This window comes from Sinohyriopsis cumingii, chromosome 1, assembly GCF_028554795.1.
Source record: "Sinohyriopsis cumingii isolate HCF-2022 chromosome 1, ASM2855479v2, whole genome shotgun sequence".
In the NCBI taxonomy this organism is placed as follows: domain Eukaryota; kingdom Metazoa; phylum Mollusca; class Bivalvia; order Unionida; family Unionidae; genus Sinohyriopsis; species Sinohyriopsis cumingii.
Window position 1 is genome coordinate 133,280,159 of NC_142961.1, and position 540,766 is coordinate 133,820,924.

At 34.3% G+C, this 540,766-nt stretch overlaps 1 protein-coding gene across 1 annotated transcript; it reads left to right on the top strand.

The window, feature by feature from the left end:
- Nucleotides 1-620: 620 nt before the first annotated feature.
- On the top strand, nucleotides 621-480,888 carry LOC149807887 (otoferlin-like). Its single transcript, XM_089962251.1, has 45 exons — nucleotides 621-699; nucleotides 99,816-99,874; nucleotides 102,496-102,584; nucleotides 115,619-115,718; nucleotides 142,394-142,635; nucleotides 145,424-145,530; nucleotides 153,217-153,343; nucleotides 160,227-160,281; nucleotides 164,393-164,524; nucleotides 166,303-166,365; nucleotides 167,080-167,164; nucleotides 181,644-181,759; nucleotides 207,094-207,134; nucleotides 207,815-208,001; nucleotides 208,678-208,864; nucleotides 212,486-212,700; nucleotides 213,310-213,418; nucleotides 215,373-215,677; nucleotides 218,617-218,814; nucleotides 221,766-221,882; nucleotides 224,052-224,204; nucleotides 236,416-236,608; nucleotides 241,242-241,501; nucleotides 258,845-259,006; nucleotides 270,143-270,277; nucleotides 277,874-278,035; nucleotides 284,548-284,719; nucleotides 291,084-291,211; nucleotides 294,906-295,037; nucleotides 302,137-302,160; nucleotides 312,060-312,207; nucleotides 312,671-312,855; nucleotides 320,657-320,764; nucleotides 329,348-329,482; nucleotides 336,462-336,605; nucleotides 362,648-362,775; nucleotides 390,932-391,102; nucleotides 401,704-401,867; nucleotides 426,750-426,892; nucleotides 428,486-428,574; nucleotides 431,390-431,536; nucleotides 459,920-460,110; nucleotides 469,811-469,992; nucleotides 477,832-477,932; nucleotides 480,683-480,888. The coding sequence occupies exons 1-45, from the start codon at nucleotides 621-623 to the stop codon at nucleotides 480,861-480,863; spliced, it is 6,351 nt and encodes a 2,116-aa protein (XP_089818377.1). The 3' UTR covers nucleotides 480,864-480,888.
- Nucleotides 480,889-540,766: the final 59,878 nt, after the last annotated feature.

Here is a 540,766-nt window from a genome sequence, read left to right on the forward strand (position 1 = left end):
GGAATAAGAAAGTTTGACTGTTACCGACATGGATAATGTGTTGGAATGAGAAAATTTGACTGTTACCGACATGGATAATGTGTTGGAATGAGAAAATTTGACTGTCATTATAAGATGATGCTACAGACCATTAAAGAGGCTACTTGCTGGGTGATATACTTTATTCCTAGTGGATGATCTTATCACCATGACACTTCCTAGGGCTGAATGATGAAATATTGATCCAGCCATTGTAGTTTTCTGGTAAATTGTATGATTCTCTTACTTTCAATGTAAGCAGCGTATTTCATTGATAGAATTGTTCCGCTCCACTTGGGAGGAAAAGTCTTCAATATATGTACTCCAGCTCTCTAGGTATCCAGCCTATACCCTTCTCAAGCTGTGAGAGAGACAACATTACATGGGGCAGCGTAACTCGGCTGTACTTACACCATGAGTAGAGACTCCAGTGAAATGTTTTTCTTTTGTGTTATGCAGTCTTGGGTATTATGAAAGTGTGAGCTTGTATTGGAATTTGGGATATAGTATATTTGTATGTACTGAAATAGTATCATTATTGGAATAATATTCTTCACAACGACACATCAGGAAAAACACAGGTTCCTAGCAGACGACACAAAATGGCTTTAATTCTGCACTTGAAATACGCAGAAAATTTACGTGGAAAATGTGAAAGACAAGCAAAAGTATCCTTCAGAGGTAAGTCTTTTTAAATTTATACACATGACACGATATTTAAATTTGAATTTCCTGTTGAAGATCATACCTTATAGAAGTGACATGCATTAATAGCGATAGTTCATCTCCAAGTGTCATTAAATTGTCCATGTTTCCACTAGGAAACAATATGATTGACAGGAATTAATCAATTATTAAAAGTTGGTTGATTGTAAATATTTTTGAAACTTTGGATAGCATGCTGCATGCAACCATTAATTTTCAGAGGAAGTGGTCCGTGATACAGCTCATGTAATTTATTCCTCTAAATTTCAGTATGGACTCTGGCAAAGTTCACATTTCACAAGGATATATATTTATATATATATATATAATATATATATATATATATATATATATATATATATATATATATATATATATATATATATATATATATATATTTGGAACATTATAACAAGAAGTAAGCAGAAGGTATTCCTTGTGTGGACATATACATGTGTATCAAAATACCTATGTATCAAAATGTATGGGGTAGAGAAGGGGATTTAATACACACAATGACAGTACATAGAGAATCACTGAGGCTTGTCAAGAAGATTATGGTGTGTACTGGAGTAAAATCTAATTTCTTGACTTTATGAGTCATTATTTCAAGCATTGAAAAATAAACTTAAGGCTCAAAGTGAGTTCACAAGTGGATTGTGTGAGAGTTAGATGGATGAACCATTATTGGTAATAATCTAGCAGTTGTTTGACAGAATTTTTGCTCTGTCTGCGTGGGTTCGAGTCCAAGATTCAGCCAATGTGGGTATGTGAGAAAGCTTGCCAGTAGCTTCTCGTGGGTCGGTGGTTCTTTCCGGGGTTTTTCTGGGTTCTTCCTCCACCATTAATACTGGCCGCCATGTATAGCCTATCTTGTGCTGAAAAATGGCGTTAAACCCCACAACAACAACAACAACAGAATTTTTGTTTTATTTTATTCATATGCAAATTCTATGGTCCTGGTCAGTTTAGTTCTCTATCAAGGAAAAGTATCTATCAGGATTTATGTTTGTTTTTTAATTTATACTTTGAATTTGAAGTTAGGTACATCATCAGAGAAATTTGATGCTAGATTTTAATTTCCTTTATAGAATATTGTATATGTGTATTTCTAGTTTTGTTGATAAATAACATAAGGTAAGCCCCATCTCGTTCAAAAAGGACAATACATGTAATTTAATGATACTTCTAAATTTGTGTATGATGCAATATGCCTTTTCGACCATCTTCCAGACTGAATTTAGTCAAATACATTTCTTTCATGTGCTGCCAATTCTTCAGCTGACTGCACCTGTTGTTGTTGTTGTTGTTGGTTGTTGTGGGTTTAGTGCCATTTTTCACTACATGATAGGCTTAAAATGTCAGCCAGTAAAACTGGTGGAAGAAGAACCCAGGAAAAAAAAACCGATAAGAACCACTGACCTATGGGAGGATACTGGCAAGCTTTCTCACATACCCACATTGGCTGAACCCAACATGGACAGAGGTCAGATGTCAGTGATCAGTAATGGTGAATCATTGCACCCACAGATTTGTGATATATAAGATAAGATAAGAATTCTTTGTTTCAGACTACATAGTCCATACATCTAAATTAAAATATAAAGTAAAAACACTGTAAACATAAAAGAACATATATATCATATGTACAAGTATACAGATACACCTACAACAATTAATTGTGCCATGCATTGTTAAGAATGAAATTAAATGGCACATGTAAAGAGTAATTTGTTCCATCTACTAATAATATGAGAATAAATGAATGTCATAGTTCCAAAGAGATTTCAATATACAGTTCTTACTATTAGATATTCTTGTCATCATTGAGAATACATACTTTCTCATTACTTCATCAAAACTGAGTACATTATAATTTACAAACATGTTGGAGGCACTGTTCCATCTAGGAAGACCTAATAGAAAACGAAGACTATTATTATAACCAATAACTAGTTTTCTTTTCATACATTCACTAAAGTTTGTCCACAGAGGAGCACAATACATAGTGCAGCAATAAAATTTGAATAATCTAATTTTGATATTCAGTGAACAATTCTTAAATTTATGTAGAAGCATGTTTGTTCGAGTACACAGAAATCGGTAATGTCTCATCATATCTTCATTATCAGACCTATTGGATTTCAAAATATGACCCAAATAGGTATAACCATTGACATACAAAAGAGCATTGCCATTAAGATGTACAGGGGGAGGATAATTTATATGTATATATGCATCATGCAGAGGTTGCATATGAAATCAGTCCTTTAGTTTCAGACCATCCATGGTTTTGTAATTTTTGTGTTGTATGAATTAATTGTACATGCCAGATTCTACCTTGTAATCCACAACAATAACCCCAGGACAGTAAGTCATTGATTATCCAGGCTAATGCACAAACACAGATTTTCTCAAGCTAACTCGTTGTCCAGGTAAAGGACAAACATAGACAAACTTGTTTACCTGTTTAATATAGCCATAAAATCTGCACAAGTGGTGACTGTCGGTATCATCAAGTTTTGTACATTATATACTTAATGTCAAGAAATTGTTGTTTGCATGATTTTCTTTTGAATTAGTCTGATATTGTTTCTCACCATTTCTTAGCTCTAGGTACTTCATGACCCATCAGGGATGGAAATGCAGTGATCTTTGCATACTATTTGTTTAAATTACATGAACTTAATGGTAGTTATTCAAAAACACTCCTAAATTCAGTTACAGTCCTGAGGATCATATTTCTTAATTTTATTCACTCACATCAAAAGCTTTTCATGCTGTTTTCAACAACAGGTCATCAATGAGTACATTTTCTTTATCAGATTAGTGAGGTTGTAGAATAAAACGTGTGTCAGACACACAGGAGAACTTTAGCGTGGACAAATTTAATATACCTTGTGATAGACAGTGATCCCTAAAAATAAGTGTTAAGTATGTAATTTGTGAGATAGGTACTACACACACACACACACACACACACACACATATACAGTATGTAAGCTTAAACTTTACTGATATATTCTAGTTTTATTAAGAAGGCAAGACAGAATCTGCGTGGCTGTTGACAATGCTGCCATCTAGGAAGAAAAAATGTGTGAGTGGCTAATAAAATACCACTGGTTATTATTCAACTATCTAGTGTACAATCAAACTATATGGTTGGTGGTGGGGGGGGTTAATATCTTAAATGTAAAATTTTGTGCAAATACAAAGCAGAACAGAGTCTGTTATTTTACATTTGGGTACTTAGTAGATGCTGCCCTTCAGGTTATTAAGCATAATTTCTAGCCCCTGGTTATTAAGCATAGCCTCTAGCCCCTGGTTATTAAGCGTAGCCTCTAGCCCCTGGTAATTAAGCATAGCCTCTAACCCCAGGTTATTAGGCATAGCCTCTAGCCCCTGGTTATTAAGCATAGCCTCTAGCCCCTGGTTATTAGGCGTAGCCTCTAGCTCCTGGTTATTAAGCATAGGCTCTAGCCTCTGGTTATTAAGCATAGCCTCTAGCCCCTGGTTATTAAGCATAGCCTCTAGCCCCTGGTTATTAAGCATAGCTTCTAGCCCCTGGTTATTAAGCATAGGCTCTAGCCCCTGGTTATTAAGCATAGCCTCTAGCCCCTGATTATTAAGCATAGCCTCTAGCCCCTGGTTATTAAGCATAGCCTCTAGCCCCTGGTTATTAAGCACAGCCTCTAGCCCCTGGTTATTAAGCATAGCCTCTAGCCCATTGTTATTAAGTGTAGCCTCTAGCCTCTGGTTCTTAAGCATAGGCTCTAGCCCCTGGTTATTAAGCATAGCCTCTAGCCCCTGGTTATTAAGCATAGCCTCTAGCCCCTGGTTATTAGGCATAGCCTATAGTACCTGATTATTAAGCGTAGCCTCTAGTCCCTGGTTATTAAGCATAGGCTCTAGCCTCTAGTTATTAAGCATAGCCTCTAGCCCCTGGTTATTAAGCATAGGCTCTAGTCCCTGGTTATTAAGCATAGCCTCTAGCCCCTGATTATTAAGCATAGCCTCTAGCCCCTGGTTATTAAGCATAGCCTCTAGCCCGTGGTTATTAAGCACAGCCTCTAGCCTCTGGTTATTAAACATAGCTTCTAGCCCCTGGTTATTAAGCATAGGCTCTAGCCCCTGGTTATTAAGCATAGCCTCTAGCCCCTGATTATTAAGCATAGCCTCTAGCCCCTGGTTATTAAGCATAGCCTCTAGCCCCTGATTATTAAGCATAGCCTCTAGCCCCTGGTTATTAAGCATAGCCTCTAGCCCCTGGTTATTAAGCACAGCCTCTAGCCCCTGGTTATTAAGCATAGCCTCTAGCCCATTGTTATTAAGTGTAGCCTCTAGCCTCTGGTTCTTAAGCATAGGCTCTAGCCCCAGGTTATTAAGCATAGCCTCTAGCCCCTGGTTATTAAGCATAGCCTCTAGCCCCTGGTTATTAGGCATAGCCTATAGTACCTGATTATTAAGCGTAGCCTCTAGTCCCTGGTTATTAAGCATAGGCTCTAGCCTCTAGTTATTAAGCATAGCCTCTAGCCCCTGGTTATTAAGCATAGGCTCTAGCCCCTGGTTATTAAGCATAGCCTCTAGCCCCTGATTATTAAGCATAGCCTCTAGCCCCTGGTTATTAAGCATAGCCTCTAGCCCGTGGTTATTAAGCACAGCCTCTAGCCTCTGGTTATTAAACATAGCCTCTAGCCCTGGTTATTAGGCATAGCCTATAGCCCCTGGTTATTAAGCATAGCCTCTAGAAAATGGCAAGAACAGGTGAATATTAAATAAAAAAATGGAAGAGTCTTTGTTTTAATCTGAAATCTATAAAATACATTTTTTAACAATATAGATTTATGAAAATAATGAAATATTGCCTTTGGTCTTGTTTTGCAGTATTTACAGCAATATATTAGTTTTTATATATTAAAAGTTGATACTTAACTGATTCATTATAGCAGTATCATTTTTATAAGTTACTATATAAGTACAGTGTAGTATAACTAATGCAACTCTATATTATCTGTCTTTAATATGACAGACTGTGGTGTTTTAATTATACTGGTCATGAAGCAGAAGAGCTTTAATGGGATGGCCTGTTGTGTATCATCTATCCTTCCACTGGCAGAAGTCTGTTACCATGACTCCTACTACTACTTGTGGGATTGCCACAAAATTTTACACACACATTCATGACAAGGTCTAGTTGGTCCTAATGAAAATGGTGCTGCTTAAACATCCAGTATGATCACTACAATCGCAAGCTTGAAAATCTTGTTCCTTCACCTGAAAGGATGATCCTATCAGCATGGGTTTGTCACTAAAAGACTTCTTATGTTGTTTTCTTTGTCCTAAATGAAAATGGTGCTGATCTAACATACAACATGGCCACTGTTGCAGCCATCTTGAAAATATTGTTTTTGGTGCTTTTCCTAAACAGAAAGTTGTATCATCATGAGGTTTTCACTTGAAGACTTCACATGGTGTCTTCTTTGTCCTAAATGAAAATGGTACAGTTCAGACATTCACATTTTCTTCCTTATAAAGTTGTCTCACTATAATGTAATATACTCCATGGCTTACATGGACAGCATTATAATGAGGGTGTACTGTATGATCATTGAAGCAGTTACCTATTTGGGCCACTGTTCAAGTGATCCCAAAAATTCATTCCAAAGACTATGGTAGGTGAGATTTATTCAGACTTCTGCTTCCTCTGTTAAGTTAGTGCAACTGACCGTGCAGTTTTTGATGATTTGTTATAAAATTTCATAAATGTAATGGTCATCACCTGAAAATGCCTTTACAAAAATCACTTTACTCCTACAATTTTTGTGTGAGCTGTTGCTCTTTTTGTCTTGTAGCATGCTGCAATCTTGTCAGTGCAGATAATCCTTCACTTATTGATGGATTCCCTGAAATTTGGTAAATACTGTGGTCATTACATATTGACTCCAGCAATTGTTAGCTCTGTGGGACATAGACCTGAAGAACTTATGGGATGTCCTATTGTCCTTCGTCCATATGTCCATTATTGCTACTCCTTCTAAAATACCAAGAGGATTGGCATAAAACTTTACAAACACGTTCATCCCAGGGTCTATTTGGTGCTAAAAGTAAATGGTTTGACACTTAGACAACCAATATGGCAGCCACAGTTGCCATCTTGAAAATCTTGATATAGCTACTCCTTCTGCATGGCAAGACATGCCAAGATGACCTTTTCACCTGAAGACTTCTTACAAAATCGAGTTGTCATAAATAAAAGTGGTGCTGATCTTGCATCCATCATGACTACCATGGTGGTCATCCTGAAAATCAGATCCAAGATGGATGATCATATCCAAATTTGATTTTCTCCAAAAGACTTCTTATGATGTCTTTTTGAATCTAAATGAAAATGGTACCAATCTAACATTTAAGATGGCCACCACTGCATCCATCTTGGAATCCTGCTATTGCTACTTCTGTTAAACAGAAAGTGATATTGAGATGGGGTTTTCACCAGAAGACATTTTTAGGTGTCTAGTTGGTCATAATGAATCATGTTATTGCATTCTGTCTTAAAGTTTTATATGGATTGCACTGAAATTTGTTACATATTACAGTCATCATTTACAGATGCTCATATTAACATTTTTCTGTGCCACTTTAATTTTAAAAAAAAGTTATTGCCCTTTTTGGACCTGTCTCTAGATGCAGTGTTTAATATAATTTTGTTCAAGCAGTTACTCTTGCAGTGTTCAGTGGATAGCTGTGAAGCATTGTTTTATGGTCATCATCAGAAGATATGCCTGTTGACTGGTCATTTTGTCCACATTATTTTCACAAGTGTGACACTCTTTTTCTTTTTCCTATAGACTCGCCTCCACCATGTAGTAAGGGTAGAATTTGGGAGAGGCATGGATATGTTTATGTGAGCTAATTGTCCATTCCACTAGATTAGCATTGTATAAATCTTGACCATGGAGACATCCACTAATTATCATTTGTACTGCCCTTAATCTCAGTGTGTTTTTAGATTATTTTATGTGGGTATCTATTTCCCACTAAAGTAAACCATGTCAGAAATGAGTCAGAGAAATAAGAATGTAAACATTCCCCTGAACATCTTGATACTCAATGTAGAGAGATGCATAGATCACAGGTATCTTATTTTCATATCAGGGACAGGCTAGCAGATTGTATTTACCTGTGATATTAAATTTACATCATGAGAAAGACTCCTTTTATATATACAACATATCAAATGATTATTTTGTGGTCAGATTTTCGGAAAACATACACGCATACTGACAATTCATTTTGAGGTAGTTCAAATTCCTGTCAAAGTGTAGTCTTGCAAAAGTTATGGTGATTGCCTAGGAAAAGGCAATTACAATTATTAGATTACTAAATCAATAAATTTAATTTACAGCATGATGTTACTTAATTTACTCTGTCATACATTTGCTGAAAGAAAGATTTTAGCATCAATGTTCATTCATTACTGCATAATTAACACCTCTAAACTTGTAGCTATCTTCAGGCATGTCTGTACTTAATTAATTCAAAGTTTTCTGAATAGTGATCCTTACATCTTAATAGTGATCCTTACATATGAATAGTGATCCTTACCTATTAATAGTGATCATTACATCTCAGTAGTGATCGATCCTTACATCTGAATAGTGATCCTTACATCTGAATAGTGATCATTACATCTCAGTAGTGATCCTTACATCTGAATAGTGATCCTTATTCCCAGCACATTTTAGAATATCACTCGAAGCTTTGCAAAGTTTAGAGATGTCTTTCTGATAATATTCACACATATTGAAGCAAAAACCATCGAGTTTTTTAATCTTCTTGTCTGCTGCATTTTTGTAAAATTCAACAAAAAATTTATTTCATCAGACTACAAAGTGAAAATTTAAAAAGAACTTACAGTAGTTTGAATTAAATCCCAAATAGTCCTATAAATTCTATCACAAGTCCAAATGTATGAAGTTCCAATTGAATTCCAGTGATATTTCAAATAAGTTCCAGTATTGAATGTGTTGATCTGCCTATAGCCTTGAACGTGCCAATACACCAATGGCCTGAAGTGTGATGATGTGCTTAATCTTTTGATGTATGTAGTAATATAATCCAAAATGTATTTATCTGAATTCACTATAGTTTCAAATTAATGTTCCAGTCCATGAATTTTATTAAGCATGTTATAATTGCAGTGAATAATAACTTGAAAAAATAAATCAAAATAAATGAAAAACTGAATGCAACATTAAGATTGGTTCTGCTTCAGATGTAAAGGCAAGAATGAGTAATCTTTAGATTAACAAGATTTTATACCCCTCTTCTTGACCTCGGTTGCAATTACCATTTTCTGAAAATACTCTATAACTTAGTGGAATATTCCATTCTAGAAGATCCTAAGGTCAGAATCAAGACTGCCTTTAAGCTCAGATTCAGGCAAACATGTTTACATTAATAATTCTCTCAATATTTCATCCACACTCATAGAGAAATATTAGCTTTGTATTTATTTTGTTTACAAATTAAACGTCACTGGTCAGGTACACTATGAATTTGATTTTGGACATGGTTATGTAAGACAGATCTGCATAACATACATTAAGAAAGCTAACAAATAAGACAAATTAAATATATGTAACAGTAGTTCATGGTACATATATAAGACTTTGTGAATGCAGTTCTTGGTATGCATTTAAAATTTTGTGAGTGTAGTTCGTGGTAGTTCATGGTATATATAGGACTTTGTGATTGTAGTTCATGGTATAGATAGGACTTTGTAATTGTATTTTCATTTTATATAAAGGACTTTATGTTTGCACTTCATGTTATCGATAGGCCTTTGTGATTGTAGTTCATGGTATATATAGGACTTTGTGATTACTTACAGTTCATAGTATATATCAGATATTGTGATTGTACTTAATGCTATATTGTTATAACTTTATGATCTTAAACTAGAAAACAGAAATGAGCAAGAAACCAACAAGTTTTTGTAAAATTCAACAAATAATTTATTTCCCTTGAACACAAAGTAAAAATTTAAACAGAACTTACTGTATTGTGAATTAAATCCCAAATGATGCTAATAGTTCTGTCTCATGTCCAAAAGTTCCAATTTAATTCCAGTGGTGTTCCAAATAAGTTCCAATATTGAATGTGTTGATGTGCTTCTAGTCTCAAATATGCTTTTGATGTACCACAATAATATAACCCAAAATGACCTTGACTGAATTCACTATAATTTCAAATTAATGATTTAGTCCAATAATATCATTGAGCACTTTGTAATTCCAGTGAATAATAATTTGAATAAATGAATCCACCAAATTAAAAACTGATCACAACAATAACACTATTCTACTTTGGATGTTAAGGCAAGGATGAATAATGTTAATGTAAACAAGATTACATGCTCTCTACATGAGCTAGATCACAATTACCATTTTCTGGAAACAGTCAACTTAATATGAATATTACTTTCTGGAAGTTTGTGAGGTCAGAATCAAGACTGTATCATTAACTCAAACTGATGTAAACATGTTTACATGTAATAATGATCTGAATATGTAAAGCACATTCATAGAGAAATATTAACTTTGTATTATGTTGTTTACAAAATAAATGTCACTGGTAAGGTACACCGTAATTTGATTTTTTGGGACAAAGGTCACATAAAACAGATACAAATATACATAATATATAATCATGGAGAAAAGCCAACAAACATTACAAATTAAATATACATATCACCACATCTCATAAAGATAAAGAAAGATTTATTTTTTACATATTAGTCAAAATATACATGTGATTAAAATTATGTAAGATAAAGTCTAATGAAGGACACAAAACATACATGAAGCATGATAATACTTCTATACATGTGAAAGTCCATCTGCAATTAGAGTTTTTTTTCCCCTAGATGTTCCTGATATCAATATTGTATTCCTGAGACATCAGACTGCACCTTAATCATCTATGATTTTTGGTTTGCTAATGAAAATAAGGGGGTTGTAATCATTGAATACAATAATTGGAGAAGGAGCTGAACTAATACACACATATACTTAAAAGTATTGCAAAGCCAGTATCAAAGCCAAACATTCCTTCTCGATTGTGGAATAATTTCTCTGATGCTCTTTTCAATTTTTCTTTCAAAATAGCACATTGGATAATCTACACCATTCTTGTATTCTTGAATAAATACTGTACCAACCCCAACATCACTTGAATCAACATACATCTTAAATGATTGACTGAAATTTGGAGCTGAGAGTACTGGCTATGTTTATGTTGTTTACAAAATAAATGTCATTGGTTGGCTACATCATTAACTTGATTTTGGACAAAGGTCAGGTACAAAATGCAGATATACATAACATATAATGATAGAGAAAAGTCAACAAACAATACAAATAAAATATACATAACAATATAAGATTTTGTAATTGTACTTCACGGTACAGATAGGTCGTATGATTGTATTTCATGGTATTTATAGGACTTTGTGATTGTAGTTCATGATATTTATAGGACTTCGTGATTGTAGTTCATGATATTTATAGGACTTCGTGATTGTAGTTCATGATATAGATAGGACTTTGTGATTGCAGTTTATGGTTTAGATAGGACTTTGAGATCCTAGTTAATTATATATATATATATATATATATATATATATATATATATATATATATATATATATATATATAAAATAAACAACACCAACACGTAGAATGTGTGACCGGTTTCGTTTTAATGCTTCATCAGACTGAATTCAAACTGAATTCAATATCTTGCTTACGTCATTAATATGACATAAACAAGATTACGTCATAGTTTACAGTTTTAACGTAATTTAACGAATAATTTACATGGATATTGCAAAATTAATTTTCTGTATAATATAATTAATTATTTATAAAATACTTCATAGCAAACGTTATGAACACCATATTTGTTATACATATTTTTATTATATAAATTGAGTTCTTACCCTACTTAATAGCAGAAGAAATTATATTAGTATATATATATTTTATGTATTTATCTAATTTTATTTTTATTTATTAATGTTATTTCTTTATTTTCTTCTTTACTTTATCTTTTCTATTGATTTATTTTCTATACCTCTAATAAGTGTGCATTATACATAATATAAATGTTACTAAAACTGTTTATCTCTATTTATTAATAAATTTATATATATATATATATATATATATATATATATATATATATATATATATATACATACATACACACTTTGTGATTGCATAGATAAAACTGATTGTAGTTCATTGTCTTTATAAGACTGATTGTAGTTCATTGTCTATATAGACTGATTGTAGTTCATGGTCTATATAAGACTGTGATTGTAGTTCATGGTCTATATAAGACTGTGATTGTAGTTCATGGTCTATAGAAGACTGATTGTAGTTCATTGTCTATATAAGACTGATTTTGTTCATGGTCTATATAAGACTGTGGTTGTAGTTCATGGTCTATATAAGACTGTGATTGTAGTTCATGGTCTATATAACACTGATTGTAGTTCATGGCCTATATAAGACTATGATTGTAGTTCATGGTCTATATAAGACTGTGATTGTAGTTCATTGTCTAAGACTGTGATTGTAGTTCATTGTCTATATAAGACTGATTGTAGTTCATGGTCTATATAAGACTGTGATTGTAGTTCATGGTCTATATAAGACTGATTGTAGTTCATGGTCTATATAAGACAGTGATTGTAGTTCATTGTCTAAGACTGATTGTAGTTCATTGTCTATATAAGACTGATTGTAGTTCATGGTCTATATAAGACTGTGATTGTAGTTCATGGTCTATATAAGAATGATTGTAGTTCATTGTCTATATAAGACTGTGATTGTAGTTCATGGTCTATATAAGACTGTGATTGTAGTTCATGGTCTATATAAGACTGTGATTGTAGTTCATGGTATAGATAGGACTTTATAATTGTATAAATAATAAGACATTGTGATTGTATTTCATGATACTGCTCTGGTGGCCTAAGTGGTTAGAGCATCCTCCTCAGATGCAGGAGGTCACAGGTTCAAACCCTGGCCAAGTCATACCAAAGACTTATAAAAATGGTACTAGCAGCTGCCTCACTTGGTGCTCTGCATTAAGAGGTTAGTGTTAGGACTGGTCAGTATGGTGTCAGGATAATGTGACTGGGTGGGACATCATGCTACATGTCTGCAGCATGATGCGTCAGTGCTTGACACATCACTATACACTGCCAAACTGCAGATATCATAGAGATATGACTAAAATTGTTAAAGCTATGTTAAAAATCTAAACATTTAAATCAAAATCTAGTTCAAGGTATATATAAGATTTTGTTATTGTACTTTAAGTTTTACTCTAATAAAGTTTTGAAATTTTGATCAGATAGTTAGGTTGTCACAGCTTTTCACATCATCCTCATGCACTGACAGTGGAACACATTCTAGATTGTTTTATTGAATGATATGATTATTATTGGAGCCATTGTCATGTTCTGAAAACTGCAATGAACATCAGTAGTCAGCCTTTAATTGTACTGTAATTCTTGGATGATATAGGCCAGGTCACTTCCACCAGGGTGTGGGTCAGATAGTATAGGCCAGGTCACTTCCACCAGGGTGTGGGTCAGATAGCATAGGCCAGGTAACTTCCACCAGGGTGTGGGTCAAATAGTATAGGCCAGGTAACTTCCACCAGAGTGTGGGTCAAATAGTATAGGCCAGGTAACTTCCACCAGGGTGTGGGTCAGATAGTATAGGCCAGGTAACTTCCACCAGGGTATGGGTCAGATAGTAATATTAAAAGCCATACATTATGATGTAAATGTAACCAGATAAATCCAGGTTGTGAGATGGGTGTATTCTGTGGGCCATAGGTTACATGTGAGAGATGTAGCATGAAGGAATTTCAGATCACTTAATGGATGATGGTAGTTTGAGGAGTGAAATGTGCTGCACCCAAAACTTTTGTTATGGTTAGAAAAATCAAACATTTTAAGAAAACACTGTCACTTCTTTATAATACTGTTCACTGAAACCATAAAAATGACTGGTTTTGTATAGCAGGGTCAAATTATGATAAGGGAAGTTTGAATAAGAATGTGTCATAACAGTACACAATTTAAAACTCAGTTTATAAGGTATGTAGTGATATGAAACCACACTAAATTTTGTCCTAACAGCCAATAAGTTATAAACAAAAAATGGGGAATAAATCAAATAACAAAAATAGAACAAAATTTAGCAGTATTCTGTGGAATTAAAATGGAAGGAACATTGGAATCCATGACCATACCTTCTTTAAAAAGAGTTAAATTCTGAAGTTATTTCTCCACATATTTTACTAACATATCTTTAATGTATTGTACAGCTACTTGAACACATCAACTATCAATCACCTTTGAGAACATCAAAGACAGGTTTTTCTCTGACAGGTGCTTGCGTCTATTTGCTGGTTTCCACAGTTAATAGGTCATTTTTTATGTTATGAACCAGGAAATAAAATGACTCTTCAAGATGGATAATTGAGTTATGAAAGACACCTTACGGCAAGCTTTACTATATTTCTAATGAAAACTTGATTGGGTTGAGTTCCTGTGTCACATCTTTTGTCCCACTCCTGGCTAAATCCAGAAGCATTGAATTTTTCATACCTCCTGCTTGCATTGCTGAAGGAGACATTTTAGTTTGGTCTAGTCCATCTACTGCATCAAGCCTCAGCCTAAGATTGCTGTCCATCCATTGGATCAAGACTAAAATTGTTATCAGGCTAGCCTAAAAATCTGTCAGCACAGACAAATTAAATTTAGTTACCATACCTGTTTGCATATCTTGAGTAGATTTTATGGGGGAATAAGGCAATGTTTCATTTTGTTTGTTTTAAATTTTTGTACTTTGACTTTTTCAGATCATTACTTGAAATTTTAAATTTGTACATATTTTGTAAATTGAACTTGAAGCTTTTTTCTTTCAAAGTCCTTGCTAGTATGATTGAGTAAAAACTAGGTCATATAGACAGATTAAGTTTTATAGGTGTATTAGAGTTTATATGTATTTGATCAGGTTACATTTTCAGACCTTCATAGCTAATTTTAAATGTTTTTGACCATTTTTTTAATGTTGTCAATCTATATCAAGGTAAAACCACCCGAGTTAGACAAATTAAATTTTGTGGGTTTATTTTAATTCATTTTTCAATGAACTGGTTAGATTTTAAGGTCATTTGTGCAATTTTATGCAGACATGTTTTTCTTTCTGCATTTTTGGTCTTGGACTTGCCATTACTTTAACTTGTTAGCACAATCAAGCCAAAATCACAAGCAAAATTTAATATGCATAACATGTGTGAATCGTGTGATTAAATTTTAATGCATACATGATTTACAAACACAAATCCTGCCTTGCTTGGCGCTCAGCATTAAGAGGTTAGTGTTAGGACTGGTCGGCCTGGTCTCAGGATAATGTGACCGGGTGGGACATCATGCTTCATGTCTGCAGTGTGATGCTCCAGTGCTTTTCACTATAAACTGCCACACCACAGACATTGTAACAATATGACTGAAAAATTGATAAAGCTACATTAAAAATCCAAATTACACACACACACACACAAATCTACTTATAGGTAAGACGATCAAGACAACTGATAAGTATGTAATGGTGAGATAATTGAATGTTATTACAGAAAATGCAGCATAAAGGTATCTTTTTTAAGGATGGAGTAAACCCAGGTTCTAAATTTGATGTCCCGTACTAAATTGGCTGTTGGTACCAACCAGCATTTAAATGAGCAAACTATAACGTCACAGAACCAATGGATAAAATCAAACAAAATCCTCCCTCAGAAAGTGGTGAGGGCATACAATTATAATATGACAGTCTAATCCCAAAATTATGAATAAACATACTTAAGTCAGATTGAACTAAACATGAAATTTAACATATACATACCTGCATATAAGTTGAGTCAACTACAAACTGCAAAGACCCAGATCTCTGTCACACAATGCACTGACTGATCTGGGTCTATTAAGTTTGTTAGGAGTAATCAGTAGAACAAACAATATAGACCCTAATTTGTCTGATCATTATGGCAGATCAGGGTCTATGTTGTATGCAGTTGGACTCATTAGTCAGTATATGCATGGTATATTTGTATACATATGTGGATGACCCAGTTAGGCTTTCAAGCCATATCAGCAATTTGTCAATATATTTGTACACATTTTAAAACCTTTCTTAAACGAAATCCTCATCAGCATGATTAAGCAAAAGCCATTTAAGTTAGAGAAATATAAATTGGGATTTTGATAAAATTATCCAGTTTTCATCCTTTGTCTCCAAATAATTTGTAACATGGATAATATGATCACCAATATTTAATATCTCATGGAAAGATGCCAAGGGTTCCTGATTCCTATCAAACTTCCATAAAATATTAAAAGCCATGTGTTTACCAATACAAGGTGACGATTTAACATGCATCCTTTATGAGCAGCTACGCCAGGCAAATACAGATTAGGTATGTTTTCTAAGTGATCTAACAAATTGATCCATATTCATTTTGCTTACGTAAACAAATGAATGTTTGCACAATTACATGTATAATTTTATAACTTTGGGTTTATGAAATGATGGATGGCTAGGCAAGCTGCATGCAGCATTTATTGATAACCATAAATAATTGATGAGACAGTATAATTTGGCCATTTAAATGCTGGTTGATACAAACAGTCAGTTTAGCACCGGACATAATATATGCCTTCTGGTATTATTTTCTATCTTTATCATAAAACCTGCTGCATTTTTTTGCAATAATGTGCAAATTATCTGACCATTACAAACTTGTCAGCCATGTTGATCATCTTACGCATGAATAGATTTGTATTTGTCAAGCATGTATGCCCCACTGCAGACATGCAGAAAAGAAAACCCAAGTTCAAAACAATCAAAAAATGTAGAAATACTTGATTAGCGTTGCCTGATATGCCTACATTATGTGGTTTCAGCTTAATCGTGTTAACAAATTTTGGTGAAAACAAGTCTTAGTAAAACAATCTTAGAAAATATGTATTAACAAATTGAAATTTTGCTAAAAATGGCCCTAAATTAAATAGGTCATTGAGATATTAATATAGATGTGCCGGCCAAATTTCACATATCTGCCTCAGATGGTTTTCGTTTTATCGTGACAACAAGGTTTGCATCAAGAAAAAACTGAACATTTGGATATTAACAACTCTAAGAGTCAGATACCTCGACACCTGAGATCTAGGACTAATCTCCCTTGTGGCAATCTAGGACTGTTCTCTCTTGAGGTAGTCTATAACAAAATTCACATGGGTCATGTATGTACATTTCATCATCATCATCAGTCCTGTGGTCTGGTAGCCGTTGGGGCACCACACAAGACCGAACAACCAACTTCCTCCATTCCTCTCAATTTTCTGTCTTTCTCAGTGAGTCACTCATTGTCAAGCCTGTCCACTCTCGAATGTTATCTTCCCACCTCTTTCATTGCCTGCCTCTCTTTCATCTTCCTTGTACAATGCCTTGTAGGATTGCCTTGGCAAGTCCTGATGATTGTGAGACATGCCCATACCACTGCAGTTTATGTTTTTTCACTGTGATCAGGAAGTCATCGTGAGGCCCAATGGCTTGTCTTATCCTTTGCCATATTTCTTCATTGGGGACACAGTTTTTGTATGTGACGCAGAGGATCTTTTGGAAACATCTCATCTGTGTGGCCTGTATCCTTTTCTCTAAGTCAGCTGTAATGGTCCATGATTCACAGGTGTAGAAAACTATGGAGATCACCAGTGAGTGCATCAGTCTGACAATTGAACTGAGTGCAATGTTCTTGCCATTCCAGATGGGCTTCAGTTTTGTCAACACTGCTGCTGTCTCTGCAATCCTGGAGAGTACTTCAGGCTTTGATCCTTCATCTGTTACAGTTGCCCCAAAATACTTGAAGCTGTGGACTCTTTCTTAAGCTTCATACTTTGGACCCTGATGTCAGTGCTGATGTACTTGTTATTGGTCATCATTTTGGTCTTCTCTGCACTTATTTTCATGCCGTAAGCTGCAGAGGTTTTGTCAAGGCTCTCTACTAAGCTAGCTAATTCTTGCTCATTTCCTGCTAGTCCATCAATGTCATCGGCAAAACATAAGTTGGTGATTGTTCTGCCTCCAGTGCTGACCATCCTTTCATGCTCTTCAAGCGCATCTGCCATGATTCTCTCCAGAAAGATGTTGAATAGTGTGGGAGAGAGCAGACAGCCGTGTCTGACTCTGACTGTTTTTCTGAACCAGTTCCCTATGCTGCCGTTGAAGTATACTGCACTGGTGTCCTTTTCATAGAGGTGTTCTATTACTATGACAAGGTTGGCATTCATGTTGTAATGTCTCATGGTCGCCCACAAGGCTGCATGCCCTACCCTGTCAAATGCCTTCTTGAAATCCATGAAGACATGGTACAGATCTTGCTGGTGTTGGAGGTACTTCTCACCCAGTATTCTGAGGTTGAAAATCTGCTCTGTTGTGCTGTGCCCTGTTCTGAACCCTGCCTGTTCCTTGGCAATGAACTTATCGGCCTGTGGCTTTGGTCTGTTCAGCAGTATCCTCAACATGAATTTGCTTGGATGGCTTATAAGACTGATTGTACGGTGGTTTTGACACTGTTGCAGGTTGCCTTTCTTGGGGAGGCTGATGATCAGTAATTGGGTCTATGGCAATGGACATATTCCTGTTTGCCAGATCTTGTTGCAGATGTTTGTTAGGGTGCTAATCATTGCTTCTCCCCCAGCTTGGATCAGTTCTGTTTGGATGTTGTCCACTCCTGCTGATTTCCTCATTTTCAGCAATCTCACTGCAGCTTCTACTTCATGTAGGATAGGGTGGTTGTCGTTAATAGTTGCTGGAGGGACGTTCAGTACCTCTGGATCTATTGTGGCTCAGTGGTTGTAAAGTTCTGCACAGCACTCAGTCCATCTTTCCAGAATCTTTTTCTTCTCTGTCCATCTTTCCAGAATCTTTTTCTTCTGTGAGGCAGTTTCTGGCTTTGGCCTGTAAGTAGGTAACCCGCTGTTGTTTTGTGCTTATTAGCACTTGGACCAGTTGTTATGCTTCCTGCTGTTGTTACTTTTCAAATTACCCTCAATATCTTTTGACTGTTCTTCTATCCAGTTCTCTTTTGCTTTTTTCATGCTTTTCTTGACTTCCCATTTGACTGCTTTGTACTGCTCTGCCTCTTCTGCATCGTTCTTTTTCTTCCTCAGTTCCTTCCTTTTGTCACACAGGTTCAGGACATCAGCTATGACCCAGGGCTTCTTGACTGGGCGATGCCTACCAAGGATCTTGCTGGCTGTTTCGGTCGTTGCTGTATTGAAGGTGGTGATCAATATGGCCATGTTGGTATTGTCAGCATCGAGGATGGTGAATGGTGCAAATTTACCACCAATCATTGCCTGGAAGGCTTTTGCTACATCAGGATCCTTCAATTTCTCAAGATCAAATTTTATTCTTGTGTGGCTATCTTTCTTGACCTTCTTTAGATGTAGCCTGAAGGTCATCATCACCAGATCATAGTTACTTCCTATATCCGCTCCGGGGAAGCTTCTAGCCTTGGCAATGTTTACACTTGATTGTACACGCCTCTATACCTTGATGTAGTCGATATGACTGTGATGGTCTCCACTTGGACTGTGCCTTGTCCATCTTCTGGATACTTTCTGTTTTCACCAAAGGTGTTTGCCAGCATAAGGTTGTTGTAACTAGCGAATTCCAGGAGCCTCAGTCCTCTCTCATGCATCTGTGCATTGCGGCAGCGCCCACATGTTCATTTCCAGTTCATGCAAGCGTCCTCGCCTATCTTGGCAGTCCAATCACCTTGCACAGCCAGAATGTCTTTTTTTGGTGTTTTATCCACAAATTCTTGTAGCTGGTGATAGAAGTCTTCCACATCCCCATCATCATAGTCTGATATTGGGGCGTATGCCTGTATTATGCTGATACTGAATGGAGTTACCCTGAGGTGGATGGTGAAGAGATGGCTGGAGACTGGCCGATATCCCATGACAGTACTCATGTTGTCCTTGTGTACCAAGAATCCTTGCGCGTGTTTGTCTTCTCTGCCACTGAAGTACAGTTTGTGGCCTTCCAAATTAGTTGTTTCTCCAATGTTCTTCTGTTGCATCTCACAGAGTCCTAGGATGTTCCAGTGGTATCTATTCATTTCATATGTAAGCTGCTCAAGCTTTCCTGTTGCTTTCAGAATTCTGTCATTCCATGTGCCAATGGTGATGTTGTTCCTGACACGAATCTTGCTGCTCTGAGCACCAGTCATATACTTTCCACCTCTGCCCTGATGCACAGCAGAAGGCATGGCCCTTGTTGAACTGGGCAATGACCAGGCTGGCATGAGATGGGTAATGGTTGTCATTTTTCGTATGGTAACACGTGTCTAGGACAGCTGCTGCCTGGTGGAGCTCAACCCTCTCCAGGCCCAACCACAGCCAATTTCCTCCAACTTGGTGGCTCGCCTTGGTAATGAGCATGTAGCTGTTGAGCTGTTTGGTAGTCTTTCTGCTTGGCCATTGACTTCATCTCAGAAGTTCTTACACCCAGTTATGCCGCACTAATATCACACTATTTATCCATGGCTGGAAGACTCGTGAAGGGTGGGAGTGTCTACCTTCCCATGCAAGTCTGGATGACATGCCCATGCACATTTAATCATTTTAAATTAAATATAAATTGTTCATCTAATATTTAACAACCTTTTCTTTAACCAAAGTCTGTTAAATCATGATTATTGAATATTCTGCACCTTTACTGTCATCAAGAGACTTCCTGACAAAAATTATCTTAAGAAGAAACAAATTAACAATCTTCCTCATACAAAAGGTATTAATAATTATTGTTTATTTTAACGTGTATTTAGTAGTTTATATCCTAAATTTTGTTATAATCTATTGCAGTAAAACCTGTCTTGAGAGACAACAAATTTGAGAAACCACCAGTCTTGAGAGAATGGGTTCTCCATGCATAGACTTATTGATTATATAATCAAATTATTGATTACTGATTATATAGTGTTATGACCTGTCATGAAAGACCACCTGTCTTGAGAGATCATAATCTTTTGACAGAAGGGGTGGTCTTTCAAGACAAGTTAAACAATAGTAATACATACACACAATATCTCTTCTTAATATTCTAATATTTTCTGCAGATTTTACATGCAGTGGAAGCTTGTTTCATTGAACTGTACAAGAGTAGTGAAAGCGTTTCTTAAATTGCTCTGTTCTTGGTTTTGGTGGATGTAGGTTTCTATGTAATGTTGATCACAACTGGCACTTTCTCAAAAAAAGGCCTGAAGAAATCCTGGAGATACTCTGATGCAGCTCCATGAAGACATTTATTTACAAGAATTTATGACAAACAGAGGGAAATTTCTTAACAGAAGTAGTACAAAAAATAGATGTTCCATTTGCTAAATCCATTTAGATTCCCATTTATCTTCCTGTGTACATTAACTTGAAACACTGTTGCTGGAGCAATTCACTTTTTTGGCTTCTTGAATTTCACTGTAAATTATTGTTGAAGTTCACTCAGTTATTGATGTTGCTATACTGTTACTGCTTGAGATTTTATATACTGTATTATGTCCTTTTTTATCCACCCAATCAAAGATAGACTTAGATATATAGTGGTAGTGAGTGATGTCTTTCCTTCCATCCATAGTCAAGGTGGTGCCTGCAATATAACTTTAGTTTGCATTTGTCTTTTTGTGCCTCTTACATGAAGAGTTTTCAGCTGACATCATTGGTAACTCTTATTGCTTCACAAGGCCAGGGGTCAAATATCAAGGTCACTATAGCATAAACTGCATTTTTTATTGCACATGATATTTTATCCACTTTCATAAAGTTTTCTGCACACATTTTTATCAACTTCACATTGATATTACAGTTGAGGAAGCACAGCTTGCTAATGGGTGTGAAATCAATATATCAAAGGTCTATCATGTAATGCTATGCAAAGAGACACCCCAGGGTCTGATTGTACCTATTATTCCTCAAGGCCTTACACAAAGAATCCAATCTAAGAAGTAATGCTATGCAAAGAGACACCTCAGGGTCTGATTGTAACTATTATTCCTCAAGGCCTTACACAAAGAATCCAATCTAAGAAGTAATGCTATGCAAAGAGACACCTCATGGTCTGATTGTAACTATTATTCCTCAAGGCCTTACACAAAGAATCCAATCTAACAAGTAATGCTATGCAAAGAGACACCTCATGGTCTGATTGTAACTATTATTCCTCAAGGCCTTACACAAAGAATCCAGCCTAAGTAATTCTATGAAAAGGGACACTTCAAAGTCTGATTTTAACTATTTTTCTCCAAAGGTTTTACACCAAGAACCTAATTTAAGTATAAGTGTCTGATGGAATACATCTTGGTCAATTTGGAACTACAATTCCCCTGAGGCCTAACACCAGGAATCCAATTTAATTGGGTCTATGCAGAGTCTTGGGTGTAATCAATAGAGCAAGCCACACACACAGTGAAATTGCAAATTTTTTTTAAAGCTGGTGATGGTGAATTAAACCATTCGTAAAAAGAAAAAGAGTTTGGTTTTTTTTTCACAGCAAAGAAGACCTGTTGATTTTTCATTCATTTGCAGATGACATTGAGGAAATGCAAGACACAGAAAGAGGAGAAATTATACTGATATTTGTTGGGTATCAGATAAGTCCTTGTGAATCTTAGCAATACTGTATATACAGTCATATATAAGTCAAGCCCACCTGCAAACAACATAAACCCTGATCTGCTATCAGTTAATGCATTGGCAGATCAGAGTCTGGATTCTTTGTGTAAGGCCTTGAGGAATAATATTTACAGTCAGACCATGAGGTGTCCCTTTGCATAGCATTACTTGTTAGATTGGATTCTTTGTGTAAGGCCTTGAGGAATAATAGTTACAATCAGACCTGGAGGTGTCATTCACAAAGAATTACTTGACTAGATTCCTGGTGTGAGGCCTTGGAGAATAATGGTTATAATCAGATCCTGAGGTGTCTCTTCAAATAGCCATATATTGGGTCCTTTGTGTAAGACCCTAAGAGAAATTGTGGTTAAAATCAGACCTTGAGGTGTCTCTTCAAATAGCCTAACTTACAGTAGGTCCTTTGTGTAAGACCGTAAGAGAAACTGTGGCTAAAATCAGACCTTGAGGTGTCTTTTAAAATAGCCTTGCTTTGATTAGATTGCTGGTGTATGGCATTGGGTAACCTTAGTTAATATCAGACCTTGAGGTATCATTTCAGATAATCTTAGTTTGTTTAGATTCCTGGTGTAAGGCCTTTAGGAAATAGTAAGTTAAAATCAGACCTAGAGGTGTAATTTCAGATGGTCAAACTTTGTTTAGACTCCTGATATAAGAAAGATGGCATGAAAGTAAACACAGCCATGTTTCAAGTAATAATTACTAGAATGGAACTTTATAACAATTTGCAATGGAATGAATATATTCCAGTATTATGCCCTAAAGTCAATTCAATGTACTTTCTGTGGTCTTCATGCAAGTTAAGACCATATCTGTCAAGCAAACTTAGATTGGTATATCAGAAAGGTTATATACAACCATACCTAAACCACTGTAATAATTTTTAAGGAATCACTTCTATCAACCAGTAAGGTTTCATTTAGAGAAACATTTCTACAAACCAGCCATGGGTTGGCATGGTAGAAAGGTTACATATACCATACCTAGATTACTGTAATGTTTTCAGGCAAACACTTCTGACAAGAATATTTTGAAAATTATTCTGCTTGTAAAACAGAGATTGCAGATTCATTTAAGATAACTAGATGATGCTGAAAACATTTGAAATGCAGTGAATGATGTTACAATGTTATCAGTAAGTGAACAAATATTTTTTGAAGAAAAACTAAACTTGTGAACAAATTTTCAAACAATATGGCTTCATTTGATCTCCAGAAATTATTTCATGCATTAAAACAAGGTAACACTCCCAATTGAGATCAGCAGACCATTCAAAGCAACAAAAAAAAGAACTCATTAAGAAAAGTTTTCATTCTTTTGGCCTGTAATTTGAAACAGAATCCCAAAGGAAATTACAGAAAGTGCCAATATAAATACATTTCCTGATGATCAACTCACTGGATTAAATGTGGAACCTGTTTGATTTGACAAATTTATTACAACTTCTGGAACCTGTTTGATTTGACAAATTTATTACAACTTCAAAGTAATCAATTACACTTTGATGCCTTTCTATTTTTATACTGTATATTCCTTGCTGTTGCATGATCTTACCCCATTTTCTGTTCATGAAGTTGATGCCTAAATTTACCTCACTATTACTTACTACTGCAAGACTCCAAGGTTGAGTCTGAGAGTTATGCCCCTCAAATATTTTGAAGATTTGGTGTTAAATGTTCAAGAAATTTGGTCTTGTAGCATGGTTGAGATTCCACCTTGCCAGTAAAATGACCAAATGTACATGTACTTCAAAGCAATACCTGCATTAAAAGGACACATGAAGGACTAGATAATCTCTTCATTAATAAACAAATGTCCTTTCAGGAGAGGTGAACTTTGTCAGTACATGTATATGTCAATTTATGGGACTTATTGTTTGTCTGCAGACCTTTATTAGGCTTTGTCTTCTAGGACAAATTTATACGTATCTTTAAAATATAAAAGTTTCGTAGAAGTACAGATATGCTGCCGAAGTATTGGAATAATATTAATTGTTGCTCTGTCAGAATGTTAAAATGAGTCGAAAAACATTGGATGAGCTTATCAGAGGTGTGATAGAGCAATGAAGATGTAGTGGGAACATTAACTGGGTGTAAATGTGTGTGAAGAAGGTGTACTTGTATTGGCTTGGGGAGAATGCTGACTCAAAATGGTAGAATATCGGTAGCACATTTATGTTGGTGTTTCTGGATGATCAGTATCATTAATTTAAAAATGATATTCTAAATACACTATGACTATTACATCAATCAATCACTTAAATTTTAATGAGATTTTAAATACACTTTGACTATTACATCAATCAATCACTTAAATTTTAATTAGATTCTAAATACACTATGACTATTACATCAATCACTTAAATTTTAAAGGCATTCAATGTTTTCTGTTTATAATATAAAAACTCGTGTATTTTAGAAACCAAAAATTGTTCTTAGTAAAGTTCTCCGTCACTGTAAGTTACCTCAGTATAAGATAGTCCCATTTATAAACAGGAATGGTCATGGTTCACATTTATAATTTAGTTGCAATATTATGTATACAGTACCTCAGTATAAGGTATTCCCAATTAATATGCAGGAATGGTCATGGTTCACATTTATAATTTAGATGTAATATTATGTATACAATACCTCAGTATAAGGTAGTCCCATTTATAAACATAAATTGTCATGGATCACATTTCATAATTGTAATATTATGTCTAAAATACCTTATTGTAATGGAATTTCACCTTTAAAGCAGTCTACTTCATTCCTTATTGTGAGGGAATACTGCATTTCACACTATATTCTGCTGGGGAGTGGGATGACATAAAAAGTTAGCCATGTCCATCCAATACATCCAATACATGCCTGTATGACCTTCATATCTGTTGATTTGATTTGTCACAAGATTTGTTCCAGTTAATAAATAGCTTTTGATGAACTCTTGGGACTGCAAACAAAATATTATAAGGTTTTGTTTTAAGATGATCAACATCATTGTTTATCTGAGAACTTTTGCCTTACAAGAAGATATTTTTGGTGGGGAGAGGATTGAAGGAGACTTTGGTCAAACCCCATCCACCTTTTCCATTAAGAAAAGGTAATTTTTCAGTGCAAAAGCTTAAATATGGCCATTTTAAGAAACTGAACCAATGCTCTAAACTTGTAATTCCTTAGAAAAAAACAAAAAAAACTGAATCTGTCCATATTTGTATATTGAAGCAAAGTTTCTTCACTTGCACCATATTTTTGATGATGTGCTTATTGTATGGATGCATTTCTTGTTAGATAGGCATACAGTAGAATATGATAGTCCTAAAGTAGGATTTGATAGGCCTCAAGTAGGGTTTGACAGGCCTCAAGTAGGATTTGATAGGCATACCATAGGATTTGATAGGCATAAGGTAGGATTTGATACGCATAGGGTAGGATTTGTTAGGCTTAGGGTAGGATTTGATAGGTATACAGTCGAATTTGATAGGCCTGAAGTAGGATTTGATAGGCTTCAAGTAGGATTTGATAGGCATACCATAGGATTTGATATTCATAGGGTAGGATTTGAAAGGCATACAGTAGAATTTGATAGGCATACCATAGGATTTGATAGGCCTCAAGTAGGATTTGATAGGCATACAGTAGAATTTGATAGGCCTAAAGTAGGATTTGATAGGCATACCATAGGATTTTATAGGCATACCATAGAATTTGATAGGCATAGGGTAGGATTTGATTATTTGACATGTTAAAATCTCAGTGATTGATAGATGCATCATCATTCTGTATCATTAAATATCAGTTATATAATTCAGCTGCATTCAGTTGTATGTGATACTGATGTATTTACTTCTTTCTTTTTGACTGATTGATTATTATTTGGCCATCACATTTGGCCCCAAGGCACAAATCATGAACACCACAAATCAGAAGTCTGCTCTAATTCCATTTGTAAGGTTTTCAGAGCTATCCAAGCTACAGCAGTGAATATTGATAGTTACTTACATTTCTTGGCAGGATATTAAAAGTTTAGGCTATTTTCTCATTTTAGTCCAATGGCTTTAGGCATTAACCTTTGGCATTGTATTTACCAATTTATAACACATATCCAACTGCAGACAGTCTCATTACAATTGGCATTGCATGCAGAGAGAAGGTTGGTACTGATGAGCTGAAATCATAAATATAATGACCAGTCTAAAACCTGATTTGTCTGTGCATAATGAGCAACAGCAGATCCCCAAGTGATGTTGTTTGCAACTGGATGTGAGTTACACACTGGTAATGTTGCAAGTCAATAGTCGTAAATTGCTAGATTTTCCTAATTCATATACTCTGTCACCAGTTATGACATACAATATGTCAATCAATTGTCTTATCATCAGGCCCTAATGCTCAAAGTGCTTATGGCATGGCACTGTATCCAAGGCCCAGTGTGCTTATGGCATGGCACTGTATCCAAGGCCCATTGTGCTTATGGCATGGCACTGTATCCAAGGCCCAGTGTGTGTATGGCATGGCACTGTATCCAAGGCCCAGTGTGCTTATGGCATGACACTGTCTAAGGCCCAGTGTGTTTCTGGCATCACCCTGTGTCTAAGTCGCAGAGTGCTTATAGATGGCCCAGTGTGTTTTGATATAGCCAAGAGGGTGTTAAAATGATGTTAACACCAGCATAAGCTAAATACAATGAACCACATGATATATAAAGGTTGGAAGTCAGTTGCTAACAGTTTTTTTTACAGTAATATGCAAGACTGCTAAGCTGCAAAATGGTAAACTGTTATGTTCTTACATGGTTCAATTATACACAAGACTTCTGAGATCAGCTGTCATGCTACAATAATACACAAGATTGCTAAGTGAAATTATCATCTGTAATTCCACAGTAATACACAAAAATGCTATGCGAAATGATCAGCTGTCATGCTACAGTAATACACAAGAAAGCTATGTGAAATGATCAGGCATCATGCTACAGTAATACACAAGACTGCTAAGTGAAATGATCAGGTGTCATGCTACAGTAATACACAAAAATGCTATGCGAAATGATCAGCTGTCATGCTACAGTAATACACAAGAAAGCTTTGTGAAATTATCAGGTGTCATGCTACAGTAATACACAAGACTCCTAAGTGAAATGATCAGGTGTCATGCTACAGTAATACACAAGACTGCTAAGTGAAATGATCAGTTGTCTTACTCTAAGTGAAATGATCAGCTGTAATGCAACAGTAATAAACAATACTGCTAAGTGAAATGATTAGGTTTGATGCTACAATAATACGCAAGAAAGCTATGTGAAACGATCAGCTGTCATGCTACAACAATACACAAAAAAGCCATGTGAAATGATAGCTGTCATGCTACAATAATACACAAGACTGCTAAGTGAAATGATCAGCTGTCATGCTACAATAATACACAAGAAAGCTATGTGAAATGATCATCTGTCATGCTACAATAATACACAAGATTGCTAAGTGAAATGATCAGCTGTCATGCTACAATAATACATAATACTGCTAAGTGAAATGATCAGCTGTCGGGCTACAAGATACACAAGATTGCTAAGTGAAATGATCAGCTGTCATGCTACACTAATACACAAGAAATCTGTGAAATGATCAGCTGTCATGCAACAGTAGTACACAAATCTGCTAAGTAAAATGATCAGCTGTCATGCAAATTTTGACAATGTCAGTTTAAAACTTTCATACTGAGAAACAACAGCTGGAGAAATACAAGCATAGAACACACACATAGACACTATCTCTCTCTGTCTCTGTCTCTCTCTCTCTCTCTCTCTCTCTGTGCCTGTGGCACCCATAGTCAAATCAATAGCACTAAACTTTTGTGCCATGTAAAGTGGAAGGACCTGTAGCTAAGATGTCAAGATGATTGACCAAGAGGATTGTCACGGATAACAAAGTATAAAAGAGCAGGAATACATTGAAGTTGTCCTATAGACTTTTCAGCTACTGTTTTAAAGTGTGTGGCAATATTGTGTGACCTTCTTCCACTATAGTACTAATGTTGCCGTGCTTGGTACCATAGAAACTGTGTCAATACTATTTATTTGTACTAGTATACATCACTGTCAACAATATTTGGTAAATTGATTACACTGAAATTTCATTTTTGTTATAATTGAACGATTTTCCACACAATTTCATCTGATGAGTTCTTTCATAATTCATCAGATGATTTTAGTTTCCTCATTTATTTCGTCAAATAGCATAAAATAGTTTATCTCCTACAGAATTACTTGTATAACAAAATTAGCAAAAATAAGCTGCTTTTTCAAAGAAGTTGTTGAATAAAACAGTGTTCTTTCACATTGTTTCTTCAGTTTTGATGAGGTGGAAGAAAGGAATCCTAACAGACTTTTAGGCTTAGTTAGGGTTTTACATTTTGATTTGGCAGCTTTTGAAGGAGGAAGAAAGGGCAGGAAGTGTTGTTTCCTCCTCCTCAAGGCTAATGTCCTGAAAAAGAATGATAGCAAATGTGCATTGGTTGGGGACATGACTTAGACTTGGGAACTTTCTTTAAGTCACCCTATGGGAGGACAAATTCTTATCATATGATCAATGGTATTTTCCATCCAGAAAAGAGTAAAAGGTGTGCAATAGTAACAGGTAAAAGTATTACATCATTAAAGTTAGTTCACTCACCCCCCAAAGCAACATTTACCTTGCTTATAATGTTTATGATAGTGATTGGATTTCATCAGAGATGGACAAATTATTCTGTTGTATATATAAAGAAATGTTATCCATTGAAAAACCATCAATTCTTGGAGACCGTGTTTTGTTGATTGAAGGATTGGTCACACTAAACAGATTCAGCTGTTTTCTGTACAGTAAAACATGGAAAACCTGATATGGAAAATTACATTTTTCAGCTGAACAACTATGCGGATGCTAGGTGTTATAATAATGGCTTCCTTTATGACCAGCATTTCATGCTGCAAGAGCATGCTAATAAGAATCAAAATGTTCATGATAATAGTGACAACAACAATAATAACAGTAATAATAAGGACAATGATATCAGATGCTAATATCTGAAATGATGTGAGGAGGAAAATGACATTCATGGACATAGAAGCCTTTATCTGCCATTGGGAAGTTACTAACAGTGAGAGAGATATGTTGTGAATTTGGGCATATCTTGTTGTTTCAAATTGAGTTTGGGCATATTTGTTTGTTTCAAGTTGAATTTGGGCACATTTGGTTGTTTCAAATTGACTTTGGGCTTATTTGGTTTTTTCTTCAAATTAAATTTGGGCATATTTTGGTTGCTTCAGATTGACTTTGGGCTTATTTGTTGTTGTTTTAGATTGACTTTGGGCTTATTTGTTGTTGTTTTAGATTGACTTTGGGCTTATTTGTTGTTGTTTTAGATTGACTTTGGGCTTATTTGTTGTTGTTATAGATTGACTTTAGGCTTATTTGTTGCTGTTTTAGATTGACTGTGTTGACTTTGGGCTTATTTGTTGTTGTTTTAGATTGACTTTGGGCTTATTTGTTTTTTGTGTGTTTCAAATTGACTTTGGGCTTATTTTGGTTGTTTCAAATAAACTTTGGGCATATTTTGATTGTTTCAGATTGAGTTTGGGCTTATTTTGGTTGTTTCAAATTGACTTTGGGCATATTTTGGTTGTTTCAAATTGACTTTGGGCATATTTTGGTTGTTTCAAATTTACTTTGGGCATTATTTGATTGTTTCAAATTGACTTTGGGCATATTTTGGTTGTTTCAGATTGACTTTGGGCAATGTAAGCTGAGTTGCTCCTATCTAATACATCAGCGCCTGTGTATCTAAAATAACTTTTAAATAGCCCAGAGAAGGGCAATACTTGTACTTCTGAGTACCTACATTAATGTTTTATTAGTCCAGAGAAGGGCAATACTTGTACTTCTGAGTACCTATAATAACTTTTTTTTAGCCCAGAGAAGGGCAATACTTGTACTTCTGAGTACCTACATTAATGTTTTATTAGCCCAGAGAAGGGCAATACTTGTACTTCTGAGTACCTTTAATAACTTTTTTTTAGCCCAGAGAAGGGCAGTTATTGTACTCCTAAGTACCTTTATTAACTTCTTATTAGCCAGGGCAGGGCAATACTTGTACTTCTGAGTACCTACATTAAAGTTTTATTAGCCCAGAGAAGAGCAATACTTGTAATCCTGAGTACCTACATTAAAGTTTTATTAGCCCAGAGGAGGGCAATACTTGTACTTCTGAGTACCTACATTAATGTTTTATTAGTCCAGAGAAGGGTAATACTTGTACTTCTGAGTACCTATAATAACTTTTTTTTTAGCCCAGAGAAGGGCAGTTATTGTATTCCTAAGTACCTATATTAACTTCTTATTAGCCAGGGCAGGGCAATACTTGTACTCCTGTGTACCTACATTAAAGTTGTTTTAGCCCAGAGAAGGGCAATACTTGTACTACTGGGTATCTACATTAACATTTTATTAGCCCAGGGCAGGGCAATATATACTTCTACACCAGATCAGTAGTCCACTATCTGAGATAACTCCAAATGCTACTATTGCTTAAATGTGCTGAAATGACTGTATTCATGGAAATTGATTGGTCCTAAAAATGTTTGAATGTTTTACTTTTATAAGCTACAGCTATGCATCATGAAAAATGTTGTGCCATGGTATACTGCAGTATTTCTGAAGATACCATGATTTTCACCACTGTATACTGCAATTATATTATGAACCCACAATTTGATTGTCTGGAACAGGGACTCGGGATTTAAAAAAATAATTTCCAGATTTGACAGCTGAAACATATATTGCTTTGATTTATAGCAAGATAACACCTTGCTATATCTATTACATTATTTGAAAGAAAAAGAATTATCTTGCGATAAAAGAAAATAAATTATCCCATTTTGAAAGGAAATACCTCCCCCCTTGAAAAGTACATGGTCATTACCTGATTTTAGATGAATTTGCCATTTGCAACGTGTATGCTAATTGATGTTCAAATTGTCATCTAAAAACTGTGATGATTAAGTTTACTCTATAGCTGACACTTTGTAAAACATACTGACATTAAAAATTGTTGATAAAAAAAGAAACATTGACCCTGAAGCCTATAATTAAAAAACTACACTATTATATAATAGAAATGGAAACTTTGAGTTTATGTCAACATTTGGGTAAGACATTTATCAGAAAGGACCATTAGTACACTGAATCAGCAAATGAAAAAACATTTCATAACTGGAAAAATTAAGGAAAATTCATCCAGAAAACAAGCTGTCTTCTGAATACCTTAGGATGATTCCCAGTCTTGAAGAGGACTACATGTACTTAACACATAAAAATCAACTAACAAATAATTTTTAAAAAACAAAACATTTTTTCTCCTTTTTTTAATCCACAATTTTTCCCAAATTTGGATTTGGCCTGAATATCTTTCACAAAATTCCTTTTGGTCGCCATGATGGGATACATGACATGTGTCATACATGGGATTCAAGGTTTGTAAATATAATTGTATTTATCATAATCCAAATTCTGAAAAATACAACTATTTTGTTAAAACATTAGTAATTTTTGGAATTATTTTTCTGTGAAAAATTATTGATAATTTTAATATCATAAAATTCCTGATAAGTTTATTCAGGAATTTCCATACATTCCTTACTGACAGAAACTGCAAAAGTACCAGCACAGTAAAAAGTACATTGGTATGTACCAATGGAAAATAATCATGGTACACTGGTAATACTGTACACCTGTAATATAAGCTTAAGCATTACTATCTAAGAAAAGTCCTTCTTATAGTCACCCAATGTACCACTGAATTAATAAAATCTCATGGCTCAATTGTTCAATTTTCAGTCCCCTAATGACTCCTTTGTCCTCAGACAATCTCATTTATTCCAATAATGACTGGTCTTCATTCTCATCTTACAGAACAGTTAAATTGCAGCTTGCAAAATGAGCAGGAGAAGCATCCTATTATTACTCATAAATTGTGCAGCTACACCATTGATACCATTCCTCTGTATGATATGTAGTGAGAGAGAAATTTGATATTTGTTCTCTTTCTAGTGCACAGAAAACTAAGAAATCATAAAATTCAGACAGCTACAACATTTAAAAAATATAAAGCAGTCATGTAATTTCCTTGTCTTTGGGAATTGACAGAAATAATTGGATTCACTTACAAGAATTATGGCAAATTCCAATCTACCACATGAAATATTGTGAAAAAGAGTAGCGTCGTTCTGGATGAAATAATTTTCAAACCCAGAAGAAGATGACTAGTAGCGTAACAAAATGAAAATGCCAGTTGTAATAAAACAATCTGGCAAGTAATCATACAGGTGAGAAACTGAATTACATCAATAGAGAAGGAAAATGATGTTAAGGCTTTCTACTCTCTTATAAAAGTACTTGTAATGAACAGGATATTGTTATCAACCTTGTACGTAATATGGGGCTGGGGAGGATGATGTAGCTATCACTTGTCTGTCTATTTGTCTGTGGGACAGTAAATATTTTCATTTTTGGAGCATGACTTACAAACTGATTCAGGTATCTGCATTAAATTTGTACATGTTGGTCCTGATGTGCCTTGAAACTTGTACACATTGGTCCAGATGTACCTTGAAACTTGTACACATTGGTCCAAAATGTGCCTTGAAACTTGTACACATAATATTGGTCCAAATGTGTCTTTTGCTTTTCACAGTTCTTCACTTTAAATATTTTTGATGTCTTCTCTGTTTTTCTCTCCATGCATCCATTCATTATCCCAACTTTTGTTTCTGGGGCTAAATTCCATCCACATTTCTTCAGTTCCAATATTTTTTTGTTGTTTTTATCCATTTTCTGTCCAGCTTCACATCTATTATCCATGTTTTCATTTCCAGAACATAATTCTCAAACCAGTTAAGGCATTTCTATGAAACACTGTAACAATTCTGGACTAGTCACGGTCCATATGCACATTGTTATTCAGTTTAAATATCTTTTTACAAATTTGTCTGTTTTTCTGTTTTCATCCATTCATTGTTTATCTACACTTTTGTTTCTGGGGTAAAATTCCAAAACTGTTTAATAATTTTCATTAAAATTTGGCACACATATTTTAAATGTTGATCATGTGTCTTTTGCTAATCACAATTCTTGAATTTCAATATTATATATTAGACTTCTGATCCAGATTATTACACTTCTGATCCAGATGTGTCTTTGGTACACATATTACACTCTGATCCAGATGTGCCTTGGTAAACATATTACACTTGTGATCCATATGTGCCTTGGTAAACATATTACACTCTGATCCAGATGTGCCTTGGTAAACATATTACACTCTGATGCAGATGTGCCTTGGTAAACATATTACACTCTGATCCAGATGTACCTTGGTAAACATACATGTATTACACTTCTGATCCAGATTTGCCTTAGGTACACATTCAAATTCTGATACAGATGTCTCATTTGCTATTTACAATTATTTAGTTAAATACTTTTAAAATTGTTGTTGATTTGTCCAGCCATACTGGAGATTAAACAAAAAACACCAAAAAGATGGAGTCATCCCTATCACCCAACATAACAAAAGGTCTGCAGGAAGAGAATCTAACAAAATGTCTGCTAGGAGACAAAATGATTTTTTGCAGATTTTATATATAGGAAGTTTGTATTATTAAAAAATATGTAAGTTATAAGCATAATTGAGTTTTGCCCAAGAATGAAAATATAAATGAATAAATAACAAAAAAACAGGCAAAAATATTACAAATATTAAACTGAAATGTCCATAACAAAAGAGCATCTTGATAACTAGTGTTATATGTGTAATAAATTTCAGAAAGAGATCTTCAGTGGTTTAAGAGAATTTTCTCTGGAAATAAATTTGTAAATAACTGGATGAAGAAAAACAAAAAAAATTGAAACTAAAGAATTGTTAATAGCAAAAGGTACATCTGCATCGTTTCCCAGTATGTAATACGGGATTGGAATATTTATTGCTTTGTCTATCTGTCAGTTTTTCATTCACTGATTAAAGTGACAAGTTTAGATTGTCAGCATTGCTTGGGAGTGCTTACTTCTGTACCCAGTTGCCAGCAGCACCCACTCACTTGCTGTACAAAGTACCGGTATGTGGTGAAGATTTGATGAAAATAAGCTGGAGAGATGTTGAAGTTTTAAAGATTTGGAATAGTATGTTTTCTTATAAAAGTTGCATTTTTCAGTTTGGCAACCGACAAATCATGCATTCTTTGAAACTTTTAAGTACAAGCCATGAAGAATTTGCCACAAGCGTTGCTAATAGCAGGCTATTTTTATTAATGATGTACAGCTTATAAGTGTACAATTATGTTTTCCTTGCCTCAGTAGCAAAAATAAAGAAAACGGGAGAGAAATTAACCAAATGAGTTTAGAAGAAATTGAAAATATTAAATGTGCCACAATAATTGTAAATTGGTAATACCATACCATATATACTCACTTATGCGTCAAGTCAAACTGCAAAAACAGTTTGTAAGCTTATGAGTCAAGTCAAGTCAAACTGCAAAAACAGTTTGTAAGCTTATGAGCTAATATATACAGTACCACTGATGAAACTATTATATGTTACTGTGACACGTTTATTTCTTTATGTCCCCACTGCATTGTTTGGTATCATCCATTGGTTCATACATACACCCATATGTCCACATGTCTTTGTGTTCATCCATCCATCCATCTGTTCTGAAAAGCTTGTTGTGTGAACAAATGAAATTTGGTATGTATATTTATATTCATACAAATATATCCTGATTTTATTTTCAACCCAAGAAAGTAGTTTATCTGTTTTGTAAAAAATCTTTTGATCTTTCTCGGCATGTACTTGCTTGGTGAAAACTGTTTAGCACATCATAGTGTGAAACACTTGACATAGACACATAAAATTCTATAGGCATGTTTGTATCGATATGCAGATGACCTGATTAATTTGTCATGCTACTAAAAGCCATTTTTCTATTTGTTTACAAAATAATTTAAAACTCTTTGGACTAATTTTGTTATCTGCAGTGGGGGCATTTGTGCTTTGCAAATTTCTTAGGTGTATGTGGGTGGAGACAGCATATTAAAGTTGAGCATTTAAAGCACAGCATATGGTAATTACAGGTTCATAATTTTCAGCTAGCAGTGACCCAATTCTGCTTTGTGTAAAATCTTGATTTCAGTCAAACTCAGATTTTGCTTTGTTGCAGCTTAATTTGCAGTCACTGAATTTTTGTAAATAATAATAATATTAATACTTTATTTAGTAATTTAGGTCACTGGCTGATATAACAAAATACATGCAAATATAATGTATGCCATGATGTCAAGAAGTTAACCATGGTGTTCATCATCATGAGCATACATACATAATTTCCTATAATTGGTGTGTAATATTATGAAGATGTTACTACCTCTAAATATATTATTCACCATTTGTTTGAGTTATCAAAGATTGTCTCAGCTGAAAAGACAAATTGGATACAAATATTTCTACAGAAGGATACAGATAATAAATTTCATTAAAGTATTCCTTTCTTAAAAATGGCAAAAAGCTGGACAAACACAAGCAAAATGGAATTATTCTTCTACTAAATAAACATTACTTTTCTGGCATAATTGACAATTCCTATTATTTTCCTCAGTCCTGTTATGCCTACCTGTCTCTAATTTCAGCATGTGCACTGAGCCCCTAAATTTAGCAAGTAACATGATAATCCACATTAAGCAATTTACTATATTCTGCCAAATTTGTAACAAGATAACTTTCAACAATGGTATTCTGATTGTTTTGTACTATCAAAACTTTAGTTTGAATGGGTACTGAGGCTGAGGTCATTTTCATGAACATAGGGTCAAGGTATAATACAAATCTTGAAGTTGAGATTCTGATTTGGCCAATCACAAATGACTTTACTTTTTGAAAGGTCATTTCTGGTTGGTAGATAGTGGAAACTCAGGCTCAGATTTTTATGATCTCGAGACCAGGATCCAAAGTGAACTGCTAAACCTATTCTGCCATAGGGGTGTGTTGATGGGTAGCCTGATATTTTCAAGATCTTGTCCTGTCTGATTAGAAATGTGAGAGCCCCCAGGGGGGAGGGGAATCTTCAGAACTCACTAGTCATAAACGGACATTGTTTTGTACTGACCAAACACTAAAATTAAAACCTTGTGGAACTGCAACCACCCAAATCTGGCATCTTTTGAAACAATCCATGTATAATACCTGCATGGGAACACCAGATAGCTTGCCTGTAGAGCAGTTCATGTTGAAAATTTGGGGTCTTTTGGGAAAGGCATTATGGCAAAAACTATTTTTGGGGGGAAAATGCAACATTAAAAAAGGGTCAGGTATTTACTGTAAAACATATCCATTGAGATTTTTTTTATGGCAGTGCCCCCCACCCCCAAGGCAACATGTAATGAAAAATGTATGTTGGTTTATCCAGTGAAATGTGTGCATATTCTACTCAAGTATATACAGTTTGTATGCTATTCAAAAGTTTTTGATTATTAAACAAACTGGAAAAATACATCTTCCATCTGTAAATTCCTTCATTCTGTAAATTTGTATGAAGGTAATTAGTTATTGATGAATTTAAAATAAACCAATTTCCTGTAAAACCATTTCAAATAAAAGCAAAACCTATACAATTTTAAAGGAAAATAAAAAAAAAATAACATTTTTATTTGAATGAAAAAGTCAAAGATGATAGCAAAAGTAACTGTCAATTTTTTCCCAAACTCCCAGCAGATAGTATTGTTTCATTACATGGCATTAAAAACTGCCAATTATTCTGTGCCACTGTTTGGGTTACAACTCCTACCATGTCATATAGATTTACTGATGTTCGTTTGAAAGTATGACATGTTCATGTTTTATTCAGATAATTGGCACCTTGCTGATAGCAATTTTCATTGACATTATTATAGGGAAATTATAGAGAAAGCCCATTCTGCCCTAAGTACTCAATTATATACTTGGTACTAGCATTTGATAACGAGTTCACTCACATCCGTTATAGCACTTCATTCCTTAGCACTTGAGAGCTACAGGACAAGTCTAACAATTGGTCATGAACAGGAATGGGACTTAGTCTTAACACATTAACCCCTGAGCCAAACAGCTAGGCAGTCCCCTGAAGCATACTTGCAGAGATCACCTAGAGCAGTGTTAGCCTTTCCAGTGCCTGTATCCCTGAGACTAGCTGACAGCAATTGGATTGCAGATTTTTATAAGAGGGGGCTACTTACAATAAAATTGTTATTATTTTATTTGCATTCATTTAATTCAGCTGAAATTTGGCACGGCAGTTCTCAATAAACTTACATACATAATGGTATAAATTTCATGCTACATGCAGAAATAAAATTAATGCATGATGGTGAAAACAAATGATGTACTTGCCAATTTGCTTCTCTTGCCGTGAATAATCGATAAAATCCATTATGAATTCACAAAGAATTATTAACACCATCAACACATGAAATAATTATATTTTATGTACACAAAAATTCCACTTGCCGTCTCTTGTAAACTAAACATCCTGTGAATACTGTACACAAATGGGCATACTTTACTTGCTCTTTACTTACCTTTCTTCCTAAGAATTCTCACTGAAATTTTTAAAACTAATAAAACACTTAACAAACCTTGAACTATGAACACTCATGTTAACAACGTATATTTCCCAAACATTTATTTAACGATTATTCAAAAGAAAAAGAAGCTCCACGAAATCAAATGCATTTACATCAGGGTCTAAATCCGTTGCTGGTCCTTGGTAAGTTGGTATAGCCTCTTGTCAATGTGTGTTTTATCATTTACGATCATCGATCAGCTCTACTTTCATTTTCTTCTTCTTCTTCAACATTCTCATTTTCCTCACTACCGCTGTTATTTTCAGTAGCTTTTTCGATGTCACTATCAATCTCGTCTAATTAAAATCCAGAAAATTGTCCATCAGAATCCGTCAAGAAAAAGTCTGCTCCTAGAGGCTGATTCTCATCAATTTGCATCATTTTAAAATCGAAATATTTTCACTAAATCAACTGATATCGAAGTGAAAAAAATTTCCCGCTGTTCAGCAATGTGCGCTCTATCTATGTAAGCTAAAATTTGATTGGTTAAACTGCCTGTATTAGTAGGAAATGGCTTTAAATCAACCAATGGTTTACGCCGAGTTAACTCGTCGTGCGGGAGAAAGGCCTTGCTAAATACTGCCTCTTAAACTCGGCGCTCGGGAGACAAGCTATGCAAACTCAGCCACTTTAGCGAGGCTCGCGGGAGATCAGGGGTGTAAAGTACGACGAGTATACTCGTCGCCAGGGGTTAATGTGTTAACTAAATTCTCACTTACAGTCTGGTAGCTGTCTTTATTGCTTTGGTTCTGAAATTCAGTTGCCCAATGGAGAAAAAAAATTAGACTGTCCACCTACTCTTCAGTATATGTATTAATGTTGGGAACTAGTTGAAAGGTCAAGATTGATCAGTTATTCATGAAAAACACAAAAATTCATCAGAACGTCCAAAAATTTAACAAAACATAAAAAAAAATCATCAAAACATCCAAATATTTATCAAAACATCCAAAAATTCATCAAAAAATCCAAAAATTTATCAAAACATCCAAATATTTATCAAAACATCCAAAAATTCATCAACAAATCCAAAACTTCATAACAAAAATCCCAAAATTCATCAAAACATCCAAAAATTCATCAACAAATCCAAAAATTCATCATAACATCTGGTCATTCATCAAAACATCCAAAAATTTATCAAAACATCCAAAAATTCATTCAGAAATTCAAAATTTCATTGAAACATCCTACAATTGATCAGAACATCCAAAAATTCATCTAAACATCTAGTCATTCATCAAAACATCTAGTCATTCATCTAAACATCTAGTCATTCATCTAAACATCTTGTCATTCATCAGAACATCTGGTCATTCATCAAAATATCTAGTCATTCATCAAAACATCTGATCATTCATCAAAACATCTAGTCATTCATCTAAACATCTAGTCACTCATCTAAACATCTAGTCATTCATCAAAACATCCAGTCATTCATCAAAACATCTAGTCATTCATCTAAACATCTGGTCATTCATCAGAACATCTGGTCATTCATCAAAACATCTAGTCATTCATCAAAACATCTGGTCATTCATCAAAACATCTGGTCATTCATCAAAACATCTAGTCATTCATCAAAACATCTAGTCATTCATCAAAACATCTGGTCATTCATCAAAATATCTAGTCATTCATCTAAACATCTAGTCATTCATCAGAACATCTAGTCATTCATCAAAACATCTGGTCATTCATCAAAACATCCAAAAATTTATCAAAACATCCAAAAATTCATTCCGAAATTCAAAATTTCATTGAAACATCCTACAATTGATCAGAACATCCAAAAGTTCATCTAAACATCTAGTCATTAATCAAAACATCTGGTCATTCATCAAAACATCCAAAAAGTCATCAAAACTGATCAGTCATCAGATTTAATGAGATTTTTAAACAAATATTGTAGATAATGTCATTTCCCATATTTATGAAAGATCTGAAGCTGCTTGCATATTCCAGAAAAAATTAATTATCTACTGCCACATTGGTTTTGTGTCATATTGTTGGTGTCTTAAGGCTGTTCTAAACATCGGAAGGCTGTTTTTTAATGGCTGTTGTTATTCCTATACTTTTCTGGAGTATTTTATCCCAAAACATCTAGTTGTTTAAGAAAAAGAGAGAAAAAATTATGTTTTTATTCAATTACGGAAAATCATTGAACACTTGGTCATTTGACTTTCAGACCATTCTTCAATTAATACCTTTTAAACTCCTATTTTTTTTATCAGTTCCTAGTAAATGATATTGTATTTTTATGTATACAAAGAATATATTGTAAAAATTAGATGAATATTGTCAAACTGTTGTGTATTTATATTATAAATTATACATTCTTTGCCCTATTAGGCAGGGCAACATCTTGTTTTGGTCATGTAATAATATAAATTATACATTCTTTGCCCTACTAGGCAGGGCAATAAGTAACCTCTTGTTTTGTTCATGTTATATTATAAGTTATAGATTTAAGTGCCCTACAATGCAGGACCATGTCTTGTTTTGGTCATGTTATAGTATGAATTAATACACTGGTTGCCCTACAGGGCAGGGTGACCTCTTATTTTGATTGCAAGAACCCAACCAGCCCATATGCAAATGCATGATGATTTATACAAATATTAAATTGGTCAGCCATCTGATACAGAAATTAGCAGTTTCTTCTTAGTAATTGAAAAAATATAAGCCAGTCAACACAGATAGTATTTTAATAGGCATTTTAATAAAGCTTAAAATTTAATTTCACCATCTGAAAAGACTGCCATATTGAAAAAGCTACAATGGGGTTCATAAAAAATAAATAGTCATTTCTAATAGTCATTTTGAGTGTGATTCTCCAACACTAACCAAAGTTTTGACTCTGGTCATCTTTGTATGTATGTATGCATGTATGTATGTTGTTGTTGTTGTAGGGTTTAACGCCATTTTTCAGCACAAGATAGGCTATACATGGCGGCCAGTATTAATGGTGGAGGAAGAACCTGGGAAAACCCCGGAAAGAACCACCAACCCACGAGAAGCTACTGGCAAGCTTTCTCACATACCCACATTGGCTGAATCCGAGACTCAAACTTACGCAGACAGAGGTGAGATGGCAGTGATCCATAATGGAGAGTGCTTTAGACCACTCGGCCACTTAGGGCCCCATGTATGTATGTATGTATGTATGTGTATGTATGTATTTATATATATGTATATATATGTATCTATTATAAGTGGCTATATGATGCATATTCAAAGGTAAGTTCTAAAAATGTAATGTTAATTGTTGAATAAAAAACCCTTCAGGAAGACATGCCAAATATTTGAAAATCATAAACATTTGGCACATAAATGTAAAAGTTAAAGATGTGTGTGTGTGATTTGGATTTTTAATGTAGCTTTAACAATTTTTCAGTCATATCACTACGATGCAGTGTGACAGTTTATAGTGATGTCTAGCACTGGGGCATCATGCTGCAGACATGTAGCATGATGTCCCACCCAGTCACATTATCCTGTCACCAGGCCAACCAGGCCTAATGCTGAGTGCCAAGCGAGGTAGCTGTTAGTATAATTTTTGTAAGTCTTTGGTATGACTCAGCTGGGGATCGAACCCATGACCTCCCGCATTCGAGGCAGATGCTCTTACCACTAGGCCACTGGAGTGGTCTATGTTCAGTATGTTAAACTGTCTACAAGCTACATAAAACTATAGAAGGATTACTCCTAACAACTGCATAGACCCAGATCTGCCAGCATAATGCGACAGCAGATCTGGGTCTGTGCAGTTTGCAGTTGGATGTGTCTTATAAGAGTATGTATGATAATAAGTACCATGTGATACAGGATCAACACAGTGTGTGGTTACCAATAAATAAACTACACCATTTTCCAGGCATATAATTTTATATCAAGCTCAGGTGTTGTTTGATTTTTAAACTACTTTCATGATAGGTTGATATCAAAGTTACACCATTAACATGTTTGTTAAAAAATAATTTTTTATATTGCTTCAGATATTTTTACAGCCAGTTTTGTGTTTCCCTGCTTTCAAATCTACTGGTCAAAGACTAGAAAAGCTTACGCAATAGCATCATATCTGTTCACACTCCATTTGGCATCAATCTGTATGCTAACACAAATGTAATAACACTACTAATTAAAACTATTTTGAGGACTAGAATGAAGATGGTGTTGCCTTTCAGATGTTCAGTATGTTTACCAGTCATCTTGAAATATTGTTATTGCCACTCCATCCACTTGAACTGAGAAGTCTATTGACATGGTGTTTTCATTGGTAGACTTCTTATGATAGCTGGTTGGTCTTGTATGGAAATGGTGACAATCTGGTCTCAAACATGGCCACCATAGGTGCCATTTTGAAAACTGTAATGACTACTCCCATCCATAGCAAATAAACACATTGTCATTATTTTTAATTAATTATTAATTAATGGTCTAAAGTACTCACCGTTATGGATCAATGTTGTTGTTGTAGGGATTAATGCCATTTTCAGCACAAGATAGGCTATATATAGCAGTCAGTATAAACAATGAAGGAAGAACCCAGGAAAACCCCGGAGAGAACCACGACCCACAAGAAGCCACTGGCAAGCTTTCTCACATACCCACATTGGCCAAATCTGAGACTCAAACCCACACAGACAGAGGTGAGATGGCACTGATCCATAATGGTGAGCACTTAGACCACTCTGCCACTCAGGGTCCCGTAGGCCCATGTTATGTACACCTATGACCCATATGCATAATGATGTTAAAGGTAGATGTTAGAAATTAGCTGGTCACTAGAAAGGGATAGGTAAGTATTATAAGATACAAATAAAATTATGGTTGTTGAGGTATAATTTAATTGTTTTCAACAAGGTTAAATTAGAATCTCATGATGTACTAAATAGTAGCCTCCCTCTATATGCAGTTATGCCCCTTTAAGACAGGTTTATCTGAATTTGGTTTTGCAGTATAATATTATGCTTTGCTAGATTTCTGCCAAATTTCACATGTTAGCTTTTCATTGACAAGACCTTGAATAATTTCAAATTTAAACTCCAGAGTTTTATGGCATCATGGGTTCTGCCCCATGATTGTCAGGCTTTTTGAGCTTGGTTTCCACAGCTTAAGTTTTCAAAGTTTTTTGGATTTCAACCAAATTTGGCATACAGCTTTATATTGATGAAGCCCTGAATTAATTTGAATTTCAGTTTTCTATGACAGCATTTATGTGTCTGATTTGTCCATCCCCCTGACTTTTTGTTTGTGTAGCATTACATTTTCATGGACTGTTTGACTTGTAACAGTATACACTATTATATCAGTAAAAATATGAAATTTGACATTTTACAGTATCCCACAATGTCAGTTACTGGAGTTTTGTCCTGAAACTGCTATATTCAGGTTATGCTGTCTGCAGCATAATTTTTCCAAGATTTACTGGATTTGAAGTGACGCTGGTTATACTGCTACTTTACATTGATAAAATCTTGAAAAAAATTGAATTCAATATTTCCATGACATCAGTTATGAGAATTGTTTACTGTAAATTTACATTCTCTTTACCAACAGTTGTAGGTAAATCAATCAAACTTGGCATTAAGGCTTATATTTATGACGTTTTAATTTTTTTCTCACATTCAAAAGTGTTAAGTTGTAGGAGTTATGGTCCAGCATTTCACATTGACATTTAGAGGAGTTATAACTCAGTTCTTCTAACTTGGGTTGCTCAATATAAATTTCATTTTTTCATTGTTGCCAAGCAAATTGTATGTGAGGCCTTATGTAATGCACCCATTGCAAAAAACAAGTAAAATGATGCACTCTTACAAGAATTCATATTCAGAACTTACTTGTATAATTGATACTTAGAATGTTCCTTCTAATTACATGTATTGAACATAATGGGAATGACAGCCCTGCAGATATGCATAGTAAAGTCACTAGTCTGGCAGCAGCAACTCAATTGTCTAAAAATAGCTCAGGATATAAAGCGTAAAAGAGAAGAATGATGAACTGTATGACTTATTGCATACATTTACTCATCGGACTATAAGCCTAATATGTTGATCCCTCAGTTTAAGCAGCATAGATACACTACAGCTGCTTGTAACATGGGGTTTGATATATGTATCCCATTATATTGTTTTCTAATTTTGAACATAATACTTAATCCTGCTTGCTTTATACCCCATTATAAGGTGATCTGCACTTAAAAACATGTTATTCTTCATATATGGCTTCTTTTGACAGCATTTTGGTTGCACTCCACAGTTTCGCCTTCTGAAAAGAGTTTCCCAGGTTTTCCTTACTGGTTATCCTGGTTATTTAAAATAGGCCTTGTACATCTATGGTATTGTTAAAATAGGATTTAATTACCTTTCCTTTGATTGTATGATTGATGGGTGCAATGTGGGTTATAGAGTATACAGCTTGGCCTTGCTTCAGATGTGCACCTCTCCAAAGACTGCTTGCTCTGCTTGGTCATTTTCACTTCCTGAAGTTCAAAGGTAATTTGAAGAAAAAAAGACTTGATAACATATATTCTTTTTATACATTGTATGATTCAATCATTGCACTGTAGGAAGTTGGTATTGTCTATAATAATAAAGTTGAAGGGTAGAGTTTATGAAAAATCCAATAACTCATTCTCAAACTTATATTTTTCTTCCTAGTTTGTTAATATGTAGATTTGTAATATTACATTCATGTTTATTAAATGATTTAACTGAATCAGCAAATAAAATATGAGCAGGAATTGAGTTCCATATCTTTACCCCTAAAAAATGTAAACTTATTTTGAATTGTTCAATGCAAAATTTTGGTAGTTTTCAAAAGAATTCATATATCATCTTAGATTGTAGGGTGCATAAGTGTTGTAGAATAATTTAGTCATGAACTCGGGAACATTTTCTTTGATATATTTAAAAGCCATAACTGCTTTCAGAAAGTCTATTCTCTCATCTATTTGCAAGCATTTTATTTCTGTGAGCAATTCAGATGATGTTGTATCAGAGGGTACGTACAGAATCAACAGAGCTGCTTACTTTTGTAGCTTGTGAATTCTGTGTGGTTGGTAACTAGTACAATTTGCCCTTATCACTGAATAGTAACCAATCACAGGAAGATAGGGTATATAAGCATTACTGTAAAGATTTATGTCCTTGACTCTATTTAATTCTACTAAGCAATGAAATTTTCAATAAGATCGACCGACAGTGTCCAGTTAATTTTCCCACTTATGACTTCTGTCAATAAATGATTACCACTAAGGGCAGTATTATTTAATATGCAATAATAGATTATTCTTTCCTAACTTTGAAAGTTTATTTTAGATGTTCCCTTGTGGATGCAATTCAATTACTATCTTATTTTGTTTTGATCACTCATCAGTTCACTTAAGGTCTGAATTTACTTTGCATTCTAGGGTACAGATAAATGGTTTACAACCCCCAGGTTGGGGCCCAAATCAGGGTTGCAAGGACATTCTGGAAAGTTGTGGAGGGTTGCCAGAACTTTTTTTAGTGTGGCAGAACATATCCAAATGTTGAAGTGGGGTTGTGAGGCTCATAAAAACTATTTTTATGGTCATGGCTTAAAATGATTGGGAACCACTGGTATTATAAGTGTTATAACTCTATGGTCATAAACTAAATAACAGAAAGAAGCAAACCCAACAAGTTTTGTAAAATTTAACAAATAATTTAATTATCAGTGTTACAAAAAGGAAACATTAAGAGGAACTTACAACATTATGAACTGAATCCAAAATAGTCCTCAAAAAGTTCTATTACGGTCCAAAAGAAACATTCCATATAAATTTCAAATCTAAGAATATACTGGTCCATCAGCTGTCCTTATGTGTCAAAATGGCATTGTCCAGAACTCCTTTGAATAATTCACATTTGTTTCAAAATGTTATAATTCAATGAGCACTTTGTATTGCCACTGAACAATCCAAATGAATGTCTTTCCTCTCAAATAATATCTAAATACAACATAAAAATACATCTGTAATGTTCGTGTTATAATATGAACACAAGAAATAAGAATGAGAAAATTGACCAACAACAAAAAGGTAAAACATGTATTCTGCCCCTACTTCTTACATGATAAATTGCAGATCTCTAACATTGTAGAAGAACTCACATGACTTAATTCTTCCAATGGGAGTTAACTTAAATCTTATAAGATACTGTCTGACCAACCTGTCCAGTGGGAAAAAGCCTGAAACTCGTCAACACATTTATTAATAACTTTATTATTATTAACTAGAAACATGTACAGATGCATCTATTTATAGATCCTATGCAATTTTATGTTCTTATTATCTGAAAATAGAACCTTTGCTCATACACCAAATCCAACTATAGATAATCACTACAATTTACAGTCATGAATACAATGTACAGAAATGACAGATATACATAACGATAGACATTGTTAATTGATGAAGAGGTTGTTTCGTCATCTGCAAACATGTCAGTATTAATCACTGTGGACTTGTTTCCTGTTGTATTCAAAATATCATAATAACTTTGTTAACATCCCATTTTTGTGGTTAATGTGATGGACCTGCAACCAAAAGGATGCAGGTTGATTCCTACCATTGAATCAGCCTGGTTTGGCTACTATGGTACATGATTGTACAAGGTACTTGACCTCATTTTCTTCAGCACTAAATAACCCACATGTGTTCTAAAACAATAAACCAAACCAACGATCATTAAAGACCAACTGTCAAGATTTGAAGCAGTTCTACATTTGGCTGATTTTAATCAGACATTAAATAAATGCAACTTACAAAGAACTACAAGGATTATACCATTGGAACTTTGAAATATGGGATAAACACTTCTGCTTATTCAGATTTTATAAATTTCATTTTAAAAAGGCAGTAAAAGCATTTAGCAGAGGAAGAAAATATTCTTGGATTGAAGCAGTAGTGGTTGAAAGATGCTTTAGTTTACAGTTTTTATGTCTCAAAATTAAGTTTGTGCATTTTTTGACAGCAATTGAGTAATAAACATTTTCTACTTTGTCCTTAATAAACCTGTAAAATCAAGAGTCAGAATCCTTTTACATAAGAAATGATGGTTTCTTAACACTCAGCATTTTCTGTCTTCTTCCATCTTTTAACTTTTGCTAAGTCTTGCAAGACTTGGTCATTGTGTTATGCATCTCATAGGAGTATTATGATATTGACTGAGAGTTTCCGGTCCCTTGCATGAACCAATCCCTGGTTTTCATATATCGCATTTTCTGCTCCAGTTGAATTCAGTAATTTGTTATCCTGTTCCATCACTGCAGCTTGGGATTTTTCCCTCTTGTTTGCTGAAATCATTTGACAGGACATGGAATGACAAATTGTTTATGTAATCAGTATGCATTTTATCCATGATTTTAATCATCGTTATGAAAGGTAATGTGAAACAATTCAATGTATATTAGCATAAATTGTCACTTTTGTACAAATTATTAGGCATTATATGAAGTAGCATTGTGTTTCTCCTAATCATTTTTCACTGCCCATTTTAATTAATGCTAAAACCATTATAACAGTGAAATATTTTTTGTAAAGTGTAAACACTTATTAGACTAGACTCTAGTCCTTCAACATGGAAACACTGATTAGACTCTAGACCTATAACATGGAAACACTGATTAGACTCTAGTCCATCATGGAAACACTGATTAGACTCTAGTCTTACAACATGGAAACATGGATTAGACTCTAGATCCACAACATGGAAACACTGATTAGACCCTATTCCTTCAACAAGGAAACATTGATTAGACTCTAGTCCTTCAACATGGAAACACTTATTAGACTCCAGACCTAGAACATGGAAACACTGATTAGACTCTAGACCTACAACATGCAAGCACTGATTAGACTCTAGTCCTACAATATGGAAACACTGATTAGACTCTAGACCTACAACATGGAAACACTGATTAGACTTTAGTCCTTCAACTTGGAAACACTGATCAGATTCTAAACATACAGAATGGAAACACTGATTATACTCTAGTCCTACAACATGGAAACATTGATTAGACTCTAGACATACACCATGGAAACACTGATTAGACTCTAGTCCTTCAACTTGGAAACATTGATCAGATTCTAAACATACAGAATGGAAACACTGATTAGACTCTAGTTCTACAACATGGAAACACTGATTAGATTCTAGACCTACAATATGTAAACACTGATTAGACTCTAGACCTACAACATGGAAACACATTAGATTCTAGACCTACAACATGAAAACACTGATTAAATTCTAGATCTACAATATGTAACCACTGATTAGACTCTAGTCCTACAACATGGAAACACTGATTAGACTCTAGACTTACAACATGGAAACATTAATTTGACTCTAGTCCTTCATCATGGAAACATTGATTAGACTCCAGACCTACAACATGGAAACACTGATTAGACTCTAGACCTACAACATGGAAGCACTGATTAGACTCTGGACCTACAACATGGAAACACTTATTAGACTCCAGACCTACAACATGGAAACAATGATTAGACTCTAGATCAACAATATGTAAACACTGAGTAGACTCTAGAACTACAACATGGAAACACTGATTAGACTCTAGACCTACAACATGGAAGCACTGATTAGACTCTAGTCCTACAACATGGAAACACTGATTAGACCCTAGACCTACAACATGGAAACACTGATTAGACTTTAGTCCTTTAACTTGGAAACACTGATCAGATTCTAAACATACAGAATGGAAACACTGATTATAGTCTAGTCCTACAACATGGAAACACTGATTAGATTCTAGACCTACAACATGGAAACACTGATTAGACTCTTGTCCTTCAACATGGAAACACTGATTAGACCCTAGACCTACAACATGGAAACACTGATTAGACTTTAGTCCTTCAACTTGGAAATACTGATCAGATTCTAAACATTACATAATGGAAACAATGATTAGACTCTAGTCCTACAACATGGAAACACTGATTAGATTCTAGACCTGCAATATGTAAACACTGATTACACTCTAGACCTACAACATGGAAACACGTTAGATTCTAGACCTACAACCATGAAAACACTGATTAAATTCTAGACCTACAATATATAAACACTGATTAGACTCTAGTCCTACAACATGGAAACACTGATTAGACTCTAGTCCTATAACATGGAAACACATTAGACTTTAGACCTGCAACATGGAAACACTAATTTGACTTTAGTCCTTCAACATGGAAACATTGATTAGACTATAGACCTACAACATGGAAACACTGATTAGACTCTAGTCCTTCAACTTGGAAACACTGATCAGATTCTAAACACACAGAATGGAAACACTGATTATACTCTAGCCCTACAACATGGAAACACTGATTAGATTCTAGACCTACAATATGTAAACACTGATTAGACTCTAGACCTACAACATGGAAACACTGATTAGACCCCAGACCTACAACATGGAAACACTGATTAGACTCTAGTCCTTTACATGGAAACATTGATTAGACTCTAGACCTACAACATGGAAACACTGATCAGATTCTAAATATACAAAATGGAAACACTGATTAGACTCTAGTCCTACAACATGGAACACTGATTAGATTCTAGACCTACAATATGTAAACACTGATTAGACTCTAGATCTACAAAATGGAAACACTAATTAGACTCGAGTCCTTCAACTTGGAAACACTGATCAGATTCTAAACATACAGAATGGAAACATTGATTAGACTCTAGTCCTAAAACATGGAAACACTGAATAGATTCTAGACCTACAATAAGTAAACACTGATTACACTCTAGACCTACAATATGTAAACACTGATTAGACTCTAGATCTACAACATGGAAACACTAATTAGACTCTAGTCCTTCAACTTGGAAACACTGATCAGATTCTAAACATACAGAATGGAAACATTGATTAGACTCTAGTCCTAAAACATGGAAACACTGATTAGATTCTAGACATACAACATGGAAACAATGATTAGACTCTAGTCCTACAACATAGAAACACTAATTAGACTCTAGACCTTCAACTTGGAAGCATTGATTAGACTCTAGACTTACAACATCAAAGCAGAGTGTAGGTAATGAAGTCTGTGGCCTTTTGACCTTTTCACATTCCGTATATTTAATGTTACCTTGGAAACAAAATGTGGCATAAATAGTGTATACATAGAGAGTTCCGTGCCACAGGCTATACTAGCATTTGTGTGGAGCTGGGCAGATATATTATCTTTTGATTACTCTAGACAAACATATCTTTTATCATTGTTCTTTCCTTTTATCAGGGAATCAGATTAACTAACTAAAGTTCATGTTTTTGGTTCCTGCTGTTTTATAGTGTTTCAGTAAGTGACTGACATGCCTAGTAAGATTGTGGGGAAGCTGTCCCTCCCATTCACTCTAATTTAGGATTTATTCATAATTGTTTTCATTGTGGTAGCAATCAAAACTGGAAACTTGACTTCGTCATTGCAGCCTTCTGGATCCATCCTTGCTTGTTAAAATCAGTTTCAAGCTTATGGAATTAATGTTGCTTCCTGCAATTAATACACATTTCATCATGTCTTTTATTGTCCTAATAAAAGATATTTTACAACAATCAGAATTAATATTGGCATAAATCATATTGTTTTTTAAAATGTTTTCCTTATTGTATGAAGAAGCATTGATTGTTTCCATATTGGATATTTTGCTAAATCAAATTTCCGTTCTCTTGAAAGAATACTTTGAAACAGTAAAAGCAGAATTTATGTAAGCAGATGAAATTAAGTGCCTGGTTCAATTCGTAAACATGTGCAATAAAGCATATATAGTTTTTTGCCCATTCAGTTAGCAAACATATTGTTATGACTTTATGAAAACATATTGTTATGACTTTATGCAAACATATTGTTATGACTCTATGCAAATATTGTTATGACTATGCAGACATATTGTTATGACTTTATGCAAACATATTGTTATGACTTTATGCAAACATATTGTTATGACTCTATGCAAACATATTGTTATGACTCTATGCAAACATTGTTATGACTATGCAGACATATTGTTATGACTTTATACAAACATATTGTTATGACTTTATGCAAACATATTGTTATGACTCTATGCAAACATATTGTTATGACTCTATGCAAACATTGTTATGACTATGCAGACATATTGTTATGACTATGCAGACATGTTGTTATGACTATGCAATCATATTGTTATGACTTATGCAAACATATTGTTATGACTTTATGCAAACATATTGTTATGACTCTATGCAAACATTGTTATGACTCTATGCAAACAGGGGTCCCGAGTGGTCTAAAGTGCTCTCCATTACGGATCATTGCCATCTCACCTCTGTCTGCGTGGGTTCGAATCTCGGGTTCAGCCAATGTGGGTATGTGAGAAAGCTTGCCAGTAGCTTCTCGTTGGTTGGTGGTTTTTTCCAGGGTTTTCCCAGGTTCTTCCTCCACCATTAATACTGGCTGCCATGTATAGCCTATCGTGTGCTGAAAAATGGCGTTAAACCCTACAACAACAACTATGCAAACATATTGTTATGACTATGCAAACAACATTGCTATCACTCTGTGCAAAGATATTGGTATGACTCTATGCAAACATATGACTCTATGCAAACATTATTTTGACTATGCAAACATTGTTATGACTCTATGCAATCATATTGTTATGACTCGATGCAATCATATTGTTGACTATGCAAACATTGTTATGACTCTCTGCAGACATATTATTATGACTATGCAATCATATTGTTATGACTGCAAACATATTATGACTATGCAAACATTGTTATGACTGCAACATATTGTTATGACTGCAAACATATTGTTATGACTATGCAAACATATTGTTATGACTATGCAACATGTTGTTATGACTGCAAACATATTGTTATGACTCTATGCAAACATGTTGTTATGACTATGCAAACATACTGTTATGACTCTATGCAAACATATTGTTATGACTCTATGCAAACATTTTGTTTAAAACACAATTTGTGTGATCATTAAAATATAATGACAGTGGAAAGTCACTTCTTAACAGGATGCCATGAACTGCCTCTGCAGGTACAACAGCATCAAAGCAGAATTTAAGAATGAAAATCATACTTGCATGAAGATTGCTGAAGTACATTAAATATAGTGACCCACTCACTGTACATTAAATACAGTGACCCATTCACTGTATATTAAATAATGTGTCTCCTTTAATAGTCTCACTGTACATTAAATACAGTGGCCCACTCAATAAAGTCACTGTACATTAAATACATTACCCAGCTCAATTAACAAAATGACTGTACATTAAATACAGTGACCAGCTCAGATAAAAAAATGACTGTATTAAATACAGTGACCTGTGCAGATAATAAAGTCACTGTACATTAAATATAGAAACCTAATCTAAAAATAAACTCACTTTACGCTAAATATAGTCGCCCGCTCTGTTAATAAACTTGCTATACATTAAATATTGTGGCTCACTCCATTAATAATCTCACTGTACATTAAATATTGTGGGCCACTCAAATAATAAACTCACTGCATAGAGTATTTTGTAAAAGTACTTTTTTCAAATCACTTTTGATAGCAAACTAATGGAATTATTTCATTGAGTTTTATAAAAACAGAACAAAGTTAATATTCTTATGTGAGATGAGAAATCACAGCATTTTAGTTTAATCAACCACAGAATTTTGTTGAGAAGTGTCTTTTACATAATTGTATATTGTGTTGTGAAATGTCTTTTACATGTCTGTATATTGTGTTGTGAAATGTCTTTTACATCTCTGTATATTGTGGTGTGAAATGTCTTTTACATCTCTGTATATTTTGGATGCCTTGCACATAGAAGTTCTTTGACTTGAAAAAAGTTACATGACATCATCTTTGACTATATAATGTAATAATATAATGTAACATAATGTAATAATATAATACAGCATAATGTAATAATATAATGTAACATAATGCAATAATGTAGTATAACATAATATAATAATATAATTTGACATAATATATTGTAATATAACATAATGTAATAATGTTATGTACCATAAAGTAATAATGTAATATACCATAATGTAATACTGTAATGTAACATAATAATAATGTAATGTAACAATGTAATGTAACATAATGTAATACTACACATTTACAATCAAAGATAGAAAATGACACAGCGATGTCAGGTAATATGAAACTGACACAGCAATGTCATACAATATGGATATGAGACAGCAATGTCTTGTGGTATGAAAATGACACAACAGTGTCATGTAATGTGAAAATGACACAGCATAAAGTAATAATGTAATAACAATGTAATACTGTAATGTAACATAATAATAATGTAACGTAACATAATGTAATACTACACATTTACAATCAAAGATAGAAACTGACACAGCAATGTCATGTAATAGGAAAATGACACAGTAATGTCAGGTAATATGAAACTGACACAGCAATGTCATACAATATGGATATGAGACAGCAACGTCTTGTGGTATGAAAATGACACAACAATGTCTTGTGGTATGAAAATTACACAACAATGTCATGTAATGTGAAAATGACACAGCATTGTCATGTAGTACGAAAATGACACAGCAATGTCATGTAATATGAAAATGACACAGCAATGTCATGTAATGTGAAAATGACACAGCAATGTCATGTAATGTGAAAATCACACAGTAATGTCAGGTAATATGAAAATGAAACAGCAAAGTCATGTAGGGTGATATGACACAGCAATGTCATGTAATATGAAAATGACACAGTAATGTCATGTAGGATGAAAAAGACATGGCAATGTCATGTTATATGAAAATAACACAGCAATGGTATGGAGGATGAAAAAGACACAGCAATGTCTTGTAATATGAAAATGACACAGCAATGTCATGTAATGTGAAAATGACACGGCAATGTCATGTAATATGAAAATAACACAGCAATGTCCTGGAGGATGAGAAAGACACAGCAATGTCTTGTAATATGAAAATGACGCAGCAATGTCATGTAATGTGAAAATGACACAGCAATGTCATGTAATATGAAAATGACACACCAATGTCATGTAATGTGAAAATGACACAGCAGTGTCGTGTATTATGAAAATGACACAGCAGTGTCATGTAATGTGAAAATGACACAGCAATGTCATGTAATATGAAAACAACACAGCATTGTCATGTAATTTGAAGATCACACAGTAATGTCATGTAATATGAAAATGACACAGCAAAGTCATGTAGGGTGATATGACACAGCAATGTCATCTAATATGAAAATGACACAGTAATGTCATGTAGAATGAAAATGACATGGCAGTGTCATGTTATATGAAAATAACACAGCAATGTCATGGAGGATGAAAAAAACACAGCAATGTCATGTAATATGAAAATAACACAGCAATGTCATGTAATGTGAAAATGACATGGCAGTGTCATGTAATATGAAAATAACACAGCAATATCATGGAGGATGAAAAAGACACAGCAGTGTCTTGTAATATGAAAATGACACAGCAATGTCATGTAATGTGAAAATGACACAGCATGTCATTTAATATGTAAATGACACAGCAATGTCATGTATTATGAAAATGACACAGCAATGTCATGTAGGATGAAAATGACACAGCAATGTCATGTAATGTGAAAATGACACAGCAATGTCATGTAATATGAAAACAACACAGCAATATCATTAAATATGAAAATCACAGAGTAATGTCAGGTAATATGAAAATGACACAGCAAAGTCATGTAGGGTGATATGACACAGCAGTGTCATGTAATATGAAAATGACACAGTAATGTCATGTAGGATGAAAAAGACATGGCAGTGTCATGTTATATGAAAATAACACAACAATGGCATGGAGGATGAAAAAGACACAGCAGTGTCTTGTAATATGAAAATGACACAGCAATGTCATGTAATGTGAGAATGACATGGCAATGTCATGTAATATGAAAATAACACAGCAATGTCATGGAGGATGAAGAAGACACAGCAATGTCTTGTAATATGAAAATGACACAGCAATGTCATGTAATGTGAAAATGACACAGCAGTGTCATGTAATATGAAAATGACACAGCAATGTCATGTAATTTGAAAATGACACAGCAGTGTCATCTAATATGAAAATGACACAGTAATGTCAGCTAGGATGAAAAAGACATGGCAATGTCATATTATATTTAAATACCACAGCAATGTAAAGGAGGATGAAAAAGGCACAGCAATGTCATGTAATATGAAAATGACACAGCAATGTCATGTAATGTGAGAATGACATGGCAATGTCATGTAATATGAAAATAACACAGCAATGTCATGGAGGATGAAAAAGACACAGCAAGGTCTTGTAATATGAAAATGACACAGCAATGTCATGTAATGTGAAAATGACACAGCAGTGTCATGTAATATGAAAATGACACAGCAATGTCATGTAATTTGAAAATGACACAGCAATGTCAGGTAATATGAAAATGACACGGCAATGTCATGTAATGTGAAAATGACACAGCAATGTCAGGTAATATGAAAATGACACAGCAATGTCATGTATTATGAAAATGACACAGCAATGTCATGTAATATGAAAATGACACAGCAGTATCATGTAATATGAAAATGACACTGCAGTGTCATCTAATATGAAAATGACACGGCAATGTCATGTAATATAAAAATGACACAGCAATGTCATGTAATGTGAAAATGACACAGCAATTTCAGGTAATATGAAAATGACACAGCAATGTCATGTGTTATGAAAATGACACAGCAATGTCATGTAATATCAAAATGACACAGCAATATCATGTAATATGAAAATGACACAGCAATGTCATGTAATATGAAAATGACACTGCAATGTCATGTAATATGAAAATGACACAGCAATGTCATGTAGGATAAAAATGACACAGTAATGTCATGTAGGATGAAAATGACATGACAATGTCATGTAATATGAAAATGACACGGTAATGTCATGTAATATGAAAATGACACAGCAATGTCATGTAGGATAAAAATGACACAGTAATGTCATGTGGGATGAAAATGACATGGCAATGTCATGTAATATGAAAATGACACGGTAATGTCATGTAATATGAAAATGACATGGCAGTGTCATGTAGTATAAAAATATCACAGTAATGTCATGTAAAATGAAAATGACAGTAATGTCATGTAGGATGAAAAAGACATGGCAATATCATGTTATATGAAAATAACACAGCAATGTCATGTACTATGAAAATGACACAGCAGTGTCATGTAATATGAAATGACACGGTAATGTCATGTAATATGAAAATGACACAGTAATGTCATGTAATGTGAAAATGACAGTAATGTCAGGTAATATGTAAATGACATAGCAATGTCATGTAATATGAAAATGACAGTAATGTCAGGTAATATGAAAATTACACTGCAATGTCATGTAATATGAAAATGACAGTAATGTCAGGTAATATGAAAATGACACAGTAATGTCATGTAGGATGAAAGAGACATGGCAATGTCATGTTATATGAAAATGACACAGTAATGTCATGTAATATGAACATTACACAGTAATGTTATGTAGGATGAAAAAGACATAGCAATGTCATGTTATATGAAAATGGCACAGCAATGTCAAGTTATATGAAAATGACACAGCAATGTCATGTAATATGAAAATGACACAGCAATGTCATGTAATATGAAAATGACACAGCAATGTCATGTAATATGAAAATGACAGCAATGTCATGTAATATGAAAACGACACAGCAGTGTCATGTAATATGAAAATGACACAGCAATGTCATGTAATATGATAATGACACAGCAATGTCATGTAATATGAAAATGACACAGCAATGTCATGTAATATGAAAATGACAGCAATGCCATGTAATATGAAAATGACACAGCAGTGGCATGTAGGATGAAAATGACACAGCAGTGGCATGTAAGATGAAAATGACACAGCATGCAGTATTTACATTATGCTGAATATTGTAACTGATTATAAGAGTTTTCAGAAGGAATATCAGTTTCAGTTGCCTGATCTGAATAAAATGGAGCATATGCAGGACAGAAATCATTTTCATAACAGAATGTTTTCTCATGCTTCATTATAATTGATACATATCCTGGCACAGATGAATGGGACTGGGCAATTTAGTGATGTGGTCATTCTTCACACAGCAATCTTTGCATGAAGTTATGTCCAAGAATTGTAAGGGTCATGGTGTGAATATAAACATAGGACTCATCTCAAGTAAAATCATCCAAGACTTTTCAATGTGGACATCAGCACATGACTCAAATCAAAATGTCCAAGACTGAAATTTCGTAAAAGAGCAACTAGAGTTATTCTTGATGCTGATTTAGACACACCATCAATAAATTTTTTAAAGCCCTAAAGTGGCTTCCATATCAGCATAGAACATTCTCCATTTCTCAAGAGTTTACTAGTCTATAAACCCTTACATTGATTGGCTTCTAATTATCGTAAATTTGACTTTATATTGGTGAAAATGTACATATGTATGAACTAAGATCATCTCAAACAACAAATTATATTTACCTAAACCAAATTTAGAGTTTTATATGAAGAGTTTTGCTTTTGCTAGAGCTAAACTATGGCATTCCATACCACCTTATATAAAGTCAGCTGACTCATGCCAAGCTTTCAAAATGCTTCTTAGCCAGTATGTATAGAAACAATCAATTGTATGATTTTGTTTAATTCAGTAATATTATTCTTTAAAACAATGTTATCATATACTCAACTGCAATGTTTTACACATGTTCACTACTGGTCCTTGTACAAATCTTTTAACTATTCGTCCTTACAGACTTGTGCATATTTTATTGCAGAAGTTATCAATTAGATCAAATATCTAGTTTTTAATAGTATTTGTTGACTAAATATACCTCTTCTTGTAAGAATTGTGCACACAAAATATATATATATATATATATATATATATATATATATATATATATATATATATATATATATATTTATTCATCACTCATTCCAAATATATATATATTTGTAGAATTACTCATGGAAGATTGGTCAGTTGATCAAATGAGCTTCTTATTTAAATACAATTATTATTATTATTATTATTATTATTATTTTTATTATTACATGTATTATTATTATTATTATCATTAATACAAATTGAAAATTTAAAAGGAACTTACTGTATTAAATCCCAAATAGTCCTGTGTGTGTGTGTGATTTAGATTTTTTAATGTAGCTTTAACAATTTTTCAGTCATATTGCTACGATGTCTGCAGTGTGGCAGTTTATAGTGATGTCTAGCACTGGGGCATCATGCCGCAGACATGTAGCATATGTCCCACCCAGACACATTATCCTAGCACCAGGCCAACCAGTCCTAACACTAACCTCTCAATGCTGAACGCCAAGCGAGGCAGCTGTTAGTACCATTTTTGTAAGTCTTTGGTATGACTCAGCCAGGGATCAAACCCACGACCTCCCACATCCGAGGCGGACGCTCTAACCACTAAGCCACTGGAGCGGTCCCAAATAGTCCTAAAAGGTCTGTTGTAAGTCCAAAAGTATACAGTGTTCCGAATAAATTCCAGTGGTGTTCCGAAGAAATTCTAATCTTGAATGTGCTGATACACCAATAGCTTGGTATTTGTCATTGTGCTAACAGTCTTGATATATCACAATGCTATCGCCCAGAATATCTTTTAATTAACTCACAATATCCCAAAATATTTCCATTGAATAATTTAAATAAATAAATCCTCTCAAATGATAGCTGAGCACAACTAAGAGACTCATTCTGCCAGACAGATGTTAAAATAGGAATGAATAATTCTGATGTAAACAACCTTAATATAAAAACCTGAGTGTCACGAAATTGTGTACGAGTTATATCAATATGTATATGTTGTCAAAAATATACTCTGGTTTCGTTGCCGCATACAGCATCACCTGTTGGTGGTATATTTTTTCAGCTCTAGTTATTTCGAAATCCTGAGCGAAACTCAGACCATGCTGCACGAGCAAATTGCCTGCAGCGAGAAACCTAAGTACCTAGCTGCGCATGTCACAGCTAGTGTAGATATAGAGCAAATTCTCTATAACCAAATTACATTACGCAGAGTATTGTCAGGAAGCTTACCCCTTTATGGAAGCAAATCTCCAGCTGTAGAGGTAATGCAATTTTCTTTATTGCTATTCGTTTATATGACAGAATTGTTTTCATACTTTAGATGGTTTAGAACCTTAATTAATGTTTCAAAAAGACTTATATCTGCAAACATATTCATTGAATGCAGTAGCTAACAAGCAAGAAACATATTTATTCCAAATTCTACAGAGAGTCAATACCTAGGTTATACAACGCCATATTAGAAATACTTTAATCTGGTTCGAATTAGCTATTTGTTGTAACTGAACAGACAAATTGATATTTAATTATACGCTGCATGCATTGAACGATTAATGTAATGGGTAACTAATTCATGTGCGTGCATGCACAAGATATATTAGTGCAGAAGTACTTAACCGTTTCATATGTACTACATGGTTTAGTTGTTATAATTTTAGCTGCCTTATGCCATGCCTTGTATATGGTTTGATGTGGAGTCACCAGCTGTAGAGCTGCTTTATACATGCCTGCCATGCCTTATACATCGTTTGATGTGGAGTCACAGAACTCTGTGGGGTTTCGTGTGACGTATATGCTGTGTTATGGTGATGTTAGATCGGAAGAGTGGACTGGTTTTCTCGATGCGAGGTACCAGGGCTTTGCGACCATTAGGTCTGTGATGTAAGGGCTCTCGAGGGATCCTTCAACATACTGAGAGGAGCGGACCATGTGTGGGTGCTTCTCTGACCATTGACTCAAGCGCGTGGAACTGGAGTTAACATCTTGGTCGTCAAATGGGCGCCACGATAGTTATAGTGTTTCATTCATTCCTATTGTTATATCATTATGTGAACGATCGATAGGTTCATAATTTCATTAATTCCTATTCCTATTTCAATATCGGTTTACGATCAATAGGTTCATAATTTCATTCATTCCTATTGCTATATCGTTATGTGAATGATCGATAGGTTCATAATTTCATTCATTATTATCGTTATGTGAACGATCGATAGGTTCATAATTTCATTAGTTCCTATTCCTATTTCAATATCGGTTTACGATCAATAGGTTCATAATTTCATTCATTCCTATTGCTATATCGTTATGTGAATGATCGATAGGTTCATAATTTCATTCATTACTATCGTTATGTGAACGATCAATAGGTTCATAATTTCATTAATTCCTATTCCTATTTCAATATCAGTTTACGATCAATAGGTTCATAATTTCATTCATTCCTATTGCTATATCGTTATGTGAATGATCGATAGGTTCATAATTTCATTCATTCCTATCGTTATGTGAACGATCAATAGGTTCATAATTTCATTCATTCCTATTGCTATATCGTTATGTGAACGATCGATAGGTTCATAATTTCATTAATTCCTATTCCTATTTCAATATCGGGTTACGATCGATAGGTTCGTAATTTACACTGCTTTTCAATATCGTTTTATGAACAATACGTTCAAATTTACATTCTTTTCAAAATCGTTGTTTGAACGATACGTTCAAATTTACCTGCTTTTCACAATCGTTATTTGAACTATACATTCATAATTACATTTTTTCTAAATCGTTATTTGAACGATACATTCATAATTACATTCTTTTCTAAATTGTTATTTGAATGATACATTCAAGACTCTTTATATTGGGGTGTTAGTCACTTTTATTTTGTTGATCAGTGATAGGAATTCACGTTTGTTTTGAAATTCCATTTGTTAAATTCATGTTTTGAGTTTTTTCTTGTTGAGTTAATTGTTGATATTTCCATGTTAGGAACTTTATAATTTTCCTTATCTTTTTGTTTATCATGGTGTCAGATTTGCTAATATTTAAATTGCATTTATAAATAAACATCTTGTAAACACAGTTGCTTTTGGTGTCTTCCTTAATCCAATCCCAACCCGGCTTCATCCTGTGACACTGAGAGACAATAAGTGGACAAGGATATGGATCAAAAGTTCATTTCCAGAACATTCTAAATTGTAAACAAGGTCAGGACTTTTACTTAAATTTTAGCAAAGAACATGACAAACATAAGACGGACCAGGAATTTCCTCCATGGGGAAAACCAATGTCTGCACTCAAATCCTTATAAACATTCTTTTAAAAAATTACATTAGTAAGGTACGCCCAAACTCCAACAATCAGTTATGGATACAGGTACATCACACAATAAAAATTTAAATATACATAGCAAGTGGCAGACCCAAGTGGGGTTTGGAGGCTGGGATTACCAACCAGCTAACCAACTAACCAATCCCAAATTTCTCATATAAAAAAAGTGCTGTTCACTGAAAAACAAAAAGTTGGCCATTTTAAGAAAAATGTTCTACACTATTTCAAAAAAACGACTTCTCAAAGACTAAAAATTCAGGATCTGCTCTGAATTTGATGGAGAATGAATTATGGTCAAATAGTGCTGACAAGTCACCAATGAAGACTCTTTCACTTGGTGTTTCATGCTACAGCAACATCTTGAATGTTATATTGTGCTGAGGCAAGTAAGGTTGTTTGCCCAATGACACCATGGCTTTCAATCAGTGTTTATCCAATGATGGGAATCCAACCTGCAACTTTCAGGTCAGAAGTATAGTGTCTTAACCATTTGAGTCATTTTGGCTCTCAAAATATTTGGGTTAAGTAAAAGGATAAGACATAATACCAAACCCATTAGCTTTAAAGCAGAATGGATATAAAGCTATTAGTCCTGGAAAAAAGAATTCACCCTAAGGTAATGGTTTCCTAAAATGCACTCAAAGGGTCATGGTGCAGCATAAACACTCGAAAGATCATGATGTAGTAGAATGCACTCATTGGGTCATAGTGTACAAGAATGAAGTATAAGGGTCATGGTGTAGTAGAATGCATTCTAAGGGTCATAGTGTAGTAGAATGCACTCTTAAGAGTCATGCTGTATTAGAATCCATTCTAAGAGTCATGGTGTAGTAGAATACATTCTGAGGGCCATGGTGTAGTAGAATACACTCTAAGAGTCATGGTGTAGTTGAATACACTCTAAGGGTCATGGTGTAGTAGAATGCACTCTAAGAGTCATGCTGTATTAGAATCCATTCTAAGAGTCATGGTGTAGTAGAATACATTCTGAGGGTCATGGTGTAGTAGAATACACTCTAAGAGTCATGGTGTAGTAGAATACACTCTAAGAGTCATGGTGTAGTAGAATACATTCTGAGGGTCATGGTGTAGTAGAATACCCTCTAAAGGACATGGTGTAGTAGAATACCCTCTAAGGGTCATGGTGTAGTAGAATTCATTCTGAGGGTCATGGTGTAGTAGAATACACTCTAAGAGTCATGGTGTAGTAGAATCCATTCTAAGAGTCATGGTGTAGTAGAATACACTCTAAGGGTAAGGATCATGGTGTAGTTGAATACATTCTTAGGGTTATGGTGTAGTAGAATAAACTCTAAGAGTCATGGTGTAGTAGATAACATTCTAAGAGTCATGGTGTAGTAGAATACACTCTAAAGGACATGGTGTAGTAGAATACCCTCTAAGGGTCATGGTGTAGTAGAATACATTCTGAGATCATGGTGCAGTAGAATACATTCTAATGGTCATGGTGTAGTAGAATGGACTCTAAGAGTCATGGTGTAGTAGAATACACTCTAAGAATCATGGTGTAGTAGAATACACTCTAAGAGTCATGGTGTAGTAGAATGCACTCTAAGGGTCATGGTGTAGTAGAATACATTCTGAGGGTCATGGTGTAGTAGAATACCCTCTAAAGGACATGGTGTAGTAGAATACCCTCTAAGGATCATGGTGTAGGAGAATACCCTCTAAGGGTCATGGTGTAGGAGAATACCCTCTAAAGGACATGGTGTAGTAAAATACACTCTAAGGGTCATGGTGTTGTAGAATACACTCTAAGGGTAAGGCTCATGGTGTAGTAGAATACACTCTAAGAGTCATGGTGTAGTAGAATACACTCTAAGAGTCATGGTGTAGTAGAATACATTCTTAGGGTTATGGTGTAGTAGAATAAACTCTAAGAGTCATGGTGTGGTAGAATACACTCTAAGAGTCATGGTGTAGTAGAATACATTCTGAGGGTCATGGTGTAGTAGAATACACTCTAAGAGTCATGGTGTAGTAGAATACACTCTAAGAGTCATGGTGTAGTAGAATGCATTCTAAGAGTCATGGTGTAGTAGAAGACACTAAGGGTCATGGTGTAGTAGAATATACTCTAAGGGACATGGTGTAATAGAATGCATTCTAAGAGTCATGGTGTAGTAGAATACAGTCTAAGAGTCATGGTGTAGTAGAATCCATTCTAAGAGTCATGGTGTAGTTGAATCCATTCTAAGGGTCATAGTATAGAGAATGTGCATTTAAAGTCATGGTGTAGTAATATCCATTTTAAGGGTCATGATGTAGTAATATCCATTCTGAGGGACATGGAGTAGTAGAAGACACTCTAAGGGACATGGAGTAGTAGAAGATACTCTAACGGTCATGGTGTAGTAGAATATACTCTAAGGGACATGGTGTAATAGAATGCATTCTAAGAGTCATGGTGTAGTAGAATACAATCTAAGAGTCATGGTGTAGTAGAATCCATTCTAAGAGTCATGGTGTAGTAGAATACACTCTAAAGGACATGGTGTAGTAGAATACCCTCTAAGGGTCATGGTGTAGTAGAATACATTCTGAGATCATGGTGCAGTAGAATACATTCTAATGGTCATGGTGTAGTAGAATGGACTCTAAGAGTCATGGTGTAGTAGAATACACTCTAAGAATCATGGTGTAGTAGAATACACTCTAAGAGTCATGGTGTAGTAGAATGCACTCTAAGGGTCATGGTGTAGTAGAATACATTCTGAGGGTCATGGTGTAGTAGAATACCCTCTAAAGGACATGGTGTAGTAGAATACCCTCTAAGGATCATGGTGTAGGAGAATACCCTCTAAGGGTCATGGTGTAGGAGAATACCCTCTAAAGGACATGGTGTAGTAAAATACACTCTAAGGGTCATGGTGTTGTAGAATACACTCTAAGGGTAAGGCTCATGGTGTAGTAGAATACACTCTAAGAGTCATGGTGTAGTAGAATACACTCTAAGAGTCATGGTGTAGTAGAATACATTCTTAGGGTTATGGTGTAGTAGAATAAACTCTAAGAGTCATGGTGTGGTAGAATACACTCTAAGAGTCATGGTGTAGTAGAATACATTCTGAGGGTCATGGTGTAGTAGAATACACTCTAAGAGTCATGGTGTAGTAGAATACACTCTAAGAGTCATGGTGTAGTAGAATGCATTCTAAGAGTCATGGTGTAGTAGAAGACACTAAGGGTCATGGTGTAGTAGAATATACTCTAAGGGACATGGTGTAATAGAATGCATTCTAAGAGTCATGGTGTAGTAGAATACAGTCTAAGAGTCATGGTGTAGTAGAATCCATTCTAAGAGTCATGGTGTAGTTGAATCCATTCTAAGGGTCATAGTATAGAGAATGTGCATTTAAAGTCATGGTGTAGTAATATCCATTTTAAGGGTCATGATGTAGTAATATCCATTCTGAGGGACATGGAGTAGTAGAAGACACTCTAAGGGACATGGAGTAGTAGAAGATACTCTAACGGTCATGGTGTAGTAGAATATACTCTAAGGGACATGGTGTAATAGAATGCATTCTAAGAGTCATGGTGTAGTAGAATACAATCTAAGAGTCATGGTGTAGTAGAATCCATTCTAAGAGTCATGGTGTAGTTGAATCCATTCTAAGGGTCATAGTATAGAGAATGTGCATTTAAAGTCATGGTGTAGTAATATCCATTTTAAGGGTCATGATGTAGTAATATCCATTCTGAGGGACATGGAGTAGTAGAAGACACTCTAACGGTCATGGTGTTGTAGAATATACTCTGAGGGACATGGTGTAATAGAATGCATTCTAAGAGTCATGGTGTAGTAGAATGCATTCTAAGAGTCATGGTGTAGTGGAATGCATTCTAAGAGTCATGGTGTAGTAGAATGCATTCTAAGAGTCATGGTGTAGTAGAATACACTCTAAGGGTCATAGTATAGAGAATGTGTATTTAAAGTCATGGTGTAGTAGAATATACTCTAAGGGACATGGTGTAATAGAATGCATTCTAAGAGTCATGGTGTAGTAGAATGCATTCTAAGGGTCATGGTGTAATAGAATGCATTCTAAGAGTCATGATGTAGTAGAATGCATTCTAAGAGTCATGGTGTAATAGAATGCATTCTAAGAGTCATGGTGTAGTAGAATGCATTCTAAGAGTCATGGTGTAGTAGAATGCATTCTAAGAGTCATGGTGTAGTAGAAGACACTCTAAGGGTCATGGTGTAGTAGAATATACTCTAAGGGACATGGTGTAATAGAATGCATTCTAAGAGTCATGGTGTAGTAGAATACAATCTAAGAGTCATGGTGTAGTAGAATCCATTCTAAGGGTCATGGTGTAGTTGAATCCATTCTAATGGTCATAGTATAGAGAATGTGCATTTAAAGTCATGGTGTAGTAATATCCATTTTAAGGGTCATGATGTAGTAATATCCATTCTGAGGGACATGGAGTAGTAGAATATACTCTAAGGGACATGGTGTAATAGAATGCATTCTAAGAGTCGTGGTGTAGTAGAATGCATTCTAAGAGTCATGGTGTAGTAGAATGCATTCTAAGAGTCATGGTGTAGTAGAATGCATTCTAAGAGTCATGGTGTAGTAGAATGCATTCTAAGAGTCATGGTGTAGTAGAATGCATTCTAAGAGTCATGGTGTAGTAGAATACACTCTAAGGGTCATAGTATAGAGAATGTGCATTTAAAGTCATGGTGTAGTAGAATATACTCTAAGGGACATGGTGTAATAGAATGCATTCTAAGAGTCATGGTGTAGTAGAATGCATTCTAAGAGTCATGGTGTAGTAGAATGCATTCTAAGAGTCATGGTGTAGTAGAATGCATTCTAAGAGTCATGGTGTAGTAGAATACACTCTAAGGGTCATAGTATAGAGAATGTGCATTTAAAGTCATGGTGTAGTAGAATATACTCTAAGGGACATGGTGTAATAGAATGCATTCTAAGAGTCATGGTGTAGTAGAATGCATTCTAAGGGTCATGGTGTAATAGAATGCTAAGAGTCATGATGTAGTAGAATGCATTCTAAGAGTCATTGTGTAGTAGAATGCATTCTAAGAGTCATGGTGTAGTAGAATGCATTCTAAGAGTCATGGTGTAGTAGAATGCATTCTAAGAGTCATGGTGTAGTAGAATGCATTCTAAGGGTCATGGTGTAGTAGAATGCATTCTAAGAGTCATGGTGTAATAGAATGCATTCTAAGGGTCATGGTGTAATAGAATGCATTCTAAGAGTCATGGTGTAGTAGGATGCATTCTAAGAGTCATGGTGTAATAGAATGCATTCTAAGAGTCATGGTGTAGTAGAATGCATTCTAAGAGTCACGGTGTAGTAGAATACACTCTAAGAATCATGGTGTAGTAGAATGCATTCTAAGAGTCATGGTGTAGTAGAATGCATTCTAAGAGTCATGGTGTAATAGAATGCATTCTAAGAGTCATGGTGTAGTAGAATGCATTCTAAGAGTCATGGTGTAGTAGAATGCATTCTAAGAGTCATCGTGTAATAGAATGCATTCTAAGAGTCATGGTGTAGTAGAATGCATTCTAAGAGTCATGGTGTAATAGAATGCATTCTAAGAGTCATGGTTTAGTAGAATGCATTCTAAGAGTCATGGTGTAGTAGAATACACTCTAAGAATCATGGTGTAGTAGAATGCATTCTAAGAGTCATGGTGTAGTAGAATACACTCTAAGAGTCATTGTGTAGTAGAATGCATTCTAAGAGTCATGGTGTAGTAGAAGACACTAAGGGTCATGGTGTAGTAGAATACACTCTAAGAATCATGGTGTAGTTGAATCCATTCTAATGGTCATAGTATAGAGAATGTGCATTTAAAGTCATGGTGTAGTAATATCCTAATATCCATTCTGAGGGACATGGAGTAGTTGAATGCACTCTTGGAGTCATGGAAAAGTAGGATTATGATGCACTTTGCATGGAATTTTGCAGTGTGCATGCACTGTGTGTAGCCTGCCCAAGTTTAGATAGCACTGCATGGAACTTGGCAGTATGTATGCACTGTGTAGCCATCTCAGAGTGATAGAGCACTTTGCATGAAACTTTGAAATGTGTATGCATTCTGTGTGGCATCTTCAAGATTATATAGCACTTTGCATAGAACTTTGCAACGTATATGCACTTTGTGTAGTTTCCTCAAGATTATAAAGCACTTTGCACATAATTTTGCAATGTGCTTGCACTGTGCAAGGTTTACTCATTATTATAAAGCACTTTACATTGGTATACATTTGCTGATATGTTCTAATCACATATATATAGGCTGGACATGTTAGCCCTGCAGAATGCATCACTGGTCCAGGTTAGGGTAAACATGACACAAAAGGGAAAACTTTTATAACGTGAAATACAAGTTCTTAATTTGTTTTCTGAGTCCATAAACACTCATTTAGAACATTTCTGTTACGTCATTTCTGCTGTCCACTTTTTTCTAAGTTTTTTAATCAGATCTCTTTTGGGGAACACAATTCTAAATTAAAAACACATTTTATAAATTGATGATTCAGCACATTTTTTCATTACACTGAAGTTTTTAATGCAATAGAATTCAAACCATCGTCAATCTCTTTTCTAAATTGAGATCTTTCTGATATATGTATTTGTCATTTTCATGATGGTGAAATGGTAAAAGTATCCCATGATTGCAAACTTTTTCTCTGACCTGCAAGTTTAAATGAGAAACTACTTTTTATTTTGCATGGCTTAACAATAGGAAAATCAATGCTAGCAGAGTGACAGAAATCTCAACCAAATTATGAGCCAATGATGAACTTTTCTAGTCCCATCTATATTGATGGACACATTGACGTATTTATCTCCATATCTAACAATGATCAGCCACACTTTTAGGAATAAATTTAATTATATTTGAAGCCATAATGGCATGTGATGTATTGTAGGCTGAGACAGATTTTCTTTGGAGATAGAAATTGTATATACTATCAGCCATTGCTAGGCAAACTGCACTGAAATACAAAGCAGAAAGCGATGGTGGGGCTCATCAGTAGTGTCTAATTATGGTTTTAATCTGACTTCCTATCAGAATGGAAAATAATTATCCTGTACTTAGAATATTATGCTTGAGGCATGATTGGAAATACCACACGAGGATCTATTTGTAGAAGCTGATATTGGTGCAGTGTTCAATTAACTTGATCACTGAACACCAACTTCCTACTCACTAAGCTTGAAATTAATATATAAAAATATTTGATAAGTTATTGTCAATTTAGGTATTGTGCAGTGAATAAAATGGGGAAAGACTGAATGTAAGAGAGAGAGCATACAAAAGCACTGAGCACACTATATTTTGGTTGTACATTTTTTAATTTTAGGAATGTTATAGAAAAGTATACTTTGTGTTACTGCAGTAATTAAATAAATACCATTTTATAATTGATGGGTAATTTCCAGTTTAAATTTTTTACAGAAGTACATTATTTACAGCTGTCAGGTGTACCTTTCCTGCTAAATATATAAATGTTTACTATATTTATTCTGTTTTGTAAATGTAATAATTCATGTAAATGTAATAAATTCATGTAATGTAATAATTCATGTAAATGTAATAAATTCATGTAATGTAATAATTAATGTAAATGTAATAAATTTATGTAAATGTAATACATTTTTATAATTTGCTCTGTAATATTGGTGAAAACTGTTAAAACATTTAGCTATATTGGCTGTTGTTAAGCCCTCATCAGTGGAGAACACATGACGTAGCAGTCTTTCATTTCAACATCATTGTTCTTATCAACAGCATTGTTCTTATCAACAGTATTGTTAAGGTTTTGGTATTAAAAAAATAATTGTTTTTATTTACCTAACTCATTATGTTGATTCTGTGCATTCATGTACTTTGGAAGTCTCCATTACAGAGGAAAAACAGTTACAGACACACTCACCCCTTTGACAATGGAATCAATATCACAGACATACAGAGCTAGCTAAATATTTGCACTGAGGTTGGTTCAAGCTGTTCATTTGCTTTTACCCATAATTCTTTCACCCCATCATGGACCTTGTTCACAATTAAGATATTTCAGTTGGAAGCAAAGACAATTAATTCTATACACCCCATTGACCCTGGTATTAAAGTCTCAGAAAGAAGTGTTTTTCAGTGGTGAAATATTGTATTCAGTCAATACATTGCATCCACTACTGATATAACTATAAGGGTTTTATCACTTATAGTAAAACACTTGCTTATAAATTTGCATGAGTTTGATTCCTATGGAGACATGTAATGAAATTTATTCATACTCCTTGTTAATTCTTGTGACATTTGATACCATTTTGCCTGTGTTACCCATATGTGAGCTTACAAATGCACAAACTTAAGAGTCTGGTTTTCTTAGAAGCAGGATTGATTTTCATAGAGCAGGAAGACAAAATATTTTATTTAAAGTTTTTGTATGCATTAAGGGATCCTGAGTAATCTGGAGATATTTTACAATTTCTTAGAAAATCTCTGGATATCTCAAGATTATATTATATTATATATTGTTTTCAATGTTTGCTTGATATGCAACATCCTGGACGGTCTTTTGATGTCCAGGTCATGTGTGTCTGTAGAAATCTTGAGAAGTTCTGAGACATCTTGCATCATGAAATTCTTGAGATTTTTTGTCTCAAAACATGTCATGAATAAAATATCTCAAGATTTTTCCAGATTTAAAAGTCATGACTTCATAGCCAGGTCTTCTGTATGTGATGTGAAATCCTAAGAAGTCCTTCCTTACTTGGCATCACAAATTTCTTTGAAACTCCTGGGACTTCATGTCAAGAACATCAAAAGAAAACCAGAGAGGGTATCAATTCACTAATTTACAAAGGTTTATCATTCGATGACTAGTTTGTATTTATCAATTTCCTGTCAAAATAGAAAATAAGCACACAGTTATTCATGTTACCTCTAGGGATTGGTCGGTTGCTGGTGATTTCCAGGTGGCAGAAGCTGTCATAACTGTATGAGTTATATTAACCATGTCTGTTTGATAATTGAATATAAACTCTCAGCCATTGTATTTTTTCCAGAAGGAGTTAATCTTACAATGGCTATAGGGAAAGAGTTGAAATGTAAAACACTACTGGAACCAAAGTGCAGAACCTTGAAACCCTTACATAATCTTGATGCGATAAAGGACAAAACCAGATTTAATTGGCTTTTTCCCTCCAATGTGGCTGAATGTTGAGCACATAACAATATAACTTGAGGAGTACACAATTTTTTATGAATGTTACATCAGGTATTTCTGGATCCAAATGATTTAATCAACAAAAGAAAATGCAGTCTTGAACTGAGACTTCAAGTCAGTGTATGTTTCATAGTTGATTAAACTTTTTATATGTCTGTGATAAGAAGGAGTACATTGTGTTTTGTGTTTGCTGTCCTTTCAAATATTATCCATTTGGCCCTCTGATCGGTTTTTGCACAATTAGTTACGAAGTAAGTGTCTACCTAGACCAAACATTGTGGATGGCTTGACCTTTGGGTATGGAAAAAAATTAATTTGGATGGCAAAGGTCAGAGATCAAGATCATATTGATTCAAAATAAGAAATTGTTTTTACACAGTAAATAAAGTCCTAGTCAATACTTGACTTCTTGGATGTCCGGCATATTTAAGTAAGAAATGAAACTTTATGGGGGGGGGGAAACAATTCTAAGATAAAGGTCATCATGACACAAACAAGGGAATAGCTTTATAAAATAACTTGAATGAAAAGCTGTACTTGCAAGTAACTTTTTTGATGTTTTGCTGATATGGCAAGGAAGTAACCTTTAGGTGGTGGGTTCAAAAGTTCAAATGGTTTCAGTATGATAGCTTGTGCTCAACATTTTTCAACAAACTTCAGGAATGTTTTTACAATGTGGCAAAGAAAGTAACAATCGCTCTTTGGGTCAAAAGGTCATGGTCAAGGCCATTGTGATCAAAAGAGGAAATTTATATCCATCTGATTTTTATTGAGTCTGACTCTACATGTCTTATGCGTGGGTGAAGGAAGTCATCTGTTGAATTATGGGTCAATATGTCAAAAAGGATACAGTCACAGACAGCCATGACTGATACAATAAATACTAATTACCATCCATACAGCTCCTTTTTCGTCATAATGCTGTTTCATCATGATGGATTTGTTTTCATCTAAATGAGAGATTATATAATTTTTATGAGCATTTTGGAAATGAAACTCAGTTAAAATGTTTCCTTTAGTTATGTCTATTTTCCCTCCCAGTATGTTCAGTTGTGTTTTATATAACCAGCTATTTTAGTGTTACCTGCCCTATATCAACATAACACCTGTCTTTGCAGTGGTTTGCCTTGTGTCAAATTACACCAGAATCTATTTTTGATAGGACACATATATTTGGCAATGCAATTTATGCAGATACTATCCTGTTTTCAGGTTAATGAGTCTCAGTTTGTTTTCATACTCCAAAATACAATGCAGGGCCAATTACTTGAATATTACATACATCATTCAATTCTTCCGAACTAGTCATTGTCAAGACGAGATTGCACTGTGCACTGACAATTACAGTGTAACTCTTTTATAAGGTGGTTGTGATTCATAATGGCCAGTAACTGACAATTACAGTGTATTACTCTGCTATAAGGTGGTTGTGATCCATAATGGCCAGTAACTGACAATTACAGTGTATTACTCTGCTATAAGGTGGTTGTGATCCATAATGGCCATAATGTGCAATTACAGGGTAACCCTGCTATAAGGTGGTTGTGATCCATAATGGCCATAATGTGCAATTACAGGGTAACCCTGCTATAAGGTGGATGTGATCCATAATGGCCATAATGTGCAATTACAGGCTAACCCTGCTATAAGGTGGTTGTGATCCATAATGGCCATACTGTGCAATTACAGGGTAACCCTGCTATAAGGTGGATGTGATCCATAATGGCCATAATGTGCAATTACAGGGTAACTCTGCTATAAGGTGGTTGTGATCCATAATGGCCATGCTGTGCAATTGCAGAGTAATTCTGCTATAAGGAGGATGTGATCCATAATGGCCATACTGTGCAATTACAGGGTAACACTGCTATAAGGTGGTTGTGATCCATAATGGCCATTCTGTGCAATTACAGGGTAACCCTGCTATAAGGTGGATGTGATCCATAATGGCCATAATGTGCAATTACAGGGTAACCCTGCTATAAGGTGGTTGTGATCCATAATGGCCATACTGTGCAATTACAGGGTAACCCTGCTATAAGGTGGATGTGATCCATAATGGCCATAATGTGCAATTACAGGGTAACTCTGCTATAAGGTGGTTGTGATCCATAATGGCCATGCTGTGCAATTGCAGAGTAATTCTGCTATAAGGAGGATGTGATCCATAATGGCCATACTGTGCAATTACAGGGTAACACTGCTATAAGGTGGTTGTGATCCATAATGGCCATGCTGTGCAATTACAGGGTAACTCTGCTATAAGATGGTTGTGATCCATAATGGCCATACTGTGCAATTACAGGGTAACCCTGCTATAAGGTGGTTGTGATCCATAATGGCCATAATGTGCAATTACAGGGTAACCCTGCTATAAGGTGGATGTGATCCATAATGGCCATAATGTGCAATTACAGGCTAACCCTGCTATAAGGTGGTTGTGATCCATAATGGCCATACTGTGCAATTACAGGGTAACCCTGCTATAAGGTGGATGTGATCCATAATGGCCATAATGTGCAATTACAGGGTAACTCTGCTATAAGGTGGTTGTGATCCATAATGGCCATGCTGTGCAATTACAGGGTAACTCTGCTATAAGATGGTTGTGATCCATAATGGCCATACTGTGCAATTACAGGGTAACCCTGCTATAAGGTGGTTGTGATCCATAATGGCCATAATGTGCAATTACAGGGTAACCCTGCTATAAGGTGGATGTGATCCATAATGGCCATAATGTGCAATTACAGGCTAACCCTGCTATAAGGTGGTTGTGATCCATAATGGCCATACTGTGCAATTACAGGGTAACCCTGCTATAAGGTGGATGTGATCCATAATGGCCATAATGTGCAATTACAGGGTAACTCTGCTATAAGGTGGTTGTGATCCATAATGGCCATGCTGTGCAATTGCAGAGTAATTCTGCTATAAGGAGGATGTGATCCATAATGGCCATACTGTGCAATTACAGGGTAACACTGCTATAAGGTGGTTGTGATCCATAATGGCCATTCTGTGCAATTACAGGGTAACCCTGCTATAAGGTGGATGTGATCCATAATGGCCATAATGTGCAATTACAGGGTAACCCTGCTATAAGGTGGTTGTGATCCATAATGGCCATAATGTGCAATTACAGGGTAACCCTGCTATAAGGTGGATGTGATCCATAATGGCCATAATGTGCAATTACAGGGTAACTCTGCTATAAGGTGGTTGTGATCCATAATGGCCATGCTGTGCAATTGCAGAGTAATTCTGCTATAAGGAGGATGTGATCCATAATGGCCATACTGTGCAATTACAGGGTAACACTGCTATAAGGTGGTTGTGATCCATAATGGCCATGCTGTGCAATTACAGGGTAACTCTGCTATAAGATGGTTGTGATCCATAATGGCCATACTGTGCAATTACAGGGTAACCCTGCTATAAGGTGGTTGTGATCCATAATGGCCATACTGTGCAATTACAGGGTAACTCTGCTATAAGGTGGTTGTGATCCATATGGCCCTACTGTGCAATTGCAGAGTAATTCTGCTATAAGGAGGATGTGATCCATAATGGCCATACTGTGCAATTACAGGGTAACACTGCTATAAGGTGGTTGTGATCCATAATGGCCATTCTGTGCAATTACAGGGTAACCCTGCTATAAGGTGGATGTGATCCATAATGGCCATAGTGTGCAATTACAGGGTAACTCTGCTATAAGGTGGTTGTTATCCATACTGGCCATACTGTGTTAAATAACAAACTGTAGTACAGCAAGAACAAATGAAAATTTTATGAATGCGTGTATGAGTTGTGGGTGGGGGTGGGAGTAAACAAAACTCCAAACAGATGGCATTAATTTGATCACCTGACTATTTTAAGCAACAGTTGGGATTAAGAGATTAGGATAGACCTGAGGTCAGTGATGGTTAATCATTGCTAAACAAGAACATCAATTATAATCTGTTTTCTGAAATTTAACAATGATTTTTGTTCAAAGAACTGATGTTTGAATAGTGTCAGGGATTAATACAGGATATGTAAGACAAAAAAATTGGGAGCCATGACAGGACTATCATATTGTTATATGATAAAGATCTGTGTAAAAATGAACTGCATTTTAGCAGGGTTCATCTGTATTAAATTCCACACAATATTAATTCTTTTTTTTTATCATTGCAGGTCTTGCACATGAAATAAAACTATATAACTTAACACTTGCTTCTGTTTTTTTTGTACATGAAATAAGGCTATATAGCTCTTGTTTCTTTTACACAAGTTTACCATATATACTCGCTTATAATTCGAGTCAAACGGCAAACGACAAATATCCTTATCTGTCATAGCATGATGCTCATGCAGATCAGGGTCTTTGCTGTCTGTCCTACTGATTACTTTTAACAAATTGGACAGACTCAGATCTGTCAGTGCATTATGCAGTGGCAGATATGGGTCCATGCAGTTTGCAGTTGGACTCAGCTTCTGACTGAATACAATACAGTATGTGAATTTGATATTCTTACATAGATTATAGTTGAGAGCTGATGAAAGCACATAGGAATTGTTGACATAGTGGACCATTTTTTTTATTTTCCTTAGAGATTCCTGACAGATTATCTTAGTAAAGCTCTAAAAATGAATCATACTCATTAGATCATGTCTGATGAAAGGAGGTTAATTCTTGCAGGGTTGGATGGGTGTGGTTGAATCTGAGAAGGGATGGTTTGTGCTTAAATGGCCATATTTCTGTTTCTTAGTACAATGTACACAAGTTGACTCCCTCATGACCTGCTGTTATTTATTGATTTTTTACTGGTAATAGATGCATGGGAGTAAAAAGGCAGGATCAAAGTTTCAGAAATGGAACACAAAGAAAATATACTGGAAATTCACCCCACCCCACCCCACCCCCACCCTTGAATAAATATTACTGTAGATACTTACATCCCACATTACTGCAAATCTTATATTTGCCAGGTGCAAAATATACCATTTTTCATTCTTCAAGGCAGAGGTGTACTCAAAGTATTTTTCACTCTTGGTGGACCCTTCCTTTGGCACCCTCACAAATAATTTTAAAATGTAAACACACAGAAGATTATATTATGCTTACAAGTTGACTTTTAAACAGTACAGTGGTGTCATAAGCAAATAGGAAATAACTTTTACTTTGGCAAAGTTTTAATTTGGTTTGAATCACTGTACTTGTATTTCAGCTCTCCCAATGGCACCCCCACCCTTTCTGGCTGTCTTCACATCCCCCCTTTGTATGCCACTACTTCAAGGATAGGGTCATAAATAAAATTAAAAAAATTTTGTTCAGAAAATTTTGAAATCTACATCTTGTCTCTGATGTACTAACTATTTGTCACTGGTAATGAAGATAAAAGATATAAGAGGATTCAGCAAATCCTGGCACTGTGTTAGGGAATTTGGTCTTGGATGGGGAAAAGGATAATACAATCTAAGACTTTTTGTACCAAATGATCCTAACATCTCTGGACAAAACTGTGCTAGTGCTCATTTAGGAACATTCAGCAAAGATTTTCTTTGACCAGTACCTAACTGGTAATAAATCCATTGCAAACAAAGGTCATTTAGGCATATGGTATGTAATAATATAAAAATAGAACTACATTATTGCCTTAGAATTATGTAATAATATAAAAATAGAACTACATTATTGCCTTAGAATTATGTAATAATATAAAAATAGTACTACACTATTGCCTTAGAATTATGTAATAATATAAAAATAGTAATACATTACTGCCTTAGAATTATGTAATATTATAAAAATAGTACTAAATTATTGCCTTAGAATTATGCAATAATATAAAAATAGTACTAAATTATTGCCTTAGAATTATGTAATAATATAAAAACAGTACTAAATTATTGCCTTAGAATTATGCAAGAATATAAAAATAGTACTACATTATTGCCTTAGAATTATGTTACAATGGACACAGATGGATCCCGTGTATGTCATGGATCATTAACTAACTGGAATTAATCCATGGCAGACAAAGTTATCAAGCCATAATTACTACTAATGTAATAATAATGTAATACTAAGTAATAATGTAAAAATACTACTCTTATATATCTTAATATGTTACATTGTACACCCAACTTCAAAATCCAGGGGAAAAACGCATTTGATATGGTTTATATAAACATCTCAGCCTGGTATCCCCACACCACAACAAATTCCTTCCTCCCATGGAACCAAATATGTATGCTGTTTTGTGCCAAGTCAAAATGAATTCCCAGCTTTCCTCTTTTGTGAGCTTTTAAATCTAAATTGTTTTTCAATGAGGGATCATTATGAGGAAAAAATGGTTTGAGGAGGTTATAACCACATTAGTGCAAAAAATTGGTCCCAAACAACTCACAAAAAGATTTTGAGCAGGAAGGAATTTTTTTGACATTTGTATTTTTTTCTAAAATTATTTGATCCCAATGTTCTAGATTAGTTTTCTTCCAGTCATGTTGCTAATGGAAAGAGAAAAAGGAAATACTTTGTTATTTAACTGATATGATTAAAACATAAATCGTTAGTTCAAAGGATATTTCTTTATAATTTGCATTACTTGTAAATTGGAATTGAACAGGAACTTAAATATTGCAAATATTTTCTGCAATTACATTTAATGAGCTGCATACACACTTGTGCATTACAAGGGTTTTGTTTGTAAGTTTTAGTGGTACTTTTAAGACATTATTGGCTATAATGAAATGTGAGCTAAGAGAGCAAGGACACGCCAAAGCAGCTCAGACATGTGCTAGCCCAGATGGGTATCAAACCCACAGTCCTTGGATTGGACATGTGTTGCAAAGACTATGAACTAGTGACTCTGATTTTTCCAGTGCATGTTAAAGAAAAACTAACTGCAAACCAAGCAGTTTATTTTGATAAGCAGTATTCCATTATTTCTTCTTGTAACAGGATTGAAGCCAGGTGGGATTGGATCTGAGAACACTATTATGTGAATGAGATGCTTATTTATAATGCATATTAAGATTGTGTGAATAAATCCAACAATGGATATAACAAAATTATGTGCACAAAGTTCAGCAAGGGAAAAGACAATATCATCCTTAAATGGAACCGATCAGAGCATGGACTTTCAACAAATGAGCACAAATGATTCCATTATATATATTAGAAAGAATATATTTTCATTGTTACATACCACTACAGCTGAATATTGCTTCTCTAAAGTGGACATCTTCCTGTAAAGTGGACATCTTCCTGACGAGACTCGTCTCAGCCAGAGTGCTGATGGTGATCAGGTTTTTCATGGCTGGCATCAAGTCCATGAAGCAGTGGGTAAAAAAAATGTCACAGCAAAGCTTATCCTCTGTGACCTCAGTGATTACATCTTTAGGTTCACACTAACCTGAATCCTTTCCCTATATTACGTGAAAGTTTCTAAGACTTAATGATTTTCAACACTGTAAAAAAAAACTATCTTGAACAAAGTGCATGGTAGCACAAGTCATGTGTCATGAGGTTTAAGTTTTATCTCGTGTTTTTCTTAGGAAAGTTTTCCTGCAGGATAAGTATAATTCAGTTTAAATTACAAAATTAGAATCAGATGAACTAGGTCTGCACATTATGTAAATGTTAGTAAGGCAGCTCCAAAAAGCTTTTGGCTGTAGAATGTGTGTATTCTGTCACCTCTAAGCCACCCACTATCAAATTAGTCTTCCATAGCCATTGAGATGCATTCATTTTGATGACTTGTAAGAAAATGGAGAAACCTAAAAAATTAAGATGCAAAGCTGATTCTTTTCTGATTAACACCTTTTGAGTTGCACCAATTCCCATCTCAACAGCATGTGAAAATCCTTAAAACTGTATTTACAATTTCAATTCTATAAAAAAAAAAACACTGAACAAAAGCATTATTTATATATGGTAGTGACAAGTGAGTCACAAGTATTACTTTTACAGAGAGGAAAGTGACAATGATTGAACTGATCTCCCACAAATGTTTAGTGATTATGATTTTTCCTCACTTTCACCATTTCATTTGGTAATATTAAATTTTTCAGATCGCTGTAAGAGTAGATGTTTTGGTAGAAGAATATAGTTCCATGTGCTTGGTCTGTACACAAACAGTAGGTCTATAGTCAAGATAAATGTAGCTAATTCTAGAGAAAGCGAGTCACATGCATGTCTGTTTGGTGCTTCATTGATACTGAACTTGAGGTTGTTTTTTGGATAGCGCTGTGTGCATTTCATTGTATGGGAACATACTTAGCAAAAAATTTAAACATTACTCGGGAAATTACAAAATAAATCACTCCATTTCTTACATACCTTTGTTTAATAATTGAATAAATAGTTGATGGAATTGGGATACAAATTGATTTAGTGTCTTCATCTCTATGAACCTCCTATTAATTAATGTGTGATTTAGTTTTCTGTTTGTTTAAAAGCAGAATCTCTCTCTCTCATTAAAATCTTGTCATTATTAAAATCACTGTATCATTAAATGTTTTAAATTATATTGTGTTCAGCTTGAGAAGAAGGTTCCATGTGATCTAGTGGACATGTGCTATTGCATAAGGATTTTGCTGCAAATTTACAACTGGGGCAATAAAACTTGATGCATCCACTACCAACCATCCATGATAATCACTGTATCAGGTCCGTGGTGTACAACAGCATAGATAGATTAATTCCCACTGATTTTCCTTTTGAAAGTAACACCACTGTAATTGTATGCATGTGTGATGGCTCCATATTTTTAGTGTTTTTCCACTTTCGTTGGAAAAATGAATTACTGTTAGATCATTTTTGCCATATGGTATTTTGTAAGCCATCTTCGCTAATGAAACACTGGTAGTTAGGGATTAGTATACAGTTCCCTTGTTGTGCTGATGGGTTTGTTTATATCCTATATATCACAGGGTCCAGCTCGCATAAAACTATTGTCTCTGTCCTGCAAGTATGCATTCAAGATTACAACCTAATTATAGGTCCACACACTTTATAACAAAATTTATTTTTGCATTTAGAATCTGGTCATAAATGACGGATGATCTTCTAAAATATTGGCTTTTGAAGTCAGGGTTTATTCTACTAGTTTTCGTAGTTATATTTAAGTCTAAATATTGTCGAATTGCAGTATTGACCCAGCATGGCATCAGATTGATAATGTAGACTGTTATTCCATTAAGCAGTATCAAATTAATTTTATGCAAATACGATTAGTACATGAGCATTGGTACACCACAGTTTTCTTTCTTGTGTCCTTAGCCACTATGTTATCAGTTTATTACTGTCAACTGTAATTTCACTAATCAGTTTAGTGATGGCATGATATGTGTTTGTATTTTTAGAAAGCCGTTTCCAAATAGAACGCAGTAAGAATTACCTAAGTGTCATTATGGACACATCAACACATTAAGCACTTTATGTACTGCTGTCAACAGGCAGGGTCACACATTAGTCCCCATGGTCGTTTTGAAAAGCATCGGAATAAAATCGGATTTCACCTGAACGGAGAGAGAATACTAGTTTTAAAATGTTTATTTATGTACCTTAGGTAAAATGAAATGGTCAGTTTATTTATATATCTTAGGTAAAATGAAATGGTCAGTTATGTACCTTAGGTAAAATGAAATGGTCAGTTTATTTATGTATCTTAGGTAAAATGAAATGGTCAGTTTATTTATGTACCTTAGGTAAAATGAAATGGTCAGTTTATTTATGTATCTTAGGTAAAATGAAATGGTCAGTTTATGTATCTTAGGTAGAATTAAATGGTCAGTTTATTTATGTATCTTAGGTAAAATGAAATGGTCAGTTTATTTATGTACCTTAGGTAAAATGAAATGGTCAGTTTATTTATGTATCTTAGGTAAAATGAAATGGTCAGTTTATTTATGTACCTTAGGTAAAATGAAATGGTCAGTTTATTTATGTACCTTAGGTACAATGAAATGGTCAGTTTCATTTTGATTTTGCCAGTTAAGATTGATGTTTAGACACTGGAATCAATGCAGAAGTACTGGGTAGGTGCAATGCTTTTAATGTTGGTCTTGATTCGGGTTTCTGTCATTGTTGTTGGTTTTATCATGCCGAGGAAATGGGAGCTAAGTGCCTTTCTTATAAACATTCTGAGGCAACTGACTTGGGCAGGTATCAAACCCAAGCCTTGGATTAATAAATCTGATGATGTCCCAACTCAGTTCACCATTTTTAATGATAGGTGGCAAGAATATAGCGATAAAATATCATGCTGTCATTTTTTGTCCCCTCTTAACGTATGTACACCATCATTCTTTAAAAGTTATAAATTATTGCCCATAATACATTTTATTGAGAACATTTTCTCCTGATCATAATTTTGCAAATAATTTTCCTTGGTAATCAGCTGAAAATTTAGGATTACTGGTAAGATTTTACTTGGTAATCGGCTGAAAATTTATGATTACTGGTAAGATTTTTCCATTAACTTAATAAGTACCATGCACCATTTCCACTTATAAAAATAAAAAAAAGTGGACAAGAATTACAGACAATATGGTACTTCTTTAGATCCTATGCTGCCTGAAGAATCATCTGACCAAATAATCAAATTACTTTCCAATATTCTGTCCCAACCAAGCTGATTCTTTCTATGATCTTATTCAACATCAGAAGATTTTGGCAGTCACAACAGGCCTCAAGGGACAAGAAGTTTCAAAGGAATCATAATGTCCTTTATTATTTCCTTGCCATTTTGTATATCCTAATTGATTTGTATAATGATGTGCTTTTGTAAACATGGGAGATACAGAATTTGATGGGTGGAATTGTGGTGTGTCAGTGCAATGCTGTAGCAAAATGTTGATAATCAACCTGCTATTACACTTCTATTACAAAGGCTCTAATGGAATCATATGTCAAGATGGGACAACCCTACAATAATAAACGAAAATTCATAAGTACCCAGTAAGCTACAGTTTTCCTTATTTTTTATTTGTTTACATCAATTATTCAAACAGCCATTTAAAAAAATGTTACCATTTTAACAAATTTATTTTTCTTCATCTTGATAAATAAATAACTGATTGAACTTATATTGTCAAAACAACCCTTTTTATAGTATGGCTGGAGGCTGATTCTTTTAGTATATGAACCAGAAATATTTATTAAAATGAGAAAAATAATACAGTAAATTTATATTCAAGCATAAAATCTACCCTAGTTTTTATATTGCAACACAGGCTCGCAAATTCAGCATGGATTTGGGATGCTAATTATCATACGTAGATTTGTCAAAGTTAGTAAATGCGTTTCTGGTAAATTTAATCGAGAGTGTCATTTAAACATTCTCATTTTGTAGTTGAATGTGGTCCATTGAGGTGATGTGCTGTTAAACCCTTATTCAGTGCATACATACATACATATATACAGACAGACAGACATACATACATGCACGCACACACACACACACACATACATACAGACATACATACATACATACAGACAGACATTCAGTGCATACATACATACATACATACATACATGCATGCATGCTAGGAGACTGCAGTGTTCTCCGATTCTGAGTCAATATGCTACAAGAAGTGAAACTGTTCTGATGTTGACATGATGAACCTAGGCTATTGTTCCCTGTTTTATCGTCATCAAGAAAATTTAATTTGGTTGTCAGTTATCAGTACTGTCTTGTCTGGATTTCTTTAATATCAATCAAGCTGGAAGAGAAATTCAATTTTAGTGTCTTGTACCAATTGACTGCAAGTATACTGAAAATAGGACGCAAAATATGACTGGAGTTCATTTCAGGTTGTCAAAAGAGAGTGGTTTATAATGGATTGAAAATGTCTTCCCTGCCTTAGATGTCTCAGATTTATACATGATATTTGCATTGAATAGATTTCTTAACTTTTGTTAATTTAAATATCTGCCTTTAAGGCTTTTTAAAAAAGTCATGATACAGTGGTCATCATTTATCAGCACTTGTGCTGACATATACTTTGCTATGTCTATCTTGCATCTGGCAGTTTTTTATCACTTTAAGCTTAAAAACATATACATATATATAGTTCTCATAGGCATAATGCGACTAGTATGGCTTTTATTTCATTTTTTTCTAATAAGGAACTCGTATATTTATTCCAAAAAGATTTACTCATCGTGTGTACTCTTCATTTAAAACAGAAATAATGTTCTTTTTTACAAGCGGATTGCTGCTTAAGTCTATTTTTTCTTGTTGTGGAAGGATTTTTATTATCGCTCATTCGTTTGAACTTTGAATATAGTGTCGTTGTGTATTTCCTTTAGAATTAAAATGTTGCTATGGGTTTTGTCTGTTGCTAGGCTTTTCTCCATCAATTTAAACCCCATTGTATTATGGATCAGTAATCACTATGGCATGAAGAGTGAAAATGTTTGTGCACATATTCATTCAGAGCAATGTTTAAACAGATACATGATGCCTGTACCAGATCAGTGCACAAATTGACATGACTTGGCCAAGGTTTCTTAGCAAGAGAGAGAGAGGGAGGGAGGGAGAAAGAGAGAGAGAGAGAGCAGCATACAAATAATTAATTGGTTGCTTTACATTTTGTAGCAACAGGCTTTTAACAAAATGTGTTTGAGGTGTGGATAATTACATAGAAAAGTATGGGTATTATAGTCAACACACATTGTTATTTTTTACGGATATTTATCAATCTAAAATCTTTCATCTGGTTGAAGAGTGTCTATTCCTCTGAAATTATATAGCAAGAAATGTGGATTTTGTTGAGCAGTCTTTTCAGCTGTATTGTTTTTTTTTATTAACATTATAATTTCTTTGAAGCTGGAATTTGGCCAGTTGTATTTGAATAGTATTGTAACTGTTACATGCAGCTGGAAACATGAAATTTTATTTTTACTAACATTATAACTGTAATGTGAAGCTGGGAACAGGGCAGATTGCATTTTATATAGTGTAACCGTAACATGAAGCTAGAAACAGGGCATATTGTATTTTATTAACATTGTAACTCTAATGTGAAGCTGGAAATGGGACAGCTAATGTACAGTTTTACCAGGATTTCATAAGACTTTGTTTAGATAACTTCCTTCCTTCATTTTCCTTTCAAAATAATAATCAATGGGAGTATCTGTCAGCACAGTCAATGGTAGTATCTGTCATTGCAGTAAATGGTAGTATCTGTCAACACAGTCAATGGTAGTATCTGTCAGTGCAGTCAGTGGTAGTATCTGTCAGCACAGTCATTGATAGTATCTGTCAGTGCAGTCTGTGGTAGTATCTGTCAGCACGGTCAATGGTAATATCTGTCAGTGTAGTCAGTGGTAGTATCTGTCAGCACGATGTTGTATGATGGTGCATTTTTTATCAATGCTGCATGATAGTGCATTTGGTCAATATAAACTATGCTGTATGTTCGTGTTCAAGATGTTCTGTGTACATTTGACATAATTGTACTTACTGCTCTGGTGGCCTAGTGGTTAGAGTGTCTGCCTTGGATGCGGGAGGTCGTGGGTTTGATCCCCGGCCAAGTAATACCAAAGATTTACAAAAATGGTACTAACAGCTGCCTCAGTGACAGCATGATAAGGAAGGAATACTGTTCTCGTTATAAGGACCTTCATTATAACATAGTTCTTGTTATAAGGACCTTCATTATAACATAGTTCTTGTTAAAAGAGGATCTAAATGGCCCAAAAGTATTAGAATATTCCTTTTGCAAGTATATTAAAATATGTCAGAGATGTAACTAATATGCTTGTACATTTTTGGGTTTTCGAAGAAGCTTGTTGGTGTGCACAAAGTTTTAAACAATATGTCCTCATTATATCCTGAGGAATTATTTCATGCAACAACAAGAACAACAAGGCAAGATTCCTAATTTTCAGTCCACTTCAGCTAACCTTCTTTACAGTCCATATCCAAATAAGGAATTCTTTAAGACAAGTTTTCAATATTTGAGGTCTCTAATCTGAAGAAGAAAAAAATTCCCAAAAGAAATTAGAGAAGGTGCAAAATATAGAAATATTTCATGATATTCTAATTGTTGATAATTCTGATTAATCCACATGATCCTAAAACAATGTTCAACCATTTTGAAAAATGGGTAGGTTTTATAATTCTTAATTTGCAGATGGCGCTCCAGTCCAGACTTAACAACTTCTGTGATCTCAGGTGTCAGAATGACACTCGCACTTAAACCTTTGCTTAATTTAATATGTTCCCAAGTTGGCAACACGACCTTTTCAAATTAAGATCAATGGCATGTGCAAAAGATAAAGTAATTATCATCAGTGAAATGTTAGAGTAATTAACTCTTTTTCAGGACAGAAGATTGTTGGCATGCCCCAGGGCATAAACTAGTTAACGGCATACAAATAATTCATTGGTTGCTTTACAAAATGTGTTCTGAGGTATGGATAATTACTTTGAAAAGCATGGGATATTATAGTCAACACACCTATTTCTTGCATGAGTATTTAATAATCTGTAATCTTTTATCTGGTTGAAAATTATCTAGCAGTATTCCTCTTTCTGTCTACATCATCTGGTCCAAGATTATCCTTTCCTCTTACTTTATATATCAAGAAATGAGCATGTTTTTGAGCAGACTTGTCAGCTGTATGAACAGACTTTCAGCTGTAGAAGCAAACTTTTCAGCTGTACGAGCGGGCTTTTCAGCTATATGTGTGGACTTTTCAGCTGTATGAGTGGGTTTTTCAGCTGTATGGGTGGATTTTTCAGCTGTGTGAGTGGGCTTTTCAGCTATATGAGTGGCTTTTTCATGCTGTATGGGTGGACTTTTCAGCTGTATGAGCCGGCTTTTCATCTGTATGAGCGGGATTTTCAGCTGTATGAGTGGCCTTTTCAGCTGTATGAACTGGCTTCTCAGCCGTATATTTTTTTTACAAATATTAACTTATGTGAAGCTGGAAACAGTGCAACTTGTATTTTATTAACATTGTAACTGTAACATGAAACCTGATAAGGGACCAGTTGTATTTTATTAACATTGTAACTGTAACATGAACCTCGGCCAACAGGGCAGTTTGAAAATTTACAATCATTGCATAAGATTTTCTATAGATGTGAAGCTGGAAACAGGACAGCTTGTAAATTTACAATCATTTCATAAGATTTTCTTTAGATGTGAAGCTGAAAATGGGGCAGCTGGTAAATTTACGATCAGTTCATAAGATTTTCTATAGATGTGAAGCTGGAAAAATATGGGGCAGCTGGTAAATTTACAATCATTTCATAAGATTCTCTGTAGACAAGTTCTTTTATTCATTTTCATGTTAAAATACATGTAAAATCATTTACCATCATTGTATATATTGTTACTTAGATATTATACCTGTTTGATAACTTAATAGAAAAACTATGTTTATTATAATGACATCCAGTTGCTCCATACACTGATGATCAAGAGTTTTGTCTCATAGTGTAAGTTTTGTGTTTTTATTGTGTTCCCAAGATACCCATTTGAATTTAAACAAATGCATTGCGTTCTAAACCAGCTGGCAGTAAGAATGATAAATTAAACTAGACTTTCCAAGGTGATCATCACGTTTGTAATTTCATGAATGCTGTAAGTGCCCCAGTGATCACATGTCATAATATTAGCCAGTACGTTACTGATTGGTCCTGAGAGGACAGGAAAGGGTATCCTCAGTGTCTTATCAGGTGGAAAGTAACAATGATTGGCATGTGATCACTAAGGCACTAATGGGGCTCATGAAATTAAAATCAAACATTGACTACTTGGTCAGTCCTGTTTAATTTAAACATTTCACATCCTCATTACCTCCTCATCAAGGGTCCCCGAGTGGCCAAGTGGTCTAAAGTGCTTTCTGTCAGTAATCACTGCCATCTCACCTCTGTCTGCGTAGGTTCGAGTCTCAGACTCTGCCAGTGTGGATATGTGAGAAAGCTTGCAGGTAGCTTCTCGTGGGTCGGTGGTTCTTTCTGGGGTTTTCCCGGGTTCATCTTCCACCATTAATACTGGCCGCCATGTATAGCCTATCTTGTGCTAAAAAATGGCATTAAACCCTATAACAACAACAATAACAACTACCTCCTCATCAATGAGATTTCAGAGAGAGGCTTCCATTTCTATAAAATAATAACAACAAACCAAAAAAGGAAGAAAACTTTTATTTGTTGTTAGTAACAGATATACACCATTCATTATATCAGCATTATCAAATTCTGGATGCTGACAATACCTTTTTATTGACTTCGCTTTTGTCTGTAAAAGGCTTATTACAGAATTTTCCTGAAAGTACAGGCGCTAACCCAACCAGCTGCCTTTAAGTACTTGCAGCAGAAACAAATGTAACAATTGTGCTGTGAGCCTGAAACACTGATGTATCAATACCAGACTTTTTCATAGCAGCCCTTATCCAGCTTGATATGGTTCCTTTAGCAACTTTTTTGACTGGGGAATGTTTGCTAATGTGCCAATGAATAGCTTTGTTTCAGAATTTGTGAACACTTTGTTCATTGCCAATTTTATTAAAGTCTTATCTAGCTCCTTCACTGTAAGGCCCTTCATCATAACACTGTTCCTGTTACAAGGCAGGTTTTTGTCATGGATTCTATTTCATTAAGTGGAAGCAAAGTTATATGCATAATGTGACCTTTCTGGTGGCCTAAGTGGTTAGAATATCTGCCTCAGATGCAGAAGGTCATGAGTTCGAACCTCGGCCGAGTCATAAGAATGACTTATACAATGGTACTAGCAGCTGCCTCACTTGGTGCTCAGCATTAATTAATAGCAAATGGTGATGTATCAAGGAGGGAACAGTATTATCAATTCTAAGGAATATGAAATTTAGCAACGCAAGTGAGAATGCACACGTTACACAAATATTCTGTATAATCCATGCAAAGTATTTGATAAAATCATGGAGACTGTGGACATTGGTACATTATGATCAATGAGGACATGTTTGCATATCTAGTTCAATCTTGACAATCAATAAGACCACTCAGGTAGCCTAGTGGTTAGAGCATCTGTCTCGGATGCAAGAGTTTGCAGGTTTGAACCAAGGCCAAGTCATAACAAAGACATAAAATGGTACTAACAGCTTTAAGAGGTTGTTGTTGTTGTTGTTGTTGTAGGGCTTAACGCCATTTTTCAGCACAAGATAGGCTATACATGGCAGCCAGTATTAATGGTGGAGGAAGAACCCAGAAAATCCCCGGAAAGAACCACCGACCCATGAGAAGCTACTGGCAGGCTTTCTCACATACCCACATTGGCCGAATCTGAGACTCGAACCCACGCAGACAGAGGTGAGATGGCAGTGATCTGTAACGGTGAGTGCTTTAGACCACTCGGCCACTCGGGGCCCCTGCTTTAAGAGGTTAGTGTTAGGACTAGTTGGCCTGGTGTCAGAATAATGTGACTGTGTGGGACATCATGCTAAATGTCTGCGGCTTGGATGCCCCAGTGATATGACTGAAAGATTGTTAAAGCTACATTAAAATAAAATCCAAATTACATACTAGTATTAAGTAACTGTAACATCCACAAGGGTTTCATCTACAACTGTTCTATAGGGCAATTACATTATTATTTGAATATATATCTTGTTGTTATTGACTGACTGATGAATGTACTGATTGACTAATTGTCCTGCAATTAGACCTTTGTAGGACTAATCCACTGCTTTGGAGATCATACTGTAATAAATTTGGAGTATGCGCATTTGGTTATAGTGCCCCATTGTAAGAAATCCTTAGATTTGTGTGATTACTTGTTTGATTATTGGAACTCAGTGCAATGGAAATATTCATTGGCCAAAACAGTTAGCCAGTTAGTAGGAGCAAACATCATGGAGTGAAGTTTTAGTGAGTTTCCATGTTGTCATGGTTGACTTTTAGTGAATTCAGGTCAAAAGTGCCAGAGTGTCCCTGGACTATCATAGTCCCTATTAAAACCTAGTGGTGTACATTGGTGGTGTGTCTGCAGTGGCAGTATTTATGGTAGGAGACTGATAAATTACACAAAGGAATAAACAAGAACGGACTCATCAGATACTGTTTATGTTGCCATGGTGGCAAATGTGATGCAATTGTACTGGCAAAATGTGCCTTGAAACCATACATTGACTGGCCTAAGGTGGAATAGTAAAAATAGTTCCTGTGTTAAGGGATAGTTGTATAGTTTCTATGGCCTGAACTGCTGATGGTACAGAAAGTTGATGAAGAGTAACCATGCAGATGTGCAGTTGATAGATATTTGGCAAGTTGTGAGATCTGTGGTCTTGCATTAATTAGCAAAAAATTGTGTATAGAGTGGACACATTGGGCTGTCTAATTTGCAGATGAAGTTGTGTAGAAGTCTTTAGAAATTTGGGGTAAACTTCTGACTTCTAGTGGAATTGCGCCAGTGTTTGACACCACTCGGTCAAGCAAATATCACTTGCTTGTAACAGTACCATTTGGCTGGATTTGAGCATGCATGGCAGGAAACTTGCCTTATCGGCAAGGATTATTTGCTTTTGGACAAAATAGAGAAGTATGTTCGTTGCATAATATGTATACAAATCTCTCCCTCTCTTTCTCTCTCTCTCAGGCATTCTCACATTTCACCTTCCAAATCACTTAGTTTATACATTTGCTAATTCAAGGTACCTCATAAAGGTGTTTTATATTGCTGATTGGAAGTTTTAAGTAGTTTTTTTATCCTCTTCACGTTCTGTGTCAAACATGCTGAAAAAAGAATAAATGAGTAAGAATATTACAGTCCAATGCAGCTCTAAATAAATGTTCTTTTAAATTATAAATACAAGTTGGTCCAGTAGAACATCCTGAGCAATTTGGCTATTGCTAAAAACCTCTTTAAATTTGAAATTTGGGAAAACAATATAGTTTGACACCTTGTGTTTATATTTTGTGTGTTGTTTTAATAAGACTTCATTTACAACAGAACTATCAATACAAACATAATTTGGGGCCCCGAGTGGCTGAGTGGTCTAAAGTGCTCACCATTACAGATCACTGTCATCTCACCTGTCTGTATGGGTTCGAGTCTCGGATTTGGCCAATGTGGTTATGTAGGAAAGCTTGCCAGTAGCTTCTCGTGGGTCGGTGGTTCTTTCCGGGGTTTTCCCGGGTTCTTCCTTCACCATTTATACTGGCCGCCATGTATAGCCTATCTTGTGCCTGTCTTGTGCTATAACAACAACAACAAACATATTTCATGATATGTTAAGCAAAGTCATCAAATCACCAACTAAAGTAAGTACATGTATGTACATTTGCAAGAACATTGAATGCATTCAACAGTTTATGATTGCTTGCATTTGAAGTCGCAGGTCTTAAGAGTGTGATAATGAAAAACATATTGCTGTAATTAATGGTTCATTTTGGGACTGATCATATCTTGATGATAAATGTTTGACCTCTGCATAATAAATTTATCTTTCAATATATTTACTGAAGTTCTGTGCGTGTAACTTCCAAATTCGGTTAGTGATAATTCAATCTCACCATAGCAGGATTTTCCACTCGATTCAAATCTTTTCTCTCCTGTTTGAATACTAAATAGGCAAATGATGAAATAGGGGCGGATATAGCTCATTTAATAATCATCAAATAAATTTTGCCTATCAAAGATGTCTTTTCAATATCTTTACATGTGTAAAATCTCACTGCAAACAGGATGTTTTAACTTTACAGATGGGTCGGATAATTAGGCAATTTCGGTACAAATCTACAATCAATTCATGCATATTTCCAATAGCGTTTTGATGTACCGGTGCTTTTTTCATGCATGTCAGATTCATTTGTATGAATTGGACATGTATGGTATGAATGTATCATGAGTATCCCAACACTATTGTCTCACATGCATGAAATATTAAAATAAAATACCAGGGACTGTTATATGCACCAGCATTTCTTATAGTTTAGATAAGTAGGTGGTATTAGATGCTTGGGTCTAAAGGGAGATAATACACTTTTGCAATGTGTAATTTGATAGTGGAGATCTCTCGCTACAAGTTTTCCACTGGGCAATTGAGAACATGGATTTGGGCATGTTTATCTCCAGCTTTGGAAGAAAGATACACTCCAAAATTGCAAACAAGCATCAAGCATGTAAATTGGGACCTTCCTACAAATCATGATTTTACGTTATTCTAGGCTAAAATAGTTCGTAGAAGCAAGATTTTACCATTTTCCAACCAAGGACATCCTCGGTTGGAGGTGTGTCCTCAGTATGTTGGTGTGTAATCTCATGAATGGCCTTGGTTTACACCAAATACACACACACACACACACACACACACATAATGGACTTTATTATAAGGCCATCTCACTGAAAGGTTGTTATGGACAGTGGTGTAATGAAGAAATAATGATGGTACATGGGGACTCTAATGACACAAAATATTTCTAATGCAAATCTTATAAGATTTTTGAAAGAGATTTAACTAATAACTAATTTTGTTTAATTTCAAAGACGCATACATGGGTGAGCACAAAGGTTCAAACAAGCTGGTTCATTATATCTCTAGGAACTATTTCTTGCAAATAAAATAAGGCAATGCTTCCAATTTCAGTCCAGAACCAAATAAAGAACTCTTTAAGAAAAGTTTGCAACAAATTAGGTTCAGTACACATGTAGATGTAATAATAAGTTCAGTACACATATAGATGTAACAAATTACAGTAGGTTAAGAACGTGTGTAGATGTAATAAATTAGGTTCAGTACACATGTAAATGTAATAATTAGGTTCAGTACACATATAGATGTAATAAATTAAGTTCAGTACACATGTAGATGTAATAAATTACAGTAGGTTAAGAACATGTGTAGATGTAATAAATTAGGTTCAGTACACATGTAAATGTAATAATTAGGTTCAGTACACATATAGATGTAATAAATTACAGTAGGTTAAGAACATGTGTAGATGTAATAAATTAAGTTCAGTACACATGTAAATGTAATAATTAGGTTCAGTACACATATAGATGTAATAAATTACAGTAGGTTAAGAACATGTGTAGATGTAATAGATTAGGTTCAGTACACATGTAAATGTAATAATTAGTTCAGTACACATATAGATGTAATAAATTACAGTAGGTTAAGAACATGTTTAGATGTAATAAATTAAGTTCAGTACACATGTAAATGTAATAATTAGGTTCAGTACACATATAGATGTAATAAATTACAGTAGGTTAAGAACATGTTTAGATGTAATAAATTAAGTTCAGTACACGTAAATGTAATAATTAGGTTCAGTACACATGTAAATGTAATAAATTAGGGTTAGTACACACGTAGATGTAATAAATTATGGTTTGTATTTGGCATCAATGCTCAAGAATAAATTCTAATATTAAATCTCAAATCACATGTATAATAAAAAATGAAAGCCCTACTAGTTACAACACAATAAAAACAAGCAAGGCTAGATAGCGACAAACACCAGGTTCTATTTGACAATGTGAGCCTCAATATGACCTCTCAAGGTAGAATTCTTGGTGTATTTATGGATAACAATCTTACTTGGTCTATTCACATTAAACACATTTCAAAAAAGGTTAATTCTTATCTTTGGCTACTGAGGAAAATCAAAACATACATTCCTCTTCAGTATAGGGTCATTATTTATAAAAGTTATATTCTGCCATATTTGGACTACTGTAATGTAATTTGGGGTAATACCTCTAATTCAAACATAACAACACTTTTAAAACTCCAAAAGAGGGCTTGCCATTTAATTCTAGATCAAAGTATAGACAATTTTCAGGATGCAATGAATAATATAAAGGTTTTAACAATACATGAAAGAATATTCCTTAGAAAGGCCAAATTGATGTATAAAGGATCCAGAAAAGACATTCCTGTCTATCTAAGCAATATCTTTCACCAAAGAGATGCTGATGGCACTCCAATTTTAAGGTCCATAAGAGGAAAAAATCACATTATACCAAGGCCAAAGAAGGAATTGTTTAAAAAACGTTTTCAATATACTGGTCCACTGGTATGGAACAAGATTCCCAGTGACATAAGGCAGGCTCCTAGCATTTCATCTTTTCACAATCAGTGTCTTAAATGGATGAAATCTTTAGAAAATTGAACAGTTCTAGTACAAAAAATACCATCTGCTTTTCTGTAATTTTGCATCATTTTCATAGCTGAATTTTTCAATGCAGGGTGATATTATTTGTTTTATATATGTTTATGTTTTCACTGATGCCTGTGCATGTGTTCCAGGCTTGATACTTTGAACTTTAAAATCATTAATTATTTAGTGTCAAGCCAGACTCTTCACATTATGTTGTATATACTGTATATATTGTACATAACATATAGAAGGCCTCAAGGTAGATTAGTTCTGTAACTAATTGAGTTACATTCTCTAAATAGTCTTTATTATTATTATTATTATTATAAAGAATTTGTTACTAGTATTTATTTCCCCATTGATGCATTAGTTGTGTGTTTGTGTGTGTGTGTTATAAGGAACTTTCATGAAGATCATTTGGTTACTGTACATAAGGTTAAGTGGTTAGGTCAAACAGATAATGCGATATTTCAGATTAGGAAAATTAAATTTAGTGATCTGCTTAGTGTAGTGTGGGTGAAATATGGATCTTAAAAGGAATACATTTCAGAAAAGGTTGGCTTATTGCTTCAGATATTACACTTTGTGCGTGGAATTTTCATTTACATATCCTAATCCTATTTCATCGAGACCTAGATATCTGATTAGGTTTCATGACGGTCTTGTGCTTATATTGTTCACCTTGGCCAGAGATCAAATTGAGCCTAGCAGAGGAGGATGGGAATTATACTGTTTTAGACATACAAACCCCTTTGGGGGACTGCAATTTGCATTGAGAAGACAAACATGTCAGTAACCCTTCTGTACTGTATATGCTCATTTATAAGTCAAGTTTTGTTGCAAACTGCAAAGACCAAGATCAGCTGGTACATTGTACAGTGGCAGATCAGGGACTTTGCAGTTCAGTTTTTAGAAATAATTAGTAGAACAAGCAAGATAGACCCTGATCTGCTGGTACATTGTACAGTGGCAGATCAGGGACTTTGCAGTTCAATTTTTAGAAGTAATTAGTAGAACAAGCAAGAAAGACCCTGATCTGCTGGCACACTATGTAATTGCAAATCAGGGTCTAAGTTCAGTGCGACTTAAGACTGAGTATGTGTAGTATGTATGCAGGCAGATTGGTTCTGTTTATGGATTTTCATAGAATTAAATGAAATTGGTGAAAAGGATGCATAATAGTCATTACATAAGACAGCACTTATCATGTTTGTGTATACCAGTCATAGCGCTTAATATGTTTGTGTATATTGATTATAGAAAAGGACTAATTAATTTTAGCCAAGTGGCCAAAGAAGTTCACTTTACATGTAAATTCAATCTAGAAAAAAGTTAATTAATGGGCTTGATGGACTGATTATTTAAACTGGAAAAGTAAAAAAAAAATCATAGTAGCAAACAGAAACATAGTTTTGGCCCCAATGTTCTATGATACAATTTCCATGAAGGCAACATGGTGTTGCAAAATTATAGATTCATCGTAATGTAATAAACAAGTCTTCATTTAATGCTACAGATAGATCCAGTGATAATTTTGAATTTTCATAGTTTTCATCATGCTATTTCATAATTATAAAAGCTTACACCCATTTCAGTTTTTGTTTAATAGTAAATGAAAATGTTGAGTCATAACAAGAAAATTACACCACAACATGAAGTCCATTTAAATACATAATGGCCAATGCATGCAAATGAAATCAGTTATTGCATTTAACAGAATTTAATATGATCGATATTCAGTTCAAATATATTTATAAAACAAGCTAGATAACATCAATCATTAACTTGCCAAGGCCTTTAACTTATTCATTGCTTGTTTCATCATGCAAGATCATTTAAGGCCTTTGCATAAATACAATTTAGCAATTTTATTTCTTTCTTTCTTCAATATAGCAAGGTCTTGAATTTGATGTATTTTATGTAGATATGTATAAATTAGATTCAGCGAAGGGCATCTGTTATATATGCATGCATGTGTAGGGTTTAAGGGCACATCAACACAATCCTGGCTAAATAAGGGAGAGTATGTTTAGTTAACATAAAAAAGGCTGAGAAAACAAAGATGAAAGTAAAAAAGGTAAAATCCTTAAAATAGAAAACAATTTTTTTTGGTACAAAGTTCACTCTTTTTAAAAACAAGTCCAATACCTTCTCAACTGGAATATCAGCATGGGACAAAACCCAGAACAAAGAGATTGATTGCATTAGTTGCCTCTTCTGCCATGCAAGATAGCATGTTGTGCCCATTCTATATCCCCAAACACAGTGTGGTAACAGAATTGTGGAGGATGCAACCAAAGGCAAAAACATTGGTTTCATTACACCATGCCAATTATACATCCCCAAACTCTCAGGAGAGTGGGTTAACATAATCACAGGGTGATGCAAGCCAGTGCAAAGAGGTTGATTGCATTACAGCACATTTATTATACATGCCCAACCCACAGTGGGTGACAGAAATCTCATCATGGGGAGGAGGTTCTGAATTCATCATCGATTCTGGAGATGAGGTGGGTAGGGAGGAGTTGATATAAATGAAACACGTCAGATTGATGGATGCAACTGCACAGAGACAGACCTCATGAAAGCTGATCGGTGTCACAACATGCCAAAATGGGTGTGCTTCAAGTCAGACTAAGCTAATTAATTTGATTTTGATTCCTTTTCAGGGCACTCCCATAGTCATTTAAACAAATGCAATCCCATAGTCATTTGAACCAGGGCACACCAATAGTTATTTGAACCAAGGCACTCCCATAGTCATTTTAAACCAGGGCACTCCCATAGTCATTTGAACCAATGCACTCCCAATGTCATTTGAACCAGGGCACTCAAATAGTCATTTGAACCAAGGCACCCCCATAGTCATTTCAAACCAGGGCACACCCATAGCCATTTTTAACAAGGCCCTCCCATAGTCAGTTGAACAAATTGATTATTGCTTGCACCTGCAAAATATGAATGAAAATTGCTTTTTTAAGCAAAATAAACTGCTGGTTGATTTGATATTTTCTTGCCAAATGTTGGTTACTGGTTGTTTCTTTGATGATGTATATGAGAGTGATAGACTGTGTCAGTGCTTCTATTAGCTTCTTTTGAAATGTATACCACATTTAGATGGAAAAGATTTAAACAGATATTTTGGAGGTCACTATTCACTATTTTGCAGGTCACTATTCACTATTTTGCAGGTCACTATTCACTATTTTGCAGGTCACTATTCTCATCAATGTTACTAATCAAAAAAATCTTGTAGATATTCACATTTTGTTTTCTTGGTCTGGTTGTCACAACTACGAAATCCCAAAAATTGATACAACCTCTAATACCAATCAGTTGACGCTGTTTTTAAATTTTTTGCCAGCTATCTATTTTAGGGATGGGAATTTAAGTTATTTCCTAGATCTGAATAACAGTGTGAGGTACTGAAATCAGCAGAATTCAGAATTGGATGGAATGCTATTGATTATAGTTAGAGAATGAAAACTATACAACCATTTTATTGGGAGCTAATTTAAATGACAGTGTGGATTGATTGCAGGTGCTGCAGCAAGCAATTAAGCTGCAATGAACTTGTATACAATCAATGAATCCATCACACAGACAAAAAAATTTCAGCTTGAGAGTTTTAGAATATATAATACAGTATATACCTGCTGAAAGTCAGGGCCAACTGCAAACATCATAGACTTTGATCTGCTGTCACATAATGTACCAGCAGATCAAGGTCTGTGTTGTTGTTTCTACTGGTTGCTCCCTATAACATGGATAGACCTAGGTCTGCCAGTGCATTGTGCAATGACAGATCTAGGTCTGTGCAATTTGCAGTGGGATTTAACTTATATGTGAGTATATATGGTATAATATTTGCTTTGACCAACTGAATCAGAAAAGATTTTTTAAATTCATTTTTTGGTGTTTTTCCTTTCATGATGAAAATCCTATTGTACCATTCCTATATACATGCACCAACTTTGCTGATGACAATTCTGTTGTAACCTTCCTGTATGACAACTTTGCTGATGAAAATTCTGTTGTAACCTTCCTGTATGACAACTTTGCTAATGAAAATACTGTTGTAACCTTCCTGTATGACAACTTTGCTAATGAAAATACTGTTGTACCCTTCCTGCATTAGAACTCAAAGAGATTTCACTATGTGTCCTCTTCAGTGGTTATATGTCTGATGCTTGCTGCAAAAATTAAATGTTTTTAGTGTTGAGCATGCTTTATTTTAAAGGGACTCAAGTAACATTAGTTCTGTACATTAGCTAAAGGGACTCAAGGTACATTAGTTCTGTACATTAGCTAAAGGGACTCAAGTGACATTAGTTCTGTACATTAGCTAAAGGGACTCAAGGTACATTAGTTCTGTACATTAGCTGAAGGGACTCAAGGTACATTAGTTCTGGTCATTAGCTAAAGGGACTCAAGGTATATTAGTTCTGTAATGAAACTAATTGGGTTACTCCTGTTAAATAAAGTCTTTATTATTATTCCAAATTGTAAACTTGTGAAAGATGGTCTCCCAGATCTTATTATAGGAAACATGCCATCATTGTATTATATTGGAATCATCTTGACATCAGTAGCATTAGACTGATACAAAGACAACTACAGTCATAACAGGGAATTTTTTCAATACTGAAATTGTATTCAGTGTGTTCATGTGTTCATGTGTCACAGTCACTTCGAAACTTAAATAAAAAATTTAAGCCAGGAGGAGGGTGAAATTGCATGAATTCATTCATGCTTTAACATGAACTCATCTCATTTTTAAAAGAAGTTTAGCAAATTTGCATATAAGGTACTTTTTTATGTGATAATCCATCCCGATAAAAAACCTTGTACAAGTTGGTCCTAGGAGAAAAACTGTCCCTATAATTTTAAGGATGTTCACTTTTGCAAATTGAGTGCTTTTACTAAGGTAGAGAATGAAATGATGCGATCATCATCGATATAACATGACTTCTTACAGGTAGAAACATCGCTAACACCTCTGAGAGAGATTTGATGTAATTAACATGTCCTGATAAAGAAAATAATGATCACAAGAAAAGTCCTGTGAAATAAAAAGATAAAATCAATGGAAAGTATTAAGATCTTGTAAAAAACATGGGTGATTTACTCATTGATCAGCCACATAGACTTTCTGTTATGGTAGTAGTGATTTATTCATTGACATTGATCAGCCATATAGACTTTAAACTGATGTGATCTCAATAATTATGTGTTATTTAAAAGAATTCACTCTCCAGTGACTTCTAAAAAACTGTTACGCAAAATTTGACCAAATTAAACAGGAGGATTCTGGTACTAAGGGGTTTCAAACTGGCACAAATGTTTGCAATTCACCATCAAATATGGCTGCTGTTTCCAAAGTATAATTGTTTTCAAAAGCTACTCAACAGAATTCAACAGAAATCATAGTCATATGAAGGGCTTTTAACTTTATACAAATGATTCCACTCTGCCATTCAGTATGGCTGAAGTTACAAAAAACAAAACATACAAAAATTTAATAATGTCTTCTAAAACAATTAGTGAGAAGAAATTGACTGACGTTTTGATTTATCGTGTTTGAAGGTCTTATACAGATGATGCTGATCTGCCATTAAATATGGCAGCCAGAAATAAATAATTTTAACTATAAAAAAAACAACCTGCTAAACAGAATTTGACCAACTTTGACACATCAGATTTTGGCATAGGGGCATTTTGCTAAACAAATGATGATATGCTAATATTGGCACAAAATATGGATGGAGATTAAAAAAACTGAGAAACCTTGAAACAGTTATTTTCATAACATGCACACAGAATCATGGGAAGAAATTTCTACAAAATGCATCCTACTGTCTGAGATTTCATGGCCAACTGCCCTTTAATTTGACCATTAGACAGATGTTAAAAGGATGAATGATCTTGGGTGCACTGGAACCTCTAGAGTTCTCCTTTAGAAATCTGTAGGATTTCATAACTGAGAACTTGATGATCACTAACTGCTGCATTTTTTGTTCAGCAAACAATTTGTCTGTTAGGAATTTGATTATTTTGTTCCTTTTTACAGTTTTAGAATGAAAATGAATGGAGCTGGTAGATGAGCAGTGTGTCTGAGTATTTATGCAAATAAATTGATTAAAATGCATACAGATTTTTTCAATTCTTTCAAAGTATGCCAAACAAGTTTAAACCTGTAGTTGTTTGTTTAACTCTCTTGCATTAGGCACAGTTGATTTTTCATCATGGCCAATTCAGTCGATATTATTAGGTAAACCATGTGATGAGGAAAAGTTCAACATGTTCCATGGATATTTGAAATGATAAACTTGAGTAACCCCACTGACAGAGCATATAATCAAGCACACCCTATGCTAGTATTGGTCACTAAGTTGTTTGATGCATTCTCAATGATGTGATAAACGTTTGGATGATTATGATTCAGTCAATGTTCACATATATGTTTCAATTTCAATAAGTCCAATTAATTCCAGAACCAGGGCGTAAGATGCCTGATTCCTTTTTATGAAATTCATAGAACTGCCATGTATAAAACTGTGAATATATATATATATATATTTAAACCTTGGACCATAATATATATGTGTGTGTGTGTTTGCATGTTTAAAACAAAATTTGTTTAAAATATATTTTTTTTTAATCCCAAGAACTCTATGAACAAAGAAAGATGGTTGTAAATAATTGCAGCCCTCACTCTTTATACAAGAATTAGAATACTTAGAATAATTTTTCTTTATTTATTTTGATATTAATGTTTTAATATGTATTGTTTATTTTGATATTAATATTTTAATATATATTGTTTATTTTTATATTGAAGTTTTAATATGTATTGTTTTATCTTTCAGGTGTATCCCACTACACAAAAATTATAGAAAATGCTGAAGACAGTGCATTGTTTGATGAGGTAGTATATTTTGTTTCACACTTTTATAGTTTCTTATTAGATTTGAATCCTTCCATCTGATTGGCTACCATGATATGTTCTTAGGCAAGGGACTTTACTCCAATTGCCTTGGCACTCAATAACCTACTTAAGTAGAAGTGCTTTAAAACATCAAATCAACATAAAAAAAATATTGAAGAAAACAAGATCTGGTCATGTTTATTTGAAACAATCAAGCATATTTCTTGTGAAAATTAATGATCTGAATGAAAGTAGAGTGATACCTTGCAAGAAAAATAACAAAATTGTCCTTTATAGACAGGCATCATTTATATTCTTTATGTGATTTACAGTTCATACAGTTAGGACTTGCTTTTGCATAAAAGTGCATGTCTGTTATAAATTGATGTCTACTATATGGAGGTGTCTGCTAAGGCAAGATATGTTATACAGCCAAACATACATTATATGGCTGACACTTCTCTTTACAGACCAACCCCCAAACACACAAGTTATTCTGTATAAATTTATCCCTTCAAAGACAACCAGTTATCCAAACCAAATCCTTATCTCCCAATGGGTCTGCATAATCAAAATCTTACAGTAAAGTGAAATCTCTTCTTACGACAACCACCCAAATGAGACCATCCTTATTACACAGGCACCTCACTCTAAAGGAACCTTTATGTAATGCAGTCCCTTTTATAAGGTCATGTATGGGTGTGTGTATGTGTGATTTGGACTTTTTAACATAGCTTTAAGAATTGTTTAGTCATATCGCTACGATGTCTGCAATGTGGCAGTTTATAGTAATGTCTAGCACTGGGGCATCATGCTGAAGACATGTAGCATGATATTCCAACCAGTCATATTATCCTGACACCAGGCCAACCAGTCCTAACACTAATTTCGTAATGCTGAGAGCCAAGCAAGGCAGCTGTTAGTAGTCCATTTTTGTAAGTCTTTGGTATGACTCAGCCAGGGATTGAACCCATGACCTCCCGCATTTATGAACATTACCATTACATTATGTAATAGTAGTACTATGTACCCCGTTATAAAGAGACCTGACATAGCACTGTTCACTTATGCTGTGTGCTCATTGTACAGGAATGTTTGGTGAGTTCCATTTACAGTGGAACTTGTATTAAATGACCACCTATGGGAACTGAGAAGATGCTGATGGTCTCTGAAGAGAGATTTTCATTTAATACAGAAACAGATCAGTCACAGTGGAAAGTACGACATAAAAAAATGTAAATATTGAACTTGTAATTAAGACAAAACTGGTAGATTATGTTGTAGTATTTTATCCAAGTTAAATGGGTTTTGTTACAAGTACTGTGCTTTCTGCAACTGTCCATAATGTTGACAATAAACAAATTACCATATTAATTTGCTTATAAGTCGAGTCCATCTGCAAACTGCACACACCCAGATCTGCCATCGCATAATGTGCCAGCAGAGCTGGGTTTGTGCAGTTTGTTAGATGTAATCAGTAGAACAAACAACATAAACCTTGATCAGCAGGTGCAGTATGCTTTGTTGTTGGTAGTTAGACTCAACTTATAAACAAGTATACATGGTACCTTTTTACACTTGTAGCAGTGCAAAGCTTGATATTTACCAATTAAGAGTGAAGAGCAAACTACTTTATTCATGATTACTGATGTGGTCAAGTTTTCAGAGTTATGCTGAAATTTAAATCCTTAAATTAGGGATTGAGAACTTTCATTTCAAATAATGTATATTCACAAGGTGCTTAATGACCTTGACAGTTTGTTTTTATTAAAATCTTAGCTTTTCTTTTTTGTGCTGAGGCTCAGACATATAGCCTGTATGTTAAATGATCATAAAGAGTCAAAATTTATATCTGATTGAGAACTTTAAAATATTAAATAAAAGGTCATGTTTAATTTGTTGTATGCATGACAGATGCCACAATTGGATATCATGGATTGCAAGGCAAGGCTATTCCAATGTTCACTAACTAATGCATTGACAGGCATGGTCATGCACCTACAATGAATGACTCCTTTTCTGTCTGTGGACATTTAGTAATTTAGAGACAATATGGCCACCTTCAGATGTCAGATTCAACAGTTGACAGAAGCCTCTTTGCTCCAACATGGCAGATTTGTTGTAAGGGTATTTTTGCTAATTTAAAGTATTTTATGTCCCAATTCAAAAATATGTCTGAAAAGTTTTTTTCTCTCAGTATTAACACTTTAGAAAGTTGACCCAGAGATGGTACACACCTTTATTCAGGGGAGATAAATTTTATTGGTATGTAGTTTGATGGATAAGACAATTCATTCTGATCATTATCATTATATTAAAAATTACTTAAATCCTTGAATAAATATAGTGTTCTACATTCAGTGTGTCCCTTTCCCTTCTCTCTGGCCAGAAGGACCAGCAACCTTAAAAAGTTTATTGTCTTCCCAAAAATCAATTACAGGTCCTTCAGATTTGCTTTTCATAAGCTTGAACTGTAACCTTTAGCTCTCCACAAGGACCAGTTACTTCAGTTATTTGGTAAGCCTGACCAGAAATAATTGTCAGTAGGCAGTCACTCATTTTGTCTTATTTGCAAAGTTATGACAGAACAAAATCTTAGGATCAGTCATTTATATTTTCAGATATTTCAATGGCCGGTGGCCAGGCCGATTGAAAAAGAAGAGTTTATTGATATACAGCTTTTCAACTACAATAAATACCTCAGCAACAAGTAAGTTAAAATCTTTTCCTGTCAATATTTATTAAAGGTTAATTAATTCTGTACCTTCTGTTCTATTCTATATGTTTTATTGCCACACACACATCAACACACACACCAACACACACACACACACACACACAAACACACACACTTTCTCTTTAATGGAGAGGGTTTAATAGTGTTTCCCATGTTCATCCATCAAATCTGTCAGTCCATTATGAATTTCAGTTCAGCTAAACAAAGGACCTAATGTATTGTTATCAAATTTTAGTGAGGTTTACATTTATAAAGTTTGTCACTTTCAACATTTTATTCATTTAATTTTTTTTGTCTGTTATAGACTTTTGACTTTTATTTGACATAGGACTTTGTCTTTGCATATTGAAATGAACATTTTTTCATAAGCTCGTATTGGATATCATCCATCTCATATGGACACTTTCCAGTCTGTTCAATTTTTCATAAGCACCAGATGAATTGACAATTACTAATGCATATAGAGATCTATAACAACACCAGTGTGCATTCCAGATGTGGAAAAAGTTATGCCCAAGGGTTCCTTCCAGGTCATAAAGTGGGGTGATTTAGATGAATAAAACAACAGGGATATATAAGCAAATATCTTGAACTATTACTTGTTAGTTTAAGAAATATAAAGACATCAATTTCACATGCACCCACATCATGGATTGAGTAATTTATCTTTTTGAGTATTATATTCTTGGAATTAATCCAGATGAAGCCAGTTTGGATTGGAGCAAGCAAAGACACTTAACAGAGTCGTTTGAATCAGATGGTTATTTATAATGCAAATTGATGACGATTGAATCCCTGACACCCTAGCTCACAAGCTACCTCTTGTAAACTGCACTCATCCCTACACATTACTCATGCACAGTGTTCAACAACAGGTACAGCCAAGTGGTATTTTTCCTTAACACATTAACCCCTGGTGACAAGTTTGAGTTTACTTGGCAGGAGGTAGTAGCGTACTGCCGAGCTCTGTAGGGTCATGAGTGTCATGGATGATACACTAAAGTGGGTGGTATTATAGAAGGGTAGACAGATTTAGCTCTACATTGATACCAAATAATTTGGAATTTCTAGTTGCACTACAAAATACAAAGAGAAAAACCTCATTTTTTGGACCTGATTTTTTTCTACTCAAAATTCACCCATGGTTGGAATCTGATTTTGTGTCTGGATTTTAGACTTTTTGGTCTCAGATCTAAGGCAGACCAGTATGAACTGCAAACAGACAGATGAACCTTTGCAAAAAGTAGGATAAGATGGGCATTTGGAATAAAGAGTGGCCTCGATACGAAAATAATTGGTCCGTTAAGCAAAAAAAACAACAACAAAAACCAAAAAACTCCAACTTTTACCCTTCTGCTCATGTGTGAGCCAAATAGACAATGAAAAATGATGTTTCTAACACAACTAGGCATTATGTTATTGGAAGATCACCTGGAAGTTGATGTTTTAGGATGTATTCAGAAATAGCTTTCAAAATGTGTTTCCTACTCAAATTTCAGATGAAAATGACAAAAACCTCCAGGGGTTAATGTGTTAACTGATGCAATCAAAGGATATATTTTTACTGGAAAATACAAAATAATATTGTATGTCAATTGATATGATCAATAGATGGAATTATCAACAGATATAATTAATGTATGGAATTGTCAACATATATAACAAGTATATGGAATTATCAACAGATATAATTAATGTATGGAATTGTCAACATGTATAACAAGTATATGGAATTATCAACAGATATAATTAATGTATGGAATTGTCAACATATATAACAAGTATATGGAATTATCAACAGATATAATTAATGTATGGAATTATCAACATATATAATTAATGTATGGAATTATCCACATATATAATTAATGTATGGAATTGTCAACATATATAACAAGTATATGGATTTTATCAACAGATATAATTAATGTATGGAATTATCCACATATATAACAAGTATATGGAATTATCAACAGATATAATTAATGTATGGAATTGTCAACATGTATAACAAGTATATGGAATTATCAACAGATATAATTAATGTATGGAATTATCCACATATATAATAAATGTATGGAATTGTCAACATATATAACAAGTATATGGAATTATCAACAGATATAATTAATGTATGGAATTGTCAACATATATAACAAGTATATGGAATTATCAACAGATATAATTAATGTATGGAATTATCCACATATATAATTAATGTATGGAATTATCAACATATATAACAAGTATATGGAATTATCAACAGATATAATTAATGTATGGAATTGTCAACATATATAACAAGTATATGGAATTATCAACAGATATAATTAATGTATGGAATTGTCAACATATATAACAAGTATATGGAATTATCAACAGATATAATTAATGTATGGAATTATCCACATATATAATAAATGTATGGAATTGTCAACATATATAACAAGTATATGGATTTTATCAACAGATATAATTAATGTATGGAATTATCCACATATATAACAAGTATATGGAATTATCAACAGATATAATTAATGTATGGAATTGTCAACATATATAACAAGTATATGGAATTATCAACAGATATAATTAATGTATGGAATTATCCACATATATAACAAGTATATGGAATTATCAACAGATATAATTAATGTATGGAATTGTCAACATATATAACAAGTATATGGAATTATCAACAGATATAATTAATGTATGGAATTATCCACATATATAATAAATGTATGGAATTGTCAACATATATAACAAGTATATGGAATTATCAACATATATAATTAATGTATGGAATTGTCAACATGTATAACAAGTATATGGAATTATCAACAGATATCATTAATGTATGGAATTGTCAACATATATAACAAGTATATGGAATTATCAACAGATATAATTAATGTATGGAATTGTCAACATATATAACAAGTATATGGAATTATCAACAGATATAATTAATGTATGGAATTATCAACATATATAATTAATGTATGGAATTATCCACATATATAATTAATGTATGGAATTGTCAACATATATAACAAGTATATGGATTTTATCAACAGATATAATTAATGTATGGAATTATCCACATATATAACAAGTATATGGAATTATCAACAGATATAATTAATGTATGGAATTGTCAACATATATAACAAGTATATGGAATTATCAACAGATATAATTAATGTATGGAATTATCCACATATATAACAAGTATATGGAATTATCAACAGATATAATTAATGTATGGAATTGTCAACATATATAACAAGTATATGGAATTATCAACAGATATAATTAATGTATGGAATTATCCACATATATAATAAATGTATGGAATTGTCAACATATATAACAAGTATATGGAATTATCAACAGATATCATTAATGTATGGAATTGTCAACATATATAACAAGTATATGGAATTATCAACAGATATAATTAATGTATGGAATTATCCACATATATAATTAATGTATGGAATTGTCAACATATATAACAAGTATATGGAATTGTCAACATATATAATAAATGTATGGAATTATCAACATATATAATAAATGTATGGAAATATCAACATATATAATGAATGTATGGAAATATCAACATATATAATAAATGTATGGAATTATCAACAAATATAATCATTATATGGAAATTATCAAATGGATCCCTACAAAACATGCAAATGACACGGCATAAACATGTCTTCTTTAGCTGGTCCTGTATTAATAATGGCAAAAAATATACTGAAGTTTTACATCCTGAATTTCCTCAAAATGTACTTTCTTAGTTCTGCAAATCCGAATTACATTAACCATGTCATGGGTCCTAAAGCTTGATTACACATTTCAAAACTGTACTGTAATTTTGACTACATTCCAAGTGCAATTACGTCCTCCTTCCTGGACTCAAAATGAAATAAACATTATATTCCAATGTGTCTTTTTGATAATTGCAATTGAAAGACTTCGTATTTTCCCCCACATTATGATTCCAAACAATCAATGACAAAACAGAAACACACTTGCAGATGTCAACACACTGCTCCCTCGCTGCTGAAATCAGATGTACTACATGTAGAACTGACACAGATAAATCCAGTCATTATCACGAAATTTAGCAAAATTGACAAAAATACCAAAATCTATTCATTCCAGACAAACTGGAAAAGCTGTTGCAGTATGCATTCATTCACAATATGACTCTAAGTTTCAATTTTAATTAGATCAAAATGCCATTTTCTTTTGAAAGTGATGAAAAGCAGTTAGCTCATTAAAGCTGAAAAGCAGTTAGTCCATTAAAGCTGAAAGCATTTAGCCATTAAAGCTGAAAAGCAGTTAGCTGACTAGCTGAAAAGCAGTTGGCTCATTAAAGCTGAAAAACAGTTAGCCCATTAAAGCTGAAAGGCAGTTAGTCCATTAAAGCTGAAAGCAGTTAGCCCATTATGGCTGAAAAGAAGTCAGTCCATTAAAGCTGAAAGGCAGTTAGTCCATTAAAGCTAAATAGCAGTTACTCCATTAAAGCTGAAAACAGTTAGCCCATTAAAACTAAAAAGAAGTTAGCCCATTAAAGCTGAAAAGCAATTAGCTCATTAAATTGAAAAGAAGTTAGTCCATTAAAGCTGGAAAGCCATTAGCATATTAAAGCAAAAAAGCAGTTAACTCATTAAAGCTAAAAAGAAGTTAACCCATTAAAGCTGAAAGGCAGTTAGCCCATTAAAGGTAAATAGCAGTTAGTCCACTAAAGCTGAAAAACAGTTAGCCCATTAAAGCTAAAAGGCAGTTAACTCAATAAAGCTGAAAAGCATTTAGTTCATTAAAGCTGAAAAGAAGTTGACCCATTAAAGCCAAAAAGCAGTTAGCTTATTAAAGCTGAAAAACAGTTAGCTCATTAAATCCAAAAAGCAGTTAGCGTATTAAAGCTGAAAAGCAGTTAGCTCATTAAATTGAAAAGAAGTTAGTCCATTAAAGCTAAAAAGCAGTTAGCCCATTAAAGCTGAAAATCAGTTAGCCCATTAAAGCTAAAAAGCAGTTAGCCTATTAAAGCTGAAAATCAGTTAGCCCATTAAAGCTAAAAAGCAGTTAGCCTATTAAAGCTGAAAACAAGTTAGTCCAATAAAGCTGAAAAGCAGTTAGCCTATTAAAGCTGAAAAGCAGTTATCCCACTGAAGCTGAAAAACAGTTAGCCCATTAAAGCTGAAGAGCAGTTAGCCTTTTAAAGCTGAAAAGGGTATACAGGATGCATGTATAACAATGGCACATAACTGTGGAGATTGATGGAATAGATTGTGGAGATTGATGGAATAGATGATTCTATATATCATCTTGTGTTTCAAGACCATTTTACACAGAGCTGGTATAAGACACTTCAGCAACCATTACAGTGTCAATAAACATATGCTGAATTGTTGAGTACTTTATCCAGAGCATGCACTGTAGCTTCTTGTTGCTCATGCTGAAATATTTCTGTTTTCTAGGTATGGTAATATTTTGGAATATCTAGGTCACTAAGGAACTTTGAATGAATTTATCCCTGATATGCATCATACAAGTATGATGTTCATCAGATTTTACTGGTAACCAAATAATGTTATGAACATGGAGAGTGTGCACTGTTGGACCCAGAAAGTCATGTCATAAGGGGATAGGGTGGTGAACTGCAGGTGGGAGTTTTGAAACATGGACAGGAAGGATTGAAGGCATGACAGATGGTGAGAGAAGTGTCCTCAAACTCTGGACGTTCACATGTATTTGTCATAAAAATCTTATCCCCAACCATGAACAGATGATCATATCGATATTGGATTATCACTAAAGATTTCTGGTGATTTGTATATGCTCTAAAATGAAAATGATGCCACACTGACATCCTGCATGGGTGCCATGTGGCCATCTTAATCTTTAATCTTGTTATTGTTAATCTTCATGAATGAATGAATGGTCATATCGACATGGTCTTTTTAAGAAAGACTTATTACAATTTGTAGAAGGTCCTAGTAAAAACAGCACTGATCTGATATCCAACATAGCCACCATGTTGGATGTCATAATAATTTTAATTTTGCTCCTTCTCTTGATCATATCAGCTTGGTTTTCTCACTTGAAGACTTCCATTTTGTTGATCCTAAATGAAAATGATAACAATTTAATATCCAAAAAAGTGGCTGCCATGGCCATCCTGAAGAATTTATTATTGTTACCGGTACTCCTCCTGAACAGATGGTCATATTGACATGAGTTGCCACTGAAAGACTTTTTATGACATTAGATTATTCAAAATAAAAATGGTGCTAATCTGAAATTCAACATGGCTGCCATAGTGGCCATCTTGAATATCTTTTCATTGCTCCTCCTTCTGATTGGATGGTCATTTTGACATAAGTTATTTCACTAATAGATTTTTGTTAACAGGTAGATGATCTGTAAAAGTACTGATCTGACATCCACCATAGTGACCATCTTGAAAACCTTATTACTGCTTCTTCTCCTGAATAGATGGTCACATTTACATGAGATTTCACTCAAGAGCTTTTTATGATATTTAGTTTCCACAGTCATCATGCCAATATGGTTTCCACTGTCATCATGCCAATATGGTTTCCACAGTCATCGTGCCAATATGGTTTCCACAGTGATCATGAAAATCTTGCTATGTTTACTACTCATACTAAAACATTTACTGAAACACTGCGTGAAATGTATATGCTGTAAAATGATGTTGATTTAACCTCCAAAATGGCTGCCTTTGCAGCTGTCTTAAAAACATTCTTACTGCTATTTCTTCTGAATGGATGGATGCATTGGGTTCTTCAGTAAAACAATGTAACAATATACAATAGGTCTTGAATGACAATGGAGCCAGTCTGATCTTCAATATGGTAACCATAGTGGCCATCACAAAAATCTTGATGTAGTTAAACCTATCTTGAAAGTCGGCTGCTATGAGAGACCACATGTTGAAACACATTTATTGATTATATAGTGTTATAACCTGTTATGAGAGTCCACTTATCATGAGAGACCATTATTATTTGGTAGAAGAGGTTTTCTTTCAAGACAGGTTCTACCTTGATTGGAGCTATGTTTGCTGCATAGTGAAAGTTTCAATGCACATGTTTGAAGTAAGGACAAAGGCTGCAGGCTAAACAAAATGTGCTAGTGGGCTGCATGTTATTATATATGTTATGTGACATTATTGTTATTATGTGACATTATTGTGTTATTATGTGACATTTATGTGTTATTAAATGACATTATTGGGTTATTATATGACATTATTGGGTTATTATGTGACATTTATGTGTTATTATGTGATATTATTGTATTATTTGACTTTATTGTTATTATGTAACATGTTATGTGTTATGTGACATTACTGTGTTATTATATGACATTATTGTGTTATTATGTGACATTTATGTGTTATTAAATGACATTATTGGGTTATTATATGACATTATTGGGTTATTATGTGACATTTATGTGTTATTATGTGACATTATTGTGTTCCTGGCACTGATCTTCTGTTCAAAGACAGTTATTCTTGCCAAGAATTTGTAAATCATTGTCTAGAATAAAAAGTATTATCCCTGTCTGATACCTCTGTCCATGTTTGACAATCAGAATATCCTCTTCTTTTCTTTAGGCCCCCCAAAATATATGTCTCCAGTTGGCTGACCATCAGTTTCTCATTCCTGACTCTAGCACTTTTTCCCCCAGGGTAAAAAAAAGTATATAAATCACATTAGCATATATAATGTTTAAGAAAACCTGTCTACCCTGATTTTAAAACCAGTGCAATAAGAAGCACACTTGTTTTTCTTGGCCTTAAATACTATTGTTTTATTTCTTATATTCCTTTCAGAATAATGTCTCAAGGTGTTGGTAAATGTGGGCCTGGAGGGCAGTGTGTGACACATTCCCACCTGTTTTACATTGTGTGTATATACAGACAGCTACTATGTGTGCTTGTAGCCAGTGAGGCTTGGGACTTGGCAGAAAGTCACAGTGCCTAAAGGGTGAAGAAGAAGGTTCCTCCTCCTTCCTTGTCATCTGTGGAGAATCCTTTTTATTCCTTGGGTGAATTATGTGACATTGGCCTGTGTAAAGTAATTTCTTGCTTCCAAAAGAAAGATGTGACCAGGATAACGAAGTCACCCACATAAACGAGGGGGGTATCAGAGACAACTGATAGGAAGGTTTTTCAGCTCCCAAGAGGGAGGGATCCTTTGCACTTCTTGGAATCAAGACCTTCCTTTCAAAAACAAAAGAAGTGATGGAATTGTCTTACTCAAGTATACCAGGATTTCAGTTAAGGAGATTGTTTGTTGTAGTCAGTGCACTCAACTGAGATTTGCCAGTAAGGCCTGTTCATCCAAACAATGATTGCTGAGTACCAGGTCCTGGGTAAAACATTGGACACAGACACTAGTTACCATAGCCCTTCCCCCAATGCCATCCTTTTTTCTTACTCATTCAGTCTGTTGTAGGAGTGATCATTATCTCCAATTATGTTGCAGAGATTGAGACAAGTCCTTGGTGTTCTTTCCTTCACCCCACATAGGGTTGCTGCCTTGGAGACATAAAAGTTACTGCTGAAACAGCACAGAATCCTTGTGCATGCCAAACCACTTGGTGTGGTAACATTATTTAGAAGGTGAGTCCCTACAGTGGCCTTGCAAGATTTGAAGGATCAGCAACACCAGACCCTGGCCACAGTAAAAGGTCTGGCTGAACTAGCAAAAAGAGCCCCATTTCCAAAAGGTCCACATCTTACCTCATGAACATTTTAAACAGGGATGTGATCAGTCCAGTCAACAACTCCTTTCTACCCATGTATTTCACAGTTTCACGGTGAGGTTGCTGGATGGAATAGGGGAAGAAGTACACAGACTTATGATAAGAGGTGAGGTAATTATCCACATGAAGTCATATCCTCTCCTACCAACTCCCCTCTTCCCATTATTCCAGTAGGTGCCTGATTAACCCTGGTTTTTAGAGGCTTGGACCTTTCTGGATGATGCATGGGTCATTTCATCATTAGGCAGAGTTCCAACTTTGTTTCCAGGACCCTTCACCTCGTTCATGGACCCCCATTTGGTTCCACTAGTCCCAAGTGGTATCTCTGTGCAAAGAGACACACATCCTTAAAACAAAGACACTCTGTGGGAAGAGACAAACATCCTTCAAAGAAAAGACACAGTACAGAGCATGAAGAACATACAGAGTCATGAATTGTATTACTGAATCTTCCCAGTTTCATAGATAGGGGAAATATTTCAACTCATCATGAATCTTTCCCCTTTAAACAAATTCCTTCTTGAAGAACAGATCAAGATGGAGAGAACCACCCTAGTCAGGAATTCCATCAGTCTGAATGACTCTGTGGTCTCCATAGATCTGATCTTCAGGATGCTTATTTTCACATCCCCATCTTTCAATCCTGCACAAAATTCCTGCAGTTTTGTCTGGAACAGGAGGTCTTCCAATTTCATGCTTCAGCCTTTGCCAGTGTGATAAGTGTAATAGCTGCTCACTTTAGGTACATAGGTTTTTCCCATCCGCGTGTTCTTTGATGAGTGGTTGATGCACAATGTCCTCAGATTCACATCTGATTGATTTGTCTCTCTGTAGGAAGATGGTGATTAATCTAGGTTTGAATCCCACTCAGGCAAAGTCAGATCTGATCCCTTAGAATTTCATTTACATGAGGATGGATTTTCTCATTTGATAAAGAACTGTACATTTTCTTTCTGAGAGAATCTTGTAAATATTTGTTCTCTTAGTAAGAGTGAATACAAAAATAATCATTGGTCATCTCTACCTCTCTCTCCTGGGGACTTCAAGCTCAGTAGCAGACTTGGTTCCTCTAGGAAGGCTTCAAGTGCAGTCTCTCCTTATAATCCAAATTTCATTGCCATTTGAGGACAGGTTTTCAAACAGAGCTCCAATTCATGCCCTGAAACCTTCCTTTACACAAATACCAAAGATTATGGCTTGGTGGGGGTCACCTATTCCTACTTTTACATCAACAATCTCAAAATGCAGGTGGATTCCCTTGCACTTTAAGGGTGTGTTGATGGCATAAGACATTGCTGTGTCATAGTTGCTACAGACAACACATCGGTTATGTCAAGGACCTCAGTTTCCCTCCTCTCTCTCTGCTTGGAAGTCTGGAACCTCCTCCATTGGAGATATTTAGAGGAGATCACTCTGAGAGTCTTCCACATTCTGGGTAAGAGGAGTATTCTGGTGGATAGATTGTCTGACAGGAGCAAGCAGTCTTCATTGAATGGTCTCTACACACGTTGGTAGCAGAGACACATTTTTTAATTGTAGGCCAATGGTAGACTTGTTTGCGGTGAGGCTGAACAACAAGCTCTCTTTTTATGTCTGTCAAGAGCCAGACTCAAGGACAAGTGCAGCAGTCACCTTCATTCTGAGGTGGGGTCAGTTGTGTGCCCATGCCTTCCCATTAGAATAATCCCTCAGGTTCTTTGTGGAGCCAGAACTTTGAAGTTGTGACTCATGCTAATAACTCCCATGTGGTCTCAGTGAATGACCTTCTCCAACTGTAGGTTGATAATCCCACATATTACTGCTGTCATAGCATAGAAAATCCCTCATTCTCAGAACCCTTCAAATTCTCCACCTTCCTCCCTGGCTTGTATCAAATGATCGATCTGCCAAGATCAGTTTTCAGGAGCCCTCTCAAACGCTCTTAATGTTTTTATAGATTCTGATCCAGTACTTTGAGCTCCAAATTCTAGTCTTGCTTGTTAATGCTAAGGTGGAGCCTTTTATGTTCTTGGTTCATTATCTAAACTCTCTTATGAACCTTTGAGTGAAGCTTTCATCAAGAACCTTACAATTAAAACAGTCTTCCTCCTGTCACCAGCAAGGAGAGGGAGTGAGGTTCATGCCATGTCAGTGGAAAATGGTTGCCTTACATTTCAGCTGGTAGCTATCATTATCTGCCAACCTGTGCCAAGAATCGACTACCTTTGGTTGCTCCTGTTCAATTTGAATTCCCCAGTCTCAGTTGTATAAGTGCTGGGATGATTATGATCAACGTCTTTGCCCAATTAGAACCTTGCTTTCTAAATCAAGAAAAAAGTAAAGGGATTTTGCTGTGTTAAACACTCTAAATGGTAATTCTGATATTTTATCGGTTTCCATTGAAGGTCAATTGTTTCAGACTATTAAAAGATCTTATAAATTCTCTCTTTCATTAAAATTAAAACTCTTGAGATTAGGGCTATTGCATCATCTTGGGACTTTTTTAATTATCCAACTTTGGATGATGTCATGAAAGTTGCCTGCTGGGAATTCAACTCCATGTTGTCATCATTTTACCCTTGATCACAATAGAGTGAGGGTACTTATGGTTTTTGACCAGTTTTATTATTAGCCCAACAAGTTGACAAGCCATTCTCCAGTCTGCGGTACACATTCTGCTGACAATAATGGTAAGTTAATCTGACAGCTTATCTTATCATCCTGCCACTAGAATGGCAAATTCAGCAACAGAATAATAGCATGTGTCATATGGTTTGAAATAAAGACACAAGACTTCAACAGATTGTCTAGAATTTTATTGCATGACTTGATCTTGCAATATAGTGAAGAAAACAACAAAAAAATGACATTATGACATGGCAAAAGGTGTATTTTTAATATTTTTTACAGAAAATTTACAGTTTATATGTCAAGCAATGAAACTACAGGCTGTGAAAATGTTCTTTAAACATATACCTGTTCTCTTTAAATGCATTCATGTTCTCTTTGACAGGTGTTCGATATGTAAATGATATTCATAAGACAATCACCAGAGATCAGTGTCAGTCTTGATGCTGTCCTCCTATTATTACTTAAATCCCTCCCCCCATCCAGCTCTGATGTCCTTTCAGTCCCAGTCCAGAGAAGGATGATATTCCTATTGTTGGAATTGAATTGAGGTAATAGACTGGGATCATGTTATTTTTTTTATTCTAGACCTTCAGTTACTAATTTGAGAAGGGAATAATATTTTGGACTGGAAAAGAGATAGCAATGCAATACCAGCAGGTAAATATTAAATAATTAAAATAAGTTTACCTCCACCCCATCCCCCACACCATGCTCCATATTTTGTAGTTATTGTTTTGTGCAATGCTGTTGTAGAAGGTTCTGAAATTGGAAGAAAAGATACACCACTTAGTGGACCATAGTTGCTATTGACTGTGTTTATGTATGCATGGGCTCATAAGAAAGTGTAGTATGATTTTGTAGACTTTTTGAAGCATATGATTTTTAACCAAATTTGTATCCTGGGCAGGCCATCTCCATTCGGGAAAATTCCTAATAAGCTAGCTAATTGTGTTGGCATTTCTGAGCATGATAACACAGCAAGTATGAATGCATGTTTATTTTACCCAATTCACAGATATATTTGAAAAATACCTTCAATGAACACAGTTCATTAGCTTAGGGTTTTTTAATTCTTTTTTATAGATTAAACTAAACATATCATCTGAGCATATCTTTACAGTATCTACATTGATCGTATATCCATGATATCAGGTTCTAGGTCAAAGGCCATGATATGAGGTTCTAGGTTAAAGGTATCCATGAAATCTGACCCTTGGTCAGAGGCCATGATATCAGGTTCTAGGTCAAAGGTTATGAGAATGATGTTTGTTTTGCACTTGTCTTGTGAACATATTAACTCAAACATACAAGAAAATAATTTTGTTGGTTGATTTTACAGCTTGATAAGTAAAAAGTAATAAAGGATGAAAGAAATGGATTTCTCATGAATTCCTAAAGTTCTTTTTGGCCAGGAGAGTGCAAGATTATTGGAGGGACTAGTGTATAATTAAATAAATTTGAAATCTTTTTTTTAAAACCTCGAATTGTAAGAATAAATCAGGTCCTGAATTAATTAAATGAATACTTAAAATTTAAACTACATGTGTTCATCCAAGTCTTTCATTTTGTTTCAGATTGATCGGTACATTTCGGATGATACTTCAGGAGCTGATTGAAGTAGGAAATGTCAAAATCTCGGACTCGTTACTGGATGCAAATAATGTAGTTATGCAGGTAATTATCCAATAACCAATTCTGCCAATCTGTCAGCTACAAATGCATCATGCAGATTCTAAGTCCAATACTTTAACTAATAGGTGAGATATCACAATGACAGCTCTGCTAAAAGCTTGCTGAAGCATTCAAACTGGGAGGGGAGAATTCCACCCCACCCCCCCATAATTTTCAGTTCAAGAATAAACCATGAACATGGTTTACATTACATGGATGCACTGTACCTCAGTAAGTAAGTGCTTCTCTAACAGAAACCATCAGCTTGTGTTTTATGCCTGGTATTATCCTCTTTAGCAGCGTCAGCCACTGGATATACACCTTTTGTTAAACATCTTTTTTTCAATTATGTTTTAAGTCTTTGAGAAATAATTGTCAATTAAGGTTGAAGAAGCTCTTTCGTAGTGAACTGCCAAAATCCAAATAGAATTTTCTTCATTGTGTTAGCAACTATAATAACTACCATTATGTATGAATTTATTCAGTTTATCTTCGCTGACAACCCTACATGAAGCACATCATTGGAAATAAATTAAATACAATTTCAAGATAATGTAATAGACCGCATCAAGTGATGAACTGGGTTTCACATTTTGTTCCTCTCACGCAGAAAGTCAAAAAAATTGGGTAATTGCAAATTAAATTTGAGTCTATAACACTGAAATAAAAAATTAGTGTTACAAGTGCCTTATAAGCAAAATGCTAGCAATATTAACTATCTGTACACTGTATCAAGATATAAAATCCATTGTGTCTGTTACCATTTATTCCTGCAGGGTGCAAGAACTCCAATCAATGTCATAACTAGATGGTGTGACTTACTATCCAGGTGTAAGACAAATGATGACTGGTAATAAAAAACTGGGTCAAACAAAATAATGGATGCCTCTGCTAGAAAATTTAAACCATATATATAACTTCTGATCCAGATATATGAAATGTTATTATTATATATGGAAACAAGCTGCACCTACCCCACAAAAATGAATTAAAGTCTCTTAGCCATTAAACTGCTGTATCCAAAACATCAGTATGATTGCAATAGTTCTTTAAAACATCAGTAATACAATATCTATTACTACTGCATTGTTTTCATTTTCATGGATTCCTAGTCCCCAGTCTAACCTAATTATTCCCACCTCCAATTTGTACTGGAGAGCATGCATTAAAAAGAACATAATACCAGTCTGACTCCTTTGTCTTAGCCAAATTACAGAATATCCTTTATCTTTTTCCTTTGACTATGTGCATAATACATGTGTACCATGTCATTCACTGAAATTTGTCTTGTCATCTTTTAGCATATTTTAGGCCAATCACATAACTTTTTGTGTCATATGAGTGTTTGTTGCCCCAGTTCTGTTTTATTTGAGTGCTTTCTATGTTTCTGTTGTTAATTTTGAATGGGTTTTGCTCCTTACTTAGCATGTGGTGTTTCAGTGTATTGTAACCCCCTTCATAATTCAACTGATAAGGTAAAGTATTCCCTATCCTGCTTGGCTTCCAGATTTTTTGTTTTGTGTGATTTTTTTTCTCTGTCAATGATTAATATGTTGCAGGTTGCAGGTAGGTGCAGGCACAGGTAGGCCCTGTGGGCCACACAGTGCAGGCACAGGAAGGCCCTGTGGGCCACACACCACATCTCCTTATCAAACATCGGTTGAGCACACAGGGATGGATGTCTATTATGTAGTCTCTAGACAAATCAGGTGTGGGACTAGACAAACAGGTCACCTACAGAGTGAGGAAAAATTGACCTTCTTCCTCCTTCTCATTACTGGATGACTTACTCCATTCCCAGAAAGGGTCTGTAACTCTTCCTGTGTTTGAGACGTTAACTTCCCCTGTGGGGTGCAGGAATGTATCACAACCTTTATGGTTCAGAAATAGTCATAAGTGCCAGATAGGGATGAGCAGTGCCATCTCAAGTCCAGCTTCCTGGTGAAAGAGGTAAGTAGATTGTGTCTCCTGAGAGAGAAGAGCAGCAATCTTGTTCTGATAGATCTTAAGTGGCGTTGTCTGTCAGATCTTTGCCACTAGCCTGGTCTTTGACTGGGCATTGGGCATTGAGCACTGGTGCCAGACACTGATTGTCCACTGGTCACTGGGTTTTGATTACCGGTATATGGACAGGGATCATGTTCATAGTCCTTCTGCTTCTATGCTGCTGCTTAATCCCTATAGGCATTCTATGTCAGGAAGTATGTATTTTACTAGGAATAGTGATCACATCAGCATTTCCCCCTTCCCTATGTTCCCTTATAATTCCTATGGGAGAATGAATTTATCATGAACAGAGGATTAGTCCGTGTCCCTCAGGACAGAGTAGACCAGATCCTGACCTTTTGGGAATGGGTGGTGCCCTGAGATGCAAGACTGTATTGATGGTTCATCTTTTTTTAATCTTTCAGGGTCCTTGAACTACTCAGTGGACCTGATTTCACTAGACAGACTGCACTTACATCCTCGCCAATTTCTCCCTCTGACAAACTTAAAAACAACACAGGGATGCTTTGAATGCTGATATTTCTCTTGGTTTGAATTTTCTCCATCATCTAATTTGGTTGACAATTCCCTATGCACACCCCTGATTCCCACTCCTATCTGTTTACAGACTAGTCTAATTTCAGGTAGGGAACTTGTCTGGAACTGGAAGGTTTGAGTCTTCAGGATTCATTGTCCTGGGAAGAATCTAACCACTACATCAACAATTTGGAAATGAGGACAGTTTTTTTTAACCCTTCTGGGGTGTGCCAAAAAATAGGTGGTTGCCACTCCATGGTCTTGAATAACATGTAACTGGTAGCGTACCTTGTGCGACAAAGACACATGCCCTTTCTCTCTGCATGGAGATTTGGAACCTCCTTTGCTGGGCAATCTTGGAATGGTTGGCCAATATAATATTTTGGCAGACTGTCTGTCCAGGAGGAGAAAGATAGTCCTCATGGACTGTTCTCTGCACCAGTCTATAGCAGATTCCTTGTTTGGACTTTGGGGAAAACCTGTGGTGCATTTGTTGGCTACAAGGCTAAATAAGAAGCTCCCCTTTATGTTTCCTCAGTCCAAGACCAGATAATCTGTATAGTGGATACTTTCAGTCTGAAGGACACACAGTACTAATTATACGGAAGAACTGTGAACCAGTCTAGAAATGGGTGAACAAATAACAGAGTATTTACGGGTTTGGTGGTCCATAACTGGTTAATAATGAAAATTAAATTTTTTAAAAAAATATCTTTTGAGAGCTTATCCTATATGTAATTTTAAAAAAATTTAGACAAATTTCTACTGATGCAATTTTAGTATTTTTACAGGCTTGACTCAGGAGTACTCAATAATGAAAGTAGTACCTGATTCATTTGGTGCAGAATCAATAAGATGTGTTTTATGCACATGTAAATAAACAAAATGCTGCGGCTTATATGGTGTTCTCCACACATAAGCTTGCACCAAGGTTAGATGTGCATGGAGAATTATAGGTCTCATCATCAGCACCCAGAAATTTTAAGTTATTGAATTTTGAATATGATAGTGTTTCCATATGTTTACCATTGGAGTTGAATTAGTACCGTGAGTCCTGAAGTGGGATAATCTGTTCGTTTTCATCTTCCCACCCTTCCAGACGATCCTACAAGAACTTCACAAAATAAAAAATTCCATTGCTCAGCTCATTTTGATAGAACCTCCATGGCCCCAAGAAATGTGGTTCAACAATATTCTTGATCTGCTCATCTTTCCCTGCCCCCTTTTTGGCTCAGCTAATATTTCAGCTTTTATGTGGATTATCATAACAACCAATAAAGCTCAATAGTATTACTGAGAGGGACCTTTCATTCATGAAAATTAAAAGTAGATGAAGTTCAAACCATTTCTACTTCATGGGCTTATCTTATCATTCACCCTGGGAGAATGCGATGAAAGCTTCATTTTGGTGATCTGACACAACCTTCTCCTTTTGCCTTTGTTCATTTGCTTGCAAAAACGAAGGCACAAAAAGTGGACCAAACAGATACCATCTGGCTCTAGTCTACACTTCTTCAGTGATGGTGTGTACTATTCCTTGTTGTTTTTACTTCACTAGCCATGAGACTTTCAGCCTCCCAATGAACTAGCAAAATTAAGCCAATTGCAATAGCAAAATGTATTTTTTGGGGGGGGAAGGGGGACTAGTTTTAACTTACCTCTTGCTATTGCCTGATTCCCTTCTTCTGCCCCACAATAATGTCCCACTAATAAGGATACATTCTGTAAAGAATGAGAGCTGTTAGTGCACATGGTCATCCAGAACATTCTGGAATAATCCTATAAGAGAGTGAATTCTCATCATACAGTTGAAGATATTTTCCGTCCAGAGAAAGTAAGCCGTGCAAATACCAACTGGTACCATATGTATTACATAATTACAGTTATTTTTACCTCCCTCTGACACAAAGAAAAGAACCCTACATTTTCAATTTTGGCCTTCCAATACTAATTGGAGGAGCAAATAATTAGCATGGACTGGGGGACGTGTTTGGAGTCATGCAAATTGGATTAAGCATATCAATAACAGCTAAAAGCATGAACTGACCATCACTTTGGACTTGTGTACTGAGCATTCATGTGACTTATGCAGATGCGTCCCTTAGGGTATGGAAGGTTCAATGAAACAAAAGAAGTTTACCCTCCCCAACAACCCACCCACCCTAACATATTCCTCAAGATAGTACACTTGTAGTTGTAAATGTCACAGCATGGTTGATAGCATATGGAAATGACTAAATACAAATCCCTGTTGCTTGTACTAATAAGCATACACACTATATTGCACTATCCTTGACACTGCAAACAGATTTTAAAAATATGAACTGAAAAGAAAGAGAAAAACATAAAATGTGTGTTTTATTACAACTTGCAAGTTATTTTTAACTTTGTTGCTGCAAAGTTTTAAGAATAGTCCACATATTGATATATTTACAGTGTCTGATTTTAATAAGAAATAATGCTGAACTTCACCCAGGTATGACTGTTACTGAGATGTCAGATCTATTCACATTCTGCATTTGCCTGGAGTCAACTAATCTGTTAAGGACCATTAAGTACCAACAGTTGTCAAAGGACCATTAAGTTCCCAACAGTTGTCAAAAGACCATTAAGTTCCAACAGTTGTCAAAGGACCATTAAGTTCCCAACAGTTGTCAAAGGACCATTAAGTTCCCAACAGTTGTCAAAGGACCATTAAGTTCCCAACAGTTGTCAAAGGACCATTAAGTAACCCAACAGTTGTCAAAGGACCATTAAGTTCCCAACAGTTGTCAAAATAAAATTAATTTAGCCACTAAATAAGCACTTACTCAATTCTCCTTGAGATGCTGGTGGGTATCTATGTGATATTTGATTGACTGTTTTCAAATCTGAATAGATGAAAGTATATCACACATATGACAATTACATTAAAACCCAGTTAAGGATAAATATAAAACTCGAATTTCACTTAACAAGACTGGTTTTTTTCTTCTTCTTTATACAGTATTGCCAGTGTTAGACATGTACCAACATTAAATTCATTGATAACTTTATTGTAATAATACGCATGTATTATGATATTTATTTGAGACAATATTTTTTCATGACAATCTTATAAAATATTTGATTTCTCATTTGAATGTGTAATTTCACAATGATGATCCTGAATTTTCGCACGCTGACTGGCATTATTTTAATGACAAAACAAGCGATATATTGAATTTTCACACGCTGACTGGCATTATTTTAATGACAAAACAAGCGATATATTGAATTTTCACATGCTGACTGGCATTATTTTAATGACAAAACAAGCGATATATTGAATTTTCACACGCTGACTGGCATTATTTTAATGACAAAACAAGCGATATATTGAATTTTCACACGCTGACTGGCATTATTTTAATGACAAAACAAGCGATATATTGAATTTTCACACGCTGACTGGCATTATTTTAATGACAAAACAAGCGATATATTGAATTTTCACACGCTGACTGGCATTATTTTAATGACAAAACAAGCGATATATTGAATTTTCACACGCTGACTGGCATTATTTTAATGACAAAACAAGCGATATATCGAATTTTCACACGCTGACTGGCATTATTTTAATGACAAAACAAGCGATATGTTGCTCTTCATTGACCTTCTTTGATCATAATTTTTTTCATATTTGGCAAATAAAAAATTGTATCCACACTTGCCCATCCATTATAAGCGGTTTCACAAGTTATCCATGTGTGCTCAAATGAGGGTTCAGCGTACTGTGTGTTTTATTTTCAAAAGGCTAAATTATAATTAAACGTGGTTGATTCCTAATTCATTAAGCAGAATTTTTTTGTTATAGAGAGAGATAACTGTTACAACTGATTTTTAAAGTCATTTCCAAAGGCAGCTAAGAGATACATAACACATACTTATAACAAAAATTTGGCCAAAAGAGTTAGTGATGTACCTAAAATTACTTTTGAGGCAATTAACTCATCACTAAATTGTTTCTTTACTGGGGTATATGGAAAGTTATGAACATACTGAACACAGCAGTCTTGGGAGTGCATATCATTTAAAACAGTCCTAAGATTCTGTACACCCTGGTAAAGTGACATTTATCTAATAATATCATTTGAGTTACACTGAATGGTACTGAGGGCACCTGCCTTTTAAAAAATGGATGGCTAATAAAATCATTATTCCATCTGGAAAATGTCACAGGTTAAAAAAAAACATTATATTGGGACTATGTTCACATTCAGTTCAGCTCAAATTTACCATAATTGGCAGGTAGTATAATGTAAGAGTGCACCAGAGACTTGCTTTTTGATTGAGATGTATAGGAATGTGTTTGGCTTGTACATTAAAGCCTGTCTCAAGAGACTATCCTTCTGCATAACAAACAGTTATCTCTCAAGACATATAGCCTATCATAACAAGCCTGTGCAGAAAGGTGTTTTCAAAGTGGAAAACCAACTAGGTTCAAAAGAAAAGTTCCCATGATTACTGTACATATATTTTATTTTTTTATTCCTAGGTCTTGTAAAATTATTAAATGTATGGAGCTCAGAATTTGTTTATATCAGGCCTAGAATTTAATATAAATGTCATTTTAGCCAGAAGGACCAGTAGAATAAACATTTTTTTTTACTGTTCTTGCTGAATCTTCACTAATCCTTCCCACAAAACAAAGTTGTTAACAAATGAAACTTTAATTAACCACTGGAACATTTAAATTATGCTAACTATTAATTTGGACTGGAAATTTAATAACATCAACACCTTGTTCACCTTAGTCATTACAAATTAAGACAACAGATGTATAATTGAATGCATTATCTGACATGCTATAGTAAAAGCATGGTGAGAAGATCTCTCATTTTGATGATGTTGGTGTTTATGTTTTCACTGATGCCTATGCATGTGTTCCAGGCTTGATACTTTGAATTTTAAAATTACTTAATTATTTTGTGTCAAGTCAGACTCTTCACATCATGTTTTATATACTGTATATATTGTACGTAACAGATAGAAGGCCTCAAGGTTTAAGTTTAGTTCTGTAACTAATGAGTTACCGTCTCTAAATAAAGTCTTTATTATTATTATTATTATTAACTTTTATGACTGTATGCTCACTTCAAAGCAGTAATTCTTTGATCAGTACTGTACACTTAAAATTACATTATCCTACATAATATGTGCTATATGCCTTATTAGGAATATACCCCTGTTTTCATTAAAACTTGAATACAAATATGTCAGCTCACTTGTGGCCTTTAGGTGTTCCCATAATACAATATTAAATAACTGGTTGATTCACAATATCCTTAGATGTGTACTTGTAAGGGACATGTCACAATGTTGTAAGATTGTGACTTATCTGGGGTTAAATTCAAACCAAGAGAAGTGAGATCTGATCCCTTCTCAGAATTTTGTTTACATGGAGATGAATTTCTTCATCTACCAAGGGACATTCAGGTTTCCCTCTGGAGGATCTCACATATTTTGTCTCATAGCAATACTATCAGGAAATTTCATTGTCTAAACACAGCAGCAGACTTAGGAAGTCTTCATTTGTGGCCTTTCCCTTCCCTGCTGCTAGCAGACTGGACACTGCACAGGACCTCATGTCAGCTTGGAACTCCTTGGAATTCCAAATTGTGTCACCATCTGAATCAGTGCCATATGAAGACCAACTTCAGACTAGTCATGATACTTGTGTCAGAACCTCACTCCTTTCTGCACAATGATGCCTAAAGATTCAGGTTGGGGAGTTGAGCTGGAGTCTGACATTAGTTCTATGGAGTTGTGGGCTGTGGAAAACTTTCCTTCATATCAACAACCTAGAAATGTGGACTGTATTTCTGGTACTTCAAGGGTGCATGAGTAACATAAGACATCTTTGTGTCATGGTTGCCACACACAATACATTGGTAGTCAGAGTCTGCTTTTAGCAGAGACACTTTTTCAGCTGTGGGGGAAACCAATCATAGGCCTGTTTGAGTTCCCTCTTTATGGTGCCAGTTCCTTTCAAGGGAGTATATGTGTTGGACACTTTCAGTGTGAAGTGGGATCATCTGTATGCCTTTACCTGTATGCCTTTACCTGCATACCTTTACCTGTATGCCTTTACCTGTATGATTCACCTTCCCACTTTTAAAATAATTCTTGAAGTTCTTCAAAGAGTCAGGACCTCAGTATCATGGTTCATCATGATAGCTCTCCAGCAGCCACAACGGTTATGGTTTAACAACCTCAACTTGTTGATAAATGACCTCAGGGAATCACCACTACTGCTGCTCCTTTTCAACAATGTTTAACTTCTCCATCTTCATGCCTGGCTCGTATCAAACATTCTATTCAGCAAGATCAGCTTTTAAATAATGTATAAATTGCATTACACAGTCTCAAAGGCATTTGACTTCAAAGGTTTATGGTGTCAAGTGGAGAAACTTGTTTAACTGGTGCAGTAGCTAACATTGATCCAATCTATTCCCTTTTAACTACTGTTGCAGATATTCTTCAGTTTCGAAGAAGACGGCTTCAATATCCACCACTGTTAAGGACTATAGGACAGAGCTCATTATTACTCTTACATTTTCTATGAGCTTCACCACTGGGTGTGACCCTCATCTTTCAGATCAGGTACTTTGAGCTTCAGAGACCAGTCTCTCACTCTTTAATGCCTAGGAAAAGCATTTCATATGCTTTTTGGTTATAAAAATTACCATGCTCATTCTAGATGCTTGTCCTTCAGACGTTTATCCTTAATCTCTTCCTGTGTCAGTGAGGAGCTGGAGCAATGTTCATGTCTTATCAGCGGAAAAGGCCGGTTTACCATGCTGTGGTAACTATCATATGATTTCTCACCTTTACAAACCTGGGTTTCTGTCCAAGAATCAGCTACCTTTGTAGCCCCTGTTCCTATTGAAATCTCCCTTCATCAATGTATCTGTAATAGGGAAGATTAAGGTAGACTTCTTTGCCTGGTTAGAGCTATACTTTCTGTTTTCATGAAAGCAACAGGTGAAGGGGTTGAAAATGTCTTTTTCTCCTCTCAAGGATACCTCTTATACTTTATCAGCCGCCATCACAAGGTGGATTGCTGGAACTATTCAAAGAGGTTATCAGTCTTTCACTGAGAGAGATCTTTCTTACATGAGAATCAAAGTCCATGAGATTGGGCTATTGCTGCATTTTGGACCTTTTTTAATCATTCTTATCTGTATGATGTCATGAAAGCTGCCTTCTGGCAGTCTCATTCCACCTTCTTTTTGTTCTGTCTTCAATCAGTGTCAAATGAGACTGAAGGTATTTGTGCATTAGGTCCACTTGTGTTAGTCCAGCAAGTTGTATGTCTAGCCATCCATCCTCCAGTCTGAAGTAGAGCATGGTTGCCTAATTATCCCTGCCCTTCATGAGCTGATGTCCTTTCTACCTCAGACCAAGTTGAAAAAGGAAGATATGCCAAATGATGGACATTGAAAAAGGTTATCAGAATGGTATCATAGTTCTAGACCTCCAGTTACTAACTGGAGGATGAAATATTAATCTTGGACTGGCAACTGGTGCAAGGAAAAGAAATAGCAAGGCAGTAATATAATTATTCAATATTTAAAACTATCCCACCATACATTTTTAAATTTCCATTAGGATTAATTTCTTTCAAAGACAATAACTTTAAGTTTCATATGGAATCAGCATCTAGTACTTATGTGAACCAGATGGATTAAAATAATATGATGATTGTTGTTTTGATTGTAAAACAGAGTCCTAGGTAATCCCTACATTTAGCCTCCTTGTCACACAGTAACTGGTACACATCCATTGGTAAAACATGGTCATAGGTAATCCCTACATTTAGCCTCATTGTCACACATGAACTGGTACACATCCATTGGTAAAACATGGTCATAGGTAATCCCTACATTTAGCCTCCTTGTCACACAGGAACTGGTACACATCTATTGGTAAAACATGGTCATAGGTAATCCCTACATTTAGCCTCATTGTCACACAGGAACTGGTACACATCTATTGGTAAAACATGGTCATAGGTAATCCCTACATTTAGCCTCCTTGTCACACAGGAACTGGTACACATCCATTGGTAAAACATGGTCATAGGTAATCCCTACATTTAGCCTCCTTATCACACAGGAACTGGTACACATCTATTGGTAAAACATAGTCCTAGGTAATCCCTACATTTAGCCTCATTTCACACAGGAATTGGTACACATCTATTGGTAAAACATGGTCATAGGTAATCCCTACATTTAGCCTCTTTGTCACACAGGAACTGGTACACATCCATTGGTAAAACATGGTCATAGGTAATCCCTACATTTAGCCTCATTGTCACACAGGAACTGGTACACATCCATTGGTAAAACATGGTCATAGGTAATCCCTACATTTAGCCTCCTTGTCACACAGGAACTGGTACACATCCATTGGTAAAACATGGTCATAGGTAATCCCTACATTTAGCCTCCTTGTCACACAGGAACTGGTACACATCCATTGGTAAAACATGGTCATAGGTAATCCCTACATTTAGCCTCCTTGTCACACAGGAACTGGTACACATCCATTGGTAAAACATGGTCATAGGTAATCCCTACATTTAGCCTCATTGTCACACAGGAACTGGTACACATCTATTGGTAAAACATGGTCATAGGTAATCCCTACATTTAGCCTCCTTGTCACACAGGAACTGGTACACATCCATTGGTAAAACATGGTCATAGGTAATCCCTACATTTAGCCTCATTGTCACACAGGAACTGGTACACATCCATTGGTAAAACATGGTCATAGGTAATCCCTACATTTAGCCTCATTGTCACACAGGAACTGGTACACATCTATTGGTAAAACAATGTCATAGGTAATCCCTGCATTTAGCCTCATTGTCACACAGGAACTGGTACACATCCATTGGTAAAACATGGTCATAGGTAATCCCTACATTTAGCCTCATTGTCACACAGGAACTGGTACACATCTATTGGTAAAACAATGTCATAGGTAATCCCTACATTTAGCCTCCTTGTCACACAGGAACTGGTACACATCCATTGGTAAAACATGGTCATAGGTAATCCCTACATTTAGCCTCATTGTCACACAGGAACTGGTACACATCTATTGGTAAAACAATGTCATAGGTAATCCCTACATTTAGCCTCATTGTCACACAGGAACTAGTACACATCCATTGGTAAAACATGGTCATAGGTAATCCCTACATTTAGCCTCATTGTCACACATGAACTGGTACACATCCATTGAATTATTATTGATGTATTACAGGCAGTAAGTGTTAGCAACGTATGAACCACACTACATACCTACCACATTACATTCCCTACCACATTCTCAGACAGCAAACAATGTGTTTTGATTTTCTGTGTGTGGTCTGTGCACATTGAGAATAAGTTATTCTTTCACATAAGTTTAAAGAAAATTGCTGCAAATTCATATTTGATAAAATAATGAATCACATATATTGATTTTTTGAATCATTTAATATGCTTACAAACAAAAAGTAGTTGGTAGATATAGATATAGCACTGGCCAATACAGTCACCACACACACACAAACATGTACCAACAAACCATGACAAGACAGATAGTAATATTTCTTAATTAGATACTGTTGTTGCTCTGTCAGTAATGGAAGGGGGTGGGGGTGGTTTGAAGGCAATGCTGTTGTTGTTGTTATTATAGGGTTTAACGCCATTTTCAGCACAAGATAGGCTATACATGGCAGCCAGTATTAATGGTGGAGGAAGAACCCGGGAAAACCCCAGAAAGAACCACCGACCCATGAGAAGCTACCGGCAAGCTTTCTCACATAACCACATTGGTCGAGCCCGAGACTCGGAACCCATGCAGACAGAGGTGAGATGGCAGTGATCCATAACGGAGAGTGCTTTAGATCACTCTGCCACTCGGGGCCCCGAAGGCAATGCAAGTGTCATTTGTTTTTATCTTTTTGTTCATTAGAGAGTGGATGATACTTTTGTTCAAACTTCCCCAAAGAGATTGTTGAATTTTTCTCAGCATAAAAAATGGTCTTTTCACATCTGCATTGCTGCGAGGGAGTGACAGATGTGCTGGTTCATGGTGTTATCAGTGGATGTATTCACTCCCAAATGACCGATTGCAGCATGTGCAAAACATAAATATAGTTTTAATGGCTCATCCTTAGTTGAATCACAGCTGCATTTAACATTTTACCTTCAACAATGAATCCAACTTGTGCACCCTTTCGACATCAGAAGTAATGTAAAAATATTGATAACTATCAAAACTGACCTGCATCCTGTTCTTGTATTTTTCATTTTACCTGCATCCTGTTCTTGTATTTTTCATTTTACCTAGAAACTTTCTGCCTTGCAATTGTCATCTGTTTGACTTTGTAATTTATGTATGGAGTGAAATCCGAGTTGAAAGAAATTTATCACTTCTGATAAACTTGCCAATATGCATGATGTGCAATAGCTTTTGTTTTTCAATGCACATCTGTTAATTTACCTACAACTTTAAACAAATTGGATTGTTCCACTCTTCTGATGCAGATCAGTCCCATGGAAATAATGTGTCAGCAGTAACCTAATCATAATATAGAGTGACTAAGATGTTTAATTATTCAATGCAATTTCCTGTTTGTGACTATTGGCACCTATAACTATTGAGACAAGACACACAAAAAAGCACACCTCCCCAAAAATAAAAAAAAAACAAAACAAAAACACCCCCCAAAACCCAAACAAATAAAAAAAGTTTTTTTTTTAAATCCATGCAAACCAATTTTTTTCAATAGTATTTAGCTGATTTCTGTATTTGGTATACTGATTTCTGTATTTGGTATACTGATTTCTGTATGGTATACTGATTTCTGTATTTGGTATATTGATTTCTGTATTTAGTATACTGCTTTGCAGCTAAAATGGATTCAGTGGAAGGCATAGGATAGATTCCTCATTTCTGTCTTGATCTTGATCGAAAAGATGATTGCTGTCAAATTTACATTTTTCTAACTTGATGTAATGACTTTATGGAAATAAAAGATCTATCAGAAGCAGTAATGCCATGTTTGGTCTCAACATTTATCTCAGATTGGTTTAGCACTTTCTACTGCACATTACGGTATCCTCTACTTAACATGAAACAAAAACTTCAGAAAGTGTTACTGGATCTATTTTGAGTACATTTTGCACAATGAAGCTTTTTTTTTTCTTCTAAATCTGTCAATACTATATTATTGGAATGTGCAGACTCATCCATTTCCTTAATTTTGTTGCAGTTCACGCAATATACTTTGTTAAGTATCATATGAAAGTCAGTATTATTGCGCTCTCTGCCATGTCCAGAATGATAACAAACGACAGACATCAAACATTTTACAACAAAATCGCAATCATACTTGACTAATATGAAACAATACTGCACAAATTCCAATAGATATACCGCACAAGCAGTGCCAGATCAGGTGGGGGGGGGTTGGGGGTTGGCAAATTTTCAAAAGGGCCCTAACTTTCCTCGAAAGGGCACTGAAACAAAAATCTGTGTGTATATTTACCAAAAGTGTTCATAATACCCAATTAACTTGCACGAGAATAAAGCAATAGTCAGTTTTTAAGTGACAAGTGACTGTATCTCTTTGTGTGTTCATTTTCTTGTTTAGCAATGTGGGGACCTTGATCTGACCTTGACGAGTTCTCAGTTGTATCCTCTACTATATCTTCCGACATCCACTCACAGGATTATAGAGAGATAATTTAAACTTGAGATTTGCATTATAAAATGACACTGTGCCATTCCTTTTATTATTTGAGGGTCATTACATGGTTCATAAATTTAATCTCGTGGCACGGTCATTATGTGATTCATGAATCCAGTCTCATGACAGGGTCATTATATGATGATAAATCCAGTCTCATGACAGGGTCATTACATGATTCATAAATTCACTCTCATGGCACAGTCATTACATGATTCATAAATCCAGTCTCATGACAGGATCATTACATGATTCATAAATTCAGTCTCATGACAGTGTCATTACATGATTCATAAATCCAGTCTCATGAGAGGGTCATTACGTGATTTGTAAATTCAGTCTCCTGGCATGGTCAGTACATGATTCGTAAATTCAGTCTTGTGACAGGGTCATTACATATTCCGTAAATTCAGTCTCATGACAGGGTCACTTACATGATTTGTAAATTCAGTCTCCTTGCACAGTCAGTACATGATTCATAAATCCAGTCTCATGACAGGATCATTACATGATTCATAAATTCAGTCTCTTGACAGAGTCATTACATGATTCATATATTCATTCTCTTGACAGGGTCATTGCATGATTTGTAAATTCAGAATTTGCTTTTGCTTTTGTTTGTTTTTTATAACCCTTTAAAACCCCAAACATAATTAAAAAGCAACAACAAGAAAGAAAAGAAAAGTGGCTGTCATCTGGAATTTAATTGCCTATTCTTAGAAATTGACATCTTATGATACATGTACTTACATTTTACAGCAACGTTTACGATGGTGACTACCTCGATTTCAGCTAAACATCCGCTGATGCCAATTCTTTATTAGGGAGAGACCATACAAGTTTAGCGGGGTGGGGGTAAATGCTTGAAAACTACTGTCTTGTTCTGATGTGTGGCATAAAAAGGGCACAGTGCCATTCCTTGCATTACTTGAAACAAACTTATATTGTGATGAACGAGATAACAAAAAATAATATAATTTTTGTTTTTTTTGTTATAGTCTGAAATAATACTTTAGCCTCAAAAATTAAATGGCCAGTCCCTTACAATACATGTGCATTCAGAATTTGTCTAGTTGTTTGTTGTAATTCAGTCTGGTAACCAGGCCAGGCCCTAAGATGTGTGGGGCCCAAGGCAGCATGGGGGGTGCCCAAGGCAGCAAGTGATGAGCGGGGACCCATTAGCAAAAAATATTGGAATGCAGAGTTGATTTCCTGAAAGCATGGGATCAAAGGTGGTTGCCTCATTTGCCTTGCCCTGGGACCAGGGCTGCTTAAGGACTAAATATGCAGTTTGCATTTTGGTGTAAATTCAATGTTTTCGTTTTTGCTGTTAAATATGTTTTTTAAACAGAAGCTGCTGCTGTCTGGAATTTAATTGTCCATACCTGAGAAGACTGCTTTTCATATTTAAGTTAACAGTTGAAATGATATTTGATCATGATACACTGATGATTCCTTGATCTTTGCATGGGATGGTCTTCTTTGATTGGCTGTACAAATGTCGATTAGTAATACTGATCAGCCATTCCATGGTGGAAATGCTATCAGCATGTGCGGCCGAAGTGCAGTGGTGATTGGTAAGTACTTATTTGCACCATCACAGAGCTTAAGTGGAGGAGATTAAATCCCCCACTGCTGCGTGAGGTTCTGAAAATACACGTGAACTGTACTGCATGGCCACTAACAATAGAAACATGTAAAAAATAACTTTATCGCCAAAAAATCTGAACTGAATTTGAAAGAATCCTACTGATCCAGATTTCTTGGCCAACTTCACCATCTGCACTTAACTATTAGAAAAATGTCAGACAGGTGGGAGATGTTAGGCCCATACAGTTTCCTTTTTTTTAAATCTGTGTCATGCACCCCTCTTCATAGATTAAATGGTTGGTACCATAAGAATTGTACATTTGCTAAAGATTGCCAACTTTTCTGCAGTGATTATTGAGCCGGTCTTTATGGCTGTTTATTAAACAGAATTGGAAAAATGTACTTCCAAGAGGCAGGATGGAATTCCCTTTAACAAAGGATTATATGGTCTTCTTTTAAAGGTGCAAAGGTGCCATCAAATTGATTTAGTAGGCAAGGAAACCGTAAGTGATAATTAATGCTAGGAAATTTTACAATTAAAATCTTGCATCAACATCACTGACTATTTGTAAAGGGATCTTGAATCAACATGTCCATCAGTTAATGCACCAGATTTATTTAATAATTTTGACAAAAGGAAGTAATTATTTCGGTATTCAAACATCTTTGTTTTTCTGCCTCCAAATCCCTGTGGTCACATGACTGTATGACGTACTTCTCTGTTATTCTGCACAATAAAGGTCATTGCCATTGTATCTAGAGATTATCTAACTGACATTCTCCAGTCTTCCAGACGTGTTTGGCCCAGGTAATTAATTAAGAAAGGAGGGACCTAATTGGATATGAGGTGATGGTACTAATCAAGTTGTCTTCCACAGCTCCTCCAATTGATTCACATAAACAAGATTGGTTACAGCAGTGTAAGTCCTTACATGTGTCAGGAGAGTGTTTTCTCCTCACTTTGTGAAAATAATAAAATCAGACTTATTCCTGCCACTTTTCTTTGTGTAGTTGGAAGTTATTTATCATTATGTTCAAGAAGAATTAATATTGAAGAGAATTCCCATATTTGTGCTCATGAATGGACAGATTTTGGAAATGATTCAAAAAGGGAATGACACAAAAAAACCAGTACAAAGGAACACAGGATGCAGAAAACCCAATTCAGATGCAAGGGAGGTGGATTATGGGAACTGATTTGTATCAAATTTGGAACTTGTAGATTTTTATATATAACAAACTATTGTAATTATACTAATATAAATCAGATAAAAATCAAAGTTACATATTTCCTGTTGTAAAAAGTTATTCAATTTGACTCAGTTACATTGCCTTTTGTATACTGAATGATTAAATTTAGAAGAATTATATTTTTTCCTTTTGCCAGTGTTGTGATACTATAATTGTGTCAGACATTGCCTGCATGGCATGCTTTATAGCTTAAGAAAGAAAGAAATAGAGGTTTATGTGAACACATTTCTTTTCATGGTTGCCCATTTTGCCAAATGAACACAGTTCATTTCTTTTCATGGTTGCCCTTTTTGCCAAATGAACCAAGTTGATTTCTTTTTATGGTTGCCATTTTGCCAAATGAACCCAGTTGATTTCTTTTTATGGTTGCCCTTTTTGTAAAATGAACCCAGTTGATTTCTTTTCATGATTGCCCATTTTGTAAAATGAACCCAGTTGATTTCTTTTCATGGTTGCCCTTTTTGCCAAATGAATGCAGTTGATTTCTTTTTATGGTTGCCCTTTTTGCCAAATGAACCCAGTTGATTTATTTTCATGGTTGCCTTTTTTGCCAAATGAACCCAGTTGATTTATTTTCATGGTTGCCCTTTTTGTGAAATGAACCCAGTGGGTTTCTTTTCATAGTTACCCATTTTGCCAAATGAACCCAGTTGATTTCTTTTCATGGTTGCTCTTTTTGCCAAATGAATCCAGTTGATTTCTTTTCATGGTTGCCTTTTTTGCTAAATAAATCCAGTTGTCACTGGATAATTGTATAGCATTGACTCAAATCATTGTTGTTATTGCACCTTTTTAAATTAATGTGATTTATACAGTTGAACCTGCTAAAATAATTGCCAGTGTAAGGGGCAGATTTAAACGGTGTAAGGGGCAGATTTAAACGGGTTGAGATGAAAAGGCATGCAACCCTGTCAAAATACCTGTTGTCAATTTTATGTGTAAAAACAAAGACATTTGATTGTTCTATGCAAAGCAAGTCTTCCCTTTCCTTCAACCCATATAAATAAATTCAAGAGTTGGCACCCCGACCCCCACCACATCATTTGTCATGTGTAATGAGGTCAGAATATCAAGCACACATAGGCATTATTGTATAAAAAAACATACATAGACTTTACTATATATGATCTAGCCAGGTCACACATAAACATATGTATTCATGTGCACTGCATCGACAATTCATGAAAAATAGAAACTCTATATCTTACATTATGGCATTTTCACTAGCCAAGAATTGTTTATCCATTTAGTTTTGCATCAAACTTTGTCATTTATAGCTAACCAAAAAAAGTGTTTTGGACATATTTCCTGCTGTGGATGAAAGAGTTCTTGCCTGTAGCAAGCTTAATCAATTGATTAAGCTGACTTAACTGACCAGTGAGGGTTCTTGCCTGTAGCAAGCTGACTTTACTGACCAGTGAGAATTCTTGCTGTATCAAGTTGAATCAGTTGACCAGTGAGGGCTCTTGCTGTATCAAGTTGAATAAATTGACCAGAGAATGTCTTGCCTGTAGCAAACTGATTCAATTGACCAATGAGGGTTTTTGCCTGCAGTGAGCTGATTCAATTGACCAGTGAGGGTTCTTGCACGTATCAAGTTGAATCAATTGACCAGTGAGAGTTCTTGCCTGTAGCAAGCTGAATCAATTGATCAATGAGGGCTCTTACTTGTAGCACGTTGAATCAATTGACCAGTGAGGATTTTTGCCTGTAGCAAGTTGAATCAATTGACCAGTGAGGGCTCTTGTCTGTAGCAAGTTGAATCAATTGACCAGTGAGGGTTCTTGCCTGTAGCAAGTTGAATCAATTGACCAGTGAGGGTTCTTGCCTGTAGCAAGTTGAATCAATTGAATAGTGAGGATATTTGTCTGTAGCAAGTTGAATCAATTGACCAGTGAGGGCTCTTGTCTGTAGCAAGTTGAATCAATTGACCAGTGAGGGTTCTTGCCTGTAGCAAGTTGAATCAATTGACCAGTGAGGGTTCTTGCCTGTAGCAAGTTGAATCAATTGAATAGTGAGGATATTTGTCTGTAGCAAGTTGAATCAATTGACCAGTGAGGGTTCTTGCCTGTAGCAAGTTGAATCAATTGAATAGTAAGGATATTTGCCTATAGCAAGTTGAATCAATTGACCAGTGATGGCTTTTGTCTGTAGCAAGTTGAATTAATTTACCAGTGAAGGATCTTGCCTGTAGCAAGTTGAATTGATTGACCAGTGAGGGCACTTGCCTGTAGCAAGTTGAATCAATTGACCAGTGAGGATAATTGCCTGTAGCAAATTGAAGCAATCGACCAGTGAGGGCTTTTGCCTGTAGCAAGTTGAATCAATTGACCAGTGAGTGATCTTGCATGTAGCAAGTTGAATCAATTGACCAGTGAGGGCTCTTGCCTGTAGCAAGTTGAATCAATTGACCAGTGAGGGTTCTTGCCTGTAGCAAGTTGAATCAATTGACCAATGAGTACTTTTGCCGGCAGCAAGTTGAATCAATTGACCAGTGAGGGATTTTGCCTGTAGCAAGTTGAATCAATTGTTCAGTGAGAGATCTTCCCTGTAGCAAGCTGAATCAATTGACCAGTGAGCACTCTTGCATGTAGTAAGTTGAATTAATTGGTCAGTGAGGGATCTTGCCTGTAGCAAGTTGAATTAATTGACCAGTGAGGGATCTTTCATGTAGCAAGTTGATTCAGTTGACCAGTGAGGGCTTTTGCCTGTAGCAAGTTGAATCAATTGACCAATGAGGGTTGTTGATAGTAGGGAGTTGAATCAATTAACAAATAAGAGAGCTTTCTAAATACTTTGGGTATTCAATTTGATGATTTCTCTGATGTCCACATGTTTCTTCCTTGGATGAGAAACTTGTGTGTAAGCCATTTTAAATGGAGAGACTGGCATGCTACTTTTGCCATTGTCAAAACAGACAGTGATGATTATTCCTATATATAGTCTTAGGTAACCATAATGAACAATCTGATTGGATCACATTCCATCTTGAACAATCTGATTGGATCACATTCCATTGTTGGATATTGGTTGAACAGAGCACATGAAGGTGAATCTTACTGGATATTGGTTGTAGAGAGCACATGAAATTGAATCTTATTGGATATTGTTTGAAGAGAGCACATGAAGGTGAATCTTATTGGATATTGATTGAAGAGAGCACATGAAGGTGAATCTTATTGGATATTGATTGAAGAGAGCACATGAAGGTGAATCTTATTGGTTATTGATTGAAGAGAGCACGTGAAGGTGAATCTTATTGGATATTGATTGAAGAAAGCACATGAAGGTGAATATTACTGGATATTGGTTGAAGAGAGCACATGAAGGTGAATCTTATTGGTTTTTTATTAAAGAGAGCACATGAAGGTGAATCTTATTGGATATTGATTGAAGAGAGCACATGAAGGTGAATCTTATTGGTTTTTTATTAAAGAGAGCACATGAAGGTGAATCTTATTGGATATTGATTGAAGAGAGCACATGAAGGTGAATCTTACTGGATATTGATTGAAGAGAGCACACAAAGGTGAATTTTATTGGATATTGAATCTTATTGGATATTGATTGAAGAGAGCTCGTGAAGGTGAATCTTATTGGATATTGAATGAAGAGTGCTCATGAAGGTGAATCTTATTAGATATTGATTGAAGAGAGCACATGAAGGTGAATCTTATTGGTTACTGGTTGAAGAGAGCACATGAAATTGAATCTTATTGGATATTGATTGAAGAGAGCACATGAAGGTGAATCTTATTGGTTATTGATTGAAGAGAGCACATGAAGGTGAATATTACTGGACATTGGTTGAAGAGAGCACATGAAATTGAATCTTATTGGATATTGATTGAAGAGAGCACATGAAGGTGAATCTTACTGGTTATTGATTGAAGAGAGCACATGAAGGTGAATCTTATTGGATATTGATTGAAGAGAGCTCATGAAGGTGAATCTTATTGGATATTGATTGAAGAGAGCACATGAAGGTGAATCTTACTGGATATTGAATGAAGAGAGCTCATGAAGGTGAATCTTATTGGATATTGAATGAAGACAGCACATGCAGTGAATCATATTCAGTCTGAAGGGAGACAGCACACAAGGTGAAATCTTTTCAAAATTGAATGAAGACAGTATATGAAGTGAATCCTTTTCAGTATTGAACGAAGAGAGCATATTCAAACTGCATAAAAATTGCATTTTTGTTGCCTTTGCATTAACAATGCATGATTTTAAGAATTCAGGGAATTCTTTTTGTTGGCCCAATTAAAGCAAATTTGATAATTTATTTTCTTTTCTTTACAGAAAAATTGTCTCAAGTTATGTAATAATATGCACCCTGTTGAATAAAGGGTGAACTGGACTGGACCATGAGATAATGAGCTGAAATCAATTAAATAAATTAAAAGTTATAGACCCAGACCAACCATTTATACAATGTACTGAAATCATTAAGTTTAAGAAAACTTGTTGAGTACAATGACAAGCATAAACCCTGATCTGCTGTCATATAATGCACTGAAAGCATTTAGTACAATTAAAGTCACACACACACACACACACACACACACACATATATATATATATATATATATATATATATATATATATATATATATATATATATATATATATATATATATATATATGCAATACAATGACAATGAATAGTGCAAAACTAGTTTCTCACTAGCCTGAGTGCTTTCAATTCTAAATGAGTCTTTTTCAAAGGCAAATACAAAACATACAAGGCAAACAAGAAGGTATATAAATTGTTGAGGTTAACAAAACTTTACATGGCTATTTCTGTAGGAATAAAAGCTTGAAATTTTTATATGTTTCGACTAGTTTACTTACACTTGATGCTGATGCTGAGAAATATTTTATGTTGACCTAGAAATCGATGATCTATATCGCCATCTGTTATTTTATGTAAATTTATGCGACCTCAAATTATATCCTGGATATTTCATTGTTATAGTAGTAATTTTAGGTTACTGGGGGACTAATAAGCAAATGTACAGAATTATTTAAAAGAAAATTGCCAGCTGCAGAAAGATGATCTTAGTTGTCTGCGGGGTCAGGCATGGATCCCATTTTTTAAACCAGAAAATACCCCAAAAATGTTTCCCTATTTGTTGAACTTGAAGAAAATCGCAATCCAAATTGGTAACGGAAACTTTCGATGTATCGCTCGTTTTATCATTGAAAACAGTAGATTGGAGCTGGAAATTTTAATCAACACTATGAAATATCACATTTAAAAATAGATCATACAATTTTTTACATTTTTTCCAAACAACATCCTAGTACACTGCATTTAACAATATGTAAGGAAATTTCGATCATTGAAATGTCACTTATGCTGAGTGGAGGCAGTACTTTAATAAATAAATACAAATTAAATATTTTTTTTATCTATTGAAATTTTTGATCTTTTAGTTCCTTTTAAGTGTAATCATCATAAATGCAGTGTGTCCACTTGTAATTAGATGTAATTGCATCAATCTACCATAATAGAGAACCTAATTAAGTGCTGACCGTGTTTTGGTAACTGACTTCCGGAAGTATTTGTTGTATTGTTGCACTGAATTAAAAGCTGGCCTCCTTTGTATTATCATGTTAATTATGTCTTTTGAATCAAATAAAGGCAGTGGAATAAAAGAAAAGTTAAAAGGCACAAAAATCCTACAAATTTAAAACCTAGCTGCCCTGGTCATATGTCAGGTGAACTCACTTCATTTGATCAGTTGAGCACTTATAGATGTTATTGTGTATGTAACATAAACTACCTTAAAATAACCGACTCTTTCATAACTGTGATCAAAGATAACAAGGCAGCCAAGCAAAATGAATACTTCTTAAAATAAAGAGCTTGCTTTCACAGATACAGACCATTTGTGAGCAAGCGAGTTTCAGAGAATTCTTGAACTGGCACTTAAGAGATATCCTCAGAGATGATAAAAAGTTTCATTATTACTTCCAATGAAATCACGACATCAATATTGTACTAATTGAACAATACAGACATTGAGTTTTGATGTAGACGATTGTCTCACGAAATAAATGTCACGTATTTTTGACAAAAAGAAAACTTGTTAGGTAGTGTATCAACAGTTAGTCTAGTTCCCTGCCATGAGGACACCTGATTTGGCAGGATAATATTGAACAACAATACGGAAACCAGTCTCATCAACAAAACACAAGGCAGTGACATAATACACAGATTTTTTTTCGCATCCGTGTGATGACTGTTGAAAAAAGTTGGAATAATCTTTCACATATTGTACATTTTGAAAATAAATGTTATTTAAATAGAATAACGAACAAATTCATTAGAAAAAGCGCGTTATTAAATATTATTATCGATGGGATTGTAAAATGAGGATTCAGTCAATAAACAGACCAGTTCCCTAACACAGCTACCCCCCCCAGTTTTCTTTATGACAAAGTGATTTTTTTTCAATTTTTGGAGGTCCCTCAGTAACTCGCACCTTGTTTATAGTGCTGTCTGTGTTTGTGGACCCCATTGTGCGTGAATTATTGAGTGAGAGAGTTGTGTATAGATATATATATATATATATATATATTTTTGCTATAATCTAATGTGCTGTAATCATTAAATTCAATGAAAAGTGTGGACCTAGATATGCCATTATTTAATGTACAGTAATCACTAGGTACAATGAATATCATAGACTGATATGCCATTATATTATGGGCTAAATTCATTAGGTGCAAGGAATAGCATAGACTTTGATATATCATTATATTATGGGCTGGAATCACTAGATACAATGAATAGCATTAACTGATATGCCGTTATATTATGGGCTGGAATCATTAGGTACAGTGAATAGCATAGACTGATATGCCATTATATTATGGGATGAAATCATTAAGTGCAAGGAATAGCGTAGACTGATATGCCATTATATTATGGGCTGGAATCACTAGGGACAATGAGTAGCATAGACTGATATGCCATTATATTATGGGCTGAAGTCATTAGATACAATGAATAGCATAGACTGATATGCCATTATATTATGGGCTGAAATTATTAGGTATAATGAATAGCATAGACCCTGATATGTCATTATCTTTTGGGCTGAAATCATTAGGTGCTATGAAGAGCATAGACACAGATTTTCCATCATTTAATACATTGACAACAATGACAATCATAGACCAAGATCTGACAGGTGATAGTAATTATTCAAAGTATGCTTTTGGTTGGAAAACAATTACAGCACATTTTAACGATGAACATTTTAGGGATGATTATTGGTGAAATGTTGCAGTGTTTAAATGTTTTGAAAAATTTATTTGTTTGCATAGTGAATGTCCAAGCAATTCAAATCATGCAGATGTTATGTAGATTGATGTGTAGTTTCTAGCTATGTTTTTAAAAAATATATATATCCCTATGCACAGGTCGTAATATTTATCTCCATGCATGGGTCAAAATATATTTTTTTTTGCATGGGGTCAAAATATTTATTTCTTTGCATGGGGTCAAAATATTTATCCCTTTGCATGGGGTCAGAATATTTATCCTTTTCCATGGAGTCAAAATATTTATTCCTTTCCATGGAGTCAAAATATGTATCCCTTTGTATAGGGTCAGAATATTTATCCTTTGTATGAGGTCAAAATTGTTATCCCTTTGCATGGAGTCAAAATATTTATTCCTTTCCATGGAGTCAAAATATTTATCCCTTTGTATAGGGTCAGAATATCTATCCTTTGTGTGAGGTCAAAATTGTTATCCCTTTGCATGGAGTCAAAATATTTATTTCTTTGCCTGGGTTAAAAATATTTATCCCTTTGCATGGGGTCAGAATATTTATCCCTTTGCATGGAGTTAAAATATTTATCCCTTTTCATGGAGTTAAAATATGTATCCCTTTATATAGGGTCAGAATATTTATCCTTTGTATGAGGTCAAAATTGTTATCAATTTGCATGGAGTCAAAATATTTGTCCCTTGGCATGGAGTCAAAATATTTATCCCTTTGTATGGTATTAAAATATTTATCCCTTTGCATGGGGTCAAAATATTTTTTTTTCCTTTGCATGGGGTCAAAATATTTATCCCTTTGTATGGTATTAAAATATTTATCCCTTTGCATGGGTCAAAATATTTTGTTTCCTTTGCATGGGGTCAAAATATTTATTACCAGCTGTCAAAAGATATTAGCTGAATTAGTGTCACATCTACTTGCTTGTGTCAGATCCAACTGCAAACATCACTGATCCAGATCTGTCATTACATAATGCACTGGCAGATCTGGGTCTATGCAGTTTGTTATGAGTAATCAGCAGAAAAAACAACATAAACCATAATCTTTCAATGAATTATATTGGGTCTGTGATGTTTGTAGTTGGTTGTGTTGTTCCGGTTATCAATTATAATCGATCATCAGTTGGTTGAGCAAACCAATAAGATAATCGATTGTGAAACTCCATAATTGATTGTGTGTAAAGGGAGATTACTTCTTTTTAGTTGGATGTAAAACACAGAGGTAAGTAAAATTCCTGTGTAAATGGTAAGCTATATAGGACTTCCAATCCACTACATTCAATCTGAATTATTTGTTTCCTTCATGACTTACGAATATAAAACCATGCTATATTCCATAGGTGCAAACTTTCATAATTATGAACATATAGTCATTATTACATGATTTTGCTGTAAAATTGTTGAGTTAATAAATTGAAACAAATTTTGATGATTTGTGTCAGTTAAAATGTAAAATCCATTGTAGTATTTGTAATAATGACAAACAAGAAAACCATGTCCTTCTTTTCTATAAATGATAGTCACATCATATATATGAATGAAAGGGTTTTGGGGGATTGCAACGGTTTTTCAGTTACATAAAACTGATCGGACATAAAAGTTGCTTTCATTTAACAAAGCTGTATAACAAAAACAACACAACAGAAGAAAAAAATTAAAAATTAAAGAGATTACTTCTGTACATTTATTAACATTTTGAATGCATGAGCAAATATATAACCGTATAACAAACAAAAATTAAAATTTGTGCTTAGTAACCAATTATAATCGATTATCATTTGGTTAAGTGGAACCGAATATTGATTATGAAATTATGACTGACTCACATTACTAGTACTTGGACCCAAGTTGGATGTGTGTATAGATCATTTTTGAAAATTCATAAAATTTGCACAGGGTGAAGGTCATAGATTCCTCTTTTCTTGTACATGAAGAAAAGTGTATGCTAATGAGAGTTCTTTCACTATGACACAATATTGCACTTGCATTAGAATTTTGTACACAGAAAGCCAGCAAGACTGATTTTTGGCAAGTTGTAAGTTGCCAATTTCCCAAAGTGTTGCATCATATTATTGATTTTATCATCTTTTTTCAGAAGAAATGTCATTTTATGTCCAATATCTTTCAGAATTTGCACAGTAGTAATAAGTTCCATGATATAGATGATGTAATTAGATAACTATTGCATCATTTAAATCTGTGCAGTAAACATGCTAACCTGCTTTTCAGACAACCTTGACGTTTGAGCTGACCTACAATGCGCCAGATGGCTCTGTGGGTATGTGGAGGAAGGGTGGCTTTGAGAAGATTTCAAAGGATGACTTAAGAGCACCACTAACAGAAGAGGAAAGGAATCAGATGAATATGGAGATAAGCACTGAAGATGATACCGAGTCAGTATCAAGCCAAACAAAATCAATCAAGGGATCTAGACTCAGTATTGCTTCCAAAAACTCAGGAAGATCACCAAAAAAGTAATTTGTACCTTGTAATAATGATTCATTTTTTTATTTTTAACATAAGTTTATGCTTATACTAAAAGGGATATTTAGAAATTGTATGGAAATGATAAATAATAATTTTATCTTTAGATGGTGCCTATATATATATATATAATAAAAAAATGTGTTTATGAGTCTATGATCACACAAATACGATATATTGACAACTATTAGCACAAATTCTTTAGCTGCAAAAGTGATAAAACAGGTCATATTAAAATAAGTACCCCATAATTTTTATAAGATTTCATCAATCCGGTACAGTTGTTGTTGATGGAAGAGATACTCAGGGCTAATTTAATAAGATGAGGAATATTATTCCAAATACCTGAATATCAAAAACATTTTGTAAATAACTCCTTGTTTGGCTTTGATATTTTAACTTGTAATGGTCTTAGATTTTTGGATTCTCTTTGGTGAAGAATGTTTAGGTAAATGGTGCTGATTCTGGAGACACATTATGCATCATTTTGGCCATTCTCAAGAATATTCTTTCATGCATTGGTAATACTTGGATTGTCAGAATTGCATTCTGTGATTTGAAAAAAAATGGGTTTTGCAGAATAACTTTTGTTCTATGATAAGTTTCTTGACCAGACTTTGTGTCAATATTGTACACTTAGGTTAAGAAAGAAACCCATAGATTTTTGGAGTTTAAAGGTCAAAGATCAAGACCATAGTAGGTATTATTGGCTAAAGTTCAAGGTCACTGAGTCTTATTGGTCAGTAACCTCTTGAGTCAGTCATACTCTGCGTATGCCTGCTTATTAACACAGGTAGGGTTTTAAATAGTACATTTCACAGAAATGGTACACTTGATAACTTTTCAAGAAGACATTTGTGATCTACTAATTTAAATCTTTAAGAAAAATCAGCCATTACTGTACTTATTAAATTTCCTTCATCAACAGTTTTCATACATTGCTCACTCAAAGTTACAAGTGCAGTTTAGAGGACTGGTCTTTTCAAAAGCTTGACTGATTTTCATAAAGTCAATAATGAGTGAAAAAGCATGAAAGGTTTAAAACAATAGATTATCATTTCAAAAATGTGTTGCATAACCTAATTTTCAGGTGTTCAACAGAGGAGATGAAAATAGTCTGGATATTTGGGAGCTTGGATAATCTGATTTTATTATAAATATTTTGTAGAAAAGGTATTGTTTTTGTAATTTGGAATACAGTACTCACTTTTATGATGCTTTTAATGAACCCTCTAAGAGTGACCTGCATTGTAAGCAAGGGAGTCTTATAATGGAAATTGTTCCAGCAATACTGATGAATATTATGACAACTATTCAATAATGTGAAATTCAATTATAATTGGTTTTAATTAGCCAAAATCTTAAGTTAAGGCTATGTGACACTTCTTATGGGTACAATCTGAGTTGCATTATAAAGTCTAAAATGTGTATTGACTGACTTTAAAGATGCAGCAAGTGCTGAACACATGGCAAATTTTAAGCCTTTTTGATAATCAGTTTATCTCCCATGAGAGGGAAACTCTTCAGCCCCAAGGGAACCATTTTGAAATTTTCTAGTGTTGAAATGATTATTAGTGACAGTTTTTTGCTGAACATGGATTGCATTAATCTAGAAAATGAATGGTGACTGTAAGCAAGTCTTCCAAGAGAAAAGTTATGTTTTGTTGTTGTAATGGGGTGTAATGCCATTTTTCGGCACAAGATGGGCTATACATGGCAGCCAGTATAACTGGTGGAGGAAGAACCCAGGAAATTCCTTGGGGAAAACCCACCAACCCACAAGAGGCTACTGGCAAGCTCAGCCACTTGGGGCTTTGGTTACAATTTTGATTTTTTTTTTTAAATACAGGAGAATGATTCCAACATTTGATTGTTTCATTATTAAATTGTGTCAGTAGTGTTGTTGTTACTCTGAGGGAAGTAGAAGTTGATCCAAGCTATATTATCTTTCATTATAGTATGAACTGAGATATGACATGATCACATGACATACAAGGGAACCAAGCTAAAGTATCTTTCATTATAGTATGAACTGAGATATGATCACATGACCTACAAGGGAACCAAGCTAAAGTATCTTTCATTATAGTATGAACTGAAATATGATCACATGACATACAGGGGAACCAAGCTATAGTATGTTTCTTTATAGTATGAACTGAGATTGACATGATCACATGACATACAGGGGAACCAAGCTATAGTATGTTTCTTTATAGTATGCGCTGAAATATGTTAACTGAGATTTGACAAGATCACATGACACACAGGAGAACTTAGCTATAGTATGTTTCATTATAGTATGAACTGAGATATGATATGATCACATGACATACAGGGGAACCAAGCTGTAGTATGTTTCTTTATAGTATGTACTGAGATATGTTAACTGAGATATGACATATCACATGACATACAGGGGAACCAAGCTATAGTATGTTTCATTATAGTATGAACTGAGATATGACATGATCACATGACATACAGGGGAACCAAGCTATAGTATGTTTCATTATAGTATGAACTGAGTTATGACATGGTCACAGCATGACTATGGACTTTTTGTCATAGATGTTCCATTTACCTCATTACTCCTCAAACCATCAGTCATGCTATCAGATAAAAATAGTTCATTTATGTTTCAGAAACCCATAGCTTAATAGTCATCAACAATGTTCTAACATAGTGTTGATCCAACTACTGAATTTTTTTAGAGTTATGTCCTCTGTAAGTCACTTTTAGTTACACTAATATTAATTGCCAGTTACTCTGATTTAATATCAGGCAGCTGACATCCGTTATGAAATCCATGATGTCACCCAAACAGCGACCCCGAGATGCGGAGGACAAACAAACTCTTATTGATGAGCTGGAAGAAGGAGGTATGACATCTTTATGACAAGATAAAGGACAGCTAGCATTTGCTATTGTTAACACTACATTTTTATTTATAGCCTTTCATGCATTATTTCTTAAACAATGTGTTAGATATTGACCTGTCATTTTAATGGAAATCAGTTGTTTTCTTTCATTCTCCCAGGTAGTTTACTTTGATTATGTCTAGCCATCTTTCCATCTTGAGAAGTCTTTCAGCAAGATTGTGCAAAATCCAATCATTTTAAACAGATCAGATTTTGCTTGCTTGTCTGTATCTAATTAGATGACCTAATTAGATATTCAGCACATCACAGCAAATGTTAAAAATTATTTTATACATTTTTTTATTTGTCAGACCAGCACTTGTTGAAAAAGCTTATTTAGATGGTCAAATTAGGACATTACACATAGTTCATACAAAGTCTAGAAAAAGCATTGGAAATAAAAGATTGCATTTTTCAGATGTGGAAAAAGTATGGAAAATACATATTTTCCCTAAATGTCTGGAAAAGTATGGAATGCTAGGTTGTTCTGTTTTATTTTTGTTGTTTGTTTAATTATGTTGCTGTGTTGCACTGATGTCTATCTTCAGGGGGTTGGATGGGACATCTGCTGCTGCATACTGGTTCAGTATCTTTGGCAGCACGTATGTGACCTATTCCCCACTTGTGATTGGTGGAAACTATTTTGGATCATGCAGATACCATATGCACATTTATAGTGACATAGACTTCAAATACATTTGCCACAGGGGTCTGGAATAAATTGCAAACCAGTCTGGAATTTTTTGGCCAACAGCTATATGAACCTTGATCACAACAATTATTCAGTTTTGTTTACACAGTTCTAACATTTGAAGCTGGTATATTTTTTCTTTGTGGGGTGGAGTAGGTTTTTATGCAAACACAGATCATTTTTTTTTGTGAAAGCATCTATTGGGGCTTATTTAGAAAAATGTTGGAAGCTGAGGTCATCTACTCTGTGTGGACATGTGGTGAGACAATGTATATTACAGAATACTTTGGCCTTGTCAGTTTTAGCCAAAGATAATGGCAGAATTTGAAAGTTGTATAGCATCCAGCATTTATCACTTCATTGTTCCAACTGAAAATTAAATTGAATTAAAAGTTTTACTTAATATTGTTCATTGGCTATACTGTATTAGACTCTATTTTTAAATTGAAAGGAAAAAAAGTGATAGATGTTAATTATTTATCAAGCTGCATAAAACTGTTCTGCCCTTCACATGATAACTAAAATGTCATAGCGAACCAGCTGTTTTAGTATGGTGTCTTTCATGTCTTTGATTTTATCAGTACCATTGCTTTTATTCTTAATTTATTTCAACACATTAATTTTATCTTGTTTTAAAAACACAATGCCAAATATCCTGTATGAAAATAGTTTTATTAATAATAGGACATTTCTCCCTTTCTTTATATTTTCAATTTTGGGTTGGAATTTCAAAATGCTCTTAACCACAATCCCCTGCTTACTTTCCCAGGATTCCTAGTTTGCAAGCAGGTTGTCTCTTCAGCAGCACCTACTGTGCAATAAAACCTTTTCCTTTCTTGTTAATACACTGCCAGAAGTACTAAGACATTCCCCATCCTTCGAATAAAACAACAGTAGAAGTGTTTGACAGTATCTGCCCCAAGAGACCACCCACCCATCCCATTGCCATGGATGTATTATTGATAATTTGTGTTTTTCCAAACACATTACTGTTGGGGTGTTTCATTGTTAAAAATCTTGTTTTTCATGAAGCACACCATGACTTCTTACAAATAAGGGGTTAGCTATGTTTTGCTGTAAAATATTTATTATGGTCTCACCTGTTACTAGTGAGAAATAGGTATCACTTTTTTAAGGCACTCATTTCAGTGTTAAGATCTCACCTGTTAATGATAAGAGATAGTTATCACTTTTTCTAGCAGCAATGTCTATTCTAAGATTTAATCTGTTAATGGCCAAACTTAGGTTTTGCTTTTCAGGTGATGACATCAGTGTTAAGTTGTCAGATGTTAATGGTAATAATAATCAACTTTCTTTAACAAGGAAAACACATTTGTTCATGACTGACCCATCTGCCATGTGGTCCTCAGTTTTTGTAATAGGCTATGTTTAAAAAAAAATAATACAAGATCATACACATAATCAGGTATCATCGCACACTCATCATACATATTTAACATATATGACTATGTGCGACTGTACTGGGAAACATACACATATGAACAATATTCTATACACAGGTACATACATTTCAGCATAAGTCATATGTATTATCTATATATATATATCGAATAAGATCTGTACATATTATTTATGGATATAATGATAAAGTTTTCTATTCAGAGTCTTTAATACACATGTGTCAAACTCAAGGCCCGAGAGAGAATTTTAGGCAAAAATATTTTTTAATGGCCCTGCGATATAAAGTGCAAATCAAATTCCCTAATTAGCAGCCTTGCCAAACATCCAGCTCTGACAAATTGGCATAAGAGCGAAAATGGGTATGCCAATGATTTTTTATTATTAAAACTTTTTTCTGTTTTAATTTATATTAATGTTTAAAAAAGGTTTAATTTTCCGCTTATTGAATGTTTATCCTGTTCAGCCCGCAACCTTATGTGTGATTTGAGTTTTGGCCTGCTGAGCGATTGAGTTTGACACCCCTGCTTTAATATGTCATTCCAGCTGGTCAAGAAAGAATTTCTTTAATGATATTTTAAAAGAAGCAATGGAAGTTGAATTACGTATCCTCAATTGTAAGGAATTCCATACAGAAGGTGCTGAGACAGTAAATAAGCTTTTGTAATGATTGGTTTTCGACCACGGAATCTGGAGATCATTGTTAGTCATTGATCGGAGATTATGCTCAGTACTTGATGATCTTAGTTCAGTTAGGTTAGAGATATAATTTGGAGAAAAATTGTTTAAAGACATGTATGTCATGATTCCTTTAAAATAAAGAATACATTTTTGTATAGGTAGCCATTGCAGACGTGAAAACAAAACATTTGAGGGAGTTACAACAGGAAGTTTCAGCATAATTTGGGCTGCCCTTTTCTGGAGTTTATCAATTCTGGACAGATTATAATTGGATGTGTTTCCCCATATGGTACAGCTGTAATCTATCAGTGATATTAAAAATCCCAATAAGTTCAAGTGTTTGGGGAGGTAGAAATTTCAGAAGCACTTTTAACAGAGTTCTTATTTTGACTACTATTGCACATAGGTGATCAAAATTTGCATTCCAGCTGAGATGTCGATCAATGTAGATGCCAAGAAGATTTTGATTTTTGACAATAGACATGTCTAAGCCATTTTGAGTTAGAAATAAATCCATGTTAATAGATAGATGCTGCCTTGGTTTGATTATCATACATTTTGTTTTAGAGATATTAATATGCATTTTGTTTTGCTGACACCACACTGATATATTGTTGAGATCGATTTGAAATTTATTTTTAATGGAGTCTAGAGATTTACCAGATAAATGCAATGTAGAATCATCAGCAAAAAGATCTGTGTTTGAGTGCACTGGATACAAGACTATGTCATTGATAGATAGTAGAAAAAGAAGAGGCCCTAATATAGAACCTTGAGGAACACCACTTAAGATATGACTTAGTTTGGATATATATTTACCCATGCAGACAACCTGGGGTCTGTTAATGAGATACATTGTGAACCAGAAATAGTTCTCATGTTTGCAAGCAGTGACATGAGTTTAAGATTTCATCTGTTAATGATGAAAATTGGTATCACTCTTTCAGGCAGTGACTTTAGTGTTAAGATCTCATCTGTTAATAGTGAGAAATTATAGTTCTCACTTTTTCAGGCAGTGACATCAGTGTTAGGATCTTATCTGTTAATGGTGAAAAATAGTTATCACTATTTCAGGCAGCAACTTCAGTGTTAAGATCTCATCTGTTAATAATGAGAAACAGTTATCACTATTTCAGGCAGTGACATCAGTGTTAAGATCTCATCTGTTAATAGTAAGAAACAGTTACTATATATACTTAGAAACACATTGGGTCATCTCATTAGCATTTCCCAAGCTACTACCATTTATACTTAGAGACACATTGGGTCATCTCATTAGCATTTCCCAGGCTACTACCATTTATACTTAGAGACACACTGGGTCACCTCATTAGCATTTCCCAAGCTACTACCATATATACTTAGAGACACATTGGGTCACCTCATTAGCATTTCCCAAGCTACTACCATATATACTTAGAGACACATTGGGTCACCTCATTAGCATTTCCCAAGCTACTACCATTTATACTTAGAGACACATTGGGTCATCTCATTAGCATTTCCCAAGCTACTACCATTTATACTTAGAGACACACTGGGTCACCTCATTAGCATTTCCCAAGCTACTACCATATATACTTAGAGACACATTGGGTCACCTCATTAGCATTTCCCAAGCTACTACCATATATACTTAGAGACACATTGGGTCATCTCATTGGCATTTCCCAAGCTACTACCATTTATACTTGGAGACACATTGGGTCACCTCATTGGCATTTCCCAAGCTACTACCATATATACTTAGAGACACATTGGGTCACCTCATTAGCATTTCCCAAGCTACTACCATATATACTTAGAGACACATTGGGTCATCTCATTAGCATTTCCCAAGCTACTACCATTTATACTTGGAGACACATTGGGTCATCTCATTAGCATTTCCCAAGCTACTACCATTTATACTTGGAGACACATTGGGTCACCTCATTAGCATTTCCCAAGCTACTACCATACATACTTAGAGACACATTGGGTCACCTCATTTAGCATTTCCCATGCTACAACCATATATACAATACTTAGAGTCACATTAGGTCCAACTGCAAACAGTGTAAGCCCAGATCTGCCTTTTTTTATAGAAAGCAGAAGGTACTAAAACGAAGTAACTTTCAAACAACTTTTTTTTTATAACTAGTAAAACTAATTTAAATTTTTACAGAAAGAATTAAACTACCGGGTAACCCACATTTCATGATCAGCTGCTCCAACATTTTGCTGTAATGAGCTGATGTCAGGCAGGTGAACGATCTAAGGAACAACTAGATCTCTTGTTTCTAAGACCTATAATATTTTTATATTTTGTTTGAGCTATAGGCATTCACTTCTATGCCTAATAAATGCACTTAAGATTACAAGGAATAATTGATAAGACTAGATCCTCCAGGGATATCAATCAGATTGTTGGCTGCATTCAAATAAGGCATGGCAAAGTTTTTCTCTCTTAGTAAATGAAATTAAACTTGAGTCTATTTAGTTTATGCTTAATTAGCACCTCAAAAATAACACTTTCAAGTTTGTAACAGACATTGATCTTTTTAGTTTTATGGAAAACAGTTAAATTTGATGGAATTCTTTGTATGCAAAAGAAAAATAATCAAACAGATTGCATGATAGGCAGTTATTATTTAATGAAAAGACAACAACAATTTGAGTAATGCATCTGGAACAATGCTTTAGTATTGCTACATCACCCTTGCAGTCAGTATCTAATGTTTGCTGAGTTCATCTTTATTAGAATGAAATGGACTATTTAGCTTTTGTGTCAGTAATGTAAATTATGTTTAGTCTCTCCTTCCCCTCTCTATCTCACTCAGAGAGAAATTAATTCCAGCTGTGTTGGAGTGAAACAACAGCAGTTTATTAGCAAGAACAAAAGCTGAACAAACATTGTGCTGATATCCACACAATACTCTTCATTGTTCAAGAAATGTCCTCATCTTTGAATATTGATTAAATATAGTCTGCAGAAATTAATAAATTCTTTTTTTTTTGTTATCTGTAAGCCAATTTGATTTGTTGGCATGACTGGTAACACCTTGATCTTGATTTTTATTAGTTTGTAGCTACATTATAATGACATTTGTACACTGAAGCATCAGACATTAATTTAACATCTTATATTTTGAAAAAAATGTGTCCGTATTAATTTTTGAAAAGTGTTCAGTTTTATGAGGGTTCAAAAGTTGTGATTAATATTTATAGTAATGAATTGTTTTTTTTGGTGATGAAGCTAAATTTGTAGCTGTCAGTTTATGCAAGCATGTATATTAAGTGTTGATTTCTACTGGTTCATTATGGTCTGAATAAGCTTATTGGGGCAGGGTATTTTTGCTTTTAAAACCTTTGTAGAAGAATGGTCTCTATTTTCCAGTCTAAGTTTTTTTAATGGTTTCCATGACAACTTGATCAATATGGATGTCATACTTTCTGGGATATAGTCATAATCAGATGTAATGAACCTGGCCGCTTGTTTCTGGAATTTTTTTTTCATTTTTAATTAAACCTGTGAATGCAGGTAATAAACTTTACAAGCATATTCTATAATAGATCTAACTAAACTAATTCTTTCACATTTTGTGGGCAAGATGACAGGTTAGGTCTTAAAAGGGCTAAAGCATTATTTGCTTTGGTGTATTGTTCTTGAATTTGAAGGTTACATTACAGATCACTTTGTGATTGAGACCACTAAATGTTTTGTCTGATTAAGGCTTTTCACAGTAGTACTTTCCAATGATTATGATATACTGGCATCTTCTCCTTTGACGTCATTCAAGTGTTGTGAGTTTTCTGACACCAAGTGCAAAATAAATTATCCGTGGGGCTTTCCATTGCAGAAAAGTGATTGGCTCTTCCTTACATGCATCCATGAACTTCTGGACCTTAGCCACTTGGTAATGAGATTGTAATTGTTGTGGGCGATCGATCTATATCAGCTTGTGAAGTTAGTTCCCCCCAAAAAGAGGGAAATGAACCTTTTTCCAACAAATGCTGGAGATTCATTGTCACTCACCTGAGGAGTCCACTTTAAAGGACAGTCAGTTCTACTGGATGAGTTACAGATTCAAGTTCACCTTACCCCAAGTCTCCTCTGCAACAGAGAGACATTGGATCCACAGCAGGATGAAGACATGATTTCTGTCTTCATTGACAAGCACAAGTTTGATACAGAACTGGCTAATGTGATACTGTCTCCCTTCAGGTCCCCTGCCCCCTCTCAACCATCAATAAAGGTGTAAGAGATGAAACAACTGGTCTTTCAGTAAAGTAGTAAACAAGGTTTACTGTCTCTTGCCCAGTGAACTGTGACTCAAACCTTCAAGTTCAGTGCTGCAGTAGCACCAAGTATGGTATTAATGATATTAAAATGTATTTTGGAGGTGGGATGGTTAAAGGTAATTTCATTGATGTAAATACATGCTGCTATTGCCAGATTCCCTCCTCACTCCCCACACTGGTGTCTCTCTTTAGACTGCTCCCTTAAATATATGAAGAGGGTCTTTCACTTATACAGGGCCTGAGATGTGTGTGATTCTTTCTGGAAGATTCTGGTTTTATCCTAATGGGAGAACAGAATTTCTTTCATTCAGTTGGGTATTTTCCTCATGGTAAAGTACAAGCTCTGCAATAGCAACTGGTAAAGTACAAGCTATGCAATAGCAACAGGTAAGTGTTAGATGATGAGAATTTGATTTATCCCCCAGAAAAACTTCATTTTTTAGTTTTAATATCTTGAGTACCACAAGAAAGGGCACCCCTCAAATGAGGCAACCTTTTTACTATGGAAAAGGTGATCATATACGTAATGATCACTGTATTATATTATTATATTTGTTCTATTTTACTTGCAGACAATAGCCTGGATGCTAAAGCAGCTGAGGTGGCCTCCATGCTATCTGGGACAGCCGGAGAAAAAGGGTTGGAAGAAGATGAGACCAGCGAGGGGTCATCATTGTTTGGCATGCTCAGTCTTAAAAGGCAATATAAGTGTGCATAGTCTATTCTAGAAATGAAATGGGGGGAAGCTGCACTTTTTGTGAAAAATGGTGGAGGGGGGGATTTTCTAATCATAAATGAACAAGTATTTAATAGATACAAGAGAGCTTGTCTTTGTGCAACAGTCTAACTTGACTTTTTTTTGAAGATCTGCCTGCTGTTGATCTTAGTATCCATTTTTGCCTCCAGAAAAACACTTGACAAGAAAATTATTTTTCATTTCTGATACAGCTTTCACAGTCATGACAAATCAGACCCTACAATTCATATACTCTTGTGTTTGGAAAAGTCATGACTTGTTTATGAAAACTTACATACAACAAGTCTAGTTATCAGTTCTATAGTCAGTGTGCCAGTCAGGTATTAGACACAGCATATTTGTCCAAGGAGAACCAACAGAATGTTTGTTGCACTGTTTAGTTGTGAAGATTGAGTCAGATAAACATGAGTACAAGAGTTTATTTAGAAACAAGTCTTCCAGGTTTGGCTGACTTCTCTAAGAAGGGTGAATTTACATGCATGGAACTAAAGAAACAAAAGTAAACAACTTTAAAGTTCAGAAATTATGTGCCATTTATGGCACAGTTATTTTTTGGACACAATTGTTTAGGAATCATGCATCATAGAATGAGATTGTTCTTGACAAATTTTCATTAGATGTGAAAGTTAAATAGATGTAAATAGTTACCTTAAGCTGCTTGTTCTAAGCAGCACACTGTGATGTTTTATCACTAAAGGACTTGAGTCTGAGAGTCTGTATTTATCTTGTAAAGACTTGCTAGATTTTGTCACTGTCATGTACAGTTTTGATGATCTAGCTTCATCATGAAAATAAATGTTGACATTATCTTATAAATTAACCTGTGAGATAGAATCTTGTATTAGAGGACACTTGCAGATTTTAATGTTGATTTTCTTTCCACAAATTCCATTTTACTATCACTGTAACCTTCATTCATGTAAACACTGCAGTATTATGACCCATTTAGTAGAATTTAGCACTGCAAAATAATGACCCACTTATGAAGCCTTTGTTGACTTAAACACTGCAGTATTATGACCCATTTAGTAGACTAACACTGTAATATAATGACCCACTTATGAAGCCTTTGTTGACTTAAACACTGCAATATTATGACCCATTTAGTAGACTTTTAGCACTGCAAAATAATGACCCACTTATGAAGCCTTTGTTGACTTAAACACTGCAGTATTATGACCCATTTAGTAGACTTTAACACTGTAATATAATGACCCACTTATGAAGCCTTTGTTGACTTAAACACTGCAATATTATGACTCATTTAGTAGACTTTTAGCACTGCAAAATAATGACCCACTTATGAAGCCTTTGTTGACTTAAACACTGCAATATAATGATGATGTTCATGATGAGGACCATTCAATGTCATCAGTTCACTGGGGGGGGGGTCTGGAGATGGCTGATTAGTCCGATCTGGGCCTGGAAGAATCTGTTGCAGTATGGATATGGATATACAGGTTGCTGACTGTGAGTTGCGAAACTGATGTTCCTGGATTTGTGCAAATAACGTTTCTTAGATGCGTCCACCAGTCTTTTCTGCTCAAAGGCTGTCTCACTGACATTAACTTGACTGCGCCAAACAGATCGATCAGCAGCAACACTCTCCCAGCTGTCAGGGTCAATGCCTAAGTTCTTCATCAAGGCCTTGAGGGTGTCCTTGTACCTCTTTTTTTGACCACCATGATATTTCTTGCCTTGTTGTAGCTCTCCACAGAAGACCTTCTTAGGTATGAGTTCTACCAGCATACAGACAACATGACCAGCCCGTTTGAGTTGTGCCTTACACAGCATAGTATGGATGCTTGTCATGCCAGCCTGAGTGAGCACCTCTGCGTTCGGTACATTGTCCTGCCATCTGATTTTCATTAGTTTTCTCACGGAGCACATATGGAAGTGGTTCAGTTTTTAAAATGGCAGCTATACACAGTCCAGATCTCGCAAGCATAGAGGAGGATGGGGAGAACAACCGCTGCGTAGACTTTGAGTTTGGGGGAAAGCTTGATGTCTTTCCTGTCCCAGACATTTGAGCAGAGTCTGTCAAATGCTATGCTGGCTTTGGCAATCCTGGTGTTGACCTCATTGTCTATGTGGACTGCTTGTGAGAGGGTGCTGCTGAGGTATGTGAAACTGTCAACATTTTTGAGCTTTTGGGCATTGACAGTGATGGATAGTTCCAGGTAATCGTCTTTGGGATGCAGAACCTGGGTCTTGCTGGTAGAGATGGTGAGTCCAAAGTTGGAGCACGCTGTGGAAAAAAAGGTCCATGCTCAGTTGCATGCCTGCCTCTGTGCTGGAGTTGAGGGCACATTCATCTGCAAACAGCAGGTCACGAATGTTCTCAACTTGGACTTTGGATTTGGTTTGAAGCCTCCTCATGTTGAACAACTTCCCATCCAGATGGTACCAGAGACCTACTCCCACATCACTGTCCTTGAAAGCATCCATTGATATTGCTGAGAACATGAGGCTGAAGAGAGTGGGGGCTAAGACACATCCTTGTTTCACACCATTTGTGACTGCAGAGTGTTCGCAATAGTTATCCTGGTCCTGGACTCTGGCAAACATTCCGTCATGAAAATGCCTCACCATTTTGATGAAGACATCCGGACATCCAAATTTGGCATTGATCTTCCAAAGGCCTTCCCAGCTGACAGTGTTGAATGCCTTAGTCAGGTCCACAAAGGTGGTGTATTGCTAGACATTTTGTTCAAGACACTTTTCTTGCATTTGCCTGGCAGCAAAGATCATGTCAATAGCGCCTCTCTCCGTTTGAAGCCACACTGTCTTTCTGGCAGTAGGCCATGATCAAGTTATCTGTGAGTCTGTTCAGCAGTAGCCTGGCAAGGATCTTGCCTGCGATGCAGAGTAGAGCGATTCCTCTATGGTTGTTGCAGGATTGGCAATTGCCTTTGCATTTGTAAATGTGGATGATAGATGCATCTTTGAATTCCTGGGGTATTTGTTTCTGCTTCCACATCCCACAGAACATCTCTATTAGTCTTTCCACTACCTTAGGCTCACCAGGCTTGTTGATCTAAGCTGGGATGGAATCTGCTCCTGAAGCTTTCCCACTAGACAGGAGCTCAGTGGCCTTGTCAGTTTCCAGCACTGTTGGAGGGTCAGCCAACCTATCGTTGATCTCCACCTGGGGTAGACAGTTGATCGCTTCATCGTTGATGGAAGAGTGGGGCTGTGTCTGCTGTTAATGGGCCATGAACATCATGAAGAGCACCATAGATATTCATGTCATATCTGTCGGCAAAGGACTGAATATCATCAGCCTTTCAGCTCAGCCATGTGTCTGGCATCTCGCGCAGTTTCTTCTGCACAGCTTGGTGGACTTTGCTGAATGCATCTTTCTTTGCAGCGGACATGGGGTTGATGTTGTGCACATGATGGTTCTCCTCTAGCAGGGACTGTGTTTCTTCACAGCTCTCGACAAACCAGTCTTGGTGCTTTTGCGTAGTGATGCCAAGGTTTCAGATGCAGTAGAGTACACCAGATGTTTGATGGCTACCCAGCATTTCTCTGCGTCATTGGGATCAGAGTCTTTGGTTTCCCGCTGGCTTCTTAGAGCTTCAGACAGAGCTTGCCCAGTGTGGCAGACTGTCAGCCTGGAGACATTAAGTAGCTTTGGGACTTTAATTCCCTGTGGATGACTGGAAGGTTGAATTTTAAGGTTCATCTTGAAAATCAGTAGCCTGTGGTCTGTCCAGCAGTCAGCAGCACACATGGCCTTGGTCACACGGACATCCTGCCTGTCATTCCTATGGACTAAGGTGTAGTCGATCAGATGCCAATGCTTAGACCATTGGTGCATCCAAGTTGTTTTATTATAGTTAGACAGACGGAAGATGGTGTTTTTGATCAAGAGATCAGTTGCACACATCCTCAAGAGCAGATGTCCATTGCTGTTGCAGTTGCCAATACCATGTCTACCAATAACTCCCTTCCATGAGATGTGGTCTGCACCAACTCTGGCATTAAAATCACCAAGAATGATCAGCATGTCTGACTTTGGTACTGAAGCAATCAGAGATTCCAGCTCCTGGTTGAACTTGTCTTTGGCTTCCTCCAAGCTGGTCATGGTTGGTGCATAAGCACTAATGAGTGTGGCTTGCTTTTTTCCATGTAAGGGTAGCTTCAGCATTATTAGCTGGTCATTAATTCCCTTTGGTAAGATGGAAAGTTTATTCACTAAACTTGACTTGACAGCGAAACCAACTCCAGACTCACAACGTTCATTGGTGCCACATCCGCTCCAGAAAAAGGTTTAGCCAGCTCCAACTTCAGTCAGCTGGCCCTTGTCAGCCAAGCGAGTTTCACTCAGGGCTGCTATCTCCATCTTGTAGCGAGCAAGTTCTCTTGCAATCAGGGCAGTTCTTCTCTCTGGTCTGTCAGCATCTGCATGATGCAGTAGAGTGCGTATGTTCCACACACATTAAGAGTAGGTGGAACCTTTCGGGTTTTCTTTGTGTTTTGACCGCAAGAATGGGATTCCCTCCAGCCATGGTAAGCTGGTTGGGTAGTTGAAGCAGGCTATTTTTAGGGCATCTTTTCTAGCCCCTTCCTCAGGCTATGGAGGCAAGCAGTGCTATCCTAAAGAGGTCTGCTTAGTAGTTCAGATGGCTGCCGAGATCCATTTCTGCTTCAGGTCAATGACCTTATGACCTGAGCTGCCTGCATGCATGTCTGCCACTATGGCTGTCAGTGCATCCACACCTGCTCATCTCAGCTTGCCCATCACCGCAGGACTTGGGTACGGAGGGTGATGGTGACATGAATGACTTGCATGTGAATTGGATTAAAGTTAGGTAGAGTTGTGCTGCGTCAACCTCACTCTTTCATCCAGGCTCCACATTCTCCAATGGCAAGACATAGTCAAGATGGCTGGAATGGAGACTGGGTGCAGTGGATGACTAAGATCCTTAAGACTGTTGTTAAGAGAATACAAGAGATTAAGACTTTATTTTAATACTTGACATCTTTTGAGTTGTCACTTCAAAGGTTACTGTTTCAAACCAAACAAAGAGGAAGAGACTTTTTAAATCTTAATTTATGGCAGAAATTTAAGATATTTAATGACACTGGTGCTGATCTTTTGCATATATATATGATTTTGCAAAAATGTGGTAAACAGATTCAGATCTCTGTGTGTAAATGTTATAATGTGACTATTTGGGGGTATTCATTTTCTGGTTTAGAACTAATTGCAATTTTTTTAATTTGATGGATTACTTTGTGAACGATGAAAACACAACCATGTGATACCAGACTCAGTCTCAATCATTAAGAGGTTAGTTATGCCTTTTAGAATGCAACTAACATCAGAGTGACCAGAATTTACAATAGTGGGTCATTGTTGACATAATATTAAAGTTCTTGTAATTTAAAATCATGGTATTAAAGAAATTTAAAAGAAACTGATACCTTTAAGCTCTAGTATTTAGTATGTCATCCCTTTTCTTTTATGACAGACTGTAGTCATTTTGGTAAAGACTCATAGTTGTCTTTATGACAGACTGTAGTCATTTTGGTAAAGACTCATAGTTGTCTTTATGACAGCCTGTAGTCAGTTTGAGAAAGACTCATAGTTGTCTTTATGACAGACTGTAGTTGGTTTGTTAAAGACTTTCTGTTGTCTTTAGGAAAGACTAGTCACTTTGGTAGGGACTCATAGTTATCTTATATGAGTCTGGTCCACTGACTGATAAATATCAGTAACAACATTGATGAGATCCCCACTAATTTTATCATAGTTATCTTATATGAGTCTGGTCCACTGACTGATAAATATCAGTAACAACATTGATGAGATCCCCACTAATTTTATCATAGTTATCTTATATGAGTCTGGTCCACTGACTGATAAATATCAGTAACAACATTGATGAGATCCCCACTAATTTTACTTTTGTCCAACTTTTGTAAGTTTGGTTTGAATTGTGCTCTATTTATTTTCAATAATGTTCATGTCTGGTGACTTGTGATGGCCATGGAATAATATTTTGAATATTGTTTGTGGTTTTCCATTACTTGCTCTACTTGTTATATGCACAGAACAGTTATCTTCTTGAAGAATTTGTGTACCCACCACCCACCCCCAGTTTGGAAATTCTTTGGCAACAACTGGCCTTAAATGATAATCAAATACATTTATGAACCAGACTGAATTGACAGTGTGTACTGGCTGCTTGCCTATGATGGGTTAGTGTACATAGGGTGAGTTCATTTGCATGTCTCTGAGTGAATCTTTTCAAAATTAATCCGGTACCAGGTACTATGATTTCAACCTGTTCTGATAATTGGATTGATTGAATGCACAATCATAAAACATGGACTGCGTGGTTACAGTAAGAATAGTACACTAGTACTATTCGACTAGAATCCTAAAATTAAATTGTTTTGCATAATTTGAATACATTATTAAAAATAAAATATGCGGAAGCTATGCTTGTCGACAGAGATGAACACATTATACATCAACCATGGTATCATTTCAAATGCTTTTCATATAATGATGATGTAAATTTTTTAATATTTATTATTAGCTGTACAGTTGTGATAATAATGATAATTTCAACATTTGAACCAATATATCAACATAAATGCATTTTAATGTTAAGTAAACTGAAATAGGATGGAGTAATAGATGGTATTGTATCACATGAATACTCATGTTAAAAGAATCTCAAACATTTGAATATCATTTCTGCCAAATTTTTAATAGTCATTGTCATTGAGCAATTATTCAGATGTCTTCTAAATATGTTCTAGGATTGAGATCCTTGTGTCTCAGTTTAGCATTCTGTATACTTTCAGAAAATCCAAGGCTCAGTCAATAGAACCATTTTCTCTAAAAGCTCAGGATTTTCAGGTGAGTTAGGGTCTAGTCAAAAATATTGAACAACCCTTTATAGGAGCCAATACTTTTTTGCCTTACCACTCTTAGCAGAGTAGAGATATGGTTATCATTCATGCTGTCATTGAAAAGAGACATGGTCATCGCTCATTCTGTCCTTGAATAGAGATGTGGTCATCACTCATTCTGTCGTTGAATAGAGACATGGTCATCACTCATTATGATATTAGCAGAGTAGAGACATGGTAATCACTCATTCTGTCATTGATCAGAGATGTGGTCATCACTCATTTTGTCATTGAATAGAGACATGGTTATCACTCATTATGATATCAGCAGAGTAGAGACATGGTGGTTATCATTCATGCTGTCATTCAATATAGACATGGTCATCACTCATTCTGTCATTGAATAGAGACATAGTCATCACTCATTCTGGCATTAGCAGAGTAGAGACATGGTTATCACTCATGCTGGCATTGAATAGAGACATAGTCATCGCTCATTCTGGCATTAGCAGAGTAGAGACATGATTATCACGCATGCTGGCATTGAATAGAGACATGGTCTTCACTCATTCTGAGATTAGCAGAGTAAAGACATTGTGGTTATCACTCATGCTGGCATTGAATAGAGACATGGTCTTCACTCATTCTGAGATTAGCAGAGTAAAGACATCGTGGTTATCACGCATGCTGGCATTGAATGAGACATGGTCTTCACTCATTCTGAGATTAGCAGAGTAAAGACATCGTGGTTATCACGCATGCTGGCATTGAATAGAGACATGGTCTTCACTCATTCTGACATTAGCAGAGTAAAGACATGGTGGTTATCACTCATTCTGTCATTGAATAGAGACATGGTCTTCACTCATTCTGAGATTAGCAGAGTAAAGACATCGTGGTTATCACTCATGCTGGCATTGAATAGAGACATGGTCTTCACTCATTCTGAGATTAGCAGAGTAAAGACATCGTGGTTATCATGCATGCTGGCATTGAATAGAGACATGGTCTTCACTCATTCTGACATTAGCAGAGTAAAGACATGGTGGTTATCACTCATTCTGTCATTGAATAGAGACATGGTCTTCACTCATTCTGAGATTAGCAGAGTAAAGACATCGTGGTTATCATGCATGCTGTCATTGAATAGAGACATGGTCATCACTCATTCTGACATTAGCAGAGTAAAGACATGGTGGTTATCACTCATTCTGTCATTTAATAGAGACATGGTCTTCACTCATTCTGAGATTAGCAGAGTAAAGACATTGTGGTTATCACGCATGCTGGCATTGAATAGAGACATGGTCATCACTCATTCTGACATTAGCAGAGTAAAGACATGGTGGTTATCACTCATTCTGTCATTGAATAGAGACATGGTCTTCACTCATTCTGAGATTAGCAGAGTAAAGACATCGTGGTTATCACGCATGCTGGCATTGAATAGAGACATGGTCATCACTCATTCTGACATTAGCAGAGTAAAGACATGGTGGTTATCACTCATTCTGTCATTGAATAGAGACATGGTCATCACTCATTCTGTTCCTATTGGGCCTTAAGTATCTCACCATTACAGCAATTGAAATGTTTCTATTGGGCCTTAATTATCTAACCATTACAGCAGTTGAAATGTTTCTATTGGGCCTTAATTATCTAACCATTAAAGCAGTTGACATTTTCTTTTGGGCCTTAAGTATCTAACCACTACAGCAAAAGGCTTCATTTTTGGACTTGCCCTGTTGTATGTATATGCATATACTCTTCACCTCAATCTAATGTAAGGTCAAAATATTTTTAAAATTTGCTAAAGTTTTCAGGTAATGTTTTTCCTGTGCAGTGTTGGTCTCAAATCATGTTAAAATATGCTGTCACAATACCTACATGATATGGATTTAGGCATTCATAATATCTACATGATAAAGATTAAGGCTGTCACAATATCTACAAGATAAAGATTAAGGCTGTCATAATATCTACATGATAAAGATTAAGGCTGTCATAATATTTGCATGATAAAGATTAAGGCTGTCATAATATCTACATGATGAAGATTAAGGCTGTCACTATCTACATGATAAAGATTAAGGCTGTTATAATATCTGCATGATAAATATTAAGGCCGTCATAATATCTACATGATAAAGATTTGGGCTGTCGTAATATCTCCATGTTAAAGATTAAGGCTGTCATAATATCTGCATGATAAAGATTAAGGCTGTCATAATATCTACATGATACAGATTAAGGCTGTCATCATATCTACATGATAAAGATTAAGGCTGTCATCATATCTACATGATAAGGATTAAGGATTAACTTATACAATGCAATTTCATCTTTTTATTTGGTTTATTTATAATTATAGATCTTTTTCTTATTGCATGCAGAGAGAAATTTTTTATACTTTAGCATGTCACTTAGCTAGATGTTACCTTGCGAATTTTCAAGTTTTATTGTAACATGTAGCTAGATGTTGCATTGTAAATTAGCAGGTTTTATTGTACCTTGGCAAGTCACACAGCTATCTGTTACACTGTAAATTAGCAAGTTTTATTGTACCTTGGCAAGTCACACAGCTATCTGTTACACTGTAAATTAGCAAGTTTTATTGTACCTTGGCAAATCACACAGCTATCTGTTACACTGTAAATTAGCAAGTTTTATTGTACCTTGGCAAGTCATGCAGCTATCTGTTACATTGTAAATTAGCAAGTTTTATTTACCTTGGCAAGTCACGCAGCTATCTGTTACACTGTAAATTAGCAAGTTTTATTGTACCTTGGCAAGTCACGCAGCTATCTGTTACTCTGTAAATTAGCAAGTTTTATTGTACCTTGGCAAATCACACAGCTATCTGTTACACTGTAAATTAGCAAGTTTTATTGTACCTTGGCAAGTCACGCAGCTATCTGTTACACTGTAAATTAGCAAGTTTTATTGTACCTTGGCAAATCACACAGCTATCTGTTACACTGTAAATTAGCAAGTTTTATTGTACCTTGGCAAATCACACAGCTATCTGTTACACTGTAAATTAGCAAGTTTTATTGTACCTTCACAAGTACTTTAGCTGTTACATTGTAAATTGTACTTTGGCAAGCCATTTAGCTAGCATTTAAATTGTAAATTGGCAAGTTTTATTGTACCTTGGCAAGTCACCTAGCTGGCTGTTACATTGCAAATTAGCATTGTAAATATGTAAATAAGCAAGTTTTATTGTAACTTGTCAAGTCACTTAGCTAGCTTCTACATTGCAAATTAGCAAGTTTTCTTTTCTTTTTTGACCTAATGTAATCGTTAATTGTCATTGGGTGGTTCAACAGATGATCATACCAGAAAGAAATGTGACCATCATGAACTACATTTTATGGACAATTCTGAAACAGTATTCCAACTCCACACATGTTAAACTTTTTTTTATATTCACTATCATGTTGTTCCTCCATAGGCTAAACCTGTTGTATATGGCTGTAACTGTAAATGTTGAGGAAAGCATGTTTTTTACAACAGTTTTTGTTATGATTATCAAGCATTACTTATTAGCCAGTCCTAAGATAAATGAAGTTTTTGCATCAAAAAGAAAATCTGATCAAATGGCCTAATTTTACACTTGTTTCACCACTTTGAGAGCAAGCTGACCAAAGTTTTAATCAGTGTGTGTATATATATATATATATATATATATATATATATATATATATATATATACATATACATATACATATATATATATATATATATATATATATATATATATATATATATATATATATATATATATATATATATATATATATATATATTTTGTAATCCTTTTTGGCTGCACAGGTTTCCCACCCATTTGTACAGATTAAGGACATGTGTGATGTGTGACAATACATTCATGTTTGGATACCCCAAAACTTCTTTATTTATGGAGTCAACATAAATGAAGCCTCACTTTTTGATGAATTACCACCTATACTCAGGGTCTATGTTGGTTTACTGATTCCTAGTAAACTGCATAGACCTAGATCTGCTGTTATAGTACAGGCAGATCTGGGTCTTTGCAGTTTGCAGTTGGACTTGTCTTATAAGTGAGTATATACAGCAAATGTTACTGTTTTATGCAGGTATGTGTCACAATCATTGAAGCTCGTCAGCTGGCTGGATTAAACATGGATCCAGTGGTATGTGTGCAAATTGGAGACCAGAAGAAATACACCAGTGTGAAGGAATCTACTAATTGTCCTTACTATAATGAAGTAAGTTAATTGGTGTGAATTATAATTATTTGGCTTCATTTCCTAATCCTAAATTTTTAGCCTCTCAAAGAGAGTTGCATACAATTCTGGCTAGTCATTAATTAATGTGTCAAATACTGCTGTTTTGTTATTTCAGTATGAATAGTGGTTTTCATTGTATTCCATTGTGTATGATGTTACAGAATACTGATTTGACTTTTTGATTGTTCCTCTCATTAACCCCATACAATCATATACATACAAAAAGTTCATAAATTAATCGCTTCATAGTGTTTTAACTTGATCATTTTTTTATATTAATTGATATATATATAATCCAATCAGATATTAGTTGCAGATATTAGTGTATAACTACAAGTAGAAATTGTCTTTGCTTCCAGTGGTTGGAATGAATCATCCAGTAAATAACAATTGTAAAGTCCCTTAACTTTAATTACAATGGTTGGTATGAGTTATCCAGTAAACAACAAGTGTAAAGTCCCTTATCTTTAATTCCAATGGTTGGTATGAGTCATCCAGTAAACAACAAGTGTAAAGTCCCTTAACTTTAATTCCTTCATGTGAACGTGCACATGGGAAAACTTTCATGCTGTGAATTTGCTATTCAGCCATGTTATTAATGAAGATGTGATCTTTTGCTGTGGTGAACACTAGTCTTGTTTTCATATTTATATTTCAGGTACATTGTTATTATATTTTTCCTGGCTACAAATAAATGTTTAATGAAATTACTTTTATTGCAAATTTGATAAAAGAATATTCCAAGACTATGTGCTTATTTTGTAATATTTCTTTACTTCAATCTCTGTGGATTTCATATGAATATCAGTCACGTATTGAAATCTTGTCAAATAGAAAATGCACGTATTTGAAGAATAGTGTCTCAACCTGTAATTTCATTACTTAAAATGTAAGTTCATCGTTCTTATTGAATTTTTCTTCTTTTACTTATTTTCATTACACTTTTTTCTTTCTTAAATTATGTACCAAACATTTGCCATTCAGTGTTGTTGTAGTGAAGATGTGATATTTTGCTGTGATGAAAACTGGTCTTGTTTTCATGTCTATATTGCAGGTCAAGTCATGCAGTAAAATTACAGTCATTTGAAGTTTTTTTAACTTTATTTCAAACTATGAGACAAAAATGGTACCCACCATGGGACTGACGTAGGACTGGCATGAGACTTGGTCAGTAATGCACAGCAAAAGATGCATGGAATGTTAAGAACATGACTTGGATGTGATTATTGCTATTCTACCACAAAGAAATATTCACTGCCAGACTGGAACACAAACCTGAGTCCTCCTTAACTCAAGACAGGTCTTCTACCACTTGAACTGTCCAAGTCAGCATGCCCATTCCTACCCATTACACTTTCTCCCTGTCTGTTTGAGACATGCCTGAGTGTCTCAGGCTCCAACTTAACTGCACCCTCCCAGGTCAGATGGAGGCGGATATGTAGAATCCTATCAGCAATGCCAAATGTAGCGGGGACAAATTCACAGTTGGAGACTGGGGTTTAAATCCCTGTACCTCCCTAACTCTAGACAGGTCCTCTACCACATGAGTTATCCAGTCCAACATGCCTACAGTACTACCCATTACATGTATATTTTGCTAAATGCACCATGTGTGAAACAGAGAGAGAAAGCAGTAGACAGATAGACTTATAAATAGACAGACAAACACTTGGAAAGTGATACTTATATATACGATCTTTCACTTAGAATTCTTGATATTGCTCAGCGTTGTTCAACATAAATGTTTTACATTTCAGTATTTTGTATTTGACTTCCATATGGCACCAGCAATGCTGTTTGACAAGATTATAACTCTTATGGTAAGTTTGTTGTTTATTATTATCTTGTTTGTACGGTCTTGAAAATCTTCTTAGTTTTGATACTCGTAAACAGTTGGTTATGTTGACTATAGGTTTTTACTTAAAGACTTCTTATAATGTCTTGTTGGTCCTAAATGAAAATGGGGCAAATATGACATCCAGTATTGCTACCACATAGAAAATATAAAATTTTGTTATCTGTTCATTTTCAGAAAGGATGATATTGTCAGCATGGGGTTTTACTTTAAGACTTTTTAAGGTCTCTAGAGGGTCCTAAAGGAAGATTAAACTGAATGGCCACCAGGGCACCATCTTGAAAGTCTTTTGATCACTAATTCTTGTGAATAGACCGTGATATTGGCATGGGGTTTTCACGTAAAAATTTTGTATGATGTACAGTTTTTTAAATGAAAATGGTGTTAACATCCAGTATGGCCACATATCTGGACATTTTCAGGGACATGTTCATAGATATTCTGTCTATATATCAGGATCAAGGTTGTCAAATACCATGACAAAGAATTTTGTGCTGCTGTTACAAGTATCTTGTGAACATGTCAACTCAGTAATAATAATTTTTTGTTGCCAAACTTGGGAATGTCGGAGTTTCTCAAAAATATCTAGGATGGTTTCTGTACTCAGAAGCTAAAGCAAGAAACAGAAATTTTAAAATTAATAATTCAAGAAACTTCTTGTTTTGCTTTGAATATTTAGGTTCTTCATTCTCGTAACTTCCTGAGATCTGGGACCCTTGTTGGAGCCTTCAAGATTGATGTTGGAACTATTTACTTGGCACATGGTAGATGCAAATCGATCACCTTAAACTGTATTCTTCCACTTACTGTTAAATCTTTTGAGGAAAACTCATTTTTCTGGCTGGTTCACAATTCACAGTATTATATAATGTTGTGGTTGCTTAATTTAATACACTCCCTTCCAGAGATTATACAAAAGACAAGTATTGTTTTTAGATTTATTTTAAAAAATTAATGAATTAGTAATATATACTCCTGAATATACCCAAATAGTTGAACTTTCCAATGTTCTTGACACCATATATTCAAAATTTGTGATAAATTTTAAAAGTATAAAAGTATCCAAACACCAAAAAAATAATGTATGTTTAACCTGAAGCTGGCAATGAAGAGTCAACCCTCAGGGTGTGAAGTTGTTTTGATTTCCATTAATATCACATGGTTTTTACTGAAGATTTTGTCAGTAGGCAGCAATAAAAATAAATGACATTCTTCAGAACTCAGCATTGAGCAGTCCCCAAAGCAAGGAGAACTACAAACATTTTAATGGTCAAGATAAAAGAAAGACAACCTCTCATCTTTAGACAGTTAATGAAACTAATTAATCACTTTGATCAATTTTAAAGCCAATATGTAGTTGCATGCTTCTTTTATCTTTACTGCTTTAGAGCTTAACAAAGGGAAACAAAGCAGTCATGCATTTCAATCCCAATTCTTGCTAAATGGATCAACTTGGGTGTTGTAAAGTGAGTAAATTTGTATGCAGGTTTTGTTTTCCTTCTCCATTAAATTAAACTGGGTTTACATTTATTTCTGATAAAGTAGTCAACATCACATGCGAGTTTAATAAGTTCTTGTAGTCTCCTCGTTATTCTGTGGTATATTTCCTCTTGGAATTATTCTGTGGTATATTTCCTCTTGGTGACCTCATTTGGAATGTAGCCTGTGCATTATTCTATGGTATATTTCCTATTGGTGACCTCATTTCTGATGTAGTCTCAGCATTATTTTGTGGTATATTTCCTCTTGGTAACCTCATTTTAGATATAGATTTCATACCTATGATTGAAGTTCAGAAAAGGACATTTCACATTAAAATTCCTGAACCAATCTAAGTGATTTGACTTCCTTCAATATTTATGATAATGATTGCCATATCTGGAGGCTTTATGTCAAGATTGCTTCAAGCATTATTCAAGGAAAATATGGGCCATCTTTGAGATTTTTAGAGGTAAGATAATTTTATATTATTTCAGTGATAAATTCCATTGTCAAAGACATAAAATGATATCATGTAATAAATTATTCCGACAGACAAAAAAGTAATTATTTTTTAGTGTCTGGATATTTGGGTCAAGGACAGTATCTTCATATTTTTGATAGAAAAATTTGTCATATTGAAATCTGTTACATTTTTGTTTTCAATAATTTTAATGTGACATACACTATAAAGAAGCAATTTTGTACAGTATAAAGAACTGGGAATATAGATATGTCATAAACCTAGGTAAATATTTATAGACATATAAGGATTTTAAAATCACAGTGAAAAAGTGGTAAAATGAGTTTTTCTTAAAATGAAATAACCTACTGAAGTCTTATTGCAGACAGTTTTGTCTTTCTTCCAGCATCTTAATACTACAGCTTCCTCTACAGTCAGACCATATCATTATGTCTGCTATATAGCCTTTTACCATTTTTGCACTTGCAATTTTGGAATGCAAATAAACTCCAGTCAATTTCTAGAGGTGAAAACACAATGAGTTCACTGTAGAGAACATTTCATATTTATTTGCCTGCAACTTTTTGAAAGTGCAACCAAGACTGAAGTCATGCTTATTTTCCTGCCTTATTACAAATATACTAATTCTTGCCTTATTACAAATATACTAATTCTTGCCTTATTACAAATATACTAATTCCTGCCTTATTACAAATATACTAATTCCTGCCTTATCACAAATATACTAGTTCCTGCCTTATTACAAATATACTAGTTCTTGTCTTATTACAAATATATTAGTTTTTGCCTTATTACAAATATACTCATTCCTGCCTTATTACAAATATACTAGTTCTGCCTTATTACAAATATACTAGTTCCTGTCTTATTACAAATGTACTAGTTCCTGCCTAGTTACAAATATACTAGTTTCTGCCTTATTACGAATATTTTAGTTTCTTTTTGAATTTTTAATTAGCTCACCTGGTCATAATGACTGTGTAAACTTATGGTATGAACTTGATCCATTGTCCATCCATCAACAATTGAATGTTACTACCCTGGAGGCCATATTTTAGATCTTGAAATACAGGATTATATTATCAAGATCATGAATGATTTCAATAATGAACAAATAATAATGACATGACCTTGCATTGTATTGGCTGCTCTTCTTATCACTGGAGGCCATATTGTCTGATCCATATTTATAGTCCAGATTTGATCAAACTTGGAAGTATAGCTTGTGTCATGAAGATTTCAGATGAAAAGAGCATATTGATACAGTTCTCATGGATGAGATTGGCTAAGCTTGTAAGATGATATTTCTTATCCAGATTTGGTAAAATATGGTAAATAAGTTTATATTATAAAAATATGCAACAAATATTTATTATGTTTGAGATCTTTGCATATTAATGAGGTGATTTTGTATCTGATTGACTTGCTTCATACCACATTTTAGCCAAGCTTGATCAAAATTTAATTAAAACAAAGATTTTGATCAAACTTGCTAAATAGGCTTATATCATCAAGATCTTGGATGAGTATGATTATGAGCAAGATCCACAGATAATAATATGGTGATTCCTTATCTGATTGGTTGAATTGTTCAATGCTTAAATGATTTCTGTATCTGATTAGCTGAATTTTTAAGTGCTTAAATGATTTCTGTATCTGATTGGTTGAATTTTTCAATGCTTAAATGATTTCTGTATCTGATTGGCTGAATTTTTCAGTGCTTAAATGATTTCTGTATCAGATTACATTTTGATGAATTTGGTTAAATGTCATCAAGATGGGTGGTGATTTTAACAATGGGCAATATATATATATGCAATTTTTCATTGGATTGGCTTGTTACCTCACTAAAGACCATACTTCTCATATGATTTCTGTAAAATAGGTTTATATCATCAGAATCAGTGGTAACTATTATTTGGTCTTTCATCTTGCCTATTTGAGGGTTGGTTATGTGTAAATTATGAAAAAATTGCAAACACATCTAATTGACTGGAGTTTATTTGGCAAGATACTTGAATACTTAAAGATTCATATACATTATCTTTATTGTCATTTCTTTCTTTAAAATTTTGAATCTCACTGTTATCTATCTTAACCCGCTATAATAGATGATATATAGTTTTACATTTCACTATTTTTATTATAATACTTAAGTCAAACCAGAATTGTGGGGTGGGGGGCCTTTTCAGTTTATACTTTTGATTGTACAGAAAGTCATCTATACATGCAAAGTCTGACTGCTCCAGAGAATCACAAACTTAAAATAGTTATTTGCAGTATTGTCTACAGTAGTGGTTACCAGTCTCTTGTTGCTGTCACCCTAACTTGGCCACAAATATGACCTTCTGACCTCAGGGCACTTTTCAGTATTAATATAGCCCAAAAAATATTTGCCCTGATGACCCTTTTTGACTCTGCTGAGAACTCTCCACAACCCTGATTTTGGTCATGATTTGACATTGATAACTACTTTTCTACACTGCATTTGCAGGTTACTTATTTTTATTATGGGAGGCAACTCCATTGTCTTTAATGTACTAATTAGTTCAAGTCAGTAAGAGGCCACATTTTCTGGTTTGAAATGGGCTGAGTGAAGTTAATACTGTAATGGATGTAGTACATAGTGTTAGTAACAGTCACCATATTATACTTTAAGAAGTTAATACTGTAATGAATGTGATACATAGTGTTAGTAACAGTCACCATATTATACTTTAAGAAGTTAATACTGTAATGGATGTAGTACATAGTGTTAGTAACAGTCACCATATTATACTTTAAGAAGTTAATACTGTAATGGATGTGGTACATAGTGTTAGTAACAGTCACCATATTATACTCTGAAAAGTTAATACTGTAATGAATGTGGTACATAGTGTTAGTAACAGTCACCATATTATACTTTAAGAAGTTAATACTGTAATGGATGTGGTACATAGTGTTAGTAACAGTCACCATATTATACTTTAAGAAGTTAATACTGTAATGAATGTGGTACATAGTGTTAGTAACATTCACCATATTTTACTCTAAAAAATTTCAATTAACAAGCACAACAGCTTAAGTAATTTCTTCCTTGTCTCTCATCAGTTTTATCATACCAGATTTCTATTACTGGTTCTTTAGATATTGAGCATAATCAAATTGCTCAGTTTTTAGTTACATAATTGCCAGTAAGTTTCAGCATTTTTTAGCTTACTGATACTTTAAACTCAAACAAACTTTGAATCCAAGAACATTTTCATCTTGGTATGAAAGAGAGATTTTTTTTTCATCTGCCGAAATAAAACCCTCTTGTTTTATTATGCTCTAGGACAATAAAGTTTCTATAAACCAGTATATGTATAAACATCTTTATCATTTTGAAAACAGGATTGTATCAGATGAGATGTTTCTATTAGTTGTCTTACAACTTCACGGAACCAAACTTTCCAAAAAATTTAACTGTCAACTGAATGTAAAAAAAAATGTGAGGAGGAAAATATTGTTCTAAAAACAAGAACTAAAAAGTGAAACAAATGCAAATCTCTCCTGTAGATCTGAGTTAAAGTAGATTTTTTTACAGGGCTGGACTTAATTTTTGTCTGTATGTGGAAATCTTGCTTCAGGGGTCTGGACTGATATTTTTTGAAATTTTACAAAGTATTAACCATGTCCATTATTTCAATCTATCTTAGAATTTCAAATATCATATACTCTTTTGTACTATATTACTATAGCTTTTCACTGCAGTATTTTCTCCAAACTGCATTTCCCAGACTGTGCAGTATTTCTCTACATTGCATTATTGCACTGCATAATTACACAACACATTTGCAGTATGCTACCATGTTCATGGACATGCACAAATCTGAATATGCAATTGTATTTATTTGCATATGGTGGCACATTCTGCCAGAATTACCAGAAATTAAACTAGTTTAATTTGAATAGTGTTTAATTTTAATTATTTAATTAACAATTAATTGAAAATAGGTAAGACTTTTGCCCTCTACTTATTTTCACCCTTTTCAAAGAGATGATAGTATATGAATGACAGATTCAGAGGATCCTCAGATTGTTCGTGTAGAGTCCACATTTTCTATGTAAAGTAAGACAGATCCAGAGGATCCTCAGATTGTTCATATAGAGTCCACATTTTCTATGTAAAATAGCACAGATCCAGAGGATCCTCAGACTGTTCGTTTAGAGTCCACATTTTCTTTGTAATATAGCACATTTTTTAAGTGAACACAGATAAAGTGCATCATTTTTAGCAAAAGGAACCTCATCCTTCTCAAAATTAAACCCCAGAAGAAACATTCTGGTTTCACTTCTGTATTACATTGTGTTAGTGCCAGTGTACTAATTTCAGCAATTTCTGACAATAGCCCTTTCTCTGTTTGGTTCAGAGATATAACAGTTGTAGTCCACTGCTGAAAGTTTTGACCCATGATTTAATAATTCTAGTCTACTACTAAAAATTTTGACAAAATGTAGTGGTGAAAACACTGACTTGGACAATTGGGCAACATGTTACGTTAATTGTATAATTTGTATAATTTAATTTTTGACAATAACTGGTACACTTAACAGTATATGTTTGATTTTGTTACATGAAGAAACAAAATTATCAGGAAAAGTATACAGTGTGTATTCCAGATGTCAAATTTACATAGTATCTGACACTGTATTTCACCATCTATACAAAAGATCCTATCTTAGGTGACATTTTGAATGTAAAATACGCTATTGCAATTTTATGAAAGATAATTCAAAGCAAACTTTTTCTTCAAAAACGTATTTTGGAAAAGGTATGGAATTACTTCCATGTACAAAAACCTGATAATTTTGTATTATTTGCATTTTACTGTGCTAATTTGTTTGAATAATTAGGAGCAGAGAAGTGGATTTTCCAGGCTGTCTTTCTTAATTCAATCAATTTGCATGTCTACAGTAAACCTGTTCAGATTTTTTGTCTATCTCGCTTCTTCTTCTTCTTATCTCTCATGGTGACTAGGTTTGCCAGTCTGGTCGCCTTCTCAGGTCCAACAAAGCACTTGGTATATATAAACTGGATGTAAGCACAGTCTATGCACAACCAGGTATAACTGAAATGATATTTTTTCCCATTATATCACAAATGTTGTCTTGTTCTTACCACCATTTTAATTTAATCTCATTCAATGCCACCATTTTGATTTAATCTCATTGAACCAGATGCTTGCATGGCTACATGAGAGCTTTGATATAGGAGATAGGAGGATATGATAAAATGTTACACTTCTTTCTGTGTGGGTTCGAGTCTTGGGCTTGGCCAATGTCGGTATATGAGAAAGCAATCAGTAGCTCCCAGTGGGTTAGTGATTCTTACCAGGATTTTCTTGGATTCTTCCTACACCAATTATACTGGCTGCCATGTATAGCCTATCTTGTGCTGAGAAATGACATTAAACCAAAAACAACAACTGACCTTTGACATTAAACCAAAAACAACAACTGACCTTTGATATTAAACCAAAAACAACAACTGACCTTTGATATTAAACCAAAAACAACAACTGACCTTTGTTGCAGATAGAAGGTGCTTTAGTAAAAGTTTGTAGAGTGAGATTTTAAAGGCCTTTCTCCGATCTCAAAATGTTATCTCGAGATACCTTCACTCAAAACAAAATAATATGGGAAAACATTCAGTGATGTAATTTAGGATCAAAATGTCAATATGTAGGTGAAATCTGAAGTAATTTTGCTATCACAATGATGGAAGACTCATTTCATCAGCCAGTGAATTTTTGTCAAAGTCACATTCTGGTGTTAAAAAATCTTCATTTGGCAAAAATCTCATGGCATCACTTAAGTGTCTGGTTGAAAGAGACTACACTTTAATTTTATCATGGGGCCTCTGTTACCAAGTTTCAATAACAAAATACATGAATGAGCTTTATAATGCATTCATTATTTTGAACCCATTTTCATCATTTTTCGCTTACAACACTTAAAATATGGAGGAAATATCTTAGAAATGAAAAAGATGTAATACAGCATTTTAAACAGGAAGGCATAATGAAGAATATTACAAACTTTGCAATCAGTTGTAGCTATTATACAGATTAAAATTGTAAAAGATAACAGTATTTTAAGATAAAATAAAACCAATGCAAAAGAACAATCACCCCTTTGATCTCTGTTCACAAATGATGTATTTCTGTTTCTGACATAAAAAGGATATGTTATGTTCTAGAATGGTCTATCTTAACCATTAGATTTATTACAATTTAAATAAAAACAGAGAGGATACATTTATAAAAGTATAGTTCACTATAAACCTAAGATAATTTGATACCTATTTACATGTTAGAAAGACTTCTTATCATCATTTTGCAAAAACGCATCCAAAGGCAGAGCATTTTTGCTATGATGCCTGTCCATATGTACATATATCTATCTGAACAAAAGTCTATTACCTTTTTTTCTACACAATAACTTTAGTTTTACATGAACTGCCTTTACCAACTTTGTGGCTGGCTTACACTTGGGTTGAAGAAAAATCCCATGTATTTAAAAGTCCAAATTTCTGCCCAATAATATTAGTTATGCATTACAGACCTCAACTAAACTTTTGTAGATGGTTTGTACTTGGAGTATAAAAGAAGCTTTTTGATTTGGGGGGTCAAAGGTCAAGGTCACTGGCTGAAAACAAAAGAAATATTTATGGACAAAAACTTGTGATCATATACCTTCACCCAAAGTTTATGGATTGTATATACAATTTTGGTAAAACTAAGAAGCGTGTTGATTTTGAAGGTCAAAGGTCAATGTCACAGTGACATTTGTTCTTCATTTCCAGACTATGTATGATGGTCAGAGTTTGTGGAGGGCTTGCAATTAAAGGCAGTTAAAAGCTTGTTGATGTTGAGGTTAAAATGTTGAAGGTAAAAGTTCATTCTGACTTTGACAAAAATTGGTTTTGCAAATAATTTTTGTTCATAGTAAGTTCCTTAACCAAGCTTTATGGATTCTTTACACTTAGGGTAAGAAAGAAATCTCTGTATTTTGAGATCCAAAGGTCAAGGTTACAGTATGTTTAGTTCCAGACTGCATACATAAGCCAGATGCCAAGGTCAATGAAAAGAATTTGCCCACTTTGAGCACAGGATAATGAGTCTTCATTATAAAAAACATGAAAATTACATCAGCAACTTTTCATTAGTGGACATCCATTCATGTCTGAATTGACACTAGCAATGGTCAGAGTCCCTAAAGGTGATGAAAAAATCTAAGATGGAAATTAATATCCATTTAAAAGTGTATCTGGCAATGAAAAAATTTAAGGTTGTGGTAGTCATCTGAGTTGTAATTAAAGTCTTTGACAGCCACAGGTGTGAAATATTTTTGAAGTTAAATCACACCCATGGCCATGAAAATTTAATTTCTTTTCAGGTTGAATTAATGACAGAAGAATCTAAACTGTCTCAGATATAACACTGAAATGCAGTATAAATAATGTAAATACACAATTGCTCATTCAATAAATGATTTATTAATTTTGAAAAGAAATATAATTCAGAAAAAAATGGATACTTATTATGGCAAATGCTGGTAGATAATGAATGAACAATGTAGTTTAAAGAGAGCAAGATACAGACCGTAATCACCTCATTTCAAGTTAATGAGATATTCAAGCCTATTAATGTATCTATGAGTTACCTGAGCATGTGGTAAAATGTTCATTAAAATAATGTACATTTTGAAGGAACATATGATAGTATAAAGCAGATGACAAACTGGTTCAGGTATCAAAACTGTCATTGCAAATAATATTATCTCATTTTAGTGTTACTAGTGCATTATGTACTATAATTTTAATTTTCCCATTAAAATGTATGTTTCCTAAATTTTTTAGCATAGGGAAGATAGTGTCACCTGTGTGTTTGGTGCAACATTGATATGTACTTGTTTATGATGAACTCTATCCTCAGGAAATTTGAAATAATTATTTTTTTAAGTTTGCAGTGCAGTGTAATGATAATTCCTAGGAAAAAGAATTTTTTAACAATATTTTTCGTCATGGAGACATTCAGACAATCATGCATGGAAGAAAATTTTACATTACAAATATAGGGCATTTATTAAATATGGGAAAATCTACTGATACTTAAAAGATCTTGATTTACAGCACTTAACAAAAAAATACTTCTTTTAATTAATCTAAAATCCAGACTAGCACTTTTTCAGCTAATATGTATTGGCAATGAAAATGTAACAGTAAAAGAAAGTCATGGATAACAGGAACATTTTTGTGAAAGTTTTCTCAGTTTCAGTGACAACTTAATGTAGTTCTGGTTCTTTTTACTCTCTGTTTAGATTAATTTCAAAATCACACACACACACTGTTTAGACTAATTTCCAAATCACACACACACACACACTGTTTAGACTAATTTCCAAATCACACACACACACACACACACACTGTTTAGACTAATTTCCAAATCACACACACACACATACACACACACACACACACACTGTTTAGACTAATTTCCAAATCACACACACACACTCTGTTTAGACTAATTTCCAAATCACACACATAGTAATAGTCCTTTTGTTTAAACTAATTTCCAAATCACACACACACACTCTGTTTAGACTAATTTCCAAATCACACACACACACACACACACACTGTTTAGACTAATTTCCAAATCACACACACACACACTGTTTAGACTAATTTCCAAATCACACACACACACACACACTCTGTTTAGACTAATTTCCAAATCACACACACACACACACATGCTCTGTTTAGACTTGTTTCCAAATCTATTCGATGTACAGTAGTCATTGAAGGATAATTATCATGTAACTATAAGCAGAGTAGACCTGGATCTACTGTCAAGTTACATATCAATCAGTACATCAGGGTCCAAGCTGTTCATTGGTATTCACTGACAGATCTGGGTCCATGGTTTTGGGTGTGCATAATACAAGTGGTACCTCACTATAAAACACCTCAGTATGATACTGTCTCTGATATATCACTATAATGCACTTGTAAATAATGGATACAATTTTACTGGTTGAATTATATCATTCTGTATAAATTAACTCAATATATAACACTATAATGGATATAATTTTGCAATTTGAATTCTGCATAGGCTACCTCATTATAAGACAATGTTATCTATATCAGCAGTTTTAAACTTTTTGCACTCGGTGCTCACATCCAAGTATGTTATGCAGGCTACTATATTACATGCAGTACACACATGATCCACAAGTGGGTCATGACCCATAGTTTGAAATTATTTTTTACCTTTATCAAGGTGTACATTTATGACTCCCCCAAATAGTTTTCAAGTGAGGAACCACCATATATTGGTAATTAATTGTAAAACTAATTGCATGATTAACTTGGATCTCTTGACGCATTGTTTCTTTGGTTTGATTTATTTTAAGTAGCCATCTTAATGGTATTTTGCATTGAAAAAATCTGCAGTCAGAGATAAAAATAACACTTTTCTGATATTTAGTTAAACTGTAATCTGATTTAGACTACTTTGATAAAATCAGTTTTTTAAGAGTTTTGTACTTTTGGAAGCCACTATTTTATGTAGCAGATGAAGTAGAAAGAGCTTTTAGTGCGTTAGTGTTAGCAAAATATTAGGTTTGATTTATGGTATCACAGAAATGATTATTCTAAGATAAATAATTATTATGTCCCATCTTGCTTCTGTTGCATCTACTTTATATTTATTGTGAACAAATAATAGGTAAAAGTCAAAGAATATATCTACATACATACATGTAGATATGTATATTATTTTTGTTTAAAGAGAAAATGTATTATAATTACAAAAATATATTCCAGCATCTAGAATTAAACACTACAATGTTTTTGTTTTTTTTATCACACATTTACATGTACAGACTGGTACCCAACCACTAATTTCCAAGCCAAACAATGAATGCAGAAAGAGAGATCCATTCAGTTAGCTCATTTGGGCTGATGGCATATGATATGGCCCTGTGTTCATCAAACAGGCTTTGTTTATCATCTGTTGGTTTCAACTGCATTTCAAAATATCCCTGGTCAGTTTGCAACAAATTTTAAAAAAGGATTATGTCATCCAGTCCTTTCCAATTTTTCCAAATGATGCCAATGCAAGATCTATTATTGTTGGTATTAGAAAAACCTGAATCAATTTCTTTTTTTCCAAAACATGCAGCTTCATTTGATTACATATAACAGAGAGCGTCTAATCAAAATGGCCTAGAAATGTTGTTCAGATGATGGCAGTCCACTTAAGATAAAAGCCACTTTCACTAAAAATTATACAGTTTAAACAGTTTTAACAACATAATTGCTAAACAGAATTTGACCAAATTTAACTGAGAACATCCGGCACAAAGGCCTTTAAAAGATTTTTAGACACTTATGATCCACCATCAAATATGGCCTACACTGCTTAAAATAGAAAATAAAACTAAATAAATTCTTCTTTTTAACAAAAACAGCAAATTTTCACAAGGTTTGATGAAAAGCATTGTGCCAACAAAGATTAATGTACCTGCCAAATGCACATGCATTGGGCCTTAGCTAGTGTCAAACATGAATGCTCCAAGCTCTTAGATAGTGTCTTACACATGGATGATCTAAGGTCTTGGATAATAACAAACATATGAGTGATCTAATGCCTTATCTAGTGCCAAACATATGAATGATCTAAGGACTTAGTGTCAAATGCATAAATGATCTAAGGTCTTACCTAGTGCCAAACATATGAATGATCTAAGGATTTGGTGTCAAACACTTGAATGATCTTTGGCCTTACTGTCAAAATACATGAATGATCTAAGGCCTCCCTTGTTGTATTAATGGACAATAACAAGATAGTTGTATTAATGGACATTAACAAGATAGTTGTATTAATGGACAATAACAAAATAGTTGTATTAATGGACAATAACAAGATAGTTGTATTAATGGACAATAACAAGATAGTTGTATTAATGGACAATAACAAGATAATGTATTAATTGGAATTAACAAATTAATTGTATTAATGGGCATTCACTATTGATAAGTGCTAATAAAAAATGAGTGCATACAATTTGTTAACATTTTGTTGAACTAATGTAAATGGGAAGCATAACATAGAGTCACTTTCCAACATCAACATCAGCAGGTGAGGTTTTGGTTAAAGTTAAATTTACTGAAACCAAATTCAGAGTTTTATAAGAAGAGTTTTGCTTTTTCTGGAGTCAAACTATGGAATTCCATACCACCTTATATAAAGTCAGCTGACTCATGCCAAGCTTTTAAAACGTTTCTTAGTCAACATCTACAGAAACAATCAATTGTATGATTTTGTTTAATTCATTACTACAGCTTTTTACAACAGTTATTATTATTAAGAGAATTGTGTCACTTGTAAATGCTTGTACAAATATGAACATTGCTATCAGTTCTATTTTGCCTGCAGTCTGTGTAGTCTTTAATCAGAGCATGCACTAGCTCCATTCAAAGCCACATTCAAAGATGTTTACAAGAAACCAAGGTCTCCTCTCAGTTAGCTGTATTGGGCTGTATTGGGCTTTGCATCCTTGACAGGGACATAACAGCATTAGCACAACTGGTGGCAAAGGATAAGAGAGCTGAGGGAATATAACCTTAAGTCCAAGAGAAGTGCCAACTGTCATATTTATTATAACACTGTCATCAATAAGGTTGAAAACCTTATAACAATAAGGATCTTTCATACTGGTCACAAGATCATGTTACATAGTGCATAAACAAACTAAAGTTGACCTACTCTTGAATGTCCCAACATAACCACAGATCTTTGGCTGTAAGAAATGAATAATGGATCTTTGACTGGGCTGTTTTTCTTGACTTTAAGGAAACCTTTAATATAATAATCATGTACTTCTGCTGCAAAAGATGAATTGTTACTGTTTTGTTAATTCTTTTTTCAACTGGTTTAGTCCTACCAAAATAAAAGGTCTCAGCAAGTAACCATTTGCAATATTAATCAAGAAACTCGTACTAACTGTTCGTTGATCCCACAAGGCTCCATTTGAGGCCCTCTCTTTTTATTTATCTAATGAATTCACAAATATAGATTTAATACCATGCATACATCTAGTTCTGATGTTATAAAGACTCAGACCATATTTGAGTTCAAAAATGGACGTGGCAAATTAAGACAGTAATAAATGAAGAATAAACAAAATATGTGATCATGGGGACATCACAGAAGCTATATACATTGGAGAACCCAAAATAATTTCTTAAATTAAATAATCATCAGTTAGAAAATGTCAAACATGACAGCTGTTTGGGTGTATTAATGGGATTTTCATATTATTAAGCTTTATAAAGCACCGTCTTAGAAAATTGCCTTACTCAGTAGAATCAAGAAATATTTTCATTCTATACTATAGTGCATATATTCTTCCAAAAGTTTATTATTATTCAGCTGTATGGAAAAATTGTGCCAAATCTCAGCTGGGCAGCATTTATTAACTTCAGGAGAGGCCATCATGTTAGATGCATCTATTGATTATTCATCGAAAGCATTGTTCACAGAGCTAACATGACTTGCAATATTTGAAAGGATTGATTTTCACAAGGCAGTTCTTAGATTCTTAGATATTAATGTCTTCATGGAGTTACACCAGGGTATTTCCAGGATTTATTAAGGTCTTATTCAACACACTTACCAGTTGCGATAAACATCACATAGAAACATTCATCCACCAAAATCAAGAACAGAGTAATTCAAGAAAAGCTTCCAATACACTGGCACAGTTCTATGGAACAAGCTTCAAGTGCATGTAGAATCTACATAAAATATTACAGTATTTAAGAAAACATATCACAAGTATGTATGTGTTACTTTATTTAGAATTTAGTATCTATATTACTAAAAACATGTTAAAATAGTGTTTACTATTATCTTTTGTATGATGTAGATTCTTATACTTTTCTTAAGAGTGCCACTTGGGAGAATAGTACAGGATTTTCAATACTAATAATACCTCAAGATAGGTCAAAAGAAGCAAACAGAATAATGCACATTTGCACCATAAGTTTATTTAAGAATTTTACACATAAGTACTGTATGTACATACAATGTCATTAATGAATATTTATATCAGTTGCACAGCTAGGAAAGAATCTTATTTTTTTATATGAAGTCAGAATCTTCAGAAAATACCCAACTAATGTCAACAAAATATACAATTTCAAGACTGTTTAAAAATGTCATTCATTTTTTTAGATCATCAGTTTTATCACAAATGGGCAATGCTGACTGACCCAGAAGACATGAGTGGAGGACTGAAGGGGTACCTAAAGTGTGACATTGCTGTTGTAGGAAAAGGAGACTCCATCAAGGTCTGCAGTTGAAAATAGTCCACTGTATCCTATCTATCTTTCAGCATATTTCTATATATCAGTCTACTGTGACTATCTTTCAGTCCATATATGAAATTAAGTCATAACATGGTTCACAAGGTGACTGACACAATTGCCTGCATATTTATTATTGTTAATTTTGTATCTTTTGTTGGAAATTCCCGCAAGTGATTCTAACTTGTAGGAATCTCACAGCAATATTTTTAGATTTCGTGTTTAGTGTTATCTTGTGTCTTGTGCATGTAAATTGTATATTCCTCTGACATAGAGCTTGTTGAGTTCAAAACATTGGGAACTCATTTTGAAATTGTGCCATTATAAATTTCCCTCTGTGTGTGTGTGTGTGTGTGTGTGTGTATATGTATGTATATATATATATATGTATGTATGTATATATATATATATATATATATATATATATATATATATATATATATATATATATATATATATATATATATATATAAGATCCTGTTCTGCCATAGCATAATAGCATAATACACCTGCAGATCAGGGTCTATACTCTCAGTTGGTTTTGTCGTATAAGTGAGTATGGATAGTATTGATAGTAATACTTCCCAAGCTGATATGTTTTGGCAGATAATTATATGGCTAGATATGCAAATCCTAGGTCTTCATGATAAAAACAAAGTACAGACAAAAACAGTGTGTCAATCATTCAATTAGCTGAAGTTTTCATTTTTAATGTTTATTTAGTAACAGTATCAGTGATCTAAAACATATAACATTGGAAATAAAATACAAAGACTTCAAAGGAAGTGTTAATGAAATAGAATTCCTAAATGACCTGTGACAATACCTAAATGACTGCAACAAGAACATTTGATAGTTCAGATAATTTTAACAACTGCAACATTGCTGTGGAAATGTTTTGTTATCTCTTCGACAAAATCTTGAATATTCATGCACAAGTAAAAACAAAGTGAGTAAAACAGCTAATGAAACTAAACTGGCTTTCACCCGAAATCAGTAATGTACACAAGAGACAAATTTCATAAACTTAAAGACTAGGAAAACTACAGGAAATGGAGGAATGCCATTACAGATAGGATTGGAAGAGGCAAACAGGCATACTACAAACACGACATTGAGGAAAATAATAAATCTTATAATGTGTGGAAATATTTAAATGAACTGAATTCCCAAAAGACACTTGTTCCACCCATTAATGTCAGATATGCTAGTTACATAGTAACTTCTGTCGGGATATTGTAAATTTAGTCAATGAGTATTTTATATGTGTCTCCAATTAATTTCAAAGAAAAAGTGTAATCTTGGAACCTACTGTTCTAAATGACAAACAATAAAATATAGCACCATTTACAATAGACTATGTTACAGAACAAGAAGTTTTAAAAAAATTGGAAAACCTAAATATAAACAAGGCCAGAAGATTAAATGGAATTGGAGCCAGAATATGTAAATTACCTGTGGTAGCCAAGTCAATTACTTTTATAATCAACATCAGAATATGTAAATTATCTGTGGTAGCCAAGTCAATTACTTTTATAATCAACATCAGAATATGTAAATTATCTGTGGTAGCCAAGTCAATTACTTTTATAATCAACATCAGAATATGTAAATTATCTGTGGTAGCCAAGTCAATTACTTTTATAATCAACATCAGAATATGTAAATTATCTGTGGTAGCCAAGTCAATTACTTTCATAATCAACATCAGAATATGTAAATTACCTGTGGTAGCCAGGTCAATTACTTTTATAATCAACATCAGAATATGTAAATTACCTGTGGTAGCCAAGTCAATTACTTTTATAATCAACATCAGAATATGTAAATTACCTGTGGTAGCCAATTCAATTACTCATATTATCAACATCAGAATATGTCAATTATCTGCACCTGTAGTAGCCAATTCAATTACTCATGTCATCAACATCAGAATATGTCAGTTATCTGCACCTGTGGTAGCCAAGTCAATTACTCATATAATCAACATCAGAATATGTAAATTACAAGTGGTAGCCAAGTCATTGCTCACATAATCAACATTAGAACATGTAATTATCTGTGGTAGCCAGTTCAATTACTCATATCATCAACATCAGAATATGTCAATTATCTGCACCTGTGGTAGCCAAGTCAATTACTCATATAATCAACATCAGAATATGTCATTTATCTGCACCTGTGATAGCCAAGTCAATTACTCATATAATCAACATCAGTACTGCAGCAAATGAATATCCCAACCTGCTCAAATTGCAAAAGTGACACCCGTTTTTTTTAAAAGTGCCAGGGAAGCTCCAGAAATTATAGACCAATATGTTCACTACCCACTCTTTCTAAAGTAATAAAAAAACTTGTAGTGAATTCTATATACTTCTATTTAAACCAAACTATGCTTGTGCATGAGAAACAGCCATAATTTCAACAATCACACTTCTGTCAAACAGCTCTAAAATTATTGAGGTATGGTTGAGTGAAATGAACATAGGAAACCTAACAGGAATCATATTGTTAAAATTGAAATGCTGTGACTTTCATAACAGTATCCAATGGTTAATTTCATCTCTACAGGAGACAACAAAAGTAAGTGTGTATAGGAAGTACAACCAGAAAGCATACAAGCTGGTGTTCCCCAAGATTATTCCTTGGACCTGTCATATTTCTTGTCTTTATGAATGATCTACCCTTCATTACAAATGTATGAAGTGTTGACCATTTTGCTGATGATTATACCCTTCATTGCAAGATTATCAAATGTTGACCTTTCTTGCTGATGATTCAATACTTCATTACACTGTATCAAATGTTAACCTTTTTGCTGACGAGTCAACCCTTCATTACATTTGTTTCAAATGTGTATCTTTTTGATGATGATTATACCCTTCATTGTAAGGTTATCAAATGTTGATGTTTTTGCTGATGATTTTACCCTTCATTTCAAGGTTATCAAATCTTGACCATTTTGCTGATGATTATACCCTTCATTGCAAGGTTATCGTTTGTTGACCATTTTGCTGATGATTCTACCCTTCATTACAAATGTATGAAGTGTTGACCATTTTGCTGATGATTATACACTTCATTGCAAGGTTATCAAATGTTGACCTTTTTGCTAATGATTATACCCTTCATTGCAAGGTTATCAAATGTTGACCTTTTCACTGATGATTATACCCTTCATTGCAAGGTTATCAAATGTTGACCTTTCTTGCTGATGATTATACCCTTCATTGTAAGGTTATCAAATGTTGAACTTTTTGCTGATGATTTTACCCTTCATTCATCTGGATCATCTATAAATGCTGTGCAATCAACCTTATGCAATGACTTGAACAAAATCAAAGATTAGTGCCACAAAAATGATATGCATATAACTGGTAATAAACAAAATGTACCCTGATAACAACTTTCAATGGCAGACACAAATTAGACCAAACACGTTTAAATTTAACTTTAAAAGGATGTGAAATTGAGAATGCAGCAAGTCATAAACTTTTAGGTTTTCATGTGAACAGACTTTTGCCTTGGAATGATTAGGTTGATAGTGCTTATAAAGCTCTTACCTAAAAAGTTACCCTACTTTCTAAGATAATATCTCCATGTGGAAATAAGGATTCTCTGTTGTAAGGCTTCTATTTTGCCATTTTTAAAAAATATTGTAACACTGTTTGAGGAGATTGTGCTGAACAAAATATTGACAGATTGTTAAATCTACAGACAAGAGCAGACAGAATTATGTTTGGGAAAGGTAGCCTTTCATCCATTACTTGAAATGGCTGGATTAATCTCGAAGGATTGATTACTAAAAATTATTATTATGTAAGTCTTTTCAAAAAATTGACCACAATATCTTAGGAATTATTCATTATTTGCAATAGACTCATCTGTGTATGGATTAAGATCTGTTCCTGCTTGGATTCTTTGACTTCACAAGCCAAAATTAAATATCTTCAGAAAACCTCTGCAATATTCAGGTGCTTTCATATTGAGCAGTATTTCTCAAAACAGCTGAAAGAGTGCTAATCAAAAGCTATTTAAAGAAAAGCATTTTCTTGTATATTTAACAACATCTGGCTATTGCATACGACACTTTAAATTATGTTGTAAATATTGTATATGATGTTTTCCACATTTTATGTAGAAGGCTTCAAGAAAATGTAGGATACTGTAGTTATTGGGTTACCTTCTAAATATTATTATTATTATTATTTGAATTAAATAAACATCTGAATAAATAAATTCAGGAAAACAGTCAGATTCATAGTCTAATACTATTGGTTATGTTGTTATTCGTAATGATATCTCATCATCTCATCAAGTCATTCTGATCATAGAGTTATTATGACATAACAACAACCATGGACTTGGCAATTGTTCAGAATGGCCACTATTTATATCTGAGGTCTTTTTCTGTCATTCCCACTCTGTCTTTCTGAGTGATGCATAAATTCATAGCTACAGGCATTTAGAAAGCAGCTTCTAATTGACAAGCACCAGCATCTTTATAATTGTGCAGAGTTATTGATTTTGCTGAACAGTAAATATTGACCGTATGCAACAATAAATGTTCATTATAGTGGTTGATGCATTTTCAAGTACACATTGTGTGGAGTACATAACCTACATTGTGTATGGATTGTAAATAATTTATGTACATTAATAACCATGTTTTTGATAGAGATACACTGAATGTATTAACCTAGTGTATGTGGTTATGCAGATTGCTATTCACAGATCGGCCATTTCAGTATGCTGACTGTTTCATTTGTTTCTTCTTCCTTCCATCAATGACACCTTTTATTTTCAGATTTGAACTTCAAAACCATTTGAGATATCTATGTGAAACCTGTGTCATTTATTACAGTAGTGGACTTCATTTTCCTTTTGCTTTTCTAAATTTTTCATTGTCAGTAGTTTTCATATCCTGGTCTAGTTTTTATCCATTCATCTTTTCTAAACACATTCATTTCCAGAGCATAACCATTAAACCATTAAGATATCTACATGAAACATGATATACATATTTAACTAGTGAACTATAATGGTGTCTTATTTAATCCTTAGACACATATTCAACTAGTGATCTATCAAGGTGTCTAAATCAATCCATATACACATATTCAACTAGTGATCAATCAAGGTGTCTAAATTAATCCATATACACATATTTAACTAGTGAGCTATAATGGTGTCTGAATTAATCCTTAGACACATATTCAACTAGTGATCTATCAAGGTGTCTAAATTAATCCTTATACACATATTCAACTAGTGAGCTATAATGGTGTCTGAATTAATCCTTAGACACATATTCAACTAGTGATCTATCAAGGTGTTTAAATTAATCCTTATACACATATTCAACTAGTGATCTATCAAGGTGTCTAAATTAATCCTTATACACATATTCAACTAGTGAGCTATAATGGTGTCTGAATTAATCCTTAGACACATATTCAACTAGTGATCTATCAAGGTGTTTAAATTAATCCTTATACACATATTCAACTAGTGATCTATCAAGGTGTCTAAATTAATCCTTATACACATATTCAACTAGTGAGCTATAATGGTGTCTGAATTAATCCTTAGACACATATTCAACTAGTGATCTATCAAGGTGTCTAAATTAATCCGTATACACCTATTCAACTAGTGATTTATCAAGGTGTTTAAATTAATCCTTATACACATATTCAACTAGTGATCTATCAAGGTGTCTAGATTAATCCATATACACATATTTAACTAGTAATGTAGATACCCATTATACAATATCTACAGTTCTTAATTTCGTTTTCTTGTTTTATTTATTTGTCTTTCTATCCATTCATTATCCACTTTCATTTCTGGCAATCCAGAGATCTTTCAGATATCTGTCAAATTTTGTATATTCATTAGACTAATGATGTAGATTTGTCCATTTGTTACACTAATTGTGTAGATTTGTAAATGTATTAGAATAATGGTGTAGATTTCTACATTCATTAGACTAATGGTGTAGATTTTTACATTCATTGGACTACTTGTGTATATTTCCACAGTCATTGGAGTAATGGTGTAGATTTGTAAATTTTGTAGCATGCAACCCGGTCTAGATCTTACAATGGACTCTGTTATACTAACCTAACTTCTAGATTTTCTCAGATTTTTCTATCCTCCCTATAACTGTTCCTGACAGTGACATATTACAATCTTTTCCAAGATCACAAGGTCATTAACCTTACATCTGAAGCCTATAACAGTATCACTGCCTAGAGAGCACACACCAGTCAGCCTCTGTCCTTATCAGATCGTCTCTCCACTTTAGGGCACCATTAGACAAACACAGTGACCTAGTGTGACCTCTATCACTTAACAGGCTAGCTTTGGGAACTATTTACAAAGTCAGCAAAGATGCCTTGCTACAAATTACCCAAAATTACCCATGCCTCCGATTAAGTGTGTCCTCACACTAAAACTGCAACATATATTAGATATTTTTTTTTAAAGCTTCAAAAAAAAAAAATATTAAATAAGACTAGACATTATAAAAAAAAAAATCGTTGCGATTAAAGTTCTTTTTGTTTAGCATAAGCAAGCTCTATTGTATAATTCAAGAGTTCTAAATGTATAGTCACACATGGCAAATCCAGCTGAATATTTCAGATAAGTCCTATTTTAACTTAATGGTATCCACTTTCAGCACTTCTTTTTTTTTTTTTTTTTTTTAACTTTTTAAATTTCCACAACTGAAGTTCATAGTAATTCATACGAATTTTGGAATTAAAGTTTCTATCTAAAACGTATATTCTTTCCACCAGCCCGGGCGTCGCCTTTGGCGTCCACTCTGGGTCATTGGTAACAGGTGTTCCAAGGCGGTACTTTCCATAGGGTATGGCCAAGGTAGATCCTCATTTCTGGATGTATCATCGAGATTATCGTAGCTAGCATTGTCATGTTCATCGATATCATCATCACTTTGACGCATATCCTCATTATCGTTGTTATTTCGGACTTTACATGATTTAATCCTGTCCACGTGAATCACTTGCGATTTGCCCCTATATCCACACTTTACGCGGTATGTCACATCACTCAGTTTTTTAACAACTTGAAATGGTCCCTTCCACCAAGACAGCAATTTACTTGAAAGTCCTGTTTTCCTTTGTGGAGTGTAAACCCAAACCAAATCACCTGGTTTGAACTGTTCCCATTTCAATCGACTGTCGTAGAATCTCTTCTGGCGTAACATACTTTGGTTAAGGTGGTTCCTTGCAAATTGATGAGCTAAACGCATCGTTTCCGAAAGTTTCTCAACCCAGGTATTTCGAGAATATGTATCTGGTGGCCGTCCAAATTGAATATCGAGTGGAACGGTCACTTCCCTACCAAGCATCAAGAAATTTGGAGTGAAATTCGTAGACTCTTGGACAGCTGCGTGATACGCCATTGTTAAATACGGCAAGTGTTCATCCCAGTTATCCTGATGTTCATTTACATATGCAGAAAGCATCACAGCGAGCGTTCTGTTGAACCTTTCAACCATTCCATCACTCTGTGGGTGGTAAGCAGTTGTCCTTGTCTTTTCGATACCCAGCAATCTGCACATTTCTTGGAAAATTTCAGATTCAAATTGTGTCCCTTTATCCGAATGAATTTGATGGGGCATGCCAAATCTGCAGATTATCTCTTCAACAAGTACACTGGCTATGGCTACGGCATCCTGATTAGGAAGTGCAAATGCCTCTGTCCATTTAGTAAAATAGTCTCCACTTACCAGGATATATTTATTCCCAAGTGAAGTTTCTGGCAACGGTCCCATAATATCCAATGCTATTCTATCCATCGGACTTCCTGATTTGCAGAGTTGCATCGGGGCTCTTCTCTTCTTGCCTGGGGACTTTTTTCTTGCACATACTTCACATGTACTGCACCAGTCCCTAACATCATGTTGTAGCCCAACCCAATAATATCCTTGCCTGATTTTATTAAGGGTTTTTGAAATCCCTAGATGGCCTCCAGTTTTACTATCATGAGAAAATTTTAATACACTTTTCCTGAGCTCATAGGGGACAATAGCTTGATGACGTCCCGCTTTACCATCACACGTTTGGTATCTCCGGCACAATAATCCATTGTGAAACTCAAGTTGGTCCCATTGAGCCCATAAACTTTTAACTTCATTGCTTTGGCCTGATACTTCATTCCAGCATGGCCTTACGCCACCAGTCACCCACTGTCTAACTATGGATAGGTCATTATCGGCGTGCTGAGATTCCAGCAGCTTTGATACCATATCTGCCGATGCATACGTACCATTATTATGAGTTCTGGAACATAACGTACTTACAGCAACTGTTTGTAGTGCGTTTTTCTCCTCGTCGTTTCCAATGTTTGCAACATGCGTTTGTCTCCCGCATTGTCGGCATGGCTTTCTTGATAATGCATCCGCATTTCCATGATGCAGTCCTGGTCGGTGTAGGATTTCAAAGTCATACTGAGCCAGCATCTCAAGCCATCTAGCCAGTTGACCTTCTGGGTCCTTTAACGTCATAAGCCAGTGTAATGCATTGTGATCAGTCCGAATGAGAAATCATTTCCCATACAAGTATGGCTTGAAATGTTTCACAAAGTACACTATAGCAAGTAATTCTTTCCACGTCACGCAATAGGATCGCTCTGATTTCGACAGTGTCCTACTTCCATACGCTACGACTTTTTCGCGACCTTTGAGAACCTGGGAAATTACTGCACCGATTCCATTTTCACTAGCATCGGTATCCAAAATGAATTGTTTTGAAATGTCAGGGTATGTGAGTATTGGTGCTGTTGTTAACTTAGCTTTTAGCATTTCAAACGCTTCTCCACATTCCTTAGTCCATTTAAACGCCCGTCCTGACTCTGTCAGTTTATGTAAACAACTAGCGATTGACGAAAAGTCTTTTATGAATCTCCTATAGTATGAACAAAGCCCCAGGAAGCTGCGAAGCTCCTTCACATTCGTTGGCGTAGTCCAAGATTTCACCGCCTCGATTTTTTCAGGGTCGGTTTTAATCCCCTCTTCAGACACGATATGCCCTAAGAATGCCACTTAGTGTGCAAACAAGTGACACTTGGAGGGTTTAAGTTTAAGGCCCGCCTGTTGCAATCGAGTGAAAACTTCCTGTAGACGGCTTAGCTCCTTGTCGAAAGTTTTGCCGAAAATAATTATGTCGTCCAGATATATTAGACACGTTTTCCATTGTAAACCTGCTAAAATAGTCTCCATCAGCCTTTCGAAGGTGGAACCTGAATTGCATAATCCAAAAGGCATTACACGAAACTGATATAAGCCATTTGGTGTTATAAAAGCTGTTTTGGGTTTATCTTTCTCTTCCATTTCTACTTGCCAATATCCACTCATTAAATCAAGGGTAGAAAACCACGATACACCTGAAAGTCGGTCCAATGAATCGTCTATACGTGGTAGAGGATACGCGTCCTTCACAGTCAGTTGATTGACTGCTCTATAGTCGACACAAAAACGAATCGTTTCATCCTTCTTACACACCAGCACTATAGGCGAAGCCCAGGGGCTTAATGATGGCTCTATAATGCCTTGAGTTAACATACTCTCAACATGGTCCTCAAATTCATCTCTTGAGTGAATCGGAATTCTACGTAGCGGTTGTTTTACTGGTCTTGCATCGCCTGTATTTATCTTGTGACGTATTTGATTGGTTCTGCCAAGATCATCTTTTGATTTAGCAAATAAACCCGAGAACGTACATAGAAGTTGGTCGACTTTCTTGCATTTCGCCAATGTAAGACCCTTTTTCGTTTCTTGAGATAACTTTTTCAGGTGTTCAGGCATTTGGAAGGTTTCCACTTCAGCCAATAATTCTCCAGAAACATCACCAACATCATCGTCATCCACCGGTACATAAAGACCCATAACAGTTCCAGCATGGACAACTTTTGTTTCATCGGTAACGTTCATGACCCTTAGAGGAATGACATCGTTGGATGTAGCCCTAATAAGCACTTTTCCTAATAGAAGTTGCTTATTTTCAACAAATCGTCCCTCTGGTTCCATAACCCCGATCGAACCGAACGCGTGGTTATCCCCTTCTGTTTGTAATTTGCAAGGAATGTTCATTTCGTGCCTTGCAGGGATCGATATTGTCTCTGATAACACAACTCTAGCGCACTCCATCGAAATTGATTTGATCACATCGTACGATAAAATGGCGTCCCCAATAGTTAAACTGTGATTCACAAAATCAATTTTGCTTCCTACGTTTTCTAGGAAATCCAATCCTAACACTCCTTCTGCTGTCAAGCCCATCATTGCAACGATAACGCAATGCTCGTGACGTTTTCCTCCGAACGACAAGGTAAACTTTCCTTTCCCGACTACTTCTAGCGGTTTCCCATTTGCACACAGAACGTGCCCAGTAACCTCATGTAACCGAGGTCGATATTCCGGAGCCATCCTCTCATAGACACCCTTTGCTATCATGGTAACCGTAGCACCTGTGTCTATTAAGAAATTGACACGTATTCCGTGTACAGATCCCGGAAGGTACATCCCAGCATCTTTCATCGTTGCCTGTCCAGTTATATTCCTAGGCCTGGAATCACGGTCCCACTCCTGGCCCTTGGGGTGGGCCCACCCTAGTTTTCCGACAGTTTGGGCTTGCTTTTTGGACAGTCTCTTTTGAAATGCCCTATTTCTCCACACTTGTAACAAGATCTTGCCTTCGTTTCGGTTTTCCCTGCAGATTTTACCATCAAATCCTTTAGTAATGTCTTGAGTTCCGCAACTTCTTTCTTAAGTTCCTGGATATCACGTGACCCTGCATCAGATATTGTAATGGTTCATGCATATCTTCCCAAATCCTTTCGCTGAAGCTCGGCTCTATTAAAGGCTTCGAGTTCTACTCCAATCTGAATGGCTTCATCCAGGGTTTTAGGGCGTGCTTGCTGTATTCTTAACCTAAGTTCGCTGTCAGTTAAAGAATCAATAAATTGTTCCTTCGACAGTGTTTCGAGTAATTCTTCTGGCGCCTTTGGATATGCTTGGGAAGTGAGGCAGCGTATCGCTTGTCCCAATTCTGGAAGTGTTTCATGTTCCCTTCTAAGGCGGCTTTTTAGTTGTACTCTGTAAATTTCCGTTTGGTTTTTTGGCGCTAACCTTCTTTCTAGTGAATCCATGAGCCTGTCATAATCTGGAGTTCCAGATCCCAATAGCTGTTGGGCCTGACCCCTGAGACTCACTGCTAGATAAAGCCCTTTCTCTTCTTGAGTCCATTTGTTTATCCCGGCACACGTACTAAAATGTGCTTGAAAGTCCATCAGTGGTGTGGAACCGTCGAACGTTTGTGGCGTTACAAGTGGTCGTTTCAGTTTATTTTGTTCCGAAAATTCTAATCTTCTTTGGGGTGCTTGATTTCTTTCCCGGGGTCTCGATGGCGTTATTTGATGTTCAATTCCGATAGTCCTACGTGTACTTTCTTCTATTTCACGTTCCAGTTGCTGAATTTCATGGTTAATTCTTTCTTGTGCATCCATCATTGACAAGACTGTCTGCAATTGCGCCATTTTCATTTATTCTTAAGATTTTCCAGGGTTTGCAGCTACTTTACGAAAACATAATCCCACCGCTGCCACCAAATTGTGTAGCATGCAACCCGGTCTAGATCTTACAATGGACTCTGTTATACTAACCTAACTTCTAGATTTTCTCAGATTTTTCTATCCTCCCTATAACTGTTCCTGACAGTGACATATTACAATCTTTTCCAAGATCACAAGGTCATTAACCTTACATCTGAAGCCTATAACAGTATCACTGCCTAGAGAGCACACACCAGTCAGCCTCTGTCCTTATCAGATGTCTCTCCACTTTAGGGCACCATTAGACAAACACAGTGACCTAGTGTGACCTCTATCACTTAACAGGCTAGCTTTGGGAACTATTTACAAAGTCAGCAAAGATGCCTTGCTACAATTTATTACACTAATGGTGTCGATTTCTACATTAATTAGATTAATGTTGTCGATTTCTACATTCATTAGATTAATTTTGTAGATTTGTACATTCATTAGATTGATGATTTAGATTTCTACATTCATTAGACTAATAGTATAAATGTGTGCATTCATTACACTACTGGTGTAGATTTGTACATTCTTTATGCTAATAGTGTATATGTTACTTTACTATTCACAGTTAATCCATTTAAATAGTACTCTTAAATTGTTTTTCTTGTATCTTTATTATGAAAGGTATATGTTTATGCATCCATCATTCAAACATTTGTTTTCAAAGCAAAACTTCAAAACTCGATCTAAATTAAACTATATACACATATTAATTAGTGTTCTAAAAAGATGTCAAAATTATCTGCATACACGTATTCAACTAGTGATCTGTCAAGGTGTTTAAATAAATTCTTATGCATGTACAAATAGTGAGCTATCAAGGTGTCTTAATTAATCCTTATACACATTCAGCTTATGAGCTATCAAGGTGTTGAAATTAACCCACATACACATTCAATTAGTGAGCTTTCAGGGTGTCTAAATTAATCGATATATACATTCAACTTGTGAGCTATCAGGATGTCTAAATAAATTCATATACACATTCAACCAATGAGCTATCAAGGTGTCTAAATAATATTGTATACACATTCATCTAGTGATCTATCATATCAAAATTAATTTGTATATGCCTATTCAAATAGTGATCTATCAGTATGTCTAAATTAATCAATATACACAATGAACTAGTGATATGTCAAGGTGTCTAAATTAATCCACATACATGTATTTCATTAGTGAACTATCAAGGTCTCTAAATTAGTCCATATACACATATTCTATTAGTAAGCCATCAAGGTGTCTAAATTAATCCATATACACATATTCTATTAGTAAGCTATCAAGGTGTCTAAATTAATCCATATGCACATATTCTATTAGTAAGCTATCAAGGTGTCTAAATTAATCCATATACACATATTCTATTAGTAAGCTATCAAGGTGTCTAAATTAATCCATATACACATATTCTATTTGTAAGCTATCAAGGTGTCTAAATTAATCCATATACACATAGTCTATTAGTAAGCTATCAAGGTGTCTAAATTAATCCATATACACATATTCAACTATTTATACACAATAAAACACAGATCCAGTTAAAGTTTTATTTATAATTATACTGTTTGCCAAGGAGGACTGTCTGCTGCTACTTATGAAACTGTTTTGTTCATTCTGTCAGTGAGTGATTCAGCTGCTACTGAATGGCACAACATGGTTGTACAGAGGTCACAGCTGGTCTGTGAAACTCCCTGACAGAATGTTATGGATAACCCTTGAGTAAATTTGCTTCAGTGGAAACTGAAGGAGCCCAGCGAAGACTGGGCTGTCCAACGAAGGTTGGGATGACAGCGGCAACTGTGTGGACTTCACTCAGTGGTTTAGTTTGAATACACCATATAGTGCTGACATTAGATTCTTGGGTGAATAAACAGAATGGAATGAAGTGAGTGCCCAAAGAAAACATATGTGCAGCAGATGTTGTCCCCCAAGAATTAATAGTTGGGAAGCCTTCAGTGTTCAATGAAGAAAAACAATGTTTATAAACATGTTGTCTCTTGGGGTAGACTGAACAGATGGTACATTTAAATTTGCCGAAAGCCGTTATAAATTCATTTAGACTGAGCCGCTTATGTAATTGGGGATCATTCTTCCCAGCCTTGTCATCCTGATTTTTGATAGATCCGATTCAAAGTGTGGTAGCAAAAGAGTAGCAAGATTGATGTGCTTACCCTCGAGAGTCTGTTTCCGCTGGCTTTCGGATACCACGTCGATTGCTGGTAGTATTTCTTGCGAAACTCCTTGAGACTGCATCAGCTGATCGTGCAACAATGCAGGCTGGGCTACTGGCAATGAAGAATGATGTGTAGAGCTGGTTACGAATAACTCCGAAGAAGACGCCTGTTGTCGTGCCATGATGGTGGTAATTGAATTATTTAGATCTGCGATTGAACGCTGAATGGAGTTGATTGAAGTCATTATGTTGGCTGGAGTCAATGTGTTTTTAGCAATGGTGGCCATGTTGGAAGTAGCTCCTACTTCCGGAATACTACATTGTATTGCCATTTCCGCTTCATTGTATCCCTCTGCCGCATTAGCAAGAACAACTGTCGCACTACGGCGACTTCATCGTGGAGTTAGCTGTGGCGTGAGGGATGCCGTTTCTACTTCCGACTGACATATGCTGGGTTGCGCGCAAGGTGGGCTGTCCCTCGATTGTCTCAGTACATGATCAGCAGGCCATGAACTCGTGGAAGGTACATTATCCATATATAGCTGCCTCAAGGCGTGCTTCAGGAGAGCAGAAGACACTTTAATGCCTATGGACTCTAGTTTCCGCTTTAAATAGAGAGTAGTCCAGTTAAACGGATTGTCCAAGTCGTATGGGACTGACCTCTGTCTTGTAGAGTGTGACGCCATTGTTTGCAAACAAATAAACTCCCGGAGGCTACAATGAATGGCAGCTAAAACTTCCGATGAAATCCTGGAATAGGATGATACATATAAACTAGGAATTGTAGATCCGGTAAGAAAAGTATGTATTGTTGAAAGTTAGCAAAGGATGCAAACAAACAAATTTGTAACAGTTGTTTCGACCAAAATATGCATGCTGTCGCTATCAGCTCCAAACTAGAACAGACAGTTGAAACAAAGGACACTGCACATGACAGCTGGGACTGTTTTGATTGGCTGGCATGTGATGTATTAATACATCTCATGCATGTTAATACGGACTATTTGCAAGAATGGTTGTGAGTGGGTCACCTATTGCTGTGTATAAACTATGCTTAAGTAAGCACTTAAGTGACGAGTTAGCTATCAAGGTGTCTAAATTATCCATATACACATATTCAACTAGTTAGCTATCAAGGTGTCTAAATTAATCCATATACACATATTCTATTAGTAAGCTATCAAGGTGTCTAAATTATCCATATACACATATTCAACTAGTTAGTTATCAAGGTGTCTGAATTAATCCATATACACATATTCAACTAGTTAGTTATCAAGGTGTCTGAATTAATCCATATACACATATTCAACTAGTTAGCTATCAAGGTGTCTAAATTAATCCATATACACATATTCTATTAGTAAGCTATCAAGGTGTCTAAATTATCCATATACACATATTCAACTAGTTAGTTATCAAGGTGTCTGAATTAATCCATATACACATATTCAACTAGTTAGCTATCAAGGTGTCTAAATTAATCCATATACACATATTCTATTAGTAAGCTATCAAGGTGTCTAAATTAATCCATATACACATATTCAACTAGTTAGCTATCAAGGTGTCTAAATTAATCCATATACACATATTCTGTTAGTAAGCTATCAAGGTGTCTAAATTAATCCATATACACATATTCAACTAGTTAGCTATCAAATTAATCCATATACACATATTCTATTAGTAAGCTGTCAAGGTGTCTGAATTAATCCATATACACATATTCAACTAGTTAGCTATCAAGGTGTCTAAATTAATCCATATACACATATTCAACTAGTTAGCTATCAAGGTGTCTAAATTAATCCATATACACATATTCTATTAGTAAGCTATCAAGGTGTCTAAATTAATCTATATACACATATTCAACTAGTTAGCTATCAAGGTGTCTTAATTAATCCATATACACATATTCTATTAGTAAGCTATCAAGGTGTCTGAATTAATCCATATACACATATTCAACTAGTTAGCTATCAAGGTGTCTAAATTAATCCATATACACATATTCAACTAGTTAGCTATCAAGGTGTCTAAATTAATCCATATACACATATTCTATTAGTAAGCTATCAAGGTGTCTAAATTAATCTATATACACATATTCTATTAGTTAGCTATCAAGGTGTCTAAATTAATCCATATACACATATTCTACTAGTATATAAAGGTGTCTAAATTAATCCATATACACATATTCTATTAGTAAGCTATCAAGGTGTCTAAATTAATCCATATACACATATTCAACTAGTTAGCTATCAAGGTGTCTAAATTAATCCATATACACATATTCAACTAGTTAGCTATCAAGGTGTCTAAATTAATCCATATACACATATTCTGTTAGTAAGCTATCAAGGTGTCTAAATTAATCCATATACACATATTCAACTAGTTAGCTATCAAGGTGTCTAAATTAATCCATATACACATATTCTGTTAGTAAGCTATCAAGGTGTCTAAATTAATCTATATACACATGTTCTATTAGTAAGCTATCAAGGTGTCTAAATTAATCCATATACACATATTCAACTAGTTAGCTATCAAGGTGTCTAAATTAATCCATATACACATATTCTGTTAGTAAGCTATCAAGGTGTCTAAATTAATCCATATACACATATTCAACTAGTTAGCTATCAAGGTGTCTAAATTAATCCATATACACATATTCTGTTAGTAAGCTATCAAGGTGTCTGAATTAATCCATATACACATATTCAACTAGTTAGCTATCAAGGTGTCTAAATTAATCCATATACACATATTCTATTAGTAAGCTATCAAGGTGTCTAAATTAATCCATATACACATATTCTGTTAGTAAGCTATCAAGGTGTCTAAATTAATCTATATACACATGTTCTATTAGTAAGCTATCAAGGTGTCTAAATTAATCCATATACACATATTCAACTAGTATATAAAGGTGTCTAAATTAATCCATATCCACATATTCTATTAGTAAGCTATCAAGGTGTCTAAATTAATCCATATACACATATTCTATTAGTAAGCTATCAAGGCGTCTAAATTAATCCATATACACATATTCTATTAGTAAGCTATCAAGGTGTCTAAATTAATCCATATACACATATTCTATTAGTAAGCTATCAAGGTGTCTAAATTAATCCATATACACATATTCTGTTAGTAAGCTATCAAGGTGTCTAAATTAATCCATATACACATATTCAGCTAGTTAGCTATCAAGGTGTCTAAATTAATCCATATACACATATTCTATTAGTAAGCTATCAAGGTGTCTAAATTAATCCGTATACAATATCAACAAGTGATCTATAAAGGTGTCTAAATGAATCCATATGCACATATTCAAATAGGGATCTAGATGTGGGTAATTACATTCAGAATTCTTCAACTTTCAATATTTATTAAATTTATATCGCTCAGTCTGTCCTCAGTCTCTCAGTCTGTCCACCAGTCCCACAGTCTGTCCATAAATCCATCAGTCTGTCCATCAGTCCACCAGTCATACTTTAGTTTCTTGGCAAAACTCCAAAACCATTCAGTATATCCCAATGATTCTTGATAGTTATTTGACTCTAGTAATGTATGCATGCCATTTGCTATTGAAATATTGTTGATTTCATTATAACTTTGGTATATATCTGACACAAGTAATGTATGCATGCCATTTGCTATTATAATATTGTTGACTTCATTATAACTTTGGTATATATCTGAAACTAGTAATGTATGTGTGCCATTTGCTATTGAAATATTGTTGACTTCATTATAACTTTGGTTTGATTGGAGACATAGATGGCTTTATTCTTCTTAACCATTACAAGTACATGTATATGATAATTAATGGGATTACATCACAGTGAACCTTTACACGTACCTGTATATGATAATTAATGGGATTACATCACAGTGAACCTTTACAAGTACATGTATATGATAATTAATGGGATTACATCACAGTGAACCTTTACACGTACCTGTATATGATAATTAATGGGATTACATCACAGTGAACCTTTACAAGTACATGTATATGATAAGTAATGGGATTACATCACAGTGAACCTTTACACGTACCTGTATATGATAATTAATGGGATTACATCACAGTGAACCTTTACAAGTACATGTATATGATAATTAATGGGATTACATCACAGTGAACCTTTACAAGTACATGTATATGATAATTAATGGGATTACATCACAGTGAACCTTTACACGTACTTGTATATGATAATTAATGGGATTATATCACAGTGAACCTTTACAAGTACATGTATATGATAAGTAATGGGATTACATTCCAGTGAACCTTTACAAGGACATGTATATGATAATTAATGGAATTACATCTAAGTGAACCACTACAAGTACATGTATATAACAGTTAATTTGATTGCATCACAGTGAACCATTACAAGTACATATATATGATAATGACTGGAATTCCATTAATTAATGGGATTACATCACAGTGAACCATTACAAGTATATTTTTATGATAATTAATGGGATTACATCATAGTGAACCATTACAAGTACATATGTATGATAATTCATAGGATTACATCACAGTGAACCATTACAAGTACATGTACATAATAATTAATGTAATTACATTACAGTAAACCATTAAAAATACATCTATATGATAATTGGATTACATCACAGTAAACCATTAGAAGTGCATGTATATGATAATTAATGGCATTCCATTACAGTGAACCATTACCAGTACATGTTAATGATAATTATTAACATTCCATTACAGTGAACCATTACAAGTACATGTATATGATAATTAATGGGATTACATCATAGTGAACCATTACAAGTACATGTACATGATAATTAATGGCCAATAAAAGGGCTATTATATCAGGACTGGAAGAACATTTCTGTCCCCTGAGTATGGTATACAGTGAATATTTAGCTTTCTGTGTGTCTGTCTGTCCATAAACATGTTAATGTCTGGAGCATAGCTTGTAAATTGTTCAACCAAACTTGACACACATGTAAGGTGCCTTGTCATACTTAGAATTTTCAACAGTCAATTTTTGTTTTGTGTTACCATGAAAATGTAGGATAAGTACTATATAAATTGAGGGTATTCTTATCATAGAGTACTAGAATCTATAATATCAAAATGAAGAGTACTTGACCTTAGGGTACTCTCAGTAGGGGTATTTAAATAAGTGCAACATGTCATCACTAATAATAATAATAATAATATAGCAACTTTATGTAAAGGCAATAAGAGGTGCAGGATTTAAATCCTCTTTGTGATGCTCTGTTGTAATACATATTCACATACATACAATGTATACATAGGTACATACACTGCATAGATATACACTGTATACATAGATACATACACTGTATGCATAGATATATACACTGTATACATAGATACATACGCTGTATGCATAGATATATACACTGTGTACATAGATACATACATTGTATTCATAGATATATGCACTGTATACATAGATACATACACTGTACATAGATATATACACTGTAAACATAGATACATATAATGTATGCATATATATACACTATATGCATAGATACATACACTGTATGCATAGATATATTCACTGTATACATAGATACATACATTGTATTCATAGATATATACACTATACATCAATACATACAGGGGCCTCAAGTGGCCGAGTGGTCTAAAGCGCTCTCCGTCATGGCTTGGCCAATGTGGATATGTGAGAAAGCTTGCCAGTAGCTTCTCGTGGGTCGGTGGTTCTTTCAGGGGTTTTCCTGGGTTATTCCTCCACCATTAATACTGGCCACCATGTATAGCCTATCTTGTGCTGAAAAATGGCATTAAACCCTATAACAACAACATCAATACATACACTGTGTATGTAGATATATATACCGTATACATAGAAACATACATTGTATACATAGATATATGTACTGTATACGTAGGTACATACACTGTGTACATAGATATATATGCTGTATACATAAATATATACACTGTGTACATAGATATATACACTGTAGGCTTCCATACTGTAGCGTGTATCACTATCAGTTATGTCCGATACCACACACAACGTTGTTCATTGACATGAACATTGAGAAACAATTGTGTGTGGTTGTGCTCAAAGGTTTGAACATGTTATCTGACTGAAAACTGGAGCCAACAAAATCGCAAACGAGAGAAATATTCAACCAATATCTTGAAGACGCCATACACGCATGACACGGTGTTGGGTGGAAAATAATCAAGATTGAATTATATCCAGGTCTACTGTATGACAGTATGTCGCAAATAAAAATCATCATTTGAAAACACATTCACTTGAGTACAAGGGACAATCTTTTCACCAGCTTGGGTTACAAAATTATCCTTACTATTTACCCGCAGACATCAATGTACCTTGTATTAATTGTAACCACAGATGCCAAGCACATAAAAGCCCTGATGGTGAATAAACACGACTGGCAGCAAGCGGTCAACTCCTTCTTTGAACCTACCGACAGGACATCACAGACAAAAGATTATTTTTTATTACAAAGCAAGCCGATCTAAGAAGCCAACATTGGTTACTTTTTTTTGGTAAAGGATGTCAATACAAAGGTTATTTTATTGCAAAGCAAGCTGACATCAGAAGCTGACTATGGATTCTGTGAAGTGAGCTGATTTTTTGTTTTTGAATATACAAATACAGCTGAGATATGGAAGTAAACTTGGGTTCATTTTCAACTGTATTCACGGGAATTTTGAAAATAAATTGAAACAATGGAACAAATTTTAAAGTGACACAATATAGTGCTTTGTGCACAGATGTCTATGAGCCACAAATATTTGGAGAAAATAAAATCATGTGATGAATTCTTGAAGGCCAGAAGAGAAGCAAACGATTTCGCAAACGAGAGGGAAATAATCAACCGATATTTTGAAGACAACTGCTATTCATGCATGGCATGGTGTTATGTGCAAAATAGCCAAGATTAATTTATATCCAGGTCTACTGTATGACAGTATCTCGCAAATAAAAATCAGTATTTGAAAACACATTCACTTGAGTGCAAGTGACAATCTTTTTGCTGGCGCGGGTTACAAAAGTATCATTACTATATACCCGCAGACATCAGTGCACCTTTGTATTAATTATTACTACAGATGTCAAGCACATAGAAGCCTTGGTGGTAAATAAACACAACTGGCAGCCAGCAGTAAACTTCTTCTTTGAACTTACCAACAGGACATCAGAGACAAAGGTTATTTTTATTACAAAGCAAGCTGACGTCGGAAGCCAATATTTTTAAAAAGGGTATCAATACAAAGATTATTTTATTTCAAAGCAAGCTGACCTCGGAAGCCGACTATGGTGTCTTTTAAGTGTGCCGATTTTTTTATTTTTTAGCTTTGAATATACAAAGACAGCCGAGATATGGAAGCTAACTTTAGTTCCTTTTTACCAGTATTCACGAAAATTTTGAAAATAAAGTGAAACAATGGAAGTTTTTAAAGTTACACAATATAGTGCTTCATGTGCGAACATCGATGACCCAGCATCATCCAGAAGATTTGGAGAAAATAAAATCATGTGATGAATTCCTGAAGGCCTGAAGAGAAACAGATCATTTCGCTGACAATATGATCATTAACATGGATGAAACTCTAGTGTACTTTGATTGCATTCCTGGATGGACTGACGATAAGATGGGCATCAAAAGTGTGAGAATTAGCAAGACTAGTGCAGATTTGAAAAAATCTGACTTTTGTCCTTGCAGTTTCCGCTTCAGGTGGTGTGTTGCCTCTAACAATTTTTCGCGGTATGAGAAAGCTAAAAAAAATATTCATGTACCAAAATAGATCACACTTGTGCAGGAGAAGGGTTGTGTTGATGAGATGCTGCTGCAGTGGATTAAAGAGTTTTATCTCAAGTACACAGTTTTATATTTTTTAAAATAAAATTTCAGCTGGAGTGCAATTTCCAACATGTAATTTTCTAATGATTTAAAAGGTGTCCCACAACTTACGCCTCGAAAAAAACGATGTGACCCAGAACATACAGTGCACAAAAAAATTACTTTTAAAATTAATTTATGGTGTCCCAACAAATACGGTGTCCCAACATATACGGTAAATACGGTACAAAGATACATACACTATATGCATAGATATATACACTGTATACATAGATACATACACTGTGTACACAGATATATACAATGTAAACATATATATATATATATATATATATATATATATATATATATATATATATATATATATATATATATATATATATATATATATATATATATATATATATATATTCATACACTGTATACATAGATATATACACTGTATATATACTTATGCTGAATACTTAGATAAATACACTGTATACATTGATACATACACTGTATGCATAGATGCAAACACTGCAAAGGAAAACACAAACAGCTGTCAATTCTTTCTGATGGAAAAAATACACAATTTCATGTTAATGGAAAGGACTATAAAAGTAAATAAGTTGAAATTATATATGAACTTAATAGACAGAAAATGTTATAAATTGTGTTAAAACACAGTACATACATTATACAAATAGTGAGGTAGCAAAGTGGAAGCATTGGGAATTGATATTTTGAAATAGTAACAAATTTGTCAAATTAGGCATCGAAGTTGTGTTTTTCTTATAGTGAATTACAGTATAGTAACATGTACCTGTATTTGCACTTTTTCTAATTTTCATTAGAATTCTGTTCCAAGTTTGTTGTCCCAAATATTGAAAATTTGTATTTAACAAGTTCTTTATTTGGTTTGGAACTGAAAGATGGTAAGCTGAAATTGATCTTAAATTTGGATTGTTGCCATATTTTGTTGCATAAAATAATTTCTTGTCTTGTAATTGGACATAGACATATAATTTGACCTTGACATATAATTAAACCGTAACATGTAATTTGTCCTTAGCATATAATTAGACTTTAACATGTAATTGGACCTTGACATGTAATGTGACCTTAACATGTAATTTAACCTTGACATGTAATTTAACCTTGACATATAATTGGACCTTGACATGTAATTGGACCTTTTGTTTTAAATTTTGTCGAGAGAGCTGCAAAAGCTCATTTGTTAGAACATTGGACTTGTAGTCAAATGGTCATGGATAGCTGGTCCTGGGTTGGATATCCACACAGACCATCCCATGTTGGCTGCCTCATTGTGTCCTTGGGAAAGTCACTTAGCTCCATTTCCTTGGCATGATATAGCCAATAATGTGTTAAAAATGCTGTTAAAACCAACAAAAACAAAACAAAACAGAAAAATTAAACTTTGTACATAAGTTTTTTAAAAAAGGTATTTCCCTATTTTGCTATTAAAATTCTAATGTCTTTCATTAAATGTTTTATGCTTTCATTACTATCAAGGAATGGTTTGCAAGCTCTTTTTCACAAGCAGAATAATTTGTAAATATTCCTGTCAGACATGTTTCCTCTGATTGTGTTGCAGTAGTCTAGGTATTGTTGCATATAGCTTGTGTAATATTTTATAATTTGTTTGGTTGTTAGGTATAGATGTACCCGTATATAGCTTGTGTAATATATTATCATGTGTTCAGTTGTTGTATGGCCATGTGTAATATATTATCCTATGTATGGTTGATAGGTATGATTGTATTTTGGCTTGTGTAATATATTGTCCTATGATTGGTTGATAGGTATTGTTGTATTTAGTTTGTGTCCCATACAGAAATTTCTCATGGATTCCATATGGAATACTTATGGAATCCGTATGGAAGAGATATGGACTGAAAAACTTACGGAATCAGACAATTTATTCCATGTCAATTCCATAAGTACTTCACAGCAAGTGAAAATTCCATATGGAATAAAGTTGCAACTTTAATCCACAAGCACTTTTTTCCATATGGAAAGCAGACTCATGTATTATAGCATCATGGAAAATACTCTTTGAAGAATTAATAACCTAAACTATCTGATTCAAATAGAAGTATTGGTGGGAGTTAGAGTACAGGTATATGTCAGTGTAGCTGATGTGGAAGGATGAATATATACTCATATAAATTTGAAGAAACACATGTATGTCAGTTTTCTTTAATTTATTTCCACAGATGTTTAAAAAAGAGACATGACCAAAAAGTAAAGAAAATGTAAACATGATCAGAAAATTAATATCTGGTAGTACAAGCATAGATGAATCTTTGGACTTAGAAAATTTGGTGCAAGGTGGATTTTAGGCTTAATCTGATGTTTATTCTGAAAAGTAATTTTGTTGGCTTCCTATTAAAGTAAACTCTACAAAAATTAGAGTTCATTTTGTTTTTGTGCATGACTTTCTGGTTAGGAAATAAATCAGTAGACCTATTCTTGGAATATGTGTACCTGACTCATTATGCATATGTAACATCATCTATTACTTTTTGAGTTGTCAGATTCTGGTGTTAATTGGTATGCTGATTGGGTAAGACCAATCTAGACAATTCTGGTGTTAATTGGTATGCTGATTGGGTAAGACCAATTTAGACAATTTTGCTGTTAATTGGTATGCTGATTGGGTAAGACCAATCTAGACAATTCTGGTGTTAATTGGTATGCTGATTGGGTAAGACCAATCTAGACAATTCTGGTGTTAATTGGTATGCTGATTGGGTAAGACCAATCTAGACAATTTTGCTGTTAATTGGTATGCTGATTGGGTAAGACCAATCTAGACAATTCTGGTGTTAATTGGTATGCTGATTGGGTAAGACCAATCTCAACAGTTCTGGTGTTAATTGGTATGCTGATTGGGTAAGACTAATCTAGACAGTTCTGGTGTTAATTGGTATGCTGATTGGGTAAGACCAATCTAGACAGTTCTGGTGTTAACTGGTATGCTGATTGGGTAAGACCAATCTAGACAGTTCTGGTGTTAATTGGTATGCTGATTGGGTAAGACCAATCTAGACAGTTCTGGTTTTATTTGGTATGCTGATTGGGTAAGACCAATCTAGACAGTTCTGGTGTTAATTGGTATGCTGATTGGGTAAGAACAATCTAGACAGTTCTGGTGTTAATTGGTATGCTGATTGGGTAAGACCAATCTAGACAGTTCTGGTGTTAATTGGTATGCTGATTGGGTAAGACCAATCTAGACAGTTCTGGTTTTATTTGGTATGCTGATTGGGTAAGACCAATCTAGACAGTTCTGGTGTTCATTGGTATGCTGATTGGGTAAGAACAATCTAGACAGTTCTGGTGTTCATTGGTATGCTGATTGGGTAAGACCAATCTAGATAGTTCTGGTGTTAATTGGTATGCTGATTGGGTAAGACCAATCTAGACAGTTCTGGTGTTAATTGGTATGCTGATTGGGTAAGACCAATCTCGACATTTCTGGTGTTAATTGGTATGCCGATTGGATAAGACCAATCTAGACAGTTTTTGGATAAAGCCCCATCATTGAGTTGATGAATGCTAAAAATAGTATCTGGCATATTTGCAGGTTCCACCCAGAACAGATAAAGATGATGATGACATTGAAGCGTAAGTTTCTTTTTCCATAATCAGGCTATTTATAATTAATTGAACACTTTTCTGATTGATACTTTATTACTGTTTTTTTTCTAACTGATATCTTATTACTGTTCAGGTAATGAAACTTGGCTATAAAGTGTTCATCAGAGATGCTATCAGTTAGAAAGATCATTTGATGGTAAAACAGCAATAACCCTTACTGTCCAAGGCATGGCATTTTTTTTTAAAATTTGTTTCAGGGTTTTCTCTTTCTGCAATTTTCGCCATTGTTCCAGAAAAGATTCTAAAAATTAAAAAGCTGATAACATACAGTTGGTATAAAAAGAAGAATTGATGTTCATTTTATGGTTGATAAGCCATCTAAGCCAGGCACTTGTCAGAGTGCAAACATTTGACATCGCTTGTTATATACCACCTCTTAAAAACAAATTAAATCCAAGATCCAACAACAACAACATTCTACACAGCCACCCATGGTTTTTATAGACATGCCACAGGTAAGAATAGGAACATATATCTAGAAAATTATATCTTTAAATTGACCAATTTTGGTAATATGTCATAAATAAATATTTTATATCATTAGAGCACTTTTAATTGTTGATCCAGAAGATAGCAGACACTTGTCTCCAGGGGAAATAAATTTGACTGGATCAGAAACATTGTTTCATGTTGATTTAACTTTTCAGGAATCTTCTTCTCCCAGAGGGAGTTTCGGCGGATCGACAAAGAGCCAGGTTTATCATCAAGATATTTCGTGCTGATGGGCTTCCTAAGATGAATACAGGCATCATGGCTAATGTCAAGAAAGCACTGACAGGAGAGGGAAAAGATCTGGTCGATCCCTATGTTCAAGTTTCATTTGCAGGGCACAAGGTAATTCCATGATTAATATTTTGAAATTCACATTTTATCCAATCATTTTCCAGCTATGATCCAATAAATAATATCATGTTAGATTGATTTTTTTGTACACACCTACCATGAGGCAGAGTATATTATGTTGTGTTATCTGTTTTGTCCATTTTGTCTGTCTGTCTGTCTGTTACTAATTTAAATTCCACTCAATAAGTTGACTTTCTAGCCTGTTCACTCGCATCATGTACATTCACATCTTGTCCATTTTGAATTTCATTTCCGCTCAGTTACTTTTGACGGTCTTCATGGATTTAAGACTTCATGGACTTTAACATTTTGTATAAGTAAAATTTGATTTTCATCATTTTCTGCCAAATTTAATAGAGTTATGGCCCCTGTTTAACTTGAATTTTGCTGTTCAGCTGCATTATGTAAGCAGGCACATCTAGTTTGTGCTGACATATTTCTGGTTTTAAATGTAAAATGACCAAAAATTCCAGGGTCTTCTTGCATAAAACTCAAGGAAGACTGGACATGAGCAGTAAATTACATTTATGGGAAGTTGTAGAATGCATCCTACTATTATCCAGTAAAAACCAAAAACAAGGGGGAATAATCAGCATTCGACTATAGCTGCATCGTCTTATCTAGCATGTATCTGATACCTATACGCTGAGCATTTTAATGATTTCAGGGCAAGACGACTGTGAAGAAAGGCTGTTATGAACCTGTATGGAATGAGCAGATTGTGTTCACAGAGATGTTCCCACCGCTCTGTAGGAGACTCAAAATTCAGCTTCGAGACAGTGACAAAGTTAATGATGTTGTCATTGGAACTCATTTTATAGACCTTGCCAAGATTGAAAATGAGGGAGAAAAAGGTAAATTTTAGGCACCAAGTTTTCTTACAAGAACTTGGATCATGGGTAGTTTATTCATTTTACCAGGAAAGTTTATTGCTGGATTTTTAGCCGGTAACCACATTGGTCTCAGAAAACCTTCTTCTATATCTTCTTCGTCATGAGGATATATAAACTTTCTTGTAGAGTTGGATACTGTATAATACTAAAAGAACACGATATAATACTAAAAGTATACAATATAATACTAACAGTACACAATATAATACTAAAAGTACCCAGTATAAAACTAACAGTATACAGTATAATACTAAAAGTACACAATATAATACTAACAGTACACAGTATAAAACTAACAGTACAGAGAATAATACTAACAGTACAGAGTATAATACTAACAATACACAATATAATACTAACAGTACACAATATAATACACTACACAGTATAATGTTAACAATACACAATACAAAACTAACAGTACACAGTATAATACTAACAGTACACAAGATAATACTAACAGTACACATTATACTATTAACAGTACACAGTATAATACTAACAGTACACAGTATACTATTAACAGTACATAGTATAATACTAACAGTACACAGTATATTAACAGTACACAGTATAATACTAACAGTACACAGTATATTAACAGTACACAGTATAATACTAACACTACACAGTATAATACTAACAGTACACAAGATAATACTAACAGTACACAGTATAATACTAACAGTACACAAGATAATATTAACAGTACACATGATAATGCTAACAATACACAGTATAGCACTAACAGTACACAGCACAATGGTGGTGCTCTACAGTTTCATATTTTGCATAGGTTAGAATTTTAAAGAAAAAAAATTTCCCTGGCTTTCCTCACTGGTAAAACTGGCTATTTAAAAAAGACCTTGTATATCTTAGGTATAGTTCAAAGAACCTTTAATTTCCATTATTTTGATGTATGATTGATGGGTGTAATTTGGGTTATACAGTATACAGCTTGGCCTTACTCCAAATATGCACCTTTCAAAAAAGTGCTAGCTTCACTTGGTCATTTTCACTTCCGAACTTCAGGATAAATTGTATAAAAAGAGCCAATAACTTTTTATACATTTTATATATTTGGCAATTCATTCATTGCACTTTCAGAAGCTGGTATTGTCTACTCTGGCAAAATTCATTTTCCCTATTTTACTAGCTGCTATGGATAGTGTACTTTAGACTAGTTCAGGCTGATTTTTTTAGAACAAGGGAGCAGTCATTTTAGTTAGCAGTGTGCTTAGATTATGTACAATTTCCGAAAGTACAGTATCCAAAGAAATGTCAGCTACATGACATTAAAGTAGCATAGAGGTATGCCAACATTCTCTCCACTGTGCATGTTTTAAATGCAAACAACTTCACCTTACATACATCACTCTCTCAAACGTATATAATAACTGGTGAGTGCCCCCAATACTAACAATACACATTATAATACTAACAGCACACAGGACAATATTAACAATACACAGTATAATACTAACAATATACAGTATAATACTAACAGTACAAAGGATAATACCAACAATTCACAGTATAATACTAACAGTACACAGTATAATACTAACAATACACAGGATAATACTAACAGCACACAGGATAATACTAACAATGCACAGGATAATACTAACAGTACACAGGCTAATACTAACAATATAAAGTATAATACTAACAGTACACAGTATAATACTAACAATACACAGTATAATACTAACAATACACAGGATAATACTAACAATACACAGTATAATACTAACAATACACAGGATAATACTAACAGTACACAGGATAATACTAACATTACACAGGATAATACTAACATTACACAGGATAATACTAACATTACACAGGATAATACTAACAATACACAGTATAATACTAACAATACACAGGATAATACTAACAGTACACAGGATAATACTAACAATACACAGGATAATACTAACATTACACAGGATAATACTAACAATACACAGGATAATACTAACATTACACAGGATAATACTAACAGTACACAGCATAATACTAAAAATACAGTGTAATACTAACAGTACACAGCATAATACTAACAATGTACAGTATAATACTAACAATACACATGATAATACTAACAGTGCACACTATAATACTAACAATACACAGTATAATACTAACAATACACAGTATAATACTAACAATACACAGGATAATACTAACAGTACACAGCATAATACTAACAATGTACAGTATAATACTAACAATACACATGATAATACTAACAGTGCACACTATAATACTAACAATACACAGTATAATACTAACAATACACAGTATAATACTAACAATACACAGGATAATACTAACAGTATGCAGGATAATGCTAACAATACACAGTATAATACTAACAATACACAGGATAATACTAACAGTACACAGTATAATACTAACAATACACAGTATAATACTAACAATACACAGTATAATACTAACAGTACACAGTATAATACTAACAATATACAGTATAATACTAACAATGTACAGGATAATACTAACAATACACACTATAATACTAACAATACATAGTATAATGCAAATAATACAAGCATAATACTAACAGTATACAGTATAATACTAACAGTACATAGGATAATACTAACAACACACAGTATACTACTAACTGTACACAAGATAATACTAAAACTACACAGGATAATACTACCAATACACAGTATAATACTAACAGTACAAAACTTTTACTTGGAGAAGTGTAAGAGCCTTTAGTGCTAGAACTTGTTGATTTGAATCCAGACCATGGAAATGTATTCCTTTTTATGCCCCCACCTAAAAGATTGTTTTATGGGGTTCACTCTGTCCATCTGTGTTATGTCTCATGCATGCTGATGTACATCAGATCATGGATGCATACTGCATGGAACATGTGCTATTCCTAATATATTGCATTCATCATCATGCTAGAAATTTGGATGTCTGAATCTAATATTGTTTGGAAACTCACATGCCATCAGTTCCGTTACCACACAATGGGTCCACAGGATGATTTACTAATGTGCCTTATTAATATTCATTGTACCTTATTAATATTCATTTTAGCTTATTAATATTCATTGTACCTTATTAATATTCATTTTACCTTATTAATATTCATTGTACCTTATTAATATTCATGAACATTATTCCAGATATGATGGATCATGTAATCATCTTTAAAATGCTACTCTTATTTGGGAGAGATGCAAACAGTGGTTTCTAACATGGATGTCATATCCATGAAAACGTTTTGTTTTTGCAAAAGAAATATCACGGAGAACACATTTTACCATTTTATGTCTTTAGATTTAAGTAGGGAGTGGAATCAATCACATATGGGTTTTTGACAATGAGATCTAGCGGGAGTGTCCATCTTTCTCTCTAATTACAAATACCATTCAGTATCAATGAATCTACTTCCGATTGAACTCAAAAAGTAACTTTGAGCTGGCTGTACTTCATAGTGTTATCCATTTCATATTGTTACATTTTTACGTAGGGTGGTTGAAGTTATCAATGTTATTTGACTTTATTGCTTCTTGTATGCAATTTCAGGTTTTATGCCAACATTTGGCCCCACTTGGGTCAATCTTTATGGGTCCACAAGGGACTACAGCTTACTAGATGAGCACACTCACCTAAATGATGGGCTAGGGGAGGGTGTATCCTTTAGGGGTCGGATTCTTGTTTCCATTAAAACAGAAATACTGGATAGTGTAGAGTGTGGTCCAGCCACAGTCGAAGTGGAGGCAACTCTGCCTATAGCTGAGGTAAATATTAAGGTTGTCAGAGTTATTGTCCTTGATATAGGATGTTGAATTTCAAAAAATGTCTTTGCTTAGTTGTAGTGGTGATTGTTAAAAAGCATATAAATAACTTGCAGAATTCTTAAGTTTACAGAATAAAAGTTTTTGAGATATCACAGCTGGAATTAACTTTTCTTTGAGACTAACCAGCATTCATTGTTTTCATGGCTGCTTCAGTTCACAAATTTATTGACTCTTACAACATTGGCTCAACTGTGAAGGCAGTATCCATGAATTTTAAAGTACACAACAAATGCCATTGTTTGCAGTGCTTCAGAAATGAATGTCCATGAAATAAAATGAATGCTCAGAATATGTGAATAATAATTTGATTTTAAGTGGATATGTAGTGTTTAAAAGTATGTAGAACCTGATGATAATTCATATATATTGGCAGTTTATTATGTAGGAATTGTGTAGTTTATTTTCTTGGTAGATGTATTCAAGGCTACTCAGGTTTTAATTTTAAGAATAAAATATTATTATCCAGGGGCATCAAATACAAAAGGCTGTGTGAAAACTTAAAATATATTTGCAATTGTTTTTTTATTTATATTTATATTTCCTTCCCAGAGTGCAGCAGGTCATCAAGAAGAATACTTCCTGTTCGGATGCTTCCTTGAAGGGTCAATGATTGACAGGAAGATGGGAGACAAACCTATTCACTTTGAACTAAGCATAGGTAGTTTTCTCATTTGAAAAGATAAGGGATTCAGCTAATATATTTTGTGAAAATGGGGGTGGGGTTGTGATGGTGGGATGTTCTTTTCATGGCATTAAAAATCTTATAACATAAATCTGCAAAAATGTTAATGTAGGGTTGTGACATTCTATAATACATATTTGCTAAAATGCTGCTAAGGGGTGTGACATCCTATAATATGAATTTGCTACAATGTTGCTTATGTTGGGATGTGACATACTATAATACAAATTTGTTACAATGTTGCTTATGTGGGGGTGTGACATCCTATAATACAAATTTGCTAAAATGCTGCTAATGTTGGGATGTGACATCCTATAATACAAATTTGTTACTATGTTGCTTATGTTGGGGTGTGATATCCTATAATACAAATTTGTTACTATGTTGCTTATGTTGGGGTGTGATATCCTATAATAAAAATTTGTTACTATGTTGCTTATGTTGGGGTGTGATATCCTATAATACAAATTTGTTACAATGTTGTTAATGTAGGGTTGTGACATCCTATAATACAAATTTGCTAAAATGATGCTATGGGGTGTGACATCCTATATTACAAATTTGTTACAATGTTGCTTATGTTGGAATGTGACATACTATAATACAAATTTGTTACAATGTTGCTTATGTTGGGGTGTGACATCCTATAATACAAATTTGCTAAAATGTTGCTAATGTAGATGTATGGGCTATATGGTTTAAATAATGATACTGGTTTGTTCTTAAATATGGCCAATGTTGCTAAAACAGAAACCAAGAAAACAAAATTTAAATAACATCTCAAAAGCACATTTGTGACTAAATTTTAAAGGAACAACTTTGTACAGAACTTTTGGCCAGAATGTATTCGGTACAAAGTGTTATGTATCTTGAAGTGTAGATGTTGTGTACAGTTAGAAAAGATTTTCCTATTTAAATAAGGGTGGGCAGGGTTTGGAGTTAATATTGGAACTATCCATTGTTCTTTGGTGATGACTTCTGATACTGGAGCTCATGCACTAAGTATTCTACTGGAATGGTGGAGAAAAATGACAATGCCAGCAAATCCCATATGTTTCATATAATAGGTCAATCATACCAAGAGATTGCCAAGAGCACAAAAATGGGGAAAGGTTTACTGCAGTGCTTTACAAGATGAATGATGTGTTTGGTTACTGCATTTGAAAGAGAAACTTTAACTTCATAGCTTCAGAGGGACTTCTCCGATGGCCAAGTGGTTAGAGCATCCACCTCGGAAGTGGGAGGTCATGGGTTCAAACCCTGGCTGAGTCATACCAAAGACTTACAAAAATGGTACTAACAGCTACCTTCCTTGGCACTCAGCATTAAGAGGTTAGTGTTAGGACTGGTTGGCCTGGTGTCAGGATAATGTGACTGGATGGGACATTATGCTACGTGTCTGCAGCATGATGCCCCAGTGCTAGACATCACTATAAACTGCCACATTGCAGACATTGTAGAGATATGACTGAAATTTTTTTAAAAGCTATGTTAATTCCTTTTCACACACTTATAGATTCAGAGGTAGTGTGATCTATGTGTAGGTACTGTAACTCAGTCTCGGAATGGCATGGTTTTAAGTCCAGCTTTGGTCAGTGGTATTCCCTGAGGAAAGTGGTAACCTTCAGTGAACTTGTGTTAAGTCAATGGCGACTGGAAAATCTTCAGTCAGTCACTTCACACCATGGCAGCCACACTTTCTGAAATTCTAGTACATTCAGAAACACTTTAACCAACTGAAAATGTACTGCGAAATCACTATTTTTTTTAGAGATATCAATATTCATGTATTTTCTGGTTGCTACACAACGTAAATTGAAGTACCCAATGTAACTATGTTTACTTATCCCTCAAATTTGTGACCATGAAAATAAATGAATTCACAGCATTTAAAAATAAATTTTCATGGCTATCTGGAATTCTGTTTTAGGAAATGCTGGCAATGTCCTGGATGGCTATAACCCTCCCTCAAAGAAGAGAAAAGGAAGCTCCAGCAGTGAGGATACTGAGTCAACTGATGAAGAAGGTGAAAACAATCCAGAAGAGACCATAGCAAGTGATGCCCCCAAGTGGCAGAGCACAGTGCCACCTATGAAACCCATTACAAGGGATAATGTATATTATCACTTGCCATACTATGAAGACAAGCCCTGTGTCTATATCAGAGAGATGTTTGAGGACCATAGGAGGAGACTGTACAATACCAACATCTTAGTTAAAATTACAGAAAAATTGGTTAGCAATGTTTACATATATTAACCCATTTTTTTATGCTCCTATCATATTCTATAGAGGGAACAATAAGAGTTACCCATGTCCATCCATCTAATCACATATAATCATTAGGAATTTTGTTTCCACTCAAAAACTACTGAAGAACATGACAGATTGAAATCAAATGTAGTATGGGGCTTTCAAATAAAAATATCTATCCATGGTGGAATTCTCAACATTGACTGACAAAATTTGACAAAAGTTATCACCCCTGTTTAACTGCCCTGTGTCTAGCTGTTTCAAATGGAAATTGTATTAATTTGATATTAAATATAACCACCATGGTGGCTATCGTGATAATATTTATTATTGCTACTCCTCCAAAAGGGATAGTTGTACCAACATGGAGTGTTAAATAAAGGAATTCTTATCATGCTGTTCCTTGACGAAAACTGTATCTATCCAACATCTAATTTGGCTGCAGTGGTGGCTATCTTGAAAATCTTGTTATTATTACTTCTCCTAAACAGTTGATTGTATTGACATGGAGTCTTCACTAGAAGACTTTTTATGATACTAGGAACCATGATGGCTCAGTGGTCAGCATCCTGGACTTGAAACCAAAAAGGCATGGGTTTGAATCCTGCTTTCAGACAAGCCAGGGTTAGCTACCATGATGTGTCTTTGGGCAAAGTACTTGACTCCAGTTTCCTCAGCACTTAATAGTCCACTTGTGTTGCTGTGCTGTAAAGTACAAACCAAACTTTAAATGGAGTGAATTTAAGCTCTCCAATTCTTGCCATCATAGCTATCTTGAAAATCTTATTGCTTTTTCTCTTGAATTGATAATCATAGTGACATTGAGCTTTCACTAATGGGTTTATCTTATGTATCTGGTTTGAAATGAAAATTGCGCTGATCAGACCTGTAATCTTGAAAATCTTCTTATTTCTACTTCTCTTGAATCAGATGGCTAAATAGGCCAGGATTTTCAGTACAAGACTGGAGCCCTGAATGACTGAGGGGTCTAAAGCACTCACCATTCCGGATCACTGCCATCTCACCTTTGTCTGCATGGGTTTGGGTCTTAGGCTCGGTTAGCATGGGTACATGAGAAAGCATGCCAGTAGCTTCTTGTGGATTGGTGGTTCCTGGGGTTTTCCAGGGTCTTCCTCCACCAGTTATACTGGCCGCCATGTATAGCCTATCTTGTGCTGAAAAATGTCTTTGAACTCTACAGTAATAACAACAACACTGCAAGACTTATTCACAGTTTGTGCAGCCTTGATAAATTATTCAATCTGAGGGATTGCCTTGAAAAATTCTTTGAATTTTGTGAAAAACTCCATGAATTTTTTTCATATCATCTTAAAAGCTTGAAAAACATTTGTCTGGGGCTGTACAAGTCATGGTATTATGGTATCTTGTTGGCTGTACAAGTCATGGTATTATGGTATCTTGTTGGCTGTACAAGTCATGGTATTATGATATCTTGTTGGCTGTACAAGTCATGGTATTATGGTATCTTGTTGGCTGTATGAGTCATGGTATTATGGTATCTTGTTGGCTGTACAAGTCATGGTATTATGGTATCTTGTTGGCTGTATGAGTCATGGTATTATGGTATCTTGTTGGCTGTACAAGTCATGGTATTATGGTATCTTGTTGGCTGTATGAGTCATGGTATTATGGTATCTTGTTGGCTGTACAAGTCATGGTATTATGGTATCTTGTTGGCTCTAAATAAAAATATTGCTGATCTATGGTGGCCATCTTGAAACTTTTATCACTTTATTTGAAGGGGTGGTCATATCAGTCTGGAACTTAGAGTAAAATACATCGAAGTATATGTAGTTGGTCCTAAATAAAATTGATCACCCCTCAGAATTGGAATAATCTTGTAACAGCTACTTCTCTGAATAGATGACCATTCCATTATTTTGCTGTTCTTGTTTTAAATACAAAACTTCCTGCATTAAAGTGATTTTGGTGTAACTTTCAAAAAAATGCCTGCCTTAATGGCCATCCTGAAAATCATAATGTAGCTACTTCTCTTGAATGAATTTGTATCCACATGGGGGTTTCACTGAAACACTGTAGCAAAATGTAACTGTTTCTGAATAAGAATGGTGCTCATATATATAAATATTATGGTCATGATCAGATGATGTGCATGTTAACCAGTCACTGTGTTTACAATGCATTTTGGAAGAGTTAAACCAATTTTTTTTATTTAGTTTAGCAGTGTGATGCAGATCAGGTAAGGGTATTTGAGCTGAGGAAATTGCTGACTATTTTTCTAGTTATTAATTGTTTTAACAAGTTTTTGCTTTTTCTTTCCATGGTTTTGCTGAAAACACTTGATATTGGAAAAACAACATTTGGTTAGCATGTTCCTATACATAAATAAAATAACCCCACTAGATATTTTTGCAATACATATACTTTTTAATTTTTTTTTTAAATTACCTTGTTAACAGTAGCTCTAAACTCACTTAGGCAAATTAAATTTCAGAGGCCTTTTTAAAAGTATGTACATGTTTTTTTTTGTTTTGTTATAGTTTTGGGCTTGTCTGTTTATTACTGCAGTGGGGATATATGTACTTTACAAAGAAAATATAGTTATTACCTGTTTATTGTTATAATGAATGAAGTTTTAATACTAACATTTGATATAACTTTTGTAAGTGACTCTGAAGTTTAAAGACTTATTTGTGTTAAAAATAATAAATTTGATAAGTTGATAAGTAGGAAAGATTTTGTCTTGAATGTTATCCATGCATACTTTACTCCTTCACTTATGTGTATGTCATTCTAAATCATCAGTGTAATCTTTGATATCATTATCATCAGGACTATCAACAACACTATCAGCAGCACCATCACTATCATCACCATGTCCAACAACAACAACACCTTCACTGGACCAGTTTACATAATTATGTTTTGTAATTCTTCAGGAGGATGGGCTTCAAGAAGTAAATGAGATGATCAACCAGGAACAACCATTTCCAGAGAGGAGATTGCGAGGCGTATTTGAGGAACTTGGAGCTGCATGTTCAAAGTGTGTGTCTTTAGTCAAGGGAACTGGTGGAGGAACAGCAATGGGAAAGACACGACTGGACAAAGAGCGACACAAGCTACTACTCAGGGAGTTGGTCAGCACACTCATACATAACAGAATACTTTTACTTAAGTACATTGAAATCTCGCAGAATTCTTGACCTCAAATTTGAGCTTGTTGTTTTGTTTGACCAGTCATTAATGTTGTTACATTTGTCATTAATATTGTTACATTTGTATAGTTGATTCTGATTGGCAGATAGTGGATACTCAATCTCAGACTAAAGCTTTGAATTTTTTTATGATCTCAGCACCAGAACCAGAACTTTACTAAACTAAAATCGCCTTGAAACTAATGTAGATTTCTGGTCCACAGTGTTCTTTATAAAATAATTTGACTGTGACAGTTTACTGTATTTTTTATTTACATGGCATAATTTTAACTCTTAAAATGCTGCTTGGGTGTATGTGTACAGGCGTGGTCTGGATTGTCAAATAGGTTGCAATAATGCTAGTAGTATTGTTATTTGTTTACATCAAAACATTTAAGATTTTCCTGCACATAATTTGGCAAAAATTATATTTTGGTGGGTAATTGATTGATTGGCTACTTTAGTCATCTTTAATCTTTATTAAACTTTATCTTTATTTCCGTATTGATATCAGATTCAGTTTGTTGCAGTGTCTTAGAAAATCATGTAATTGAGGGTTCTTCTGAATGGATGGTAATATCAGCATAGGGCTTTCATAAAAAGATTTCTTATGATGTCTAGTTGGTCCACAATGAACAGGGTGCTGAACTGATATCAAATATGGCTACTACAGCATCCATCTTGAATTTGACCAGCAGAGCTAATGTCATGCCCAGCTGTCCATTATCCAATGTCCATTCATCTATTAGCACAAGTTTGTTTTCTCTACCCCTCCTTAACTATTTTGGAGTACTACCATCAAACTTCCACACATTCATCCCAGGTTTAGGTGGTACAAAGTGAAAATGTTTGCCATTCCACCTAAATGGATGGTCACATCAGCATGGGGTTTTCACTGACAGACTACTCATAATATCTAGTTGGTCCTAATATGAAAATAGTGCAGACTGGATATTCATTGTGGCTGCCACAGTGAGCATCTTGAAAATCTTATTACTACTCCTCAAGAAAATTAATTCTGGTATCTTGTTGGTCATTATTATGTACCTAGCAAATTGGAGGTATTTCATATAGGCAGAGAAAGATATGCTCCAGATATTTCAGTAATAAAGAGGAAGGTGCACTATGATACTTAATTCATTGCACTATGAATGGACCATCTTTTTACAAAATTAGTCCTTAATTCATTGTACCATGAATGGACCATCTTCTTACAAAATTAGTCCATACTTAATTCATTGTACCATGAATGGACCATCTTCTTACAAAATTAGTCCATATTTAATTCATTGCACTATGAATGGACCATCTTCGCACAAAATTAGCCCATACTTAATTCATTGCGCTATGAATGGACCATCTTCCCACAAAATTAGTCCATGCTTAATTCATTGTACAAAGACTGGACCATCTTCCCACAGAATTAGTCCATACTTAAAATTTATTGTACAATGAATGGACCATCTTCCCACAAAATTAGTACGTTATTAATTCATTGCACTATGAATGGACCGTCTTCCCACTATATAAGTCCATACTTAATTCATTGTACAATGAATGGACCATCTTCCCACAAAATTAGTCCATACTTAATTCATTGCATGATGAATGGACCATCTTCCCACAAAATTAATCCATGCCTAATTCATTGTCCCATGAATGGACCATCTTTACACAAAATTAGTCCATGCTTAATTCATTGTCCCATGAATGGACCATCTTCCCACAAAATTAGTCCATGCTTAATTCATTGTACAATGAATGGACCATCTTCCCACAAAATTAGTCCATACTTAATTCATTGCACTATGAATGGACCATCTTCCCACAAAATTAGTCCATGCTTAATTCTTTGTACCATGAATGGACCATCTCACCACAGAATTAGTCCATACTTAATTCATTGTACCATGAATGGACCATCTTCCCACAAAATTAATCCAAACTTCATTCAGTGCAAAATGAATGGACCTCTTCCTTCAGAATGACTCCATACTTAATTAATTGCATTTCACATACATCTTGCTACATCAAGCATAACTGGTTTGTCTAATAGAGCCATAAGGGAGGGGTCTAAATTCTTAGACCTACATCTGTAAGTGCAAGTTTTTCCAGGACCATATATGCAGCATTTCTGCCAATAATTCTTTCTTCTTACAATTTTAAACAAATGTTGTATGAGGCTTGTGGCCTTAAACAACATTACCACCATAAATTATGGTAGCCTTTTCCTCACTCATGTCAGAAATTCTCCATCTTCTAGATTTGATAAGTTTTTAAGTGTTCAGTAAAGGTTCATGTCAATGAACATGCTATTTTAAGATTTACCAGATCACTGTGGCCTTAGAATGATTTCCATCCCTATGATCTTATTCATCATTTTGTAGTAATAACTGAACAGCATTACTGGTATGGATACAAATAATGCATACGATCAAAATCAAATTTTCATACTGTATTTTGTTAATGGGAGATTGGAGTTTTAAAGCATTGGAGACCTTGCTTATACATTGCAAATGATCATCCCACTAAGGAAAAATCACATGCATGTGTTACTTAAAATAGATAAACCATTAAATGTCAGCAAATATAATAATTATGTCCCCTTGCAATTGGCTTATGGATAGATACCTTCCAGGTGACCAGTCTCAGGCCTCTTGTTTCAACATGTCATATCCACTTTATGTGAATTTAAATGCATTTATTTCTATTTTTGCAAAGTAAAATTTCATGATTTAGTTGTTGATCCATAAAATGATGTGATTTTAATAATGATGTCGATAGTTTTTTGTTCTCTTTAATTTGTTCAGAATTGTTTCATTTTTTTGAATGATTTTTTTGGGTCAATTTGTATACATGGAAAACATTATAGTTTCCATGTTTCTTATTTACAGGATCACCTGTCTACCCTGGCTAGGACTATGAAAGCAACCACCACCAAAAGCAATATCAAAGAAAAGATGAGGAGTACCCAGCAGTACATATTTAAAATAAGGGAACTTTCAGAAGAGGTAGTGCCATATATAATGATGGATTTCTAGCCATCAAATATTAGGGAACCATGGTAGCTCAGTTCATAGAGTGTTGTACTTTTATTTCAAGTGTCACAGGTTCATTGCCCACCCAGGCCAGCCCATGTTGGTTGCCTCGGTGTGTCCATCAGAAAACTACTTCAATAATATTTCATTAATGAAATGAGATTTGCAATATTATTAGCATGGTTTAGTTTTGTTTATTTGCACCTTTGACATAAGTTTATATCATATATATGAGGTTAAATTTTGCAGATTGTGAACATGTCATGAAATTGCAAATATTTCTCCATATATGAAATGAAAAGCAGTTTGATTTAGCGGTAGACATCGCAGATTCTGGATAATCCTCCTCAGACTTGGCTACCTGCCCTGGATTGGTTAATACCACTGCCACAGAACTGTAAATTTGGTGGTAAATTGCCACCTGGAGGAAAACCAGTCTCCTTAATAACTTCCTTATACCTAAATTAGAGTGTATATTCTGTGATTTCCTTTCTCTTACTTAATTGGCTTTGGTGCGTAATGTGAAGGTGTGCATTCTTTTTTGATGAGATGGACTATAAGGCCTTTACCTGTCACAATTCTTGGTGAACCAGTACATTTCTCATTTTGAAATTTATACCGAACCTTTCTTTGTTTTGGATTTTTATTGAACTTTATCAGGATTAATTTGGATTCACTTCATGATACTGTAAGTTCCTCTCACATTTTCACATATAGATTTGATAATTAAATTGTTTGTTATGTTTTGCAAAACTTGTTGGTTTTGCTCCATTCTACTACTTAGTTTGTGACCATAGAGCCATAACACTAGTCAACAATTTTTTAACTTAATCTTTAGTGAAAATAAGGTTAAGACGGCATCAAGACTCTGATATTTTTTAAAGGTTTGAGCTGTAAGTAATTCTCATTCAGGATCAATAGTAGATCACAGGTTTGAGTCCTACTTTGGACACTACTTTTGTGCAGCACTTACCCTTGATTGCTTGAGTTGACCTAGCTTCTGCTGTGGTGTTAACCTGTGATGGACTGGTGTCTTGTCCAAAGTAAGCCATATTGTACTCTTCGTCACTCCACAGCCAGCCCAAGCTTTGGTCTTAAAAGCTGCTGAATGGCCTTAACCAGAAATATTTTATAATCTATTGCTTGCATTACTGTATAATTTGTAGACTACAATTTTTGCAAATTGTTTTACTTCCACAGCCCTGATTCAGAAAATGTGTTTCAAAAATAAATGATGGAGTTCAGGTATGATATTGCAAATTTGCTATCTTTGGTAGAACAACAGTGTTGGTGTGGATTTCATGATTTCTCCAAACTGAATTTATAACACAGTAGATGTTGTTTTATCAGCAGCAATAATAAAAATCAGTTGAATAAATTATAGGTACTATCATATAAGGTATTGCTGTTATCAGTGTTCTCATACAAGGGTATTAGGTACTGCTATTAGCTGCATTATCATACAAGGGCATTTGGTGTGTTCTAATACAAGGGCATTAGGTACTGCTATTAGGTGTGTTCTAAAAAAAGGGCATTAGGTATTGCTATTAGGTGCATTCTAATACAAGGGCATTAGGTATTGCTATTAGGTGCATTCTAATACAAGGGCATTAGGTATTGCTATTAAGTGCATTCTAATACAAGGGCATTAGGTAGTGCTATTAGGTGCATTCTAATACAAGGGCATTAGGTATTGCTATTAAGTGCATTCTAACACAAGGGCATTAGGTACTGTTATTATGTATGTTATAATACAAGAGCCTTAAACAATGTATTGTGTGTGAACATTTGCCAGAGAATGACAGAAGAGGTCATTTCAAAATCATTCCCAAAATTTATCATGTACATTTGAACTCAGCAACAAGTATAATTATTATTCTTACATGATCAAGTACTGAATAAACAATTATGTTCCAAATACCTGCAGAAAGAAATTTTAAAACACCAAAAAACCATACTCAAGCTGCAGATAAAATTGTAGTACTAAAGTACATTTGGCATCACAAAATTGCACATATCAGTGCATATATAACAAGTTTGAATGACATGAAATTTGTTGACTTAAAAATGGGTCTCAGTGATATATTTTTTATATATTGATGTCATGTTCAAGAGATGATGGCTTATTCTTGTGTTTGTCAGCCCCAACATGCCCTGCCAGACATCTTTTTGTGGATGATAAGTGGCAACAAGAGGATTGCATACCAGAGAATTCTAGCCAGAAACATTATCTACTCTGTTGTAGATGAGGAACGGGGCAAAGACTGTGGAAAAGTCCAAACTCTGCTCTTAAGGGTAAGTGGATTCACATTTATAATTATTGCATATCAAAAGCTGTAGTTACAGGGTAAGTGGATTGACATTTATAATTATTGCATATCAAAAGCTGTAGTTACAGGGTAAGTGGATTCACATTTATAATTATTGCATATCAAAAGCTATAGTTACAGGGTAAGTGGATTCACATTTATAATTATTGCATATCAAAAGCTGTAGTTAAAGCTGAGGGGACTCTTCAGATTAACAAAGACCCTTATGTAAAAAAATCTATGCATGGTTTATAGGTCACTGATATTCATTACTTATAAAAGGGCTTTTAAGTGACTATTGTCTTTACTGATTGGTTTACTTATGAGTTACATATAAATGAAGGATTAGGATTTTATATGTGAATTAGGCATTGCACTTATGCATGAAGTACATTTCACTTATAAGTGAAGTGTGAGTCATTTACTCCTACGCTTATAAGTCATTATAAGAGACATTTAGGTGAATTAGGCATTTCTCTTAAAATGAAGTATACTTCACTTGTAAGTGAATTATAAGTCATTCATTTACTACATTTGTACATGAGATAAAAGTGAATTCCCACTAAATTCAGTGAATTTGGACTGTAAAAAAATGATCTACCCCCACCTGACAAAATGTTGTGTCCTTGTATAAATATAGTCATCAGCTGGATTGAATGCAATCATCTAAATGGCTGCCTATAAGTTTGAACTGTCTAAAATGTTCTTACATTTCCTGTTAAATGACAGTTTGTGAAATAATTGCGGACGCTTTAGCCTTCTACTTTGAACCACCACATTTGAAACTGCTTGCTCATAATAGATTCATAGCAGATATCACACAGATAAGTGATAACCATGAAGATGGTTTATTCTCCATGTAATAAATATACAAAAATAATTAAAATGCACATTTTGGGCAGAATCCATAATATTTAAGTAGGCCCCTACAACTGAATTCTACAGCAGGTTTTGACTCTAGGGCAGCAATAAAATTTCTTTCAGAATCCAATGGCTGTTCTACTTCAGCTGGTAAATAATGGGCATTAGAAATTCAATTGCTATCATATGAACCTTATGTTATCTGCATACACGACATAGTACTGGAAAACATAGTGTGAACAAAACAAAACCACTATAAGAAACAAGTCAGCATAACATAATCCCATCGATGCAGACTCCATGGTTGAAATTCTGGAAGCATGGCCAAGTTGAAATTGTAATGGCCTTCACTTTGGAAATCCTTCAGGGTCTGGAATTTTTTTTATATGAAACAATTTTTATGTCAATTAATTTTCCAGTGTCCAGCAATAAACTATTTTCTATCATTTTATTGAAATATACACAGTTAAATGTTTGGTGCCAAGTAATGTTTCAAATGAAATTATAGAAAATAATTTATTGTTGGATGATTATAAAGTCCTTGTTTACAAATCATGTGTGCAATGTGTGGTCATTCATATCACCATTTTACAATTTACACACATCCACATGTTGTTTTATTCTAACTTTGATACTAAGATCATCATTAAAGTTTGAAGTTTTATTCCGTGTTTCTCTTCTTTCAAATCTTAAAATATTTTAAACAAACTGGGGATTTATATGTATGAATGCATTTTGTTGATATCACTCATTGAAATTGATGAATCTGATGGAAAGGTATGAATTTTGAAGACTATCATTCATATTAGCACCTTTGTTGAACTGAGATTGTATTTTGCAGTAAACTGTTAGTCAGAAAATGACATTGTCTGAACACACAGCAACTCACTTGTACTCACTTATACAACCTATAAATGACTTGTACTCATTTATACAACCTATAAATGACTTGTACTCATTTATACAACCTATAAATGACTTGTACTCATTTATACAACCTATAAATGATTTATACAAACTATAAGTGACTTATATCTCACTTATACAACCTATAAATGACTTGTATCTCACTTATACAACCTATAAATGACTTGTATTTCACTTATACAACCTATAAATGACTTGTATTTCACTTATACAACCTATAAATGACTTGTACTCACTTACACAACCTATAAATGACTTGTATCTCTTTTATACAACCTATAAATGACTTGTATTTCACTTATACAACCTATAAATGACTTGTACTCATTTGTACAACCTATAAATGACTTGTATCTCACTTATACAACCTATACATGACTTGTATATCACTTATACAACATATCAATGACTTGTACTCATTTATACAACCTATAAATGACTTGTATCTCACTTATAAGTGAAATGTAGGGGAAGCATAGATCAATGTTATTTTCATTTATTCTGTACTTACACTTGTACAGACTAACATTCCACTTCATTATATATGCAAACTATAAATACCTTGTAATTAATCTGCAAGTCATGTATATGACAAGCATGTACCACTAATAAGTCAGAATAAATTGTTTCTGTAAGGGGATCGTCAAATTCAGGAGACATGGAGGAGAGTTAGGTGATGCTTCTGAAACAACTCTTGAGACAAACAGGACAAAATGGATTATGATTCTGAAACAACTCTTGAGACAAAGACATGATGGATTAAGATTCTGAAACAACTCTAGAGACAGAGAAGACATGATGGATTAAGATTCTGAAACAACTTTAGAGACAGAGAGAACATGACAAGATTAAGATTGTGACACAGTTCATAGAGACAGAAGGCATGATGGATTAAGATTCTGACACAATTCATAGAAACAGAGAGGGCATGATGGATTAAGATTCTGACACAATTCATAGTGACAGAGAGGACATGTATTAAGATTCTGACACAATTCATGAAGACATAGAGACAGAGAGGACATGATGGATTAAGATTCTGACACAATTGGTAAAGACAGAGGACATGATGGATTAAGATTCATGTAGACAGAGAGGACATGATGGATTAAGATTCTGATACAATTCTTGGAGGAATGGAGGATATGTTGGATTAAATTTCTGATGCAATTCAATTACTGAGAGGACATGATGGGTTGAGATTTTGAAAATACTCATGAGACAGATAGGACATGATCGATTAAGATTCTGACACAATTCATAGAGACAGAGAGGACATGATGGATTAAGATTCCATCACAATTCATAGAGACAGGAAGGACATGATGGATTAAGATTCTGACACAATTCATAGAGACAGATAGGACATGATCGATTAAGATTCTGACACAATTCATAGAGACAGAGAGGACATGATGGATTAAGATTCCATCACAATTCATAGAGACAGGAAGGACATGATGGATTAAGATTCTGACACAATTCATAGAGACTGAGAGGACATGATGGATTAAGATTCCATCACAATTCATAGAGACAGGAAGGACATGATGGATTAAGATTCTGACACAATTCATAGAGACAGAGAGGACATGATGAATTAAGATTCTGACACAATTCATAGAGACAGATAGGACATGATCGATTAAGATTCTCACACATTTCACAGAGACAGAGAGGACATGATGGATTAAGATTCTGACACAATTCATAGAGACAGATAGGACATGATCAATTAAGATTCTGACACAATTCATAGAGACAGAGAAGACATTATGGATTAAGATTCTGACACAGATAATAGAGACCTAGAGGACATAATGGATTAAGATTCTGACACAATTCATAGAGACAGAGAGGACATGATGGATTAAGATTCTGAAACAATTCATAAAGACATAAAGGACATGATGGATTAAGATTCATTCAGACAGAGAGGACATGATGGATTAAGATTCTGATACAATTCATGGAGGCAAGGAGGATTTGTTGGATTAAATTTCTGACACAATTCACAAAGACAGAGAGGACATGATAAATTAAGATTCTGAAACATCTCTTGAGATAGAAAGGACATGATGGATTAAGATTCTGACACAGTTCATAGAGACAGAGAGGACATGATGGATTAAGATTCTGACACAATTCATAAAGGCATAGAGGACTTGATGATTAAGATTCATGTAGACAGAGGGAACATGATGGATTAAGATTCTGACACATTTCATAAAGACGTAGAATACATGTTTAATTAAGATTCTGACACAATTTATAAAGACAGAGAGGACATGATGGATTAAGATTCATGTAGACAGAGAGGACATGATGGATTAAGATTCTGACACAATTTACGAAGACAGAGGACATGATGGATTATTTTTCTGACCAAATTCATAAAGACATAAAGGACATGATGGGTTAAGATCCATGTGGACAGAGAAAACATGATGGACTAAGATTCTGACACAGTTCATGGAGGCAAAGAGGACATGTTGGATTAAATTTCTGACACAATTCATAGAGGCACAGAGGACATGTTGGATTAAGATTCTGACACAATTCATAATGACATAGAGTACATGTTGGATTAAGATTCTGACAAAGTTCATAATGACATAGAGGACATGATGGATTAAGATTCCGACACAATTAATAGAGACAGAGACGACATGATGGATTAAGATTCTGACATAATTCGTACAGTTAGAGAGGAGATGTTGGATGAAGATGCTGACACAATTCATAGAGACAAAGAGGAGATGATGGATTAAGATTATGACAATTCATAGAGGCAGATGACATGTTGGATTAAGATTCTGACATAATTCATAGAGGCAGATGACATGTTGGATTAAGATTCTGACAAAGTTCATAATGACATAGAGGACATGATGGATTAAGATTCTGACACAATAGAGACAGAGAAGACATGATGGATTAAGATTCTGACATAATTCATAATGACATAGAGGACATGGCAGGTGAAGATGCTGACACAGTTCATAGAGACAAAGAGGACATGATGGATTAAGATTCTGACATAATTCATACAGTTAGAGAGGAGATGTTGGATGAAGATGCTGACACAATTCATAGAGACAAAGAGAAGATGATGGATTAAGATTATGACATAATTCATAGAGGTAGATGACATGTTGGATTAAGATTCTGACATAATTCATAGAGGCAGATGACATGTTGGATTAAGATTCTGACACAGTTAATAAAGACATAGTGGACATGATGGTTAAGATTCTGACATAATTCATAGAGACAAAGAAAAGTTGAATGCAGCCTCTGACACAACTTCAGAGACATAACTTGTAACACAACTTCAGAGACATATAGGACATATTTATTAGATTAAGATTCTAATATAGTTCTACTGACATAGAAGAGATAGATGAAGCTTCTGAGACGTATCTAGACACAGAGAATAGGTATTTGTTAGATTAAGATTCTGACACATGTCTAGAGACATAGAATAGTTATTTGTTATGTTAAGATTCTGACACTACTCTAGAGACATAGAATAGTTATTTGTTAGATTAAGAATGTGACACTACTCTAGAGACATAGAATAGTTATTTGTTAGATTAAGATTCTGACACATATCTAGAGACATAGAATAGTTATTTGTTATATTAAGATTCTGGCACATGTCTAGAGACATAGAATAGTTATTTGTTAGATTAAGATTCTGACACATGTCTAGAGACATAGAATAGTTATTTGTTAGATTAAGATTCTGGCACATGTCTACAGACATAGAATAGTTATTTGTTAGATTAAGATTCTGGCACATGTCTAGAGACATAGAATAGTTATTTGTTAGATTAAGATTCTGGCACATGTCTAGAGACATAGAATAGTTATTTGTTAGATTAAGATTCTGGCACATGTCTAGAGACATAGAATAGTTATTTGTTAGATTAAGATTCTGGCACATGTCTAGAGACATAGAATAGTTATTTGTTAGATTAAGATTCTGGCACATGTCTAGAGACATAGAATAGTTATTTGTTAGATTAAGATTCTGGCACATGTCTAGAGACATAGAATAGTTATTTGTTAGATTAAGATTCTGGCACATGTCTAGAGACATAGAATAGTTATTTGTTAGATTAAGATTCTGGCACATGTCTAGAGACATAGAATAGTTATTTGTTAGATTAAGATTCTGACACATGTCTAGAGACATAGAATAGTTATTTGTTAGATTAAGATTCTGACACATGTCTAGAGACATAGAATAGTTATTTGTTAGATTAAGATTCTGACACATGTCTAGAGACATAGAATAGTTATTTGTTAGATTAAGATTCTGACACATGTCTAGAGACATAGAATAGTTATTTGTTATATTAAGATTCTGGCACATGTCTAGAGACATAGAATAGTTATTTGTTATATTAAGATTCTGGCACATGTCTAGAGACATAGAATAGTTATTTGTTATATTAAGATTCTGGCACATGTCTAGAGACATAGAATAGTTATTTGTTATATTAAGATTCTGGCACATGTCTAGAGACATAGAATAGTTATTTGTTATATTAAGATTCTGGCACATGTCTAGAGACATAGAATAGTTATTTGTTAGATTAAGATTCTGGCACATGTCTAGAGACATAGAATAGTTATTTGTTAGATTAAGATTCTGGCACATGTCTAGAGACATAGAATAGTTATTTGTTAGATTAAGATTCTGGCACATGTCTAGAGACATAGAATAGTTATTTGTTAGATTAAGATTCTGGCACATGTCTAGAGACATAGAATAGTTATTTGTTAGATTAAGATTCTGGCACATGTCTAGAGACATAGAATAGTTATTTGTTAGATTAAGATTCTGGCACATGTCTAGAGACATAGAATAGTTATTTGTTAGATTAAGATTCTGGCACATGTCTAGAGACATAGAATAGTTATTTGTTATATTAAGATTCTGACACATGTCTAGAGACATAGAATAGTTATTTGTTATATTAAGATTCTGACACATGTCTAGAGACATAGAATAGTTATTTGTTAGATTAAGATTCTGACACATGTCTAGAGACATAGAATAGTTATTTGTTAGATTAAGATTCTGGCACATGTCTAGAGACATAGAATAGTTATTTGTTAGATTAAGATTCTGGCACATGTCTAGAGACATAGAATAGTTATTTGTTAGATTAAGATTCTGACACATGTCTAGAGACATAGAATAGTTATTTGTTATATTAAGATTCTGGCACATGTCTAGAGACATAGAATAGTTATTTGTTAGATTAAGATTCTGACACATGTCTAGAGACATAGAATAGTTATTTGTTAGATTAAGATTCTGGCACATGTCTAGAGACATAGAATAGTTATTTGTTAGATTAAGATTCTGGCACATGTCTAGAGACATAGAATAGTTATTTGTTAGATTAAGATTCTGGCACATGTCTAGAGACATAGAATAGTTATTTGTTAGATTAAGATTCTGGCACATGTCTAGAGACATAGAATAGTTATTTGTTAGATTAAGATTCTGACACATGTCTAGAGACATAGAATAGTTATTTGTTAGATTAAGATTCTGACACATGTCTAGAGACATAGAATAGTTATTTGTTAGATTAAGATTCTGGCACATGTCTAGAGACATAGAATAGTTATTTGTTAGATTAAGATTCTGGCACATGTCTAGAGACATAGAATAGTTATTTGTTAGATTAAGATTCTGGCACATGTCTAGAGACATAGAATAGTTATTTGTTAGATTAAGATTCTGGCACATGTCTAGAGACATAGAATAGTTATTTGTTAGATTAAGATTCTGACACATGTCTAGAGACATAGAATAGTTATTTGTTAGATTAAGATTCTGACACATGTCTAGAGACATAGAATAGTTATTTGTTAGATTAAGATTCTGACACATGTCTAGAGACATAGAATAGTTATTTGTTAGATTAAGATTCTGGCACATGTCTAGAGACATAGAATAGTTATTTGTTAGATTAAGATTCTGGCACATGTCTAGAGACATAGAATAGTTATTTGTTAGATTAAGATTCTGACACATGTCTAGAGACATAGAATAGTTATTTGTTAGATTAAGATTCTGACACATGTCTAGAGACATAGAATAGTTATTTGTTAGATTAAGATTCTGGCACATGTCTAGAGACATAGAATAGTTATTTGTTAGATTAAGATTCTGACACATGTCTAGAGACATAGAATAGTTATTTGTTAGATTAAGATTCTGACACATGTCTAGAGACATAGAATAGTTATTTGTTAGATTAAGATTCTGGCACATGTCTAGAGACATAGAATAGTTATTTGTTAGATTAAGATTCTGACACATGTCTAGAGACATAGAATAGTTATTTGTTATATTAAGATTCTGACACATGTCTAGAGACAGAATAGTTATTTGTTAGATTAAGATTCTGACACATGTCTAGAGACATAGAATAGTTATTTGTTAGATTAAGATTCTGACACATGTCTAGAGACATAGAATAGTTATTTGTTAGATTAAGATTCTGGCACATGTCTAGAGACATAGAATAGTTATTTGTTAGATTAAGATTCTGACACATGTCTAGAGACATAGAATAGTTATTTGTTATATTAAGATTCTGACACATGTCTAGAGACAGAATAGTTATTTGTTAGATTAAGATTCTGACACATGTCTAGAGACATAGAATAGTTATTTGTTAGATTAAGATTCTGACACATGTCTAGAGACATAGAATAGTTATTTGTTAGATTAAGATTCTGACACATGTCTAGAGACATAGAATAGTTATTTGTTATATTAAGATTCTGACACATGTCTAGAGACATAGAATAGTTATTTGTTATATTAAGATTCTGACACATGTCTAGAGACATAGAATAGTTATTTGTTATATTAAGATTCTGACACATGTCTAGAGACATAGAATAGTTATTTGTTAGATTAAGATTCTGACACATGTCTACAGACATAGAATAGTTATTTGTTATATTAAGATTCTGACACATGTCTACAGACATAGAATAGTTATTTGTTAGATTAAGATTCTGACACTACTCTAGAGACATAGACGAGATATTATACCTCTGTTTCAATGCAATCTTGATATTAATGAATAGAACTGGTTAAAAAAAACATTTACATTTCTCTTTATTGAAAATCTCAAACTGTATTGTTAAAATGTTTAATGACTTAAGTTCACTACCACATGATAATGAGAACATTTGTCTATAATGGTTGACATGACATATCATTAAATGAATGAGTGTACATTGAACTGCACAGTTGTTTTAATTGTGGAATTAATGATTAACTGTCTACTTCCCAGTTGCAATTTGTCTGCCATATATTTGTTACATATGCAAAATCTTTATTGGGGTACTGTTGGGTATCTTAGTCATGTATATCGGAAATAGGTAACACTGGACAACAAATTTTTACAAAAGTCATGTTACTGAAATAAAATTAGTCAATTCTTATCAGTTTTTATGTGCTGAACACGAATATGACAGTCAAATTGCAAAATTGGCTCTAGTTTTTTTGTAATCTGCAAGAAATTAATGTTTACATAACGAAATGCATTCCAATAGTAAAAGGTCAACTGTAATAGCCTACCTATAAAAAATCAAGTCATTGACTACATCTTAGATTTCTTCGCCTGTCTCTTGTACAGCTGTTCGGGAGCATCTCTGAGGAGTGTCCAGCAGTAGTCAGCCAGCATTGTAGTGGACCATTTTCCCTGGTATCTTTGTTCCATTGTTGCGATATCTTGATGAAAACGTTCGCCGTGTTCATCACTAACAATACCACAGTTGCTAGGAAAGAAATCCAAATGGGAATGAAGGAAGTGAATCTTTAGAGACATATTGCAGCCAAGTTTCTTATACTTCATCAACATGTCTTCTACTAGTTCCTTATAGTTTTCTGCCCTAACATTTCCGAGGAAGTTTGTAGAAACTAGGCGAAAAGCATTCCATGCTTGTTTCGCGTCACCTTCCAGCAAGTTGTTGAACCGGTCATCTTTGAAAAGCTCTCGAATCTGAGGACCCACAAAAACTCCCTCTTTAATCTTTGCTTCGCTGAGTCGAGGGAATTTTTCATGCAGGTATCGGAATGCTGGCAAAGTCCGGTCAATGGCTTTCACGAAGTTCTTCATCAAACCTAGTTTGATGTGAAGGGGTGGTAGCAAGATTTTCTGAGCCTCAACCAGAGCTGGGTGTTGGATATTCTTCTCTCCAATGGCTACATTCTGCCTGTGAGTCCATTCCTTCCTCATGTAGTGCATTTCCCTTGCTCGGCTATCCCACTCGCATAAGAAACACATGTATTTTGTATATCCTTGCTGCAGTCCCATTAAAAGGGCAACTACCTTCAAATCACCACAGAGGTGCCAGCTGTACTTGTTATACTCAATGGAATTCAGTAGCTGCCTTAAGTTATCGTATGTCTCTTTCATGTGGACAGCATACGCTACTGGAATAGATGGAAGAATGTTTCCATTGTGCAAAAGCACAGCCTTGAGACTCAGTTTCGAAGAGTCCACAAATAGTCTCCATTCTTGTGGGTCATGAGTGATTTTTAAAGCATTCATGAGGCCCTCAATATCGGAACAGAATATCAGATTACTTTCCTTTCTGAAGAAAGGCTCCAATGGCTGGTGGCGCTTTCGATATGCAGTAATTGTGACATCTTCTTCTAGAAGATTCCATTGTTGGAGTCTTGATCCTAGCAATTCTGCCTTGTTCTTTGATAAGTCCAAATCACGAATCAGGTCATTTAGTTCTTCCTGTGTTATTCTGTGTGGGGTTGATGATGCACCACAGTGAAAATCTGGATCACTGCATGCTGATGGACCAGGAGAAGAACAGGTCGACTCACCTTTGTCTTCGTCAGATGAATCAAGAGAATATTCTGCTGGAGGTTCTGGAATAGAAAGTCCCTCACCATGTGGAACTGGTCTCAATGCAGACGGAATGTTTGGGTAGACTATTCTCGACTTCTTTCGCTTCGTTATTCCGCCGGAAAGAGGAGGAACCAAGCAGAAGTAACAGTCATTTAGGTGGTTGCTTGGCTCTCTCCACACCATTGGGACTGCAAACGGCATTGATGACCTTTTGCAATTCAACCACTGTGAAAGCTGTGTTGTACATGTAGCACAGCATAAATGCGGAGCCCAAGGCTTGTCTTGGTCACCAACCTTGCATCCGAAGTAAAGATGATATGCCTTCTTCACTTGAGAATTGATACTTTTCTTCTGGTTGGCAAATGTCACTTTCCCACAAATATAGCAAAAATTGTCCGCGGTATTAACACACTTTCGAGGCATTACTGTTCTTTATTGTACGTAAATGGATAAAATAATAAGTTTTATGTAACAGTAGCTTGAACTGTCTCGCACAACGTCTAAAATATTTTAAATGCTGAACCTATCTGATTGGGCTTTATATAGTACACTGCTTACGTCAGCTTCAGCAGCCGCCTGGCATTAGTATAATAGGCCTACACATGTATAGTACACTGCTGACGTCAACTTACTTCAGCAGCCGCATGGCATTAGTATTGCATTGCATCAGAAAATGATGCAATCAACTGTGGATGATGTGAGCATGATGGTATTATGCAATGTTACATCATTATTCCGGATGTTGCTGCAGTCCTACTGGAGAAATTTACACAGTGAAACATAGAAAATGAGGTATATGAATATCTTCAAAACGAGAGCCAATACAAATTTTTCACGGTTATATTCGTGTTCGGCACACCAAAATACTACAGATTAGGGCCTTTTCAAGTCAGTAATGATTTCACTGTTGACCAGTGTAATACATGGTGTGATTGCACAGTACCTGGTATCTCAAGGCATAACTGAACATTAAAGGATTAAAAAATGTACAAATAACTGTCATATTTTGTACACCAGCCTTTACAGCTTTTGGGTCTCTTGCATGATGAATTTGCTCAAATTTTAAGTAAAGTTAGGAGGTCTGTAATGGGAACTATGCAGTATGCTGAGGGACTCTATAATGAGAACTTGTGCAGTATACTGAGGGGCTCTGTAATGAGAACTCATGCAGTATAATGAGAGGCTCTATAATGAGAACTCATGCAGTATACTGAGGGGCTCTATAATGAGAACTCATGCAGTATACTGAGGGCTCTGTAATGAGAACTCATGCAGTATATTGAGGGGCTCTGTAATGAGAACTCATGCAGTATATTGAGGGGCTCTGTAATGAGAACTCATTCAGTATACTGAGGGGCTCTGTAATGAGAACTAATGCAGTATATTGAGGGGTTCAGTGATGTGTAAAGAATTTGATGGAAACACAAATATGAATACATTTTAAAGAATTATATATCTGTTTCTGCAGTTTGAAGTTCATTTTCTTTTTATTTACAGTTGCCAGGGAAGAAAGCAGCAAGCCAAGCAGGGTGGACAATTCAGGCAAAGGTGCAGGTGCTTCTCTGGCTTGGCCTTAGTAAGCACAAGAAAGACTTCTTGTCAGGGCTTCCAAAGGGATATGAGGAAACCAAGGTCATCAAGAATGCCAGCAGACTGAGTTGTGTACCACCACCCTTTATACATTACACAGGTAAGCCCATTATTTAAGTGGTCTTCAAGGCAAATCATTCAGTTTTTGGTCTGCTGGTCATAGACTACAAGAGCTTACAGAATGACATGTTGTCTGTTTCATTGTCTGTTCTTCCTTTGGCACAGGTATTGTAACTCCTTAAATACTTTGAGAATTTCAGTGAAACTTTACACAGTCATCACATGGTCTAGTTGGTCCTAAATGAAAACTGATAAACTTGGACAACCAACATGGCTACCACTGTGGCCATTGTAACAATCTTGTTATTGCTACTGAATGGATGGTCATATCAGCATGTGATTTTCACGAGAAGGTTTTTATGATGTACTGTTGATCCTAAGTGACAATGGTATCACTTAGACATCCAATATGGCCATCTTGAATGTCTTGTTATTTATTCTTCTCCTGAATGGATTTTCACTGAAAGATCTCTTTTGCCAATTTCATATCCAATATGGCCACCATGGCAGCCATCTTGAAAATCCTATTATTACTACTCCACAAGAATGATTGGTCAATATATGGTTTTCACTGTAAGACTTTTTATAATGTATAACTGATCCTAAGTGAAAATGATGATGCTTGAACATCATATAAGCCTGTCACAGTAACCAGTTTGGCAGTCTTGTTATTGCTGTCTTTCCTGACTGGATGGTCATATCAAGATGGTTTTTTCACCAGAAGATTTCTTACAAGGTCTGGTTGATTCTAAATGAAAATCATGCAGCTCAGCTTGGACATCCATCTTGACATCCGCAGCAGCTATCTTGAAGATCTTGCTATTGCTTTTCCAGAATGGGAAAGTCATATCAGCATGAGGTTTTCACTAAAAGATTTCTTATGATGTCTGCTTGGTCCTAAATGAAAACTGCCAATATGACATCTAATATGGCCACCATGGTAGCTTTCTTGAAAATCTTGTTATTGCTACTCCTACTGAACAGAAAGTCATATTGACATGATGGTTTTCAGCAGATGGCTTCTTATCAAAACTGGTTTGTCCCAGATAGAATAGTGCTGGTCTGACCTCTTGTGGCCACCACAGTGCCCTCTCAAAGATCTTATTGCTACTTTTCTTGGTTGGATGGTTGTATCGATGTTAGGTATTTACTTAAAGACTTGCTGCTCCTGAATGAAAATGGTGTAGATGTTACATCCAAAATGACTGCCACAGTGATCCAAAATGATTGCCACAGTGATCCAAAATGATTGCCACAGTGGCTAATTTGAAAATGGTGTAGATGTTACATCCAAAATGACTGCCACAGTGATCCAAAATGACTGCCACAGTGGCTAATTTGAAAATGGTGTAGATGTTACATCCAAAATGACTGCCATGTTACATCCAAAATGACTGCCACAGTGGCTAATTTGAAAATAATGTTATTACTCAGAAATATCAGAGATAGATTCAACACTTAGCAGTTAAAAATGGTGGGGTACTATCCTGAATTGTTAGAAAAAAATTCTGTGAGTAGAGCATCCCTTCAAGGGACTCTTGTTTTTAGAAGTACCAGTATATATGATAACATTTTTGTAATGGACATTAAATAATCACTGCTCATTACAAGAAAAAAGATTAAATCTGTAATCTGCTGCAAAGTTAATCATTTTGACCTTTAAATTTTACCAACATTTTGTTAAACAAACTCCTTTATATACCTTCATTACCATAATTTCAAAGTCAAATGAGAATTCGAGAATCAATGTAGAAAATTAACCAGTTAAAAGATTTCACCAGAAGTCAAAGTTTCTGTCAAACATACGGTGGACAGTGATGTTGTGACCACTGTGTCTGGCAATTTGCAACTTTTTGTACATAAAAGATTATTAATAGACAATTGACATTAGCTAAACCCATTCACTTTTCTGCCATCATTTCATTTCTGAATTCTAATGGCCTATTGACCAATCCTGTCTCTTATTTGATCATGTAATAGCAACTTTGCTGTCCATTTCTCAGAACACAGTGTATCCCCTAGTGGTGCAAGAGTGAGAGTCAAAAATCTCCTTGGTGTCAAAACTGGGGGTTCAGACTGAGTAAAAACCAAACTTTGGTATCAAACTGGGGGTCAAATTACAAATTTGGGGGTCTCTCAAGCACAAATGAGGGTAAAGGGAAAACAACTCTTTCTTGTAAACTCCAACACAAATCTGAGAACAACTCTTCCTTGTAAACTCAAACACAAATCAGAGGACAACTCTTCCTTGTAAACTCACACACAAATAAGAGGACAACTCTTGTAAATTCACACACAAATCAGAGAACAACTCTTCTTTGTAAACTCACACACAAATCAGATGACAACTCTTCCTTAATAATTCGCACACAAATCTGAGGACAACTCTTCCTTGGTAATTCACAAACAAATCAGAGGACAGTTCTTCCTTGATAACTTACACATGGTAGGACTCCAAAACATAAGCAAGGGTGAAAATTACTGAGAGACCTTGAAAATGAACAAAGGGATGGACATTGCCAGTGAGAAGAGGGAAGGGGATAGCAGGTTAAATGTTTGAATATTCATTTTACAATCATGTTGGGGGTACTTGGATAATTGTCAGAGAATAGCTTTTCTAATGAAATAGTTTACTATTCTGTATAAATTACCTTTATTTTCAAGGTAATCAATCTCTGAAAGATCACATATCAAATATATAACTTCATATTGCAAGTCTTTTCATGATGTCGATTCATATTTTTATGCATCGACCAACATTTTTGATGATAAAACAAGCGGTGTATTAAGGTTTCAATTACCAGTTTTCATTGCAATTTATTCACATTCAGCAAATAGGGGCCTATTATGTTTTTGGTATTATTTTATTATACATTTAATATTATTTATAAGAATTTTTTTTATTCACATGTGCCCCTGCATTATAAGAGGGTTTGTGTCTTATTCAGGAAAACAGTGGAGTGGTGTATATTATAAGATATATATAAGAATTTTTTTTATTCACATGTGCCCCTGCATTATAAGAGGGTTTGTGTCTTATTCAGGAAAACAGTGGAGTGGTGTATATTATAAGATATATATAAGAATTTTTTTTATTCACATGTGCCCCTGCATTATAAGAGGGTTTGTGTCTTATTCAGGAAAACAGTGGAGTGGTGTATAATATAAGATATATATAAGAATTTTTTTATTTCAGACTACTTAGTCCATACATCTAAATTAAAATATAAAGTAAAAACATTTTTGACATAAAAGATCATATATATCTTACGTGCACATCTACAACTGCATTGTTAAGAATGAAATTATATAGCACATTTAAAGAGTAATTTGTTCCATCTACTAATGATATGACAATTTAAAAGAATGTCATACTTGCACAGAGATTTCTATATACAGTTCTTACTACTGGATATTCTTGTCATCATTGAGAACACATGCTTTCTCATTACTTCATCCAAACATGTTAGAGGCACTGTTCCACCTAGGAAAGCTTAATAGAAAACAAAGACTATTATTGTAACCAATAACTAGTTTTCTTTTCATACATTCACTAAAGTTTATCTACAGAGAAGCACAGTACATTGTGCAGCAATAAGATTTGAATAATCTAATTTGGACATTCAATGAACGATTGTTACATTTACGTAGAAGCATGTTTGTTTGAGTACAAAAAAATCTGTCATGTCTCATTATATCTTCATAATCTGACTGATTGGATTTTAAAATATGACTGAAATATGTGTAACTGTTGACATATGTAAAAGTATGGCTGTTAAGATGTACAGGGGGTGGAGATGGTAATTTGAAAGAAGTTGACTGAACTACCGAATATAATAATGATGCAGCAAATTCATTTATAGAGTCCAGACAGATTTGTAGAAACCGGTTTTACTGTCTAGCAGACATTTTCATGAAATGACACAGAATTGAATACTTTTTGTGAAAGGAATATTTTGTAACTTCTGCAGAAGATATGCAGTTATGGCCATCACAGAAAGTACTTTGTTATACACTCACAATAAGTCTGTTACCCAGAAAGTACTTTGTTATACACCCACCATAAGTCTGTTACCAATATCATTTCTGCACAATAACTCAGGTTGTCTGCCATCTACGGTTACCAAACTTCATACATGGTTTGCATATGGGTTGATTGCTGGGGGTGGGTGGTAAAGGCACAAATGTCAAGGTCACTGTGACTGAAATAAGACAAATGGTTTCTTCATAACAACTGCCCAGCTTTGTGAATGCTTGTAGAGAAAGAACTTCTGTGATTTTGAGATCACTTTGAGAAAAATATTATTTCTGCACAGTAACTTAAGGTCTACAGTTACCAACTTGGGGGATGGCTTGCATGACATCAGCAATGGCTTTCATGTAGAGTAAGGAAGTACCCTATAAATTTCAGGATGAAAAGGTCAAAGATCATTGTCACTGACTGAAAGAGGAAAAATAGTTCAACACAGTGACATAGACCTTGACCAAACTTTGTAGATGGCTGACACTTAAGCAAATCCATTTGTACTTCATAGGGTCAAAGGTCGCCATGACTAAAAGAATAAAAGCAATGTTTACACAAAAATGTAAGTTTTCATCAAAGAGGAATTTTAAATGTGAGACAGCTGTATAATGTACCATTCATGATGCTCTTGTTGACATCTCTTTTGCAGAGAAACAAGTGTTCCAGTTACGAGCCCACATGTATCAGGCTAGAAGTCTAATTGGTTCTGATGCATCCGGTCTTTCCGATCCTTTTGCTAGGATCGCCTTTGGTGATCAGAGTGTAACAACCCAGGTCATTGAGGAAACCCTGAGTCCTACATGGGATGAAATGTTGATCATGCATGAAGTCACCATTTATGGTTTGATGCAAGAGATTTCAGAAAATCCTCCTGCCATAATAGTTGAGATATTTGACCAGGATAAAGTTGTAAGTACCTGGGAATTTTTCATTCTCAGTATTGTATTCCTTCAACCGAAGTTTGAAATATGCAGATGCCTCAAAGTGTTAAGTGTGCAGGTGCCCTGTTTTTCTGTCCATGTTGCTTGTTGATGAAATTCAGACCCAAAAAAATCAAAAGGCATGCAGCTTTCATTGCTTTCTTTGTCACCATAAATACATGTAATAAAACCAGTTATCACATAGTTGGTACTCTTTACTTAAAGTATGTGCAGTTTAACATTTTTGATATGATAGCATGTTGACGTATCACTTTCTGTGATACTGATTGGTCCAATAATTACATGAAATTCTTCCAAAGTATTCTCTTTATTAATTAGTTGCAATCATGGGAATTTTCCTAACCCTGCCTTCTGAAACTATTTGTTTTTACTGTTACTATCAACTTTATGGCAGTCATTTTTGGAATTGATTGCCCAAAGGAATTTTGGAAAACAAATTTAACATCTGTCTGAATATAGCCCCAGGCTCATTATGCCATAACATATAAAACTAAGGGTATTGGTCAACTGATAGAAGGCATGGTAGTGGGATGGGCAGTATACCTGTAACATGAAATCCACCCTATATTCAAATATAGTTTAAATGTTAGCTTGTAGTGGAAAATAAACTCACCTCTTTTCAGAGAAAAAAATTTGGACATAAACCAGACTCACAACTGACTGAAATTTATCCAACCACAGCATTTTTACACAGTAAAAATAGCTAAAAATAGTTAATGTTTCTTATTATGTGATGCAATTCTGATGCTAAGTAAAATTTGTGTATGTCTAATGTAGTCTACTGTTCCAGATCAAATAATGCATATGTCTGGTCACAAATAAAGTAAATATAGAATTTCTGCATCCAATAATCCTCCCTTCACATGAATATCCATCAACTGGAATGCTTAGTAACTGACACTTTAGATGTGAACACTGATCATCTTACCCTAACCTGAGTTAAACTATGTGACATAACATGGAATTTTCACTGGACATTCTGTGTTGAAAAAGATATTGTCAGTGTCCAATACTTTGTGGTTAATTGTTACATGCTAATGTTTTATCACATATTTTGTGACAAAAGGAAATTTTCACCTGTCAACGTTGTGGGTATTTGGAAGATGACTGGGGAGAAATCCATGCCTCTATAGACATTATACATTTTTTTGTAAGTGCTTTGAAAATGTATGGAGATTATGTTTGAGAGTGGAATTTTATGCAATAACATTGAAGTTCAGGAATGTTAGGACAACTTATATTTAATGCTAACAATGTAAACAAGATGCACACCTTTTTCTCTACATAGTTTTTAATTTTTGCTTCATATGCCTCATATCTATCAGTTTTTAATGCATTTCTTTAAATAGGTGATTAGAGTAGTGTGAATAGGTAAATAGGTGATTAGAGTTGTGTGAATAGGTAAATAGGTGATTAGAGTTGTGTGAATAGGTAAATAAGTGATTAGAGTTGTGCAAATAGGTAAATAGGTGATTAGAGTTGTGTGAATAGGTAAATAGGTGATTAGAGTTGTGTGAATAGATAAATAGGTGATTGGAGTTGTGTGAATAGGTAAATAGGTGATTAGAGTTGTGCGAATAGGTAAATAGGTGATTAGAGTTGTGTGAATAGGTAAATAGGTGATTAGAGTTGTGCAAATAGGTAAATAGGTGATTAGAGTTGTGTGAATAGGTAAATAGGTGATTAGAGTTGTGTGAATAGGTAAATAGGTGATTAGAGTTGTGTGAATAGGTAAATAGGTGATTAGAGTTGTGTGAATAGGTAAATAGGTGATCTGAGTTGTGCGAATAGGTAAATAGGTGATTAGAGTTGTGTGAATAGGTAAATAGGTGATTAGAGTTGTGTGAATAGGTAAATAGGTGATTAGAGTTGTGCAAATAGGTAAATAGGTGATTAGAGTTGTGAGAATAGGTAAATAGGTGATTAGAGTTGTGTGAATAGGTAAATAGGTGATTAGAGTTGTGTGAATAGGTAAATAGGTGATTAGAGATGTGTGAATAGGTAAATAAGTGATTAGATTTGTGTGAATAGGTAGATAGGTGATTAGAGTTGTGTGAATAGGTAAATAGGTGATTAGAGTTGTGTGAATAGGTAAATAAGTGATTGGAGTTTTGCAAATAGGTAAATAGGTGATTAGAGTTGTGCGAATAGGTAAATAGGTGATTAGAGTTGTGTGAATAGGTAAATAGGTGATTAGAGTTCTGTCTTTAAAGTTATATTGTGTATGCATGTCGCATTTGAAAGGATTTTGCACATGTGAAATCACAGGAGTTAAAGCGACTGAGAAGTACAGATTCCTGTGTATAAAATAAACAATTATGGTTTTTCTCATTTCTCATGTATTCAGGCATCAGGGACTCAGACATGGGTAATTTTCTACAGAAAGTAATAATGGTCATGCAGATCAGTCATTCTCAAAAGCACATCCATGGATATTAAGCAAAATAAAAAATGAAGTGCACTAGTTTTATTGTTTACATTATTTAATGAAATATAAACATTTGTTCAAATAATTTCAAAAATTTGTTGCATAAACTCTGCTTCCCTACTCATCTGCTTAAAGTTAAAACCATTGATAAACTAGATTAAACATCAACAGAAGGGAATACAGTCATTGACATTGTGAACAAATAAAAGGAATATAGCCACTGACATTGTGAACAAATAAAAGAAATACAGCCACTGACATTGTGAACAAATAAAAGGAATACAGTCATTGACCTTGTGAACAAATAAAAGGAATACAGCCACTGACATTGTGAACAAATAAAAGGAATACAGCCACTGACATTGTGAACAAATAAAAGGAATACAGTCATTGACCTTGTGAAAAAATAAAAGGAATACAGCCACTGACATTGTGAACAAATAAAAGGAATAGAGCCACTGACATTGTGAACAAATAAAAAGAATACAGCCACTGACATTGTGAACAAATAAAAAAATAAAAAGAATGCAGTCACTGATATAATGAACAATTAAAAGCTTTAAGATTTCAGTCTTGTATATATGACATAAACATCCAAAATCAAACCTGTTTAAAGCATGTACAGATTGTTTACTTTACACAAAACTAGGAAGTAAAGTTAAATTAAACATTGCAAGTAAGAGCTGGGTTACGAGAAATACCATCTCTAATTTAATATACATTGGCATGGTGTTGTCATTGCAAGTAAGAGCTGGGTTACGAGAAATACCATCTCTAATTTAATATACATTAGCATGGTGTTGTCATTGCAAGTAAGAGCTGGGTTACGAGAAATACCATCTCTAATTTAATATACATTGGCATGGTGTTGTCATTGCAAGTAAGAGCTGGGTTACGAGAAATACCATCTCTAATTTAATATACATTGGCATGGTGTTGTCATTGCAAGTAAGAGCTGGGTTACGAGAAATACCTTCTCTAATTTAATATACATTGGCATGGTGTTGTCATTGCAAGTAAGAGCTGGGTTACGAGAAATACCATCTCTAATTTAATATACATTGGCATGGTGTTGTCATTGCAAGTAAGAGCTGGGTTACGAGAAATACCATCTCTAATTTAGTATGCATTGGCACGGTGTTGTCATTTTCATGATGAAGAGCTTGAATATCATTGCATATAAGCTCAATCTAATTTGGCAGTGTTCTTTGCAGCAACTGTTTCTTTCCCAAAACTGTTTGTTACATTAATCCTTGTTGTGAGTAATCAATATTAACAATATTAATGCTCACATTAAATTATATGTACCTGATATTTGAGACCATTTTAGGTAAAAAGAAATTACATTCACTTTTCATTATGAACATGTGCAATTTAATTAAGTAAATTTATTATCTCATCTGCGATGATGTTACTGTGGTGTTAGCAAGACAATATTAAACAATCCCCTGCTATTTTGACCTTTGGCCTCCTGCCCATCCAATGATAATGTTTCATCTTTTGCATCAAAGCTATTTGCAGACCAAAGCCTACAACAATGTGTTTATGAATCTTAATGGAATCATTAGTAATATTTACCAAAGGCTTGAAGCAATTTACCCTGTGACCTTTAATCTGTTGATTCATAATCAACAAAAATGTTCAGTGTACACATAAGTTGGGCACAGTCTAAAGTGTTTCCATAGACACCTTGTGTAAGTTTGCCTTTGACTTTCATCTCATTACAACCTATTTTTTTTTTATGTTTGAGTGTTTATTTCTCTGGCATCAGCTCTTCTTCACAACTACATGTATCTAGGAGTAAGAGGATTTCAATCTTTTTATTGTTTTCAGTTTTATCTTTCATTCTTTTTCTGTTTTTCTGTTGTTTTTTCCCCAACAAACATTTGCTATGATTTTGGTACTTCTGTCAAGAAAAACTCAACAATCCCAGCAAAATGAGTTATTTTGAAGGGTCAGGAGTTATTCAGTAAATTTGTGTCTTTATGTAGGAAAATCCATATCATTACCATGTCCAGATTTACGTATTTATCAGGGAATATACGATTGATTATGATAGAGAACATTCATATTCTTCAATTTATTTAATATAAGCCTCTCTCTTCCTTGATATCCACTTATAGACTGTATATATACAATGGGTATCCACCATGAACTGTATATCCATGCAGTGGATATCAACCATATATATATATATTGATACAATTGTTATACTGTGGTCTTAAACTGTGTAACAGAAGTAAGTGAAACAGTCAAGTAAGTAAAATCAACAAAAAATTTATTTCCCTAGAATCTAAAAAGAAAGTTCAAAAGACACAGTATTGTGAATTAAATCGAAAATAATCATATTGTTTCTGTCACAATTCCAAAAGTATAGAATGTTTAAAGTGATTCCAATAATCATCCTGATATACTGCAATTATTGAATGTCTTAATGTACCACAATGACATAATCCAGAATGTCTTTGAATTAGTTCTCAATAATCCCAAAGTAGTTTTGTAGTCCAAAAAGTAAATGAGCACTTTGTAATTCCAATGAATAATTTAAATAAATAATTCCTCTCAAATTATACAAATTATATCTTAGCACAACTATAAATGATCCCAGAGAATAATAATAAACAATAATGAAATATTTGTTTATGAAACCTCTATATATATACACACACCTCACCTCACCTGCAAGACAATACATTTTCAAAAAAACTAATGGAAAATTTCAGCAAATTCTCAACATGTTCACTTCTAGAATATTCTAAACTCATAAAAAATGTTTGAATTTGATCTCAAATATTAACAAATATCTTAAATAAAATGAATGTAGTCGGATAGGCAAAGGCTCTACTCTCAATCACAGACAAAAGTCAAGCATACAATGTAAATTAAATATATATAACACAATGGATATCCACCATGGGTTATTTATTTGTACAGTGGATATTCACCATGGGCTCTATGTATTTATACAATGGATATCCACCATGGGCTGTATGTTTATGCAATGGATGTACACCATGGACTATATATTTATACACTGGATATCCACCATGGGCTACATATTTATACACTGGATATCCACCATGGGCTACATATTTATACAATGGATATCCACCATGGGCTATATATAAATACAGTGGATATCCACCAGCAAACATAGAAAACATCTCAAATTTTTTTAAACAGTTTTGAATGGAAATCCATTGCAAACAAAGTGAAGAGTATCCTTGTGACCTGTCATGTGCAATCCAATGTTTTACTTGCACTATCACCTTATATCATTTTCAACAGGAACACAGAATAAGAAGATAGAATTTTAACATCTGATATCACAGATATTTCAACAAGATTTTTTTAGGGACTGCATTAGATATATTAATAGTTAGAGTTTTAAGAATCTGTAACTTTAATGAATTTGGCAAATGATTGTGAACACATTGAATCTGTTGTTACTTTTGAATTTTAAGTTTACCTGAAGATAAATGTGAGCATGAAGTTGTAAATAGTCCAGTCCAACCTTTTGACATCACTTTAGAAGCATTTGATACCAGTATTGATGTCAGTATCATCTGGTTTTGAATGTGGAGATCTATATCATATCATTGACAATTATTTTTGTATGCTTAACATAAGGTACATTGTATTATATTGTGATGTCCATTCATATTTCTCTACATCCATCTATATGTTTCCTATTTGTTCTCAAAACAATAACTCAAATTCTTCAACATCTAAATGAAGCCTATTGATGTTAGGGTCAAAAGGTCAAAAGTCAGTGTCACTGTGGTTGTAGGAAGAAAAAAATGTTTCCACGCAAAAACATTAGTACTACATCATACACCAGGTTAAAACTTTGTGGATGCTTTCACTTGGGGTAAGAAAGAAACCTTTCAATTTTGGGGTCAAGAGATGAAGGTCATTGTGACTGAAAGAAGAAAATTTCAGCATAATAATTTTGTTTTTTATATCACAGACTTTTTGGGTGGTTTGCACATGAAGTAAGATAGAAACCCACTAATTTTAAGGTCAAAGGTAAAAGGTTCATTTCATTGTGCCTTCAAAATAAACATTGGTTTCTGCAGTCAAGTTTCAGTTCTTTACTATGTATCATTATCAGAGTTTGTGGATGGCTTATACTTTGGGTAAGAAAGAAGCATATATAGCTTAAGGTCAAAAGGACAAAGATCAGGGCCACTTTGACTGAAAGAAGAGAAACAATTTTTGTATAATAACTTTACTTATAAACAGTGTATCTTGACCAAAGATTGTGGAGGGCTTGCACCTAAGGTACAGAAGAAATCTATTGTTTTGGGAGGCTTTAATGTCAAAGGTCAAAGTTATCATCAGTAAATTCCTTTCACTTAGGGTACTAAAGAAACTTTTAGATTTGGGGGTTTAGAGGTCAAAGGCCACATTTATGGTCCACCTAATCAGAAAATGTATTTCTGCACAGTAAGTTTAGTTCAGGACAGTGTACCTTGAACAAAGGTCAGTGAGGGCCATTAGTCAGTAATCTCCAGAGTTTTCATTTAGGACTATTCAGCATGGGGCAGGCTTATTATATGACACTCAGAGTACCCATGTTGCAGGCAGTACTTGGTTATAATGAATGTCAACAGTAATAGATGTTATTATTTCTTCTCTTCTTCCTCCACTTCTGTTGAACCCAGAGACAGGCTCACATCAAAACATCAGTGTAAATGCAAGCTACACAACAAAAATGTTAATAAAATTACAAATGAACTCTTTTCCTGACAAATATTACCTGATAATTTACCATATATTCTTGCTTATAAGTCAAGTCCAACTGCAAACTGCAGAGACCCAGATCTGCCATCATATAATGTACTGGCAAATCTGGGTCTGTGCAGTTTTTTAGGAGTCATAAGTAAAAGCTAAAAATAACATAGACCGTGATGGGTGCAGAGAAGAGTCAATGTCTTCAGCTGGAATCGACTTATAAGCAAATGTGAGTAATTGATATTTAATTTCTAATGTCAGATATAGAATAAATTCAGTTGGAATATCTCTTACTTTCTCAATGATACAGATAGCACTGAATTTTCACACAAGATAATTCCCAGCCAGTATTTGCACAACTGAAATATTTCTATCTATGTTCACTTATAGGTCATGTCTGTCTGCAAACTGCACAGATCCAGGGTCTATGTTGTTTGCAGATGGAAGTGACTACATATAGTGATCATTTTTTTGGCAACAAGAAATAAATGTAAAACTCGTGCACACAATTGGAGCAGGGATACCACTAACTAGTTGTTTTTTAAATATTTCTTATGAAAAGATAACAATTCAGTCTTAAATATGCACCACAAAAATGCTATGACGTTTGTGATATTTACTTTGATTGATAATTAATGGAGCATGGAATATTGTTGTCCAAATCTGAGCTGATTATACATAAGGATACTATAAATAACTGTTTACAAGAGACCCAAGTGAGTATTTGTAGATCTGGTGCTTTATTTCATGGCAAGTCACATAGTTAATTCCATGGAAAATGTGTCTGCTGTGACTCTGTAATTTTGAGAATGACTGTAATACATCCTTTTAGTTATCTGAACATATCGTTTTTCAGATTGAAAATAGTAATTGAATAATCTTCATAGCAACAGCTTTTATTTACTTTGAATCCATTTATTTTCAAGAGATTTTCATTGGTACTTAAATTCATGGATATTTTAATTCTTGGTATGGAAAAGTGGTCCCATTGTTTTCTCATAAGGCTGGTCATTTATTGGATCTTCATATTTGCACTTTTTAGCAACCACAAAAAATCCCCAAAATTGGAACCCCACAAATTTGTAATTCACAGTGTTGTGGCAATGTAAAGAAGTTCATATTTTGTTTTGAAATATTTACTGTAACAATTAGTTTGGCCAGGTAAGGGCATTACATTTTAGTTAACAGATCCATAATACATGACAGTAAAAATTTTGGGAAATGACATACCCTTGGATGCAGAACTCAAAACCCTCCTTGTATGGCAGTTTGTAAGAAGGCTTCAATTTGATGGTGAAGAAGAATTAGTGGATATTTTGTACATATATTTTGTACATATATTTTGTACATATATTGTACATATATTTTGTACATACCTTCCACAAGGCAGAGCATAGTATGTTATTATGTTCATATGTCCATCTATCTGTTATCAGTTTCATTTCCACACAAAAACTCAAGTTGTCTTCCATCTACAGTTCAACCTTTTGTGGTTGGCATGCACTTGGGGCATGGAAAAGCCCTATCAATTTAGGGATTCAAAAGTTAAGGTCACTGTAATTGAAAGAAGAAAAATTGTTTCTGCACAATAACTCTGAATTCTCCATCATCTATAGTTACCAAACATTGTAAATAGCTTGCATTTGGGGTATGCAATAAGCCTATTGATTTTGGGATCTTATAGTCAAAGGCCAAGGTCACTGTACCAGAAACGACAAAAATAGTTACTACACAATAACATTAGTCCTTATCTGGGGTAAGATAAAAGCCTATTGATTTTGGGGTGCAAAGGCTAAAGGCCAAAGGCCAAGGTCATAGAGACTTAAAGACGAAAAATCTTTAAGCATCGTAACATCAGTTCTCATCACAGACCTGAATGAAATTTTGTAGATGGTTAACTCTTTGGTAAGAAAGAACCCTACTGATATGGGGGGTCAGAAAGTCAATGGTCAGTGTCACTAACTGAAATTAAAAAAGTGGTTTTCTGAATAAAAATGTAAGATACTTACATTAAAGACTGTCAATCATGCAACAGGCAAATAATGTGATGTTCATGGTGCTATTATTATTACCATAGAATGCAAAATGTGAATTTTTAGAAACATCAAGGCTATCTCCATTCTGAGAAGCAGCAACTATTTAGATTGTTCAGCCCTGGGTGTCATTCACACATGTTCATGGATTTGATTGATATCATATTGCTATCATTAAAATCATAACTTGGTACTAGTCATACACAAAATGGCTTGATTGATATCATATTAGTATTATTAAAAAATAGTAATGCACTAGTCATTCACAATATGACCTGATTGATATCATATTGCTATCATTAAAAACATAACAGGGCACCAGTCATAAACAAAATGACTTGATTGATATCATATTGCTATTATTAAAAACATAACAGGGCACCAGTCATACACAAAATGACTTGATTGATATCATATTGCTATCATTAAAAACATAACAGGGCATCAGTCACACACAAAATGACTTGATTGATATCATATTGCTATCATTAAAAACATCACAGGGCACCAGTCATACACAAAATGACTTGATTGATATCATATTGCTATCATCAAAAGCATCACAGGGCACCATTCATAAAAAAAATGACTTATATCATATTGCTATCATTAAAAACATCACAGGGCACCAGTCATACACAAAATGACTTGATTGATATCATATTGCTATCATTAAAAGCATCACAGGGCACCAGTCATACACAAAATGACTTGACTGATATCATATTGCTATCATTAAAAACATCACAGGGCACCAGTCATACACAAAGTGACTTAACTGAAGCAATATTACTATCATTAAAAAAATAACAGTGCACTAGTCATTCACAAAATGACTTGCAGACAGGAATCATATTTATTAAAATCCTACCCAAATTTCATGTGTTTTACCTGGCCAAAATAATTAGATGCTGCAACTGTTCTTGAGACTGAACATTCTTAAATTGCTGTTTGTACTTCTGGACAAGGGACCATTATTTGTATACCTTTTATATGGAAGAGAGATGATTGTCCTTATACATTCATCTTTCATTTCAACAAACTGATGAGTGGATTTTTCAAGCATTTTAGAAATACTTTTTCCAATTGGGTGAAGTATATTTCTATTTCTAAAAGTCATGAGGATGTTACAGTATGCCCATTGTGACTCATAATATAATAAACACTTGGTTTGTAATTTTTAGTTTAAACTTTGTGTTTGTGATCTGTTATATTGTGTACTGCAAAAAAGGGATAATAGATGCATATATATTTAAATAAAAGCATGTATTAAAATTACAGTAACTGGCAATACACATGTTCCAACTTTTTATAATCCCATAGACTTCTATAGCAGCTTAGGCTTTTCTTCATCAATTCCCCAGTATGGTAGAGTGTTTATCATGTAATCCAAGGGTCATGTGACCAATACCTGCCTGAGCAAGCCTGTGTCTGCTGCCTTGGCATGCACTTGGGTCTCATTTCCTTGACTTGATATGGCAAATAAATTGATGAAAGTGTCATTATAAAACAACCAACCAACCAACCATATAATACAGGGTGATATGGATATCAATGTGGCTGTCTGTCTGTCTGTCCGTAAACATTTTAATTTTGGGAACATAACTCTCCGACTATTCAGAGATCTGAACCAGATTTGTTAGACATCACAAACAAGTTGTACAGTTGTTTTTTCAAACTTTTGAAACTCAATAATTTTTATGTTACCATAGAAACAAAACAAAACATAAGTATTAAGTATAAATTAACAGGGCTACACTATAGGATACTTCCATAAGTTGTATACAAATTGAGAGCACTAATCCATAAAGATTTTGGTAGGAGTCTTGGGGGAGGGGACTGAGAAGGTGGAAAATATGCTACCCCAAGATCCTCTTGCTAAATGGGCAAAAGAATTATGAAAATTTAATACATTTGAAAGTTTTATTATCCTCCAATATATGTTTAAGATAAATGAAAAAGTACATAACAGTACTGTGACCTCTAATTTGATGAGCGTTGTGCCTAGTTTTTTTAACTTTTGATGTTTCATGGTCAGCATCTTTCCTGCCTCCAAAAAACAGCTAACTGAACATCCTACAGATGAACAAAATAGAATAAAAATAGAATTAATACAGAGTGATTGCTTTCAGTTTGCTTCAGAATGACCTTCAGAAAATGTTAGTTATTTTAGAAGTCTGTGGGAATGTTTTTAAAAAGTTGGAGCATAATTAATATAGACAGCTACTGTACATATTACATGTATATATCCCTTTCAGTAATGTAAAATCTATGTGTCTTTGTTTATTAACCAAATTTTATAGTATTTGTTGTCTTACTTGCATTAGCAAATGGCAGGATATACGTATCACTGTTTTTGCATTAATTGCATCATCCTCACCAATTTCAGATTTTTAAGTTTTATCATTAGGGCTAAGTGAGCTTATGGTATGGTTCTTTGTCAGGCATATATCCATGTGTCATCTGTCATCTGTCAACATTTGCTAATTTAAGCTTCTTCTGAAAACCACAAGGTCAATTTCAATAAACTTTAGCAGAATGCATCCTGACATGAAGGACTTGGAAGTCAGTGCAAATTATAACACTAAGCCAGAGGTGGGCAAACTATGGCCCATGGGCCGCATGCGGCCCACCAAGGGCTTTCATGCAGCCCACCAAGGGTTTTCATGCGGCCTAGGAACAAGTCATCATTCACACTGACTCTGTATATGTTACTCTGTTTATCAAATAAATGTGCTTCTTTTGAAGTTTAAGTTTTCAAATATTAACAACATATTAACAACTGAAAATTAATTAGATGTTATTTAGAAAAACCTTTTGTTTTTGCTATTTCAAATATTAATTATTTTACTTAATGAACTATGCGGCCCGCGACAAGGTGTAAATTTGTGTATGCGGCACTTGCACTAGAAAGCTTGCCCACCTCTGCACTAAGCCATCAAATGTGACCGCAATATTAAAAGTAGAAAATGTTTAAATGACTTGTCCTCTTAAACTCTGAACAGAATTTTACCAAACTTGATAGAAAGCATCTTGGTTTGAATGGCTTTCAGTTTTGTATAAAACATGATGCTAATCAGCCATCCGATATGGCCACCATTACTAAAAATAGAAAAACTTTTAAACAGATTCTTTAGAGTCAAAACATCTCAACAGAATTTGATTGGATTTTATAGAAAACATCCTGATGTTTAATGCATTCAATATGGTACAAAAGATGCCAATCTGTTATTAAATATGTCTGCCCAATGCTAAAAACAGAAATGCCTTTGAACAACTTCTCAAAACCTGCTCAATAGAATTTGTATAATTTGGGTAGAAATTATTTAAGCATGAAAGAGCATTTACATTTATTGAAATGGTGTTGATCTGACACAAAATATGGCCACCATTACCAAAATTAGAAAAAAACATTAAAAATAATTATTTTTAAAAAATATTGCCAAGCAGAATTTGACCAAATATTACAGAAAACATTCCTGTTTAAAGCAGTGGGTGGAAAATATGCCATCCAGCAACCCAGAACAAGCTGATCATGTTTGCTTGCTTGGCCAGTAACTATGTGTAGGTTGGCCAGAATTTTTTATACAATAAGAAAACAATCGGGATTTTTGCAAAGGTTTATAACAATCTTGATTCTGGGCAAGTTAACAAATTTAGAATATTTCCAGTCCTGTAAATGCTTGGCTTTCAAGTTTGTAGATGTCAATCTGCCATAAAATATATTAGAAAAAAGACATTTGTTTTCAAAATTACTTCTTCCAAAACAACTGCTGAACAAAATCTGATAACATTCATTAAAAAGTATCAATGCATGGAGTTCTTTCAGTTTTATACAACTGATGCCAGTCTGCTTTCAATTTCTCAAAAACTGTTCAACATAATTTAACTGAGATTGACAGAATTTGACTGAGATTAACAGACTGAGATTGACAGAATTTGACTGAGATTGACATACTGAGATTGACAGAATTTGATTGAGATTGACAGAATTTGACTGAGATTGACATAATTTAACTAAGACTGACATACTGAGATTGACAGAATTTGACTGAGATTGACAGAATTTGACTGAAATTAACAGAATTTGACTGAGATTAACAGACAGAGATTGACAGAATTTGACTGAAATTGACAGACTGAGATTGACAGAAAACATCCTGGCACAAAGGTATTTTTCATTTATACAGTTGTTGCTGATCAGGCATCAAATTTTGCTGTCATTGCTAAAATGAGAAAAACCTTTTGATGACTCCTCAAAAACTGCTAGGTATAATATGACTGAGGTTGAGAGAAACTGCCCTGGTATAAAAGGCTTTTGAATTTGTGCAGGTGATACAAAGTCATCCTTCAAATATATATATAGCCAGTGCTACTAAAAACAGAAAGATGCTTTAACAACAATTTTTTTCAAAAACAACTCTAACGAATTTTCAGAATTTGCAAAAAGCATCATGGGTTGAAGGTTTCTAAAAAATACTTTTGCAAAAAAAATCGATCTTGTATATCATCATCCATCAAGAAAAAACGTGCTGTTTTCAACTTCTACTGAAAATCCACTGGACTAATTTCAACCAAACTTTATAGAACAGACCCACTTTCAAATATGGCTAGCATTTCTAAAATTAGAAAGATTATTAAATGACTTCTCAGAAACTGCTAAACAGAATTTGACCAAATTGTTCTGAAAGAATTCTGGCATGAAATTCTTTCATATGTGTAAATTTGTTGTTAACCAGCATTAATTATTGCAGGCATTAAAAAATTACTTTTAAAACTTTATACAGCTTCATAAAGATCACTGAATGGAATTAAACCAAATTTGACACAAAATATTAAGACATGAAGGCCTTTAAAGTTTGTTCAGTTGGTACCAATTGACCATCAGACATGGTCAGTGTTGTTGAACATAAAATCTTGCAATATCAGTATGCATCATGCTAAACGAGATATTTTGTCCAACTTCCCTCATCTTTTACTTTAGATAGATGTCAGCCAGCTTGGGCCTCTTTTTCCAGCAAGTGAAACATCATGTTCTATGCAACCTTTATTTACAAGAGTTTGTCAGTGGTTTTATTTGATGTTTGCAAACATGGTGATTGTCTTGTGACCTATAGAAGGACCTGTCATTGTTCTTAGATTCAGCCTTTCTGGTCATTTCTTGAACAGGTATCAAATGATCCAAAAAATTCCATTACCTGTTCACTGCTACCAGCTTAAGTTGTCAATCCATTATCAAAGACTGGTAACTTGGCAATACAATATCATAGACTGGTAACTTGGCAGTACAATATCATAGAAGAAGAACCAATCAAAATGATAGTATCCAAGCAGAAACAACAGTGACCACAATTTGGACATGATATTTTTCTTTGCTAACATTTCATTATATAAATAAATGGACAATTTCTTTGTTGAATATACTCTAACGGAGTATATAGCGATTTTTTTAAATGTTTACTTGAAAAATGCTGGAAAGACTAAATTTTAGAGTAGATGCTAGTTTTAGTTGTGTAAATGACCAGTCAGAATGACACGTCTAATATGACAAAAATCTTATTTCTGTTGTTGCTTTGCCAGCTTGTAAATATCTGATGTTGTCAGTTGTATGGTGTCAATGAAAGTGATGTTGATGTTGACGATAAATATCTTGATGTAGATAATGATAATTATGGTGTAGTTGATAATAGCGACAGAATTCAGTTAGAACATGTATAATCATTATAAACAATTCTTCTTTCATAATTATTTTTAACTTTATATCTGTTGCAAAGATCAAATTATTTCTTTCCTCTGCCACCACCCCAACTACCAATGATACCATAAATATCTTTCTCACATAATGAATTCCCATTTCTTGATATGAAATGTTGCCCTTTGAACTGAAAAAAAGTCTGCGAGTTTCTGTTATGCTCTAACAAAATATTATTTCATTCACCTTAATATATTTGTCTTTAATTCTGTCATCAGATAACATTAAATGTCCTGAGGAGGTTCAGAGACAGATATGCTTTTCAAAAATAAATCCATTCTGGTTGCCATTTTGGTATTGTAAAACTTTCTTTTGTTTTGTTTAAGATCATTACATGACTATAAGTGATATTCCATTCCAAACGAACCAAACTTTTTTCTTTTTTCTTTTCTGTGTATGGAATATCTGATACAAACTCAATATTATTAAACATTTTATACCGATTTCTAATGCCCTAATAATGATTATGGTCAGGGCAAATAACAGTAGTCATGTACATTTATTATGCCCAAACAATGTGTCATGTACATTTATTATGCCCAAACAATGTGTCATGTACATTTGTTATGCCCAAACAATGGGTCATGTAATTTATTATGTCCAAACAATGGATCTTGTACATTTATCATGCCTAAACAATGGGTCATGTACATTTATTATGCCCAAACAATGGGTCATGTACATTTATTATGCCCAGACAATGGGTCATGTACATTTAATATGCCCAAACAATGGGTCATGTACATTTATTATGCCCAAACAATGGTCATGTACATTTATTATGCTCAAACAATGGGTCATGTACATTTATTATGCCCAAACAATGGGTCATGTACATTTATTATGCCCAAACAATGGGTCATGTACATTTATTATGCAATAACAATGATTATGGTTAGAACAAATAAATGTTTGATAGCTCCATTGTTTGTTCTAAGTTTTTCTAATTCCCACCAACACTCATTACAATCATTAGTAATTTTTTCTTAATCAAATAATAATTGTAAAATTTTCCATACTTATTGCATTAATTTAAATTCAGTTCAGTCTAAGTGATATATTTTGAATTATAAACTTGGAGTTACTGATGGTATTTATTATGAGTCCACTGTTTGTTGTGGCATCTTTATATTGTTCTGTCCATCCACCCTTAGGTACAGTCCATAACATTCATGGTCATCTGCTGTGTATTCTTTAGTTTAAGTGCTAAAAGATATAAATGATTAAAACCTGATGTCCATGTTTATGATAAATGCCTCAGTGTGAACCAACCCAAGTCTTGAAAATATATAAAAATTAATAAAATCTTGTCATTCATGTAAGATCCTCCTTAAATAACACAGTGAAGCTACATCACTCCCTCTCCGTAACACCCTTCATTATAACACCATTCCTATTACAAGGCAATTATGGTCATGGATCCCTTTCATTGTTCAGTAATACAATTATGTGTATAATGTACTTCATGATACAGAAGTCATGCTTTAAGGCAGTGTACTCTGTGGTTTCTGTTGACAGCATTATAGTGAGGGAGTAATGTGTTGTTGTTGTTGTTGTAGGGTTTAACGCCATTTTTCAGCACACGATAGGCAATACATGGTGGCCAGTATTAATGGTGGAAGAAGAACCCGGGAAAACCTCGGAAAGAACCACCGACCCACGAGAAGCTACTGGCAAGCTTTCTCACATACCCACATTGGCTGAATCCTAGACTCGAACCCACGCAGACAGGGGTGAGATGGCAGTGATCCATAACAGAGAACACCTTAGATGTGGGTTAATTAGTTTGTTAGTATATGATCCAATTATCTTGTAAAGTGAATTTTAAATTATAAATTTTGAATTTATTTTGTGACTTTTGTACATAAATACAGTTTTAATTGTCAAATATCAACGGTCTTAGGGAGGTCAAAATACAACTATCCTTTTCAGCTTACAGTATGTAATGACAGCCTTTTATATTACCAGGTATACCATATATACTTGCTTATAAGTCAAGTCCAACTGCAAACAACAAAGATCCTGATCTGCCATAGCATATGTACCTACAGATCCAGGTCTACAATATATTGTTTGTTCTACAGATTACTGTGCTGGCAGTGTCTTTGCAGTTTGCAGTTTGACTCATATTATAAGCAAGTACAAACAATAGCTTTACTTTCATTGATTATTCTATGTGACTCATAAATCACAGTTTTATATTTAATTCCATGTAAAAAAAAATATGATTGTGGAGAATTTTGTCTTGATTTTGCCTATGCTGTTATAATTGAAAAGCCTGTGATTATTCATTGTACTCTATTTTAAGGAAAGTCAGAGTTTATGGGTAGAGCTGTAATTATTCTTTGCACTCTATTTTAGGGGAAGTCAGAGTTTATTGGTAGAGCTGTAGTAAAAGCAGTAGTGAAAATGAGCAATGAGAAGTATGAATCTCCAAAATTCCCACCCCATCTAGAGTGGTGGGATGTCAGTAGAGGATCGGACAAAGCAGGCGAGCTTCTGGCTGCATTTGAGTTGCTACAGGTAAAGTACATTTTAATTGGTCATCAGTTTCCATTTACTCAGAAAAAAAGTATTATTAAAAAAAATAGCATGGTCACAAATCTTGCAGTCCCTACTAGTCAGCTGATTTATTTAGGATCATGGACACCTAGGTGCACCCATAGTTCAAACTTTTTGAGGTCACAACAGGGTTATGGACTCTTTTAGTGCATTCCAGGGACAAAACAAAAGGTGAAATGAGAGTTAGAAGTATCTGTGTGCACAAGTTCAAAATGTTGCACAAAATAAATTCAATGTTAAATTTCACTGTGGAAAAATAAAGTAGTAACACAGCAACAAAAACAAATTTCATTGGGGTGAATAAGTGCTGCAAACAGAATACACAACAATACCATCTGCTGTTTCTTGTAAATGTGAAAGGATATGAAAAAGTGTGGCTGTGCCTGCCGGTAATTATATCTATGATCAGCTGGATTACTAATTATCTCCCTTGTTAGCATGGTTATATTGTATAATACTTTCCAAAATGCAAGGTATTATCAGAATCACATTCCCATAAGAACGCCATCCAGATACATTGTGTTTCATTACTATAGTATTTCCTTGTGCATTTTATTGCTGGCTATCCATAAATATGAATATTCTTGAAGATTCTCTGCTTCTTTTTTTTTTTTTCACTCTGTGAATCTTGCAGCATGTGTATATTCTAAGCAATGCTGAGTCAGCATACCATACACATTTTGGTAGATCAATGGAACATATTTTTTTTTATAACTTTCTTTGCTATTATAATTTTTGGATGATGAAATTCATAAACATGTAGAAATTTTATATATTTATCAATTAAGATTCATTTCAAAGAAGGAAAAAACATTTCAGAACTTAATAAAATGAATTTTGCTATTTTTCCAAGGTCAAATTGTGGAATAGCATTATAAAGCTATACGTTCTATCAATTTTACAAGATAACTTTTCTGATAGTAACATTTCCTAACCTAAAAAGCAATGCTCTATCTGATAGGTTACTAAGATTCCAAATACCACTAAAGCATTAACCATTTAGCTGTGTCTGTCAGATCAACTATATGTAGATTTCGATTTCAGTCTGATTGATAGCATATATAACTAGTTTGCCCTGATGCAAGATTCTTTAAATAATAATAATAATAATAATAATAATAATTATTATTATTATTATTATTATTATTATTCCAACTTGGTTGTGGGAGGTTTACCCTGTTCCAAAATATCTGCAATTGTTATGAATGTGCAAGCTGATTCAGGTTGCCATTTATGTAGTGTGAAATGTGTAAGGATAAAATGCATAAACCTCCATGTCTTCATTTTATTATGCATTGAACTATTATATGAAAGGGACACCTGTCTACTTTGGACACTTTTGTTGAGAACCGTCTGTAGACAGTTTTCAGTGATCTTACAAGGATATTTTCTTGTAACAAGTTCAATTTTAATAATAGAGGGAAGAAGGTCATTAATTTTGTAAATATATTAAGCCCAAGATAAATTATTTTGAAGTAGACAATCAACGAATTAGCAATTAGGTTCTAGAAATATTCTTTCAGATAGCATTATTTTGTTACTTTGTACAAAAAGCTGCAGATTTTGTTTCTCATGCAGAAATGCTGGCAGTTAATAATTTTTTTTCAATGCTGGAGACATCGGCAAATGCTATATTAAAAATCCTTTATGATAAAATGCTATGTGTCAAATTGGGTCATATTTTGAAAAGATGCTGTTTAATGATTTCTGTACTTGTGGGCATACTAAATAGCAAAATGGCCTACTAAATAGCAAAATGGCATATTGAATGGCAATATGGCATATTGAATGGCAGTATGGCATATTGAGTGGCAAAATGGCATCATTTGTACAAATTTGAAAGGGCTTCAGTCTGGGATGATTCCTGTCAGATTTGGTCAAATTCCGTTAGATGGCTTTGAAAAGTTTAATTTTTCTCTAAATGCATCATTCAACAGAGATGGTGTCATGGGGTATGAATGCAGAAGTTCATGAAAAAAGTTTCCAAATTTGCATACTATTAAAGCATTGACTTGTCAGAGCTCCCATGCTCATGTTCCATCAGATATGGACTAAGAATAAAAAACTAGAGAGAAAGTTTTGAACAATTGTTTTCATATCATATGCAATCAGCAGCATTGGAAGAACTTTCTACAGAAAACATTCTATTTGATAAGATTTCTTGGCTAACTACTCTTTCATTTACCAGTTAGGCAGTCTCAAGTGGTCTCAAGCCATCGTCATTTTATCTTTATATACATTCTCTTCTGGTCATGAAGTACATGTATTAGGAATGGTCTGTTCATTGTCTGTCATTGCAATGCCTCCTTTACTACAGAGATGATTGCCATGAAACATTAAGTACAAATTCACTTCTTTTGATTATTTGTTCTAATGCAAATTTTGTTAAATTGACATCCAGTTTGGCAGCTATGGCAGCCATCTTGAAAGTCTTAATGCAGCATCTACTACTCAATATATGATTTTATTGATATGGGGTTTTCACTAAAAAAAGCAAACAAACAAACATCTTATCATGTCTAGTTGGTCCTCACTAAATATGGCACTGATATTAGGTGCAATATAGCCATAACAACATATGGGATTTTCACTAAAAGACTAACAATCTTACAATGTTTAGTTGTTCATGATGAAAATTTGTCAGTTTGATGACAAATGTGGCTGCCATGGTTACTGTTCCAAAAATCTACATTGTCTGAATTTATAGATCATGTGATGTGGGATTTTCACAAAAGTCTTCTTACACTGAGTACAGCAGTGTTGGTCATAAATGAAATTGGTGCTGATCAGACCTCAAATATGGCCACCTTACACATCATGTTGTAGCTAGTACTTCTGAATTGATGGTCATGGAGTTTTTGTATGGCATGTACTTAGTTTGAAATGAAATGGTGTTAACCTTCAAAATTTCAAAAAGACCCTGACTTTCCTTGAAAGGGCACTGAAACCCAAGTTTGTGTGTCTGTTTACTCAAAATGTCAATGGTACCAAATAAACATGTGCAAGAATTAAATGATGGTCATATTTGAAGTGATCAGTGACTGTACATTTGGGTGTATGTACATCTTTTTAAACTGGGGGAGGGGATGTGATGGAAACCCCAAGGTCCTGATGCAGAGTATTCATTTGTGACCATGGAAACACAAATGGGTAGAATTGATTTTTATCAAACCCCATTTTGTGGATTTCTCTAAAGAATACCTTAAATTATTCCACATAATAGCTATGTGGGTTATATTCTAAAAAGTATTATAGGTCATTTGAAAAAACCAAGTTAGCATGTGAGGATATCTTGACAAGTCAAGTGTGAAGATCTTCTGGTCGTCATATCAGGTTCAAGGTCAAAGTCATTATATTAAGAATTTTGTACTGCACTTATCTTGTGAACGTGTTAACTCAAACATATTAGAAAATATTTCTGTAAGAATAAAAGGACAGAAGAAATGGACTTATCAAGAATTCCTCAAAGAACTCTCTCAGCTAATAGAGTACAGTACCTTTAATCGATTCTGGCTTAAATGAAAATAAAATTCTTTCCCTGTTGGTTTCATCTGTCTCAATCTTGAGATGTGAGCTTTAATTTTTTTTGTTTTAGTTAACTATGTGTTACTTTTCCTATGCTGTGTTTTTTATGGATGTTTCCTTACATTGATATTATCTATGTTCTGTATAGTTCCCATTTGATGAGAGTGAACTACAATTAGCATTCCACACTCCACCGTATGCCAGGAAATCCTTACGGGTATACTACCAATGTTTCTTATATGTAGCATGTTGTAATTGGCTTTGTATACACATCCATGTTGTAAGTTCTAAGTTTCTTATTGCTTTTATCATGCTTACTACATTAAAAGTTGGTGGATGATCATTTAGGAAAACACAGCAATTCTTGTGTATTAGGGGAGAGAACTAATCAGGTTCAGTACGGAATGAAGGATTTCATAGAGAGAAAACTTGGGACTACTTTTTAAAATTGAGATGTAACAGTAATAAGAATAATAATAATAATAATAATAATAAAAATATTGCTATTATTTAACATGGCTTTTTATTTTCAACTAGTGAGGTATTAGTTTTTTTAATAAAAATGGCAGTTCTAACATGCTAACTTGTTGATATAGACAATCAGCACTGGCGTCTGAACACTGGCTATGAGTTGGATGCTATACCAATTGAGCATTCCATTTCTGAAGGATTAAGTTTATTTACTGAGACTAAAATTGTACAAGTTTCTTTTATTTATTTACAGAATTCTTTTATTTATATTATACTTGGAGGTAATCAGAACATGTCCTAGAATACCATATATAAAATACAATAACCATACTTGTTTTAAGATGAGAGAGAGATTGAGAGATAAAAAGTTATTTTCCAAGTATGTATTAAAGCTGTACCGATTAATCGGCCATGCTAATAATCGGGCCGATTATTGGAACAATCGGTATAATCGGTATCGGCAGAAATAATCGGTGCCAAAGTCAACAAATTTCCAAAATATAAATTCATTCATAACATTCATCTTGACATGGCTTGAAATTTAAATCAGAAAATTAAATAGAGGAAACTAAGGAATAAACTTTTGATTTGGGGGGTTAATTGAAAGACAGTATATTCTTAAAAGTAAATACTTTTTAACACTCTTGCTGTAAACCATCGCTGATTGTCTGCTCACAACAAATTATCAGTACCATGCATGCACTCATCCCAATCACAGCAGCCAACCAGCCAATGAGGCCTCCTGTGGCTGTTGAACCTCCACCATACACATTAAAGGGATGGTCCTGGCTTTTAAAAAGTTGTCACCAAAAAAATTTGCCAATCTCAATATTTTGTTGACAATTTTCAAAAAATGTTGCCAGAATAAGTAGTGAATATATTTCCAAGACTATTAATGTTATAGGCAATGAAAATCGAAAAAGATGGGATAGTTATTACTTTATTGACAAAAAGCAATACAGCCATAATATTACAAAATAAATCATTATATGACTGTTTTGCACTACTTCCATGGTCTTTGCATTCTGCATCACTGTTAGTGCATAGGTCTAACTGTTGTCACCTGAAATAAATGCATTATCAAATGTAAAATATCTACTTTCCAACAGTCTCTCTTTTTTTAATAGAAACATCAGGTAAAAGCAAATATATATTATGTATATTATTTTCCAAATAATAGTTTTGTAAGAAATTTTATTTAGATAATGACATTTTAATACTAAAACCCTATGATCATACTTTATAGTGTAAGATAAGTGACATATAATGCGACCGTCAATTTCATGCATTCAGGAATTAAATGCCCCCCTCTTTTTGGTTAGATTCACAAAGTACATCTAAGGTCAACCAGGAGTTCAGAAATTTGTTTTTGCCCTGCTTTACATACTTTGCTTGTTTAGTGTGTGAATTGCTTCCTAAATCCCAGGAATGATCACTGAATGCTGTAGATTTTTTCTCGACAAGCAAATTATAATCTCCATCCCCACCAATGAAACTTACACGCGTCAACTTGACCTGGCATTACTGTACCATATATATAAACATTGATTACCATCATTAAATTAAAAGAAGGAATGAGCAAACATATCACAGAGCATATGTGTCTCAAAAAAACTAATTCAGAATAAATATGTTATTTAGTAAAGAGTTTTATTTACATATATGAGTTAACAATAAGAAATAAGGTGGGATATAAAATGTGGGAAATAGTTATCACATGTATGGTAGCTTCTGACCACATTTGAACTGTTAACATAAATCCGCACCCATTTTAGGCATTGTTATAACAAAAATAGGGCATGGTTTACTTGTCAATCAAATGCTAGTGCTTTCACTAACTGTAGAACAGGCGGTTTCTTTAAATAATCGGTCTCATAATCGGTATTGGCAGTTTTAATAATCGGCTATATGTGGTATTGGCATAATCGCCAAAAAGTGGCATCGGTACAGCTTTAGTTTGTATTTGTAGTTTGTTTTGTTTTTTTCACATGAAAGTAGCCATGTGGTCCAAAACAGCTGTTTCAGCATTGGATATAACAGACTTAGTGGTTGAAATAAATGAAATTCCAATCATAGTTCTAAAATAAAATGTACAGTGAGTCCTGATTTGCCAGTGTATGTTGTAAGACAGGATTAACAGAGGCAAGAGTCATGGTAGCACAGAGGTTAGTGTGTCAGACTTGTAACCAAAATGGTACAGATTTGAATAGTACAATAAAATCCAACTGGGTTGGCTGCCATGTTGTGTCCTTGTGCAAGGAACTTTACTCCAACTGCCTTGGCACTTAAATGACCACCGTGTGTTGCTGTGTGGTAAAAACCAAACCAAACCAACATGAAACATAGGATCATTCCTTTTTCCAAAATATTTGTTTCTTAATAGCAATGTTTGGATGGCTTTTCTGACTGTTTTGTGCCATTTTTAATATGCACATTAATTGCTATTACATTATCTCTTTTACAATAAACCCATTCTTGAAGATAATAATAATAATAATAATAATAATGAGGACTTTGCATATTGCCTAATCTTTAGAAACTCTAAGCGCTTTACAACATTAGATAACACCTATAAGATAAGAAACATAATAATATTATTACAAAAACAAACAACATGAAATTAGATAAACGTTAAAAAAATTTAAAAAAACATGCTGAGAATATTTCCGGTAGGAAACATTATTAAGTCTTTAAGTTTGTTCTTGCAGTCTAAATAAGTGAGTTTTGAGAGCCCTCTTGAATGTGATCACTGTGTCTTTGTGTCTAAGTTCAGTGGGCAATTCATTCCACGTTGCTGGGCCCTGGTATGCAAAAGAATGCTGTCCATATGACTTTGTTTTCATAGTGGGAATAATGAGTATACGATTGTCAGAAGAGGAGCATAAGTATCTTGTTGGTATGTACACATGGGTGAGGTCAGATAGGTATGTTGGACTAGAGTCCGACAGTGAAATGTAGCACAGAGAACAAATTTTGTGTTTGATTCTGGATCGAATGGATAGCCAGTGTAGGGTACAGAGCAGCAGGGAGGTGTGCTCTGTTCGTGGTACTCTAAGTATGATCCGAGCAGCTGATTTTTTTGTTGTTGTTGTTTTAAAATGGGATTAAATGATCTTTTATTGCTGTATCAGGTAAAAAGTAGGGAACAAGAGAAAAATGTTTTCCTGAGGAGTTGATCTTGTGACCTCTATTACACTACCCAATCATTCATATAACCAATCTAACCATGAGAAGAAAAACATTTTATTTTATTTTATTTATCAAATGTTTGACACTAGCATTTAAACTTTTAAAATTGCTTTTTTAATTCTGATTAAAAGAAGCCTTGTTGTAAAGCACTGCTAAAAACTCTATAATTTAAATTCAAGAGTTGTAGTGAGATATTGCTGAGTGTGGACATACTCCTTGCACACAGAGGTAATCCATTGTTTTAAAGTCCAGAAAACTATTTTTAAAAATGTTGAAAATTGAACAAATGACATATTGGTGCTTCATTTAAGTTAAAAGCATCTCATTTTTTGGCATTTTTAACACATATATTATGGATAGAAAATATACCAGAAGAATTTGTCTTTGATTTTTGGATACAAAAATTAACCACTTTGTTTAATCAGACTTTTGGATACAAAAACTGACCACTTTGTTTAATCTGACTTTTGGATACAAAAACTGACCACTTTGTTTAATAACTTTTGGATACAAAAACTGAACTCTTTGTTTAATCTCACTTTTGGATACAAAAACTGACCACTTTGTTTAATAGCTTTTGGATACAAAAACTGACCTCTTTGTTTAATCTGACTTTTGGATACAAAGATTGACATCTTTGTTTAATCTCACTTTTGGATACAAAAACTGCTCTCTTTTTTAATCTCACTTTTGGATACAAAAACTGACCTCTTTGTTTGATCTGACTTTTGGATACAAAAACTGACCACTTTGTTTAATAACTTTTGGATACAAAAACTGACCTCTTTGTTTAATCTCACTTTTGGATACAAAAACTGACCACTTTGTTTAATCTGACTTTTGGATACAAAAACTGACCTCTTTGTTTAATCTCACTTTTGGATACAAAAACTGACCACTTTGTTTAATCTAACTTTTGGATACAAAAACTGACCTCTTTGTTTAATCTCACTTTTGGATACAAAAACTGACCACTTTGTTTAATAACTTTTGGATACAAAAACTGACCTCTTTGTTTAATCTCACTTTTGGATACAAAAACTGACCTCTTTGTTTAATCTCACTTTTGGATACAAAAACTGACCTCTTTGTTTAATCTGACTTTTGGATGCAAAAACTGACCTCTTTGGAAAGGAATGCGTAGTAATATCAGCCTTGTCCTTTTGTTGATTTATTTATATGGGTCACCTTTTATCCATATTTTTAAGCACACATTATTTTGCTCCACCACCCTCAAATCACATTTATATATTTTTACTATTTTCTGCACAAAATCTTTCATGACATATGGTTTTAGCAATTTAAATAAAAGTATTGGCTGAAAAAAAGTGATTTCTATGGGTAAGTAACAAGATGACCACCATTGTACTCACGCATAAGTCCATTCCAACTGCAAACTTTAAAGACCCAGATCTGCTATCACATAATGTGTTGGCAGATCTGGGTCTGAAGTTTGTTAGGAGTAATCAGTAGAATAAACAACATAGACCCCGATCTGCTGGTGCATTATGTGTGATGGCAAATCATTGTCTACTGCTATGCTGTGTGCAGTTGAATCCAACTTATAAGTGAGTATACTTGGTAATTCTAGAGCACTGTCAAGTGCTTTTTTTCTCCATGATCAAAATTATATCATTAAAATGAAAATTTTATTAACTGACCATTTTTATAATTAAATCATTGCAATGACCATTTCTTTAATTACAGCATTAAAATTACTAATTCCTACATAATATGTGGCTTTTGAATGGTTTCAAACTGAGATTTTTATTATTGAAAAATACAATAAAAACTGCAGGTTCCTTGAAGTTTATTTGCTATTTTTACCTAATTCCTTATTGATTGCAGATTTTCTTCTGTAATCACTGACAAAAATATGGATTTTTCACACAGTTTATGCAGTCACCCTGAAATAGGAACCCAATAGTTTCAGTACAGAATGCAATGTTCCATGGTGATACTTGGTTTGTCCTTGAATAATTCAAGATGGCATTTGATTTGCATATTGTAAAACCATTAACTAGTGTAATGCAATGATAACTATGTGTTTCTTATTAATAATTTTAAATAATTTAGTGAACATCAATAGCTAAATAATGTAATCTCTGATGCTAGTATGCTACATTTTATAAAAATTTACATGGATAATAAAATTTGATTGATAATAGTTAAATACAAAAAAATGAAATTCTCAGTAGGTTTAGTTTTAAACTGGCATGTGCTTTGCATTTCTTTTAATGTTTAGCCAGAGTGAAGTTAATAAGTTTTACAAATTAATTATGTTACATTTCTAAATACTTAAGAAAGATATTCCTATAATGAAAAAACTTAAAGACTTGACTTCAGAATACTGTGAACCTGTGTAGTGGGGCGGGGTTGCAAAATGTTAAATTTTCATTAGTACATAAATCTGTGGATTGGAGAATAGGGTCTTGTTACATTTTTTTTTTTAGTTGGATTGATGTTCATTTGGTCTTTAACTGCCACATAATTTGTAAAAAAGTTATCCTATAAATGAAAGTGAATTGACAGTCAATTTTAAATACATTATTTTAAGAATATAATGTATAATTTTCTTGTCGACCAAAAAGGTGTTATATCATTTTTAGTTCTGTACACTGTAAAGTAAATTTTGTTTAACCAAAAATGCAACAGATTTATTTCCTGCTGTGATTTTCTCAGACAAATAGCTTATAAAATATCCACTGTTTTGAAGAGATGCATTCATTTATGAGACTTTTATGGAATTCATGCCATGATTATCATTCACTCAGAGTAATCTACTTTGCCTAACTGTACACTACATTATATGTATAGTGTGATGTAATGATCCTATCTGTACACTGTACATGATATGTATCATGTGATGTAATGAGTCATTCTGTACACTGCACATGATTTGTATAGTGTAATGTAATAAGCCTATCTCTACACTGCACATGATTTGTATAGTGTGATGTAATGAGTCTATCTGTACACTGTACATGATATGTATCATGTGATGTATGTATCATGTGATGTAATGAGTCTCTCTGTACACTGTACATGATATGTATAGTGTGATTTAATGAGCCTATTTGTACACTGTACATTATATATAGTGATCTGCTTTGCCTAACTGTACATTGTACATGATGATTGATCAACTGCATCTATCTATACACTTAAACATTAGTATACTTATATATAAATAACTGTGTCCATCTGTGCACTTAAAAATTAGTATAATTATGATAGAAATAACTGTGCCATTCTGTGCACTTAAAAATTAGTATACTTATAGATAAATAACTGCCATTCTGTGTACTTACAAATTAGTATACTTATAAATAACTGTGACCATCTGTACACTTAAATATTATTATACTTATAAATTGTTGCCAATGTAATCATTTGCTATATTCATATAATTATAATACAGTACTCTCTCTATAGCACTCCCTCTACAGTACTCCCTCATTATAATGATATCCATGGGAAACATGAGCTGCCTTATAGTGAGATTGCCTTGTAATGAAATAAATTATACATGTAATTTTACTACCACTTAATGATATTGGATCCATGGATGTTCTCTCCTTTTAACAGGAAGTGTATTATAATAAAGGTCATTATCGTGAGGGAATGTTATATTTACTACAATAAACGTTCATCAGTTCAAAGTGCTATGGGGTCAAAAAAATTGTTTTTTTGCAAGGTCACAGATGAAAGTGTGCTTTACCACATGGACAGATTGAGTCATTTGAGTAAAGTCAAACATCCACATGATTGATGTTCTTGTAATTGCACATTTTTACACATTTTTCAAGTTCAATTCTTATAAAACAATGTTTTTTCGAGTCATATTTTCCAAATTCAGTAAAATTCTATAATCTTAAAATGTTGTTTATTTACTATACTTTCTTATTCAAGCTGGCCATGTTTGGTGATAAAAGCGGTGAGGACTTGCCACCCATGGAGCTTCCTAGCCTGATGGACAAGGACAGGGGACCTGTCATGCCTGTCCCCAAAGGGATACGACCTGTTCTCAGCAGGCACAGGATTGAGGTCAGTTTCAATGCAGGGCTTTTCTAGCAACTTCAAAATAAGCCCAAATCCCTTACTGTTTGTGGAAAAAATTCTCAACTGTACATCATACATGTGATTCTACTTTCAATATAATAAAACTACCATTTTAATGGCTGTCTACTGCACATGCTGTTTTATCATCAACCACTTTTGAAAATGAAAATAATTATATATAAAAATTAATAAAAAGAAAAACAAACAGTATTTACATGCGTTCTATAACCACATAAGAGAAACCAGCCAGAACAAGTCTACTGGTGACTGGAAATGTTTCTCCAAAAGAATGACCAATGCAATGATGCATGATTCATTAATAGATTTAGAATTGTTTACAAAAACAGCTAACTTGTGTACACAGCAAACTGTAAATGATTACCCTATTGTTGTAATCTGGAGAGCTTATAGCCAAATGTTGCATACTTTTATGTTTGTTGTTGTTGTTGTTGTAGGGTTTAACGCCATTTTTCAGCACAAGATAGGCTATACATGGCGGCCAGTATTAATGTTGGAGGAAGAACCCGGGAAATCCCCGGAAAGTACCACCAACCCTTGAGAAGCTACTGGCAAGCTTTCTGACATAACCACATTGGCCGAATCTGAGACTCAAACCTATGCAGACAGGTGAGATGACAGTGATCCGTAACGGAGAGTGCTTTACACCACTCAGCCACTCCGGGGCCCCCTTTTATGTTTGTGAGGTTTTGTAAGAAATAAAGGGAGTAAAGGTGGCCTATGATGTCTTCTGAGGCTTTGATAAAAATCAGCACACCTTTGGCAGAAGGGAAATAAAAGGGACAGACTGACCACAGAAAATTATTTTGTAGCAGACACACTAGAGTAAGAATTTTTTTTGTTGTCTTGTTTAATTTTTTTTATCATATTGTTCAAGGTGTTTTAAGAGGAATATTAAAGGACAGATAGTACTTTTTTTTAATTCATGTTAAAATTGTGAAACGTGCTTTCTCACAATGTTAGGAAACCATTGGTTAAGAAATATTGCAAGAAGCTCAACAATGCTTAGATATCATATTTTAAGTGTATGCAGGTGTGTAGCAAAGTTTGCATAGGGTATGCAGATGGGTAGCAAAAAGTTGCATTTTGTGTTTTTTATGTATGAATCTATTTGATAAACTTTTTAAAATTTTCATGCAAATAAATTAAGTTCAAATCATAGATAAAATATATCAGTTAAAAATATATTTAGAAGACAATTAATTTTATTGTCAGGATAAATTGGTCATAATAGCATAAATACATCATGTTATTTTTTTCACTTTTTAACATGGGTGTAAATCAATGGGGGAGGGGTCATTTACAGTGGTGAAACATGCCAACAATTGTTTGGATCGAGCCATGAAGAGAAAGAAGCCCCTGAAGACTAAGGAATACATCTCAAGTCCATGTCTGGACCTTCCTCCATGGGGTGAACATAGCTTGTTGGAGTATTAGAGAGCAGTCAGCAACCTTACAAACCCAGCGACTGGAAAACTGAAGTTAGAATATGGCAGGCAGTGTGTGGTTGTCCCATCATTGCCACAATTTCTAATGCTGATACAAAGAGGACAGTCTCACTTCTTTGCAGAATGTGAAGTGATTCATGGGGGAATATGGACCAGATAATTATTTAGGGCCTGTAAAATGTGAAGCTTAATAATCACAGTGAATGTCATCAGTGGTCAGCAGACAGTAATCTTCTGAAGGAAACTAGAAATGCTATTGGATTTTATACCCCAAAAATCTCTGCTGTTACCTATATCTGATTTAATTCATGTTTATTTTTAATTTAATTGTCTGTCAGTTTTAAATTTTTTATTATATTATAATGTAAATTTTTTCACTAGAGATGATACTTTTTCAGAAAATTGTTTGACCTTGACTGTTAGTTTAAAAACACCAGGTGTTGATCTAAATTCTGACCTGGATTCAAAATTAGTAAACAAAGTTCTATTTTATTTTAAAATGATTGGTTGTTGTCAAGGTCATGATGGGACTACGTGGGTTAAGAAGTAAACACTTTTTAAATTTTTTATTCTGGGAATAAAATCATTGGTCTAATCAAGGCCATATTCTGTGTACGAGATATAAACATGATCTTGTGAACCCCCCCCATTTTGCAACTTGGGAGAATTTTGAAACTGCATCTTATAATACAATATAATCTTTGTTTTGAGAGAGATTTCTCAGTTTTTTGGGCTTTTACACTTGATGTCAAGCTCTTCTGTTGATGCCAGATTTTTAAGTTGATTATCTTCCGATCATTTGGATTTCAAAAGGATTAATTCTTTATTCTCTGGAAATATTTTGAGGAGTGTGCTCACACAGAAAGTTTGGAAAGACATGCCATTATTTGTATTTCTACAAGGAACTGTAGATAAGCACAGTACTGACTACAGCATACATTATCCATCTTGGATTTTCCATCAGGATTCAAACTTTAAATTATTAGAACATTTATTACTAGGACTTTTGCAATTTAATTCGTGGATTATTCTTAGGTTATTTTTGGATTTGATTCTTGAAACCTTAAGTCCTTCTCCTTTTTTCATTTGTACAGAATTTTCCAGGAAAATAAATTATTTGTTAAATTTTAAAAAGCTTGTTGTTTTCACTCTTTCTGTGTTACTGTTTATTCGAGCCTAAACACATAACACTGCAATGAACTATAAGACATAAACAACTCTTCATTTTTCATTAATTGAATCATATTAATTAATTATTATTGCAACATTTTTCATCAGAATCTGAATCTGATTTATGTTCAAACTTGCTGTTTTATTATAGTATGAAGATAATACATATCATGGCAAAAAGTGATTTTGTTTTGTTTTCAATCCCCTTAAAACAATTTATAACCAATGAAAAATCTAACAGTTTAGAAGCCATTCCACTGATCAAGAGAAATCCTGGTTCTATCATGTATGTTTCTTGTTGCAGGGGAAAAATCATCCAGGTGTAACTTGTCCAGATTATGAATTTAGCATGATTTTATCATATATTACAATACACTTCTTTGTAGAAGCCAAAATCAGGTGTGATAAGTTGTCTCCCTTAGACTGCCTGGCTTCCAGGGGTTGTGCATGTTTTAAAATATGTATGTAACATAATTGCTTATATTTACATGATGTGATGGAATATGGTTTTACAATCACAGGTAAGTACCATATATACTAGAATACAAGCAGAATAATTTAGGGAAGAAAAAAATCTAGAAGAAGGGAAGTCAGTTTATCTGCAGAACAAGGTGTAAACTTTAAAATGTTCAAGTTTTCTTGTTGACTACCAGTTCTTATGTCACGTGTTTAGGCTCAAATAAACAGTAACACAAGAAAGAGTGAAACAACAAGCTTTGGAAAATATAACAACTAATTAATTTCCCTGGAAAAATACTGTAAAAATAAAAAAAATATGAGAACTTATGGTTTCCAGAATCAAATCCAAAATTAATACAAGAATAATCCATGAATAAAGTTTTTGAAGTCCTAATATTGAACTGTTCTAATGATTTCAAGTTTGAGTCCCAATGAAGAATCCAAGATGGAAGGCGATGACGTGTGCTGTAGCCTTTACTGTGTTGATGTCTACAGTTCCTTGTACAAGCACAATAATTTATCCTCTGGTCTTGGAAATCCAAATAGAATTTTCAATATATGTCTTTGTTCAAGAATTCTGTATGAATACATAAATATTTCCAGAGAAAATAATTAATCTTTTAGAGTCTAAATAATTTGGAGAAAAATTAACTAACAATTCAAACACTCCAGAGTTCATTTCTGGTCACATCAGAAGAAAACAACTTGACATCAAGTGTTTAAAAGCCCTGGACTCTGAGATCTCTCTCTTTAAACATCACTATTAATGCTAAGTATTTTCCAATTTCGGAAATGCCTAATTGCAATATATATTGTGAATTAGAGGATGGCATGATCATGTTTACATGTAAAAGTCACATAGCTCCTGTATGTCCTTGATAAAAACCAATCATTTTACTCCTAGAGAAAGTTGTTTACTTGACCTTCAATCAAGGCCAGGAACTAAGCCAAAAATAGAAACAAGTGTTTCTATTATTAGGTATCTAAGGAAAACTAAGGTCAAACTGAATTTTCTGGAAAATATCAAATTCCTAGTAAACAAAATTACATTATATTGATATGTAAAGAAAATAAAAAGACTCCAAAACCCACAAACAATCAAATCAAATCAAATCAAACACAAATTAAATCAAATATAAATTCAATCAAATGTATGTAACACAGTTTATATTGTTAGTGCAGATTGTTAAAGATGTGATCACATGCTTAAACTGAAGCCTCCAGGACACCCTGTACTGCAACCCCCCAGAACACCCTGTACTGCAAACCCCCCCCCCCCAGGACAACCTGTACTGCAACCCCTCAGGACACCCTGCACTGCAACCCTCCAGGACAACCTTTACTGCAAACCTCCCCAGGAACACCCTGTACTGCAACCCCCCCCGGGACATCCTGTACTGCAAACCCCTCCCCCAGGATACCCTGTACTGCAACCCCTCAGGACACCCTGTACTGCAACCCTCCAGGCCACCCTTTACTGCAAACCCCCCCCAGGACACCCTGTACTGCAAAAAAAAAAAAACCAGGACACCCTGTACTGCAACGCCATGTGAAAATGACCATTCATTCAGATGGAGTTGCAATAACATGATTTTTTTATATGGCTGGACTTGTGGATCAGCTTATGCATGGGTCGTGCACTTTCTAAAGTTTTACTATTCACTTGGGGAGTTGGTTGGCTTATACATTAACTGGCTTACACACCAGTATATATGGTACATTTAATGGAACCATTGTAAATTTGGGATACACTTGTGCAGCAAGTGCTCCATCTGTACAACTTCTATAATTAAATAATAACCCTGTATGAACAGTGTGTATGATTTTCTGAGAGACACAAGGTTTAAAGTGTGTCTTTCAGATTAATCAATGTTTATTCCAGTGGTTTTGCACAAAATGATTAATGTCTGCCTGATACAGTGCCTAAATTGATGACCACTAAAAATAGAGTTATGTTTACCTTGATGGTTAATGTTAAATTTTATGTTACTGTAGATTTATTTACAGTGTGATATAACTTCTTCAGTCCTACCTTCGAACTTTTAGACTGGTCCCATGTTTTACTTTTGACTGAAGTTGCCACATGTGTGGTAGCTACATAGGGGCCAGAAATCAGGCTACTTTTCTTTGCCCAACCAGACTAAAATAAGTGTATTTGAAATAGAATCCATAATTAGCCTTAGAAAAACTGAAATAAATTTTATGACTGGAAAACAATTCTGACGTAACAGTTATTCTTTTACAAGTCATTCAGGTTATATCAGTCTCTTTCAGGTGTGCCCAAAAAATCAGTTTAATTACAAACTATCATTTAGAATAGCATCATTGTAGTTTGATGGTTTGAAATAAAATTGGCAATTTAACTGTTGCAAACTGAGTTTTAGTGGGAATGTTGTGGTGGAAGTCATAAAATGGATATTTATAGATGGCCAAAGTCTGTTCTTAAATTCCTTAAATACAGTGTATGAATTAATTTCTATTATGCATCAGTTTGAAAACTATATGCAGAAATGGTCATTATTTCATTCTAAAATGGCACGATTCAGCATGGAACACAATGGCTTAGATTGACATAAAAATTGTATTGAGTTTCTCTTGGCATTATCTTGACAAAGCAATCACTTTCATGTCTATGTGCATGTCTGTCCATACATCCATCCATCTGTACCTCCTTAGTGTCCATGTGTAAGTCTGTCCATATATCCATCCATCTGTACCTCCTTAGTGTCCATGTGTAAGTCTGTCCATATATCCATCCATCTGTACCTCCTTAGTGTCCATGTGTAAGTCTGTCCATATATCCATCCATCTGTACCACCTTAGTGTCCATGTGTAAGTCTGTCCATATATCCATCCATCTGTACCACTTTAGTGTCCATGTGTAAGTCTGTCCATACATCCATCCATCTGTACCTCCTTAGTGTCCATGTGTAAGTCTGTCCATATATCCATCCATCTGAACCTCCTTAGTGTCCATGTGTAAGTCTGTCCATATATCCATCCATCTGAACCTCCTTAGTGTCCATGTGTAAGTCTGTCCATATATCCATCCATCTGAACCTCCTTAGTGTCCATGTGTAAGTCTGTCCATATATCCATCCATCTGAACCTCCTTAGTGTCCATGTGTAAGTCTGTCCATACATCCATCCATCTGAACCTCCTTAGTGTCCATGTGTAAGTCTGTCCATATATCCATCCATCTGAACCTCCTTAGTGTCCTTGTGCATGTCTGTCCATATATCCATCCATCTGTACCACCTTAGTGTCTATGTGTAAGTCTGTCCATATATCCATCCATCTGTACCTCCATCCACACCCTAGAGCAACCTGCCTGTAAAGATGTTTCTGTGACAGTTCTAAATGCCATCATGTTTAGAGGTGGGCTTGACATGGAGGCCATTACCTGCTCCTTGTTTACGTGTATTACCATTATTGCTTATAAAATGACTCATGTTAAAATAAATTACAAATAACATAAAATAAGCCAGTCTGGAGAATTAAATGTAGCTTTGCTTCAATCATTCCATATCATGGATTAAGGTACTATTTTGGAGAAATGGGGATACATAATAAATAATAATAATTGTGTCTATCCATCTATAAATCACATCTATAACTGCTGTAGTACACCAAACATGTGCTGTTATCTCAGGCATGGTGCACATCAAAAATAGATCACTATTACCAGCTTTTGAGGATTTATTCAGAATGGCTTAAAGCATGCATCTATTCTCAGATTTACATTGTCTCATCCTATATTATCTGCACTACCATTTCACTTATTGTCACCGATCTAGCTTTGAGCATACATTTTGGAATGAGAGCATGTCAGCTTCTAAAACTGGGTTGCATTGACCTACTTTTAAGGCTGATTTAACACCACTCTCCTGTAACAATGTAAGCTTAAGAGCTACTGCTTAGTAAGGACCCTGCTTTTACGATGTTTATTTTGCAAATCTCTGGATGTCTTATTTAAAAGTTAAAATGGGTTGCACACCTACATTTTCATGACCTCTTAGAAATATAGAGATTATACAGAGTTGTATAAATAAAATAGAATATAAATCATCACACCACAACCTTTTGAGATCTACTATAACATCCAATTTTCTTATGATCACCACTCAGATTTTGCAATCTTTTTAAATACCAGAAGTATTGTGAAAAGAAAATTAAGCTTTACTTGCATGATTTTAAAAGAAGTGAAAGTTTGTTTATAATTTTAATCATTGAAATTATTGACCCATATAACTGCAGTGACGGTCAAAAAAGTCATAATGCTTAATTATTTGTAATGTAGTTGACCTGATTAATCATTTCTTCTGGTTTACAAGGGTTACACCCACCATCGGTTCATATTCCAATCTGTGAACATATATTTCCAGATAATCCTTGTATTCACATGCCAAATGTCTCTCAACTTAATTTTGCCTTATACTGATTTTTAGAAAAAGAAATTTATATACATTTTAATAATCATTCCAGGTGTTATTTTGGGGAGTTCGTGATCTGAAGCGGGTACAACTTTCGACAGTGGACAAGCCACGAATTGACATCGAGTGTGCTGGACATATTCTGCAATCAGCTGTTATTATGAACTGCCGGAAAAACCCCAATTTCAGTGTCCCTGTCAAATATTTTGATGTGGTGCGTACATTATTGTTATTTTTTTTCAGTCAGTTACCCAGGGTGTCCTCCTATATGTGGTAAAGAATCTATTATCTGACAGGTCTATACAAATGGAAAGTTTAGAGGATATAGTAGAAAGAGACTGGTGACAATATTTTGCTGGAGTAGTTGCAAATTTAAAGTGAAAGCAGGCAGATAGTGTTGAAACCAAAGAAAATTCACAAGTTTAGTTTTCTTTGTGACAGTCTTGGAAACAATAGAAATAGAAAGAAAAGTAACAATATTTTTTCCAACAGAAATAGAAAGAAAAGTCACAATATTTTTCCAATAGAAATAAAAAGAAAAGTACAAGTATTTTTTCCAATAGAAATAGAAAGAAAAGTCACAATACTTTTCCAATAGAAATAGAAAGAAAAGTCACAATACTTTTCCAACAGAAATAGAAAGAAAAGTCACAATACTTTTCCAATAGAAATAGAAAGAAAAGTCACAATACTTTTTCAGCATTACACATCAGAATATGATCAGTCATTGGTGATTATCATGATCAATAATTATTTATGTCTTGTAAGTGATATAATCATTGCTAAAATTTTATATTCAACTTTTTTTTAATGACAAGATCATAATGCATACACATATGTATGAAATTCCTGACTGATGGTCCCTGAGTTAAATATGTAACCACCATTTTATAATTGGGCCGTGTGATTTAAAGAAATTAAGAGATGGACTTTTTCATGTTCTTTTTATTTATTACAGCGATTGATCTGAAATTTTATTTGAACATCCCTCACTGTCACCAGCAGTTAATTTTATTTAAAGTTTGACAATTCCCATGTGTTGAAATAAAGTAATTACATTTCATTTTGTTTGTGTTCACATAATTTATAATCCATTATGCAAGCACACATTTTATTTTTGTGTTGACATAATGCAACATGCAAGCACACCTTGTATTTGTGATAAATAGCTTAAAACCATTGCTGTTTAAAACTCGCAGATTTGCATATCCATAATTTGTGAAGATTTTATGTTCCTAATATGCTGATATTAAAGATTCATTAAATATAATGATGCTGAAAATAACAATGTACAGTATTTTCAGAAATGTTAAAGGACGTCATTTAGATATAAAGATTTATACTATGTCATCTTTTTTTTAAAAAAACTTAAAATTAAATTTAACGGGTCTTCAATCACGAACATTCATTAGTTTGAGTTTGTTTTTGCCAAGCCCAATTATTTCCTAAATTCCTTCATAGATTCTTGGCACTAATCATCATAAAGATGAGACAAGACATTATATGACATACTTGCTTCTTCCTATAATCTTGGGGTCAAAATCTTAGTAATACAAAGTTAATGTTATTGTTTTGGTCATTTTTTAAATTTCCTTACTCTTGCTAAATCCATGTACCTTTACATTTGGCATGAATCATTATGTAGCTAAGGCACTTCATTTGGTGACTAGCACACTAGCCCTTGACCTTTGAATCATGGTCACAGTCATAGGAAATTTGCATTAAGATTTTGATTGTAGATTTTTATTTAAATTGTATTATTAACCCATTGATGTGTTTCTTTATACTTGAGATGAAGAATTATGAAGTTCAGACAATTCATTCAGTCACATGCATACTCGCCCCTTGAACTTTGGGGTCAAGGTCACAGAAAATATGTGTGAAGGTTTTAGTTTTAACTTTTTCATTTCCATATTTGTCAAATAGTGATGGATTTTGTTTATATAATAGCTGAATCATTATGACTTTAAGACAGTTCACTCTGTAATATGCTTATGAAGCCTTTTGACCATGACCCATGGGGTCAAGGTCATGCATTTTGTTTTGATTGTGACCTCATCATGCTGGCACTGGCCTTCTTGTTGTTAGTCCTGCTGGTCATGGACCAGAAGAGCTTATGGGATGGTTTCTCATCTGTTGTTTTTCATCCATTTGTCTTGGGGCTCCAGGTGGTCAAGTGATCTAAGATGCTTACCTTTACAGACCACTGACATTTTACCTCTGTTCATGCAGGTTTGAATCTTGGCTCAATCAAAGTGAGTATGTGAGAAAGCTGTCTAGTTGTTTTCTCTAAGTTCAGTGGTTCTTTCCTGGGTTTTTCTGGGTTCTTCCTCCACCAAATATACTGGCTGCCATGTATAGCCTATCATGTGCTGAAAAATAACATTAACCCACAAAACCAAACTGAACCATCTGTCTGTTAGTGTATCTTGGTGATTGCTATGAATTTTCCATGGTCTAGATGACCTAAATGAAAATGGTGGAACTTGGATATCTAATGTGACAGTCACAGCAGCCATCTAGAAAATCTTGTTATCACTGCTACTCCAAAATGGATGGTAATGTCAACATAGGCTTTTTTCACTGTATGACTTCCAGTGATGTTTCGCATGCCAATCTGATGTCTAAAATGGATACCACCATGATGTCTAATATGGTCACCATCACCATGTCTGATATGGTCACCACCATGTCTATTATGGTCACCACCATGATGTCTATTATGGTCACCTTCATGATGTCTACTATGGTCATCACTGTCATGTCTACTATGGTAACCACCATGATGTCTAATATGCTCACCACCATTATGTCTTAGATAGTCACCACCATGATGTCTAAGATGGTCACCACCAGGATGTCTGATATGGTCACCACCAATGCATTCTTGAAAATCTTATTAATGCTATTCCTCCTGAATGGATAGTCATATCAGTGTGTGGTAGTTGGACCTAAATAAAAACAGTGCCAGTCGAATGTCCAGTATGACTGTCACATCAGCCATCTTGAAAATCCTTCTATTGCTTCTCCTCCTGAACAACAAGTCAAATTGACATGGGGATTTTACCAAAAGACTTCTTATGATGTCTAGAAGGTCCTAAATTAAATGGTGTCACTCAGACATCCAGTACAGCTGCCCCAGGGGCCATCTTGCAAATCTTATTATCACTATTCCTAAATGAATGATGATATCAGTACAGGGTTTTCACTGACCAACTTCTGATGATATCTGTTTGGTCATAAATAGAAATGGTGCTAATCATGTTTGTTCTAAATGAAAATGGTGCGAATTGGACATCCATAGCAGCTAAATGGAAAATCTTTTTATTGCTCAGGAATATCTGAGATGGTTTCAACACCCAGCTGTTAAAAGTATTTAGAAATGATTTTACCTTGAATTCGTTGAAGTTCTCTTTGATCATTGAAGCATTTGACCCATCATGGGACTTTTGTTTTAGATGTGTGTCAGGTCAAAACGTTCTTGGTTTCAATGCTGTTTGTGTTATCTTAAGTCACCTAACAATAAATCTGTGCACATGTTGATATCTGAGCAAACCAGTGATATGGTTTTATATTTAAGGATTCAAGACTGTTAATAGCAGTTTTACAGTCATAAATGTAGTCAATGTAGCTGGTAAAACTAACACAGCACTCACTCACCAATTATAATGATCTTCATTATAATGCCATTTCAGTATGTAAAAGTATATATATAAAAGGCAGCATACTATATGGTTCTCATTGATAGCCTTATAATGAGGGAATACTGCATTAATAATTCACTTCATTATAAGGCAGTCTCACTAAAATGGGGTAAGCTCTATGGGTCTCATGGACAGAATCATAATAAAGCATTATACTTGATGGCTTCCAGGAACAGAATTATAATGAGGGAGTATTTGTCATGTATTTAATTGTTAAGCAGTCTCACTAGACAGCATTATAATGAGTGAGTACTGTATTATATACTCCATTATAAGGGAATATAACTATAAGGTAGTATACTCTATGCTTCCATTGGACAGCATCATAGTGAGAAAGAGTGCAAAAGTAAAATCACCAATAATGTTCTCAAATTTTCAAGCATAAATATGTTAGCTTAGTTCTGAAACTCATCTGAGAAAATCTTTTGAAAATAAATAAAAAATACCATTAAAAATAGCACTGTGAGACTGGCATTGCCATGATGCCAAAGGCATCAGGACTTCCAATAGTACCCGTATTTACCGTATATGTTGGGACACTGTATTTGTTGGGAGACCATAAATTAATTTTAAAAGTCATTTTTTGTGCACTGTATGTTCTGGGACACATCATTATTTTTTTTAGTCGTAAGTTGTGGGACATCTTTTAAATCATTCGAAAATTACGTCGGAAATTGCACTCCATCTGAAATTTTATTTTTAAAAATATAAAACTAATTTAGATAAAACTCTTTAATCCACTGCAGCAGCATCTCATCAACACAACCCTTCTCCTGCACACGTATGATCTATTCTTTTGGTACATGAATATATTTTTAGCTTTCTCATACTGTGAAAAATTGTTAGAGGCAACACACCACCTGAAGTGAAAACTGCAAGGACAAAAGTCAGATTTTTTCAAATCTGCACTAGTCTTGCTAATTCTCACACTTTTGACGCCCATCTTATCATCAGTCCATCCAGGAATGCGATCAAAGTACACTAGAGTTTCATCCATGTTAATGATTATATTGTCGGCGAAATGATCTGTTTTTCTTCTGGCCTTCACAAATTCATCACATGATTTTATTATCTCCAAATCTTCTGGATGATGCTGGGTCATCGATGTTCATGCAAGAAGCACTATATTGTGTAACTTTAAAAACTGTTCCATTGTTTCACTTTATTTTCAAAATTTTCGTGAATACTGTTGAAAAGGAAATAAAGTTAGCTTCCATATCTCAACCGCCTTTGTATATTCAAAGCTAAAAATTAAAATAAAAGCACACTTAAAAGAATCCATAGTCGGCTCCCAAGGTCAGCATTCTTTGCAATAAAATAACCTTTGTATTGATATCCTTTAAAAAGAATTGGCTTCCAAATCCAAAGTTGGCTTCTGACATCGGCTTGCTTTGTAATGAAAATAACCTTTGTCTTTGATGTCCTGTCGGTAAGTTCAAAGAAGAAGTTTACTGCTGGCTGCCAGTTATGTTTATTTACCACCAGGGCATCTATGTGCTTGGCATCTATAGTAATAATTAATACAAAGGTGCACTGATGTCTGCTGGTAAATAGTAATGATACTTTTGTAACCCACGCCGGGGAAAAGATTGTCACTTGCACTCAAGTGAATGTGTTTTCAAATAATGATTTTTATTTGCAAGATACCATCATACAGTAGACCTGGATATAAATTAATCTTGGCTATTTTGCACCTAACACCGTGCCATGTGTGAATGGCAGTTGTCTTCAATATATCGGTTGATTATTTCCCACTCATTTGCGAAATCGTTTGCTTCTCTTCTGGCCTTCACGAATTCATCACATGATTTTATTTTCTCCAAATATTCTGGGTGATGCTGGGTCATCGACATCTGTGCACAAAGCACTATATTGTGTCACTTTAAAATTTGTTCCATTGTTTCAATTTATTTTCAAAATTCCCGTGAATACAGTTGAAAAGGAACCCAAGTTTGCTTCCATATCTTGGCCGTCTTTGTATAGTCAAAAAAAATAAAAAATCGGCTCACTTCACAGAATCCAGTCAGCTTCCGATGTCGGCTTGCTTTGCAATAAAATAACCTTTGTATTGATATCCTTTACCAAAAAAAGTAACCAAAGTTGGCTTCTGAAATTGGCTTGCTTTGTAATAAAAATAACCTTTTGTCTTTGATGTCCTGTCGGTAGGTTCAAAGAAGGAGTTAACTGCTTGCTGCCAGTCATGTTTATTCACCACCAGGGCTTCTATGTGCTTGGCATATGTGGTTACAATTAATACAAAGGAGCATTGATGTCTGCGGGTAAATAGTAAGGATAATGTTGTAACCCAAGCTGGTGAAAAGATTGTCACTTGCACTCAAGTGAATGTGTTGCTAATGACGATTTTTATTTGCGACATACTGTCATACAGTAGACCTGGATATAATTCAATCTTGATTATTTTGCACCCAACACCATGTCATGCTTGAATGGCGTCTTCAAGATATCGGTTGACTATTTCCCGCTTGTTTGCAATTTTGTTGGCTCCAGTTTTCAGTCGGATAACATGTTCAAACCTTTGAGCACAACCACACACAATTGTTTCTCAATGTTCATGTCAGTGAACAACGTGGTGTGTGATATCGGACATAATTGATACACGCTACAGTATGGAATCCTATGCTTATAGATTTTGTGGGAATATTTCATTCTTTAATGCTCATGTTGAAAAAAAGAATAAATGATAACAACACAAGGTTAGTTTCTTTCTTTTTATTAATAATTAGGCATTTTATTTATCTATTTTATTGCAATGTGTATTGAGGGGGTCAAGCACAAATGCAGTACAAATTTATTTCATTTCTTAAGTCTTGGGACATATGACCAAAGTGAAAAAATGTTTCACCATAAGTTCTGGGACAGGAAAAAAATAATTATTGTGTCCCAACATATGCGATAAATACGGTATTTGTTTGAGTTTTCTGCTTCAAATTTTGAGATTCAACTAATTAGAAAGCATGTTATATTTACATATTTATTACAATATATGCTTTTCACACATCAGGAACTACCTGAGAATGAGTTGTACTGCCCACCAATAACCATCCGCTGTGTGGATTGCCGAAACTTTGGTCGTGATATTCTGGTTGGTACCCATGTTATCAACTCGATCCACAAATTTATGTATGTGCCAACAACCAAGAAAGCCAAACAAGCCATACAGAAGCTGTTTCCAGGTAAGATTAGTAAAACTCCTTAACAGAAATTAAATTTGCACGGTCAGTACACTACTTTAAATTTGACACTTTTCTGTTTTAACTTATTTTAAAAAAACTATAAATGCCTTGCTGCTCCAAATTTAAACATTTTAAGCCAAACTCAAATAAAATAGCAAAATCATTGGTGCAACCCTCTGGAATGAGAGCATTCTGGAAGTCAGGCTGACATTCCAAAATTAAACCTTTCAAGCCAAATTGAAATAAAAGAAAAAGTGTGAGCTTGGATCTTGCCAAGGCATTACAATAACTATGAATGTGAACTTGGATCCACTCTGAAACATGCTGACAAACTGGGCTCTGGTGAAGATGCCCATCAGTGTATTATAATGGATAAAAAAACCATGATGCCAGAAATTAAGGACCTGTTTTAGGAAGATTTCTCTGCAAAAACATCCTGTCTTGGATAAAGCCTTCTCGTAACCTGACCACTAGTCAATCTTCTAAAGACCACCAACCGATTTTATAAAGTCCACCAACCAGTCTTATAAAGACCACCAACCAACTTTATAAAGACCACCAACCAATCACATAAAGACCACCAACCAATCTTATAAAGACCACCAACCAATCTTATAAAGACCACAAACCAATCTTATAAAGGCCACCAACCAATCTTCTAAAAACCACCAACCAATCTTCTAAAGGCCACCAACCAATCTTATAAAGACCACCAACCAATCTTATAAAGACCACCAACCAATCTTCTAAAGACCACCAACCAATCTTCTAAAGACCACCAACCAATCTTATAAAGACCACCAACCAATCTTATAAAGACCACCAACCAGTCGTATAAATCTTCTAAAGATGAAGGTAAACACCAGGATAAAGGCATACAACATCAGAACATTATACAAGAGCACAAGATGCCAATGAAGGTTCAGCATCAGAGTGCTTGTCCTCAGTGAAACTCAATAGAATGGAACAGGCCAAGCAAAGCTAATTAAAAGAAAGAATATCATCTAGACCAGACATGAAGAGGACCACTAACACACAGAAGAGGTTGCCTTCATGCTGTTGACTGATGCAGTCAAAGCCTTGATTGAAGGAAAACGTCAAAAGGAAGAAGGACCACCATCATCCAGTGCTACTAATCTACAAATGTTGCAGAAGAAGAAATGAAGAATAGAGAGAAAGAGTTGTAAAAAGATGGTCACTGTGATCAATATCTATCGATTGATCAGTGCCAGGAGCAATAGTGACCTCATCAAAAGACTAACCAAGACATGTGTTCGCTAAAGGCATAATTTCATGTAATTACATTTTTAAGAGCTCTTTTGACCACCTATCAAACAGTTGCTCTCTTTCCCTTGCAAATTAGACATGGGTTTGTCCAGTTTCATTTCTACAATTCCTGAACCTTTGCCTCAGGTACCAACTCATAACCCTTCTAGATTCATTCCTTAACCAGATCATAATCAGCACTCGTTTGTATCGAGAGTAAAGTGGAGATGTCACAAGCTTTGCCAATAAGTAATAACAAATTCCAAAGTTCTCATGGTCATTTCAAGTTTTCAGCAATTTTCTGAAAGTGAGGAAAGTGTTAATATACTTCTATTTCTTGGAAAGGGGGTACTAACGTAATATTTCCAGTAACATCAAAACCTTTGTCTGTAAGGGGGAAGTGTGTGCTACATCTGCCAGTTCTAATTCTTTTAATCTATGCCTGTCTTTTTGCAGCATCTGCATTATATTTCCTTTTCTTCGTTTTCTCTCTGCCTTCATATTTCTCTCTTTCTCCTCTCTCTCTCTCTCTCTCTCTCTCTCTCTCTCTCTCTCTCTCTCTCTCTCTTTGCATTGCCTCTCCTTTTCTTCTCTCTTTATTTATATTTCTCTCTCTTCTCTCTCTGCATTTTTATTAGCTTCTTTTTTTCCTCTTTTGAATCTTCATAATCATCATTTCTTTCAGAAGCTGAAGCCTTTTTAATTCTGATTCCATCAGTTCTTTTTCTGAAAGCTCTTTCATTTCCTATCAAAACCAGAGATAGACTTAACATTCAATGCCAAAGTAATATCATCCAAAATTTCCTTTCGCACAAAATACTGAATTAAACTATTCATTATCTCCTGTCTTGTTAAAGATGCTTTGCTTCAGAAAGCTCATAATGTCTGGCAAGCTCAAGCAACTCACCCTTCTTCATAGACTCTAACCCAGAGGTGGGCAAACTTTCCAGTGCAAGTGCCGCATACACAAATTTACACTTTGTCGTGGGCCGTATAGTTCATTAAGTAAAATAATTAATATTTGAAATAGCAAAAACAAAAGGTTTTTCTAAATAACATCATAATTAATTTTCAGTTGTTAATATGTTGTTAATATTTGAAAACTTAAACTTCAAAAGAAGCACATTTATTTGATAAACAGAGTAACATAAACAGAGTCAGTGTGAATGATGACTTGTTCCTAGGCTGCATGAAAACCCTTGGCGGGCCACATGAAAGCCCTTGGCGAGCTGCATGCGGCCCACGGGCCATAGTTTGCCCACCCCTGCTCTAACCCTTCCTAGGTAAGATTTAAAACAAAGTTCTTCACTTATGATGACATTGTTAAAGCTTCCTGGTTTCATGAAACATTTTTCAAATGTGTGAAATTAAAATCTTTACCAATGACAATGAAAATTCCAAAACAGAGTCAGTTTGAATTTTAAAAATAAGTTTAATATCTCTGAAATGTTAAAGACATTCAGATCCCAGATGAGCCCCTAAGTTATGTTATGACTTTAGGTCTTAAACTATATTAGAAAGAAGCAAATCAAACAAGTTTTAGTAAGTTATAAAGTGAAAACTTATTTGACATTTACACCATTGTGAATTAAATCCCAAATAATCCTAAATATCCTTTCACAATTTCAAAATATAGAATGTTCTGAATGAATTCCAGTAGTCTTGAATGTCCTGATGTACCACTGCACTGCAATCCAGAATGTCTTCAAAAGAGTTTACAATACTCCCAAATAATGTGTTAGTCCAGAAGTGAATAAACAATTTTTAATTCAAATGAATAATTTAGATAAATAATTCCTCTCAAATTATATCTTTACATAACTCTAAATAGTTCCACAGACTGACTTAAAAATTAATGAATAATTGTTTGCTAAACCTCAGTTTATACCTATTTAACTTTACCTATGTTACAGTAGAATGTTCTGCAAAACTAATCATTTTGTTGGAAAATTCCCTTGAACTCAAATTATAGTAAACATTTGTTTACCCCATAAAATTATCACAAAAGTCAGCTATGCAAAAACTCTATCCACTACATGTAAGCCCTTTTAGAGCATACCCTCAATCACAAATATGACAAAAGTCAGTTATGCAATATAAATTAATTATAAATAATAAACGGGGGATAATTATTTCACAGAAAGATCATTGTTTGTTGAGTGCTTAAATTTGTGGGTTTTACCAAACACAAATTCCAGGAAAATTCATAAACTATGAAAAATGTATTCATACACCAAAACATTGAGTTGGTGGTTATTTCAGGCTGTTTGCATGCAACAGATGCTGTCTTTTCATTATCAATTGACTGCCAACTAAATTACTGTCTTCTTTTCCTGCTTAGCCATCTATTTTTTGTTATTTCAAGGATTGGTTTTGAGGTTGCACAATGTTTAACTTTATATTTTTTAGTTTCAGCTGCTTGCTTCAAATGATAATGAGAAACATGGATCAAACAACAGTGACAAATCCTTAAATTTGATTGCCTTGAAAACTCCTCAAACTTTTTTAAAAAAGTTGATTTTATACTTGAAAACTCTTTGAATTTCTTGATAAACCCCTTGAATTTTGTTTCCAAAACTTCTTTTACAGTAAAAAGTCTCACAAAAATTACCTTTAAAGTATGGACTCACGGCATGCAAGCTAAAACTATGGGGAAAAAATTCATTGCCAAAAAATGTGGATAATAGGTTAATCTGTGTTTCATTTGGATCTGGGTTTCATATTAGAATTAATGAAATTAGGGAACCCGACTAACTTTACAGCAGCACCCCTGATGCTTTAAACTGCACCTATTTGTTCATTCCAAGTATCTGCATGATCAACCTGATGATTATAGAATTTTTTTAAATGGCATCCAGAAAGCGATGCATGTTTAAGATGACCAGGAAAATAAGCCTCAAACAAAAGTGTTAATCATCAACACAGAAGAATAAAATGGAATATTCAGATTCTTGTGAATAAATGCTGGAAAGGACACAATTATGTTTATTGGACATCACATGCCAATTTGAGTGTCTCATGGCAGGAGACATGATTGCTGTCATCATGTGAAATGGAAAAAGAATTTCCAAGAATTATGTCAAGTTGAGAGATGTCAACAAGCCATTGAGTTGCATAGGGTTTGGAACTAAAGTTTGTGCAACTGTACTAGAGGTAACTAAAGTCTGCACGTACTTTACAAATGTTTTAGTTGAACATAATGTTTATCATTGCCGCATCAAACTTTTAATAAACATTTTCCACCTTTGCAAAAGCAGTTATTAATATTTTGTTACACCTTACTGAAAGCTGGTCAGTCTTATGGAAAAAATTAAACTGCCTTACTGAGACAGACTCGTTAGGGTTGACAGGTCTGCATACCTTTTGGAATGACATCTTAAGGCCTACCTTTTGGAGTGACATCTTAAGGCCTACCTTTTGCAGTGACATCTTAAGGCCTACCTTTTGCAGTGACATTTTTAAGCATAACATTTTGAGTGACATCTTGTGGCATGCCTTTTGCAGTGACATCTTAAGCGATATCTTTTAGAATGACCTCTAAAGGTATACATTTTACAGTGAAATTTTAAGGTGTACATTTTGGAGTGACATCTTAATGTTGACCTTTTGAAGTTAACTTTAAGGCATACCTTTTGCAGCGACATTTTAAAATATACCTTTTGGAGTGACATCTTTAACATACCTTTTGCAGTAACATCTTGTGGCATACCTTTTGCAGTGACATCTTAAGGCATACCTTTTGGAGTGACATTTTAAGGCATACATTTTACAGTGACATTTTAAGGTATACCTTTTGCAGTGACACCTTAAAGCATACATTTTACAGTTAAATTTTAAAGTGTACCTTTTGCAGTGACTGATGCAATAAACTGCATCATCACTTTGATTTCTCAGTGTTGTTTGATTGTTTTGGCTGAGTAAAGCAAACATAGATTTTGCAAAAAGTTAAATACTTTGAGGTTTCACCAGCAATCATCATAAAATTGCTTCTCCAAAGCAAAATGAAGGCCATTCAGGCAGTGTTAATCAATTTTCAAGCCTCATAACGTCATGAATCCAGTAAAATTTAATGTTTAGTTCTATAATTACAAATAGCTAATAGATAATACCAAATCTCAAAAAATAAATCAGTGAACTATATTTTAACCATTATTTTTCAAAATTGGCAAATAACACAAGATGGGAACATGGATACATATTTTCTTTCTGGTATTGTTTACTACATCACATGATGTGATTTTAACCAATCTAAATGCTTGTTACAAAGTCTTAAAAATTCTTGGTAAGATATCAGGATATTGTGACTATACCTTATCAAGGATTACAGGCACACAGAAAATAGATTTGAATCTTGTGTAGTAAATCAGTGAACATGAAAATTTAATTATTTTGTTTCCTACTCATTGTCAACCTCAAGGTGGATGTGTGCACTCTACCCTCATTATAACATTGCTCTGGAAAGCAGCATAAGGGTTTGAGGTGCCAAGAGGCAATATTATTTAGTGGCACCACTACCAAGGCACATGTGGGCAATGTTCTTTTGTGATACCCATGTTTAGCTACAGGGAACAGTTTTATGTCCATTGCCAACCTCCCCCATTCCCCTCCCACCCTTAAATATAAATTTTGTTAAGAATTGCCCTGTTACGCTAAGGCGAAGGTGAGATACAATGAAACTTTTCAACTGCAGAAGAAAAAATAAATGTTCCTGACAGTGCCCTCTACATCTTGCACCTGAGGGCAATTGCCCCATCCCATGCCCCCAACCCCCATCCTCATGCTACCACTGGCTCTGGAACCTACAAGTGTACCACATTTCAAGTAAGGTTAGCTTTTACAGAGGTATTTTAAAAGCAAAATGGGAGCTCCAATAAAAACAATAAGATCATGATGTTTATTGACATAAAATCACATTATAATTGGTTTTCGTGAAACAAGAGCAAAAATGATGTGTAAAAAAGTACATAGCAATAATAAGGGAAAATTAAGGTAGTTTAATTGTATCCTTGACCATATTCATGTTACTTGGAGAGAGCTTTATTTTTAGGGTATTTATAGAAAACACCGTGTTTGATAGCTCTTTGTCTTCTTCTTTCAGGAAAGAACCCTGATATACCAAGAGAAGTTGGAACAGGCCCTGTGTCTTTCAGAGCAAAAGATGTGGCCATCACAATAGATGAAAACCACCCGCTGATTAACAGGCAGACTACAATAATCATTGACACAGTGAGTTCATTCTAAAAGATAACATGGAAATGAATCCATGACCAAGATGACTCTGCCAATAATGGTGCAATCGAAGAAACTTTTGTTCACTATGGAAGGGCAAAGCCATGAAACTTTACAAACACTTTCATCCCATGGTCTGCTTGGTCAAAATGGGGCTTTCACGAAAAGACTTTGTATGATGTCTACTTGGTCCTGAAAGAAATTGGGGCTGATTTTAAAGTCCAAAATAGCCACTATGGCTATCTTAAAAATCTTCAAATCACTACTTCACTTAATGGACATGTGATTTTAACCAGAAGACTTCTTATGTCATGTTGGTTCTTATTGAAAATGGTGCCTCTCTGATGACCACTACATTCTGACCATCCTGAAAATCTTGTTGTTATTAATCCTTCTGAATGAAAAATAATATTGCCATCGGGTTTTCACTTGCCATCGGGTTTTCTCTTGCCATTGGGTTTTCACTAGAAGATTATTATGACGTATAGTTGGTCCAAAATGATAATGATGTCAATCTGATGTCCAATATTGTCATAAAAGTGGCCATCTTGAAAATATTGTGATCACTACTGAATTGATTGTTGTATCTGCATGGAGATTTTACTAAACAGTGATGTCTCATTGTTTGTTCATCATAATCACCAGCTACCTTTCAGACATTCATTATGCTTGTCACAGTGTCCATCTTTCAGACATTCATTATGCCTGTCACAGTGTCCATCTTTCAGACATTCATTATGCCTGTCACAGTGTCCATCTTTCAGACATTCATTATGCCTGTCACAGTGTCCATCTTGAACAATTTTTTATTACTATTTCTCCTGAATGATTGATCATCTCAGCAAATAATTATTTGCTTCATCTTAAAATGTGTTTCCATTTCACCATCAAAATGGAAAGTCATATCAACATGTAGTTTCCACCATAAGATTTCTGATGATTTTGGTTTCCAGGTTTCCAGTGCAAAAAATTTAGGTTTTCAGTGCAGGAGATTTGCTATCAACGTTGATATATGACAAATACAACTTTCTTCACCAATATTTTTTGAATAAATCAAAAATGAAAAAAAGAAAAGAAAGAATTAGAGATGTTTTTCAGCTGTTTAGGAAAAAATGTTTAAAGATTAAGTATCAGATTGTGAAATCAATGAGAAACCTCAATTTTTTTCTCTAATCTGGTCAGATGTAATAATTAGCTGAGACAAGAAACATGTAATTGAGAATAGCAATATAAATTTAAATTTTACAAAATAAAACAGTGATTATACTTCATAAGAAGATCTGTAATTTTTTGTGAATCTGTTATTTCTAAATTATTTACCTAAAACCATTTACAATTATATTTAAACACATTTAATTTTGAAAGCACTTCTTGTTTTGTATGTATGGCAAGTGACCTGTTTAACTAGTCCAGTGCAGTGAAATTATGTACTACTTGTGAATTCATTCGCTTGAGGGTTCTTTCAGGCAGACTTCTTTACTTCAGTCCTGTAAGGCAGCTGTGGAAATCACTGATAATCCAGTACATTTGTCAAGCCTGTTTATTTGCAATAACTTGTTTGGAAATGATTTGAAATTTTATTTTGATATGTATTGAAATTTATGATATAATGGGATCCACTCAGGCACTTTAATTAAAATTCTCAATTTCAACACAAATGTAGAAATGGCATCAATTTTGCCATTATTTATCTGCCAAACAGAATGCACTGCATTTAAATTGGTAGACAATTATAGTCTATTTTATTTAGACAGTGATAGATAGTCTAGTTTATTTAATTAGTAGACTATGATGGACAGTCTAGTTTGTTTAATTAGTAGACTATGATGGACAGTCTAGTTTATTTAATTAGTATACTATGCTGGACAGTCTAACTTGTTTAATTAGTAGACTATGGTGGACAGTCTAGTTTGTTTAATTAGTAGACTATGATGGACAGTCTAGTTTGTTTAATTAGTAGACTATGATGGACAGTCTAGTTTGTTTAATTAGTAGACTATGATGGACAGTCTAGTTTGTTTAATTAGTAGACAGTGATGGACAGTCTAGTTTGTTTAATTAGTAGACAGTGATGGACAGTCTAGTTTGTTTAATTAGTAGACAGTGATGGACAGTCTAGTTTGTTTAATTAGTAAACTATGATGGACAGTCTAGTTTGTTTAATTAGTAGACTATGATGGACAGTCTAGTTTGTTTAATTAGTAGACTATGGTGGACAGTCTAGTTTGTTTAATTAGTAGACTATGATGGACAGTCTAGTTTGTTTAATTAGTAGACAGTGATGGACAGTCTAGTTTGTTTAATTAGTAGACAGTGATGGACAGTCTAGTTTGTTTAATTAGTAGACTATGATGGACAGTCTAGTTTGTTTAATTAGTAGACAGTGATGGACAGTCTAGTTTGTTTAATTAGCAGACAGTGATGGACAGTCTAGTTTGTTTAATTGGTAGACTATGGTGGACAGTCTAGTTTGTTGAATTTACTTATAACACTATCATCTTCCTGCTTTGACTAAGCAAAGAAGCTTTCATGGATGCTCCCTTCATTTCAAAATTTCTTTCATGCAGTTTTGTCCTGAAGTGTTCCTCCAGATCATATATGCCTGGTACCACCACTTTAATGTCTTTACTGCATATTTTGCAAAAAGCATTGGAAGTTCCTAACTTGGATACATCTACAATGTCAGGGAAGACTTTAATCCAATCAGCCTGAAACTTGCCACCACCTCAGTCAGTGTCTTCAAGCTTGCGTTTCTTTGAGTAAGGCTCAGCCATTTGATGGATGGAATATTTCAACTAGATGAAAGAAATACAAAAAAATAATTTAAACATTTCAATTTGACATGTGATAGAGGAAGATCTCTTGATTAATTACAAATGTTTACAAATTTATGTTTTTCCCCATGAATCCAAGATATTATGCCAGGAGCTATCCAAAAATTGAAATCTAAAAATATTTAAAAAATTGACAAAGTAGCACTCCAGAAGTTAATACCTTGTAAGCTGCTGATTGTTTCTATTAAAATTGTGTATCTGGTGTTTGAAAAGTTATGAATTTGCTATATGGTGTGCCGATTTTTGTCAAAACTTTATATAAATTGGCTGTGTTACATATTTTAAAGCCATGAAAATGACGTCACTCAGTACCTGTACTACTTCTGTCATTATGGCAATGCATCATCCTGTTTGCATTATGTATCTGACAAACTTAATTCAAAACTATGACAGCATGATAAAATACTGGCACTAAATTCAGCAGACTATTTGTTTTTATTTAGTATATTCTTAGAAATTTTAATAAATTGACTTTATCTCCACACAGAAAAGTCAGACAAATTATGGTTAAGCCAACATGACTGCCACACTATGTAAAGTATGAAAATTTATGTAAACTTTATGTATTTGATAGTAATAAGTATACATAAGAGCATAATAATGTATAAAATAAGAAAACATACTTACTGCACAGGTAGTTAGTTAATATTAGAAATCCAAGTGAGCATCAAATTTCAGAGTGATAAACGATAAAATCTTACACACACAGGAGTTGAACCATGAAATGAAACTTGTTTCATTATCAAAATAAAGTTGCAGTTTTGAGTATGATTTGATTCGTTATTTCAGGCCACCCTTTGCTAATTTCTGTTTTAATAAGACTTTGTGATAAATCACATTGTCCTTTTTCTCTTTAGACCAGTGCCAAAGACCAGAAGACGGCAGAAAACAGAAGAAGAAGGAAATCCACCATTGATGATGAAGAACTTGACCTTGAAAGCATGGACTGGTGGAGTAAATATTTTGTTTCCATGGTGACACTTATACGGGTAGGCATCTAAAATATCAGGCAATGATTTTATGCAAAAATTGATGTCAGGTTGATTTTTGTTTTTGTTAGGCTTCTATTTTGGTTTATTGATTTTAATTAGTCTTTGTGATTTGCTTACAGTAGATTTACCTTTGTTGTGAAATCACATAAAACATGGCAATTCCAATATGATGCATACATAAAACAGTATTATGCATACAACAGTAAGATGCATACATAAAGCAGTATGATGCATACAACAGTAAGATGCATATGATAAAGCAGTATGATGCATACATAAAGCAATATGATGCATACATAATGCAGTATGATGCATACATAAAGCAGTATGATGCATACATAAAGCAGTATGATGCATAAATAAAACACTATGATGCATACATAAAACAGTATGTGCATACATAAAGTAGTATGATGCATACATAAAGCAGTATGATGCATACATAAAGCAATATGATGCATACATAATGCAGTATGATGCATACATAAAGCAGTATGATGCATACATAAAGCAGTATGATGCATACATAAAGCAGTATGTGCATACATAAAACAGTATGTGCATACATAAACACTATGATGCATACATAAAGCAGTATGATGCATACATAAAGCAGTATGATGCATACATAAAGCAGTGTGTGCATACATAAAACAGTATGTGCATACATAAACACTATGATGCATACATAAAGCAGTATGATGCATACATAAAGCAGTATGATGCATACATAAAACAGTATGTGCATACATAAAACACTATGATGCATACATAAAACAGTATGATGCATACGTAAAGCAGTATGTGCATACATAAAACAGTATGTGCATACATAAAGCAGTGTGATGCATACATAAAACAGTATGTGCATACATAAAACACTATGATGCATACATAAAGCAGTATGATGCATACGTAAAGCAGTATGTGCATACATAAAGTAGTATGATGCATACATAAAGTAGTATGATGCATACATAAAACAGTATGTGCATACATAAAGCAGTGTGATGCATACAAAAAGCAGAATGATGCATACATAAAGCAGTTTGATGCATACATAAAGCAGTATGATGCATACATAAAGCAGTATGATGCTAGCTTACAGGTTGACATAAATAGGACAAGTACAATGATGAACATAAAATACAACACATATATTAAATATATAAAACATGTAGAAAGTAAGTCTACTTTCTCCAGGTTTAATTTAGAAGTTGATCAGTAATTTGATTAATAATGTGTAACAATTTCAGTGCATATTTCGTACAATATCATCTGCCCACCATACAAGGATAAACCATGCTGTGATGTTTTCCTCTTCTTAGTTTGTGTCGGCAGGAAACTTGCATTTCCCCAAGTTAACCTAACACCAGGCAACTTGCATTTCCCAATGTTTCATTTCTTTCAGATTTGTTATCAGCTAAGTAACCAAGAGATATTCATTTTATTGAAATAAATACAAATAAAACTGCATTAGTTCAATAATAATAGTAATGCACTTAAACCAGATGATGCTGCAGGATGTATTCTTTAAGGTGGAGTGTATTATGTAATGGTGTCCATCCATCCATCCATTTGTTCTTTATTTTGTTCCTGCTCAGTAATGTGAGCTCTCCACCATCTATCATTAACAGACTTTTTGTAGATGACATGTACTTGGGGTACAAAAGAATCATCAGTTTGTTGGTCAAAGGTCAAAGTCACTGTGACGGAAAGAAGAAACATGATTTCAGCACAAAAATATTTGTTCTACATCACAGACCTTTGTAGAGAGATTCAGTTTAAGGTATTAATGAGAACTGTTGATTTTGAGAAGAAAAGGTCCAATGTCAGCATCATTGCCACTCAGAAGAAAAATATTTTTTTTTTCAGTAACTTTTGTTGAGTAAGTTCCACCACCAAATTATGTGGATGGCCTGCTCTTACAGTAATAAAGAAACCATTTAGATCTTGGGATATAAAGGTCATAGGTCATGGTCATGGTAAGTCTAATAACTACATAGAAAACTACTAAGCACTGGGCAGGAATTACTACATACAGAACTATTAAGCACTGGGCAGGCATTCCTACATAGAGAACTATTAAGCACTGGGCAGGCATTCCTGCATAGAGAAATATTAAGCACTGGGCAGGTATTTCTATATAGATAACTGTTAAGCACTGGGCAGGCATTTCTATAGAGAGAACTATTAAGCACTAGACAGGCATTCCTACATAGAGAACTATATAGCACTGGGCAGGCATTTCTATATAGTGAAATTTTTTAAGCACTGGGCAGGCATTCCTACATAGAGAACTATTAAGCACTGGGCAGGCATTCCTATATAGAGAACTATTAAGCATTGGGCAGGCATTTCTATACAGAGAACTATTAAGCACTGGGCAGGCATTTCTATATGGAGAACTATTAAGCACTGGGCAGGCATTCCAACATAGAGATCTATTAAGCACTGGGCAGGCATTACAACATAGAGATCTATTAAGCACTGGGCAGGCATTCCAACATAGAGATCTATTAAGCACTGGGCAGGAGTTCCTATATAGAGAACTATTAAGCATTGGGCAGGCATTTCTATATAGAGAACTATTAAACACTGGGCAGGCATTTCTGTATGAAGAACTATTAAGCACTGGGCAGGCATTCCTACATGTTGGTCCTAAATGAAAATGGTGCTGATCTTGCATCAAATATCTTGCATCTTGAGAATCTTTATATTACTCAAGAATATAAGAGATGGCTTGAACACTCAGCAGTTAAAAAGAAGAAATGGTCTTACCATGGATTCTTAGAAATGGTCTTACCATGGATTCCTAGAAATTATTTTCAGCCAGAAGAGCAATAGTCTCTCAAGGACAGTGTTTTATCTACCCATGCGTAGTGCGTAAAAATATGCAGACTTTCATGATTTGACGCACAAAAATGGTTGCCGTACACAAATTGATGCACCCCAATGTTATGTTATACTCCTTAACAAAAAGCAAAGGTTAAGTCTAAAAATTGTCGAAGGTAGCTAAATTGAGGAACCCCAATATTACGTTTTGCTGATTAAAACAAAATTAAGGTTTGGTCTAACTGCTTAATGACTAGATTACAACTCTCCCAAACGGAAAACTTGTGCACATCAGTTTCTTACACTAATGTTATCATAACACATCGGGTTAAAACTGAGTGTGGAGCCTGGAGCTGACCTTATGTGACCTGTAACTATCACATCATTTGTAGTAACAGGATGTTAGAACCATATAATCACCATACCCAAGAAAGAGGCAGAAATTAAACACATGATTTTAAAGTGATTCTCATGAGAAACTATCATTTTATGCACACCTTTTTCATGCAGTGAAGCAACAATTTCCATTCGCTCATATTTTATGCCTTGAGATGTTCCAATATGCTGTCAGCATTTGATTGAAAATGGCTTCCAAGGCAAAAAAGTTAAAATAGATCTGAAACAGATGAAATTATCTTTTGGACCGCATTTATGACCGACCGATGATAATAGTATTGTTATCGAACCAGTGGAGCCTTCATCATCCATTGATGAGGTAACAGTGATGAGGTAACAGTTACTAGTAAGACAAAACATAGTTTGTGCAGCATTGGTTGAAACACAGCTGGCTACATTTTCAAATAGAAGTTGAGTCGAGTGAACTTTAGACTGTGACAGTTAAGATGCCTTTATATTTTGCCATATATGTACAGAGGCTAAAAAAAACACCATGACCAAATGTGCATAAAACAATAACTTTCAAAACAGTACACTGGCAAGGCATGCTGGGTTGCCAGAACAAAAAACTGCTGATTGAAGGTCCACAACACCAGGCAGATTTGAATGCAGGTTTACAATAACATTCTTCCAAGCAAGACATAGCAGTGAAAGTGCAACTTAAGTTCGTACATTGGCTGAGTGTAGAAGACATCCCTTGTTTTAAATTACAAATCTCTTCTTAATTTAAGACACGACTTAGTGGTTGAAGAAATTGATGCCATTGTCATTTTGAAGAATTCTGCCAATTAGTATGACTCGGCTACTACCTGTTCAGAGTTACTGGAACACCTATCAAACGTTGTTGAGGATAGTCTCATATGTGACATGCAGAATTCATCATTTGTGACAAAATGGCAGATGAAAGCACTGACATAGCCAACAATAAACAACTTGTCATATATGCTCAAATTATGTCTGATGACATGAAACCTTCAACAAGATTTTTAACAAATATATAATGTTCAGATGCCTTATTGGCTTTAGTCACATTATATAACTAATATTTTTGTTATATATAATTAAATTTTAAAAACTACTGAAAACTGATCATCGGCTAGAATAAGACTCATTGGTTTTGGATTTTGACTCACTGTTTTTTGCCTTGATGAGTCAAATGACTTACATCAAGCCATTTGTAGATAAAACACTGCAAGAGACTCTTGATTCGTTTTAGAATGGTAATATTTCCTTTTTTGCATCACTGGAGGGCAATATGACTGCTAAACATCCTTAAGTGACCACTTCAGCACCTTCTGTTCAGTATAGCTTAGAACCATGCAACATATTCTGAATCAGTTTGGTATGTACATTGTCTTATAGACATAAATGTTTTGTTTGTGCAGTTTTATCTTATCACATCCACTTTGGACAGAGTTATGGCCCTTGATAATTATCTTTATAATCTCCTATGCAATGCTGCTTGTAACCTGCATAAACTCCATAACCTTTACACAGGATTGGATGCCGTTTGTTAGGTGACTTGCCTATCACATGTAGATGTGCCATTTAAAGAGTTTCATTTTTAAGGTACATTCTGAGTTATTGCCCTTATTCCATCAATATATAAGTCATCACTACAGCAGCTCCTTGTAACCAAGATAGTTCAGGAACCATCCACCATATCTGATGTAATTTCATGTGTACATTGTCTCAAGAATTTGATTTGCCTTTAATTTTGTCTCATAAACTCTATTTTGGATAGAGTTATGACATTTGAAAGTTAACATCATCTCTTCACACTTGATGTTGATTCTAGTGAGCCAGTCAAAAGCCACTGATCATACTGAGATGCATTTTGGTAGAAACATTGTCTCAGAATCATATGTGTGCCATTTATGGGTTTAGTTTCATTTCTGAGGTTGTGGTTCCCTAATTACACATCTTCTTGACTTAGAATTGAGCAAGATAACTTCACCAAAACAGGTTGGATCTCAACCAAGTTTGGAATGTGACTTTAGACTAATTGTACATTACGTGAGATTGATTTAAAGTATTTCACAATGTCATTTTCATGAGTTTTAGTTCCTGATTGCTTGTCCTTCCTTACTTAAGTTCTTTCAACATAGCTTTGCTAGGCTCCATTGGGACTGAACTGAATTTGTCTGATAAAACATATATGTGCCTTTTTTTTATTTTCTCCAGCAGTCCTCCACACCTCCCCTTCCCTTCCCTGCTTGTACAGTTATTCATCTTTAATTTCATCAAAATCTGTCCGACATGTTCTGAAAAACCTGATTCACTCTGAAACTGTTCAGTAATTTCAAGTAGCCTACATTTCCAGCTGAAATCCATTTTTCTTACTGTCATGAATTGACACAATAATCCAGTCCCTCATAATCAGAAAAGTAGAATTCAGTTGGATCCATGCATGTTCATTCACAATATGACTCAAAATTTCAATTTTAATTAGACTACAAAGACAATTCTTTTTGAAGATGATGTAGAACATGCAACTAAGTTCAAAGGTCACAAAGCTGTGCTATGTGTGCATTAATATTGTTACATGTACTGTGTATTGATGAATCTACAATTTTGTATTTATTTTGGAATTAAGCATAAATTCAATTACTTTGTTTCTTGTAGTGCATTTTTTTATAATTAAGCCTTAAGCAGAATAAGAAGATGCACATATAATAACAAGATTACTGCATTTGTATGGGAAAATATGAATTCATTTTCTTGGATGGATACTGAACAACGTGTGGGAGTGCAATATCCATCCGAAAATACTAATTCATATTTTCCCATACAAATGCAGTAACCTATAAGTACTGCAAGGCTCTACTGAATTTAATTATACTAAATAAATCACAAAACTCAAAATCTCACATCACCATAGGGGAAATGCAAACCTTACTTCAACTCACATCACCATAGGGGAAATGCAAACCTTACTTCAACTCACATCACCATAGGGGAAATGCAAACCTTTCTTCAACTCACATCACCATAGGGGAAATGCAAACCTTTCTTCAACTCACATCACCATAGGGGAAATGCAAACTTTCTTCTAATGCCATGACGCCAGTAAGTCTTAGCACATGTCTTTTGAAGAATCCTCATGATTGACATTGAAATTTTTAAATTTATGATAACATTTTCATGAGAATTTGACCCAAAAAATGTAGTAGTAAGAAAAAGATAAAATTTTGTGATATGGTGAAAATTACATAGATGACCCACTTGTGTTCCTCTGAAATACCAAGTGAAGTTACATAATGATTCACACCTAGCTTAAGATTGGATTTGTCAGCAGCACATTGGAATTTCCCTTTTGTACATTGACGTATAACACCCACAGACGAGGAGTCAGTTCTTTGGTATTCAAATATTGGCATCATATGAGGAAGGAAAGCAAAGTCATTGGGTTCAAAGTTGTCCAGAAAATATTTGAAGCGATCAAACTATGGACATTAATTGTCATTATTATTACTTGGTCAATCAACAAAGTATGAATTTTGTTTACAAATCATCTACATAAGAGGTGTTTTATGAAACAGATACTGTGTAAGCAACATATGCAATGCTGATACAACATAAGCAACATATGCAATGCTGGTACAACATAAGCAACATATGTAATACTGATACAACATAAGCAACATATGCAGTACTGATACAACATAAGCAACATATGTAATACTGATACAACATAAGCAACATATGCAATACCATGACATGTATTTGCAAGACAAACCCATGTCACAAAACAACAGGAGTAAACGACTTGAATCAGGATATGGTAATGAGTGTAAGGATTAAGGATTATCTATTCATTGTAGGATCTATAACATTATAAACATGATTCTACTTTATTACACAGGAACCAGATACATCCCATGAACAGGTAAACTACCACTACAAATATAGTGATGGAGTTTCTATTGAATTTTACCATCATCTTTCCAAACTATTTTCTCCAAATACTTTTTTTTCATGTTAAAATTTTCTTCTAAAATTTGTGAAAGTTATGCATCATGCAAATAATAATGCTTGTAGTTACATCAATTTCTTGTTTTCCAATTTTCTTTTTATTTCATATTTATTGCTCATTATATTTATGCCTAATTTAGCTCTTTCAGTGCTTACTTGATATAGGTAAGCTCATCTGTCAGTCATGTGCATTTTTGTAAGCACAGAGTGATGAATACAGTTAGGCTTTTGTTCTTGATTAAAAGTCTATTTTTAATTTATAAAAAAAGGAACAAGGGATTTTCATAGCTTGCAATTTCCATAAGGCAGTTTTCTACTTTAGGGCAATCTTATTTTGATGTCCAGTCATTTACTGGCAATATTTTCGGATCAAACTCTTTATTTTCTCTCTTAAACCTTATCGTATTATATTTATTTTAGAACTTGTATTTTTCTTTTTAACCAAAAAACACCTGAAGGGAAAGCATGTCAACAGTTTTAAGCACAGGAGTTCATGCTCAAACTTAATTTTTACTTTAATCAGTAACTGTAACTACATTACAGAATTTATATTATTTTAATCCTGAGTTTTGGGCCGTTTATGCCCTAGGCATGAGCCCATTATTCAGAAAGCTGACTGTAAGCTACAAAATTTTTTTCAAACAGGCTTGAAACCTCTAACTGAAGACCATACTTAATACATTTTATAGATATTTAAGTATACCACACATATGATAGTCTTAAAATTCAGTTTTAATATCAGTACATGTAATATGTTACCTGTTGCTGTTGCATAGCTTACTCTTTCTGGTATGGAAATTCCATATGATAAAATTTTGTACTCCCATAGGGTGACTTTCCAGAAGTTTCTGGTAGCCAACTCTCCAATACTGGCATATGCTGTTTTGTCCTGATCCATTTTCCAGATGAAATTGCTTTTGCTTTGCATCTTAAAGTGTGAATTGGGCATTTTTAAAAAAGCATTTCGTATTTACTGCATGTTCCTCTGTTTATGTGTTATAACTTCTTTTTATGCCTCTCTGCCCCCCCCCCCCCCCCCCATGGGAACATAGTGCATTGACTATGCCTCACCAACAGACCTGGCTCTGGATTGTCTTCTTCTGTTCAGCTCATGTTGTTCTGGCAGCCATGATATCTTCCTCAACCAACCTGTGCCACATCTTCTTTGGTGTACCTACCTTTCTTTTGGGGGTTCCATTCTTGGGCCTGCCTAGTAATGTTGATTGGTGGTTTTCTCATTGTTTTCCTATCCACACCCATTTCCTTTTGGAGATTTCTTGATGGATAGGTATCTGGCCAGTGGTTTCCCACAGCTTGATATTGCAGGTCCTCTATGACTTGGATTTTGAGGAGGTAGCAGAGGCATATGTTCACAAAGGACTGCAGTTTGTTGGAGGTTGTCTAAGTCACCCTCCAGGTCTCCAATTTGGAGTTAACTGTTAAGAGAGTTTTTATTTTTTTAGGTTGACATTTATTTATAGCATTCCCTGCTGGGTTAACCCATCCCCCACAGGACATTAGGTAACTTTTTTGTTATAACTTGATTAATTTAAGATCATTTTCTGAACTTTGGTTAGCTATTCAGTCTTCTTATCCTTGGCTGACATGTTTATGGCTTCCTTTTTTTAAATTTTATACACATATCAATCTCCGAAATTGGCATGCAGTTCTATATAGTTTATGCAGAATTTAACTAACAGAAGAGGGTTTCACACCAGCTTTCATTTTCAGTTATGTGTTGAGTTGTATGCACAACCTTATTTTCTGGTATAGTCATTAAAGGTTGGTATTCCTTTTTATTCTTGCAGGTTATTTGCTACTCTTTATCTCCACCACTCAGAATTAGACATCACTGTTGCCATTGTGACTGAACAGACATGGTATTGCTGTTTTTATTTGCATTCAGTTTAGTACCATGCAAATTCTCATACATTATATTTGTTATACAAGATTATTGTTCCTTTTTTCAGAGATTGTCCTTTAAACCAATGTCTAAGAAACAAACTTTGAGCACAGGAAATCCCTTTTGCGACACACCCCATCTGCCTAGCATGTACCAATTGTACACGTACCCCATCTGGCTGGCATGTACCAATTGTACATGTACCTCATCTGCCTGGCATGTACCAATTGTACATGTACCCCATCTGCCTGGTATGTACCAATTGTACATGTACCTCATCTGCCTGGCATGTACCAATTGTACAAGAACAGACAGTTGTCCTTTTTGTTGTCTCTGGTTGAATGAGGTTTTAGACCATCCCAAAACTAGATGGAATGTAAAGGGAGAAAGCAATTGGTGACTTCTTCATCATCAGAATTTTAGGTTTCTCCACCTGAATCCTTCAGGTCTCAGATAAGCTTTCTTATCTCTTCATAGAAGCATTCCTATGTTCCAGAATATATGTGATGAGTCTCCATGGAGATTATAAGACTCGTGGAACCCCTCACAAGGGAGGATACAGATGAGTGGAGAGTGAGTTGTACCTCTTGTGAAAGAGGAGCAACAATCTCTTCTAGCCCACAGCACAGTGACAAATGAGAGTGAGTTTCCCCCTCCTGCCACATGAGGGAGGAGCAGCACCCTCAAAGTTCCCATACCCCCAAGGCTCCCCCCACAACAGAGGAATACTGGACACCAAATTCTTGCCTCCAAGAAGCAAGAACAGGATGAAGACATCCTGTCAGTCCTCATGGACTCTCATGAGTTTGACATGGAACAGGCTGAGGTGACTCCTCCTCTTATCCAGTTCTCTGCCTTATCCCCAGCTGTCATCCTAGATGATGGAAGAGGAAGAGATCTTCTATCCCAGGATTTGTGTCCACGCCTTTTATCACCAAATTTGTATCCCAAGTCTTCAGGCTCAGATGACACTTAAAAATTATCCACAGTTTGAGAGACATTCCATTGTGACCTCCTACCCTGATCTCCTTTTGTTGCTCCACTCAGCCATGGACAGGGAGCTTTCTCAACGATTTAGTGGTGGCAAAACTTGTACTACGCAGTATAAGAGGTGGTCAGTCTCTTGATCTACTTTGAGACCTTTGGTCTATATAGTAAGCTGCTGGGTTTGTACTCATTTCTGGCTCTTAAACCGCCCACCTTTTGTTTTATTATCTCAATGCCAAATCTTATCACTACAGTATTTCTATTCAAACCCCTGTCTTAGTTATTCTTTGTTTCACACCTGTCCTAATGACTGTATTTTATTTTATTTCTGTATCTGACTTGAGTGGTTTTTAATTTTCACACATTTTGTTTTTGTGCTATGGCATCAAATAGCATTATTGCCCACAGTCCCCTTCAAAACCCAGGCATAGTTGACCTAATTGGACTTTAAATCAAGAATTTACATTCCTAGGTTGACTGCACTTCCTTAAAAAATTGGTCTTTTGTTCTTGGAATGTATAGGGACTTTACATTGTAATTTTCATTTATGAAAAGATAGTGACCATAAAATTAGAAACCTAAAGTAAACATTAGCATTGAAAGAGCTAAAACAGCTGAGGTTTTTGTGCCTATTTATTTCATTTCCTTCTGCACTTTCTTCAGGTTACCTTACAAATTTTTACTGCATGTCGAGGATTGCAATAATTTAAATGCATCTTATGCATGCAGGAAATATTGAACCATGGCCTTGAATTGCTTCTTAAAGACAGAGCATCCATGACTTATGGACTCCTATCAACAGATCATAAATTGCAAAGCTACCAGTAATGCACAAATGTAGATTGAGATTGAATGGGAGACTGGAAATGTGTTCACTAATTTTTTTTAAATTCTTATTATTTTAAAATAAGAAGCAGGGTTATCTGAGAATTGCTTATTCCTTACAGTATATCCTTGCTTATCAGATCTTGGTCTCTACATTTTGTTAGGAGTAATCAGTAGAACAAACACCATAGACCCTAACGTGTTGGATATTATGCAATGGCAGATCAGGGTCTATGTTGTTTGCTGTTAATAAATGAGTATATACAGTATTTTAAATATCTAACATACAGCTCATTAGAGCCATTACAGCTCATTACAGCCATTACAACCATTTTAATGTTTTGGAGGATTGGAGGAACAGGGTTGGAGCATTTGTTAGGCCTGCAAAGGTCATAACCTGTGCTGTGCTTTCAAAAGCTTAGGATCAAGAATTTGGTTTTTAGTAAAAATAGAAAAAAATGCCAGTATTAACTAATCTTACGCCATACACAGAAAGATACAACACATATATAAAGATAATAAATGTATACAACATCTACAAAGATATAACACATATATAAAGATATTAGAGATATACAACATCTACAAAGATACATGACATATACAAATATACACCACATGTAAAAAAGACCTCATTTAGAAAGATGCATCACATATATAAAGATGCAACACATATATAAAGATACACCATACAGATAAAGATATGCCATATATACAATGATACACCACAAATAGAAAGATACAACACATACACAAAGAAACACTACATGTACAAAGGTACACCACATATACAAAGATACAGTTTAAATTATTCAGTCTGTGTCAGCCAAAATGAGAAGGGAAAATCTGTACAAATAGATCAGTGTGTAAAGAAGAACTTTACAGAACATGGTACAATCAGGCATTAAAGTATTGTACTACAGTATAAGGCCATATTGTGACTACACTTTATAGAACATGGTACAGTCAGGCCTTAAAAGGTTGCCCCACAGTATGTGTTCAGAATAAGACCATATTGTGACTACAGTTTATAGAACAAGGTACAATCAGGCCTTCACGAGAGCCTGTCCAGTTATAGTTTTTTAATGGTTGATCATCAGATATTTTCTGTCAGACAAACATAGTTATGCCAACATATGGACATTTTTATAGTATCAAGAGGGCAATGATTCTTTTATTCCTAATTGACCTTACACAACTGATAGAGAATCCTGTACAGGACTTATGTTACTGTTTTGGAAGACTGTTCATAAACAGTACATGGAACATTTCCAGTCAGGAAAAAAAGGAAACATACTGGTCATTCTGGGTGGGGTTTTTTCCATAAAATTATTAGGAACAATATTTGAAAGCTACATTAAATATGGTCAGCATTTCTTCCTTGAGTATTTGCAATAGTAATTATCTGGTAACTGAAAAAGCTGTTCTAATCAGGTAACTAGAAAGGCTGTTCCAATCAAGTAATCAGAAAGGCTGTTCTAATCAGGTAACTAGAAAGGCTGTTCCAATCAGGTAATCTGAAAGACTGTTCAAATCAGGTCATCAGAAAGGCACTTCCATTAAGTTAACTAGAAAGGTTGTTCTAATCAGGTAACTAGAAAGGATGTTCCAGTCAGGTAATCAGAAAGGCTGTTCTAACGGGGTAAATAGAAAGGCTGTTACAATCATATAATCAGAAAGACTGTTCTAATCAGGTGATCAGAAAGTCTCCTCCAATCAGGTGACCAAAAATGCTGTTCCAATCAGGTAGTCAGAAACACTGTTCCATCAAGTAATCATAAAGGCTGTTCTAATCAGGTGACTAACAAGGCTGTTCTAATCACTAGAAAGCTGTTCTAATCAGATAAATAGAAAGGCTGCTCTAATCAGCTAACTACCAAGGCTGTTCTAATCAGGTGACTAGAAAGGCTGTTCTAATCAGGTCACTAGAAAGGCTGTTCTAATCAGGTGACTAGGAAAGGTTGTTCTAATCAGGTAATCAGAAAGGCTGTTCTTATCAGGTAACTGGAAGGCTGTTGCAATCAGGTAACTAAAAAGGCTGTTCTAATCAGGTAACTAGAAAGGCTGGTCTTATCAGGTGACTAGCAAGGCTGTTCTAATCATGTAACTAGAAGATTGTTTTAATCAGTTAGTAGAAAGGCTGTTCTAATCAGGTAACTAGAAAGGCTGCTCCAATCATGTAATCAGAAAGGCTGTTCTAACCAGGTGATCAGAAAGGCTGTTCTAATCAGGTAACTAGAAAGGCTGCTCTGATCAAGTGATTATCAGGGTTCTAATCAGGTAACTAGAATGCTGTTCTAGTCAGGTAGCTATAAAGGCTGTTCTAATCAGGTAACTAGAAGGTTCTTCAAATCAGGTAACCAGAAAGGCTCTTCCAATCAGGTAACTAAGGAGACTGTTCCAATTAGGTAGTCAGAAAGGAGAAAGGCTGTTCCATCAGGTAACTATAAATGTGTTCTAATCAGGTGACTATCATGGCTTTTCTAATCAGGTAGCTAGAAGTCTGTTCTAATAAGGTAACTAGAAGGCTGTTCTAATCAGGTAACTTGAAAGGCTGTTCTAATCATGTAACTAGAAAGGCTGTTCTGATCAGGAAATTATAAAGGCTGTTCTAATCAGGTAACTAGAAAGGCTGCTCTGGTCAGGTGATTATCAGGGTTCTAATCAGGTAACTTGAATGCTGTTCTAATCAGGTAGTTATAAAGGCTTTTCTAATCAGGTAACTAGAAGACTGTTCTAATCAGGTAACTAGAAAGGCTGTTCTAATCAGGTGACTTGCAAGGCTGTTCTAGTCAGGTACCTAGAAGGCTGTTCCGATCAGGTAACTGGAAAGGCTGTTCTAATCAGGTGACTGACATGGCTGTTCTAATTAATTCCTTGACCTACTGCTCTTGCCTTTGGCTTTTGGTTCATTTCCAGGCTGGTAAACAATCTCGAATTAACTCAAGACCCAAGTTTTCCTGTAGATCTTGATTATAAATATTTCATGAAACTAAAACTGATAACAATTCTTTCTAATATTTATGAAAGACAAGGTTCTAATTCAAATTTAATTATTATATTTTCTTATAAACCATATATATTCACTTGTAAGTCAAATCCAGTTGCAAATGACATTACCCAGTCAACCCGATATGCCATCACATGATGCACCAACAGATCAGGGTCTGTGTTGTTTCTGCTAGTGATTAGTGCTAACAAACTGCATAGACCCAGATCGCCTGGTGTATTATGCAATGGCAGATCTGGGTCTATGAAGTTTGCAGGCCAACTGATAGGAGGATCTATGCTGTACATGTAATAAACTCTAGTGCTGTTTTATAAGTACATTTTTTTGCTTTATTATGACTTTCATTCTTCGACACATGTTATAGCCCATTCTCTGCACATATGATTTTCAAATGAACCTCTGATTTCAATTACTTATTATCATAATGATACATTCCTATTCTGTATATGTATCTGCCATTGCTACATTAATTAGTTCACATGCTTTCATAATAGAACTAAATGCACAGCCAGAACTTTTGTAGTTTGAACATTTTCAGACTAAACAACTTTTGTGTATTTACAACAACATTGAACAAAGTACCGCAATTCGAAGCACCACAATTCAGAGTATCACAATTCAAAGTATCACAATTCACACTAATTGAATATTTTATTTTTAAAAAATTAATACTCTGCAATCACAGATATTACATACCATATCTGTACATTGTTATGGACTCATATGAAATATTCATTGTGGTCCTTTTTAATAATTTGATGTCTTCATTGTGAGGCCAATATTAATCTATCATGGACTTTTTGTCTAGTTGGTTTTAGACATATCAATAGTTTTATTTCTTTCATACACATCATATATAAATTACTAATGCAGGTACAGTGCATTTTATGGAGCTGAAATCACTGTGAAGAAACCAGTCTGTTTCATTACTATTTTATAGAGCTGAAATCATTGTGAAGAAACCAGCCTGTTTCATTACTATTTTATAGAGCTGAAATCACTGTGAAGAAACCAGTCTGTTTCATTACTATTTTATAGAGCTGAAATCATTGTGAAGAAACCAGCCTGTTTCATTACTATTTTATAGAGCTGAAATCACTGTGAAGAAACCAGTCTGTTTCATTACTATTTAGTGCATGTGACCTGCTGAGCCAATCAATATTCAGAATAATTTGTACAAAAATAATAAATGGATTAATAAACCCAATCATAATAATATTGACTCTGGCAAAAGCAAATATTTTACTATCCTGGGACACAAATATATATAAAATGGAAATAATAAAAATACTGTTTTTTTTTATGTTGGTGATTCAATTAGTTTCTAAAAGAAAACTTATCTAAATCAAGGTCCTAATAAATCTAAGAAACTATTTACACATGCATATAGGTACCTTCTCACTTCCATGATCCCATCCCCTAAACCTTGCTATCACTCCCTCCTCTTCTATATCTTTCTGTCTTCCATGATCCCATCCCCTAAATCTTGCTATCACTCCTTCCTCTTCTATATCTTTCTGTCTTCCATGATCCCATCCCCTAAACCTTGCTATCACTCCCTCCTCTTCTATATCTTTCTGTCTTCAAAAAAAACATTGCAATGAAAATTGTTTTTGCTAATCTCACAGTTAAATTTATGTACATATACATACAAATATTAGGACTAACTACACTGTACAAAAGTAGGATATAAGTAATACAGTGCTTCAAATGAACATAAGATATTATTGCTGGAAAGAACTGAATATTTTTCATTTCACAGCATCAAGGAAGTTCTAGAGGCCATTATGAAAATAAGGACATGATCTGCTTTAGAAAATACTTTATGATATTTGTACATCACTTTTTCAAATTCTTTGTTGCAATGAACTGTGTCTGCACATTGTTTTAATTGTTCGACAAATTATGTGATTTTTTTTTAATACATTGGTCCCTCACTGTATAGCCTCTCTGTATAAAATTTGAGCATTTTAATGGATCCCATTCAGTTTATATTTTGTTTTGTTATTGCTATTTCATTTATTTCACTTGCCTTTAATTCTATGTGTGTGTGTGTGTGTGTGTGTGTGTGTGTGTGTTTGAGAGCATGATTTGGATTTTTAACATAGCTTTAACAAATTTTCAGTCCTATCTCTACGATGTCTGCAGTGTGACAGTTTATTGTGATGTCTAGCACTGGGACATCATGCCGCAGACATGTAGCATGGTGTCCCACCCAGTCACATAATTCTGACACCAGGCCGACCAGTCCTAACACTAAACTCTTAATGCTGAGCGCCAAGTGAGGCAGCTGTTAGTACCATTTTTGTAAGTCTTTGGTATGACTCAGCTGAGGATCGAACCAATGTCCTCCTGCATCCGAGGTGGACGGGCTAACCCCTAGGTCACTGGAGCCTGTAATTCTGAGCTAATGAGTTATAATTTGGTCTTACATTATTAAATACCATGTTTGTGCATTTTTATGCAGTTATACAACCAGATTGGAATATACCTTAATATAAGACTCCCTCCTTTATAATGCAGGTCACTTTTAAATGATCTTGATAAACATTGTTATAAAGAGTGAAGTGTTATAAAGGGAGTCTCGGCACTGTCCTATAACTGAAATTATAGTAACCGGTAATATATGTAATTGTTCCTTTACTACACTTGTCTCAGCACTAAATGGCCAACTTGCATTGCTGTGCTGTAAAACACCAAAAACCAAACCAAAATTGTTTCTTTCAAGTTTTCACCAATATTAAACCGTGACTGGTATTATTAGAATGAATTATTAGTTTCTACAAAAGCTTGTTTATATGTTAATGTTCTTTAAATGTCAGCACAGACGCCATTCATTGTATTGAATCACATAATTTAAAATAAGGCTAATGCAGCCTGAGAAGCTATATTTGTATTATTCAAGGAATTGTGAAGGGACTCTGATATCATATGGTCTCTTGAAATCATCAATTTACACCTGCAGAGCAAATTACCAATCAGCAATAAAGATGTACAAATATCAAGTATCAGTAGATTAATTCATTTTGATATAAGTACAAACAAAGGCATTATATATTTGTTTATGATTTTTTTTATCATGTGTCAGGAACATGAGAAGAAAAGGAGAGATAGCCTTGGAAATGTCCTTGACCTTGACAGCCAGTTGATGGAGATCACATCTGCTTCTCCTCATCCTCAAGCAGGGACAACACCTTATGGGACCATTCCAAATGGTCAGAATATATCCCCTGATGGTGAGTTTAAGCTCAGTTAGTTTGGCACATCAGCAAATTTTAATGGTGGCCATGAATCACAGGAAACTATTTCACAAATGATATAATACAAGTCAGTTGACTCAAACCACAATGATAATGGAAAGTGTCCAAATGACACATGGCATCATTTGAGGGTGAACTCAATAGATAATTTTTTTAAGAAAAAGGTTTATTTAAGATCCCTGCCTACTGAGCTTGTATTGGCTTGCATATGAACTTCAAACTTTGGTCATTAGTAAGGAATTTCTTGAGAAAAAGAATTTCATGCTTGCAGTTTTTACTTTGATTAGGACTAACCATCCCACTGCATGACACCCCCAACTTGAAATGCAATGTTATGGAGAAAATTAAAATAAATTGTCATTAAAATGGATGTACAAAAGTGTTCTGCTGTAAAGAAATAAACACAGATGATCTTATGTGACATATGTTTTGAAAGCAGATCCAGACTACAACCCCAAAGAAGCCAAGAAGCTTGAGCAGGAACTAAAAAAGATGGAGAAGAAGGAAAAGGGTGACAAAAGGACATTTAAGGCGACAGCCAGGGCTGTAGGGCTTGCTGCTAAACTGTCCCCTAAATCTCAGAGGAAAAAAGAAAAACTCCTCAGTTCCACTGCACAACTAAAGGTAAGGTCCATCATACTGCAATTTTTCTACTGATTTTTATATGCCAGCCATAAAGTGGAACATGTTATGCTGTTATGTTCCGATCCATTTGTCTGTTTGGAACCAGTTTGATTTCCACACAGTAACTTTCCTTCTCCACCATCAACAGTTACCACACTTTGTGGATGGCCTGCACTTGTTACAAGGAAGAACCCAACCAATGTCAAGCTTTGAGGTCAAAGATCGCTGTGACTGACAGAAGAAAAATGGTTTCCCCAAAATAACTTTATTTTTATACTTCAGACTGGCTGATACTTTGTCAATGGCATGCAATGGTATAAAGATGAACTTTGTTGATTTTGGAGTCAAGAGTTAAAAGGTCAAGGTCACAGTGACTCAAATAATAATAGAAAATGGTTTCTGCTTCAGCTTGACTTTGTGGATGGTATGTATTTAGGATAAGGAAGAATATATATCATATTTGGGGATTAAAAGGACCATGGTCAAGGTTGCTCTGACTGCAAGAAGAAAAATGGTTTCTGTGCAAAAGTATCAGTTGTCTTCATGTATGACTATTAAACATGAGGCAAGCTTATACTGTGCCATTCATAATTCTCTTGTTATACTGAAGGAACTAATTCTCTCAGCTATTAAATAGCAATCCTTGTTGACAACAAATTATTTTTCGTAAACTAAACTTTATAAGCTCTTTCTAAGGACATAAAGCTATTAAAAAATGTAAGACTTCTAAGGCTTTATCCATGCTGATAAATGCTTTTTTCTTACACTCTGTCCATGTGATGATTGAGATAAAAAATAATTATCAGATGCATTGGTGTGGGATATGTACATCTCACAGTCATAACACTGGTCTATAGTCAAAATGCTTCCGAAATAAATATAGTCAAACTTTACAAATTCTGGGTCACTGAGAATGAAAATGATGCTTACAATTTTCGATTGGCTCTAGTTGTAAAGATATTATACTGGGTTAGTATATATGACCCTTGACTTGGGAATGGTGAAGGATAAGTGACTTTTAAAGGGAAGGATCTCAATTAAACCAGAAATGGCTAAAATAAATCTTTGATGATCTATGAATAAATCTATGACTGGGTTTGGGCAGTACACGCCTGTTAGGCAAACCAGTGAATAATGCAATCTGAAGCTGTTATTGCATCATACATGATATGAATTGCATCATGTTATTCCTAGAAATCATAGAAGATGCAATCATAACTAAGTTTACATCAATCTGCTGAACAAATTGCCATATATCAGCTCTAGAAATCATAGTGTAATGTGCTGTCTTATTTGTCAGTGTTTGATTTTGCAAAGAGACACATTTCGGTTTAGCCAAAGTGAGCAGATATGCCTCATACTTGTGTGAACAATGCAAATAACTTCTGCTATGTTTGTAGTGAAGTGACGTTTGCATCATAAAAGTGCCGTATAACCACTATGGTTAAGAAAGCCTATCACCTTTATTTTGGCTGCAAAACTGGAGATCAGGACAAGCAGGGGGCCCCACACATATGTTGCAACACTTGTGCAACAGATATTCACCACTGGCTGAACAGGGAAAGGAAATCTATGCCTTTTGCAGTGCCAATGATTTAGAGAGAGCCAACAGATCATATCAGCAATTGTTACTTCTGCATGGTGCCGCCAGTTGGGAAAGGTGTGTTAGAGAAGAAAAAGTGGACTGTGCATTATCCAAACATTCCATCAGCTATACGCCCAGTACCCGTTGGAGAAGGACTGCCAGTTCTTGATGCACCAGAATCATTCTTGAGTCAGACGAGGAAGAGGAAGAGGATGAAACTTCTAGTCCTGAACTATCAATGTCACAGGACCCATATTTTCTCCCTTCCTCCTCCTCCGAAGCACACCTCATAACACAAGGTGAACTGAATGACCTTGTCATGGATTTGGAACTCTACGAGAGTAAGACAGATCTCCAGACTACAGCAGTGGAATCTCCTGGCAGGTGATGTTAGGCTTTCCATGTTCTGTGACTGTCAAGAGGATATTGACCCATTTTTCTTCATGGAAGGTGTTCTTGTAGCCTGCAACAGCATTGATGGCAGCCCTCAACATTCTTCATGATCCAGATGAGTGAAGATTTTTCATTGATTCATCGAAGAAAAATCTTAAATCTGTTTTGCTGCATAATGGCAATGTTTTGCTATCCATTCCAGTTGGTCATGCAGTCCATATGAAGGAAACCTATGAATACATGAAACAACTTTTGAGGTGCATCAACTATGACCAACAGTGGCAGCTTTGTGGTGATTTGAAGGTTCTTGCTCTCTGGGTCTGCAGACTGGATACACAAAGTACTGCTGTTTTCTCTCTGAATGGGATAATCATGCCAAGGATTCCCATTACATCAAGAAAGATTGGCCACTCTGACAGTCATTGGAGCCTGGGAGGAAAAGTGTTCAGCATCCACCACTTGTTGAATCAAGGAAGATTTTGTTACCACCCTTGCACATCAGGCTGGGTCTGGTGGAGAACAAGCAGCTTTCAAATACATCCATGAAAGGTTTCCAAGGTTAAGTGAAACTAAGATAAAAGAAGGAGGTCTTTGTTGGTCCTCAGATTCATGAACTTCTTTGAGATGATGCATTTTGGCTGTGTACTGTGTGGCAAGGAAAAGATGGCATGGAAAGCCTTCCAGTTAGTGGCAACAAATTTTCTCAGAAACAATAAAGCAGACAGCTACAGGGAGTTGATGGAAAACCTCCTCAAGGTATACAAAAGCCTTGGTTGTAACATGTCACTAAAGATACATTCTTTGCACAGAGCAGTTATCGACGAACACAACAAATGATTCGACAAGGATATTGCGACAATGGAGAAACACCATCAGTGCAAATGGAACCCATCAATGCTTGCAAACTGTTGCTGGACAGTGACAAGAGATGCTCCATTTAATGAATACAAGAGACAAGCCAAAACGTGCAGAGTAGACACTGAATAAGGATTAAACTATGTAATTATATACACATAAAAGATTTTTGCCTTTCTTTCATAATATATTTTATTTATATAACCCTTTTGCTGTTTTTTAAAGAGTTACATAAACAGGACAGGTGAAATATTTTCATGTGAAGCAACCATAAACACATGAAAAGACCTAGGTTTACAATTTATGATTAAAATTAATTACATTATATATATAGAGATATACAATCTAAAAACTTAAATGTCTTGAAAACAGTAGCCAATCAGTTGTTTTAAGTGTCATATTTGAATTCAGCACATCAAAATCCATAATAAATAGCACATTTTATTATTGAAGCAGACACTTCTAAAATATTGTAGATGATTGTAATTAAAATTGTGGACAGGAACTGGCAAAACTTCATACCTCCCCACATTTTATGACCCATATCACACACAAATGCATATGATGGATTCTACAAGTCTGTTGAGCTTATCCCACACAAATGTGTATGATGGATTCTACAAGTCTGTTGAGCTTATCCCACACAAATGTGTATGATGGATTCTATAAGTCTATTGAGCTTATCCCACACAAATGCGTATGATGGATTCTATAAGTCCGTTGAGCTTATCCCACACAAATGCGTATGATGGATTCTATAAGTCCGTTGAGCTTATCCCACAGAAATGTGTATGATGGATTCTATAAGTCCATTGAGTTTATCTCACACAAATGTGTATGATGGATTTTATAGGTCCATTGAGCTTCCAGCTTCCATATTGAGATCAAGATAATAATATCTTAAACATTAACATCGTAACTAATCATTCATATACTGGTAATTGTTATTACAATTACAATTTTATTTTTTACTGGTAATTGCTTTTACAATTAATCATATTGATATACTGGTAATTGCTATTACAGTTACTCATATTCATATACTGGTAATTGCTATTACAAGTACTCATTCGTATACTGGTAAATGCTATTTTAATTAATTGTATTCATAAACTGGTAATTGCTATTAAAATTACTAATTTGCATATGCTGGTAATTGCTATTACAATTACTTGTATTCATACACTGGTAATTGCTGTTTCAATTACTTATATTCATATACTGGTAATTGCTATTACACAGAAATTCTGGTACAAATATGCAATTTTTGCAGGTCATTGCAGGCAATTTTCTGCTGTGGTACTCTCCTTTGCTTGGCATTATGTAGCCAGTAATGTGTTAAAAATGCCATTAAAAACTAACAAAACAAAACTGGTTAGTTAAACATAGGAAATTGAGCTGACATTATGGTAATGGGTTTGATAAAAACAGACTGTACTGTTGGTATTAAAAGCCAAATATCCAAGCTAGTATCTGCAGTTTATGGTTGTACATAATACAGCTAAACAGTAGTAAAGTTTATGGCTGTATATGATATAGCTAAGCATTAGTACAGTTTATGGCAGTACATACTACAGCTAAATATTAGTACAGTTTATGACTGTACATAATATAGCTAAACATTATTACAGTTTATGGCTGTTTATAGTATAGCTAAACAGTAGTAAAGTTTATGGCTGTATATGATATAGCTAAACATTAGTACAGTTTATGGCAGTACATACTACAGCTAAACATTAGTACAGTTTATGACTATATGATATAGCTATGCATTAGTACAGTTTATGACTGTACATAATATAGCTAAACAGTATTAAAGTTTATGGCTGTATGTGATATAGCTAAACATTAGTACAGTTTATGGCAGTACATACTACAGCTAAACAGTAGTAAAGTTTATGGCTGTATATGATATAGCTAAGCATTAGTACAGTTTATGGCTGTACATAATATAGTTAAACATTATTACAGTTTATGGCTGTACATAACACAGTGACTTTGCTATAACAAAGTGGTTGGGGTCCATAGAACCTGACCATGTTATATAATGAACTATGTGACAACCAACATAGTCAGTTAGCTGAAAATAAATGGCCGCTGAGATTGGGGTAAAAAAAGCAAGCGAAAAATACATGCATTGTGTTGTACAATCAACAATCTGTTATATATACATGTATATTAAAAAGTTCGTGAAGTCAAATATAGATCATATGTTATAAAATATATATATAAGCCACATCCCATCAGGAAAGAAAAATAATATGTATCAAAAATAATGGTAGTCCTAGTTTGATCTATATCCCATTGTCAACAAATAGATGCCATTAAACACTTTACTATGACAATGTCACCAGTTAGCATATGGCTATAGTTGTTTACCTAAATTGGCCTAGATTTTGGTAGCTGGACACAGCTATCATTTTGTGGAGGCCACCCACAGGATAAGGCTATTCATAGGGAAATGAAAACATGTGAAAAAATTAAATGTTTAACAAGCATCTTTGTCAGATACCACATCTTCAATTAGCTTGACAGCCATATATCTGTGGTTTTAAAAAAAATTAATTTAATTTGTGTTTTATGCCACCATAAGTAGCAATCATAAGCATAACTTTTTTCCTGCAAAAAGGAAACTTTCACAGCACAATAAACATGTTACAGCTACTTTGGAAAATGCAACAGCCCATCAGATTCCATTGCTTTTATTTAAGTTTGGTGATGACTTCCTCTGATGAAACGTTCTTTGTTTTTATTGAATATTGTAGTCAGTCTTTAAATGATGAAGGATTTATGTGTTTTTGAAGTCATTGCTAAAGGACAGCTTTGGAGGACCAAACAAATGCCCATTTTTTTTATTGCAGCAGCAACATCAAATAATTGTAGAACATTGAGACTGAATTTTGTTTCATTTGGTTAGTGTTTATACAGAATGATTGGTGCTTCAGAGGTAATCAGTTTTCTTTGAAGTTTCAGCAAAAACTATTTTTTTCTGGGTACATTTTTTAAAAAAAGCTGGTTGATTGTAGCTATCCTGGTAGCATGACTACTGGAGTGTATCACAGTGTACAATACTCAGGCCAGATGTCAGCATTAGTGGATTATGAGATAATAAAGCACTGTTAAGATGGTTTGTCAATATGAAAAAATAATTTGGCTGATGGCTGTACATAATACAGTTAAACATAAGTATAGTTTATGGTTATATATAATATAGTTAAACATCAGTACAGTTTATGGCTGTACATAATGTATAGCTAAACATCAGTACAGTTTATATTTGTATATCAAATATAGTTAAGCATCAGTACAGTTTATGGCTGTAAATAATATAGTTAAACATCAGTGCAGTTTATGCCTGTACATAATATATAGCTAAACATCAGTACAGTTATAGTTATATATCAAATATACTGGTAGTTAAACATCAGTACAGTTTATGGCTGTAAATAATATAGTTAAACATCAGTGCAGTTTATGCCTGTACATAATATATAGCTAAACATCAGTACAGTTATAGTTATATATCAAATATACCGGTAGTTAAACATCAGTACAGTTTATGGTTATATATAATAAAGATAAGCATAGTACATTTTATGGTTATATATAATATAGTTAAACACGGGTACAGTTTATGGCTGTATGCAATATAGTTAAACATCAGTACATTTTAGGGGTATACATAACATAGCTTGAGAAATAGATGCCAGTTAAAAAGTAGGTAATGTGGAAGAGTCCTCCATTGTGGTATCATTGTTCTCTAGTTCTTTCCCTTTGTCAAATGCTCAAATCCCAGATTTAGGCTTGAGTCTGATTCTGATTCATAATGAGGTATGTGATTCCGCAATGCAGTTCTGCTACTGGCATGGAGTAATATCAAGTATACTTAGCATGAGAAACATGGTCCATGGACTTGTATTCTGAAAATAAATACACAGGCCCACTGATAAACACAGTAGCTGACAGTAAAATAAATGAAACAGATAATACTAAAATCTGTGTTTTATTTTAAATGAATATGCCTGAAATTTTACTTTTAATAGGCATACAGAGTTCGTCAATTTAGAACTGACATCTTCATATTTAGAAAGGCAGATATTTTCTTGTCTCTTTAGCAGCAGGCCCTGGACCTACAATTTTTGCAATAAAGTGGAAGCAAATTTTCAGGAGTCAGTCATTTGGGAATTTTACATGATCTTTACAATGTTTCTCACGGGGACAAGACCAACTTTTGGCCTCTAGAGATCCCAAAAACTGCTTGTTAGGGGTTCTCTCCCTTGTCAGGAGTGGAATTTCTCACCCAAGATTATGAAACTTCTTTTCCTTGTTTTTGTGGATTATGAATACATGGAACCAGTCTTAAGGAAGACTTTGTAAAGAGTTTTATACTGCCAGTATGAATACAGTATTTGCAATTGGTAGCAATTTTGGCCTTTGTATGATCTTTCCTATCAACCAATGAAATGGTGAGATTGTAAAAAAAAAAAAAGGCAGCTGATACAGATGTGTGTTAGCAAATCGGATGTAGGTTCATTTTTTTTTATTTTATTACTAAATACAGACTTCGTGTTTTAGGCCAACAAGGATGGCCAGTTAGTTTACCCTTACATTAGGTTCTGAAGCGAAATGTAATTTCATAGCCTACTAAAGTTAGTTTACCCTTACATTAGGTTCTCAAGCGAAATGTAATTTCATAGCCTACTAAGAAACAGACTAAATGTGTAAATTTGAACTTGGTTCAAAAATCAGAAATATCACACTTGGGCCTGTCTGTCAAGTTCATTATAAATGGGTTTCTTTTGTATTTACAGTATTTTCTGTAGTGTATCTGCATGAAAGTAATTCAGAAGTTCATGGTTTGGAGTAGTTTGCAAACATTTTAATACTGTCATAGTCAGACTGTCACAGTTTCATGCAAGACTTTAGCCTTGCAAAATAAAGTAAAATGCTGGTACTGGTGTTATGCAGGGCGGTGTAAGAGCAGCAGTAACTGCAGTTACAGGTCTTGTAAATAAAGCATTCGTTACGGAGGAAGATGACGAGGATCAGACAGCAGACACCATGACTCAACTGAAGGTTATATCACAGGCTTTGGGAATTTTATATATCTACTATCTACTAGCCTTATTTTATGAATAAATCAAGCCTGTAGTTTTCTATTAGTAATTAACCTTCATTTACTAACCTTACACAGGACCATAGCCAGACCATATAGTATGTATCTGTGTACACATTACTAACCTTACACAGGACCATAGCCAGACCATATAGTATGTATCTGTGTACACATTACTAACCTTACACGGGACCATAGCCAGACCATATAGTATGTATCTGTGTACACATTACTAACCTTACACAGGAACATAGCCAGACCATATAGTATGTATCTTTGCACACTAACTTTGTAGCATGTTGTATCTTGTGTAACACAAACACCAAACCTGAAAAGAATAGACTTAAAATCTGCCATCTTATAATGCATGGACAGATTAGAGTATGTGCTGTCTTATACTGTATGGACAAATTAGGGTATGTGCTGTCTCATAATATATGGACAGATTAGAGTCTGTGCTGTCTTATACTGTATGGACAGATTAGGGTATGTGCTGTCTTATAATATATGGACGGATAAGGGTCTGTGCTGCATTGTAATATTGGGACAGGTTAGGGTCTGCCAGATGATCTCATTTGAATATAAGACCATTGCAGTAATATTTTAATTTTGTACACATTTTTGGAGTAATTTTATGATAGTATTTAGGAAAATGAAATATTACAGACTTTATCATGGTCATGTATAGATTATTGATTATTGATTTACAGGCTATTATGACCCTATGATTTTAAAAGAAGTGATAGAAAAGAGTGAGAACCAACAAGCTTTGTAAAATTCGACAAATAAAAAAAAATTCTCCTGAAATACAAAGTGAAAAATGTAAAAAGAACTTAAAGTATTGCAAAATAAGTCCCTAATAATTCTATAATTTCTAATACATGTCCTAAAGATTAAACTTCTCAACAAACATTAGTGGTATTATAAAATAACTCTAATGCTGGAAGTGTTAAATGCCTGTGGTAGCCTGTGTTGTAGTGATGTGCCAACATTCTTTTCTTGAATCAAAATAATACATTCCAAGAATATGGTCTTATTTGAAATTTCACATGAGAAGAATAACTTGAATTAAATAATTTGGGTAAATAAATTCCAGCTCAAATGAAATACTGGACCCGACAATAATACAACAGACTCAGATCTTACAGCACTAATAAATAAATTTTCCAATAAACAAGATTTTATACTCCTCTACTTGACCTAGGTCACAATTACCATTTTCTAACAAAAACTATTACATAATGGAACAATTTAATTCTGGAAGGTTCCAGTGTTTACAAGATAAAATCTTAGGTATAAATAGAAGCTCTGTTACTAAAATTACAATAAAAAACATGGTAAACACAATGTCCTTGACTCAGACAAAGATAATAATCCTAATAGTTAACCCATATTCATAGAGAAAATATTAGCGATGTATTAGTTGTTGACAGAATTCAAAAACATCAGTGATTCAGGTCAAGTAGAAAATGAACTTGATTTTGGACAAGGTCAAGTCTACAATACAATTATCCGTATCATATAATGAAATTAAAAAAAAGAAGCAAATTAAATATACATAACAAGGCTATTTTAGCAGTTTTCAATTTTGTACACTTTGTGAATATTTTGGACTTTGACAATTTTTTAAACAAATGCAAAAACCACATAAGAAATAAGGATGGCATACATGTATCTTTTTGTATTCATATATAGATGATCTGATTCGATTTTAAAGGCCGTTACAGTACTTTTTTGCTTGGAGAAATTTTAACCTTCAAAGCTGATGGCATTCTGTCTATTTTCTGTTATTTAGAATAGTTTGTGTATTAATAATAAGATTACTTTATATATTTAGCTCTTCTGGCCTTGTAACCTTTAAAAGTGAAAGTAATTTAAAGGGATATAACTCTGATTCTAATCCTGAGAGGAAATGATTTGTCACAGTGGTTACTTACCTTGATATAGTTTGACAGCTGCTGTGTATTACTTCAAACAGTACAGAATAATTTCAATAGAAAATACTTCTCTAAAGTAATTCCTTAAATATTTTTCACACTATTTTATTAATTTTTAAAAAATAAATTCTCTTTTAAGATGTAAAGAGAAAACCATTAAAATATTTGTACTTAAGACTGCTCTATTTAGAGGGATATCAACATATGTTTAGGATCATTAACATGATAATGAATATCTTGCAATTTATGCTCATACCTTTGACATATATATCAACCCTTCAAACCATATCTATTCTCAGTACAGTCATCCAACTTTTGATGATTGTTTTGTTTCGTCAAAAACCTTGTTAGTACAACTTAGCATTGATAATTTGAGGTCAAAAAATAAAATTTAATGTGTATGTTTATGCGTATATCTACATGGTCTTTTTTCACTCAGTCTTTTGGGTTTACAGTGGGGTTTATACATGTTCAACAAACATAAATCCATTCTAGCAATACATGGGAACTCCAGATGTTGTTTGTGAACAGAGTTTTGCATTGCAGGTTCCAGTTTTGTTTTCAATCAATAGGACACTACCCTTTATAAATCATTAGGTGATCATGGGGTTGTAATTAAAGGCAGGATCTATTATACAACTGAAATTTAAGTGGGGGGAGCAATTTCATTCTACATTTTTTTAAATATACCAGTAGAAGGGTTTAATGATGAAATTAACTTGAAATGATGAACAAGTTTCACAATCTCATTGGTTTTTTGCATCAAGATGTAATGAAATGTTTCTTTCCTCTTTTTGAATGGCCAATTGTATTGATATGGGGGATTTCACTGAAAGATTTCTTTTGATTCTAGTTCATCTATAGTGTAAATGGTGCCAACCTGATATTCAGAATGGCCCCCATTTCAAATGTCTTGAAAATCTCGAAGTTGCCATCACAACAGAATGGATAGTCTGATTGGTGTGGGATCTTCACTAAAGGACTTCTTATAATATCTAGTTGGTCTAAAAATGAAAACAGTGCAGACAGATCTGATGTCCCACATGGCTACCATGATAGTCCCACATGGCTACCATGATAGTCATCTTCAAAATCTTATTATTTCTATTTCTTCAAACTGGATGGTCATATCAGCATGGGGTTTCACTAAAAGACTTCCTGCGATATATATTTGGTCCTAAATGACAGCTGGTGCCAATCTGGTGTCCAGCATGGTCATCTTGAAAATATTGTTATCACTACTTCTCCTGAACTGATTGATGTAGCAACATGGGGTTTTTGACAAAAAGACATCTCATGGTACGAAGTTGGTCCTAAATGAAAATAAAGCTGATCAGACCGCCATTATGTCTGTCATGGTAGTCATCTTGAAAATCTAGTTTTATCTCCAGAATGGTTGGTCATATAAACACTAAAAAACTTACTGTGATATCTTGTTGGCCTGAAATAAAAATGGTGCAGGTCAGACCTCCAATATGACTAATGAACATGTAGAGATAACATCAGCATTTCCATCTATCTTTTCATTCCATGATTGTTTTCTATCCACTTTAAAACTTTAAAGTGCATATGAGATGAAACTTGGTACATGTATAATCATACTTCATCATTAGAAGGTGTGTCTTGTACAACATTGGGGATCTATCTACAAGCTCAAGGTCATCATTAGAATTGTGTCACATACACTGTTACGGGTTCAATCTTCATGGTAATTTTCATGGCCTTGTATTTTAAAGTTTTCCATTTCCTTTGTACTCTATAACTTTAAAGCCATTTGAGATTAATGAATGAAACTTGGCATAATTATGCATCATGATTAGAAGTTATGTCTTGTACCACACTGGGGATCAAATCTTCAAGGTCAAGGTCATACTTTAGTATTTTAAGATTTCCCTCCCACTTTCCATTACACATTATAGTTGAGGTTAAGAGATGATTTTTTTTTATACTTGTACATCCTCATCAGAAGCTGTCTTTTGTGCTACATTTGGGGCCCTATTTTCAAGGTCAAGGTCACAGCTCAATATTGTAAGTTTTTCAACAGTTTTCATTCTGCTCTATAATGTAAGAGCTGGTTAGAGATTAAGGAATGAAACTTGGTATACTTGTAGATTGTCATCAGAAGGAGTGTTGTCTTTCACCTTGGGGATTATGTCTTCAAGGTCCAGGTCACCAAATATTTTAAATTTTCCACTGTACTTTTCCATTCTGGTCAGTTTAGAGCTGTTAGAGATTAAGGAATGAAACTTGGTATACTTGTAGATTGTCATCAGAAGGAGTGTTGTCTTTCACCTTGGGGATTATGTCTTCAAGGTCCAGGTCACCAAATATTTTAAATTTTCCACTGTACTTTTCCATTCTAGTCAGTTTAGAGCTGTTAGAGATTAAGGGGTGAAACTTGGTATACTTGTAGATTGTCATCAGAAGGAGTGTTGTCTTTCACCTTGGGGATTATGTCTTCAAGGTCCAGGTCACCAAATATTTTAAATTTTCCACTGTACTTTTCCATTCTAGTCAGTTTAGAGCTGTTAGAGATTAAGGGGTGAAACTTGGTATACTTGTAGATTGTCATCAGAAGGAGTGTTGTCTGTCACCTTGGGGATTATGTCTTCAAGGTCCAGGTCACCAAATATTTTAAATTTTCCACTGTACTTTTCCATTCTATTCAGTTTAGAGCTGTTAGAGATTAAGGGGTGAAACTTGGTATACTTGTAGATTGTCATCAGAAGGAGTGTTGTCTTTCACCTTGGGGATTATGTCTTCAAGGTCCAGGTCACCAAATATTTTAAATTTTCCACTGTACTTTTCCATTCTAGTCAGTTTAGAGCTGTTAGAGATTAAGGGGTGAAACTTGGTATACTTGTAGATTGTCATCAGAAGGAGTGTTGTCTTTCACCTTGGGGATTATGTCTTCAAGGTCCAGGTCACCAAATATTTTAAATTTTCCACTGTACTTTTCCATTCTGGTCAGTTTAGAGCTGTTAGAGATTAAGGGGTGAAACTTGGTATACTTGTAGATTGTCATCAGAAGGAGTGTTGTCTTTCACCTTGGGGATTATGTCTTCAAGGTCCAGGTCACCAAATATTTTAAATTTTCCACTGTGCTTTTCCATTCTAGTCAGTTTAGAGCTGTTAGAGATTAAGTGGTAAAACTTGGTATATTTATATATCATTTTTAGAAGGTATGTTATGTACTGGAATGGAGGTCCCACCTTCATGGTCAAGGCCATGTGTCACAATTTTAAGTTTTCCATCACACTTCCCTTTTCACTCTTTAACTTTAGAAACCTTTCAGCATTAGGGAATGAAGCTTGGTATACTTAGAAAGTGTCTCATGCACTACATTGCAAGGTCAAGGTTAGGGATCATTATTTTCAGTTTTCCTTTCAAATATCCTTTCCTTGCTAAAAATGTAAGTCATTTGAGAACAAGAGATTAAATTTTATATACCTGTAAGTCACCATGAGCAGGTGTGATACATATCAAATTTGTGGGTTGTATCTTTGATGTCAAGGTCATGTGTTAGTGTCTTAATTTTCATATATTCTTTTTATTCAATGACATTAGAGTCACTTGAGATTAAGGAATAAAACTGGGGCCCCGAGTGGCCGAGTGGTCTAAAGCGCTCACCGTTACGGATCAGTGCCATCTCACCTCTGTCTGCGTGGGTTCGAGTCTCGGATTCGGCCAATGTGGATATGTGAGAAAGCTTGCCAGTAGCTTCTCGAGGGTCGGTGGTTCTTTCCGGGGATTTCCCGGTTTCTTCCTCCACCATTAATACTGGCTGCCATGTATAGCCTATCGCGTGCTGAAAAATGGCGTTAAACCCTACAACAACAACAACAAGGAATAAAACTAGCTATGTTTGTCATTGGGAAACTTATCTTCATGGTCAAGGTCGCATGTCAATATAGATCACATTTTAATATTTTTCCTTCTGCTCATGAGCTATAAAAGATAATGAAATTTGTACACTCTCTAGAAGGTCTCTTGCAATCCATATTTGGAGTCCTATTTTCAAGGTCAAGGTCACAGATGAATATTTCATAATTGCTTTTACTTCTGCTTTAAATGTTAAGAGTAGTTCGAGGTTCAGAGATGAACTTACATTTCTCTGTTTGATGGCAGTTTATGATCACGTTCAAGGCCAAGGTCACTGATCAATTTCTTCACTTTAATGCCTTTTGAGACATTGACATGAAAATTTTGTTATTTTCCATGTCCATCTAGTAATTATAGAGCACTGTCAATAGAATCACATCCAGGTTTCATCAATGTATACTTTTGGTCACCTCACCACAGTAGGCAGGGAACAAAAAAAGTCACTGAATTTGTTTTTGTTACTCCTTTTGATGAAACAGTCATATTGACATAGAGTTTTCACTAAAAGGTGTTTATTTGACTTCCATCATGATGACCACTACTTAATAGGATTCTGATGGATTTATGATCTGCAGTAATGAGAGGGAACAAAAACATTGATTGTTATGGATTTATGATATGCAAAAATAGGAACAAAAACAGTGATTGTTATGGATTTATGATATGCAAAAATAGGAACAAAAACAGTAATTGTTATGGATTTACGGTGTGTAGAAAGTAGAGGGAACAAAATGCAAACTAGCTGTCTTCAAAGATGGATAATTGTTTGTTTTCTTGGGCCTTTCAGTGTGTGGTTTGACAACAGTATCACCACAATTTTTGTATTCTGCATGAATTTACAGTATTTTCACTTCATACTAACACAAGATTAATTTTGTCAGCTCAGCTTGCTGTCATTTTAATTGCAGATAAAAAATGTTTTACCTTAAAGTAGTTGTTGAAATAAAAATAGCTTAGTTGCTTTGTTGCTATCAACTAATTTTCTGATTAATCAGTTATAACGCAATGCTCATGCAATGAACTGTATTCAGTTCTTTTTTTCTTTCACTCTCATACCTTGAAATGTATTACTAACAGCTTGAAAACTAATTTTGCATTTACTTTCATATTTTTTTTTTGTTGCTTTCACCATGATTGGAAAAATACACAGCTTACATGATTTGTTTATGATGAAATTCTAACTTTGTTAGATTTTTTAGAATAAAGTAACTGTGGCATATTTACAACACAGATTTTTTAGACTTAGTTTCCTGAGTTTTGGAAATCAGTTTTTATTATTTGGCTTTTGCAGTTGATTTTAAATAAGCACACAAAAAAATAAAAATGATCTTGAAGACAGTGAAAACTCAGTCTAAAGGTTTGATGATATTTAGTAACATTTATGTCATGTATCATTATTACATTATTATTGTATTACTACTTTACTGTTGTATTTTCATGAGTTTAGTGATCCACACTAAAGTTGCTGTTTAAATCAGATTGCTAGATTCAGAGCTAAATTTAATTCTGAAATCATGTCAGTGGATGAAACTCATAAACAACAACACTGAGAAACCCCATTTTCTTAAGTTTACAGTATGTATTTTAAGCTGTATGTAAAGTACACCTGTCAACAGAAAATGCCCCATCTCCTGAATGCCCATTATAGACAGGTGTCACTGAATATTTGTTCCCCCCCCCCCAGTGTATAACTGATTTTTTACATGTTCTGCATCAACTACACATTTTTCATTATTTTTGTGTTTTTAACAGGAAACTTGGGACAAAGCTCACACCAACCAGAGTTGATAGCTTACACAAACATCATTTATTGTCAAGTAAAGAATCGCCTCTTCTGCGTTTAACGGAAATCTAGAACGTTTTCGGTATTATTTTTTCTTTGACAAAAAGTATCTTCTACTTTGCATGAAATTTGCAAAATGAAGAGAATTGTACATATATTTCCAGACAGTACTACTAAATTACACATTTGTTACAAATCACTTAGTATGGCATCAGATGGTTTATGGTTGTTTAACATTCAAGATTTAAGCAGGTATCTTTGCTGTAGGATATATCATAATCTGCACAGTGAGTTACTTCACCTTAAATTCCTGGGACACCAATCTGAAGACTCTTGAGCCTTGCTACCAACAATCAGAAAAACACCTCAGAAGTACTACAGTGACCACCATTGCATATACATATAGCTAGTTTACCAGTTAACATCACACACCATCATAGTGTTCATTACCATGAGTTGACTGAGCTGACTTATTCCTGGCTGAAGCTTTCCCAAGTTTCTTTTCTTAAGCATGAACTCATTGGAGAACTGTGTTTATTGAAGTTGTGCAAATAATTCAACAAAGGTATTGTAGTACTTTTAACATGAGCCTGTTGTTTCTAGCATATCTAGCATTTCTGATTATCTCCCCCTTTTATGCTGTATCACTCCTTCAAACTGTTTCTGAGGTGGATTGTGGTGGAAAAACCATAAAGTGTTCTTATTACACAGGCACCACTTCCACTCTTTTCTTTTTCTTTTTGCATTAAGAGGAAACAAAAACAAAAAGAAAATAATTCTGTGTTAATTGTTTAAAAAAATGTGGAACCTACATTTGTAACAACGTTTTGCATGTATATTTTTCTGTGAACAGCAAAGTCAAATTATATTTGCTTATCAGCAACTTTGTGTTAGGAAGAATTGACAAGTTAGATTTTTTAAAATTTTGTTTTGTCATTCAGGTGTTTCCAAATGAACTTGAAAACCAGCCTGAATTCAGTGGTTTCAAGGACTGGCTTCACACATTTGAATTGTACAGGGGCAAAAACTTGGGCAATGAAATCACAGATGAAGGCAGAATTGTGGGCAAATTCAAGGTGGGTAATAATAATAATGATGATGATGATGAGTATTTAGTGATGAAGCTTGTTTGGCCAGCTGACCATTGTTCCATGATGCCTTCTACAATTGCATGTGTACATGTATATAATGTCCAGTTTTTACAAGATGAGGTGTATTTAGACAAGAAATGCTATTAAAAATTAGACAATTGATCTACTGCTACAACAAAATATGCACAAAAGCTTTAAAGATGAGTACATACAGGATTCATACAAAGATTAGTACACCTGTGTAAAACATTATAGGTCAGAACGTGAAATTGTTTTAAAGAATAGTAGTAATGAACTACAAACAATCATACAAATTATTGTTTCTATAGATGTTGACTAATGAGCTTTTTAAAACCTTTGCATGAGTCAGCTGACTTTGTATGGGCAGGTATGAAATTCCATAGTTAGGCTCCAGAAAAAGCAAACCTCTTTTTATAAAACTCTGAATTTGGTTTCAGTAAATATAAATTGTTTTTTTTTAGATGGATTACTTAGACAACAACTGTAAAGGTCACTGGCCACATATATTGTACAAACATGTGATATTATTATAGTCATAAAAAAGACACATTTGTTATGTATGCGCACCATAAAAATGCCTAATTAGACTTTAAAATCCGCTTTTTTAAATGAAATATATATTCGTCAATCTCCATAAACAATCGGTAGTTTCTGCGTGCCAAAAACAGATATGACATACATTTATCCCTTCTGTTCAGTCTAGCCATTCAAGTGTTTAATTCCCCACGTAAATGTTTGTGTGATATATCTTATGATCGTGCTTGTATACAGCAAATATGGTGCACTGTGTTGCATATGGATGTAACCAAAAGAGTGATGATGTCACAAAAGGGTTCTTTCTTTTTCTGAAAGACCCTGTTTACCAGAAAAAAAAGTGGATTGAAGCTGTGGGATCAAATAGGGTGAGGGACGGGAAAGTTGTATCATTTATGCCGGGTTATAGTCAATTTGGCCCAAACTTGGCTGAAATAAAGACATGTTGTCCCAACTTGAAAGACAGTTCGGCCCAACTCAAATGGCAATTCGGCCCAACTTAACAGTAGTTTGAACAAGTTCTTTTTCTTCCAACAACAGGTAGGTACTATGTAAGATATATAATTTATGTAGGACAAAATGTTTTTGAAAGTTTGTATAGGTTGTAAAATTGTATAGGTTAAAGGAAGAAAATTTCATAAACTTAAACAAATTAAACTATCTTTATATTCTTTAAAAGAAAATAATCATACTTCGTAACGTACATGTAAATGAGAGAAAACACAAACTCACATATCATGCTCATTCTAAATAAAATATTTATATCCATTTATTTTTTATGCTAAATAAATATATGCATCTGCACAACGACATTCTCAATTTAAGTGTTCAGTCAAATTATCAATATTGATTTATAAAACAATAAGACTTAACATAATATTCTACATAATAAATATACATTTTTCTGAGAGTAGCGTACATGAGATATTATAACAAATATATTTAATTTTAGGCTTCAGGTTGTAACACTGCTGCATATAATACACACTTTGTTACACATGAGAGAGACAGACAGACAGACAGACAGAGACAGATAGATAGACAGACAGATAGAGCATTTTGCCAGTGTTTTGCAAAGTAAAGCTCTTGCCAGTTAATTTTATTTGTTTGTTTTTATTTTTTTCAAGTTGATGTCTTAGTGTGTGCATGCATAAACTGAAAGCTTGTCATTAGTAGTCAATATCGTCAATCATACTTACTCCATTATTCCATACAAATAAGAAAGAAAATAATTTTGTGTTGAATTTATGCCCCCTCCAGCACGATACAATAAATTAGATAAAGAAACACTTATCTGAAATTAAAATTAAAGAAAATAACTTTGCATTGTTATCATTTATTCCTTCTTTTTTCATCATGCGAAATTTATTAAAGAAAAAATATATCCACAAACTCCATATATGTTGTGTGTATTGCTTATGTCATATAACAAAATCGCAAAACTGACCTGATTGCTTGAAGGCACCTGCCATTCATGCATGATAAGTTATAAGATACAAAATGGCCAAGATTATATTGTATCCAGGTTAACTATATGACGGTATTTTGCCAAAAAAAATCATTATTTTAAAATACATTTGCTGTGAGTGCAAATGATAATCTCTTCACTAGCATGGGTTACAAAAATATTATTAAAGTAAGTTATTGCTGTGTATACTTTTGACCCAGCAATCATAAATTATGGTTACATATGGTAAACATATAGAAGCCTGGGTGATGAATAAACACAACTGGCAGTAAGCAATAAACTCCTTACTTAAATTTACTGACATGATATCAGATACAAAGGTTATTTTATTACAAAGCAAGCCAACCCCAGAAACTGATTTTGGATTATTTTAAGTGTGCCAATTTTTGGGGTGAAATCGGCTGGCATAAGGAAGCCAACTTTGGTTCCTTTGGATTCTTTTAAGTGTGCCGATTTCTTTTTTTGTGTGCTAAGTCGACCTGTATTAATGGGGATTGTAAAAATAAATTGAAACAGTGGACAAGTTTTGAAAGTGACGCAATTGATTAAGGCTGAACGGTAAATTAGTTCTCAATAGTTACATCTAAATGTTCCCTATCTTTTGGGGATAAATGTGCATCATTTCCAGTTGGCATCCTCTATAGATGGGAAATCGTATCTAAGGGAAGTAACAACATTGTATACTTTTTTGAGTAATTCAATTATTATTTCATCTTTACACTTGATAAATTTTTTTTGTTCTTTTTGTTGGAGTATAATTACTTTTAATCATGTAATACATATCTGATATAAAAAGAAAAATGTTAGAGTATGGTCGGTGACCTTTAAATAATCAGGGAATCAAATTTCAATTAAGATATAAATATTGGCATAGATTAATTGTTTTTGATTAATTGCTTTAACAAGTACTTAAATTTTAAGTACATGGCATAGTATAAATATCATCATTTATCTGAGATTGTTGTAACATGGCTTTTTGATTGTAACATGACTGTTTGTGCCAGAATTGACTGTCATATGAGCTCAGTTGACCATTTGCTAACTTAAAATGTCAGACATAGGAAATAAAGTGCCCATAATTATCTGAATCAGTTGTTTAGTCATAATCTTTTGCCAATTGTTTAAACTTTATAGCCACAGAGAACAATATAATGAAGGTGTGAAGGCTTACTAATCTCCAGAAGTTATGAAAACCTTACAGTTGAATGACTTCCCTTGGGTATGTAAAATTTCTGTAACTTTGTCTCTATTCACATAAAATAGCTGTCATTTAAAGCGTGTAATGTAATTAAAACCACAAATGATAGCTGACCCAGATTACAGTACCAAGGGGGAACAACTTTATGTTATTACATTATTTGCAAAACTAAAGTAAATTTCAGCTTACCCTGAAGAAAGAACATCCTTGCTGAATATTTATTTTAAAAAAACAGCAGATCCTTAGATGATCAAATGGAACACAGTAAAGTCAAAATCCATGAATAATAAGCAGTAAAAAAAATTAAAAACAATTATTATTAATTTTGCATGATTTAAAATGCAATGTGGGCAAATAAATGATTTATGTTGCTTCACAACCGATGTTTCACAGCAAAATAAAAGGTGTGTCCAGTGTTGGCAATTGTTACATTGTACCTATTTAACAATCACAAGATTAACACAACCCCTAAGTGTTGGTGGGTTGTAACACGTACAGCAGTTTGAAGGTCCATCCCAAGACATAGGCAAGCTGTCTTGACTGTCATCGAAATTATCATCAGAATCATCTACATAATATGCAAAGTGACCTGGTTGAGTAGAAGAAGGGATTTTAGTCATAGACAATTTTGTTCAAAATCTCAGAGGCTGCAGTACAAGCACTTTTTGGGAAAGGAATGTTTTTCTGACACTCTAATTCTACAGTTAAAGACTTCACAGATGGGGGACCCAAGTGGCAGAGTGGTCTAAAGCACTCACCATTATGGATCACTGCCTTCTCACCTCTGTCTGCGTGTGTTCAAGTCTCGGGCTTGGCCACTGTGAGTACATGAGAAAGCTTGCCAGTAGCTTCTTGTGGGTCAGTTTATACTAGCCACCATGTATAGCCTATCATGTGCTGAAAATTGGTATTAAACCCTACAACAACAACAGCAACAATAACTACTTCACAGAGGAGGTGGGTGAGTTTTGTATACTCTTAGAAGTCACAGTTGTAGAATTTTTAAAAAACATTTTTAACATTTTTGTCATCTTTAGACGCTGATGCATTCTTCTTCTTTGTTAGACTACCACAAAGGAAAGGTGGAACAGATTCCTTTCTGTGCTTTTGGACAAAATTTGTCATGGTTCTCTTCTTGAATAAATCACTTAGATCTTCATCTTTCTCTTGTCTTTTGGCTTTCATAAAAACATGTTTAGAGTAGTGATGAGTTGTTGGTTGAGAGGTTTCTAGAATCTTTTTTTTTATTTGGACTGACATCGTTCTCTACAAGGTAAATGGCTGATGGTGCTACATGCGAATCTAAAATTTTCCTTTTTGAAAATCAATAAATTCCAGATTTTCCAAAAAGAAGAAGTTAAATTTTCTGGAGACACCGCTTTCAAGTATGGTTTGTTGGTAAATTTTACAATATCATACTTTGTTGCTTGTCAGTCATGGTTCTTCTGCAAGAACAACTGACATTCTCTATTGTATTTGGATTCTAAAGGTCCAAAAATATCACCATCTAGAGTTGTATTGGACAAGACAAAAAGAATCACATTAGTTTTCTTCAACAAGTGTTAAAGATATATGTGATTCATACACTATGAGGGTTGGATGTCCGATATTTCCATCAGCTATTCCACTGTGCTTGGCAAAGTGTTTGGTGATGTAATTCTGAAATATGATTGAGTTGGACCAGCCACTATGATCAGACATCTCACCAACAGATCCAGGAAGAAAACCTAAAAGTTAACCATTCCACTTTTTCCAGGGAATGTAAAAAGTATGGCAGGATATGGTTTCCAGTGCTATTGCCACACTCAGTGATGCCACAGTTTGTGACAGTATCCATGACAGATGCAAGACCTGGAGGGGAATGGTCAATGTTGATTCCAGTTTATCAATGTTAGTTAACCTCTCTGGCCTGTCTCTTAAATTGTTAGCTGCATGGATGGATGACAGCTTCTTAAAATACTGGTTTAGTACTACCCTTGAAGCACATTTGCTTGAATAGTTTCTGGGGTTTTGCAAACTGCAAATCTTGCCACCTACGCCTAAAACCCATAAAGCCAGCAATCACTCAAAGATCTCACACTCAGATCTTCCTTTCCATAAGAAGCTGCATAGTCTGAAGCAAAGTACTATACAGTATCCATCTCCAATCTCAGCCATACATTTGAGATGACAAGTACTATACAGTATCCATCTCCAATCTCAGCCATACACTTGAGATGACAAAGTACTATACAGTATCCATCTCCAATCTCAGCCTACACTTGAGATGACAAAGTACTATACAGTATCCATCTCCAATCTCAGCCATACACTTGAGATGACAAAGTACTATACAGTATCCATCTCCAATCTCAGCCATACACTTGAGATGACAAAGTACTATACAGTATCCATCTCCAATTTCAGCCATACACTTGAGATGACAAAGTACTATACAGTATCCATCCCATCTCCAATCTCAGCCATACATTTGAGATGACAAAGTACTATACAGTATCCATCTCCAATCTCAGCCTACACTTGAGATGACAAAGTACTATACAGTATCCATCTCCAATCTCAGCCATACACTTGAGATGACAAAGTACTATACAGTATCCATCTCCAATCTCAGCCATACACTTGAAATGATGTGCCAGTTGATGCTCTTCATAGAAAATTCTCTCTTGACCTGGGTTGGCATTGAAGGATGCATTTCCTCTAGTTCCATCTCCTAGGGTAGACTTGGGCAAGTGAAAATGCCTAGTAGCATCATGCCTTCACTGGTTGTATTTAATGCACTCTGTAATATATATATATATATATATATATATATATATATATATATATATATATATATATATATATATATATATATATATATTCAAACCAAATACATTTGTGTAAAGACCATACATTTTGTCAAGGAAAAAAAAAGATGAATATGTCAATATATATGATTCTGAAGTATTGGTTATGAACGAAGTATCAAAGCGTTTGTTACTTGGTGCCTTTGTTTGGCCTTTGTTATATTACTGACTAGGAATGATGTGTGATTATTACGTTTTTGTTATCTGGCACATTTATTGCAACATTTTATTGATTTAAATGACTGTGATTTTTAATTGACTTTTGCATGTCAGGTGATAAGAATAATATTATTGGGCTAATTTTCTAAGGCAGACCACACAAATCATATCAAACATTACAACAAATTAAATGTTGTAATAAAACTATATATGTATGTGCCTGTCTGTCTGTCGGTATCAATGGATGGATGGACAGACAGATGGATGGGTGGGTGGGCGAATGGATGGACAGATGGATGGATGGATGTTACGTAAATAAAACTGAGGAAAAGTTATCTTATTAATTACTTTCATATTTATGTTGGATCATTAACTGTGTTTTGTCAGTTTTGGTCTTTCATGGCTGTCACATCAGGGTCTATGTTATCTGCAGCTGAACTTGAATTATACGTGAGTATTTATGGTACACAAAATGGTGTAATGACCTATAAGTGAGTATTTATGGTATACAACATGTAGTAATGACCTATAAGTGTGTATTTATGGTACACAACATCATTTAATATTACAATTACAATTTAGGAAAATTGTGAACTTGACCAAATTTTTAACTGTCTTTGGTTAAGTTTTTGGGCTTGACAAAGCTAGCCTGAATCATCATTCCTGTCTCAGTAATTTTTCAAGTATGATTACTTTCATAACAGTACACAAAATTCACTTATTGTTTTCTTTCAGGGATCTCTGAAGATCTACAAAATTCCTCTACCAGATGATATTGAAGACAAAACTATCACTGGTGGTGACCCTGCATATGGCTTGTTTCAAGGTCTCCCAGGCAACGACCCAATCAAGGTCCTTGTCAGAGTATATGTTGTCAAGGTAAATTTTCAATAATTTAAACTTCTAGGTAACTCATTTTTGACTGGCCTCTACGATGTAGATTAGGCTATTGTATGGCCTTCTGATGTTGGTGTCAACATTGTCATCAGTGTCAGCATTGTCATCACTGTCAGCATTGGCATCAATGTCAACATTGCCATCAGTGTCAGCATTGTCATCAGTGTTAACATTGACATAAGTGTCAGCATTGATATTAGTGTCAACATTGGCATCACTGTCTGCATTGTCATCAATGTCAACATTGTCATCACTGTCAGCATTGATATCAGTGTCAACATTGACAGCAGTACCAGCATTGACACAGTTGTCAACATTGGCATCAGTGTCAAAATTGGCATCAACTTCAACATTGACATCATTGTCAGTATTGATATCAGTGTCAACATTGACATTAGTGTCCATACAAATGAAAGCATATACATATGTAAAGCCTGACTACATGGCAACCAGTTTCTTCATAATACCTGCCCGATGGTGGGAAGGGGATGCTTACTTTTTACATACATGTACATTAAATGTACATTTTTAGTTATGGTTTTGAGTTTAGCTGAGTTTTTTGTGTGCTTCCTGCATATATTATAGTATCATTTAATTTGATGAGTCTCAACTTACGTGATTTTGTAAATAAGAAAGACATTGCCATGGGTACTTATTTTCATAGGTATAACTGTGTTAATAATTACATATTTGTAAGTATTTAATTTCACTGAATAACCTCTACAAATAACCCAAATAAATTATACAAAAAGGCAAAAGTATGACAACAACAAACAACAGTTGCTTCAGTGGTTAAAATAATACCACCACCTGTATGAGCACAATCAAATAACTTACACTCAACATAGAAGGAAGCCAAAGCATCCAACAACACTGAGCTGATCCATTATCAAGGTACATTATCTCTTCCTAAAATCAGTGTCCATAAAGTTACACTATCTGAACACAGTGGCTTAAGAGTAGTAAAAATTCACCTTAGAGCAGAGTCAGTTTTGAATTATGGGGTCATTCCACATGTGAACAAAACGTGAAAAGCTGCCCCTCTGCTCAGTGCAGTTAGCAAGCAATGTCAACATTGATGTGCTTAGAGCCCATCAAATTTCAAAGACTCTAACTTGAAAACAACGGAATTACTCCTTTGTTTTGGCTAACTTCAGCCACAAGACTTTACTTAAAACCTTGTCAATCAAGCTGGTTCATGCTGATTGGATAATTATGGCTTTCACAGAATTGTGTAAAAGATCAGATGAGATTAGCTGTGCCTTTGTGAATGATGGACTTGTTTGATTCAACAATTTCAGGATTTTTTATGCAACAGACATTTGTGTGTACTAGCTAACATGGTCATGTGATGTTGATTTATAAGTTTTGTCTAAAATTAAGTGAAGTGTGAGTTTCATGACTCTACCATAATTCGTGTATAGACAGATACATTGTGTCCCATTAACTTTGTGGTAATTAGTGTATATACAGATATAGTGTCCCATTAACTCTGTGGCAATTGGTGTATATACAATGTTCCATTAACTCTGGTAATTAGTATATATACAGTGTCCAATTAACACTGTGGTAATTAATGTATATACAGTGTTCCATAAACTCTCTGGTAATTAGTTTATATAGAGTCCCATTAACTCTGTGGTAATTAGTGTGTATACAATGTTCCATAATACTCTGTGGTAATTAGTGTATATACAGTGTTCCATTAGTAACTGTTCCTCAAGCAATAGTGTTAGTATTTTACAGTCATGTTGTTCATTCGGAGTAAGCTTGCATGGATAAAATGAGACATGCTATCATGAAAATTAAGTTTTTTTAATAACAGTTTCACTTGAATGAAGAATTGGTTTGAATAAGTATTAAATTATATATATATATATATATATATATATATATATATATATATATATATATATATATATATATATATATATATATATATATATATATACATATATATATACATGTATATATATACATGTATATATATACATGTATATATACATGTATATATATACATGTATATATATATATATATATATATATATATATATATATATATATATATATATATATATATATATATATATATATATATAAAATTCTTTGTCATTCTCTTCTTAAAATGTTATGTTATGTATAACTATATTATGTGTATTATTTTCAGACTAATAATAGCTTTGTAAGGGTTATTTAGTTAATGACATTTTAAATACTAATTTTCCCCAATGATCATCGTACTGCAAAAATGAGTCATGCATGTATCAAGTGCATAGATTCATTCATAAAGCTCCAAGTTTGAGCTGTACTAGTTTAGGTAAGCATTATGTGCTCTGATTTCAGGACAGACATTCTTAGCAGTACATACAGTCTTGGAAGTTATTCATTGAGAGGAATTCATTTATTTAATCATTTGTTAAAATTATAGTGTTAGAAATATTTCAGATTAATTGGAATAATATTTCTTAAGGAAATACTGTGAACTCATTAAAGGACATTAGGAGATTATATCATAGTTATTCTTCTGTAGTGCTGATGCATCAGTACATTACTGCCCATCATCAAGAATAACTAGGAGCTATACTTTTGGACTTGACAGAACTATTTAGGACTTTAGGATTTTATTCACCATACTGTAACTTATTTATAATTTTTTAATTTGTGTTTTAGGGAAATAAATTTTATTTTAAATTATGCAAAATTTGTTACTTTTTTTAAGACCATAAAGTCATATCAGTTGAAATATACCAAACACTTGTAAAAGCTATTAATTTTGCCAGTACTGTTCATAAAATTGCTAACAATATGCATCTCAAATAGTATCACATCCTCACAACATGATAACTCATTGTGACCTATATTTAATTTTCCACTGGCTTTGCTTAGAGCTCATGACTACATTGTTCTCACATGCGATATACATACTATTGTTCCATGGGTCCAGATACTTGGTGAGGGGATGCATATTGATAAGTACAACTCCCTCCTGTGATAAGTGGTCTATGTAATCTGTGTTTCTTGCATCTTTGACTTGTAGTTCTTTTTATATTTGAAGTTTAATTATTGGATGTTATTTATGTTAAAATCATGAAATTTTATTATAGGATGCAGTTCTTCTGTTGTGTATATTTAATTTGTATTGTCCAATGGGCCTTTGTCCTTAAGTGAGGGTAAAAGTTTGGGCCTACATGATTAATGTAGGGTAAACATGTTTACTTGGTTTTGAGTTCTAGACACAACTTTGATTCTGACCTTAGAAAATTCCAGATACAAATTATGTTTACAGTTTGATGGAAATTTCCATTAAGGTGACCATCCTCCTGGTCCTTTTATTGGTATCTTAGGTTTTATAATAAAGTTGTTTATATTTGAATTGGTCATTCCTATCTTAACATCGGAAGTGGAATCAGATTTTTTAATTGTATTCAGTTTTAATTTGACAGGATTTATTTATTTAAATAAATCTTTGGAATTACAATATGCTCATTGGTCATTTTCAGACTAAATCACTGTTTTGGAATCATTGTGAATTCATTCAAGGATATTTTGGATTATATCAGTGTGATACATTAAGACTATTTGCACATCAAAATATTCCAAACGATTAGCACATCAGCATATTCAAGACTGGAATTCATTCAGAACACCACACATGTTAATTCAGAATGTCACTGTGACCTATATTGTATGCATTACCAACATAGGTTAAGTATTTGTGTTTACCTCATGACCACATAGAGTTTTTCATGTTAAATATATCCTAGACAGAAGGTCCTTTCTAACCTGTGCCATTGGAAGTAAGAATAAACATGTTTATTCAGTAGTAAACATTCCATATTAGTGATACATTGTGATTGGTTTGGATAGAAATTAGATGAGTGGACTGCATGTATTTCATATGCTGTGGTTTTATCAGTGATAACAAAATGTATAAATCATGCTTCTCCTATTAATGATCATACTGGTTGTCACTCCATAATGATCATACTGGCTGTCATTCCATAATGATCAATACTAGATGTCACTCCATAATGATCATGCTGGCTGTCACTCCATAATGATCATACTGGCTGTCACTCCATAATGATCATACTGCCTGCCATTCCATAATGATCATACTAGCTGTCACTCCATGATGATCATACTGGCTGTTGCTCCATAATGATCATACTGGCTGTCATTCCATAATGATCATACTGGCTGTTACTTTATAATGATCATACTGCCTGCCACTCCATAATGATCATACTAGTTGTCATTCCATAATGATCATACTGGCTATCATTCCATAATGATCATACTGGCTGTCACTCCATAATGATCATGCTGGCTGTAACTCCATGATGATCATACTGCCTGCCACTCTGTAATGATCATACTAGTTGTCACTCCATAATGATCATACTGGCTGTCACTCCATAATGATCATACTGCCTGCCACTACATAATGATCATATGAGCTGTCACTCTGTAATGATCATACTGGCTGTCATTCCATAATAATCATACTGGCTGTCACTTCATAATGATCATAATGGCTGTCACTCTATAATGATCATGATCATTCTGGCTGTCACTCCAAAATGAATGTACTGGCTGTCACTTCATAATGATCATACTGCCTGCCACTCCATAATGATCATACTGGCTGTCACTCCATAATGATCATACTGACTGTCACTCCATAATGATCATACTGGCTGTCACTCCATAAGGATCATACTGACTGTCACTCCATAATGATCATACTGCCTGCCACTCCATAATGATCATACTGGCTGTCACTCCATAATTATCATACTGTCCACCACTCCATAATGATCAAACTAGCTGTCACTCCATAAGGATCATACTGGCTGTCATTCCATAATGATCATACTGCCTGCCACTCCATAATGATCATACTAGCTGTCACTCCATAAGGATCATACTAGCTATCATTCCATAATGATCAATACTAGATGCCATTCCATAATGATCATACTGGCTGTCACTCCATAATGATCATACTAGCTGTCACTCCATAAGGATCTTACTAGCTGTCACTCCATAAGGATCATGCTGGCTGTGGCTGTCATTCCATAAGGATCATGCTGGCTGCTACTTAAAGGTTACTGAACACACACAGCTTTTGCCCAGTAACATCTGGCTTCCTGGGATGGACAATGATAATAGCTTATGAAGTAGATTCTTAGAACAGTTATTTCCTAAAAAAGTAAAACAAAATTAATCTCTCAGTTGTATCAACTCATTATTGTCCCACTAGTTTGATATGATAGAAAAGAATTTTTTGGTGTGTTATTATGTCTTTTATACCCAGTCACTGGGGCCAGCATTTCATCATCACTATATGTTAGAGTTTATTTTCTGCATGATAATTAACATTTATAGTGTCTGTTGGTTCTCATTTTTATCACAATTTATAATAGCATCAAGTTCAAGGTGGATGCATTAGGTGGGCTTTACTCTTTGAGGTGACACAGATAATTTTTAGGAACCCACTTTTCTGGTTGGCTGCAACCAGGGGTGTCTGAAATCCAGTGTGTTATGTGATCTTGAACAATTAATTGAAAGTTTTGAATCCAAATTTATCAATACTTTTGTAAGAGTGCGGTTGCTTGTGGTGGGAGAAATTGTACTGGGAACCGATTGAAACAAGACAAAACTGGTATTAATTAAATTATGAAGCTTACATCAGTGAAAAATTGAGACATAACAGTGTTATCAACATGTTGTTAAGATTTTTATTGAAGTTTTTCATATGCATATATCTTAGTAAACCTCTGATAGACTCTTGCCATACATACATGAATCATTTTGAAGCTAAGACAATTCATTTCCTGACACACACTGACTCACATCTTGGACTTTGGGGTCAAGGTCATAGTCAAATATATAATTCACATTCAGTTTTGGGTTGAATTTGTTTCATTTGATTATATTTAGTAAACTCCCATTATGGATTTTGTTCATACTTGGAATGAATCATTATGAAGCTTAGACTGTTCATTCTGTAACATGCTACCTTCCACCTTTGGCTCTGGGGTCAAGGTCATAGTAAATTTCTAAGGCTATGCTTACAATTTTTCATTTGCTGATATTTCATAGAGCCCGTAATGGATTTTGTTTGTTCTTAGAATGGCTCATTATGAATCTAAGACAGCTTATTCTTTAACACACACACTTGTTCTTTTGACCTTGGGATTTAAGTCATATTTTGCAAATCTTGTGTTGAGGGTTTAACAAAAGGTTTTTCTGTTGCTTTTATTTCTCAGACCTATTTATAGATTTTATTCATGCTCTGAATAAATTAGTGTGCTTTGGATTAAACACTATGAAGCTAAGACAGTTCATTCTGTTACATGCTTACTTGCCCATATGACCTTGGGGTCAAGGTCACACATTTTACAGTGCATTGATTGTGTGCTCAGTGGACAAGCCCTTGTTTTTAAGTATCCTCCTGTACTGATATTTGACCTTTTGCTGTATTCCTCTCCCAAACCAGATGTAAATTAAATCCATGTTCACAGTAAAATCTATAATGGTTCACACTGTAATTCACCATGGTTCACAATGGAATCCTGGTTAGAGCATCCATCTCAGATGTGGGAGGTCATGAGTTTGAACCCTGGCAGAGTCATACCAAAGACTTCTGAAAATGGTATTAGCAGCTGCCTCACTTGGCACTCAGCATTAAGATGTTAGTGTTAGGACTGGTTGGCCTGGTGTCAGGATAATGTAAATCAGCGGGACATGATGCTAAATGGTTGCATTATGATGCCCTAGTGCTAAACAACACTATAAACTGCCACATTGCAGACATCATAGTGATATGACTAAAATTGTTAAAACTATGTTAAAAATCCTAATCACACACATGCACACACACACACACAATACATACACACACACACACAATACATACACACACACACACACACACACACACACACACACACACACACACACACACACACACATACAGGCCCTAGGATGTATTGGGCCCAAGGCAGCAAGTGATGAGCATGGGGCCCCAAGCAAAAAAATTACATTGCCTGAAAGCATGGGGCCCAAGGTGGTTGCCTTGTTTGCCTTGCTCTAGGGCCAGGCCTGCACACACACACACTGAAATCCACTTTGGTTCACAGTGAAATCCTTCTAGGTTTACAATGAATGCCACAATAATTCACCCCAAATTGTATTCAGGTTCATACATTTTAGTTAGAACCATTAGAAGTCTGGCAGAGTAATTATGGAAATCATCTGATCGTGACATTTGAGAACACTTGTTCTACACTTTGCTTTGCTAACAAAATGGTGTGATGCTATTGTCTCAGTTTACAATACTTTTTGCATGGAAATAGCATATTGAACAATACATTACACGGTGAAATAACTTTCTATTATAGGTGCCAATATTCATTCATTTGATTTCTAAACATGATTTTTGAAATCCAACCAAGATCTCTTTGTGAAGATAATTAGACTTCAGACCCCATCTTCAAATTTAAATATTGACAAAAATCTCATTCTTTGCAAATCATTGAAAATGTACATGCCTTTGAAAATGATGGTTTATGTCAGGTATTAGATAATGGTGACTGAACATGATATTACTATGCTATGACCATCGTTTGACTTTCTCTTTTCTACATGATAATTTCAACAGTTACCTAACATTAATTTTACATACAGACCTACACCAAAATTTGTGATTGGCTTGCACGTTGGGTTAGGAAAAGCCTAATGATTTGGGAATCATTAAGGCCAAAGGTCAAGGTCACTCATAAAGAAGAAAAATCGTTTCTGCAGAAAGTTTTCATTTTTCAACCATATAATTTTTATGACTATCATTTTGGTATGAAAGATTCCTATTGATTTGGGTTCAGAAGTTCTGAGGTCAGGGTCACATAGAAAAAGAAGTTGTTTCATTGTATAATAACTTTAGTTCCAGAGCATGTATGTTGAGCAAAGTTTATGGAGTGCTTTGACTTAAGGTAAGGAAGAGTCTTTCAGTTTTAGAGTCAAATTATTAAAGGTCAGGGTCATAGTGGATCAAAAAAAAATGTCTTTTGCAGGATAACTTTCATTTTTGAATAAGTACTTTGACAAAAACTTGGTTAGTAAAGAAACCTGTATCTTGTGGAATCTAGAGGTCGGAAGTGACGATCATGGTAAATCTAATAGAACTTAATGGTTTTTGTACATTTCATTTTTTAAAAGTTTTCTTCAAGTTTGCATACCTTGAGTAAAGGTCAAGGTCATTGAAATGTATTTGTCAGTAATCTTTGGAGTCAACAATGGCCTGCTGGTGTTACACAGGAGTATTAAACGTGGGTGAATATAATGTATCATATATAGATATCTTGTTTTACCTCAGCCATTATAGAGGTCAGGTTAATTAGAATTACATATGCACTTCTGTCCAGCACACAATTTCATTAGTGTAACTGATTCTGCAACTTTTGATAGATTACCATGTAACTTGATAAATATTATAATTGTCACTAAATGATGAGTATATTGAGAAATCACCCTGCTCTTGCAATTTTTTAGAGTTACTGCCCTTTTTGTCTCATAGCTTAACACAGTGTATGACTCAATCTCATTAGTAAAACTAGTTACACATATTTTGCCATGTCACAGTCATCACCTGAAGATGCCTATGTCATCAATCTGTGTTCTGCAAGATGTGTAGGAGTTATTGCCCTTGTTGACTTACAGCTAAATGCAGTGTAAGACAGAATTTTCTAAACACAACTAGTCTCAAGATTTCAATGGGCACCTTGAACTTGGGAACTGTTATGATCATCAGCTGAAAATGAGCAAATCAACAACTTGGTGTGTGCCTGAGAATTTTATCTCACCAGGCCATTGGGGCGCTCTCTCTGTTATGCTTTGTGCATCGTGCATCTGTTAACAACTGCTTCATTTAAGCTTTTTCTAAGCAACTAGATAACCAAATATCTTTGATGATAAAGAAAATAGAGGCACCTTGAAACAGTAGTTTTCATAAAATATCCAATCAACAGTAATGGAACAAGTCTGAACAGAAAGAATCCTAATGATCCAGATTTCTAGGCCAACTGCCCTTGCATTTATCCATGAGGCAGATGTCTACTTTGTGAGTAATCAACAGGCCCACTTGGTATTCTTGCTCTTAGAGTTATTGCCCTTTTTGATTTGGAGAGTGATGTAGAGTATAATAGAATGATGTAAACACAATTAGTCTAACAGTGGATCACCATGAAACTTTGTACATGTTATGGTCTTCATTTGAAGGTGCTCATATTAACAAATTACTTTGCTCTCTGAAATTTTTATAGAGTTATTTCCATTATGTTCTGCAGCTGAATGCAGTGTTAGACAGAATCTTGTGAAACCAAATTGTCTTTCAGTTTTATATGGATCGTCATGAAACATAGTGCTTATTGTGGCCACCACTTCAAAATGCACATACATGTATTGACAAATCTTTGTGCTCCCAAAACAAACTTTTTGTTAGAGCTATTTTACTTTGCTGGATGCTGTTTATGACAGAGGTTTGAGAGTTCAGCATTTTTTTGTGTGCAGTTTTCAGTGGACAACAGTGTAACTTATTGCATATTATACTGATCATCAAAAGATTTGCAAGTTGAACAGTCATTCTACTAAAGCTTTTTCAGAAAAGTAATGTGCTGGGTTTTTTTACTATATACAGACTTACCCTCATTGGTGGATAGGGGTGAGAAGTGGAGATGCATTTTTGTACACAATTCCTTTTTGCTTGGGATTGAAATTTGAGATAAATATTTAAATCTAGTGAGGATTGGTAACATTTTGATTGTTTTTCAGTGATTTTCATTTTTGTCAAGCCCATCTTGGCAAAAATTTCACGTTGATCACTTCCGCATGTATGTGCATTGCCATCAACACCTTAGATTAAGGTCATTATTAATTTTATTTAGATTAAGTTTAGTTTCAAAGTTATTTACCTTCTAGTTAGATAAAAATATGGGCTTGACAAAGAGAATCTCTTGTTTGCCTTATTTATTGCCATATTTGTGAACTGCATAGAGCATATACTCAAATATGTTGTCACATAATGCACTAAAGATCAGGGTCTATACTGTTTTTATAAAACCTTAAATTGAGCCTACAGCAAAGACCTCGATCTGTCCATGTATTCTGCAATGGCAGATCTTTGCTTTGTTCACATTTAGGTTCATGCTATATTCAGTTCAATATGGCAGTTACAGTGGGTCTTCCAATCCAATATAAGACCAGGAAGTCAGACTTCCAGAAAGTAGGGATGGGTTTGTTCTCAAATTCTCAAAGATATTGTAGCCAAACTTTTCTTAATATTGGGAGTGGGCTTATCATCAACAATGGTCTTATTTTCAAATAAATATGGTATTCAAAGTTCACTGATCATTTATCAGTGAATGACATGCAATAAGTGTTCCCCTTTTCCCTACATTTATCCTGGAGCCATGGTGGCTTAGTAGTTAGCCTGCTGAACATGCAACCAAAAGAGTGCAGGTTTGAATCATTGGACCAGCCTGGGTAGGCTACATTGGTGTGTCATGGGGCAACATTTTACTTCAACCGAATCAGCACTGAATAACATGTGTATGTTGCTGTGCTGTAAAACACCAAACTACATCAGATTTCCTTCTTTATTTTAAGCTGGTCACAAAGACCAACTGCTTCAATATTTTGTCAACCTGACTAGAAACTGATTGGTTTTAGAATGGTGGGCAGGTGCCAATTTTGAAACATGTAGTAAATAGTAATGTCTAGTTTGAGACCTTAAGTTGCAAGCATGAGAGCGATTTTACTTTTGATACAAAAACCAGGCATTCCCAAACAACACTGGTATGATCAGTAATCCTAGGGGGTATCATTTGAATTACCTCCCTTAGTCCAAAGTTGAAAAACATAACTCTAGATGAATTTAAATCCAGTGAAAGAATTGAATTACCTCCCTTAGTTCACAGAGCTGTTTTATAGGGCTCTGTACTAATTCAGCTCCCATTGTAAATCTATTTAAACACCACCATATTAAAAATTCAGTAACTTTTAATTTCTGAATGCTCCTGATCAAACATGTTTCTCATTAAAGACCCATCCATTATGCAATCTTTTGATTGGAGAAACCATATGTTCTGCTGCCTTTTAATTATATACATGTGTTTCAGTTCTGCACCTTAAGAATCATTTGCTTATTTCAATAATGAGTGTTCCAAAATAAGATCAGTAAAAAGACTGAAATCTTGTAATTAACACATTGTTTCTATTTGTTTCAGTTAAAAATAGGATAAGCTCTGTTTTTACTAGGATTTTCCTTTTCATCATCGACTGATCATGGCCCTCAAAACCTATATGTAGTCTATTATATTCACCCATTTCTAGATTGGTTCCCATTCTTACATATAAAAAATACAATGAGTCCTTTAACTCATTACCCCTGGTGCCTCGTTTATGCATCAGGAGGTAGTACCCCTACTTTTGAGCTCTATAGCTTCAATGTCATTTGATATGCACTAAAATGGGTGGTATTATAGAAAGGTAGACAGATGAAGCTCTACAGTGATACCAAATAATCTGGACATTCTAGTTGCACTACAGAATACAGAGGGAAAAACTTATTTTGTTGGACCTGATTTTTTTTCAACCCAAAATTCACCTGTGGATGGAATCCAATTTTGTGTCTGGATTTTAGATCTTTTTGGTCTTAGATCTAAGTCATACTGGTCTGAATTGCATACAGACAGATGAACCTTTGCAAAAAGTAGGATAAGATGGGCATTTGGATAAAGAGTGGTCTCAATACAAAAATGATGGGTCCGTTAAACAAAAACAAAAAAGAACTCTAACATTTACCCTTCTGCTTATGCGCGAGCAAAATAGCCAATGAAAAACAACATTTCTAACACAACTAGGCATTAGCTTAACTAGGCATTAGCTTAACCAGATATCTCTTGGAAGTTGATTTATTAGGGTGTATTCAGAAATAGCCCCCAAAATGTGTTTCCTACTCACATTTCAGGTGAAAATGACAAAAACCTTAAAGAGTTAATGAGTTAAGTGTTGCCAACTGGCCTGATGTTATGCATGTAAAATGTACTTACAAATAAAGGTACAGCTATATAATTAGATTTTTTAAAAGAAAAAACAAAACATATATTATTTTAGTGGCTTGGACATGAACTTGTTCATTTCATATGTTCAGACAATGAATTCTATCTTTAGAATTTGATATATTATCATTGGATGGACATTTCTTTCCAGAAAAAAAATACAAATAATTTCTTTTGAGAGAGTTTTGTCTTGAAAAGATTGAATATATTTATAACAATATCCGAGAATATATTCAACTTTTGAATTATGTTGATTAAATATATCCACTAAAAATGTATGTTTTTGAAATACATAATGTAAGGTTGTTGTAGTTGTGCCAGATGTCTGATACACAGGCCTGAATGTTGTAAGATGGGACTGATTTAGGCAGGAGCCATGGTGGCTTTGTGGCAAGAGTGCAGACTCAAAAAGGGTGTATGCTTGTATCCCACCATCACATCAGCCCAGATTGGCTACCATGGTGTTTCCCTAGATACGGCACCTGATTCCAATTGCCTTAAGCACTAAATAACCTGCTTGCATTCTTGTGCAATAAAATGCAAAAGCAAAAACAAAGACTGTCTTTAATTTGTGCATGCCCACTACAAGGCACAACATATTATGTTGTAATGTTGTCTGTCAGTTTGTCCATCCATCAGTCTGTTGCCAATTTGGTAAGACAAGATTGTTAATTTTAAGATCAAAGGTCAAGGTCACAGTGACTGAAGAAGAAAAATGGTTTCTGCACAATAACTTAAGTTCTCCAATATCTACAGTTATAAATTTTTATGTATGGCTTACATTTGAAGGAAATTAGAATCATATCAATTTTATGCTTAAAAGGTTAAATATCAAGTTCACTATGACGGAAAGTTTCTGCACAATAAATTGAGTTCTTAATCTTCTACAGTATCCAGAGTTTAAGGAGAGTGTGTACCTGTTTAAAGTGAACAATATTTATTTTTGTGTCAAAAGTTTAAAGGTTAAGGTCACTGTAACTGAAAGAACAAAATGGTTTTCACACATTAAAATTAAGTTTTCTGTGACATACCTTAACCAAACTCAATGAATGGCTGGTACTTACAGTAAGGTATAAATCTGTTGATTTGGAGGTCAGCATGTCAAAGGTCAGTGAGACTGACTGAAACAAAAAGAATGGTTTTCACGCCATAACATTAGTTTTACATCATAGATCTTTTCCATACTTTGTGGATGGCTTGCACTTGGGGTAAGGAAACATGGTTTCTGCACACAAATGTCAGTTATCAATGAAGAAGACTGTTAAATATAGGCCAAGTGTGTAATGTGTCATTCAGGATACTCAGTTGTCAACTGGACCAGAAATTTATCAGCATCAGACTGATAGATAGGCACAAATTTTAACTGTAGTGGTATCTATCTTACGATTTTAATTAAAATTTACTTTATTTCTGACACAGGAACCTGGTTGTTTCCCATAACATTATCAGTAATCCCAGTGATATTATTTGATTTACCTCCCTTACTCCATGTTTTTGCATTTTGAATAAAAAAAAACATCACTTCTGACAAATTTAAATCCAGCAAACAAAACTGAATTACCTCCCACCCCTGATTTTGTTTCAAAAAATATGTACTTTTAAATGTTTACATCTGTCAGGTTGTTTTCCATGAAGAATTTAAATATAAAAATTAGACAAATCTACACATTTATATTTTTCTTTTCTCTAAAACTATAAATGCATTATTTCAGTGCCTCTAATGTAAATGGTTTTTGTGTTTTTGGCACAAAAATACAAGTAGATTATTTAGTCTCAAGTTGATTGAAGACAAGTGCTTTGCCCAAGGACACACCAAAGTAACCAACCCAGGATGATCAAATGGTAGGGTTTGAAATTGAACCATTTAGGGCACATGTCCAGCATTGCCACCAAATTTCCTCTGTTAGTCTGCTTTTAATACATGCAGTAGAGCACATCAGGCTTATTCTAAATCTATAAACCCACAAGTGATGATGCAGACGTAAACATTTATATTTCAGACATTCTGATGATGTGTTTACGCCATATCTTCATTATAACAATGTTTTTATGCCATATCTTCATTATAGTAATGTGTTTACACCATATCTTCATTATAACAATGTCTTTACACCATATCTTCATTAACAATGTGTTTGCAGCATATCTTCATTATAACAATGTGTTACTATGTCTCTTCATTATAACAATGTGTTACAACATATCTTCTTTATAACAATGTTTTTACACTATATCTTCATTATAGCAATGTTTTGAATGATCAGTGATGTTCATCCAACAACACATTTGTTTTGTGACAAGACAAGGATATATTCCTTGTCATTCAGGGAAAATAAAAACCTGCTGTTTTTATCATTTTGGTTATTTTTGTGAATAAAGAAGTTTAAAAATTTCTATAATTGTGACTTGAGAGGATAAACTATATATTTTACTGTCTAAAAATATATTCACCATTTTGCATTTATGGAGAAAAAAATTGAATGTAGATTTTCTGGGTTAAAAACACTAGCAAATCACACTTGTGGAATTCTCGCTGATTTCTCAAAAATCATGCAAAAAATTTGACCAAATGCACACAAATCACACTATATGTATTAAAGTCTATCTTTATTTTTTCATTCAATCTATCCTATATTCAGAAATTTGCTGCCTTTTTTCATCTGGATCACACCGCTTCGGTGGCCTAGTGGTATAGTGTCTGTCTGCCTCGGATGTGGGAGGTCGAACCCCGGCTGAGTCATACCAAAGACTTACAAAAATGGTACTAACAGGTGCCTCGCTTGGTGCTCAGCATTAAGAGGTTAGTGTTAGGACTGGTCAGCCTGGTGTCAGGATAATGTGACTGGGTGGGACATCATGCTACATGTCTGCGGCATGATGCCCCAGTGCTAGACATCACTATAAACTGTCACACTGAAGACATCGTAGCGATATGACTGAAATTGTTTTAAAGCTGCGTTAAAAAGAAATCTAAATCACACACAAATCATCTGGATCAGGAATTCCAAAATCAAAATGTTCAGTTTTTACCTTGTATTTGAAATGTGTAAGATTATACATTTATAATTTTTTATCAGCTGACTTGACAAAATATGCTAATATCTCTTAGAATGTATTCAGTTATATTAGGGTGATGATTTCTGTTGAGTTATAGGTTGTTGATTTGATTCCGTCATAGGTTGTTGATTCTTTTCTTTAAGATGTTGATTCTGTTATTGATTCTATTCTGTTATAGGTTGTTTATTCTATTCAGTTTGTTTATTCTATTCTGTTATAAGTTGTTGATTCTATTCTGTTATACATTGTTGATTCTATTCAGTAATAGGTTGTTTATTCTATTCTAAGTTGTTGATTATACTGTTGATTCTATTCAGTTATAGGTTTGTATATTCTATTTTGTTATAGGTTGTTTATTCTATTATAAGTTTTTGATTATTCTGTTTATTCTATTCAGTTATAGGTTGTATATTCTATTTTGTTTTAGGTTGTTGGTTCTATTCAGTTATAGGTTATTTATTCTATTCAGTTATAGGTTGTTAATTCTATTCAGTTTTAGGTTGTTTATTCTATTCAGTTATAGTTTGTTGATTCTATTCAGTTATAGGTTATTTATTCTATTCAGTTATAGGCTGTTGATTCTATTCAGTTTTAGGTTGTTTATTCTATTCAGTTATAGTTTGTTGATTCTATTCAGTTATAGGTTTCTATATACTATTTTGTTATAGGTTGTTTATTCTATTATAAGTTTTTGATTATTCTGTTCATTCTATTCAGTTATAGGTTGTATATTCTATTTTGTTTTAGGTTGTTGGTTCTATTCAGTTATAGGTTATTTATTCTATTCAGTTATAGGTTGTTAATTCTATTCAGTTTTAGGTTGTTTATTCTATTCAGTTATAGTTTGTTGATTCTATTCAGTTATAGGTTATTTATTCTATTCAGTTATAGGCTGTTGATTCTATTCAGTTTTAGGTTGTTTATTCTATTCAGTTATAGTTTGTTGATTCTATTCAGTTATAGGTTTGTATATTCTATTTTGTTATAGGTTGTTTATTCTATTATATTATAAGTTTTTGATTATTCTGTTCATTCTATTCAGTTATAGGTTGTATATTCTGTTTTGTTATAGGTTGTTGGTTCTATTCAGTTAAAGTTTGTTTGTTCAATTCAGTTATAGGTTATTTATTCTATTCAGTTATAGGTTGTTGATTCTATTCAGTTATAGGTTGTTGATTCTATTCAGTTGTAGTTTGTTGATTCTATTGAGTTTTAATTTGTTGATTCTTTTCAGTTATAGGCTGTTTATTCTGTTCTAAGTTGTTGATTATTAACACTCAATGAATATTTGTTTCAAATAGATCTACTGAAATTATAAATAACTTTCCCGTCCACCTCCCCTACCCCCACCCCCGTGCAACTGTTCTAATGGCAATGGTTCAGTGTGATCGGTATTTTGTACACACAAAAAAAATAAACTTGATCCTGTAGCTCTAAGATAAGGATAGGTAGTCTTGGTTTTGGTGAGCTTGTTCAGAAATGACCCAGTTGCAGAAGTATCGTGTCAAAATTGAAAGATTTATTGAAAAAACACAAAGAGAAAAGTGAGAAAAAATTCCAGATTCCTGACATGACAAAATTTAATAATATGAATAGAGTAATAAAGCCAGAATGTGTTTGCTTTTAAACAGTGTACATAATGATGAGGAGGAGGATAAGAATCATCATTCTCTAAGTAGAAATATTATTGTTATTTTAAATATAATATTATTATTTTATTAAATAAATTAAAAAAATTATCAGCAATAAAAAATGTCTTTGTTAATCATTTAATAAACTTTATAATGGGAATGATAAAATTGTGTGAATGACAAAGAGTATAAAATAGTGACTCATTGATGCATTATACATAATTACTATCTTAATTTTACATATTACATACTGTGCTTTCTACATATGTTTAGTAACACAAAAAATCAATATTGTTATGTCTATACTATTAGATCATCATATTATTTGACAAATTCCAAGGTATCCTTTCTCTGACATCATTCATCATGTATCCAGGCAGTCCTTTCTGTGACTCATTTATCATGTATCCAGGCAGTCCTTTCTGTGACTCATTCATCGTGTATCCAGGCAGCCCTTTCTCTGACTCATTTATCATGTATCCAGGCAGTCCTTTCTCAGACATCATTCATCATGTATCCAGGCAGTCCTTTCTCTGACTCATTTATCATGTATCCAGGCAGTCCTTTCTCAGACATCATTCATCATTTATTCAGGCAGTTCTTTCTCTGACATCACTGAAGTATGTATCCAGCCAGTCCTTCCTCTGACATCATTGCATCATGTATATACTCAATCCTTTCATTGACATCAATGCATTATGTATCCAGGCAGTCCTTTCTCAGGCATCAATGTATCATGTATCCAAGTAGTCCTTTCTCTGACATCATTCATCATCTATCCAGGCAGTCCATTCTTTGACATTGCATCATGCATCCAGGCATTCCTTTCTGTGACATCGTTGATGTATGTATCCAGGTAGTCCTTTCTCTGACATCATTGAATTATGTATCCAGACAGTCCTTTCTGTGGCATCATTGAAGTGTGCATCCAGGCAGTCCTTTCTTTGACATCATTGAATTATGTATCTAGGCATTCCCTTCCATGACATCATTCATCATGTATCTAGGCAGTCCTTTCTCTGATATCATTCATCATGTATCCAGGCAGTCTTCTCTGATATCATTCATCATGTATTCAGGCAGTCCTCTCTGACATCATTGCATCATGTATCCAGGCAGTCCTTTCTTTGACATCATTTGTCATGTATCCAGGCAGTCCTCTCTAACATCATTGCATCATGTATCCAGGCAGTCCTTTCTCTGGCATCATTGCATCATGTATCCAGGCAGTCCTCTCTGACATCATTGCATCATGTATCCAGGCAGTCCTTTCTCTGGCATCATTGCATCATGTATCCAGACAGTCCTTTCTCTCACATCATTGCATCATGTATCCAGGCAGTCCTCTCTGACATCACTACATCATGTATCCAGGCAGGCCTTTCTCTGATATCATTCATCATGTATTCAGACAGTCCTCTCTGACATCATTGCATCATGTATCCAGGCAGTCCTTTCTCTGGCATCATTCATCATGTATCCAGGCAGTCCTTTTTATGACATCATTGAAGTATGTATTCAGGCAGGTCATTAATATACAGAATCATATTTATAGCAGATTTGGGAGTAAGTACGCATCTGAGGGCTTTGTAAAAATGTATTTATGTTTGATATGAACTAATACACATAATGCAAGAACACTTTAAGGATTAAAATGTGTACCACAATTTGAACATTTTAAATAAGATGTTACATAATCATAAATGTGCTCATCTCCTTGCACTAGAACAACATTTTGATTTCTACCACATGCTATATTGATAATATCATTTTGTACCATATCTGCCATCATTTGTGAACTAATCAGTACATTAATTTACCACATATACTCACTTGTTGGCCGCATCCATCTGCAAACATAATGCAATGGCAGATCTGTGTCTGTGCAGTATGTTTGGAGTAATCAGTAGAACAGACAACAAGGACCCTGATATGATGGCAGATCAATGCATCATGTGTGGCAGATCAGGGTCTATATTATTTGCAGTTCAACCAGACATATAATTAAGTATATGTGGTACATAATAATCGTTGTTGAACTCAAAAATAGAATTCTCTTCAGGTCTAATTTTGTTTTCAAGGAAATTACAAAGTTGTTGATTTGATTGGTTAATTAATAATTTTCAAGGAAATTACAAAGTTGTTGATTTGATTGGTTCATTAATAATTTTCAAGGAAATTACAAAGTTGTTGATTTGATTGGTTCATTAATAATTTTCAAGGAAATTACAAAGTTGTTGATTTGATTGGTTCATTAATAATTTTCAAGGAAATTACAAAGTTGTTGATTTGATTGGTTCATTAATAATTTTCAAGGAAATTACAAAGTTGTTGATTTGATTGGTTCATTAATAATTTTCAAGGAAATTACAAAGTTGTTGATTTGATTGGTTCATTGATGTTTAATAAGCTTTAAAAAATATCAAATTAGAGAAAAACCAGTTGAACAAAATCTACTACAATTGGTTTAGGATTTATTGATCTCCTTAAAGTACAGTACAATACTGTTTATCTAAATGGCATTATATCCAAATCATTGACTTCTATATACTGCAATAAATGTCCCTCAGAATCTTTACTTATTACAATGTGTAAATTAATAATGACACCAACATAAAACAGAGTAACAGAAGTCAAAAACAAAATCAGTTAAACATAATATCCTACAATTATAATTACAATAGTTTAATGAATTGCTATATTATCTTCTTATAGTAAAACTTAGGGGAATTAACGTAATTAGGGGAGAAGGAGGGAAAGAGTGAAATACATGGAGAGAGATTTTATTCTTAAAACTAACTGTTGCTAAGTGAGTTCCACCACAACAGTATGTAATTTTTCAAGCAGAAATTGCAGAATAATAAAGCATGATTAAAAACTCTATAAAGGTCCAATCTAGAGCATTCTGTAGTCTAAGCCAACATAATTAACTGTTGATCAATGATCCATGAAGATTTAGCAAGTGATAAAAGTTAATAACTGTCGCAAATCCATGTCAGCTGAGTTTACGTTAATGAAATCCCTTTAAAAATTTACCTTGATCAAATCCATCAAAAACTTAACTTTGATTGGATCTATTGAAAATTTACTTTGATCAAATCCATTGAAAACTTGTGTTCACAAGAGCACTTTGACCAGCACACCTACATTATTATAGCCATTGTCTACAAAATGTTAATATTTCCTTCATACACAATCAGACATCAGACTGTTTAATTCAGATACGTGCATTTGTAGTTCAACTTATTTTTCTAATTAAATCATCCAAACTACTGATTATCCTGATCAGATGTGTGTCCCCGTGTGCATCTGGATAATTGATGTTTTAAATTAGCTGTAATAATATTCTCATATCAGTATAAACTTGTAGAATGTTAAAACCAATTTGTATTACATGAATTCAGATGTCAACATTTTGATAATATTCGACGGAAATCTCAGATTGTATTTTTGTTTTAATTTTAGAAAAAAGTTTCACTTTCCAAAATAACTATCCTAGTTTGTCTTTCATTTCACATTTACATGCAAGAATTATCATTTAGTATGAATTTCACATTTACATGCAAGAGTCATCATTTAGTATGGATTTCACATTTACATGCAAGAGTCATCATTTAGTATGAATTTCACATTTACATGCAAGAGTCATCATTTAGTATGGATTTCACATTTACATGCAAGAGTCATCATTTAGTATGGATTTCACATTTACATGCAAGAGTCATCATTTAGTATGAATTTCACATTTACATGCAAGAGTCATCATTTAGTATGAATTTCACATTTACATGCAAGAGTCATCATTTAGTATGAATTTCACATTTACATGCAAGAGTCATCATTTAATATGGATTTCACATTTACATGCAAGAGTCATCATTTAGTATGGATTTCACATTTACATGCAAGAGTCATCATTTAATATGGATTTCACATTTACATGCAAGAGTCATCATTTAGTATGGATTTCACTTTAATGAATCTTTATTCCCAGAAATAAAGTTTTATCTTTTAGACAAAAGGTTCTTTGAGTTGGGAGGGAGTCAGAAGATAATGCATATCATATGTGATGCAGGTTTACAGATTTGTTATGAAGGATTGATCAGTTTGTGTGTGTGTGTGTGTGTGATTAGGATTTTTAACATAGCTTTAACAATTTTTCAGTTATATTGCTATGATGTCTGCAGTGTGACAGTTTATAGTGATGTCTAGAACTGGGGCATCACGCTGCAGACATGTAGTATGATGTCCCACCCAGTCACATTATTCTGACACCAGGACGACCAGTCCTAACACTAACTCTTAATGCTGAGCGTCTAGCGAGGCAGCTGTTAGTACCATTTTTGTAAGTCTTTGGTATGACTCGGCTGGGGTTCGAATCCACGACCTCCTGCTTCCAAGGATTGATCAGTAATAATGCTGAAAACTCTTGGCTGTTAATGTGCAAGCCATACTAAATAATGACTCTTGTATGTAAAAGTCCCACTGTACTAATTGTGTAGAAGTGCAATCTGTACTAAATAATGACTTTTGTATGTAAATGTGTAACTATACTAAATGTGTACAAGTGTAATCTATACTAATTGATGACTCTTGAATGTAGAAGTGCAACTCATACTAAATGATGACTCTTAAATGTAAAAGTACAATCCATGCGAAATGATGACTCTTGTATGTAAAAGTGTAACACATACTAAATGATGACTTTTATGTAAAAGTGCAACCCATACTAAATGATGACTCTTGTATGTAAAAGTGCAACCCATACTAAATGATGACTCTTGTAAGTAAAAGTGCAACACATACTAAATGATGACTTGTATGTAAAAGTGCAACCCATACTAAATGATGACTCTTGAATGTAAAAGTGCAACCCATATTAAATGATGACTCTTGAATGTAAAAGTGCAACCCATACTAAATGATGACTCTTGAATGTAAAAGTGTATACTGTACTAAATGATGACTCTTGCAAGTTTATTTTAAATAAAAAGAGGAAGAGAATGTAAATCTGCCAATATATTAATACATTCGTTAATAATGCATATTTTATTTTGCACAACTCCTGCAACTTAACAAAGAATTAAACCCCTGGGAAATGATTTAAATTGTTTTATCAATTCAGTTTCAGAATAATTAGATGCATGACTTACATGTAGCCAGACAGGCAGAACATTTTGGGATGACTTACATGTAGTCAGACAGATTGTATATTTTGGGGTGACTTACATTTAGTCAAACATATTGTACACTTTGGAATAACTTTTAAAATGTTATATCAAACTAGTACTAAAACTGCAACAACAGAAATGTTATGGATTCTGACTTTTTATTCTCCTCTTCTAAAGGTATTTTTGATTTATTTCCCAATATGATGCAGATTTGAAGAATTTCCATATTATATTTTGCAATGTTAATAGCTCCCTTTCCTTCAGAATTGCACACAGATGGTTCAGATTCTGTGTCTTTAATTCTTTTTAAATCAAGCTGTTATCATTGTGAGATCAGGGGTAAATTAGTCTCATTTAGCAGTAACTTTAGGCTGATGTTCCCGTTAATTCAGGCATGATTGGAAATTGCAGCATATGTTATTTACAGGAGGGGGATTCTCTCAGTATTGTCTTATTTGCATGTCTAACATGTCCGCTTCTTCATGCTAGATTTCACCAATTTCTCCCATCCAAGTGAGATGACCTCCTAAATAATGGATTTACAGTTCATTGTCAAAAGTGGAAATGAAATAATTATGGTGTTCAAAAAAAGATGTGGCTAGTAGAAAAGATGCATTGCGGGATCTCATGATCAAGTTCTGTCATTTAACACCTGGTTGGGCACTGATGCATGATGGTAGGTTTGGATTACCTGGATTGTGTCCCCTGCTTGCGTGGTTAGTGGGGATGATAGTGTTATTGGGATTCTCTACCTTTACACAGCATCTGTTGCAAGGAGGTATGCTTCATTAAACATCAAATACATTGTCCAAACTCGTGGGAATAATTTTTTTGTGATTTAAGCTTTTGCATGTGAAGAGGTGATTAGGCCTACATTTTATTTAAGAAATAAAAAAAATAACATTTGTTGGAATAATTTTGAAAATGTCATAATTATTCTGTGTTGGCTGTCTGTCCACCATACCTTTGAGACTTTGTTTGAAGCTTGCAGTATTTCTATCTTTTAATCTCCAAGCCATCTTCTTATGGATTTTGATCTGTGAAATTACTAGACCAATATTCATAACAAAACTTTCTATATACTGATATTCAAGAGAATAGAACCTGATAGCTCTTAATTACTGTTGGCACTATGTTTATAATTGAACTTATTAAAATTTAAAATGGAAATTATAGTTTTTGTTATGTTGAGGAGAAAAGATATTTAATAATTTGTAGCCACTATCTTTCTGCTACACATATGCATAGTCATATTTCCTTTCTGTTGAATTGTAAATTTCCAAATCTAATATTCACAAGACAAAATGGCAACATCCTGGTTACTGGGACTTTTTTGGTTGAAATGTTGTTTTGACCCACCTATTTTCAGTCCTTCTATCTTTCCTTCCATGAGTCACATATAGGTCACATGAATTCCTCCAGTATGCTGAAGCAGACATTAAATAGGAAGCTATTTCAGAACCTTAACTAAAAGCATAATCTGCTTTCTTTTATTTCTTTATGACTTTATGGCATGTTCCATAAGCACTAGAATGATTCAGATTTTGCCTTTTATTGACTCAAGACCATGTATTTCCACTGAAGTCACTGTGACCTCATTTTCCTAATACTAAGTAACAACCACTTTGCACTCAAATTCTGCCTCACTTGTAATAATGAGATAGTTTTCACTGATGCTGGGTGACCACAGAGATCGGCTGTAAAAAAAATCCTTGCCTTTATTTTTAGTTAAGGAGATCAATCAGTATGATATAATGAGGAAATATGCCAAACTAACAAAAATTTAATTTTCATGGTATTTTGTTTTTTAGTAATCCATCTCTCCATCTTGCAGGCAGGATAGATTGTTTCTTTTATTGGAGGAGTTAAGGAACGTTTTAGGCTCAGTTTAAGCAGTTTCTGTTGTTTGTTGACTTTCTCAGTCCAAATAAATGGGTGTCACAGTTAATTTATCTCTGTGAGATACAGTCATGTATCCAGGAATCCAAAACAATGGATGCATCAAAATTATTCATAAAATATTAAAACTTGGTGTCTGTGTGCATGCCCTCTATTGATTTGTCTCTCCATCAATGCTGCATTTCTTATCATTTCTTATGTGGTCAGTTTTTCAAGTACACATTGTTATGGAGTCATGATACATGGTACATTATGTAGATACATTTTGATGTGTACAACACTAATTTACCAAAACTTTCAAGGGCATACTGAGCATGAACCCATTGGCTTCCATTTCATATTTTGTTAGACTGTATTTGTTTTACAATTTTACTTTTTTGTTCATTTATTGAAAACTGCGGTGCGGGGGGGGGGCTACAGTGGTACCAGCAACACCTACCAAGGCTTACCAACATGCATGCAAATAGACAGGGCTATCATAAGGGATGGCTGATTTGGGTGACCACCCTGTGTGCCAAGTCCTGGGGGCATCATTTTGCAAAGTTTGCTGTTATTTTTCTTTTAAATGGTGGACATCAAAGGCAATGTTCATCCCACGTTCCATTTCATCCCTCAAAAATTTGTGACAGCCCTGCAATCAGAACCTTACATCATTTCAGTTACCTCTTAACACAGTTGTAAATTCTGTGTCAGGTAACATTTTAATTTTCTGTGCAGTAAAGTGCTTTTTGCAATTTGATGGAGCAAATGTTTAGCAAACATTTTTTTTTTACAAGTAGACCAGTTTGATAAAAGTACTTATATTTGTATTTTGTTGTCTGTTACATTAAACCACAAACTTATGTTATGCAAATGAGTAATGTTATACATGTAACTTATAATACATAAATCATTTATAGCCTGAAATGGATCCCTTGACAGGATTTGTTGTTGTTCCAATTTGAGTTTTGCCATTTTTAGGGAGGATGAAACAGAAGGAATGCATTTCTGTTGGTGGAGTTGTACTAACATGTATAATTGCTTGAAAGTTAAGTCAACTGCAAACTGCGCACAGATCAGCCATTACATAATGTGTTTACAGATCTGGGTCTGTGCAATTTGTTAGGAGTAATCAGTAGAACAAACAACACAGACTCTGATTTGCTGGCATATTATGCAGTAACAGATCAGGGTTTATGTTGTTTTCAGTTGGAGTTGACTTATTAGTAAGTGTATACAGCATCTAGTTTTAGACACAATTCAGTCTTCATTGATTTGTCCATGTGCACCTTTGTTCTGTATGCTGTTAACTGAAGAAAGAAAACCTTTCTCAGCACTTCAGGTTTGCTTCTGAGTTTAAAGTTCTCATCCTTAAAAGCACATTGGTGTGCTTCTGTATTCAAAGTTCCATTCCTGAAAAACATCCACCTGTCTTTGACCTCAAATATACATCATTGCAAAAATATACATTCCACTAGAAATATTGCCATCTCTTATAGTTGTAAAAGGCAGATCCTAATACAAAAATAAATTGTTACAAGTACAGGCAGTTAAAAGGATGGAAATTAAATTGAATAATTTATTTTAAGAAGGTAATTTCATTGTCTATAAGTTGACAGAACTATGATATTTCTGGAAATCTTCAGTTGGCACTTTTGAAAACAAGCAAAACTTTCAGAAAAATAACAGATTTAGCAGCTTCTGTATAGTCCATAATGTTATATATAGGAAGGTTTCAGCATCATTACAGCAATGAAAATTAACAATTTGTTAATAGTAACAATACTTTGGTGGTTTAGAAACCATGATATAGAGGTTTTGCATGCTCAGCATTTTTGTGTTGGCTTTTTTTTTTAAGCTATGAAAGTCACATTTATGTACAGTATGCAAGACTTGAAAGCTAATTTGCACAGAATAGAAGATATCAGAAAATTCTAACAAATGTTGAAATGATGCACAAAGGTTAAAGGTTTAGTTGTAATTTTACTTGGTGTATTGGTAGCTTTCAGTGGACCATTAGAGTACGCTGTACATGAGTAAATATATTTCAAATTTCATATTCACTTTTACTGCACAAGCTCTGGAAACTATCTTCAAAATGTTTATTGATGAATCCATGCATATTTGTTTCATACTAAGTAATTAATTTATTTTTTACTAATTAGGCAAATGACTTGCATCCAGCTGATATTAACGGTAAAGCCGATCCCTACTTGGTGATTCGCTTGGGAGGGACCACGATCAATGACAAAGAGAATTACATCTCAAAACAGCTCAACCCAGTTTTTGGAAAGTAAGTACCATAACTTTACATGGAAAGTATGTACCATAATGTCTTTACATGGAAAGTATGTACCGTAATATGTCTTTACATGGAAAGTACAAACCATAATATGTCTTGACATGGAAAGTAAGTACCATAATATGTCTTTACATGGAAAGTAAGTACCATAATATGTCTTTACATGGAAAGTATGTACCATAATATGTCTTTACATGAAAAGTATGTACCATAATATGTCTTTACATGGAAAGTATGTACCATAATATGTCTTTACATGGAAAGTATGTACCATAATATGTCTTTACATGGAAAGTATGTACCATAATATGTCTTTACATGGAAAGTGCAAACCATAATATGTCTTTACATGGAAAGTAAGTACCATAATATGTCTTTACATGGAAAGTATGTACCATAATATGTTGTGACATGAAAAGGAAGTACCATAATATGTCTTGACAGTTCAATTGTGTAGTCACATACTATTGTTCAATTTTCAGAGCTGTGCCAAGTTCAGAGATATTCATTATCTTGTCCTTGGACCTGTGGTTTTCAAACTTTGACCTGCAGTTTCCCATTTACTGGACTTATGGGGCGGGGGTAGAAATATGGTTCTAGACATTAACTTTAATATTTGTGCAAAAATTCTGGTGTATTTGTGACATCACTGTGAGAACAGATGTGCTTTTATTGTTTTGTTGCTGATGTCGTAAGTCTGTAATTCCATCAATAGTAGGTAATACCCATTGCTAATATGTAATACCCATTACTAATAGGTAATACCAATTGCTAATAGGTAATACTTATCATTAATAGGTAATATCCATCTCTAATATTTAATACATTGCTAATAGGTAATACCAATACTGTTCAGTAATACCCATCATTAATAGGTAATATCCATCACTAATAGGTAATAGCAATCACTAATAGGTAATATCCATCACTAATAGATAATAGCAATCACTAATAGGTAATAGCAATCATTAATAGGTAATAGCAATCACTAATAGGTAATAGCAATCATTAATAGGTAATATCCATCACTAATAGGTAATAGCAATCACTAATAGGTAATAGCAATCACTAATAGGTAATAGCAATCATTAATAGGTAATAGCAATCACTAATAGGTAATAGCAATCATTAATAGGTAATATCCATCACTAATAGGTAATAGCAATCACTAATAGGTAATAGCAATCACTAATAGGTAATAGCAATCATTAATAGGTAATAGCAATCACTAATAGGTAATATCCATCACTAATAGGTAATATCCATCACTAATAGGTAATAGCAATCACTAATAGGTAATAGCAATCACTAATAGGTAATAGCAATCACTAATAGGTAATATCCATCATTAATAGGTAATATCCATCACTAATAGGTAATAGCAATCACTAATAGGTAATAGCAATCACTAATAGGTAATATCCATCACTAATAGGTAATAGCAATCACTAATAGGTAATACTCATTGCCAGTAGGTAATACCCTTCACTAATAGGTAATACCCTTCACTAATGGTATTACCCATCACTGATAGGTAATACCCATTACTAATGGTAATACCCTTCACTAATGGTAATACTCATCACTAATAGGTAATACCCTTCACTAATAGGTAATACCCTTCACTAATGGTATTACCATTACTAATAGGTATTACCCTTCACTAATAGGTAATACCTTTACTAATGGTAATATCCTTCACTAATAGGTAATACCCTTCACTAATAGGTAATACCCATCACTAATGGTAATACCCTTCACTAATGGTAATACCCTTCACTACTGATAATACCCTTCACTAATGGTGTTACCCATCACTAATAGGTAATACCCATCACTACTGGTAATACCCTTCACTAATGGTGTTACCCATCACTAATAGGTAATACCCATCACTACTGGTAATACCCTTCACTAATGGTGTTACCCATCACTAATAGGTAATACCCATCACTAATGGTAATATCCTTCACTAATGGTAATATGCATCACTAATAGGTAATACCCTTCACTAATAGGTAATACCCTGCACTAATGGTATTACCATTACTAATAGGTAATACCCTTCACTAATAGGTAATACCCTCCACTAATAGGTAATACCCTTTGCTAGCAGGTAATACCCATTGTTAATAATTCTCATGATCTATACTAGAATTGAAAATTTAGGGGGCATATCCCCACTCCATTGGAAAGTGGGAGAGAATTTTCAAAATGTAGGCAGGATTTAACACAGTAATGGTAGTAGGGATTGTAAATATCATGCATGATTTTCACTCGGTTGGGGGATTTTTAGAACATTTTTTTAAAATGGACATGAATCCCGCACCTGCTCATTTTGAATAAACTCTAGCTATAAGTTCAAATTTTTAATAGACTGGCTATTAGATAAAAAGTTGAATAGACTGTCAAATTTTGAATAGAATTTGGTTACAAGTTAAAATTTTGAATAGACTGTCTATAAGTTAAAATTTTGAATAGACTGTCTATAAGTTCAAATTTTGATTAGACTGGCTATAAGTTCAAATTTGAATAGACTGGCTATAAGTTCGCATTTTGAATAGACTGTCTATAAGTTCAAATTTTGATTAGACTGGCTATAAGTTCAAATTTGAATAGACTGGCTATAAGTTCGCATTTTGAATAGACTGTCTATAAGTTCAAATTTTGATTAGACTGGCTATAAGTTCATATTTTGATTAGACTGGCTATAAGTTCAAATTTGAATAGACTGGCTATAAGTTTGCATTTTGAATAGACTGGCCATATGTTCAGATATTTCTACATTGAAAATGTTGGTTGTCTGCAGTGGGATCATAAAAGACTAATCAAGTCCTTGTCCATTTCTTATATTTTTGAAGATTGGCTTTGGGAGAGGATCAAAAGACTACTTTTCCTTTCTGCTCCCAATAGCTTTGAACCAAACTGTGGGGTTGTTGACTTAAACGGGCACAAATAATATAAAAAATTGAACAACAATTTTATGGGACTATAGTTATTATCAGATTAGATATAAAACAGGCCACTGTAATATCGCCTATGTCCCAAATAAAAAAAATCATGTCGCAGAAATTAAAGAACAATTTCAAGAGACTGCAGTAGGGCATAAATTATTCTGCAGTTCTATCTGAATTTTGATGATGTGACAAGGATAAAGACCAAAGTTTTCCCATTCATTCATCAAACAGAATTCATTTTCTTCCTGCTCAGAGTTTTGCACTTTTGCTCAGGGTTAAAAGTTTGAAGGGAGTGAAGGTATTCACCAGATTTTCCCCTTTTGATAATCTCAGTTACTAAAAAATGAATGTGTATGTCTTAAGGAGAATGAAAAGAACCTGCAATTGTATGGTTATTTTTATGTCTGAATGATATGGGTGGTTTGGGGTTTGAGAGTAAGCAGCAAGGCCTTTACTTCTGATGTGCATCTGTCAGAAAATTTCTATCCTTGCATGGCCATTTTGATTTCTGAACTTCCAATGTACATTATAAAAAATAAATCAGTAACTTAATTTATATATATATATATATATATATATATATATATATATATATATATATATATATATATATATATGTCATAATAGTAATGCCTACACTGTGAAAATGTATGCCTGTATATTAAGAACAGGCCAAATTAGTGTGATTTATGTTATTTCAAGTTCATTTCATGAGCACACAGAAGCAGTCATTTTCGTAAGTTGTTCCTTCAGATGTCACATGACTTTAGTGGTATAAAAGCCAATCCAATAAGATGAAAGTTGTAGACTTTGCCTTGCACTTTGCCTTCTTTTAGCAGTGCCCCTAAAATACAGGAGCAGAACCTAATTATAGCTCTGTCCAACTGATAATGAAGGTACTGTAAATTCAGATCACTGTGACCTACTTTTGAATCAGATCAGAATGTGACTTTTGGAAGAAGATCATAATACTGCACATCAAAAAACAAATGTCATCACAATATTGAAATTCTTGCTGTCATTGTTTAACATTTTAAAAGGGAGTAGTATTGCAGCCAAACAGAATTGAAAAGTCCAAAGTATGTCATAAAATACGACATAATAATGCACACAGGAGATTTTCATTTACACAATCCTCTTAAGGAATTAAGTACATATTGCCGTATAATGATATGAATGTCAGTTTAAACTTTGAACAAATTATTTTGTTGGACTTTGGACGTGGATTTTTCATTCAGTTGTGTGATTACTGGATTGTAGACAATGGCTGTGGAAGATTTTGGGCATCTAGGGAGGTTATTTCATTTCACAGTTAGAAAACTGTTTGAAAAACATGCACAAGTAATTTTCACTTACCTTGTAAAATATCTCTCTCAAGGGAGGACAAATCACTTATCTTAATCAAAGTGAAAACATTCTATAGAATCCTTATAGTTTTAGTGCATTTCTGAATCATATGAGTGAGCAGTGTGATTGTTTCTAATAAATTCTATTCCATCGAAGGAATAAAGCATTTATAAGCTCTACTGTTTCATATTACATAACATGTACATTGACAAAAGTATCAAATATCCACATAACCATTAGTCACAAAGCCACATTTGATGTCTGTGCATTGGGGTATGCAAGAATGTCTGATTTACCATTTAAGAATCATAAAATATTTACACACTTCTGGTTTTGTTATTTGATTATGGCAAAATGCCGTTTCTAGTTGTTGTAATAATTGCATATTTGGATGATGAATTCTGTTTGCATTGTCATGGTACTTCAGTTCTATTCATGATAATTTGTCATCACATTGTTTGGCCCAGTTGTAGAAAAAAAACCTGCACATTCAAACATGAATAATTAATGTTGTTAAAAATTATTTTCTGATTGTGAGATAAGGAAACATTTTTCATTTTCTTCAATAAAAACTTGGACAGAGTAAGATTGACAGAATTCATTCACTTTGAGTAAAAGGACCAATGTACAAAAACATCTGATAGAAATTGAGTACCGTTTATACCAGAAGATTAGTGTCACAGATTTTTAAAAGAAATGGATCATTGATAGCATTATTATTATTATTATTATTATTATTATTATTATATACATTATATATATATAAAGTGGAAAAGTTTAATGAATTGTGATGAGAACATTTGATTTTCTAATTGGGGTGTGTGTTTTTGTACAAAGCTGGACTTAAAACCTTGCTATTTGATTAAATATATGGTGGATGAATTCTACAGAAATTAACTTTAAGTTAGAGACTTCCACATTTCAGTAGAGAACCAAGCATTATGATTTTCAAGATTCTGCGACATTCATATTTTATGATCTTAATTATTGCAGTGTATTTGTGACATACAGTTTTTGACAAATGTTTTGTTCACTTTGTTCACTTGCTTAATTCACAAAAAAAATCATACTTTCTAATAATTTCAAATGGTATTAAAAAAGAGCAAGCATAAAAATAATTTTTACACTGCATTGAAAATAGGCATCAGTTAGAATAGTGAAAGATGAGACATTCTAAAAATGTCATCTAAGTATGATGTATATATTTCTTAAAATTTGATATGCCAAAATTACTTTATGAGCGACAATAATTAAAATAAGTCCAAATACTCAATAAAAAATTCAAATAAGGATGTGATCTGTCATACATTTCATGACTATGCCATCTAAAGAGCACTTAGATTTTATCAACATATCAAATACAAATTGTTCATTGTCTATTGATTAGAACTAAGAAAAAGAAGGCTTTTATGGGTGGGCCCATGTTTTGGGTGACATTGTTTTCAAGTATTGTTTTGGGTTACATCAATATGACTAATTAATCCTTGAAAGAATTCCAACAAGGTTGGTTGCTATTGCATCTTGGGTAAAAAATATTTCATTATGGATGTTAAGTATGTGACATTTCAATTCTGTTCTTCTAGTCACTGAGAATAATTGTTTTTCGAAGCAGACGGCAATTTTTAGTCACACATCAAATCCACAGAGCCAATATTTTTTTCATCTCTTAAAAACATGATTTTTATTTATACACACTTGCAGAGGAACATCATATGTCAGTTACCATTTATGTATTTTGTTTTTTCATGTTATCAAAAATGAAAAAATATTCAGCCAATAATGACTCACAAATGGCCATATTTGATACGAAAATGAAATCTTATATTACCTTTCAGCCACAGCACTCCCTTGGTATAGGGTCCCTCATTATCACAAATACCTTGTTATAGTGCAGGTTTGGCCATGGATCCATTATATTATGTAGTTGTAAAATTATACATATAATGTACTTCATTATAAGGTGTGAGCAAATGGTATCTCATTGGTAGGGTGTCAGATTCCTAAATCCAAGAGTCTCAGGTTCAGTACCCACCCAGGCCAGCCAGGGCCAACTGCACTATTGTGTGCTTTTAAAAGGCACTTATCTACCATTTTATATACAGCTAATAATGTTTTTAAAGTGCCATGAAACCCATGAAAATGAATACTGTAATGTCTTCTATTTGCATTAATGTTTTTGTTTTTTTAAATCTTTGGTAAATCAGTTCCCTAAACATTGTTTTTATCAGCATCAATTTTTTCACTTTAGAAGATGGAATTCCAAATGGTAGTTACATAAGGTCTTATATTTGCAAGGCATCTCTCTAAGTCCTAACGGTTTTATGTAAAATTTTGTATAGCATATCCCAAAGGTCTGATAGTTTTGTCTCGTATTTCCAAGGCATCTCTCCAAGTCCTGGAGGTTTTATATCATATTTCCAAGGCATATCCCCAAGGCCTTGCAGTCTTGTCTCATATTTCCAAGGCATATCCCCAAGGCCTGGATGTTTTGTATCCTATTTCCAACCCATCATTCCAAGGCCTGTGGGGTTTTTGTTTTATTTATATTGTCTTTGTATTACACCTCCATTATTTACAACAGTTAAGCAAATAACTTGAGCTAGACAAATTAAATTTAGTGGCTTAATTGTATATAGATGACCTTAAGGTAAAGAAATGAAAATTGATTGGCTATTTTGAACTTATGTGTAGATTTCCTGATTAGATTTTCATACTGTTTAGTCAGATTTTCATTTTGTTTCTATGCTTGAACATCTCCGATATAAATATATTTTTATTCACTGAGCGAAAACACTTGTGGTAGACAGATGTAATTTAAACTTGAGATAGACAAATGAAATATAGAAGGCTTTTTTATACTTATAGGTAGATGACCATATAAGATTTACAGGTTTTTGTATCTATGTGTGTGTGTATGTATGTATGTATGTATGTATGCATGCATGCATGTATGTATGTATGTATGTATGTATGTATGTATGTATGTATGTATGTATGCATGCATGCATGTATGTATCTATGTATATGCATGCAGAGTTCTTCCCCTTGCAGATAATGTTCAAAACAACCCAGTAGATTTAGAACAAATGATGCATAAATTTCAATAGTATTTTTATAAGAATAGCAAACTAATTTATGTTAAGGTTTGTAATTAAAGATTTAAATATAAACTGAAGAAAAATATACAAGAACAATAAAACAAGTAATACTTCAAATTAATACAGAGTTGTATAATATAATTTTATTTACAAGATTAGCTTGTAGTTACCAGTGGTAGGGTGCTAGACTCCTATGTAGGAGAACAGGGTTTGATTCACAGATCTGGTCATGCCTGCTTCCATCTTGTGTCATTAGCCAAACACTAAAACTTTGTTTTGTGATATTAAAGACTTTTCTTACTGTTATTTTATCATTATTTTGGGCATTTCATATATTCAGTGCCATCAGTTATTCACAAATTTAGTGTAAAAAGTAATTTTTTTTTTTACTTTGTACCCTGTAATTTTTAAAAACAAAGCATTCTTTCCTCCTGAAGAACTTTAAAATTTGCTTTTGAAGAAACTTATGACCTTGAAAATAAAATCCTGATAAACTTAATAATTTATCCAAATTGATTAGAATGGTGGTGGGACTCAAACATGCGGCTTTCCTGTCATGTGCCCAGTGCATTAAATTCTCAGACACCACAGCTCCCTTGGGTGAAGATCTGAATGGTTTCCAAGTTATGACTTCAGAGACAAGACATGTGGAGGCAGGCAATAACAGACATACGTGTATATCTTGTGTCTTTACGTACATGATAGAGGGCCTCAAAGTAGATTAGTTTCTCATTTGTAACTAATTGAAAATAGTCTTTATTATTATTATTATTATTATTATTATTATTATTATTATCATATATACCTGTGTTCAAGAAATAAAAGATGAAATCACATGAACATTAATAAAAAATGTAGCGGCTATGTAATTTTACTTTCATCACTAGAGTTTCACTATGTGCACAAACATGGTTTCACAAGCTGACACACTTCAGCTACCCAGACAGACAATATCAGGGCTCTTGCCTACAGAATTTGGTTACCTTTGGACAAAATTAAACAACTACATTGTAATGTCACCCTAAGGGGGGGGGTAATTGGATTTGGCTGACATTATCTAGAGGATGACCTTCCTAGATTTTATAGCCCGGTGGGAGTGGATAGATAGAATATCAACAGAGAACTGAGCAGGACTATTGGGAAGAAATAATGCAACATGAGCCCCCTTAGACAAAAAAAATAACAACACTTAATCAAGAACAATTAATATGGGCAACTCCAATTCAACCTGGTCCCTTTTTCTTGTTTAACAAGGGAAGTACTATTCTTTTTAGGCTTCCTCAGAGCCCAACTGCTCTTCTCTCAGGAAATTTTAGACTAAAGAATTTTTTACCAATGTCATCACTTTAAATTCACATTACTTCTAAAGTGTACACCTTAATTTACTCTGACCAATCGCATGCAGCGGTTCCTAAATTTTCCCAAGATAATCATTTCTTTCATCAGATTTTGGACAGCTTAGAATCTCTGGACTATGTTATAGTTGTTAGCTCAAATGTTTACTTTCTCAGGACAGCGTTGTGATGCCCTGGTCAAATCTCAATGAGTCGTAGATGGTGGCGTTTCAAATTTAACACTGACATGGGGTGAAAAGAAGAACTTTCAAAGTGACCCTTCATAAAGACTTTTCTGGCTTAAATGTGATAAAGAGTTTTAATGCTCAATGCATTAAATTTTAAGGTTCAATACTTATTCAAAATTTGACACCTGACATGCATGATGTAGAAGAAATAAATTTGGTACGCTTATTTGCACCCATATGTAAATAATCTGATTAGACCTTCAGACTTTAACAGCAATTTCAGTTTTTTTCAAAATGTTTCATCTAGATTTTTGTTTTACGAAAGACTTTTGTTGCCTTGATTAAGCAAAATACACTTGAGGACGACATCTAAAATTTGTAATGCATGTTTGTATTGATATGTCAATAGCCTGAATAATTTTCACGCCTAAGTAGCAATTTTGCATATTTATTTTTCATTTTGACTTAGGCTTTGTGATCTGTGAAGTGGTGGAATACCTGGGGATAGATATTGTATAATTCTATAGTTTAAGAAGTTTTACTGAACAAAAGATTATTCCCCCCCCCCCCAATCACTGTTGTGAAACAATTCAGCAAAATATTTCTATTAATCGGTTCCACAAAGAAAATATTTTCCTCTTTTTTTTTTAATTACAGAAACTTAAGAATGTGTATCTGAATGGCATTTTTATTGCTGGCTACCAGTAGTCATGGAAAAAAGTACCGTTTAGTTTTATACATAATAGCATATTACTTACGCTTGTTAATTATGATATTCATGGAAGTTATAATAATGTGTCCAAACATTTATCCTGAATTTAACATTAATGCTGTATCATCAGCTAACCGACATTTTAAGTCATGCAGCATTATGCTGAAAGGCTTTATAATGAGGGATTACTGTACGATTTGATAGGATTTGTAATCATTCCCACATTCAAAGTGGGGAATCACAATATTAGAAGGTTTGATAATGAGGGATCACTGTACAAATTTATAGGATTTGTAACCATGCCCACATTACAGGTGGGGAAGTGGTAATACTGTGGGACTTGATAATGAGGGATCACTGTGCAATATGATAGAATTTGTAACCCTACACACATTATAGGTGGGGCAGTGGTATACTGGGTGATTTAAAAATGAGGGATCATGGTACAATTTTATAAGATCAATAATCATGCCTGCATTAAAAGTGGGCAATCAGTATATAATCAGGGGCTTGTTAAAAAGGGATTGCTGTACAATGTGATAACATCTGTAATCTTACCTGTATTGTATGTGGGAACCAGTATACTCAGGGGCTTGATAATGAGGGATCACTGTACAAATTTATAGGATTTGTAATCATTCCCACATTAAAAGTGGAGAATCACAATACTGGAAGGCTTGATAATGATGGATCACTGTACAATTTGATAAGATTTGTAATCATTCCCACATTAAAAGCGGGGAATCGGTATACTGGAAGGCTTAATAATGAGGGATCATCACAGGAAAATTCTATTGGACAATAACAACTGTATGAGACACATAAAACATCTACATATAGATACATGTAACAGTATTTTGTTGTTGCCTGATGTTAGCTATTTTACAAATCAACAAGCTAAGGCTTTATGTACATACTTTTTATAAAATACATCATAGTTTTTAATTTTTATTCTTCGGACAAATATTGTAGTTAATTTATATTACTCAGGAAATATACCAAACAGTGTTTTCTGACTAAAAATGGAATTGAAAATACTACAATCTAATTTACTTTAAACTTTGTCTCCTTTTTGCTAACATTTTTTATCAGCCTGTCTTACAGATTTGTAAATTACAGAATAGAGAATTTATGGATTTTCTGAAAATTAAGTGATTTCTGACTCCAAACTTTTTATGATGATTTTTAAAAAAAACCTGATGGGTGAAAGAAGAGAACATAACTGTATCATATTAGTTTGATTCTTTTGTTCTAAAATATCTTAAATAACTTTTTGTGCTGCAAAAGAAATATGTAAATATAATTATAAAAAAGGGAGAGATTTTCAAATCCTGAAAAAATATCAGTTATATTTGAGTTATGATCCTTACATCTATTTTCTCTAATTTTTCTAGTCATTTGAAAACATGGCTGACTTTAAATCTCAGCAGTTTTTGCAAGCATAAACCTTGTGTAAATTGGCAAGAACATTAAATTTCCAGATATTTTGGCAGTGTAGACTTGTATACAAGATAATAAAAATTATATTACAGTAGTAATTATTTCATAACAAAATTTATGTTTTATATATGTTATGTATCAAATTTGCAAAACTTTAATTATACCAGAGCATTATATATTGACTCATATCATAAATAATCTCTATATACTTGAAGCTAATTTTCCTGCTTTTTATTTGATATATTTGTCCTTCAATAATATTAATAATAATAATAATAATAATAATAATAATAATAATAATGATAATAATAATAATAATAATAATAATAATAATAATAATAATAATAATAATAATGATAACCTTTTCTCAGACCAAAGAGAAAAACCAGCTATTGCAGAAAAGATATGACCAAAATAATCATAAAACAATTTGCTTCAATGATCAATATAATTATTGATGAATTATGACAGCTTGCAAATTGAAACACTTCTGTCAAGACTTTGTTGTTGCTACTAGTGATTTTATTCCTAAATGAACACTGTTATTCACAAACAGTCCATCACAATCCATTGAAAATCAAAATCCATAACAGCCACTGTAATATGTATACATTTATAGATCTATATAGGTTTTTGGTGTATAAAAATTATTTACAAATCAACTTCATGAATGGGTATATGTATGAATTGTTTGGCAGGGTAAAGTTTATTAAATTAAATCATATTTCAAATATAAATTGATCACTTTAGATACAAGATAAAGAAAATTCATTTCTTGAGCTTTTTCTTTGTGCTGGTCCTACGCCATTCTTTTAGCGTCTTGAAGCAAAACAGTAGATTATGGAAAACCAACATGAGAGTACTAAGCTTTACAATAATTTATCAAGTCAAAAAACATTACTTAACATTTTACAATTATCATTTAAAAGCCTAAATATGGGCCATTCTTTACAACAATAAAGCATGACAGATTTATTCAGCAAAGCAGGTAGATAAATACCAGCCTTTAGATGGACCCCACAAGATCGGATAATGTTTTGTCAGTGCGGATCTTTGTTGCTAGATTAGTTTGCAAAAGCAATTGTTTGCAAGCGATGACCCACGGTATCTTTGTCTCAGAGATCGTTCACGATGGGGGACTCATTGTTTGGTTTGATGTGAGCCTTTTACAGCTGTGCAGTGGGATGACCTCAAAGGGTATTGACAAAGTATGTCTCATATCTCTGCACTATTTAATTGCTAATAGTCAGGAACGCCTTATCCAACGTAAAAATTGTCTATTTCATCCTGATAGCATTCCTTGATGTGACTTTGCTTTGTTTCAGCGTATTCCTGACGATTAGCTGATAAAATCATTTGAAAGTGAGAAAATTATGGGCAGAATATAAAGATATGTATCGCACAAGAAAATTTTATGAATGAATGCTGTTCATTTGGAAAGCAAATCTTTTCCATACCTCTTGTGAAATAAATAATCTGAAAAGGAAAAAAAATTGTCATATTTAGATTTTGAAAGATACACTACCGGTATCATTACTTTTTTACATGTTTTGTTTCTTTCTTTTATTCTGCCTATTAAATAGAAGAATTAAACACCATTTGTACATTTTGATTTCCTCCCAAATTAAAGAAATTATGAATCCAATTATCTTGTCTTCATTTTGTTTCACAAAGTTATATTTTAAATTTGAACCTACTTATTTACGTCAAGACTGAATGAAGTTAACTTCTCCAAAGGAAATTACAGCTTAATTGTTAGAGAAAGGAAGTAATTTAAGAAAGGCCGATTTTTGCATAGGAAGGAAGCAATTATCTTAAGAAAATCTACCTTAAGTGTTGGATCGAATGATTCTATTAGTTATTGATAAGAATAATTGGAAATGTATCTTTTTATGCTGCACATGATGTTCATAGTGGTGTTATTTGTATTCATTTTTCTTCAGTGCTTTTGAAAGTTGTTTGTTCTTTTACATGACTCTCTGAAAGGATTTGAAGAAAAAAATTAAGAAATAATATTTTTCCATACATGTGTCTTCCTTATTATAATTCATCAGGTAGATGGATATCTGTTGGTATAGCTTGGTACCTACCTATACAGTTCCTTGGAATATCATCATGGATAAATCTAGGATTCAGAGATATGTGTCCATTGGACCCTGAATATTTGTTAACTGGGCAGGACAGAGTTTTAGGAGCCAATAATTTCATTGTTTATGTTGGGGGGGTTTAAAAAATTGTTAATGCAAAAAATATGCTTTTCTGTTCTATAGTAATTTTACACTATGAAGCTTATAACATTTATTGAAAAGAAATCGGCATTAAATATAATTTTTTAATCTGAGGAGAATCTTTCTTTGTCATTATCTGCACATAACACTCTTCCAATAGTCAGGGAATGGATGACTCAACCATTTACAAGTGAGTCCCAGCAAAATCAGATGGCAATACTGGACTGCCTATTATAAAACAATAAAGTCTAATAGAGAGAAATCAGGAAGTTTCTCCAGTTTTTATAATGAAGGAAATTTACTTAGGGTGTTTTACTCTTGTATCAGCCAGTATGCTGTGGTCATTATAGTATTGCACTCTTGTGTCAGCAAGTATGCCATTGTCATTATGGTGTTGTTCTCTTATATCAGCCAGTATGCTGTGGTCTTTATGGTGTTGTTCTCTTATATCAGCCAGTATGCTGTGGTCTTTATGGTGTTGTACTCTTGTATCAGCCAGTATGCTGTGGTCTTTATGGTGTTGTACTCTTGTATCAGCCAGTATGCTGTGGTCATTATGGTGTTGTACTCTTGTATCAGCCAGTATGCTGTGGTCTTTATGGTGTTGTACTCTTGTATCAGCCAGTATGCTGTGGTCTTTATGGTGTTGTACTCTTATATCAGCCAGTATGCTGTGGTCTTTATGGTGTTGTACTCTTGTATCAGCCAGTATGCTGTGGTCTTTATGGTGTTGTACTCTTGTATCAGTCAGTATGCTGTGGTCATTATGGTGTTGTACTCTTGTATCAGCCAGTATGCTGTGGTCATTATGGTGTTGTACTCTTATATCAGCCAGTATGCTGTGGTCTTTATGGTGTTGTACTCTTGTATCAGCCAGTATGCTGTGGTCTTTATGGTGTTGTACTCTTGTATCAGCCAGTATGCTGTGGTCATTATGGTGTTGTACTCTTGTATCAGCCAGTATGCTTTTTATTGTTGTTGTTGTTGTGGGGTTTAACGCCATTTTTCAGCACACGATAGGCTATACATGGCGGCCAGTATTATTGGTGGAGGAAGAACCCGGGAAGACCCGAAAAGAGCCACCGACCCACGAGAAGCTACTGGCAAGCTTTCTCACATACCCACATTGGCTGAATCCAAGACTTGAACCGGCGCAGACAGAGGTGAGATGGCAGTGATCCGTAACGGAGAGCGCTTTAGACCACTCGGCCACTCGGGGCCCCCAGCCAGTATGCTGTGATCATTATAGTATTGCACTCTTGTATCAGCCAGTATGCTGTGATCATTATAGTATTGCACTCTTGTATCAGCCAGTATGCTGTGGTCTTTATGGTGTTGTACTATAGAATCAGCCAGTATGCTGTGGTCTTTATGGTGATGTACTCTTGTGTCAGCAAGTATGCTGTGGTCATTATGGTATTTGTTCATTTGTTCTATTGATTACTGATCTGCCAGTGTGTAATACAATGGTTGATTTGTTTACTGTGCAGTTGACTCGATTTTTAAATGAGTATATATGCTAAGTGCATGAAAAATATCAAAACTGTATTCAAATCAAACTATGGCTGATTAATCTAAAACATTTGACAATGAAAATTGACGTGACTTATATAGTGTGATGTCACCAATTCACTTATGGTCTATTTCTGATACATTAAACTGCCAACTCATTGTTGCCATCAAATTAATTTTGAACTGTTTAAGCTTCGAGTCACTTTCAACTGACTATCATCTTGTCTTATTTTGGGGATGGACTAAACAACAACACAGACAGAGAAAATACTGCTTTCACTGGTGGAGAGCTTACACATATGACAACATCTAATATATTGGGAAAGATATGAATTGCAATAAAGAAATTTAAAATTATTCTTTATAAAATTGCAAAAAAACAAAAACACCATAAATCCTGAATTTTCTACACATTTTATTGTTCATAAAGTCACTTTGTCACAAATACTGTTTTCTGTTAAGATTTATTTATTCACATGTTCTATTACAAATCCTGTAATTATCCTCTGGCCTTTGCTTCATCTTTCTTTTAGGGTGGCCATGTGTCCAATTAGTCCAAGGCACTCGCCTTTATAGGAGACTCGTTTCTCACCTGTGTTCATGTGGGGTTCAATTTTGGACTTGACCAATGTGGGTATCTGAGAAAGCTTACCAGTAGCTTACCATGGGTTGATGGTTTTTCTGCCAACAAATATACTGGATTCCATGTATAGCCTATATTGTGCCAAACAAATGGCATTAAACCTCACGTAACCAAACCAAAATCATCTTTCTTGGAAAGATTTTATAGTAATGAAACTAAAAGAAGTTTTACATCCTAATCACATTTTTTTTATGCACAGGTGTATTTTTTATGCACAGGTGTATTTTTTATGCACCTATTTATTGCAGTTGATATAAATCATTGTATAAAGCTGAATTCCCTTACTACCATCTACATTCACTTAGAAATGAAACTCGACTGCAAACATCATAGACACTACTCTAACTTCACAGAATATGCCAGCAGATCAGGTCTATGTTTTTTGTGAACTCTAACAAACTGCATAGACCCAGATCTACCAGCACATTTTGCAATGGCAGATCTGGGTCTATGCAACTTGCAGCTGGATCCGAATTATAGGTGAGTATATATGGTGTTTAATATCATTTTGGATTCATTTTATTTTGGGCCCATTGAGTCTGAAAGAAAAGACAAGAATGCCACAAGCCCATGCATATTTTCCATGCTTTTTAAATGCAATTGTTTGTGATTTTCTCCCTCAATGCAGAAAGGCAAAAGGTAGCTTTGTCATTGTCTACCTTTCAAAAGACAAGATAATATGCTATATCGGATTTCGAAGAGAAGGAAAAGTTTACAGCCTGTGGCGGCCTTTTTTGCCCCATGCTTGTCTGTCTTAACATGAAAATGACAAACATTTTTTTTTTGAGAATCCATTTCAGTGTAAGGTATTACACTCAAGCCCAAAATCATTTGTCCTTTATCTCTTAGTATGTTAGAAATAACTGACACATTTGTTAGTTTATTTGCTCAGAGTTATAATATGTTATCATGTTTGGCTAGAAATATAAACGAAATAAAGATAATCAGCTCAAAGATTCATTTTTCACAATATCTTATATTCTGTATTTAGAGTGGAATAAATCAATATTATACAGTTAACAATAGAGTAAACATACCAGTAGGGTGTGAACTAAAATAATTTAAACCAAATTTTGCATTCAATAATAATTTACGTATTCCTATCAGCAAAATCGTAGATGGTCATATTACATGTACAGTGAAAATAATTGATAATGAATAGATATCTTGATTGCAATGATTGCCTCTATCATTTTTTTCTATTTAAACCATTGAAAATACATCAGATCATACAGTTTTAATGAATATGATCCCTTGCCTTCATAAGATAAGAAATTTAATGGAAATTGGAACATGAAATAGAATGTGTAATATTTATATGTGATATTGCAATGTATGTCTTGATTTGTAATCCTGGATCAATATCACTTTCTACCTATAGGATCAAAGTCAAATATTACACAATCTACATTGTTTCATTGTCAAAAATAGATTCAATTTCAATAGGAATATATTTCCATAGATCCCATTTCCATAAGATTATGTTTCAACTGATCCCATTTCAATAAGATCCATTTCATTTCATAAGATCCCCTTTCCGTATATTCTATTTCCAACAAAATCTTGTAGACTTATATAGAAGATGACAGTGTTTAAAATGATTGAAAAATTAAAGAATTTGGTAACTTTAGGAGAATAAGACATCAGAATGTTCAGCATTTTTTGTAGTAAAATTCTAATAAAATGGTACTATAGTAAGTTACTAATTATGTGAATTACCTGGACTAATCAATTATGCTAATTAAGAGGAAAGCTTCCTGAATGCACAACATTTATTTTTAATGAAGTTATCAAGTATTTATACAATCAAAGGAGCAGATTAAAACAAAATTCCAAGGGATTTTAGTTTTTAGAGGAGTAGGTTCATTTCTTATCTGATGACTAATTTTGTCAGTTAGCGACTTAAATAAATCTAGACTTTGAATGAAAGGGGTGGGGGTGAGTTGGGAGAGGGGTGGCTGAATCTGCCGCTGAGACATTTATCTTGACTAAATATGTGTCTCCAAAAGGGTCAGCTTATTATAATTTTAAAGGTTTATTTTCTTCTTCATTTAAACAAAGCTACTGATGGCAGATTATATATTTCAACCTCTATAGCAGTCCTTTCAATTTCCCATAGTGGTCCTTCCAGCCTCCCATATTAGTTCTTTCAACCTGCAATAGTGGTCCTTTCAACATACCATAGCAATCCTTTCGACCTCCCATAGTGGTCTTTTCAGCTTCCCATAGTGATCCTTTCAACCTCCTATAGCAGTCCTTTCAACCACCCATAGCAGTCCTTTCAAAATTCTATTGTGGTCCTTTCAATCTCCCATAGTGGTCCCTTCAACCTCCCATAGTGGTCCTTTCAACCTCCTACAGCAATCCATTCAGCCTCCCATATCAGTACTTTCAATCTCTCATAGTGGTCCTTTTCAACCTGCCATAACAGTCCTTTCAACCTCCCATAGTGGTCCTTTTCAACCTCCCATTGCGGTCCTTTCAGTCTCCAATAGTGGTCTTTTCAACCTCCCAGGTGGTCCTTTCAACCTCCCATAGTGGTCCTTTCAACAACTATCCTTTTAATTTACCTCCAGTAATCTCTTTAGGAATACTGGTATCTCAATAGGTAGCATGCCAGACTCCCAGAAAGTGGACTACAGGTTCAATTCCTGCCCATACCAGTTCAGGTTATTTGATTTCTTTAATTCTGGGCTAGTCACTTTATGCCTGTTACCTCAGCACTAAGTGGCCTATCAAGTGCTGATATGATCTTAAACACTGACCAACCATTGAACCAAATTAATTCAGATTTTTCCATATATTTTTGCTCCTTTGAACAGTGCACAGATCCAGTTAAAAAAAACTCTTCCACCCTGAAGATGACAGGATGCATGCACTGCATATGACTTTTAAAAGGACAAATATAGTGATTTGATGTGTAGAATTTTATTAGCTTTATTTCAGATTGCCTATTTAGCATCCAGCAAATCTATAGGATTTCATTCTTTTCCTTTTTTTCTTCTTAGTTTTTAGTTGTTCTTCCATTAGTTATTGCCATAATAATGATAGTATGGATGCATTGAATTTAGGTTATTTACCATTTATACTCATTTAAATTTACTTCATAACTGTACAGACCCAGATCTGCCACCATATAAGGTGCTATCAGATTAGGGTCTGTTTGTTAGTAGTAATCAGTAAAACGAGCATGAGAGACCCTGATCTGCCAGTTCATTATGTGATGGCAAATCAGGATCTTTGTTGTTGCAGTTGGAGTTAGTATAGCAATAATAAAATGTTTGAAAATTTCTTCAGACTGGTTATTCATAGTGAAAATTAGATAATGAATAAAATAATGTATCTGGCAATAAAAACATTCAAGGTTTATGGTAGTCAGCCATGTTGCATTGCAAAGTCTTGGATGGTGATTAGTGTTATGTATTTTGGAGGTTAAAGTCACCTCTACAGTGAGGAAGATGTAATTTATTTTGAGGTTGCAACAATGAAAAAAGAGACTAAATTTTATGCAAATACACACTTTGTCATGGTGCAGCTCATGTCAGGTTAACCAGGTACTCAAACATTTTAATGTTTATATGGGTTACTTGAGTACTCAATAAAATGCTTGTTGCATTAATGGAAGTGTCCAAGTAAAATACCACCGACCACATAGTTAATGTGGCAAAACTGTTGAAGCAAATAAAATTATCTTATTTTTAGCATTATACTAGTGCATTATGTTCTTCTCTTTTCCTAAAATGATGTGCCCCATGGATTTAGAGGGTTGGGAACACAGTATCTCCTGCCCTACCCCATGGATTTAGATGGAAGGGACACTTTATCCCAGCCCGGCCCCATGGATTAAAGGGTGGGGGACATGGTATCCATGACCTCCCCCATTAATTTAGAGGGTGGTGGACACAGTATCTCATGCCTTTGGGATCCTGTGTTCATGGCTGCTTTATTTGTGATGATATCCTTATTAGGGCCTCTATTTAAGGGTCAGTATTAGCCAGATGACTGATATAGGCTGTCTTTGATCTCTTGTTTATCCATACTACTCTGCATTGTGTACACTTTAAAAATGATTATGGTACCATATATACTTGCTTATAAGTCAAGACCTGCTAGATCTTGGTCTGTTCCATTTGTTAGGAGTAATCACTATAACAAACAACACCGGTAGACTTGTCTGCAAGCACATTGTGCTTAGGCAGATCAGGATCTTTGTTGTTTGCTGTTTGACTCGTCTTACAAGCAAGTATATAGAGTAACCCAACTCTTTAATTCCAGTATCTATAATTACATTAGCACAGTGGTTGCATTTTCAATATCCATCCAAGCCAGTCCGAGTCAGCTGCCTCTGTGTATCCTTGAGAAAGGGATTTAGCTCCTAATTGACTCAGCATGACATAGCCAGTAACGTGTTGAAGTGCCACTAAAAGCAATTAAACATTAAATCGCTTTTCACTTGCTAGAAATGCAGAATATTTTGTGTGAAATATTTATTTGTCCAAGAAAATAAATGCTGCACACATTTTAGTTGCATTATGAAATTGGTGTATTGCTTATCAATAAATTATGAGATTGCAAAATAGATCAACATTTATAATTTAATTTGGATACTTGATGCTATTCAGAATTTATGGTGTTAAATGTTATAGTCCAGTTTTTATGAAAAAAACAGGTGAGAAAAGATGTCCCTTGAAACCAGTTAAAATGCATCGATTAATGTTCATGCCAAGCATATGTACAGTTATCATGGTTTTATTTGGGTTGTCCACCTCCTCAAAACACCTCTGTTAAAAGCCCCCATGCTAACCTATCATATTTCTTGTGGGATTTTTTGTACATTAGCTGAAATTTAAAACTCTCAACCCAGCCAAGTGTTCTAAAAAGGTGTTACAGCTTTTTATAATCATCAAAATCTACAAAACCATACTGTTTTACTCTTTTCTCCATTCTGAGCATTAAAAGAGTGAAATGAGAAAAAACTTTTTTCTATACCATCTATACTCCCTTTTAAGTCCAGTCAAACTGCAAACAGTAAAGATCCTGATGTGCCCTAGCATAATGTGCCTGCAGATCAAGGCCTATCTTGTTTGTTCTACTGATTACTCCAAACAAACTGCACAGACCCAGATGTGCTGGAGCATTATGAGATGGCAGATGTGAGTCTGTGCTGTACAGATCTCTCATCTCAGTCAATCATCTCAGTCAAGCAGGTTTCAATCTCATCTTGTCTATATGTGAGAAAGCTTGCTAGTAGCTTCCCATGGGTCAATTGTTCTTCTCAGGTTCTTCCTCCGGTAAATATAATATGCCGGTAAATATGCCGGGTAGCAGCCATGTGTGGTCTATTATGAGCTGAAAAACGATGTTAGGCTACAAAAATCCAAACCAGATCAGATGGGTTAAGAAAGAGTCATGAATTACAAACTTTATCAAGAATAACATTTATATGAATAGGACATAGTTATGCAAAGAGAAGAAAGTCATGTAAATTTTTTGCCCCACATGTGTCAAATTCATTAAACAGTTGAATTATAATAATGCCAAAATAGTATAACCTACACTTATAAACTGCACAATAATGATTTTTTTTTTATTGCTAATATCAGCACTGTGGTAAGAAGTGTTTTGGTTTACAAAATTATTCCATTATTCCCACATGCATCTAAGTTATGACAAAAAAATAAAATTGAAATGTAAAATTTTAAATACATTCATATTGATTTTATTGTCTGTAAAAGTCAGTTTGAGCAGTAGTTTCCAATTCATAATTACCATATATACTTGCAAATAAGTTAAATCCAACTGCAAGCAGTATAGACCCTGATCTGTTATCACAGAATACACAGTCAGATTAGGGTTTGTGTTGTTTGTTCTGCCAATTAAGCCTAACAAGCTGTATCATGATCTACTAGTGCATGATATGATGGCAGATCTGGGTCTATGTAGTTTGCAGTTGGTCTCGACTTATCAGTGAATATGTGTGGTAAATCTAAATGTGGGTTACACGTTGTCATGTTTCTTGCCTTTGATATGGGTAGGAATATTTTTATCTTCATTTTTTTGAACCGAACCAATGATATCCAGTTTTACTAAAAGCAATGTAACAGAGCAACTTTACACTTTACCAGAGGATTTTCTGTAAAATACATTGCTAATAATCTCCTTTATTAATATTAGACTGATTTCAACTTTAATTTGTCGAACAGAGTTTCCGACACACATGAAAATGTGATGGAAGGTCTCACATTCGGCAGCCAGAAAGCACATTACGTTACACACCAGTTTGAGATTTTAGTAAATTCTCAGAAATATGATTTTTTTTTCACACAGCTCATCCATGTACACAGATTCAAAATGCAAACTATTCAATGGGTTCTTTTTTTGACATATCAGAATACACAGACCCAGATCTGCCATCTCATAATGTGCTTGCAGATCAGGATCTGTTTTCTTTGTTCAACTGATGACTCCTAGAAAACTTAACAGACCCATATCTGCCAGACCATAATGAAATGGTGGATCTGGGATCGTGCAATTTGTAGTCAGGCTTCCCTTACAATCAAGCATATATTGTAAGTTATTAAAATTGTGCACGCATGCATTAATTACTGAAATTATCCTTGCTATATTCATTTATAGGTTTACTGAAATGGTTGAATTCTCGCTTTTAATGGCATTTTTAACACTTATTTACTATATTATACATTTACTCCAGCAGCATTTTGCTTTGAAAATACTTACTGGTATAATGGACTTTTGTTTTTGACTTAAATGTCTACGTGGTCTTTAGTATTATATAGTCAAGTTTTAAGCATTATGGCATATTAGTGTATTATTTTGACATTTTAATATGCTTGTAAAAAATGCAAACCAGTATCAGTTTACAAAAAATGGATCTTGTATCGAGGATGAAAGGTTATTGAGGCCTCCATACATCTTTGTAGATGCCAAGTTTGTATTGTTATCAGAAACACTGTGACATTTAGACAGATGTTACAGGGGTGGTTAGAATATTGCCAGGACTTTCAAATGTGTTCCTCTTTTTATATATATATATATATATATATATATATATATATATATATATTCTCTTTGTCATCTATCCACATTTCATATTTCTGTATGTCACTTTTAGTAGTTGCAACTGAGTTATATCTTTTGATTATATTGGATATATATTTGTATCAAGGGATTGCTTACACAGTTCATAACCATCTGCTCCCTCTCTCTCTCAGATTAGTGGTCACAATTTTATTGTGCTATATGATTGTGTTGCTTTTTATATTAACATGATTTCTGGACCGTTAAAATCATCATGCTATTCCCCATTTTCAATTATGTACTGTAAAATTCAAATCATCATGCTATTCCCCATTTTCAATTAAGTACTATAAAATACAAATCATCATGCTATTACCATTTTCAATTAAGTACTATAAAATTTAAATCATCATGCTATTACCCATTTTCAATTAAGTACTATAAAATTCAATTCATCATGCTATTCCCCATTTTCAATTAAGTACTATACAATTCAAATCATCATGCTATTACCCATTTTCAATTAAGTACATGTACTATAAAACTCAAATCATCATGCTATTTCCCATTTTCAATTAAGTATTGTAAAACTCAAATTATCATGCTATTATCGATTTTCAATTAAGTACATGTACTATAAAATTCAAATCATCATGCTATTACCCATTTTCAATTAAGTGCTATAAAACTTAAATCATCATGCTATTACCCATTTTCAATTAAGTATTGTAAAACTCAAATCATCATGCTATTACCCATTTTCAATTAAGTACATGTGCTATAAAATTCAAATCATCATGCTATTACCCATTTTCAATTAAGTACATGTACTATAAAATTCAAATCATCATGCTATTACCCATTTTCAATTAAGTACATGTACTATAAAATTCAAATCATCATGCTATTACCCATTTTCAATTAAGTACATGTACTATAAAATTCAAATCATCATGCTATTACCCATTTTCAATTAAGTACATGTACTATACAATTCAAATCATCATGCTATTACCCATTTTCAATTAAGTACATGTACTATAAAATTCAAATCATCATGCTATTACCCATTTTCAATTAAGTACATGTACTATACAATTCAAATCATCATGTTATTACCCATTTTCAGTTAAGTACTATACAATTCAAATCATCATGCTATTACCCATTTTCAATTAAGTACTATAAAATTCAAATCATCATGTTATTACCCATTTTCAATTAAGTACTATACAGTTCAAATCATCATGTTATTACCCATTTTCAATTAAGTACATGTACTATAAAATTCAAATCATCATGCTATTACCCATTTTCAGTTAGGTTTTTTTAACTTTCAAATCATCATGCTATTACCCATTTTCAGTTAAGTACTATACAATTCAAATCATCATGTTATTACCCATTTTCAGTTAAGTACTATAAAATTCAAATCATCATGTTATTACTCATTTTCAATTAAGTACTATAAAATTCAAATCATCATGCTATTACCCATTTTCAATTAAGTACATGTGCTATAAAATTCAAATCATCATGCTATTACCCATTTTCAATTAGGTTTTTTTAACTTTCAAATCATCATGCTATTACCCATTTTCAATTAAGTACTATAAAATTCAATTCATCATGTTATTACCCATTTTCAGTTAAGTGCTATAAAACTCAAATCATCATGCTATTCTCTATTTTCAATTAAGTACATGTACTATAAAACTCAAATCATAATACTAGTCCCCATTTTCAATTAAGTACATGTACTATAAAACTCAAATCATCATATTATTCCCCATTTTCAATTAAGTACATGTACTATCAAATTAAAATCATCATGCTATTCCCCATTTTCAATTAAGTACTATAAAATTCAAATCATCATGCTCTTACCCATTTTCATTTAAGTACTATAAAACTCAAATCATCATGCTATTACCCATTTTCAATTAAGTACTATAAAATTCAAATCATCATGCTATTACCCATTTTCAATTAAGTACTATAAAATTCAAATCATCATGCTATTCCCCATTTTCAATTAAGTACTATACAATTCAAATCATCATGCTATTACCCATTTTCAATTAAGTACTATAAAATTCAAATCATCATGCTATTCCCCATTTTCAATTAAGTACTATACAATTCAAATCATCATGCTATTACCCATTTTCAATTAAGTACTATAAAATTCAAATCATCATGCTATTACCCATTTTCAATTAAGTACTATAAAATTCAATTCATCATGCTATTCCCCATTTTCAGTTAAGTACATGTACTATAAAATTCAAGTCATCATGCTATTCCCCATTTTCAATTAAGTACTATAAAATTCAAATCATCATGCTATTACCCATTTTCAGTTAAGTACATGTACTATAAAATTCAAATCATCATGCTATTACCCATTTTCAATTAAGTGCTATAAAACTTAAATCATCATGCTGTTACCCATTTTCAATTAAGTACATATACTATAAAATTCAAATCATCATGCTATTACCCATTTTCAATTAGGTTTTTTTAACATTCAAATCATCATGCTATTATACATTTTCAATTAAGTACATGTACTATAAAATTCAAATCATCATGCTGTTACCCATTTTCAATTAAGTGCTATAAAACTCAAATCATCATGCTATTACCCATTTTCAATTAAGTACATGTACTATAAAATTCAAATCATCATGCTATTACCCATTTTCAATTAGGGTTTTTTTAACTTTCAAATCATCATGCTATTACACATTTTCAATTAAGTACTATACAATTCAAATCATCATGTTATTACCCATTTTCAATTAAGTACTATAAAATTCAAATCATCATGCTATTCCCCATTTTCAATTAAGTGCTATAAAATTCAAATCATCATGCTATTACCCATTTTCAATTAGGGTTTTTTTAACTTTCAAATCATCATGCTATTCCCATTTTCAATTAAGTACTATACAATTCAAATCATCATGTTATTACCCATTTTCAGTTAAGTACTATAAAATTCAAATCATCATGTTATTACCCATTTTCAATTAAGTACTATAAAATTCAAATCATCATGCTATTACCCATTTTCAATTAAGTACATGTACTATAAAACTCAAATCATCATGCTATTGCCCATTTTCAATTAAGTACATGTACTATAAAATTCAAATCATCATGCTATTCCCCATTTTCAATTAAGTACATGTACTATAAAATTCAAATCATCATGCTATTACCCATTTTCAATTAGGTTTTTTTAACTTTCAAATCATCATGCTATTACCCATTTTCAATTAAGTACATGTACTATAAAACTCAAATCATCATACTATTCCCCATTTTCAATTAAGTACATGTACTATAAAGCTCAAATCATCATACTATTTACTATTTTCAATTAAGTACATGTACTATAAAATTAAAATCATCACGCTATTCCCCATTTTCAATTAAGTACTACAAAATTCAAATCATCATGCTCTTACCCATTTTCAATTAAGTACATGTACTATAAAATTCAAATCATCATGCTATTACCCATTTTCAATTAAGTACTATAAAACTCAAATCATCATGCTATTACCCATTTTCAATTAAGTACATGTACTATAAAATTCAAATCATCATGCCATACCCCATTTTCAATTAAGTACATGTACTATAAAATTCAAATCATCATGCTATTCCCCATTTTCAATTAAGTACATGTACTATAAAATTCAAATCATCATGCTATTACCCATTTTCAATTAAGTACTATATTTATATTAGGACACAAGTTTTTAGTAAAAGTAAAAAGATTTAAATTTTCTCTAAATTGTATTAAAAGTCATTTTTCATTAAATTATATTGAAAGTAATTTTTTATTAAAGTATATTGAGATTAAATTCATTTATTTTGGTATTACAATTATATACTATTTAATAAAGATTGTGCTCTTATGAGCTAAAAAGCAAAACTCTCTTGCACTATATATTTCCCTTGTATTGTAAGTCAGGAAAAAACTACACTTGGTAAATTGTGTAGGTAGCTGAACTAACAAATTCCAGAAATTCCCTCTGAGTGTGTAAATGAGCTGATGTGGCAAAATTGTCTGTCTAATGATGTACATAGACCCAGACGATAGTCTGTAAGAAATGATGAAGCCTCATTTTGAGATTCTGGCAAAACTCAAGAACTAGACGTGTGACCATATTTGTCTGCGTCCTAAGAGACTGTGTATAAAAAGTGAGGAGACTTGTTGATGAATCAGTCTGTTCATCGGAATCTCAAAGAGGCTTGTATCATTACAGGTAAGATTATCATCTATGTAATACATTTTTTTTATAGAGTATAGGATTTTTAGTGTTAAGATGTTAATTTAACATCAGTACGTTGCAACATTTGATTATTTTAATATTTCTTTTGCTATTCTTTAATATAAATGTATTGGAAAGTTAATTGTTTGAAGAACTTATATTTACTTGTAATTATATTATTGATTATAGTATTAAAAAAACCGACATTCGCCACCAACTTCATACTCAGTAATAGTTAATTCAGAAATAAAACAATCTTTAAATAATAGAATTTAATATGTTGACAATTTAGATTAAATTCAGTAAAATATATTTCTATTAAATAATTGTGGTTTTAGTCTGAAATATTGAATTTTAGATTCTTTAGCTATCATGAATTTATTCGTTGTTTAATTATCTGTTTTATATTCTAAAAGGCAGAAATTATACAAATGTATGATGTTGGTAAGTGAAGGAATGTTGTAGTTTTATATGTATCTCTTATATCTGTAATTTAAGTTTATGTAGATTGATATTGGAATGTAATTTTATATGATGCATATTTCAATAAAGTTAGTCCGTTCATCAGAATCTCAAAGGGGCTTGTATCGTTACAGAATGCCTTCCCCATATGTAGCCATATCTATGCCGTCATAAGTGACACCACTTTCATGAGAGCTTGAACTTCTCTCTCTTTCTCTATCTGGTCATGGGAAACAGCATTACTAAGAGTTTATGAGACAAACAGTCTTATAAAATATATAAAATTCAAATTGATTATTAAAATCTCTCATTCAGTTTATGAATTTGACCTTTGACCTAGATGAAAAAGATCCGGATATGCATAACTTCAAAAAATGTTCTTCCATTCTGTGTGTGTTTGTGTGTATGTGTGAGAAAGAGAGAGAGAACAATTTATGATATTAATCAAAATACATCCCAGTTTCCAAACATTTCAATTGCTTATTTGAAAGAAGATGCTTAATGAATTACAATACGCCAGATAAAAGTTGTATATCCAAGAAAAGGATCAAAGCAGGGATTACAGTACGAAAATGTTTCCTGAAGCAGTTTGGATGATTTGAGGCCCAAGGGTCAGTCTTTTCTGAGTATTCCAACAAACATTTTCACAAAGCAAAGTGAAATCATTATTCTTGTGTGATAATTTAAGAAGTACTTAAATTTCATAATTAACTTTTTTTATAAAAATTTCATATCAAAGATGTGTACTTATACAAACGTGGTAAATTCTGATGTTTGCGTATGGCTGGCATAACCTAATCATAAAATCAGCCAATAATATAACAACCTGAAATTAAGAAACCCAAAAATCTGCATTTATATTTTTAAAAAATTAAGTCTTAAAAATTTATCTTTTTCAGGTGTTTCGAGATAGAGGCAACATTCCCAATGGAATCTCTCCTGACAGTCCAGGTTTACGACTGGGATCTCATAGGAATGGATGATTTAATTGGAGAGACAAAAATAGACCTGGAAAATCGTTTTTACAGTCGTCACAGAGCTACCTGTGGTATTGCACAGAAATATGACCTGTAAGTTTAATATCCCAAAAATATCATTCCATTACAAAACACACTCCAAGGTTTAAGCTAACATAAATTTTATGTTTGTCATCATCAGATATTTATGAACCATTTTTTATATCCTGATTATAGCAAAATAAAACTGTAAATAAATTCAGTAAAGGCCAGCTAAAATAGGTAAATATAATTAGCCCATTAATTAATGGCACTCAACAGATTACATAATGTTGTCTTTTGTGGCAATGTACATCTTGTCTAAAGAAGTTAAAAATGTAAACGAAGTTTCAAAAGGGGGATTCATAAATACAGTCCATTATGAGCAGGCATTCTTTATGAGCAGGTTTCCTTGATATGGTAATATCTATAATATGTTTTGCTGTAACTTTATACAAATTAAAACTAAATTTCTGCTGGTTAGTATAATTTAATTTGATGTGCATTGTTAACTTGAGTTCGGTTTTCTTGCCTTAAGTACAGCAACTCATGTTAATATTTGGTGATAGGCAATATCTTTCCACACATTGGTCTATCTGTCTGATAGGCAATATCTCTCCACACATTGGTCTATCTGTCTGATAGGCAATATCTCTCCACACATTTTTCTTTCTGTCTGATAGGCAATATCTCTCCACACATCGGTCTATCTGTCTGATAGGCAATATCTCTCCACACATTGGCCTTTCTGTCTGATAGGCAATATCTCTCCACACATCGGTCTATCTGTCTGATAGGCAATATCTCTCCAAACATCAGTCTGACTGTCTCATAGGTAATATCTCTCCACACATTGGTCTTTCTGTCTCATAGGCAATATCTCTCCACACATCAGTCTAACTGTCTGATAGGCAATATCTCTCCACACATTTTTCTATCTGTCTGATAGGCAATATCTCTCCACACATCTGATAGGCAATATCCCTCCACACATTGGCCTTTCTGTCTTATAGGCAATATCTTTCCACACATCAGTCTGTCTGTCTGATAGGCAATATCTCTCCACACATCAGTCTAACTGTCTCATAGGCAATATCTCTCCACACATTGGTCTTTCTGTCTGATAGGCAATATCTCTCCACACATTTTTCTATCAGTCTGATAGGCAAAATCTCTCCACACATCTGATAGGCAATATCCCTCCACACATTGGCCTTTCTGTCTGATAGGCAAAATCTCTCCACACATTGGTCTATCTGTCTGATAGGCAATATCTCTCCACACATCAGTCTAACTGTCTCATAGGCAATATCTCTCCACATATTGGTCTATCTGTCTGATAGGCAATATCTCTCCACACATCGGTCTATCTGTGTGATAGGCAATATCTCTCCACACATTGGCCTTTCTGTCTGATAGGCAATATCTCTCCACACATCTGACAGGCAATATCTCTTCACACATCGGTCTATCTGTCTGATAGGCAATATCTCTCCACACATCGGTCTATCTGTCTGATAGGCAAAATCTCTCCACACATTGGTCTATCTGTCTGATAGGCAATATCTCTCCACACATTGGTCTATCTGTCTGATAGGCAATATCTCTCCACACATCGGTCTATCTGTCTGATAGGCAAAATCTCTCCACACGTTGGTCTATCTGTCTGATAGGCAATATCTCTCCACACATTGGTCTGTCTGTCTGATAGGCAATATCTCTCCACACATCAGTATATCTGTCCCTCTTAAACCCACTGATGTTACAACAAACCTGATGAAGCCATGTAAACAACTAATCCTTCACACTTAAAATATACAGACAAACCAGATGCTGTTTATACTCACTTATAAGCCCAGTCCAACTGAAAGCAATGTAACCTTGACCAGCCTTTGCATATTGTGTCTGTAGATCAGGGTTTATGTTGTTTATTTCTTCTGATTACTCATAACAAACTGGATAGACCCAGATCTGATGGAATATTATGCAGTGGCAGATCTAGGTCTGTGCAGTTTTTCATGGTATTTTTCTCCTAATTTGACAAGGCTACACATGGCATATTTGGTGCAAATGTTAGGAAGATAGCAGACAAAAACTGTAACCTGCTTTGAGTTTCAAAATTAACCTCGTTACATTGTAGTTCTCCTCCTACACTTTGATCAATAGTCATGCAGCAGGTTATTAGGAATTGGATGACCAATACAAGGAATTGGATGGCCAATGCAAGGGATTGGATGGCCAATACAAGGGATTGGATGGCCAATACAAGGGATTGGATGGCCAATACAAGGAATTGGATGGCCAATACAAGGGATTGGATGGCCAGTAGAAGGAATTTGGATGGCCAATACAAGGAATTGGATGGCCAATACATTATTAGGAATTGGATGACCAATACAAGGAATTGGATGGCCAATACAAGGGATTGATTGGCCAATACAAGGGATTGGATGGCCAATACAAGGACTTTGGATGGCCAATACAAGGAATTGGATGGCCAATACAAGGGATTGGATGGCCAATAGAAGGAATTTGGATGGCCAATACAAGGAATTGGATGGCCAATACATTATTAGGAATTGGATGACCAATACAAGGAATTGGATGGCCAATACAAGGGATTGGATGGCCAATAGAAGGAATTTGGATGGCCAATACAAGGAATTGGATGGTCAATACATTATTAGGAATTGGATGGCCAATACAAGAAATTGGATGGCCAATACAAGGAATGGGATGGCCAATACATTATTAGGAATTGGATGGCTGATACATTATTAGGAATTAGATGGCCAATACAAGGAATTGGATGGCCAATACAAGAAATTGGATGGCCAATTCAAGGAATGGGATGGCCAATGCATTATTAGGAATTAGATGGCCAATACATTATTAGGAATTGGATGGCCAATATATTATGAGGAATTGGATGGCTGGTACATTATTAGGAATTGGATGGCTGATACATTATTAGGAATTAGATGGCCAATACAAGGAATTGGATGGCCAATACATTATTAGGAATTGGATGGCCAATACATTATTAGGAATTGGATGGCTGATGCATTATTAGGAAATGGATAGCTGATACATTATTAGGAATTGGTTGGCTGATGCATTATTAGGAATTGGATGGCTGATACAAGGGAAAAGTGTTGTTGTATTTGTTTGTATAAAAATGCATGCCTAACTTCAAACAACATGGACTCAGATATTCCAGAGCAAAATAAACAAGTATCAGTAGCTCAGGGTCTATGCTATTTGTGTGTTTTCTTAAAGTTATGATGTCACATGACTAGTGTAGACAATGATCTTCTGTTGAATTATTCAACATTACAGGATGGGTCTATTCCATTCCACATTGAATGCATTGCATTTTATAGTGTGTGCAGTTTAATATTTTTTGTATGCCAATATGTTAACATATCATTGTGTCAATCTGATTAATCAAAGTTTTGTGCAATATTCTCATTTCTGAATGGCTGAAGCCTTGTGAATTTTCCTTGGTTGCTGTCCAGATTTTTTCTTCTTCTTTTCTAGTATTGCTATCAATTTTCCAGCCATTTTTCTGATCGATTGCCCAAGGAGCATTGAAAAAAAAGGCTTCATCTGTCAGAATATGGGCAATTTACCCAACAGGGGCTAATTACAAAAACACTAATAGTGGGTGGGAGGAGGCAGGATCCAAACCTATTACTAACACACACACACACACACACACACACACACACACACACAACACACACACACACACACACACACACACACACACACACCCTTGTTCCCTACTTCATACTGGCATGGTTTTTGAGCGCTTATTGTAATACTTCATTTGATGCAACTTTGCTTGTTTGAGGTTCTCCTGTGTGAGGAAAGAAACTTCCTCCAGTTTGTTTCGCATGTCCGCAACGTTCTGATTGGTAGTATGTACCTTTTGACAGCATGATCGTTCATCCACAGCTGTCTCAGTATGGTGATTGGGCTATGTATAGTCCTCACATACAAGTATTCAAAGGGAGAAAACCCTAAACTCACTTGTGGTACTTAACGATAGGTGAAAAGCATGCCAGGAATGTGCCAGACCCAATCTATGGGGCAGCCTTCACACAGCTTCTTAAGCATGTTTTTCAGAATCCTGTTAAACTGCTAGACCAGTTGGTTCACCTCTGCCATCATGTGAATTGTGAATTGTGTCCCTTGATGGGTCAGGATCTCATCAGGCACTTCGACTCTTTACCAAATCCCAAACAGCACTTCAGCAACAGTTTCCGAATCAATATTATGCAATGCGACAGCCTGCGGATAGCATGTAGCATAATCTACAACTGTTAAAATATACAGATTTCCTTATGACGATGCAGGTTTTATCGGTTCGATCAAATCCATCGCGATGCGTTGAAATGGTTCATCGATAAGGGGTGTACTCCCCAAGGGGACAGGTCAATGATCCGTTTTTAGTGCCATTCTCTGACACTTGTCACAGGAGAGACAAAACTGCTTAACATCTCTGCAGCATATTTAATGCAATTGTGCCAGAGTTGCATCTTCCTGCTGCAGCTTCCTCAATTCGGCCAGAAGTATGTTACTGACAGGTGTTGAGGTAACTTCCATCAGTGTCGGTTTCATCTCATGACTCTTGGACCTGGTTTCTGCAGCACTCACAGGCATTGGTGTGCAGGTTTTGGGATTCGGTTGTGCCAACACATAATGACATCTGAGGATGGCATCATGTGATAGTCCATCCAAGCACGCAGCTTCAATTTTCCCCTTCATGTATGGTGAATCGAGGTCAATGACAGCCACTGGCAATGAGTCACATGCACTGTTCGCGTACTGGACCTCAGTTACCTCCCCTGTGTAGTCCTCAGGCTTAACATACTTCTTGTTTACAAGGGCAGGAATGCTGAACCCACTGTCATACAAGAGGGTGGCACCTTCTCCATTGACAGTTGTGGACACTAGGTTTGCTGGTTTACAGTTTGCCTCCAGCTCACACTCCTTCCTAGTGATGGCATTCACCTGGGTCTGCCTGCCCTTGGGACAGTCCCTTGCAAAATGCCCCTGACAGTTATGGACAGCGAGCTCTCCCTCAACCACATGGAGCAACTCAGTGAGTCGGGGTTGGTGTGTACCCCCAGAATCTCCACTCTTTGAGTGTGGTGCTTGTGTAACACACAATAGTGTAGAACATGGTATCTTTGAATTACAGTGGAGGACTAATCCTTCTCACAAAATAGTTGCTTGGATAAGGATTAACTTTTAAAGTCTCACTGGCTTTTCTTGCTTGTTTATTTAAGACTACCGGTAATCTTTAGTTATTGTGCAGTTTGACCACAGCTGACCAGAATACGAAAATAGGGCATGTCACAGGGAGAAATGGCAAATCTCTTTGCAAATTTCACACGCACTGGACCAGGAAGATCGATCAATATTTAGTGAAAACAAAGCTTTAAAAATGCCATGAAAAACCTCCCGATTTTAGGTCCCAATCTCTTTTTTTATTTCAGTCTCCCTACTTGCCTTTTGAAAGGTTTATAGGTATTCCTTATGCCCCATTTTACAAAACTACGGTAATTGTGATAATATTATGGAATAAAAGGCATTTACACATCAATGTACTGATATAGTTGTATAGCCGACCCCCCCCCCCTTCTTCAAGGCCTTTATTTTTTCCTAAATTATTTGTCTGATATGTGAGTACTGGTACACATGGTACAATGATTTCACATTGTTTTCAGTAGAGGCTTCGACAGTTTGTATCAAATGATTTCACATTGTTTTCATTAGAGGCTTCGACAGTTTGTATCAAATGATTTCACATTGTTTTCAGTAGAGGCTTCGACAGTTTGTATCAAATGATTTCACATTGTTTTCAGCAGAGGCTTCTACAGTTTGTATCAAATGATTTCACATTGTTTTCAGTAGAGGCTTCGACAGTTTGTATCAAATGATTTCACATTGTTTTCAGTAGAGGCTTCGACAGTTTGTATCAGTGGTAAACCAGTCTTTTAAATTTCAATATCGGACTCACATTGCTGCCCATCAGCTCACTGCCAATCTATTGTCAGACTGTCTCAATACAGCTATTGTCACATTGAGGCTGTATTTCAAAAACAGACTGGTAACATGTTGAATGCAAAACCTTGGAGAAGTTTGATTTGTGCATAATTGATAAATAAAATTTCCTGTTCTGAATATTAAATATGAAACTAATAAAAATTTCATGAAACCAGATTTGTTAGAGGCATGTTTAAAAGACAAAAATGCTTAGTTTTATTATTAGCTGGTGAATTTTACATTAACAGAATTCAGTATGGACATTCAGAATGGAAGATTGAATGAAAAGCGTGGACAGATGCTAACCCTGTCATCTTACTTCCATCCAGTGAGGATTTTTTCCATCCATTTTGAAAGTCTGTTCCAGAAGACCTCTAAAAATCACAAAGGTCTTTTCTCATTTTGTGTTGCAATATTTTTATGGGAAAAACAACAAACTACTTAGAAGAAAACCACAAATCCTGATATTTTAACTCTATGAAGTCTATTAACTAAATATATAGAATTTGCCATGGGGAATATGTAGATAAATCAAATGTAAGTTTATATATATATATATATATATATATATATATATATATATATATATATATATATGAATGAATTTCTGTATAGATTTGATAATATCAGACTTTCTCATAATATTAGGACAACTTTACCACATGATCAATAATTTCTTCAAATTCATTAATTTTTTCATCTTTATTCCCTGTGCCTGAAATCCCTGTGAAAATTGACTTTCAGCATATTGTCTGTGTGACCTATACCTAAAAATAAACCAAAAGTTATATCTATAAATCTCAAGCCCCCCCCCCTCCAACTGCTGCCAGTCTTCCCACTCATACAGTTTACATGTTTAATTCTTAAACAGACTTTTTATAAGATTGCCAAATTATGTTATGATGTATATGTGTTACCAATTTTATTTCCAACAAAAAAAAACTAAAGTAGTCCATGATCCACATTTGTCAAACTTTTTGTCTGGCATTCATATTGGATAATGAAGAATTCTATCAATTTTGGGGTAAAAAACTCGAAGATAAAACTCACTGACTAAAGAAAAAAAAATGATTTCCACAAAATAACTAGAGTTTTCCACCATCTGCAGGTACCAAACTTTGCTGATGCCTTGCTAATCATGTAGATTTGGGGTTAAAAGGTCAAGGGCAAGGTCACTGACTCATAGAAAAATAATGGTTGCTGCATAATATGATAAGTTATCCATTAACTACATTTGACAAACTTTGTGGATACCTTGTTAATCATGTAGATTTTGGGTTAAAAGGTCAAGAGCCAAGGTCACTGACTCAAAGAAGACTAATGATTTCTGCATAGTATGTTGTTGTCTATTATCTACAATTATCCAAAATTTGTGCATGGCTTTCACTTGTGTTAAGGAAGAAGCCAAGCAATGCTGGGGTTGTATGGTCCAAAAGTCAAGACCACTGTGGCTTAAAGAAGAAAATGGTTTCATACCAATAACTTGAGTTCTCCACCAACTGCATTGACAAACATTGTGAGTGACTTGCACTAGTGGTAAGTTTTGATCCTATAAGTTTTAGGTCAAAAAGGGCCAATGGTTAAGGTCACTGTGACTAAAGTCAGAAACATTTTTTGGTACAATAACTTGAGTTCCCCACCATGTACAGTTCCCACACAGTGTAGATGGCCTGCACATAGGGTAAGGAAGATGCCTATAAAAATTTGTGGTCACCCTCAATATTATAGCCTGGTGGGAGTGGAAGATAGAATTTCAACAGAGAACTGAGCAAGAATATTGGTAAGAAATAATGCAATATGAGCCCCCTTAGACAAGAAAAATAGCAAATTTAATCAAAACAAATTAATGGCAGCAATTCCAATTCAATCTAAATTATGTCAACAGAATTTAATATCAGTGTCTAATTTGGATTTATTTCATCATAATAATGAGTGGTGAAAAGAGTGCAATGTCCATGACTGATTGCATCATCTTCCTCCCTTGACCGTGTATCATCATCTTCCTGTTTCCTCCAGCCTTCCTATTTTTTACGCTTCACCCCCTCCTGTATTTCCTAATCCTTTATTGTAAACTCGTCACTTCTTTTTTTTTTCTTCTCTGACTTCCTTCTTTGAACTGTCCTGTTTCTCACCAGAAAGCCATTCGTTAAAGGACAAAATCACCCCTAAATTTCTATATGTACCACTTTCTACATCTACATAAATTCCCTCATTTACGTTACTCAGAAGCATACAGGCTATCCACACTGCATAAATTCTGAACTAATCCGATAGAATATCACCCTCGCTTCACAGTGACAGCAGTATATCTAACATTAACGCATATCTTTACCTACTCTTACCACATGCTCAATTACTATTGCATAAAATTCACAGAATTCTAGCTCACAGCAATCCCTAATTTACAAGATTATTTAAACATTACAAAATCAGATATAAATATGTGATTACTGTTAACTCACGATAATCAGTATCATCCTAACAGACAAAGGAAATTATTTGATATAACCCTATGAAATCCTACACATGAAAACTTGGATAGCATGCAATCGTTAATTCTATCAATGAACTAGTAACAATAAAATTAAAGAGATAAATTGCATAAACACTCTAGCATCAAAAGATTTCCATGAAACTTAATAAATTATACATAATATGGATCCTAGTCATATAAAACACATTTGCATAAAACAAACAATAAAAAAAAATAGAAAATTACGTGGAAAATTAAAATTTGGTACCTTAATGCTGTTCTTTTTCAGAAATTGTGCATCCTAGCACTAAATCCTGTCTTTTCTTATGAGACAGCCATCTGGTCCCCCATTTCTTGTTTAATGAGGAAAGCACTATTCTCTTTAGGCTTCCTCAAATTCAAACTACTCTCTCTCAGGAATTTTAAGACTAAAGAATTTCTACCAATGTCATCACTTTAAATTCACATTAGTTCTTAAGTGTACGCCTTAATTTACTCTGCCCAATTGTACACAGATAATCATTTCTTTCATCAGATCTTAAACAGCTTACAGTGCATATCAATTTTTCTTTGAAAATGATAATTTGACATAGGTTCCTATCAAGCGGTTATGGTTCGTAGCTCAAATGTTTACTTTCTCAGGATAGTGTAGCAATGCTCTGTTTGAAAATTCACTGAGTCATAAATGCTAGCCTTTCAAGTTTTAATACTGACACGGGGAGGGGGGTGGGGGGAGAAGAAAGGTCAAAGTGCCCCTTCACAAAGACTTTTCTGGCTTAAATGTGATTAAATATTAATGCAACTTTAAGGTTCAGTACTCATTCAAAATTTAACACTTTACAGAGATCATCAGTAGTAAGTGCTTTTTCATTAGTGAACTTGTAATTAAACTGATGTCTAAATTGTTAAAGACACTGCCAAAAGGGAGATCAACCTACAACCTACAAATAAAGTAGGTCCCCTCTTTTCTAAGTGACATCTCCATACAAATGAAAATGCCATAAATATTTTCACAGTAATGCTGTTTTTTGTACAGCCTGGAATAGGGACCCATGCATAGGTGTTATACCTATACATATATATTCTTAGCAAGTTAAACAAATTTCCCTGTAAAACATTTAACTTGTCCTAGGCTTTTATGTAATGTATATTTTCAGCCGCATATTTTGGCACTCTTGGGGTTAATCGATATCCACTTTCTAGTCAGTCTCTTCATGATGTGGTCAGTCTGACCTATCATCGGGACCACAAAATTTCCTGAAAATTTCCTGTCTGTTCAATGGTCACCCAAGCAGAGATCTATTGCTGTCCCAAAATGGCAGAAATTGATTGAATTTATATCCATTGCAAATGAGTTGTCTGTCATACAGGAAATGTTTATATTGCATACTAAATGCTCTGTGAACCACACAACTGACTGTATGGAGTTAAAAACTTTTATAAAGGCTGGTAAAGTGGCATAAATTTTTGATCTTTATAGAGACACTTAAATACTTAACCAGTGAAGACCATCCATAGTCATGGGGGTTGGGAATGGCTTTGTTTTCAAAATTTTCTCTAGAATTGTTTTATTGCTTCAGTTTTAGGGTAGTCTTACAAATATTTTAAATTTAATTCCTTGTAAATTGACATCTTTTTCATTTTCTCTTGCTTTCTTCTGTCTTAATTTCCAGTATGTCTTCAAGTGTTGTAATTTGTGGAATAAAATTATGAAACTTCAGCTATATATCCATATAGATATATGAACGATGGTGGAATGCCAGAGTTGCATCCAAAAGGGTACAGGTTCAAATCCTACAATTGGACCAGCCTTGGTCATCTACTTTTAGTGTGTCCTTAGACAAGAGACTTTATTTCTATTGGCTCAGCATTAAATAACCTACCTGTGGTTATGTGCTATAAAAAACCAAACCAAAGGAACACACATACATAAAGGTTCATGGTACCTTGGTTTAAAAGCTCAGTGGTGTTGTAAACTATTTGTTAGACTCATTTGTAAAATCTGTGCATTAACTGAATCATTTAAAACTGTTTCTTTGGGTTCTATTTGAAAGATGTAATTCTTTACTATTAGCCACCATAAAAATCTAAAACAGTTGCACAAAACAGAGCACTTATGCAATGCAAATTGATGTTATCATTTTAGGCATGGTTACAATGCTTGGAGAGACCCCATGAAACCAACCCTGATTCTGGCCAAATTATGCAAGGATGGAAAAGTGGATGGGCCACATTACCAACCCAGCCAGGTGAGAGTTGAGAACCGAATATTCAAGGCACCACCACTGGACATGGATGATGACGATAATGGTAAGAATTTTACTAGCAATTACATGACTTTTCCAATGACATCTTGGCATAAAAAGGTAATAATGCCAATTCCAAAACAATGGCTTTGACTGATTACAGTTACAATCTCTGAAATATAGAATTAATTATGATTTAATGTATTTTCCAAATTTAAACAAAATCTGAGGAATAAAGCTTTTAGAATCAGGGTTCACATCACTGCCATGACCAATAACAGCAATAATAATAATAATAATAATAATAATAATAATAATACATAAACTAATTAATCAATTATATAGTATTCTGATTTGTAATGAGACTTCACCTTCCCTGAGAGACCACATTTTTTTGGCAGAAGGGATGGTCTCTCAAGATGGGTTTTACCATAGTAATAATAGTAGTACTGTGGTAGTAGTATTAGTTGTAGTAGTATTAGTAGTAGTAGTAGTGGTAGTTATAGTAGTAGTACTATAGTGCTTCCTCTTCCTCAAGCTGATCATTAGAGTCATTGTACTGATTTAATGGCTATAGTGCTGGACATGTGACCAGAAAGAGAAGTTTGATTATTCATTCAGATCAGACCAGATCTGCTACCATGGTGTTTCATTGGAACTTTACTTGTCTGATCACATTATTGACATAAAACACCACCTGAAACCCAACCAACATCACGGGAGTTGTGAAAGTGTCGGATAGTATAGATGAGTGCACCTTACATTGGCATCTGTCCCATCAAAGTTGTATCATCTGTCCCATCAAAGTTGCATCATCTGTCCCATCAAAGGTGTGTTCTCTGTCCCATCAAAGTCGCATCATAGGTCCCATCAAAGTTGCATTATCTGTCCCATCAAAGTTGCATCATCTGTCCCATCAAAGTTGCATCATCTGTCCCATCAAAGTTGTATCATATGTCCCATCAAAATTGCATTAGCTGTCCCATCAAAGTTGCATCATCTGTCTCATTATAGTTGCATCATCTGTCCCATCAAAGTTGCATCATGATAAGATATAAACTCACAAAGAAAAGATATATAATGATATAAAACCATTTCATAATTGGCTACTTATCTTCAAAGAGGTACATTTAAGTGAAATATATTACCTGTAAATAGCAATAATGAAACAAAATTAAAGCAATTAAGTGGTATTCATGACCATACCTGGATTATAGAAGAGACGTCTGTAGACTAAGTGGTTTTTGATTTATGAACCAATGTAATAGAAATGACTATATATATATATATATATATATATATATATATATATATATATATATATATATATATATATATATATATATATATATATGCATACACACACACATATAAATATGCACATATACATATCCACATACCAAATATACTCACTTACAAGACAAGTTCAACTGCAAACAGCATAATGCACCAGCAGATCTGGTATCTGGGCCTGTGCAGTTTGTAAGGATTAGTTAGTTGAACAAAAGACATAGAACCTGATCTGCAGGTGCACTATGCTGTGGCAGAGCAGGATCTTTGTTGTTTGCAGTTTGACTGGACTTATAAGTAAGTATATACGGTAGATAACCTGACACAAAAAGTACACAAAATTATATCTATCACAGACAGGATAAGACAAGCAAAAGACATCACTCCTTATAGATCCTTCAGTTTATGCTATAAAGCAGTTATGGTAATGAATTCCAATTTATTATGTAGTACCGTATATACTCCCTTATAAATTGAATCAAACTGCAAGCAACAAAGATCCTGATCTGCCTTAGCATAATGCACCTGTAGATCAGGGTCTATCTTTGTTCTACTAGTTACTCCTGACAAACTGTACAGACCTAGATCTGCTGTTGTATTATGCAATAGGCAGATCAAAGTCTGTGCAGTTTGCAATGGGACTCAACTTATAAGTGAGTGTATATGGTAGTAGTTCGTATTTATAATATGCTTCATTGTCATTCTCATTGTAAGGCAGTATACTCATTCATGTCAACCATCCATTAGTGATGTGGGGATGGGGGGGGCTCAACAAGATTGTTTGTGGAGACTAAAATCTGACTTCAAAGAAACTGATCATAAATTAACCAATAATCTTTAATAAAGATGGCTTAAACTTTCTTATTAAGGCATCGGTGTGTAATAACTTCCATTTCTTCAACATCTCTGGGTTGCCTAATATCATTGCTTGAGTTTTTCCATTTTGCCTACCTCACCTGTGCAAATTAGCTTCATGGGTTCTCCTATAGCACTGCTGAAAATGGCTAGCAAAGATAAAATCACCATAACTATTGTCAGTAAATAAAGTAATGATGATTGTTTATCTCTTTACCTTTTAATCACTAACATGACAATACGGTGGATAAAATGCCCAGAAGTTTCCATTAGCATTAAACATGAAACTATGCAAATCATGACTGTTTAGTTTAAAAGAAAGGACTACAGCCAGAAATCACATGTTAAGACAAGTTTCCCTCTGTCTCTTTTTCTAACCAAGTATTCACTGGAAATCATTTCGTTATATAAATGTTTTTGTGTTTGGCAATAAAAAATCATGCATTTTATGTAACGCATTGTGATTCAGCAGGTGTAAGTGTAATCAATGGCTGCCATGGACAGTGTTGTAATGACGGCAGCAAATATCTTCAGATTCTATTTTTTGAAAAAATAAGAAGTAATAAATGAAATAACATCTACCAACAATAATAAACAATACTGTACTCTTTTTTTTCTACCATCATTCCATAGAAATCACCATTATCTCTTGGCCTTTAATGCTTTTATTGTAAAGAGTTTTGCAGTCTTGGTTTTAATATTTTGCAGTTATGTCTACTGAAGTTTTACTGGCATCCAAGTGTTCGTCAAACATATAAAACTTATTTCAGTTTTCATAATCCACTTACGGTGTGTTTTCAGTACTTCAGCATCAAAGCTGTTTACTTCTTGATCGGTTAAAAGTTATCATCAAAAAGCACTATATCACAAACAGCTTGTAATTTAGAGTATATATAGAAAGACTATATATAGAAAGACTATATATAGAAATAGCCTGACTTGAGTGGTAGTCGTCATTCTACTGAATGGTTTTTGTCATCCACCTTTGCTGCACTGTAATACATATTTAAGTGATTTGTTTGAGTGTGAGCTTTTCCTCTTAAATTTTTCCAACTAATACCTAGGTAGTGGTACTCAGTTGTTGTTACACTTCTCCATCTAATACCTAGGTAGTGGTACTCAGTTCTTGTTACACTTCTCCATCTAATACCTAGGTAGTGGTACTCAGTTCTTGTTACACTTCTCCATCTAATGCCTAGGTAGTGGTACTCAGTTCTTGTTACACTTCTCCATCTAATACCTAGGTAGTAGTACTCAGTTGTTACACTTCTCCATCTAATACCTAGGTAGTAGTACTCAGTTGTTGTTACACTTCTCCATCTAATACCTAGGTAGTGGTACTCAGTTGTTACACTTCTTCATCTAATACATAGGTAGTGGTACTCAGTTGTTGTTACACTTCTCCATCTAATACTAAGGTAGTGGTACTCAGTTGTTGTTACACTTCTCCAGCTAATACCTAGGTAGTGGTACTCAGTTGTTGTTACACTTCTCCATCTAATACCTAGGTAGTGGTACTCAGTTCTTGTTACACTTCTCCATCTAATGCCTAGGTAGTGGTACTCAGTTCTTGTTACACTTCTCCATCTAATACCTAGATAGTGGTACTCAGTTCTTGTTACACTTCTCCATCTAATACCTAGGTAGTGGTACTCAGTTCTTGTTACACTTCTCCATCTAATACCTAGGTAGTGGTACTCAGTTCTTGTTACACTTCTCCATCTAATACCTAGGTAGTGGTACTCAGTTCTTGTTACACTTCTCCATCTAATACCTAGGTAGTGGTACTCAGTTCTTGTTACACTTCTCCATCTAATGCCTAGGTAGTAGTACTCCGTTGTTGTTGCACTTCTCCATCTAATGTCTAGGTAGTAGTACTCCATTGTTGTTGCACTTCTCCATCTAATGCCTAGGTAGTGGTACTCAGTTCTTGTTACACTTCTCCATCTAATACCTAGGTAGTGGTACTCAGTTCTTGTTACACTTCTCCATCTAATACCTAGGTAGTGGTACTCAGTTCTTGTTGCACTTCTCCATCTAATACCTAGGTAGTGGTACTCAGTTCTTGTTACACTTCTCCATCTAATGCCTAGGTAGTAGTACTCCGTTGTTGTTGCACTTCTCCATCTAATGTCTAGGTAGTAGTACTCCGTTGTTGTTGCACTTCTCCATCTAATGCCTAGGTAGTGGTACTCAGTTCTTGTTACACTTCTCCATCTAATACATAGGTAGTGGTACTCAGTTGTTGTTACACTTCTCCATCTAATACCTAGGTAGTAGTACTCAGTTGTTGTTACACTTCTCCATCTAATACCTAGGTAGTGGTACTCAGTTCTTGTTACACTTCTCCATCTAATACCTAAGTAGTGGTACTCAGTTCTTGTTACACTTCTCCATCTAATGCCTAGGTAGTAGTACTCAGTTGTTGTTACACTTCTCCATCTAATACCTAGGTAGTGGTACTCAGTTGTTACACTTCTTCATCTAATACCTAGGTAGTGGTACTCAGTTCTTGTTACACTTCTCCATCTAATACCTAGGTAGTGGTACTCAGTTCTTGTTACACTTCTCCATCTAATACCTAGGTAGTGGTACTCAGTTCTTGTTACACTTCTCCATCTAATACCTAGGTAGTAGTACTCAGTTGTTGTTACACTTCTCCATCTAATACCTAGGTAGTGGTACTCAGTTCTTGTTACACTTCTCCATCTAATACCTAGGTAGTGGTACTCAGTTCTTGTTACACTTCTCCATCTAATGCCTAGGTAGTAGTACTCAGTTGTTGTTACACTTCTCCATCTAATACCTAGGTAGTGGTACTCAGTTGTTACACTTCTTCATCTAATACATAGGTAGTGGTACTCAGTTCTTGTTACACTTCTCCATCTAATACCTAGGTAGTGGTACTCAGTTGTTGTTACACTTCTCCATCTAATACCTAGGTAGTGGTACTCAGTTGTTACACTTCATCATCTAATACATAGGTAGTGGTACTCAGTTGTTGTTACACTTCTCCATCTAATACTAAGGTAGTGGTACTCAGTTGTTACACTTCTTCATCTAATACATAGGTAGTGGTATTCAGTTCTTGTTACACTTCTCCATCTAATACCTAGGTAGTGGTACTCAGTTTTTACACTTCTCCATCTAATACCTAGGTAGTAGTACTCAGTTGTTGTTACACTTCTCCATCTAATACCTAGGTAGTGGTACTCAGTTGTTACACTTCTCCATCTAATACCTAGGTAGTGGTACTCAGTTCTTGTTACACTTCTCCATCTAATACCTAGGTAGTGGTACTCAGTTTTTACACTTCTCCATCTAATACCTAGGTAGTAGTACTCAGTTGTTGTTACACTTCTCCATCTAATACCTAGGTAGTGGTACTCAGTTGTTACACTTCTCCATCTAATACCTAGGTAGTGGTACTCAGTTCTTGTTACACTTCTCCATCTAATACCTAGGTAGTGGTACTCAGTTTTTACACTTCTCCATCTAATACCTAGGTAGTAGTACTCAGTTGTTGTTACACTTCTCCATCTAGTACCTAGGTAGTGGTACTCAGTTGTTACACTTCTCCATCTAATACCTAGGTAGTGGTACTCAGTTCTTGTTACACTTCTCCATCTAATACCTAGGTAGTGGTACTCAGTTTTTACACTTCTCCATCTAATACCTAGGTAGTAGTACTCAGTTGTTGTTACACTTCTCCATCTAATACCTAGGTAGTGGTACTCAGTTGTTACACTTCTCCATCTAATACCTAGGTAGTGGTACTCAGTTCTTGTTACACTTCTCCATCTAATACCTAGGTAGTGGTACTCAGTTCTTGTTACACTTCTCCATCTAATACCTAGGTAGTGGTACTCAGTTGTTGTTACACTTCTCCATATAATACCTAGGTAGTGGTACTCAGTTGTTACACTTCTTCATCTAATCCCTAGGTAGTGGTACTCAGTTCCTGTTAAACTTTACTTTATAATACCTAGGTAGTGATACTCATTTCCTGTTACACTTTTCTATCTAATACCTAGGTAGTGGTACTCAGTTCTGTTATACTTTTCCATCTAATACCTAAATAGTTGTGCTCATTTGAAGATGCCATGTCAAACTTACATCAATGCCTGTCCATATTTTTCCACCCACATAGAACTCAAAATAAAATTATGTCAGTGTTATCCACAAAATAAAATCAAGTGCTTCACATAATTTATTGTTCATGTAATTATACTAGTCTATATTTATCTCTTATTCTTCCCCTTGTATGCATTCACAAACTTGTACATGTTTCCCCTTTAAATTAAGTAAACAAGATGGGCTCATTGACTTTCATGGCCAGTTTAAATAAACATATTCACAAGTTAGTGTTGAATGCTTTGAAGGCTACCAAAGGCACAGCAACCACAGAAGTACCATGTTTGCTTAGAAGTAGAGTCCAACTGCAAACTGCATAGACCTAGATCTGCAATTGCATAATGTGCAAGCAGATCTGGGTCTTTGCAACTTGTTAGGAGCAATCAGTTGAACAAGCAACATAGACCCTGAACCATGAGTGTAAACTGTAATCATTATTTAAAAATCTTCCCTTTTTGAGAATAACCATGCTGAAAGATGTTTACTGTTAAAAATTGGTTGGATGCTGGTAGCTGACAGTGATGATAAATATTTGTATCTATAAATATTTATATAACCAAAACCTGTATTCATAAAAATGCACAAATTATTAAAGACAATACCATCAATAATACCCCTTTTGCCAAAACATAATGATCTCTCATGATAGGTCATAATACTACCTATATAACGAGTAAATCTGTACATGGAGATCTCTGAAAACAGGTGACCTTTCATATCAGTTGTCTCCAGACAGGTTTTACTGATTATCAAATGTTTGCATCTTATTATAGGAAGCACTGAATTCACTCAGATTTATTTGTACTTAATGACAAGACATTTTTGCTTTTACTTTCACTTAAATAAAAACAATACTTAAACAAAATGAGTAACAGGTGGGGGAGACAAGCTGTGAAAATTTCACATGGTCATTCAGTGTACTTACTGTATATAGACAGCTTGGCATGAACCACTTTTAAGTCTTGACACCTGCTGCATTGACTGGCATATACAGTATATACCCATAAGTAAGTTTTGGCATATACAGTATATACCCATAAGTAAGTTTCCACATTTAAAAATCCCATATACTTCTTTAGTACTGCAGCACTGAATGTATTTATTGTATTTCTTGACCATCAATATTTGTGTTTTTGTTCTTTTAAAAAGTACTCTTTCCGAGATAAGTATATTTGTGGATTGGGAAAGAGGTCCTATTGTCTTCACAGAAACATCATAATCTGTTGGGTCTCTAGATTTATGCTTTTTAAAAGCCTCAAAATCATCAAAATTGGTACTTTGAAAATAGCGAATTCAGAATATGTGAGAACCTTTTGAAAGGTTTTATAAATAACAATATTTAGGCCCACATATATATTTTTTTTAGTCTTTTCCCACCAAATTATGTAAAGTCGACAAATTACACATTTATCTAAATTACTGACATTTCTCCTTTAAGAATGAAAATCTGATAAAGACTTAAGTCTATTGGATTTGTTAAATAAGGACATCATTTGTGGGTTACATATGACATGACAAATTGTTGTGCATCCCAACATCAGTATACTGATTGGTTGAGCATGAGGAGATACAACGCTACTGATGTGAATCTGGTGAATAGGTGTATATGTGAAAATAAGCTTTGAATAGGTGTATATGTGAAAATAAGCTTTGAATAGGTGTATATGTGGAAAATAAGCTTTGAATAGGTGTATATGTGAAAATAAGCTTTGAATAGGTGTATATGTGGAAAATAAGCTTTGAATAGGTGTATATGTGAAAATAAGCTTTGAATAGGTGTATATGTGAAAATAAGCTTTGAATAGGTGTATATGTGAAAATAAGCTTTGAATAGGTGTATATGTGAAAATAAGCTTTGAATAGGTGTATATGTGGAAAATAAGCTTTTAATAGGTGTATATGTGAAAATAAGCTTTGAATAGGTGTATATGTGAAAATAACCTTTCAAAGAGTAAAAGAAAGATAAACTGTGGAAATGGCATGCAAATGGTGAAAAAACATACATGTGCTAATTATCTCTACAACTCTTCCCTTATCTGGCAGTTATATTTTTTTAGTTTAGCTATATATAGAGGGTATTTGCTTTGTTTTGATTGAATAATGGATATATTTCATTAAATGACTGAAATACTTGAGTTTTTCATCATAAGATAAAATATATCCGTTATTCACTTGGAACAAGCAAATTTTCTTTTTATTTTATGTTCGAATTTATTGGCTTGGAATATGTATAACAGACTGATGTAGCAGATTTCTTACAGCATCTGACGTGATATTGTCAGCTGTTCAGTCTTAATGTTCTGATGTGTTTTGTATATTTTCACATGGAAAATACCAGAAGTAACATAATTAGTAATTCAAAGCAAAAAAGCACATAAACAAAAAACTTGACAAAAAGAAACATAGGCATGTTGTAGGATTTGACCCTAGAACTCACGCATGAGAGGTGGCAATAGCTTACCACTACACAAAGCAAATTTTAAAAAAATCGCAAATCAATTTTCTTGTCATAATGTTAATGATGTCTATTGAGTGCAGTGAGAAAATATTTGTCATTATTCATTTCAGTGAATTATCAAAATTATTCTATTGGAAAATATACAAATACACTTCCTGGCATAAAATGGATTATTTCAAGGCAGTATCATTCCAGATTCACTAGTTGATGTAATGCAGACAAATGGAAATGTTTGTTTGAGTATGAACCTTCCATACTTTGTGAGGCAGAATTCAGAATATTGTAAAGATTGTTCTTTGAAAGTTTACTGCCAATAACACATGACATATAAATGCATTCCCTAATTTCTTGTAAGTATACACCAATATGATTGATATCAAAAGTTTGAAGTATATTCAAATTCATCCTGTCTCACAGGCTAGTAGCTATGGTAGTTTGAATTGTGTTTTTCATTATGAGAAATTAAGACTGCATGTTGGTTCCCATTGACTTTCCCCCTCCCACACCAATCACAAAAGCAATTTGCTAATGATATATGACACATTAAAAGGGAGCAATCATTTTTACTGAGAAAGAAAACATGTGAGGCCAAAGTTCAAAATACAACTATGTTCTGTGAACTGTTCAGGTTCAGCTGTCAATCAAATCACAGCCCTCATGTAACTTGTATAAACAACCAGCTTTGCAGGCCTTGGAAATACACTCTCCTGTCACTCAGGAAAATTGTGCAGCCCCCAAAATCAGACCTTGGCACTAATACAGTATGACATTATAGCATCCTTGTACCCAGCATTGTAATTAAAAGAAAATGGACAACATCAAACTTGTTTCAGGAAATTGTCATTTTAATTTTAACCCTATTTTTGGACTCAGAGTACATGGTTCCAGAAGAAGGTCAAGATTCACATGAAAATCCCTCAAAGACAACCAAATGATTGGCTTTTCTTTCATCAATGAATTTTGTCCAAAACAGCATTTTGTACACATCTCACCTCCACCAACATTTTTTTAAAATTTTGCAATCAGATTGATAAAGTATTAGTGACAAAGTTTGTTCAGAATCACAGCTGCCAACAAAAAAAAGGTTTCATAATAAGTGACATTCACTAGCACCACTGTACAAATGTTGCTGTTTTTTAACTACCAGTATGTGTATAACTCTTGTTATAACATAATATCTTTTTAAGTCCCCTGCGAAATACTACAGTGTTATTTTTTCTAGATATTAAATTAAAGTCTGTTTAATTTATTTCTGGATTAAGTCTAAAGTTTACAGTGATTTATCGCAACATAAGAAAACAAAAATATTTAGAAACTGAAATGAAATGTTTATGCCTTTATGGCAATAAATTCAGTCACTTTTATTTTATTTACTACTACATTCCTTTTCAATTCATGGCTGTCATGTGTGCGTGTGTGTGTGTGTGTGTCTGTCTGTCTGTCTGTCTGTCTGTGTGTCTGTATGTGTATGTGTGTCTGCATGCATGTATGTGTGTGTGCATGCATATGTGTGTATGTGTGTGTGCATGCATGTGTGTGTTTGCATGTGTGTGTGTTAATTAACACATGTATACATCACAATGTACATGATTGTATCATCATATACTTGTTAATACAGAAGTGTCAGCAATTCCAATTTTGGCAGAATCATATCTGTTTTAAACCTCAAATTATAATCAGTTCTGCCAGATTCATATTTTCTAGTCAGTTAAAGTTGTATTTAGTCAAACCACACTGGCATGTCCAGATCATTGAAATGCTTGTACTATCTCATTCTTTTGTCAAAGTGTAATTAAGCCCTTGTATAACAAAGCATTGGAATATTGACCACTCAGAATGGTGCTAGTTTTGTACCTTGTTTCATCTGAAAAAGTTCAAGTAGTATGTCAGAATGAAAGGCCTCCAATGAGCATTTTGCCTAGATGAAAGGCATCCAGTGAGCATTATGCCCAGATAAAAGGCATCCAATGAGCATTATGCCCAGATGAAAGGCATCCAGTGAGTATTATGCTCAGATTAAAGGCATCCAATGAGCATTTTGCTTAGATGAAAGGCATCCAGTGAGCATTATGCCCAGATGAAAGGCATCCAATGAGCATTATGCCCAGATGAAAGGCATCCAATGAGCATTATGCCTAGATGAAAGGCATCCAATGAGCATTATGCCCAGATAACAGGCATCCAATGAGTATTATGCCCAGATATGCCTAGATGAAAGGCATCCAATGAGCATTATGCCCAGATAACAGGCATCCAATGAGTATTATGCCCAGATAACAGGCATCCAATGAGTATTATGCCCAGATAACAGGCATCCAATGAGCATTATGCCCAGATGAAAGTAATGATGTGTGCTTTAGAAATTCAAAATTAGATATGATTCAATGCATCAACACAGGAGAGCATCATACTTTTGCAATGTTTTGCATGAAAGATGACTCTGGAAAGTATGTTTCAGCCCAGAAGTATGTGAATCAGTAAGGTTTCAAGTTTAAAATGAAATTACTGAAGACATTTTATATAAGTGATAGTTTTCATGTGCATATGTGATAGTTATCATGTATGTATGTGATATGTATGTATGTGATATTTATCATGTATGTATGTGATAGTTATCATGTATGTATGTGATAGTTATCATGTACATGCTTGTTTGAAACATGTACTTATGTAAAATCATGGCTGTTACATACTGTCATGTACTTAAGTAATAGCTAACACAAATGTTAAATGTCACATATGTACATGATAATTATCACATACATACATGATATTGTGGCTTGGGTACATGACTATCAAGTATGTACTTGATATCTATAACATATAAGGATGATATTACCTCATATGTACATGATAACACTTGATAATTCTCTAGTATGTAAATAATAATAACTATTATATTTTTTACTTCATCTGGCCCTAATGCCAAAATGAGCCGATGGTATCATCCTGGTATATATAGCCTTCAGATTTATACAAATGGTACCAAGCCTGTTAAACATGGCCATTGTTACCACCAAGAGAAAAACTTTACTTCTTTTTAAAGCATCCTAGCATGAAGGACTTTGAGTTGATACAAATGATGCCATATTGCCTTCAAATATGGCTACCATTACTAAAAATAGAACAAATTTTCAAATAATGTATTAGAAAAAATGCTAAACAGAATTTTACCAAACTTTACAGAGAGTATTATGGAATAAAGGGCTTCAAATTTATGGACATTATGACATAATTTCTGGATATGATGTGATAATTTATGGATATGATGTGTTAATTTATGGATATGATGTGATAATTTATGGATATGATGTCAATCGACTATCAAATATGACTGTCAATACTAAAAATATTAAATGCTTGAAATGACTTCTCAGGAACTACTAATCATAATTTGGCCAAATTTGACATAAAGCCTTCTGGTTTTAAGGGCTTTCATCTATATAAATAATGATGTTTCACTGTCTAATATGTATGCCACAACTAGAAATGGAAAATCCTTTGATTCTTCTCCAAATCACTTAATATAATTTGACTAAACTTTGGCAGTTATCACTTTAGCTTGAAATGGTTTTCATCTGGTACAAATGATGCCAATCTGCCATCCAGTATGGCTTAGTTGCTAAAATTTACCAAAGAAAAGCTTTAATAACTTTGTCTAAATAGCCACTTTAAAATATTTGACCAATGCGAAAGAAAGTATCATAGAATGAACAATTTCGAATTTATGCAAATGATGTTGTTCTACTATCATATATCTGCCATTACTAAAAATAGGAAAAAACATTTACAAAACTTTATCTAATAAGAGTGCAGAACAGAAGTTGACCAACTTTGACACAGTGTCCTGGCACAGTGGCACTTCAATATGAGACAAATATGTGCCATCAAATATTAATGAAGATATAAAAACTGAAGAGAAACTTTGAAACAATTATTTTTATAACTCATGTGATCAACATCATTGGATGAAAATTCAGCAGCATCAGATTGTTTGGCCAGCTGCTTTTTCATGTACAGTAGCTGTTAGGCAGATGTCATCCAGGTGAGCGATCTTAGGCCTACTTAGGTCTTTTGTTTTACTTTGTGGCAGCAATATGCTTCCAGAGTATCATTTATGATCTGTCTACAGGAAAAGTAGATATCCTACCAAAAAAAAAATTATACTTGAAGAAAAAAATCTTACTATTTTTAGACATTTCTATAATGAAAACATGCTATTTTTGGATGAAAAAATATATGTAAAGAAAGTGTTTATATATTAATACATCTATACAGTTTCATCTGAAGCAAAATCAAAAGAAACACAATTTGTAGATATTGTACCATTCCAGCTATAAAAATGAAATTGGTGATCTTGTATATTCATTTTTGTATATGTTTATAAGCCGTGTCCAGCCATGCAAACAGTGTAAACCCTGAACTGCCATCACCTAATGCCCTGGCAGATCTGTCTTTGTTTGTTCTATTGATTACTCCTAACAACTGGATAGACCCAGATCTGCCATCACCTAATGCCCTTGCAGATCTGTCTTTGTTTGTTCTATTGATTGCTTCTAACTGCATAGACCCAGATCTGCCAGCACCTAATGCCCTGGCAGATCTGTCTTGGTTTGTTCTATTGATTACTCCTAACTGCATAGACCCAGATCTGCCAGCACCTAATGCCCTGGCAGAGCTGTCTTGGTTTATTCTATTGATTACTCCTAACTGCATAGACCCAGATCTGCCATCACCTAATGCCCTGGCAGAGCTGTCTTTGTTTGTTCTATTGATTACTCCTAACTGCATTGAGCCAGATCTGCCATCACATAATGCCCTGGCAGAGCTGTCTTTGTTTGTTCTATTGATTACTCCTAACTGCATTGACCCAGATCTTCCATCACCTAATGCCCTGGCAGATCTGTCTTGGTTTGTTCTATTGACTACTCCTAACTGCATAGACCCAGCTCTGCCATCATCTAATGCTCTGACAGATCTGTCTTTGTGTTTGTTCAAATGATTACTCCTAACTGCATAGACCCAGATCTGCCATCATCTAATGCACTTGCAGATCTGTCTTTGTTTGTTGTAATGATTATGCCTAACAAACTGCATAGACCCAGATCTGCCATCACCTAATGCCCGGGTAGATCTGTCTTTGTTTGTTCTAATGATTACTCCTAACAAACTGCTTAGACCCAGCTCTGCCATCACCTAATGCCCATGCAGAACTGTGTTTGTTTGTTCTATTACTCCTAACAAACTGCATAGACCTAGATCTGCCATCACCTAATGCCCATGCTGAGCTGTCTTTGTTTGTTTGTTCTAACTATTACTCCTAACAAACTGCATAGACCCTGATCTGCCATCACCTAATGCCCAGGCAGATCTGTCTTTGTTCTATTGATTACTCCTAACAAACTGCATAGAACCAAATCTGCCAGCACATTATGTGACAGTTCATCTGGGTCTTTGCAGTTTGATGTCTGACTCAACTTTTAAGTAAGTGTGGACATTAATTGGTGATGGAAGGATTATGATAATAATAATAATGTTGGGCTGTATGGATGGATGATGATGATGATGCCAGTTATAACTTAAAAACTTGTTTTTGTATAGATTGAAAATTTGCCATTATCTGCAAATGGAAATAAAATAAGAGGCCAATCAATCTGCCCTTCTTTCTTCATAGTTTATTAATCTAGGCAGATAGATACCTATCGGCAGGTTTAGAGGGGTTATCAAACGAATCAGGCAGATAAATCCCCTTTCTTGCTCAATAATGTAACAGGCAAGGAAATAAACACTGGATTGCCTGCCAATCTACATTAGCAGGGAAACTGGTTGGAATGTTGTGGGTGAAATATAATCTTCCATGCACATAACCATGTTTTCATGGACATCAAAAGAAAATTCTTGAGTAATTTGTGAAGAAAATTTGATTATCTCCATCACTATCTTAGTAAAATAAATTTGTGATAATTAGGGCAGTTAGTAGAGAATCTGAAGCTGTCTTATCTCTACAGACTGGTGAAGGAAAGATTTTCCTCTCCCCTGGAATCTAGTTTGTGCAATCAATTAAATAAGAATTAAGTCATTTTGATTGGACACCTCTCACTTTTCAATTCACAACAACCCTGGGCCTGCACATGGTGTATACCCTGGAGGGATGTAGGGACACCTGAAACCCTCAACCCCTATCCCCTAATGGTCAATTATAACATGGAAAGTAAAGCAACAGGAGATTGCCATATACCCCAACTTACAGGCTCAGTTTGTTGTGAAGCCTTTTTCAGGATTTATCTACATTTATCACCAATATTTGTGTATCCAACTTGTGAAAAATTCATACTTTTATATTGGTAAGGATTCAAATAATGAAAATCACTTCAAATTGTATACATTGATGTGCATCTTCATGCATAAATTCTTAATTTAATATCCAGTTAGTGTCATCATTTATTGTCCATAAAATAATAAAATATTTATCAGACTTGCATGGTTGATGTTCATAGCCTTCTCTTATCAAATACACAAAATGTGTTTTGGTGAGTGATTTTTTTTTCTCCTTGTTGCATTTAGTAATGATTGTTACATTTAGCAATGATTGTTATATTTAGTAATGACTGTTACATTTAGTAATGAAATTTTAGAGTTGTTCACTTTAAAATAGTTATTTTCAAGAAAGAGAAAGGGAGAGAATTTGTATGATGATGAATCAAACGGATGTGATTGCAATAATAATAATAATAATAATAATAATAATAATTGCAACAACAACAAAGTCCTTATTTAAAGAAAGTAACTCAATTAAAGCCTTAATTTACAAATAATAATAGGTCTTAAGACCTTGAGTTACCTTCTTTAAATAGAGACATTATTATTATTATTATTATTATTATTATTATTATTATTATTGCAATCACATTGATTTGGTTTATGATTCATAGGAGTTTGGAATGTCCATTTTCCAGTATTTGTGAGTACATTTTCATGCATTATTTAATAGCTGATCTGGTAACTTAAAGCAAATGGCAAAACACTGCATCAGTCATGCATCATCTGTTTTGCATCCATCAACAATTGCTGTTTAAAACTTTTAAAAAACCACAGGACCACGTTTGATCAAATTTACCATCATGACATGAACAACTTTAGAAATTCATACAAAGGATGCTGGTCTACCATCAAATATGGCTGACTTTACTACAAATCAGGAATCCCTTTAAACAGCTTCATAAAAAGTTCTGAATAGGATTTTATCAGATTTAATAGAAAGCAACCTGGAAGGGGGAGACTTCTCAATTTGATACAAATTGTAAGAAACTGTCTTCGACTTTTGGTTACAGTTACTGAAAATAGAAAAGCCACTTTAAACAATTTTTTTAAAAATGACTTCACCAAAACTATTGGCTAGAAATTGATCAAACTTGACAGAAAAAAATCATGGCATGAAGGCTTTTAAATTTGGTATAACAACGATGCTGATCCACCATCAGATATGGCCACTGTTACTAACAATAGAAGAATATTTAAATGAATTCTCATAAAAAAAACACTGAATAGAACTTGACTAAACATGACAGAAAGCATTATGATATAAAAACCTTTTAAACTTATAAAACTTATGCCAATTCACCATTTAAATATGGCCAATGTTGGTAAAAATGGAAAAATCTTTAAATAACTGTTTTAAAAAAATGCTAAAATTTCATCAAATTTGAGGAAAAGAATCCTAGCATAGGAGGCTTTGAACTGTGTGCAAATGATACAGAGCCATCGTCACTAAATATAGAAAAATAGGGTGCTTGCAGATTTTCTGCTTAAACAATGGAAGTAATCTATGATGAGCACTGTTGAGAATTACAGCTTTTTGCTAATTATGCTAATTATGCTGAGTTCTCCCCGTTGTGGAAAAAATTAAAACAAATTTTACAAAATAAGTTTAGAATACATGATTAAAACATTCAAATTAAGCAAGTAATTTAAATTAGAAAAATATTACAGGTTAGGGAATAAATCGATTGATTTGAAATTTAAAGCTGATGAAAATATTAAAAGAGATATGTTACAAGTAACATTCTAAGTAGTGTTACAAGTCTATGCTCTTAAAATAAGTAACAGAAAAGAGTGAAAGACACAAGCTTTGTAAAATTTAACAAATACTTTATTTGTCTAGAATACAAAGTGAAAAAAAATAAAAAATGAACATATGGTATTGCAAATTAAATCCAAAAATAATTCAAGAATTTCAGACACAAGTCCTAGTAATTTAATGTCTTGAATAAAATTCAGTAGAAGTCTTGAATAAATCCAAAAACTGAGGGCAATGAGATGTCTGTTATAGCTCCTAGAGTGTTGCTGTGCTAACAGTCGTTTTGTTGAATCACAGTTATATAATTCCAGGTTTGAATTCACTATAAATTCCAGTCTTTATCCAAGAATTTTATGAGAGCACTTTTGTATTTTCAGAGAAAATAATCACTAGACTTCAATAATTTGCAGAAATAAAACTCAGCACAACTGGACACAACATGATATACAATTTCAAGGTGCTAGATCTTAAAGCAACTGATAAAATCATCTCAGTTACATTATATATAATCTACTTGACCTCAGGTCACAATTAGCATTTTCTAAACAAACTAAAATTTACCTAATGGAAAATGACCTTCTAAAATGATCCTGATGTTTACAAAACAATAACCTGGATTATGTATAATTCACTTAGGAAATTCCAAAACCTAGACCCAAATAAAGATATTTACTTCTTCTGTAAATAATAAAACTGATTCTAAACCCATACATATAGAGAATAATTTAGTCATGTATTAGTTGTTTAAAATGAATAAAATAAAACAAGTCAATTTGGGTCCAGCAAAAATTAACTCAATTTTGGACAAGGTCAAGTCCAACAAACAATGTTACATTACAATAGCATGTAATGAAATAAAATTTAAAAAAAACTAACATACAAAGCAAATCAAATACACATAAGATTAGATTAAAGAAATGGATAAGAATACCGTGGAAAACAATGACATGTATGTAATTTTAAAAATGAATATACATACTGGTATTGCATTGTGTCCTGAGCAACATACTTAAATCTCATTACACAAAAGAAAATAACCAGAGCCACTGAAAACCTTGAAATGGTATTGCCATATACAATTCCCAAATATTTGTTGTTTTTATATTATTGCAAGTATATGCATTGTTGTGTTACATTTCATAATTAAATGACATTAATCAAAATTAACTTCAAATATATATTTGTATTTTTTGTTTTTAATATAACAATAAATCAATAAAAAAATCTTTCTCTTATAACACTGGTAGATTTAATTATCATTATTAATCCAAATAGCTGGACTCCTAAGTTTTTCTGATGCCAACCCTAGACATTTTCCATACATAAAAAAGAACTAACAAACCAAATTCCAGATTTTCTGAATATTGTAAACAGATAGCATTTAATTTCATTCATGGGTAATGGCATTAGATATCACATTTATTTAGATGCCTACCATTTCTCCCACTATCTTTTAGCACCTATGGAACATAGATTTAAATGCATGATTTAATAATTCATGTGATATTTGCTAATCATGGTGGGTTCAGATTCACATCTAGCTAGCTCAAATATAAATTATTTAAGAAATTATATAGAAAGTACACATCTTACCATCATATATCTTCATGTTTTTGAGCAATACTGAAGATGTCTTTTCTCAAAGGAATGAAAGTAAGTCATGCAGTCATGGTTTACATTTGGTAAATGGAGGGGGAAAACTGTCCAACAGACAATGTGGCAAATAAGTGCTCTAAACTTTTCTTTTCCATCCACAGTTTCACTACATGTATGAATTTGTTTTAAATACTTTAAGTGCTAAAAAACTTTAACCTCACTCCATAATTTTAATACATGGATGAATATGTTTTCAAAAATGTACATGTGTCACTTGCCCAGGTGAGCTGTCACACAAATCTCACTTACCCATGTGAGCTGTCCTACAAATCTCACTTACCCAGGCAAGCTGTCTTAAATGTCACTTACACAGGCAAGCTGTCTTACATATGTCACTTACTCAGGCAAGCTGCCTTACATATATCACTTATGCAGGCAAGCTGTCTTACAACTGTCACTTACATAGGCAAGCTGTCTTACATGTCACTTACCCAGGCAAGCTGTCTTACATATGTCACTTGTGCAGGCAAGCTGACTTAGATATGTCACTTACCCAGGTGAGCTGTCTTATATGTCACTTACCTGGATGAGTTATCTTATGTCACTTAACCCAAATGAGTTATCTTACATATGTTACTTGCCCAGGTTAGCTGTCTTACATATATCAATTAACTGGATGAGCTATCTTATGTCACTTAGCCAGATGAGCTGTTTTCTTACATATGTCACTTACCCAGGTGAGCTGTCTTACATATATCACTTACCTGGGTGAGCTATCTTATGTCACTTACCCTGATGAGCTATCTTGCATATGTCAGTTACCCAGGTGAGCTGTCTTACATGTCACTTACCTGGTTGAGCTGTCTTATGTCACTTACCCAGAGGAGCTTTCTTACATATGTCACTAACCCATGTGAGCTGTCTTTCATATAGCTTTCATATAGCTTACCTTGGTGAACTATCTTCTGTCACTAACCGCAGTAAGTAGTCTTATGTCACTTACCCAGATGAGCTGTCTTGCATATGTCACTTACCCTGGAGAGCTGTCTTATATATATCACTTACATGGGTGAGCTCTCTTGTGTCAGTTACCCAGATGATATATTTTACATATGTCACTTACCCAGCAAGTTGTCTTACATATATCACTTACATGGGTGAGCTATCTTATGTCACTTACCCAGCTGAGATATCTTACATATGTCAGTTACCTAGGTGAGCTGTCTTACATTTCACTTACCTGAGTGAGCTAACTTATGTCACTTACCCAGTTGAGCTGTCTTACATATATCACTTACCTGGGTTATCTATCTTAGACCCACTTTGGCCTCTTGTTAAGTTTTCAAGCGTTGATTATTCAGTTTTGGGATCTGGAAATAAGTTTAGTTAAACTCAATCATATTTAACTTGATTTTAGCATTGGTCTTTACATATAACAGTCTACATGATAGCATACAAATGGCAATTATAATTACCACAGATTAATGGTGGATACAGAAATAACTAAATTCAGTCAATATTTCATTAATATCTCTGATATACCTAAATGTGGACTATGTTGACTGTACTTGATCATGTGTATTTTATTGTCTGCAGAATCATAGTTTTTAACATTATCATAGGTATAAAGTGCTGAAATAAAATTTATTATTATTATTATTATTATTATTATTATTATTATTATCATTACTATTATTATTATTAATATTATTATTATTATTATTATTATTATTATTATTATTATTATTATTATTATTCCCATGCATTGAAAAGTAAAGATGTAATTATTTTATCCTGCCCATTTGTTTGTGTATTTATAAAGTCTTTATAACGTCATGCAATGGCCTTTCACTGAGATAGGGGGCCCCGAGTGGCCGAGTGGTCTAAAGCGCTCTTCGTTACGGATCACTGCCATCTCACCTCTGTCTGCGGCAGTTCGAGTCTAAGATTCAGCCAATGTGGGCATGTGAGAAAGCTTGCCAGTAGCTTCTCGTGGGTCGGTGGTTCTTTCCGGGGTTTTCTGGGTTCTTCCTCCACCATTAATACTGGCCGCCATGTATAGCCTATCGTGCTGAAAAATGGCGTTAAACCCCACAACAACAACAACAATTCACTGAGATAGAGACTTAAAACTTTGTGATGTGGGGGGTGGGGGGTGACTTCAAATGTGTACAACAGTTTGGGAATTTGAATCCATCCTCTGCTTGCAGGGCTGGGGGAGGTTGTAAGGAAGAGGGGTATTGATAACTGGGAAAAATATAATGATAATGTTTCCTTGTTACTTTCTTCTACCTGTTTTTTATTATATCTACCCTCATTATCATGTTAAAAAGACTGGATTAATATGGCCTATTTTGTTGCCAGGTATAACAATTATTTCTTCCAAAATAAAACATGGATTAAATAAATGAATTAATATCACACAATTTAATGGTCTCACTAGCTTCCAGTTATATTTCTAATATCCTGTAAATAATGTTACTTGACTGTGCTTCAGTTTTGTGTACATTTCATGTATGGCTGTCTATTATTACATGACTGTGCTTAAGTTTTGTGTACATTTCGTGTATGGCTGTCTATTATTATATGACTGTGCTTAAGGTTTGTGTACATTTCATGTATGGCTGTCTATTATTACTTGACTGTGCTTCAGTTTTGTGTACATTTCATGTATGGCTGTCTATTATTACATGACTGTGCTTAAGTTTTGTGTACATTTCGTGTATGGCTGTCTATTATTACATGACTGTGCTTAAGGTTTGTGTACATTTCATGTATGGCTGTCTATTATTACATGACTGTGCATAAGGTTTGTGTACATTTCATGTATGGCTGTCTATTATTACATGATTGTGCTTAAGTTTTGTGTACATTTCATGTATGGCTGTCTATTATTACTTGACTGTGCTTCAGTTTTGTGTACACTGCATGTATGGCTGTCTAATGTTAAATGAATGTGCTAAGTTTCGTGTACATTGCATGTATGGCTGTCTATTGTTACATGAATGTGCTAAGTTTTGTCTACATTTCATGAATGGCTGTCTAATGTTACACGAATGTGCTAAGTTTTGTGTACATTTCATGTATGGTAGTCTATTGTTACATGAATGTGCTAAGTTTTGTGTACATATATTGTATGGCTGTCTAATGTTACATGAATGTGCTAAGTTTTGTGTACATATATTGTATGGCTGTCTAATGTTACATGAATGTGCTAAGTTTTGTGTACATATATTGTATGGCTGTCTAATGTTACATGAATGTGCTAAGTTTTGTGTACATTGCATGTATGGCTGTCTAATGTTAAATGAATGTGTTAAGTTTTGTGTACATTTGATGTTATGCCTGTTTAATGTTAGATGAATTGTTACATGAATGTGCTAAGTTTTGTGTACATTTCATGTATGGCTGTCTAATGTTTCAAATGCTGTATTAGATTTTAAAACACACCTTGTTTTCAGAGAAAGAACATTTAAGGGAATTTTTTTAATTTAGGGAATGTTTCAAAATGTTGTTAATATGGCCGATTCTCAGAATAATTTTGCTACATTTTAAGGTCTCTGTGAAGAATACAAACGTGTGTTCACTCCCCAACCAAAAAATTTGCATGACAGAAGATTAAAATATTATGTTGAGTCTATGCTCTTAAAATAAGTAACAGAAAAGAGTGAAGACAACAAGCTTTGTAAAATTGAACAAACAATTTATTTCCCTAGACTATTAAGTAAAAAAAAATTGAAAAAAGAACTTGTGGTATTGCAAATGAAATCCAAATTGTAATCCAAGAATTATAAAACACAAGTCCTATAAATGAAAAGTTCTAAGTGGCTCACTGTTAGCATTGAATTGATGTGTCAACAGTCTCTTGTTGAATCACAGAAAATATTATTCCAGTTTTTGAATTCTGTATTAATTCCGGTAAATGTCTTTGTCCAAGAATTATCAGAGCACTTTAGTATTTCCAATGAAAACAATCACTTGAATTCAGTAATTTGAAGAAAACTAAAATTTCAGCCCCAAACTGGTCACAACATAAAACAACTTGATGTCTCAAGTGTTAAGGCATGACTGATAGAATTCTTATCATAACATCAGTTATAAGACTAACTAAAATGCAAAACATATTCCCGGATGGGGGTCAAGAGTTCCTCAAGTCATGTAGTCCAAGTATGACCTTGACTCAACCCAATGATTCTTACTCTGAGACAGATTATTAAAATTTTAAAAAAAGTTGTTTACCAAAACTGTCACTGATTTTAAGGTCATCAACTAGATACAATGTTTCTATTATTAGATATTTACATCAATGAAATAAATTTCAACAAATCAAGTCAAAGGACAGTAAACAATTACTTACATTACATTACATTACATTACAATAACATGTAATGGAATTACATATATTTTAAAACTAACAGACAAACAATTAATTTCAATATACATAACAGGTAATTTTGGTTTTTTATCAATATTCTTTTGTTAAGAAAACCCCTACCATAAACCATTTTATGCTGATTAGGAATACAGATTGATCATTTTTATATTAAATTATGTTCAAGGTAACTAGAGTTGCCATTCTTTTATATTGAAAGTTAAGAGACAATAGAGTGCTTTGTAGAAATGTGCTTAATACAGTGTTGCCAGCAGTTTGTCATACTCTCTAATTCTCTCTGTATTCTGTATTCTGTACACTGTCAATGTTTACAGATCAGAATTACTATTCTGTCCATTAATTTTTCATACAAAAAGCAATGCATTCTTCATTTTATTTTCCAGAATATTTATTCTTCCAAATCAGTTGAATATTTATATAATTCATATTTTTTAAACCTATAATTATTTGTAAAGACAAAATAATTAAATTAGCAAAGTCTAACATTAAGGAGAATCAGAATGAATGGACATTTTTGAAAACGAAAATCAACAAAACATTAAAAAAATCTCTCAAGTACTTGTAAAGTTATGCTCAGTTGAAGATTTGCCAGGGGAATAAAAAGTTATTGTGAATTTATTGCCTTTTTCTGATTTTGATTATCTAACAGAAGCTGAAAACTGTATTTCATATAGGATTTTAACAGCTCATCAGCACATTTATGGCTATTTAGCACTACATAAATGTTAGAAAATTAGTAGCCAAATAAATCTGTATCATAAAACAAGAAACTTTAAATAATTTGAATATTATTTTAATGTAAGAAAAAACACTTTATTTTTTTATTTTAAAATAAAGTAGCTTCAGATGAATATTAATATATTGAAGATAAAAAACATTTTAAGTGAAAAGAAATATAATTGACCTATGTTACTGATGAGTGAAAAGTTTAAATTTAGTTTTTATGAATTGAAAATGAGCCCCCCCAAAAAAAAAAAAGATGAAGCATGGAAAGATGAAGGAAGGAAATCTTATTTTGGATATGTTTATTGCAAGCACAACAGTTGAAAAGGCTTGGATAAAATGTGAGAATCATTTGTCAGTATAATTTTGAACTTAAAAGATTTGAATTTTATTAAAATTATTTAAATTCTAAATTTGTTTGTGATTATCTTATCTAAACAATGATGCAAATGTGAATTCACATCTTTTAATTTGAATAATGAGATAAAAATTACTACTTTTTAAAACAAAAGATGTCAATTTTTCACAAGTTTTTTTCTCATCTATGACATCATCAGTACCAATTAAATGTCTATGATTTTAACAAAAATGAATTAAGTTTTTATGCCTTTAAAATTATCTAAAAGAAACGAGATAGATTGTGATGGAATTTCTCTGTCGTTCATGCCTAGCTTTCCTCATCATTTTCACAGTACTTATTTTTAGATTTTAGTGTCGCTTTAATAAAAGTATATGAAAAATGAAAGACCCAAATATACGCTGAATGGACACTCCAGAAGTCTGGGTGAGTAAACTGGTGTGAATGTCAGCAATTTGTCAATCAACATTGTTATGCAGATCCTACTAATCTTTCTTCTAGTTTTCATTATGTAAAGAAATTCATATATTCACTTATAAGTCAAGTCCATCTACAAACTGCATAGACCCAGATCTGCCATTGCATCATGCACTGGCAGATTTGGGTCTATGCAGTTTGTTAGGAATAATCAGTAGAACAAGCAGTATATACCCTGATAATGAAGGCGCATTATCATATGGCAGATCAGGATCTATGTTGCTTGCAGTTTGACTCGACTTATAAGCAAGTATATATGGTAACTAAATCTGTATGGAGTGCCAGTCCATCACAGGGTATGCCTCTTGCCTCAGCTGGGAAAACTTAAGCAAAGATAGTACCCATTTCCATCTGGGACAGTAAGAGCAAATCACATGCATGTATAGAGCAAAACTGATTCTCCTATGCAGCTGGGACAACTGGAGTAAATTGGGTACCCATTTGCAGCTGACCTTGTGAAATCACAGCCTGGAGCCAACATTGTTTTACCCATAAGGCCAGCACTGCCTATAATATTTTTAATGTATGGCAACTTAATTCAGTGTTCTTCACAAGAATATGAAAGTAACATGCCTGTCTTTCCAGGTTCGAGAAGAGCAACAGAGGAACATCTTGCCTTGGCAGTGCTGAACCACTGGGAGGAGATACCTAAAGTGGGCTGCAAACTGGTCCCAGAACATGTGGAAACCAGACCCCTATACAACCCAGAGAAACCTGGAATAGAACAGGTGACAGCTACAGAGTGTAAAGTCTTAGCACAATAAAAACTTTGAACAATGTAGCCATTTTCACAACTTAAATTTTCTGTAAATTTATAATTCACAAAAATGTACTTTTAAAAAAAGTCTCCTGAATTTCATTTCCTAATATATTTGTGAAACTTGTATGCTTACCAAAAGTATGTGGTACCTTACAGTATCAAATTTAACTCTATTAGAAATTATCTGAAACATGGTTTATAACCATAACTATGGCTTACGTTATCAAATTTAACTCTATTAGAAATTATCTGAAACATGGTTTATAACCATAACTGGCTTACGGTATCAAATTTAACTCTATTAGAAATTATCTGAAACATGGTTTATAACCATAAATATGGCTTACAGTATCAAATTTAACTCTATTAGAAATTATCTGAAACATGGTTTATACCCATAACTATGGCTTACAGTATCAAATTTAACTCTATTAGAAATTATCTGAAACATGGTTTATATCCAAAACTGTGGCTTTCAGTATCAAATTTAACTCTATTAGAAATTATCTGAAACATGGTTTATATCCAAAACTGTGGCTTTCAGTATCAAATTTAACTCTATTAGAAATTATCTGAAACATGGTTTATACCCATAACTATGGCTTTCAATATCAAATTTAACTCTATTAGAAATTATCTGAAACATGGTTTATACCCATAACTATGGCTTACAGTATCAAATTAAACTCTATTAGAAATTATCCGAAACATGGTTTATAACCATAACTATGGCTTACAGTATCAAATTTAACTCTATTAGAAATTATCTGAAACATGGTTTATATCCTAAACTGTGGCTTTCAGTATCAAATTTAACTCTATTAGAAATTATCTGAAACATGGTTTATACCCATAAATATGGCTTTCAATATCAAATTTAACTCTATTAGAAATTATCTGAAACATGGTTTATATCCAAAACTGTGGCTTTCAGTATCAAATTTAACTCTATTAGAAATTATCTGAAACATGGTTTATACCCATAACTATGGCTTACAGTATCAAATTAAACTGCATTAGAAATTTATCTTACATGGTTTATACCCATAACTATGGCTTACAGTATCAAATTAAACTCTATTAGAAATTATCTGAAACATGGTTTATACCCATAACTATGGCTTTCAATATCAAATTCAACTCTATTAGAAATTATCTGAAACATGGTTTATACCCATAACTATGGCTTACAGTATCAAATTAAACTGCATTAGAAATTATCTGAAACATGTTTTATTCCCATAACTTTAATTTTCAATACCAAATTTAACTGCATTAGAAATTTATCTTACATGGTCAATACCCAAAACTGTGGTTTGGAATATCAAATTTAACTGCATTAGAAAGTATCTGAAACATGGTTTATAACCATAACTATGGTTTACATTATCATTTTAACTGTATTATAAATTATCTGAAACATGAAGTATACCTATAATCATAACTATGGTTTACATTATCATTTTAACTGTATTATAAATTATCTGAAATATGGTTTATACCTATAACCATTGGAAGAAATTTACAGAAGAATACCATTAGTTTAATTTGTCTTGTCTAGGGAAAACTAGAGATGTGGGTAGACATGTTTCCAATGGACATGCCTGCACCAGGACCTGCTGTGGATATCAGTCCTCGTAAACCCAAGAGGTGAGTGTCAACCAGGTCTCAGACCACTATTTAATTTCCATACAAATTTATTTAAGAAAGGGGGCCCTTCTAACACCCGGAAAAGTGACACTATTTCAATGGTCAAACATCCAAATTTGCAGCTGTAAAGATCTGTGGGACACAATTGCTAGTGTGATGTCATGAACCCATAATAGTTATTGTGATGTAGGAGTCTGAAAGATTAACATTTTTGACCATTTTTGACTTGTTCAAAAGTATATTAGTATGGGAATATCAGTTTTGTATTTGAGGATAACAGCTTTGGATTTGAGGATAACAGTTTTGGATTTGAGGATAACAGTTTTGGATTTGAGGGTAATGGTTTTGTATTTGAGGATAACAGATTTGAATTTGAGGATTTAGGGATAACAGTTTTTTTATTTGAGCATCTGAGGATGTGAATAGTGGCCTTACTCTACTGTCAGTTTTATCATCAGTACATCATCTAAGACATGACTGTTTATCCCTAATTTTATACAGGTAGACCTGAGTACCTCAAGTCCAATACTTTCAGTTTATTGTGTAATATGATTAATGCATGCAGGGTCTAAAAATTTCAGTTAATTGGTATAGAGATATTAGAGTGTAAATGTACATATCACCAGTGGTGTAGTGCTAAATAAAGAAGTAATGGAACAAGCAAAAAATGTAAGGAAATGCCATTGCCACACATTCAACAGCACTATAACCCTGCATATCACAAAATTTTCACTCACCCACCCCTCCAAGAGTCAATTTTTCTTTGCCAGCTTCCATGACATCAGACCAAGTGATGTCATTTGGGCAAATCACATTGCACAAGATCACATCAAATTGCCATAGTTCTGTCATGGGTAGAGGAAAAACATCAAACGAATTTTAAGCTAAAAGTGCTTTTTAAATAAAATTAGTTCTTTATTAGGTTAAAAGTGCTTTTTAAATAAAATTAGTTCTTTATTAGGCTAAAAGTGCTTTTTAAATAAAATTAATTCTTTATTAAGCTAAAAGGGATTTTTAAATAAAATTAATTCTTTATTTCATGATCAAACATGACACACTAATAACCAGCAGGTGTCAGAATTCCACATAGAACTGTCTGACAAGTAGTATTTAAAACCTGAATAAACATCAAAGATCTGTCAGTCTTTAAACTACTCAACCACTGCTTTCAATAAATATGTAAATTATTATGGCACCTTTTCTAGTTAAACACTCTCACACTCTCTCTCTCTCTCTCTCAGATGTTGACATTTCATGTAGCTACCGTTTTGGTTTTGTTAGTTTCAAACTCATGGTCCAAGGCTCACTTTAGTATGCTCACAGAAGATATTAAGATCACACACACACATATACATGCACACACACATTGTCTGGTAAATTAGCTATTAAACCTTTTCTTTTGTTCCACTCCCCTTTGCATGGGAGACATATTGGTTTTGTTTGTTCCATTCATCCATTCATGGTCTGGACATCTTTAACACTTCCTTGTAAACACAATAGCTCCAAAAATAAAAACTAGAACCAGTCAGACAAATGCTATACAGATGCATTAGGCTGAGTCCCAAGACCTGATTATATTCTCTACTGTGGCCTTGTGGGTATTTTTTGCACTTTTGATATGGGAGATGAGCTTCTAAATATGTTTTTGATACAACTGCTAGAGGTAGACATATAACATTTTGTTTGCTTTTTTGTATTATTATTTGTATAACTTTTTTGTGGCACAATATAGCCTTTTAGTGATGGTGTACTGTAAAATTAGTCACTCAATCAATCAGACTGGGTTGATCACTAGATGTGTCTGGATAGAGAAACAAAAATGGGTAAGTGCAAAAAAAAAGTATCTGAAACTAAAACAAGTAAATTTCCGTTCTATTTTTCTTGTTAATGCTTACATTAATCAATTTTTTTTTAAATAACAAATTTTTAAAATATTATGTTATCAATTTTTAAGATCTACAGGTGAAGGACCAGAAGAGGGTAGCCAGTTGTCCGTCATCCATCCAGCTGTTATCACAAGTTTGTTATGTCTACTGCTCTGAGAATTGCCATAATACTTTTCTTATATATGCATCCTTTGGTTTAATTGGTTCCAAATGAAAATAGTGCTGATTTGACATCCAACATGGCCACCATGGCAGTAATTTCAGAATATTGTTATCATTATTCCTCCTAAATGGAAAGTCATAACATGAAGGCATTTTCACAAGAAGACTTCTTATGTTAGCTGGTTGGTCTTAAATGAAAATGATACCAGCCTGATATCCAACATGGCCACTATGGCAGCCATCTTGAACACTGTATTATCACTGCTCCTTCTAAGAGATTTCACCAGAAGACTTCTTATGGTGTCTAGTTGGTCCTAAATGAAAATGATGTTAATTTGACTTCCAATATAGCAACCATGGTGGAGCTTTCGAAAATCTTCTTATTGCTACTCCTCTTGAATGGATGATTATATTGACACAGACTTTTCACTGAAACATTTCTTACTTTATCTCTAGTTATCTCTAGTTAGTCCTAAACAGAACTGGTTCTGATCTTACATCTGACATGGCTACAGTTGTGGCCATCTTAAAAATGTTGTTACTGCTCAAGAAAATCAAAGATTTTCAACAGTCGGTAATTAAAAATGTCAACAGTTGGTATTTAAAAATTTCAACAGTCGGTAATTAAACAAAAGCACTTTTATCTTGGATAATTTAGAAATTCTTTTCCAAAAGTAACAACTCAGTCTGTTTGAGAGGCTCTTGCTTTTCTAATACTTAATTTATTTCTAAATAAAAACATTTTGATAACACTATTTTTCTTTCAGTTATGAGCTCAGGTGTATTATTTGGAATACAGATGATGTTGTACTTGAAGATGATGCTTTCTTCACGGGAGAAAAGATGAGTGACATTTATGTCAAGGGCTGGATTAAGGGACAAGAGGACACCCAGTGTACAGATATACATTACAGGTAAAATATTTTAAATGCTTCTGGAAACTTAAGATTTTGAAATTAAAAATTGGTGTTGAAAATATGAACTTTTTCCTACAGTCACACAGGTGTGTTAGAACCAAGTTTCAATTCACCAGTGTGTGGGATTGGAATCACCCACCCTCCTCATGGCAAAGTTTATGTTGTGATTTATATATACATATATATATACACACACACACACACACACACATATATATATATATATATATATATATATATATATATATATATATATATATATATATATATATATATATATATATATATATATAAAATACTATCATTCAGGTTAGAGAATTTTTAATTCGTACTCTACGGAGGTTTGAATTCAGGCTGAGGGTAAAAGGCACCCATCGCCTTGCCTGCACACATGAACCCTTATTCTCTCACGACTAAGCACACATCGCCAAAAAAATTATGTTACTCAATCAGTGTTATATGCACTTGTGTGTAGCAGACACACTCACATGATGACCTAGTAATTAATTCTCATGTATCTACACAGTCATTCCGGATTCCAATGAAAGAAATCAAGGTATATATAGAATTAATTATAGAAAATTATAAATATACACCAGACAGAACAGAAATTGCTCTCCCTGGATTCCTATAGAAGAATACTTGATAATAGTAGGCAAAATTAATATTTTAATACAAATAATACTATCATACAGGTTAGAGAATTTTTAATTTGTACTCTACGGAGATTGGAACCCAGATCTGCAGGTAAATGGCACCCATCACCTTGCCTACTTTTATCAAGCATTGTTTCTGATTGTTCATTTCTGTCTAACTTATCCAGTGGAATAGAATATGTTCTGTTTTGTCTACCTGATATATCTTACCACAACAAGGTCTATTTACACTCTTTTGCTATATGTGCTGAATCAAATGTGATTTTTCCCATACTTTGTAAATTAGACTTTAAAGTATGTGTACCAAATTCATTATAATAAATATCCAGGGCACTTCAAAATTTCATTTTGTGGTAAATTCTTGCAGTTAATTGTGTTATGTGTCTAACCCATCACACCACCCCATAAGCTTTTGTAACAACTATCTAATGAAAACCGGTCTTATTCTACTGTGAATTTAAGTCAGTTCTCGACTTTGTCCTATTCAGTTATTATTACCAGTGCATAATGCTTGATACTGACCTTGAATGTTTTCAGTAAAGCACAAAAAGAAGTCAGAAAAAAGAAGTCAGAATGAATGCAAACAGACTGTAGAATGAACAAAATTAAATTAAGAACACATTGTGATAAAACAGAGCTCAGATGCAAAATGCAGAAAAATGAATGAGTGATCAGTGAACAAAATAAAAGTGAATTTAAAAAATGGATTTGAAAATTGACTATTTTAATATCAGTAATACCATACCTATTGTTATTACATAGCTAGTCCTCTTCCATTAGGAAAAAACACCAGACTGAATGAGGAAAAGTTTGTCCTCCCATTAGGTGAGCCAGAATCTTCCAGAATGTTTAATCATCCCTGTGTGAGAAACCTATACATCCCAGGAATGTGTGAAACACCATCTTCATATTTTTTTTGGGGATTGCCTTGTTGTAATCCAACCTAACTGGATTACTACTGAAATCACAGATGCCATGAAAACACAAGACCAGTTCAAGGCTATAGGAAATATACACAATATAAAGTTTGGAGAAATTAAGATAACAGGTACAGTGATTGATTAAAATAGCAAAAAAAATACTTAATGTCAATCAGTGCTTGAAAACAGAAAGAGCAAATGAATTTCTGTTTGGAAGGTTTTCAGTGGACACATTGGGGGAAAACACAAATCTCAGAACAGTAAAATTCACTCACCTCTGGTAAATGACACCATTGTCACTGATGACACTGTCAGTGCAAATGTTTTCAATGATTATTTTTACGAACATTATACCACAAAATGAAAGGAACCATTGATTGAAAACAACTTGTATGCACTGAAAACGGAGATATGTTTATCCCACCAGTATCAAAACACTTTGTTAAAAAATGTCTCATTAAGCTTGATAGCTTTAGGACTTCATTAGATTGGTCCATGACTCATAAAATCATCTGCCTTAACTATTTCAGATAACATAACATTCATAATCAATTTTTGTTTGTAACGTAATCTGTCCCCAAAATATGGAAAACTGCAAATGTAATGCCTGTTCATAAATCTGGTCCTAAGGATGATGATAATAACTACTGACCAATCGCAATACTTTCAAACTTGTCAAAATTGATTGAAAACATGTCGATAACTCATTCATGTCATATGTAACCAAACACTTACTGTAACACCTTAACCAGTCAATCATTAGACAGAAACATTCATGTAAGACTGCCTTGATCTCCCTGACTGATAAATGGCTTCAAGCACTTGATCAAGGTAGAATAATAGGATCTGTATTTGTGGATTTCAGGAAAGCATTTGACATAGTGGATCACGAAATTCTGTTTGAGAAAACCTAAAATTTACCAATGTGATGAAAGCACAGTTAGATGGTTTACTTCATACTTAAATGAGAGAACACAACATGTTTATGTAAATGATATTCTATCTGAACCTTTAACAATTAGATATGGAGTCCCACAAGGTTCAATTCTAGGTCCAATACTATTTATATTATTTATTATTAGCCTTCAACTTTTTTACTGGGGGGTTCAATGTCATCGACAAATCTCTATGCTGATGACACAACATTGTCAGACACCCAAAACACAAAGCATGAACTGGAAATTTCTTTACAGGATGTCCTAAATACAAACTGGACAATGGGTGCACATGCAATGACTTGGTAGTAAACACTGGTAAAATTAAAATGTTACTTATTTCAACATGGCAATAATGAACAAATCATGATAGTGATGAACTATGTCTAACGTGGAAGGATATAAATTTGCAAATGATCTGTTATGATAAGACTACATGGTGTTTTGCTTGATAATAACCTTTCATGGACTGATCATATAAAATATATGAGTAAGAAAGTTAATTCAAGTTTATGGCTTCTCAGTAGGATAAGACATTTTCTCCCAGAAAGACACAGAAAACTATTTTATAACAGTTTCAGACAACCCTATTTAAATTACTGTATTACAGTATGGGGCAATTCAAATGATACAACCCTATTCAGATTACTGTTATACGGTATGGGGCAATTCAATTGATACAACCCTATTCAGATTACTGTAATACAGTATGGGTCAATTCAAAAGGATTCAACCCCATGTAGATTTCTGTAATACATATGGAGTCATTCAAATGATAAAGAACATAGCAAAGCTAACATTTTGGCTAATATTAGTCCAAACAAAAAGCAGGAAAAATTTAACTGGTAAGTTAAAATGTTACCTATTAAAAATCAAATCCAGTTGAGAAAAGCCAAGTTAATGTATAGGATATCCAATAATAGTGCTCCTTTATATGTACAATCACTATTTAAGTATAGGCTACCTGGTAATATTCCCCACCTGAGATCCATGTCTACCAAACAGTATAAAATTCACAACTTTGCTCTGGAATAGTATTTAGTTGAGATTAGAAATGCCCACTCTATTTCCTTTTCCCAAACCCAATATATCCAGTGGCTTCAGAGAGGTAATTAAAATGAGAATGAAAACAACAGTATTTTTATTCATAAATGACTCTGGACATCATTAAATATACTACTCATCTATTTGTCACTAATTGCATATTGCATGTATATTGACTATGTGGGTTCAGTATGTACAGGCAAGTATTGTATCCATCTAGTGAAAGGAAAGAAAGTAAATGTATTGTGTCCATACATGTACATGCTACTAAATATATGTATGCATGTGTGTATATGTGTATATAAATAAGTTCCTTTGTATGAAGGCCTCAAGGTAGATTAGTTCATCAGCTAATTGTATTACCCTCTTTAAATAAAATCATTGTTATTATTATTACTATTATTATCATTAGTCAGCTTTAACACATTTTTTGTAAAGAAAATTAGCCACTGCTTTTGTGGGTCAACAAGCAAATTATTATCATCTTGTGTGCTAAATAATTTTTGTAAACTTAAGGACTATGTCATGAAACAAGAAGTCACATATGCACCTTCTCTTTGCCAGGAAGTTTGGAACCTCCTTTGCTCTATAGCTTTAGAAGGAATATTCCTTCAAGTGTGCCACATTCCCAACTTGAACATCATTCTGACAGACAGTCTGTCAAGGAAAGGGAATATAGTCCTCATGGAATGGTCTCTCTACCAATTTGTAGTAGACTCCCAGTTCCATCTTTGGGGAACACCCATGGTGGACTTGTTTGCCACCAAACTGAACAAACAAGATCATCTTTTATGCTTCCCCATTCCTCGACCAGAGGGCTTGGGCAGTGGCTGCCTTAAGCCTGGAGTGGGATCATCTGTTTACTTTCTCACCCTCTAGGATGATCCCACAGGTCTTTCACAAAGTCAGGTACTTTATGGCTCAGCTCCTTTTGCTCTCCCCTCTGTGTTCCCAGTGGATGTGGTTCAGCAACCTTCATGATGTGTTAGTGGACCATCCCAGGACTTGAACTGTTAGTGGACCATCCCAGGACTTGATTTATTAGTGGACCATCCCAGGACCTTGCCTAAGAAGAGGGACTTTCTGTCACAACACAGGGACTTTCTCCTATTTAACAAGCCCAAGATTCTCCACTTTCATGCTTGACTCATCTCAAATGATCTCTGCCAGGAAAAGTTTTTGATCAAAGCTGCCAAGTGTATCACTCAAACCAGGAGAAGATCAACCTTTAAGGTATATGATGGTGATTCTTTTGCAATTACCACAGTAGAAAATGTGCCAATCCTACCCATTCCTCTGTGAGTGCAATAGCCTATTTTCTAATCTCTTCATTTTCAGAGAGAAACAATGCTTGGTATTTACTATCAACATGCAAAAATTTGCAAAAGGCTCTGCCATCAGGATGGATTCTTACTTGGCAGATCTGATCAGATATTTCAAATTGCAGTGACCAGTATATCTCAAATGCCTATATGAAATCTCTCTTGTCTTGTGATCTGTAAATAAACCCTACAAACTTAAAGACCTAATAATGTTTCCTACCTTAAATATTCTCAGCATGTTTTTTTATGTTTTCTAATTTCATGGTGTTTGTTTTTGTAGTCATGTCATTATGTCTTTTATCTTACAGTCATTGTCTAATGTTGTAAAGCACTTAGAGCTTCTAAAGATTAGGTGCTTTACAAAGTCCTCATTATTATTATTATTACTACAAACCTTTGGGTGAAGCTTCCTTTGAAAACCTTACCATCAAGATGGTTTTCTTGCTGGCCTTTGCATTTGTGAGATGAAGGGCTTTATCAAATTCACTGGAAATTATGGGTTGGTTTCTCTCCTTTACCAACCAGGATTTTAGCCAAAAAAACAGCTTCCTTTGGTTGCTCCACTCCCAATCGTGATCATCAATTGGAGCCATATCTGTGATTGGGATGACCAAGATAGATTTTTATGTCCAGTTTGGGCTGTCCATTTTCACTTGGCAGTCTCTAAAGGATCAAGGAACAATAGGAAATGTCTTTTTTACCCCTTTAAGGTTTCAGCTGATATTTAAGCTTCCTCCATTTCTAGGTGGATTGCATTAAGACAGCTTACCAGTTCCTTACTGATAGGTACCTTTCCTTTTTAAAAATTAAAGCACATGAGGTTTGAGCCTCATGGTCCTGTCTGTCTCATTCCTCTTTGGAGGATGTGATGAAAGCCTCATTTTGGTACTCTGACACTGCTTTCTCCTTTTGCCTTTGTTTGTCAGCCCATCAAAGTAAAGGCATTTTCTCACTGGGCCCATTCATCATTGTTCAAAACATGACTATGTACAGTAGACTCCTGCTCTTCTGTGAGGGTGAGTATTCCTTATGCATGTTTTTATTGGTCATTTTTGGGATCATCAGACGTCCTGCCAAACTGACAAATTTGGCTGTGCAGTAGCAACATGTATGGTATTACTGATATTAAAATGTGGCAGGAGGGGGGGACTAATTTTGATAATGTAATACTTACTTGTTGTTATTGCCAGAGTCCCTTCTCCCTCCCAGAAATGTGCATATTGACAAATCTTTTAATACCTATTTTTCCCATATAAATATGTGCTTTCATACATGTAAAAGACTAGAAACACAGCTGTCAATTGAGATTTATTTAAGTTAAATTTTACGTCATGCTAAATTGTCATTTTGAAGAAATGTCTTATGTAGAAGCTAAGAATAAAACTTGCTGTATATTACTCCTCTATCCCATTCATAGTTGAACATCCACACAGGAGATGAATGAAGATGTGCACGACTTCTTGTTCATGCAATCGTACCTTGATTCCTCCTGCACTAGTAATAGTTCAATCCAATATTGACTTTCTTGACCCAGTCTGACGCTGAACCGCCATTGTAAAAATCCATAGCAGTCAATAATTTTCATCTGAAAATTTTGTTATGACAATGTGTAGATTACTCAAAAATCATGATTGAATAAACTTTGTTATAACAATATTACAATTAAATTTTAAAAAATTAAATTATTTTAAAATTTATATCAGTAAATGAGCTTACATGAATTTTGTGACTTGTATTACAGTCTTTGTACTCGTGCTATTTTTTAAAGATTTATTTTTATTTATTTATTTGTTTATTACTTTTTTCACTAACGACTAGTTGCCATCATCTGGATTAGGGTGCAATGAGATAGATGACAAGGGTATATTTAAATGAGTGATTGCCCAAGCTTCCGCAAGCTGTACTTACAGAAAAATAAATATAGGTAACTTTTAATGATGGTCCATTTTCTGCCATATGGCTCTAATAAGTCATTTTCCAGAAATCCATAGACAACAATTCGTTATTCATCAAACAAAGGAGTACCTTGTTGAGATTAAATGTTATGTTTAGCTGTAACACTGATGATTGTTACATGGGTTAATTCTGTATGTAAAGTATGAATGCCTATCCTTAGTATAATTTTACATAAGCCAGAGATATTTTCTATTTGCACACACCTCTGTTTAGTACTCCATTATGTTGCATTCATTTTGGATATGATACCTTCCATTCTCACTTCAAGGATAATTTCATCAGCTACCCTTGGGTTCCGATTTTATCCATTGTTCAGTTGAAACTTTTCTCAGAACTTATTAATAATGAAATGTGAAATGCCATAAACAATAACCCGCCACTTTCTAGCATCTTTATAATGGGAGATATTTTAGCTGTAAGTGGTGAGCAGTGATGTAAATGGGAGCTATTTAAAATTTTTGCAAAGCACACCTTGGCTGTAGCTGGACATAATGATAACTTTGTATGTAGCTGGACATAGTGATAACATTGGCTGTAGCTGTACATAGTGATAACATTGGCTGTAGCTGGACATAGTGATAACATTGGCTGTAGCTGGACATAGTGATAACATTGGCTGTAGCTGGACATAGTGACAACATGGGCTGTAGCTGAATATAGTGATAACATTGGCTGTAGCTGGACATAGTGATAACATTGGCTGTAGCTGGACATAGTGATAACATTGTTTGTAGCTGGACATATTGATAACATTGGCTGTAGCTGGACATAGTGATAACATTGGCTGTAGCTGGACATAGTGATAACATTGGCTGTAGCTGGACATAGTGATAACATTGGCTGTAGCTGGACATAGTGATAACATTGGCTGTAGCTGGACATAGTGATAACCTTGACATCTATATGTGTGTCCGTATGTTAGTCCAGCATTCCACAACCCTAAATTAAGGTCAAAGTTTTTAAAAAATCATTAAACTCAGTATTATAAGTTTTGTTATGTTCTATTTACTGTATATACTCACTTAAAAGTCTGGCCTCACTGCAAACAAGATAGATCCAAATCAGCCATAGCATAATGCACCAGTAGATCAGGGTATATGTTGTTTGTTCTACTGATTACCCCTAACAAACTTCATAGACCCAGATCTGCTGGCACATTATGCAACAGTTTGCAGTTGGACTCATCTAATAAGCAAGTACATATGGTAAATAATAGGCATACTCAGTAAAGGAGGGTTCTCATGTTACTCTTGCATGGCAAACACCAAAGTGTAAACAGGACAGACCCAGATTTTCTATCACATGATAAACAGGAAGATCCGGGTCGCTTGTGTTTGCTTGGAATCATATGAAGAACAGATAGCATAGACCCTCATTTTCCTATTTATATATATAGTTACATCTGGGTTTGTGTCTTTTTGCATTTTATATTATGTCATTTACCCTATTTACATGTACTAGTTTACATACAAGTTTAAAATTTACACAAGTATACATGGTATGCAAATTAAGTAATCTGAACAACTTGCACTTGTATGTAAATTTACACCTTTATTTCCAGAGGTAATGCAAAAGCAGCTTTGCACATGCATTTATTTTTGCACAATATGAAAATTAACAATAAAATATATACACTTGTGTATTATAAATTAATTTCTGCTCAGATTTGGCAAGGAAATTATAGTCATCTGTTTAGCTAAGTCAAACAGGGGTCCACTTCTGAGTAAGTCACATTTTACTCGACCTATTTGCAGTTCTAGTATGTCCTATAGGATTATCATTTCAAACTAGAATGTCCTTAAAGTAGTTCTGAAGAGCTAACAAAATTTTTCATTCATGGGCAAACATATTAGTTGATAGGCTTAAGTCTGAAACATTTTGACATTAAAACAGTGAAACAAACTCAGATCTGACCAATGTCTTTCTGATATTAAGTCCCAGATAAACTCTGACCAGTATATTTATAATAATAGTCCACAGATCAAATTGTGACCAAAGTCTTTGTGATATTAAGCTCCAAATCAAATTTGATTAGTGTATTTTTGATATTAAGCCACAGATTAAATCTTATCTATATATTTGTATTATTTGGTTCCAGATCAGATATTACCTTTATATTTGTCATGTTAGGCTCCAGATCAAATCTTACCAATAGATTTGTGTTATTAGACTCCAGATCAAATCTTACCTATATATTTGTGTTATTAGACTCTAGATCAAATCTTACCAATATGTGCTATTAGACTCCAGATCAGATCTTAACAATATATTTGTGTTATTAGATTCCAGATTAAATATTACCAATATATTTGTGTTATTAGACTCCAGATCAAATCTTACCTATATATTTGTGTTATTAGACTCCAGATCAAATCTTACCTATATATTTGTGTTATTTACTCTAGATCAAATCTTACCAATATGTGCTATTAGACTCCAGATCAGATCTTAACAATATATTTGTGTTATTAGATTCCAGATTAAATATTACCAATATATTTGTGTTATTAGACTCCAGATCAAATCTTACCAATATATTTGTGTTATTAGGCTCCAGATCAAATATTACCTATATATTTGTGTTATTAGATTCCAGATTAAATATTACCAATATATTTGTCTTATTAGACTCCAGATCAAATTTTGCCAATATATTTGTGTTATTAGGCTCCAGATCAAATCTGGTTTCAGTCCATAGTATCCTTGTTACAGAGTATGTTGGATATAATGTAGGGATGGATGGACAGATGTGAGCAACATTATAGAATATATTGTCAGGATTAAAATGACAAGAGATTAAAAATTACAAAGCACCTTCCATCACTGCACACAGTGTTAGGATACAGTTTCAAATGTAAAAAAAATCAAATTTATGGTCAAAGGCATACCAATGTAAATCTGTACATATGTAAGTATTTCTTCACTTTGAGAAAGACAACATTATCTAGCAAGGAGTTTTAAGCCTAGTGGAGGTAATTAAGGGTGCCTATTTTTGGAGTACCTGTATGCATTCATTCAAAGATAAATTAGATGACCAGGTAAGCACAGCACTGAATTAAATCTACTTAAATATATATAAAAAATTTAGATTATTCATCTCACTGGTAAGATTGATGATGCTGATAATAATGATGATAATAATAATATAGATCTCGTTAGAATTTATCTCTACTAATATGTTACTACTACTACTACTATTACTAATAATAATAATAATGCTGATAATAATGATGATAATAATAATGCTGATAATAATGATGATGATAATAATGATAATAATAATCCTTCAATAAATTTATAAATGAAAGGATTCTTCTTTTTCTTTTTGTTTCAGTCATTGTCATCACCATTATCACTACCACCATCATCAATAATTAAGGGTGCAAAACCATCTTTCTATCCAAACATTCCTCTTTTGCATTCTGTCTGAAATCTTTCTGAATGTATTGCAAATTTTCTAATGCATACCAATGTAAATTTGCACATATGTAAGTATACATGCCATGTGCATGTTTTGTGGTGAAGTAGTATATGAGAAAATGCAAACAAGTGTTGGTAATTGGATGAATAAGTGTGAAATTTGTTTGAAATTTATAACTGGAAGTGTTTAAAAAAAAGTGCTTTTTCATTCTGCAGAGAAATATTATTTCCAGCTTGTAAAATGAAATTCTCTAGAAAAAAATGAAATTCAGCATTCTTTATAAAAACTTAGATGTCACCATTGCTAGTAAATCTGGGACCATTTTAAGAAGTGTGAAATGTGGCACAAAAGTGTTAACATCTGTTTCACGTAATTATAGTATTTTTATTTTCAGCTCCAAAAGACTTTTTAAAAACACAGCATCTAGAAAGTATGGCAATTTGGTAATCTTTTAATCTTATCATAGATGAATATTTCATTCTCCAAATACCATAAAGCCTGGTGCATACAACGTCATTGAAAATTAATTTTGATTTTTATCATGTTTATTATATGGAAGAAAAGAAAAAAGTTAGTTGTTGCATGTTAAGAGACAGTACTCTTTATTTATATGTACCAGACTCAAATGTCTTGACTTGACTTACTTCAATTATAGTGATGTGTGCTCACCAGGAGCATTTATCATTGGTTAATGTCACCACTGGTGACTTTTTAATTACTCCTGGGGGAAGGAATGGTGCCACATCCCCCAGGCTTTAATGTGTTCACAAAACACTTATTAATTGGGCCATCAAATGAGGTACTATTGAGTTCCTAGCCATCTGGATCTTTGGAGAAGCCACAGCTGCTCAGTGATAAACATGCTAGACTTGCTGCTGAAAAGGCGCAGGTTCAAATCCTGTCTTCGGATCAGACTGGTGAGGCGACTGCTGTATGTACTTGGACCAAATACTTTGCTACTAATGCCTCAGCATTAATTACTTGCACTGATGTGCAGTAAAACTCCAAACCAAACCAGATCTTGTGTAGACCATTGACTTGAATTATAACAGTATATACCATATATACCCCCATCTTCCATCACATTATACAGATGTAGATTTAGACCTTTGACTTGAATTATAACAGTATATACCATATATACCCCCATCTACCATCACGTTATACAGATGTATATATACCATCTATACACCCATCTTCCATCACATTATACAGATGTAGATTTAGACCTTTGACTTGAATTATAACAGTATATACCATATATACCCCCATCTTCCATCACATACAGATGTAGATTTAGATCTTTGACTTGAATTATAACTGTATATACCCCCATCTTCCATCACATTATACAGATGTAGATTTAGACCGTTGACTTGAATTATAACTGTATATACCATATATACCCCCATCTTCCATCACATACAGATGTAGATTTAGACCATTGACTTGAATTATAACAATATATACCATATATACCCTCATCTTCCATCACATTATACAGATGTAGATTTAGACCATTGACTTGAATTATAACTGTATATACCATATATACCCTCATCTTCCATCACATTGTACAGATGTAGATTTAGACCATTGACTTGAATTATAACTGTATATACCATATATACCCTCATCTTCCATCACATTATACAGATGTAGATTTAGACATTTGACTTGAATTATAACAGTATATACCATATATAACCTCATCTTCCATCACATGCAGATGTAGATTTAGACCACTGACTTGAATTATAACAGTATATACCATATATACCCCCATCTTCCATCACATTATACAGATGTATATATACCATCTATACCCCCATCTTCCATCACATTATACAGATGTAGATTTAGACATTTGACTTGAATTCTAACAGTATATACTATATATACCCTCATCTTCCATCACATACAGATGTAGATTTAGACCATTGACTTGAATTATAACTGTATATACCATATATACCCTCATCTTCCATCACATTATACAGGTGTAGATTTAGATCTTTGACTTGAATTATAACAGTATATACCATATATACCCCCATCTTCCATCACATACAGATGTAGATTTAGACCATTGACTTGAATTATAACTGTATATACCATATATACCCTCATCTTCCATCACATTATACAGATGTAGATTTAGATCTTTGACTTGAATTATAACAGTATATACCATATATACCCCCATCTTCCATCACATACAGATGTAGATTTAGACCATTGACTTGAATTATAACTGTATATACCATATATACCCTCATCTTCCATCACATACAGATGTAGATTTAGACATTTGACTTGAATTATAACAGTATATACCATATATACCCCCATCTTCCATCACATACAGATGTAGATTTAGACCATTGACTTGAATTATAACTGTATATACCATATATACCCCCATCTTCCATCACATTATACAGATGTATATATACCATCTATACCCCCATCTTCCATCACATTATACAGATGTAGATTTAGACATTTGACTTGAATTATAACAGTATATACCATATATACCCCCATCTTCCATCACATACAGATGTAGATTTAGATCTTTGACTTGAATTATAACTGTATATACCCCCATCTTCCATCACATTATACAGATGTAGATTTAGACCATTGACTTGAATTATAACTGTATATACCATATATACCCCCATCTTCCATCACATTATACAGATGTAGATTTAGACATTTGACTTGAATTATAACAGTATATACCATATATACCCCCATCTTCCATCACATACAGATGTAGATTTAGATCTTTGACTTGAATTATAACAGTATATACCATCTATACCCCATCTTCCATCACATTATACAGATGTAGATTTAGACCATTAACTTGAATTATAACTGTATATACCATATATACCCCCATCTTCCATCACATACAGATGTAGATTTAGATCTTTGACTTGAATTATAACTGTATATATCATATATACCCCCATCTTCCATCACATTATACAGATGTAGATTTAGACCATTGACTTGAATTATAACTGTATATACCATATATACCCCCATCTTCCATCACATTATACATATGTAGATTTAGACATTTGACTTGAATTATAACAGTATATACCATATATACCCCCATCTTCCATCACATACAGATGTAAATTTAGATCTTTGACTTGAATTATAACAGTATATATCATCTATACCCCATCTTCCATCACATTATACAGATGTAGATTTAGACCATTGACTTGAATTATAACTGTATATACCATATAGACCCCCATCTTCCATCACATTATACAGATGTATATATACCATATATACCCTCATCTTCCATCACATTATACAGATGTAGATTTAGACCATTGTCTTGAATTATAACAGTATATACCATATATACCCTCATCTTCCATCACATACAGATGTAGATTTAGATCTTTGACTTGAATTATAACTGTATATACCATATATACCCCCATCTTCCATCACATTATACAGATGTATATATACCATCTATACCCCCATCTTCCATCACATTATACAGATGTAGATTTAGACCATTGACTTGAATTATAACAGTATATACCATATATACCCTCATCTTCCATCACATACAGATGTAGATTTAGATCTTTGACTTGAATTATAACAGTATATACCATATATACCCCCATCTTCCATCACATTATATAGATGTATATATACCATCTATACCCCCATCTTCCATCACATTGTACAGATGTAGATTTAGACATTTGACTTTGAATTATAACAGTATATACCATATATACCCCCATCTCCATCACATACAGATGTAGATTTAGATCGTTGACTTGAATTATAACTGTATATACCATATATACCCCCATCTTCCATCACATACAGATGTAGATTTAGATCTTTGACTTGAATTATAACTGTATATACCATATATACCCCCATCTTCCATCACATTATACAGATGTAGATTTAGACCATTGACTTGAATTATAACAGTATATACCATATATACCCTCATCTTCCATCACATTATACAGATGTAGATTTAGACCATTGACTTGAATTATAACTGTATATACCATATATACCCCCATCTTCCATCACACTATACAGATGCAGATTTAGACATTTGACTTGAATTATAACAGTATATACCATATATACCCCCATCTTCCATCACATACAGATGTAGACTTAGATCTTTGACTTGAATTATAACAGTATATATCATCTATACCCCATCTTCCATCACATTATACAGATGTAGATTTAGACCATTGACTTGAATTATAATTGTATATACCATATATACCCCCATCTTCCATCACATTATACAGATGTATATATACCATATATACCCTCATCTTCCATCACATTATACAGATGTAGATTTAGACCATTGTCTTGAATTATAACAGTATATACCATATATACCCTCATCTTCCATCACATACAGATGTAGATTTAGATCTTTGACTTGAATTATAACTGTATATACCATATACACCCCCATCTTCCATCACATTATACAGATGTATATATACCATCTATACCCCCATCTTCCATCACATTATACAGATGTAGATTTAGACATTTGACTTTGAATTATAACAGTATATACCATATATACCCCCATCTTCCATCACATACAGATGTAGATTTAGATCTTTGACTTGAATTATAACTGTATATACCATATATACCCCCATCTTCCATCACATACAGATGTAGATTTAGATCTTTGACTTGAATTATAACAGTATATACCATAAATACCCCCCATCTTCCATCACATTATACAGCTGTATATATACCATCTATACCCTCATCTTCCATCACATTATACAGATGTAGATTTAGACCATTGACTTGAATTATAACAGTATATACCATATATACCCTCATCTTCCATCACATTATACAGATGTAGATTTAGACCATTGACTTGAATTATTACAGTATATACCATATATACCCTCATCTTCCATCACATACAGATGTAGATTTAGATCTTTGACTTGAATTATAACTGTATATACCATATATACCCCCATCTTCCATCACATACAGATGTAGATTTAGATCTTTGACTTGAATTATAACTGTATATACCATATATACCCCCATCTTCCATCACATTATACAGATGTAGATTTAGACCATTGACTTGAATTATAACAGTATATACCATATATACCCCCATCTTCCATCACATACAGATGTAGATTTAGATGTTTGACTTGAATTATAACTGTATATACCATATATACCCCCATCTTCCATCACATTATACAGATGTAGATTTAGACCAAGTCAGTTGTCTAAATCTACATCTGTATAATGTGATGGAAGATGAGGGTATATATGGTATATGTAACTTTTTCTAGTCTGCCTTATGGTTTGTGGGAGCTTCGTCTTCCAAAATTGTATAACCTTTTTTTTTTTCCAATTTGCCAAACTAATATAGAGAAAATATGTGTTCATCAAGCAAAGCTTTAATTGCTACATATTTGGATAAATCCATGAAAAGTTAGATCACAATGGTTCATACAATCTTGAAAAGATGCCTTAAAAATCTTCATGAATTTTGACAAAGCTTCTTCTTTTTATATGCCAGACTATAAAAAGTTTGAACAGAATAAAATATATAACTTCAAGCTTAGAATTTTTGTTAATTACATATTTTCTCAAAGTAATAAAGTAAACAGGAAAAAATATGTGCATTAAGAGACACACAACACCAGTAGTTACTAAATGTAATAGTATCCCTTTGCTATTTCATTACATTCATGAGTTTTTGTTCAGTGGGGGTACCTATTTACAGTGATAAAGTAACACATTAAGAATGTTTAATGCCTGTAAGAAAAACTACTCTTCAAAACTTTTAGAAGTCCTTGAAAATTCCTTGAAAAGTGTTAAGAAAACAATTCTCCAGGGCTGACCAAACCATTGACCACCTCAGTACAATAGAACCTCATTTATCCAAATTCTTCAGAATTAGGTACAAAAAACATAGTGTAAACTGGAGTGCTGAAGATGAATTATGGTTATTGAAAATAGCACATTTGTAGGGGGTGAGAGATTTATTTGGTTCATTGGGATGAGACTTGTCTGATTCAGATAAAGCTATGAACCAGATAAATCTATAATTGGATGAACAATCAGATAGACCTATATACCAGATAAATCTATAATTGGATGAACAATCAGATAGACCTATATACCAGATAAACCTATAATTGGATGAACAATCAGATAAACCTATATACCAGATAAACCTATAATTGGATGAACAATCGGATAAATTTCTAAACCTGTCATTGGATGAATACTCAGATAAACCTATAAATCAGATAAACCTATAATTGGATGAACAATCAAATAAACCAATATACCAGATAAACCTATTATCTGTATGAACAATCAAATAAACCTATATACCAGATAAACCTATCATTGGATGAACAATCAGATAAACCTATATTGGATGAACAATCAGATAAACCTATATACCAGATAAACCTATAATTGGATGAACAATCAGTTAAATTTCTAAACCTATCATTGGATGAATAATAAAAAAAACTATAAACCTATCATTGGATGAAGAATCGGATAAACCTATAATTGGAAAAACAAAAGTCAGATTAAAGACTTTCTACCATATGTTGAATGATTAAAATTTAAACATTGTCATTTTCTGCCAAATTCTATAGAAAGTTTGAAAGTGGGATCTTGCCAAAAACCACACTTGACAAAAATATTTAAAACATAGAAAGCAAAGAAAACCATATATTCTAAACTCCATCTGTTGAACAAGGTCTTTTTTGTCTACGATTTCCACTTCTCTTGTCTCTCCCACCTTCCCGCTTCTCTTTTGTCTTTTGTCTCTCCCACACTCCCACATCTCTCTTGTGTCCCCCACATTCCCACTTCTCTTGTCTCTGGTCTCTTCCACATTCCCACATCTCTCTTGTCTCTAACACATTCCCACATTTCTCTTGTCTCTAACACATTCCCACATCTCTCTTGTTGCTTGTCTCTCCCGCATTCCCACATCTCTCTCCCACATTCCCACTGATCTCTTGTCTCTTACCTCTCCCACATTCCCACATCTCTTCTTGTCTCTCCCACATTCCCATACTACCCTTGTCTCTCCCACATTCCCACATCTCCCTTGCGTCTCCCACATTCTCATATCTCCCTTGTCACTTCTGCATACCCAAAGCTTGAATCAGTATAAAATAAATGACAAGTTTGGATTTTAAAAAAAGGGGTTGGGGCAATCCAGTCAGCCGAAATAATGTAATAAAAAAGAAAATATGGAACAAATTTCTAATTAATTATAACTTCAAATGTTTTTACAGTCACATATTTGCTTCTGTCCTTTGACACAGAAATGCAAAACAAAGTGCCAGGGTACAAAGTGGTACAGCTAGGCTAGAAAAGGAATATTTCCAAATACGTCAGAAAGTTAAATTATTTAGCCATTAAATAAAATTTAGCTTGACTGCAAATCTTTGCCCAACATAAATTAATAAAATACCAGGTGTACACACAGAAAATGCTACATTGGGAATTAGGGGATGGGGTAGGGTGGCTTTGCCAAACAAAATGATGTCATAAAAAAGAAAAAAACATTGGGTGGCTAAAGGTCCACTTGCTACTCCTATTTATTTCCTACTGAAAACAAAAAACAAAAGTTTAATCAGATAAGCATTGTATTTTAGACTTATCCACTTAATTGTGCACGTTTTTAACCAGAATGGCTTGCCTTAAATAAGCAGTCTTTTGTTGAAATTAGATATTGTACATGCCATTACAGGAATTGTATCACTTGTTGGAATTCATATTGATGGTGAGGACTCCCTGTGTAAAGGAAATATAAATTTTCAGCCACAAACATTGTTTCGAAAAGATTTAATTGATAATTTCAAAATGAAATAAAATGATCCTTTGTGTGTGATGGTACAAAGTAGTTCTTTCAGTAATTTATACATCTGTAAGTAACCCACACCCAGCTGTAAAATACGTCGACCCATATATGCTGCCACATAATATTCTGGTGCATCAGGGTCTGTTCTGTTTCCTTTTAAATTATTTGTAGAACAAACATCGTAGACCCTTATCAATGAATGAATTATGCAGTTTCATATATGAAACTGTCATTCGATGAGCGACATTCTTAGATAATTTATATGAATGATACAATTCAGATGGGGAAATTTATAAAGACATGAATTTCAACTTTGAAATTTGCAAGTCACTGGATGATGATGCTATTAAGTTCTCATGCAATATGTCACTTAAGGTTAAATAAATTGGACATTAACTACCATGTCATACCACATATAGAACCAACCTAGTTTTTAGGTTCCTAGATGACAGTATGGAACAATGACATGAAATATTGACACAGGTCTTGTCATATAGAATTTTCTTAAACACACAGACCATGCTATACCAACCTATAATATACACTCAGTCTGTATATAGATATATATTTTTGTAATGTATTGGTTGTTTCATGTTAAAAGTTATACACAGTAGATTATACATTACAGATACACTTCCTGTAATGAATCCAGTGTTTGGAAGGTGCTTCCTTACTGACATAATGTGACCTACAGTTTGTAGGGATAGTCTATCAGAACAGTATCATTACATGATCATGTATAAAAAATGACTAAAGTTTCAGGTAACTCTTTATTTATTCAAACAGGACACTAGTGTATGTTTTTTAACTGTACATAAAATAGTCTTTATGAAATAAACAACAACCCAAAGATATATTGTATATAGTCACTTGAAGTTGGATCAGACTGTAAACTGCATAGACCCAGTAATGTCATCACATAATACACCAGCAAATCTGGGTCTGTGCAGATTGTTTGGAGTAATCAGTAAAACAAACAATGTAGACCCTGATCTACTGGGAGATTATACAACAGCAGATCAGGGTCTTTGTTCTTTACAGCTTGACCTTACTTATACGTGAATATATATATATCTATATATCTATCTATCTATCTATATATATATATATATATATATATATATATATATATATATATATATATATATATATATATATATATATATGGTATTTGTGTTACATTTTGTTTCTGTTTCATCTATTGCTTTTGTTCATATTTCCTTTATCTTCCTCACTTAGCCTTATTTTTTTTCTTTTTATGCCAGTTTTTTTTCTTTCTGTTTAACTGTATTTTTCCCCCCATATTTTTTAGTTGCAATTTAAAATAATTAAAGGAACTAACTTGTTGTGAAATATTTGCACAAACCCAAAATATTGTTTCAGTTACATTCTCTCATTTTGTGTTGTTTTGTTTTTAATTGTATGATTTTCATCAATAATACCTCTGGACACTGGGATACAGAATAGGCCAGACTCTGTTGTGTATGGAGGCAAGAGTCATAATGACTCTATTATTAGCAGTGACTTCATGACATAAAGAGATCAGGTTTAAATCCCCCACCCCAATGGACCACATTGGCTACCATGGTATATTCTTGGGCAAGGCTTTTTTACTCCAATTGCCATGGTGCTGAATAACCTGTGTTGATGTACTGTAAAACACCAGACCTAACCAAATCATCAATAATTTAGTTTTGACATCTATATAACAAGAATATTTTGGATGTTGTATTAATTATGATATAACTATACAGTCCTCTGAAGTGGACTTAATTAAACATGACAAACCATATTATGTTTTATGTTGTAACTGTGATGCAATTGATTTAAGGTGTTGTTTTATAATGTATTGATTGCCTTTAGTTCTACGGCCAGGTTGACTCACTCGTTAGTATACTGATGACCCAAATGGTGCCTTCTGTCTGCATGGGTTTGAGTCTCAGGCTTGGCTAATGTGGGTATGTGAGAAAGCGTGCCAGTAGCTTTTCATGGGTCGGTGGTTCTCCCGGGGTTTTCCAGGGTTCTTCCTCCATCAGTAATACTGGCCACCATGTATAGCCTATCTTGTGCTGAAAAATGGCGTTAAATGCAATAACAACAACAACAACCAAAATGGTGCAATTTCAAATCCTACCATCAGATCAGCAAGGGTCAACTACTGTATTGTGTCCGTGAACAAGGCCCTCTACTCCAGTTGCCTTGGCACTAATAACTTATTTCTGTTACTGTTTCATAAAAAGCCAATACCCGGTACTCTTAATCAAAAACAGAAATGTGAGCAAGTGCCGTATTTTGAGCATGCACACGACTGCAAATGACACTGACTCAGATCTGACATTGCATATTGTACCGGCAGGTGGGTTTACATTATTGCATGAAATAATTGATATAACAGTATAAACCTTGATATACCATGATAATTAATAATTTTTCAAGTCTACAAATAACACTGGACAACAAATTTTTACAAAAGTCATGTTACTGAAATAAAATTAGTCAATTCTTATCAATTTTTATGTGCTGAACACGAATATGACAGTCAAATTGCAAAATTGGCTCTAGTTTTTTTGTAATCTGCAAGAAATTAATGTTTACATAACGAAATGCATTCCAATAGTAAAAGGTCAACTGTAATAGCCTACCTATAAAAAATCAAGTCATTGACTACATCTTAGATTTCTTCGCCTGTCTCTTGTACAGCTGTTCGGGAGCATCTCTGAGGAGTGTCCAGCAGTAGTCAGCCAGCATTGTAGTGGACCATTTTCCCTGGTATCTTTGTTCCATTGTTGCGATATCTTGATGAAAACGTTCGCCGTGTTCATCACTAACAATACCACAGTTGCTAGGAAAGAAATCCAAATGGGAATGAAGGAAGTGAATCTTTAGAGACATATTGCAGCCAAGTTTCTAATACTTCATCAACATGTCTTCTACTAGTTCCTTATAGTTTTCTGCCCTAACATTTCCGAGGAAGTTTGTAGAAACTAGGCGAAAAGCATTCCATGCTTGTTTCGCGTCACCTTCCAGCAAGTTGTTGAACCGGTCATCTTTGAAAAGCTCTCGAATCTGAGGACCCACAAAAACTCCCTCTTTAATCTTTGCTTCGCTGAGTCGAGGGAATTTTTCATGCAGGTATCGGAATGCTGGCAAAGTCCGGTCAATGGCTTTCACGAAGTTCTTCATCAAACCTAGTTTGATGTGAAGGGGTGGTAGCAAGATTTTCTGAGCCTCAACCAGAGCTGGGTGTTGGATATTCTTCTCTCCAATGGCTACATTCTGCCTGTGAGTCCATTCCTTCCTCATGTAGTGCATTTCCCTTGCTCGGCTATCCCACTCGCATAAGAAACACATGTATTTTGTATATCCTTGCTGCAGTCCCATTAAAAGGGCAACTACCTTCAAATCACCACAGAGGTGCCAGCTGTACTTGTTATACTCAATGGAATTCAGTAGCTGCCTTAAGTTATCGTATGTCTCTTTCATGTGGACAGCATACGCTACTGGAATAGATGGAAGAATGTTTCCATTGTGCAAAAGCACAGCCTTGAGACTCAGTTTCGAAGAGTCCACAAATAGTCTCCATTCTTGTGGGTCATGAGTGATTTTTAAAGCATTCATGAGGCCCTCAATATCGGAACAGAATATCAGATTACTTTCCTTTCTGAAGAAAGGCTCCAATTGCTGGTGGCGCTTTCGATATGCAGTAATTGTGACATCTTCTTCTAGAAGATTCCATTGTTGGAGTCTTGATCCTAGCAATTCTGCCTTGTTCTTTGATAAGTCCAAATCACGAATCAGGTCATTTAGTTCTTCCTGTGTTATTCTGTGTGGGGTTGATGATGCACCACAGTGAAAATCTGGATCACTGCATGCTGATGGACCAGGAGAAGAACAGGTCGACTCACCTTTGTCTTCGTCAGATGAATCAAGAGAATATTCTGCTGGAGGTTCTGGAATAGGAAGTCCCTCACCATGTGGAACTGGTCTCAATGCAGACGGAATGTTTGGGTAGACTATTCTCGACTTCTTTCGCTTCGTTATTCCGCCGGAAAGAGGAGGAACCAAGCAGAAGTAACAGTCATTTAGGTGGTTGCTTGGCTCTCTCCACACCATTGGGACTGCAAACGGCATTGATGACCTTTTGCAATTCAACCACTGTGAAAGCTGTGTTGTACATGTAGCACAGCATATATGCGGAGCCCAAGGCTTGTCTTGGTCACCAACCTTGCATCCGAAGTAAAGATGATATGCCTTCTTCACTTGAGAATTGATACTTTTCTTCTGGTTGGCAAATGTCACTTCCCCACAAATATAGCAAAAATTGTCCGCGGTATTAACACACTTTCGAGGCATTGCTGTTCTTTATTGTACGTAAATGGATAAAATAATAAGTTTTATGTAACAGTAGCTTGAACTGTCTCGCACAACGTCTAAAATATTTTAAATGCTGAACCTATCTGATTGGGCTTTATATAGTACACTGCTTACGTCAGCTTCAGCAGCTGCCTGGCATTAGTATAATAGGCCTACACATGTATAGTACACTGCTGACGTCAACTTACTTCAGCAGCCGCATGGCATTAGTATTGCATTGCATCAGAAAATGATGCAATCAACTGTAGATGATGTGAGCATGATGGTATTATGCAATGTTACATCATTATTCCGGATGTTGCTGCAGTCCTACTGGAGAAATTTACACAGTGAAACATAGAAAATGAGGTATATGAATATCTTCAAAACGAGAGCCAATACAAATTTTTCACGGTTATATTCGTGTTCGGCACACCAAAATACTACAGATTAGGGCCTTTTCAAGTCAGTAATGATTTCACTGTTGACCAGTGTAATCATTGGTACAATACATTTATCACTTTGTTAGGTAACTAAAAAAAAGTCCAAAAGCAAATATCATAGACTCTGATCGGTGATCATTTGATGTGCTGGCAGATCAGGGTCTCTCTTATTTGTTCTTTCAATGACTCCTAACACAAACAGCATAGACTCTGATCTGCTGGTGGATTATGTGATTGCAGACCAGGCTCTGTGCAGTCTGCAGTTAGACTGTCTTGTAATCAAGTATATGGAGTAGTTTCTCTGTACCAAAATGAGAGAAAAAAAAAAACAAATATGATTTTGATGGAGTGATGCAGTATGAAAAATGAGTGTATAAAAATTGACAGACATTTAAGTGTTATTAACCTTTGCTCACAGATGTCTACATTTTCAGTGTTCATATGGGCAGGAAAAAGGAGGTAATCAATTGATAGAAGAGTGAGTGGAGTTGGCATATTGTACAAACTTTGCTAATTTAAAATGTACCAGATCAGGGTAGCCTTCCTCCTACCAATACAAACAGAGTCTGGTTTCACAACCATTACTGATTATGTATCCACCAATTCCAGACATTCTACCATCTGTTATGCAATCATCTAGTTCAGGGAAGGGGCACCTGCTGAAATCTCCAACCATCTGCTATTCAGAATGCACTGTAAAACAAAATATTTTGGTATCAATAAAGTTTCATGAATACAGCAAACTCAGCATATTCATCACACAGTATTGATGATGACCTTATTTGGCATTGACACATCAGCACATGAAAGACTAGTGCCTAGGCAACAGAAATAAAGTTCCTTGCCCAGAAATACAGTATGGCAGATAACTCTATCTGGTTGGGATTTGAACCCACAGCCAGCTGATTGCATACCAATTACTGAGTCAGCCTGGTTTATTTTCTGTTATGAGTCTCTGTTCTTAAAATAAATAACAGAAAAGAATGAAAAGAAACAAGCTTTGTAAAAATTCAACAATTCATTTTTTCCCCTAGAATGCAAAGTGAAAATGAAGGAAAAAAACCTTACAGTGTTGCAAATTAAATCCAAAAATAATCTGAGATTTTATAGACACAAATCCTAATAATTTAAAGTTCTGAATATATTTTAGTAGAAATCCAAATTAAGTACAGTGTTGAAGTATTGCTGTGTCTGTGAAGACTTGTATAATGCTGTGCCATTAGTCTTTTGTTGAAACACAGTAATGCAATTCCAGGTTTGAATTTACTATAAATCCCAGTGAGCGTCTCCGTCCAAAAATATTTGTATGAGCACTCTGTATTTCCAGAGAAAATAATCACTGAATTAAATAATTTGAAGAAATAAATTCCAACCCAAATGAACAACTACACACAACAATAATACAAACTGATTCTGCTAGATCTTAAGCATGAATGAATAATCATTCCATAATAATTCATTCTACTTGACCTCAGGTCAAAATTAACATTATCTATTTATATTTTTAAAAAATTTAAAAAATTACCTAATGGAAAATAACCTTCTCAAAAGTTCTTAATGTTTACAAAATGAAATGTTACTTATTGTTAGAAAGTCTGTTACTAAAATTATGATTATAACCTGGACAATGTCAATTACACCAGGTCAATTGTAGCAGAATCCCAATAACCTAGATCCAGACCCAAATAAACAATTTTGCTTCTATTAATAATGATCCTGATAATAAACCTTTACACACAGAGTATATTTTAGCTATGTATTAGTTGTTTACGGAATAATTATGATTTTAGACAAAGTTAAGTTCAACATACAATGTTACACTATAATAGCATATAATGAAATAAAATTGTTCTTACAAAATCTAATAAACAAACCATGCAAATTAAATATACATAACAATTTATAACAAAATTTCCACTTATAGACATATATTAACATGAGGGTCATACAGTTTTGTGAATATATTCAGGCTCACAAAAAATCAATTTTCTTATTTTGTTATATTAGGTTGACATCTGTTTTCAACACAGCCATGAACATTATAACTTATTTGATTGGTCAGAATTCTTATATGTATGGTCAAAAGTCTTATTTGATTGGTCAGAATTCTTATATGTATGGTCAAAAGTCTTATTTGATTGGTAAAAGTCCAAATTTGCAGTAGTATATTCCAAGCCAAACTGTGGAAGAAGTTACTGCAGTGAAACTGTCATGTGACTCTGCATGATAATACTATTATATACTTCCATTTTGGAAAATTATTTGACAGTTTCTTTAAAAGTGTTGAGATGCTAATAAAATGTGAGTAAATCATCAGCTGAGCAATTTTTATTTAGGAATCAATTTGCATCATAAAAAATTATGATCACAACAGACCTTGGGAATGGTTGTGTGGTATACCTGATTATGTGAATTCACTGTTTTATAGGGGGTACCATTTTGGGGTGATTTTTTAGTTCCAACAAAACACATATTTAAATACCCAATAATAATGATTGTTTTGCCAAAGCAGTAAAGGACCACTTACCTAATCTATCAGTGTGACGAATCCAAAGTGTAAATGCAATGTACAGTAAAAGGACTCTTTCCCTAATCCATAAATATGACAAGTCCACTGTGTAAATGAAGTATAGGACCCCCTTCCCTAATCCATAAATGTGGTGAGTCCTGATTACAAAAACAGTAAAGAACCCCTTCCCTAATCCGTATATGTGTTGAGTCCAGAGTGCAAATGCAGGCAATTGACTTTTTCCAATCCAGTTGATTTGTATTTTCCAATCGAGGAGATTTGCAGTTCAATGAAGGAGATTTTTAGTTTTTATCTAAACATTCATATATCTCCAGCACAAGTTCTTTTTTACCTAAGTTTAAATTAAGGTGCAGGTGCAGCAGATCAGGATCTTTTTTTTGTAGTTTGACTCAACTTAAAAGCAAGTATATATGGGAGGTTAATGGAATGGCAATGGTACACAGTATATTACCATATATACTTGCATATAAATTGAGTCCCAATGCAAACAACATAGACCCTGACCTGATGTTGCATAATGCACTGGCAGATCAGAGTCATTTTTGTTTGTTTAACTGATTACCAGATATGCTGGGCACATTAGAATGTCATCATGTTACCACAGTCTTTTGTGCTTGGGCTAGCATCGATTTATATCTAACAATCTTTAAATGCAAAACTATTGTGCATCAATTTTCACACTTTCAAAGTTGTTTTTTTTAAATTAAAATAATGGAAAGCACTCTAAAATAGTTAGTTGGTTTAACAGCATGTTTAACGCCTTACTCCAGGCTGTGTCATGCCAAGTAAATGGGAGCTAAGTGCCTTTACCAGGGACACAGAGTGGGCAGTCAAATAGCACTGATCAGGCAGGTATCATTTCCACAATCCTTGGAAGAAGAATCCAGTGCCCTAACTACCAATCTACCTTAGCTAGGACTAGAGAATGAAGTCAATAATTACTAACAAGCTTGTAATCTACCAAACTTGTTATCAGCATGGAACTTTATATACAAAAGTGTACTTTCCTTGCAGTAGGAATGTAAATGTTTATCTCTCACAGTTATGAATTTTTAAAATATTATGAACTGCATTCTGGGAATAACTCATGTTCAGTGAACAGCAAGGACATTCTTTACTTTCATAAATTGTAGGAAACTTGGAATAGTCAGCAGCAGCCAGTAAAACAACAATGGCACTGAAATCTTAACAGATTATTCTTGGTGGTCTTCCTCCTAATTCTATGATAGGAGAAATACAGTATGCAATTAATCAAGAACTTTGTGCAAGAAAATGTATGATCACAGTATTTACTGATAATAATAATAATAATAATAATAATAATAATAATAAAGTCTTTATTTTATGAGGGTGACACAATTAGTACAAAACCTAATCTCCCTTATGACCCTCAATTATCTACACAACTACAGGCAAATATATAAAACGGCTGGGAAACAAACATCATACAAAAAAAGTTATAATGGAATGGTGTACACAAGGGCAACAAAGTATGTATACTGTGTACACCTACATGCATGACTGACAATACATACATGCATGCACATATACACACAGACAGACATAAACACCCAGAGAGATTTTATATAATTTATACATATACAAATATAATACAAAGTTGGCCTTAACTGGTGAAAGACATTATCCGGATTACATCCATTTCAAACACGTGATGAAAGGAAAGCACTGATGATGCTTCTTTAACATTGTTAGGTAGACAGTTCCAAATGATTGGACAACAAAGTCAAACTATATACAATTCAATCTTGGGTTTAAGAAGAAAGAGATGGGATGACATAGAACATAGCATTGATAGACTAGACAGTGTATTAATATTATTTGTCTTTTTACTGAAATATCATTTATTTAGTTCGTCTTAGAATCATTTGAAACTATACATAAATTGAGCCTTTCTTAAACATATTCTTTCATAGATAGTCATTATTTTCAAATCCTTCATACCTTTGTAGACATTATCATCTCTGTTGTCATCAATAATTCTAATTGCTTGTTTTTGAAGTCTTTCCACTTTTAACAAATTTGTTTTAGAAGCATTAGCCCAAATGATGTTGCAGTAGTCTAGATGATGTTGAATAACAATTTTGTAAAACATTATCCTGTGGTTTAAGGTTAGAAATTCTTTAATTTTGATAGTAACCAGATTTTCTTGGCCATCTTTTGGGTATCATTACTGACCACAACTTACTGTTATCATTGTATCTACAGCACAACAATATAATGCTGTCCATGGAAGCCATAGATTATACTGCCTTATAGTTTGACTACCTTAGAATGAAGTATATAATGCATTATTCCCTCATTATAATGCTGTCCATTAAAGGCATAGAGTATACTGCCTTATAATGTGACTATCTTAGAATGAAGTATATAATGCATTATTCCCTCATTATAATGCTGTCCATGAAAGGCATAGAGTATACTGCCTTATAGTGTGACTACCTTAGAATGAAGTATATAATGCATTATTCCTTCATTGTAATGCTGTCCATGAAAGGCATAGAGTATCTTGCCTTGTAATGAGACTGTCTTATTAGTATGTTGCATAGAATTTCATTACTGTATAATGAAATGATATCCATGATCACAGTTGCCTTTTAACAGGAACAGTGTTATAATGCAGGGTTTCGTCATGCAGGAAAAGATGGTAAATGCCATTTTAAAATTCCCGAATATAATGAAAATTCAAGGTAAGGACAAGGTCTGTCTTGAAGTTCAAGAAAGACACGCAAGTAATACTGTTGAATGATGACTTTGTTTATTATGGTTATGTAGGAATACTACCTCAAAATCAAACATTTGCAAACTATTATACAAAATTTATTATCCACAGTATTTCTTTTCAGATCTCTCACTGGGGAGGGAAATTTCAACTGGAGGTTCATTTTCCCCTTTGACTACCTGGTTGCTGAAGAAAAGATTGTGATCTCACGCAAGGAGACCTTGTTCTCTTGGGATGAGACAGAATCAAAAGTTCCTGCTCGTCTCAACCTACAAGTTTGGGATGCAGACCACTTCTCAGCTGATGATTTTCTTGGTGAGATCATCAGTCAGTCTTATACTTTTAAATAATGTGGATTCACTTTCACTGCAGGATACCAGTTTCCTTCGATTTTATTGTTACTACAAACCTTGAATTTAAAAATCCAATCAGAATCTATCCGTGAAGAAATAGAACTACATACATACTTGATCCCAGTCAAAGAGATGAAGTAAAGTATTCGCTATCTGATTCCTGGTTATTGATTTTTCATTGTTCAGATTTCCATACTGTCCACATAAAATTTAAATCTCCAATAGATTAAAAATTTGTTATTCAAACACAATCATTGTATACTGATGGGTCAGTGTAATTGGCATTTTATCTTACCCATAAATTTAACTAACAATGTAAATGCGAGTTTTTTAAAGTGAAGAAAATGGATAGTTATTATACAAGTAAATCGACAGTACTTAACTAAATTTTAAGCTGAGTTTGCTACTTATTTCTTTCTGCTATAGCAGACAATACGACAGGTATTTCTCTATGACAGCAACCTCAGTGATGGCATCAGATCTCTTTATGATGGCAACATCAGCAATGGCATCAAATCTTTTCTTCGTGGCAACATCTATGATGGTATCAAATCTCTTTATGGTGGCAACATTGGTGATGGCATCAGATCTCTTTATGGTGGCAACATTGGTGATGGTATCAGATCTCTTTATGGTAGCAACATTGGTGATGGCATCAGATCTCTTTATGGTGGCAACATTGGTGATGGTATCAGATTTCTTTATGGTGGCAACATTGGTGATAGCATCAGATCTCGTTATGGTGGCAATATTGGTGATGGCATCAGATCTCTTTATGGTAGTAATATTGGCAATGGTATCAGATCTCTTGATGGTAGCAACATTGGTGATGGTACCAGATCTTTTTATGGTGGTAACATTGGCAATGGCATCAAATCTCTTTATGGTAGCAATATTGGTGATGGCATTAGTGATAAGATGTTGTGTGAAAGTTTTTAAAAAAATCATAAACCATTTTTACACACAATGGAGTTGGTCAGGAAACCAGACTAACTTTACAGGTGATACATCAGTAGAGTTGGTCAGGGAACCATACTAACTTTACAGGTGATACATCAATAGAGTTGGTCAGGGAACCATACTAACTTTACAGGTGATACATCAGTAGAGTTGGTCAGGAAACCAGACTAACTTTACAGGTGATACATCAGATGTGTTGATCTATCCATGTTGTTGATGCAAAATTGCAACATAATCAAACTTTCGCTTTTACGTTATAGCATAATCTGGAAATGTTGTCCAGCAAACAAAAAACACAGCGAAGGTAAAAGGGACAGTCAGCCTCTTAAAAAGGTCAAGGTCACAGATGTATAAATTCATATTTAGATACATGGCTGTGCTTGGAATAAAGGTCAAATTAGTTGTCACAGAAGTATAAAAACCATATTTAGATACATGGCTGTGCTTGGAAAAAAGCAAGAAACATGACAGTTGCATTTATTTAACATCTTGTCATATTGTTTTGAGTATTGCTTATGGCAGGAAAGATGATCACCACCACCACAAGACTTTCAAAAACATAAAATGCTAAGAGATCTAGCAAGTACTTGACCTCCATGTGTTTTGGAACTGCAGTTCCTGAAATGGAACTAGAAGTCATTGTAATTAGTATGTCCTATACAGACATTTTACTTGAACATGTATATAGTATTATCTTAACTGCATCAGACAACAGGAGTATTCTAAATGTTTCAAACACGTTTTCTAAGTTGACAATGGCAGTAAATGATTCTTCATTATGCCTTAATCAAAATTGGTCTATCTTGTGAAAACATTAAATGAGGTCTTTTTAGGGTTAGCAGGTGTTTTATTGTCGTATATACTCATTTATAAATTGAGTCAAATGCAAACAACAAAGATCCTGATCTGCCATAGCATAATACATCTGTAGATCAGGGTCTGTGTTGTGTTGTACTGATTACTCCTAACAAACTGCACAGACCCAGATCTTCTGGTGCATTATGTGATGGCAGATCTGGGTCTGTGCAGTTTTCAGTTGGACTTGTCTTGTAAGTGAGGATAAATGGTACATGCAGCTTACATGAAAATAAAATTTCACAGCATTATTATTCCCTTGTTTGTGGAAATAGTATTCTGATTTGGTCATGTCATACACTGTAAGCTTATCTACAAGACTGCATAAAAACCATTTAATATAGACTGCATAAAAACCATTTAACATAGACTGCATAAAAACCATTTAACATAGACTGCATAAAAACCATTTAATATAGACTGCATAAAAACCATTTAACATAGACTGCATAAAAACCATTTAATATAGACAAAATAAAAACCATTTAATATAGACAAAATAAAAACCATTTAACATAGACTGCATAAAAACCATTTAATATAGACTGCATAAAAACCATTTAACATAGACAAAATAAAAACAATTTAACATAGACAAAATAAAAACCATTTAACATAGACTGCATAAAAACCATTTAATATAGACTGCATAAAAACCATTTAACATAGACTGCATAAAAACCATTTAATATAGACTGCATAAAAACCATTTAATATAGACTGCATAAAAACCATTTAACATAGACTGCATAAAAACCATTTAACATAGACAAAGTAAAAACCATTTAACATAGACTGCATAAAAACCATTTAATATAGACTGCATAAAAACCATTTAATATAGACTGCATAAAAACCATTTAACATAGACTGCATAAAAACCATTTAACATAGACTGCATACAAACCATTTAACATAGACTGCATAAAAACCATTTAACATAGACTGCATAAAAACCATTTAACATAGACTGCATAAAAACCATTTAACATAGACTGGATAAAAATCATTTAATATAGACTGCATAAAAACCATTTAATACAGACTGCATAAAAACCATTTAATATAGACTGCATAAAAACCATTTAATATAGACAAAATAAAACCCATTTAACATAGACAAAATAAAAACCATTTAACATAGACTGCATAAAAACCATTTAACATAGACTGCATAAAATCATTTAACATAGACTGCATAAAAATCATTTATTATAGACTGCATAAAAACCATTTAACATAGACTGCATAAAAACCATTTAATATAGACTGCATAAAAACCATTTAACATAGACTGCATAAAAACCATTTAATATAGACTGCATAAAAACCATTTAACATAGACAAAATAAAAACCATTTAACATAGACTGCATAAAAACCATTTAACATACACTGTTAAAAACCATTTAACATAGACAAAATAAAACCCATTTAACATAGACTGCATAAAAACCATTTAACATAGACTGCATAAAAACCATTTAACATAGACTGCATAAAAACCATTTAATATAGACTGCATAAAACCCATTTAACATAGACTGCATAAAAACCATTTAATATGGACTGCATAAAAACCATTTAATATAGACTGCATAAAAACCATTTAACATAGACAAAATAAAAACCATTTAACATAGACTGCATAAAAACCATTTAATATAGACTGCATAAAAACCATTTAATATAGACTGCATAAAAACCATTTAACATAGACTGCATAAAAACCATTTAACATAGACTGCATAAAAATCATTTAACATAGACTGCATAAAAATCATTTATTATAGACTGCATAAAAACCATTTAACATAGACTGCATAAAAACCATTTAACATAGACTGCATAAAAACCATTTAATATAGACTGCATAAAAACCATTTAACATAGACTGCATAAAAACCATTTAATATAGACTGCATAAAAACCATTTAACATAGACAAAATAAAAACCATTTAACATAGACTGCATAAAAACCATTTAACATAGACTGCATAAAAATCATTTAACATAGACTGCATAAAAATCATTTATTATAGACTGCATAAAAACCATTTAACATAGACTGCATAAAAACCATTTAACATAGACTGCATAAAAACCATTTAATATAGACTGCATAAAAACCATTTAACATAGACTGCATAAAAACCATTTAATATAGACTGCATAAAAACCATTTAACATAGACAAAATAAAAACCATTTAACATAGACTGCATAAAAACCATTTAACATAGACTGTTAAAAACCATTTAACGTAGACAAAATAAAACCCATTTAACATAGACTGCATAAAAACCATTTAACATAGACTGCATAAAAACCATTTAACATAGACTGCATAAAAACCATTTAATATAGACTGCATAAAACCCATTTAACATAGACTGCATAAAACCCATTTAACATAGACTGCATAAAAACCATTTAATATGGACTGCATAAAAACCATTTAACATAGACTGCATAAAACCCATTTAACATAGACTGCATAAAAACCATTTAACATAGACTGCATAAAAACCCTTTAATATAGACTGCATAAAAACCCTTTAATATAGACTGCATAAAAACCATTTAATATAGACTGCATAAAAACCATTTAACATAGACTGCATAAAAACCATTTAACATAGACTGCATAAAAACCATTTAATATAGACTGCATAAAACCCATTTAACATAGACTGCGTAAAACCCATTTAACATAGACTGCATAAAAACCATTTAATATGGACTGCATAAAAACCATTTAACATAGACTGCATAAAACCCATTTAACATAGACTGCATAAAAACCATTTAACATAGACTGCATAAAAACCCTTTAATATAGACTGCATAAAAACCCTTTAATATAGACTGCATAAAAACCATTTAATATAGACTGCATAAAAACCATTTAACATAGACTGCATAAAAACCATTTAACATAGACTGCATAAAAACCCTTTAATATAGACTGCATAAAAACCCTTTAATATAGACTGCATAAAAACCATTTAAGATGGACTGCATAAAAACCATTTAACATAGAGTGCATAAAAACCATTTAACATAGACTGCATAAAAACCATTTAACATAGACTGCATAAAAACCATTTAATATAGACTGCATACAAACCATTTAACATAGACTGCATAAAAACCATTTAACATAGACTGCATAAAACCATTTAATATAGACTGCATAAAAACCATTTAACATAGACTGCATAAAAACCATTTAATATAGACTGCATAAAAACCATTTAATATAGACTGCATACAAACCATTTAACATAGACTGCATAAAAACCATTTAACATAGACTGCATAAAAACCATTTAATATAGACTGCATACAAACCATTTAACATAGACTGCATAAAAACCATTTAACATAGACTGCATAAAAACCATTTAATATAGACTGCATAAAAATCATTTAATATAGACAGCATAAAAACCATTTAATACAGACTGCATAAAAACCATTTAATATAGACTGCATAAAAACCATTTAATATAGACAAAATAAAACCCATTTAACATAGACTGCATAAAAACCATTTAACATAGACTGCATAAAAACCATTTAACATAGACTGCATAAAAACCATTTAACATAGACTGCATAAAAACCATTTAATATAGACTGCATAAAACCCATTTAACATAGACTGCGTGAAACCCATTTAACATAGACTGCATAAAAACCATTTAATATGGACTGCATAAAAACCATTTAACATAGACTGCATAAAACCCATTTAACATAGACTGCATAAAAACCATTTAACATAGACTGCATAAAAACCCTTTAATATAGACTGCATAAAAACCCTTTAATATAGACTGCATAAAAACCATTTAATATAGACTGCATAAAAACCATTTAACATAGACTGCATAAAAACCATTTAACATAGACTGCATAAAAACCCTTTAATATAGACTGCATAAAAACCCTTTAATATAGACTGCATAAAAACCATTTAAGATGGACTGCATAAAAACCATTTAACATAGAGTGCATAAAAACCATTTAACATAGACTGCATAAAAACCATTTAACATAGACTGCATAAAAACCATTTAATATAGACTGCATACAAACCATTTAACATAGACTGCATAAAAACCATTTAACATAGACTGCATAAAACCATTTAATATAGACTGCATAAAAACCATTTAACATAGACTGCATAAAAACCATTTAATATAGACTGCATAAAAACCATTTAATATAGACTGCATACAAACCATTTAACATAGACTGCATAAAAACCATTTAACATAGACTGCATAAAAACCATTTAATATAGACTGCATACAAACCATTTAACATAGACTGCATAAAAACCATTTAACATAGACTGCATAAAAACCATTTAATATAGACTGCATAAAAATCATTTAATATAGACAGCATAAAAACCATTTAATACAGACTGCATAAAAACCATTTAATATAGACTGCATAAAAACCATTTAATATAGACAAAATAAAACCCATTTAACATAGACTGCATAAAAACCATTTAACATAGACTGCATAAAAACCATTTAACATAGACTGCATAAAAACCATTTAACATAGAGTGCATAAAAATCATTTAACATAGACTGCATAAAAATCATTTATTATAGACTGCATAAAAACCATTTAACATAGACTGCATAAAAACCATTTAATATTGACTGCATAAAAACCATTTAATATAGACTGCATAAAAACCATTTAACATAGACTGCATAAAAACCATTTAATATAGACTGCATAAAAACCATTTAACATAGACAAAATAAAAACCATTTAACATAGACTGCATAAAAACCATTTAACATAGACTGCATAAAAACCGTTTAACATAGACAAAATAAAACCCATTTAACATAGACAAAATAAAACCCATTTAACATAGACAAAATAAAAACCATTTAACATAGACAAAATAAAATCTTGCCTGCATATACAGATGACCTGATTAGATTTTCAGGTCATTCCAGCTTTATTTAATTTTTCAGCATGTTTTTTTAATGAAAAATTTGAACTTGTACCATTTTGATAAAATCATTGTTAGCAAACTTTGGCAAAAAACTACTAGACGTAGACACATGAAATTGTCGTCAGGCTCTAGTTAGTCTAAGCAACATATACCAGTCATGCTGTCACTGTTGGCATTAACAGTTTATTAAGGTTTTGCATGTGATTATATTTCCTAAACCTTAATGGATTTTCTTCATATTTGGAATAAATCATTATGAAGCTGAGATAATTCATTCTCTGACATGATCACCTGCATCTTTTCTTTTAGGTCAAGGTCATAGTCATAGAAATTTTGCTTTAAGATTTTTGGTTAAAGGTTTTGTGTTTGCTTATAAATTCCTATACACCTTAATAGATTCTCATTATACTGGGCATGAATAATTATGAAGCAAATATAATTGACTACAAAATGCTTAATAAGTATATAATCAAATAAAGCATTAATTTTTGCCTTCCGTAAAACCGTCTCTATATAAAATCTCAACAGTCCATTTTTGGACCACTATTCCTTGCACAAAATGGTTGATCACTTGTATAACAAATGTTTGACTTTGTTAAGCAGTTTAGCACACAGCATGAATGGCTTTGCTGTCCAAGTATTTGTACATAAAATTAGATAAATATTTCAGTTCTCTCTGGTTCAAGATTATAGGTACTGTTGTTGATTTATTCCCTGTGGTAATTGAGGCACCAATATTATTGCAAGCAGAGAGAATTGCAGATTCCTGCCTAATGATGTCAAAATATAATCAGTCAGGACTTATCAACTACAAATACCATCACAGTGCATGTATGTCAATTATTGTACCAGTATGCAGAAGAAAGTTAAAAATCACCCATTTTTGAAGCAATTTGAAAAACCCAATATGAAGTACATGATGGGACTTTGATCTCTTCAAGTAATTTTGTGTTGACTCTGCAGTCTTAAACAATGCAACAGAAAAGAGCAAAAGCCAACAAGTTTTATAAAATTCAACAAATAATTTATTTCCCTAGAAGACAAAGTGAAAATTTTAAAAAAAAGAACTTACATTATTGTGAATTAAAGTGGAAATAGTCCCAAAGTTCTATCACAAATCACAAAACATAGAGTATTCTAAATGAATTCCAATGCTGTTCTGAATGAGTTCCACACTAGAATGTGCTGATGTACCATAGCATGGAATAGTGTTGATGTGCCAACAGTCTTGATGTATCCCCCATGATATATTCCAAAATGTCTCTAAATGAATTCACAATAATCCCAAAATAGTCATTTAGTCTGAAAGTTTTATTGGGCACCTTGTAAGTCCAGTGAATAATTTAATTAAATAAATCCTCTCAAATTAAAACTGAGCACAACTAAGGTTCAAGATAGGAATAATGACTTTCTGTTTACATTTCCCTTATACAAAAAACTAAGACACAATATGAGGACCAGGATGAGGGTTGTCTTAGTGGACATTTCCATGAACTCTAAACATAATACATGTTTAGAATTTTCTAAGGTCAGAATCAAGGTTGTATCTAGAACTTGACATAGTAAACATGTATACCAAGAAATAATAATAATCTTAATATAGAATCTACTATCACAGATGCAAATTTAGCAATGTAATATGTTGCTTGCAAACAGTAGCAATGTAATATGTTGCTTGCAAACAGTAGCAATGTAATATGTTGCTTGCAAACAGTAGCAATGTAATATGTTGCTTGCAAACAATAGCAATGTAATATGTTGTGCAATGTAATATGTTGTTTGCAAACAATAGCAATGTAATATGTTGCTTGCAAACAATAGCAATGTAATATGTTGTGCAATGTAATATGTTGTTTGCAGTCAATAGCAATGTAATATGTTGCTTGCAAACAATATACATCATTCAGGTAGGACCAAACTCCTACCCTCAATTATTGACAAAGGTCAGGCACAATACAAATTAATCACACACAGCATCTAATCATGGACAAAAGCCAACACACAATACAAATTAATCACACATAGCATATAATCATAGACAAAAGCCAACACACAATACAAATTACTCACACATAGCATATAATCATGGACAAAAGCCAACACACAATACAAATTACTCACACATAACATATAATCATAGACAAAAGCCAACACAGAATGCAAATTAATCACACATAGCATCTAATCATGGACAAAAGCCAACACACAATACAAATTAATCACACATAGCATCTAATCATGGACAAAAGCCAACACACAATACAAATTAATCACACATAGCATCTAATCATGGACAAAAGTCAACACACAATACAAATTAATCACACATAGCATCTAATCAAGGACAAAAGCTAACACACAATACAAATTAAATATATGTAACAAAATTTCCACTTATAAAAATGGTCTCATTTTGAAAAAAAGTGACATATTTCAGGACTGAATGAGGTTGGTATAAAGCTGGTATTAACTGAGACTTAATACAAAGGTAAATTTTAAGTTTATAGGTCAATCGAATATTTATTAAATAAATTCAAATGCTGTATTTTACTATATGTCCTTCCAATGTATGGGCAGTACAGTACATTTTTATCTTTGCTGTCATTTAGGCATAAGGGAATACATGTTTTAAGAGTAAAATATGTGACAATGACTTAAGAATAGTACAAGGCTGAATTGTTTAGTCATATATGGTAAATTTTTGTCGTAGGGGTGGGAAGCAATATTGTACAGGTAATGCATATTTGGATAAAAGATTTCGGGTTCCTATTTGTGGACAGTGCCACGTAAACAGTAGATGTTGCCAGTATTATGATGGACCTTGACCTTGACCTCCATGTTCCTTTTAGGTTCTTTAACTATTGACATGAACAGATTCCCAAGGGGAGCTAAATCTTCCAAGTTATGTACTCTGGATATGCTGAAAACAGATGGAAGTGTGCCACAGATGTCGCTTTTTAAACAGAAACGAGTCAAGGGATGGTGGCCATTTTACATCAAAAATGAAGGGACTGATGAATATGAACTCACGGTAAATGCAATTTATTTGTCAAAAACAGTAACCATTTTTTTCTAAGGATTTTATATTTGTTAAGTTTATCTTTTATTTGATATAGGATTCCCAAAATTTGCACTTTTTGATGCTTTATATTTGATCTAGTCTTACTTCCTATTGATATTTATTTGGCAGGATTTATCTACCTAAATATTTGTGCAGTTTCATTTTTCAAAAGTTACCTTTAGTTGGCAGCATATAGCCACTAATGTGCTGATGTGTCTTTAAAGACTAATACAGATTAACATATACATTTTCTTCGCTTCCAACACTGTTACCTGTAACAATAAAACAATGATAACATCAAGATGGTGAAAAATCCTATGCTATGAATTTTATATTATTGTCATTTTTGAAATTAGGTCATTTAGATAAGGATTTAGATGAAAACAAACTATTTTGTCAACGATGGTTATTATTTGTCCTCCATGTGGTGGAACATTTAGGTTGGGGGATGCCTGGGATTTGTTCTTGAGCCAGGTTATTTTGTTATGTTGTACCTCACGATAATTTATCTTTGTTCAGTTAATAAAGTGGATGTAGTAAGGTTTTTGTATAAATCAGAACAAGAATATTTGTTCAGGCTATTTTTATGGGCGGAATGATTTTGTAAACAAAAAGTCACGTTTTCTTCAGAAAATGAAATGGTTAGTCTCGTATAGGTTCATTATAGGGTTCTGCATGTCAGCCAAGATCAAGTGGAAGGTGATGCCATCCTTACAAAATTCTTGGTTTGCTTTCAGTGGTAGCAATTTTAATGGGTCAAATTGGAGGAGAGCAAACAAAAGTTTTTTTATGGATGGTTTCACAGGTTTCATTTTGTAATTATAGTATGTCACAGTACATATCATTGATGCTACAATAGCTGAAAAATTGGAAGCTAGGGGACATGGAAGAAATAAATATATGCTATGATTGATTGTTCAGGTATCCTGTATATCCATGTACAATATATTCATGTACAATATATCCATGTACAATATTTCCATGTAAATATATTCATGTACAATATATCCATGTACAATATATTCATGTACAATATATTCATGTACAATATATCCATGTACAATATATTCATGTACAATATATCCATGTAAATATATTCATGTACACTATATTCATGTACAATATATCCATGTACAACATGTACAATATATCCATGTACATTATATCCACATACAATATATTCATGTACAAGTCCAATCCAACTGCAGGCTGCATAGACCCAAACCTGCCAGTGCAATTTGTTTGGCTTAATCAGTGGAAAAAAGAACATAGACCCTAATCTGCTGTCACTTTATGTAATGACAGGTCTGAGTCTATGCATTTTCTTAGGATTAATAAATAAAACTATTAGCATAGACCATGATATGTCAACTCATTATGTGATGGTAGATCTGGGTCTGCAGTGTTCACAGTAGGTTCACAGATAATAGTAACACTCAGTTCTGCTGTTTGTAGCTGTTGTCATGTCATTGTACTAACTGTTCTCAGCTGTATGCACTTAATATAGAAATCCTAAACTTTAATAACGAACCACTATTTTCTTTTCTCTAACAGAACTGTTTCGAGAATATTGGATACTGTAAACCCGTAGTTATCTTTAGGCTATTATTAAATCTTTGCTTAGTTTTCATGTCTGAACTACCTCTTCATTAATGATAACTTTTTACCTGTTATTTCTTTCAAATTGGATACACCTGAAAATAATTATTGTAAAATTCTTCACAGAAAACCACCTGTGTCAAGAATTAAACTGCCAGTGTAAGCTATTATTCTGTCATCAGTTCACAGTAAAATATATTGATGATACAGTACAGTTAGGGAGCCATCAGTACGTTTCACAAAAACTGTTTCTTGCAAATTGATTTTAAAATTGCTCAGACAGGATTTAATGAATCTGTTTATAGAAATAACATTTATTTATTTCTCTAATCTTTCTAAAATTTTATTCTTTTCTATTTCATATTCTCACCTGTCTGTCATGAGGTTATGTCAAACCCTTCATTTTCCCTGCTTGTTTGAAATTAATAGATTATAAACTGTTTAGCAAATTAAGTTTTAGACTTACTGTATATACTCATTCACGAGTCCAACTGCAAACTACAGAGACACCGATCTGCCACTGTGTAATGTGATGGCAGATCTGGGTCTATGCAGTTTGTAAGGAATAATCAATAGGACAAACAACATAGACCCTGATCTACAGACACATTATGTTATGACAGATCAGGATCTATGTTATTTGCAGTTGGACTCGACATATAGGTGAGCATATATATGGTATGTACATTTATTATGGTCACATTGGTGTTGGATAATATATATATTTGGGGGACCATACCATATATGTATTAAAGACAAGTATCACTTCATGTGATTCATACTGGCATTTATTTAGCCCTCACAGAGTGTTATGTTATACCAGATGACTTTTGGGTTATACCAGATGAATGTTGGGTTATACCAGATGAATGTTGGGTTATACCAGATAATGTTGGGTTATACCAGACGACTTTTGGGTTATACCAGATGACTGTTGGGTTATACCAGATGACTGTTGGGTTAGTGCTCTCAGAAAGCTCTTACTAGCCATTGAGTCAATTCATCTGCTTTTATGGCATCCTAAAAAGTAATGCATCTCAGTCATGACAGTAGTACATCTGCATGGGATTCCACTCTTGATTGGTCCATTTCACAATTATTAAGTTTTGATGCACTTTTAGACTAATCCGAGGTAGGGTATTCCATGCTGATTCTGTTCTGCATTCTCTTGTTGGAGATGATACATCATTGTCATGCTCATTTTAAGTTCATATTTGCATGGCTGCATCTGTACCAATGAGCTGCCATTTTTTACAACGTCTGTTTCTTTTTAGAATTAGAGAAAAATAAGATCTTGCATATGCACTAGTTACTGAGTTCCTGTACAAACATTCTGACCCTTGGCTGGCATTTCCCTATCTCACACCATTCTGACCCTTGGCTGGCATTTCCCTGTCTCACACCATTTTGACCTTTGGCTGGCATTTCCCTATCTCACACCATTCTGACCCTTGGCTGACATTTCCCTATCTCACACCATTCTGACCCTTGGCTGGCATTTCCCTTCCTCACACCATTCTGTCCCTTGGCTGGCATTTCCCTATCTCATACCTTTCTGACCCTTGGCAAGTATTTCTCTATCTCACACCATTGCATTTGATGGATTATAGTAATCCTTGGTGATAGATTTGACTAAGTGGGTAACAAAAAAGATCTCCAATCCCACACATTGCATTATGATCAAATATTTTTTCATACATGCTACACTTTTCCTTTACATTACACAAAAGCATGAAGCTAGCAGTAGATAAAGTGACTATCCAAACTTTCATTTTAATCTTAAAACCCAAAATGTTCTAACTTCTTTACTTGTAGTGTGTCAGGTTAACAATCCCAAATCACCTGGTCTAATGTGCTTATTGTATGGTATTAGCTCACCTGTCCAGAAGGCCTAGTGTGCTTTATGTATAGTATTAGCTCACCTGTACATAAGGCCTAGTGTGCTTATTGCATGATATTAGCTCACCTGTCCATGAGGCATAATGTGCTTATTGTATGGTATTAGCTCACTTGTCCATATGGTCTACTGTGCTTATTATATGGTATTAGCTCACCTGTCCATAAGGACTACTGTGCTTATTGTATGGTATTAGCTCACCTGTCCTTAAGGCCTAGTGAGCATATGATATTAGCTCACCTGTCCATAAAGCCTAGTGTGCTTATTGTATGGTATATGGTACTAGCTCACCTGTCCATAAGGCCTAGTGTGCTTATTGTATGGTATTAGCTCACCTGTCCATAAGGCCTAGTGAGCTTATTGTATGGTATTAGCTCACCTGTACATAAAGCCTAGTGTGCTTATTGTATAGTATATGGTATTAGCTCACCTGTCCATAAGGCCTAGTGTGCTTATTGTATGGTATTAGCTCACCTGTCCATAAGGCCTAGAGGGCTTATTGTATGGTATATCATATTAGCTTACCTATCCATAATGTCTAGTGTGTTTATTTTTTTATGGTATCAGCTCACCTGTCCCAAAAGCCTAGTGTACTTTTTGTATGGTGTTAGCTCACCTGTCCAGAAAGCCTAGTGAGCTTATGGTATGTCCATATGACTGTTACCCATCCATCAAGGTTTGCTTCTTACCACTACAAGGCAGTATTTTCAATCTGATTTTCAACTTTGAATATAGATTTATATCATCAACAGCTCCAATATTTTTTTTTTAAATGTGCAATATCTATGGATATTATTGAAGTAATCTTGCATCTGATTGGCTGAACTTGTTGCAATGTGAAATCTATTTCTGATTTGATTTTTATAAGTTACATCATCAAAATTTCAGATAGGTTTGATAATGATCGAGATATTGGCATATTTATTGTTTCTAATTGGTTGATCTTGTTACCATTCTGTTCAAACTTGGAATAATGGTTTATATCATCAAGTTCTTAACTTCAATAAATAAGCAAAATCTATGCATACTAATGAGTTTGTTTTGCATCTGATTGGCTGAATTTGTGATTACTTTATAGACTGTTATATTATCTGATTAGAGAAAACATGGCAAATTAAAGATTTGTAAACTTCACTTTTAAAGCTTCTGGATGACTTTGATTATTAATTATGCCTTTATCTTCATAAAGAATATTTATCAGTCAGAAGTAAAATTAGTAAAATTAGCATGATAGAGAGGTCATTTAGGTAGGATTTGTTCTTAAAATACTACATAAGCCTGCTTGGTGAAATGGTCATCTGTTGTGCAAGTTATGTAAGCCAGGTAAGCAACATTAGGCCTGGACATGGACCTATATTTTTACATTTGCACCAACCAAATTTTGGTTTTCTTAGAAACTGAGCCAAAATTGTTATTCATGGTGGGGGGGGAGCAGTGCCAAAATCTATGTACATTAGGACATAACAGCCCAAAAAGACCATTGGCATGCAGACATGAATCAATAGGCAAACAATAATGATGATGATGATGATAAAATCATTTTTATTATTGTTCTTATTGTTTTCTTGTTATTATTGAGATTGAAAAGTTAATAAATTTATTTCTTAGAGATGGTAAACTTTTTATTGTTACTGAAAAACAGAAGTTCTTATATTTAACAAGAAAATTAATTTTTTTAACGCAAAATTTATATGCATATTCACAACCTTAAGTACTTTCAGGAATTTAGAAAATTATAATGCAAAGAATTCCTACTCATGCCTTCAATGGACTTCCACCGATACAATAAACCATTTCCATTGTTTTTACAATGTCTTGATTACAAGTTATCCAAAACAGTGAAATTGTACTGGACCAAGATTTTTGGACGTATCATATTACACACTTATAAGCCAAATCCAACTGCAAATCTGCACAGTCCGAGATCGACCATCGCATACAGTGCTGACAGATCTGGACAAGTAGTTTGTTTGGAGCCCGATCTGCTCATTTCAGGTCCTAGTTTTTTGTATATATATACATGTCATTGGACAAGGGCACTTTAAAGACCACACATCATGTTTTGATTGCAAAAGCACAATAAATTTGTAATTTTTCTAACATATATAGATTTGCTATTTTATACTTCATTAACTTCATATTAGTGCAGTTGTTAGAACTCTCAGCACTGCTGACCAACAAATCACATACAAGCATGCCACTACACACATGCCTGTGATATACATTAGTTCAGAGCATGTGCCTGTGATATGCATTAGTTCAGAGCACATTCCTGTTATCTGCATTAGTTCAGAGCACATGCCTGTGATATGCATTAATCCAGAGTAAATGGTATGCGATATGCATTAGTCCAGAGAACATTCCTGTGGTATGCATCAGGTCACAGCATATGCCTGTGTTATGCATAAGGTCACAGCATATGCCTGTGATATGCAAACAGAACAGATGATAGATATGTACTAGAAGCGAAGGTGAAGAAGATTGAAGTTTTTTAAAACTTTTCTACAGCTGTAGATGCATACATGTGATAGGGGGATGTGATAAGGGGAGCACAAATGTTTAAAAATCTACTAAACATGAATGCGAAGGCCCAAACCCAAAGAAAAGAAGCCATTATTACAAAATTTAGTGATCTGCATGAAAGGTTGATGAAATATGACAACAACTTGTAACTCAGAGCATAGATAAACTTGTTTTTACATCTTCTTTTGTGCTTGTATATTCTCTTCTTTCTATGGTTTCATTTATTCTCAGGTTTTTTTTGTTCTTCTCTCATTGCTTACTTTCTTAACTTGATACTAACTTTTCTTAACAAAGTACTTGATTTGTTGTACTCATTACTTTTCTCAACTTGATACTCACCGTTGTGAACTGGATACTTGCTTTTCTCAACTTGATACCCACCTTTCTCTACTTGATACTTGCTTTTCTCAACTTGATACCCACCTTTCTCTACTTGATACTTGCTTTTCTCAACTTGATACTCACCTTTCTCTGCTTGATACTTGCTTTTCTCAACTTGATACCCACCTTTCTCTACTTGATACTTGCTTTTCTCAACTTGATACTCACCTTTCTCTGCTTGATACTTGCTTTTTTCAACTTGATACTCATCTTTCTCTACTTGATACTTGCTTTTCTCAACTTGATACTCACCTTTCTCTACTTGATACATGCTTTTCTCAACTTGATACCCACCTTTCTCTACTTGATACTTGCTTTTCTCAACTTGATACTCACCTTTCTCTACTTGATACATGCTTTTCTCAACTTGATACCCACCTTTCTCTACTTGATACATGCTTTTCTCAACTTGATACTCACCTTTCTCTGCTTGATACATGCTTTTCTCAACTTGATACTCACCTTTCTCTACTTGATACTTGCTTTTCTCAACTTGATACCCACCTTTCTCTACTTGATACTTGCTTTTCTCAACTTGATACTCACCTTTCTCTGCTTGATACTTGCTTTTTTCAACTTGATACTCATCTTTCTCTACTTGATACTTGCTTTTCTCAACTTGATACTCACCTTTCTCTACTTGATACATGCTTTTCTCAACTTGATACCCACCTTTCTCTACTTGATACTTGCTTTTCTCAACTTGATACTCACCTTTCTCTACTTGATACATGCTTTTCTCAACTTGATACCCACCTTTCTCTACTTGATACATGCTTTTCTCAACTTGATACTCACCTTTCTCTGCTTGATACATGCTTTTCTCAACTTGATACTCACCTTTCTCTACTTGATACTTGCTTTTCTCAACTTGATACCCACCTTTCTCTACTTGATACTTGCTTTTCTCAACTTGATACTCATCTTTCTCTACTTGATACATGCTTTTCTCAACTTGATACCTTTCTCTACTTGATACATGCTTTTTTCAACTTGATACTCATCTTTCTCTACTTGATACTTGCTTTTCTCAACTTGATACTCGCCTTTCTCTACTTGATACATGCTTTTCTCAACTTGATACCTTTCTCTACTTGATACTTGCCTTTCTCAACTTGATACTCACCTTTCTCTGCTTGATACATGCTTTTTTCAACTTGATACTCATCTTTCTCTACTTGATACTTGCTTTCCTCAACTTGATACTCACCTTTCTCTACTTGATACATGCTTTTCTCAACTTGATACCTTTCTCTACTTGATACTTGCTTTTCTCAACTTGATACTCACTGTTGTGAACTTGATATTTGCTTTTCTCAACTTGATACTCACCTTTCTCAACTTGATACTTGCTTTTCTTAGTGTGATACTTCAATCCTCTAATTGTGCTATTTATCCCTCTATTGTAGGGTAAGGTGGAAGCTGAGTTGCACCTTTTGACAAGTGAAGAGGCTGAGAAGCACCCTGCAGGACAGGGGCGATCAGAGCCAGACCCACTGGATAAACCAAAGTGAGTGCAACCCCACATGTTGTCTGGTTATCATACATTTGTTGACAAAATAGTATAACATTAGATATGTTGTGCTGTACTACTGGCCTACACCTAGATAGAAAATATTGAAATCTTTTGTGCAACTGCTTATGTATATGAACATGAAACCAAAGAACGTTAGACTGCATCTGAAGATATTTTGCAGTTATTTGTCTTTCAGAAGATATCCCTGTGTCCCAAAAATGTAATTTACCAAGTCATCATACACCATATGTGAATTATCTGATCATAAAAATCATTAAGAGTGAGCCAGAATCTGAAAAGAATAATCCCCTCCTCTGCGGTAAAGAATTTTCTATTGTGATCCTTTGTCCATTGTACATCGTTAATTATTCATTAATTATTCATTAATTATTCATTCACAATTATTATTTACAATCACTTCTCAAAACTACTTGACAAATTTCCACATAATTTTACAAGGAGCATTCTGCCATTGAGACCTTTCAAATCTGGTCATTTGATGCCAATCCATCATCGATATGGCTGCCAGGGTCATTTGATGCCAATCCATCATCAATATGGCTGCCATGGTCATTTGATGCCAATCCATCATTGTTATGACTGCCAGGGTCATTTGATGCCAATCCATCATTAATATGGCTGCCAGGGTCATTTGATGCCAATTCATCATCGATATGGCTGCCAGGGTCATTTGATGCCAATCCATCATCAATATGGCTGCCATGGTCATTTGATGCCAATCCATCGTTGTTATGGCTGCCAGGGTCATTTGATGCCAATCCATCATCGATACTGCTGCCAGGGTCATTTGATGCCAATCCATCATTAATACGGCTGCCAGGGTCATTTGATGCCAATTCATCATCGATATGGCTGCCAGGGTCATTTGATGCCAATCCATCATCGATATGGCTGCCAGGGTCATTTGATGCCAATCCAGCATTGATATGGCTGCTAGGGTCATTTGATGCCAATCCATCATCGATATGGCTGCCATGGTCATTTGATGCCAATCCATCATCGATACAGCTATTTGATGCCAATCTATCATCGATATGGCTGCTAGTCATTAACATATTAAACCCTTTGAACAGCTTCTTCTCAAAACTGATCAAAAAACTGAACTTGACAGAAAGCATTCAAAAAAGTCTTTCAGTTTTGTACAAATGATGCCAATACACCAACAAATATGGCTTGAATTAGTAATAATGGACTTAATGACCTTTAATAACTTCCCAAAGACTACTTCACAGAATTTGACCGAATGCATCCTGGCATAAATTCCTTTCGAATTTTTAACAGTGATGCCAATCCACCTCATAATATTGTTGTCATTAAAAAAAGTATGTCTTCAGATGAATTTTTCTTAAAAACTGCTTAACAGAATATGACCAAATTTGACACCACATACTGTTTTAAAGCACAATCAAATTTTTACAAAGTAATGCTGTCACCGTCAAATATAGGAAACCCTTGCTAAAAATGGAAAAAGCTTTAAGCAATTTATTCTAACAGAATTTGACAAAATTTAAAAGAAAGTTGTGTTGTATGAAGAATTTCCTTTTTTTAAAACAGATTACACTGATTAGCCTTCAGATATTGAAAAAAATATTCTCAAAAAGTACATAACAGAATTTAATAAAATTTATGACAGAAAGCAACCTGTTCAAAACAACTTGCAGGTTTTTGCAAATTTTGCAGATCATCCATCAAATGTAGTAGGTTTTACTCAAACAGAAAAAGCTTTATGAACAGTTTCTACTCAACACCGAAAATTCATCCTAGTAATAAGAGCTTTCTATTAGTTGCAAATAATGCCAGCCTGCCATCAAAAATGGAAACTGTTCTTAAAAACATTTCAACCTTGAAACAACTATTTCCCACACACAACAAATCGGAATTTGACTGGATGTGACAGATGGCAACATGACATAAAGGGCTGCTCAAGTGATTCTAATCCGTGATCAGTTATGGTTACCATTACTAAAAACAGAAGGGGTCCCAAGTGGCTGAGTGGTCTAAATTGCTCTTCATTACGGATCACTGCCATCTCACCTCTGTCTGCATGGGTTTGAGTCTCGGGCTCAGCCAGTGAAGTTACTTGACAAATCCTGCCAGTAGCTTCTCATGGGTCAGTGGTTCTTTCCATGGTTTTCCTGGGTTCTTCCTCCACCATTGATACTGGCTGCCATGTATAGCCTATCTTGGGCTAAAAAATGGCATTAAACACTATAACAACAACAACTAAAAACAGAAAATCATTTAAACAACTTTATCTAGAAAAAAACACTCAAACGAATTTGACAAATTTTGACAACAACATCCTGGCATACAGAGGCCCTTTAATAATGGACAAACATTGCTGATGTGCCATCAGATGTGAAAAAAGATTACAAAAAGGAGAGGAATCATGAACCAGTTGTTTTCTTAATATATTAATTAAACAGCATTAGATAAAAAAAATTTTACAGAAAGCTTCCTTCTGACTGAAGTTTCTTGGCCAACAGCTTATGTGTTTGATGGTTATGCAGATGTCAGCAAGATGAGTGATCTTAGACTCACATGGGTCTCTTGTTTTTTTCTTTTCTTTTACGTTTACATCCATTGCATATTTTTTTAGCAAGTAGCAGGAATTAACAGTCTGGAATAGTTTCGTAAATTTCTGATTTTCGAATTTATTAATTTATTTGCCTACAGTCACACTTGTTGAGCACATATACATATATATATTTATTTATTTTCAGCCGCCCGGACTCCTCTTTCATCTGGTTTTTGAATCCGCTGAAGTCACTACGATACATCATATGGCACAACTACAAGTGGGTCATCATTAAGATTTTAATCATCCTCCTGTTGGCTGCATTGCTTGTGCTCTTCTTCTACTCCATGCCTGGTTACACTGTCAAGAAACTGTTCAATACATAATGTACACTGTCAAGAAACTATTCAATGCATAACGTACACTGTCAAGAAACTATTCAATGCATAATGTACACTGTCAAGAAACTATTCAATGCATAATGTACACTGTCAAGAAACTATTCAATGCATAATGTACACTGTCAAGAAACTGTTCAATGCATAATGTACGATGTCAAGAAACTATTCAATACATAATGTACACTGTCAAGAAACTATGAAATGCATAATGTACAATGTCAAGAAACTATTCAATACATAATGTACACTGTCAAGAAACTATTCAATGCATAATGTATACTGTCAAGAAACTATTCAATGCATAATTTATACTGTCAAGAAACTATTTAATGCATAATGTCCAGCACTGGTTTGTGCTAAAATATTAACATCCAAGAGAAACATTTTTGTTAAGAGTGGAAAATTTTGGTGAAGATGAATATTTAACATTTTTTTCCACAAATTATACAATAGTTGTCTGAGTTTAGGGCTTGTGCAGCCCATAGAATTGCACATATGTCTTTACTGTGATTTGGTCATTGCTATCAAACAATCTATGTCACTTGCAACAGATAAGACAAGGATAAGATTATTATACAAAGAAAGTTAGCTTAAAGATCCCATGTAAAATTAATGTCACCCTTAAGCTTTTTGTATGAAAAAGTCTCTTGTATCTTTGTATCAAAATTTTGGTAGAAAATTGTGAAGAAATAGGGGGATGTCATTTAGTTGAAGTTGGTAGACAATAATTACCACTAAAATGCAATGGTCTGTATACTTAATTAATCAAACATCAATATAAACACAAACAAAAAATGTGATGGAAAGTGAAAGATGGTACACAATTCAACATGCTATATGTGTGTTGGATAGAGCATATTATATAGTTGCCATGGAAACTATAAATCATGTACATATACTAGCACACATGTGTAAGTGGGATCTAACTGTATAGCCCCAAATCTGACATTCCATAATGCCCTGGTAGATCTGGGTTTATGAAGTTTGATAGAAATAATCAATGCAACAAATCACATAGACCCTGATCTGCCTGTGCATTATGCAATGATACATCAAGGTCTGTGTTGTTTTTGCAGTTAAACCTTGAGGCATGTATACATGGCATATTACACATAAGCCTTTATTTACTTACACAACTCATTTGGTCCTTCACAAAACATAATGGCATTGAACTATAGCTAAAGATTAGTTTGGAGTATAGAATTGGGAATATCTCATCAGTTTCGTTTTCTGTCTGACTGGAGATGTACGAGTCTATAACTAAGCATTTGATTGGTCACTTATATTATGCAAATGTACAAGTCTCTAACTAAATACCCGAGTGGTCGGTTATATTATGGAGATCTAAAAGTCTCTCAATAAGCACCTGACTTGTCAGTTATGTTATGGAGACATACGAATCTCTCAATAAGCACCTGACTTGTCAGTTATGTTATGGAGACATACAAATCTCTCAATAAGCACCTGACTTGTCAGTTATGTTATGGAGACATACGAATCTCTCAATAAGCACCTGTTTGGTCATTTATGTTTTTTTTGTTTTCATAGCAAGCCCTTTTGTCACAGCTTTAAAGGTCTTTTTGGCTGGTTTGAAGACCAAGTCTTTTATTAATCATGTTATATTTGTTGTACAAAAGATGTAAGAATAAAAAAAAGTAATCTTCATGGAAATGGTTTGTGTATAGAGTGGAACCCCGCTATAGTGTGATAATTGGGGTCCAAAACATTGGATCGTGTTAATGCGGGGTTTTACAGTATTTCACCTTTTTCAGAGAACAACACTTTGGAACATACATGTTTATTCATGTCTAATGTATATGATGAATAGGGTATCAACACCATTTACTTTTGTACTGTCGTGGTATGCAATTCATTTAAAATATTCAATAATTTTGTCACAGATCATTGTGCCTGAATTCAACGTCTAATATATAGCATGAACAGAGTTTTAACACCGTTTACTTACCGTCTGATATCGTACCATTGTGGCATGCAGTTAATCCATAATACATGTAATTCCATTGCAAAAACTGCATACATATTTAAACTATTCAGTAATTTTGTCACAGATCATTATGTGTCTGAATTCAATGGGAAAAATTAACAGCAAAATTAGGTTAAGAAAGATGAAGCACATGTGTGGTTCATTACGTTCCAGGGTCTATGAATGGTGTCTGAACAAATTTCATGCTGCTAAAATTTTATCATATGCATTTCTGTGTCCATTTATCCATTGTAAATTCCCAATAATTATAACTTGTACGCCTATTCATTTGAATGACTACAGCAAGAATAATTAACAAACAACACATGCTTTCAGTGTGCATATAAATTTTGCTTCAGATTTTGTGAATATCAAAAGAAACACATGAAAATAACTTGTAAAACGATTTTTAAGCTGAACGCATGTAAAATTTCATACCCATTAAATTTCCAGCTTATAAAGTGGACATTATTTACTGGTCGACTGATTGCATCTAATAACACTGCCAAGCCCAGCAACATGTTAGCGGCTTTCATATTTTGATGTTTATTAAATTGTGAGAATCTTTTATTATCCACCGCATTGTCTGCTGCTTGGCTGTGCATGCAGTTTAAGAAGAAACACATGTCTGCTATTGTTTGATCAGTGGTTGTGTACAGAATTAATTGAAGACAATCACAAAGATGATTTATGGGCTTTACTCATGGATCAGTAATAAGTAACATTTCCAAAAATGTTTAATTTGGCATAACACTTCAAGAACCTGGTGAAATTGTTAAATTTCAGAAGCCACATCACAATCGTATTACATTTGAATGCATACGCGAGCTGTTCCCCTAAATGGTAATAAACATTTTACACACTATTTCTCGTACTTTGAAACAAAATAATTCCGGGTACAAGATAAATACACATACAAGTATTTAAAATTTCGGGAAACATGCTACGATCATATTATATTCGAGTTCATACAAGATCTCTTCCCCAAAATGATTTTTAAAAACTTTATACACTATTTCATGTACTTTTAAAAAGAAATATGTATCCTGGTACGAGAAAAATACACATACATGTATTTAAAATTTCAGGAACCATGCCACGATCTTATTCGATTTCATACACGATCTCTTCCCAAAAATGATAATTAATTTTTTTAATACACTATTTCATGTACTTTGAAGAAAAAAAATCATGTGCAAATGAATATATGAAATTTCGGGAGCCACGCCACAACTGCGTTATAGTTATATCCGAATTCATGTTATCAAGGGGCGCGTTATAGCAGGATTGCAATATATATATATATATATATATATATATATATATATATATATATATATATATATATATATATATATATATATATGAAAATTGGATCCTAATATTTTGGAAAAAAGTTTGTATAAATTTGCATCAGTTAGACTTTCTTATCCCCCCAGCCCCCCTCCCACCCGGTGCTTGCCATAGGGACATCTTGATTTGGTCATATCCTTCAGGACATGTGGACAACATGATGTAACATATTCCGTCTTGTAGCAGTTATATAAACATTGCTATTATAACATTAAAATCTAATCCAGTCATCTATATACATATGCAAAAGTGCTTTCTAAATGACATTTTAATGTTAATCAGGCTAACAACATTTTGTCAAAAAACTCTAAAGTTCTAAAACGTGTGTTAAAAAAATGTAAAAATTGCTTTTATAGCCTGAAAATCTAACCAGGTCATCTACATATGAATACAGTCTAACCAGGTCATCTGCATATGAATACATTCTAACCACGTCATCTACATATGAATACATTCTAACCAGGTCATCTACATATGAATACAGTCTAATTAGGTCATCTACATATGAATAAAATCTAACCAGGTCATCTACATATGAACACAGTCTAATTAGGTCATCTACATATGAATACAATCTAACCAGGTCATCTACATATGAATACAATCTAACCAGATCATCTACATATGAATACAATCTAACCAGGTCATCTACATATGAATACATTCTAACCAGGTCATCTACATATGAATAAAATCTAACCAGGTCATCTACATATGAATACATTCTAACCAGGTCATCTACATATGAATACAATCTAACCAGATCATCTACATATGAATACAATCTAACCAGGTCATCTACATATGAATACATTCTAACCAGGTCATCTACATATGAATAAAATCTAACCAGGTCATGTACATATGAATACAGTCTAATTAGGTCAGATACATATGAACACAATCTAATCATGTCGTCTACATATGAATACAATCTAAACAGGTCATGTACATATGAATACAATCTAATTAGGTCACTTACATATGAACACAATCTAATCATGTCATCTACATATGAATACAATCTAAACAGGTCATGTACATATGAATACAATCTAAACAGGTCATGTACATATGAATACAATCTAACCAGGTCATGTACATATGAATACAATCTAATCAGGTCATCGACATATAAATACAAATATGACTATCAAATTTCTAACAAGAATTTGTCTCTAATTCCAAAAAGTTTGCAAGTTTATACTGAAAACAATATTGAAAAATTGATGAAAATTTAACAAGTTTATTTACAAATGGAAACAGCTATGCTTATAAATTGCATTTGTTAATGTTGAATGGTTTCTCTGAAGTCTTGCTTAAAAGCTTCACAGGTTGGGTGGATGGACAAATGTATGTCTGTCTTTCTGTTACCAATTTGTTTTCCTCAAAACAACCCAAGTTGTTGTTCCTCTTCAGTTAAGAAACTTTGTGGAAGGCTTGCATGTGGGTGAAGAAAGAACCCTATTAATTTTTAGATCTAAATTTTAAATGTTAAGGTCACTGCAACTTAAAGACCAAAAATGGTTTCCATAAAGTAACTCAACTTGTCTACCATCTATAGTTGGCAAACTTTCCAGAAGGTATATACATATATTAAGGAAGAACCATATCAATTTTGGGGTCAAAAGGCAGTATGTCACTGTGACTCAAAGAAGGAAAGTGGTATCCACACAACAGAGTTCATCATCAACAGTTACCAAACTTTGTGGATAGCTTGCATTTGGGGTAAGGAAGAACTTTATTGGTTTGGGGTCAAAGGTCAGAGGAATAACCTTAGTTCTACATCATATACCATGTATCTTGACTTGATAGTTTCTCACAGATTCAGAATCTTACCCACACCTCTTAAGGTCAAGGTCATAAGAATACTGTTAGTTTCCTGTTTCCTTGTCCAGGCTGTCACTTTTTAACTCCTACAGATATTTTACCAGGTCCACATCTTATTATCATACCATAGAGAAGTTTCCAGCCCCAAGGTCAAGGTCATTAGTAGGGAAACTTTCATGAGATGTGTATGATGTGCTGCTTGCTTAACATTTGGGACCTTGACCTTTAACTGCGTTTGCACATTAAAGCAAAAACAACTTGAGATAGACAAGTATCCATCATCTATGGCCACCATTATTTAAAATAATAATTTTTATTTTTTAAAGATTCTAAAAAATCACTTAATAAAATCGCCAAAGTTTTCAGAAAGAATTTTGGAATATAGGTATTTAATTTTTGGGAAATTATGCAGTTATATAATCAAATTTGACCACTGTTACTAAAAATAGAAAAACCTTTAAACAACTCCTTCTCAAAATCTGCTTAACAGAAATTAACCAAATTTAACAGAAAGCATCTTGGCATAAAATTTGTTTAGCAATAATTGCTAATCCACCAACAAATATGGTTGCATCATTAAAATAGAAAAAGCTTCAAATGACTTCTTCTCAAAATCCACTGAACATAATTAGATTAAATTTGACAGATACCATCTAAGCATAAAGGTCTTTCAGTTTTCCACAAACTATGAAAATCCATCAACAAATACAAAAAGTTTAAAACTTTAAATATCAGCAAATATGCTACAACCCACATTTCTTGGCCAGCTTCCCTTGCATCTGGCTTTTAGGTAAAACGTCCGTCAGGTGAGTAATCTCAGTTCCATTGGGGTATCTAGCTTGTTTTTTGAAAAAGCTGGAACATATCCAAATGATAGTATTATAATGAAAATGTATCATCTAATTACCTACCAAAATTTTGAAACCAAAACATACTGAATTTATATTGTAATTATAAAGATGTTTATAAATTGCATTTTCTAGTATGTATATAGATACATGTATGTAGAATATATGTGTTCTTTTTCTTTTGTTTTCCCTCATGTATATAGATATGTAGAATATGTGTTCTTTTTTCTTTTGTTTTCCCTCATGTATATAGATATGTAGAATATATGTGTTCTTTTTTCTTTTGTTTTCCCTCATGTATATAGATATGTAGAATATATGTGTTCTTTTTTCTTTTGTTTTCCCGCATGAGCATTTCTACAGAATTAAGTATCACTGAAAATGTGGACAGTAAAACTACAATTTTACAAACTCATTAGTAGAAATGGATTTTGATGAAATGAGTTTCTTTAGTTAGCATAAGATATGACTGACTGTAACAATTTTTATGCTTTTTTATTAATGTTCTAAAGGGGCATATGATTGATTGTAACATTTTCTATACTTTTTTATTAATGTTCTTTTGGGGCATTTGATTGACTGTAGAATAAGAAAATACTGGTATGAAATAACGATGGACTTGGTGAGTAAACTAAATTCAGTAAAGATTTTTTCACATTAAAGTTACACAAATGGATCATAATGACAAATCCCAGGATAAACGGTTCCTTAAGTTCATAGACAGGGTTAGATTTAGGTCATCATAATACTATGGATGGCAAAGTAACACATTGGAAAAGGTAGACCTTGCATTTGTTTGTCTGAAACACTGCAATATTTGTTTGGTCTTTAATTTTATTTCATAAGGAGGAATATTTTATATTTATGCTTGATAAAAGGGCTGCATATAATAATGAGTTGTATTAACATAATCTCACATGCAAGTACCCATCACTTTTTTTAAAATTAGGGTACACCCATTACCCAAACTGTATATTTTTGTCTATACATAATTCAGTTAGCTTTAATGTAACTAATATGCTGGAATTAAAGATTTGCTGAAATTTAAGGATGGTAAAACATTGTGATTTTCAGTAATTATTAGTAAGAAATTACTAATTATAATTTTCAGGTCATTTCCTAATTGCAAAATTCGTAAAAATTAATTAAATGACTATGTTTGAAATGAGAGATTAATGGACAAAAAAATTATTGTGACTTTTATGGATTGATGGTGCATGAAAAATTGGAGCCTATGATAAATATGGGAAATTAGTGTATAAAAAATTTGAATAATTAGAGTATGAAAAATGTGAGGAATTAGAGAGCATGAAAAATATGGATAATTACATTACACAAATATAGGAGCAATTAGTGTATGAAAAATATGAGTACTTAGAATCTGAAAAATATGAATAATTAGAGTGTATGAAAAATATGAGTACTGGTAATTAGAGTGTATGAAACATATAATTAGAGTATGGAAAATATGAATATATAAAGTGCATGAAAATATGAGCAATCTGAATATGAAAAATATGAATAATTAAAGTATATGAAAATATGAGTAATTAGAGTATATGAAAAAATGGGTAGAACATATGAAAATATGAGTAACTAAAGTATATAAAATAAGAGTAATTAGAGGATATGAAAAATATGAGTAATTAGAGTATTTGAAAATATGAGTCATTTGAGTAAATGAACATTAGAAGTAATTAGACTATATGAAAATATGACTAATTAGAATATATGAAATTATGAGTAGAGTATGAAAAATATGAATAATTAGACTATATGAAAAATATGAGTAATTAACATGAAAATGTGACAAGTGTATTACAAATGTGAGTAATTGCAGTGTATGAAAATATGGGTAATTTGAATGAATGAAAATTATGGGTAATTAGAGTATGAATTGATGAATAATTAGAGTGGATGAAGAATTACAGAGTTGTAAATCAGGGAACACTGCAAATGCACATGAACACAGTGCAGATGTTTTATTGATTTAATCTACCACTAGTTGGGAAGAATCCATAGAATACATTGATACCTTGCACTAATCAAGTGTGCTTTAAAAATTTTGTAGAAATTGTTTATAACAAAAATGCATGCCCTTTTACCCCTATAACTTCACAGCGATGGAATACTTTATTTCAGTATATGATCATATGTATGTGCCCACTTTGACAAATGTTACACAACTCAAGCAGTATTGCCAACTGAAGGGGTAAAATCTGTCAAACTGTTTAGTTTTAAATGATTCATATATCAGAATGTAAAGCCTTTCCAGTATTTTGTCTCGTATACAGTGAAACCTCACAATAGCATCATGGTTGGGGTTCATAGAGCGGGGCCATACTATGTACCATGCCATGCTTTAACCACACAAGTCTGTTAACTGAAGGGAACAATGCGTGCTTATCACCTAGGTTCTATGGGGGGGGGGGCTAATGGGAATGGGTGCAAAACTACATGCTTCATTAGCACAGTTAACATCTTAAATGAGAAAATAGTGAAAACAGATATTGCATACTTAATATTTTACTTTATTGAAAGACCCATGCATTATATAGAATTTACATAGGATAATTATAATTCAAGTATCAACATCTGAACTTGTTAGGCATTCTCGTTGCATCCGTAAGAGTGAATTTATAATAATTCCATCTTGAATATGCACAGAGAAGTATAATATTTAGTTATTTTCTCATTATATGTCTGAATTCAGTGTGCACACAGAAAAAATTGGAAAATTTACATAAGGAAACATGAAGCAAATGTACAGTTCCATTATGTCTACATGTCTAGTCATTCAGTGGTGACTGTGTTCATTTTATACCTAAGGATTTTCTCTGCTATAAATGGGAATTTAAAAAAAGATACTAACAACCCGCTCCACATTTTTGAACTAGAAGCATGCTTAGATGTACATTAGGTATCTACAGATTCATTTTCAGCTGTTTCTTGCTAGTGCATTGCACATGTCTAACACGGGACTTAATCCTGTCCAGGGCTTTAAGCCTGTATTTTACAGTAAAAGCTGTATGTTTCTGTGTACCAGTATCCCATTTAAATACCCACTAATTAACATTTCTATTTGTTTCAATGATTTCTTCAAGAATAACTGTTCATGAACATTCAGGCCTTTTCTGTTGGGAATGGATGATGATAGTAATTGGTGAACTACATAATGATTGACTGACAATGCCACCAAGCCATGTGTGCATTGGTGGCTTTTGTTATTTTTTTATATTATAAATCATTCCTTCATAATTGGAACAACATTCAGCTGTGAGATTAACATTGATGATTAGCAGTTGGTTAAAATTAATTAATTTATACATTCGCATGAGAACCTTTTTTCAACCACCACATTGTTTGATGCTTAATTGTGTAAGCCAGTTGTACAAGCCAACATCTGTTGGCTTTTGTTTGAGCAACAATTATGAAGAGAATGCATTGAAGACAAACACAAATAAGTCTAAATGTTTTTATCGATCATGCGTTAATAATAATAACATTAACACATACCAGCTTTTTAATAAACTGATGTCTTTTTAAAAAAACAAAGATCAAAGTACAGTGATTGACTGTTGACAGAACTGAAATGAACATTCACAAATATTCATATTCAAAAAGATGCAATGATACGACATCACATTTTTCCTGAAAAATACAACACATTTTCTCAGATTGTTATATCGTAATCATATTCATTTTGGCACAAAATTCTACTTCAAAACGTTGGTGAAAATTTTTTGACAAATTTGTGAACCACCCCACAACCATGCTGTATCTGAATTGATTTCATAGATGAAAATAAACGACGGTCACAGCTACATAAATACATATATGAAAATAGACGACGGTCATGGCTACATAAATACATATATGAAAATAGACGATGGTCACGGCTATATAAATACATATATGAAAATAGACGATGGTCACGGATACATAAATGCATATATGAAAATAGATGATGGTAAGAGCTACATATATACATATATGAAAATAGACGATGGTCACAGCTACATAAATACATATATGAAAATAAACGATTGTCACGGCTACATAAATACATATATGAATGAATTTTCTCTAGCATTTTTAGAATACTGATTTTTGTCACTCGTTCAGCATAGCTTCAAATTCAATGTCACTTGACAGGTTAATTAAATGCTGATATCCAATAATGCCCAGTAAAGTTATCTTATATTTACATCATTAGAAATGATTATGAACAACAGCCACAATGATTATTAATGAGGTGATTTAGCATCTGATTCATTGAGCTATTGAACATATTTATACCAGATTTGGCATGTTAGCTTATACTGTTAATACCTTAAATGGATTCACTTACAAGTAATATTCACGCAAATTAGTGAAGTGATCTTGCATCTGATCAGCTCAGCTCATGAACATATTTCTGATCAGATTTGTATATATAAGCTCATATGATCAACATCTCACACACAGTCTGATTATGATCAACATCTCACACATGTTAATGAAGTGATCTTGTATACGATTTTCTGGGATTGTGAACACTCTTAAGGCTATATTTCTGATCAGATTTTGCCAGGACCTGGTGTATAAGCTTCTTGCATCATGATCTCCAGTGAGTTCAGCTATGAGTTACATTCAGTTATATTAAAGATGTGGTCTTGCATCTGGCTGGCTGAGCTTATGAACGACTCCATATTTCTCAACAGATAAAGCTTGCTATGTAAGCTTATATCATCAAGATCTCAGATAAATTCAGTAATGAGTAAGATTAGTGCATGTTGACAACCAGATAGTGGGACTCAAACCTGTAACCTTCTGGTCATAAGTCCACTGCCTTAACCACAGAGTTCTCCCGGTTGGAGATCTCAATGTTTTTCAAGTTACGAATCGAGGGGCAGGGCTGGACAGCAGGAATTCATGCTGACTTCACAGATTAACTCTCCTTGTAATGCCAAGTAAATGTATATAGTTGAATTGTGGGATGATGAAAAGATTTCAAGTTCTAAATCAGGTCTAGTTTTCCAGGTTTGGGGGGTATCCAGGGGATGATGCTGGTTGTATGTATAATTGACTTGTACGTGTATGTACTTTGAGCTATCAGGTGAACAACATTAGGCTCACTTGGGCCTCTTATTACTTTGGCCTCTTGTTTTATACTTTATAATTAAATTGTATACATGCAAACTACTCCAAAATCAAACATGACTCGATTGTCACTTTTATTGACATAGATTATGAACTCGGCACCCAATAATTGTACAGCTAGTTGTAGATACATATGATTCTTTCCTTGTAATCAGCTGTTTTCTTAATTTTGAACATTACCGTGTCTGGTGATTTTGAATACGAAATTTGCATTGTTAAATCGTTTATTGGATTAATACTGTATATATCGTTATTGAATAACTCAAGGTTAATAAAGCAATATGTTTTTGTTGATGACTTTATATTCCATGTGTAATGATATATTATTGTTGGTGTAATTATTTTTATGTCTGACCATGTTTATCATATTGTTACAAGTGGATGTTGTTTTTATTACCATATATGGTTTGATGCAACAAATGTATATATTCCTATTTGATTTGTATTAGCTTCAAATGTATTGTTTTTGGCTTTGGAAAAAGGTGCAAAAAAAACCAGTGCATAGACAAAATATTCTTTTTTACATGTTTCAAAATTGTAACAGTTATGTGGTCTCCCATTTGTACTCAGATTTTATATTCTGTACAAAGCTAATGGACCACATAACTGAATTTGTTTTTAAGTGTTAAAGATTCAGAGTTTAAATAAGTGAGATGCCATGTAAATATACCACACAAAGCCCAAACCATGCAAACTATACCACACAAAGCCCAAACCATGCAAACTATAGCACACAATGCCGAAGCCATGCAAACTATGCCACTTGAAGCCCAAGCCATGCAAACTATGCCACATAAAGCCCAAGCCATGCAAACTATGCCACATGAAGCCCAAGCCATGCAAACTATGCCACATGAAGCCATGCCATGTAAACTATGCCACATGAAGCCATGCCATGCAAACTATGCCATATGAAGCCCAATCTTTTGGATAGTATCAAAGTATCAAATCCTGTGAATCTCATTTTACTTTCTATATACCTGTCTTAAGTTGGACATGTTATAGTGTTGTCCATCCATGCACCCCCGGCAGGCTCAAGAAACTGAATAGGCCTGATGCACCCTTCTCATCGTAATAGGCAACTAATGAAGGCAGGAGATATGGTGGTTTACTTCCTGGACTTGTGTCTAAATGTGTGTGGGTTAAAAAACTACACTGAGGTCAAGTTCACAACAAGGGTTAATACAAGTCGATGCCATGTTTCCTTATTCATGCTGTCACTTTTTAACACTTACATATCTTTTGATGAAACTTACATACAGCTCATCATACAATAGTCAAGTCACTAACTCAAAGGTTAAGGTCATTGGTAGAGGGAAGGGCAAAGGTCACAAGATTGGCATATAAGGTGCTGTTTGCTATACACATGTTGGTTTATAAGGTTAAATGGCCTTTGAGATCGTTTTTTTTTTAAATATAACCTATTTAACATGGAAAACGACATGTATATATATATATATATATATATATATATATATATATATATATATATATATATATAAAATATATACAGGATGAGCTGTTTGACATGAAAATAAGTAGGACAGGAAGTTAACAAGCAGAGTAAGCCCTTGAAGTGTTTTCATATTTCTTTAGCTACAGACTTACATTTTTATTAAGATTTTATACAATTTGAGCATTTTAATAAAGATTGAACAGAATGACATGACTATGAAAACAGTGATGCCTAAAGCAGTGGTCTGATTTTTTATTTCAGAATAATAAAGTTTGTTCTAGAAGGATAAATAATGTATAAATTGTGCACACAAGTCTTTCAATAAAACAAGCAGAATTTATTTTGTGTAGTCATTTCATTTCTTTCATACTTTTCATCCCCTCAACCAAAGATGTGGGGGTGTGGTTGCTATAGCAATATCCATTCATCCTTGATTTCTTTTTTTCTTAAGCTTCATACATGTTTTTGGGAAAAGGGTAGAGTTGTAATCCAATTAATTTGGGGGCTGCTAAATCCAAGGTCAAGGGCACAAGACTTGAAATTTGTATTTTCCTTTCATTATCCTTTGGAATAATATTTGTCACACTTTGTTTGGTAGAGTACATTTGGGCAAGAGTGGATCCTGTTGACTTTGAGACTGATAAGTGAAAGGTCAGGGTCACCAGGCCAACATTGTGGATTTTTTCCCCACTGAAATCTCCTGAATCCAGTTATCATTAAGCATCATAGGTAGTCTACTCTTGAGCAGAAGCACACCCTATATACTCTAATGGGGGGGGGGGTTAGAGGTCAAAGTCACAAGAGCAACAATTTTAATTTTGGATTCCACATTATAAGTCTACTTTTCTCACGTTTTCCACACCCAGTTTTTATCGACTTTATTACTGCATTTCATTCGAGGAAGGGCAGATCGTGATTGAGTCAGCGGTCAACTGCTCATAATTTAAGGTTACAGATAGCAAAATTGCAAAATCTTATTAATTATACATTTTTCTTTGTAATAGCTGCGGTCGGGGAGGGGGCAGTCCATTTTCAACTATCTATTTTTCTGTTAGTTTTAACATTTTTTATTTATGAGCCTACATGGGAATCTTATAAAACAAACCCACTGCATTTGAAGTTTTGATCTCGTTAACCCAAGTATCATTTTTGATTCACCCTTTAGACTTGCGAGTAACACCATTTATATCGTTCGCATGGCTCAACTATTTATCGGGGCACCTGGTAGTCTAAATCTCTTGCCTTTACTGATCACTATCATCTCACTTCTGTCCGCGTGGGTTCTTGTCTACTCTGGGAGAAGAGATGAACACGAAAACTGTAAAAACCTGAAAAAGAAAATAGAAGAAAATGTGAATATCTGGGCACTAATGCCACTTTGTATAATGGAACGGGCCCAGGTGGCCAAAACATACATGTACTCTAACATAAACTATATTTTAAAATCTACAGAAATAGAAAATGCCACTTTAAAAAAATAATTATATTATTAATTATATATGGGACTATAAAACCCACTACATAAATAAAGATACGTTATATAGAGCGAGAGAAAGGGGGGGATTAGCATTACCTAATCCCATTTTAATTAAATATGCCAATATTTTAAATAGATTTAAAAGATTAAAATCTGAACCCAACCTACTGTGGGAAGGGATATACATATATTGGTACGGTTTTACGATGAGGAATAGGAAGGAAATATATCAAAATAATAAATTAATAAAAAAATTAGAAATACCTAGAAAGTTCAGGCATATTAAAGAATTACTAATTAAATATTGTGATAAAACAGACTTATGGGAAAAGGATGAAAAAGATACATATCAATGGATAAGAGAAGATACAACAAAAAAAAAGTAGGAGTAAAGTAGAACAAGAAAATTTAGGGGTAAATTGGGAAAGAGCCTGCGGGCACTGGAACAAATTAGGATCACTTAAAATTCAAAGCCTCTGCTTCAAATACATGCACAATGCATGGTTGACAGGAGAGGTGGCATTGAGACGGCACATGATCAGAGTATCGCCAAAATGTCCACCGTGTAAAAACCACACCATGACGCAATGTGAAAAAAGAAAAGAAGACTAAAGTTAATAGGGGAAATATGCAAAAAGGACAGTTACAAAAGAGAAAACATTTTATTTTTAGATGGGAAATTTGACAAAAATACACTTTATAAAATTACAGATTACATTGTTGGAACAATGAGGGCCTGTGGGCAAATAATAGTGATAGGTAGATAACTATGAAATAACTTGTTAAGAAATTGGTATTTGTGGGGAGAGGAAGGAACATAAAGGGGAGGGGAATGGGAGGGAGAGCTTTGGTTGGCTACCCATTAGGGGTGTGATACTGTCAGTGCGCAGGCCAGAGCCTCCAACTCATTCCCCGACCCAGACATGAGCCCCACCAAACAACAGGACCCAATTTCAAGTCTTAAAAATTTAAATATTTTGTTTTTGTTTTGTACTAAAACTCGTATACATAATTTGAAAATCTACTAAATCTAAAAATACGAAACTACAAGGAATCAACAGGAAATCTATATGGGAAAAGTACAAGGCGATGACATCATGGGGCTACGTCACATGGCGCTACGCGAAGTGGACAGGCTTATGAAAGAGTCTTGGAAAAACACCCCATATCAGTGGCGTCGCTAGGGAGGTGTGGGGGGTGCGGACCACACCGGGTGACACCATCTCAGAGGGGTGACACCAAAATGAAAAATTGCAAATTTTACAGAGCACACTCTACTCAGTCTAGTCGGATTTCATAAGCGGATAACCGATCATAGTTAAATACATGACTGGCAGGCACAGCAGTGGCGTCGCTAGGGGGATGCGGGGGGGTGCAGACTACACCGGGTGACACCATCAGAGGGGGTGACACCAAAATGACATTACTAAGGATTCTGTATGGTCTGTTATGGAAGGAGGACCATGGGGGTGACACCATGAGCTACTGCACTGGGTGACACCAACCCGAGTGATGCCACTGCCCCATATAGAACATAAACAGACAAAACAAAAAAAAAAATACAGAGAATACCACATAGTAAATGCCTCACTGACCTCTTCTTTATCTCAAACCATGCAGCTCCCATACTGTATGGTTGACAAATCTACAATCTTGTAGTTATACAAACAATTTTTGATTTTTAAAAAGAAAAAATTGAATAAAATAATAAAGAGAGGCCTAACTCGATTCAGGAGAAATACAATGAGAATAAAGAAGTGTGGATCTTGAATCGAGCACAGCCTACCTATCTCTAATTCTAGCACTTTTTGCGAGGAACGACACAGATTAACACTCGAATAAAACAATAGAATTTTTTTTCATAACCTAATATATTGCACCGCTCCGATCGCCAAAATTCTAAATTGAAAATAAATTAACGGAAAATAGCATAAAATATATTAAAATGAATTCTAAATCCAAAGAATTGAAATAAGACAAATGGGAAAAGGCTTGATTTATAATTGCTGTCTCAAACACACAGAAAATATACCATACACACAATATAGCACTAATACATATAGCAAGCACTAAGACTTAGGCGACCTCTAGCAAAGGTCACAAAATTTTCAAGGGAAGGAACTTCGAGGAAGGTGAATAAAACCAGGCTCGGACGAACAACCCTATAGATAACACTAGGGAAAAATAAATACCCCATCAAAAATTTAAATTTAAATTTTTGATACAAAATTATGTTTAAATAGAACATACAACATATCTGAGGGGGAAACACACAAACATAAAATACTTTTTTAATATTTTTCTTGGAAAGGGGGGGGGGGCATCTGTCTGGTGCCCCCCCCCCCCCCAAAAAAAAGAAGAGTTCTTGTCTCGGGCTCGGCCTATGTGGGAATGTGAGAAAGCTTGCTAGCAGCTTCCCGTTAAGTAGGTAGAACTTCTCGGAGTTTTCCCGGGTTCGTCCTCCACAAGTTATACTGGCGGTCATGTATAACCACCTATCATGTGCTGATTTATCTGATAGATTTGTACAGATATGCCAGACATTTTAAGTAAATTGAATATATATAGTATCCATGGAAACTGAAGCAATCTTAAGAACGTATTGTATAGTTAATCACTCTGGAGATAACTCCAACAAGTAGAACTAAGATATACAGGAAGCTCGTACCGTGCACGATATGGTTCCTTCAAAGAAAGCTTTTGAAAACACTTGATCGAGTCAGTTGTGACGAGCTTTCCCGCTTAGATTTGCAGTTATTGAATTATGCATGCTCAATGCATCACCAAAAAAGAAGAAGAAAATGACAACAGTTGGTAAAATAAATATTTTTTTCAGTGTATATGAAACAGTCAGCGTTGTTTCTTAGATGGAACAAACTTTTATACGATTAAATGTATTATTCAGTATTAAATGACTCAGCTGAAAATCAGTTGATTCCAAATTATATCCAGGTACTTGAAATTTATTAAAAGCAATGAAGATGATTAAACAAGGTCACATCTTCAGTGTATAAGGAATTTTTCACGCGTCATGAAGAAGTTTGTGTCGTGTTCATGTCTTTGTGTTGTATTTACTATGCTGGAAAATCATTTCTCTTGTGTCAAAAAATCAAATCAAGGAAATCGTATTTTATAATATATTTCCAAAATGGATTAATTATAACGTTCATTATATGCGGGGGGGGGGGATAATAACTATTTCCTCAGAAAAACTCATAAGAACGTCTCACTTACAAAAGAGACAAGAATATTATTCGTACTCTTGACGTGGTTTGCATGGCAACAAGCTTGATGAGAGTACAGAGTAAATGCCTTTCCGCGGTTTCGTCTTAACCACCATTGTTCACTCTCAACCAGTTAAAGTTAACATCTCCCAATTATCTAATAGCCCGTCAATTCTACTGCTGCACGAACATACGTTTTCACGGCAAGCTTATCTTGTACACTTCGGCCACAGAACGATTCCAGTGGAAAGAGATACTTTTTAGGTACGTGTCGACTTTGGCAGATTTTTAATTACAGATTTTTATTTTAATAACTTTTTCACTCCAAAGTAATATTTAAAAGCCAAAGAATGAGCTATCCACTTTAATCATCATCATTATTATTTATTTATTTATTTATTTATTTATTTATTTATTTATTTATTTATTCTAGGCTGTATTTTGGGGATGCCCTGGCCTTTTTTGATCATTGGTTGGCCGCGTTGACCACTCGATTTTGTTCATGCGACCTTGCTATTCCGACCAAAGTGTAAAATGGCTTTATCTTCGGTTATGAAAAACGGATAGGTGAATATTTTCCTAAAGATAAACGTACTATATGTTACAAAAAAAAACTAAATTCAGCCGTTACATTTTTGTTTAAGAATTATATATAAATTTGTGAATATTTACTTCCTTTCTGGTTGACTAAAGCTGTTCTCGCGCGTAAAAAGAAGCTTATTATGGGTCATTATCATGGCCATAAAAGATTAAATATCCATGTTTTCATCCATCTTGCCCTTGCGACACATGTTGCTATCGAGTCATAACGTGGCGGACATTGTAAGCTTTACGAGCGTAAGGAGTGTACCTGCCGTCTATATTAGCTTATAAATTGAGTCCAACATATAATATTTATCGTCGTCGTCGTCGTTATCATCTTCATCTTCTGCTGCTAAACTTTTAACCTGCACCGTATAGACAGGATTGTGATCGTGTTTTAGTTCATTTCTTGTTTTGCTGATTTTAACGGCACTTTTAAACGCATTATTGGCTGCCGAAAACATGTTAAGTGCATCTTTCTGTAGACCACCAGCCACACTAAACTACCGCATTGTATTCTTGTTTCTAAAGCTCCCATGTCTCTGCCAACGACTAAACTGCACAACTATAAAAATTAATTTATCCACTCTAGTGTTGAAATGGCATACAAAAAAAGCCATACGAATAATTAGTTATCATAAATACATAAAAATGTCACCACTAATATATATATATATATATATATATATATATATATATATATATATATATATATATATATATATATATATATATATATATATAACAATTGAAAGCTATTTTTCTATATGTGGCCCATTCGACACATCGTACAATACAGTGCAGAAAAGCACATGGATATGTACATCAATATCAATGCATGTGATGGTCACAGCCCTTATACATTCTTATACTCCTTCTTGAGAAGTACAGTCCGTTGTTTTATCGTCTGAAAATGGCAAGGACAAAGCAAATTGATTGTACATAGCAGAGAGAGGTAGCAAGGTTTTTTTTATACTAATATCTTTATATTTGTAATTTATCATATAGTTATTGTAACACCTTCACTTATTCCGCCCTGCTGCATAAGATTAATCCCGGCTGGGATTAAGGTGCAGCAGAACAGAGTGAGTAGTATTTATCATATATAGACAGTAGCAAACAGTGATTTTGCACGTTTACGCCCTAAATCTTAGTTTATAAAGGTTATTTCTATAGAATTAATGCAAATTTAGAGAGGGTTGTCCGGCTCTATAATAATAAAAATTAAATAGGAAGTAAGGTACTGTAGAATCAGTAGTGTGCGACCAACTTTCAGTTGTTTTCACCCAAAAGAAAATAAAAATGGATCAAGAAGAGGGACACACCGCCCCAGTCCGGTCCAAGATCAGGCAGTATTTCCACACCATCATGGAAGAAAACAGGATGATCGTAAACCACCCGGCTGGGTGCCAAACGATAGACTTTGAGGGAGCAACAAACCCACCCAGACAAAGCGAGGTGTTGATGGGCCTGCATACCATGGGAACTGACATCGGGAAAATTGAAGCGATACAGAATGGAGGATTAAATAAATATGTTTTATATTCTAAAGGAGGTGAGGCTGTGGTAGAAGAAGAAGAAATCAACATAAAGGGGATCGTTGCCAAAGTGTACAAAACCGCGCCCTTTATCAGGACAATGGAGCCCAGATTGACGGAAGTGAATGTGATGGGCCTGCCAATAGAAGTAAGCAGCCAGGAGCTGATCGAGAAACTAAAGAAAAAAATGGGAGTGACAACAGTAACACACAAAATGGCAACAGTATGGGGATTTGCCCCTATAAAGTCGGGCAACAGGCTAATCTACGTGAGTCGCGAAGATGCAAAAAAAAATACCAATCTTTTTTTATGTCCTGGGTTTTAGACTCAAAACCTGGTACAGGGGGAGCGAACAGGATAGAGTTTGCCCCTTGTGCCACCAGAAAGGCCATGGACCCAGGGATTGTCCAGGGGGAAGTGAGCAACCGAAACAACAAGGGCCTACATATGCTAGCAAAACAGCGGGCCAAGGACAGAAACAACAACAACAACAACAACAACAAGCAGAAGAAATCCTGAACCTAATAAAACAAGTCAGGGAGGGAAGGGAAGAAGAAATACAAAGTCTCCCAGAATTAGACATAACAAAGATAGAGGGACACAGGACCCTAGAATGGGAGGGATATCTGAGCCCTAACAAAACAACCAGAGCAGAAGTACAGAGAGATGAAGACATACCTACAAGAAATCGGTATGATGTCTTGGAGATTGAGCCTACCCAACAGGAAGATAGCTCCCAGACAGCAACCCCCCTAACATCAACACCCATGCCCAAGAGGAGGAGGTCCAAAAGGAAGACAGACGTTATCTCACCACAAGAAAGGACATCATCGAGAAAAAAAAAAAATAAACAAGAAAGGAAAAATAAAGAAACAGAGACCCAGGAAGAGGCTGGTATTTTGGTCCATTTCCGGAAAGTATTTATCCTCCTATACTAACAATTTTTTAAAGTAAAAAAGAAATCTTTAAATCTTAAAATTTGAAGATTTTGGGATTTTTTAACTTTAAATTTTTTTTTTTTTTTTTAAACAAATAATTATCAACTATCACTATTGTGATGAACTTTTGGATCAATTATAATTAAAAGATAGACCTGCTCCATGGGGGAGACACACAAAAAATAAAAAAAGTGTGAACCCCTCCTGGAGCTCAGTTTCATCTAATAAAAAGAAAGGTGATTTTAATACATTACATAAGAATCACTAAGATTCAAAATATTAAGGGGAATATCACCAATCTTCCAAATTCGAAATTAATAAAAATTTCCGTTGGATTGTAAACACGGAATATAATAGGAAAACTAATACACGACAAGAATTTTATGGTAAATGCTATCCCAACAAATACACATTTATAGCATACATAACATATAGCACAAACATATAACAAACACGGGATTTAGGAGACCCTAGCAAGGTCACCAAAATACTAGGGGAAGTAACCCGAGAGGATAATTGAAATCACTCTCGGAGATACACCTCTATAGATACACTAGGGATGATACAAATACCCAAAATCCTAATTCACGTTACAAAAAAAAAAACGATGAAATAATACAATACAACAAATCGGGAGGGAAAACAAAAACACATAAAATAATTTATTAAAATTAGGATGGGGGGGGACATCTGTCTGGTGTCCCCCCAAAAAAAAAAATTATACATGGTGCGCGACACTTAACCTTAACTGTAACGATTTGTGACAATCGCGATAGCCACCCGAACGTAAAGTGTGCAACTGCTGATATATATTACGCGACCAGTTTGTAACTTTTTTAAATTTCGTCTTTTTCTTAATTTGTTTCACTCTAGTTTTGCGGGAAGTGCCTTCTTAGATACTGGCGGAAACGCATACCACAACTAGATAGTTCTTGTATTTGTATACAAATTCCTTATACATTCCATTTATGCATATATTAAAGGTTTATTTTTAATATAAAAAAGTGGTTAACGACAAGTATTGTTCCTTATCACAAGACCGGTAATAAGAACGAAAGACTGATGATACCCGAAGAAATAAACTTTGGCGGATTAATACTTACAGCAGTTCATGCCGTGAAGGTTGTGACGCACAGAAGTGAAATGTAAACAAGCAAATCAGTCGTATTATAGTGTGTATTTCCGGAATGTTTCTCAATTGTCTTTGCTATTACCAGTATCGGTCATAACTGTACATTCAAATGGAAAGTTTGATAGCCATCGGGTTACAGGAATGCGTGTAATAAGACTGTCAGTCAAGGGACCGGGTTGACTGGAAGATGGTCAGTATAGTAGTCCCAATTGTTTGGCCTTGTGATACTTGCAAAGTGCATTGTACGCAAGACCCAGTACATACGGAAAATAGTAATGTTCGTTGCATCTCGATTAGTCTTTATACAATAAGACAGTTACAATGCAATAACTCAATATTATCTCAAATTCTCAATATCGTAATCGATTGCGCGTAAAATACAATATCATATTGCTTATTTTAGCTCAGATAAATACATTTTTCGTAAAACAGATTTTGCCTGAATACTTAAATAACAGTTTTTTCCTTCAAGTTAATGATATATAACTTTAAACTCCGTACGTACTTATACATGATATTTGACCATACTACACATACCCACCCGTTAAGGCAATTCGTATTACCAATGGTCCTTAAAGCAACAGGCAACCTAACACTTAATGCATGAATAATATGGCCTGATACGCTATGCACGAGAATTTCGTGCGAACTATATGCATGCGAGTTCGAGGTCTGTGAGCACTGCACGCTATAATGATCTTATCGATGCATTGAACGGTACCATGTTATTTTGTTTATCCACTCTGCTTATCACCGAATATAACCAAATAGTACGTATATACTTTTTTCATAACTTTCGGTCTTATTATATTACATCCTGCATATTTTCCTTGCTTTTCCCGCACAGCTCAAGGGTTATTGGTAATAAGAATTGGCCTAACGGATGGGTTTGGTATAGTCAAATATCACATATAATAGGTAATGAGTTTAAAATTATGTATTATTGACTTACAAAACCTGTCATTTCAATGTCCAGGAGCAAACAGTTTTATGCAAAATGTATTTATAAGAGCTAAAATAGGCAATTTATGATTGTTTTTTTTATATGCAATAGCCAATACATCACCACATTGGGACAGTATTGAGATTTTGCACTTTAATTATCTTGTTACATGAGGATTATTCAAGACTCAGCGAATGTTACATGTTTCATACACTTTTGACCTTGCATGCAATGCACGTGGCAAACATCGCGATGGAAGGTAATGGTGGCTGCCATATTAGTCCTCTTCCAGTCAACCCAGTCCCTTGACCGACAGTCAGATTACATGCATACCTTTAACCCGATGGTTATCATACTTTCAATATTGTGGTCGGTTCTAATAATAGCAAGGAGAATTACAAAACATTCCTGAAATACTTATTATAAAATGACTTGTATGGTTGTTTACATGTTACTTCTTTTTATCGCAACTTTCACCGCATGTACTTCTCTAATAATTAATCCGCGCAAGTTTTTATCTTCGGGTATCATCAGTTGTTCATTCTTAATACCCGTCTACAGACAATGATAAAGTACTGGCCATTAGCTACTTAGTCTAAACAAACCTTTATTATATGCGTAGGATGTATTTTGAATTAAATTACAAATCTGAGAACTATTTTAGTTGTGGCGTGCATTTCTACTAGTGTGAGAGAAGGCACTTCCCCGCAAAACAAGAGTGTGAATGAAATTAACTAAAAGACAAATTTTAACGAAATTACAAACTGAGCAGGTAAGATAAAGTAGCAGCTGCATGCGTTTCAAGGTGACTTCTGATGGATGTCATGATCCTCGCTAATCGTGACTGTCAAACGAAGCACTGAGCAAGATGCTTTTAAAATGACGATGAATATGACGTCTATTCATGTATAAAGCCATGTGCTTTTCTACATTGGATCATACGGCGTGTCGAATAGGCCACGTATAAGGAAAGAATTGATAGTTATTTGTACAGTTAGTCATGTACATGTCAGTTATGATTTAGTAACATTTTTCAGTATTTGTGATGGCAAATTATTTATATTGTTTTCTGTACGACATTTAAACACTGGATATATATATAAAAAAATCGTTCTATAGTGCAGTCATTTGCAAAGATATGGGTGCTATAGAAACCAAAATACAAGGAGGCAGTTAAATGTGGCTAGTGGCCAACATAAAGGGAAAATACTAGACGTAGAATTCGAACATTTTGCCTTCAACCCATTATTAGGATACTAAAATGTGGTTAGAGATTTAAACGCCAGATTAAACGATACTAATTAGAAAACTGAATTACCAACTATGGTACGATAGATCGTTCAGAATATACAGACGGACATGTGAGCAGAGAATACGAATCTTTGGACTCTTCATTTTGGGGAATATCATAATGTTTGGGACTAGAATTATGTCATCATATTTATTATTATTACTAAAATACATGGATATTGTCTTATTGTCTTTATCATAAATACTGTTTATGTACAATAGAGGCCTTCGTACCTTTTTAGGAACTAATGTCAAAGTACTTCAGGACTGACTAGAATCCATTTTATGTGCAAACAAAATGTGCAGAAAAACAGCTCATGTTTAATTTCTCCCAAGTTCTATTAAAAATCCACTTCTCCTTGCCAATAAATGGATTATTCGTACGTGTAAGTGGCATGTCATTTTCACTACATACATATTCCATATTGCTGAACACTGCATCGGTCTGAGGACAAAAGGTGTGGAATCGTTTATCACTAAAATGTATTGTTTCACACACTCACTGCTAAATGGTGGATAATACATAACTGAAACCATCATTTTCTTCACAATCAGTGAACCATCCCCCACCCACCTGTGGTGAATTGTGCCTTACCAATAGCCTTTAACTGACGATATTCGTCTGCGCCGAAACGGGGACTCCCAAGCGGAATAGGTGAGCTAATAATATTCCTTTGGTAACATTGCATCAGACATTACAGTCAGCTGTCTTGTCAGTTAGATACGCCAGTTTGATGTAAATATTAGAAGTACGTGTTGGCATTGTGGAACTGGTGATTATAAAGAAAGAACCACGAAGAATCTAAAGAAAAACGCCTCGTGAAGCATACGACAACGTGGACATTCGTGTTTTTGTCTTGCCCACGGTCATGAAAAGTGAGACGATGCGGATCCTTTTTCGCCAACGATTATATTCGATAGGCCCGGCCCTAGGATGTGTGGGGCCCAAGGCAGCAAGCAATGAGCGCGGGGCCCCAAGCAAACAAATTGCATTGCCTGAAAGCGCAGGGCCCAAGGCGGTTGATTAGTTCGCCTTGCCTTAGGACCGGACCTGATGTTCGTTTTCGGTTATGTTTCATGTAACAGCTCTGGTGTCCTAAGTGGTAGAGCGTCCGCCTAGGATGCGTAAGGTTGCGGGTTCGAACCCCAATCGAGCCATATCAAAGACATAAAATGGTACTAGCAGCTGCCTCATTTGACGCTCAGCATTAAGAGGTTAATGTTATGACTGGTCGGCCTGGTGTAAAGATCATCTGACTGGGTGGGACATGATGCTACACTTATCGGCACTCTAAACTGCCACGCTGCTGATATCATACCGATATGACTCAAAAATTGCTAAAGCTACATTAAAAATTTAAAACAATCACAAACACGCTTCTTCATGCAAACATGACACCCAGTACATTACACTGTGTATTTGCACCGTATTGTCCATATCATTATTTGTAATATATCCGAAGCCTCTGAAATACTGGTTGGACATTAGAAAAACTGAAATGATGTAAACGAAAGTCAATATTTGCAAACGCAAAATACTCCTTCATTTCTGCGTAGGCGATTTAAAAAACGAATGAGAAAAGCTCTTTTAGTATTCGCACACCCATGCAGACATATAGCATCATGTCCCACCCAATCACATTATCGTGACACCAGGCCGACCAGTCCTACCTCTAACCTCTTAAATGCTGTGCGCCAAGCGAGGCAGCTGTGAGTATCATTTTTTACAGGTCTTTGGTATGACTCGACTAGGGTTCGAACTCGCGACCTCCCCCATCCAAGGCAGATGCTTTAACCATTTATGCCACCGGATCAGTCAGAGAGAGAGAGAGAGAGAGAGAGAGAGAGAGAGAGACGGGGTGGGGTAAATGGTTGGGTGTCAGATGCAGCTCAGAGGAAACGACGTTAAAATGGTATAATGCTTTCCTGTTTATACCACGGTTTATCAGTGTGAATAAACGGGTTATAAATCTGAATAATTGCAGCACTGTATACATAGTAAGCCGACAGACATTGTCACATATAACGGGTGACAGTCTCGACGTCCACAATCCGTCTACCCCCAACCCACCCCTTCCAACCCAAGTCTGTTCCCTTTGGTAATGTGAGGTTAAACTTGTGATAGGAAAATAGTCTGATGGAACCCACCCCAAAATGAAATGATATGTCAACTGTCTACTGCTTATGCGCGTCATGTCTCCCGACTTGCGACTCCCAGCTATAATCAAAAGTAATTGTTTGAGAGTAACAGAATTATAACTGGAACAACAAAATATGTGTTATTAACATGTTCATTAATTTCTATAGATTTTAAAGTAACATCCTCTCCTAATACAAACTGTTGTTCATTACGATGACGAGCAGGTTCCTTTTAGCTCGTTTCTACGTAAAACACTGTCTTATTACCCAAATCAGACCAGGTTGTCCGGTTCAGCCTGTTCTGTTTTGGGGAAACACGGTTTGACGGAGCAAGGTTAATATTTATTACGCCCAGAAACGTGAAAGTTCTGCCAATGGGGGCTTGCTTTCTTCATGTTCTGATTATACCCTGTGTTGAGATGGTTGTTTTGGTTTTAGATTTAGTGTAATACATTTATGAGGTATTACATATTTTGTATCGAGCGTAAGTCGTCTGGAAACGATACAACGCACTCGTGCTATACATTTACTTTTACCAACTCGAGACGTTTCTATTCACCAAATTACAGCTTTAACATTCCCAATTGTAATAATCTCGTCCGGCCCGAGGGAGGGCTGTATGGATATCGATGAATTACTTTATTCTGAAAATATTGTATGTAACAATGATTTTCAGGGAGACAAAAGGCAAACGTACAAAACAACAACCCAAACCACCCCCACCACCCGAAAATTCTGTGATATATTATTTATTTACAAAAAAAAAGAAATTACCGATAATTGCAAAGGTTGGCACAAAGTGAATATTACTTAGTGCCTGTCAGATATAGTTATGATAAGTAGATAGCGAATCGACTCAGATTGACTTTTATCTGGTTTTTACGATTTAATGAGTGTAGCAGTTAAGGGTTAAGTATGTACCCATTTTGGTTATTACACCTTATATTTTGGGAAAAAATACTCAAAATGATAATTGCAGAAACTACACATTATAATTTATCTTAACTGATAGTTACCTAGATTAACTTGTAATTACTAGGTCAAATATTTAATAAACCGACACCAGTACAACGTATTTACTTTGTTTTCCTTTCTAAAGCTGTGCTAACAAGAATGACAAGGAAAAAACATTTTAAAGGGATGTGTGTGTGTGTGTGTGTGTGTGTGTGTGTGTGTGAGAGGGGGGGGGGGGAGAGAGAGAGAGAGATCTGGATTTTAACGGAGCTTTAATAATTGTTCAGTTATAATGCTACGGTGTCTGCAGTGTGACAGTTTATAGTGATGTAGCATGATGTCCCATCCAGTCACATTATCCTGACAGTTTATAGTGATGTAGCATGATGTCCCATCCAGTCACATTACCCTGACAGTTTATAGTGATGTAGCATGATGTCCCATCCAGTCACATTATCCTGACAGCAATTTGTTTCTCCAAAATATTAGGATTTATATATATATTGTTAAGTATATTTGATTTAATTCATATTTATTTTAATGTAATTGTTTGTCAGTTTAAAACTTTTTAATTCTATTATATGCTTTTATAATGTAAATTTATTCACTGGAGATGATATTTTTCCAGAAAATCAGTTGACCTGAATCATTCTTTCGTAAACACCTGGCGTTGATCTAATTCCTGACCTTGTTTCAGAATTTGTAGCAACCTTCGTGAACAAGTTCTTTTTTATTTTAAAATGATTGGTTTTCGTCAGGGTCATGTTTGGTGTACGTGACATCAACACGATCACGTGACCCCTCCCTTTCGATTTCGCAATTCCGGTTTTTCCATTACTGCTTAATTGTTAGTTTTAATCGAGATGCGTAGAGAGAGATTTCTCAGTTTTTGGCTTTTTACACTGATGTCACGTTATTTTGTTGTAGCCAGATTTTGAGTTAAAATTTTCTTCCGATTCGTTGGATTTCAAAAGGATTAATGCTTTTTTCTCTGGAAATATTCTGAGGAGTGCTCACACATAAAATTTGGAAAGACATTGCTTACAAATTTAATTTGGATTTCCAACACCGGAGTGTCATTTTTTATATTTCTACAAGAAACTATAGATAAGCACAGTACTGACTACAGCATACGTAATCGTCATCCATCTTGGATTTTCCATCAGCATTCGAACTTGAAATTATTAGAACATTTATTGCCAGGACTTTTGCAATTTAATTCGTGGATTATTCTTAGATTCTTTTTGGATTTGATTCTTGAAACCCTAAGTTCTTCTCCTTTTTTCATTTGTACAGAATATTTCGAGCGAAATAAATTATTTGTTAAATTTTAAAAGGCTTGTTGATTTCACTCTTTCTGTGTTAACGTTTATTCGAGCCTAAACACGTAACAATATATATAAGGTATATATATATGTATAGTGCCACCCCGTGATAACGCGAATTCGGATATAACGCGGTTGTGGCGTGGCACCCGATATGAAAATGAGTAATTAGAGTGTATGAAACATATGAGTAATTAGAGTATGAAAATATGAATAATTAAAGCATATGAAACAGCAATTAACGAGCGTAAGACCAAAGTCCAACGAGAAACTCGGGTGTGATGCTATGCCTCACGATCACATCAGTAATGCAGTACCACATCTTAGTTGTTTATGTACTAACACCATGACAAACTACGTGCAACCAGTGCAACTTCCCCGTGGTATTAACTTGTTCATTAATTTCTATAGATTTGAAAGTAACATCTTTATCTAATTCAAACTGTTGTTCATTACGATGACGAGCAGGTTCCTTTTAGCTCGTTTCTACATAAAACACTGTCTTATTACCCAAATCAGACCAGGTTGTCCGGCTCAGCTTGTTCTGTTTTGGGGAAACCCGGTTTTGCGGAGTAAGGTTAGTATTTATTACGCCCAGAAACGTGAAAGTTCTGCCAATGGGGGCTTGCTTTCTTCATGTTCTAATTATACCCTGTGTTGACATGGTTGTTTTGGTTTTCGATTTAGTCTAATACATTTATGAGGTATTACATATTTTATATCGAGCGTAAGTTGCCTGGGAACGACACAACACAGCGAGAACACATGCTATACATTTACGAAAACTAACTCGAGACGTTTGTGTTCACCCATCAAATTACAGCTTTAACATTCCCAGTTGTAATAATCTCGTCAGGTCTGAGGGAAGGCTCTATGGATAATTCATGAATAACTTTATTTTGATCATAGTGTTTCCAACAATGACTTTCAGGGAGAAAAAGGAAAAAAAAAAAAAAAGCAAATCAAAACAAAACAACATCATCCCCCCACCAAACCACCCCATCCCCCAAAAATTATATGATATATCACTAAAAAAAGAAATTACCGGTAATTGCAAATGTTGGCATAACGTGAATATTTCTTAGTGCCTGGCAGATCTAGTTATGATAAGTAGATAGCGAATCGACTCAGATTGATTTTTATCTGGTTTTTACGATTTAATGAGTGTAGCAGTTATGGTTTAAGTATGTACCTATTTTAGTTATTACACCAGATATTTTTGGAAATATGACTGCATAAACTATACATTATAATTCATCTTAATTGATAGGAGTACCTAGATTAACTTATTTTAATTACTAGGTCAAATATTTAATAAACTGACACTATAACAAAGTATTTACTGTGTTCCTTTCTAAAACTATGTTTACAAGATTGACAAGGAGAAAACATTTTAAATCTGTTTGAGCGTGTGTGTGTGTGTGCGTGTGTGTGTGTGTGTGTGTGTGTGTGTGTAATTTTAACGTAGCTTTAAAAAAAAATTCAGTCATATCGCTACGATGTCTGAAGTGTGACAGTTTATTGTGATGCCTAGCACTGGGGCATCATGCCGCAGACATGTAGCATGATGTCCCACCCAGTCACATTATCTTGACACCAGGCCGACCAGTCCTAACACTAACCTCTTAATGTTGAGCGCCAAGCGAGGCAGCTGTTAGTACCATTTTTGTAAGTCTTTGGTATGACTCAGCCGGTGATCAAACCCACGATCTATCGCATCCGAGGCGGACGCACTAACCACTTGACCACCGGAGCGGTATGACACGAGTAATTAGCATGCATTCAGAGTAATTAGTTTTTCATTGTAATGGGATGATGAAAAGGTAAAATTTTCGCCTAATGAAGCTGTATGTTGTCGAACATGAGCATTTTGTCGAAACATAGGTTGTTTTTTTTTTTTGGTCCTCTCTTTTCTGAGAATAAAATCAGCCGCTAAACTCATACACAGTCTTGTGGTTTTCTAAGTCTCAGCCATCCACCGAATACGTTCCGATGGTCTTTACACCTCCTCCCTATTTTGGGCGTGTTGGATCCATTTGTCTTCCTTGTCACACAAATAATGTAGCCAGCGTAAAGCTTTGCCCGAGTATTGACGTTTGACAAAAGTGGTCGTTTGAGTGCGGACGACAGCCAGGGTCTTCTCGGGCATGAATCGTTGGCGGTACACCAAGGAACACGCTTTGGCTATGGTGCAGGCTTTTTCCAAAGGATCGATCCCTCCGTGCTCATGAACAATTCTCGAAATTTTCCACACCAACACCGTAGAACGTGCACGTCGATACGACAATACTTTAATATTTCTTCCTGAAACTCGAAGGGGTCCGAAGCGTGAGTATGGTACCAAGCGAAGAAAGCTTCTCGTTGTTCGGTGCGCATGTTGTCGTGGTCGTATTAACGAGCATCAGGCAAATAAGGTAAAACGACGTGTTGATTAGCTTTGGTATTGAAAAAGTGCGGAAAATAACCTTTGACCATTTCTGTCATTCCAAATGTTTTAGGCATTCATCTCAAAGGCATGGCCAAGTAACTCCTCGAATCTTTAAACTGCACTTGTCCCACTTGCATGGAAATGAGTTTGGCTCCGTTCAGCGTCACTTTAGGACATTCGGTGCTTTGTTCCGTATAGTATCTGAGAAGAAACTGTCCATCGTACCAAGAGAAATTGTGAGCCATCACCGTGGCATAGCGATTGCTATCTCCGTAACGTTCGATGTCGTCTTGGCTCCACGCTTCGTCGATAGGGTCTAAGATCCATTAGGCGAAATCGGTCAGTGTGTTAGGTCCTCGAAAGATTTTTTTACGTCCTCCAGGAATATTGCTACAGTGAGGGCGATGACAAAAGATCGGTTCTTGGATGTACTTCTCACACGCCCGATGAGCCACGCAGAAATTAGGAATGTGAAAGCCGGTCACTTGCATGCATTCGAAATAAAAAAAAATGAAATTGCCTTTCTTCTGGTCATCTTCTTCTTCCTCCTGTTGGGGTTGGTATTTTTGAATGGAGCGTTCGTGTTCCAAGTTTTCGATTTGCATCTTGATTGCTAAAGCATCTTGATTGCTAAAGTCCAAATGACTACATTTTAAACGCAATGGTCCCCTTTATATCATTGTAAGGTCAGTATATTCCCTGTATAAAGGGTTCTTGTCTTCCCTCAAAGTATTCATTTCACTCTCAATCCTACCAGGAAGATGGAAGAGTCAACACAGATCGAACTTCTATTCAGAGCTTTGCGAGGTGTCATACGAAGGTTTTCTTCAGAGAAGCAAACGGACTGCTCCCCTGCCTTTCGAGATAAAAGTCAACATACTTGCTATATATGTCAGAAGAAAGAGCATTGGTCTTCTGAATATCCACGTAAAAGCAAGACATGCATTAGGAGAGACAAAGGTCAAAATATCTGTTATCATTGTCAAGATAACGGACATTGGTCTTCAGACTGACCTAAGAAACAACAGGAGCAAGAGGAAGAGAGGGGCTCCGAACAGAAAAAAGAGGTACACTCCGAAAAGGAAGAACCCAGACACGTCCAGAAAGAGAAGAAAAGAAGACGAGAAGAAAGTGAGGAAGAGGAAAAACCTGTGACAGTGAAGAAATAAAAAAAAAAAGTGAGTGAAAAAGACAAGAAGAAGACAAATGAACTTTTTAAAGTGTTGTGTTGTGAAACTGGATTGTAAAAGTTAAAGATAATAGACTAGAAAGAAAATGTAAGTGTTTCTTGGTTTTGATTTTTATAATAGTTATAAATAATGTTAACAACCTTCACTCACGCACTCACACACGTACATAATGGGTAAAAGGGGATTTTAAGTTTTATTTGATTTTGGCAAAGATTGAGTAGTCTCTTTTCAAGAGAGGTGGTGGCCCAGAAAAAAAGACCGTTGGGTGTTTGTTTTCTTTGTTTTTTGAAAAGCAAACTCAGGAACGGGAAGTAATGAGCTTTAACTGCCCTATCCCTTTGCCTCGGCCAAGGCCTACTTCTAGACCTGTTGATGTCAATGATTTGGTAGAAATCACTACCGTTGGTATCTCAGACGTAGTAGGCGTGTTAACGGGGTTGGAGTGTTTGGCCCGGGAAGGTCTTTTTCTCTTGGGTCGTATTAAAGAAGTCTGATACATTTAGTTGAGACTCCATAACTCTGCCACAGTGTCTAAGAGTACCGTCACCGTTTGACTTTCACTGTCCTCCTCTCCTAGACCTTGTTTCTTCTCTGCTTCTTCTTCTACTTCCTGTCTTTGTCTTCTTGCCTCATCTTCTTGTCGTTGTTGCTGTTGAATGAGAAATGCTTGTTCTGCTTCTTCCGGTGTTGCAAAAATGTATCCAATTCTTCGTTTTGCCTCTGGTTAAAATCCTCGACGTTCGGTAAAGAAGGAGAAAGCGGAGAAGTTACTGGTACCCGAACAAATTCTTGTGAAGAGAGAAAATCCGCTAAATTGCGATTAAAATCCTGAGAAGTAGGATTGTAATTGTTTTACTAGTCGCTGCTATGCCAGCACTCCTCGTCTCCACAGCCGGTGCGCCCGAATTCATTGTCTTCTTAGTTTTCGTCATGTTCTAACTCTGTCGCATTGATTCACTGCGCACAGACGCTAGCGCAACCTATACAGGGAATGTGACGTGATAGTCATCTCTCTTCGGATTGGAAGACAGACTCCGCACTGTGAATTTTGTAACGCGTGTTAGGATTGGTGAAAGAACTCAATCGTTTCGATCCGCTCGTTCACTATAAATAACCGCGGTTCATTTCATTCCATTCACCTGTTCTCGTCACAAAATGTGGACTAACGTAGAATCGTTTACCCTCCTCTCATCGATGCTGTTCAACCCGGACTATCCCATGTATGTCAAATCGTCATGGGCTAGTACCCAGATTACACAGACGGCCCTTTGGAAACGAAAAATCTGTGTGGAGAGGCAATGCTGTCTGAAGCGAGTTTTTAATCTACGGTCCAGATATCAGACGAAGTTTGAGTAAGAGAAGAAGATCCGTGGAATACACTCTTTGTTGACTGAATGGTGTTATCAATAAAAAAGCAAAGGTCTTTTGCAGGGCCACTTCATTGTCTAGAAAAGATGCCTATTCTCTCTTGTCTAATTTTTTTTTTAGTCGAGTTTGTTGTGTGATAGATTTATGTTCATAAATCTATGTTTGTGTATATGTCTATGTCTTTTGTCTATGTCTCTAACCCTGTCTCTAACATTGTCTCTATGTATATGTCTCTATGTCTGTGTTTCTATTATCCCTATTATCCCTATGGGGCCCCGAGTGGCCGAGTGGTCTGTCTAAAGCGCTCTCCGTTACGGATCACTGCCATTTCACCTCTGTCTGCGTGGGTTCGAGTCTAGGATTCGGCCAATGTGGGTAAAACCCTACAACAACAAGAACAACAACAATAATACTGGCCGCCATACATAGCCTATCGTGTGCTGAAAAATGGTGTTAAACCCCACAGCAACAACAACTATTATTATTCCTAGAGTAACGCTTATTCTGGTCAGCCACTTGCAACACTGTTTCGCCCGATTGAGGTCAGTCTCTTGCAACATTGCTGCCGTTGTTTCCCCAGTGTCCACTACCATAACGTCACCCCTGTTAAAATGCATTTTGTCCCTGTAGTGCCGGGACCCTGTCTATAATGCTAAGTCGCATTGTCCCTATAAATCTTGTCCCTACAATGCCGGGACCCTTTTTAACGTAGAAGTCCCATTGTCCCTAGATCGCCCCCAATCACTGCTTTAGTACAATATGACCGTGGTATGCCTTGTATAAATATCGTCACAAACACTTCCATTTGGAAGTAGGTGACATCTTTCAGCTAGAACCATCAAATTATTTACCTTCACATTTTAAATGTTAACAAGCCGTGGTATCACGTGCATTGCAGGCCAGCGTTATTCATGAGGCTGAATATCGGCATTCTGTGAAGAAAAGTCAATAGATAATCATTTTGACATTTTCGTAATCGCCACAAACGCCTCTTAAAAATCTACCTAGCTGAAGTTGAGTATAGATAAGGACGCACCTGTGTTGCTGAATTGTTCGAAGGAAATATTGATTTTTGAAAATGTACGTGTTCATTCACCGCAATGCTACAGTTATCCAAATATCTGAATACATTGCGCGATGTCAAAATTGCTCGACTTGTGATTAAGTCGATAACATGGTGAAATACAAACCACGCGGAAATTTGCCCATATTGTACTTAACATTATAGGAATTTACTGTACATGGCGTTATATATATATATAAAAGGTGATGTGTTTTAGTTGCGTACTACATCCTTTCTTGTTCTACGACACGAACGCGATACCCTGTCACTTGTCCTGATTGCCGCCTGTCACACCTGGTTAAATTTTGCCTTAAGATTAGTTTCTCTTTGGTATTGTGCAAGTTCCTTAAATGACATGGATGCAAATATTTTATTTCGTTATGACAAAATGTACGTCGATTAAACGAAATATTGATTCGTTATTTTTTAATATTATTTCCATTAAACGAGATTTATTGTTTAGATATATTTATTTTCTTATTTTAAACTATTATAATGTAATTTGGAAACACTGTTCTGTTATTTAGAAATACTATTTTTATTGAACCTAAGTACTGTTTAAATAACACTTCGTTATTAGGAAAGGACATTTCATCTAAAAATATATTTGGAAATAACACATCAATATTTCCTTATTTCGAAATGATATTTTGTTAAAACGAACTATTTTAGAATAGCAGGAGTCTGTTAAATATTAATCGAAAAAGGGGTACGATTACTAGTTTCATGCCAAAAAGTACCTCACCAACATATAACCCATCACCATTGTTTGGTTTTTTTTAAAGTTCACTACGGCAAGACTTGAGCCTCCGCCATTTTAATTTATATCTGGGAAAAAAAACTGGGTCACTATGATATTACTCCACTATTTTTCTTTATTGAAAAGCCCTAGTTCACCATGTTTGAAATATATGCATATTTTTTTCTGAAAAATTAGTGGAGATTTTAATTTACTTGAAAAAAAAAAGAACCGATTAGCGATTACCACGTCATAATGAAAATGGCGTACTCGGGAGATTCACAAAAGTCACATGTTAATACATTAGCAAAAACACATATGAACTTTATTTATATATTTAAACATAAACTTCCAAGATGAAAAATCTATGAAACTTATTGAAACAATTATTTCAGTTTACTTAAAAATAGAAAATGAGTTCTAACCATATATTAAGGAAATAAAAAATGCAACATTATTAGGTCAGCCAGAAGTTTTGGGACTTTAGTCCCAATCACAGAAATGTCTGAAGAATTCAATAATAATTTGTATTATCTGTTGGCTTTTCTTAATGACTTATGTAATGTATATATGTATTTTGCCCTTGGCCTTGCCCAAAATCACGTTGGCGGTGTTCCTGACCAATGACATTTATTTTGTAAACAACGTTAGCTAATATTTCTCTTAGAGAATAGGTTAACGATCCAGATATTTCTCGGAGAGTATAGTTTTAATATTCAGATCATTATCTTTGGAGATAAACATGTTTATTTGAATCTGAGTCTAGGACATAGTTTTTCACTTGGAAAATCCTCAACTTGTTGACAACTTTTAATGCTTTAGGGAAGAGGTTGACCTTCATACAGGCTGTATTAATGTGTCTTAGCTTTTTCTATAATTTAAATTTACACGCATACAAATACACGCAGACAGACAGACAGACACACATGGAGATACTGATGATTTGATATCATAAAAAAGAAAGCAAAACATAGAAATTAATTTTGAATTTATGGATGTAGTTTCAAAATATGCATGGGATGTATAATGTAATTGAAAGACTGAGAAGAACTACGACATAATTTTAAGCAGATTTGCAGAAAAATAAAACCAGATAAATTACGAAATGACGAAGGAAGAGAATTATATGGCAATGATGCAAAATAATTATTTAAAAAATAAACCGAGAAGTTTAATGGTCTTCAATATTTTCCGAGGGATTAATAGACCACTAAGCATAGAGAAAACATAAAAGCCGATAAAATCGGTGTATAAACTATGCATAGAGAAAACATAAAAGCCAATAAAATCTGTGTAAAAACTAAGCATAGAGAAAACATAAAAGCCAATAAAATCTGTGTAAAAACTAAGCTTAGAGAAAACATAAAAGCCAATAAAATATGTGTAAAAACTAAGCATAGAGAAAACATAAAAGCCAATCAAATCTGTGGAAAAACTAAGCATAGAGAAAACATAAAAGCCAATAAAATCTGTGTAAAAGCTAAGCTTAGAGAAAACATAAAAGCCAATAAAATCTGTGTAAAAACTAAGCATAGAGAAAACATAAAAGCCATAAAATCTGTGTAAAAACTAAGCATAGAGAAAACATAAAAGCCAATAAAATCTGTGTAAAAACTAAGCTTAGAGAAAACATAAAAGCCAATAAAATCTGTGTAAAAACTAAGCATAGAGAAAACATAAAAGCCAATACAATCTGTGTAAAAATTAAGCTATGAGAAAGCGTAATACCATTTATTGTTTTTAAAAATTCTGAAATGGGGAATTTTGTTATTTTTGGGGAATTTGGTGGCTGGTTGTTAAAGGAATGTTACCAGTTAAGAACCCCACAATAAGAAGAATGTAAAGTATTGCTCCCTTAAATAAAGCTTCCTACAAGACGTGAACCTACTGCAATTATTTGTAGAAACAAAATAAAAACGGTAGCAAAGAATAGAAGATTCTGACAGAATACAAACTGTATACGAATATAGACGTTATGGAGAAATGAATTGTGATTTTTATTTTTTTATTTTATATTTTTGTTTACCTGCGTAGATCCGTTCTGAAGTAAGCAGAACCTTTTAATGACATTCAACCATATATATATATATATATATATATATATATATATATATATATATATATATATATATATATATATATATATATATATATATATATATATATATATATATATATATATATATATATATATATAACTCAACAGTTGATAATTATGTTCCTTTATTAGCTAGGTAAGTTTATTAGAGTAGGTTTAAGTTTGAAAAAGACTGCTTTAATATTCAAAACAAAGATAACATACTTTTTAGGCTATTGAATCAGCTATTATAATATACCAGAATAAAATGCAAACTGTTTAGCAAGCTGTAACCTACAGAATACTCACACTGGTTTTATAAACGTGCAACTAAGATTCGAGATAATTTGAAGATTAATTTTAACATGACATTAAATATTTATGAGATGATTACACATAGTGAGAGAATGGAACGAGTTCTTGAGAGCAAGGATTAAGAACAAAGGTTATAAAACTAACGTCAATATTCTTAAAAAAAGGAGAGAAACACATAAATATTTTGATCATAACTGAAGGGAAATAATGACACTAATGTGGCGAGAAATAAATTATCTAAATTAACCTCATTAAATGTAAGTGAAATCTGAGCAAATTTGCATCATTAAAATTGTTTTCCTAATTTTAATTTGGAATTTAAATTAAATTCTCATAAATTTGTAATTTATGTATATTTTATTTGTACTGTGTGCTTGATTTTTGTCTGTAATTGAAGGTAGGGTTTGTTTCTGACTACTCCCATGTTTGTCTTGTTAGTAAGCTATATATAGGTTGTTTATAAGACCCATGCTTGATTATGCCCTTGAAAGCTCCTAGAAACGAATTTATTTACACTTTGGAGCAATTTTCTATTAAGATGATGGATTTTGTTGTTGTTGTTGTTGTAGAAAAGGTAATTGCGACGTCGGCCAGGTGGGGGATGAATACAAGTTTGAGACAAACAAGATTAATAATTCTTCTTGTTAATATAAGTCTGAAATCGTTTACTATTGTGTTCAGATTTAATTTGAGATGAATCATTATTTAAATTATTTATTGGAATTACAAGGTGCTCATTGGCTGTTTGGACTAAAACACTTATTTTGGGATTATTGTGAATTCATTGAAAGACATTCTAGATTATATCATTGTGATACATCAAGACTGTTGGTAAATGAAATTATTTGCGGCTATTGTTGCGTCGGCACATTCAGGACTATTGGAATTCTTTCAGAACAGTCTATACTTTTGGACTTTTTCATAATTGTAAGGATTATTTGGGATTCAATTTACAATACGATAAGTTCCTCTTAAATTTTCATTTTATAAATTAGAGAATTAAATATTTATTGTATTTTACAAAACGTGTTGGTTGAGCTTTTTCTGTTACTTAGTTTAAGGCCGTAGTGTCGTAACAGTATGTAATAATGTTCACAATTAAATAGATATATGATGACTGAAAAGGGATGTTAAAATAATATACCTAAAAATGATCAAAATATATTTATAGTTCCATTTTCTTTGTATTGTGATGTTGAGAGTATAATAGATAATTGCAAAAAAAGGCCTAATGAATTCTGGACAGTTTAAATATCTAGCAATGTTCCATCAGAATTTCGCATCGAACAAGCCTGGTATAAATCTATACAAGTCAATAGTGTATAGAGGCGAAAGTTGTTTGGCTAAATTTTATGAAAATTTACATTTGATAACAAAATTATCTTAGAAAAATTAGGGCCCCAGAAAAAATATATTTAGGAAAGAAGATGGAAGACATCCTAATTGAAATGCGCTGGTCATATTTGTGAAAAAGAAATAGATTCTAATGAAAAACAAACTTATTATTCCCAAATATTATGAAGTAAGAAATCACAATCACCTAACTCGTAAATATTCAATACCAACGCATAACGACCGTAGTCTATCTCGTTATAATTCACGTCTATTCATAAGGATGCTGGCAAACAATGTTTCCAGAACAGCAAGTAACTTTAATGGCAAACAATGTTTCCAGAACAGCAAGTAACTTTAATGGCAAACAATGAAGAAAAATATATGTCAGTTTTAAAATGTATTGAAAAGACGGAGGAGAAATCCTCACAATGAAGAAAAATATATGTCCGTTTTAAGATTTATTGAGAAGACGGAGGAGAAATCCTCACATTGAAGAAAAATGTCAGTTTTTAAATTTATTGAAAATACGGATGAGAAATCCTCACAATGAAGTAAAACATATATCAGTTTTAAAATATATTGAAAAGACGGAGGAGAAATCAAAAGTTAGTTTTACGAGGGAATCTTTAGAAGAACGTGAAAAAAATTAAACGATTATAATTACAAAGCAATTTTAAAGCCTCTTATAGGACTGGCAGTATGAAATGAAAAGATTTAAGAAAAGACATTAATCCATTTATTATATGAGTTTATGCATTCCTTTTGAAAGGTTTAAAGCGAGTAAATAAACATAAGATTTGAAATATGTTATTAAAATCTTACAGAATAGGGATGAGCGGATGTGATTACAACTACGTTAAAGATTATACTGAACATTTCATTGAAAAATACTCCAGAGTTCTATTGATTAACGCGATAAAATGGATACACTAATGTTACGTTATGGCTTTGAAGAATTTATGTTTGTGTGCTTAAACAACTACAGGATGGACCCAGTACATTATTTTAGTGCACCAGGATGATGTTAGTTTAAAACGTAGCGATAGTGTTAAGGCTGACATCTTTCTAGTGGATGAGGATGATGTTAGTTTAAAATGTAGCGATAGTGTACGGTTGACATCTTTCTAGTGGATGAGGATGATGTTAGTTTAAAACGTAGCTATAGTGTTAGGGTTGACATCTTTCTAGTGGATGAGGATGATGTTAGTTTAAAACGTAGCTATAGTGTTAGGGTTGACATCTTTCTAGTGGATGAGGATGATGTTAGTTTAAAACGTAGCTATAGTGTTAGGGTTGACATCTTTCTAGTGGATGAGGATGATGTTAGTTTAAAACGTAGCTATAGTGTTAAGGTTGACATCTTTCTAGTGGATGAGGATGATGATTAAGTATTATTTAAATGCACAAGCACAGTTTTGTCTTTGTGAAGAAAACAAATATGGATAATGGAAAATATAATAGTTTATTTCCAAAATCTTGTATTGCTTATTTGAATATACATAACCTATAAAATGAGGCAAGGTGCCAACAAATGGCTGCAAATAACTTCAAGTCGGCAAATAAATAGCTGTTATGTATAGTTGATTTAATTTATATTTGATTTAATTTAATTGTCTGTTTGTAAGTTTTCATTTTTTTTTTAAATTTCATTACATGTTAAAGCACTACAATTTTGGTTACTGGAGTTTGAAATTTTCCACAAATTAGTTTGACCTGACTGTTCAGTCGTAAACACCTAATGCTGACCTAGTTCATGACCTTGATTCAAAATTAGTAACAGTTGAGTAAACAACTTTTTTAAAATTTATTTTTAATGTGCGATAAATAGGGTGAGATAGAGGATGCAATGGAATATGTGACCTTAGACATGTAAATAGATTCTACTTTGTTCTGGAAAGTGATCACGTGACCTTCATACGGGTATCTGTTTTGCGTCTTAATTAGACTGTAAAACCTTTTCATATAGAGAATTTAGTTAGTTGGGCGTTTAACCTTCGACACTGAAATGTGTTTTGTTGTGACCAGTTGATTTTAAATTTTTATTTTATGGAATTATTTGGATTCTAAAATATTAATTCTTTTTCCTGGAAATAGTTTAGTGCTCAAACAGAATTCTTGAACAAAGACATTTCTTGAAATTTTATTCGGAAATTCTAACACTGGACTATTTTCTGTAGTTCAACAAAAAACTGTAGACACATCCGTACTATAAAGGTTATAGCATACGTCATCACCTTCCATTTTGGATTTTTTCATAGGGACTCGAACTTAAATTCATTAGAACATTATATTACTATGACTAATAATTTTTAATTCTTGGATAATTCTTGGATTTGATTCTTAAAACGGTAAGCTCTTTTCCTCAGTTTAACATTGTTTTTCCAGGGGAAATAAATTATTTGTTAAGTTGTACAAAGCTTGTTGTCTTCACTCTTTTTTTGTTACTGTTTATTTGAGCCTAAACACGTAACAAGAGCACAATAAAAATACTCTGAGGAAAATATAATTCACCGGAAAGATGAATTTGGTGGAATTTAGGATGTTGATAAAGAAATTTCAGGACATCGTCATGATTATGTTAAGGATCATCCACTAACACGTGAAGATTATCTCCAGATTTTCTTAATTGATCTCCGTTATAAAATAAATGACTATATGAAAAGAAAAGAGTGTTACGTATATCTGATTTAAAAAAAAAAAAATATATATATATATATATATATATATATATATATATATATATATATATATATATATATATATATATATATATAAAATTGTTTGTTTGTCAGTTTAAATTTTTATTTTCTTACATGCTATTGTAATGTAAATTGATTCACTAGAGATACTTTTCAGAATTTTTTTTTGACCTTGACTGTTAGTTTATAAACAACAGGTGTTGATCTAAATTCTGACCTGGATTCAGAATTAGCAAACAAAGTTCTATTTTATTTTAAAATGATTGGTTGTTGTCAAGGTCATGATGGGACTACGTAGGTTAAGAAATAAACACTTTTGTTTTATTATTCTGGGAATAAAATCATTGGTCTAATCAAGGACATATTCTGTGTATGTGATATAAACATGATCATGTGACCCCACCCCCTCCGATTTCGCAACTTGGGGGAATTTCGAAACTGCGTCTTATGATACAATATAATCTTTGTTTTGAGAGAGATTTCTCAGTTTTCGGGCTTTTACATTTGGTATCAAGTTGTTTTCTTTGTTGTTGCCAGATTTTGAGTTAATTATCTTCAGATCATTTGGATTTCAAAAGGATTAATTCTTTATTCTCTGGAAATATTTGAAGAGTGCTTACACAGATTTTGGAAAGACATTGTTTACAAGTTTAATTTGGATTTCCAACACCGGAGTGCCATTATCTGTATTTCTACAAGGAACTGTAGATAAGCACAGTACTGACTACAGCATGCGTCATCGTCATCCATCTTGGATTTTCCATCAGGATTCGAAATTATTAGAACATTTATTACTAGGACTTTTGCAATTTAATTCGTGGATTATTCTTAGATTATTTTTGGATTTGATTCTTGAATCCGTAAGTTCTTCTCCTTTTTTAATTTTTGCAGAATTTTCCTGGAAAATAAATTATTTGTTAAATTTTAAAAGGCTTGTTGTTTACACTCTTTCTGTGTTAACGTTTATTCGAGCCTAAACACGTAACAGGAGCAAAAGCTTTAGTAGATAGATAATGCACAATGTAAATATTTAAAAAAATGTGTTATTCATTTTGGAAATTAAAATTTATTTTAAAATAAGAATTGGAACTATATTATTTTTTTTTTCAAGGGTAGTTTTGCTTGATGAAAAACCATGGTAAGCATCTTATCTGAATTGATTAGGGGAACAGCAACAATGATTTTGAAACGATTGATGGTTGATTTATGACGTATTGTAAATCAAGTATGATATGTCTTAAGGTTGTATTAGCAGCTACATTAATAAACTCTCTGGGGCCCCGAGTGGCCGAGTGGTCTAAAGCGCTCTTCGTTACGGATCACTGCCATCTCACCTCTGTCTGCGTGGGTTCGAGTCTCGGATTCGGCCAATGTGGGTATGTGAGAAAGCTTGCCAGTAGCTTCTTGAGGGTCGGTGGTTCTTTCCGGGGATTTCCCGGGTTCTTCCTCCACCATTAATACTCGCCGCCATGTATTGCCTATCGTGTGCTGAAAAATGGCGTTAAACCCAACAACAACAATAAACTCTCTTATTATATGCTTACAAAAATTCTGTTAAATTTATGTTGTTGGGTTCGTTTAGTATTTTTCCATATTGTATGCTTCATACTACAAGACACGTGTGCCTAAAAATAGTATAGTGTATTAGGAACTACTTTGTAAACTATCCATGTACATTCATGTCGTTGACGTATTAGCTTTTGCTTGATCAGATTTGTTTGAGAATGAACTAAACAAGATGTATCATCAATGTGAAAGCAGAGATTATAAAGTTTACGATGTGGACTTGTTCAGAAACGAAACTTTCAAACAAGTACTCAAATGAACGTGATGTTTGCAATGTCAGTAAAAAAAACGTGAGAGACACAGTATTGAAAATACCATTCTGATCATTTAAACAGTTATTTAGTGGAAACGTTCGTAATCTTTTCGAAAAAGAATGGTCCACGCTATGACCAGTGCTCTCTAGGGTCTATAAAAAATATAGCAAGAAAATCAAACTGAGGCCAAGGGATATCGCATATCTATCAGAGACGTGCCATTTTTCTAGTCCGTCAAAACATTAAATTTGTGAAATAAATGCAAGTGAAGGTTTTGCTAGGAAATTAAAAACATCAGAGCCAGTAAGCCAAGACGACAAAAAAAGTGTATTTTCCGCTGGCTAAATGACTGTCACACAACAGCTGCTTTGCAATTTTCCTACTTTGATACAATGTTAGGCTAGCGATACTTGCCATGTAGGTCATAGATGGGATCTCTCCAACATCGAGCTGCAAGTGACGGAATAAACAAGGTCTTAAGAATGGTAATAAATTTACTTCGATTTATCCATCCTGAATTTCGTCAAAATATATTTCCTTAGTTCTGAAAATCCGAATGACATGACCCATATTATGGAAAACCTTATACGCACCGAAACTGCACTGTACTTTCGACCTCATTTCTAGCTGAAATCACAATCTCCTTACTGCACTCAATTGACCTAATAAATACATTCATAAACAGAAAAGCAAAATTGAGTTCGATCAACAGAAAAACAAAATCTATCCAACTGGAAGAAGTTTCTTCACTGTGTATTTATTCAAAATAAGAGTATAAAGTTCAGTTTTAAGTAGACCAAAACCGATATTTAAAAAAAAAAAAAATAATGTCAACGCGCGACAAAGTTCAAAAGTCGCTGGGCGGTGCTATGTCCGCATTAATATTTTTACTGTCTATTGATGAACCTGTTTATTTTGAAATACAGCATACATTCAGTTACTTTGTTTCTTGTAGTGTCTTTTACTGTTAACCTTAGGTAGGATAACGAAATGAGTATATAATAAGGTTACTGCATTTGTATGGGGAAAATATGAATTCGTTTTTTCGGGCTAATATTGCATTCCCAAGGCCGTACAGTATTACTGGTGGGAAAAAAAAATTCCTTCATATTTTCCCATTCAAATGCATTAACCTATAATTTTAATGTACTCATTAAAGAAAGTACATTTCTATTCGTTTCGTCATCAGTGTTAACCATTATATTCGAAGTAACCGTACCGTATTGAAGACAATATAATCTAATTTTTAATCCATGTTGACACCATATATCAACTCATACTTTCTTTAATGCAATTCTCAATCTCAAGTCCTGAGGAAGAAGAAAATTCTTCATACTATATATATATATATATATATATATATATATATATATATATATATATATATATATATATATATATATATATATATATATATACCCTTTTAATTATCTCTAGCGAATGTATAATATTTTTCTTGTTTTCATAAACATGTTTTTGAAAGTTATCAGTGCACAGAGCTTTTGTTTTTGTTTAATATTCTGTTCACATTTGATCATTTATTTTCAACTTGTTCTCTCCATGTTTTTATATCTTTCAAAATATTATATTTGTACAAACGTACACTGGGTGCAGGTGTTAATTATAACGAGTCACATAAATGTGTAATGCAGTTGTTAAGTTCAATGTTTGTTTACTGAAGTAGCCACTTTCTCGCTTCACTCTGACATTTTCTTATCTTCGATAAATGTTCAATTGTCTCTCTAAAACTGCTATAATCTCTTACTGATCTGCAATCTCCATCATAACATAAAATAAGGTCACCGTAAAATATATAAACTAAAAAAAATGTTGGACTTCTATAGACGCTAACAGCTTGTATAATATAGAATAATTTGGTGAGTTGTTTTCTAGTCTAAAGAAAATGTATGGGAAAATATATATCCAGTGATAATAAAGAATAATAAAATTATAACACATTATATAAAAAAAATTGATTCAATTCTGTATTATTGAATGTTGGTTTGAATGACTGGTTCTTAGATTCTGAGTGTTCAGATGACAGTTTTCTAATTTGCAAATAGATGTGAAGCCTGTAAATTCATTTCACTAACTCTGGCATCCATTTATCAACAAAATGCCAATATGGTATATCATATTTTGATGCTGCCATTGATAATAGCCAGTTGAATTGATTATGTAAAGATTTCATAGTACACAGTGGTCTTCATTTGATCAATTGAATTGTACTTATCAAATTTTGAATTTTAAGAATAGAAAATATATAATGATTTGTCCGAATTTTTTATTTTCTGCGAAGCATATTTTTTATGTTTAAATTCATTTACTATTCCTTTATCAACTGTAGCATTAAATTCAGATGCATGACATTAATAACGTTGGGCTGTTAGTAATTTTGACATTTTTAAACAATGTTTGTTTAAAATTATTTCAGTTAATTGCACATATACATTTTGATTAATTATATTTTAATTGCGTGTGCGCAAGTGTGCATGTGTGCAAAACATCCAGTCTTGGACTGGATACTAAACACTGCTAAATCTTGTAATTCCTCAGCAACTAATGAATTTACTGCGATCGCTACATCAGTTTTGTACCTAGACGATAGTGGGAACGTCTTCGGAGGCGAGATCGCCCGTAAACAAGGAACGTCATGGGTGGGGGTGGGGGGCAATTTGTCCCCCACCCCGAATTTGCATGTGCTGTAAAATTGCTGTAGCCTAAATACGAAAATTAACAAGCCCGTCAAGTTTTGCCCCCCTCCCCCCGAAAAAAGTTGAAATAACGTCCCTGCCGTAAACCTTTCTATATCCATGTGGCCTTCGAGACATGTTCACATGGGAAGTTTACAGAATCCGGAGAATCCGAACCCAGATATCGTACAAAATTGTCTACCCCATCAAACACCAGTCATTTCCACAGCTGTTTATGATAATGATGATGTTTGCATTAAATAATTTCTTGCAAGACGAATCTGCGAAGAACAGAAAGTCGTGTGCGTTTACGTTGATTTTTATTTAAACTGCTCCTATTAGACGTTCTCTAGTTTAAAGTGTAGGCAGATTTGTATATTTTTCTGATGCTGTAAATAAATATAATCGAGGACTTTAACTGTAACTTATTTAATATCTTTATACCGTTGGTTAATATTATTTAAATTAAATTCATTAATTACTGCATTATTATGTGACTTTTGTGATTGTGCTTGAAGGTCCGAAGCTGCAGTATAACCAAAAATTTTTGTATTTACCTTCATTTGTTATGTTATCAATAGAACTATACCTAGAACTATTTTTTTTAAAAGTAAATTTAATTATTTATTTGAATGGCTGATTTGACAAGTGACTTTTGTGAGACACAAGAAATCGTAATTTTCAGCGATTTGTAATTTACAGGTTATTTTCAGTATTTAAAAGAGTGACTTAATTGTACATGCATATTTAACATAAAAAGACACATAAATACACAACGTTTGATCCTGTCCCCAACCCCATCTGTCTGACTGCCAGCTGGTGTCTGCTATCCAATATGCTTAGAGAGAGAGAGAGAGAGAGAGAGAGAGAGAGAGAGGTTTGTTTTCAGTAATGCTGTACTGATCCTCTATTTAATTATATTGCTCTAGCTCTATAAATGCCTGTTTCTCCCGGTCTATATATTTATTTATCTATCAAACAAATATTTCCCCGTTTTAAGTATCTCTTACCTTCCGAATATTCCCAACCGGATTAAAATCAGATCTTCACTGTCGTACGTGATTTCTGAAAGCTGCATTTCCATTGGCTAATTTAAGGTCACCAAAAGATGACCCCTTAATCGGTTGGTGTGGAGATATGATTTTAATCAGATTACAGTATTCCAGGTTATGTTGTTAGTTAATTAACCACCGTTGAAAGAAGGTAATTTTGCGGGGCATATTCCTGCGATAAAAGGTTTCATACGAAGAACCCCACTTCAACCCTCTGAAACTCCTTTATCATGTGTTATACCACTTGTAGAAATAAATCAAATAATAAATTGACATGAAAAGCAATTATAAGAACATAATCTAACCGGGCTGATATTTTTCAAAAAACTCGTATTTTACTGGCCCTGTTAAAAATGTTCAATACCCTATGTATTATGTATGAAAATGTCGTATTCACGAAATGTTTCGTTTAATCAAAATATTTCGTTTAGACGAAATAATGTTTAAACTAATGAAATGACATTTCGATAAAACGAAATATTGTTTAAATTACGACTTATTTCCAAATTAAGGAAATATTTCCAGCAATCGAAATATATTTTGTTATAACGAAACAAATGTCTGACAAATTAGAGCGTTTATATAACACCTATTCCAGCACACACATGCCCCCCCCCCCCAATATACGTGTTCCAGGTTACATTCCTGATTTTTTTTAAATGCCTAGTAACTGTATACAAAGGTGATTTGTGTGTAGTGGTCACTTAATAGAGGGCCGCTTATCCATTTAGGCAAATATATGAATGATGGAAGGAGAGCAAGGATTATATAAGCAGCAATATTTACAATTCTTTGCGGTCAGTGTCAGTTACATGTATGCATTTGTCTTTTAACGTTCAGTAAGTGTATATATGGTTATAATGGTTGGATCGTAATAGTTTATGTATTGTGACTCAGGTGCCATGCCCGTGGAGGTAGAATAGAATAGATACAAGAAACAAAGTAAGATGCCTACATGGATTCTTCCTTTCATGCCCTGAAAGTGTATATATAATTATGGGGCTGGATCTCAATGGTAATTAAATTGTGACCACAAGATTATACCCATAGGGTATGACTCAGGGGTCTGGTTCTAACCTCCGATCTGACTTGTGGACACTTTGGGCGGTGATCACACACTTCAATACTCGGACATATTGGTTTCATATTTTGGGAGTTATTTCAAATGCGGCTGCATACAGATTCCATCGAGCTGTGCACTTGTGCAATCATATCGTAACGTTTGAAATTCGTACCCTGAACAATGTAAGTAGAGTTGCATGACATCACAAACGCACACGGACGGGCATACTCGCCCAATTCATATCTTTTCTCAGAAAAGCATAGAGAGGACAAAAACATCAACAACAAAAAACGTATCATGTTTCGACAAAATGCTCATGTTCGACAACATACAGCTTCATTAGGCGAAAATTTTACCTTTTCATCATCCCATTACAATGAAAAACTAATTACTCTGAATGCATGCTAATTACTCGTGTCATACCGCTCCGGTGGTCAAGTGGTTAGTGCGTCCGCCTCGGATGCGATAGGTCGTGGGTTTGATCACCGGCAGAGTCATGCCAGAGACTTACAAAAATGGCACTAACAGCTGCCTCGCTTGGCGCTCAACATTAAGAGGTTAGTGTTAGGACTGGTCGGCCTGGTGTCAGGATAATGTGACTGGGTGGGACATCATGCTACATGTCTGCGGCATGATGCCCCGGTGCTAGACATCACTATAAACTGCCACACTGCAGACATCGTAGTGATATGACTGAAAAATTGTTAAAGCTACGTTAAAATCCAAATCACACACACACACACACACACACAGAGGGGGTCCCTAGTGGCCGAGTGGTCTAAAGCGCTCTCCGTCACGGATCACTGCCATCTCACCTCTGTCTGCGTGGGTTCGAGTCTCGGGCTCGGCCATTGTGGATATGTGAAAAAGCTTGCTGGTAGCTTCTCGTGGGTCGGTGGTTCTTTCCGGGGTTTTCCCGGGATCTTCCTCCAACATAAATACTCCATGCATAGCCTATCTTGTGCTGAAAAAATGGCGTTAAACCCTATAACAACAACAACAACACACACACACACACACTGACTTGTGTCTTGTGTCAAGATGAAAACAACAACAATAAAATAAAGAAAAACAATTTGAATTTTAGCAGAAAAATTTCGCAAAGGTTAAACAAGTTCTTGAAAATACTAGAAAATTCGCGAAGTTCCTAATCCCTTCAGAAGTCCACAAACTCGGTGAAAATCCCACAATTCATGCACAAACTGGCCGGTGTAATCACCCTGAAAGCAAACCTTACTTTCGCAGTGTGGCCCACATTGTACCCACAGTCGGAAAACTTTTAAATCTTCGAGATTCAGTGTAAGCACGGACTAGAATCACCAGTGCAGTCTGTTATTGTGTTTATCTTTGAATCATGCATTATAATCAGTTAATCAGACGGCGCTTGTTTTGTTTTTGCTGATTTTTTTGTTGTTGTTGAGGGGTTTAACGCCATTTTTCAGCACACGAAAGGCTATACATGGCGGCCAGTATTAATGGTGGAGGAAGAACCCGGGAAAACCCCGGAAAGAACCACCGACCCACGAGAAGCTACTGGCAAGATTTCTCACATACCCACACTGGCTGAATCCTTGACTCGAACCGGCGCAGACAGAGGTGAGATGGTAGTGATCCGAAACGGAGAGCGCTTTAGACCACTCGGCCACTCGGGGCCCCTTTGCTGATTTTAACCGTACTTTCAACAGACTATTGGCTATTGTCGTGCAGAGAAAAATGAGAGCTAGGTGCCTTTCCCAAAGACACTCCGAGGTAGCTGACCTGGACTGTCCTGGGCGTGTATCGAACCGGTCACCCTTGGATTACGAATCCGACACTGCACCTACGAGAGAGAGAGAGAGATTTAAATTCGATATCGATCTTTATTTTAAAATGAAACAGCGCTTTTATATCATTCTTAAATATTCTTGATAATGTTATTCGAGATTGATGACCGACCAAAAATTATCGTAGACTTTAAGAACACTCGATGCACCGGCCTATGTATAAATAGAGAAAAAGCTGCCAGTCCAAGCTTAAGATCAAATAATGTTCTTTATTTATTATTTATTTACTCGAATGTATGACTTCACTCAGTACAAATTAGTGGACATAATTTATCGACAGCCAGCTAGATAGATCGATAGATAAGTAGTCAGACGTACAATGAAATAGAGAAAATTTACCTAATCGACTAATTTTGCACAGCTTTTACCCAGTAGCAGTAGCACGTTTCTTCAAGTGGTTGTAGCAAATAATAATAATAATAATAACAATAATAATAATAGATACATGAGTTCTCGCACAATATTCCACTACATGGTAATGTCTTCATTTCCACGCAACAACAAAAAAATCTTCCAAAACGTGTTTATCTTACGCCAGACATACACTGTTACAGATGTTGTTGATAATAAGTTTACATTTAAATGTTATATTGAGTATTTTATGTGTCTCGGTGATCGCACGTCGGAAAATGCTTTCTATCAAAACTTGACAAAGTTTTCACGCTAATAATACTTCAAACAACAGACTACATAAATATAATTTCTGTATGCCACACGAATACGATACTTTGATTTTAATTTCTGGACGGTGTTGTAGCTTGTTAGATTGCCTGTTGCAATTAGAGGTAACACGTTGTACTTAAAATTCAATGTCACACGATTGTTAATAAAAACATTACAACCATAAATCATGCCGACAATAAAGTGCGGCAGAAGTGCAATACAACTTAAAGGTCACATTTTGTGCAAAGTACAAAATATATAGAATCTATAAAATCAGTTACCATAATTTATAGCATAAAATCAGTTACCATTCCTAAGTCCAAGATGTATACAAATAAATTGGAGCACAAGTACCAGATGCCGAACGGTTGTGTCATATGCTGGCAGTGAATGATAATTTTGGAATGTAAAAAATTAAACAGATTAAAAATGTTTTGCTTAAAGAGTCCGAGCATTATGAAGATATAAGGAATAAACACACGGCAGCATATAACGTTTTAAATTGACTGGAACTTATCGCGGCCAGCTGCAGTAGGTGTTGCAGGAAGAGCTATCTATCGTAGTACCTTTATATCTTTAGCGTGTTTGATGCAGCATGGTTGGGTTTTGTTGCACAATTTTTAAGGGAAATATTGATATGCAGGAAATTTTGACACACGATGAAGTAGTAAATTATGCTACCAGAAAGTTTAACAATGCTGCCGATATAAGCAAAGGGTTCATTGATAATGAAATTATGTACTGGATTATTTTAATCATGAACGAGTACAACAAATGCAGTGAGATGCAAAATGCAACAAAGAAAAATACAAACAGTATAGAGCGCCAAGATCATGAGATATTGAAACAAAAGTCTCCGTAAAGGAGGGGAAGAAACTGAAAAAGAAAGATATACAAGAATCGTCGAAGACATGCTCCGTTGTGGAAAAGTTGACAACAAAGTTTCTGACTATTGCAAACGTGCAGAGCGCCTTTGCAAAGTGTAAAGAAAACTTTTAACGGCGGTGGGCCAATTCCTGAGCACAAATCCTGGCTGTTTAATTTTTCCTCTGTATATTGATAGCTCTGTTACTATCAATGGTCTCTGTGAGAAAGAAATATGTTTCACCACTACAATTGCCAACAATAATGGTACACTATCCATTTTTATAGTTAATCATATGTTTTTTTTTAGGTATTACAATATTCGGATAACCCAAAACATCTTCAACTACATAAATGGCAATAATGAACTAGTACGGATGACTTTGTTGTTGTTGTTGTGGGTTAAACGCTAATTTTCAGCGTTTGATATGCCATACGTGTCGAAGGATGAACTCGGGCAAACCACGGGAAGAACCACCGTCCCATGGGAAGCTTTCTTACCCACGTTTGCCGAGCCCTAAACTAGAATCCACGCGGACAGGGGTGAGATGTGAGTGATCTGTTAAGGGGAGCGCCGTGGGCTACTTGGCTACCCGGGGCCTTAGACCACTTGGCTACCCTAGGCCCTAGAAAACGTGGCCACCCGGGGCCCCACTGATAGTTTAATAAGTTTGATATTTTATGAAATGTCAAAGAGGGAACGATTGCAAAGTGTGACAACCAAGACAGTATAAAAGTTGCCCCTTTTGAAACAGTTCTAATGTTCTCACCACCTCTGAACAACAAATAGGCAACTCATCATTTGTAGAATTTAATAACCAGAATTACTTTTTCACACAAGGTAAGAAGCACCTGACAGCAGTAACAATAAGTCTTACTCGTGAATAGAATTGCTGCATTAGGATTAATTATTTGAGGAGGGCCGTATAGCTAACGTTTACCATTTACATTCAGTAACTGTCTGTCCTAGTTATTTGTTCCTCATGTAGATGATGCAATGCCAATTAGACAATAACTATAATAGAAGAATATAAGATTCACACCGAATAGTTCGATGCAAATAGCTACTTGAATAAAGGATTACGAAGACAAGGTTTGTTGACATTAAACAATCTGCATAATGATTTTGCTCACTATGGTCTACTCAGCGAGATGAATATAATTATATATACTGAGACATCTACGAACCCAGAAACTAGTCCAAGGTATTAAAGTTCTAACCTTTTCATGTTCCAGTCAAATACGAGTGCATATCCACTGAATGTGTGGTAGATGTCATCGTGTCTGTTGCATACACGGATCTCAAAATGAAAGCAAAACTTTTTCGTTAATATAAAAATCAAATGACAACATAAGGTAAATACGTAACTCCTCTCAAGCAGGAAATGATACCGCTATTTCTTACATAAATAATCTTATTTGAAATTTGAATGAGTATACCATTTTAATGATAAACAAATATTCTCGGTTTCATGCTTAGAACAAATAGTAGCACAAATGATAAGTTTAGAAAGTTGTGGTTTGGGGCACGTAATGCAATGTTCAGTTTGCAGTTTATGGAAAATGGTTTAGAATACAATTTGACCCTCCAATTCTAAGAGATCATTGTCAACTTATACTGGGGCTCATCCACGTTACTTCAGGTTTAGCATAATACTTGCAAAAGCCTCCGAAATGATGGTAGATGGTAATCAAGACTACGAACTAACATTCATAGTAAAAGGGGTATTTTAAAAAAGTCTGAATATCAGCGTGTTGTATTATTGAATAGTACATCAATGCATCCGATCAAAGTACTTCTCGTGCACCTTTACGCATTTTCTTTGTCTGATTATGTAATTATTAAATGTCATTTTGTAATAATATTTTGGTATGTTGTTTGTACACTGGAAAACTATTTCCAACTGCACGGTGGCGTTCAAATAGTCTGCCGCAAATCGAATCTTTGATAACAGGATTCAGCCAAAATTACTTCGGGCTCAATCAGGGCTGTATGGTGGATGTGGCAAGATATGGATGCTGTACCCCTTCGGGATGTCTGTCGCGATGGCGGATCGATGCACCGTTGCGTAGTCAGGGAGTAGACTGAAATTTCGAGTACTGGTGCGCGGATGGGTGACAACCTTTGACAACACGTTATAGGCACAAAAATGTCCAGTGACACTAGCAGAGTTATGCACAGGTACCATCACAACCGAGCCTTTAGAATAGAAAAAATCTTGTCAGCCAGACACCGTCGAGTTATTTACTGTCTGCTAGTTTATTTTTCTTTCCTATCCAGACTTTATTATTTTCTCTCGAATCTGGTTCAAAGAGGTAAATCCATGTTTCATCAATTGTGGCAATCTCATTCAAACGTCGCTGGTTACTCTTTTCGTACTTGGTAAATAGCTGCTTACAGATTACAACAAAAGCCTGTTTTTGATTACCCATCAACTAAGCAAGGACATATCTAGCACAAACCTTCGAACTTGAAACGATTCTTCAATATGTTTAAAACATGAACTAATGCCCGTGATCAAATACATTTCTTCCACTGTGTAACAAACATTTTCATAAACTGCCACTCTCAGAGCATTCACTTCCCGTTCACCAATCGCAGACAACAGCCTTCCAGAACTGGGTCATCTTCCATGGATTAGCGAAAATCATAAAACTATGAAATCACGTCAAAGTTTGAAGAACTGTATCCCACACGTAATCCTAATCGGTCTTGATATCAGTCGGAGACGACCATTAGAGCTCCCGGACTTGACTTGGCAAATAGCTGCACAGTGGCTAACTGTTTCTCTTCTCCGATATTGTTTGAGGTTCCTCTCGTTTACATGTTACGTCACACGGAAATATCAGCAGGTGTCCGGTGTGCTTCACGTGTAGTTCCTTATTTTATCAATAGATGACATTAAAGGTATTGAGAGCACGAAAGAAACAAAACGGTTATTCAGAATCTTTCAGATACCCCTTGAACAATAGGACAACTTCTGAACACATTGCGCCATATGTTAATGACAATATAATTACTTTTTATTTTATGACCACACAAAAATTGAGAGAATTGTGAATATAGAAGCCACTACAACTACAAATAATATCGTCCTTGATCCTCCAAGAACGGTGTTTTGATATTGTGTTGTAATAGTGGAGGCAGTATTCCAGAAAAGGTTTAAAATTCGGGAAAAATAAAAAAATATACGAGTGGTTATATGTCTTCAAATAAGGTATTTTCCAAAGGTGTTTAAAGTATGGTTTATTCCAAGGGTATTCAAAATATGATTTATTCCAAAGGTGTTCAGTTGAGGTTATACTTTGCTGAGGTCGCTATGTATTGATCTGATGAACAATAAAATGCACACAGAAATTAGAAACGTAAGGGATAAAACGTTTTTACAATGTTGTCCATTGTATCTGGCTTGATTTATGGACTACACGCGACGACAGATTGCACGGTCATAAATTAGACAAATTTCATTCAGGTATCCACCAGCGTATCAACATAGAAGATGTGGCTGATCATAACCATATATTTATTTTGTTCAAGCGATTCGTGTAAACTTTAAAAACAGACAATTTAGCCATTATATTTTAAGCGTAATAAAAAAGAACGTATTTGAAAGAACCTCATAAAAATTAAAATGTGTGGTGAGACTGATTGTGCAGACTGTTTTTACATAAACGCTAAACACAGAAACTTGTATTGACTACATCGTTATCCAGTGGCGTCGCTAGTGGGGTGCGGACCGCACCGGGTGACACCATCTCAGAGGGGTGACACCAAAATGAAAAATTGCAAATTTTACAGAGCACACACTGCTCGGTCTAGTCGGATTTCATAAGCGGATAACCGATCATAGTTAAATACATGACTAGCAAAGACGTTATCTTCTATACAACAGTACTTAAAATGTAACATGGTAACCTCCAAGATGAAATCGTGATTCTGATAGCTCTCTAAGATTAAGGTGTGTGTGTGTGTGTGATTTGGATTTTTAACGTCGTTAAAAAAAATCAGTCGTGTCACTACAATGTCTGCAGTGTGGCAGTTTACAGTGATGTCTAGCACTGGGACTTCATGCCGCAGACATGTAGCTTCGTGTTCCACCCAGTCACATTATCCTGACACCTGGCCGACCTGTCCTAACCTCATAATGCTGAACGCCATGCGAGGCAGCTGCAAGTATGATTTTAATAATTCTTTGGTAAGACTCGGCCATGGTTCAACCCACAATCTCCCGCATACGAAGCGGATGCACTAACCACTTAGATCACCGGAGCGGTTGAAAGTTAGAGTTACTTCTTAATATCCAGCAATGTACGGTGGAAACGTTGGTGATGTAAAAAGGCAACTTACCTTACTTAACCTGCTTTTAGCAGTAGTGGATATTTAGAAACATCAGTATGGTTAATTCTGTAAAAGCACAGCTCTGATATAAAGGACCAACGCGAGCATGTTAGGCTTTTAGTGGTTTTCAACAGCAAGTCAAAGAAGATACTGAAAACTGTTTTTTATTTTATTTAAAAAATTAAAAAATATAACATAAATAAATAAAAAAATAGATGAAATGAAAGAGAAATGTTAGAACCTCTCAAACAGAACAAAAGAAACATACATTTAATGGCAATCGGGCATCCGTTTGGCTTAGGTCCTTGTCCAAGATCACTTGTGTCGAAGACGCAGTACGTACGTCTATGTAAGGTAATGCATTCACTTTCTCTATCAAAAGAGCTCGTCATCGTACAAACCTAAAGTGTGCGTGTGTGTTTTTGTTGTTGTTGTTTATTTTTAACGTAGCTTTAACAATACAAATCAAAAGTAACTTTGTTCTCATAATTATATGATGGAGTAAATCTACTTTCTTGTAATTTTCCTTGTGGCTAAATAAAATTTATTTGTTGAATTCAACTTGATCAGGCATTTTAAAACAATTCTTACTTTTTTCGTCTTCATCAGTTCTGAATGATTAACGCTTTGAACTTAACCCACATAGCTATTTAGTGAGAACTTTCTTACTCATCTGTGGGAAACCAAGTAAGTTATCCTTCCCTAAGTCACTAGTGTAAAAAATAAAACAGCTTGATGTTATCGTTAGGCCATAGGATATGTTCACCTTCATGTCATTGTACCTGTTATGATTTATGCCATTGTGCATGTTATCCTTCATATCACAGTAGATGTAATCCTTCATGTCACAGTAGATGTAATCATTCATGTCACTGTAGCTGTTCATCTGAATATGAAGTCTTCTTTTTTTCCAACTTGCCATAACATCTAATTAGCCATTAAGCTAATGCCAATACTGATTATGCTAATTTGACTCATGAATATACTAAAACCAAATACAAAAGTAAGTTTCTTCTCTTGCCAATATCAAATTTTCCAGAGATGTTGATGTCTTGATGATACAAATTTAATAAAAAATGGATTTAAAAAATGGTGTCTCGGGACGCAACATGCTGATGTAAACCTTTACTCCAAGTTTGATCAGAATTGGGATTTAAAACTTGTCTTCCAGACTGGCAACAGGGAAATGCTGAGCGATGATTGACACGTGACTATAAACTGAGCATGCTGGGGCAAGTGAGTTAACAAGTGTGCATGTATCTTCATCTGTCTGTCTTGGTACATTGGGTTAAGTTGAATCAGTCTGGTACCTGTGACCATGATTATTGCAACACCTATGTATCTCAACAAAACTGGTCAGAAGATAGAATTGTTTCTATATGTGAAGAATGTCGAGGATTTAAAAATTCCAGCTGTACAAAGGCAGATTTGTCCTGGATTATAGAAATCTTGTTGGCCCGATGATCATCACTTGATGGTACCTACATTATTGCAGAAGCCATGTGAATGTTGGAAATGCCATACGCTCGAAGGATTTTGCATGAGTAAATTTCACAAAAGTATATTTCTTAATTGAAACTTAAGTGCAGATACCAATACTTTGAGAAAATGATGGAAACAAGATTTTTTTTCTTTCTCGTACGCTGTTCTGACGTCAACTCTCAAGACAGAAAACTGATACATATTGTGTCGATTATTAAGCTTTCCTTATAGTTCAACAGTTGCAGAGAAGCCACAGAAATCTTTGGGATGGGTAATAGACCTAACAGTGAAGACAATATGCCCAGCTTTTGGATGGGTGATAATGGTGTCATTAAGATATTATGCCTAGATTTGGGATGGGTGATAGACCTAATAGTGTCATTAAGATTATACGTCAAGCTTTGGGATGGGTGATAGACCTAAGAGTGTCATTAACATAATATGCCTAGCTTTGGGATGGGTGATAGACCTAATAGTGTCATTAAGATAATATGCCCAGCTTTGGGATGGGTGGTAGACGTAAGTGTCATTAACATAACATGCATAGCTTTGGGATGGGTGATAGACCTAATGGTGTCATTAACACAAAATGCCCACCTTTGGGATGGGTGATAAACATAATAGTGTCATTAACACAATATGCCCAGCTTTGGGATGGGTGATAAGCCTAATAGTGTCATTAACATAATATGCCTAGCTTTATGATTGATGATAGACCTAATAGTGTCATTAACATAATATGCTTAGCTTGGGATGGGTGATAGACCTAATAGTGTCATTAACACAAAATGCCCAGCTTTGGGATGGGTGATAGACCCAATAGTGTCATTAACACAATATGCCCAGCTTTGGGATGGGTGATAGACCTAACAGTGTCATTAGCATATTATGCCTAGCTTTGAGATGTGGGTGATAGACCTAACGGTGTCATTAACACAATATGTCTAGCTTTGGGATGGGTGATAGACCTGTCATTAACATAATATGCCTAGCTTGGGATGGGTGATAGACCTAATAGTGTCATTAACACAAAATGCCCAGCTTTGGGATGGGTGATAGACCTAACAGTGTCATTAGCATAATATGGCCAGCATTGGGATGAGTGATAGGCCTAACAGTGTCATTAACATAATATACCTAGCTTGGGATGGGTGATAGACATAATAGTGTCATTAAGATAATATGCCTAGCGTTGGGATGGGTGATAGACCTAATAGTGTCATTAAGATAATATGCCCAGCTTTGGGACGGGTGATAGACCTAATAGTGTCATTAAGATAATATGCCTTGTATTGGGATGGGTGATTGACCTAATAGTATCATTAAGATAGTATGCCCAGCTTTGGGATGGGTGATAGACCTAATAGTGTCATTAGCATATTATGCCTAGCTTTGGGATGTGGGTGATAGACCTAACGGTGTCATTAACACAATATGCCTAGCTTTAGGATGGGTGACAGACCTAACACTGTCATTAACATAATATGCCCAGCTTTGGGATGGGTGATAGACCTAATAGCGTCATTAACACAATATGCCTAGCTTTATGATGGGTGATAGACCTAATAGTGTCATTAGCATATTATGCCTAGCTTTGGGATGTGGGTGATAGACCTAACGGTGTCATTAACACAATATGCCTAGTTTTAGGATGGGTGACAGACCTAACACTGTCATTAACATAATATGCCCAACTTTGGGATGGGTGATAGACCTAACAGTGTCATTAACATAATATGCTTAGCTTGGGATGGGTGATAGACCTAATAGTGTCATTAACATAATATGCCCAGCTTTGGGATGGGTGGTAGACATAATAGTGTCATTAACATAATATGCCCAGCGTTGGGATGGATGATAGACATAATAGTGTCATTAGCATATTATGCCTAGCTTTGGGTGTGTGTGTGTGTGTTTAGGATTTTTAACGTAGCTGGGTGTGTGCGTGTGTGTTTAGAATTTTTAACGTAGCTTTAACTATTTTTCAGTCATATCGTTACGATGTCTTGCAGTGTGGCAATTTATAGTGATGTCTAGCACTGGGGCATCATGCCGCAGACACGTAGCATCATGTCCCACCTAGTTACATTATCCTGACTCCAGGACAACCAGTCCCAACACTAACCGCTGAGCGCCAAGCGAGGCACCTGTTAGTACCATTTTTGTAAGTCTTTGGTATGACTCGGCCGGGGTTTTAACCCACGACCTCCCGCTTCCGAGGCAGACGCTCTAACCACTAGGTCACCGGAGCGGTGTCCTATCTTTGGGATGGGTGATAGACTTAAGAGTGTCATTAACACAATATGCCCAGCTTTGCAATGGGTGATAGACCTAATAGTGTCATTTACACATTAACCCGTGGAGGTTTTTGTCATTTTTGCATGAAATTGGAATAGGAAACACATTTTGAAAGCTATTTCTAAATGCATCCGAAAACACCAAATCCCAGGTGATCTTTCAATAACATACTGCCTAGTTGTGTTAGAAACATCTTTTTTTCATTGCCTATTTGGCTCGTGCATGAGCAGAAGGGTAAATGTTGGATTTTTTTTGCTAAACGGACCCATTATTTTTGTCTCGAGACCACTCTTTATTTCAAATGCCCATCTTATCCTATTTTTTTGCAAAGTTTAGTATGTCTGTTTACAGTTCAAACCGGTTTGCCTTAGATGTGAGACCAAAAAGTCTAAAATCCAGACACAAAGTCGGATCCCGACCAC

Bases quoted from the DNA above. Each gene is read 5' to 3' on its own strand.
- LOC149807887 (XM_089962251.1), top strand. From the start codon at position 621: ATGGCTTTAATTCTGCACTTGAAATACGCAGAAAATTTACGTGGAAAA. The intron at 160,282-164,392 runs GTGAGTTAGGGT...TGTTTTATGCAG, and splicing joins TAAAAGCTCAGGATTTTCAG to GTATGTGTCACAATCATTGA. The intron at 207,135-207,814 runs GTAAGTTTCTTT...TTAACTTTTCAG, and splicing joins GATGATGATGACATTGAAGC to GAATCTTCTTCTCCCAGAGG.